At 42.7% G+C, this 502,626-nt stretch overlaps 1 protein-coding gene across 2 annotated transcripts; it reads right to left on the bottom strand.

Annotated features, from left to right (window-relative positions):
- Window positions 1-62,057: 62,057 nt before the first annotated feature.
- MOCOS (molybdenum cofactor sulfurase) lies at window positions 62,058-462,764 on the bottom strand. 2 transcript variants are annotated; one of them, XM_056520778.1, is made up of 15 exons: window positions 462,404-462,764; window positions 405,484-405,573; window positions 398,259-398,325; window positions 319,847-320,482; window positions 297,149-297,225; window positions 226,063-226,262; window positions 164,261-164,377; window positions 163,397-163,807; window positions 103,645-103,807; window positions 97,233-97,311; window positions 94,036-94,157; window positions 93,102-93,207; window positions 92,734-92,872; window positions 81,792-81,896; window positions 62,058-62,971 (listed from the first exon to the last, which is right to left on the bottom strand). In XM_056520778.1, exons 1-15 carry the CDS (start codon window positions 462,543-462,545, stop codon window positions 62,852-62,854), a joined length of 2,574 nt encoding a protein of 857 aa, XP_056376753.1. In that variant the 5' UTR covers window positions 462,546-462,764; the 3' UTR covers window positions 62,058-62,851. The 2 variants fall into 2 exon arrangements, with proteins under 2 accessions (XP_056376753.1, XP_056376754.1); XM_056520779.1 differs by lacking the exon at window positions 462,404-462,764 and adding an exon at window positions 453,960-454,208.
- Window positions 462,765-502,626: the final 39,862 nt, after the last annotated feature.

Raw genomic sequence — 502,626 nt, 5'->3', positions numbered from 1 at the left:
TACCAGGTTATACCTGACTAGATACCAGGTTATACCTGACTAGAAATCCTGTCACACACCGGTCACCGCCCAAACATAGCCAGGCGAGAAAAGCTGGAGAGAAATAGTTGTGTCCAAAACAGAACTTGTTATTTACACAGAATAATACTTAGAATTTATCAAATCCAAATTTGAGATTTTTTTTTTTCAGGTAAAGAAAAAAACATAAAAACCAAGTGGAAAGTTAGGCTAAGGCTAGGTTCGGACTACGGAATTTCCGCCTGCAATTCCGCTTTGAAATGTATAGTATAGTATAGTGAATGGGTTTCCGTTCACAAATTCACACTTCGGAATTTGTGAATGGAAAATCCGCTTGGAAATTTCCGCCTGAAGAAAGGCGTTGCTCATTCTTCAGGCAGAAATACTCGCGGAACACATTGCAGTCTATTGGAGACTGCAGTGTCCACGCGGTCCTAGCGCTGACTGGTTCAGTCAGCGCTGGCCGCACTCGGAATCTGCGGGCGGAAATTTTCTGCCTGGAGATTCCATAGTCTGAACCTAGCCTTAAGGGTCCCTAGCCTAACTTGGTGTTTATCAGGAATTTTTTTTAACCTGGAAAAAAAAAACTCCTAAAAAAAAAGTGCCCTGTCATTCATTTTGCACTCCAAGGGGGACATTTATCAATGTTGGTGTGAGGTAATAAAAATGTTACCGCTGTTTGCTTGGTGTATTGGTTGCACAGTTGTTCAAAATTTACCAAAAAGGTGCACAGGACTTGATAGATTATGAGCAATTATGGAAACCAGGGGGCTGCAGAGAATGGTTTAAGCTTTGTGCTCTGGCATCTGACACTTTGGTATATGTCCTATTAGGTGGTGTTGATATGTGCAAAAAAAGTAGGCTTTGCGCCCAAAGAAAAAAACACTTCAAAATTTAATTTGCGAAAATAATAAATACAGCTCCCACTGCAAAAAGTGGGGTACGGTGCACCAAACAGTAGACAACTTTGAAAGATGTTCTACTGAAAATTGCTAAAAAAAATATTGCACAAAAAAATGCAATTGCGCAAAATTTGCAGGGACATTTAGAACATTGAAGTGGTATAAAGCCAATGATAAATGTCCCCCCCAAATTTGTAGTTTGTGTGGCATTTGTTCCAAAATAGATGGATTTAAGTCTTTACGTTATTTTCTTTGGTTTTTTTTGCTTGTGTTTTTATCATGACATGTCATGTGATTCTTTCATGTGACTCAAGGATTTCTATTCAAGAAATGGGGAAGGGGTGGAGGCAGAAAAAGTGCCAATGGTAAACCAATATGGGTTTTTTTTTATGGCTTTTTTTTTATTTTTTTATTTTTTTACTTCAATGGACTGGAGTTTCATAAATCCCTACTGTAAAGAAAACACTATGATGTACACCCAAATGAAAGAAATATATATATTACATTTTTATTAGACAACTGACAGACCTGAATGTGGAGTTTGTTTGCACTACGCACTGTATATAACATTATTTTTGTATGTTATCTGTGTTTTTGCACTTTGCTTTGTATTCATTATATTTTATATCTGGATTATTGCATATTTGCTTTATATTTCCTGTATAGATTTGCTTTTTGTACTACTCATGGTGGCGTGGTATTGGGAGTAGCCTAATTAATATATATATATATATATATATATATATATATATATATATATATATATATATATATAATATTACCTTTCTTTTGCACATGTGGTACACAGGGATACCAGTTTTTTGTTTCCTTTGTTGTGGCTTATGTATAACCCTTTTAAGTGTTTTTAGAGTTCATGCCTGTCAGTTGCCTAATAAAATTGTGATATATATTTCTTTTATTTGGGTGTTTTTTTTTTTTTTTACTAAAGAACATTGTGCAGCATTTATGGCGGATTTTGGGGGCCCAAAAAAAGTGGAAACCTAGCCTTGGGCTATAAACAGACACCACTTTTGTCTTGCCTAAAAAATATTTAAAAAACAAAAAATGCCACAAAAGGCTGCCCCTAATTTTTCTCCACCATGAGGCTGGATTTTCCTTTAGTCAAATGTCCGAAAAAAAAGGCCCAACTCGCCACATGACTTTTTAGAAGCAAAAACTTAGCGTCCAGATGTTAGGTGAAAAACAATAGTGGCGTTTTCTATAACATTTTGTTTCCCATTATTTAAAAAACCATAACCCTTTCAATTTTGCACCGAAAATCCATATGATGGCTTTTTTATTTATTTTTTTTGTGCCACCACTTCTACTTTGTAATGACATCAGTCATTTTACCAATAAATCTACGGCGAAACGGAAAAAAAAATCATTGTGAGACAAAATTGAAGAAAAAACGGCATTTTGTAACTTTTGGAGGCTTCCGTTTCAACGTAGTAAATTTTTCGATAAAAATGACACCTGATATTTATTCTGTATGTCCATATGTTCAAAATGATACCCTACTTATATAGGTTTGATTTTGTCATACTTCTGGAAAAAATCATAACTACATGCATGAAAATTAAAATGTTTAAAATTGTCCTTTTCTGACCCTATAACTTTTTTATTTTTCTGCGTATGGGGCAGTATGAGGGCTCATATTTTGCGCAAAAAGATTTTTGCTGTACCATTTTTGCATTGATTGGATTTTTTGATCATTTTTTCATGATGTAAAAAGTGACCAAAAATACACTATTTTGGACTTTGGATTTTTTTTGCGCGTACACCATTGACCCTGCGGTTTCATTAACAATATATTTTTATAATTTGGACATTCCTGCACGGGACGATACCACATATGTTTATTTTTATTTACACAGGTTTTTTTTTTAATGGGAAACGGGAGGCGATTCAAACTTTTATTAGGGAAGGGGTTAAATGATCTTTATTCACTTTTTTTCCACACTTTTTTTTGCAGTGTTATAGCTCCCATAGGGGGCCATAACACGGCACACACTGATCTTTCACACATCACTGCAAAGCCATAGCTTTGCATTGATCAGTGTTATCGGCGCTTGACTGCTCCTGCCTCGATCTCAGGCACAGAGCAGTCATTCAGCGATCGGACGTGTAGGAGGCAGGTAAGGCATCCTCCTGCTGCGTCCTAGCTGATCGGGACTTCGCGATTTCATCGCGATGGTCCCGATCAGCCCAACTGAGCTGCCGGGAGCATTTTAGTTTCGCTTTAGCCACGGCGATCAGCTTTGAACGCCACGGCTATAGGGTTAATAGCGCGCGGCACCGCGATGAGTGCCGTGTGCTATTAACCACGGGTCCATTAGGCCGAGCCCGACCCGCTATGACGCGGGGCCACACTAAGGGAGGGGGCTACCTGTATGCCCTTGATCCCCATGAGGTTAACCCCTTAACGACAATGGACATAAATGTACGTCATGGTAATGTGGTACCATGACGTACATTTACGCGCCGCCATGATTGCAAGCACCGGAGCGGTGCTCGCATCATGCGCGGCAGGTTCCAGCTGCTATCAGCAGCCAGGGACCCGCCAGTAATGGCGGACATCTGCGATCGCGCGGATGTCCAGCATTAACCCCTCAGATGCCGTGATCAATACAGATCACGGCATCTGCGGCAGTGCGATACTTTAAATGGATGATCGGATGGCCCGCAACGGGGATCCAATCATCCACCTTGCTCCGGCTGTCTCCCGGGGTCTTCTGCTCTGGTCTGAGATCGAGCAGACCAGAGCAGAAGATCACCGATAATACTGATCAGTGCTGTGTCCTATACATAGCACTGAACAGTATTAGCAATCAAATGATTGCTATAGATAGTTCCCTATGGGGACATAAAAAGTGTAAAAAAAAATTAAATAAATGTAAAATGAAAAAGTAAAAAAATTTGAAAAATCCCCTCCCCCAATAAAAAGTAAAACGTCAGTTTTTCCCATTTTACCCCCCAAAAAGCGTAAAAAAATTATTAATACACATATTTGGTATCGCCACATGCGTAAAAGTCTGAACTATTAAAATATATTGTTAATTATCCCATACTGTGAATGGCGTAAACTTAAAAAAAAAATTCAAAAGTACAAAATTGTTGCTTTTTTGGCACATTTTATTCCAAAAAAATTTATAAAAAAATTTATAAAAAGTAAAACCTAAGCAAAAACTACAGATCAAAAAATGAGCCCTCATACCGCCCTATATACAGAAAAATGAGAAAGTTATAGGTGGTCAAAATAGGGCAATTTCAAACATACTAATTTTGTTAAAATGGTTTGAGATTTTTTTTAAGTGGTACAATTATAGAAAAGCATATAACATGGGTATCATTTTAATCATATTGACCCACAGAATAAAGAAAACATGTCATTGTTACCAGAAAGTGTACAGTGTGAAAACAAAACCTTCCAAAATTTGCTAAATTGCAGTTTTCTTTTCAATTTTCCCACATAAATAGTATTTGTTTGGTTGCGCCGTACATTTTATGGTAAAATAAGTGATGTAATTACAAAGTACAATTGGTGATGCAAAAAACAAGCCCTCATATGGGTCTGTGGATGGAAATATAAGAGAGTTATGATTTTTAGAAGGCGAGGAGGAAAAAACAAAAATGCAAAAATAAAATTGGTCTGGTCCTTAAGGCCAAAATGGGCCTGGTCCTTAACCCCTTAATGACCACGGACGTAAATGTACGTCCTGGTTTGGCGGGACTTCCGCACCAGGACGTACATTTACGTCCTGTGTATGACCGCGAGCATCGGAAGGGTGCTCGCGTCATACACGGCAGGTTCCGGCTGCTAGCAGCAGCCGGGGACCTGCCCGTAATGGCCGACATCCGCGATCGCGCGGATGTCCGCCATTAACCCCTCCAATGCCGTGACCAATACAGATCACAGCATCTGCGGCATTGCGGCACTTTGATTGAATGATCAGTCATCCACCGATCATCCAGCATGGCGGCCGGAGGTCCCCTCACCTGGCTCCGGCCGTCTCCCAGGGTCTTCTGCTCTGGTCTGCGATCGAGCAGACCAGTGCAGAAGATCACCGATAATACTGAGCAGTGCTGTGTCCTATGCATAGCACTGCACAGTATTAGCAATCAAAGGATTGCTATAGATAGTCCCCTATGGGGACATAAAAAGTGTAAAAAAAAAAAAAAAAAAAAAAAAAAAAAAAGTTGAAAAATGTAAAATAAAAAAGTTAAAAAAAAGTGAAAAATCCCCTCCCCCAATAAAAATGAAAATTGTCTGTTTTTCCCACTTCACCCCAAAAAAGCGTAATTTAAAAAAAAATAAACATATTTGGTATCGCTGCATGCGTAAATGTCCGAACTATCAAAATATAATGTTAATGATCCCGTACGGTGAATGGTGTAAACATAAAAAAATGTAAAAAAAAGTCCAAAAATGCTGCTTTTTTGTTACATTTTATTAAAAAAAATTTATAAAAAAGATCTAAAAGTTTTATATATGCAAATGTGGTATCAATAAAAAGTACAGATGACGGCACAAAAAATTAGCCCTCATACTGCCCTATATATGGAAAAATGAAAAAGTTATAGGTGGTCAAAATAGGGCAATTTTAGAATACTGATTTTGTACAAAAAGTTTTAGATTTTTTTTAAGCGGTACAAAAATATAAAAGTATCTAGCCATGGGTATCATTTTAATCGTATTGACCCACAGAATAAAGAAAACATGTAATTTTTACCGTAAAGTGTACAGTGTGAAAACAAAACCCTCCAAAATGTGCAAAATTTTGGTTTTCATTTAAATTTCCTCCCTAAAATTTTTTTGGGGGTTCGCCGTACATTTTATGGTAAAATGAGAGGTTCCATTACAAAGTACAATTGGTCATGCAAAAAACAAGCCCTTATATGGGTCTGTAGATGGAAATATAAAGGAGTTATGGATTTTAGAAGGCGAGGAGGAAAAAACTAAAACGCAAAAATAAAATTGGCCTGGTCCTTAAGGTGAAAATGGGCTTGGTCATTAAGGGGTTAAAATAAGTTGTGTTTTTTTTTTTTTTCTTTTTTCAGAAATAGTGTGTAGGCTAGGTTTCCACTCAGGTTTTTTTCTGGCATTTTTTTTTAAAAACCGCCACTGCAGTTTTTGAGCCAAAGTCAGAAGTTGGTCCAGTAGGAAGAAAGGGGGAAATGTATCAAAAACTGTGGTATCAAAAACTGAGGAGTGGTACAGTTGCCCATGGCAACCATTCAGATTCCTTGATTCATTTTTAACCCCTTAAGGACCGAGCTCATTTTGACCCTAAGGACCAGAGCATTTTTTGCAATTCTGACCACTGTCACTTTAAGCATTAAAGGGGTATTCCAGGGAAAAACTTTTTTTTATATATCAACTGGCTCCAGAAAGTTAAACAGATTTGTAGATTACTTCTATTAAAAAAATCTTAATCCTTTCAGTACTTATGAGCTTCTGAAGTTAAATGGGCACTGTCACCAACTTTATTTTTTGATATGTTGTAGTACTTATGTACTACAACATATCAGTAATATATTTTCATTATTTATTTTTTCATTTTGAGGGTGAATTTTACGTTTGAAAACCGTCCATTTGGGGTCACCCTCCTAGTGGCCGGCTGCAGCCTGACGTGACGTCACGCCTGAAAAAGGACTGATTTTGGCCTGGCAATCAGTCCTTTTTCATTTATGCTGCTCTCGCTCCCTGCCTGTCAATCAGACAGCAGTGGCGGATCCAGGGGGGGGCAACGGGGCAATTGCCCCCCCCCCCCCCCCCCCCCGAGATTTCTGCCTCCCTCCCTCACTCCCGATTTTTAGCATGGTGGAGCGGGAGATGACAGCTCCCACTCCACCATTCACTCATTTGTTTACCTTTCTCGCGCGTCGCCGCTAGGACGTGATCGCCGATCAACGGCAGGCCGGCGCGATAACGTCATATTATCGCGCCGGCGCCTGAAGTTCCTGTAACCGCGGCTCACTGCTGACCTGTCGGCACACTGCACAGTGCACGCCAGAAGAAGAGAGCTGCTCAGCGGGGGAACATAACATAAGTAAGTTTGTTTTAACGTTATGGCATTGGGTTCAGGGAGCAATGTAAAAACGTAGGGGGCACAAAAAAGGAAACATTTAAACTGAGGAGCCCATGACAGGGGGGCATTATAGTGAAGAGCACATGACAGGGTGTCCCCTGTCATGTACCACTCACATATAATGCCCCCTGTGCTGTGCCCCTTACATATAATGCCCCCATCATCATCATGTGCCCTTCAGATATAATGCTCCTGTCACGTGCCCCTCACATATGATGCCCCCTGTGGGGCAGGACAGGGGGCATTATATGTGAGGGGCATGTCACAGGGGGCATTATATGTTAAGGACAGAGGACAGTATATGTGATTAGCACATGATGGGAGCATTATATGAGGGACACAGCACAGGGGGCATTAAATGTTAGGGGAGCATGATGGGGGCATTATATGTAAGGGACATAGCACAGGGGGCATTATATGTGAGGGACACATGATGAGAGCATTTTTTGAGGGACACAGCACAGGGGGCATTAAATGTTAGGGGAGCATGATTGGGGCATTATATGTAAGGGGCACAGCACAGGGGGCATTATATGTGAATGGCACAGCATAGGGGCCATTATATGTTAGGGGCACAGGACAGAGGGCATTTTTATTATGTGGGGGAACAACAGGACAGACATTATTATTATGTGGAGGGTGCAGGAAGGGTCATAATTATATGTGGGGGCACAGGATGGGACATTTTTACTATATGTGAAGGCACAGAGTGTTTTGCATTTTAGAGGTATGGTGTATATTATAAAGAAATTTCAGGGGGGTTACGATTTTTGTACAGTGTGTGGTAGTATTATATTCAGAGAGCGCAGTGTGTGGTAGTATATTCAGAGGGTGCAGTGTGTGATAGTATTATATTCAGAGAGCGCAGTGTGTGGTAGTATTATATTCAGAGGGTACAGTGTGTGATAGTATTATATTCAGAGGGTACATTGTGTGATAGTATTATATTCAGAGAGTGCAGTGTATGATAGTATTATATTCAGAGGGTGCAGTGTGTGATAGTATTATATTCAGAGGGTGCAGTGTGTGATAGTATTATATTCAGAGAGCGCAGTGTGTGATAGTATTATATTCAGAGGGTGCAGTGTGTGATAGTATTATATTCAGAGGGTGCAGTGTGTGATAGTATTATATTCAGAGAGCGCAGTGTATGATAGTATTATATTCAGAGGGTGCAGTGTGTGGTAGTATTATATTCAGAGAGCGCAGTGTGTGGTAGTATTATATTCAGAGAGCGCAGTGTGTGGTAGTATTATATTCAGAGGATACAGTGTGTGGTAGTATATTCAGAGGGCGCAGTTTGTGGTAGTATTATATTCAGAGGGTGCAGTGTGTGGTAGTATTATATTCAGAGAGCGCAGTGTGTGGTAGTATTATATTCAGAGGGTGCAGTGTGTGGTAGTATTATATTCAGAGAGTGCGGTGTGGGATATTCAGAGGATACAGTGTTTAGCAGTATTATAATAATTATTGTTTTCATATAGAGGATCAGAATCCGCTGACAAATTAAGGAGCCATCTGGGTGTCATTTCCTGCAGAGAAAAGATTTCGCTGACAAAGTCACAGTGGTATGTACCATCGAAGCTGTCACCTGTAGTCACTGATATCATTGTGTATTCGCCTCACTATGTCCCATCAGAACTGGAGTCACTTGTAAGTTTTGCAGTAATGATGGGTGAAACAACAACTCCCAGCATACCCTCACCACTGCTTAGGTCATACTGGGAGCTGTAGTTTTAAATGGTAAAAACTTCTTTAGCACTTTCCCATTCTGTGACAATTGGCATATTTGATTATTATACTGGAAATTATTTTCTGCAGCGTGCTACACTGCAGGCATCACAACTATACTGCCAACCTAATGTGGAGGAACTACAACCTAATGTGGGGGAACTATACTGCCAACTAAATGTGGGGGAACAACAACCTAATGTGGGGGAACTATACTGCCAACCTAATGGGGGGGGGGACTACAACCTTATGTGGGGGAACTATACTGCCAACCTAATGTGGGGAAACTACAACCTAATGTGGGGAACTATACTGCCAACCTAATGGGGGGGGGACTACTACCTAATGTGGGGGAATTACAACCTAATGTGGGGGAACTATGCTGCCTTCCTATTGTGGGGAACTGGGAACTATGCGGCCCACCTAGTGTGGGGGCACTATGCTGCATACTTAAAGGGGTGCTCCACTGCCCCAGCGTTCTGAACATTTTGTTCCAAACCCTGGGTGCAGGCTGCGGGGGTTGTGATCTCATAGCCACGCCCCTTGTGATGTCACACGACACCTCCTCGATGCAAGTCTATGGGAGGGGGCGTGTCGACCAGCGCATGATACTCTAATAGTGCCCCTCCCGAGACTAGACTCTGGATCCGCCCCTGTCAGACAGGCGAGAGCGAGCGCATTGGCTCCCCGGCCACTGGCTGGGAGGTCACTCCTCCCGCACGTGTCGTCGCCACCGCTGACCCTGCACGCCCGCTGCCGGACTCTGCAGTATCAGTAAGCATCAGAAGGAGGGGGACAGGGGGAACTGGGTATGTGTTTGTGACAGGGGGAACTGGGTATGTGTTTGTGACAGGGGGAACTGGGTATGTGTTTGTGATAGGGGAACTGGGTATGCGGGGTGGGGCTGTGTGTGACAGAGGGAACGGGGTATGTGGGGGGCGGGGTGTTTGTGACGGAGGGAACGGGGTATGCGGCGGCGGGCGTAGCGCCGCATGGCACTAAGTTATAGTTCATCTACACAGGGTGCCTCCAGCTGTCTCACTACTACAACTCCCAGCATGCCCTGACAGCCAATAGATGTCAGGGCAAGCTGGAAGTTGTAGTGGTGAAACAGCTGGAGGTACCCTGTGTAGATGAACTAAGGGCGGAAGTCCCCCCAGCAGGCATCAGTGACATGGTGCCTGCTGGTGAAGTCTGCCTGGTAGTGAGCACACTACCAGGCAGACAAAAAGTTATTTTTAATATAGTAAAAAAAAAAAATTAAAAGCAGGGAGGGGGTTAGGGATAGATGGGCAATAGGCAGGGACAGAAAAAATATATAGGATGGTGGGAGCTACCCTTTAAGGTTGTTCTTTTCTGTCTAAATCCTCTCTGATGACACCTGTCTCGGGAAACGCCCAGTTTAGAACCAAATCCCCATAGCAAACCTCTTCTAAACTGGGCATTTCCCGAGACAGGTGTCATCAGAGAGGATTTAGACAGAAAAGAACAACCTTAACTTCAGAATCTCATAAGTACTGAAAGGTTAAGATTTTTTAATAGAAGTAATTTACAAATCTGTTTAACTTTCTAGAGCCAGTTGATTTGTTACATATATATGTATGTAACAAAGTTTTTTCCTGGAATACCCCTTTAATAACTCTGGGATGTTGTACTTATGAATTTGATTCAGAGATAGTTTTTTCGTGACATATTCTACTTTATGTTAGTGGTAAATTTGTGTTTGTGGTACCCCTCTCACACCCCAGCACCTATGATAAACCCTGTATATGTGATTGGAGAAAGAGCTCCACACCAAACAATGTAATGGGGCCCCACTCCAGCGCGATCACTTTCTGTAACTTTCAGGACAAATGCTTGTGTTTATTTTGCTCTTTGAGCCCTTGTAGACAGACTGACATCTGACAGGATACGAGTGCTGATCTCATTGATCGGCACTCCTATAAAGAGCCTTATCATGGCAGGATTACCTTGAAGGAAAGGCCATACAAACAATCGCTGAATCATTCGTGCAGCCCTTTTCTTCCATCATGAACTGGCAACACATCCCCTATTACACAGGCTGTGTTGTTACACAGTTAATATTCTCATTATTGTAGATGGAATTTACATAGTTTATTATTTGATCCATTTCCTATGGATTTTTCTATGGTTAGTTATTTGCTGCCACCTTGTGGCCTTTTTTGGTAATGCACATGTTTCTCTCTCCTAAAAGCTATGACTCATTTCCTTTGTATGTAACCACACCCCTGCTTAGTGCATCACTTCCTGTGTCATGTCTGCCTGCATCTGCCACACGTAACAGGGACTCATGTATTCTGCATGCTAAGCTAAGGAAAGCATCATCTTTTGACAGCATAATACTGATATCCATTCATTCTGCTGTATTCCTGTTGTTTGATGTACAGAATAAACCATATTGTGGATAAAACAGTATTGGTGAGTTCAGCTATCTGATAAGGATTGTCCACAGTGGTTATATCTGCTTATTCAGGCCAGGCATAGAGGTCTTACAAGGGATAGATCGCTATCACAACAATCTGAGTCAGAATACAGGACAATGAAGAAGGATTTTTTAAGTGGACATATCAACCTATCACCACATGTAATATGATCCTTAATTATGAACTGGGGTAATGCTCAGAGTGATGTTACAGTAGTGGGATAATGCACACATTAAATGATGTAACATTATTGGGATAAAGGTCACAGATGTACAGGGATAATGCACACAGTGATATTACAGTACAGGCCTAATCTGCTGGCTGACTAACATTACAGCCCTGGAGTTATGTCAACAGTGACGTCACAGTATAGTACAGTATATACTGGTGTTACATGTAGTACAGGTAAAATGCAATGATGCTATAGCACAGGAATAATGCAAAAAGTATTTCACCACATAAAACTTTCCAAATCCCCTTCCATCATCCGTAGAGAGGACTTTATATCTATATTTATGCTATGCCAGCCTTCATGGTAGTTATATGCTTAATGTCAGCTCCGGCACTGGGAGAAAATACTTGACAGGCTGCTGGGACAGTTGTATTCTATTTGTTCACTTTGTTGTTGTTTTATTTATTTATTTTTTAATTCATACTCTACTTTTGACTACTAAATTAATGCTGACCTTACCCCAAATCCCAGGCAAGACCCCAAATTTAGACCTCAAATCAGACTTTTAAAGCCACACCCCCAAATAAAGCCATATCACATAGCGCATCTTGCTCCCATATTGGGTTCTAATCCGCTCCAGACACTGCCATGCTGGGTACTGACACTAAAGTCATACTTGAGTCATCTTAAGAAAACTACATTGGTCCAAACTACCACAGTATCTTCACTGACAGACCTGATGCAGGGGACCACAAGCACCCCTGGATAGCTATGCCACTCTATTAGACATTTGAAGGGCTAATCTGACAAATTATACTTGTCCTCTATCCACAGGATAGGAGGTCGTCACTTCTGAGACTTGGATATCCTGGAAGGGTGGGGGGCTGGAGTGTTCAGAGGTAAGAGACAGGTCCCATTCTGGAGATCGCAGGGGATCAGACTGCTGGGATGCAATTAAATCAGACACTTAGCCCCTATGCTGTGGCTAGGGAATTTGTGTTAATAGCTGGATAACCCAACAAGGACCTTCTCTTCTTTTGTGGGTTTTTTCTGTATGAGAGATATGATGGTGGCTAGGCTAAATCTGGAGCTGAGTTTCTGGACATTCATATTAGAAATGGAGCCAGCATAGTGGGAAAACTACTGAAAATTTCAAATCATTTCATGGTCAGAAGAACTGTTATTCCTCGCGTACACATTCAACGGCTTATTCGGAAAATACACCTAATAGCACAGTTACACTTTGAAGACTTGTCCCACCTTAAACACCATATTCATAAAAACAATAATAGTGCGATTTGCATACTCCCTCTGCCTTATTAGCAGACAGCTGGTGGACACACATACTCAGATACTCTCCCTACACCCAGTTCTCTGCAAACAGATCGGCTGGGTTCACACGGCAGAATGTCCGTGCATAATTCCGCTTGGATCTTCTGTATGGACTTTCTGGTTTCAATGGGATTTTGCTGCCCTGTTAACACGACAGAATGTCCGCGGCAGCAACATTCTGATGCCGACGTCCGCAAAAACATTGAGCATGTTCAATGTTTTTGCAGATTCTTCAAGGAAATTCATTGCCGTCTATGAGGCAGTGCAATTCCGAGCAGTCCACCACTGTCTGTGAAATGTCTGCGTGGAAATTTTCTGTGCCGACATTCCACTATGTGAACATAGCCATCCTTTCTTTACTGCAGAGCAGCCAACAGAAATAGTTTGTGCTCTGCTTTTTAAAGAAAAGCCCAGGGTCTCTGCATGGTAGTATAGACAGGTGAAGTAAAGAGAGACTATATTGTCAGCTGCCAAAAGTGGAGGGAGATGGATTCAGGCCAGAGCTCAGATTAGTGGCAGCACCATGGGGGGCACATAGAAGCAGCTCCATCTGCTCCCCCAGTCTTCTGTCTTTCTGCTGATTCCGAGACGAGCTGTGGGTACAGAACCTACTGGCACGGCCAATCACTGGCCACAGCAGTGTCCTATCTCAGCCAGTGATTGGATGAGCCAGCAGGTCCTGCACCCAGCACTCGTCTCAGAAGAAGGAAGAAGACATAAGACCAGATGAGTGGCGAACGGAAACTGTGATGATTAGATGATCAGGGTCTGGTGTTAGGTAAGGATTCCTTTTTATTATTTTCCCCCCTGCCCCAGAAGCACATTTAATAAAAAAAACTAAAAACTAAAATATCCCTTTTAAAATAGCTATTAAAGGGGTACTCCGCCCCTAGATATCTTATCCCCTATCCAATGGATAGGGGATAAGATGTCTGATCGCGGGGGTCCCGCCACTGCCCGCAATCTCGGCTGCGGAACCCTTGTACATCAGCAGTACAGAGCTATGTTTGCTTGTGGCTGATGATGGGGAACAAGGTATTGTGACACTGCCCCACCCCCTCGCAACATCATGGTCCCGCCCCCTCAATGTAAGCCTATGGGAGGGGGCGTGATGGCAATCACGCCCCCTCCCATAGATTTGCATTGAGGGGGTGGGGCCATGACGTCACGATATCCCGTCTCCTGTATCGCCTGTCATCAGCCACGGAGCAAACATAGCTCTGTGCTGCTGATGTACAGGGGTGCCGCAGGCGAGATTGCGGGCAGTGGCGGGACCCCCGCGATCAGACATCTTATCCTGTATCCTTTGGATAGGGGATAAGTTTTCTAGTGTGGAGTACCCCTTTCACAGACTTTCATTGCGTGTGATATGAAAATGTTTAATGAAATATGCCTTTGAGGATTGTAGCTTACTCTTTTTCTCTTCCACTTTTTTTTTAGAAGGTGCAAAAAGTGTTTGATTTGCATAATAAATCTAATTCACTGAACATGATTTTCATAATTCCAACAGATTTTCTATAATTCCAACAGATTTTCCTCCTACAGTGTCTTATTCTTATCTTTAAGTGATGTGACTATCTCTATCAATAGTAAATTCTTCTGGTAATTATGATATAACAGTGCCAGTCATCAAATGCACACATGTAATAAGGGATAACACATAAGGACAATAGACAGCGGAGGATTACATTATAGTCTGTTACTTTCCATTAAGACTTGTAGAGATTTAATATAAAGATTTCAAACAGACTCATCACTGTACAAATATGACAATCTACACCTTTATTTTAACAATCCATGGAAACATCACTTACATGAATGCTCCTTCATATTTAATGCATAGTTTTTGCAGCAATTTTATTGCCATTTTAATCATGTTTTTAACATAAAAGGTGTAGCGGCCAGATGTTATTTAAAAATCTATAGCAAATTACTAGCGCATGAAAGGAAGACTTTATAGGATTTTTGGAGGGATGTGGTTAATGTATTCTGTGTCTCAGGTGATCTGTCTTTCAGCCTGTAGACAGTGATGGGATATCAAACAAGAATAGAAGAAGAATCCTAAATGTCAGCAGATATATAGGGGGAGATTTATCAAAACATGTCCAGAGGAAAAGTTGCCCATAGCAACCAATCAGCTTGCTTCTTTCATTTTTAACAAGGCCTCTACAAAATGAAAGAAGCAATCGGATTGGTTGCTATGGGCAACTGGGCAACTTTACCTTTGCACAGGTTTTGATAAATCTCCCCCATAGACTTATACAACTTATATAAGTTCTGGCCATTCAGTGTGATTTTACTATAGAGGTCGGGAACTGTTTGGATGCATTTTAATACATGAGTGCTTAAAAGTGTTACTGTCATAGGAAACAACTTTTTTTAATTTAATATTTCCTTAAAAATTTAGTATGCATTTTCCTAATATATTTCTAGGATACTTCTGGTTTTCTAGGCTATTTGGCCCTAGCAACTAGAAATGTGGACCTGTTTGCTGAGGGGGGTTATTTCCCTGTTCTGTTTACTCCCGTGCCGCAGTACAGTGTATAAACCAGCTTTCACCACTGTGATCTGAGCCTTTGTGAGACCCAAATAGCTTGCAACCTTTTTAAGAAGAGGAGCATTTCCATGCACAATGACAATCAATACAAGGTGCTAAATTATTATTTATGTGCAAAATGGTTTCTCTTTGGTCATTTAATTAACGTTTTTTTCTTGTGTATTTGCATTATTTAGGTTCCAACGTGGCTGCTTTAGGGTTACATTAAGCATTCACTTTGAGCACAAAGCTTTGCAAATGTAAAAATGCTTAATTCTTTGCAGAAAATACAGTTTTTTTTGTGTACTTGTAATACATTAGGTTCCACATGGCTGCTTTTGGGTTATATAAAGCATGCACTTTAGGCACAAAGCTATGCAAATGTAAAAATGATTGTGCAGACCTCATGATGAGGGAGTGGGAGGGGGGAAGGATAGGAACAAGTTCATCATGCTCCTGAGGAACTCCCCCCCCCTCCCCCCAGTCTCCAGAAGAGGTGCAAGAAGAGTGAGCACAGTAAAGCATAGATGAAAAACTTCATGATTAGTAAAGCCAACGTATTACAGACCCAAAGTCCTTAGTCATGGCTTTAATGTGATTAACCTGTTGGGGACGAAGGGCGTATGCATACGCACTTGCGTCCTGGTACTTAAGGACGAAGGGCGTATCCATACGCCCGTGGGAATTTCGGTCCCTGCCGCGCGCCGGGCGGGGACCGGGCCGGGGTGACTGCTGATATCTATCAGCAGGCAACCCGTGCAAATGCCCAGTGGGGTCATTAGACCCCCCCATGTCAGCGATCGGCGCAAATCGCAAGTGAATTCACAATTGCGATTTGCGCCCATTCCGGGTCATTACGGGTCTATGGTGACCCGGTGACCCGGAATAGAAGGGGGATCGCGGGTGTCTAAGACACCCACGATCCCCCTAAAGCGATAGGAGTGAGGTGGCACGGGTGCCACCCCTCCTATCCCTGCTATTGGTGGTCTAGATGCGACCCCCAATAGCAGATCTGGGGCGGAGGGGTTTACTTTCGTTTTCCCCGTCCTGCCCACCCACAATAGGCGGGGCAGAACGGGGAAAACGAAGAGGAGCGGTGCCGGAGTCCACTTACCCCTCCGGAGGCAGCGGAGCGACAGGGATCAGCGTGCGGCGACGGAGATCTGCGGCGGCGTGCGGCAGAAGAGGACGGCTCCCGGATGTGACGGAAGTCGGTGAATAGTTGCCTAGCAACATCTAGAGGGCTACAGTCTGAGACCACTATAGTGGTCTCTAGACTGTAGCCCTCCAGATTTTGCAAAACTACAACTCCCAGCATGCCCAGACAGCTGTTTGCTGTGTGGGCATGCTGGAATTTGTAGTTTTGCAACAGCTGGAGGTCTGCAGTTTAGAGACCATTGCACAGTGATCTCTATACTGCCCTCTAGATCTTGCAAAACTACAACTCCTAGCATGCCCACACAGCTGTTTGCTGTCTGGGCATGCTGGGAGTTGTAGTTTTGCAACATCTGGAGGTCCACAGTTTGGAGATCACTGTTCAGTGGTCTCTAAATTGTAGCACTCCAGATGTTGCAAAACTACAAATTCCAGCATGTCCACACAGAAAACAGCTGTCTTGGCATGCTGGGAGTTGTAGTTGCGTACCTCCAGCTGTTGCATAACTACATCTCCCAGCATGCCCTTCTGTGATCAGTCATGCTGGGAATTGTAGTTTTGCAACAGCTGGAGGCACACTGGTTGGAAAATACTGAGTTAGGTAACACAACCTAACTCAGTATTTTCAAACCAGTGTGCCTCCAGCTGTTTCAAAACTACAACTCCCAGCATGTACTGTCAGACCTTTGCATGCTGGGAGTTGTAGTTTTGCAACAGCTGGAGGCACACTGGTTGGAAAATACTGAGTTAGATAACAGAACCTAACTAAGTATTTTCCAACCAGTGTGCCTCCAGCTGTTTCAAAACTACAACTCCCAGCGTGTACTGACAGACCGTGCATGCTGGGAGTTGTAGTTTTGCAACAGCTGGAGGCTCACTGGTTGGAAAATACTGAGTTAGGTAACAGAACCTAACTGAAGGTTTTCCAACCAGTGTGCCTCCAGCTGTTGCAAAACTACAACTCCCAGCATGTACTGACAGACCGTGCATGCTGGGAGTTGTAGTTTTGCAACAGCTGGAGGCTCACTGGTTGGAAAATACTGAGTTAGGTAACAGAACCTAACTGAAGGTTTTCCAACCAGTGTGCCTCCAGCTGTTGCAAAACTACAACTCCCAGCATGTACTGACAGACTGCGCATGCTGGGAGTTGTAGTTTTGAAACAGCTGGAGGTCCCCCCCCCCCCCCCCATGAGAACGTACAGCAAGTTTCCTGCTTCAAGTATGAGCTGCAGCAAATTTTTAGCCGCAGCGCAAATTCCTAGCGGGAAACTCACCGTAACCCGCCAGTGTGAATGTACCCTAAAAACACTACACTACACTAACACCTAATAAAGAGTAAAACACTACATAAACACCCCCTTACACTGCCCCCCCCCAATAAAAATGAAAAACGTATTGTACGGCAGTGTTTCCAAAACGGAGCCTCCAGCTGTTGCAAAACAACAACTCCCAGCATTTCCGGACAGCCACTGACTGTCCGGGCATGCTGGGAGTTTAGCAACAGCTGGAGGCACCCTGTTTGGGAATCACTGCCATAGAATACCCCTATGTCCACCCCTATGCAATCCCTAATTTAGTCCTCAAATGCGCATGGTGCTCTCTCACTTTGGAGCCCTGTCGTATTTCAAGGAAACAGTTTAGGGCCACATATGGGGTATCGCCGTACTCGGGAGAAATTGCACTACAAATTTTGGGGGGCTTTTTCTTCTTTTACCCCTTATGAAAAGGAAAAGTTGGGGTCTACACCAGCCTGTTAGTGTAAAAAAAAAAAAAATGTTTACACTAACATGCTGGTGTTGCCCTTTACTTTTTATTTTCACAAGAGGTAAAAGGGAAAAAAAGACCCCCAAAATTTGTAACGCAATTTTCTCCTGAGTACAGAAATACCCCATATGTGGGCGTAAAATACTCTGCGGGCGCACAACAAGGCTCAGGAGTGAGAGCGCACCATGTACATTTGAGGCCTAAATTGGTGATTTGCACAGGGGTGGCTGATTTTACAGCGGTTCTGACATAAACCCAAAAAAATAAATACCCACATGTGATCCCATTTTGGAAACTACACCCCTCACGGAATGTAATAAGGGGTACAGTGAGCATTTACGCCCCACAAGTGTCTGACAGATTTTTGGAACAGTGGTACGTGAAAATGAAAAATGTAATTTTTTTGTTTGCACAGCCCACTGTTCCAAAGATCTGTCAAACGCCAGTAGGGTGTAAATGCTCACTGTACCCCTTATTACATTCCGTGAGGGGTGTAGTTTCCAAAATGGGGTCACATGTGGGGGGGTCCACTGTTCTGGCACCACGGGGGGCTTTGTAAATGCACATGGCCCCCGACTTCCATTCCAAACAAATTATCTCTCTAAAAGCTCAATGGCGCTCCTTCTCATCTGAGCGTTGTAGTTCACTCGCAGTGCACTTGACGTCCAAACATGGGGTATTTCCATACTCAGAAGAAATGGGGTTACTAATTTTGGGGGGCATTTTCTCCTATTACCCTTTGTAAAAAAGTAAAATTTGGGGAAAAACCAGCATTTTAGTGGAAAAATATTTTTTTTCATTTACACATCCGACTTTAACAAAAAGTTGTCAAACACCTGTGGGGTGTTAAGGCTCACCGTACCCCTTGTTACGTTCCTTGAGGGGTGTCGTTTCCATAATAGTGTGCGATGTGGTTTTTTTTGCTGTCCTGGCACCATAGGGGCTTCCTAAATGGGACATGCCCCCCAAAAACCATTTCAGAAAAACTCACTCTCCTAAATCCCATTGTTGCTCCTTCGCTTCTGAGCCCTCTAGTGCACCCGCCGAACACTTGACATACACATATGAGGTATTTCCTTACTCGAGAGAAATTGGGTTACAAATTTTGAGAGGATTTTTTTTCCTTTTACCCCTTGCAAAAATTCTAAAACTGGGTCTACAAGAACATGCGAGTGTAAAAAAATGAAGATTTTGAAATTTCTCCTTCACTTTGCTGCTATTCCTGTGAAACACCTAAAGGGTTAACACACTTACTGAATGTCATTTTGAATACTTTGAGGGGTGCAGTTTTTATAATGGGGTCATTTATGGGGTATTTCTAACCAGAAGACCCTTCAAATCCACTTCAAACCTGAATTGGTCCCTGAAAAATTCCGATTTTGAAAATGTTGCGAAAAATTGGAAAATTGTTGCTGAACTTTGAAGCCCTGTGATGTTTTCCAAAAGTAAAAACTCATCAATTTTATGATGCAAACATGAAGTAGACATATTGTATATGTGAATCAATATATAATTTATTTGGAATATCTATATTCCTTATAAGCAGAGAGCTTGAAAGTTAGAAAAATGCAAAATTTTCAAATTTTTCATGAAATTTTTGAATTTTTCACCAAGAAAGGATGCAAGTATCGCCGAAAATTTACCACTAACATAAAGTAGAATATGTCACGAAAAAACAATCTCGGAATCAAATTTATAAGTAAAAGCATACCAGAGTTATTAATGCCAGTGGTCAGATTTGCAAAAAATGCTCCCGTCCTTAGGGTCATAATGGGCTCTGTCCCCAAGGGGTTAAAGTGTTACTGTCATTAGTAACAAAATTTAAAAATTTTTTAATTCAGTGCTGTAATGTGGCCTAAGACCTGTATGCATAATAATATGCATGTTTTTACAAATAAAAACATGCATATTATTATGCATACAGGTCTTAGGCCACATTACATCACTGAATTAAACTTTTTTTTAAAATTTTGTTAGTAATGACAAAATAAAGATTACATTTTTTTTATTTTTTTTTTATTGGAGCTGGGTGTCACTTCTTTTATTCTTGGTTTGTGATTGTCTTTGGGTCCAGTGGACCCTTCCTGTGCTTCACATATACAGAGAAAAAGCTGGATGGCAGAAGTGCTGTATTTCTCTTCTGTCAACAAGTGATGAGGTTTGGATGCATAACACCACAATTACTCATTTATGAACATTGTCCTAATAGTGGTTTGGACACAGCAATTTAGATAGTAACATGAACACACCTTAGTAGTTCATGACCCAGATGATGGTATAGAACAGAAAAAAGACAGATTAAGCTAGAGAGTGAAGCATGATGCCGCACACTTCCTGATTAACTACCAGTACTAGTGATTGCAGTGGATCTTAGGAGTGAGACCCCATGCGATCAAAAACTTTTGACATGTTTGAGCAACATGTCAAAAGTTTTTTTAAATATAGTAACGCTTTAAATTTATAAGTATATTTCTGGGATTTTATGGTATTATTTGTAAATTTAAAGATATATAAATAAAAAATCTACCATCTTTGCATGTGTCTTGTATTTGCATTTTAACTTGTAAATCAGAAAGTGACCCTGGCACGGCATAATGCTCCCTAATAAATGCAGCAAGGCTGTTGCTATTTTTGTGTAAATGCTTTAACAGAAAAACTGTAAGATTCCCATTAAAACTTTACTTGGTTATAAGTCTAATGCCCGCAATGCTGTGTGGTGTTTTCATAATTAATGCTACCCACAATTCACATTAGCACACATGAAAGGCTGGATTTTACCACAGTGAATCAATTGTAGACCACACAATTCATTTTAATCACCACCACATCTATGTTTGTGCCAGATTATACAATTTACCTCACATAATATACAGTCATGAGAAAAATAAAATAAACTCTTTGAATTCAATGGCTTCATGTATCAAGATATAATTTAGCAAAATTGATCCTTAGATGGTCTTAAAATGAGGTAAATACAACCTCAAGGGAACATTATCACACAACAGATTCTACCGGGTCATTCATATAACAAAAAAAAAAAGCCGAAATCGAAAAGCAGTGTGTGAAAAACTAAGTACACCCCATGAGTCAATAGCTTGTAGAATCCCCTTTAGCGGGAATAAATTGAAAAAGTAATGTTCTGTATGGCTATTGTTACGCCGAACGCTCACAGCGTTCTCCTGTTTGCAGCGCCCCGGTCAGACCCGCTGCGATAATGTCCCTAGCCGGGATGCAATTCGCCATGCGGGACGTGCCCGCTCGCGGTGTGCATCCCGACCCGCTTACCAGACTCGCTCCCCATCTGTGCTCTCCTGGCGCGCGCGGCCCCGCTCCCTAGGGCGCGCGCTGGTTCTTTGTAATTTATAGGGCCGATGCGCCACTGATTGGCGCATGGTTTTTAATTAGTGTGTTCACCTGTGCACTTCCCTATATTACCTCACTTCCCCTGCACTTCCTTGCCGGATTTTGTTGGCATTGTGCCAGTGAAAGCGTTCCTTGTGTATCCCTAGCCAGTGTTCCAGACCTCTTCCCGTTGCCCCTGACTACGATCCTTGCTGCCTGCCCTGACCTTCTGCTACGTCCAACCTTGCTCTTGTCTAATCCCTTGTACCGCGCCTATCTCAGCAGTCAGAGAGGTTGAGCCGTTGCCGGTGGATCCGACCTGGTTGCTACCGCCGCTGCAAGACCATCCCGCTTTGCGGCGGGCTCTGGTGAAAACCAGTAGCAACTTAGAACCGGTCCACCGACACAGTCCACGCCAATCCCTCTCTGACACAGAGGATCCACCTCCAGCCTGCCGAATCCTGACAGTAGATGCTGCCATGGATCCCGCTGAGGTCCCGCTGCCAGTTGTCGCTGACCTTACCACGGTGGTTGCCCAGCAGTCGCAACAGATAGCGCAACAAGGCCACCAGCTGTCTCAACTGACTGTGATGCTACAACAGCTTCTACCACAGCTTCAGCAACCATCTCCTCCGCCAGCTCCTGCACCTCCTCCGCAGCGAGTGGCCGCATCCAGCCTCCGTTTATCATTGCCGGACAAGTTTGATGGGGACTCTAAACTTTGCCGTGGTTTTCTCTCGCAATGTTCCCTGCATTTGGAGATGATGTCGGACCAATTTCCAACTGAAAGGTCAAAGGTGGCTTTCGTGGTCAGTCTTCTGTCTGGGAAAGCCCTGTCATGGGCCACACCGCTCTGGGACCGCAATGATCCTGTCACTGCCTCCGTACACTCTTTCTTCGCGGAGATTCGAAGTGTCTTCGAGGAACCAGCCCGAGCCTATTCTGCCGAGACTGCCCTGCTGAACCTGGTCCAGGGTAATTCTTCAGTAGGCGAGTACGCCATCCAATTCCGTACTCTCGCCTCCGAATTGTCCTGGAATAACGAGGCCCTCTGCGCGACCTTCAAAAAAGGCCTATCCAGTAACATCAAAGATGTGCTGGCCGCACGAGAAATCCCTGCTAACCTGCATGAACTTATTCATTTGGTCACCCGCATTGACATGCGTTTTTCCGAGAGACGTCAGGAGCTCCACCAGGATATGGACTTTGTTCGCACGAGGCGGTTTCTCTCCCTGGCTCCTCTCTTCTCTGGTCCGCCATGGAGGCTATGCAAGTAGACCGGTCTCGCCTGACACCTCAATCGAGGACACGCCACCGCAATGAGAACCTATGCCTGTACTGTGCCAGTACCGAACACTTCTTGAAGGATTGTCCTATCCGACCTCCATGTCAGGAAAGACGCACTCCAATTCTGCACAAAGGTGAGACAGCTCTAGGTGTGAACTCTGCTTCTCCACGTCTTACTGTGCCTGTGCGGATTTCTTCTTCTAACTTCTCCTTCTCAGCTGTGGCCTTCTTAGATTCCGGATCTGCAGGAAAATTTATTTTGGCCTCTTTCGTTAACAGGTTCAACATCCCAGTGACCAGTCTCGCCAGACCCCTCTACATCGCCTCAGTTAATGGTGAAAGATTGGACTGTACTGTGCGTTACCGCACAGAACCCCTCTTAATGTGCATTGGACCCCATAACGAAAAGATTGAATTTCTGGTACTTTCTAACTGCACCTCTGAAATTCTTCTTGGATTACCTTGGCTTCAACGCCATTCTCCTACCCTTGACTGGACCACCGGGGAAATCAAGAACTGGGGTACTTCTTGCCACAAAAAAATGCCTTATGTCTGCTCCCAGTCCTGCCAGTCAAAACCCTATGGCTCCTTCGATACCAGGTCTCCCCAAGGCCTATCTGGACTATGCTGATGTTTTTTGCAAAAAACAAGCAGAGACTTTGCCTCCTCACAGGCCTTATTGTTACGCCGAGCGCTCCGGGTCCCCGCTCCTCCCCGGAGCGCTCGCTACACTCCTCTCACTGCAGCGCTCCGGTCGGTTCCACGGACCCGGGGCGCTGCGATACCGCCTCTGGCCGGGATGCGATTCGCGATGCGGGTAGCGCCCGCTCGCGATGCGCACCCCGGCTCCCGTACCTGACTCGCTCTCCGTCAGTTCTGTCCCGGCGCGCGCGGCCCCGCTCCCTAGGGCGCGCGCGCGCCGGGTCTTTGCGATTTAAAGGGCCACTGCGCCGCTGATTGGCGCAGTGGTTCCAATTAGTGTTTACACCTGTGCACTTCCCTATATCACCTCACTTCCCCTTCACTCCCTCGCCGGATCTTGTTGCCTTAGTGCCAGTGAAAGCGTTTCCTTGTGTGTTCCTAGCCTGTGTTCCAGACCTCCTGCCGTTGCCCCTGACTACGATCCTTGCTGCCTGCCCCGACCTTCTGCTACGTCCGACCTTGCTTCTGTCTACTCCCTTGTACCGCGCCTATCTTCAGCAGCCAGAGAGGTTGAGCCGTTGCTAGGGGATACGACCTGGTCACTACCGCCGCAGCAAGACCATCCCGCTTTGCGGCGGGCTCTGGTGAAAACCAGTAGTGACTTAGAACCGATCCTCTAGCACGGTCCACGCCAATCCCTCTCTGGCACAGAGGATCCACCACCTGCCAGCCGGCATCGTGACAGTAGATCCGGCCATGGATCCCGCTGAAGTTCCTCTGCCAGTTGTCGCTGACCTCACCACGGTGGTCGCCCAGCAGTCACAACAGATTGCGCAACAAGGCCAACAGCTGTCTCAACTGACTGTTATGCTACAACAGTTACTACCACAGCTCCAGCAACCATCTCCTCCGCCAGCTCCTGTACCTCCTCCGCAGCGAGTGGCCGCTTCTGGACTACGACTATCCTTGCCGGATAAATTTGATGGGGACTCTAAGCTTTGCCGTGGCTTCCTTTCCCAATGTTCATTACACTTGGAGATGATGTCGGACCAGTTCCCCACTGAAAGGTCTAAGGTGGCTTTCGTAGTCAGCCTGCTGTCTGGAAAAGCCCTGGCTTGGGCCACACCGCTCTGGGACCGCAATGACCCCGTCACTGCCTCTGTACACTCCTTCTTCTCGGAGATTCGAAGTGTCTTTGAGGAACCTGCCCGAGCCTCTTCTGCTGAGACTGCCCTGTTGAACCTGGTCCAGGGTAATTCTTCCGTTGGCGAGTATGCCGTACAATTCCGTACTCTTGCTTCTGAGTTATCCTGGAACAATGAGGCCCTCTGCGCGACCTTTAAAAAAGGCCTATCCAGCAACATTAAAGATGTTCTGGCCGCACGAGAAATGCCTGCTAATCTTCATGAACTTATTCACCTAGCCACTCGCATTGACATGCGTTTTTCCGAAAGGCGTCAGGAGCTCCGCCAAGATATGGACTCTGTTCGCACGAGGCGTTTCTTCTCCTCGGCTCCTCTCTCCTCTGGTTCCCTGCAATCTGTTCCTGTGCCTCCCGCCGTGGAGGCTATGCAGGTCGACCGGTCTCGCCTGACATCTCAAGAGAGGACACGACGCCGCATGGAGAACCTCTGCCTGTACTGTGCTAGTACCGAACACTTCCTGAGGGATTGTCCTATCCGCCCTCCCCGCCTGGAAAGACGTACCCTGACTCCGCACAAAGGTGAGACAATCCTTGATGTCCACTCTGCTTCTCCACGTCTTACTGTGCCTGTGCGGATGTCTGCCTCTGCCTTCTCCTTCTCTTCTGTGGCCTTCTTGGACTCTGGATCTGCAGGAAATTTTATTTTGGCCTCTCTCGTCAACAGGTTCAACATCCCAGTGACCAGTCTCACCAGACCCCTTTACATCAATTGTATAAACAATGAAAGATTGGACTGTTCCATACGTTTCCGCACGGAGCCCCTTCTAATGAGCATCGGATCTCATCACGAGAGGATTGAACTTTTGGTCCTCCCCAATTGCACCTCGGAAATTCTCCTTGGACTTCCCTGGCTTCAACTTCATTCCCCAACCCTGGATTGGTCCACTGGGGAGATCAAGAGTTGGGGGCCCTCTTGTTCCAAGGACTGTCTAAAACCGGTTCCCAGTAACCCTTGCCGTAACTCTGTGCTTCCTCCAGTAACCGGTCTCCCTAAGGCCTATATGGACTTCGCGGATGTTTTCTGCAAAAAACAAGCGGAGACTCTACCTCCTCACAGGCCTTATGATTGTCCTATCGACCTCCTCCCGGGCACTACTCCACCCCGGGGCAGAATTTATCCTCTCTCTGCCCCAGAGACTCTTGCCATGTCTGAATACGTCCAGGAGAATCTAAAAAAGGGCTTTATCCGTAAATCCTCCTCTCCTGCCGGAGCCGGATTTTTCTTTGTGTCCAAAAAAGATGGCTCTCTACGTCCTTGCATTGACTACCGCGGACTTAATAAAATCACGGTTAAGAACCGCTACCCCTTACCCCTCATCTCTGAACTCTTTGATCGCCTCCAAGGTGCCCACATCTTTACTAAATTGGACTTAAGAGGCGCCTATAACCTCATCCGCATCAGAGAGGGGGATGAGTGGAAAACAGCATTTAACACCAGAGATGGACACTTTGAGTATCTGGTCATGCCCTTTGGCCTGTGCAACGCCCCTGCTGTCTTCCAGGACTTTGTTAATGAAATTTTTCGTGATCTGTTATACTCCTGTGTTGTTGTATATCTTGATGATATCCTAATTTTTTCGGCCAATCTAGAAGAACACCGCCAGCATGTCCGTATGGTTCTTCAGAGACTTCGTGACAATCAACTCTATGCTAAAATTGAGAAATGTCTGTTTGAATGCCAATCTCTTCCTTTTCTAGGATACTTGGTCTCTGGCCAGGGACTACAAATGGATCCAGATAAACTCTCTGCCGTCTTAGATTGGCCACGCCCCTCCGGACTCCGTGCCATCCAACGTTTTTTGGGGTTCGCCAATTATTACAGGCAATTTATTCCACATTTTTCTACCATTGTGGCTCCTATTGTGGCTTTAACCAAAAAAAATGCCGATCCCAAGTCTTGGCCTCCTCAAGCGGAAGACGCCTTTAAACGACTCAAGTCTGCCTTCTCTTCGGCTCCCGTGCTCTCCAGACCTGACCCATCTAAACCCTTCCTATTGGAGGTTGATGCCTCCTCAGTGGGAGCTGGAGCTGTCCTTCTACAAAAAAACTCTTCCGGGCATGCTGTTACTTGTGGGTTTTTTTCTAGGACCTTCTCTCCGGCGGAGAGGAACTACTCCATCGGGGATCGAGAGCTTCTAGCCATTAAATTAGCACTTGAGGAATGGAGGCATCTGCTGGAGGGATCAAGATTTCCAGTTATTATTTACACCGATCACAAGAACCTCTCATACCTCGAGTCTGCCCAACGGCTGAATCCTCGTCAGGCCAGGTGGTCTCTGTTCTTTGCCCGATTTAATTTTGAAATTCACTTTCGGCCTGCTGATAAGAACATTAGGGCCGATGCTCTCTCTCGTTCCTCAGATGCTTCTGAAATTGAACTCTCTCCTCAACACATCATTCCTCCTGACTGCCTGATTTCCACTTCTCCAGCCTCCATCAGGCAAGCTCCTCCAGGAAGGACCTTTGTTTCTCCACGCCAACGCCTCGGAATCCTCAAATGGGGTCACTCCTCCCATCTCGCAGGTCATGCGGGCATCAAGAAATCTGTGCAACTCATCTCTCGCTTCTATTGGTGGCCGACTCTAGAGACTGATGTGGTGGACTTTGTGCGAGCCTGCACTATCTGTGCCCGGGATAAGACTCCTCGCCAGAAGCCCGCTGGTTTTCTTCTTCCTCTGCCTGTTCCCGAACAACCTTGGTCTCTGATTGGTATGGATTTTATTACTGACTTACCCCCATCCCATGGCAACACTGTTATTTGGGTGGTCGTTGATCGATTCTCCAAAATGGCACATTTCATCCCTCTTCCTGGTCTTCCTTCAGCGCCTCAGTTGGCTAAACAATTTTTTGTACACATTTTTCGTCTTCACGGGTTGCCTACGCAGATCGTCTCGGATAGAGGCGTCCAATTTGTGTCTAAATTCTGGAGGGCTCTCTGTAAACAACTCAAGATTAAATTAAATTTTTCTTCTGCATACCATCCTCAATCCAATGGACAAGTAGAAAGAATTAACCAGATCTTGGGTGACTATTTACGACATTTTGTTTCCTCCCGCCAGGATGACTGGGCAGATCTTCTACCTTGGGCCGAATTCTCGTATAATTTCAGAATCTCTGAATCTTCCTCCAAATCCCCGTTTTTCGTGGTGTACGGCCGTCACCCTCTTCCCCCCCTCCCTACCCCCTTGCCCTCTGGTCTGCCCGCTGTGGATGAAATTTCTCGTGATCTTTCCATCATATGGAGAGAGACCCAAAATTCTCTCTTACAGGCTTCTTCACGCATGAAGAGATTCGCGGATAAGAAAAGAAGAGCTCCTCCCATTTTTTCCCCTGGAGACAAGGTATGGCTCTCCGCCAAATATGTCCGCTTCCGTGTCCCTAGCTATAAGTTGGGACCACGCTATCTTGGTCCTTTCAAGATTTTGCGCCAGATTAATCCTGTCTCTTACAAACTTCTTCTTCCTCCTTCTCTTCGTATTCCTAATGCCTTTCATGTTTCTCTTCTTAAACCACTTATCATTAACCGTTTCTCTCCCAAATCTGTTCCCCCCACTCCTGTCTCCGGCTCCTCGGACATCTTCTCCGTCAAAGAAATTTTAGCATCTAAAAAGGTCAGAGGGAAAACCTTCTTTTTAGTGGATTGGGAGGGTTGTGGTCCAGAAGAGAGGTCCTGGGAACCTGAGGACAATATCCTGGACAAAAGTCTGGTCCTCAGGTTCTCAGGCTCCAAGAAGAGGGGGAGACCCAAGGGGGGGGGTACTGTTACGCCGAGCGCTCCGGGTCCCCGCTCCTCCCCGGAGCGCTCGCTACACTCCTCTCACTGCAGCGCTCCGGTCGGTTCCACGGACCCGGGGCGCTGCGATACCGCCTCTGGCCGGGATGCGATTCGCGATGCGGGTAGCGCCCGCTCGCGATGCGCACCCCGGCTCCCGTACCTGACTCGCTCTCCGTCAGTTCTGTCCCGGCGCGCGCGGCCCCGCTCCCTAGGGCGCGCGCGCGCCGGGTCTTTGCGATTTAAAGGGCCACTGCGCCGCTGATTGGCGCAGTGGTTCCAATTAGTGTTTACACCTGTGCACTTCCCTATATCACCTCACTTCCCCTTCACTCCCTCGCCGGATCTTGTTGCCTTAGTGCCAGTGAAAGCGTTTCCTTGTGTGTTCCTAGCCTGTGTTCCAGACCTCCTGCCGTTGCCCCTGACTACGATCCTTGCTGCCTGCCCCGACCTTCTGCTACGTCCGACCTTGCTTCTGTCTACTCCCTTGTACCGCGCCTATCTTCAGCAGCCAGAGAGGTTGAGCCGTTGCTAGGGGATACGACCTGGTCACTACCGCCGCAGCAAGACCATCCCGCTTTGCGGCGGGCTCTGGTGAAAACCAGTAGTGACTTAGAACCGATCCTCTAGCACGGTCCACGCCAATCCCTCTCTGGCACAGAGGATCCACCACCTGCCAGCCGGCATCGTGACACTTATGACTGCCCTATTGATCTCCTCCCTGGTACTACTCCACCCCGGGGCATAATCTATCCTCTGTCTGCTCCGGAAACACAAGCCATGACGGAGTACATCCAAGAAAATTTAAAAAGGGGATTTATCCGCAAGTCTTCCTCCCCTGCCGGAGCAGGGTTCTTCTTTGTTTCCAAAAAAGACGGTTCCTTACGTCCATGCATTGATTACCGCGGTCTTAATAAAATCACTATAAAAAATCGCTATCCCCTGCCTCTTATCTCGGAACTCTTTGACCGCCTACGTGGCACCAACATCTTTACCAAATTGGATTTAAGAGGTGCATATAATCTCATCCACATCAGGGAAGGGGACGAGTGGAAGACCGCGTTTAACACCAGAGATGGACACTTTGAATATCTGGTTATGCCCTTTGGGCTTTGCAACGCCCCTGCCGTCTTCCAGGACTTTGTAAATGAAATTTTTCGGGATTTATTATATACCTGTGTTGTGGTCTACCTGGACGATATTTTTATTCTAACCTAGAAGAACACCGCCGTCATGTCCGCATGGTTCTTCAGAGACTCCGGGACAATCAGTTATATGCCAAGATGGAGAATTGTCTCTTTGAATGCCAATCTCTTCCCTTCCTAGGATATTTAGTCTCTGGCCAGGGACTCCAAATGGACCCGGACAAACTATCAGCCGTGTTGGATTGGCCACGCCCCTCCGGACTCCGAGCTATCCAACGTTTCTTGGGGTTTGCCAATTACTACAGACAATTTATTCCACATTTTTCCACCATTGTGGCTCCAATTGTGGCCCTAACCAAGAAAAACGCCAACCCTAAGTCCTGGCCTCCTCAAGCGGAAGAGGCGTTCAACCGTCTCAAAACTGCCTTTTCTTCTGCTCCCGTACTCTCCAGACCCGTTCCATCTAAACCCTTCTCACTGGAGGTAGACGCCTCCTCTGTGGGAGCTGGAGCTGTACTCCTACAGAAAAACTCTTCCGGACATGGTGTTACTTGTGGTTTTCTTTTCTAGGACCTTCTCTCCGGCGGAGAAAAATTACTCCATTGGTGATCGAGAACTACTGGCCATAAAACTGGCCCTCGAGGAATGGAGGCACCTGCTGGAGGGGTCCAAATACCCAGTTATTATATACACTGATCACAAGAATCTCTCTTATCTTCAGTCTGCCCAACGGCTGAACCCTCACCAGGCTAGGTGGTCGTTGTTCTTTGCCCGTTTTAACTTTGAGATTCATTTTCGCCCCGCTGACAAGAACATTAGGGCTGACGCCCTCTCTCGTTCCTCGGATGCCTCTGAAATGGAAACCTCTCTGCAACACATTATTCCTCCTGACTGTCTGATCTCTGCTTCCCCAGCTTCCATCAGACAAACTCCTCCTGGAAAGACCTTCGTCCCTCCACGCCAGTGCCTCAGGATTCTCAGGTGGGGACACTCCTCACACCTCGCCGGCCATGCTGGCGTCAAAAAATCCATCCAGCTCATCTCTCGTTTTTATTGGTGGCCTACCCTGGAAGCAGATGTTGCTGATTTTGTTCGGGCTTGTACAGTCTGTGCCCGGGACAAGACTCCTCGCCAGAAGCCTGCCGGTCTCCTTCATCCTCTGCCTGTTCCTGAGCTACCATGGTCTCAGATTGCTATGGACTTTATTACAGACTTGCCTTTATCCCATGGCAACACAGTTATTTGGGTGGTCATTGATCGTTTCTCCAAGATGGCACATTTTATTCCTCTTCCAGGTCTTCCTTCTGCGCCACAGTTGTCGAAACAATTTTTTGTGCACATTTTTCGCCTTCACGGGCTTCCTACGCATATCGTCTCGGATAGAGGCGTTCAATTTGTGTCGAAATTCTGGAGGGCCCTCTGTAATCAGCTTAAAATCAAATTAAACTTCTCGTCTTCCTATCATCCCCAATCCAATGGGCAAGTGGAGAGAGTTAATCAGGTTCTTGGTGACTATTTGCGACATTTTGTTTCCTCCCGCCAGGATAATTGGGCCGATCTCCTACCATGGGCCGAATTTTCGTACAATTTCAAAGTCTCTGAGTCCTCCGCTAAATCCCCATTCTTTGTGGTGTACGGCCGTCACCCTCTCCCCCCCCCCCCCTCCCCACTCCCACGCCTTCTGGTTTGCTCGCTGTTGATGAGGTGACTCGGGACTTCTCCTCCATCTGGAAAGAGACTCAAAAATCTCTCATACAGGCCTCATCCCGGATGAAGAAACATGCCGACAAAAAAAGAAGAACTCCTCCTGTCTTTTCTCCTGGAGACAAAGTGTGGCTCTCCGCCAAGTATATCCGCTTCTGTGTCCCCAGTTATAAACTGGGACCATGTTATCTTGGACCTTTTAAAATCAAATGCCAAATCAACCCTGTCTCCTACAAACTCCTTCTTCCTCCTTCTCTCCGTATTCCCAATGCTTTTCATGTCACTCTCCTTAAACCACTTATCCTTAACCGCTTCTCTCCTAAGGTTGTTGCTCCTACTCCTGTCTCCGGGTCCTCAGACATCTTCTCGGTTAAAGAAATTCTTGCATCCAAGACGGTCAGAGGTAAAAAAAAATTTCTTGTAGATTGTTAGAATTGCGGTCCGGAGGAGAGGTCATGGGAACCCGAGGATAACATCCTTGACAAGGACTTTATCTACAAATTTTCAGGTTCTAAAAAGAGGGGGAGACCCAAGGGGGGGGGTACTGTTACGCCGAGCGCTCCGGGTCCCCGCTCCTCCCCGGAGCGCTCACAGCGTTCTGTTCGCAGCGCCCCGGTCAGACCCGCTGACCGGGTGCGCTGCGATAATGTCCCTAGCCGGGATGCGATTCGCCATGCGGGACGCGCCCGCTCGTGGTGCGCATCCTGACCCGCTTACCAGACTCGCTCCCCGTCTGTGCTCTCCCGGCGCGCGCGGCCCCGCTCCCTAGGGCGCGCGCGCCAGTTCTTTGCGATTTATAGGGCTGGTGTGCCACTGATTGGCGCATGGTTTTTAATTAGTGTGTTAACCTGTGCACTTCCCTGTATTACCTCACTTCCCCTGCACTTCCTTGCCGGATCTTGTTGCCATTGTGCCAGTGAAAGCGTTCCTTGTGTATCCCTAGCCAGTGTTCCAGACCTCTTGCCGTTGCCCCTGACTACGATCCTTGCTGCCTGCCCTGACCTTCTGCTACGTCCTACCTTGCTCTTGTCTAATCCCTTGTACCGCGCCTATCTCAGCAGTCAGAGAGGTTGAGCCATTGCCGGTGGATATGACCTGGTTGCTACCACCGCTGCAAGCCCATTCCGCTTTGCAGCGGGCTCTGGTGAAAACCTGTAGCAACTTAGAACCGGTCCACCGACACGGTCCACGCCAATCCCTCTCTGACACAGAGGATCCACCTCCAGCCTGCCGAATCCTGACAGCTATATCAGTCTCTTTTATATGATTCTGGAGGAATATTGGCTTAATCTTCTTTAATACAATACAGGAATATGGATGCACTACTGTGGTAGATGTATACAATGACATTGGCTATCCCTCAACACTGATGTTAAAATTGAGACATTTGTCAGTATATCCTTGTATAAAGGACATACCAGAGCCCACACACCAATGCCAAGGTTTCGCAAATGGCGCAGGACCTAACGCTAAACCTACCTGTGCGTGATAAGCAAAACAGGGGCCAGTGGGCAATTACGGCAGCATTCAGTCAACTCAATCTTTTTTACAATGTTGGTTCAGTACATTGAGGTTTGTCAGCATGCATACATGCACAGCACTTTTAAGATCGTAATGCAGTATTTCAATTGGGTTGAGGTCTGCACTTTGACTGGGCCATTGCAATACCGTGATCCTTTTCTTTTTCAACCATTCTGCCCTTGATTTGTAGGTGTGCTTGGGGTCATTGCCCTGTTGCATGACCCAGTTTTGGCCAAGCTTTAGCTCTTGGATAGAGGACTTTATATTTGACTTGAGAATACTCTACTATATAGAGGAGTTCATGGTTGACGCATTATTACGAGGTGTTTGTGCTGCTATGCTGTTTGGTTTACGCCAAACATGTCCCTGTGCATTATTGCAAGCATATCCACTTTGATCTTTTTTTTCCAAAATACATTTGGGCAAATTTGTCAAAACCTGTCCAGAGGAAACGTTGCCCATAGCAACCAATCAGATCGCTTCTTTTACTTTTCAGAGGCCTTTGCTATGGGCAACTTAGCAAATTTTCCTCTGGACAGGTTTTCATAAATCTCCTCCTATGTTCTTGTGGTTTGTTCAGATGCAACTTTGAAAACTGAGGCTGGGTTCACACATCGTAAAAATTACATAAAAAATATGAAAGTATCATAGGTGTATATGTGCTTCATGAAAGTCAATGAAAAAGTGGCCATCAGTGCACACACTCTTTAAAAAACAGTCTGTAACTCCAAATACCCCAACTTTTCTAACCAGTGTGTGCAACGATTTGTGCTTTTCTATAGACTTTCATGCAGTATTTTTAAAGTAATTTTACAGTGTCTGTTAACCCATCATTTCCAACCACATTTTTTCCCATCTTCCCAACTAATTTCAGATTGTGTCTCCTTGTTTGGAGTCGCTCTGCGGTCAGACATGCTGGCCACGGACGTACTTTTCCTCCGCTGCCCGGTGCAGTCTGTACTGCGATTCGCATCCCGCGATGCGATCGCACTCAGCCCTCTGCTCCTTACTTCCCCTGTCGTTCCTGTGTCTTGTCTGTGCTTCCTGCTCACTGGCGCATGCGTCTCCGCCTCCTAATGCACGCGCGCACTGGCTCTGTGAAATTTATAGGGCCAGTACATAATTAATTGGTTCTTGCTGCCCCATGACCATATAAGTATAGGCACTTCCTTCTGACCCTTGCTGGATATTTGTGCTGTTGTGGCTTGGAGAAAGCGTTACCAGAATTGTGTCTAGTCTTACCGTGTATCAGTTCCGCCTGCTTCGTTCCCTGACCACGCATCGTTGCCACCTGCCCTCTGACCTCCTTGCTATATATAGCCTGCCCTAACCTTCTGTCTGTCCCTGACTACGAGTTTGTCTCATCCTTCTGTGCCACGCATCACCTCGGCTGCCTTAGTGGACGAGTTGTATCAGGGGTAGCAAGCTGGAAACCGCCTGCCGAAGCAAGTCCATCCCGCTTTGCGGCGGGCTCTGGTGAAAACCAGTGGCTCCTTGGACTCCGCTCCCTGGTACGGCTCAAGTCATCATCCACACAAGGTAAAGCAGATTAACATCTCCGGTCGTAACACTCCTTCTTCTTGTGTTTATATCTTCTTATAAAAAATCTGATAGCTGGTTCACCCACACTAAACCCAACACACATGGTTATAGTGTGGGTGAACCTGAATAAAAAGAGGTGTTACTTAATAAGATTCATGGTCGGGTTCCAGAATTAGGGCCCTGGTTGCTAATATGTAAATTTCCCCATGTGCCCATTTAAGGCGGTATCTGACTTTTTATGCTATTGTCTTCATTCCTTCTGTTGCCGAATTCTCTCCCACCTCATGAATATGCATATCATCTTCACTCTGATGTCCTCAAGATGTAGGAGTCTATTCTTACATGAGTGTCACACTCGGCTAGCAGATTCACTTTAAAAACATTTCCCTCTTAAAATCTTTTAGGCAGAGACTCTATTGCCCCACCCCCAACACCAGCACTGACAGTGGCATAGGTTTGGGGTTTATGTCAGGAATACTGTAAATACTTGTAAATACTTCAGATAGGGCCTGATAAAATGAAAACTACAGCAGTCAAAAGAGTGTTAGATGTTGCAGAGCTAAGAGTTTTGTGATTTTGAGATTCTTTTCCTTTTTCTGCAGAAATTGTAAACGATGTGAACAATATTTGCAAGTTTTTATTATATCTGCAAACGTCTACTTCTTAGTCCTGTCACCATTAGCAGTCTGACATTTATCTGTTGCACAGTCAATTAACCCTTGCATTGCTTCACATCCTATGCATTCTTTTTAACAGATTTACATTTTTCTCCTAAGGAAGAATTGGGTATTAAAAATGAGACATACAAATTCCTACTTATACCAATTGAATATAAAGGACTTCATTATGGTAGCAGTGGTGTGTCACATTAGAATTTCAGTTCTGCTTCATATGACCACATGTGGGGGTGGTAGCAAAATAAGAAGCAGCTTTAGAAGTCATATGTGCTGCTTCATGCTGAACACACTTCCATTGTCCAATCCTGGTAATTGTGGAGGGAGTGCAATGTATATTCTTAATATTAATATGCCAAGCTGATTTAACTGCCTAAGGCCCTTCAAGTTTAATTTAGACAACCTATAGGTATGGGAAGAGGATCAATTCCTTTTTTTTAAAGCTTAATTTGGCTAAAAACCTCCCCATTTACCAGTATAATAGAACCCCCAGACCTGTGTACATTACAACCATTTTACTTATCTACAACCTTCCAACTTATCTGAAGACTTTGGGGTGTCCTAAATAATCGCTACTGGCATCATGGGGAGGCCTTGGTGCCCTTTTCTGTTCCATACCCATATTTCCATTATTGTCAGTAGTTACCCAGTTTGGTCTGTAAGCAGGGCTAAGACAATGTATTTTGATTCCTTAGGCAGACAACGCAAATGGTGCCGTTTCTCCCTTTCCCCAAACCCACACATTTTCTATATGTGCTCTTACGGTAAAGAACACAAGCCCCATCTCAAACAAAAACACACAACAATTTTCTATGTGTGACGACTGTATACCACTAAATGGTCATGCAGCTACTAAATAATCGCAGTATACAAGGAGTAAATATATCACCATAACCTTATCATTACACTGTTACTGACATAATCCAGTTTACCAAGTCCAATATTACCAATAATACAGGTAAAAAAAAAAGGACACGTCCTTTTCCACATAGTCAGTGAATAATACTACTATATTGTTACTTAAAGGGGTATTCCAGGCCAAAACTTTTTTTTTATATATCAACTGGCCCCGGAAAGTTGAACAGATTTGTATATTACTTCTATTAAAAAATGTTAATCCTTCCAATAGTTATTAGCTTCTGGAGTTGAGTTGTTGTTTTCTGTCTAACTGCTCTCTGATGACTCACGTCCCGGGAGCTGTGCAGTTCCTATGGGGATATTCTCCCATCATGCACAGCTCCCGGGACGTGACATCATCATTGAGCAGTTAGACAGAAAACTTCAGAAGTTAATAACTATTGGAAGGATTAAGATTTTTTAATAGAAGTAATTTACAAATCTGTTTAACTTTCCGGAGCCAGTTGATATATATAAAAAAAAGGTTTTGCCTGGAATACCCCTTTAACAAAAACGAGTAAGACCAACATTACCAATAATACGAGTATGCAAAGAGTGAATATTATCACTATACAGTTTACAATAACACTGTTAATGAACAAAAACCAGTATATCCAGATCAACATTACCAATAATGCCATTATAAAAGTGTCATGTCTGGTAGGGAGCAGTGCGGACCTAAACTCGCCCCAACCATCTGCTTGGACATTCCGGTACCAAATCAGCAAGCAAACAGTTGAAAAAGGCAGAAAGTCAAAACCAAAAGGGCAGAACATTACAGAAAACAGAACCAGAACAAGCAAGGGTCAAACCGGAAGGATGGTAAAGTTCATAATCAGTAGGCAAAGGCAAGGTCAGATTACAGAAATCAGCACAGGGGATAGAAGAATGCTGGTAGTAGTAACCACAATCATGGGCATCTCAGTGCAGCAGCTGCCTGGTTTGAATATCTTACCTCATAAGGTGAAGCCAATTGGCTCGGCACCACCACCTCTTGATTGGTCAACCAGGCTAACAGGAGTATGAAGCAGTAGAGGTTCTCTGTTCTATTGGATTTTACATGCAAGCAAGTCCTAAGGTGGCATTTGCAGTTAAAAGCTGTGCTCGGTAGCCTCTGGATTCAGGGCAATTGCCTAGGATTCTTAGTGCTAGTAATTGACAGCAATTGTGTTTCCACTCCCACAGTCTTGGTAGATGCTGGTGTCCTAGGGAGAGAACAGTTCTTCATGTCTTTTAAAATGCCCAATCCCTTTGTCTTTGGAGACAAGCTGCCGTCCAAAGATGCCACAACTTTCTCTCTTATAGTCATAACATAGGCAATGGATAGGGTACAGCTGAATAAATGTTTAGCTGATAGCTATCAAAAATTTCATACAATGTATATGACATTTAAGACTGTAGAGGGCACAGCAAAAACAGTGGATCACAGTGATGAAGAAAAAGTCAAGGTTTACTCACCTACATTTTGACTCGCCTGAATATTTCCAACAAAATTGCAGATTGATATATTAAACTTTTTAATGAAGTCTGTTGATTTTCTATTTCATGAAATAAGTATTCAATATAAACAGATCCCTGAATTTAATGGATTAGAATAAGAATAAACTTGCATTCCTGCCCTCTAGTGGTATTGAAAAATAAACTAAATAGTAGTCTAAATTAACTTCTTCCTCTAGTCTACATTTTTTAGTTCCACAAGTATTATGTTTGCTTCTATTTTAGAAAATCTTTGCTCTTAATGTAACCCCCTTACTTTCACTGCTAAACTTCTCTGCCTGTAAAAGGCCAAACACACACACCAACATTCCAATTCAGTTTAGGTGGAGTAGAGTGAAGAAAGGAGGTAAAAAAGATACTTGAGGTGGTGCTGCCAGTTTTAGGTGGACTAACAAACCAGACCAGAGATGTAGGTTACACAAAATGGAAAGGTTTATTAGGAAAATAACAAACAGGGATGCCACATAAGACAAGTTATCCTGCAACTTTTCTAACATTACTTTTAGAGATGAGCGAACTTACAGTAAATTAGATTCGTCACGAACTTCTCGGCTCGGCAGTTGATGACTTATCCTGCATAAATTAGTTCAGCTTTCAGGTGCTCCCGTGGGCTGGAAAAGGTGGATACAGTCCTAGGAGACTCTTTCCTAGGACTGCATCCACCTTTTCCAGCCCACCGGAGCACCGGAAAGCTGAACTAATTTATGCAGGAAAAGTCATCAACTGCCGAGCCGAGAAGTTTGTGACGAATTTAATTTACTGTAAGTTCGCTCATCTCTAATTACTTTATATAAATCTGTTCAGCTCCTCCTGCTCTATAACATTCTGCCCTCAAACTAGACTGCATTCTCAGTGTGACAGGTTTGTGAGATATCAAAACTATTATAAGACATGACATACCACATACATTATGGGAGGTTTAATAAAATGTAATACATGGCTATTAATGTGTGAAATACCCAAGTATTTTCTTAATTGAGCCATGTTTCTGTCTGGTAAATGTCTTGCATGTACTTTCAGGTAGTTGGTGAGAAAAAAACTATTATGGAGATGGCAGTACCATCTGTCTCCGTTGGTATACACAGGAGTCATTTTCTGTACTGTTTTTTTTATTTTTACCAAGTCTTCAATCAAGGAGCTACATTGAAACCTACCTTTACTACCTGCTTCTTGATCCTATTTGGTGGAAGTGCCGCGGCAGTACTTTTCTTCCTACTACATTACTATTGCATGTACTTTAACCCTTGAAGGATGCAGCAAATTTAACCCTTGAAGGATGCAGCAAATGTTGTGCAACGCCTTATGCATTTTAGAGACTTTTTATACTTTATTAGAACATTGTCTAATACGTCTATCACTTTGACAATGTTTTGCCAAATAAGGGTGAGGGTTCTTTTAGGGTATGTTCACATGCCGAAATTTCCAAGGGGAACCTGCCAAAAAATTTCACTCGGAAATTCCATTGCAGCAGAACCCCATTGTTTTTAATGGGATTCAGGTGCACTGTGCACACAGCAGAATTTCCATGGCAGATGTTTCTCATGTTAATTCTTTTGGCAGAATCTGCTCAGAAGTGCATTGCTGTCTATGGAGAAGGGGCATTTCCGAGCCGTTCTAGCGCCGGTGGAACATGCTATTTGCTGAATGTGTCATATCAAAACTATTATAAGACATGACATACCACATACATTATGGGAGGTTTAATAAAATGTAATACATGGCTATTAATGTGTGAAATACCCAAGTATTTTCTTAATTGAGCCATGTTTCTGTCTGGTAAATGTCTTGCATGTACTTTCAGGTAGTTGGTGAGAAAAAAACTATTTTGGAGATGGCAGTACCATCTGTCTCCGTTGGTATACACAGGAGTCATTTTCTGTACTGTTTTTTTTATTTTTACCAAGTCTTCAATCAAGGAGCTACATTGAAACCTACCTTTACTACCTGCTTCTTGATCCTATTTGGTGGAAGTGCCGCTGCAGTACTTTTCTTCCTACTACATTACTATTGCATGTACTTTAACCCTTGAAGGACGCAAATAATTTTTTTGGTGGGGGTTTTGCTTTTCCATTCCTGCCTTTAAGAGGCATAGGGGGAATTTTATCATTGGCCCTGCTTTTCTTTGTGTTTTTTTGTTTTTTTAATGTGTTGAATTTCGTAGAGTTAAGGGACATTTATTAAAAGTATCCATGATGTGTGATAAATTTCATGCAAGAACACTAAAGAAGGCTGTGAAATTAAAAACGGCTGAACCAAAAAAAATATTATTTGTGGGGAACCATTTAAAAGAAAAAGGCAATATTGCCTTTGGTGGGGGTTATGCACTGCACTTAATGTTTTTTTCTAAGGAAGATAAGGGGATGTTGGTGCACTCACTGGTCCTATGGAAACTATTAATAATATTACGGGAAAATGTATTTAGCATTCTAACATTGTCAGAATTATTTAATACTAGCTGAATACCCGGCGTTGCCCGGTTTTTCCTTCCTAATCCTTGTTGGGGAGGAAAAGAAACAAAGGAGGAAGCTTTTGACTTCATATACTGTCCTCATATATTGTTGTCATATCCCAACCCCATCCCCCGACCTCCTATCCCGACCTCCTATCCTGTCCTCCTATCCTGTCCTCCTATCCCGACCTCCTATCCCGACCTCCTATCTCTACCTACTATCCCGACCTCCTATCCCGACCTCCTATCCCGTCCTCCTATCCCATCCTCCTATCCCGTCCTCCTATCCCGTCCTCCTATATCGACCTCCTATCTCGACCTCCTAACCCGACTTCCTATCCCGACCTCCTATCCCGTCCTCCTATCCCGTCCTCCTATCCCAACCCTCCTATCCCGACCTCCTATCCCGACCTCCTATCCCGACCCTCCTATCCCGTCTTCCTATCCCGTCCTCCTATACACGACCTCCTATCCCGACCCTCCTATCCCGACCCTCCTATCCCGTCCTCCTATCCCGACCTCCTATCCTGACCCATAATATGTGTACCAGGTATTGAAATATCTCCAGCTGTACGGAAGTTATGTGGGAACATACATTTCCCATTGATTTGCATGGGACTTTCAACAAAAACCCTGACCCTCACAAATGGGGGTAGTTAAGGGTTAAATTAACCATCCTATATTTTAAGTGGACATATAAGTAACATGTGACCAAGTATTATGGAAATATCTCCAGCCGTTTGGAAGTTATGCAGTAACATATATTTCCCATTGACTTGTATGGGACTTTAAACATAAACCCCACCCCTGGCAAATGGGAGTGAGTAAGGGTTAAATTATCTATCCTATGTTTGTTGCTGACATATAAGTAACATGTGTGCCAAGTTTCATGTTAATATCTTTAGCCGTTTGGACGTGATGCTGGAACATACACACACACACACACACATTGGGGGATATTTATCAAAGTTGTCTATGTCCCGCATCAATATAGAACAAACTACAGAGGGTTAGGCTGGTCTATTGTGTGCCTAATTTATCAAAAGGCGCACGGCTCTTGATAAATTCTGTTCACAGGCTTCAGGATCTATGCTTTAGACTGTATTTACACCTGCTCCAACAAGGTCTGACATTTCGGCGTACTTTCAGCCGATGCGACTTGTCGCTGAAAAGTCGTTTTTTTATAAATTCAGCACCAATGCATTTTCCAATGCATTTCCGTCTAAAATAGACTTGCATGCATCATGTTCTAAAAATCCTCTAGAACAAAAGTCGCAGAAAAGTCGCACATATTTAGACTGCGACTTTCTGCGCGACAAATTTAGACATGAAAAACCAGTCTAAATCCTTTGATAAATATTCCCCATTGAGTTTTATATATATAGATTTTTCTCACAAATTTATTGTTTCTGAATCATCAAATCTCCTAAATGACTCATCAGTTTATTAAATTACAAGGCTGTCAAAATGACAAAAGAGGATGCAGAAATTAATGAAGGCACGCTACTTCCTTCTTGTGCATAAAGATTATTTTTACAGGCAACATTTAATATTCGTGTGGGGGCGAGAGTACAGTTGGAGCCAAGAAGATGAATACAAGCACTTTTTTTTGCGTTAGAAGAAAAGATCATCATCAGCTGCTAATTCTCTGAGACACATGGTACCATTCATTAACCCCTTAACGACCATGGGTGTAAATGTACGTCCTGGTTTGGCAGGACTTCCCGCACCAGGACGTACATTTGCGTCCTGTGTATGTCCGCGAGCATCGGAAGGGTGCTCGCGTCATACACGGCAGGTTCCGGCTGCTAGCAGCTGCCGGGGACCCGCCTGTAATGGCCGACATCTGCAATCGCGCGGATGTCCACCATTAACCCCTCAGATGCCGTGATCAATATAGATCACGGCATCTGCGGCATTGCTGTACTTTGATTGGATGATCGGATCGCCCGCAGCGCTGCCGCGGGGATCCGATCATCCAGCATGGCGGCCGGAGGTCCCCTCACCTGGCTCCGGCCGTCTCCCAGGATCTTCTGCTCTGGTCTGCGATCGAGCAGACCAGAGCAGAAGATCACCGATAATACTGAGCAGTGCTGTGTCCTATGCATAGCACTGCACAGTATTAGCAATCAAAGGATTGCTATAGATAGTCCCCTATAGGGACATAAAAAGTGTAAAAAAAAAAAAAAGTTTTAAAATGTAAAAATGCAAAGTAAAAAAAGTGAAAAATCCCCTCCCCCAATAAAAATGAAAATTGCCTGTTTTTCCCATTTTACCCCCAGAAAGCATAATTTTTTTTTTAAATAAACATATTTGGTATCGCTGCGTGCGTAAATGTCCGTACTATCAAAATATAATGTTAATGATCCCGTACAATGAATGGCGTAAACGTAAAAAAAAAAAAAGTCCAAAAATGCTGCTTTTTTGTCACATTTTATAAAAAAATTTTTTATAAAAAATGATCTAAAAGGTTTATATATGCAAATGTGGTATCTAAAAAAAAGTACAGATGACTGCGCAAAAAATGAGCCCTCATGCCGCCCTATATACGGAAAAATTAAAAAGTTATAGGTGGTCAAAATAGGGCGATTTTAGATTACTGATTTTGTACAAAAAGTTTTAGATTTTTTTTAAGCGGTGCAAAAATATAATAGTATTGTTAGGATTCGGCAGGCTGGATGTGGATCCTCTGTGACAGCGAGGGATTGGCGTGGACCGTACCTGTGGACCGGTTCTAGGTTGCTACTGGTATTCACCAGAGCCCTCCGCAAAGCGGGATGGTCTTGCTGCGGCAGTAGCAACCAGGTCGTATCTACCGGCAACGGCTCAACCTCGCTGACTGCTGAGAAGGCGTGGGACAGAAGGACTAGACAGAGGCGAGGTCAGACGTAGCAGAAGGTCAGGGCAGACGGCAAGATTCGTAGTCAATGGTGATAGCAGAAGGTCTGGAAACACTGGTATGGCAAACACAGGAAACGCTTTCTCTAGGCACAAGGGCAACAAGATCCAGCCATACAGGGAAGGGAAAGTGAGGTAATAAGGACGTGGAGCAGGTGGGAGCTAATTACAGTGATTGGGCCAGGCACCAATCAGTGGTGCACTGGCCCTTTAAATCTTAGAGAGCTGGCGCGCGCACGGCTCCGCTCTCTAGGGAGGTGACAGCCGGGGATCGGGACAGGTGAGTAGCTTGGGATGCGATTCGCGAGCGGGCGCGTCCCGCTATGCGAATCGCATCCCCGCCGGCAGTGTCAGTGCAGCGCTCCCGGTCAGCGGTTCTGACCGGGGCGCTGCAGAGAGGAACACGCCGCGAGCACTCCGGGGAGGAGCAGGGACCCGGAGCGCTCGGCGTAACAAGTATCTAGCCATGGGTATCATTTTAATCGTATTGACCCACAGAATAAAGAAAACATGTCATTTTTACCGTAAAGTGTACAGTGTGAAAACAAAACCCTCCAAAATGTGCAAAAGTTGGGTTTTCATTTAAATTTCCTCCCTAAAAATTTTTTTTTGGGTTCGCCTTGCATTTTATGGTAAAATGAGGTTTCATTTCAAAGTACAATTGGTCACGCAAAAAACAAGCTCTTATATGGGTCTTTAGATGGAATTATAAAAGTTATGGATTTTAGAAGGCGAGGAGGAAAATGCAAAAATAAAATTGGCCTGGTCCTTAAGGGGAAAATGGGCTTGGTCATTAAGGGGTTAAGGGATTTATTCACTTTTTTCCCCGTTGTATTCTGCATATTTGCTATAGTTTAATATAGTTTAGTATAGTTCATTTTGCCAAGCTAAAAGGCCTGATCTAGAGCTCTAAAAAAATACTTTTTGTTTTAATTTTTGACTGAAATTCCATACTTCTAAATAAATGCATTGTACAAAAACAAAAAAGGAGCTCTCTTCCAGGGGCGTATCTAGAGCATTTGGCACCCGGGGCGGACCCTTTGTTTGCCCCCCCCCCCACACACACACACACACGCACCCCCCTTAATTACACCCCCTCTCTCCCCTCCCCCCAGGAGCGGACTGACAACACTCGGGGCCCCCGGACCAAAAAAAAGGCTAGGGCCCCTGCTAGGCTCTGCAGCTTGTCAATCTTCTGCCACGCTCCTATTCCACCCAAACCCCACACACAATAAACTAAAATTTATATATGTAAGAAACAATAATACTGGTATACAAGGAGTAAATATATACCACCACACAATAACTGGATAATACTGCCATACTGTATAAAACCACTATGAACAGACCAGTATACTATTAAGAATCTGTATACAATATAAGTGATTATATACAGGACCATATGGCGGTAGATATCAGCTGCACACAGGATGTGTATACCATATAAGTGATTACAGTTACATTTTGGGACTCACAATTACATCTTTTCTGATCAGCGGCGTCCTCTTTCCTTTTCTTCTCCATCCGGATAAGACCGCCATGTGGATCTCTTAACATCTGCAGGAAAAACATGTCAGACTCTGCATATATTCAGTGCCCTCCCCTCCTCTACACAATCTGCCCATCTATAGGCCCACAAACTGTAATAATGCCCTCCTTGGTGTCCTGCACAGTAAAAGGGCAGGTAGGTAGGTAGCCAGGTAACCCCCTCTTTCCCATAGGTATATGCAGAGTTACACCCCCCCTCTTTCCCATAGGTATATGCAGAGTTACACCCCCCTCTCTTTCCCATAGGTATATGCAGAGCTACGCTACCCCCCCTCTTTCCTATAGGTATATGGAGAGTTACACCCCCCTCTTTCCCATAGGTATATTCATAGCAAAAAACCTCACCCCCTCTTCCCTATAGGTATATGCAGAGCTACACCCCCCCTCTTTCCCATAAGTATATGCAGAGCTAAACCCCCACCCCCTCTTCCCTATAGGTATATGCAGAGCTACACCCCCCCTCTTTCCCATAGGTATATGTAGAGTTACACCCCCTCCCCTCTTTCCCACGCCCTCTTCCCTCTAGGTATATGCAGAGCTACACCCCCCCTCTTTCCCATAGGTACATTCAGAGCTAAACCCCCCACCCCCTCTTCCCTATAGGTATATGCAGAGCTACACCCCCCCCTCTTTCCCATAGGTATATGCAGAGCTACACCCCGCCTCTTTCCCATAGGTATATCTAGGGCTGGGCGGTATACCGGTTCATACCGAATACCACATTTTTTGGGCTGCACGATATGAATTTTCCCCCATACCGCAATACTGGTTGGGACCCTCAGGAATGTATTATCAGCCTAGCACAGCGCCGTCCCCACATCGGGGAACTAATCCTATGTTACCCGCCAGCACTATTCTGCTCCCCCCAATTAATGATCAGCCCAGCTGCGTACTACTCACATATGTCAAGCACTGCCCTCCAGTGCCAAGCCAGTGGTCTCCAACCTGCAGACCTCCAGATGTTGCAAAACAACAACTCCCAGCATGCCCAGACAGCCGGCGATGGAACTCTCTGTAGGCCAGTGGTCTCCAACCTGCGGACCTCCAATTATTGCAAAACTACAACTCCCAGCATACCCGGAGAGCCAACGGCTGTCCGGGCATGCTGGGAGTTGTAGTTTTGCAACAGCTGGAGGTCCGCAGGTTTGAGACCACTGCTGTATGCTGTATACCTATGCCCGGGCTGCAAAAGATACAGAAAAAAAACTTAACTCACGTCGGCCGCACGCTGGGGACCGGAACGCCGGAGAGCCATCAGCCTATCACAGGCCAGAGCGATGCCCCTCCCTGGCCAGTGATAGGCTGAGCCCACTGTCATGTATGAAGCCGGCTTCTTACATGACAGTGGGCTCAGCCTATCACTGGCAGGGGCATCGCTCTAGCCGGTGATAGGCTGGCGGCTGTCCGGCGTTCCCGTCCCCAGCGTGCGGCCAACTTGGGTGAGTTAAAAGTTTATTTTCTGTATCTTTTGCAGCCCGGGCATAGCTATACAGCATACAGCTGTGGTCTCAAACCTGCGGACCTCCAGCTGATGCAAAACTACAACTCCCAGCATGCCCGGACAGCCATTGGCTGTCAGGGCATGCTGGGAGTTGTAGTTTTGCAACAACTGGAGGTCCGCAGGTTGGAGACCACTGGCGTACAGTGAGTTCCATCGCCGGCGGCCCCCAACAAAGAAGAGGAGGGCAGTGCTTGACATATGTGAGTAGTACCCCGCTGGGCTGATCATTAATTGGGGGGAGCAGAACAGTGCTGGCGGGTCACATGATTTTGGGGGGGGAAGCCGAACACCGCGCGCGGGTCACATGATAGGTAAATGCAGAGAACCCCCCCTCTCCCCCCTTCCCTATAGGTAAATGCAGAGCACCCCCCCTCTCCCCCCCTTCCCTATAGGTAAATGCAGAGCACCCCCCCCTCTCCCCCCTTCCCTATCGGTAAATGCAGAGCACCCCCCCTCCCTCTCCCACCCCTTCCCTGTAGGCATATGCAGGACAAAAAAAAAAAACGCAGCGAGGGGAACCCTTCTCCTGAATGTGCGTGTATCGCGCATACAGGAGAATGTAGCGCTGTCTGCTGGGGATCTGGGACGAGTGTCCCGAACCTCAGCAGCGGCGGGTCAGTCCACCCCGGGCACCCCCCCACCCCCTCCTTGGTACGCCACTGTTCTCTCCTAATGTGGAGTATAGATAGGAACCTGGCTATGTTGTGCAGGGAGTCCCACACCCAAGAGTACCTGAAGTATAAATATAGAAGGGTTAGCTGCCTCGTGATGCACCCCCACTCACTGCAGAATCAGGCTGGTAGCAAATTAGAACTTAAAAAGTACCTTGTTCCTTATGTAATTATCAGACACTTTGCCATTTTCTTGCTGTGAAAATTCTCAACCTTTATATGTATTTAATGTGATTGAAAAAACGTCCACTAGGTGGCTCTATTCTGTTCCATACCGCAAGTCAAAGTTAGTTTGGTCCCCTCCCAGCCTTGCAGGAGACCAAACTCAGGAAGTGCGTGCGGGGTATGGCGAGGCACAACTCCCGCAGGCTTCAGTAATGTCACGCCTGCTGGGGGACGCTTACTATCTCCTGCCGGGAGCACACAATGTGAGCTAGGGGAAAGGTATGATACACAGCTTTTTAAAGCTCAGAAATTTTTTTTTATGGCAGAAAGGGTGTTAGGAGTAGTTAGGGAATATAATCTGAGTTTATAAAATAGGATTTAATGACAGGTACTCTTTAATACTCACCATGCATGCAAACAAACACAGCTCAACTGAATGGTGCTTCTCCCAAGCCCACTCCACAAACAATAAACAATACAATTCACATTACAAAATCCGTGCCATAATTAAAATAATATGTGGTTTGGGAGTAGAATTAACATGGATTTTGGTACAGGATATGTGCAGATTCCATTGTAAAATCTGTTTGAAAATTGTGAATTAGTGCTTTCAAAATGTTTACAAATATTTTCATTTTTTAAATCATTATAAATAATTGTATTTATAACATATTTCAACACAAAAAGTGTCAGATCAGAACAGTTTTTATGAATCAATTAGTGTCATGTTTTTTAAATGTGTCACAAATCTTTTATGATTTGGTATCTAAGAGCATAGTTATAGTTAAAAGGGATTTACTGCCATCTACTGGAGTCTAAGGAAAATAACAGATACATTGTTTTTAAATATTTGAAATAAATCTAATATGTTGGGAAAGAGAAAAATCATATTTGAAAGTGTCCAGAGTGGACTGAAGGCAAAAGGTAAATTATATTCCAGCCAGAAAAACTTGTCATCGTAACAGAAAGGTAAGTAAAATGGTAAATAGGCATAGGTAATATTGTCCTACAGAAATGGCTTTTTATTTGCCCTAGAGTTCAATAGGAAAGGATGCAGGTAACTATGTTTTAGACGGGGACTCCATCTGCCAGCTGCCATCAGTATGTATTATTATACATCATTTGTAATTCAAAATAAACAGCATCATGTACTGTGTTCCATGGAAATGTTTTATGCATGTAAAAGAGTTTGAACAAGTGCCGCACAGTGATGCTGTGGCTCTGAGATGACTAGATCACTATAGTGTATAGTGTATATAGTATAGTTTCATGTTCTTGTAAACTAAGTATATAAAACAGTCAGTAATGCCAACAGATGTGTTGCATGTTGAATTTATGACAGAGTTACCGGAGATAAATTTTTATCAGTAAAAGACACTCAAAAGCCCACCTGGAGTTTGGAACTCAATACAATGCCTACAGTAAAGCAAGGTGGTGGGAGCATCATGCAGTGGGGATGTAGTTAACCCCTTCATGACCCAGCCCATTTTCACCTTCATGACCTGGGCATTTTTTGAAAATCTGACCACTGTCACTTTAAACATTAATAACTTTGGAATGCTTTTACTTATCATTCTGATTCCGAGATTGTTTTTTCGTGACATATTCTACTTTATTTTATCGGTAAAATTTCACTGATATTTGTATCCTTTCTTGGTAAAAAATGTAAAAATTTCATGAAAATTTTGAAAATTTAGCATTTTTCTAACTTTGAAAGTCTCTGCTTGAAAGGAAAATGGATATTCCAAATAAATTACATATTGATTCACATATACAATATGTCTACTTTGTGTTTGCATTAAAAAATTGACAAGTTTTTTACTTTTGGAAGACATCAGAGGGCTTCAAAGTTCCGCAGCAATTTTCAAATTTTTCTCAAGATTTTCAAAATCGTAATTTTTCAGGGCCCAGTTCAGGTTGGAAGTGGATTTTAAGGATCTTCATATTAGAAATACCCCATAAATGACCCCATTATAAAAACTGCACCCCCCAAAGTATTCAAAATGACATTCAGTAAGTGTTTTAACCCTTTAGGTGTTTCACAGGAATAGCAGCAAAGTGAAGGAGAAAATTCTAAATCTTCATTTTTTACACTCGCATTTTCTTGTAGACCCAATTTTTTAATTTTTACAAGGGGTAAAAGGAGAGAAATCACCCTAAAATTTGTAACCCAATTTCTCTCGAGTAAGGAAATACCTCATATGCGTATGTAAAATGTTCGGTGGGCGCAGTAGAGGGCTCAGAAGGGAAGGAGCGACAATGGGATTTTGGAGAGTGAGTTTTTCTGAAAGGGTTTTTGGGGGGCATGTCTCATTTAGGAAGCCCCTATGGTGCCAGAACAGTGGACCCCCCCACATGTGACCCCATTTTGGAAACTATACCCCTCATGGAATGTAATAAGGGGTGCAGTGAGTATTTACACCCCACTGGCGTTTGACAGATATTTGAAACGGTGGACTGTGCAAATCAAAAATTTTATTTTTCATTTTCACAGACCACTGTTCCAAAAATCTGTCATACACCAGTGGGGTGTAAATGCTCACTGCACCCCTTATTACATTCCGTGAGGGGTGTAGTTTCCAAAATGGGGTCACATATGGATATTTATTGTTTTGCGTTTGTCAGAACTGCTGTAACAATCAGCCACCCCTGTGCAAATCGCCTCAAATGTACATGGGGCACTCTCCCTTCTGGGCCTTGTTGTGCGCCCTCAGAGCACTTTGCACCCACATATGGGGTATCTCCGTACTCAGGAGAAATTGCGTTACAAATTTAGAGGGTCTTTTTTCCCTTTTACCTCTTGTGAAAATGAAAAGTATAGGGCAACACCAGCATGTCAGTGTAAAAAATTTATTTTTTTACACTAACATGCTGGTGTAGACCCCAACTTCACCTTTTCATAAGGGGTTAAAGAAGAAAAAGCCCCCCAAAATTTGTAAGGCAATTTCTCCCGAGTACGGCGATACCCCATATGTGTCCCAAAACTGTTGCCTTGAAATACGACAGGGCTCCAAAGTGAGAGAGCGCCATGCGCATTTGAGGCCTGAATTAGGGATTTGCATAGGGGTGGACATAGGGGTATTCTACGCCAGTGATTCCCAAACAGGGTGCCTCCAGCTGTTGCAAAACTCCCAGCATGCCTGGACAGTCAATGGCTGTCCGGCAATACTGGGAGTTATTATTTTGCAACAGCTGGAGGCTCCGTTTTGGAAACAGTAGCGTACCAGACGTTTTTCATTTTTTGGGGGGAGGGGGGCTGTGTAGGGGTATGTGTATATGTAGTGTTTTTTACTTTTTATTTTAGGTTAGTGTCAGTGTAGTGTAGTGTTTTTAGGGTACAGTCACATGGGCAGAGGTTCACAGCAAGTTTGCCGCTGGGAGTTTGAGCTGCAGCGCAAAATTTGCGCCATCTCAAACTTCCAGCACTCACTGTAAACCTCCGCCCATGTGAGTGTACCCTGTACATTCACATTGGGGGGAGGGGGCAAACATCCAGCTGTTGCAAACTCCGAGCATGCCCTTTGGCTGTCCGTGCATGCTGGGAGTTGTAGTTTTGCAACAGCTGGAGGAACACTGGTTTGGAAACACTAAGTTAAGTAATAAACTTTCAAGCGTTTTGCAACCAAACTTAGTGTTTCCAAACCAGTGTGCCTCCAGCTGTTGCAAAACTACAACTCCCAGCATGCATGGTCTGTCAGTGCATGCTGGGAGTTATAGTTTTGCAACAATTGCAACAGCTGGAGGCACTGAGGTAGGAAACGGACAATGTTTCCCAACTAGTGTGCCTCCAGATGTTGCAAAACTACAACTCCCAGCATGCCCAGACTGCCAAGGCATGCTGGAAGTTGTAGTTCGGCAATATCTGAAGGATCAGATGTTGCCGAACTACAACTTCCAGCATGCTTGGGCAGTCTGGGCATGCTGGGAGTTGTAGTTTTACAACATCTGGAGGTCCACAGTTTGGAGACCACTGTATAATGGTCTCCAATCTGTGCTCTTCCAGATGTTAGAGAACTACAACTCCCAGCATGCCTGGACAGACTGAGCATGCTGAGATTTGTAGTTTTGCAACATCTGGAAGAGCACAGATTGGAGACCATTATACAGTGGTCTCCAAACTGTGGACCTCCAGATGTTGCAAAACTACAACTCCCAGCATGCCCAGAAAGCCAAAGGCTGTCTGGGCATGCTGGGAGTTGCAGTTTTGAAACTCTCAGAGGCAGCAGTGAGATCGCTTTACGGCGATCTCACTGCTGCCAATGAAGATGCCGCACTGCTGCCAGAAACTCACCTCCGGGACGCAGCGCAGCCGGGACCGCCTGGAGGACGTCGGGACCGCACGGAGGACGCCGGGACCGCTCGGGACACCGCTCCGACGGGTAAGTGACGCCGGGGGACGGGTCAGGGACACTTAGCAGAGTGGTGTGTGTCCCGATCCCCGTGATCGGGACTCACACACCGCGCTGCTAAGTATTCTGATAGCGAAACGCTGCTATCAGCTAGTCAGATTTGACCAGCTGATAGCAGCGATCGCTGGGGGGGGTGGGGGACGAAACCCCCCGTGGTCGCATGGTAAGATGGCTGGCTATCAGTGATAGCCACCATCTTTCCGGGCGCTGCGGGATGCCGCGAGTAGCGGCAGTAATGTCCATGACGTACCTGTATGTCATGGGTCGGGAACACCTTGCCACCCATGACGTACAGGTATGTCATAGGTCGGGAAGGGGTTAAAGGAAAATAGTCACCCATTCACCCACACTAAACCCAATACATTGGGTTATAGTGCGGGTAACAGGAGACCGATGCGGGGGTCCCTGACTCATATACCTACCTGCAGTCCGGCGCCCAGTCCCTCATAAGATCCTCCTATTTCTTCGGTGAATTGTGCACTGGATTGGGCCTGCTGGCTGGATCTGAATATTCACAGGAGCTGGTCATGTGAGCGCATAGTAGGCACAGGCGCTCACGTGACCAGCGCCCATGAATATTCAAATCCAGCCAGGGGGCCTGCCTCCAGCACATAATTCACTGAAGACAGAAAAGGATCTTCAAAGGAACCAAGCAGCTGGGGCAGGGAGAATGGTCGGGGTTAAGGAAAAGCTAAATAGAGCAAAATACAGAGATATTCTTAATGAAAAGCTGATCCAGAGTGGACATCACACTGAGCTTTCCAACAGGACAATGACCCTAAACACACAACCAATACAACATACCGTGTTTCTGCGAAAATAAGCCCAGGTCTTATATTAATTTTAGTCCCAAAAAACACACTAGGGCTTATTTTCAGGGTAGGGCTTATTTATTTATGGGGGGGGGGCAGGAGTGTGGAGGATGGGGGCTGTGGGCGGATGGGGGGCTGTAGCAGTGTGGAGGATGGGGGGCTGTAGCAGTGTGGAAGATGCTGCACCCCCCCCCCATCTTCCACACTGCTACAGCCCCCATCCTCCCCCCTGCTACAGCCCCCCATCCTCCCCCCTGCTACAGACCCCCATCCTCCACACTGCTACAGCCCCCCCATCCTCCACAATACTACATCCCCCCCATCCTACTCACTGCTACAGCCCCCCCATCCTACACACTGCTACAGTCGGGTCTGTGGGCATTACTGGCGGCCACGGTTCGGATCTGGTCCGCGGTCCGCCAGTTGATTACCCCTGGCCTAGGTCTTATTTTCGGGGTAGGGCTTAAATTGCAGCCCACCCTGAAAATACTGCTAGGGCTTACTTTCGGTAGGGTAAGGTTTATTTTCGGGGAAACACGGTAGAAGTGGCTTAAATGACCTTAATAGTACCATTGTAGGGGTACATGTACCTGTAACTGTAAGTTAGCTGTTATTTATTTACTTTAACGATGTAGTGCAATTACACACAGCATCTCAAATAGTTTCTGTCAGTTTAGGCTGCTATGAGGTCATAACTAAAGCACCACCTACATATAGGGCTCCAGCTACGATCTCAGCTGTTGCTGAAGGAGACTAGCTGTCAAATATAGCTGTCCTCCTGCGGGTGATAATGACGGTGATGTTATTTCACTGTATATTTATACAAATGACAAAAAAAGCAGAGCACTTCAGAGAGTAATATAGTTACAACAATGCATAAAGAGACTATCAGAGTTCTGGTTGTTGTGGAAAGCCACAACAACTAAAGAGTGTAGTTTGTTGCAGTGGCGTCAGGCTCAAGACATACATAAAAATATATGTATACCAAAGATAAAGAATAAATGTTAATTTTTTTCCCCTTCAGATTATCCTCTTGGAGTGCAATCTCTGGTGTAGTGGAAGTTAGAGGACACAGTTATGGGACAGAGTTTTCTAGTAGTTGTATTCCCACTCTTACTAGAGTTGGGGAAGTCATGATTAAAGGGGTACTCCACTTGAAAACATTTTTTTTTTTTATCAACTGGTGCCAGAAAGTTAAATATATTTGTAAATTACTTCTATTAAAAAAATCTTAATTCTTCCAGTATTTATTAGCTTCACAGGAAGTTCTTTTATTTTTGAATTCCCTTTCTGTCTGACCACAGTGCTCTCTGCTGACATCTCTGTCCATTTTAGGATCGCAATCCGGCACTGCAAGAAAGCTGATCGTCACAAATTCATGGAGGGCAGCGGAGGTAAAACAAAACAGGTTTATTGATTAAAAAGTGATCAGAGACAACGCGTTTCGCAAGGAACCCCTTGCTTCTTCAGGTCAGCGAGACCTGACGAAGCAAGGGGTTCCTTGCAAAACGCTTTGTCTCTGTACACTTTTTAATCAATAAAGCCGTTTGGTTTTACCTCTGCTGCCCTCCGTGAATTTGTAACGGTCAGCTTCTCTGCAGCGCCGAATTGCGATCCTCACCAGCGAGGGGTGCTTACATCTCCACACCTTTGATCTGCCAGACCGCCATCCTTAATGACCAGGACCAGGGTACACACTCATACATGCGCTTCACAGTGTTGTGCCTGCAGCGCAACACTGAAAGGTGAGTGTAAAATCTCACCATATGCCTGATAGCACGAACCACTCTATGTACATTATCTGACTACAATCTGGAAAACATCTGCACTTAGAAAGCACTTTTTTTCTGTTCCTTTCTATACATGTATTCCTATCTTATATGAAGGATAGCCTTATGCCTATCCCATGCATGCTTAAACTCCTTCACTGTATTTGCAGCTACCACTTCTGCAGGAAGGCTATTCCATGCATCCACTACTCTCTCAGTAAAGTAATATTTTCTGATATTACTGCATAAACTTTGCCCCTCTAATTTAAAACTTTATCAGCGGCATGAAAACTTCCCTCTTTCTGTTGCTAATACCTCTCCCTATACACCCAAGCATTTTACTGGCATTCCTCTAGTTTACCTAAAGCCTATGGGATTAAGATAAATAGTAGTTATACACCTCTCCTGAGGCTGTGTTCATACATCAGATTTTTGCTGCTTTTTTCTGGTTTTGCTGTGATTTTTCCAAAATAATGTCACAAATTGAGATATTGTACTTCAATTGTAAAACATATTTGAAAGATGCAGTATACATGTGTGAACAAGGTCTAAAAATGTCAAATCTTCATAGAGCACCTCGATTGTGATTATCTAAGGAAAAAAAAAATTGCCAGAATGCTTCTTTAATTTTTGTAGAGTGTAGGTGTTGACTTAAACAGTTGCTAAGATGTTACTATACACCAATCTAGACTTTAGAAAACTCTAGAGGTTGGCTCCCAACAGGAAAAGGTAATCAGGTCTGACCGAAGGTTCACAAAGGCACACATTTGTTAAGGGGCCCTTGCTCAGCTGATTATTTCCTCAGACAAACAAGAAAAGAAGAAGTAAGAAATAAGTTTTTCAGGTCAGGGTAAAGACAACACAGGGTGTTGTAGTCCTTTGCATAGTGGGCTGTAGGGGTACGTGCAAGTCAGGTAAGCTGTAACATCTTTTCTGTAACTCCAATTTGTAAAATAAATGGCAAGACTGGAAAAAAAAAAATTCAAGGAGAGAACACACCTTTTTCACCAGAAATGAAAGAGGATCTCTAGAGTAGAAATAGGAGGATGGATTTTCCATTTGGCATACCCTGAGGAAGGAGGCAACTCCGCAATGCATCAGATGTATAGTTTATTGTTTTATATTAATAGATGTCAATATTTTATATATACCAAGTCCCTGCTGATATGTGCTTTTAAAGAAAGAACTCCCCAGGAGGAATATCTATTGCAAAATATCTATTGAAGGAAACAACCGGAGGAATGAAAAGCGGGACAGACAAGCTTACCGGCACAAGGGGAGCATGACTGACTTCGGCTCCCCTCAGTAAAGTAAGTCTATTGACGGAGTCATTCATTATGTCAATTCAGCTGCTGTGGGAATAGGTGTGTCCGCTCCTCGATTTTTTCTTTTTTCCAGTCTTGCTTCAATTCGGGTGGAAAATGTTCCACCAGAGGAGAGTGTAGTGGCAACTGTGAAGATCCCTGTTATATTAAGGCGTCCGTTACAGTTGTGAGTGGTCGGTCTATGGCCACTCACAGAGTGTAAGTCTGGAAGTTTGTGTGTTTTTCTTTTGAGGAATTGTGTTTTATTGAAGGAGAACTGTAGCCGCTCCCAAGTGTTTTCCGTATTTATTTTAAAATAAACGGCAGCAACTCTTGCAGACTCTGAGACCATGAGGTCTGGGAAAGCTGGACTCATATAAGGAGCTAAAGTAAAATAACCCCACCTTTTTACTGGAAAGTTCTGACAAATTCTTGAGAATACTAATGAAGGCAGCAGAGAGCAGAAAGTGAATGTGAATGTAAATCAATGGAATTGTATGTAAGTAAATGAATTTAAGTCATTGTTTACCATCTGCCATTGCCTGGTAAAAAAAAAAGTACAATTAAACAATTTCACAGTGCATATTACATACAGTACAACATGGTTTAGTGATACTTCATCATACCACATTACATCTATTGTTTAACAAGGAAAGCTCACCAGAGAAATCTCTTCGGCTCATGTGATGCCATGTAGAGTGCTCTCCATGGTCCTTTGTTTATTGTGCTACAGCAACAATGTGTCTTTATAGTTATGTGACCACTGCAGCCAATGACTGATCATGGCAGTCTCATGCCATACACTGAGGGCATCTGTGGATGTCCAAACTTGCCAAAACCTGTGTGCAAGGTTTCTGATAACTTTATAACATTTATATAAGTATGTATGCATTTGCAGAGATAGAATGTTATCATTTTGGCTGTGTGGCTCAATTCTCCCCTCTGAGCCCTTAAACTAAGCAGATTGAGCTACAAAACTGCCATCACCTTGTTGTTTTTCGTGCCCCTGCTGTTACCTTTATTTATGCTTACATAATAGATTCAAACATTCTGAGAATACCTTTGTAATGACCTGTCCGTGTCTGATCAGAAGGGTTAAACTTTCTTGAGCTTTGGTTTGAATTGGTTGCTGGCTACACCCTAGCTACCTGGGCTGGTCAGCTGACCATGCTGTGTAGCTGACTATTTAAACCTGTGATGTGCTTCTAGTCCTCGCCAGTGAAATACTCTGTTAAGTAACCTGCAATCTTATAGTGTTATATTATACAAGAGGTAGATGGATAACCTACTCACCGCTGGCTCTGTAGAAAACTTCAGTCTTTATTCAGCATAAAAAAATCCAACAATACAGGTACACAGCTGGTGGTGGAACAGGAGAGGATGGGGGCATTCACAGGGGCAGCAACATGTTTCACGCACAATGAAACTTCGTCTTGCCCATACTGACGCAATAGCGTCTGGATGGAGTTCTTATGGGATAGTTAGATGGGCGTTACCATAACAAAAGTAAGGGTAACGTAACATGCATTTTAAATATCCATAAAAACAATACCATCTTGAAAACATACAGGAGGCTCAGTGGAGAAAGACACCCATCTCATGCTTCTGATTTAACCCCAACGGACCCAGCGCATTCAGCAGGATTATTCATCCTGATGCTATTGTGTCAGTAAAGGCCAGCAATCTTAGTAACTAGCAATCTAGTGTTTCTGACTTCAGGTTTTTGATCTTTAGCTTGGCTTTTTGACTACTCTTCTGCTTAGTGTTCTGGTACTCTGCTTACTCCTGTTATTGACCCTGGCTAGTCTGACCTCACTTTAATTTGTGTTTGTCTTAGTGTATCTCTGTTAGTTTGTGTGCCTCAAGCTTTTCCCTGACTCTGACTGTTTTGTAGTTTATTATTTTAACAACGCTGCCCTAGAAATTAGCAAGGAGGGTTTGTCCCAGGGAGGTTTTTTCATAGGCAATAGGTAGGGACAGTGGCTGTGGGTGAGTTAGGGCTTCACTGTTCCCTGTCCATACCTGACAGACTTATGCGTTTTTTTCCGTGCTCATATTAAACAGTCGATGCCTGGCATAGACGAGGACCTGCTCCTCACCAAGCAGTGAGCCATGCCTCACCAGTGAGGAGCACATCACACTTTGAGAAGTGCTGCTATACACACAGATAAAGCTCTGTATGCATCTCCTGACAACTGTAGGCAAGTATTTCATCTGCTGCAAAGCACCTGCATCCTGTCTGTACAGTACAATGAAGGAAGAAAATATGTGACACTCTGGCTGCCCCTGAGGAAGCTTTTAAAATAAGCTTCACAACACTTATAACACAAAAAAAAACCACAAAACACACTTTTACAGACATAATAGAATTAATGAAACCAAAATGAAGTCTGTAAGACATTCCCTTTAAAATATGCTGAATAGTTTATAAGACTTTAGTAACAACCCTAATAGGAATAGACATTGGAAAAATTTTACCGCAAATAACAAAAATTCTTAATATTTGGATTTTTTATTTAAATTATTTTCATTGTGCTTATACAGACTTGCCAGACATTATATGCTCACATTTACCCATAAATGGTAATTTAATGGATTTGACATTTTGCATTTCCCCTATTTCTAGGATTATTTTCATCAAACGACACAAGTTTGAATATCTTTATAGTAATATGCTATTTTCTAAAATACCAATGTATTCCCTTCCATTATAAATGAATCATGAGTACACAATGTTTGCAAAATCCAGGACTCTTTACAACATTCTAAATTCAGGATGAATAAATAATCTTAGGTAGATACTGCCAGAGGCTGAGGGGAAAAATGATAGGCAATATTAAATGCTTTCACATTTTCCTTAGCAATAGGAATAAAACTATGTAAAAGAAAACAAAATGGCATAAAATCTGCATGAATAAGATTCTTAAATACATTTAGAGCTTTTAGGAAATGTTCATCAGACATAAATGTATTATTACCCTACAAAACAAACGTGACTATAAAAACTAGGATTATTTGTAGGACTTCAAAAGGAATATAATAAAACATCCCATGCATATAATATAAAAAGCTGTATATCAATTTGCAGCTAATCTCTATTTCAGGTATATGTGCTTAATTTATATTTCTAAACTATATATTCATTCCATATTGAATTTACCTGGGGGAAAGGCAACTTTACCCCTTACAGCAACTAGATGTACTGTACAATAACACCTTAACTGAAGTGGTGTTGTAACCCCTGTGCCTACATTAGTGCATGCTGGTTGTTATATGTCTTCATAAAAGAAAAAGAATAAAAAATTGTACACCAAAATATGCAAGAAACAGTTGATACAATAAATGATCTTCTAGCTTTCTTTTGCTGTAAAATGTATATCATTTTCAGCTTTTTAACTGTGCATAATGTATCATATTGTTGTGTGATGTTTTGATGAATATATACATGTATTAATGCACATTTTGTCTTGTGGGTTTTTAAGCCACCCATTGAGAATGGTGTTGTGCAAAAACGTTGCTACTTATTAAAGAGTTGTATATAACAAACATGACTAAAAATTTACTATGCTTAAACTAGACCACTTTTATATGCACTCTTTTGTTGGAGGGGGTTTAAAAGTGACTAAAACACAGAAAAGTCACAAAGTTAGTTTTGAGCAAAATGAGGCTGGTACAAAGGTTTATGACTTTTTAGTGCCATCCAAGTGTTCATCACTTTGGTTAATATTTAAATATAGTTAATGAAAATATTCCACCAAATGGCCCTGCACTATTTTACTGGAAGTCTTGTGATGGAATATATTTATTAAAAAATATTAGCAGAGTATTCAACGTTGCCGGGTCTTTCTATCAAGATATGAGGTTGGGATAGAAGGTCAGGATATGAATACAAGAGCTTCATTGTTGCATTTGTTCTCATTGTTGCATTTGTTCTTATTTTCCGACCTCATATCTTGTCTCCCGTATTAACTATTCTCTGCACCTGCCTGCAGGACAGTTAAACAATACTTTACCATTATGTTGGTCCATTAGCAGGATGTTTAAAAGTCTTGGGTAATCTCTACAGCCTGAGAGTAATGAAATCATATACCAAAAGTCCCGTAGATGTGCATTTCAGAGAAAAACCTCAACCCTCTTATTAAGAGGGTGGGTTAGGGTTGATTTAACTGTACCATATTGTTGGTGGACATTTACGTAACATGTGTGCAAAGTTATGCTGGAACAGTGAACTATAATTATGTTTGTACTGCTAATGGTGCAAGTCTTACAGCAAACATGATTTTTATAAATAATCTGTATGAATATATTTACTTCATAAAAGTTTCATGAGGAGCCATAATTCTCAGTAGTTACTAGTTTGACAAGGGCAGGTGGAATGGAGAGAGCGTATAAATTCAGCATCCTGTGTAAATAACAATAAATGGCTACTTCAGTAAATAGTAGAAAAAAATTCCGGGTGATCGGCGCAATCCGATCACCCGGAATTTTTTTCTACTATTTATTGAATTTACCTATAGAGTGTGAAGAGGATCCACTCGAAATACCCGGATGGCTGCACCGCTACTTTGGTAATTCCTAATATATCAAAAGGCTCTTAAGGTTGCTGTGTGCCAAACACAACCTTGCAAGGTGAGTGGTCAACTCACACGACCCACTTGTAGTACCAACAGTACCAAACATACTGCCCAATGAGAAGCTCTGTCTTGTGTTTTTTCCTACTGTAGTATTATAAGAAATGGCTACTGTCAGAATCAAAAACTTTTTAGATGTTGTACATCTTGGGAAAAAAAATTTACCTTTCTAATAAAATTCGTGTACATTTTGTATTTCCTTTTTATAGAAATGATGGCTTAAAAAAAGACTCCTAGGTGTCCCCATACCATACAGAACATCCCTGTCTGGCTGCAGCATCATATTTGTCCCAGCTGAAGCACAGGCATTGACAAAGTTCAGTGAGGGAGGGAGGGACCAACACTGCTCTGTGCTCACTCACATCCTGTTTATCAGACTCCAGTCTGAAAACAGAGAAGAGGGGGTTACAGAGCAGCCTGCAGTGATTTAATGAAGAGACCCTGCACAGCACAGCAGACTCAGTGCTCATGATGATAGAGGGCAGGCTCAGTGCTTTCCTCCAAAATGCTCCTTCCTGAGCAGTCGATGTCATAACGGGTGAGCAGCAGAACTGAAGGATTTGTGAGCTAAATATAGAAGCAAGACACAAAAAAATACATCTAAAGCATTTGCATGATCTAGTGAGTAACATATATAAGCATTTTTTTTTCTGTGATATAACAGGTTAGTTTCAAATGGGTTTTACAATGAAGATAAATAGATCTAAATTGATTTATGATGTGACATTACACATATTTTCAAATATCAGTAATTATCAGAAATAAATAGTTTTTTTGAAAGGCGGTGCTACCAATATAGTCTGGATGCTCTCTTGGTTTTGCTTGTTGCCATGGGTTATGTCCTGTAGACATTTTCTCTCCTGGTCAGGCATGCTCAGTTACTCAGTTCTCCTCACAAACAGTGAATATACAGCCAAATTGATCACATCATTAGTGTTGAGCGGCATAGGCCATATTCGAATTCGCGAATATTCGCGAATATATGGACGAATATTCGTCATATATTCGCAAATATTCGCATATTCGTTATATTCTCGTTTTATTTCCGCATATGCGAAAATACGCGCATGCGAAAATTAACATATGCGAAAATTCGCATATACGAAAATTAGCATATGCTAATTTTCGCATATGCGAATTTTCGCACGCCAGTCTCACACAGTAGTATTACAGCCTTCTTTACACCACACAAGCTGGAAGCAGAGAGGGATGATCACTGTGATGTGTACTGTGAAGAAAAAAAAAACAAAAAAAAAAAACGAATATTCGTAATTACCAATATATAGCGCTATATTCGCGAAATTCGCGAATTCGCGAATTTGCGATATTCACGAATAATATTCGCATTGCGAATATTCGCGAGCAACACTACACATCATACAGCTGCTAAACTGCATAAATCTCTCCTACATACTTATGTATGAGGGAGTCTGGCTGAATAGTCACTGGCCAGGAAGAGATAAATACTGTATACCTCATATATTATGTACTGTATAGCTGTCTATATTACAGTCTTTAGGGGAGATTTATTAAAACCTGTGCAGAGGAAATGTTGACCAGTTTCCCATGACAACTGATTAGATTGCTTCTTTTATTTTTCAGAGGCCTGTTAACCCCTTAAGGACGCAGGGTTTTTCCGTTTTTGCATTTTCATTTTTTCCTCATCACCTTCTAAAAATCATAATGCTTTCAATTTTGCACATAAAATTCCATATGATGGCTTATTTTTTGCACCACCAATTCTACTTTGCAGTGACATTAGTCATTTTGCCAAAAAATCCACGGCAAAATTGAAGAAAAAATGCCATTTTGTAACTTTTGGGGGCTTCCGTGTCTACGCAGTACATTTTTTGGTAAAAACACCTTATCTGTATTCTGTAGGTCCATACGGTTAAAATGATATCCTACTTATATAGGTTTGATTTTGTCGTTCTTCTGAAAAAAATCAAAACTACATGCAGGAAAATTTATACGATTAAAATTCTCATATTCTGACCCCTATAACTTTTTTTTTTCCACGTACGGGCCGATATGAGGGCTAATTTTTTGCTCCGTAATCTGAAGTTTTTATCGGTACCATTTTTGTATTGATCTGATTTTTTGATCGCTTTTTATTCATTTTTTCATGTGACCAAAAATACGCTATTTTGGACTTTGGAATTTTTTTGCGCGTACGCCATCGACCATGCGGTTTAATTAACAATATATTTTTATAATTTGGACATTTCCGCACACGGCGATACCATATATGTTTATTTTAATTTACACAGGTTTTTTTTTTTTTTTATGGGAAAAGGGGGGTGATTCAAACTTTTATTAGGAAAGGGGTTAAATGACTTTTATTAATTTTTTTTCCACTTTTTTTTTTGCTGTGTTATAGCTCCCATAGGGGGCTATAACACTGCACACACTGATCTTTTACAGTGTTCACTGAAAAGCTATAGCTTTGCATTGATCATAGGCGGTCGAATGCTCGGTTGAATGCTCAAAACTGCATCTCAGGCTTGGAGCAATCAATCGCCGATCTGACGCGATGGAGCAAGGTAAGGGGACCTCCGCTCGCATGCTAGCTGATCGGGACATTGCATTTTTATCGTGATGGTCCCGATCAGCCCGACTGAGCTGCCGGGAAGCTTACACTTTCATTTCAGACACGGCGAGCAACTTTGATTGCCGCGTCTAAAGGGCAGCGATCGGTGCTGCACACTATTAGCCCAGGGTCCCAGCTATCATTAGCCGCCGGGACCGTCCCGGTATGATGCGGGGTCACAGTGTGACCCTGTTTTATTTACCGGGACTGGGTGTAGGGCATCCAGGTACACCCTATGTCCTTAAGAGGTTAAAAAGGTTCAAAATGCAATCTGATTGGTTGCTATGGGCAACTAGTAAACTTTTCTTCTGTGCAGGTTTTGATAAATCTCTCCCATGACTTAATTTACCAAACCATGTGACAGTCAAAAGCTCTGGCCACCATGAAGATTTTTAAATGAAAAGGAGAGAGCACAAAAAGAAAGTAAAAGGGAATAAGGTCATGTCTGCATTATTTTCCAGAGGCAGACTTAGAAATGTATTCAGCCTAACAAAATATTAAGTTTGTGGATCATGGTAACACCTCTTTAAAGTTGACCTGTTTGAAGCAACAAGATATTCGGTGTGTGACTAATTTCTTCAGAATTTCTTTACATTGATTTTCCTAATGAAAGTACATGCATATAAAACAAACAGAGCCAAAAGCAAAATGTCCATTTCTCATTAGAAGGCATCTGTGTCCTCTTGGAGAATTTGGTTTGACCTACAGGTTATTCACACTCCAATATTTCCTCATTGTTTAGAAGAATCTTCTGCTGGATCTGTAAGTGTGAAATATACCTCTGAGCCGACTGTGAGCAAAGATAGGTAGATAGAACATGGTGAATTCAGAAGGTACATTCCAAAAGTAGTCTGAAAAATAATAGTGAAATAAAATATGAGAACATCCATTTGGATTGCACACAGAATGATCAGGGGGGGATCATGTCCCACAGTGGGGGACATTTATGGAGACTTGTGCACCACTAAGCTAATGTAGCATGGGTATCTCTTAAATGTGACCAGTTTGTATCTTTACATTAAAAAAAATAATTTTTTAAAACATATTTTTTATTGGAATTGTCTGCAGGATGGTTGGAATGATGAGTATAGGCATTCCATGTCATTCATTCCTCCTATTGTATGACTGCAGTGAGGAGTTTAAACAGAGCAGTGTTCTAGTACCGTGTTTCTCCGAAAATAAGACCGGGTCTTATATTAATTTTAGTCACAAAAAACACACTAGGGCTTATTTTCAGGGTAGGGCTTATTTATTTACGGTATGGGGGGCTGCAGGAGTGTGGAGGATGGGGGGCTGCAGGAGTGTGGAGGATGGGGGGCTGCAGGAGTGTGGAGGATGGGGGGGCTGCAGGAGTGTGAAGGATGGGGGGGCTGCAGGAGTGTGAAGGATGGGGGGCTGCAGGAGTGTGAAGGATGGGGGGCTGCAGGAGTGTGGATGATGGGGGGCTGCAGGAGTGTGGATGATGGGGGGCTGCAGGAGTGTGGAGGATGGGGGGCTGCAGGAGTGTGGAGGATGGGGGGCTGCAGGAGTGTGGATGATGGGGGGCTGCAGGAGTGTGGGGGATAAGGGGGCTGCAGGAGTGTGGAGGATGGGGGGCTGCAGGAGTGTGGAGGATGGGGGGCTGCAGGAGTGTGGGGGATAAGGGGGCTGCAGGAGTGTGGAGGATGGGGGGCTGCAGGAGTGTGGAGGATGGGGGGGCTGCAGGAGTGTGGAGGATAGGGGGGCTGCAGGAGTGTGGAGGATGGGGGGGCTGCAGGAGTGTGGAGGATGGGGGGCTGCAGGAGTGTGAAGGATGGGGGGCTGCAGGAGTGTGGAGGATAGGGGGCATCCTCCACACTCCTGCAGCCCCCATACTCCTTCAGCCCCCCATCCTCCCCTTCCCCTGTCGTCCTCCTCACTCCTACCGTACCCTACAGCAGTGTTTCCCAACCAGCCTTTGGCTGTCCGGGCATGCTGGGAGTTGTAGTTTTGCAACAGCTGGAGGCACACTGGTTGAGAAACACTGCCCTACAGTGCCCCCCACCCCTCTGCCATAATAAACTTGACTGGGACTCATTTCACTTTCTTACCGTACGGTACCCTCCTGCGAGATCTTCTCCTGTTGCTTAGCAGCCGGGGGCAGGGACACGTCCGTGACGTCGGCCGTGCATATGTGCCGACGTTTTAGAACGTCAGCGTCCCTGCCCCGGCTGAATTACGGTAAGCTAACTTGCTGCGGGTGCCGCGGGACCAGCCAAAGGAGGCAGGGGGCTGGCCGAGGGGGGCTGTGGGGTTGGCGGGCATTACTGGGGTGGCCGGGGGGATGTGGAATCTGCGGGCATTACCGCACTGTGGTGGCCGGGCGCGGTGTCGGATCTGCGGGCATTACTGTGGTGGCCGGGGGGGGAGGTGTGTGGGGTCTGCGGGCATTACTGGCGGCCGCGGTCCAGATCCGGACCGCAGTCCGCGAGCAGATTACCCCTGAACTAGGTCTTATTTTCGGGGTAGGGCTTATATTGCAGCCCTACCCCATAATCCTGCTAGGGCTTACTTTCAGGGTAGGGTTTATTTTCGGGGAAACACCGCGATGCCATTGAATGACTATTTGGCTCACAGATACAGGTGAGCACTGTACTCAGCTATCTCCTTTAGCCCGATCGACTCACAGAGCCAGAGCAAACACTTGACCACTCTATTCAAGTGTCTTTTCACTGTGATCATGTGGTGAAGAGAAATTTTGTAAGGCTAAACTGCAAAAGAGAATTAATTCTAGTAAGACCAATAGTATCTAATTCCATTGACACTCATTATTTATAAACTCTTGTAATGACCGTTTTGTCCCAGTAATGTCACTCTATCTAGCAGAAAACCCAGTTCTTCTTTTTCTAATCTAGTGTAAATGGTCTCTCTCAGTCATTTGTTCTGTCAAATAAATGACAATATAAACTCTGGTTAGTAGGCGAAAGCAAATTGTTATGTTTCTTAAGTGATAAAGTTTTTTTTTTTTTTTTTTTGGGACAAACATCATTTTGAACACTGTAATATGACCTTAACAAGAAGTAGGGGTTTTAGCATATATAGAGAAATCTCTCTAAACTGTATTTATTCAAAAGTCTGCAACAGTAATACCAAAATAGGATGTCACCTGACCACACATAAGGTAAAGAAGCTTAAAGGGATACTCCCGAGGAAAACTTTTTTTTTTAATCAACTGGTGCAAGAAAGTTAAACAGATTTGTAAATCACTTCTATTAAAAAAAACTTAATCCTTTCAGTAATTTTTAGGGGCTGTATACTAAAGAGTAATCAAAAAAAGAAATGCATTTCCTCTGATGTCATGACCACAGTGCTCTCTGCTGACCTCTGCTGTCCATTTTAGGAACTGTCCAGAGAAGGAGAAAATCCCCATAGCAAACATATGCTGCTCTGGACAGTTCCTAAAATGGTCATCAGAGGTCAGCAGAGAGCACTGTGGTCATAACATCAGAGGAAATGCATTTCTTTTTGGGATTTCTCTTTAGTATACAGCCCTTAAAAAGTACTGGAAGGATTAAGATTTTTTTATAGAAGTGATTTACAAATCTGTTTAACTTTCTGGCACCAGTTGATTTAAAAAAAAAAAAAGTTTTCCACCGGAGTACCCCTTTAATGTTTAGCTTTCACTCAGCAGAAAGTCAGGTTTAGTTATTTCAATATAATTGGGGGAAATGTTCTATAGATTGAGTCTTTTTTTTGTTGTAGAAGAATTGCAAAATGTGACTGCTGCGCAAAAAATATTGTGACAGCAACTCTAAATCTAAAGGGATTTTTGAAAAAGTGGATCGCTTGAACACTGCAAACATCCACCATCCACCTGGCTTACAAAACTGTCTGCGAACAGTAACTTTTTAAAAAGTTGCCGATTTATGCACGCTGGGTTAAAAAGTCACCGATCTTTGCTCAGCTGGTTAAAAAGTCACAGATTTTTGCACCGAGGAAGAAAGTGGCATGCTGAAGTTTTATTTTTCCACCACACCCAATTGACATATGTCATGTTTAGAAAATAAAAAAATGTGTAGTGTGAAAAGGGCCAGCAAGGAGCTTTTTTTGGAAGAATGGTCAAAACCTCATTGTCAATAGTCTGTGCTATTTTATTGTTGATAATGCATTACATAATATTTTTATCTATTTTAAAAAAGCTGTTTCAGCTAGTCATGGTGCTGACCTTGACAGCAACAACTAAGATATTTGAAAAACATTATGGACAAAACTGATCCACTGTATTATTCTAGTACAGAGTCTGAGAGATTAATGCCTTATACAGAAATTCAAAGAGCATCAAAGATAAAGTCCCATGCACAGACCCTCTGGCCCTGCACGAGGCATCACATGGTGCCTTAGTATAGCATTTGCCTTGAGGTTTATAGAAATAAAAATGGCAATCTGTTTGGAGACACAACAGTACATTTTGTGCATGTTATCAAAGCTCTTTTGGTTAAAAGGGTTATCCAGGGATAGAAACACAGAGGGGAAATTATCAAATCTGGTGTCAGTTTTGGCCGTTATTAGTCAGCAAATGTCGCAGAGAAAGTGCCAGACATGTGCCAAATGTATGAAATGGCGCACAGACTTTGATGAATCACCACAGAACTGTTCCACTTTAGTCTGGTTAAATGTCGCAGAGAAATGAGGGCGTGCAACAATTGTATCAAATAGAGCCATTTTGGTAGTACTATAGGGCAGAGTTGACCTGCCCTATGATGACATCTAAATCAGGACCATGAGACATCTTCTTTGGCATTTCTGCATTATTTCTCAAAAAGTCGCACATGGTAACTCAGTGACCACTGCACAAAGTGCTCTAAATAACAACACTCCATAGTAATGAAATTTAAACGTTCTAAATTAAATGTCACAGAAAATGTTGCATGGGGCCAGCCCGAGACATTTCATGTGACAAATTTAGACGAAAAAAAGCAGAGCAATTGCTTTTTCAAAAAAAGAAAAAGAAACACCTCTGCCCTCAGGTTTTGTGTGGTATTGCAACTCAGTTCCATTGATGCACATGGAGCCTGTCACGATTCGGCTGGCAGGAGGTGGATCCTCTGTGCCAGAGAGGGATTGGCGTGGACCGTGCTGGTGGACCGGTTCTAAGTTGCTACTGGTATTCACAAGAGCCCGCCGCAAAGCGGGATGGTCTTGCAGCGGCGGTAGCAACCAGGTCGTATCCACCAGCAACGGCTCAACCTCTCTGACTGCTGAAGATAGGCGCGGTACAAGGGAGTAGACAAGAGCAAGGTCGGACGTAGCAGAAGGTCAGGGCAGGCAGCAAGGATCGTAGTCAGGGGCAACGGCAGGAGGTCTGGAACACAGGCTAGGAACACACAAGGGAACGCTTTCACTGGCACAATGGCAACAAGATCCGGCGAGGGAGTGCAGGGGAAGTGAGTAATAAGTAGGGAGTGCACAGGTGAGAATACTGATTAGGCCTGCTGCGCCAATCAGTGGCGCAGCGGCCCTTTAAATGGCAGAGACCCGGCACGCGCGCGCCCTAAGGAGCGGGGCCGTGCGCGCCGGGACAACACAGACGGGGAACGGGTCAGGTACGGGAGCCGAGATGCGCATCGCGAGCGGGCGCGTCCCGCATCGCGAATCGCATCCCGGCTGGGAGTAATATCGCAGCGCACCCGGTCAGCAGGTCTGACCGGGGCGCTGCGAATGAGAGAACGCTGCGAGCGCTCCGGGGAGAAGCGGGGACCCGGAGCGCTCGGCGTAACAGTACCCCCCCCTTGGGTCTCCCCCTCTTTTTGGAGCCTGAGAACCTGAGGATAAGACTTTTGTCCAGGATGTTGTCCTCAGGTTCCCAGGATCTCTCCTCAGGGCCGCAATTCTCCCAGTCGACCAAGAAGAATCTTTTACCTCTGACCGTCTTGGATGCTAGAATCTCCTTCACAGAAAAGACGTCAGAAGATCCGGAAACTGGAGTGGGAGAAACAACTTTGGGAGAGAAGCGGTTAATGATGAGTGGTTTAAGGAGAGAGACATGGAAGGCATTGGGAATACGGAGAGAAGGAGGAAGAAGGAGTTTGTAAGAGACAGGGTTGATCTGGCACTTGATTTTGAAAGGACCAAGATAGCGTGGTCCCAGTTTATAACTGGGGACACGAAAGCGGACATATTTAGCGGAGAGCCATACCTTGTCTCCGGGAGCAAAAATGGGGGGAGTTCTTCTTTTTTTATCAGCAAATCTTTTCATCCGGGATGAAGCCTGTAAAAGAGAATTTTGGGTCTCTTTCCATATGGTGGAAAGATCACGAGTCACTTCATCCACAGCGGGCAAACCAGAGGGCAAGGGAGTAGGGAGGGGAGGAAGAGGGTGACGGCCGTACACCACGAAAAATGGGGATTTAGCAGAAGATTCGGAGACTCTGAAGTTGTATGAGAATTCGGCCCATGGTAGAAGATCTGCCCAGTCATCCTGGCGGGAGGAAACAAAATGCCGTAAATAGTCACCCAGGACCTGATTAACTCTTTCTACTTGCCCATTGGATTGGGGATGATAAGAAGAAGAGAAGTTTAATTTGATCTTGAGCTGTTTACAGAGGGCCCTCCAGAATTTAGACACGAATTGGACGCCTCTATCTGAGACGATATGCGTGGGCAAACCGTGAAGGCGAAAAATGTGTACAAAAAATTGCTTTGCCAACTGAGGCGCTGAAGGAAGATCAGGAAGAGGTGCCATCTTGGAAAATCGATCAACGACCACCCAAACAACTGTGTTGCCACGGGATGAGGGCAAGTCCGTAATAAAGTCCATACCAATCTGTGACCAAGGCTGTTCAGGAACAGGCAGAGGATGAAGGAGACCAGCAGGCTTCTGGCGAGGAGTCTTATCCCGGGCACAGACCGTACAGGCCCGCACGAAATCAATAACATCAGTCTCCAGAGTCGGCCACCAATAAAATCGAGAGATGAGTTGCAAGGATTTTTTGATGCCCACATGGCCTGCGAGGTGGGAGGAGTGTCCCCATTTGAGAATCCCGAGACGCTGGCGTGGAGAAACGAAGGTCTTCCCTGGAGGAGTTTGCCTGATGGAAGCTGGAGAAGTGGAGATCAGACAGTCCGGAGGAATGATGTGTTGCGGAGAGACCTCTACTTCAGAGGCATCAGAAGAACGAGAGAGGGCATCGGCCCTAATGTTCTTGTCAGCAGGGCGAAAATGGATTTCAAAGTTAAAACGGGCAAAGAACAACGACCACCTAGCCTGGCGAGGGATCAGTCGTTGGGCAGACTGGAGATAGGAGAGATTCTTGTGATCAGTGTATATGATAACTGGAAATTTTGATCCCTCCAGCAGGTGCCTCCATTCCTCAAGCACCAATTTAATGGCCAGTAGTTCTCGATCCCCGATGGAATAGTTTCTCTCCGCCGGGGAGAAGGTCCTAGAAAAAAACCCACAAGTAACAGCATGCCCGGAAGAATTTTTTTGTAGAAGGACAGCTCCAGCTCCCACTGAGGAGGCATCTACTTCCAATAGGAAGGGTTTAGATGGGTCAGGTCTGGAGAGCACGGGAGCAGAAGAAAAGGCAGACTTGAGATGTTTAAATGCGTCTTCCGCTTGGGGGGACCAGGACTTGGGATTGGCATTTTTCTTGGTTAAAGCCACGATAGGAGCCACAATAGTGGAAAAGTGTGGAATAAACTGTCTGTAATAATTGGCGAACCCCAAAAAACGTTGGATAGCACGGAGTCCGGAGGGGCGTGGTCAATCTAAGACGGCAGAGAGTTTATCTGGGTCCATTTGTAGTCCCTGGCCAGAGACCAAGTATCCTAGGAAAGGAAGAGATTGACATTCAAAGAGACATTTCTCCATTTTGGCATAAAGTTGATTGTCACGAAGTCTCTGAAGAACCATGCGGACATGCTGGCGGTGTTCTTCTAAGTTGGCAGAAAAAATCAGAATATCGTCCAGATAAACCACAACACAGGAATATAGGAGATCACGAAAAATTTCATTAACAAAGTCTTGGAAAACGGCAGGGGCGTTGCATAGGCCAAAGGGCATGACCAGATACTCAAAGTGTCCATCTCTGGTGTTAAATGCGGTCTTCCATTCGTCCCCCTCCCTGATGCGGATGAGATTATAAGCACCTCTTAAGTCCAGTTTGGTAAAGATGTGGGCACCTTGTAAGCGATCAAAGAGTTCCGAGATAAGAGGTAAGGGGTAGCGTTTTTTTACCGTGATTTTATTAAGTCCGCGGTAATCAATACAAGGACGTAGGGAGCCATCTTTTTTGGACACAAAAAAAAATCCAGCTCCGGCAGGAGAGGAGGACTTGAGATTAAACCCCTTTTTTAAATTCTCCTGGATGTACTCCGACATGGCAAGAGTCTCAGGAGCAGACAGAGGATAGATTCTGCCCCGGGGTGGGGTAGTACCCGGGAGGAGGTCAATAGGACAGTCATAAGGCCTGTGAGGAGGCAAAGTCTCAGCTTGCTTTTTGCAAAAAACGTCAGAATAGTCCATATAAGCCTTAGGAAGACCGGATACAGGGGGAACCACAGGGTCACGGCAAGAAGTACTGGGAACCGATTTAAGACAGTCCTTGTGACAAGAAGTACCCCAGTTCTTGATTTCTCCTGTGGACCAATCAAGGGTTGGGGAACGGCGTTGAAGCCATGGTAATCCAAGAAGAATTTCAGAAGTGCAGTTGGAGAGGACCAAAAATTAAATTTTTTCGTGATGAGGTCCGATGCACATTAGGAGAGGTTCCGTGCGGTAACGCACGGTACAGTCCAATCTTTCATTGTTAACAGAATTGATGTAGAGGGGTCTGGCGAGACTGGTCACCGGGATGTTGAACCCGTTGATGAGAGAGGCCAAAATAAAATTTCCTGCAGATCCGGAATCCAAGAAGGCCGTAGCAGAGAAGGAGAAGGTAGAGGAAGATATCCGCACAGGCACAGTAAGGCGTGGAGAAGCAGAGTAGACATCAAGAACTGTCTCATCTTTGTGCGGAGTCAGCATACGTCTTTCCAGGCGGGGAGGACGGATAGGACAATCTTTCAAGAAGTGTTCGGTACCGGCACAGTACAGGCAGATGTTCTCCATGCGGCGTCGTGTCCTCTCTTGAGGTGTCAAGCGAGACCGGTCAACTTGCATAGCCTCCACGGCGGGAGGCACAGGAACGGATTGCAGAGGACCAGAGGAGAGAGGAGCCGGGGAGAGAAACCGCCTCGTGCGAACAAAGTCCATATCCTGGCGGAGCTCCTGACGCCTTTCGGAAAAACGCATGTCAATGCAGGTGGCAAGATGAATAAGTTCATGCAGGTTAGCAGGAATTTCTCGTGCGGCCAGCACATCTTTAATGTTGCTGGATAGGCCTTTTTTAAAGGTCGCGCAGAGGGCCTCATTATTCCAGGATAATTCGGAGGCAAGAGTACGGAATTGGATGGCGTACTCGCCAACAGAAGAATTACCCTGGACCAGGTTCAGCAGGGCAGTCTCAGCAGAAGAGGCTCGGGCAGGTTCCTCAAAGACACTTCGGATCTCCGTGAAGAAGGAGTGTACAGAGGCAGTGACAGGGTCATTGCGGTCCCAGAGCGGTGTGGCCCATGACAGAGCTTTCCCAGACAGAAGGCTGACTACGAAAGCCACCTTAGACCTTTCGGTTGGAAACTGGTCCGACATCATCTCCAAGTGCAGGGAACATTGCGAAAGAAAGCCACGGCAAAACTTAGAGTCCCCATCAAATTTATCCGGCAAGGATAATCGTAAGCCGGAAGCGGCCACTCGCTGCGGAGGAGGTGCAGGAGCTGGCGGAGGAGATTGTTGCTGGAGCTGTGGTAATAGCTGCTGTAGCATCACGGTCAGTTGAGACAGCTGGTGACCTTGTTGCGCTATCTGTTGCGACTGCTGGGCGACCACCGTGGGGAGGTCGGCGACAACTGGCAGTGGGACTTCAGCGGGATCCATGGCCGGATCTACTGTCACGATTCGACTGGCAGGAGGTGGATCCTCTGTGCCAGAGAGGGATTGGCGTGGACCGTGCTGGTGGACCGGTTCTAAGTTGCTACTGGTATTCACCAGAGCCCGCCGCAAAGCGGGATGGTCTTGCAGCGGCGGTAGCAACCAGGTCGTATCCACCAGCAACGGCTCAACCTCTCTGACTGCTGAAGATAGGCGCGGTACAAGGGAGTAGACAAGAGCAAGGTCGGACGTAGCAGAAGGTCAGGGCAGGCAGCAAGGATCGTAGTCAGGGGCAACGGCAGGAGGTCTGGAACACAGGCTAGGAACACACAAGGGAACGCTTTCACTGGCACAATGGCAACAAGATCCGGCGAGGGAGTGCAGGGGAAGTGAGGTATAAGTAGGGAGTGCACAGGTGAGAATACTGATTAGGCCTGCTGCGCCAATCAGTGGCGCAGTGGCCCTTTAAATGGCAGAGACCCGGCGCGCGCGCGCCCTAAGGAGCGGGGCCGTGCGCGCCGGGACAACACAGACGGGGAACGGGTCAGGTACGGGGCGCTGCGAATGAGAGAACGCTGCGAGCGCTCCGGGGAGGAGCGGGGACCCGGAGCGCTCGGCGTAACAGAGCCAAGTTGTGATACCACACACAACCTGAGGACAGGGGTGGTCCTGTTCTTGGAAGAAATGAGTGTGTGTTACTTTTCCTGGATAACCCCTTTTATAACAGTTTTCAGGGCGTTATTCATTTTAAATGTTTACCATACTGTATTGGTTGCTGTTTTATCATGATTTCTCTCATTTACTCCAATATATAAAACTGCATTGGTAAAGCAACATCTAAAACTGGTATTGCAGTATTTATGTGGAATTTATCTTGTTTGTTTTGGGGTGTGTCAATGGTGCAGATTTCTGCTTGACCATTACCACAGTGTCTAAGTAACAATATGTAGTGTCTAAGTAACAATACGAGCATTTGTGTCTACTACAATGATCTCATGAAAACAGAGCCTCTTCTTAGTTTAGACATCCACTTTTCCTGTAACCTATTAAGATTAGGAAGTGTGCGGATGTACTAGAAGACTAAAGGCCCTATGTACAGTGTGGCTGTCCCTGTGGATGAACCAGACTGTTTGTGCACTACATGGATAGCAAATTAATTTTAACAGGTGCTGCTATGGAGAAATGGGGACCAGCCAGATGCTTCCCAAGTGGCATTGTCAAAGGACCTTTCATGTGAGAAACATTTCCTCCACAGGATGCTATCAGGAGAAAAAGTATTGTTTAAAATTAGATAATACCACAAGAGCTTCTGAAACGGTAGTGGACCAGTGAATGCGCTGAACCCGTGTGGATGATAGCGTGGGCCGTACCAGGGCGTGGAGTCTAAGGTGCCGCTGGTTTTCACCAGAGCTCGCTTCAAAGAGAGATGGACTTGCTGCGGCAGGGGGCACCCAGGTCGCTACCCCTGATACGACTCGTCCACACAGGCTGCACAGGAGCGTGGTCAGGAACACTGTTAGACAACACACAACTGGAACACTTTCTCTAGGGCTAGTGAGCACAAAGATCCGGCAAGGACAGGAAGAAAGTGTGGGGTTAAATAGATACAGGACCAGACAAGCACCAATCAATCGTGCACTGGCCCTTTAAATCTAAGGCAGCAGGGAACAGTGGAGCGGACAGATATGCGGAGAGTAGAGTGAGAGCCTGGTGTTTGCATGCTGGCTGCAGCGCTACTTGTGACAATACCTCCCCCCTTAGGTCTCCGACTCTTTTTGGGCCTTAAGAAGTTTTGGACCAGGTCATGGTCCAAAATATTCTCCTCCGGCTCCCAGGACCTTTCCTCCAGACCAAACCCCTTCCAGTCCACTAGAAAATAACATCTCCCTCTTATGGTCTTCATTGCAAGAATCTCCTTAACTTCAAAGACATCAGAAGAACCAGACACGGGAGTGGAAACAATATATTTTTTCAAAAAACCATTGGTAACAACTGGCTTAAGAAGAGAGATGTGAAAATAATTTTCAATATGTAGGGAGGAAGGCAGATGGAGCTTGTATGAAACCGTATACATTTTTTGCTAAATTTCAAATGGTCCCAGGAATCGAGGGCCCAATTTGTAGCTGGGAACCCTGAAATGGATGTATTTGGACGAGAACCAGACCTTGTCGCCAGGAGAGAAAGTCGGAGGAGGCTTTCTATTCTTATCCGCCTGAGATTTCATACTGGAGGAGGCGTGCAGCAAAGAACGCCATGTCTCCTGCCAGATGGACATGAAATCTCGAACTTGTTAATCAACAGCTGGCACACCAGAAGAGGTTGGAAAAGATAGAGGAGGACTAGGAAGATGACCGTAGACTACAAAGAATGGAGACGTCTTTGTGGACTCAGAGTCTTTGTGGTTGTAGGAGAACTCTGCCCAGGGTAAGAGATCAACCCAATTATCCTGTAGGGACGAGACAAAATGACAAATAGAATCTCCCAGGATTTGATTAACTCTTTCTACCTGGCAGTTGGTCTGAGGATAATTAACTGAAGAAAAGTCCAGCTTGATTTTTAGACGTGAACAGAGGGCCCGCCAGAACTTTGAAACAAATTGCCCACTGCAATCCGAAACAATGTGAGTGGGAAGCCCATGTAGGTAAAAGATATGTAGGCGAAAGTGTTTCACCAGCTGAGGAGCAGATTGAAGACCAGGTAAAGGAATGAAATGAGCCATCTTAGAGAACTAATCAACAACCACCCAGATGACCTTATTGTTACAGGAAGGTGGCAGATCAGTGATAAAGTCCATAGCAATGTGAGACCAGGGAGTTTCCAGAATAGGCATAGGCTGTAAGAGTCCAGCAGGTTCTCTGCTGTGGAGTCTTGTCACAAGCACAGATAACACAGGAATGGACAAAATCTGTGACATTGCGTTCTAGGTGTGGCCACCAATAATTCCAAGAGACTAACTGGAAGGACTTCCGTACTCCTGAATGTCCAGCCAGTAAAGAAGAATGTCCTCAGTTCAAAACTCTATGTCTCAATTGAGGTGGCACGAAGGATCTCCCAGGTGGAACATGCTGGAAGTCAACAGGAGCAGCAGAAATCAAATGCTCAGGTCGTACAATATGCCGTGGAGTGGAATCCAGCCCAAACACATCAGAGGACATAGAGAGGGCATTGACTCTGACATTCTTATTCGCAGGACGTAAATGAATAAAGAAGTTGAACCTGGAATAGAAAAGTGACCATCTAGCCTGCTGAGGGTTCAGGCACTGAGCAGACTGAAGGTATAAGAGGTTCTTATGATCCGTATAGATGCTGACTGGATGAGAAGAACCCTCCAATGGCAAGCTTAATAGCGAGGCGTTCCCGATAGAGTAGTTCCTTTCTGCAGGCGAAAAAGTCTTGGAGAAAAAAACACAGGTTACAGTTTTGCCCTTTGAGGGTTTTTTCAGTCAAGACGGCACCATCTCCTACGGAAGAAGCATCTACCTCCAAAAAGAAGGGTTTCTCAGTATCAGGTCTTGAGAGGACTGGAGCTGAGGCAAATGCAGATGTTAGCCGCTTCAGCTTCAGGAGACCAAGACTTGGGATTACAGTTTTTTTCGTGAGAGCCTCAATTGGGGCGACCAAGGAAGAAAAATGTGGAATAAACTGACGATAATAATTGGCAAAGCCCAAAAAGCGTTGTATAGCTCGAAGGCCAGTAGGTCGAGGCAGACAACTTATCAGGGTCCATCTGTAAACCTTGGTTGGAGACAATGTAACCAAAAAATGGGAGACTTGATCTCTTGAATAGGCATTTCTCTAGCTTGGCATAGAGATGATTATCCCTGAGGCACTGAAGATCCTGTCGGACATGAGAGCGGTGCCTCTTCAAATTGAGAATATCACCAAGATACACCACTACACATGTATAAAGTAAATCGTGGAAGATGTCATTAACGAATTCCTGGAAGACAGCAGAAGCATTACAAAGGACAAAAGGCATCACGAGATACTCAAAGTGTCCATCACAGGTATTAAAGTCCATCTTCCATTTGTCTCCTTTACGTATTTGAATGAGATTGTCTCCTCCCCGCAAGTCCAATTTGGAAAAAAAATAGGCACGCCGAAGATGATCAAAGAGGTCAGAGATCAAAGGTAGAGGATAGCGATTCTTGATCATGATTTTGTGTAATCCCCGGTAATCTATACAAGAATGGAGCAATCCATCCTTCTTTCCGACAAAGAAGAATCCAGCAGCGGTAGGGGAGGAGGATTTTCAGATTAAACCCTTTTGGAGGTTCTCCTGGATATATTTAGCGATAGCTTGAGTCTCTGAGACTGACAAAGGATACATTCTTCCCCGGGGAGGCGTAGTCCCAGGCTGTAGATCAATAAGACAGTCATAGGAACGATGTGGTGGAAGAGACTGGGCCTGCTTTTCGCAGAACACATCTGAATAATCCTGATAAGGAAGAGGCAGGCTCGGCATAGAAGGAGGCAAAGAGACAGTCTTAGGCTGGGTAGACTCAAGACAGTGGTTTTGGCAAAAATGTCCCCAACAAGTGACCTCTCCAGATTTCCAGTCGTGACGCGGAGTGTAACATTGAAGCCAAGGAAGACCAAGAAGAAGCTCCAAAGTACAATGAGGAAGCACGTAGAACTCAATCTTCTCCATATGTAAGACTTTTATTTGCATGATGAGAGGTTCAGTGCAGAAAAGCACCGTACAATTAAGGTTTTCTCCATTGACAGAAGAGATATACAAAGGCTTAGCAAGCCGAATCACTTGGAGACGATGCTTTATGGACCAAGGAAGCAGCAATAAAATCTCCTGCGGAACCTGAGTCCAAAAAGGCTGAGGCAAAGAAAGATGTCTTATAAGAGGTGGACCAGCATGGTCAAATGAGGAGAGGTAGTATTCACACCCAGAGACGCTTCTTCCACGCGCCCTAGGTGCAAGCGTTTCCCGAACACGTTGGACGTAAAGAACAGTCTTTGAGAAAGAGCTCCAGACTGGCACAATAGAGGCATAAATTCTCGCTGCGTCAACGGATTCTTTCCTGCTGTGTTAGCTGAGTTCGATCCACCAGCATAGCCTCTTCGGCAGAAGGCAATGGAGACGGTAAAGGAGGACGTTAGAACACGGGTGCCAGACGGGGGAAATTGACGTGTTCGGAAAGGTTCCCTCTCAAAACGAAGTTGTCCCTGCCTCTCGGCAAAACGCACATCAATCCGAGTGGCCAAAAGGATTAGTTCACTTAGGGTAGACGGAGGATCTTGTGCAGCGAGAGAGTCCTTGATTCTACTAGAAAGTCCTTTTTTGAATGTAGCACACAAGGTCTCATCATTCCAGGCCAATTTGGAAGTTAAGGTACGGAATTGAACCACGTAAATGCCAACTGAAGAGTCCCCTTTGCGGAGGTTCAGTAAAGCAGTCTCGGCAGAGGAAACCAATGTAGGTTCTTCAAAGACATTGCGGAATTCAGAGAGAAAGGCCTTCAGGGTAGAAGACACCGGATGCCAAAGAGGAGTAGCCCAGTACAGGGCTTTTCCAGACAGCAGACTGACCACAAACGCCACTTTAGCTCGCTCCATCGGGAACTGATCCGCCATGAGTTCCAAATGCATAGAGCACTGGGTCACAAAACCTCTACACAACTTGGGATCTCCTTCATACTTCATAGGCAAGAATAAAAGAAGCTTAGAGCTGGAAGAAACTGCAGGGAGTGAAGGAGCCTCTGGAACAGGTTGCGGCTGCTGCTGTTGTTGCTGATGAATGGAAAGAAGTTGTTGCATCATAGCAGACAACTGGTTCAGCTGTTGAGCCTGATGAGCTAACTGTTACTGTTGAGCCACGATGGTGGCCGTAACATCAGGCAGAGGCACCCCAACAGGATCCATGGCCGGATCTTACTGTAAAGGCAGTGGATCAGTAAATCCACTGAACCCGTGTGGATGATGGAGTGGACCGTACCAGGGAGCAGAGTATAAGGTGCCGCTGGTTTTCACCAGAGCCCGCTGCAAAGCAGGATGGACTTGCTGCGGCAGGCAGCACCCAGGTCGCTAACCCTGATACGACTCGTCCACACAGGCTGCTGAGGTGTTACGTGGCACAGGTAATGAGGCAAACTCATGGTCAGGAACAAAGCAAGAGGTTGAGAACACTGTTAGACAACACTCCACTGGAACGCTTTTTCTAGGACTAGTGAGCACAAAGATCCGGCAAGGACAGGAAGGAAGTGTGGGGTTAAATAGTCACTGGACCAGACAAGCACCAATCAATGGTGCTCTGGACCTTTAGCCGGTGTGCGTGCGCCCTAGGAGGCGGGAGGCACATGCGCTGGCAGCAGGGAACAGTGGAGGGGACAGAGATGCGGAGAGGAGAGTGAGAGCTCGGCATTTGCATGCGGGCGCGTCCCTCGATGCGAAGGGCGGCAGAAGCAGCACAGGAGGACGGGGCTGGAGGACAGTTGCAGCCAGCACGTCTGGCTGCAGCGCTACTTGTGACAGCTTCTAACATATGAGCCCCCAGAACCGCTAAATACCTGAGGGCTTAAAACAAAATCTAAAATATTTTCATGCTTATTTACATGCTTTGTTCTTGTTACGCCGAGCGCTCCGGGTCCCTGCTCCTCCCCGGAGCGCTCGCGGCGTTCTCCTCTATGCAGCGCCCCGGTCGGACCCGCTGACCGGGAGCGCTGCTCTGACATTCACGATGGGAATGCGATTCGCATGGTGGGACGCGCCCGCTCGCAAATCGCATCCCAAGCCACTTACCTGTCCCGGTCTCCGGCTGTCATGTTCTGGCGCATGCGGCTCTGCTCTCTAGGGCGCGCGCGCGCCAGCTCTCTAAGATTTAAAGGGCCAGTGCACCAGTGATTGGTGCCATGCCCAATCAGTCTGATTAGCTTCCACCTGCTCCCTGTCCATATAACCTCACTTCCCCTGCACTTCCTGGCCGGATCTTGTTGCCTTGTGCCTAGAGAAAGCTACTACTGTGTTTACCATTACTGTGTTCCTGACCTCCTGCTATTACTATTGACTACGAACCTTGCCGCCTGCCCCGTCCTTCTGCTACGTCTGACCTTGCTTCTGCCTAGTCCTTCTGTCCGACGCCTTCTCAGCAGTTAGCGAGGTTGAGCCGTTGCCGGTGGATACGACCTGGTTGCTACCGCCGCAGCAAGACTATCCCGCTTTGCGGCGGGCTCTGGTGAAAACCAGTAACAACCCTAGAACCGGTCCACCGACACGGTCCACGCCAATCCCTCGCTGACACAGAGGATCCACATCCAGCTAGCATAGCTAGCATAACAGTTCTATAAAAAAAATTATTCTGCAACAGAAAAAAAACTAAAACTAGAACAGGGGCAGCAACCTGTCAATGTCGATCATGTTGATTGTCGATGGCTGCCAAGTAGATAGTGGGAACAATTTCATTCACTACTACAGAATATACAGTCATGGCCGTAAATGTTGGCACCCCTGACATTTTTCAAGCAAATGAAGTATTTCTCACAGAAAAGGATTGCAGTAACACATGTTTTACTACACACACTTTTATTCCCTTTGTGTGTACTGGAACTAAACTCTAAAAATGGGCTGGACAAAATTATTGTCACCCTTTCAAAATTGTGGAAAAATAAGATTGTTTCAAGCATGTGATGCTTCTTTAAACAGGTAACAAGTAACAGGTTTGGACAATATAAAAATCACACTGGAAAGCAGATAAAAAGGAGAGAAGTTCACTTAGTCTTTGCATTATGTGTCTGTGTGTGCCACACTAAGCATGGACAACAGAAAGAGGAGAAGAGAACTGTCTGAGGACTTGAGAACCAAAATTGTGGAAACTTATCAACATTCTCAAGGTTACAAGTCCATCTCCTGAGATCTAGATTTGTCTTTGTCCACAGTATGCAACATTATCAAGAAGTTTGCAACCCATGGCACTGTAGCTTATGTCCCTGGGTGTGGACAGTGTAGAAAAATGTATGAAAGGTCTCAACGCAGGATAGTCCGGGTGGTGGATAAACCGCCCCAAACAAGTTCCAAAAATATTCAAGCTGTCCTGCAGGCTCAAAGAGCATCAGTGTCAGTGCAAACTATCCATCGACATTTAAATAATATGAAACGCTATGGCAGGGGACCAAGGAGGACCGCACTGCTGACACAGAGACATTTAAAAGCAAGACTAAATTTTGCCAAAATGAACTTGAGTAAGCAAAATTCCTTCTGGGAAAACGTCTTGTAGACAGATGAGACCAAAATAGAGCTTTTTGGTAAAGCACATCATTCTAAGGAATGAGGCCTACATAGAAAAGAACTCAGTACCTACAGTGAAATATGTTGGAGGTTCAATGATGTTTTGGGGTTGTTTTGCTGCCTCTGGCACTGGGTGCCTTGAATGTGTGCAAGGCATCATGAAATCTGAGGATTTCCAACAGATTTTGGGTCGCATTGTACAGCCCAGTGTCAGAAAGCTGGGTTTGCGTCCCAAATCTTGGTTCCCCCAGCAGGACAATGACCACAAACATACATCAAAAAGCATCCAGAAATGGATGGCAACAAAGTTCTGTTGGATGGAAAGTTCTGAAGTGGCCTGCAATGCAGATCTAAATCCCATTGAACACCTGTGAAGAGATCATAAAATTGCTGTTGGGAAAAGGCGCCTTCCAATAAAAGAGACTTGGAGCAGGAAGAGTGGCCCAACATTCCGGCTGAGAGGTGTAAGAAGCTTATTGAGGGTTATAGGAAGCGACTGATTTCAGTTATTTTTTTCCAAAGGGTGTGCAACCAAATATTAAGTTATGGGTGCCAATAATTTTGTCCAGCCCATTTTTGGAGTTTGGTGTTACATTATGTCCAATTTGCTTTTCTTCCTCTCTATTTTGCTTTAGTTCCAATGCACATAAAGGGAATAAACATGTGTATAGCAAAACATGTGTTACTGCAATCCTTTTCTGTGAGAAATACTTCATTTTCTTGAAACATTTCAGGGGTGCCAACATTTACGGCCATGACTGTATTTGCTAAGCAGTACTAACTAAACAGATGGCAGGCTCCCCCACTCTAACATCAGCCTGTCACAGTCCCTCCTGAATCTTGGTCTATGCCTTCTTGGTGAACAGTGGCAACAGGAAAGGGAAAAATGATGGCTGGAGACAAACTAAAGAATGGTCAGACGTTACCCCTGTTTTGGAGGGCATATATAAGGCTGTTCTTAAAGTTGAAGAGGTTAAGGCAGAGGAAGGAAATACTGTTAAACAGTGGGCAGGGTTATATATGTGGCTTAACAAAAACTCTTAAAAAATGGGAGTAATGGTGTCAGTGTGTCATGACTTCCCCTGGCTCCATAGAATTGAATGTACTTTTCAATAAATGCGTTTTTTTGTCTAAAATAGCAGTCTTTTAAATCGTGAAAAGCTTTTAGGCTATATTAAAAATGATGTCACAGTATGTAAGCACAGATTTATCAATATGTCTGAGACAAAAACTGTCTGGTATTGATCAGCTTTTATTTAACCAAAGCAGAAGAAAAAGCTGAACTGTCATTGGTTGCTTTGGACAAAACCATTTTTTGTCTCAGAAAGATTAATAAATCTGCCCTAGAAACTTTTACAACATTTCCCCCATCCCATGGCCCTGTAACAATCCGGTAACAAGTAGATCTCAAGATCCTCTGCAGTTACAGCAGTAGATTTCCACATCAGTAAGGCTACTTATTCATGACAAAGTCTATTTAGTTAACATTGCTGCAGGGTTATACTAACCTTCCCTTCTCTGGTGGACGATAGGGTCTGAAATATCTCTCTCTTCTTTTCACCTGTTGTTTGATTAATACAGATTATTTGGCATCGAGTACACTTTCCTGAAACCTAAAATAGAGAAAAAAAAAGTACTTAATTTTGAGGCTACATTCATACCACATTTTGTCATTATGTATATTTTTGTGTGTATATATATATATATATATATATATATATATATATATATATATATATATATATATACACACAGGTTTATACACAGGATTTAACCATGATATTTTATTGTATGGATGCAAAAGAAAAAAAAGGTTGTCCTTTTGGCATAGATTCAGTGAATCGGCTATTATTCTTTTCAGAACCACAAAAGGAATTTCATGGAAAGGTTAATATTCATGGTTATGGCAGTTGAATATGTTTACATCCCTTTACCCAGTATATCCACATGCATATTATTACTAAATAGAATGGTCAATGGATATTGTCATTAATGTGCTTGATTTATCAACATTGCCCTAGTTGCTCTTAGAAATCAATCAGAATGTGATCTGAAACATGTCTATCAACTGTTTTTGGTTTTGTGATGACTCCTCACCAGCTATTGGAGCTTTTTTTTTGCAGTGGCTTTTAAAGCATAACTATTTCAATTTTTTTTCTCGTTTTATCAGTTTTATTAGATTTTTTTTTTCTGACAGGTATGCTTTAAGGACATGTGGTTGATATTATTAAGTAAATATTTGCACATATAGGGGGAGATTTATCAAAACCCGTGCAGAGGAAGAGTTGCCCATAGCAACCAATCAGATCACTTCTTTCATTTTTAACAAGGCCTCTGCAAAATGAAATAAGAAATCTGATTGGTTGCTATGGGCAACTGGGCAACTTTTCCTTTGCACAGGTTTTGACAAATCTCCCCCATAGAGCACTTTCTTAACCATATACACCTTCTAAATGCAGTCTACTCCACTTCACCATTATAGTGAACCAACTAGGCCACATTAGAGGCCTATAGGCTGCCAATCTGCTACACACTGCTCAGCATTCCCACACAGACTGTTATTCCATAAAAATATAACTGAATGGGTTGTGGAGCTCACAACAAGGCTAGGTTCACACTGCGGATTCTCAGGGCAGAAAATTTCCACCCGGAGATTCCGAGTACGGCCAGCGCAGACTGAATCAGTCGACGCTAGGTCCTCACGGACACTGCAGTCTCCAATAGACTGCAATGTGTTCCACAAGTATTTCCGCCTAAAGAATGAGCAACGCCATTCTTCAGGCGGAAATTTTTAAGTGGATTTTCCATTCACAAATTCCGCTTCACAAATTTCAAAGTGTGAATTTGTGAACAGAAACCCATTCAGCCTACTATACATTTTAGTAAGCAGAATTTCTGCCTGCAATTTCAAATTGCAGGCGGAAATTCCGTAATGTGGCCTAGCCTAAAAGACACAAGGTTAAAGGGGTACTCCGGTGAAAACCTTTTTTCTTTTAAATCAACTGGTGGCAGAAAGTTAAACATATTTGTAAATTACTTCTATAAAAAAATCTTAATCCTTCCAGTACTTATTAGCTGCTGAATGCTACAGAGGAAATTCCTTTCTTTTTGGAACACTGATGACATCACGAACACAGTGCTCTCTGCTGACATCTCTGTCCATTTTAGCAACCATGCATAGCAGATGCATAGCAGATGCATAGCAGATGTATGCTAAGGGCAGCATGGTGGCTCAGTGTTTAGCACTGCTGCCTTGCAGTGCTGGAGACTTGGGTTCAAATACCACTAAGGACAACAATAAATAAAGCGTTATTATTATTATAATAACGTCAGCAGAGAGAACTGGGGTCGTGATGTCATCAGAGAGCATTTCAAAAAGAAAAGAATTTCCACTGTAGTATTCAGCAGCTAATAAGTACAGGAAGGATTAAGATTTTTTAATAGAAGTAATTTACAAATATGGAAGGAATATGTGCAGCTCACAATTATATCACCAACCGAGGACAAATGGGTAATGCACCTATACCTATGGTGCCAATAATAAATATTAGAAAAAGAGACAAAAATACCCAGACCTCAAGGAAGGTAAACTATATGAATCAATTGAAGGAAACAAGGATCGTGCTTCAATTATAATAGGATATACAGATTTTATTAAAAATTGATATAAAATATAAAATATTCCACCTCACAAGGGGCCCCTTGTGAGAGGAGTATACAATGACCTAAAATAGACTATCACTGGTAACTAATTAATATCACAGAATGCACTATTAAACTGGAACAGTTATAGACAAATTGCACTGAAATAGTGAAGGCAAAATATACTGATATGGACTGAAAGAGTTAAAGACCCTTGAATTGGATGGCAATGAAACAATGATTGGTGTGTTAAACTGAGGAAGTATTAAAGTTCACAGTTGCTAGTTTCACTGTATCACTGTGTTAGGACATATAACAGGCAGCTTGGTGGTACATTACCGGTCCTGAGAGCGGAAGACTCCCGTGAGGCTGGAGGGATCTAGCACTTGGATGGTCACTGCAGGTGGGCTACCTCCGAGTCCCGGCACTGGCAGGCGTCGGGGATGGACACTTTCAGAGGTGGCACTCGCTGGTGGAAAAGTCCTGCCGTGGAGACCAGGTCTGCAACAGGTCTACTACCGGTCTGTTGCAGACCTGGTCTCCACGGCAGGACTTTTCCACCAGCGAGTGCCACCTCTGAAAGTGTCCATCCCCGACGCCTGCCAGCGCCGGGACTCGGAGGTAGCCCACCTGCAGTGACCATCCAAGTGCTAGATCCATCCAGCCTTACGGGAGTCTTCCGCTCTCAGGACCGGTAATGTACCACCAAGCTGCCTGTTATCTGTCCTAACACAGTGATACAGTGAAACTAGCAACTGTGAACTTTAATACTTCCTCAGTTTAACACACCATTGTTTCATTGCCATCCATTAAGAGGAACTTGTTACAATATTACATTATCATCCATCTCTCCAGTGAAAAGGACTGTTTTCCAAGAGACTTTCCGGCAATTCAAGGGTCTTTAACTCTTTCAGTCCATATCAGTATATTTTGCCTTCACTATTTCAGTGCAATTTGTCTATAACTGTTCCAGTTTAATAGTGCATTCTGTGATATTAATTAGTTACCAGTGATAGTCTATTTTAGGTCATTGTATACTCCTCTCACAAGGGGCCCCTTGTGAGGTGGAATATTTTATATTTCATAAATTTTTCATAAAATCTGTATATCCTATTATAATTGAAGCACTATCCTTGTTTCCTTCAATTGATTCATATAGTTTACCTTCCTTGAGGTCTGGGTATTTTTGTCTCTTTTTCTATAATTTACAAATATGTTTAACTTTCTGCCACCAGTTGATTTAAAAGAAAAAAGGTTTTCACCGGAGTACCCCTTTAACTGCAAATCTCTCGCTCAAAGAGAAAACAAGTGTAAATAGCAAGAAAACCAACAAAGCAGTCCTCAATGTCTTACTCAGTCAAAAGGCTGAGTGTGTGGCGGGTATTTGTTTGAACAATTGGATGGAGCCAGCTAAACCATGAAATATTTAATAACAGTAATAAACCACAAAATGATATATAAAGCAGGATATCTATTCCTATTAAAATTCCTCTGTAGGGCCCGCCACACACTCAGCCTTTTGAATGAGTAAGATATTCTGGACTGTTTTGTTGGTTTTCTTGTTATTCCATAAAACCTATACTTGTAGAAAATGCCAAAGTTTAGTCCATAGGGTTTTAACATAATAGATTTGACACAAATTTTTAGCACTAAAATTGATAGTGACTCAAAAGTAGTTCATGTAAAGAGGTAAAAATTCTTCCATTTAGCGCAACATATTTTGGATCAAGTTAAAACTTCCATTAGTAAATATTAAAATGTATACATCTCTGAATCCATTTAATGACTTTTTTGAAGCTCTCCATGACCATGTTGAACATATGCTTGTCTTGAGAGCAAGTACGGAAATGCCCCAGTTAGAAAACTATAATAATGCAGTCAGATCTCCCAGAAAAGCATAGCATGAGGTATCCTGACAAAATATTCCCTTACAGGTTTTAAACCGTTACCAATAAGCTGAGCAGAGAATAGCGCACACTGCACATTTTACGAACTGTGATATCCTATTCAGTCAGCAGTGTTCTGTATTCTAGGGGTGAAGTATCAGCAAAATACAGAACAAATAAAGCTGCTTAAAAGATCTGTGTAACTGTGCTAATCTGAGACGATAGGATGTCTGCAAAACAAGCGCTGAATTCTCAAGCATCATTTTTTTTCAATTTCCTCTTCTATAATTTATTCTTTATGCTTATAGCATGCAAGTAAATAAGTTTCTGTCAAGGAGTTTTGGAATTCAAAGTTTCTGTTCCCTCTTGACACATCAAATAACTATTTTTCCTGTCTCTTCTGCATTTCTTAGCCTGTTATCTGTACTTGATTTTTTTTTTGAAGAGCAAGAAGTATGTTCTGTACAACTTTGTCAGATAAAGGAGGAAGGGATGAAATAGCGGTTTCATTTATATTCTTTTACATTCATATCTTGTTACTATTCTTGCACCATAATACAATACACAATTTCTCAAAGGAAGTCTGTACACTTCTCATATGGGGCGTACTGTCAGTATAAAGTAACTGACAATATTAATGATTTCGTTTAAGATTCTAGTAAAATGTAAGTAATAGGTAGTAAGGCCTTTCCTAGTCGAGTCTCACATTCACCTTAATTCATGGAAGGAAACTGTTCACAGCCCATACACATCAACTGTAAATCAGATAAACCTGCTGAAATTGAAGGGGCACACCAACTATCTAATGTCTATGGTGTAGATGTCAGGGTGAAAGGAGAATTTATTTTGTTGGATCTCAACATGCTGACCATTCTTTTACATGGGAGATGGGCTGCCGTCAGTGGAGTCTGGTGGTAGCTTATTCCACTTTTTCCCATTGAAAAGACATGCATGCTTGACTGAACTGTACTTGGTATACCACGATGGGTGGGTTTTAGCCAAGGGCGGGAGTCTGATGCACTGCATATAGGGCAGAGGGTAGAGGCTCCTTGTTGCAGCTCAGCATAAATTTTTTAAACTTCTCAGGGAAAAAATACCTTTGATTGATTTCAACAGGCAACAAGGCCAGTTTGTGTCTAAATGTAGTGTTATTTGGTGCCTGATACAGGTGCTGATCAGGTAGATCGGTGCTCATTTAATCAGCTTATTACACAGCTCGGTTATCGTGCGGACAGGGCTGTAAGAGCAATTGATGGATTTCTTGTGCAGCCTTTAACTTCTATCATTTATTGCCCGCATATCCCTTATTACACAGGGCAATGTGCCACCAATGAACAAGAGTGATGAGCTTATTTATTAGCTTATTGCTGGACCTATTACACTGGATGATTATCTGCCTGTGTAATATGTGTGATAATCGCCCCGTGTAATAGGACCCCTAAACACACATTTTATCTCTGAATAACGAATTAATGCATAAATATCTGATGTATTGTTGCACAGGATGTGTAGATTTAGAGAGGTGTACACTTGATTGAATATCGCTATATAGTAAATGGGAATAATGGACACTTTTTACTATTCTGGCTATGAAATAGCATATGAAGTTTGAAACTGATACAAAGTTCGGTGTATTTGGACCTTTACCACATAATGTTTGTATATTACATATTACATAGTGCATGTTGTATACCTGGTTCACTATTAGGTGATTAACTAAAGTGGCTTATATCCTGATATGAATACATAATCTGGAGAAAAATGCTTCTTAAAGGGTACCTATCATCAAAAAAAGTTTGATATATTATAGATTAATGTATGCAGAATAACTTTACAATTGCATGTTATAAAAAAATATGCTTCTTTCTATTTAATTTTCCACTTTGAAGAAATGGCCACTAGGGGTCTCCCTACCAGTCCTTGCAGCAAGCATTTCAGACTCATGCTGGAGTCCTAAACACTACGAGCTGCCAGTCTGCTTTGTTCACAAAGGAGAACACTCAGAGCTGCCAGCCTGCTTTGTTCACAGCCTGTTTGGCTGTGAACAAAGCAGGCTGGCAGCTCTGAGTGTTTAGGACTCCAGCATGAGTCAGAAATGCTTGCTGACAGGACTGATCAGGAAAAATACAATAGAAAGAAGCATATTTTTCATTAACATGCTATTGGAAAGTTATTCAACATTCATTAATCTAAAATATATCAAAAGTTTATTTGATGAGAGGTACCCTTTAAATAACCTATACCAAAACCGCATCAGAACCGTATCTCCTAATAGTGTGCACAGTACTAAAAGTAGTGCATAGTAATAAAAAAAGGAACACATAAGAAGTGCAATTGAACATTATTTGAATAGACCGCCTAGTGTCTTTGACTTTTGCATATTTAATTTTTCATATTGCATTAGATGTGAATATACAATTTGGAGAAGTATGCTACTCCATAATATACCAGAATCGCATCTTCTAAATAGTGTGTACAGCAACCAAAAGGAGCGCACCAGAAGGTGGATGCAATTGAGTATCTGGACTTCTGTATTTTTGTATTTTTATACTGCGTTAGAAAACAACAGCAGGTATGGACCAATGTGCAACATATTGATGCCACAAATATTGTGCAATGAAAAACTATTTTTTGTGCTGCTATAGATAAGTGCAATAATTGTTTGAAATACAGTTTGTTAATCTATAGTGCAACATAAAGGTGACTTGCAGAGCAGAAGAGAGCTGGTGGCGGTCGAAATTTATATACAAGAGAATTATTACCGTATTTATCGGGGTATACCACGCACCGGCCTATAACACGCACCCTCATTTTACCAAGGATATTTGGGTAAAAAAAGTTTTTTACCCAAATATCCATGGTAAAATGAGGGTGCGTGTGTGCGCGTGTATACCCCGATATACCCCCAGGAAAGGCAGGGGGAGAGAGGCCGTCGCTGCCCGCTTCTCTCCCCCTGCCTTTCCTGGGGTCTAGAGCGCTGCTGTCGGCCCTTCTCACCCCCTGGTTATCGGCGCCGCTGCCCAATCTGTCCCCCTGAGTCGGGTCCGCGCTGCTGCAGGCCTCCGTCGTGCGTCCCCAGCATCGTTGCTATGCACGGCGCGGCGCACTGACGTCATGCGCCGTGCCGTTCAGCGCATAGCAACGACGCCGGGGACGCACGACGGAGGCCTGCAGCAGCGCGGACCTGACTCAGGTAATTATGCCACCGGGGATGGGGGGAGGCAACGGGGCAGCGGCGCCGGCAATGGGTGCCGCTGCCCCTTCTCTCCCCCTGGCTGTCGGCGCCGCTTCTCTCCCCCTGGCTATCGGCGCCGGCACCGATAGTCAGGGGGACAGAACGGGCAGCGGCGCCGATAACCAGGGGGTGAGAAGGGCCGACAGCAGCGCTCTAGACCCCAGGAAAGGCAGGGGGAGAGAAGCGGGCAGCGACGGCCTCTCTCCCCCTGCCTTTCCTGGGGGTGTATCGGCGTATAACACGCACACAGACTTTAGGCTAAAAATTTTTGCCTAAAAGGTGCGTGTTATACGCCGATAAATATGGTAAATATTTTTTCCACAATATTTTAACAGGACTAATTAAAGTGAAGTTTCACTGTAATGTTCCCAGTATAATATATTTTTGTTATTAATGCTTTTGGGAGACCTAACCGTTTGTGTGCGGTGTTTACCACTTTCAAGTTAGATGTACATTTAGTAATTTATTTATGCCAGTTTTTGGTATAAATGAAAAAGTTACAAATGACAGCACATGGCATTTTTGTGCAGAAGCTCACAACTTTTCTTGGCACTCACCTGTTTTGAAATGTGCTATGATTTACTGGGAGTGGGCATAATCTATTTGTAATGTCCCAGTACAGGTAAATGGTCCTATACTACCTGTAGGCCCTGTCAGGTTGAGTCCCTCAGTGACCTTGGGGCTCCCCTGCAGGGTCTCCCTGTTGGTTTAATAAATGTGTGTATGTTGCTTTAAAAGTATAGACAGGATTCTTATGTCTAGATAGTATACAGGATCTGTGGAGGTCTCAAGGACCTGTGAGTAAGCCTGTCACATGTTATGTTATGCAGTTATATGATTGGTTGTAACATGTACTCCCAGAGAGCACCAGCTTAACCTATGACCCACAGCTTGACCAATTGGCTTTAGTCCAGCCCCCCCCCCCCCCACTATATAAAGGGTTGGCCATCTTTAATTAGCTCTCTTTTCTTAAACTCTTCTGAGATTAACATCAAAGTCTTTGCTGAGGCAGCAAGCACCAGAGGCCTTAGAGTCAAGTGTTCAGCATCTGGAGGCCACAAAGTCTCTCCAGTAAGTCTACAAGTCTATGTCTGCTGTCACTGAAGTTAGTCAAGTCCTGCACATAGTCAAGTCAAGTGTAATTACAAGTCAGAGTAAAGTGTATTACAAGTATTGGTCCAGCAAGCTGCAAGGTCCTCTGGGTACTGGCCACCTCTCTGGGAATTCTGGCCTTAGCTGTAAAGATAATTACATCTGTCTTCTACTCAGTAAAGCCTTCATTTACCCATAACTGGTTGTGGACTTTATTCACTACTAGCCCATGGGATAGTGAAGAATCTGGGCGTGTGGTGTTCCAGAACCCTGAAAACCACACTGGCGTCACAAACACATAGGGGTTAATACCATCCGACCCCCGGGGTTAATAACATCTGATCCCACCCCTCTCACCCCAACACCCGTGGTCCCGCCATATACACCGGTGGTTACCACATCTCACTTATAGACAGATTTAGGCCTGGACTACTCTTTCACTTTATGTAGTGCTAGTGATTGATTTTTAACCCCTAGTGATTGATTTTGCCTTAAGGAACCAGCCAATTTTCATTTTGTGCACTTTTTTATTTTCCTCCTCCCCTTCTAAAAATCATAACAATTTTATACCTACAGACCCACATAAGGGCTTGTTTTTTGCGTCACCAATTGTGCTTTGTAATGACATCACTTATTTTATAACATAATCTGCAGTGAAACAAAAAAAACTTATTTGTGGGGTGAAATAAAAAAAAAAAAACACAATTTGGTAAAAATGACACATTATGTTTATTCTGTAGGTCCATATGGTTACAAGAATACCCAATTTATGTAGGCTTTATTTTATTTTACTACTAAAAAATATAACTACTACATGCACCAAAATTAGTATGTTTAAAATTTTCTTTTTCTAACCCCCTATAACTTTTTTTCCCCCACATATGGGGCTATATGAGGGCTCACTTTTTGCACAGTGGTCTTTAGCTTTTATCAGTTCTATTTTTGTTTTGATGGGACTTTTTGATCGCTTTTTATTAATGTTTTTATGGTAAATGAAGTGACCGAAAATGCACAATTTTTTTTACGTGTACGCCATCAAGTGTGCAGTTTAATTAACCTTATAGTACGCACGTGGAGATACCACATATGTTTATGTTTATTTTTTATTACTTTATTTTAGTAAAAGGGGAGGTGCTTATTCATATTTCTTAACTTTTTTTTTTGTCCTCATAGGGGACTATAACATGCAATCTTTACATTGCATACACTGATCAATGTTGCTCCATAGAACAGCACTGATTAGTGTTATCGGTGCTCTGCTGCTCCAGCCTGCAGAGCCTGGCTGGGGACATCAGAGCACCGATCGGAAGGCAAGGAGGCAGGTAAGGGCTCTTCCGCCATCCTCTCAGCTGATTGGGACATTGCGATTTTACAGCAATTGTCCCGAATAGCTCTGCTGAGCTCCTGAGATAATTTTTTTAAGTATTTCAGACACCACGTTCAACTTTGATCGCAACGTCCAAAGAGTTAATGCCAGGCATTGGCCCAATCGGCGATCTCTGGCATTAACCCTGGGTCCTGGCTGCTGATAGCAACCAGGACCCACCGCGTATGAAGCACCCTCAGCTCATGAGCGTGCTTCAAACAGCATTAATGGGACCAGGGCGTACAGGTACGCCCTGCGTCCTCAACTACCAGGACACACGGGCATACCCATATGCCCAGAGTCCTTAACAGGTTAAAGGTTTATGCAGGGTTAGTAAATAAAGCCATTTTCTTCCAGAAACAGTGCCACACCTGTGTGTGGTATTGCAGCTTGGTTCTATTAAAGAAAATTGAGGTGAGTAATAATAGTACACACAACCCGAGGACAGGTGTGTCACTGTTTTTAAAAGAAAACAGCTATGTATTCCTAATTCTGGATAACCCCTTTAACTATGGAGTGACAGCTGCAGACCACAAGATTACATGCAACTGAATGTATTATCTTAGACTTCAGCTAAAGGGGTATTACAGCCAGGATTTTTTTAACTCAAGCATGGGTAAGTAAAAAAAAAAAATCATAATTACTTAGCCTAATCTCCCGCAGCTGCTGTTCCAAGCTCCCAATACTCGCTACTCACTGCTGCTCCTTGCTATTTCTCATGTGTTGACCCTGCAGGAAATGCTCACTCAGTCAGTCACTGGCCATGGTGATGACCTTCTTTGTGAAGTAATTGGCTGATAGGGCATTTCCTACAGGGTTAAATGTCAATGAAAGGGGGCAGCAGTGGGGACCAGGAGCTGTCTGAATGGCCATTCTAATCAGATTGTAAGCTCTTCTGTGCTTCCCTTTTTGTCTCATTGTTTATTTATTTAGATTTATTTTGCATATTTACACCTAGGACTTGTCTGGATGCGATTTTCACTCAGATATGAAAAAATGACTAGCGGCTAAAAGTCAATCATTGCTAACTTATCAAGTACTAAAAAGTTATACGTTGGTATTAATGCATTATTGTAATTGCTATTATAAAAAAAATTAAATCTCTGAATGATTAATGTATGATAATCATGTTAAATAAATAATAATAATAATGATTTACAATAATAATAAATAATAACAACAATAATAATAATAACAATAATAGCAGGAATTCAATTATACAAATGTACCTTGAAGTGCAAGCAGCCAATGAAAAGCTCATTCCACTTCTCCTCTTGAAAAGCTATATTGCTGTCAATGACTAAGTTGGCTCGGAAGCGCTGAGTCATTTGATCAGCTTGAGATCCATCAGCATGGCCTATATCCTCTCTGCATTAAAAGCAATTTGTATCCATAGTTAAAGGCCATGTGCATATTGTAGAGTTAATGCATAGTAGAGATAAAATGAATATAGCTAATAAATGTTTATTTCACTTTTAAATGTAATGTTAAACAAAAGAACTGTTGCATTAGGTCATCTCAAATGTCATATATAATACTGTAGTAGATACTTGTCAGATATCTCTGAACATACAACTATATAAAAATGCAATATTACCTGAGTGGTATTTGTTGACTTAGGTAAAAAACACTTGCTGTGTTTACCAGAAGGTACTGGGCTTCATTCACTAAAGAAAGTGAAGGTGAACTTGCATTCTCAGGTCCTGAGAAAAACAAATAGAAAAGTTCAAGGTTAAAGGGGTTATCTACCATAAGGTGATTTTAGTACGTACCTGGCAGACAGTAATGTACATGCTTAGGAAGGATCTGCGCTTGTCTTGGGGCTAAATGGCTATGTTGTGAGATTACCAGAACACTGTGGCTAGTTGTTTGTGAACTAGTATTTCCTGTTTGACTTTTCTTTTGTTGACTACAGATCCCACAATTTCATCTTCCTCCCTCCCTCCCACACATCAGCCACCCCACCCATTGAAACATAATTGAGCTGCATCCATTCAAATCAGTGTGGTTTTCAATCAGGGTGCCTACAGCTGTTGCAGATTGATCTTTCTCCCACCAAGCGATCCCTCCACCCATTGAAGCAGACAGGCTCCCAGTCATCAGCTGACTAGTCAGTCAGGTCTCGGCCACATTGCAAGCTGGGAAAAATCTGAGACAACAGTCATTTTGTATGCTGATAAAAATAAATATTGGAGTGAAAATCACAGAAGAATTGTGTGAAAACCATCACACACAGGTACAGACACTATATTATGAACAACACTAACATTACAGCCCCTGTAGCATAGTCAAAGAAAAAAAATTCCTGGAATACCCATTTAAGGCCACATGTGGCAAACTTTTGCTGCTGCAAATCTTATCACATGTGGATGGCAATTTTGAAACCACATTCACATGTAATGGTATGTAACTTTCTGGTGGTTTGCAGTAATTCCCACAGCAAACTCATGTGTGGATTAAAAACTACCTATAATTGTAATGAAATTAAATTATTTTTCTAACTTTTATTATATTATGATAACATACTGTACCTCTTTTCTTTGCACCTGCATACCGATGAAAACTTGATGATTGTCTTATTAATCGACATTTGCGGGCAAGGAAAGAGGACAACCATTGCGCAGCTTCCTCCCCACAATCATATGTATGAACCCTGTTGACAATAGCAACACATTGAATAATGGTAGTAATGTGTTTTTCACACATTATGCATGAAATCTCTTTGATTGAAATGGCACAGGCAAGGAGGCAGCTATTTGCTGCTCCTGTCTGCCAGGCCTCTCCCTACACATACATAGACAGACAGACAGACAGGTTAGGGCAACAGTGAAAATCTATCCTCCTTGACTATATATCCAGCTCCCAGCTCATCTTTAACCCCTTAAGGACACATGATGTACTGGAACGTCATGTGTCCGCTCCCGATCTATAATGCGGGGCCACGGCGTGGCCCCGCGTCATAGCGGGTCGGGCCCGGCCTCTAACAACGGCCGGGACCCGTGGCTAATAGCGCGCGGCATTGATCGTGTAGCCGAGTGCTATTAACCCTTTAGACGCGGCGTTCAACTTTAAAGTGAAAGTGAAAGTGAAACCATGCCGGTTACCTCAGTGGGCTGTTCGGGATAACCGCGGAGAAATCGCGGCATCCCGAACAGCTTACAGGACAGCAGGAGGGTCCCTACCTGCCTCATCGCTGTCCGATCGCCGAATGACTGCTCAGTGCCTGAGATCCAGGCATGAGCAGTCAAGCGGCAGAATCATCGATCACTGGTTTCCTATGAGAAACCAGTGATCAATGTAAAAGATCAATGTGTGAGGTGTTATTGGTCCCTATGGGAGCTATAACACTTAAAAAAAAAGTGAATGAAGATCATTTAACCCCTCCCCTATTAAAAGTTTGAATCACCCCCCTTTTCCCATAAAAAAACCACAGTGTAAATAAAAATAAACATATATGGTATCGCCGCATGTGGAAATGTCCGAATTATAAAAATATATCGTTAATTAAACCTCACGGTCAATGGCGTACGCGCAAAAAAATTCTAAAGTCCAAAATAGTGTATTTTTGGTCACTTTTTATATCATGAAAAAATGAATAAAAAGCAATCAATAAGTCCTATCCATGCAAAAATGGTACCGCTAAAAACTTCAGATGATTTTTTTCCAGAAGTGCGACAAAATCAAACCTATATACCGTATTTATCGGCGTATAACACGCTCTTTTTAGCCTAAAGTCTATGTGCGTGTAATACGCCGATACACCCCCAGGAAAGGCAGGGGGAGAGAGGCCGTCGCTACCCGCTTCTCTCCCCTGCCTTTCCTGGGGTCTAGAGCCCTGCTGCCGGCCCTTCTCTCCCGCTGGCTATCGGCGCCGCTGCCCTTTCTGTCCCCCTGACTATTGGTGCCGGCGCCCCATTGCCGGCGCCGATAGCCAGGGGGAGAGAAGCGGCGCCGACAGCCAGGGGGAGGGAAGGGGCAGCGGCACCCATTGCCGACGCCGCTTCCCTGTTGCCTCCCCCCATCCCCGGTGGCATAATTACCTGTTGCCGGGGTCGGGTCCGCGCTGCTGCAGGCCTCCGGCGTGCGTCCCCTGCATCGTTGCTATGCGCTGCACGGCGCGGCGCATGACGTCAGAGCGCTGCGCCGTGCATAGCAACAACGCAGGGGACGCACGCCGGAGGCCTGCAGCAGCGCGGACCCGACCCCGGCAACAAGTAATTATGCCACCGGGGATGGGGGGAGGCAACGGGGCAGCGGCGCTGGCAATGGGTGCCGCTGCCTCTTCTCTCCCCCTGGCTGTCGGCGCTGCTTCTCTCCCCTGGCTATCGGCGCCGGCAATGGGGCGCCGGCACCGATAGTCAGGGGGACAGAACGGGCAGCGGCGCCGATAGCCAGGGGGAGAGAAGGGCCGGCAGCAGGGCTCTAGACCCCAGGAAAGGCAGGGGGAGAGAAGCGGGCAGTGACGGCCTCTCTCCCGCTGCCTTTCCTGGGGGTGTATCGGGGTATACACGCGCACACACGCACCCTCATTTTACCATGGATATTTGGGTAAAAAACTTTTTTTACCCAAATATCCTTGGTAAAATGAGGGTGCGTGTTATAGGCCGGTGCGTGGTATACCCCGATAAATACGGTAAGTAGGGTATCATTTTAATCATATGAACCTACAGAATAAAGATAAGGTGTAATTTTTCCGAAAAATGTACTAAATAGAAACGGAAGCCCCCAAAACTTACAAAACTGCGTTTTTTTTTTCCATTTTGTCTCACAATGATTTTTTTTTCCGTTTCACCGTAGATTTTTGGGCAAAATGACTGACGTCATTACAAAGTAGAATTGGTGGCGCAAAAAAAAAAGCAATCATATGGATTTTTAGGTGCAAAATTGAAAGAGTTATGTTTTTTTAAAGGCAAGGAGTAAAAAACTAAAATGCAAAAACAGAAAGAAACCCGGTCCTTAAGGGGTTAAAACTATGATTTCCCTGAAATGCTTCAGGTTTTTAGAGTAAATCACAGTACATTGTAGTGAAAGAGCCCATGTCATGATTCGGGCAGCATGAAACACCTGATATGTTCACTTTCAGTACAAGTGTTTTAAAGGGGTACTCCAGTGGAAAACAATTTATTTCAAATCAACTGCTGCTAGAATGTTAATCAGATTTGTAAATTACTTCTATTAAAAAATCTTAATCCTTCCAGTATTTATCAGCTGCTGTATACTACAGAGGAACTTGTGAAGTTCTTTTCCGTCTGACCACAGTGCTCTCTGCTGACACTTCTGTCCATGTCAGGAACTGTCCACAGCAGGATAGGTTTGGACAGAGATGTCAGCAGAGAGCACCGTGGCCAGACTGAAAAGTACTTCACAAGTTCATCTGGAGCATACAGCAGTTTATAAGTACTGGAAGGATTAAGATTTTTTTTATAGAAGTAATTTACAAATCTGTTTAACTTTCTAGCACCAGTTGATTTGAAAATGTTTTTTTTGTCCACCGAAGTACCCCTTTAAAGTTTGTGGCTTCCCTGGATGTTGCAATTTCTATATAAAATATTTTATTGTCAGAAATTGATTCATACAGAATAACTCTTTTTAGTGATTAACTCATAAAATAAAGCTATTATTTTGAAAATATGTGCCAGAAGAAAATCTAAAAATAAAGCATTCCTTTCTTAAATATCCGAAAAGATACACTGCTAGGAAAATGACCAGGATCTCACAGTTCTCTTACCGATCTCCACAAACTTTATTCTGAGATATTTGGGCTGTCATGTTCTCATCATGCAGAGGTACTTCAATGGAGGACATACCTTAAACAAAAGGACAAACAAAAAGTATTCAGTTACCAATGTGTAATGCAGACAAAAGAAAGTGAGCTTTAAAGTTTTGTACAACTGTGCAAGAATACTGATAAATGTAGAATTTATTGGTATGTAAATAATTCATTACAAACTGAATATCATTATTTCTGTTTATTACATTTATGAAAATTAAAAAATAGCTTAAAAGGTGTCCTATTTTTAGAAAAAAATATATATAACCAGTAGGTGGCACCAAATGTCAATAGGATGAGTATAAACAGACGGCATAAAGCTTGCTTTTGCTGAACAAAGCTCTTGGATTCATCATAGGACTCCCATGCTGATTTTCCCAACGGGGGATCTCCAGTGAATATGTTTTCACTTATTAGGTATAGTTTTCCTTTAAAACATACCAAAACAGGCTAAGACAGATTCTATTTATACAGTTTTAAAGAAAGCATAGAATGGCTTCCAGATCTTTTCTCCTGGGTCTTCCAGAATGTAGAAATATGCTTTGTGCCATTAATTAGCACCTAAATGCACACAAAATACTAACAAAGAAAAGTGTTTAGCAGCCACATCTTTCTAATTTACGCTCTTATCAAAGCCATCTATTAAATGAAGGGGATCTGCCTTGCTTCTGATCAGGCGGCATCTGTTCAATATAGATCCAGTGAACTATAAAAATAATAATGAAGGGTGCAATTCCCCGCTTCTATTACCTCAGTGATGAAATCATTATCTTACAGAAAGAAATATTCTCATTTGAAGAGCTATTGATCTATCTATCTAGCTGTAAATTCATAAATAGGTTGTTATGAGCTAGGTGTGCAAACATGTTTGCATGCTTTTTTTTAAATAGACTACGGTATTAGGCTGAGTTTGCACGTAGAATTTTGTTCAGTATTTCTACCCAAAACCAGAAGTGGGTCCACAAATCTTTCCATTACAGTTTTCATGTGTCGGTTCTACATCAGTATTGCTTCAATATTGTATCTGTATTTCTGTACAGTAAACACTGATGGGTTGACTTCTAGACAGGACATTGAATTACAGTTTGAAAAACAGATGCAAAATCTAATAATATAATACTAATGAAATATGGATGCTATATGGACCAAAACATCCATATTTGAATTTCTCCCCATAGACTTCAATGGACATATCCCATCTCCAAAACGGATGAAAGTAGCACATGATGTGTTTTTAAAATGCAAATATATTTTATAAGATCATGTGAATAGTAACATACATTTTTGTTTTTATAGTCTGCAAAAACAGTTGTTACACCGGAAATACATTACACAAAAATGCACACAATTAAGTAATTAAAGGAGTTACATTAAACAAGTGTCATATATATTATCATATAGTGATGGTGGTATGTAAGACATAGTTTGACAATCTCACATACCAAGACCATACCAACACTTTTATCCATGTAAACCTTGCTGGTATTTTTGGATTGAAAAGATGGCAACTTTAAAATGTACCTGTCATTTCAAGTGACTTTGCAGGATAAGCTGCTTTGTGTGTATAGTTATGTCAATCTCAGATAGAAATACTGTATTAGATTAAAATAAATGTTCAATTCAACCTAGAAAATACATGTAACTTGGCTTAAAATGCATATTCCATGTTCACAATGCTTTTTGGATATTTATGTTAAAATAAAGCTCAGCACTCTGCTGTGCTTAGCTTGCTATGTATTGCAATGTGATAGCTTTTATGGGTTTGTTTACTGATGGCTGGCATTTGTAGTGCTCATTTAAGATAATACAATAGTGTTGAATACAGTCTTAAAGAAGCATGACAGTAAATTATTATAATTGTTGTGCTTATTAGAATAATAAGACTTTTTTTTTTTTTTAAAGAATAATAAGACTCTTCTGTATGCCTATTTTAGTTGATGTGCCATTTATGGGCTGTCTGTCATCCTGTTCCCTCTTCCCCTGGCTCTTCTAGTATCTCTGGCTTTTCAGAGATAGAAGGGCGAGTCTCATAACTGCAGTGGCAAGAGCTAGGCAAGTAATCATTAACATCTTCACCCCTAACCCATGCTATGGAGACTGTGTATTCTTATGAAGTTGGCTTCAGCATGTCTCTTTGTGAAAGACTTCCTCCTATCATCTTTAACAATCAGGGGGGAAAGGGGGAGCAGTGCCAAACTGCCCGTCATAGAACAAACTAGAGAATATCCACACAGAAGATAGCAGAGATAGGCAGTGTGAGTCCTGCTTCTATATAGTAAATATACAAGAAGAAAAAGGGAGAGAAGGATAGAGATGGCGCTTTATAGTGCCGATTATCATAGGTGAGGTTAGTTTTCACAAAGTACAGTGATGGAACTATTCACCTTAGTGTGTTGTGCTTGCAGGCACAACACTGATCAGCGCATTTTATATGTAAATGGGCCGGTTCTCAGGAGCAGCAGGCTGTCGGTACCGTCACGGAACAGTGCTGAATGCAGGAGAATAGGTGCGGAGCTGTAGGTATCACAGCAGGGGTCCCCTTTCTTCAAAAAGTCTGACTTTTGGTTGAGGTGCTTCACCAATAAGATTAAGCGGCAGTCAGATGTAATCTGATTATGTTTTTAAATTAATATTAACATATACATTTACAGAGATGCTGCTTAGAACAACACGTTTCTGAGGACTCCTACTCCTTCATCAGGTCCAGGTTACATGTCACTGGGTATTACAACATATATACACTGTAGAAATTCAAATTGTGGCAGAACTAGGGGTCAACGGGGGTCGACTGTGACGTAAGTCCCCGTGGCCTCCTGTATTGGGTCCTGTTGCTCAGTATCTGTAAAGGCTCTGCATCTATAACACTGTGAAATTTGGCCCATTCAAATCAATAGGCTAATTGTGGTCTATGGAGATATTGGTGTGAACAATGTGGATGCTATACAGCTAGGTCTTGGTTCGGCATGGTTTCAAATGCATGCTTTTGCCTAAAGATTAAAATTATTTTCTTCAATAAAGAATACATCTAATATTGTTTGATTTGGCTCTCTTTTATTTATTTTTTAAGCATTTATTTATAACTTTTATGCTTTTTGTTTTCAAACACAATACAAAAGTAAAAATACAATAAAATAACATACAGCCGAAGATAGGCCCCCTCCCACCGCCCCCCAAAACCAGATGGAAATGTAAGGGAACACGGCACCATTGCAGTAGGTAGTCAAAGAGGTTCACCCCCAGCCGACACCAAGACACCAAACAAAGACATAGACAGCACACTCACTCTCACACATTCCCGGAGTACCCCCTGGCTTCCTAGACCAGAATAAAGATAATCCGCCTACCCAAGAGAACTAACTTGTTCCGGGGGGACAACCGACTCTCCTATGATCAACCAGGGCTTCCAGACCTTGTCAAATTTCTTGGGGCATTTGCACCTAGTGTACAACGACCTGTACAACGTACATATTTGTTAACTAAATTTCCGAGCACAGAACAATAGGAACCTTATAAGTAAATGCCTATGGAAGCCCCATTCTAAATCATTAATAACACCCAACAGACAAACAGGGAAAAACACATAGGGGAATTCCAAGTGGTCTGTCAAGAACTGCAGCACCTCCCTCTAGAAGGGTTCTACACAAGGGCAACTCCACATAGCATGTAAAAGAGTGCCCACATCTGCATGACAACAAAACAGACATCTGAAGAAGAGACACCCATGCGGAACAACCTACACAAAGGGTAATATAAATGAAAGATGAGCCGAACCTGAATAAGCAAATCCAGAGTACTAATCACCATGGGGTAGTAGGTCTTTACAACTTCCCTCCACTGATCAACCATCAAAGCAGGAAGATCCTCTGCCCACTTAATAAAAGCCAACTCAAAGGAATTTGGACCCGCCGATTGAAGTAATGCATAATCCTGAGTGAAAGGTTTAGTGAGGTCAGCGGTACCCAGAAGCAACTCCACCTCAGAAAAGGCCGGGGTCACGCCAAGAGAGCCAAACTGCTCCACTACTGCGTGTCTCAGCTGGAATTACCGAAATTGGGCACTCCGAGAGAGAGAAGTGGTCACACATTTCTTGAAATGAAGGAAAGCAGGAAATTCCCCAAACAAGTGCATGGCGAATTTGACACCATGAGTGCTCCAGAACCCGGCAGCCTCCAACTCCTGCAGGTGCTCAAAGTGAGGATTCCCCCACATAGGTGCCCTGGGAGACATTACTGGTAGTGGAAAGCATCTAGAAAACACCGACCACACCTCAGCCACAGTTCTAATAGGGGTCAACAACCTAGAAGTAGGAGTATACCTGTACAAACTCATACAAACCCATGAGAGCTCCAGCTAGAGCAGTAGAAGCGTTCGCCAGATCCAGGTCGATCCACCAGGCAGCATACACCAGTTGAGAAACTAAAAAATAATTGTGCATTATTAGGAGCACCTAAGCCGCCCCTCAGTTTGGACGCCTGGAGCAGCGCCCGACCAAGTCGCGAAGGTTTGTCCTACCAATAGAAGGACCTCAAAGCGCCACTCAGCCTTGTAAAAAAATCTCTTAGGGGGTTGCACAGGAGAAAAATGGAAAATATATAAAAACTTAGGAAGGTAAATCTTTTAAAATATATTAATCCTGTCAGCCAGGGACAGGGGTAAAGGAGACCAGGCCTGCAGTTTAGCCATCACAGACAATAACACTGTATCCAAATTCAACTTAACATAGTCCTTCACACAAGCAAAAACCTCCACTCCCAAATATTTAAAGTGAGTGACCACCTGCAACCCATTAGGATTGATTTGGTTCTCATAAAGCATATAACTAATGAAGACAGAAGTGTATCAAGCAGTTATTGGAGTTTATATTATGTAAAATACAGGTGTGATATACTGTAATAGTTACTTGGGTACAATAAGACACCAAGATGCGAGTGACACTGGTCACAGTTTTCCTTTAAGGAAACAGCACAATTTGGCCTTGAGGACACAGTCAATTTTCATTTAAGCATTTTCCTTTTTGCTCTTCACTCACCTCTTTTATTTTTCCATCCACTGAGCCATGCGAGGACTTGTTTTTTTTTTGCTGGACAAATTGTACTTTGCAATGAAAGGTACAATTAGGAAAGTGAAAATGAAAAAACTTAACACAAAATATTGCTACTTTTGAGGGGTTTGTTTTTACATTTTGCACTGTACAGTAAAACTGACATGTTATTTCTTTTCTATGGGTTAATATGATTAATATATTTTAATAGTTCGGACATTTTGGCATGTGGTGATATTAAATATTTAGTTTTTTATTCATGTTATGTTTTTATAGGAAAAGAGGGGGATTTTTATTTTTATAAGGAAGGGGGGGATTTTTTAAAGCATTTCATGAATATTTAAACTTTTTAAGTCCCCATATGAAACTATTAATAGCAATCATTAAACTGCAATGTACTGTTTGGCACTGTGTAATAGCATAGTACTGATCAGTATTATTGGCACTCTTTTTGTACAGCCTGACTATGCAGCCTGCACAAGAAGATCATCCATCCTGCATGCTAGAAGAGAGACCTTCAGCGGCCATTTGCACTCATGCAGTGGTCCAATGAGCCCATTCAAACAGTTATCTGCATTAATCACGGTGTCTATAGGGTAAATAGCAAACATCAGCATTAGCAATGATGTCCGCCATTGGCGGTGAGTCCCTAGGTTCTGATAGCTGCGTTCCCTTCATAGCCATGCAGTAAGTGTTCAGCAATGTGCGCTGAACAATTTTATCACTGCAGCATCGTTCATTTAGAGCACGTCCTTAAGGGGTTAAAGAAGGAACAAATAAAAGTGTGTTTTGGTTTTATACTGCAGCTATTGAATACAAAGCTAGGTAATGGAAGGCACTTACAGTATAAAGGAAATAATGAGCCTCCTCTTTCTTTCAAACCGATTCCAGGCTTTCTTTTCAATAATTAAAAATAAATTCCTTAATTAAAAAACTGAACTTGTGAACACACCCTAACCGCTTACAAGGCTTTTGGCAATTGCACGTGTCTGATCACCCACACCTTCCAAACAGCTATAGCGCATCATGAGAAATATAGAAGCTGGTTTATTCAAACAAGGTGAGGAGAGGTGGAACTATAGGGGGTGCAAAGGTAACAGTAACAACGGGGTCCTGGTGCCTGAGTGGGCCCCAAGGTACCTCTGACCAGTAACATGACACAAGTATTATAAATAGAAAATTGTAGACATAGGGCCTTGTTACAGATTTTTCATTGGGGCCCAGAAGCTACAAGTTACGCATGTGGTCGTGAGTGACATACTATACAGTCTAGATTGTGATGTAGAAAGAATAATTAACAAACACTGGTAAATGTAATAATTTAGTTACCTTTTGCTTGAATAATCATAGTATCTTTCATTATATCAATTGATGGACAGATAAGACATAATCTTGGTTCTTGCTTCTGACTTAAGCAGACTCCATTTTCATTAACAATCATCCAGTTCCGGTCAAAAAGGAGACCCTGCTCTGCCACTGGCCACTGGGAGACCTGACAAAAGGGAAAGAAAGTTTCCAAAAAAATTAAATAACATTGTGAAATAAAGTCTTTACTTGACTAATAAAGGAATGCTTGAAATGCCTGATGGCGTCTGATAAAAAGCTTCTTTTAATTCATCATTTTAAAATACTACAGCATAGGCAAACAACAATAGGCCTGGCCATTTTCAGAGTGCTCCCCTTAATCATAGACAAGGTCTATGCTGGTAAGAGCTGCATAAAACATTGGGTAACATTATGTGGCTGCCAAAATTTTTTTAAATTTCTTATCCAAATTTCAAAGTGGGGGGGGGGGGGGGGGGGGGGGGGGCGGTGCAGCTGCTCAATTGCCACAGCCTGGAATACCTCTTTGCCCATTCTCATCTTCTATCCCCACCTAAACTGATGTATAAAACTCTCTATACCAGTCAAAAACAGATTTGGTGGTAAGGGGGAGTGAGGAGGCATGCCAGGCTGTGGCACTTGAGCAACCACCTCCTGGACACTCCTTAGCTAAGAAATAAAAATAAAAAGGAAAGAAGTCTTGCAGTCACCATCAGGTCCATACCTTTCATACCCTAACAGCTATCCAAACGTGTCTGTAGCCCTTAACAGAAAATAGAGCTGACAGATTATAATTTGCTTTATAGATTCAGAAGCTGTGCACCGCAAACACTGTATGCTGTATCATTTATTAAGCCAGGAGGAAGGAGTTCCCTTATATAGATCACAAAATGAATAAATATGGAGTAGGACCTATTTGAAGTTTTCTATGGGGCTATCTACTTTCTGCGAATACTCATGATGGAAGATAACTAAAAAACAATTTCATCAGTACATAGTGGAATACACCTGCAATCTGAGATTTTTTTTTAACCTTTTTTGATAAAGACATACATAATTCATAATGCATACAAAAACAGTCTCACCACTAATAAAAAATAAACTGAAAAAAAACCACATTGCATTGTCACGATGCCGGCTGGCAGGTAGTGGATCCTCTGTGCCAGAGAGGGATTGGCGTGGACCGTGCTAGTGGACCGGTTCTAAGCCACTACTGGTTTTCACCAGAGGCCCGCCGCAAAGCGGGATGGTCTTGCTGCGGCGGTAGTGACCAGGGTCGTATCCACTAGCAACGGCTCACCTCTCTGGCTGCTGAAGATAGGCGCGGTACAAGGGAGTAGGCAAAAGCAAGGTCGGACGTAGCAGAAGGTCGGGGCAGGCAGCAAGGATCGTAGTCAGGGGCAACGGCAGAAGGTCTGGAATCACAGGCAAGGAACACACAAGGAACGCTTTCACTGGCACTAAGGCAACAAGATCCGGCAAGGGAGTGAAGGGGAAGTGAGGTGATATAGGGAAGTGCACAGGTGTAAACACTAATTGGAACCACTGCGCCAATCAGCGGCGCAGTGGCCCTTTAAATCGCAGAGACCCGGCGCGCGCCGCGCCCTAGGGAGCGGGGCCGCGCGCGCCGGGACAGAACAGACGGAGAGCGAGTCAGGTAGGGGAGCCGGGGTGCGCATCGCGAGCGGGGCGCTACCCGCATCGCGAATCGCATCCCGGCTGGCAGCGGAATCGCAGCGCCCCGGGTCAGAGGACGTGACCGGAGCGCTGCCGCGGGGAGAGTGAAGCGAGCGCTCCGGGGAGGAGCGGGGACCCGGAGCGCTCGGCGTAACAGTACCCCCCCCCCTTGGGTCTCCCCCTCTTCTTAGAGCCTGAGAACCTGAGGAGCAGACTTTTGTCTAGGATGTTGTCCTCAGGTTCCCAGGATCTCTCTTCAGGACCACAACCCTCCCAGTCCACTAAAAAAAAATTTTTCCCTCTGACCTTTTTGGCAGCTAAAATTTCTTTGACCGAGAAGATGTCCGAGGAGCCGGAAACAGGAGTGGGAGGAACAGACTTGGGAGAAAAACGGTTGAGGATGAGTGGTTTGAGAAGAGAGACGTGAAAGGCATTAGGGATACGAAGAGAGGGAGGAAGAAGAAGTTTATAAGAGACAGGATTAATTTGACACAAAATTTTGAAAGGACCAAGATAGCGTGGTCCCAACTTGTAGCTAGGGACACGGAAGCGGACATATTTAGCGGAGAGCCATACCTTGTCTCCAGGGGAAAAAACGGGGGGAGCTCTTCTTTTCTTATCCGCGAACTTCTTCATGCGTGATGAAGCCTGTAAGAGAGAATTTTGGGTCTCTCTCCATATGATGGAAAGGTCACGAGAAATTTCATCCACAGCGGGCAGACCAGAGGGCAAGGGAGTAGGGAGGGGGGGAAGAGGGTGACGGCCGTACACCACGAAAAATGGGGATTTGGAGGAAGACTCAGAGACCCTGAAGTTATACGAGAATTCGGCCCATGGGAGGAGATCTGCCCAGTCATCCTGGCGGGAGGAAACAAAATGTCGCAAATAATCACCCAAGATCTGGTTAATCCTTTCTACTTGTCCATTGGACTGGGGATGATATGCAGAAGAAAAATTTAATTTAATCTTGAGTTGTTTACAGAGAGCCCTCCAGAATTTAGACACGAATTGGACGCCTCTATCCGAGACAATCTGCGTAGGCAATCCGTGAAGACGAAAAATGTGTACAAAAAATTGTTTAGCCAACTGAGGCGCAGAAGGAAGACCAGGAAGAGGGATGAAATGTGCCATTTTGGAGAATCGATCAACGACCACCCAAATAACAGTGTTGCCACGGGAAGGGGGTAAATCCATAATAAAATCCATACCAATCAGAGACCAAGGCTGTTCGGGGACAGGCAGAGGATGAAGAAAACCAGCGGGCTTCTGGCGAGGAGTCTTATCCCGGGCACAGATAGTGCAGGCACGCACAAAGTCCACAACATCCGTCTCCAGAGTCGGCCACCAATAGAAGCGGGAGATGAGTTGCACAGATTTCTTGATACCCGCATGACCTGCGAGATGGGAGGAGTGACCCCATTTGAGGATTCCGAGGCGTTGGCGAGGAGAAACAAAGGTCTTTCCTGGAGGAGTCTGCCTGATGGAGGCAGGAGAAGTGGAGATCAGGCAGTCAGGTGGAATGATGTGTTGCGGAGAGAGTTCAACCTCTGAGGCATCCGAGGAACGAGAGAGAGCATCGGCCCTAATGTTCTTATCGGCAGGACGAAAGTGAATCTCAAAATTAAATCGGGCAAAGAACAGAGACCACCGGGCCTGGCGAGGATTCAGCCGTTGGGCAGACTGGAGGTAGGAGAGGTTCTTGTGGTCGGTGTAGATAATAACAGGAGAACTTGATCCCTCCAGCAGATGTCTCCATTCCTCAAGTGCTAATTTAATGGCTAGAAGCTCTCGATCCCCGATGGAGTAGTTCCTCTCCGCTGGAGAGAAGGTCCTAGAGAAAAAACCACAAGTGACAGCATGCCCGGAAGAATTTTTTTGTAGAAGAACAGCTCCAGCTCCCACTGAGGAGGCATCAACCTCCAATAGGAAGGGTTTGGAAGGGTCAGGTCTGGAGAGGACGGGAGCCGAAGAAAAGGCAGACTTGAGTCGTTTAAAGGCGTCTTCTGCTTGAGGAGGCCAGGACTTGGGATCAGTATTTTTTTTGGTTAAAGCCACGATAGGAGCCACAATGGTAGAAAAATGTGGAATAAATTGCCTGTAATAATTGGCGAACCCCAAAAAGCGTTGGATAGCACGGAGTCCGGAGGGGCGTGGCCAATCTAAGATGGCAGAGAGTTTGTCTGGATCCATCTGTAGTCCCTGGCCAGAGACCAAATATCCTAGAAAAGGAAGAGATTGGCATTCAAACAGACATTTCTCAATTTTGGCATAGAGTTGGTTGTCACGAAGTCTCTGAAGAACCATACGGACATGCTGGCGGTGTTCTTCTAGATTGGCAGAAAAAATTAGGATATCGTCCAGATATACAACAACACAGGAGTATAACAGATCACGAAAAATTTCATTGACAAAGTCTTGGAAGACGGCAGGGGCGTTGCACAGTCCAAAGGGCATGACCAGATACTCAAAGTGTCCATCTCTGGTGTTAAATGCCGTTTTCCACTCGTCCCCCTCTCTGATGCGGATGAGGTTATAGGCGCCTCTTAAGTCCAATTTAGTGAAGATGTGGGCACCTTGGAGGCGATCAAAGAGTTCAGAGATGAGGGGTAAGGGGTAGCGGTTCTTAACCGTGATTTTATTAAGACCGCGGTAGTCAATGCAAGGACGTAGGGAGCCATCCTTTTTGGACACAAAGAAAAATCCGGCTCCGGCAGGAGAGGAGGATTTACGGATAAAGCCCTTTTTTAGATTCTCCTGGACGTATTCGGACATGGCAAGAGTCTCTGGGGCAGAGAGAGGATAAATTCTGCCCCGGGGTGGAGTAGTACCCGGGAGGAGGTCGATAGGGCAATCATAAGGCCTGTGAGGAGGTAGAGTCTCAGCTTGTTTTTTGCAGAAAACATCCGCGAAGTCCATATAGGCCTTAGGGAGACCGGTTACTGGAGGAACCACAGAGTTACGGCAAGGGTTACTGGGAACCGGTTTTAGACAGTTCTTGGAACAAGAGGACCCCCAACTCTTGATCTCCCCAGTGGACCAATCCAGGGTAGGGGAATGAAGTTGAAGCCAGGGAAGTCCAAGGAGAATTTCCGAGGTGCAATTGGGGAGGACCAAAAGTTCAATCCTCTCATGATGAGATCCGATGCTCATAAGAAGGGGCTCCGTGCGGAAACGTATGGTACAGTCCAATCTTTCATTATTTACACAATTGATGTAGAGGGGTCTGGCGAGACTGGTCACCGGGATGTTGAACCTGTTGACGAGAGAGGCCAAAATAAAATTTCCTGCAGATCCAGAGTCCAAGAAGGCCACTGTAGAGAAGGAGAAGGCAGAGGCAGACATCCGCACAGGCACAGTAAGACGTGGAGAAGCTGAGTAGACATCAAGGACTGTCTCACCTTTGTGCGGAGTCAGCGTACGTCTTTCCAGGCGGGGAGGACGGATAGGACAATCTCTCAGGAAGTGTTCGGTACTAGCACAGTACAGGCAGAGGTTCTCCATACGGCGTCGTGTCCTCTCTTGAGGTGTCAGGCGAGACCGGTCGACCTGCATAGCCTCCACGGCGGGAGGCACAGGAACAGATTGCAGGGGACCAGAGGAGAGAGGAGCCGAGGAGAAGAAACGCCTCGTGCGAACAGAGTCAATATCTTGGCGGAGTTCCTGACGCCTTTCGGAAAAACGCATGTCAATGCGAGTGGCTAGGTGAATAAGTTCATGTAGATTAGCAGGAATTTCTCGTGCGGCCAGAACATCTTTAATGTTGCTGGATAGGCCTTTTTTGAAGGTCGCGCAGAGGGCCTCATTATTCCAGGACAATTCTGAAGCAAGAGTACGGAATTGTACGGCATACTCGCCAACGGAAGAATTACCCTGGACCAGGTTCAACAGGGCAGTCTCAGCAGAAGAGGCTCGGGCAGGTTCCTCAAAGACACTTCGGATTTCCGAGAAGAAGGAGTGTACAGAGGCAGTGACGGGGTCATTGCGGTCCCAGAGCGGTGTGGCCCATGACAGGGCTTTTCCGGACAGAAGGCTGACTACGAAAGCCACCTTAGACCTTTCAGTGGGAAACAGGTCCGACATCATCTCCAGATGCAGGGAACATTGGGAAAGAAAGCCACGGCAAAACTTAGAGTCCCCATCAAATTTATCCGGCAAGGATAAGCGTATCCCAGGAGCGGCCACTCGCTGCGGAGGAGGTGCAGGAGCTGGCGGAGGAGATGACTGCTGAAGCTGTGGTAGTAACTGTTGTAGCATAACGGTCAGTTGAGACAGCTGTTGGCCTTGTTGCGCTATCTGTTGTGACTGCTGGGCGACCACCGTGGTGAGGTCAGCGACAACTGGCAGAGGAACTTCAGCGGGATCCATGGCCGGATCTACTGTCACGATGCCGGCTGGCAGGTAGTGGATCCTCTGTGCCAGAGAGGGATTGGCGTGGACCGTGCTAGTGGACCGGTTCTAAGCCACTACTGGTTTTCACCAGAGCCCGCCGCAAAGCGGGATGGTCTTGCTGCGGCGGTAGTGACCAGGTCGTATCCACTAGCAACGGCTCACCTCTCTGGCTGCTGAAGATAGGCGCGGTACAAGGGAGTAGGCAAAAGCAAGGTCGGACGTAGCAGAAGGTCGGGGCAGGCAGCAAGGATCGTAGTCAGGGGCAACGGCAGAAGGTCTGGAATCACAGGCAAGGAACACACAAGGAACGCTTTCACTGGCACTAAGGCAACAAGATCCGGCGAGGGAGTGAAGGGGAAGTGAGGTGATATAGGGAAGTGCACAGGTGTAAACACTAATTGGAACCACTGCGCCAATCAGCGGCGCAGTGGCCCTTTAAATCGCAGAGACCCGGCGCGCGCGCGCCCTAGGGAGCGGGGCCGCGCGCGCCGGGACAGAACAGACGGAGAGCGAGTCAGGTAGGGGAGCCGGGGTGCGCATCGCGAGCGGGCGCTACCCGCATCGCGAATCGCATCCCGGCTGGCAGCGGAATCGCAGCGCCCCGGGTCAGAGGACGTGACTGGAGCGCTGCCGCGGGGAGAGTGAAGCGAGCGCTCCGGGGAGGAGCGGGGACCCGGAGCGCTCGGCGTAACATGCATTTTCTAATAGAAAGACGTACCTCATTCCAACCCTCCACCCAAATTGTCCTATCCCAATCATCCTTTCCAAAACCCATCTCCACCCCCAACTAACAGCAAAGTCGACATGGCCCCTAATCAGGCTTAACCCCTGATTTGTCAATTACGGCACAACTGCTTTGCTCCCCGCCACAGTGGGTTAGCGCATACTGGAGCACGGACGCAGTAGCCATGACAGGTCAACAGACGGGACCTAAGGCTATTTCTACTCACTATATTTATGTTGATGTGCTGTGACATGTCTGAAATGCGTCGGGCAGAATTAGAGACTTGTTCACTGGGATAGTGACTATATTTATATTTAACAGTTTGTCTTTCTAATATGCATCAATTTGGATGGTAATGCATTACCGATAGAACACTCACTATCAATTTTGTGTGTTTTATGTGTAATATTAGTAAAAGTTAAGTTTTAATATCACTCCCCCATACTATTCAATTACCAATTCCAGACAATTTTTTTTTTAGATATTCTAACCACTTATTCCAAATAGACTGATATTTTCTTTAAATATTTTGTTTCTGATATACATTGCTTTCCATTACAACATTACCACTCATTTTTTGGATAAACATAGCCATTATAGGGACACCTATGTCTTCAGTGTGCGGCGATCACTCTACAAGCCATATTTAGCATTCTTAGGATAGCCAATGCTGTCTCTTCAGGAGCCTCAAGTAGTGATGTTCACCCCAATATACATATCAATAGGATTTTGTCAATACATACATCATATACTCTATCAGTTCCACCACCCCATTCCAATATCTCCTTAGTTTGGGACAGATCCAGACCATATGTATCAGGCCAGCTCCAGCTGCTTGACATCTACAACACTTGTAAACCTCTGTTTTACCCATCCACCATATCATTTTTTTTTGTGTACGATAAACTCTATGTCCGACATTTATCATTGTCATTAGACTGTTTTTTGTGTCTACAAAAGGCACAAAAAAGGGCAAACAGGGTTAGTTTGCGCCTTTTTTGCGCCTTTTTGTTTACACAGTTCTGCTGATTTTGAGTGGCAATCCACTGATTTTGAGTTGCAATCCACAGATTTTGGCAATACACATGATAAAGAAGGGATTTCTGAACTGCACCTTTTTGTAAAAAGGCGCAAAAAAGGCGCAAAGCCACTGAAAGGTCTATAAAACTATACCCTCCCAGACCTAGTGTAGCTTTTTAGTGTATGTGAAGAGAGAAATTTCAGAAAATGTTTACCTGCACAAAATCTATCAAATGCTCTGTGAACATTGAATAAATTTGGTGCTTCTACACATTGCAGCACACAAAAAAAAGGTGTAAAAAAAAATGCTTCACTTACACTACAATGATAAATGTGGGCCTATGTACCAGATATAAGTTTGACAATCAACGCATCTTGATAACCAAAGTTCTAGGGATATTATATCTTCTATAATATTTTTCCTTAACACCATAACGTCTTAGAGATAATTCCCTGTGTAGGCCCCATTTGAGACGTCATATCCATTATCGTGGAATTTTTTGCTAGCAATATTGGTTTATTTACCATTTGCGAATTAATAGCACTTCTAACCTGCAAGTAATTGAAGAAACTAGTTTGAGGAAAGTCATATTCTTTATGTTGTTGAGTAAAAGATTTAAGAATATTATTATGGAACAGGGATGCTTTTCTTTTTAACCCCTCCTTTTCCCATATTTGTAATTTTGGAATTTTTTCTATTTTGGTAAATAGAATATCTGTCCATATATACGTGTATATTTAGTGTATACTGTATCTAGTGTATGCCTCAATCTGTAGCATCCATCATATTTTCCCCCATACTTTACGGCCCCTAATGTGGGCAGTTTTATAGAATTTTTTTTTTAAACATTCCAGCCTTTATAAGTTTTAGACTCATTCTCTTCACTTACCCACCCTCTCAGACATCGTAATTCAGCTGCTATACAGTATAATAAAGCCATGTATTTTGCATAGTTAGTCCTCCATTTGTTGCCTTCCGAAGCATTTCAGGTTTAATTCTAGGTGTTCCAAATTTCCATATAAAATCCCTGAACATTCTGTTCACCTTACAGAAAAATTTCCCTTGTATTAATATTGGGACATTATGTAACTGATATAGCATCTGGGGCATTAATATCATTTTACACAAATTTACTATCCCAATAAGAGATAACAAAAGCTTACACCAATCCCTAACTTTTATTTTAAATCTTTTATAACTCTTGTTACTCGATATTTAAATGAGTCAACAATTTGTAATGAGAAATTTTGTCACCAGCCTTCCTCTGGGAGATTTGTCAGAAGTAAGGCTATGTTCACACAATGGAATTTCCATACGGAATTGTGCATGGAGATTCCGCAGCAGTCCTATTGATATCACTTGGATTCTGATTTCTACGTCATATGCCTCAGACATGTCTATTCTTTCTGTGGAGTTTGCACGAAAATGCATTGCTGTCTCTGAGACATCACAATTCCGAACCGTCCTAGCGCCAGCATGTTCTGTTCTGCCGAACCTCCGTTGTCTGGGCATGTCAGCACAGAAATTTTCTGCCCATGTCACTGATTTATGCCAATTATTTTTTTCGCATAGACATGTCCATTCATCACAGTCGAAAGCTTTGGCCACATCCAATGATGCCATTGCCGAAGGCCACTGCTTGTTTTGGGCCATTTGCATTTTCACTAATAATCTTCGTATGTTAACCCCTTAAGGACCAAGCCCATTTTAACCTTAAGGACCAGGCCAATTTAGTTTTTTTCGTTTTTTCGTTTTTTCCTCCTCGGATAGGGGATAAGATGTCTAAGCACCGGAGTACCCCTTTAACCTTTACCTAGACGTGCTTCTGCCTGAACCCTAGGTGTAAGGGGGTTCTACCTTTTGGGCCAGCCCCCACCTACATTGGGAACTTTCTCAGAAGAATCTATGTGGTAATCCCTAGCATACAAGACTAGGTCTTCACAGGAGTAACTGAGACAACATGCTTGAGTATGGCCCAAAGACAAATTGGTTTGGTGGCAAAGTGGGTCCAAACCCATTAATTGTTACATGAACGCTAATAGATTAGAAGTTTAAAATAAAAATTGAAAATTGTAATTCTATAGTAAGATTTTAAAAAAAATGTAATGAATGAAAAAAATCTGCATGTTTTGTGTATGAGTACATTGCATAATAACAAAAACCCAGAATAGCCCAGAGAATTTGTCTAACAGGTTATTAAGAGTGAGATTTGCACAGTTAAAAAAAATATATGGTCACGTCAATTAAAAAATAAAAGTTATTCCTGCCAAAACACAGAGACACAAACAATTTAGCTTGTTGTTAACCCCTTCCCAACGTATGACATACATATCATCTTAATCGGGTAGGGAAGAATGCAGGGGCTAATAACATAGATATGTGCATTGTATAATTTGGAGCAGATGAGTTGCCAATTTTTTGGGAATATTCTGCAGTGGATATATTACTGTCTAGGTATTCTTTTTCTCCATTTAACAGAACTACCAAAATGTGTAGATTATTGCTAAAACATACTAATTCTGTAATGCTTCAATGATATCTTCTTTTAGGTTTATTACATAATTTAGGAATAAAAGTCTATTAAGCAATAATGAATATACTCATATGAATCTCTCCAAATCTTTCAGTTTATATTGTATTATGATAGGGCCTAACTTTATGTAGTCCTGTTTTCATCCACTACTGAAGTAAGAGACATCAGTGCAGGAAGCTTAACGTCATAAAAACATACATTTTGCTATTTTTTTTTTACTTATATCTTTAATGCCTTTAAACATCTTATCTTGTAGATCTTTGTCTACAGGAAAGACACCAACAGCGAATTTCTAACCTAGTAATTCCCAACTGGATTAAATGGCCCTCTAGGGAGTCATAAGAAACAATCAGGGGTGTTGCAACACTCTGGTAGGAAAATGATGTCTGAAAAAAATGTAATCTCTTGCGCAAAGTGAAAGCGTCAAAATGCTGATGCTCCACGCCTGATTCCCTATGTATGCTGGTTCTAGTGGAAAGCATCAGCATTTTAAAGCTAACTCTCTCTACCAGATATTCTGGGAAGGAGATTGAAATATCACCCATGAAGCCGGCTATCACGCACAAAAAACACAACAGAAACGCCAACATGTTTTGAATCGTACAGTTCTTAGTCATTGCGTGATATATAACTGAATGACTAATTGGCTATATCCTTATATACCTTATAACATGGATGCCAAGCAGATATAGATATTCCTCCTCTCTGACAGAATTTCCTGGGACAGACTAACATCTTAGAAAAACACATGAAAAAACTGGACTGGACTACCTACCACCATAGCAAACTTCTTACCTACCAAACTTCCTAACAACCGACCAAACTTATCAAAGTTACTACCTACCAACTAAATTTCCAATAAGAGGGTACTACCTAACTGGGATAAAATTCCAACAAGGGGGTCCTACCTGGTATTATCTTCCTAGGGGGTGCTGCCTACTTACCTGGGACAATATTCCAACAAGGGGGCCCTACCTATATTCCTGGGGCATCTTCCTACAAAGGGGTCCTACCTACTTACTTGGGACAAATTTCCTACAAGAGAGTCCTACCTACAAGAGGCAGTCTACAACAGGACATTTCTAATTTCTATCTACAAGGGAGGGGGGCAAGCAAGCTACCTACAGGAGGTCCTAAGTACAGGAGGCAAGCTAGCTACACGGGGTTCTACTTAAAAGGGACAAACCACCTACTGCAGAAAGCTACATGCTGGAGAACCTACCTACAGGGGGACACAAGCATGCTGGGGGAACCTGCCCACTGTGGGTGCCAGTTTACTAAGGAAAACTACATTCTGGGCATATCAACATTAAGAGGGGCAACAACTAAATGGGAAAAACAAACCTCTCCACCAACCCATTAACCCAACCACTTTACTGTGCATGGCACCGAATGAGGGAATTATTACTGGTTGGGACCCTATAGATGAAGAAGAGGAAAGGAGGATGCTGGAAAAGTAGAGAGCCTTATGTTTGTTTGGCAGGTTTTGCAGTAATGAATTTTGGCTGAAAGAAATCTTAATTTCAGTCTGGGCCGGATGGACATGCAAAAGGGTAATAGGGTATTTGAACAACTTCAATTAGAAATGGTGTCCTGACCTGTGAGTAACTGCATATAGCAGCACTGTAAGCTAAATAGCTAATAGATATATAGGTATTGTGCAATGTTTATTTTTGGTAATTTTTTGTCTCTGGTCTTAAATGTTTTTGGTAGTGGTGTACCACGCGGAAAAAGGTTGGTAAAAACTGTTCTAACCTATGCATTGAATGAAGTTCAAGATTCTATTTGCAAAGATTTTTCCTGTTTTCAAATTTTTTTTCCAAAGGGGACATTATGTAATAGCAAATGATTTTGCATAGATGATGATGACAATAATTATAATAAAATTGTACATGGTCTCAGTTTAGTAATAATATATAGTTGCATGCTGTGCTATGTCAGGATGTGATGGTTCTTCTGTATTTAAAGGTGTATGAAAGAAAAATCAATTTTGAAAAAAGTTTAGTGAAGCTTCATAGATTAATGGCAACTTTAAAGCTATAACCATTTAACTTTATTGCTAATACTTTGCTGCTAAATCCAATCATTTCTGTGAATAAATTGAATTGGCAGAGGCTCATGTCACCTACTTCCCATGTCAAATAACCTAGAAATACAGAATGGGACCATATTGAGAGAAACTCTTTCAAAACATAGTGACAGTTTTAGGCTATGTTCACATAAGTGTTGTGAATTCATATTTTTTGTTCTGCCATAGAAGCAGAAACATTTAATTCAATCTGTAACACATCCTTCTCAAAACAGACAACAGTGGTGCCTGACAGACCCCAGTGATTCAAAAATAAAGTCCCTTGGGTTGCTTTTGGGATAAATTACTCTGCATGTTATATCATGATTCCAATCAAATAAAGTCACAACCGTTTCTCAGTTTCTGACCATGGGCCATTCTAAAAAGACTAGAGGATATTACATAAGGTAATATATATGTGCTGTAAATTCTATTCTTGAGAAGGGGGGGGGGGGGTCTAATACTCCTGAAACATGCTGGGTGCTTTCATTTGTGCCAAAGATGTACTTTTATATATATATATATATATATATATATATATATATATATATATATATATATATATATTTATTTATTTTAAAAAAAAATACGTTTATGTACCTTCACTGGGGATTTTAGAGTTCTGATCGGACAGAGGAACAGTGTATCTTGTAGATCTGCTGAGAAGATCTTGAGGCAATACTAGATTTGGGGTAGGAGTCATTATTAAAGGGGTCATTCAGGGACAACTGTTTTACTAAACACATGCTAGGCTGCCTGGCATAATACCTCCAGCGCTCCTCCGACACCTGCAGTATTGCTGCTTCCGATACCTACTGCAGTCTTTCTTGTCTAAGGGTCCAGGGCATCACATTGCCGCCCAGCTAATCTCTGGATGCAGTTTGCCTATTGGGCTCCAGGACCAGGAAAAAGAACCTTGCAAAGACTGAGTCTGTGATACATCCATCACATTGTAGCTCAGCCAATCACTGGCTGAGGTGGGACACTGCAATGGCCAGTGATTGGCAGAGCGACAATGTGAGGTTCCTGGCCCCAGGACCAAGAAGGGGATTGCAGCAATATCAGAGGCACAGGGGGAGCATGGAAGGGAAGTATATATATATATATATTTTTATTTTATTTTACAGGAAGCCTGGGCATGTTTTAAGTAAACCAATATTTGCTGGAAAAAAACCTTTAACTCCCCGAAGTTGTTAAAATTGGTTACTTCAACCAAGTCTCCTTACATGATCATTGTTTTTTATACCTCTTGAATGTTATCGTTTGTTTTTTATTCATTTGTGAATCCAATTTAATATAATCTGTAATGGAGGCTTTTAACATCTTAAATGTTTTTCATTCTACCTGTTTGCTACCATAAAGTTATTTTGGTTAACACAAATTAGAAATTCTATTAGCGAAAGACCACCCAAGGTGAACTTCAGATTAGCACCAGGGAGCACATTACTCTAGATCCCAGCAATATCCTACAATTTATATTCATGGGAAAACCCCTTTAATTTACTCAATTAGAGGTAAGAGCTCCATTTGTTTCCTACACTGCCAATACCTTTTGTTCTCCAATATGCTGAAAGCAGTCACCCCTGGTGAAATGGGAGATGTACACTAACTCTCAGACACATAAATCTATACAAAACAAATGAATAATAAATGAAACTGATAATATCAAATTAAGTCATTTAATCGCAATGTTTTATCCATATGATCCTTAAAATGCTGCACATCCCAGCTCAAAGTCACCTTGTGGCAGATGTATACTGACAAGAATACAATTTTTTACTTAGTAAGGGTTGGTCTACAAATCTACAGCTTTTCATTTTTCTTTTTAAATTTAATTTCAGTAATAAAAGTTGTCTCTTATGTCCTCAAAGCTCTATCACCGGACAGGTCAAATACTACATATATTTAAAAAGTGTGCACTCATGATTGCGGTCATTCATCATTTGTTCTTGCTATTCACTTTCACAGTGTTCAATTTAGAATATGATCTGTTATTTGGAAAAACTATCTTTTATATGTAGGCGATTTGTCACTGCCCTGGTATTGCCCTCAATTTCCAATTTACTGGAAGAGGATGACCTGAGCAAGAAGGTTTCATGGAAAATGTTCCACTTTTATTGACATTCATTTATTCAATCCACACAGCTGTGCAGGGTACTATTTGATGCCAGGTCAGTGAGCAGGCCATACACCAATTTCTTCGTGCATTATTTAGCAAAGTCACTGCTAAGGTATGCATATCATTAACTTGCCCAAAAAAAAAGTAATTAAAATCTTCAAAGAAAGGCATTTCAAACAGTTCAACAGTATTTAAATGTCATTTTTCTGCTGCAAATCTATTTTTAATGATAACATTTCTTTGTAATGTAAATCATACTCTTCTTAATTATCACGTTAATCAATTCATTGCTCACTTACACAGTGCTATATATCACTGGACTATACTATATATTATTATATGGGCGGAAAGGAGGACATGAATATTTAAATCACTGGTTTCTAGAAACACATGCCAGTATTAAGTTTCAAGTACAAAGCTTTTTAAAAAGATGTGCAAATATAATTTACAAAGTCACATGAGACTTAGTGAGCCCAGGGGCAGACGTTCTTTGCAGAGATTTTTTTTTTTGTTTAATTTCTTTGTAAAAGGCTTTAAATTTAAATTGTTAAAACATTCGACCCATGGGCCTATAGTAACTCCGAAATATTCCAATGATTCATCTTTGCCTATAACTCTAACCTAATTGACAATTGGTACCACCTTCTCAACTACTGGAAGTAAGTACAACTTTTCCCATTTTATTTTTAATCCGGATAAACTACCGTAAGCCTCCACAACTGCATTGTTTTTGGAACCATAACCTCAAGATCTTGTAAAAATATTAAAAAGATCCTCTGCATCCAGTAACATTTTATCTTTTTACCCACCCATGCCAAAGCCTTTGATTTAGGCTACCTTGCAGATGGCCATAACAATGGGCTCAATTTACAATGCAATACAATATAATTCTTTTTTGTGCTCTTCATTTAACCCCTTAAGGGCGCAGCCCATTTTCACCTTTAGGGCGAAGCCCTTTTTTGCAAATCTGACCACTGTCACTTTAAACATTAATAACTCTGGAATGCTTTTACTTATTCTGATTCCGAGATTGTTTTTCCATGACATATTCTACTTTAACATAGTGGTAAATTTTTGTGGTAACTTGCATCCTTTCTTGGTGAAAAATCCCCAAATTTGCTGAAAAAAATAGAAAATGTTGGCATTTTTCTAACTTTGAAGCTATCTGCTTGTAAGGAACATGGATATTCAAAATAAATTTTTTTCTGGTTCACATATGCATTATGTCTACTTTATGTTTGCATTGTAAAATTGGCATGTTTTTACTTTTGGAAGACACCAGAGGGCTTCAAAGTTCAGCAGCAATTTTCATATTTTTCACAAAATTTTAAAAACTCGCTATTTTTCAGGGACCAGTTCAGGTTTGAAGTGGATTTGAAGGGTCTTCATATTAGAAATACCCCATAAATGACCCCATTATAAAAACTGCACCCTGCAAAGTATTCAAAATGACATCCAGTAAGTGTTTTAACCCTTTAGGTGTTTCACAGGAATAGCAGCAAAGTGAAGGAGAAAATTCAAAATCTTAATTTTTTTTACAATCGCATGTTCTTGTAGATGCAATTTTTGAGTTTTGCAAGGGGTAAAAGGAGAACATTTTTACTTGTATTTGTAAACCAATTTCTCTTGAGTAAGCACATACCTCATATGTCTATTTAAATTGTTCGGCGGGCGCAGTAGAGGGCTCAGAAGCGAAGGAGCGACAAGGAGGTTTTGGAGAAAAAAAAATTCTGAAATGGTTTTTGGGGGGCATGTCACCTTTAGGAAGCCCCTATGGTGCCAGAACAGCAAAAAACAAAACAAAACACATGGCATACCATTTTGGAAACTAGACCCCTCAGTGAATGTAACAAGGAATAAAACGAGCCTTAATACCCCACAGGTGTTTCACGACTTTTGCATATGTAAAACATTTTTTTTTTACCTAAAATGCTTGTTTTCCCAAAAATTTTACATTTTTAAAAAGGGTAATAGAAGAAAATACCCCCCAAAATTTGAAGCCAATTTCTTCCGATTCAGAAAACACCCCATATGGGGGTGAAAAGTGCACTACAGGTCTCAGAAGAGAAGGAGTCACATTTGGCTTTTTGGAAGCAAATTTTGCTCTAGGGGCATGCCGCATATAGGAAGCCCCTATGGTGCCAGGACAGCAAAAAAAAAACCACATGGCATACCATTTTGGAAACTAGACCCCTTGGGGAATGTAACAAGGGTAAAGTGAACCTTAATACCCCACAGGGGTTTCACGACTTTTGCATATGTAAACATTTTTTTATTTTTTTCACAAAAATGTGGGTTTCCCCCCAAATTTCACATTTTTGCAAGGGTAAATAGCAGAAAAGACCCCACAAAATTTGTAACCCCATCTCTTCTGAGTATGGAAGTACCCCATAAGTGGAGCTGAAGTGTACTGCGGGCGAACTACAATGCTCAGAAGAGAAGGAGTAGCATTTGGCTTTTTGAGAGAAAATTTTGCTCGGGGGGCATGTCGCATTTAGGAAGCCCCTATGGTGCCAGGACAGCAAAAAAAAAAAAAAAAAAAAAAACATGGCATTACATTTTGGAAACTAGACCCTTTGGGGAACGTAACAAGGGGTAGAGTGAACCGTAATACCCCACAGGTGTTTCACGACTTTTGCATATGTAAAAAAAAATTTTTTTTGCCTAAAATGCTTGGTTTCCCAAAAATTTTACATTTTTAAAAAGGGTAATAGCAGAAAATACCCCCTAAATTTTGAAGCCCAATTTCTCCCGATTTAGAAAACACCCCATATGGGGATGAAAAGTGCTCTGCTGGCACACTACAGGTCTCAGAAGAGAAGGAGTAAAATTTCAGCAAAACTCTTGCTCCTTCCCTTCTGAGACCTGTAGTGCACCAGCAGAGCACTTATCATCCCTATATGGGGTGTTTTCTGAATTGGGAGAAATTGGGCTTCAAATTTTATGGTCCATTTCCTCCAATTACCCCTTGTGAAAAAGAAAAATTTGGGGTAGCAGCACCATTTTAGTGTTAAAAATCCAATTTTCCTTTTTCACATCCCCCTTCAACGGAAAGTCGTCAAACACCTGTGAGGAGTTCGGGTTCACTATTCCCCTTGTTATGTTCCTTGAGGGGTTTAGTTTACAAAATGGGGTCACATGTGGGTGGTTTTTGTTTTAGGTTTATGTCTGAAATGCTGCAACTATTGGCCACCCATGTGCAAATCACCAATTTAGGCCTCAGGTGCTCTCTAACTCCTGAGCGATGTTGTGCACCCGCAGAACACTTTACGGTAACACATGGGGTATTTCTGTATTCAAGAGAAAATGCTTTACAAATTTTGGGGGTCTTTTTCTCCTTTTATCTCTTGTGAAACTTCAAAGTATGGGGCTACACCAACATGTTAGTGCAGAAAATGTATTTTTTTTTTACACTAACCTGCATATGTAGCCCACATTTTTTTTATAAGAGGTAAAGGGAGAAAAAGCCCCCCAAAATTGTGAAACAATTTCTCCCGAGTATATAAATACCCCTTATGTGTCCCTAAACTGTTGCTAGGCAAATGCAACAGGGCTCAGGAGTTAGAGAGCGCTATGCACATTTGAGGCCTAAATTTGTGATTTGCATAGGGGTGGCTGATAGTTGCAGAGTTTTACTTACATGCGGTGTACCAAAACACCACAGTTAGTAAACCTTCCCCTATTGAAGTGTTTCCCAACCTGGGTGCCTCCAGCTGTTGCAAAACTGTGACTGCCAGCATGTTGGTAGTTGTAGTTTTGCAACAGCTGGAGGCAGCCTGGTTGGGAAACACTGCCCTACTGTGTTGATCCAGAGGGAGGCAAAAAAAAAACCTTGAGGCGGATGCCAATTTGCCCCCAGGGGGAAAAATTCCTTCCCGACTCCAAATATGGCAATCAGAATTAATCCCTGGATCAACGTTCTTGAGACTTTTTGGGGATTATTACAACCAGGGACTGAAAAGTCCCTGTGTTGCCAATGCATCAGAAAAGCGATGTAAATAGCCGTGGTGCCAAGCTCCTGTACAATGTCACCAATGCATTGGAAAAGAACAAAAGCGCTGTACAACGCCGCATGGCTCATGTACAAAGCGCAGATAATTTTGGGAAAGAAAAAAATTAATACAATTTTAAATTTAGTACTTCATAGACGTGTGATACGCCTTGAAGCATTCCTTGATGCAGAGGCTTGGTTTTTCAGGACAGCTGTCACACTGGAAAGTGGAGTCTTTTCTTCTCCCTTTTTGAGAACAGACTCGGCATCTTTTCTGGGACCGTGACGATTTTCCAGTTTGTGGGACCTGTCCTGGAAAATGTTGAAAAAAATGGGAAAAAATTGGGGGGAAACGCTAAAGGAAAAAAAAATTGGGAAAAGGGGAAGGGGAAAAAATTGAAAAAAAAAACCTACACCTCCAAAAAACAGGGGTGAGGCAGCAGCAGCACCCTGAAATACTGTCTGGGTCGGGCAGATGACCCAGACAGTACAGGGGGTGAAGCTGTTCTCCCTCCCTAAGCTCTCCCTGCCTCCTGCTGCAACCTGTCCCTCACCACTCACCAACGATCGCGGCGCACTGCAGGTCTCAGCAAGCCCGCAGCAGGTCGGGGTCCCGTCGCTCCGCTCTGCTCACTGACCCGAACTGAAGTGAATGGGCAGAGCGGAGGGACAGAAATTCATTGTTACGCCGAGCGATCCGGGTCCCTGCTCCTCCCCGGAGCGCTCGCGGCGTTCCTCTCTCTGCAGTGCCCCGGTCAGACCCGCTGACCGGGAGCGCTGCACTGACTCTGCCGGCGGGGATGCGATTCGCATAGCGGGACGCGCCCGCTCGCGAATCGCATCCCAAGTCACTCACCTATCCCGGCCCCCAGCTGTCACGTCCTGGCGCGTGCGGCTCCGCTCCTTAGGGCGAGCGCGCGCCAGCTCTCTAGATTTAATGGGCCAGTGCACCAGTGATTGGTGCCTGGCCCAATTAGTCTGATTAGCTTCCACCTGCCTCCTGTCCATATACCTCACTTCCCCTGCACTTCCTGGCCGGATCTTGTTGCCATTGTGCCAGTGAAAGCGTTTCCTTGTGTGTTCCTAGCCTGTGTTCCAGACCTCCTGCCGTTGCCCCTGACTACGATCCTTGCTGCCTGCCCTGACCTTCTGCTACGTCCGACCTTGCTTTTGTCTACTACCTTGTACCGCTCTTATCTCAGCAGTCAGAGAGGTTAAGCCGTTGCCGGTAGATACGACCTGGTTGCTACCGCTGCTGCAAGACCATCCCGCTTTGCGGCGGGCTCTGGTGAAAACCAGTAGCAACTTTGAACCGGTCCACCGACACGGTCCACTCCAATCCCTCTCTGGCACAGAGGATCCACCTCCAGCCAGCCGAATCGTGACATTCATATTCCCCGCCGCTGCAGTGATTGGATGGCAGATCGCGCCGCCCAATCACATCGATCGGGAGGTGGCCTCCATGCCACCTCCCTCCTGGACCGCAAGGATGATTGGCGCGGTGTCATACAGCGTCATTCACCCTTATCTTCCGGACAGAGACTTGAATGGCCGGAAGATCGGTGATTCGCAGGTAAGAATTTTACTGGCCAATCACGGCGATCGCCGATATGGGGGGTCTTAGGACCCCCCTGGGCGATATGTCGGGATGGCTGCTGTTAGATAACAGCAGCCATCCTGGCCCGATCACCGCTACCGGTGACGCGGCGCTCCCGGAACCCCGCGACGTACATGTACGTCGCTGCGCGCCAAGTGACACTTTGCGGCGCCGTACATGTACGTTGCTCGTCACGAAGGGGTTAACTTAGGTTTTTTAAGAAAATAATTGATTTCAACATTTTCCCCCTCAGGAACTTCCCAGTAGTCTCCCAGACCGACCAGGCTTTACAAAATTTTTGCCCCTGAAAGAAGGCCTTCTGATGGGCCTTCTCCACCAGCTTAATCACTTACTGGTTTTGAAATGTATTTGTTGCATCAAAACTGTCATAGGAAGTATTTAAAAAAAAAACAAATCAAATCCTCTGCCTAAGCTATTAAACCCCATCATCACCAATTTTTGTTTTTGCACTTTCATTTTTACCTCCTTATCCTTTAATAGCCATAACACTTTTCTATTTTTTCATCCACACACCCATATGAAGGCTTGTTTTTTTTTTTTAGGACCAATTGTACTGTGTAATGACTTCCTTTCTTTTTTCCATAACCAAATGCTCTGAAACAAAATAAATAAATAAATAAATTCATCTGTGAGGTGAAATTGAATAAATAAAAATGCAATTTCCCAAATGGGGGTGAGTGAAAGGTGTTTGTCTCTTTTTTACGACGTTGATTATATGGTCAAACTAACATGTTAGGTCTATACTAAATTTGTCAAGTTTTTATGTTTTACTAACTTTAAGACCAAAAGCTCTCCATAATCAATTTTTAGCAGCACCCTCTCGTACAGTCTCCATTCTTATTGCTCTTTGTGAGTTAATGAACCCCAGTTCTTTTTAATTCTCCTTTCCAATTCTGTCAGATACCCCAGAACTGCAACGAAGCAAATATCAAGAGCAATTTTTCCTGGTGAGGGAAGATTTAACCCTTGAGTCTTAACTCCAGGTCTTAACTTGCAACTCTTTTAATTTTAGAAGTATCTCCTCCTTTAAAGGAGTTGTCTGGTGAGAAATAACTTATCCCCTATCCAAAGGATAGGGGATAAGTTATAGATTGCAGGGGGTCCAAACACTGGGACCCCCACAATCTCCTGCATAAGGTCCCGGCAGTCAACTGGAAGGGGGCGTGTTGACCCCCGCATGGAGCACCGGCCGATACGCCCCTCCATGTACCCCACAGTCGGACGTCAGCTTCCGGCAAACTGCCGGGGCCCCCTGCAGCTGATAGGGGATAAGTTATTTTTCACTAGACTACTCTTTAACCCCTTAAGGACACATGACGTACTGGAACGTCATGTGTCCACTCCCGATCTATAACGCGGGGCCACGGCGTGGCCCCGCGTCATAGCGGGTCGGGCCCGGCCTCTAACAACGGCCGGGACCCGTGGCTAATAGCGCGCGGCATTGATCGCTGTGCCGCGCGCTATTAACCCTTTAGACGCGGCGTTCAAAGTTGAACGCCGCGTCTAAAGTGAAACCGAAAGCATGCCGGCTAGCTCAGTGGGCTGTTCGGGATAGCCGCGGTGAAATCGCGGCATCCCGAACAGCTGACAGGACAGCGGGAGGGCCCCTACCTGCCTCCTCGCTGTCCGATCGCCGAATGACTGCTCAGTGCCTGAGATCCAGGCATGAGCAGTCATGCGGCAGAATCGTTGATCACTGGTTTCTTATGAGAAACCAGTGATCAACATAGAAGATCAGTGTGTGCAGTGTTATAGGTCCCTATGGGACCTATAACACTGCAAAAAAAAAGTGAAAAAAAAAAGTGAATAAACATCATTTAACCCCTTCCCTATTAAAAGTTTGAATCACCCCCCTTTTCCCATAAAAGAAAAAACACAGTGTAAATAAAAATAAAAATAAACATAAATGGTATCGCCGCGTGCGGAAATGTCCGAATTATAAAAATATATCGTTAATTAAACCGCACGGTCAATGGCGTGCGCGCAAAAAAATTCCAAAGTCCAAAATAGTGCATTTTTGGTCACTTTTTATATCATGAAAAAATGAATAAAAAGCGATCAATAAGTCCTATCAATGCAAAAATGGTACCGTTAAAAACCTCAGATCACGGCGCAAAAAATGAGCCCTCATACCGCCCCATACACGGAAAAATAAAAAAGTTATAGGGGTCAGAAGATGACAATTTTAAACGTATTAATTTTCCTGCATGTAGTTATGATTTTTTCCAGAATTCCGACAAAATCAAACCTATATAAGTAGGGTATCATTTTAATCGTATGGACCTACAGAATACATATCAGGTGTCATTTTTACCGAAAAATGTACTACGTAGAAACGGAAGCCCCCAAAAGTTACAAAACAGCGTTTTTTTTTTAAATTTTGTCGCACAATGATTTTTTTTCCCGCTTCACCATAGATTTTTGGGCAAAATGACTGACGTCATTACAAAGTAGAATTGGTGGCGCAAAAAATAAGCCATCATATGGATTTTTAGGTGTAAATTTGAAAGAGTTATGATTTTTTAAAGGCAAGGAGCAAAAAACGAAAATGCAAAAACGGAAAAACCTCCGGTCCTTAAGGGGTTAAAGTGAGCCAGGCCCACTACACCTCCTTAGGCTAACCTTTGGGGCCATGCTCCTATAGCGTTGATGCTGGTGCAAGGAAAACCAACTTCCTTGTCCTAACTTCTTTCCACTATTGTGCCAGATGCACACCAGCTGGTGGTATATTCCTCTAGGCAGACTTTCCCAGCTGGTTTGCAGGGGGCTAAGCTTTTGCAGAGGGTTGAATGTCAGTAACATGAACAAATTTTACTCATTAAAAATGTGGTGCAGCTCCCCTGGTAAAATTTGCTATATTTGGTTAAAAAACAGGGTGGTGCCAGAAGAGCTTAAGCCCTAGTTCTACAAGTTGTCATACCAGGTCTAGCAAGGAAGTTCTGAGTATACATTTCAGGTCACTCTAAGATTGCTTTATGTTCTACAGCTAGTCAAGTAACTGCAATAAAACATGACTGCCACGTTTTTTGTTTTTTTTTAAGTTGTCCAGCAACAGGAATAGATTATAGGACACCAGGTTTTTATAACCCTGTATACCAGGCAGTGTTATGCTGTTTAGTATGCAGGAGTTTATACCCAGCAACAGGCAGTATAAGCAGATATTTAGTGACCACCAATGCTTCTCCCACAGAAAGTGTATGGTTCCTTAGGCACTACTGTTGCTGCAGAGAGCAAACATACAGTTCTTTAGTCGCTACTATTCCTGCCCAAGGCTCCCCTTCCACCCCTTACGCCAATACATAAACATTCCCAAAACAGAACAAAAAGAACAGATATGGATCCAGAGTTGCTTGGCATTTGCAATTAAATCCCCAAAGTCATCATAGCATCAAACTCCATGGATATAGTAGTTTTAATGTCTCAACGGTGGCAGTGTGGGGAGTCCGAGCGCGTCACAACAGTTTTTAAGAGATGTCAGCCAGCCAAACCTTACCCACCACACTGATCAATGGCCCTTTGCTGATAACGACCTCCCATCTTGTCAATTGCCTCTGATGGCTAGGCCATTTAATTAGGCAGGCAAGGCCATACCTCACCCAGGTAGCCATCTGCCAGATTTCTAAATCACCAGCGTCTGGGATCTCGGTCCTCTATTGTGGCACCTGATGCTTCCAACAGGATAAATGTGGCTTTCCACAGTGAATCACCACTGGTGAGGGGAGAAGGTAGGGAGGAGTACAGAGGCAGCTTGCTTCCTATGTCATGGTGCTCCCCACTCTCTTGGTGGGTAAACGCATCTAGTTAATATACTCTGCTACATCAGTACCTATACAAGTGTATAAAAATACAGATGCAAAAGTGTTAACCATCAGAGTTGTGCTAACACATCTAGTTAAAGGGATACTCCACTGGAAAACATTTTTTTTTAAATCAACTGGTGCCAGAAAGTTAAAAAGATTACTTCTATTTAAAAATCTTAATCCTTCCAGTAATTTTCAGCTCCTCTTTGCTTCACAGGAAGTTCTTTTCTTTTTTAATATCCTTTCTGTCTGACCACAGTGCTCTCTGCTGACACCTCTGTCCATTTTTGGAACTGTCCAGAGTACAAGCAAATCCCCATAGCAAACCTATCCTGCTCTGGACAGTTCCTAAAATGGACAGAGGTGTCCGCAGAGAGCACTGTGGTCAGACAGAAAGGAAATACAAAAAGAAAAGAACTTCATGTGGAGCAAACAGCAGCTGATAAATACTGGAAGGATTAAGATTTATAAATAGAAGTAATCTACAAATCTGTTTAACTTTCTGGCACCAGTTGATTTAAAAAACATTTTTTTCCAGTTGAGTACCCCTCTAACATGCTCATCTAGTTAATAAGATAATTAACCTTTTCCCAAAAGTAAACTAAAAGAGCCATGGTATTGTTAGTCTTCTCAAGTTAGACTTTATAGATTAGTCTATTGTTAGCCATGAACAATCATGGTTACTGGGATTTAGTTATGGGAATCCTATGAGAACATCGATATATAATTAAAACTGCTTAGCATCTCAATTAGATCTTGCTCAACAAATCATTGGGAATGTAGGATTTAAATTGTATATGTTGAATATTCTTAAACTGCATTTAGGAATTTGATTTATTTTATATCAATTAAAGGAATGCATTTACAGAGATAGAAAAAAAATGTGGTACTCTTCTGTTAAAGACAGTAAAAACAACTCAAGACCCATGACTTATCAAAAATCTCCTGTTTTGTCCAAAGAAGCCAAAGCCAAAAGGCTTCTGTGAGGAATGTCATTTGGATAGATGAGACAAAACTTTTTTGAAGCTTTTTGGAAAGTTCACAGACATAAAAATAAAGCATACAAACAAAAGAACATTGTACCTACTGTAAAGCATGGAATAGGCTTGGTTAAGTTTTAAGGCTGCTCTACTGTACATGGTGACTTAAATCTGTACAAGGTACAATAAAATATCAAGCATATTAAGGCATTTCGGAGGGAAATTTGCTGCCCAGTGTCAGGAAGCTTGGTTTCAGTCACAAGGCAAGGGTCCTCTAGCTGGATAATGACCCATAACACACAGCTAAAAAAAACAAGAATGGCTAAGAGCAAAACATTGGGCTATTAAGTGGCTCTTAAATGGCTTCCACAAGTCCTGATCTGAATCCTATTGAGCATTTGCAGAAAAAGCTGAAGCAAGCAGTGTGGGGAAGGCACCCTTCACACCTGACACAAAGCAGTTTGCTTTTTAAGTTCAGGGGACCATCATTTCTGTTCAAGTCATTTACATTATTTTGTTTTTCAAAATGATTCTGTTATCCTCTGGAGGACAAAGGGCATACCTGGAGGCCCTTGTCCCGCTCCCTTCTATGATGAGCGCTCAAACCTATATAAGTTGAGTATCATTTTAATTGTCTGGACTTACAGAATAAATATAAGGTGTCATTTTACCAAAAAGTTATTAATGGTGTTTTTTTTTTTTTATTTGTCCCACACATAATTTTTTTTTTGTTTCGCTGTAGATTTTGTGGTAAAATCATGTCATTACAAAGTAAAATTGGTGGTGCAAAAAACAAGCCCTCATATAAGTCTGTTGGTAGAAATTTGAAAGCTTTTTTTTAGAAGGGGGAGGAAAAAACGAAAGTGCAGAAATGAAAAATGGCCCAATCCTCATGGGGTTAAACCAAGTTTCAAGTTATTTCAGGTAGCACTGTGGCTTTTCTATCTTTAATGGAAGAGTACCAAGAGTGCTTTTTTCAAATTGAAAGAAGCAATCTGGTTGTTATGGGCAACCGCACCAATCTTTCTGTACACAGGTTTTGTTAAATCTCCCCATCTATATTTTAGATGGCCCGACAGCTGCAAAAAATGACCCCGAATCTTGCTGTTCGGCACGTGTTTCATTAGTTTTTTCATGGCTCCGTCCTCCTGATGAAGGAGGACATGTAAGTGTAAAATTTTCTACAACCTGAGGACATGTGCCACTTGCCATAAACTACAGGAGTGGTGTCACACAGTGTTGGGTAATGGAATCTGTGCAGCGAGGACGTATAACCGGTCGTGGTGCACCTCACATTATAACTAAAGTGAAAACTTAGAAGTAATTTTCTGCTGACGCAAAGGAAAGATGAAGAGCTGGACTAAACTTAACTTTCACAATATCAGCTGGAGAAAACACCCCATAACATTAGATTGCATTTGCAGGTCAGTACTGCAGTTTTGATAATGACATACACAGGTAATGTTGCAACCATAGGCTACATATATACTGCAATAGGCTACATATATACTGCAATGATAACTGCACATAGTGATACATTAAAGGCCGTAGATGAAATTGGATGTTACATACTGTTCCAAGCCTAGGGTGTCGAACAGTGTCTATACAAACCATCAGAAGGCACCTGCATGACATTGGGCTACAAGCCAGATGTCCAGCTTTAGTTGTTCTATTGACTTCACACCACAGTTCTCCAAGGCTATCATTATGCAATGAAAAAAGGGCAATGGAGGATGGAATAAAGGTCTATCCTCTTCAGCTATGAGTCCTGCTTTTGTTTGGAGTGCAATGATAGCTGGAGATTGGTGTAAAGACCACGTGGGAAATGCCATGAAGAGGCCTTTAGGAGCAAACATTACCACTGATCCTACTCTGAGGATTATGGTGTGGGGTGGCAAAGAGCACAGTAGCTAGACCACTCTAGTCTTCATCCAAAGGACATTTCTCCAAAGTGTTCCAAGAGCCATTTTTAAACACAACAATGCCAGGCTATATGTTGCTGCCTGTGTGACTTAAATAAGCTACAACGGTTGTCAGTGTCTATGGACAAAGAACATATCTGAGACATCAATGGTTTACAATTGCATAGGGAGCTGCCAGTTGCCATAGGGAGCTGCCATTGATGATTTGCTTATCCAAGTGCATTCAGAGTAGCAGGACATTCCTCAGACAACCATAATTAATCTAATTGATAGCATGCCAAGGTGTATTTCTGCATGTGGCATAGTAAATAAATCAGGATGTTTTGGATATTTTGTCTTCTTATTTACATACAATTAACTTGTCTACTGATCCTGTGATTTTCATAATTCCATTACTTTTCTTTCTTGGCATTGCAATATAAATCCCTGAACCATGACACACCTCCTATGTTGGCTGGAGTGGGTTGCGGGTGTCCGTGGCAGGTGATGGACCCAAAATCCGACTGGTTGCACAGCGCTTCACTGGGATGAAAAAGGCAATTTTTGCCAGAATACTGTGTTAACGTTTTATTTACAGTGTACCAGTAGTATACACGGGCAATATTTGTTACACAGATTCGGGATGTGCAGGACAACGCGTTTCTGTTCGTCAGGTCAGTTTATTTATTGTGAAGTGTAAGTATTTATACATTGTGGGGACTTCAAAATGTTAAAATTTTGGCGAGTAGTTGAGGTCACCGGGGGCTGGTGGGTGACCTGTAGGTCGCAAATAAACGGACCTGAAGAAGAGAGCAATCCTCTCTAGAAACGCATTGTCCTGCACATCCCAAATCTGTATAATGAATATTGCCTGTGTATACTACTGGTACATTGGAAATAAAATATTAACACAGTATTCCTGCAAAAATTGCCTTTTTCATCCCAGTGAAGTGCTGTACAACCAGTCGTATTTTGGGTCCGTCCCCTGCCACGGACGCTCGCAACCCACTCCAGCCTTCCTCCTGACCACCTGCCAGCGGTGCAGACAATCAGCAGCTTCCGGAACCTCGCCGCATCTGCCTGCATCCCGACCACAGCAAGCAGCCCGGAACTTTGCCGCATATCCATCATCCCAATCGCCTGCCATCGATGCCAACAGCAAACGGCACCTGAAACCTTGCCGCACACCAGTTTTGTGCGCATCCCAGAGTTGTGCCTGTACTTTAGCACAACTCAAAAAGGTGAGCAGCATTTTTTTTATTCATTTAGCAATCACCCTTGTTGTACAAAGGTACCAGCACTATCAAGGTGCCACCTCTGCATTTTCTTTTTTACGTACCCCTCTCACACCTCTTATGTTGTCACAGTAGATTACCCATGAGTTCACACAACAGAGAGTCCATGTACAAGGCTTATATAAGGACTTTTTCCTTTACAACTGCTAACTTGAGGTAACAGTGAAGTCCTTGTCTGCAGGTTCCCTGTCCAGTTGTAGGGATTAAAAAAATATATATATATATATATAAAATATATATAATATGTCTGCCCTTGTAATGATGAGTCGTAACCAAATTATTTGTACAGTAGGAATAAAATTAAAACCAACTCCTGACATGTCAAAGAAAAGATGTCTATTCTTTGAGAACACTATGACCTAGAACATTAAAATATGTTAACGTCAGTGGGAGTCTTAGCAAGTTGACCACTTACAACACATTTTTAGCTGAGAAGTATAGAAGTAATATAGCAATAGCTATAATTTAAGTTTCTTGGAACTTGCTTAAAGCAGACCTGTCAAAAAGATACCAAAATAATAGGGAAGTGCTCTAAAACATAGCTTTCAATAATTCATACTAAAATACAACAAAATCTAGTGAACCCATTAAGAACATACGTCCAATTATCGGAAAAAATATACTGAAGGCTAATATACCACAACACACATCTGATTATAGTTCCAACGCATTTATGCTACATGTAGCAACTTCCTCAGGGTGATAAACCAGTGGTACAGAAGATATACCTGTAGTCTATTTGTTTAGACGGTCGTCAGTGTATCATAAAGTAGAATAAACAACAACTGAATATGGATTCACAACTCCTGATAAAGATAACCCTCTTGTATGGAATGGTTCTAGATGCAAGTAATATTCAACAAATTATGCATGGTCTAATGTTAGTTATGAAATCACGGTAGTATCATACAATAGCCCAATAATGACATAACAAAGAGGGATACAAAGATTCCAGACCAACTTCAACACCTAAGGGAGAACTGTCGCCTCTCAAGTGCCAGCAGCCATTAGTGATGGCTCTCTGCCACTGCAGGTAGCGCTCCGCTTCGCTCCTTCACCTCATCTCCGGACTGGAACTGTTTTTCCGGAAGGGCGACAGTTCTCCCTCAGTTGTTAAAGGTTGTCCGGTATCTTTGTATCCCTCTTGGTCATGGCATGCTGTCATCATTGGGGTATTGCATGATACTATTGTGATTTCATAACTAACATTAGACCAGGCATAATTTGTTGTATATGACCCTTACCTGCATCTAGAACCATTTCATACAAGAGGGTTACCTTTATTAGGCGGTGCTAATCCATATTCAGTTGTTGTTTTTTGGACTGACGACACTGACGACCGCCTAACAAATGAGCTCCCATGTATCTCTTCTGTACCACAGTTTTTTCCCCTAAGGAAGCTGCTACACACAGTAGAAATGTGATGAGACTATAGTCAGATGTGTGTTGTGGTTCATTAGCCTTCAGTATATTTGTTCTGATACTTGGATGTATGTTCTTAATGGGTTCACTTAATGGGTTATTTTCTGAATGCTGTGTTTTGGTGGCCATGGTTGCGACATTACACCACCCCACTCCATTCATGTCTATGGGAGGGCTCATGATGATTGCCATGCCCCCTCCCATAGACGTGAATGGAGGGGGCGTGGTGTGACGTCACGAAGGGTGTGGTGTGATGTTGCGACCACGGCCGCCCAAACCCAGTGTTCTGAAAATAACTTTCAGACTGCCGGGTGCTGCACAGAGATCGCACGGGTAACCAAGGGGGAACCCCAAGGTCCGACATCTTATCCTCTATCCTTTGGATAGGGGATAAGATGTCTAGGGGCGTAGTACCCCGTTAAAAATGGGAATTATACCACAGAGGATAAAACAGTAGCTCTTTTTGTATGGTTAGGCAGAGCACTTATTAAACAGAAACTTAGTACCTTCTTATTCTATAGAATACATGATCTTAACCATCAGACACCTAAAGGCTGCCAGTATGTCATTACTTTACTAGATATTTTATTACACCCATATACAGATAATCATTATTAAGGGTCACTTAGCGAACATATTGTTCTATAAATAAATGGTTGTAAATAAGCAGAACAATTGAACATAAAGAATAAATAAAACGTATTAAGACTTTATAATAACTGCCAAGCAAAGCAACAGATCAAAAGAAGTTATATAAAGTTATAAAGTGCTTGAGATCTTTATGTTACTTAAGAAGAAACTTCAGGGAAATTGGTAGCCACAAAAGAACAAAGTCAGCCTGACAACTTGAAAGCAAGTGTAACTCTATGTTCTTCAATGGCTGGTTTCATTTGATTCAGTTCCTTAAATGGGTAATTTAACAGATTGTCCAGTGCTGCAATTACTTTATTTCAACGTTGATTTCTTTGTTTATTTTTCTTCAGATAACATTTTTATGTTCAGTCACTATTTGTATTTAGCAATTTTGGATTAGATCTTTGACATTGTTTTAAGAGGGTACTCCGGTGGTGCCAGAAAGTTAAACAGATTTGTAAATTGCTTCTATTTAAAAATCTTAATCCTTCCAGTACTTATCAGCTGTGATTTTTTTTTCTGTCTGACCACAGTGCTCTCTGCTAACACCACTGTCCGTACAATATCAGGAACTGTCCAGAGCAGTAGAGGTTTGCTATGGGGATTTGCTCCTGCTCTGGACAGTTCCTAACATGGACAGAGGTGTCAGCAGAGAGCACTGTGGTCAGACAGAAAAAAAAGAAGTTCCTGTGGAGCATACAGCAGCTGATAAGTACTGGAAGGATTAAGATTTTTAAATAGAAGTCATTTACAAATCTGTTTAACTTTCTGGCACCAATGGATTTAAAAAAATAGTTTTCCACCGGAGTACCCCTTCAAGTGTTATGACCTATTTGTAGATTTAGTAACATCAAAATGATATAATTAACTAAGCAACTGTCATGTCCGGGGTAGGGAGTATTGCAGCCCTGTTGCTAGCCCAATCCACTATTCCTAACTATTAGAACGATCCACCCTAAGCGGCAGCCCCCAACTGGGTGACGGTCCCTATACTGAACAAAGGTGCAGGGGCATTAAGAGTAGTCAGTCCTAGTCAGAAACAGTTGGGCAAAAAGGTATAAAATTAGCAATCAGGGTTAATCAGGGACAGGGCAAGAGTCAGAAACCAAGAGGACAGCTAAAGTACAGAACACAAGGCATGGGGTAGTTGGGTCACAGGAAAAAGGTCAGATACACAGATAGTCAACAGTAAATACAACAAAAACACAAGTGCAGGAAAGAATCACATAGCATGGGCAAGGACTGAAGAGAATAGTTAGGTCTTTATATTCAATGTTGTGGAGGATGAGGCCAGATGATATTGGCTAGTAGTCCAAGCCCTCTGATTGGCCTGGTATCACCACAGCAAGGCAGATGCATCAGCCAAACTACCTTCTACTGCCTTCTAACAGCCATAGCTTTTTTTTCCACATTCACATTGACAGAGCCTATTTTTTTTTGGGGGGGGGGAGGGGCATATAGTAATTTTTAAAAAGCACCCTTCATTTTAATGTACTGAAAAAAAAATTGTGGGGTAAAATAGAACACATTACCATTTTACAAGGGCTTAGTTTTAAAGTGTCCTTGTCATCTTCAAAAACCTCTTATATAATGTAGATAATACCATTTTATGTATATTTATTTTATGTAATAAACATTAGTAAAAATGTGTTTATTTATTAGTTTAAAAAGTTGTCTTGTCCCTGCAGCTATTGCCTTAGCAGAGACAAAATACATGTAGTGTTAGTGGAACAAGCAAGGCTCTGTGACACATCCCTGACTCACACAGCGGGAGGATTGACAAGTAAAAAGCCCTACTTGTCCCACCCACACTTGTGGGTGGGACAAGTCCCTGGAGCGATTGCCACAGAGAAACACCCAAAAATACGCACATTTTGTAACCAATGTATATTACAAATATATACAAATAATGTTTTAATCTACATTAGAAAAAATGTTTTCGCACATGACAGGCACACTTTAAGGCATAATAATTTTATTTAGGTTATTTACTATGATTACTGTAATAAAAAAGTTTTTATTATGTTTGACTACTGACTTTTCTTTCCATGGAGCTGGAAGAGGACTTGTTTAATGCAGGATGAGTTGTAAGTTTTATTAATAAAATTTTGGGGTATTCATAAAATTTTGTGGACGAGGTTACCGGAAAAACAGCAATTCTGACATTATTTTTTAAACTTTTTGTTTACAGTGTTTACCATGCAGGTTAAATAACATTGTATTTTAACCTCTTCAGGACATAGGGCGTATGGATACGCCTTGCATTCCGAGTCCTTAAGGACCGAGGGCGTATCCATACGCCCGTAGGAATTCCGTTCCCCACCGCTAGCCGGTTGGGGACCGGAGCCGGATGCCTGCTGAAATCGTTCAGCAGGCATCCCGGCATATCGCCCAGGGGGGTCATTATGCCCCCCCATGTCGGCGATCGCCGCAGATCGCTGGACAATTCAGTCCAGCGATCTGCGGCGATTCCGGGTCAATTGGGTCTCCAGTGACCCGGTGACCCGGAATTACTGGCTGTTCGGGGCCGTCTCTGACGGCCCTGAACAGCCAGAGCCTGCAGGGGTGAGGTGGCACTGGTGCCACCTCACGATCGCCCTGATTTGTTGGCCGGATTACCGGCCGACCAATCAGGGTGCCTGCTGCGGGTGTCACTCCCGCACCCGCTCCGCCCCTCTTCCGGAGGACGTGAGCGGGTGCGGGACGTGCACCCAGGGAGCTGGGGACCCCGATCCCCGGCGTGAATGTTGGGGGCCCCAGGAACAGCAGCGGCGGCGACGACGAGGGACTGACTTTCCGGCGTGGATCGTTGGAGGTGAGTGACAGCCTCCTGCTGTTGCTTAGCAACAGCTCCCAGCATGCAAAAAGGGCATGCTGGGAGCTGTAGTTATGCAACAGCAGGAGGCAGACCACCACAACTCCCAGCATTCCCTTATGGGCATGCTGGGACTTATGGTTTTGCAACAGCTGGAGGCACATTTTTTCTATGGAAAAGTGTACCTTCAGCTGTTGTATAACTACAACTCCCAGCTTGAACAAACAGCTAAAGTGCATGCTGGGAGTTGTAGTGGTGCATCTGCTGGTTGCATAACTACAACTCCCAGCATGCCGTTGGCTGTTGGTGACTGCTGAGAGTTGTAGTTTTGCAACAGCTAAAACTCTCAGCATGTACAGTCTGTCAGCGCATGCTGGGAGTTGTAGTTTTGCAACAGCTGGATGTCCCCCCCCCCCCCCCCCAATGTGAATGTACAGGGTACACTCACATGGGCGGAGGTTTACAGCAAGTATCTGGCTGCAAGTTTGAGCTGCGGCAAATTTTCTGCCGCAGCTCAAACTGCCAGCGAGAAACTACTGTGAACCCCCGCCCAGGCGACTGTACCCTAAAAACACTACACTACACTAACAAAAAATAAAATAAAAAGTAAAAAACACTACATATACACATACCCCTACACAGCCCCCCTCCCCTCCCCAATAAAAATGAAAAACGTCTGGTACTCCACTGTTTCCAAAACGGAGCCTTCAGATGTTGCAAAACAAGAACTCCCAGTATTGTCGGACAGCCGTTGACTGTCCAGGCATGCTGGGAGTTTTGCAACAGCTGGAGGCACCCTGTTTGGGAATCACTGGCGTAGAATTCCCCTATGTCCACCCCTATGCAAGTCCTTAATTTAGGCCTCAAATGGGTATGGCGCTCTCACTTTGGAGTACTGTCGTATTTCAAGGCAATAGTTTAGGGTCACATATGGGGTATCGCCGTACTCGGGAGAAATTGTGTTACAAATTTTGGGGGGTATTTTCTGCTTTTACCCTTTTTAAAAATGTTACATTTTTGGGAAAACAAGCATTTTAGGTAAAAAATATATATTTTGTTTTTACATATGCAAAAGTCGTGAAACACCTGTGGGGTATAAAGGTTCACTTAACCCCTTGTTACGTTCCCCGAGGGGGTCTAATTTCCAAAATGGTATGCCATGTGTGTTTTTTTTTTTGCTGTCCTGGCACCATAGGGGCTTACTAAATGCGGCATGCCCCCAGAGCAAAATTTGCTTTCAAAAAGCCAAATGTGACTCCTTCTCTTCCGAGAACCTGTAGTGCGCCAGCAGAGCACTTTTCACCCCCATATGGGGTGTTTTCTGAATCGGGAGAAATTGGGCTTCAAATTTTTAGTTTTTTTTTCTGCTATTACCCTTTTTAAAAATGTAAAATTTTTGGGAAAACAAGCATTTTAGGTAAATTATTATTATTTTTTTTACATTTGCAAAAGCTGTGAAACACCTGTGGGGTATAAAGGCTCACTTTACCCCTTGTTACGTTCACCGAGGGGTCTAGTTTCCAAAATGGTATGCCATGTGTTTTTTTTTTGCTGTTCTGGCACCATAAGGGCTTCCTAAATGCAACATGCCCCCCAAAAACCGTTTCAGAAAAACGTACTCTCCAAAATCCCCTTGTCGCTCCTTCCATTCTGAGCCCTCTACTGCGCCCGCCGAACACTTTACATATACATATGAGGTATGTGCTTACTCGAGAGAAATTGGGCTACAAAAACAAGTAAAAATTTTCTCCTTTTACCCCTTGTAAAAATTAAAAAATTTGGTCTACAAGAACATGTGAGTGTAAAAAATGAAGATTGTGAATTTTCTCCTTCACTTTGCTGCTATTGTGTGAAACACCTAAAGGGTTAAAACGCTGACTGAATGTCATTTTGAATACTTTGGGGGGTGTAGTTTTTATAATGGGGTCATTTATGGGGTATTTCTAATATGAAGACCCTTCAAATCCACTTCAAACCTGAACTGGTCCCTGAAAAATACAGAGTTTGAAAATTTTGTGAAAAATCGGAAAATTGCTGCTGAACTTTGAAGCCCTCTGGTGTCTTCCAAAAGTAAAAACACGTCAATTTTATGATGCAAACATAAAGTAGACATATTGTATATGTGAACCAAAAAAAAATGTATTCGTAATATCCATTTTCCTTACAAGCAGAAAGCTTCAAAGTTAGAAAAATGCTAAATTTTCTAATTTTTCATCAAATTTATGGATTTTTCACCAAGAAAGGATGCAAGTATCGACAAAAATTTACCACTATGTTAAAGTAGAATAAGTCACGAAAAAACTATCTCGGAATCAGAATGATAACTTAAAGCATTCCAGAGTTATTAATGTTTAAAGTGACAGTGGTCAGATGTGCAAAAAACGCTCCGGTCCTTAAGGCCAAAATGGGCTTGGTCCTGAAGGGGTTAATAGTTTCTGCTATACTTGGCAATACAACTTTTCCTTTTTTTGTAGTTTATAAATATACATGCACAATTATGCACTTTACAAAAGTTGTGAACAGTTTTGAGTTTACTTATTGTTTTGCACCGAGTTTATTTCATGTATGGTAGGCGCCTGATGCATGTAAGGTGTTTAATTTTGCCCTACTATCTATGATCGTAATAACCACTGTACTGCTGCACTTTGTTTTGTAAACAATTATGACACTAATTGATTGTCACCTGTTGACTATATAAACCCCACACTATGTACCAGTCACTGCTTGACAAAGGCTGTGTGAGACAGCTGAAACGTCGCCTCCTGTATGTTTGGTTGAATAAAGCCACACATTTTTCCACGGAATTGAGTGCTGCTGCTTTCTACGTTATATATATATATATATATATATATATATATATATATATATATATTTTTTTTTTTTTTTAAATAGACAAAATAGTATTCTTTTAATTGATACTATTAGACATAATGTATACAAAATAAATAAATATATAAATGTAAGTATATATATATTTATATATATATATATATATATATATATATATATATATATATGTTTATATACATGTTTACTGTACTTTTAACCTACCCCCCCACCCAAAGGGAACTTGAATATGTGGTAACTTGATTGCTTTTATAGCATACCGCAATGCTTACTTATTGCAGTGTACTGTTATCTTAACAATCTTCTATTATACCCTTCCTCTGGCCTTTGGCAGTATGTAAGAAGAGTACATTTATGGCAGAACTGAAAGCCTTCACTAGGCCCTTGGCTGCCATGATAATGCAACATCATGATCCAGTTATAACTTTTTTATAGTTTTCCATTGTGGTAGACATATGTGGTCTTTCTTTTTGGGATCTTAAATATTTGTATTTACATTCTATAAAGTTTTAGAGGAGGACAGAAAAAAAGCAACAAATTGCTGTTTTCTGCATTTTTCTGTTGTGTTTACTGTTTGGTCTAAAAATCGTGTTATTTTATCATCATGAAGATCAATTTTTTTTTTTTACATTTTCTTTAATACAATTTCATGTTATGTAATTTTTTTTTTTACCCTAGAAGGGGACTTCACAATGTGATCTGCTGACCTCATTTACAATGGTTTGGTATATGAATAGGCATTCAGCAATGGCCTGGAGAAATGTTGTTTCCGGGCTAGTCCTCTTGTGACACACATTATGGGATTTATTTAGGCCCAAATAAAGTTAAGGAAGGACATATCTATATGTCCATTCTGCAAACTTGGATGTACAGTTACATCCATCACGTAAAGTGGTTACAGAAGCAAGACAAAGAAGTGAAAATTAAACCACATTTGCAAAGATGTGAACAAAAACGGTACAATGGTGCTTTATGCATTAATGTCTCAGCTTATCAGGTATATTGATTTTTACTGAAAACTATTGTAGATTCTGTTGCTTTGTTTTATCATAAGAGAAGAAAAACAAAAGCGATGAAGTGTTGGATCCGCAGCTTTGACAGATAGCATAAGCACTTTACAAACTTACCGACTTATAATACGGTGTGTCTGATTCATAATTTGGAGAGGAAGAATGGTGCTGTATGCTGCACTATTCTTGCCATCAAATATGAAGGAATATGCAAGGCTTGATTGCATATGTGGATATGTCCTAAAGAACTGATATAAATTACTACTTCTATCACTGATAATTCCAATTGTCCAAAGTCTTTGTTGTTTAAAGAGAACAAAGATACTCCTATATAAAACATTTAAGAAAGAGGATTAAATAATAAGGCAAATTACATTTCTTCTCTAAGTTCCAGTACTTATCAGCTGCTGTATGCTCCACAGGAAATTCTTTTCTTTTTGAATTTCTTTCCAGTCTGACCACAGTGCTATCTGCTAACACCTCCGTTTGTTTCAGAGGTAGAGAAATTCAAAAATAAAAGAGCTTCTTGTATAGCATACAGCAGCTGATAAGTACCGGAAGGGTTAAGATTTTTAAACAGAAGTAATTTACAAATCTGTTTAACTTAAAAAACTTGATTTAAAAAAAAATGTATTCCTTTGGAGTACCCCTTTAAAGAACAGTTTTATTTTTTCCATTACTTTTTGCTGCTATAGCAGGATGAGGGCTTGTATTTTAACAGGATAAGTTATCGTTTTCAATGCCACCCCTGACATGTATCTTATTGATGAACTTTTCTTAACTCTTTCTACAAGATTGTATTTTTCAGTTTTAAAAATTGAAGTAATATGTTATACTAAATGTAATACACAGTTATATAGTTTTATTTTTTTTACTACTTGTTAAAGGGGTACTCCGGTGCTGTCACGCCCCCTCCCATAGGCTTGCATTGAGGGGGGCGGAGCGGGACATTACATGGGGTGAGCCTTGGCATCACAACGCTCCAGCCCCGTGATCGACAGTAATCAGACCCGGAGCGAACACGCCCCGGGGATTGATTTGAAACGGGGTGCGGTGTGCAAGATCATGGGGGTCCCCAGTGGCAGGACCCCCGCGATCAGGCATCTTATCCCCTATCCTTTGGATAGGGGTTAGGATGTCTAAGCGCCGGAGTACCCCTTTAACCCCTTAAGGACTCAGTTTTTTTTTTAAGTGTTTGCACTTTCGTTGTTTCCTCCTTACTTTTTAAAAATCATAACCCTTTCAATTTTCCACCTAAAAATCCATATTATGGCTTATATTTTGTGTCAACAATTCTACTTTGCAGTGACATTAGTCATTTTACCCAAAAATTCACGTAGAAACGGAATAAAAAATCATTGTGCGACAAAATCGAAGAAAAAACGCAATTTTGTAAATTTTGAAAGCTTCCGTTTCTATGCAGTGCATATTTCAGTAAAAATGACACCTTACCATTATTCTGTAGGTCCATACGGTTAAAATGATACCCTACTTATATAGGTTTGATTTTGTCGTACTTCTGGAAAAAATCATAACTACATGCATGAAAATTTATACGTTTAAAAATGTCATCTTCTGACCCCTATAACTTTTTTATTATTCCATGTACAGGGTGGTATGAGGACTCATTTTTTGTGTCGTGATCTGAAGTTTTTATCGGTATGATTTTTGTTTTGATCGGACTTTTTGATCACTTTTTATTCATTTTTAATGGTATAAAAAGTGACCAAAAATACGCTTTTTTGGACTTCGGAATTTTTTTGCGCGTACGCCATTGACCGTGCGGTTTAATTAATGATATATTTTTATAGTTCGGACATTTACACATGCGGCGATACCACATATGTTTTTTTTTTTTTTTTACACTGTTTTATTTTTTTATGGGGAAAGGGGGGTGATTCAAACTTTTATTAGGGAAGGGGTTAAATGACCTATAACACTGCACAGACTGATCTCTCATGCTGATCACTCCTGTGCTATTAACACGCCTGTGATCAGTGTTATCGGCGCTTGACTGCTCCTGCCTGGATCTCAGGCACGGAGCAGTCATTCGTCGATAGGACACCGAGGAGGTAGGTAAGGGCCCTCCCGGTGTCCTGTAAGCTGTTCGGGACGCCGCAATTTCACCGCGGCGGTCCCGAACAGCCCGACTGACTAGCCGGGATAGTTTCACTTTCACTTTAGAAGCGGCGGTCAGCTTTGACTGCCGCTTCTAAAGGGTTAATACCACACATTGCCGTGATCGGCGATGTGTGGTATTAGCCGCGGGTCCCGGCCGTTGATGAGCGCCGGGACCGACGTGATGTGATGCGGCCCTGTGGTGCGACCCTGCTTCATATCGCGGGAGCCGGCGCAGGACGTAAATATACGTCCTGCGCCGTTAAGGGGTTAAAGAGGTACTCCGTCTCTAGACATGCCGCTATCCAAAGGTTAGGGGATAACATCTCCGATCGCAGGGGTGCAGCCACTCGGACCCCCTGTGATTTCTGGGCCGAAGGTGAGGCTTTATGGTCACGGAAGTCTGGGGCTTCCCCCTGTTACCAGAATAACTCAGCAGCAATCCATTATGGTTGGAGCCCCCTCCCTCTGTTAGACTCCCTAAGTGGTACAGTCACTATTAACCATGGCATCTAAGGGGTAAAAATTACTAGGATTTTTAGTCATGTCCAATCTTAGCTGTTGTAGCAGGACTCTGGCTGTCAGTCATAGCCTGGCTCCCATGGAAATTGCATGGACACAACTCCTGTGTCTGCATGTTCACCATGACATATAATTATAAAATTGCATATTAACTGGCTCTCTGACAAAGCATAATAGTATGTAATAGGGTGGCAAATTGTTAAAGTGTACTTGTGGTCAGAGCTCACCGAAACCGTGAATGTACTTAGGTACCTAGATAACAACACCTACCTAACTGAAACTAAGCAGTCTGAAATGTGCCCATACTGCAGCGTATAGAGTAGGCCTGAATAAGAGGGCATACCCTGTAGTAAATGTGCGTAATTAAGGGAGGGTGGGTGGGAGCGAAGAATCCACGGCGTGCAGGGGAGGTGAGCCGCGGGTCCTTATGTACCTCCCGCTCCTCCCACAAATACGGCTAATAAATTAGCCTAACACTTGTGGTCAGAGCTCACCGAAACCGTGAACGTACTTAGGTACCTAGATAACAACCCCTACGTAACTGGAACCAAGCAGTCTGAAGTGTGCCCATACTGCAGCGTATAGAGTAGGCCTGAATAAGAGGGCAAAACTCAGAAAATGCAATCACAAAACTTTATTTACATAACAGTACACATGACAAGAGACTGAAAAGCGGACGCCATCTCCTTGCGAGGATTCGGTATGTATCTCATGTAGCTAGCGGATTTCCAGCGACCAAGTTGTTTAATGACATGTGCCGGAACTTCGTTACGAGACGCAGCGGTAGCTGCTCCTATACGAAATGAATGGCCCGATAGAGAGGAAGGATCACCTCCCATAGACTTGATCAAAACACGTAAATATTTAATAAAAATAGAAGTGGTTAAGGAATCATTATTAAACAACAACAAAGGAGTGTCGGGCCTTCTAAAAAGACATAGACTCAACAGCGTGTCAAGAACTTTCACCGGGCACCATTTATGAGTGGTGGGGAAATACCGGACCTCTATCACTTGGCCTGGAAGAGACGTCTTAGTCATCGTCAAAGACAATACATAATGCTCCCCGTCTCGTACTAGCTGACTAAACTTAAGATAAGCACTAACTGAATTGCGGCTAGTAAATTCCCCGGGTCTAAGAAATCCATAATACCCCAGATACATGGCTGCTTTCAAAGATAGACTATTAACTAAACCAAACGGGGCATTATCTAACATGTCCCAAAGTTTCCTAAAAACATCACCAGAAATGGGCTGCCTAACTGGTGCCCTAGGAGCCTCCCTTTTAGCAACGCCCTTCAACGCTGCCTTAACTAAACGGGAGGAAAACAATGACGCCCTGTCTGGGTCAGTCAAGGACAGATGGTGTTGAATACCTGACAGATACAGCTTAATAGTATTATGGGTTAAGTGTAGGTCAGTGTGGCAAAACCCAATGAAAGCTAAAATAAAAGACACTGATCTAACGTCCCCTTCTGGAAAATCAACATGAAATTTGGTGAATGCTCTCCAGGCAATGTCATAAACCCTACAAGTATTGGCAGACAGCGAATTAATGATAAGTTGTTTGGCTACTTGCCAGTGTCCCTCTAATCGAGCATCAGTGTATGTAGCGGTGGGATCTGAGCCCCCGTTATCTCTGCCTCTGTCATTACCTGAAAGAAAAGTGAGAAATTTCTTCTAGAGAGAGCATCGGCAGCCACATTCTGAATACCACTTATGTGAGCGCAAGTATAATTGAATCCATGCTGTAACGATAACCACATTAACCTTCTATCAAAAGACATAATTAAAGAACATTTTGACCTGCCTTTCAGAAGCACTTCTACTATTGCTGAATTATCAGATACGAACAACACCGTGGTCTTCCTCCAATACTGACCCCAAGCTTGCGCTGCTGCCACTATAGGATATAACTCAAAGAGTGCGGAGTTGCGCTGAAACCCCGGCAACATGCTGATTTCAGGAGGCCAAGAGCTCGCTAACCATTTTTTACCGCAGATAGCAGCAAAACCTGAGATGGCAGCAGCATCGGAAAAAATTATGGGTGACTGATCGCTGACTTTTGGAATGAAAAAAGACACACCATTCCAGTCACGTAAAAATAATTCCCACATGCATAAATCAGATATCGCTTGCTGGTCTATCTGGATAATGCTGTGTTGTTCTGGGACTGAAGGCAACAGTTCTAAGAGACGGGAAATGAAAGTGCGACCTTGCGGAATAATCCGCATAGCAAAATTTAACATACCTAAAACTGACTGTAACTCTACCTTTGATATGTGGGGACTTTCTTTGAATCTAGAAATAACTGCTTTGACTCTCTGCAACTTCTCCTGAGGTAACCTGGCTTCCATATTTTGAGAATCGAGTACAATCCCCAAAAAGGTGATAACTTTCAACGGGCCCTCTACTTTCTTAGGGGAAACTGGGACTGCTAACTGTTCAAAAACCGCTAACAATATGTCTAAATCGTGGGGTTCTATGCGGAGGCTCAACAAGCAAAAAGTCATCTAAATAATGTATGACATGACCACACGAAAATCTATTCTCTAGAATCCAATGAAGCGCATCCGCAAACCTGTTAAATAACCATGGGCTACTCCTCGCACCAAAAGTCAGCTTGACTGCAAAATAATAATTGCTCATCCATTTGATACCATGCCATTTCCACAACTGAGGCTGGATGGGCAGGAGCTTGAATGCATCGAATATGTCCGCTTTAGCAAGCCAAGCCCCCCGACCGATGTTGAGGATGATGGCAATAGCACTATCAACGGAGGCATATTTCAACGAAAATTCCTCTGCCGGTATGAGGGAGTTAAGACTAGGAGTAGACTTAGAATATGGCGCGGACAAATCATAAATCAACCTTTTTTATTGGAAAATTTACCCGTAACCAAACCAATGGGACTCACTCTCCACATGTCAAAAGGAGGTTGGGAAAAGGGGCCTATGATAAATCCTTTGTCCAATTCTGCCTGTATGAGAAGCGAAACAGTGTCTGGATCCGCTAAAGTTGATAACAGATTATCACACTCATAAGTAGCCTGAGGAAGCGTCACGAACCCTACATGGAATCCAGCACGGAACCCATTGAGCAGGAATTGGACAAAGCGCTGGTCGGGGTGATCTGCCAAGAACAAACCAAGAAACTCAGTGTTCACCACGCCTAGTCAGGACTTCTCCGATTTTTGGGAGCAAGATGTCTTAGGATGAGCACGAAAACAGATTGTACAAATATGTAATAACCTGAACTGACCGAAGTTACATGATGTGTAATTAAAGTTATTACATATTTGTGACTTACCCAAAAAACAGATAGGCCTTCCCAGTTTATCAGTCAAACCAGACACTCTATTACCCTTAGAGTAGGAACCTGAAGTACCAGGCTTATATTCTGTAGCATCGGAATTCGCCAGATGACACCATTCGGAGGAATGGGTGGTAGATTGGCATCTGGTGCATGCCGGGGCTTTAAGACCCGCAAAATGGTTGCAATAGATCTCAGTATCTACCACCGCCCAATTGACTTCATAATTAAACTCATTCAAGGCAGCTGCTGCTTTGGCAGAAAAAGACTTATGATAATCATAAAACGTGTGACCCCCGTACTTATGATAGAATTCTGTAATCTTGTACAGATACTGGTCTAGCTCCTCCCTCCTACCTGGTTTAACAGTGCAGATAATGTCTCTATAAATACTGAAAGACATTATAAACTCAGACAACGTTAGCTTCCTGTTGAGCCTCACATCCTTGGATTTTAGAATCACTGAGACCTCGCCACAGGCTATAGTTTTGTTCTCGGACAAATCATGTGTGGCTATCAACAGGGAAGCTAGGTTTACATCTTTACCCTCAATAATGTCTTTCTTGATATGTGCCGGTATAAAATGGGCTGGAGCTATATAGGAATGACAGCCACTGTACCTGGACAGTTAACTTGCTGCGTTGACACCTGAGAAGTGGGAGGAACTATAAGATTCGAAACATTCCTGCTTTCTAACGCCTCAACTCTAGTTTGCATATCAGACATGTTGTTGGACATATTGTTAATAAGCACATGAAGTTGCGTTAATGACGTATGAAGCGTGTTCATGGAGACCTCTTCATTAGAGGGGCCGGCAGTGTCAGCCATCATCAGTCTGTAAAGTTCTGCCTTTTTGGCAGTCGCTGGGAAGGGGATCCCCCTCTTGACAAGTTCGGCCGTGATCTTTGGAATAGTCCAATTACGCAGAGATGACACACTAGCATGCCCAGAAGATCTAGCCACATTCTCCATGATCGACGCTGATTCCTCTATGTCAGAAGCATGCGACAAACTGTAAAATAACCCCCGAAACTGTAAGAAAACTATTCCTAGACAAATTTACGCAGATTAGTGACCATCATCATAAAAACGCTACCCTTACCTGAAATACTCACCTGCCGACCCACCTAAGACAAGGCGGCTACCAAACAAATACTATAACACAACCTGTGAAGTAACTGAGTGCTGCTGATAACCACGCATGCTCGTGAACACCCCTAGGCCATACCTTATAACCAGTGGTGACTGTAACCGTGGGAGAAATACACCGAAGTAACCGCAACCCAAAGGCGTGTTGGGTTCATGAGGCGATTACCAAGACAAACAAGAATCTTACCCGAAATAGATGGAGTAGAGCTTCCTGAGGACAAGACAACAACAGACTTGATATTAGAAATACCACCCGAACCACCAATTACATAAAGGTGAACAGAAAGAAAACATGACCGATGACACATACCAATTAAAGACGAGTCGACTGTAGAAATATGATGACCCCACCAGCTCCAGACATTACTGACCCCTAACTGATTTAACTGAACAACCTGAAAGACAAGAAACCCCAAATCTATGACTGCAAAAATCTAGAACCGAAATCCCTGAGGTAACCGCAACCTGAAGGCGTGTCAGGTTCATGAGGCGATTACAAGGGCCGACCTCCCCACGTACCAGCAACAGGAGCCAACGATAAGAAGCGGAAAAATAGATCCTCGTGCAGATAACCAACTGTAATCCTGAGGATAAGAAAGCAAACAAAATATATATGTATATAGATATAAACTTCATATCTATATATGTGAATTTTTTTTTTTCAGAGGACCACCAACATAATACACCCTCACTTACCTATCTAAGGCAAAATAACACTAGTACCGATAGCAGAACTGAAACCGCCAAGTGCCGAAACCTTAGATCTCTGAAAAACAAACCAGGTATTCATTCCATATACCAAACCAACCATTTTTACTACCTACAGTGCACCCACCAGTGACCAACCAATAGCTCAACACTTGTAAGGATAAGAGTACCTACACAACAAGGACAGACACGATGAAAACTTTTGCGCTGACTTACACAGTACAGTATACTATCGAGCTGCACATACCGACTTAAATGGTGAGCGTGTGCTAAACAAGGAACAACAACTGATCGCTGATCGATTAACCCCGACGGGCTATACCTATTAAAACATATATTAACAACACATGCCAGACGACCTAATCAACTATGCAAATTATAAAACGTACCGAATGTTATCTAAGGATGACCCCAGACGTAGATAGTGAAAAATGAGCTTGAACCTGTAAAACATGACTAAATTAAATCTCTTTTACTATCCCTCCTTCCCCACTAAACTCATGTATAGATATGCACATATATATATATATATATATATATATATATATATATATATATATACACACGTGCATACACATATGCTAAATAGGAAGCACAATACATATCCATACACATAAGTGAACCCTTAAAATTGACATATCTATCTCAAAGATGTAAGTGTGAGGGGGGGGGGGGCACGACCAGCTGAAGTCAAGATGGACTCACTGAGAACCACCTGCCTCTGGCAACCCCCCTACCCCCTCTCCCCACCCCCCGGCATTAAATAAGACGTGTAAGCTACTAGGTGAAAGGCTGAATTAAAACATTGACAAACGTATAAACCCTGGCGTGGGCCGAGCTGACCTGCAGCATAGCTCTGGACTGTGTACGGAATGCGCCACAACTTTCCTAATAAGCAACGAACGAGCCGTGCTGCTAAGGCGCAGGCACCACATGATGCGTGACTGAACCGGCTAACTGCTCCACAGACCTGTCTGTTGCGTGACCGAGCTGACCTGCAATAAACTCCCCCTCCCCCCTTGTAGCGTGAACCGAGCCGGCCAGCATGTCACAACTTGATAAGAGCCATGGCTGGGCTGGACGGGGGATCCCTCACGCCTCTGGCTTACCTCCAGAGCAAGGGAAAGTATCCCGCCCGGCCAGCCACTAACCTGCACGTACTCCGTGTGCGCCCGAAGCCCGCGAAGACAGTCAGCTGACACGCCTGGTCAGCTGATCGGAAGCGAAGAATCCACGGCGTGCAGGGGAGGTGAGCCGCGTGTCCTTATGTACCCCCCCGCTCCTCCCACAAATACGGCTAATAAATTAGCCTAACACTTGTCATGAGAAAAATGTTTTCACATGTAACAGAGACATGTCAAAAGTTTTGATTGGTCAGGGTCTGTGTGTTCAAACTACCACGGATCAGTGGAACAAGCAGGGACTCTCCCCGCACTCTGTCTTTCAGACCCAGATGGTCCCATAGTCTTGCATTATGTGATAATCTCAGTTGCATGGTTTACAGCAAGGAGAATATGTGCTGAACGCGCAGATCTCTTTGCTTTATTTAGCGATCAGTCAAAACTTTTGGAGGTTTAGTGGTTTGGATGCTGTCAGATATGTAGACAGTTCTCCTTACTGCATCAGGAAATTGCATTTTTGAAATCTGAGATGTTTAAATTATCTGTTAAACTCAGACCAGAACTGCTGCAATGCCACTGCCACAGAGGACCCCTAGAAATGGCAGGTGGGTTACTGTAGGTTCTTGAAGACTTAGAGTTGAGGATAGAAGACATGTACCACAGTCTGTGGTTCTTCATAATTCATTCTCAGAATGTAAGGGCAACATGGATATTGGCTCAAGCACAGTGGGTGAGGAACCATCGACTTCTACGTCTAATGTATGCAAGACTGCAGCCAAGGACAAAAAAGATAAAGTAAAGTCTGAAAGGAAGAAGCTGTTGCTGGGTGATTTGATCATAAGAAGTGTGGAGTTAAGGAAAATAGTTTTGTGAGAGGTCTCCTGGGTGCTACTGCTAGAAGAGATAGAAGACATATTCTTAATATTGTTAAGCAAGCAAAGCAGGAAGGGGACATGGATTTTCTTGTCCATCTAGGGACAAATGACGTGGCTTGCAATGAAGTTTCAGTGGTGAAGGAATCTTTTATCACACTTGGTAATGATGTACAGGATTTTGCATCCACTGTTTCATTTTCTGAAGTTTTGCCTGAGCCTAACGTTCAGAATGATAGAGAGAGTCGCATTAAGGAGTTCAACTTATGGCTTAGTAAATGGTGTCAAGAGCAAGGGTTTGGCTTTGTGTCTCATGATAGCTCTACTTGGAATAGAAAGGAACTGTACAAAAAAGATGGTTTGCATCTTTCTCACAAAGGAACAAATGTACTCAGTGAGCAATTCCAAGAATTGGCTAAGGAGTATTTAAACTAGGAAGGGGGGGGGGGGGGGGGGGGGGCAAAAGAGTGAACATATATGAGTCCAATTGCCCCCCCCCCCCCCCCCCCGAAACAATGCGGGAACATGTCAGTAGCACAGAGGTTAAGAAATGACAAGCTCAGAGTCCTGTCTAGTCCTGTCGAGAACTGCCCACAGTTTAGGTAATAAAATCAATGAACTTAGGTCAATAATGGCATCTGAGAATGTAGATTTAGTGGCTGTTACTGAGACATGGTTTAATGAAAGTAATGACTGGGACATATCCATACCAGGGTATTCTTTATACAGAAAAGACAGAGAAAGCAAGAAAGGAGGAGGAGTGGCCCTATATGTGAAAGAGCATAAAATCTAAGCTAATAAAAGTTAGTGAGACCAACATAGAGTCAGTTTGGGTTACGTTGCAGTTTGGTAATCATGCAGTAACTCGTGTAGGTGTGATATATGTTACGCCGAGCGCTCCGGGTTCCCGCTCCTCCCCGGAGCGCTCGCTTCACCTCCTCCGCTGCAGCGCTCCGGTCACGTCCTCTGACCCGGGGCGCTGCGATCCTGCTGCTAGCCGGGATGCGATTCGCGATGCGGGTAGCGCCCGCTCGCGATGCGCACCCCGGCTCTCCTACCTGACTCGCTCCCCGTCTGTTCTGTCCCGGCGCGCGCGGCCCCGCTCCCTAGGGCGCGCGCGCGCCGGGTCTCTGCGATTTAAAGGGCCACTGCGCCGCTGATTGGCGCAGTGGTTCCAATTAGAGTTATCACCTGTGCACTCCCTATATTACCTCACTTCCCTTGCACTCCCTTGCCGGATCTTGTTGCCTTAGTGCCAGTGAAAGCGTTCCTTGTGTGTCCCTTGCCAGTGTTTCCAGACCTTCTGCCGTTGCCCCTGACTACGATCCTTGCTGCCTGCCCCGACCTTCTGCTACGTCCGACCTTGCTTCTGCCTACTCCCTTGTACCGCGCCTATCTTCAGCAGCCAGAGAGGTGAGCCGTTGCTAGTGGATACGACCTGGTCACTACCGCCGCAGCAAGACCATCCCGCTTTGCGGCGGGCTCTGGTGAAAACCAGTAGTGGCTTAGAACCGGTCCACTAGCACGGTCCACGCCAATCCCTCTCTGGCACAGAGGGTCCACTACCTGCCAGCCGGCATCGTGACAGTAGATCCGGCCATGGATCCCGCTGAAGTTCCTCTGCCAGTTGTCGCTGACCTCACCACGGTGGTCGCCCAGCAGTCACAACAGATTGCGCAACAAGGCCAACAGCTGTCTCAACTGACCGTTATGCTACAACAGTTGCTACCACAGCTTCAGCAGTCATCTCCTCCGCCAGCTCCTGCACCTCCTCCGCAGCGAGTGGCCGCTCCTGGGATACGCTTATCCTTGCCGGATAAGTTTGATGGGGACTCTAAGCTCTGCCGTGGCTTCCTTTCCCAATGTTCCCTGCATCTGGAGATGATGTCGGACCTGTTTCCCACTGAAAGGTCTAAGGTGGCTTTCGTAGTCAGTCTTCTGTCCGGAAAAGCCCTGTCATGGGCCACACCGCTTTGGGACCGCAATGACCCCGTCACTGCCTCTGTACACTCCTTCTTCTCGGAAATCCGAAGTGTCTTTGAGGAACCTGCCCGAGCCTCTTCTGCTGAGACTGCCCTGTTGAACCTGGTCCAGGGTAATTCTTCCGTTGGCGAGTATGCCGTACAATTCCGTACACTTGCTTCAGAATTGTCCTGGAATAATGAGGCCCTCTGCGCGACCTTCAAAAAAGGCCTATCCAGCAACATTAAAGATGTTCTGGCCGCACGAGAAATTCCTGCTAATCTACATGAACTTATTCACCTAGCCACTCGCATTGACATGCGTTTTTCTGAAAGGCGTCAGGAACTCCGCCAAGATATGGACTCTGTTCGCACGAGGCGTTTCGTCTCCTCGGCTCCTCTCTCCTCTGGTCCCCTGCAATCTGTTCCTGTGCCTCCCGCCGTGGAGGCTATGCAGGTCGACCGGTCTCGCCTGACACCTCAAGAGAGGACACGACGCCGTATGGAGAACCTCTGCCTGTACTGTGCTAGTACCGAACACTTCCTGAGGGATTGTCCTATCCGTCCTCCCCGCCTGGAAAGACGTACGCTGACTCCGCACAAAGGTGAGACAGTCCTTGATGTCTACTCTGCTTCTCCACGTCTTACTGTGCCTGTGCGGATGTCTGCTTCTGCCTTCTCCTTCTCTACAGTGGCCTTCTTGGACTCTGGTTCTGCAGGAAATTTTATTTTGGCCTCTCTCGTCAACAGGTTCAACATCCCAGTGACCAGTCTCGCCAGACCCCTCTACATCAATTGTGTAAATAATGAAAGATTGGACTGTACCATACGTTTCCGCACGGAGCCCCTTCTTATGAGTATCGGATCTCATCATGAGAGGATTGAACTTTTGGTCCTCCCCAATTGCACCTCGGAGATTCTCCTTGGACTTCCCTGGCTTCAACTTCATTCCCCAACCCTGGATTGGTCCACTGGGGAGATCAAGAGTTGGGGGTCCTCTTGTTCCAAGAACTGTCTAAAACCGGTTCCCAGTAACCCTTCCCGTAACTCTGTGGTTCCTCCAGTAACCGGTCTCCCTAAGACCTATATGGACTTCGCGGATGTTTTCTGCAAAAAACAAGCTGAGACTCTACCTCCTCACAGGCCTTATGATTGCCCTATCGACCTCCTCCCGGGTACTACTCCACCCCGGGGCAGAATTTATCCTCTCTCTGCCCCAGAGACTCTTGCCATGTCCGAATACGTCCAGGAGAATCTAAAAAGGGGCTTTATCCGTAAATCCTCCTCTCCTGCCGGAGCCGGATTTTTCTTTGTCTCCAAAAAAGATGGCTCCCTACGTCCTTGCATTGACTACCGCGGTCTTAATAAAATCACGGTTAAGAACCGCTACCCCTTACCCCTCATCTCTGAACTCTTTGATCGCCTCCAAGGTGCCCACATCTACACTAAATTGGACTTAAGAGGCGCCTATAACCTCATCCGCATCAGAGAGGGGGACGAGTGGAAAACGGCATTTAACACCAGAGATGGACACTTTGAGTATCTGGTCATGCCCTTTGGACTGTGCAATGCCCCTGCCGTCTTCCAAGACTTTGTCAATGAAATTTTTCGTGATCTATTATACTCCTGTGTTGTGGTATATCTGGACGATATCCTAATTTTTTCTGCCAATCTAGAGGAACACCGCCGGCATGTCCGTATGGTTCTTCAGAGACTTCGTGACAACCAACTCTATGCCAAAATTGAGAAATGTCTGTTTGAATGCCAATCTCTTCCTTTTCTAGGATATTTGGTCTCTGGCCAGGGACTACAGATGGATCCAGACAAACTCTCTGCCGTCTTAAATTGGCCACGCCCCTCCGGACTCCGTGCTATCCAACGCTTTTTGGGGTTCGCCAATTATTACAGGCAATTTATTCCACATTTTTCTACCATTGTGGCTCCTATCGTGGCTTTAACCAAGAAAAATGCTGATCCCAAGTCCTGGCCTCCTCAAGCAGAAGACTCCTTTAAACAACTCAAGTCTGCCTTTTCTTCGGCTCCCGTGCTCTCCAGACCTGACCCTTCCAAACCCTTCCTATTGGAGGTTGATGCCTCCTCAGTAGGAGCTGGAGCTGTTCTTCTACAAAAAAACCCTTCCGGGCATGCTGTCACTTGTGGTTTTTTCTCTAGGACCTTCTCTCCAGCGGAGAGGAACTACTCCATCGGGGATCGAGAGCTTCTAGCCATTAAATTAGCACTTGAGGAATGGAGGCATCTGCTGGAGGGATCAAGATTTCCTGTTATTATCTACACCGACCACAAGAACCTCTCCTACCTCCAGTCGGCCCAACGGCTGAATCCTCGCCAGGCCCGGTGGTCTCTGTTCTTTGCCCGATTTAATTTTGAGATTCACTTTCGTCCTGCCGATAAGAACATTAGAGCCGATGCTCTCTCTCGTTCCTCGGATGCCTCAGAAGTTGATCTCCCTCCGCAACACATCATTCCACCTGACTGCCTGATCTCCACTTCTCCTGCCTCCATCAGACAGACTCCTCCAGGAAAGACCTTTGTTTCTCCACGCCAACGCCTCGGAATCCTCAAATGGGGTCACTCCTCCCATCTCGCAGGTCATGCGGGCATCAAGAAATCTGTGCAACTCATCTCCCGCTTCTATTGGTGGCCGACTCTGGAGACGGATGTTGGGGACTTTGTGCGAGCCTGCACTATCTGTGCCCGGGATAAGACTCCTCGCCAGAAGCCCGCTGGTTTTCTTCATCCTCTACCTGTCCCCGAACAGCCTTGGTCTCTGATTGGTATGGATTTTATTACTGATTTACCCCCTTCCCGTGGCAACACCGTTATTTGGGTGGTCGTTGATCGATTCTCCAAAATGGCACATTTCATTTCTCTTCCTGGTCTTCCTTCTGCGCCTCAGTTGGCTAAACAATTTTTTGTACACATTTTTCGTCTTCACGGGTTGCCTACGCAGATTGTCTCGGATAGAGGGGTCCAATTCGTGTCTAAATTCTGGAGAGCTCTCTGTAAACAACTCAAGATTAAATTAAATTTTTCCTCTGCATATCATCCCCAGTCCAATGGACAAGTAGAAAGAATTAACCAGATCCTGGGTGATTATTTGCGACATTTTGTTTCCTCCCGCCAGGATGACTGGGCAGATCTCCTTCCATGGGCCGAATTCTCCTATAACTTCAGGGTCTCTGAATCTTCCTCCAAATCCCCATTTTTCGTGGTGTACGGTCGTCACCCTCTTCCCCCCCTCCCTACCCCCTTGCCCTCTGGTCTGCCCGCTGTGGATGAAATTTCTCGTGACCTTTCCATTATATGGAGAGAGACCCAAAATTCTCTCTTACAGGCTTCTTCACGCATGAAGAGGTTCGCGGATAAGAAAAGAAGAGCTCCCCCCGTTTTTTCCCCTGGAGACAAGGTATGGCTCTCCGCTAAATATGTCCGCTTCCGTGTCCCTAGCTACAAGTTGGGACCACGCTATCTTGGTCCTTTCAAAATTCTGTCTCAAATTAATCCTGTCTCTTATAAACTTCTTCTTCCTCCTTCTCTTCGTATCCCTAATGCCTTTCACGTCTCTCTTCTCAAACCACTCATCCTCAACCGTTTTTCTCCCAAATCTGTTCCTCCCACTCCTGTTTCCGGCTCCTCGGACGTCTTCTCGGTCAAGGAGATTTTGGCTGCCAAAAAGGTCAGAGGAAAAAATTTTTTTTTAGTAGACTGGGAGGGTTGTGGTCCTGAAGAGAGATCCTGGGAACCTGAGGACAACATCCTTGACAAAAGTCTGCTCCTCAGGTTCTCAGGCTCCAAGAAGAGGGGGAGACCCAAGGGGGGGGGTACTGTTACGCCGAGCGCTCCGGGTTCCCGCTCCTCCCCGGAGCGCTCGCTTCACCTCCTCCGCTGCAGCGCTCCGGTCACGTCCTCTGACCCGGGGCGCTGCGATCCTGCTGCTAGCCGGGATGCGATTCGCGATGCGGGTAGCGCCCGCTCGCGATGCGCACCCCGGCTCTCCTACCTGACTCGCTCCCCGTCTGTTCTGTCCCGGCGCGCGCGGCCCCGCTCCCTAGGGCGCGCGCGCGCCGGGTCTCTGCGATTTAAAGGGCCACTGCGCCGCTGATTGGCGCAGTGGTTCCAATTAGAGTTATCACCTGTGCACTCCCTATATTACCTCACTTCCCTTGCACTCCCTTGCCGGATCTTGTTGCCTTAGTGCCAGTGAAAGCGTTCCTTGTGTGTCCCTTGCCAGTGTTTCCAGACCTTCTGCCGTTGCCCCTGACTACGATCCTTGCTGCCTGCCCCGACCTTCTGCTACGTCCGACCTTGCTTCTGCCTACTCCCTTGTACCGCGCCTATCTTCAGCAGCCAGAGAGGTGAGCCGTTGCTAGTGGATACGACCTGGTCACTACCGCCGCAGCAAGACCATCCCGCTTTGCGGCGGGCTCTGGTGAAAACCAGTAGTGGCTTAGAACCGGTCCACTAGCACGGTCCACGCCAATCCCTCTCTGGCACAGAGGGTCCACTACCTGCCAGCCGGCATCGTGACAATATATAGACCACCAGGCCAAGTTAAAGAATTAGATGATCTACTAGTTGAAGAAATAGCTAAAATGAAAGGAGAAGTTATCATTTTGGGAGACTTCAATCTTCCGGATATAAACCGGAAAACCAAAATAGCTCGTTTTGCCAGGAGTACAGATATTCAAAATTCCCTACTGGGATTATCTCTACAACAAATGGTTGAGGAGCCAACCCAGAGGGAGGCCATTTTGGATTTGGTATTCACAAATGGGGATTTGGTATATGATGTTATTTTAGGCAAAAGCTTGGGATCTAGTGATCACCAGTCAGTGTTTTTTTAATATAGGAACTGTGAAGGAGTCACACCACACAAAAAAAAAGTTTTAGATTTTAGAAAAACAGACTTTTCAAAAATGAGATTAGTCATAAATGAGTCCCTATCAGACTGGAACGGATTACATGGAGTCCAGGAGAAATGGGACTACTTAAAAGACGCATTTCAGCAAAATGTACTCTCCAAAATCCTATTGTTCCTCCTTCCCTTCTGAGGCCTCTACTGCACCTGCCGAACACTTCACATTCACATATGAGGTATTTTGTGGGCTTTTTCTTCTATTACACCTTGTAAAAGTAAAAAAACTGGGTCTACAAGAACATGCGAGTGTAAAAAATGAAGATTTTGAATTTTCTCCTTCACTTTGCTGTTATTCCTGTGACAAAACTAAAGGGTTAACAAACTTTCTGAATATCATTTTGAATACTTTGAGGCGTGCAGTTTCTATAATGGGGTCATTTATGGGATATTTCTAATATGAAAGCCCTTCAAATCTACTTCAAAACTTAATTGGTCCCTGAAAAATTCCGATTTTGAAAATTTCATGAAAAATTTGAAAATTGCTGCTGATCTTTGAAGCCCTCTGATGTCTTACAAAAGTAAGTATTGGAAGTAAGTAAGTAAGTATTGACAAAAATATACCACTAATATAAAGTGGAATATGTCATGAAAAAACATTCTCGGAATCAGAATGAAAAGTAAAAGCATCCCAGAGTTATTGAAGTGACAGTGGTCAGATGTGCAAAAAATGCTCTGGTCCTTAAGGTGAAAATGGGCTTGGTCCTTAATGAGTTAAAGTAGTAGCATAGCTATATGCACTAGTTATATGCTGATTTAAAGGGTACCTTTCATCAAAAAAACTTTTGATATATTATAGATTAATGTATGCAGAATAACTTTCCAATAGCATGTTATTAAAAAATATGCTTCTTTCTATTTAATTTTCCACTTTGAAAAAAATGACCACTAGGGGTCTCCCTACCAGTCCTTTTTTTTTTTTTTTTTATAGATTTCAGACTCATGCTGGAGTCCTAATATCTCAGACTGCAGCAGGGACACAGACTTGCTCCCTGCCAGGGAGCAGTGCTGAGTTTGTTTGTGTCCCGGCTGCAGTCTGAGATTTAGGACTCCAGCATGAGTCTGACATCTATAAAAAAAGGACTGGTAGGGAGACCCCTAGTGGTCATTTTATCAAAGTGGAAAATTAAATAGAAAAAAGCATATTTTTTTAATAACATGCTTATTGGAAAGTTATTCTGCATACATTAATCTATAACATATCAAAAGTTTTTTTGATGAAAGGTACCCTTTAATATGTCTGTACATTTTTGAGGTGTTATACCAGGGCTTAGTGTGCCACCTTGTGGTCTTTTCTTTCCCCCATTTTGGTGGAATATCTCCATGTATTTTATTAAATGTAAACAATAAAATCATTTTGTACTTTCATGAAATGACTATATTTGTCTTTTCATAGTATTCTATTCCTTGAGGGGTGTAGTTTCCAACATATGGGTGGGTTTTTATTTGCATTTATGTCAGAAACGCTGCAACTATCAGCCACCCCTGTGCAAATCACCAAATTAGGCCTCAAATGTACATGGTGCACTCTCACACTTGAGCCATGTTGTGTGCCCACAGAGCACGTCACACCCACATATGGGGTATTTGCGTAAAAATTGTTTTTTTCCCTTTTAGCTCCTTTTACTTTTTTACACAAACATGCTGGTGTAGCCCCAACTTTTCTTTTTCATAAGGGGTAAAAGGAGCAAAAGCCCCCCCCCCCCAAATTTGTGACACAATTTCTCCCGAGTACGCATATACTTCATGTGTGGATGCAAAGCGATCTGCTGGGGCATAACAGGGCTTAGGAGTGAGAGCGCACCATGTACATTTGAGGCCTAAATTGGTAATTTGCACAAGGCTGGCTGATAGTCGCAGTGTTTCTGACAAACGCAAAAAAACAAAAACAAAAAAAAAACACTCACATGTGACCCCTTTTTGGAAACTACACCCCTCAAGGAATGTAATAAGGTGTGCAGTGAGCATATACACCCCACAGGTGTCTAAAAGATTTTTGAAACATTGGTCCATGAAAATGAAAAAATGTACATTTTATTTGCATAGCCCACTGTTCCAAAAATCTGTCAAGTGCCAATGTTGTTTAAATGCTTACTCCACCCCTAATTACATCCCATGAGGGGTGTAGTTCCCAAAATGGGGTCACATGTGGGAGGGTCCACTCTTCTGGCACCATGGGGGCTTTGTAAACATAAATGGTCCCCGACTTCAATTCCAGCCAAATTCTCTCTCCAAAAGCCAAATTTTGCTCCTTCTCTTCTGAGCATTGTAGTGGGCCCGCCGAACACTTTATGTCCACATATGGGGTATTTCCAATGGGATTAGAAATTTGGTGGGGAATTTCTCCTTTTACCCCTTGTGAAAGTGAAAAATTTGGGAGACAAATTGCATTTTAGTGCGCTGACTGCACCCCTTATTATGTTCCTTGAGGGGTGTAGTTTCCAAAATAGTGTGTCTTCCTAAAGGGCTTCCTAAATGCAACATGCCCCCCCCCCCCCCAAAAAAAAAAAAAAACATTTTAGCAAAATTTGCTCTCCAAAACCAAATTTTGCTCTTTATCTTTTGAGCATTATAGTGCGCCCGCAGAGCACTTTACATCCACATATGGGGTATTGCCATACTCAAGAGGAATTGCGCTACAAATTTTAGGGGGCATTTTCTCCTTTTACCCTTTGCGAAAATAAAATGTTTGTAGAAAAACCAGCATTTTAGTGAAAAAAAATATATTTTTATGTCCCACTTTACCAAAAGTTCGTAAATTACCTGTGGGATGTTAATGCTCATTTTACCCCTTGTTATGTTTTGTAAGGGGTGTAGTTTCCAAAATAGTGGGTGTTTTTTTTTCTGTTCTGACACCATGGGGGCTTCATAAATGTGACATGCCCTTTAAAAACCATTTCAGCAAAATCCGCTCGCCAAAAGCCCATTGTCACTCCTTCCCTTCTAAGTGTTAGGAATCATGGCAGGTGGACAGCAGGTGGTGTATCCTCTGGGCCTGTGTGGAAGGAGATGAGCGGTGCCAGGGAGCAGGGTCTAAGGTGCCACTGGTTTTCACCAGAGCACGCCGCAAAGCAGGATGGTCTTGCTGCGGCAGGTAGCACCCAGGTCGCTACGCCTGGCATGACTCGTTCACACAGGTAGCTGGGGGGTGACGTGGCACAGGGGCAGAGACTGTCAGGACATGGCTTGCAGGACGTGGCAGACAGGACATGGCTGGCAGGACGTGGCTGACAGGACGTGGCAGGCAGGTCATGGCGGGATGACAACAGGGCAGGAACACGGGTACCGGATAGGATGGAACTAGAAACAGATACACAGACTCTGGGAACAAGACTTCACTAAAGCAAGACAACCAAAGAATACCAAAGATCCTCCCCGGGAACAGGGAGGGGCAGATACTTATAGCCCAGGAAACAGGTGCAGGTGCTAGAACTAATTGGGTACTGGCCCTTTAAGAATGTGAGCACTGGCACTCGCACGCCCTATAAGGCAGAGGCACGCGCGGGAGGAGCTGTGGGGACACATGGTATAGAGACACAGGACCGTAAGTGACAACAGGCTGAGATTCGCATGCGGGCGTTTCCCGCAATGCAAATCTTAGCCTCGCTGGCAGCAGGGACAGAAAGCGCTCACGGCCGGCGAGTCCAGCCGGAGCACAACTGTAACAGTACCCCCCCCCCCTTTGGTCTCTTCTTTGGAACTCAAAGAGTTCCCCACTACATGAGACCAGGGGGGTACTGGACTGGGCAAAGGCTGAAAGGAACTAGCAGACTTCTGGCAAGGAGTCTTCCGTCTTCTAAGATGAGCACCTGGAGAGGAAAAATTGACAGAAGACAACACAAGAAAAACAAGACAATGAACTTGGCAAAATACAAGACGATCCACATCCATAGCCTCTTCGACAAGAGGCAAAGTTGGTAGCAAGGAAGGATGTTGAGACACCAGACGAGGCAGACTTAGCGGGGAACCAGAAGACACCGCAGGAACTGGAAGGTGCAGGCGGACCACATCCATAGCCTCTTCGGCAAGAGGCAAAGTTGGTAGCAAGGAAGGATGTTCAGAAGACACTGAAGGAACTAGATGGGGCAAATGGTCCACATCCAAGACCTATTCGGCAAGAGGCAAAGTTGGTAGCAAGGAAGGATGTTGGGACTCCAGACGAGGAACAGATAGGCAGGGCTGGGAACCAGGAGACACTGCAAGAACTGGTAGTGGGCCAGATTGTGGTACTTGCTGCTGTTGCAAGGCCAAAAGCTGTTGCTTCATAGCTAAAAGTAACTTCCTTACTCAAGATAAATTGGGTTACAAATTTTGGGGGTATTTTTCTCCTTTTAACCTTTGTAAAAATAAAAATAAATGGGGCTACAATAACATGTTAGTGTAAAAAATTATAATTGAGTTTTATCTTCCACTTTGCTCCTATTCCTGTGAAATACCTAAAGGGTTAACAAACTTTATGAATGTCATTTTAAGTACTTTGAGGGTGCAGTTTCTAAAATTGGGTCATTTGTGGGGATTTCTTGCAGAATGGCCCCTCTAATCCTCTTCAAACTGAACTGGTCCCTGAAAAATTCGGACTTTGAATTTTTCATGAAAATTTAGAAAATTGTTGCTTTACTCTGAAGCTCTCTAATGTCTTCAAAAAGTAAAACCATGTCAACTATATGCCAACATAAAGTAGACAGATTGTATATGTGAATCAATATATCATTTATTTGGTACAACTATTTTCCTTACAAGCAGAGAGTTTTAAAGTTAGAAGAATGCAACATAGTAAAATTTTTCAAGAATTTTTTTAATTTTTCACCAAGAAATGATGCAAGTATTGACGAAAATTTACCACTAACATAAAGTACAATATGTAATGAAAAAAAAAATCTCAGAGTCAGTATGATAAGTAAAGGCATGCGAGAGTTATTAAAGGGGTTATTCACGATAAGGTGATTTTAGTACATACCTGGCAGACAGTAATGGACATTCTTAGGAAGGATCTGCGCTTGTCTTGGGGCTAAATGGCTAAGTTGTGAGATTACCAAAACACTGTGGGTTGCTTTTTGTGAACTGACATTTCCTGTTTGAGTTTTCCCATTTTTTACTACAAATCCCCAAATTCCATTTTGCTCACTCCCACACATCAGCTACCCCACCCATTGAAACATAAATGAGCTGCATCCATTCAAAAGACCTGTGGTTTTCAATCAGGGTGCCTACAGCTGATGCATTAGTTGCAATTTGATCTCTCTCCCAGCAAGCGATCCCTCCACCCATTGAAGCATACAGGCTCCCTGTCATCAGCTGACTAGTGAGTCAGGTGTCGGCCGCATTGCAAACTGGGAAAATCTGAGACAACAGTCATTTTGTATGCAGTTAAAAATAAATATTGGGGTGAAAATCACAGAAGAATTGTGAGAAAACCGTCACACCCAGGTACATGCACTATATTATGAACTACACTTACTTTACAGTCCCTGTAGCATAGTCAAATAAAAAAAAAATCCTGGAATACCACTTTAATACATAAAGTGACAGAGGTCAGATTTGCAAAAAATGCTCTCGCCCTTAGGGTCGAAATGGGCTCGGTTCCCAAGGGGTTAATAAATCTCCCCCTATATCTGCATATGCTAATGCCCACACCTGTGATATGTCACATGGCTTTCTGTTTGTAGTAGTGGTGCTGGGTTATTGCAGAGCAGCTTTACTTCAATGGGAGCTGCGCTGCAGTAGCCCAGCACCACCACTACAAACAATGCATGGAGCCAAGGCTTCCTGCTTTAGTACATTGGCTCAGATTTATCAATTTGTCTGTGATTGGTTCTTATCAGAGACAAAAATCAGACACATTTTTATCTCAGACAGATTGATAAATTTTGGCCACAGTTTATTTCTGGTGCCGTGGCAGTATTGATCAGCAGATTGGCAGGGATGTCAAGTGTCAACACCCAGCCGATCATCTATTGATGGCTTATCCTGTCAATGGTCCCATCAATAGTTTTTGGCTGTAAAATCCCCTTTAAATTAAATTATCTGCATTAGATTAAATTTGGTTGATGGGTCTCAGCTCTCATATACTAGCATGACCCAGAAATTGAAGTCAGGGAAAGGTATCAAAGTCAAGCATTTACATATTTGGCTGGAGGTACACTTTAAGAGCTTTAACTATGCATTTGGTAATTCAAACATATTTTCATATTTAAAAGTCTTGATGCAATATCTTACCTGAAATGCTGCACATGATTTGATGGGATAAAGATAGATATGACTTAGCGTGATTGCCTTGTCATTTGTTGTCATGGTTTCTCTTCCTTTGCATATACAAGTACGTTCTACTGTCGACAGATTGGAAAATATGTGACTCTGGGTGATCATTGTGTTGCCTGTAATTTTTCCATTCACATTAATATTTTTCTCTTCATTAGTTTCTGACTGTGACAAACAGATTTTAGAAAATTTTTCATAGTCCAGTATACGTGGAGTACTTTGTGCTGACCTTTTTATGAAAGTGTCTACCATAAAGTTTAAAAATACTTTGACATCATCAAAAGTGGACATGAATCCAAAGGATATCCTCACAGAACCCGTAGGTCGTCCATCAATTAGATCCATGTTATCTCCACATATATGGCCAGCCTGTGTAAAGATGATGGAAATACATTTAAGTTTTTACAATTTAGTTCCAAATTATAAACTAATATTCCTCTAATAACATAACAGTGATTATAATGATAACTATGTACCCCTGATCTGGTGGCAGGCTTGGTGCATGACAGGAGCGCACTGACGTCACTGCTGCTGCTTCTCCGCCAGGTCCCAGAATGAGTAGCCCTAGGGAAGTAGCAGTGGTGACGTCAACGTGCTCCTGAAGCTCCGCCCATGCTCCAAACCTGCTGCCGAAATAAGAAGCATAACAGACGAACAGGACCATGGATCGAGGGTACATAAGTATCGTTATCATCAGTGTCACCTGTCTGTACCAACAGAGGGCAGGTGACACTGATGACAGTTTCTCATTAAGAGTACATCATATTTGATAAGAAAGGTAATATAAAAAAAGTTATTGCATATCCATACAGGTCTCCTAACCTGTAAATAGCTTTTTACTTCAGCATTGCTAATTCCCAAATGCTTCTGGCAGGCCCCAGAATTGCAGAAACAGCCAGTACGGAAGTGGATATTATACAAACTAGCCAGCTTGTCAACCTGAAAATGCAAAAAAAAAAAAGTAAATGCAAGTGAAAAATAAAACAAATACTTTGCACACTAATGAACAAGGCTCAGGTCTACTGTAGATCTAATCACTGACTGTTGCCATTCACAGCATACCATGATTTATTGCTGGGGGAAGGATAGTTTGACAGAAAAGACATGTACAGTGTGTGCTGCTCACTGTGTTTACAACAACACAGCATGCACACAGATAGTAAAGGCAATTGGCTGGCAGCCATTACACAGAGCTGCACTGACTGCTGGAAATTGTAGTCTGGGTTGCAAGCAAGGAAAAAGGATATTCAGGAGACAAAATCACAGGGGGGGGGCACAGAACAGGTATTGTGGTGGCTTGGTGGGGCATTTTCTATTTTTCTTAACTTCCCTGAAGCACCCCTTTAAATGGTTAGTACAGAGGGAAGAAGCCCCTCCCATTATTGCCAGATGCCAATGGGTTGCGCTTAATATAGGCCCCCGGGTCTTTCATTTTAGTACTCCCATAAGGCCTGAAGGCAGGGCTTAATGAGATAATACAGAGAAACAAAATGCATTGCAATTAAAAGGATTACTGTGTAATTGGTATACAGGGATGTTTGAGGGCTCTTTTTTTACGCTGTTATCTGTAGTTTTTATCAGGACCATTTTTGTTTTGATGGGACTTTTTAATCGCTTTTTATACATTTTTTTAGGGTATACAACGTGACCAAAAATATGCAATTTTTGACTTATTTTTTTAACGTACTAGCTGAGTACCCGCCGTTGCCTGGTTTTTCCTTCCTCATCCTTGTTGGGGAGGAAAATCAACAAAGGAGGAAGCTTTTGACTTCAAATCCCATCCCATATATTGTTTTCATATCCTGTCCTCATATTCTGTCCTCATACCCCGACCTCCTATCCAGTCCTCCTATCCCGTCCTCCTATCCTGTCCACCTATCCCGACCTCCTATCCCGTCCTCCCATCCCGACCTCCTATCCCGACCTCCTATCCCAGCCTCCTAGCTCAACCTCCTATCCTGTCCTCCTATTCTGTCCTCCTATCCCATCCTCCTATCTCGACCTCCTATCCCGACCTCCTATCCCGTCCTCCTATCTCAACCTCCTATCCCGTCCTCCTATTCCATCCTCCTATCTTGACCTCCTATCCCGACCTACTATCTCGACCTCCTATCCCTTCCTCATATCCCGTTCTCCTATGTCGACCTCCTATCCCGTCCTTCTATCCCGACCTCCTATCCCATCCTCCTATCTTGATCCCCTATCCCATCCTCATATCTCAACCTCCTATCCTTAACTCCTATCCCGACCCCTATCTCAATCTCCTATCCAGTCCTCCTATCCCGTCCTCCTATCTCGACCTCCTATCTTGACCTGCTATCCCGACCTCCTATCCCAACCTCCTATCTCGACCTCCTATCCCGTCCTCCTATTCCATCCTCCTATCTCAACCTGCTATCCCGTCCTCCTATCCTGTCATCCTATATCGACATCCTATGCCGTCCTCCTATCCCGTCCTCCTATCCCGACCTCCTATCCCGCCCTCCTATCCCGTCCTCCTATCTCCACCTCCTATCCCGTCCTCATATCCCGACCTCCTAACTCAACCTCCTATCTCAACCTCCTATCCCGACCATCCCGTCCTCCTATCTTGACCTCCTATCTCCACCTCCTATCTCCACCTCCCATCCCATCCTCATATCCCGACCTGTAATATGTGTACCAGGTATTGAAATATCTCCAGCCGTACAGAAGTTATGTGAGAACACACATTTCCCATTGATTTGCATGGGACTTTAAACTAAAACCCCGACCCTCACAATTGGGGGTAGTTAAGGGTTAAATTAACTATCCTATATTTTAAGTGGACATATAAGTAACATGTGACCAAGTATTATCGAAATATCTCCAGCCATTTGGAAGTTATGCAGCAACATATATTTCCCATAGACTTGTATAAGACTTTAAACCCTTAAGGACCGGGGTTTTTTCCCTTTTTGCATTTTCGTTTTTTGCTCCTTGCCTTTAAAAAATCATAACTCTTTCAATTTTGCACCTAAAAATCCATATGATTGCTTATTTTTTGCACCACCAATTCTACTTTGTAATGACGTTAGTCATTTTGGCCAAAAATCTATGGTGAAACGGAAAAAAAAATCATTGTGCGACAAAATTGAAAAAAAAAACTTGCTGTTTTGTAACTTTTGGGGGCTTCCGTTTCTACGTAGTACATTTTTCGGTAAAAATTACACCTTATCTTTATTCTGTAGGTCCATACGATTAAAATTATACCCTACTTATATAGGTTTGATTTTGTCGTACTTCTGGAAAAAATCATAACTACATACAGGAAAATTTATACGTTTAAAATTGTCATCTTCTGACCCCTATAACTTTTTATTTTTCCATGTATGGGGCGATATGAGGGCTCATTTTTTGCGCCATGATCTAAAGTTTTTAACGGTACCATTTTTGCATTGATAGGACTTATTGATCGCTTTTTATTCATTTTTAAATGATATAAAAAGTGACCAAAAATGCACTATTTTGGACTTTGGAATTTTTTTGCGCGCACGCCATTGACCGAGCGGTTTAATTAATGATATATTTTTATAATTCGGACATTTCCGCACGCGGTGATACCATATATGTTTATTTTTATTTTTATTTACACTGTGTTTTTTTTTTATGGGAAAAGGGGGGTGATTCAAACTTTTAATAGGGGAGGGGTTAAATGATATTCATTCACTTTTTTTTTCACTTTTTTTTTGCAGTGTTATAGCTCCCATAGGGACCTATAACACTGCACACACTGATCTTTATCATTGATCACTGGTTTCTCATAGGAAACCAGTGATCGATGATTCTGCAGCATGACTCAGGCACTGAGCAGTCATTCGGCGATCGGACAGCGAGGAGGCAGGTAGGGGCCCTCCCGCTGTCCTGTAAGCTGTTCAGGATGCCGCGATTTCGCCGCGGCTATCCTGAACAGCCCACTGAGGTAACCGGCATGGTTTCACTTTCGCTTTTAGCCGCACGGCTCAGCTCTGAGCGCACGGCTAAACGGTTAATAGCATGTGGTGCCGCGATCGGCACTGCGCGCTATTAGCTCCGGGTCCCGGCTTCACTATGACGCTGGGCCCGCTGTGATATGATGCGGGGTTACCGTGTAACCCCGCGTTATATCACGGGAGCAGGACCAAGGACGTACCGGTACGTCCTTGGTCCTTAAGGGGTTAAACATAAACCCTGCCCCTGTCAAATGGGGGTGAGTAAGGGTTAAATCACCTATCCTATGTTTGTTGTTGATATATAAGTAACATGTGTGCCAAGTTTCATGTTAATATCTTTAGCTGTTTGGACGTTTTGGTGGAACATACATACATACATACACACACACACACACACACATTGAGTTTTATATATATATATATATATATATATATATATATAGACTAGCTGAGTACCCGGCGTTGCCCGGTTTTTCCTTCCTAATCCTTGTTGGGGAGGAAAATAAACAAAGGAGGAAGCTTTTGACTTCATATCCCATCCTCATATATTGTTGTTATATCCCGACCTCCTATGCCGTCATCATATCCCGACCTACTATCCTGTCCTCCTATCCCGTCCTCCTATCCCGACCTCCTATCCCGACCTCCTATCCCGACCTCCTATCCCGACCTCCTATCCCGACCTCCTATCCCGACCTCCTATCCCGACCCGTAATATATGTACCAGTTATTGAAATATCTGCAGCCGTACGGAAGTTATGTAGGAACATACATTTCCCATTGATTTGCATGGGACTTTAAACAAAAACCCTGACCCTCACAAATGGGGGTAGTTAAGGGTTAAATTAACTATTCTGAGTGTAAGTCTGTAAGCTTTGAGTGTTTGAATTTAGTCTAAAACAAGTTTGGGTTGGTGCAGATACTGTAGATCATTGTTTTCCAACCAGGGTGTCTCCAGCAGTTGCATAACCCTTGCATTTTTTTTCCTCTGGTCTGTAGCACACCTGGGGGAGGGGTTAATTAATTAACTGCTCTCAGGTGTATAAAACTAACTGGGATACTCTGTTGAGCCTTGCTCTGGCTGAGTCTCTCTGAAGCTTTGGTTTGTATGCTTAAGTGTGAACATCTGAGAAGTTTTATACGCAGAAGTTTAAAAAGCAGGAGTTGTAAGCAGGACCCACTGTAACTGTAAGTATTACACTCCCTTGATAAAAGTAGTTTTTCTTAATAGTTAATAACAGCTGTTTGTCACCAAGGATATGGACAACAGGATTGGAGGTTTTCTTCAGTGCACATTGTGCCACATGTATACATCTCTGGAGCAGAAGCTTCAGGGTGAATACAGCTGTGACATGTTGCCCACCTGGAAGCTTGTATTAGAGATCTAGAGGAGCAAAATGCAACATTGAGGGCGATTTACAATCTTGAAAGGAGCATACTGCTTACAGATCAAGCAGTTAGTGGGGTAGATATGGAGGTTGGAGAAACTAGCCAGGAGGACCAAGTAGGGAGCTGGGTTAATGTAGTTAGAGGGACTGGAAAGGGGGCAAGGAAAAGGAAGGTCACTTCTGCTTCTGATCTCCCAAGTAAAATTGCCAAGTTGACGATGATGCAAGGGCCTCAGTATCAGAGATGGCAACCCTAGTGGATACTGGTCTCCCTAACAGCCGGGGGAACAGCTCAACTAGAAGTGTGGGGGATGGTAACGCAGGTAGGCCAAGACAGTTAGTTGTGGTAGGGGATTCTATAATCAGGAAGACGGATAGAATAATTTGTCGCCAAGACCACCTCAACCGAATGGTTTGCTGTCTCCCAGGGTTCGGCATGTGGTGGAAAGGGTGGACAAATTACTAGGGGGTGCTGGGGATGACCCAGCTGTCGTGGTCCATGTGGGAACCAACGACAGAATACATGGTAGGTGGAGGTCCTTGAAGAATAATTACAAGGAACTAGGTGCCAAGCTGAAGGGAAGGACCTCTAAGGTTGTGTTCTCTGGAATACTTCCTGTGCCATGCGCATCGCAGGAAAGACAGCGGGAGCTTAGGGAGTTAAATGCATGGCTTAAGTCGTGGTGTGAGGGGGAAGGGTTTGGGTTTTTAGAGCACTGGGCTGACTTTTCATTGGGGTACAAACTCTATTCTACAGATAATTTGCACCTGAATGGAAGGGGGTCCGCTGTGCTGGGGGAGAGAATCCTGGAAGGGGTGGCAGAGTATTTAAACTAGGTGAGTGGGGGGAGGATAATAAAGCAAATAAAGCAGACAGTGGGATGGATAGGTTAGAGAGGGGTCAGGACATAATGGTGGGTGGAGAGGAGTCCTGTGGGGGAGGTTATGAGCAGTGGATAAGGAGATCCATGGGTTACAAACCTGCCTTAAAAATAAATGTAGCCCGAAAAATTGTAACCCCAATAATTCAAAAAATTCCATTAGCCCCAATAACTCAATAACTACAATATGCCCCATTAACTCAAAAAATACCATTAGCCCCAATAACTTAAATAATAACGTTAGACCCAATAACTCAAAAACTCCCATTAGCCCCAATAACTTAAATAGTACAATTAGCCCTTATAACTCAAATAATAACATTAACCCCAATAACTCAGAAAATCCCATTAGTGAGGCTATATGTGTAAAACTTAATGGAAATGTAAAGTGTATGTTCACAAATGCCAGAAGCCTAGCACATAAAATGGGGGAGCTTGAGGCCTTGATACTGGAGGAACATATTGATATAGTTGGGGTCACTGAGACATGGTTGGACTCCTCGCATGACTGGGCTGTCAATCTGCAGGGGTTTACACTGTTTCGCAAGGATAGAATGAACAGAAAAGGTGGTGGAGTCTGTCTGTATGTTAGAAGTGGTATGAAAGTTAGTGTGAACGATCCCATAGTGTGTGATGATTTTGAGGATGTGGAATCATTGTGGTAGAATTACAAAAGGAGGGAAATACTGAAAAAATTGTATTTGGTGTAATCTACAGACCCCCTAATATCACTGAAGAGATAGAAGGTCAGCTGTATAAACAAATAGAGAGGGCCGCCCGGGCAGGTACAGTGGTAATAATGGGAGATTTTAACTATCCAGATATAGATTGGGGTCGGGGCTGGTTAAAACTACAAAGGGAAGAAAATTCCTAAATTTATTGCAGGATAATTTTATGGGCAAGTTTGTGGAGGACCCAACAAGAAGTGATGCCATGTTGGATCTGATCATTTCCAACAACGCAGAGCTGGTAGGTAATGTAACTGTGCGGGAAAACCTTGGTAATAGCGACCACAATATAGTTACTTTTGATTTAAAATGTAGAAAACAAAGACAGATGGGGAAGGCAAAAACATATAACTTTAAAAAGGCAAATTTCCCTGGGCTGAGATCTGCACTACAGGACATAGCCTGGGGGGAGGTGTTCTCAAATACTGATACAGAAGGTAAATGGGAAATTTTTTAATCAACTCTAAGTAACTATACAGCTAAATATATACCAAAGGGGAACAAATATAAACGATTAAAACTAAATCCTACATGGCTGACAAATGATGTTAAAAGAGCAATAAACAACAACAAAAAAATAGCCTTAAAAAAATACAAATCTGATGGGTCAGCTATAATATTTAAACAGTACAAGGTGCTTAATAAAATCTGTAAAAATGTAATAAAAACAGCAAAAATTCAAAATGAGAGACATGTGGCCAAAGAAAGCAAAACAAATCCTAAATATTTGTTAAGATATATAAATACAAAAAAAACAAGGACAGAGCATGTAGGACCCCTTAATAATGATAATGGGGAGGTTGTCACGGGCGATCAAGAGAAGGCAGAGCTACGGAATGGGTTCTTTAGTTCTGTATATACTATGGAAGAAGGAGCTGACATTGGACAGGTCAGTGCTGGTAACACATCCTGTAATGTACTGAACTGGCTTAATGTAGAGATGGTACAAGGTAAGTTAAGTAAAGTAAATGTAAGCAAATCTCCAGGACCGGATGGACTACACCTAAGAGTTCTTAGAGAGGTAAGTTCAGTAATATCTGTACCCTTGTTCATGATATTTAGAGATTCTCTGGTGTCTGGTATTGTGCCAAGGGACTGGCACAAGGCGAATGTGGTACCAATCTTCAAAAAGGGCTCTAGGTCTTCGCCAGGCAATTATAGACCGGTGAGTCTAACGTGCATTGTGGGTAAATTGTTTGAAGGACTTATAAGGGATTACATACAGGAATACATAGGGGGTAATAGTATTATAAGTGATAACCAGCATGGGTTTACTAAGGATAGAAGTTGTCAAACCAATCTAATTGGCTTTTATGAAGATGTGAGTAGAAGCCTTGACAGAGGAATGGCTGTGGATATAGTGTTTCTGGATTTTGCTAAAGCATTTGATACTGTCCCTCATAGTCGTCTGACAGGTAAGTTAAGGTCTTTGGGCTTGGAAACTTTAGTTTGTAACTGGATTGAACACTGACTCATGGATCGTACCCAGAGAGCGGTGGTCAATAATTCGTACGCTGATTGGTCCACGGTTATTAGTGGTGTACCCCAAGGTTCTGTACTGGGCCCGCTGTTATTTAATTTATTTATCAATGATATAGAGGATGGTATTAACAGCTCTGTTTCTATCTTTGCAGATGACACCAAGCTATGTAGCACAGTACAGTCTATAGAGGATGTGCATAAGTTACAAGATGACTTGGATAGACTAAGTGTCTGGGCATCCACTTGGCAAATGAGGTTCAATGTGGATAAATGTAAAGTTATGCATCTGGGTACAAATAACATGCATGTGCCGTATGTCTTAGGGGGGATTAAACTGGCAGAGTCACTGGTAGAGAAGGATCTGGGTGTACTTGTAGATCACAGACTTCAGAACAACATGCAATGTCAGGCTGCTGCTTCCAAAGCCAGCAGGATATTGTCATGTATCAAAAGAGGTATGGACTCAAGCGACAGGGACATAATACTCCCCCTTTATAAAGCATTGGTACGGCCTCATCTGGAATATGCTGTTCAGTTTTGGTCGCCTGTCCATAAAAGGGACACTGTGGAGCTGGAAAGGGTGCAGAGACGCGCGACTAAACTAATATGGGGCATGAAACATTTTATCTACGAGGAACGATTAAAGGAGTTACAATTGTTTAGTCTTGGGAAGAGATGTTTAAGGGGGGGATATGATAAACGTATATAAGTATATAAATGGCCCATACAAAAAATATGGAGAAAAACTGTTCCAGGTTAAACCCCCCCCCCCCCCAAAGGACGTGGGGGTACTCCCTCCGTCTGGAGAAAAAAAGGTTTAGTCTAAAGGGGCGACATGCCTTCTTCACCATAAGAACTGTGAATTTATGGAACAGTCTCCCTCAGGAATTGGTCACAGAAGGAACAATTAATAGCTTTAAAACAGGGTTAGATACATTCCTGGAACAAAATAACATAAATGCTTATGCAGAATTATAAAACAACATCCCTTCCCCTTATACCCTTACACCCTTCCCTTCAATTCCCTGGTTGAACTTGATGGACGTATGTCTTTTTTCAACCATACTAACTATGTAACTATGTAACTATCCTATATTTTAAGTGGACATATAAGTAACATGTGACCAAGTATTATCGAAATATCTCAAGCTGTTTGGAAGTTATGCAGTAACATATATTTCCCATTGACTTGTAAACCCCGCCCCTGGCAAATGGGGGTGAGTAAGGGTTAAATCACCTATCCTATGTTTGTTGTTGACATATAAGTAACATGTATACCAAGTTTCATGTTAATATCTTTAGCCGTTTGGACGTGATGCTGGAACATACACACATACATACACACACACACACACGTTGAGTTTTATATATATATATATATATAGATACGCCATTGACCGTGCGTGCAGTTTAATTAACATTATATTTTTATACTTTGGACATTTACACATGCGGCGATACCACATATGTTTATGTTTATTTTTGTTAACCTTTTTTTTTATGGGAATCTTTTATTAGGGAAGGGGTTAATTCACCTTTATTAACTTTTTTATTTAATTTTTTACACATTTACACAATTGTTTAGCCTCCATAGGGCACTATTACATGTAATCCTGTGATTGCATACACTGTTAAATGCTATGCCATAGCATAGCATTGATCAGTGTTATTGCTGCTCCATTGCTCCAGTCTGCCATGGCTGGCTGGAGCATCAGATCACCGATCCAATGGCAAAGAGGCAGATAAGGGCCCTCTAGCCGTCCTTTCAGCTGATCAGGACACCACAGTTTTACCACGGTGGTCCTGATAAGTTCCGGTGAGCTCCCGGGACTGTTTTACCTTCATTTTAACTGCAACAATAAACTTTGATCGTGGCATCTAAGGGATTGATACCGGGCATCACCGTGATCGGCTGGTAGTTGCCGGGACCACCCAGCTATGATCGCGGATCAGCTCCTGACCCTGCGTCATAGAAGGCCCTGCATCCTTAAGGAGTTAAGTGATAAGCCCATTTGGCTGTGTTTGTGAGAGGGGCATGGAATACTCTACGCACGCCCCCGTCACACAGGTGTGTGCATATTTATGGGAGGGGCCTTACATATTTAAACACACACCCCCTGTCTCACAGGTACGTGCGTTATGTTTGGTGAAAGTCACTTCTAGGTGTGTGTGCAGTCAGTGGCAGTGGTTTTCCGAAGATAATCCGATCTACAGTCGGTAGGAGCCAGTATCCGGCGATACGGTCTGGGTTTTCTTATGTTCACATGAATACTTGTTATGTCACGGTGGGCCTGGGAACAGGGGTCTGGTGCAGCGCGGGTTTCGGGGTGTCTCCTACAGCGCTGCTTGTATCCGGCAATACGATCGTTTCATAATGTGTATGTATGTTGCACATGGTACGGTGGGCCAGGGGGACTACAGCACTGCCGAGATGTGCTGCGGGGTTCCCTGGGTGCCGCGGAGGTTCGAGGGTGCTAGTTGACTTCCGCACGTGCATGTGTATTGGTTTCCCTGCTGATTACTTACTGATCGCAGCGTTTGTACAGTCTCTGGCTGGAAGCAGCAGGTCCCGGCGAAGGGTCATTGTGGCTGGCTGACTGCAGTACACGGACACCGACACCAGGTGGTGCTGCGGGTGCACGTGTGCTGTCAGTCAGTTGGGTTCGCATAAAGTTTAATAAAAAAAAAAGTAAAATATATATAAATAAATAAATTAAGTAAATAATCATAGATATAACTAAGCAATAGATGTTCTGGCATTGCATGGTTTGTGGGTAGGGAAAGTTTTAGCACAATACAGCATCATATTCAATAATAATAAAAAAAAATATATATATATATATATATATATATATATAAAAATATAAATAATTTTAACTAAAAAAAAAAAATTTTGATTTCATAGTTATGTGGGGAAAAAAAAAAGTTGATTGCCGAAACTTTCCGGGGACAGTAGCTTCTGTGGGGTCCGGAGGTCGAGAGGTTTGTCCCTTGCTGCTACGAGGCCGACTACAGGGCATTTGCCATTGCTAGGTGGCGTTGCAGGCGCACGTGTACGGCTGCTCACTTGGTGGTTAGTGGAAAGTAAAAAAAAAAAAAAAAAAAAGATAAATACATGGGTTTCTTTTTCGGTTCATACACAGGTGTGTATAGTCATGGTAGTCATGGTGGTGTTACAGTATTTTCATCTCCTTGTTATGTTCAGTAGGTACAGTCATGGCTTATGTACGACTACATACACTCATAATGTATTGTGCAGCAGGTACAGTTGTAGCAGGGTATACAGTTTCATACTATCACGGTATTTGCTGGTATAGCGTTGTATACAGCATAGGCACAGTATTTTTTGCAGAGGGCACGGGTATAGGTATGTTGCAGTACGTAAGTTTTCAAGCAATACATAAGGTCATGGTATGGCAGGTGGCTAGGCGGTGTTGTAGTTCACATTTGCAGTGTTTCTTGGTTATTTATAGGTTTTATCTTTATAGGGCATAACAGTCATAGCAGTCATAAGGTGTGTGTTTTCACAGTGTGTTAATTTCATTCATGTGATTGCACACGTTATACTGTTGTCAGGGCATTACTTTGGTAGTTATTATAGTGTGGCAGGGCTGACATGTTTTTAGCATTGGGGGCACACACAGTTCTTTACATTAGTATCACGTCTTTACCCTTTATGTGTATGCATTTGTGTAGTTAGTTAGCATATAATCTTACCAGCATTTTTCCATGGGTATAATTTTGCAGTCTCTTTAGAGTTTTCAGCAGTATAGCAGACTACGTGTTGTTAGTAGAGTTACGGTACTATGATATAGCTTTATATCATGCCTTCTTTGTATTCTCTATTCAGCATACGAGTTTATGCCGGCTATGCTTCTCGATACGCCCATGGCATTCATGGCATGTATTCGCCTATGGCATACTGGTTATGGACACCTGTGGTGTTAGTCGATTTCTTTCCCTCATGGTACCTTCACTTGATACACTAAGGGTTTCATGGCACATACACTCAGGACATTCATATCATTCCCACACTCATAGAGTCATACCGTCTCATATGAACTGGGTATTTGTACTGTCCACATGTCTGTTCACAATGTTCACACACTCAGGGTAGGTGCACGGTCGTACTCTCATCGGGCATACTGTCCGTACGCGCCAATATTTATACTGTCCATTATGCTTGTGGCATGTATTCTTTCTTATTCTCATGACATTGATGTTATTCATCTACTCTGGGCCGCTTACTGGTTATGTTGTGGTGGTTATACCGTTCTAGGTTCATTGCTTATACTTTCTTACACTTATGGTGTTCACGCGTTTAGGACACGTATACTGGTTATCAGTCCCGCAGTATGCACATCGTTCACCGGATAATGGTAATTGTTATTAGTGTTGAGCGGCATAGGCCATATTCGAATTCGCGAATATTCGCGAATATATGGACGAATATTCGTCATATATTCGCATATTCGTTATATTCTCGTTCTATTTTCGCATATGCGAAAATACGCGTATGCGAAAATTAGCATATGTGAAAATTCGCATATACGAAAATTAACATATGCTGATTTTCGCATATGCGAATTTTCGCACGCCAGTCTCATACAGTGGTATTACAGCCTTCTTTACACCACACAAGCTGGAAGCAGAGAGGGATGATCACTGTGATGTGTACTGTGAAGAAAAAAAAAAAAAACGAATATTCGTAATTACGAATATATAGCGCTATATTCGTGAAATTCGCGAATTCGCGAATATGCGATATTCGCGAATAATATTCGCATTGCGAATATTCGCGAGCAACACTAATTGTTATTACATGCTCGTGGCATTGATACTGTTCTTACGCTCATGGCAGTCATATCGTTTAATGCACTTTTAGTTTTACACAATTCATGTCCTCAACATAGATGTTTTCTTGTATTAAAGGTACCTGTGGATAGTGCGGGTGACGCTGAACATTTTGAGTCCTACCTTGCCGTTCGCCCGTTATAGCTGGTTTTCGGTATATTCAAATTAGCTGCTAACTGGCACGGGCGGGGTTACTGCCTTCAACTGGCACTGTGACGTAACCGCCGCCCGGCCCGCAGCACCGCTGGCTAATGAATATTCATACATTGTCTTACACTCTCTGTCTCATCTCAGCTGAGTCCTGGACGATACTGCGCATGCACCCTTACTCCAGCACTGCTCCGAACAAAGGAAGCCAGTCTGAAGACCGCTTCCGGGTATAGTAGGAAATCCCGCGCATGCGTAGTATCGTCCAGGACTCGGCCGAGATGAGACAGAGAGTGTAAGACAACGTATGAATATTCATTAGCCAGCGGTGCTGCGGGCCGGGCGGCGGTTACGTCACAGTGCCAGTTGAAGGCAGTAACCCCGCCCGTACCAGTTAGCAGCTAATTTGAATATACCAAAACCAGCTATAACGGGAGAACGGTGCAGCGGATCCGGGCAAGGTAGGACTCAAAATGTTCAGCGTCTCCCCCCGCACTATCCACAGGTACCAGTCGATAGTGCGGGACAAAACACATGACAGTTTTCCTTTAACATTTCAAACTTTTATGACCTTTCACCGTACACACGCTTGTGGCTTTTAGAATGTCCTCGTACTCTTGGCCATGATACAGATTACACGCTCACGGCACTCTTTCTGTCATGCTATTTTGGGTTCTCGCTTGTAGCATTTATACTGCCTATACAGTCTCAGCAGTTACTGGTTAGATACGCGGGGCATTTGTGCCATCCACATTCATGGCGGTCATATGGTTGTGCGATCCGGGTGTTCATACTGTTCTTCACAGACTCATAACTTTTATGCGGTACGTGTACTAGTGGTGTTTTAGGCTGCACACGTGCCTGCTTCAGGTACTCAGGGTATTTTTACTATGCTTGGTGTCATGCATGTTATACGCCTATGGTATCCCTGTTTGTTTTCCTATCATACCTTCCACTTCCGCAGGGGATCGTACAACGTGGTTGTTGTTCCCTGGCTCACACAGACCAACAGCATCACGACACATATGTTGTGTATATCCCTCATGCCTGCCATGACTACAGAGAGATGCATTGCATAGTTGTTGTTACTGACACTTTTTTAAGAGTGACAACATCACGACACATAGGCAGTGTTATACCCTTTGTACCTGCCACGTCTGCAGGGGGATGCACTGCGCAGTTGTTGTTACTGACACATTTTTCAGAGCAACAACATCTCGTCACATAGGCGGTTGTATACCCTTCGTACCTGCCACGTCTGCAGGGGGATGCACTGCGCAGTTGTTGTTTCTGAGATGTTTTTCAGAGTAACAACTTCTCGTCACATAGGCGGTTGTATACCCTTTGTACCTGCCACGTCTGCAGGGGATGCACTGTGCAGCTGTTGTTACTGACATGTTTTTCAGAGCAACAACATCTCGTAACATAGGCTGTTGTATACCCTTCGTACCTGCCAAGTCTGGAGGGGGATGCATTGCGCAGTTGTTGTAACTGACACGTTTTTCAGAGCAACAACATCTCGTTACATAGGCAGTTGTATACCCTTCGTACCTGCCACGTCTGCAGGGGGATTCACTGCGCAGTTGTTGTTACTGACACATTTTCAGAGCAACAACATCTCGTCACATAGGCAGTTATATACCCTTCGTTCCTGCCACGTCTGCAGGGGGATGCTTTACGCAGTTGTTGTTACTGACACATCTTTAGAACAACAACATCTCATCACACAGGGGGGGGGGGTATTTTTTAGACCTGTCACATCTGCAGAGAGATACATTGCACAGTGCATGGTATAGGGCACATTGTCAGGGCAATCAGTTGCATGACACATAGGTGGTATCTTTCATTCCGGCTACCTCTGCAGGGGGATTTGCGGTGTAATTATTGTTACTGATACAGCACGACACATAGGTGGTGATATATCCGTTGTTCCTGCCATGTCTGCAAGGGGATACACTGCATAGTTGTTGTTACTGACACATTCTGCAGAGCAACAACAGCATGTCACATAGGCGGTTGTATACCCATGGTACCTGCTATGTCTGCAGGGGGATGCACTGCGCAGTGGTTGGTACTACACGTCCTCAGAACAACATCATCTCGATACTCACGTGCTGGTCTATACTTTGTAATATACCTGTTACATCTGCAGGGTGATAAATTGCAGAGTGGTGGATACTGGCAAAGCATAGGGGTGGCTTATCCTTCGTAGCTGTCATTTCTGCAGGGGGACGCATTGCGCAGTTGTTGTTACTGACACGTCTTCAGAGCAAAGATATCACGACACATACGCAGGGGTATACTCATCATACCTGCCACATCTGCAGGAGGATCCATTGCATAGAGGTTGTTACGGACACGTTCCAGAGTGTAAACATCACCGCACATATGCGATTACAATCGTTCACAAACATCTCGGCTACAGGAGGATTCCCTGAGTATTGTTTTGGTTACATGGCAGAACAATGTCATCAAGACATGTAGGCGGTGGTCTTTCCATTATACCTGCCATGTCTGCAGGGCATACACTTCATAGTCATTGTTACGGACACGTTGCAGAGTGACAATATCACAACACATAGACGGTACACTTAGATGGTTTACACATCATACCTGCCATGTGGACAGAGGAATTCACTGACCAGTTGTGGTCACTGACACGCCTTCAGGGCAACAACAACATGACGTACAGGTGGCTGTACACTCGTTATACCTAACATGGTTGAAGGAGTATGCACTACAGATTTGTTGTTAAGGACACGCTTTCATAGCGACATCAGCATGGCACATAAGGGTTGTAGTCCCTTCATACCTGCCAAACCTGAAGTGATACACTGCGTAGTTTTTGTCACTAATATGCTTTCTGAGTATAATTTCATAACACACACAAAAAAAAACGTGGTCAGGTTAGACCTGTTACATGTACAGGCACGAGGCTTACGCAAAGAACTGTCACACCACAGGTACTATAATTTTGCAAGGACCTGTCACATCTACAAGCATGACCGTTACGAGAACACCTTGTATGGGTTCAGGTATGGTGGTTCACACATACAAATACAGGTTCGAGGGTCAAGCAGGCTACGTCACGGTTACAGGACGATGGGTAAAGCTTTCTGTCAATCACAGCAGTATGTCACCTCAGAGTTTCAGTTTGAGGCAGATGTTCAGCGGTCTAAGGTTGGGTCAGTGTTCAGGATGGGCTATGTGAAGGTAGTTGATGGCATGTATGACCTCCCAGGTGAATAGGCACATTGTCTATGTATAGTCTGGTCTGCACGATAGCGGTGCAAGGTGCAATTACCCGTAGCAGGTCAATACGTTGCAGTACAGTGTGTGGCTAGTTCATGGTAGGACGGTACAGTTCAGGCAGTCTTCAGGTAAGTTTATACAGTAGGAAGTTTAGCTTTTCTACTACTTAAGCTACTGGGTCAGGGGTTTTGCCCTCTTAAGGCCTGCTCTCGGTCGCTGTACGGGCACAGCTTCAGCTGCTGTTGTTAAGGTTAACCTGCCAGGTAGGTACGTAGAACATTTGTGATGTCATCACAAGTGAAGTTGCTCTGACCTTGTCACAATTTTCGTTCCTCACAATAGGTCATCGACCACCAATCTGGGAGGTAATCATCATGAAGTCTTAGGTCGTTTTTCGCAGTGGTGCAGCATAGGCAGCATCACGACACCGGTTTCCTCCGCACGTTATTCAGAAGTTAGGCAGATGGAAGTCAGGCTGCTATTATAATTATATCCCAAGTCCCCACAACGTGAGGGTGGATGTCTTCAGATACTGGGTTTTATAAATTCAATAATCATTTTACTCCTGCATGGTTTTGTGCTTTTGCCCTCTAAAGGCTAACCCTCGGTCGCGGTTTTTGGACACACTTCAACCGTTTTACTATACAGTGTGATGCACATGTGTTATTAGTGTCTTTACAGGAACCACTGAAGAAGTATTATCTACTGGGGTAGGTAAGTCTTGCCGGTCACGTGTGGAGCCCCAAACACATGTGATAAGCCTATTTGACTGTGTTTGTGAGAGGGGCGTGGAATACTCTACGCACGTCCCCCGTCACACAGGTGTGCATATTTATGGGAGGGGCCTTACATATTTAAACGCATGCCCCCTGTCTCACAGGTACGTGTGTTATGTTTGGCAAAACCCACCCTCCCTCCCTTCTTTACTTTATCATTTAATAGGGTATGCCCTCCAAAGGCTAACCCTCGGTCGCGGTTTTTGGGCACACTTCAACCGCTTTACTATACAGTGTGATGCATATGTGTTATTAGTGTCTTTACAGGAAAAAATGAAGAAGTATTGTCTACTGGGGTAGGTAAGTCTTGCCAGTCACGTGTGGAGCCCCGAACACAAATGTACTGTAATTTATATTAACTTTATATGTTATATTTTAGAGACACTCTGACCCAGTTGTGTAGCCATCACAATTTGGCACTAACTAAAATCATCAAATCCTTATACTTGCCTGTTTCTTCATGTTTCCTTCACATCAAGAACTCAAGAACTGACTGTACGCTTGCTGCCATATATGCTCCACCCCTTGACAAGCCTTCCCAGATAATAGTCCCCAAACAATCAATGTTATTCACTTAATCTGTCCCCCATTTCACCCTTATAAGGATTCTGCACCTCGCTACAGTACATACAGAGTCATATAAAAGTTGCAGAATCCAAACCGTTGAATTTTTTCAAGAAAAACCTATTATAATTTTTTTTATCACAAAATGAAAGCATGAAATCCCCCAGAGGTGTTCCTATCATAGCCTTTAAGAAAATTACTTTGCGCCCAAAATTAGACCGATGATTGGTAAGACTTTTTTTTAATCATATAGAATGAGCTGAACTTGAATCTATCTCTCGTAGAAAAGAAAAATTAAATTAGAGCGAAATATGCTTGAACAAGTATTTCCTAATTTAGATCATTTCCTTAATTTTCACGTTTCAAATCTGTGATGTTGACTGTGCAGAGCATTACAAAGCTGGGACTCATTGATGATTTCAAGGCAAAGGACTCTGTAAATTATTATGTACCCAAGATATTAATAATTATTTAATCTTCTTTAATTATGCAATCTAGAGAAAATACAATTTTCAGTCTTTCATGGCTAGATATTTCATTTTTTCATTTGATATCTGTTATGTTATTTTTATTTCAGTCATATTAATGTGGAATAATTTAATCTTATAATTATGTTGAGTAGAAGTTTAAAGAGCAATGCCTTGGATTTTCTTTGTGTAGTTGGCAGAATTTCTAGAAGTCAACTCTATCTGTCAGACCTATCTAATGTATTTGCGCTCCTGTGGAAATCAGCACTGTAAAAGAAATATCGGCTGTCATATCTGGCTAAATTTCTTCTCTACTTCAGAGATCAGAAAAGGCTCTGATCTATGCCATTTAACCCACCACAGCTTTAAACTACAGATCAAAGTGAGGACCCCAAGGCTGTCCATTGACAGTGCATATTGTTAAAATGGTCTTTCACTTAGATCACACTGCCCTAATCTAAACTTAGTGTCAGGTAAGATGACCGAACATTAAACGTAAGCTCTATCTAAAACACAGTGTCACTTTACAATTAAACATAGCTGATAGTGACATGCCACTAAGTAATGTTGCCTACATTTGGGGCTGTAATATTCTAGTGACAGTTTTTCTTAAAGACAAGGGTTACTTTTATAAGTAGAATGATTGTACAAGGCTGTGATTTCAAAGTAAATTCTAATAAGTGCATGCTAAGTGACCATATCTAAATAAGACCTGTACACAGAATATCCAATGATGTCATCTCTGAACTTTTTCCAGATAAATACCATGTGTCCAATATGTGTTCTACAGAAATAATGGTATTCTGCATTAAGTAAAGAGAGATGGTCTCTGACTAAACAATCAGCTTTAAGCGCAATTGTCATCATATTTTGACCACTATAATGGTGTTCCAGATGATTATAAGGTAACTACAGCCATACCTTTATTGCTGTTTGTTCTTCTTTTCTTACTAATAAAAACCTTTTATCAAAAAGTCAGGCACAGTTAGATCGGGTGGCTTGGGGTTTGCCAAGCCCCGCTGCCACCACGCCTATCCTGCCTTCCAGCACTGGGATTGCTGTGTCTTACTACACAGTGCATCCACAGCACATGCGCCCATCCCGTTGGCTCTAACGTGCCTGCGCCGCCATGTCCTTACGCTCGTCCGCTCACTGCCTCTAGTACAGCACATGTGCACTAAGCGCATAGACGTCGGGTGCGAGCGCTCACTCTGTCCATTCAGGACGCGGCGGCGCGCACACGTTAGAGCCAACGGGACATGCGCATGTGCTGTGAATGCACAGTGTAGTAAGACACAACAGTCCCAGCACTGGAAGGCAGGATAGTAGTGCTGTTGCGCACATAAAATTTTTGGTTCGGCAAACGCGAACTTCCACAAATGTTCACGAACCGGCGAACCGCCATTGACTTCAATGGACAGGCGAATTTTAAAACCCACAGGGACTCTTTCTGGCCACAATAGTGATTTAAAAGTTGTTTCAAGGGGACTAATACCTGGACTGTGGCGTGCTGGAGGGGTATCCATGGCAAAACTCCCATGGAAAATTACATAGTTGATGCAGAGTCTGGTTTTAATGCATAAAGGGCATAAATCACCTATTATTCCTAAATTCTTTGGAATAACATGCTTTAGCCCCCTTTAGGCAGCACATAGAGCCCCCCTTTAGGCATCACATAGTTAGATCCCCCCTTTAGGCAGCACATAGATTCCCCCATATTAGGCAGCACATAGTTAGAGCCCCCCCTTTAGGCAGCACATAGTTAGATCCCCCATTTAGGCTGCACATAGATTCCCCCACATTAAGCAGCACATAGTTAGAGCCCCCCTTTAGGCAGCACATAGAGCCCCCCTTTTGGCAGCACATAGATTCCCCCATATTAGGCAGCACATAGTTAGAGCCTCCCTTTAGGCAGCACATAGATTCCCCCATATTAGGCAGCACATAGTTAGAGCCCCCCTTTAGGCAGCACTGGTTTTATTTCACAGCCAAAAAAGGTTTTATTTTTTATTTTTATTTGAACAACTGTCACACCAAATGTGATTTGCACTAGTGATACAATGAGCAAAAAAGGCAGCCAGCGGAGTTCCCCTTTTAAGCAGAAGTCCCCAACCAGAGTGCCTCCAGCAGTTGCAAGACACACGGACTGAATTGATAGCCATTTTAATACTGTAGTTAGTTGCTTGAAGGAACTTAAGTTTTACACTGGAGTACCCCTTTTAACCAGCGGTTCCCTCCCAACCAGGGTGCCTCCAGCTGTTGCAAGACACACGGACTGATATTTGAGCCCTAAAAAGGGCTTTTGTGGGTGCTGTCCTTAAAGCAGATGTTAGACTAGTGCTTTAGGAGTAAAGTGGACCCTGAATACACCACCTAGCAGCAACCTAGCTATCGCTTTCCCTATTACAGCAGGAGCAGCTTCTCTGTCCCTCCACTTTCTAAGCCTGCAGCATGCCGAATTAAGGTAAAATGGCGTCCGTACAGGAGGTAGGAGGGTCTATAAGGGAGGGACTGCTGCTGATTGGCTGTAATGTGTCTGCTGACTCTGACTCACAGGGTCAAAGTTTACCGCAATGTTAAAGTATAGGGGGCGAATTGAACTTCACATATGTTCACCCGGCAATGCGAACGCGAACATGCTAAGTTCGCCGGGAACTGTTTACCGGTGAACAATTCACGACATCTCTACAGGATAGGTGTGGCAGTGGCTGGGCTTTGCGAACCCCAAGCCACGCCTATCCGACTGTGCCTGACATTTGGATAAAATAATTTTATTAGTAAGAAAAGGAGAACAAACAGCAATAAAAGTATGGCTGCAGTCACCTTATAATCATCTGGAACACCATTATAGTGGTTTGGGGGGGGGGTCAAAATATGATGACAGCTGCGCTTTAATGCATCTTTTGTGGATTCCTGAAAAAAAGATCCTTCCAGTTGGTTGAGTTGTCAAAGTCTTTTGGTTCAGATTTGGAGAATTACCAAAAGTAATGTACACTACCTAATACCTAATCACAATTTTTTTGTTAGTTCCCATCAAGGATAATTACAAATCTTTCAATTAATGCCATTACATAGCATTATTGATTGATGTTCTTGGTGCTATGCTTACACAGCCTGCTGAGGAAGCATGTTTAGTCAGAGCACTAACCTGACGCCAGAGAGGAGGGAGTGACCTTGATCAGTCTTGTTAACTGCTTGGGAGCCTGCAAAGGCACTATTGAGGTTGAGGAAAGCCACACTATCTGACTGGAAACATTACTTTAACAGTTTTAGATATCACAATTGACTTTGATTGTGGCATCTAAAGAGTTATGATGTCCAGCATTAGCAGTGAGTCCTGGCTGCTGATAGCAGCTAAAAGATAGCAGGTATGAAGCACGCTCAGCTGGTGAACACACTTCATATTCCAGGAACACAAGCAAGACATGTATGTCTTTTTTTTTAGGTTAAAGGGTTACTCCGCCCCTAGACATCTTATCTCCTATCCCTCATGATGTCACAGCCCACCCCTCAATACAAGTCTATGGGAGGGGGAGTGGCAGCTGTCATGCCCCCTCCCATAGACTTGCATTAAGGGACAGGCTGAGGGGTCAGAGCCGTGACGTCAAGATGCTCTGGCCCCTGTATTACCCGTCATTACGCAAGCAGAAGCAAGCAGAAGAAAAACTAGCTCAGTCTGTGAAAAAAGACATTCTTCAGATATATAAATGAAAAAAGGAAATTAAAACAAGGAATAACTAAATTAAAAACAAAGGAAGGAAGGTATGTAGAAGAGAATAAGGGGCTAACCGACTGCCTTAATGAATACTTCTGTTCAGTTTTTACAGAAGAAAAAGAAGGAAAAGGACCTCCATTAGAGAGGAAAACTAAGGAATCGTTTGATGCATGTGTCTTTACAGAGGAAGAGGTTCTACGTTTGCTGTCTAAAGTGAAGACAAATAAGTAAAAGGGGGCTGATGGGATACACCCAAGATTATCAAAAGAGCTTAGTCGTGAGCTAGCAAAACCGTTAACAGATTTATTTAACCAATCAATGGTGACAGGAGTTGTCCCGGAAGATTGGAAATTAGCAAATGTTGTGTCCATTCACAAGAAAGGTAGTAGGGAGGAATCAAGCAACCATAGGCCAGTAAGTCTGACATCAATAGTGGGGAAATTAATGGAAACCCTACTAAAGGATAGGATTGTGGAACATCTAAAATCCAATGGATTACAAGATGAAAAACAACATGGGCTTTACTTCAGGGAGATCATGTCAAACAAATCTTTGATTTGATTGATTTTTGCATAGATATCCTCTTTCCTGAAATCTCCTATATAAATGGAACTCACTCTTAGAAAGTCCTCTTTATGCAAGAAATTATTTTGATCTCGCAGATATTGACCAAGGGGAATACCTTGCTTTAACAGAAAGGGGTGATGGCTCTCCCACCACTGTAAGACTTTTTATTTTTATTTTTTTAACAATAATAATAATAATAAAATAATTATAACCTAAATGTCGCAAAACCAGCAGTAACCGGCAGATATTATTTATTGTCTTGACTTCCAGACAACAGATTCTATCTTCTTACTTAGTATTCAGAAAAGGTCTGAGTGTGACAAAAGCATCATGAACACCATACCCGGTCACGCATAATTCAGTTGTTTGAGGGACACACACATATTGAAGTTTCAAACCTATTTTCTAAGACTTGTCAAGCTGAAGATGTATTTAACAAGCCTGTCATGAAAGTAAAACAAATGGGAAGTGACAAAGCAAAGAATTGCCAATGCCTCGCCTTGTCAAGCATAAGAACTGCCAAAATTTACCATCACATTCTGCACAGTATTATCACAGAGTGAGTCTTCTCTGGTTATGAAATCTGGAGTGTGATTTTAATTGAAAGGATTGGCAGATAGAATGACTATTAACGGATAGTAGTGTACATTTTGGGTTCACCAATCATAGTATTTTTTATAATGAACGTAATAAATCTGTTACTATATCTCTGTTCTAAGCTGACTTATCTTTATGGATCATTCTTTCTGGAACAGAAGAACCTTTTCTATATATTCAATGAATCTTTACATTACGATGTTGTGCATGGATATAATTATGTTACTATACAAACCTTTCTTGGCACTTAATCAATCTTTGCTGCAATCAAAGACTTGGACAAAAAATGTTACATGATAAAAGACATTTATCATAAATCTGTAAAGTGATTTCATAATGAGATACTCTGATAAATTGCCTCCATTATCATTATATTGTTAATACCTTTTCCTGTCAAAACAAAGCATCTGATGAAGAGGCTGCTATATGTGATGTGTTCATAAGTGCATAAATGTCTAATTAAAACAAAATAATCACAAAATTAATCTCCCTATGAAGTATTAGATGTAATTATGGAGTATCATACTAATTTTTCAGAGCAAAATGAACATTACATTAGACAACACCAGAATGGAGGCTCTTCCTTGTCCTTATGTAAGATTTATGTACTTGTCAGCAAATGTTCAGGTTGTCTAATTTTTATTGTAGCATTTGTGTGAAGATGTCGTTCTTAATTAATTGATCATACTTCATAATAAAAACAGTTTAACAAAGTTCTTAAATAGTAGCTAGTGATACATTTATTAAAGGGAAACAGACAGTGGGTTCACCCGCACTAAACCATTACGTTGAAGTTAAAGTGTGGGTGAACTGGATAACAATGGTATCACTTACCCAGATCTGTGGTTTGGTTCTGGAGATGCTCATTGTATTAGCCTCCATTGCTAATCTGGAAATGGCAGGCTTTGTGCAATGGAGGCAGGACCCGGCATACTCTGCATGCTGGGTCCCACTTCCATTGTGCAAAGCCAGCTATTTCCATATAAGAACCTACATAAATAAGACCACCCAATATATATATGACAATACTGGAAAAAATTTGCATCAAAGAAAAAACCAAGAGTCCAATACCCAATATACATAACCTATAAAACTGACCCCATATATTAACACTATCAAATAAAGAATGAACACATGTGTGCCACAATCAATAAGTTTTTATTAGTCGCAGTGTTCCCCCACCTCTCACTCCAACGCCTTTTGCCACGCTTCGTCCGGGAGTGATGATCATCACTCCCGGATGAAGCGGGGCGAAACATGTTGGAGTGAGAGGTGGGGGAACACTGCGACGAGCGCTTAATTTCGACCTGGTTATCATATGTGTTATCACAAGGCAGCAGCACTTTAGTTACAATGCTACTGCATTTGTAGGGCAAGATGCAATCTATGTGACATTATCACTGTGTCTTTTTTTATAGCACCTTCAGATAACTATAATACCGTATTTATCGGGGTATACCACGCACCGGCCTATAACACGCACCCTCATTTTACCACGGATATTTGGGTAAAAAAAGTTTTTTACCCAAATATCCATGAAAAAATGAGGGTGCGTGTGTGCGCGTGTATACCCCGATATACCCCCAGGAAAGGCAGGGGGAGAGAGGCCGTCGCTGCCCGCTTCTCTCCCCCTGCTTTTCCTGGGGTCTAGAGCGCTGCTGTCAGCCCTTTTCACCCCCTGGTTATCGGCGCCGCTGCCCGTTCTGTCCCCCTGACTATCGGTGCCGGCGCCGATAGCCAGGGAGAGAGAAGCGGCGCCGACAGCCAGGGGGAGAGAAGGGGCAGCGGCACCCATTGCCGGCGCCGCTGCCCCGTTGCCTCCCCCCATCCCCGGTGGCATAATTACCTGAGTCCGGTCCGCGCTGCTCCAGGCCTCCGTCGTGCGTCCCCAGCGTCGTTGCTATGCACGGCGCGGCACTCTGACGTCATGCGCCGCGCCGTTCAGCGCATAGCAATGACGCCGGGGACGCACGACGGAGGCCTGGAGCAGCGCGGACCGGACTCAGGTAATTATGCCACCGGGGATGGGGGGAGGCAACGGGGGAGCGGCGCCGGCAATGGGTGCCGCTGCCCCTTCTCTCCCCCTGGCTGTCAGCGCCGCTTCTCTCTCCCTGGCTATCGGCGCCGGTACCGATAGTCAGGGGGACAGAACGGGCAGCGGCGCCGATAACCAGGGGGTGAAAAGGGCCGACAGCAGCGCTCTAGACCCCAGGAAAGGCAGGGGGAGAGAAGTGGGCAGCGATGGCCTCTCTCCCCCTGCCTTTCCTGGGGGTGTATCGGCGTATAACACGCACACAGACTTTAGGCTAAAAATTTTAGCCTAAAAAGTGCGTGTTATACGCCGATAAATACGGTATATAGTTTGGTGCATGCTTTAAATTGTATACCCACAGTTATTAACCACCTTTGGCTGCTATATATGCTTATTGCCTGTACTTTGACATCATCCTTGTGATTCTTCTGCACTTTATGCAGATATACTGCCGTGTGTGTTATATGTTGTATTTAGGCACACTTAACATTTATTCTGCTCATGTCAGTGTTCCCCCACTGCTGTGTTTTTAATCATGTCCTAGTGTCATATGTTTTTATGGGGGGTTTACGGTAGTTGTTTAATTTTCTGTACTAATAAAAACGTATTGATTGTGGCACACATGTGCACATTCTTTATTTGATAGTGTTAATATATGGGGTAAATTTTGTAGGTTATATATTTACATATAAGCAATAGAAGCTAGTACCACTGGTATATCCAGATGGAGTATATCCAGATGAACTGGAGCGCGGATCTGGGTAAGTAATACCTCATTGCAATCTGGGTCAACCCCATCTATTGGGTTTAGTGCGGGTGAACCCGCTTTCAGTTTTACTTTATTGTAAGTTATAAATACAAAACCAGTGCTATGTCCAGAAGGATAGTAAGCCATCTGTAGACAGCTGTCCTGGGATCATCCTCATACGTACAGAGCAGCGTGCTGGCTGGCTAAGGTAGAGCCCTTTAGAAGTCTCTTTAAGTGCTGGACAATAATTTAAAGGGAGTCTACCTCCAACAGGTGTTAGTGAGGAGCAAGTGGTTTTCCTTCTGGAGGAGAGCTACTTTGCATAAGTTTTTTTCCTTGAAGCATTGCATGGCTTATTAGGCTCTATACACCAATTCGGTGGTTTCCTTCTGAATTGCCCCTAAGTCCCACAGAATAAGGGAAAAGTGTATGAACTTGAGGGTCTGCTAGGACCCCATTTAATTTTGAGAATGAGATCTCAAGTCATCTGGTTAAAAGAAGTGCATTTGCGCATGCACACTGCTACTTTATTCCTTGTCCATTCTGCCAGAAGACACAGGACCAGAACGCAGCAGTTGGACCTCTCACTACCACAATCATACATCTATCCCTTATCCTAGGATAGGGGAAAAGTATTATTGACTTAAATAATACTTTAAACATATAAAAAAACTTTTAGTAGTTGGCACTACGTGCTATGATGTTCTCCCAAACTCACGCTAAAGAGTATGCTTGCTATATGCAATAGGAAAAGTCCCGGGGCAAGCACTATGTCACACATATCAAGGCACCTGATGAAGGCCAAAACAGCATCTTATTTTTTTTTTTATGTCATACAGAGGCATAAAAAAAAAAAAAAAAAGATACCATGTGGTATTGATACAAGATGCATTCATTTATGAGAATAAGATGGAGGCACACATTACAAGCATACTTCACTTTCTCTCAGTATTTTGAGACCATTATTTCTTACAGTCTCAGATTCAAAGCACATTATTCATAGCCAAACACAGTGCCATGTTAAAAGGGACACTCTTTCTAAAGTGAATAAAGACTAAGAAAAATGTGGTCTAACGAAGCACCGTTACAGGTGGGAAACGGCTGAAACTTCACCTTTGTGTTGGTAAATGCCTTCCAGTTATCCCTGAGCAGCCGCTGCACAAGGATGGTAATCAGGACACCGTAACTCATTTAATGTGGACCTGAGGAAGGCACTAGTTTGCCCTGAAACGAGTTGTCCTTTTACAAATCAACCAGAATGAAAAGTCCTGTGTATATGCTGGCATATTGAAGATTTTACTGCGTACAGTAGCGATCGAGCAAAAAAAAAAAAACACCTTATTTTTCACCCATTTATTTTCATCAGTCTTCCTTATTCCGTACCCTTCCGAATACAGATAGGGGGTGTTGAGCTGCACTCTGTTCCAAACCCCACATAACCCCAAAACGCACGGTAGAGTTGTGCCCACCTATTTGCACAATTGCAAAAGGTCAGTATGTCCCTACAGGTGTGGTGGTGGGTTATTTTCTACTTTTACTCCTTAAATACCGCACGAGGTGGTGCCCCGTATTTTTTCTTTCCTTTTCTTCCTCCTGGATGGATCTTTGTTATAATACTGCTGTTCATGGAATTGAGCACTACGAGGACTTGATTGCATACCTTACCTGTGTCCATGCCGTCCTGCTGCCCTACGTGGATTCTGTAAGCATGGCTGACTGACAAAGACTGTGTCGACTGCTGTACCTATATTCTTATCTTTTAAGCATGTAGTGTATCTAGTGCAGGGTTCATTCCACTGGTATCACCTTTCACTTGTAATGTCCGCTTATTTGTTTTTGTTTTTTTCTGTTTAGGTGGGTATTCACACACTATTTTGTTCTGAGCAGTTTGCTATTTCTCCCTTGATTGGGAATGGTTAACCAATGAGATCTTGGGTGCGTCTATTTTAACCAGAGTTCTTCTGCATTCTCTGCTGTTTTTTGTGCAATAATGCTACTATGATGTCTGTTTGTGCAATACTCTGACTATGTCTGCTTGAGCATTTACCTTGTATTTATCTTGTGATTTTATCTGAGTTTTAGCCATGGTTAAATCTTGTTTATTGTAGATTTTAGTCTGTTACATTTGTCGGTTTTAGGATTAGTATGTCTGTTCTGCTTAGTCTGTGTTCACACTGTGTTAGTCTTGCTTGTTACCTGTGCTCTGTATGTAATAATACCTGTTTGGTATCCTGGAGTCTATTTAGACTCATCTGGTTCTGGTCTAGAGTTTCTTGTATTATATTTCTGTTCAGCATTCTGATCACAAGGTGGAGTGTGCCCCGCTGGCCAGTAGTCTATTTGGCTTTATTATAATGGCTTGTGGAGTGGGGCGTACAGTTTGTTAGTTCTGTGTCCCAGTGTGAACAGTGTCCTATGTTACCTGATCAGTTTAGTGTTCTAGCTTTCAGTTCTTCTGCTCATCCCCTGCAATTCCTGGTTTCTGCTGTATACTCGTACCATGCCTATTCTTGTTCATTTTATTATGTCTGCAGTTTATCTGATATGTGGTTTATTAAATGTTTGTTAATACACTATACTGTCCTTTTAGTATTTGTATACTCTCTGGTATATCTGGTTGTCTGGTAGTTTTCCGTTTCTGGCCTGTGACCAACTATGTATATTATTAGTTTTTACGCTTTTTTACGGGCTCCAAGTTGTCAATTCACTATTCACTACTTAGGGTGCATGGGCAAGTAGGCAGGGAGAGTGTCACTAGGGACAGCTTAGGGCTCACTCTCCCTTTCCACCTTGTCGATCATGACATATATATAACATGAACAGAAAGTGTCATCTTAGTTTTAGGCTTAGTGATCAGAGCAAAAATTCTTCAACAATATAATTAACATGTGTTACGCCGAGCGCTCCGGGTCCCCGCTCCTCCCCGGAGCGCTCACAGCGTTCTCCTGTTCGCAGCGCCCCGGTCAGACCCGCTGACCGGGTGCGCTGCGATAATGTCCCTAGCTGGGATGCGATTCGCGATGCGGGACGCGCCCGCTCGCGGTGCGCATCCCAACCCGCTTACCAGACTCGCTCCCCTTCTGTGCTGTTCTTTGCGATTTAAAGGGCCGGTGCGCCACTGATTGGCGCATGGTTTTTAATTAGTGTGTTCACCTGTGCACTTCCCTATATTACCTCACTTCCCCTGCACTTCCTTGCCGGATCTTGTTGCCATTGTGCCAGTGAAAGCGTTCCTTGTGTATCCCTAGCCAGTGTTCCAGACCTCTTGCCGTTGCCCCTGACTACGATCCTTGCTGCCTGCCCTGACCTTCTGCTACGTCCGACCTTGCTCTTGTCTAATCCCTTGTACCGCGCCTATCTCAGCAGTCAGAGAGGTTGAGCCGTTGCTGGTGGATACGACCTGGTTGCTACCGCCGCTGCAAGACCATCCCGCTTTGCGGCGGGCTCTGGTGAAAACCAGTAGCAACTTAGAACCGGTCCACCGACGCGGTCCACGCCAAACCCTCTCTGACACAGAGGATCCACCTCCAGCCTGCCGAATCCTGACAACATGACAACTAGATTTAAAATGTTGGTTATTTTCTGATAAGGAAATTTCCTTTAACATGGCAAGACAACTTGATGTAGAAGTTAGCCATTAATGTCTCTTCATTCTGGTGAAGCTAAGATGCCATTATTCAAAATTGTATGACATTTTCAATCCGCAAGCTTCCCTGCCTGAGACATAAGAGAGATTCAGCATTAGAATTGGTATGACCTATTTCTGCGAAAGCTAAAAAGAAGATGGTGTAGCCTTGTCAGGGCAAAACTGTTGTATCAAGGTGTACCATTCCCCAATTAATTCATGGCAAACTTTTATGTTCTCATGAAAGTGAATTGGAGTAGGAAGGTGAGATGGATGATTTGTTGAATATTCAGGAAAAAGACAGGAGGCAGTAAGCATCCATGTGTATGAGACCCCATATTGACTGTATTGCCAGCAGCTCTTGGTAGCCCTGGAAGACTGAATCAAGAAATACAGACCCACATAACTCTGCACCACATTAGCTGATAAGATAACTAAAACTGGCTGGTGTCTGTAATTTTTGTGTAAGAAAGATCCTCTGTTAGAGGCCTGTTTCTGAAGTTCATGGTAGGTAAAAAGACACAATGTGAGAGGGATCACCTCCCTGGAGATGTCAGTGTATATCGGCTGCTGGACACATGTGCCAATTACTGGTAGGATCCACAACTTGCCATTATATATGAGAAGACTGTGTAATGTATTCTATTTGGTGGTTTCTGATCATAGAAGTCACAGTCACAGGAGTCACAGATTGAGAACTGTGATCTGTAAGAATTTGAGCTTAGTTAAAGGTATATACCCATGTACCCATAACCACAGGACATGCTGTAAATGTCTCCAAGATGCGGGTCCTCTTCTGAGGCCTGTACCTATCTTCAGGTCGAGGGTTCTGCGGCCCCCTCTGGTCTGTTTGCGGTTGCTGGAGGTGGTTGGAGAGTTGAAAACACAGTTTGCTTAACTCGAATCAAAACCTGGATTATGTAACTCCCCCATCTTGAATAGTCAACTGGCTTCATTCCAACATCTGCATGTCAAGAGAGTCATTGCCCACTGCTCTGCTGCCACTGACTGCTCTGCTCTGCATGCAGACATGAGAGTCAAGCTAGATAAATTCTCAAGATTGGGGAATGGAACTCACGGAGTGGAGAAAAGATTGACAGCAAAGCAGCAGAATTACTACGGAACAGCTGGACCGATTTTAATAAGGTAAACAATGTTTTATTTAGAAAGAAGAGAATGTCCAGCGTCAGACTTGCGCAAGGAACTTCTTTATTAGGTTTCCATGGGAAATAAAGAAGTTCCTTGTACGAGTCTGGTGCTGGACATTCTCTTCTTTCTATGTGCTAAGTGGACTAGTCCTGGTCCAGTCCGAGCGCAATCCCAAGGGTGAGCTGGATATAACTTTTTTAATGTTTTATTTAGGATCACCCACACTTTTAGCTGTGTGCTAAAGGGGTATTCCAGCAATTTTTTTTTATTTGACTGTGCTACAGGGGCTGTAAAGTTAGTGTACTTCATAATATAGTGTCTGTACCTGTGTTTGATGGCTGGTCTATCAATTCTTGCGTGATCTTTGCCTCAATATTTTTTTTAACAACATACAAAATCGTCTCAGGTTTTCCAAGGTTGCAGTGTGGCACCAGAGATTACATCGCTAGACAGGTGTTCAAAGGGAGCCTGTCTGCTTCAATGGGTGGATCGAACACTGGTTGGGAAGGAGATTCTCTACAGGGCTGCAGGAAATTGTCCCAGGTGTGCTTCAATGGGTGGTGTGGCTGATGTGTGTGAGAGAGAAAAGTGACCTCACATTTACAAAAAAGGAATCCTGGGACTTGTAGTTGGAGGGTGGGAACTCCAATAGGAAATTTTCAGAAAAATAAATCAGCAGCATTATGGTGGACTCACAAAACAGCAATTTAGCACCAAAACAAGTACTCATCCTTCCTAAGCATGTACATTACTGTCTGGCAGGTAAGTGCTAAAATTACCTTATGGTGGATAACCCCTTTAAGGTAAGTGCAGGTGATCCTACTGTCAGATTCCCTATAATGGCATTAAAGGGGTTTCGAAGTCAGAAATTAATTCAGGATAGGTCATAGAAATCAGATCAGTTGGGTCAGTTCTCCGTGTAGTAGCCATGCTGGGTTACTGCTGCTCAGATTGCTGCTTTTCTGATCTTCCTCTTGCATCTGATTGTCAGCCTCTGTGCTGTAGGTGATAGATATGCTGAGCATGTGAGGCAGTCAACATTACCATGTGAGTACCTGCCACTCATCGGCATATATTAACAATCGTTTGCAAATGGAAATTCTGTCAAGGGGCTTTTAACCCTTACTTTGTACTGTGATTGCCATCTGACAGATACCCTTTAAATTATATATAGCTTCCCCGTGTGCTATATCAGTGTTACCAGGGGTGGTGTCCTGTTTGGGGTAAGATGTCTGCACGTCTCACTTTATGAATGTTGCTGCTTTGAATTGTCTGAGGCCGTCTTGGATAGGATAGGTAGGCTGTTTGTTGCACGCTTTTCAGCCACATATCCCTATTTTTGCCTCCTTCCATTCACTTAAAGAGGCACCGTCATTGTTAAAAACATTTCATATATTGCAGGACTCATTATAATATGACATTTCTCAATATACACCTGTTCAAATTTTTTTTCATTTTCACCTGAAATTCAAGCTCAAAATAGCCACCACTAGGGGTCACCTGTCTTTTAGCCAGACAGACTAGTCTAGATTTTACAGCATACCGGTATCCAGTATAGGAGATTTCTATTGTGTATGCAAAACTACAGATACAGGATGTGTGGGAGCTGTAGTTTTACAACAGCTGGAGGCAACACTGCTCTAACACAGTTATTTACAAACATTGCAGCTTCAGTTGTTACTAAACTACAACTCCCAGCATGCTGAAATAGTCAAAGCTTTCTCAGACACCTGAATGACAAAGAAGTTGATCAGACATTCAGGAGTCTGTGAAAGATGAATGACATACATAGTTACAGCTATGCTTATTAGCATCCAGCTTTACTAGGAGAAGATAAAACAGATAGAACATGTATTCATAAAAATGCTGTACTTTTATCTAAAAAATCCTTGCACTAATTTTATAAAGATCTATTCTTCTATTTTTAAATTTTATCCTGTTATGAATTCACCATAATGTCTTCTGATTACTGCAGGCAAGCTCCAAGTATCTTCCTCTGACACATGACACAGCATAAAACCAGAGAGGAAAGTGTTACAGAGTAGAGAGTACTGATTGGCTGACTGCACAGGCTTGCTCCTGTGAGGGAGACAGACTGACACGCCCCCTCCAGCCTGCACAATGAAAAAGTAACTCACCAGCAGATAAATGCTTATATCTCTGGATATATAGATCCGAGACACATAAAAATTATATGCACATGATCAGGATTGGGTCCTGAGTAACATATCACTTTTTTCTTTTTTTTTGCACTATGACAGGTACGCTTTAAGCACTTTCTGAATTGAGTCCTTTTTTCCTCTTGCGGACCTCTTTCTTATACTTGGGGCTAGTGTGCAATTTCTCCTGCAATTGTGTGATTATTTTACATTTATTATTGTATTTGAGCTAGTATCTAGTGTTTACAGCCATTACTATTGAATGTATGCATATATACACTTGATTGCTATTGATCTTGGATTTAGATCTATTAGATCTAACCATGTGATATGTGCACTTTACTAGCCTATTGTATTTATGCCATCGGACACTTTAGTAGTCTGTCTGTTCCTGCTTCTTTTAATTGTTTTTAATATCCACTTTACTAATAAAGTTTATTCACTGCTTTATAAATACTGTTCTCAGTTTGCCCCTTATTTTTGGTTAATTCTTAGATTTATTCTATACCTGAGAGACTTTCTATACTGACTTATATTAGTTTGGCCCTCTACTTTCGGTTTACTATCAGTGTTACCAGGTTGAAGGGCTTCCAAAAGATTTAAAAAAAAACTGCTGCATTTGAGACTTTTTACACATTTTTTCCTAGTTTAATTTTTTTGTCCAATTTTGAAAATGGTTCAATGTAAATGTTCAATACCAAAACAAGCATTGTACATGAGGAAAAGCTCTATTGGAGAGGCGGGGAAGCATGATCACTGCATCTCCACCTCTCCCATAGAGATATATGAAGGAGGCATGTTGGCGGCGGAGTCATGCTGCGGCCGACTTCCTCCTCCACAGGGGAGTCGCAGCAGAGCCAGGGCCCCGTACAGGAGATCGCAATGGGTCCCAGCGTTCGGACCCCTGCGATCAGACACATGCCCTATCCGGCGCATAGGGGATAAGTGTCTAGGGCTTCAGATCTCATTTAACGTACCAGTTTGTACAATTATGTCCTCAGCAGCCTGCCGCGTATGGAGCAAGGGCAGGAGCTTAACTGGCTTAAAAGATTGTAAGTGACGGCTACTATCAGCAGCAGTGCACTTACAGTCAATGATGAAGAACGGTGATCCCAATGTTCATCATTAACACCTTAAATGCTGTGATCATTAGCGATCACAGCACTCAAGTGCCGCAATCGATGTCCCCCTAACTGATCAATACCACCACAACATGTATACGGGGGTCCGATCAGTTTGTTTGCCTTCGAGAGGTTTTCTCACATGCTCCGCAAGGGTCCCAGCTTGGATCTGCTGCTAGGGCCTGCTGAGTCAGGCTCTAACAACAGATCACTGATAACACTGCATAATGCTATGCAACAGCATAGTATTACTCAGTGTAAGCAATCTGAAGATTTCAAGTAAAAATCTCCTATGGGGAAAAGTTAGTAAAATAAAAGTTTTTTAAATCACACGTAAGCCTCTCCTTTAACTCCTTAATGACGAAGGACGTATATTTACGTCCTCCGCCGGCTCCCGCGATATGCCGTGGGGTCACGCGGTGACTCCGTTTCATATGGGGATGGTCCTGGCGGCCATCAATCGCGGTGATGCCCTGTATTAACCCTGTTAACTAAGAGAAAGTGAAAGTATCCCGGCTGCTCAGTTGGGCTGTTCGGGACTGCCGCGGTGAAATTGCGGCGTCCCGAACAGCTTACAGGACACTGGGAGGGACCTTACCTGCCTCCTCGGTGTCTGATCGGCGAATGACTGCTCCGTGCCTGAGATTTTTTTCGTGTACAGGGTGGTATGAGGGCTCACTTTTTTGTGCCATGATCTGAAGTTTTTAGCGGTACCATTTTTGTATTGATTGGACTTTTTGATAGCTTTTTATAAATTTTTTCATGATATAAAAAAGGGACCAAAAATACGCTATTTTGGACTTTGGAATTGTTTCGCGTTTACGCCATTTATTGTGCGGTTTAATTAACTATATATTTTTTATAATTCGGACATTTCCACACTCGGCGATACCACATATGTTTATTTTTATTTACACAGTTTTTTTTTTTTTTTTTATGGGAAAAGGGGGGTGATTCAAACTTTTATTAGGGAAGGGGGTTAAATGAGCTTTATTAACTTTCTTTTTCACTTTTTTTTTTTGCAATGTTATAGCTCCCATAGAGGACTATAACACTGCACACACTGATCTTTTACATTGATCTTTGTCATCCCATTGGATAACATTGATCTATGATTCTGCCACTTGACTGCTCATGCCTGGATCTCAGGCACTGAGCAGTCATTCGGCAATCGGACTCCAGGAGGAAGGTAGGGACCCTCCTTGTGTCCCAGATTTGTTCGGGATGCCGCGATTTCAGTGCAGCGGTCCCGAAGCAGCCTACAGAGCTAGCTGGGAGTAGTTTAATTTCACTTTAGGCTCGGCAATCAACTTTGAACGCCACGTCTAAAGTGTTAATAGCGCACGGCACCACGATCAGTGCCATGCGCTATTAGCCATGGGTCCCAGCCATTGCTAGGTGCAGGGCCCGACACGCTGTGGCCCTGCGTTATAGAAAGGGAGCGGACTCAGGGCGTACAGGTACGCGGAGAAAAGAAGATAAATGACAAACTACAAATCCTACTCTTAGAAAAGTAAAGAAAACGTAGAAGCTATAATGTACAAGAAATGCAGAATTTTTCTGAATATTATACCCTGTTCTTGTGAATTAGTGAATTGAGTCTAAGCATCTGATATATAACTAGGAATTGTGCCATATACTGAACATTTTCATGTTCTAAAGATTATTATGCATATTTCATAGATTCATCAGACTACGAAACATATTCGTGGCCTGTTTTCAATTATCTCCAAGCAAAACAGAAGAACATCCAGCTAAGCGGCTGAACCTAAGGAGTGAGCGGATTCTGTTCCTTACAAATAAGATAATGGAGGAGAAGACACATTCTGCTCATGAAGTTGTTCTTGATATCATGTTTGCATTCAATGCTGCATGTTCACCAGCTGACCCAGGTTTCCTGAATCCTAACTACTAAATCAATATATTAAATCAATAGCAAGCAATCGCCTCTGTAATTTTAGGTAACAGTTGGGAATCTGGCCAGAGCTTCCATTAACTATGCTGTTATTAATTTTCCTCCTCTGAGTCATCACATTTAATGCAATAAATGGATATTTTCCTCAGAACATTAGTGAAATGCATTCTTGTCCCTATAGTTGGTTTAATACTAGACAGGTCGATTTCCAGAATATATATTTTTCTCGAGCTATTCTTCAGTAAAAGCTCCACTGAATCAAATGTTTAATCCTGGGAGCTAAAGGTTATTATTTATTTGAGAGCTAGTATTTTTTGATACATCACATACATCGCAAACCTAGTTAGGAATTGAAGACTCATAGTATAACATAGTATAAAAGGGGAGGTTGTAGAAGTTACTGAGACACATAATAACATAACGTGGAAAGAAATAGTGTTGAGCGGCATAGGCCATATTCGAATTCGCGAATATATGGACGAATATTCGTCATATATTCGCGAATATTCGCATATTCGTTATATTCTCGTTTTATTTTCGCGTATGCGAAAATACGCGCATGCGAAAATTAACATATGTGGAAATTCGCATATGCGAAAAGTAGCATATGCTAATTTTCGCATATGCGAATTTTTGCACGCCAGTCTCACACAGTAGTATTACAGCCTTCTTTACACCACACAAGCTGGAGGCAGAGAGGGATGATCACTGTGATGTGTACTGTGAAGAAAAAAAAACAAAAAAAAACAAAAACGAATATTCGTAATTACGAATATATAGCGCTATATTCGCGAAATTCGCGAATTCGCGAATATACGATATTCGCGAATAATATTCGAATTGCGAATATTCGCGAGCAACACCAGAGAAAAGCCTTATGTTAGAGGTCTCCATGTACTAAGGGCTATTTACATTTTGGCCCACATATCTTTACTCCTATATGCATCAATACCTTAATACAGTGACCCCTTGACCTACGATGGCCCCGACATACGATAATTTCAAAATGCGATGGCCTCTCAGAGGCCATCGCATGTTGAAGGCATCATCAACATACGATGCTTTTGTATGTCGGGGCCATCGCATAAACGGCTATCCGACAGCGCAGACTGCTTCAGCTGCCACCGGATAGCCGTTTACGGTGCCCCGTGTGGTCCGCTGATGATCACTTACCTGTCCTCGGGGCTCCGGAGCTCCTCTTCAGGATCCCCTGCATCGTCGGCGCTCTCCATTGTCGTCATCACGTCACTGCACACGCCGTCCCGTCATCCAATAGGAGCAGCGTGCGTAGCGACATGATGGCGGCAACGGAGAGTGAGGATGCTGGGGAAGAAGAGGACTTACCGGAGTGTCGGGGACACCTCGGGGACGCAGCGACAGCGATTGACAGTGACATTCTGGGCAGCGATGACAAGCGGTGGCGGGTCCGGAGCGGCGGGGACAGGTGAGTACAACTTCCTCTACCAGTGGTCTTCAACCTGCGTACCTCCAGATGTTGCAAAACTACAACACCCAGCATGCCCAGGCAGCCGTTGGCTGTCCGGGCATGCTGGGTGTTGTAGTTTTGCAACATCTGGAGGTCCTCAGGTTGTAGACCATACGTTAATATAACCAAAGGCTGCTTGCCTACTATACCTTATTATCTAACATAAAATGCGTGAATATATCTAAATAGTTAAACATATATAATTATTTGTGTAAACCACAAATATATAAACAATTTAGGCAGAATTTAACAAAATAAGGCTAGGTTCACATTATGGAATTTCTCAGCGGAGTTCAATTTTAAATTGTCAATGGGATTTCGCTGCACAGTCCACACTACAGAATTTTAGTGGCGGATATTGCTGTTTAAATTCTACTGCCAAAAAAATCATCTCTAGGTGGAGTCCACACGGAAGACATTGCAGTCTATGGGTACGGTCCTAGTGCCAACTAATTCAGTCAAGGCTAGGCACATTTGGAGTACCCAGTTAGAATTTTTTCAGAGTGAATCTAAAAAATCTCACAGACCAATCTATACAACCTCCTTGTTGAGTTTATAGAACCGTTAGGATTGATAGTTACTGTGCTAATTTACATTATCACTAGTTGTTGATGTGAGCAAGTTTTGGTTAATATGTCAGCAATTGTTACTTCTTTTTATACTATTTTTTTACATAAGGTTTGATCACTGTCAGACCCAATTCCTCTGGTATCTGTTAATAGTTGTAAATGTTTCAAGAGAGGAACAGGTGGAGTTTTGGAAACCGCCGGGCCTTCGAGACAGGGACGTGACGTCATGCCATGCCCCCTCCATTCATGTCTATGGGAGGGGGCGTTGCTGCCGTTACGCCTCTCCCATAGAAATGAATGGAGGGGGCGTGGCGTGACGTCACATCCCCGTCTTGGAAGCCCGGCGGTTTCTGAAACTGCAGATGCAGCTATGCATAGAATGCGGGCTGCTGCAGGGAGATAGCGGGGTTCCCAGCGGCAGGCCCCCAGCGATCAGACATCTTATCCCCTATCCTTTCGATAGGGGATAAGATGTTTTTGCCCGGAATACCCCTTTAATGATTTAGTGAGTGAGGCAACGTTTTAGACCACTGATCAGGAGTTTTATGTAATAGAGCCTGAAATGGGGCCTTTTTTAACAGCTTGGTATTGGTTTCATGTTTTTTGTTTTAGGTGGGTTTTAGGAGATCACAATAAATATTAAGTCCTAATGGCACTAACTTTTTGTGATTCTACAAAGATTTTTGCTTGTCTGGTGGTATTCAGGTTTCTGTGTTTTTTTTTTTTTTTTTTTTATTGGTCTAGTGGCCTACTTAAAAGTGACTCCAGCCTTACCTCCTCACCTGATGATAAAGTTAGATCTTTTGCCTGACTTTACTCTTGTTGCTATTTTCACTCTGTTCCTGACCCAAGGCTTCTGTAGTTCCACTCCATGTATTGGCTATTGGCCATTTTTTGACTATTATTCTATTTCATCTTTCTGCATCCCTATTACTATTCTGCTGACAACCCCTGGGTAAGTTTATGACTTTGCTACAAGTTCTTTGTTACAGTGCAACTGCCACCAATCATTGGCTATTCTGGAGATTGTGACTTAGGAATCAGACCAGGAATGTATTCTTCTCTATGCAATTGTTAGTGGAGAAGAACAGGAAGATTCCTAAGACTCTGGGGGAAATTTTTTAAAACATGTGTAGAGGAAGAATGGTGCAGTTGCACATAGCAACCAATCAGATGACTTATTTTATTAAAAAAAAAAAAAAATTAAAAGAGGAAATCGGATTGGTTGCTATGGGCAACTGCCCAATTCTTCCTCTACATAGGTTTTCATAAAATCTCCCCTTCTGTGCCCCAGTCTAGTCAGCATGAAACCAGTTGATGTGTGTTGGGTAGCTAACTTCCATTTCCTTTGCATATATACATTTTATTCTTTGTCTTTTTTGTTTTTGGTATAAAGGGTAGGCTGACAAAATAAATATCAATATACTTTAAATGGATTTCCATTTTTAGTGTACAGAATGGTAATTCCTAGAAAAGCCATGATGGATGAGTAGAACAGAAAACCAAACAGCTGACCATACAATTAAAGATTTTCTGCCTAGTAATTACCAGACAACAATGACTCTCTAAAGAAATGTTCTAATGATACTGAACATAGTCATAATGAAGGGTCCTTTGACGCATATATTCTTTAAAAGTCTATACAGAAACCATACATAACCATCTCCAATATTCCTGATGACAGCCATTATGTTCATTCTTGTCATGACTTTAACCCCCAGAGGACATGTACAAATCTATGAAGCAAGCAAGGAGCTGCGCTCATTTCATAGACCGTGGGTCCTTGCTGCAATCATCAGCCAGGGATCCACCGCTAATGGCAGACATCAGCGACCATGCTGATGCCTACCATTAACTCTTCAGATACAGTGATCAATACTGATCAAGGCATCTAAAGTATCTACAGGTTTTTGTAAGTCTAATAGGATCACCTACAGCACAATTGCAGGTGTTTTGATGAGTCAAATTGGCAGTCTCCTTGCCTCCTTCATGCCGATCAAAGTGGATCACAGATATCAATGATCAGTGCTATGTCAATGCATAGCCCTGAACAGTAATAGCAATCAATAGATTTCTATAAATAAAGCACTGGATAAAAGCAAAACACCCCAAAAAAATCTATAAATTGCATTTTTCTTCTTAATTTTGGTAAAATGAAAGGTGTCCTTATAAATAACATTTGGTTATGCAAATAACAAGCCCTTATATGGGTCTGTAGATGGGAAAAAAAAAGAGGTATGGCTCTTAAAAGGCGAGGAAAAGAAAGCAAAAAAGGAAAATTGACTGTATCCTTAAGGCCAAAATGGACTGTGTCCTTAGGAGTTAATATTGAACCCCAACTGGACATCTCTATTATATATAAACATATGGCTTGTTTTTATAGTCAGTGCTTGTTTATTATCAGATACATGTTATTTACATTTTTCAGTATAATTATATTAGGCTTTGTTTGATTTTGGTTTCAGATTTTTTTTGTGCGAAAAGATTTTTATTAGAAAACTCAATCAGATAAGAGACTTCAAACAAAAACAAAACAAGAACCATTCACAGGGGGATATAAACATAGTTGAGATAAAATCATAAAGACAAAGATGTCATTTGTAGAAAGTGTCACAAGAACACATCAAGAACAAGAAAAACAAGATATAAGATAAATAACTAAGTGTCATTTTGCAGCTCTGACAATAAATACAAATAAATCAGGTATATAGAATGAGGTCAAAATTACTGGTTTGTTGGACACATATAAGGGTCAAGATGCGCACAATTACCATCAAAATTATGAGGTGAATAGAGTAACTGAAATAAAGAGGGTTTCGCAAAAAAAAAAAAGAAATAATAATAATAAATAAAATCCAGGGTTGCCAGATGCTAGGGTATTCATCAAGGGAACCAGTTATTGTGGCTTTAGTTTTTTTCATAGATCATGATAAGATTAATAGTGTTGCTCGCGAATATTCGCAATTCGAATATTATTCGCGAATATCGCATATTCGCGAATTCGCGAATTTCGCGAATATAGCGCTATATATTCGTAATTACGAATATTCGTTTTTTTTTTTTTTTTTTTTTTTTTTTTTTTTTCTTCACAGTACACATCACAGTGATCACCCCTCTCTGCTTCCAGCTTGTGTGGTGTAAAGAAGGCTGTAATACTACTGTGTGAGACTGGCGTGCGAAAATTCGAATATGCGAAAATTAACATATGCTAATTTTCGCATACGCGAATTTTAGTGCGCGCTAATTTTGTATATGCGAATTTTCACATATGGTAATTTTCGCATACGCGCATCTTCGCGTATGCGAAAATAAAACGAGAATATAACGAATATGCGAATATTCGCGAATATATGACGAATATTCGTCCATATATTCGCGAATATTCGCGAATTCGAATATGGCCTATGCCGCTCAACACTAAAGATTAACCCCTTGCCGCAAAACACTGTTTATAAATGGCGCAGCTGCACGGCAGGGGTATGAAGCGAGCTCAAAAGCTAAGCTCACATCATACCCGCTTGGTCTCGGCTGCTTTTGGCAGCCAGAAACCGTGGCTAATGCCGGACATTGCAGATCAGGCCGATGTCTGCCATTAACCCTTTAGACGCTACAATCAAAGTTGATCACAGCATCTAAAAAAGCCAAAAGCTACTGCCGGTAACTCAGGGTAGCTGATTGGGACTGTTGCAGCAAAACTGTGATGTCCCGATCAGCTGTATGGACTCATACCTCCTTCCCTACTGTCAGATCTGTGTTCCAATGCTGCAGCCAGCCATTACAAGCTGTAGCAATTGAGCACAGATATCACTGATCAATTCTCTGAAGATTGCAGGTAATAGTCTCCCATGGGGACGAAAAATAGTAAATAAAGTATTAAAAAAGTTGATAAATATCAATTAACCCCTTCCCTAATAAAAATTTGAATCAACCCCTTTTCCCATTTGTAAAATAAAATTATGTAAACATAAATAAATAAAAACATATGTGGTATCACCACGTGCATAAATGTCCAAACAATTCGAATATATTTTGTTAATTTAACCGCAAGTTCAATGGCCTAAACGTAAAAAAATACCAAAGTCAAGAATTGTGTATTTTTGGTCGCTTCTTATACCAGAAAATAAAATGAATAACAAGCAATCAAAAAGTCATAACAAAACAACAGTGGTCCCTCATATGTCCCCGCCTATGCAAAAATTAAAAGTTATAGGGGTCAGAAATTGACAATTTTAAATATACAAACTTTCATACAAAAATGTTTAATTTTTTAAAAGTAGTAAAATAAAACAAAAACAGTCAGGTCAATAATGGATTTGAAATGAAACGAACAAGATGTGCTTTAACTGCAGATTGTCAACTTTAATTTGAGGGTATTTACATCCAAATCAGGTGAACAGTGTAGGAATTACAACAGTTTGCATATGTGCCTCCCACTTGTTAAAGGACAACTGCAGCGGTATGACACTTATCCCCTATCCACAGGATAGGGGATAAGTGTTTGATTGCGGAGGTCCGACCGCTCCCCCCTCCATCTCCCTAACGGGGCACCGCATTAGCGCTCATGGTGAGCGCTAAGGCACGTAGCGTCGACCTAGAGGTCGACGGTGATGCCCCGTCTCCACTCTGTCCCCATATAGTTCTATGGGGGAGACGGGGAGGCACGAACGCTGCCTCCCTTCCTCTCTCATAGAGATGTATGGAGGAGGCGTGCCGGCTGCAGCGTCATGCTGCGGCCGGAACGCCCCCTGCACGGGATAGCCGCGGCCATGTACAGGGGGTCCCAGCGGTTGGACCCCCTGCGATCAAACACTTAACCCCTATCCTGTGGATAGGGGATAAGTGTTAATCACGCTGCAGATGTCCTTTAAGGGACCAAAAGTAGTGGGAAAGAATAATAATCATAAATCAAACTTTCACTTTTTAATACTTGGTTGCATATCCTTTGCAGACTGCTGCCTTCCACGGGTCTTCTGCTCTGGTCTTTGATCAAGCAGACCAGGGCAGAAGGTGACCGATAATACTAATCAGTGCTATTCCCTATGCATAGCACTGAACAGTATTAGCAATTGAATGATTGCTATAAATAGTCCCCTATGGGGACTATTAAAGTGTAAAAATAAAAATTAAAAAAAGTAAAAAAATTTGAAAAAACCCTCCCCCAATAAAAACGTAAATTGGCCCATTTTCCCTATTTCACCCCCAAAAGTGTGAAAAAATATATTTTATATACATATTTGGTATCGCCGCATGCGTAAATATCCAAACTATTAAAATAAAATATTAATGATACCGTACGGTGAACGGCGTGAACGGCGAATCCAAAAAACTGCTTTTTTTATAACATTTCATTCCCCCAAAAAATGTATTAAAAGTTTTACATAAACAAATATGGTATCAATAAAAAGTACAGATCATGGCACAAAAAATGAGCCCTCATACCGCCGCTTATACGGAAAAATGAAAAAGTTATAGGTCTTCAAAATAGAAGTTCAACAGTAATAGAAAAGTATGTTACCATGGGTATCATTTTAATTGTAATGACCCAAAGAATAAAGAACACATGTCATTTTTACCGTAAATTGTACGGCGTGAAAATGAAACCTTTCAAAATTTGCTAAATTGCGGTTTTCTTTTTAATTTTATCATCTGTCCATAGGATGTTGTTCCAGAACTGTGAAGGCTTTTTTAGATGTCATTTGGAAAACTCTAATCTGGCCTTCCTGTTTTTGAGGCTCACCAATGGTTTTCATCTTGTGGTGATCCCTCTGTATTCACTCTGATGAAGTCTCTTGATTGTTGACTTTGACACACATACATCTACCTCGTGAAGAGTGTTTTTGATCTGGCCAACTGTTGTGAAGGGGGTTTCTTCACCAGGGAAATAATTCCTTGCTTATCCACCACAGTTGACTTCCTTGGTCTTCGGGGTCTTTTGGTGTTGCTGAGCTCACCGCTGCACTCCTTTTTAAGAATGTTCCAAACAGTTGTTTTGGCCAGACCTAATGTTTTGGCTCTCTCTCTGATGGGTACACTGATAGTGACAGCTCTTTGGATCTCATCTTGAGAGTTGACAGACACAGATTCTAAATGCAAAGAGCACACTTGAAATTAACTCTGGACCTTTTATCTGCTCATTGCAATTGCGATAATGAGGGAATAGCACACATCTGGCCATGGAAAAGCTGAGAAGCCAATTGTCCCATTACTTTTGGTCCCTTAACAAGTGGGAGGCACATATGCAAACTGTTGTAATTTCTACATTGTTCACCTGATTTGCATTTAAAGCACACCTTGTTTGTTTCATTTCAAATCCATTGTGGTGGTGTATAGAGCCAAAAATGTTAGAATGTTGATGTCCCAATATTTATGGACCTGACTTGTATATAAGTTGAACATCGTTCTAATCATATGGACCTATGGAATAGATACATGTCATTAACATGTCATTTGCCCTGAAAAGTGCACTGCGTAGAAACAGAAGCCCCAAAAAGTTGCTAAATTGCATGAATATGCAGATAATGGGTGGGCAAATAGGACAAAGGCAAGTTAACTAACTTCACAAGCCAGCTTCCACCTTCATTGCACTCAAGAAGTAATTTGCATACTAGCAAAAGGGGTAATATTTAGAAAACTGCAGGACCAATTTTAGTAAGTTCACCCACACTTTAACCCAATGAATTTTACATCTTGAATAGATAAGATGGCAGACCTCTGTCTAATGGCCCATTGACTTCTGGCTGCCATGAGCATATGTTGAATGAGATCATGTTGCTTGTTATCAGATGATGGAAACAAGGAGGAGAACTACAAGTCTTTTTAAAGGGGTCATCCAGGAAAAAAAACTTTGAGAAAAGGGGTTATCTAGAAAAAATTATCAACTGGCTCCAGAAAGTTAAACAGATTTTTAATTTACTTCTATAAAAAAAATCGTAATCTTTTCAGTACTTATGAGCTGCTGAAGTTGAGTTGTACTTTTCTGTCTAAGTGCTCTCTGATGACACCTGTCTCAGGAACTGTCCAGAGTAGAAGATTTTTTAATAGAAGTAATTTAAAAATCTGTTTAATTTTCTGGAGCCAGTAGATATGAAAATGAGAGGGCTACAATATACACCACATAATCCCAGATGGTAGAGACAATCAGGCAGGTCTAACATATATGCAATGTGTTACCTACAAATGGACATCCTTTGTTGCAGCACTTTAGATTAAAAAAAAGTTGAAGCTCTTAGGCTTTTTGTGCTGGCTATCTCTGCTTTTGTTACATAATTAACTCTATGTCACATAGTAAACTCTATATAACCTTGGCAACAAAAATAAGCATATCCCTAAGTGCAAATGTCCAAATTGGGCCCCAAATGTGTGGCCTCCATTATTTTCCAGTACTGCCTTAAAGGGGTACTCTGCCCCTAAACATCTTATCCCCTATCCACCCCGTGATCTCCATGCAGCACCCGGCGTTTGCCCGCACCAAGCTTTCTGAGCATAATGTTCAGAACTCCGGGTGCTGCATGGAGATCGCAGGATGTCCCAGAGGCCAGACCTCCACGAACAGACATCTTATCCCCTATCCAATGGATAGGGGATAAGATGTCCAGGGGCAGAGTTCCTCTTTAGGCATTTTGGGAATGAAAATTCACCAGAGCTTCAAAGGTTGCCAATGGATTCCTCTATCACTTCTCCTTGATGACATCACAGAGCTATGGATGTTAGAGACTTTGTGCTCTTCCTCATTCTGTTTAAGGGTGCCCCACAGATGCTCATTAGGGTTAAGGTCTGGAGACATGCTTGGCCACTCCATCACCTTTACCCTCAGCTTCTTAGCAGTGGTGCTCTTGGAGGTGTGTTTGGGGTCATTATCATGTTGGAATACAGCCCTGCGGTCCAGTCTTCAAAAGAAGGGGATCATGCTCTACATGTTGGCCTTCAATTTTTCCTCATGAACTTCCCAGTACCAGCAACTCTAGACTATGACACTCCCACCACCATACTTGTCATGTAGGCAAGACACGTTTGTCTTTTTACTCCTCTGTTGGTTGCCGCGACACAAGCTTGAAACCAAATCTGAACCAAATCAGATGCTGTGATCAATTCCAGATCACGGCATCTGCGGCAGTGCGGCACTTATAATGGTTGATCTGATCGCCCGGGGCACTGGCACGGGGATCATATCAGCCAAGATGGCTGACAGAGGTCCCCTTACCTGCCTCCGTCCATCTCCCAGAATCTTCTGCACTGATCTGCCTTTCAGTTGACCAGAGCAGAAGATCGCCGATAATAATGATCAGTGCTATGCCCTATGCAGAGCAGTGAACAGTATTAGCAATCTAATGACTGCTATAAATAGTTCCATATGGGGACTAAAAAAAGGTGCAAAATATATTTAAAAAAAGTTTTTAAAAAAGTGAAATTTTTTTTTAAAAAGCCCCTCCCCAATAAAGTTTTAAATCACCCCTTTTCCCCATATTAATACAAAAAAGTGTTAAAAAACAAGAAATAATAAACATATTTGGTATTGTTGCGTATGTAAATGTCCGAACTATAAATATATAATGTTAATGATCCCATACGGCGAACGGCGTAAACGTAAAAAAATAAATAAAGTAAAAAATTCAGCTTTTTTGCCACATCAAACTGCAATTTTTAAAAAATAAAAAGCCATCAAAAAGGGCATATGTGTGTCCATCTCTCCTTTCAAACTTTGCCTTACTGTAGTGACTAAGAATAGGGGACTCGGGAGAAGTGATCAGTAGGGTCCTAATTGTGGGGTTCCCAGCGATCAGACTTAGTACCTATCCCAGTGTTTTTCAACCTTTTTCGGCTCAGGGAACCCCTCAGAAAAAATAAATTTCCGCGGGGTACCACCGAATTTAACCCCTTAAGAACTCAGGCTTTTTCCGTTTTTGCACTTTCGTTTTTTCCTCCTTACCTTTTAAAAATCATAACCCTTTCAATTTTCCACCTAAAATCCATATTATGGCTTATTTTTTGTGTCGCCAATTCTACTTTGCAGTGACATTAGTCATTTTACCCAAAAATGCACGGCGTAACGGAAAAAAAAATCATTGTGCGACAAAATCAAAGAAAAAACGCCATTTTGTAACTTTTGGGGGCTTCCGTTTCTACGCAGTGCATATTTCGGTAAAAATTATGCCTTTTCATTATTCTGTAGGTCCATACGGTTAAAATGATACCCTACATATATAGGTTTGATTTTGTCGCACTTCTGGAAAAAATCACAACTACATGCAGGAAAATGTATACGTTTAAAAATGTAATCTTCTGACCCCTATAACTTTTTTATTTTTCCACGTACAGGGCGGTATGAGGACTCATTTTTTGCGCCGTGATCTGAAGTTTTTATCGGTATGATTTTTATTCATTTTTTAATGGTATAAAAAGTGACCAAAATACGCTTTTTTGGACTTTGGAATTTTTTGCGCCTACGCCATTGACCGTGCGGTTTAATTAATGATATATTTTTATAGTTTGGACATTTACGCACGTGGCGATACCACATATGTTTATTTATTTATTTTTTTACATTGTTTAATTTTTTTTATGGGAAAAGGGGGTTGATTCAAACTTTTATTAGGGAAGGGGTTAAATGACCTCTAGGTCCCATAGGGACCTATAACACTGCACACACTGATCTTTTACACAGATCACAGGCGTGTATTAACACGCCTGTGATCAGTGTTATCGGCGCTTGACTGCTCCTGCCTGGATCTCAGCCACGGAGCAGTCATTCGCCGATCGGACACCGAGGAGGCAGGTAAGGGCCCTCCCGGTGTCCGGTCAGCTGTTCGGGACACCGCGATTTCACCATGGCGGTCCCGAACAGCCCGACTGAGCAGCCGGGTCACTTTCACTTTTGCTTTAGAAGCGGCGGTCAGCTTTGATGAGCGCCGCGACCGACGCGATATGATGCGGGACGGCGCGATCCCGCTTCATATTGCGGGAGCTGGTGCAGGGCGTAAATATACGTCCTGCGTCGTTAAGGGGTTAAGGATGCAGGGTTTTTCAGTTTTTGCACTTTCGTTTTTTCCTCCTTACCTTTTAAAAATCATAACCCTTTAAATTTCCCACCTAAAAATCCATATTATGGCTTATTTCTTGCATCACCAATTCTACTTTGCAGGGACATTAGTCATTTTAATCAAAAATTCACGGCGAAACGGAAAACAAATCATTGTGGGACAAAATCAAAGAAAAAAGCCATTTTGTAACTTTTGGGGGCATCCGTTTCTATGTAGTATATATTTCGGTAAAAATGACACCTTATCATTATTCTGTAGGTCCATACGGTTAAAATGATACCCTACTTATATAGGTTTGATTTTGTCGTACTTCTGGAAAAAATCATAACTACATGCAGGAAAATTTATACGTTTAAAAATGTCCTCTGACCCCTATAACTTTTTTATTTTTACACATCCGGCGCAGTATGAGGGCTAATTTTTTGCGCCGTGATCTGAAGTTTTTAAAGGTACCATTCTTGTTTTGATCGGACTTTTTGATCACTTTTTATTCATTTTTTAATGGTATAAAAAGTGACCAAAATACGCTTTTTTTGAACTTTGGAATTATTTTTTACGTGTACGCCATTGACCGTGCGGTTTAATTAACGATATATTTTTATATTTCAGACATTTACGCACGCGGCGATACCCCATATGTTTATTTTTATTTACACTGTTTAATTTTTTTGATGGTAAAAAGGGGGGTGATTCAAACTTTTATTAGGGAAGGGGTTAAATTACCTTTATTAACACTTTTTTTTTAAAACTTTTTATTTGCATTGTTATAGGCCCCATAGGGACTATAACACTGCACACACTGATCTTTTATACAGATCACTGGCGTGTATTAACACGCCTGTGATCAGTGTTATCGGCGCTTGACTGCTCCTGTCTGGATCTCCGGCATGGAACAGTCATTCGTCGATCGGACACGAGGAGGTAGATAAGGGCCCTCCTGGTGTCCTGTAAGCTTTTCAGGATGCCACGATTTCACCGCGGCGGTCCCGAACAGCCCGACTGAGCAGCCGGGTCACTTTCACTTTCACTTCAGATGCGGTGGTCAGCTTTGATCGCCGCGTCTGAAGGGTTAATACAGGGCATCCCCGTGATCGGTGATGTCCTGTATTAGCCGCGGGTCCCGGCCGTTGATAGCCGCCGGGACCGACCCGATATGCCGCGGGGACATCGCGGTAGCCGGCAGAGGACGTAAATATACGTCCTTCGTCGTTAAGGGGTTAATGAGCAAAAAAAAAAAAAACTGCCGCAATGCACAACATCAATTTATCTGTTGGCTATGTAGATTACAGTGCTACTTTATACAGCAACTCACAAGTGAATTCTTCACCGATATACCTGCAAAACAAACCTATTAGGCTCCGGACTTTTCCTGCATCATCCTCCAGATTCCCCTTTTACAACTGAAGAGGAATACAGGGGCGTATGGGTAACCAAAGATATGTGACCAAAGTTGCTTTTCAACTCGAAAAGTAAATTGCGTTTGGTGCCAAACACTTTAGTATACCTCCTATCAAATAAATGCACCAGACGTGAAAATATAAATAAAATAACAAGCTTTATTAAACATATATAATAATTAAATAAAAAACATAAATAATGAGAATCAGCAATAGCCAGAAAAATGTGCTATGATCTAATGAAGACTATTCTCTTAAAGGTTTGCCGTTACCAGTTAAACACATACTGCAGAACAGCACTGCGACATTGAGCACACATAGAAAAGGCAAACAAAAAATAATGATAATAAGAGAAGAGAGACAACGTATATAGGTGATTTATTGGTGCACTGTGGGAGCCTGAGAAACCTAGAGACAAAAGTGTGTTGGTATGAGACCTGAAAAAATTAACAAGTACATCCACAGCAACATCACTGCACTAGAGAAATACACCAGCCCACGGAAGGGAAGAGAGGATAAACACGCTGCCACAGTGCATCCGGAGTCACCACGTTATACTCACATAAGAGATCACACACAACCCCTACGCCGTTTCGCTACCCGCTTCGTCAGGGAGTGACGAAGCGGGTAGCGAAACGGCGTAGGGGTTGTGTGTGATCTCTTATACGTTGTCTCTCTTCTCTTATTATCATTATTTTTTGTTTGCCTTTTCTATGTGTGCTCAATGTCGCAGTGCTGTTCTGCAGTATGTGTTTAACTGGTAACGGCAAACCTTTAAGAGAATAGTCTTCATTAGTAGTGTTGAGCGGCATAGGCCATATTCGAATTCGCGAATATTCGCGAATATATGGACGAATATTCGTCATATATTCGCGAATATTCGCATATTCGTAATATTCTCGTTTTATTTTCGCATATGTGAAAATTCGCGAATGCAAAAATTAACACATGCGAAAATTAGCATGCACAAAATTAGCATAAGGGAAAAATCGCATATGAAAAATTAGCAAATTTTCGCATATGCGAAAATTCGCACACCAGTCTCACACAGTAATATTAGAGACTGGAAGCTGGAAGCAGAGAGGGATGATCACTGTGATGTGTACTGTGAAAAAAACAAAAAAAACAAAAAAACGAATATTCGTAATTACAAATATATTGTGTTATATTCGCGAATATTCGCGAATTCGCGAATATGCGATATTCGCGAATAAAATTCGCATTGTGAATATTCGTGAGCAACACTATTCATTAGATCATAGCACATTTTTCTGGCTATTGCTGATTCTCATTATTTATGTTTTTTATTTAATTATTATATATGTTTAATAAAGCTTGTTATTTTATTTATATTTTCACGTCTGGTGCATTTATTTGATAGGAGGTATACAGGGGCGTATGGGTGTAAAGGGTCAACAGAGGGATGTAGAAGAGTGTACATGGGTGACAGGGGGGCGTAGGGTGTGACAGATGGGTGTACATGGGTAAAAGGGGTGTTAGGGGTGTAGAGGAGTGTACATGAGTGACAGAGGGGTGTACATGGGAAAAACGGGTGTTAGGAGTGTAGAGGAGTGTACATGAGTGACAGAGGGGTGATGAGGGGTGTACATGGGTGATAGATGGTTGAAGAGTGTACATGGGTGACAGGGGGGCATAGGGGGTGACAAAGGGGTGTACATGGGTGTAGAAGAGTGTACATAGGTGACAGGGGGTGACAGAGGGGTGTACATGGGTAACAGGGGTGTAGGGGGTGTAGAGGAGTGTACATGGGTGACAGAGGGGTGTACATGGGTCATAGATGGGTGTAGAAGAGTGTACATGGGTGACAGCGGGGCATAGGGGGTGAAAGAGGGGTGGACAGGAATGACAAGGTGGTAACAGGGGGGTGGACAGGGGTGACAAAGGGATAGAGGGGTGAATAGTGGGGGATGGACATTGGTGATGGGGGGTAGACTGGGGGTGGTCAGAGGGGTGGTAAACTGGGGCCGGGAGGATGGATTATCCTGGGGCGGGGAAGATGGTCCTGGGGCCGGGAAGATGGTCCAGCTCACCATCTCCCCTGCATTGCGCACGTACACGCAATGCACACGTAGGCTTCCCTTCCCCCCCTGCACCACCGTGATTCACAAGCGTGCAGGCCGGGGTGGGAGATTTAAATAAAAAGGGAACCCTGGTTGGGAATCACTGCCCTATCCTGTAGATTGGTGATAAATGTCCTATGTAGTACATACCTAGAACCCAAATCTGCCTGCCAGAGTTATGTTGTGCTAAAATGTGTTGAATGATGTAATTTCATGTAGATGTAAATATCAATAGAATTAATATCTGGGACAGTAAGTAAAGATAAACATGACCTATTTTTGTAATGATTGAAGATTATGCAGAAGCACCAGACAACTGCACACAGCTAAATGTGTGGGAATGGAAGAGCTGAATAATCAGGAGCTTACATTTATAGTCTCAGTGCCATGTAAATTATGCAAATTCTTGAGACTAACTGTTGGCTTTTTATATCTTATTAATCCTAATGCCTTATGACAGTTACACTGTTAATGTGCTATTTTACTTTCATTTCCATTAAATTTATATCAGGTTTTTTTTTCATTATCTGTCTAATGTACTTAAAATACAGACACTTGAATTCAATAGGTCAATGAATTCTGGTAACTCAAGGAAACTTCTGAAACTTTTAGCACATTTGGCACACAGTATCAATTTAAATATTAATGTGAATTATAGCCCCATATTGAGGTTTTCAAGTAACGCCGCTGGAGAGTATATCCTATCTGTTTGTGCTATTAAACACTCCTCTTCCACTTGGGATAAGCTGTATAGTCAATAGATAATGAAATAATTGAAAGTATAAATTAACCCAGAAAAAGGATCACCTCACATTTTTATGGCCACAGGCATAGGTAAGCTACAATATGGAAGTATTGAGCCCTTGATGGGTACAACAGAGGCATCTCTGATAGAATTGTTACCATAAATTGATATAGTGTCAGCATATTTTCAATGTTCTAGAAACAATCTATTTGTTTACATCAATTCCTGTCTAATTTCCTTTACACAGGCTCGTTAAATAACTAAACTATTGCTGTAGGTAAGGAGGAAAACACATTCAAAACATAATAATCTCCATCCAGATGATGCTATGATTGAATTTGAAGCCACAATTCCTATGTTCTAGAAAACAGTTCAAACTACTCATTACAATGTTTTTGCAAACAGAAAAAAACTGTATAAGTCTAAACATTCAGCAAATGATGAAGACTAGAATGTAACACAACACCTTGTTCCCTGTCTTATGCAGTGAATTAGGTTTAACCCCTTAAGGACACCGCCTATTTTTACCATAATGACCAAGCCCAATTATTCAAAACTGGCATGTGTCTCTTTAAGTGGTAATAACTTTGACGTGCTTTTACTACGCAACGTGACTCAGATAGTTTTTTAGTGACATATTGTACTTTATATTTGTTGATTCATGCAGCATTTTTCATGAGAAAATTTTTGGGAAAATTTCTGTAGTTTAAAAAAAAAATGTATTCACTGTGTAGGATAAATACCATTATCGTTTTATTGTACAAGTCATTACGGACGTGGCAATACCTATTATGTATAGGTTTGGACTTTTTTTTGGGTGATAATATAAAGTTTTATTGGGAAAGGGGCACTTCTTTTTTTTACTTTTCACTTTCTATAGGTTATACAATGCTGAGGTACATTTGTACTGCAGCACAGTATAACTGTCAGTACTACATTGGCATGCAGCCTGTGCGATCCAGCTTATAGCTGGACCTCATGGGCTGCCGTACTAGGCAGACAGGAGGCCATCTGCTGACCTCCTGCTGCCATGGCAACCAACGGTAGCCCCCTCACCCTGTCAACCCCATAGAATCTGTGATCAGGAATGATCAAGGAATATATAGGGTTAATGCTGCCGAGACCAGCGCGATCCCAGTCTCGGCAGCTGTGGCGGAACCCGAGCTGTGATTGACAGCCGGGTCACGCCAGTGATCTCCAGCGGTGTGTTGTGCTGAGCAGAATATCACCAGGATGTATGCATTCATCCAGTTGCGTGAACTAGCTAACAACTCGGACATATTCATATGTTCTAGGGAGGGAAGGTGTTAAGGTTAGTATCTACAGTTTAGTCCAGGATCTGAATATTTCAGTCTGGAATAAATTGTTGATTCAGCTTTAATTAAAGGGGTCAACTAAGCTAATTGCTTCAGAAAAACAGCACCCCACCTGCCCTCAGGTTGTGTGTGTTAATACAATTTGGTTCTGTTCACTTCAATTGAACTGAGCTGCAATACCACAGACAAACTGAGGACAGGTGTGGTGCTGCTGTTATATTTTGCTTTTTTAAGAAGAAATCAGCTCTGTTTTTCTTATCCTGAATAACCCCTTTAACCCCTTAACCCCTTAAGGACGCAGCCCTTTTTCACCTTAAGGACTGAGTCCTTTTTCGCAATTCTGACCACCGTCACTTTACGAATTAATAACGTGAAAACGCTTTTACCGAATATTCCGATTCTGAGATTGTTATTTGTTGACATATTCTACTTTATTTTGGTGGTAAATTTTCGGCGTTACTTGCATCCTTTTTTGGTGAAAAATCCCAAAATTTCATGAAAAGTTTGAAAATTTTGCATTTTTCTAACTTTGAAGCTCTATACTTGTAAGGAAAATGGATATTCACAATAAATTTAATTTTTCTTCACAAATACAATATGTCCACTTGATGTTGGCATCAAAAAATGGACATATTTTTGCTTTTTGAAAAAATTAGAGGGCTTCAAAGTAGAGCAGCAATTTTCAAAAATTTCATGAAAATTGCTAAATCTGAAGGGACAGATGTTACAGAACTACAACTCCCAGCATGCCTAGGCAGTCGAGGCATGCTGAGAGTTGTAGTTTGGCAACATCTGGAGGGCTACCGTTTGGGCACCACTGTAACAGTGGTCTCCAAACTGTGACCCTCCAGATGTTGCAAAACTACAATTACCAGCATGTCCAGACAGCGTTGAGTTGCATGTCCAGACAGAGTTGCAGTTTGGCCTTCCTAGTGGTTGCCACAGTAAAGATCGTTTTACTTTCACTTTCAATTCCCCCCCCACCGTCGACTCCCTACCTGATCCAGCAGGCTCCAGCGAAGATCCCGTGTCCCCAGGCATCTTCTCCTGCAGGTACGGCCTCCATCTTCTTCCCAGATCCCCTCGACATCCAGGGGCGGGCAGAATGGGGGGTTGCCATGGCAACCCCCTGTCCTGCGCTGCCATTGGTCAGAACTCCGTTCTGACTAATGGCAGGGGATAGGAGGAGATCGCAGCTCTGCGACCTCACTCCTATCCCTTAGGCTGATTGGGGCTGTTGCTGACAACTCCGATCAGCCTTATTTTCCGGGTGATCGGGTCACCAGAGACCCGATCAACCCGGAATTGGAGAAAATCGCATGTCTGAATTGACATGCGATTTTCCCCGATTGCCGACATGGGGGGCGATGTATCGGGGTGCCTGCTGAATGATTTCAGCAGGCATCCGGCTCCGGTCCCCAACTGGCTAGCGGTGGGGACCGTATTTCCCACGGGCATATGGATACGCCCTGTGTCCTTAAGGACTCGGAATGCAGGGCGTATCCATACGCCCTGTGTCCTAAAGAGGTTAAAGACACAGCCCATTTTCACCTTAAGGACCCGGACACGTCTGACCACTGTCACTTTAAGAATTAATAACTCTGGGATGCTTTTACTATTCATTTTGATTCTGAGAATATTTTTTCCTGACATATTCTACTTTAGGTTAGTGGTAAAATGTTGTCGATACTTACATAATTTCTTGGTGAAAAATTCCAAAATGTTATAAAAAAATTTTAAATGTAGCTTTTTTTTTTTTACTTTGAAGCTCTTATAAGGAAAATGGATATTCCAAATAAATTATATATTGATTCACATATACAATATGTCTACTTTATGTTTGCATCATAAAGTTGACATGTTTTTACTTCTGGAAGACATCAAAGGGCTTCAAAGTACAGCATCAATTTTCAAATTTTCCACAAAATGTTCAAAATCGAATCTTTTTCAGGGACCAGTTCAGTTTTGGAGAGGATTTGAAGGGCCTTCTTATTAGTAATACCCCATAAATGACCCCATTATAAAAACTGCACCCCTTAAAGTATTCAAAATGACATTCAAAAAGTTTGTTAACCCTTTAGGTGTTTCACAGGAATAGCAGCAAATTGAAGGAGAAAATTCAAAATCTTCATTTTTTACACTGGCATGTTCTTGTAGACCCAGTTGTTTAATTTTTACAAGGGGTAAAAGGAGAGAAATCTTGGTATAATGTGTAACCCAATTTCTCTTGAAATACCTCATATGTGTATGTCAAGTGCTCTGTGGGTGCACTAGAGGGCTCAGAAGGGAAGGAGCGACAGTTTGGAGGACAGGTCACATTTAAGAAGCCCCTATGGTGTCAGAACAGCATGGCATACTATTTTGGAAACTACACCCCTCAAGGAAAGTAACAAGGGGTACAGTGAGCCTTTACACCCCACAGTTTGACTTTTCGTTAAAGTTGGATGTGTAAATTATTTTTTTTTTCTCACTAAAATGCTTGTTTCCCCCCAAATTTTACATTTTTACAAGTTGTAATAGGAGAAAATGCCCCTCAAAATTTGTAACCCCATCTCTTCTGAGTATGGAAATATCCCATGTGTGGACATCAAGTGTTCTGTTGGTGTACTACAATGCTCAGAAGAGAGTGAGTCACATTTGGCTTTTGGAAAGCAAATTTTGCTGAAATGGTTTTTGGGGGGCATGTTGCATTTAGGAAGCCCCTATGGTGCCAGAACAGCAAAAAAAAAAAAAAAACACATTGGATGCTATTTTGAAAACGACACCCCTCAAGGAAGGTAACAAGGGGTACAGTGAACCTTAACACCCCAAAGGTGTTTGACAAATTTTCGCTAAAGTTGGCCGTGAAAATGAAAAATTAGATTTTTTTCACTAAAATGCTGGTGTTACCCCAAATTTTTCATTTTCACAAGGGGTAATAGAAGAAAAGCCTCCCAAAATGTGTAACCCCATTTCTTCTGAGTATAGAAATACCCCATATGTGGATGTAAAGTCCTCTGCGGGCGAACCACAATGCTCAGAGGAGAAGGAGCACCATTGAACTTTTGGAGAGAGAATTTGATTGGAACAGAAGTCGGGGGCCATGTGCATTTACAAAGCCCCCCGTGGCACTATGGGGGCTTTGTAAACGCACATGTCCTTCAATTTGCCATACAAGACTTTTTTTTAATTTTTTTATTGGGGTTGGGGTGGGGGGGAACTGTGTAGAGGTATATGTAGTGTTTTACTTTTTATTTTGTGTAGTGTAGTGTTTTTAGGGTACATTCACAAGGTTGAGTTTACAGTGAGTTTGTCGCTGGCAGTTTGAGCTGCGGCTGAAAATTTGCCGCATCTCAAACTTTCAGCAGAAATCTCGCTGTAAACCCGCCTGTATGAATGTACCCTGTACATTAACATGGGGGGGGGGCAAACCTCCAGCTGTTGCAAAACTACAACTTCCAGCATGCACTTACAGACCATACATGCTGGGAGTTGTAGTTATGCAACAGCTGGAGGCACATTGGTTGTGCAACACTGTTGTTACTAAACTAAGTGTTTTGAAACCAGTGTCCCTCCAGAGGCACACTGCTACAACTCTCATGCCCTTTAGTAGTCTGTGCATGCTGGGAGTTGTAGTTATGCAACAGTGCTGGAGGCACACTCTTTCATTAAAAAAAATGTGCCTCCAGCTGTTGCATAACTACAACCCCCAGAATGCACAGACTACCAAAGGGCATGCTGGTAGTTGTAGTTGGAACTCCAGCTGTTGCAAAACTACAACTCCCAGCATACCCATTGGCTGTGCATGCTGAGAGTTGTTGCTAAGCAACAACAGGAGGTGAACAGGCCTCACCTCCTGCTGTATCCTGCCGCCTGCACACCGCTGCTGCTGCCGCTACTGCCACCGCCGCTCCAGAGGGGACCCCCGCGAGACCAAGGAAAGGTATGAGACCCCCGCCGGCCCCGATCTCCAACCCGATCGCCGCCCAGCAGGACAGTGATTGATCGGTTGTTCTGTCCGATCAATCACCTGATCGTGAGGTGCCACCCCTGCTGGGTAAGGGTCAATGGGGCTGTCTCACCAGAGACCCGACTGACCCGGAATCACCACAAATCGCCGGTCTGAATTGAATAGCAATTAGCGACGATCGCCTAAATGGGGGGGGGGGGGGGGGGGTCTCAGGACTCCCCAGGGCATTTACACGGGATGCCTGCTGAATGATTTCAGCAGGCATGCCGCCCAGCGGGGACCAAAATTCCCATGGGTGTACAGGTACGCCCTTGGTCCTTAACTACCAGGAAGCCAGGGCATACCCATATGCCCTGGGACCTTAAGGGGTTAAACAGAATGATGTAGCTAAGGATTTATTCCAATTTATTCGTTTTTTTTTTTTAGCAGATGACACATATCATACTATTTAAAGTGAGTGTCCAGTTACATGTGTTATATATGCAGACACATACAATGCATTCAGAAAGTCTTTTATTTTATTTTTTATTTTTTTTACATTTCAAAAAAAAAAAAAAAAAAAAAAAAGAGCATCAAGCTTTCTCCCAAACATCGGCACTCAATACCCATAATGAGAATGTGAAAAATGTATTTTAGAATTTATTGCAAATTTTTTAAGAGGAAAAACTAAAATTTAGCATGAACATAAGTATTCAGGCTGGCACATCAATGCGAGCTGTGGCAAGAAGGTTTGCTGTGTCGGTCAGCGTAGCGTCCAGAGAATGGAGGTGCTACCAGGAGACAGGCCAGTACATCAGGACAAGTGGAGGAGGGCAACAACTCAGCAGCAGGACCGCTACCTCCACCTTTGTGCAAGGAGGAGCAGGAAGAGCACTGCCAGAGCCCTGCAAAATGACCTCCAGCAGGCCACAAATGTGCATGTGTCCACTCAAATGGTAGGAAATAGACTCCATGAGGGCCCGGCATCCACAGGTGCGGGTTGTGCTTACAGCCCAACACGGTGCAGGATGTTTTGCATTTGCCAGAGAACACCAAGATTGGCATATTCGCCACTGGCGCCCTGTACTCTTCTCAGATGAAAGCAGGTTCATTCTGAGCACATGTGACAGACGTGACAGAGACTGGAGATGCTGCAGAGAACATTCTGCTGCCTGCAACATCCTCCAGCATGACCCGTTTGGCGGTGGGTCAGTAAGGGTGTGGGGTGGCATTTCTTTGGGGGGCCGCACAGCCCTCCATGTGCTTGCCAGAGATAGCCTGACTGCCATTAGGTACCGAGATGAGATCCTCAGACCCATTGTGAGACCATATGCTGGTGCTGTTGGCCCTGGTTCCTCCTAATGCAAGACAATGCTAGACCTCATGTGTCTGGAGTGTGTCAGCAGTTCCTGCAAGAGGAAGTGTATGGAGGCAGACTTCAGACAGAGGTGCCGGCTTTCAATGGCGCAGGTCACAGAGGTGGCATGGATAGGTAAAAACAAGGGTTGTTTATTCTCCCAGCATGCAACGCATTTCACTGCTACAGCAGCTTCATCAGGCATGCCTGATGAAGCTGCTGTAGCAGTGAAACGCGTTGCATGCTGGGAGAATAAACTACCCTTGCTTTTACCGATCCATGCTTCCTCTGTGACCTGCGACATTGAAAGCCGGCACCTCTGTCTGAAGTCTGCCTCCATACACCTCCTGCTCAGCCGGCTGGCTGCGGACACTACATGCGCTCACCATTGTTGTGTATGTGGGTACACAACACTTCCAGGTGAGCCTCCTCTTTCAGCGCACAATTTGCCTGACAAGTTACTCTTTTATTACACCATGAAGCGCTTTGTTTTTTGTTGTTTTTACCTGCAAGAGGAAGGCATTGATGCTATGGGCTCGGCCACCCTTTCCTCAGACCTGAATCCGATTAAGCATATCTGGGACATCATGTCTCGCTCCATCTACCAACGCCATGTTGCACCACAGACTGTCCAGGAGTTGGCGGATGCTTTAGTCCAGGTCCTGTAGGACATCCCTCAGAAGACCATCCGCCACCTCATCAGGAGCATGCCCAGGCATTGCAGGGAAGACATACGGGCACGTGGAGGACACACACACTACTAAGCCTCATTTTGACTTGTTTTAAGGACATTACATCAAAGTTGGATCAGCCAGTGGTGTGGTTTTCCACTTTGATTTTGAGTGTGACTCCATATCCAGACCTCCATGGGCTGATAAATTTGATTTCCATTGATACATTTTGTGTGATTTTGTTGTCAGCACATTCAACTATATAAAGATTAAAGTATTTCATACAATTAGTTCATTCATTCAGATATAGGATGTGTTACAGTGGGGATCAAAAGTTTGGGCATCCCAGGGAAAAAATGTGTATTAATGTGCATAAAGAAGCCAAGGAAAGATGGAAAAATCTCCAAAAGGCATAAGATTAGACATTTTTATAATATGTCAACAAAAGTTAGATTTTATTTCCATCATTTACACTTTCAAAATAACAGAAAACAAAAAAAAATGGCATCTGCAAAAGTTTGGGCACCCTGCAGAATTTATAGCATGCACTGCCCCCTTTGCAAAGCTGAGACCTGCCAGTGTCATGGATTGTTCTCAATCATCACCTGGGAAGGCCAGGTGATGTCAATCTCAAAGGTTTTAAATGCCAAGACTCATCTGACCTTGCCCCAACAATCAGCACCATGGGTTTTTCTAAGCAGTTGTCTAGAAATCTGAAACTGAAAATAGTTGTCGCTCACAAAGCTGGAGAAGGCTATAAGAAGATAACAAAATGTTTTGAGATGTCAATATCCTCTGTTCGGAATGTAATTAGGAAATGGCAGTCATAAGGAACAGTGGAAGTTAAAGCAAGATCTGGAAGACCAAGAAAAATATCAGACAGAACAGCTCGCAGGATTGTGAGAAAAACAATTCAAAGCCCAAATTTGACTGCACAATCCCTCCAGAAAGATCTAGCAGACACTGGAGTTATGGTACACTATTCCACTATAAAAAGATACTTGTACAAATATAGTCTTCATGGAGTCATCAGAAGAAAACCTCTTCTACGTCCTCACTCCTCACCACAAAAATCAGCGTTTGAACTTTGCAAATGAACATATAGACAAGCCTGATGCATTTTGGAAACAAGTTCTGTGGACCGATGAGGTTAAAATTGAATTTTTTGTCCGGAATGAGCAAAGGTACGTTTGGAAAAGAAGGGGAACAGAATTTAATGAAAAGAACCTCTGTCCAATTGTTAAGCATGGGGGTGGATCAATCATGCTTTGGGGTTCTATTGCAGCCAGTGGCACAGGGAATATCTCACGAGTAGAAGGAAAAATTGATTCAATAACATTTCTGCAAATTTTGGATGCTAACTTGATGCCATCCGTGAAAAAGCTGAAGTTAAAGAGAGGATGGCTTCTACAAATGGATAATGATCCTAAACACACCTCGAAATCCACGGGGGATTACATCAAGAGGTGTAAACTGAAGGTTTTGCCATGACCTTCACAATCTCCTGACCTCAACATTATTGAAAATCTATGGATAGACATTAAAAGAGCAGTGCGTGACAGACAGACCAGAAATCTCAAAGAACTGGAAGACTTCTATAAGGAAGAATGGACAAAGATACCTCAAACAAGAATTGAAAGACTCTTGACTGGCTACAAAAAGCATTTACAAGCTGTGATACTTGCCAAAGGGGGCAGTACAAGATCTTAACTCTGCAGGGTGCCCAAACTTTTGCAGACGCCATTTTTTTGTTTTCTGTTAGTTTGAAAGTGTAAATGATGGAAATAAAATCTAACTTTTGTTGACATATTATAAGAATGTCTAATCTGTAATTTGATGCCTTTTGGAGATTTTTTCCATCTTTCCTTGGCTTCTTTATGCACATTAATACAAATGTTTACCTGGGGTGCCCGAACTTTTGATCCCTTAGTGTTCCCTTTATTTTTTTGAGCAGTGTATAACGTTAATGATATCTTACCGAGAACGGCGTATATATATAATTTTTTTTCTTTTAAAGTCCAAAATTGCTGCTTTTTTCCATCAATAAAAAGTGATTTAAATGTTTCATATAAGCAAATAAGGTATCGTACAGTTCACGGTGCAAAAAGTTAGCCCTCATACAGCTGCGTATACGGAAAAGTGAAAAAGCTATAGGTGGTCAAAATAGGGCGATTTTATACATACTAATTTTGTACAAAAAGTTTGATAAGCAGTACAATAATAGAAAAGTATGTAAAGATGGGTAAAACTTTAATTGTATTGACCCACAGAATAAAGAAAACATGTCATTTTTACCGTAAATTGTACAGTGTGAAAACGAAACCCTCCAGAATTAGCAAAATTGTGGTTTTCATTTAAATTCCCTCACCAAAAAATTAATTTTGGGGGTTAACCATACATTTTATGGTAAAATGAGAGGTGTCATCATTACAAAGTAATATGGGTCTGTGGAGGGAAATATAAAAGAGTTATGGATCCAAGGTCAAAATGGGCTTGGTCCTTAAGGGGTTAAAATTGCAACCAAATGTAAATGTTTCTTTCATATATAATGTTATCATATTTTAATTGGTGACATCAGGTCCCATATTACAGAGCCATGTGTATGGTCCCCAGTAGCGGCCCAGAAGACTTTGTTTTATGTAATCTGCTCCTGTAAGTTTTATACAATTTTGAAGAGGAAGCTCTAGTCTGTGGGGAATAGCCATTCATATCTGAAGTATTGACATTTATTAAGATAATAGGACCTGTCAGAATATTTTACTCAAAAAGAACAAGAACAAAGTGTCATTTCTAAATAAATTTCTAAGTAAATAAAGCCATGGTGAAATAAATAAAGGCAATGAACATGAATAATGTATTGCAATTAATAACAGAGAAATTACTTCACAGATGGATGAAGTGAACCTTGACAAATGTGTACCTGAGAGTAGCCGATTACGCCTCCAGTTTCATCCAGCACATTAAAATTAATGATGGGACCCTGTACATCGAAAGTCCTGACCTCTGTGTCAGTGTAGATTTGTACTACGGGTTGTCCATTAGCGTAATGCAGAGCAGAAAGCACAAAGTAGGTGTAACTGGCCAGTGCATGGGTATGATTCCTAATATTCTCCATTCCACCTGCAAAGCAAAATATCAGTTATCATTTTCTGAACACCACTTTTCTAAACATTCTTCACATACAGTCATTTCAGCTTATCAACTATAAATTTACAAAAATGGTACCTCACAATAAGGAACACCACAAATGAAAAAACCTGCTGAAGAAAAACATTACTAAAGAAAACCAAATATGCCAGTTATCTAAAATATTCTTATGGTTCACTTTCACACGGCAGTATTTGTGTATTTTATATCTGTATTTGTAAGCCAAAGCTAGGATCAATTCTAGAACATTCAAATAGTAGAAGAAAAAAAGAACTTTCCACAGCACTGGTCCTCTGGTATTAACTGGAGCTAAAGCATCTAGTATTGTTCTTAAAGGTGAATTTATTTGGCACAAACAAAGCGTTTAGTTTTTGTAATTGACTTTTCGTCAGGCTAGTGCATATCTCTGAATAACTTTGGTATGCATTAGCCTGATGAAGAGTCCGTTATGGACTGGAAACAGGAGAACAAAGCCTCCACCAGATGAACAATTCTGTAATTTTTTTGTTGTTATTTACACTATTCACCATGTGATATCATTTGTGTGATATTTTAATAGTTCGGACATTTTCCAATGCTGCAATACATAATATGTTTGCTTCTTTTGTTAAGTCCCCCTAACATTACAGTTCAATGAAATGCTATAAAAATGCATATATTTTTTGCTGATCTGGACGAACAGCCTACCTAGGCAGACTATAGAAGCAGATCATAGATGGCAGCCATGGAGGCCTAGTACAGGCCTTGGAATGTCATAGCAATGGATTTGCTCACCGCAGTCCCATGGCACTACTGTTTAAATGCTGCTGTCAGAGTTGACATCACCATTTCCATAAAGTTTTAATCGCCAGGGGTCTGAGTGTTCAGACCTCCACCGATTAGGAGAACTAGCCAGGAGAAATTTAACTCGGCGTGTTTTCTTCTGGCTCTGCATCACATGATTGAGACATACTTGCAATGGAAATCCATGGAATGAGCAGCAGCACAGATTTCTCCTGGCTCATTTTCCTGATTTGTGGAAGTCTGAACATTCAGACCCCTGCCGAGTAAAACTTTTGACGTGTCGCTAAAACAAGTGAAAAGTTTTTTTTTTAAGTGATGGGTACACTTTTATAACTGGTAATAGCTCTGTGCCAGCTATTAGTGGCGTCTGTCAGCTTCTGAATGCAGCCGGCAGCCTTAGGTACAGAGTGGATCCAGGTACATAGTCCACTCCATACATCCTTAAAGGGGTTATCCACCATAAGGTGATTTTAGTACATATCCGACAGGCAGTAAAGGACATGCTTAGGAAGGATCTGCGCTTGTCTTGTGGCTGAATGGCTATGATGTGAGATTACCATAACACTGTGGCTAGCTCTTTGTGAACTTGTATTTTCTCTTTGACTTTTCTTTTTTAACTACAAATGCCACAATTCCCTTTTCCTCCCTCACACATATCAGCCACCCCACCCATTGAAACAAAAGACCTGTGGTTTTCAATCAGGGTGCCTAGTTGCAGTTGATCTCTCTCCCAGCAAGCGATCCCTCCACCCATTGAAGCAGACAGGCTCCTGTCATCAGCTGACCAGTGAGTCAGGTCTCGGCCGCATTGTAAGCTGGGAAAAATCTGAGACAACAGTCATTTTGTATGCTGTTAAAAATAAATATTGGAGTGAAAATCAGAGAATAATTGTGAGAAAACTGTCACACACAGGTACAGACACTATATTATTAACTACACTACCTTTACAGCCCCTGTAGCATAGTCAAATAAAAAAAAATCCTGGAATACCCCTTTAACGATGCAGGACGTATATTTACGTCCTGCGCCGGCTCCCGCGATATGAAGCGGGATCGCGCCGCGATCCTGCATCATATCGGGTCGGTCCCGGCGCTCATCAACGGCCGGGACCCGCGGCTAATACCACACATCGCTGATCGCGGCGATGTGCGGTATTAACCCTTTAGAAGCGGCGGTCAAAGCTGACCGCCGCTTCTAAAGCGAAAGTAAAAGTGACCCGGCTGCTCAGTCGGGCTGTTCGGGACCGCCGCGGTGAAATCGGGATCACCGCGGCGTCCCAAACAGCTGATCGGACACCGGGAGGGCCCTTACCTGCCTCCTCGGTGTCCCATCGGCGAATGACTGCTCCGTGCCTGAGATCCAGGCAGGAGCAGTCAAGCGCCGATAACACTGATCACAGGCGTGTTAATACAAGCCTGTGATCTGTGTAAAAGATCAGTGTGTGCAGTGTTATAGGTACCTATGGGACCTATAACACTGCAAAAAAAATGTAAAAAAAAAGTGGTAATAAAGGTCATTTAACCCCTTCCCTAATAAAAGTTTGAATCACCCCCCTTTTCCCATAAAAAAATAAAACAGTGTAAAAAAAAAAAAAAATAAACATATGTGGTATCGCCGCGTGTGTAAATGTCCGAACTATAAAAAATATATCATTAATTAAACCGCACGGTCAATGGCGTACGCGCAAAAAAATTCCAAATTCCAAAAAAGCGTATTTTGGTCACTTTTTATACCATTAAAAAATGAATAAAAAGTGATCAAAAAATCCGATCAAAACAAAAATCATACTGATAAAAACTTCAGCTCATGGCGCAAAGAATGAGTCCTCATACCGCCCTGTATGTGGAAAAATAAAAAAGTTATAGGGGTCAGAAGATGACATTTTTAAACGTATAAATTTTCCTGCATGTAGTTATGATTTTTTCCAGAAGTGCGACAAAATCAAACCTATATAAGTAGGGTATAATTTTAACCGTATTGACCTACAGAATACTGATAAGGTGTAATTTTTACCGAAATATGCACTGCGTAGAAACGGAAGCCCCCAAAAGTTACAAAATGGCGTTTTTTCTTCGATTTTGTCGCACAATTATTTTTTTTGCCATTTCCCCGTGCATTTTTGGGTAAAATGACTAATGTCACTGCAAAGTAGAATTGGCGATGCAAAAAATAAGCCATAATATGGATTTTTAGGTGGAAAATTGGAAGGGTTATGATTTTTAAAAGGTAAGGAGGAAAAAACGAAAGTGCAAAAACGGAAAAACCCTGAGTCCTTAAGGGGTTAATGCCACCATGATGTACAGTAAAGGCATGATAGCATAAGTTGTTAAGTTTTAACCTAAAAACATTTATTTGCACATTTTATAATTATACCACTATGTATACTTTAAAAACTTTATTCTAAGAATTTTCCAGTTTTAAAAACCAATACTGCAAATAACTAACACAGATAAAGCATGTACTTGTAAAAAAAAAAAAATAGCACATTACATTCAGCAAACGTAGTGTAATGTCCGTTTATCTGTATTTTGCATTTTTCTGCTTTGGGTCCTGTTCAGACATTGTTTATGTGGGAACAGTTTCTGTCTTTGGGAAGAGTTAATTTTCCAGCCCTTCAGCACTGGGAGACTATATAAGGCATCTTCAGGTGCTGCTCTTGGCAGGTAATAGCACCTGTTACTCTGATAATGTTTGCATTATGTTCACTATGTCTGTCTTAGCACATGTATCCTGAGTTTTAACCATGGTTATCTGTCCTGTTTGATATGTAGATTTTAGCTTGCCTTGTTTTAGTACCTTTGTTGGGTTTTAGTATCTTGTATTGTTCGTTCTGCTTTGTGTTTCCTGAGTCCGTATTCTTACTGTGCATTTTGTCAGTTCTGTTTTGACCCTTGTTTGATCCTGGATCTCCTAGGATAGAATCCTGCTCTGAGTCTTCTGATAATTCGTGAGTTGGCCTTGTGTATGTACCTGTGATTACTTATATTTAGGATTTTTGTTCCCTCCTAGGTTAGTATCCTGTTCAAACTGTAGAATGTGCCTGCTAGCTAGAAGCCCTATTTGGCTTTAGTATTGATGTCCCTCCATGATTGGAGTGGGGTGTCTAGTGTGTCTGACTGACACCCATGCACTTTAGCGCAGTAGAGGGATCGTCCTCGTGGTTGTCGATCCGTTGTTTAGGGAAGATGGGCAATAGAAAAGAACAGCAGTTGTAGGGACAGTTAGGGCTCACTAACTCCCTGCCACCCCCTTTCATGACAGTTAGTGAGCAGTATAGTGTATGGAGCACCATTATATAGAAGTACAATTCATGTAGTAGAGGAAGACAGCACTATGAATAGTACAGAGTTTAGGCAATTTGCCAGTACAATGCCAATAAGTGAATATGCAATAGATCAAATTCAATTTGTACACTGCAATTGTATCCCTCATATACAAATGCATGAGTAGCACAAATGTCTCTTCTATCCTTTTAGTCTGTTACACTGTACTGTATCAGTATAGATGAAATGTGTCAGCCTGGGGTCCTGACTGGTTAAATCATTGAGAATTTTCTACTCATGAGAAAATAATCTTTTGCGAATATAATTTTTATTATCTTATTCACTTGCCTTGTATTGTATTTCGCTTCAGATTTTTCTGTTGGAAATCATACAAAATTGTTAGCGGAAAAAAAACCACCTGGTCTGTCTAGTCTGTCCTTATATTATTTTGTTTTTAATTTTAATCTCATGATAGCTAAACTTTATCTCTGACTGCCTTACATTCACTTACTGTGGAGGTACCAACCACCTCTGCTAGAAGTTTATTCCAAGCATCTACTTCTTACCAAACAAATATATAGCAGTTCCATTCTGTGTGTACTCAGCCTAACTGTGCAACTGGAATAACTATAGGACTTGATATATTTCCTGTAAAATCACTTGTGAGCTGCTGTAGCCTTCAAATTGGTTGTTATCTAGACAGTTCTAGACAGTTATCTGCATTTAACCAGTCTTGTTTTTATGCAGTTCTCAAGTATATCTCAAAGTCACCAGCTCAACAATGTGTATTTGGGGCCTAAGGCTTGATAGAATTGTTAAGAACTTGACAGAATAGGACAACTCAGGCTCCATACTTACAAAGGTTTTTCATTTTATTTGATGGGAAAACTGGCCCTGAACCAGAGCTTCATTGAAAATAAAATAAATCCTGATTTACTTTAAAGTTTGCTTTCTAGCTGAAATATAACCAGGCTTATGAGTTTATGGTGGTGATGCTAGATCACTGATCTCTCAAATGTCTTGTTTGGCTGCAGAATGTGTTCATCATTCTATTTTAGCAATTAAATGAGCAGCATAAATAAATCATGAAAGAACATGTTGCTTCAGTTTGTCACCAATGATCTTCATCTCTTCCTTGCACTGTTTTGACTGCCTTAGGTACAACAAAACCAGAGGCATATCATTTGCTCTGTCACAATAATCCTCATTGAAATGCCACATTGAGCTTCACACAATGTTTTCATTTCTAAAGAACATCATTCTTCTCTTAATTCGTTTTGATTTGTTAACTTTTATATACAGAATATCCGTGACACTCTTGGTTATTGTTATTTGAAGGTTTGAGAGCAGATGCAGCTGAGCACAAATTACCATTTCAAAGTCATTTTTCAAAAGGAAAGAAAAAAGGTTTGTGAATCTGTACCTATTCACTGTTCAAAAATATTAATTTTTATTTAATCACTTGAAGATTAACAAAATGAATTTCTGTGGATTTTTTTTTTTAAATTTCACTTTTTTTAAAACTTTTTTTTACATTGATTTTGCACTTTTTTTTAGTCCTCATACTGTTCAGTGCTATGCACAGGCTCTGATCAGTATTATCGGCGATCTTCTGCTCTGGTCTGCTGGGAGGCAGATCAGAGCAGAAGACCCCAGGAGATGGACAGAGGCAGGTGAGAGGACTTCTGTCCACCATCTTGGCTGATCTGATCCCTGCGGTAGTGTCATGGGCAATCCGATCAGCCAATTTAAGTGCCGCACTGCCGCAGATGCCGTGATCTGTGTTGATCACGGCATCTGAGGGATTAATCGCGGACATCAGCGCATCTGCGAATGTCCGCCATTACCGGCGGGTCCACCGTTACTGACAGAACCATGCATTTACGCCGCATGTCCTCAAGGGGTAATTAAAAAGCATCATCAGTAAATATTGGCACCTAAAAGGGCATTCCAGCTTTATTGAAACTCATCAAAAATTCACAGCATAGGTGATAAATGTTAGATCAGAGAAGGTCCATCAGGATTCTCCACGATTGCTAGATTACCGGTGGGGAAAGACTGAAATCCCTAGTTCCAGCAATCTGCTTGAGTCCCATTAGTCTTCTTCTGTTAAATTGTGAAAAATTCTTAGCAACATTTTTTCCCATCCACAGTCATGTGAGGGCTTGTTTTTTTCCTGACCAATTGGATTTTGTAATGACATATTTAATGTTACCATAAAATGTGTGGCAAAATGACAAAAATATATAATTATTGGGGGAAATTCGGGAAAAAATTGCACTTTTTTTGTAAGTGTGTGTGTGGGGGGAGGGGGGGGGAGAACACGTTTATGCAGTGCACTTATAGTAAAACTGACATGTTTATTCTGTGTATCAATACGATGACAAAGATACTTTCACAAAGTAAAAGGTTACAAAGTAAAGTCTTCTTAGATTTAATTTTATAATTAACTTTTTATCTTTATTTTTCCTGGGATGTGATAGAAAATCAAAAATTTTGGGATTTTGGTATTGTTTTACATTTACACTCTTCACTATACAGGATCATCAATGTTATATTTTAATAGTTTGCACTCAGTGATACCAAATATGCTTGTTTATTAAAAAATTTTATTTGAAAAATGGGAAAAGGGGATGATTAGAATTTTTATTAAAATGTGTAATTTTTTTAAACTTTTGTAAAAATTATTTTATTAACATTAATTAATTAATCAATTATGGGGAATATTGCAATAAACCATTAGATTGCTGATATTGAAAAATGATATGCATTTGCCTGAGGCAGACTTTATTAGAAGATTGCACCAAAGACAGAATGGAGGTATTCTGTGGCATAGAAACCAACTGGACCCTCCCCCCCCCCCCCCCTCCCCCACACACACACATATTTCCTTTTGTCTGCCTGTGACTGTGAGTGCAAGGCTACTAATAGCTGATAGCCGCAGCAATGTCTTGCCTTAGTCACTGATACAATGACCGGCTGTGTGATGTCACTCCACTAAACCCAGAAGCACCAGACACCAATGACTAAGTTCTGTGATTCCGATGGAGTGAAGAAGATAAGCGAAGGTTGTTATTTTTTTTACTGTCCTCCTCCCTGAGCAGATTTTTACAAACTATTAATTCACCGTACCCGTTAAACTATACATTGGGACAGCAAAGAGCAAAATACCGAGACATGTGGTTTGGAATTCAATACTTTGATATAAATCTTGGAGAAATATTTAAAAAGGAGCTAGATTTTATATACATCAAGTATTTCAATCTCTATTTTCATTTAATCGGATTGGAAAGAAATTTTAATTTTAATATTTACTATGCCTTTTAATTGATACCTTATGATTATGAAATTATGATTTCAATTTTTTTTTTAAATATTAATGGAAATAAAAAAAAAGGTAAAGAGTATGCTCATTGTACAATAAAAAAAAACTTTTTAGGCTTTCTACATCTTTAATGGTTACTGAACAAAAATATGAAGATTCTTTTTTGCTCCTTTGCTCCTACTATGGACAGTTCCTGACACAGACAGAGGTGGCAGCAGAGAGCACTGTAGTCAGACTGAAAACAACAACTTCCTCTAAGGTATACAGCAGCTGATTAAGTACTGAAAGGATTAAGATTTTTTTTAATAGAAGTCATTTACAAATCTGTTTGGAGCCAGTAGAAAGGGGTACTCCAGTGGAATTTTTTTTTTAAATTAACTGGTACCAGAAAGTTAACCCCTTAATGACAATGTACGTAAATGTACATCCTGGTGCAGAGGTACTTTGCACACCAAGAAGTACTTTTACGTCCTTTACATGACCGCGAGCTTCGGAGAGGTGCTCGCGTCATACACTGCAGGTCCTGGCTGTTATCAGCAGCAGGGGACCCGCCGGTAATGGCGAATATCAGCAATCGGGCTGATGTCCGCCATTAACCCCTCAGAGGCCGTGATCAATACAGATCATGGCATCTGCTGCAATGCGCATGTTTAAATAAATGATCTGATCGCCTGCGACGATGCCGCGGGGATCAGATCATCTAAGATGGCAGCCGGAGGTCCCCTCACCTGCCTCTGGCTGTCTCTTGGGGTCTTCTGCCCTGGTCTGAGATCAAGCAGTCCAGAGCAGAAGATCGACGATAATATTGATCAATGCTATGCCCTATGCATAGCACTGAACAGTATTAGCAATCAAATGATTGTTATAAATAGTTCCCTATGGGGACATAAAGGGGGAGATTTATCAAAAGCAGAGCAAAGGAAAAGTTGTCCAGTTGCCCATAGCAACCAATCAGATTGCTTCTTTCATTTTGCAGAGGCCTTGATAAAAATGAAAGAAGCGATCTGATTGGTTGCTATGGGCAACTGGGCAACTTTTCCTCTGGGTAGGTTTTGATAAATCTCCCCCAAAGAGTGTAAAAAAAAAGGTTAAAAAAAAGGTAAAAATAGAAAGATAAAAAAAAGTGAAAAATCCCCTCCTCCAATAAAAATGGAAACTATCCCTTTTTCCCATTTTGTAAAAAAAATAAAATAAATACACATATTTGGTATTGCCGCATGTGTAAATGTCCGAACTATCAAAATATAATGTTATTGATCCCGTACGGTGAACGGCGTTAAGGTAAAAAATAAGAAAAAGTCTAAAATTGCGTCTTTTTTGAAACATTGTATTCCAAATTTTTTTTTATAAAAAGTGATTTAAAAGTTTCATATACGCAAATGTGGTATCGATAAAAAGTACAGATCATGGTGAAAAAATTAGCCCTCATACTGCCACATATACAAAAAAAGGAAAAAACGAAAACTCTAAAATAAAATTGCCCTGGTCCTTAAGGTCAAAATGGACTTGGTCCTGAAGGGGTTAAACAGATTCGGAAATTATTTCTATTAAAAAATCTTAATCCTTCCAGTTCTTATCAGCTGCAGTATAATACAGAGGAAGTTCTTTGCTTTTAAATTTTTATTTCTGTCTGTCCACGGTGCTCTCTGCTGATACCTCAGTTCATGTCAGGAACTGTCCAGAGCAGGAGAGGTCTGCTATGGGAAATAATTCTTGCTCTGGTCAGTTCCTGACATGGACAGAGGTCTCAGCAGAGAGCACCGTGGACAGACAAAAAAGAAATTCAATTCTACAGCTGTTGCAAAATGATCTCTCTCCCACCAAATGGTCACTCCATCCATTGACGCAGGACAGACTCGCTTTGCACAACTGACTAATGAGGTCATGTCTTGAAGCACTGCAACCTGGGAAAACCCAAGAAATAGTAATTTTGTATGCTGTTAAAAATAAATATTTGTGCGGCATTCACAGACCACGGTCACACACAGGTACATACACTATATTATGAACTACACTAACTTTACAGCTCCTGTAGTACAGTCAAATAAAAATAAATTCCTGGAATACCCCTTTAACACAAAGTCACATAATACCCAGCAGCAGAGTGACGCGTTACCATTGACACTAAAGTACAACACCTGTGGCTCATATAATCTGTCAAACCCCCATATAGTTTTCACATCAACAACAGTACACACACAGATTCAGATACTATTAGAATTACAATTGAAAGCAAAATAATTATCCTTAAAATGTATTATCATGAAAATGATATAGCAAAAATAGATCTGTTCTGCCAATCACAGAGTTCTCATCATGCTTACAATGAAAAAAGCGTATCTTTATGTATCACCACAGCAACAGATTGTTCAACAATACAAATGTCATCTTATTACTTAAGAACATAGGATCATAACTACACTAACTCATATATACAACAATGAGTTGCTACAGGGTAACCCCACATGATAACTATTGTTTAAGTTACAGTGGGGGAAAAGGTATTTAGCCAGCCACCAATTGTGCAACTTCTCCCACTTAAAAAAAGATGAGAGAGGCCTGTAATTTTCATCATAGGTATACCTCAACTATGAGAGACATCATAAAATCACATTGTCTGATTTTTCAAGAATTTATTATTTGCAAATGATGGTGGGAAATAAATATTTGGTCAATAACAACAGTTCATCTCGATACTTTGTTATATACCCAAGCTGCTTGCCTATTGCAGATTCAGTTTTGCCAGCCTGGTGCAGGTCTACAATTTTGTTTCTGGTGTCCTTCGACAGCTCTTTGGTCTTGGCCATAGTGGAGTTTGTAGTGTGACTGTTTGAGGTTGTGGACAGGTGTCTTTTATATTGATAACAAGTTCAAACAGGTGCCATTAATACAGGTAATGAGTGGAGGACAGAGGAGACTCTTAAAGAAGCTACAGGTCTGTGAGAGCCAGAAATCTTGCTTGTTTGTAGGTGACCAAATACTTATTTTACAGAGGAATTTACCAATTAATTTATTAGAAATCCTACAATGTGATTTCCTGTATTCTTTCCCCCTATTATGTCTCTCATAGTTGAGGTATACCTATGATGAAAATTACAGGCCTCATCTTTTTAAGTGGGAGAACTTGCGCAATTGGTGGCTGACTAAATTCTCCCCCCCCCCCCCACTGTAACTATGTGGTTATATATACATATCAAATGGGTTAACCACTGGTGCAATTCATAAACGTTAGTGCCCAGGAGTCCGAACAGAAAGAACCCACACGACTACGAAATGTATGTGTTGTGCCTCTATCTGTCTATATGTGACTGTTTAGTTGTTTTTTTTATGTGTCTAAATGTGTGCATGTTTATAAACCTAGATAATGAACCTGGATGCCTGGTATAAACTTAAAAATGGATATCAAACACTTTTATTGACTTTTCAATTTAATCAGTTCTTCATGATTATTTTGTGTGCATTATAATTAATAAGAAGGAGATTTATCAAGCTCTGTAGTAGATTTTTGTTTGCGCAAAAAAGTCACGTGTACTTGCGCACTTCTATACATGCTGCGACTCTTAGATATTTGCTTATTCCAAAGCACATTTCTGAAATCTTTTTTTTTACTTGGCTTACAGAAAGTGCATAAGTCTGCAGAAAAGGACATTAACACCCACTTTAAAAAAAGAAAGATCCATAGTAATATAGCTTCATGCACATTTTGGGATGTGTAACGTACTGAGCAATTTTTATTTTTTGTGGCTTCACTGACATAATCTTTGGCCTCAGCGCAGCGACGCAAGACTCCGCCCACCAACTTTACAACCAGATATGGCCTAAGTAAGGGTACTGCCCAGTGCAACCAAATATGGCCTAAGCGGGGGTATTACCGAACACGGGACGAACAGCGTAATAAATATGGGGCATATTTTTCCACTGACTTTGTAACATTTCCAACCACAAAAAAAGTACTCAAAGTACTCACTTTTGGTCTAGGTGAATACTTTAGGGGGTGTAATTTCCAAAATGGGGTCACTTGTGGGGTTTCTGTATGGTTCTGGCAGCTAAAACCCTTTGCAGGCATAAAGTGCGACCTATAATCCATTCAGCCTAAAATGATGCCCTTAAAGCCAAATGGCGCTCCTCTCCTTCTGGGTCCTACCACGCGGCCAAGGAACCTAATATGGCCTAACCGGGGATATTTCCAAACACAGGCCGAGCAGCTTAATAAAATTTAGGGTGCATTTCTTTCAATATCAGAAGCTATGTACAAAAAAATATATCCCACAGATGATGCATTTGTGAAAAAAAGCAAATTTCTAATTTTTAATGCTGACTTTGTAATAATTCCTGCCAAAAAACGATGGTGCTAAAATACTCACTGTACCCCCTAGCGAATACCTTGAGGGGTCTAGTTTTTAAAATAGGGTCATTTAGGGGGGGGGGTTCCTATGTTCTACAACCTTCAAATTTCTGCAAACCTTGCATAGCACATAAAAAATATGTACTTTTCAATTTTTCAAAATTTCAAGTTAAATTGTTAGGCTTCTAATTCATTTAAAATGTTAATTAAAAACAAAGGCTTTCAAAATAAAGTAGACATCTGAAAGTATATGTTTCATAAACTATTTGGTCAGAAAGTATAAATATATGCAACCTATTAGTGTTAAAATAGCAAAAAATCTTTATTGTTTAACCCCTTAAGGACCAGGCCATTTTACATCTTAAGGACCAGAGCGTTTTTTTGCAAATCTGACCACTGTCACTTTAAACATTAATAACTCTGGAATGCTTTTAGTTATCATTCTGTTTCCGAGACAGTTTTTTCGTGACATATTCTACTTTAACTTAGTGGTAAAATTTGATGGTAACTTGCATCCTTTCTTGGTGAAAAATCCCCAAATTTGATGAAAAAAATGAAAATTTAGCATTTTTCTAACTTTGAAGCTCTCTGCTTGTAAGGAAAATGGATATTCAAAATAATTTTTTTTTTGGGTTCACATATACAATATGTCTACTTTATGTTTGCATCATAAAAATTATGAGTTTTTACTTTTGGAAGACACCAGAGGGCTTCAAAGTTCAGCAGCAATTTTGAAATTTTTCAGGGACCAGTTCAGTTTTGAAGTGGATTTGAAGGGTCTTCATATTAGAAATACCCCATAAATGACCCCATTATAAAAACTGCATCCCCCAAAGTATTCAAAATGACATTCAGTAAGTGTATTAACCCTTTAGGTGTTTCACAGGAATAGCAGCAAAGTGAAGGAGAAAATTCACAATCTTCATTTTTTACAGTCGCATGTTCTTGTAGACCCAATTTTTGAATTTTTGCAAGGGGTAAAAAGGAGAAAATGTTTACTTGTATTTGAAACCCAATTTCTCTCGAGTAAGCACATACATCATATGTCTATGTTAATTGTTCGGCGGGCGCAGTAGAGGGCTCAGAAGGGAAGGAGCGACAAATGGTTTTTGGGGGGCATGTCACCTTTAGGAAGCCCCTATGGTGCCAGGACAGCAAAAAAAAAAACACATGGCATACCATTTTGGAAACTAGACCCCTCGGGGAATGTAACAAGGGGTAAAGTGAACCTTAATACCCCACAGGTGATTCACGACTTTTGCATATGTAAAAAAAATAAAAATATGTTTTACCTAAAATGCTTGGTTTTCCAAAAATGTTACATTTTTAAAAAGGATAATAGCAGAAAATACCCCCCAAAATTTGAAGCCCAATTTCTCCCGATTCAGAAAACACCCCATATGGGGGTGAAAAGTGCTCTGCTGGCGCACTACAGGTCTCAGAAGAGAAGGAGTCACATTTGGCTTTTTTGAAGGAAATTTTGCTCTGGGGGCATGCCGCATTTAGGAAGCCCCTATGGTGCCAGAACAGCAAAAAAAAAAAACACATGGCATACCATCTTGGAAACTAGACCCCTCGGGGAATGTAACAAAGGGTAAAGTGAACCTTAATACCCCACAGGTGTTTCATGACTTTTGTATATGTAAAAAAAATATTTTTTTTTTACCTAAAATGCTTGTTTTCCCAAAAATTTTTACATTTTTTAAAAGGGTAATAGCAAAAAATACCCCCCATAATTTGTAACACAATTTCTCCCGAGTACGGCGATACCCCATATGTGACCCTTAACTGTTGCCTTGAAATACGACAGGGCTCCAAAGTGAGAGCGCCATGTGCATTTGAGGCCTAAATTAGGAACTTGCATAGGGGTGGACATAGGGGTATTCTACGCCAGTGATTCCCAAACAGGGTGCCTCCAGCTGTTGTAAAACTCCCAGCATGCCTAGACAGTCAGTGGCTATCTGGCAATACTGGGAGTAGTTGTTTTGCAACTGCTGGAGGCTCCGTTTTGGAAACAGTGGCGTACCAGACGTTTTTCATTTTTATTGGGGAGGGGGGCTGTGTAGGGGTATGTGTATATGTAGTGTTTTTTACTTTTTATTTTATTTTTTGTTAGTGTAGTGTAGTGTTTTTAGGGTACAGTCACACGGGCGGGGGTTCACAGTAGTTTCTCGCTGGCAGCTTGAGCTGCGGCAGAAAATTTGCCGCAGTTCAAACTTGCAGCCGGATACTTACTGTAAACCGCCGCCCATGTGAGTGTACCCTGTACGTTCACATTGGGGGGGGGGGGGACATCCAGCTGTTGCCAAACTACAACTCCCAGCATGTACGGTCTATCAGTGCATGCTGGGAGTTGTAGTTTTGCAACCGCTGGAGGCTCCATTTTGGAAACAGTGGCGTTCCAGACGTTTTTCATTTTTATTGGGGAGGGGGGCTGTGTAGGTGTATGTTACATAGTTACATAGTTACATAGTTAGTACGGTCGAAAAAAGACATGTCTATCAAGTTCAACCAGGGAATTAAGGGGTAGGGGTGTGGCGCGATATTGGGGAAGGGATGGGATTTTATATTTCTTCATAAGCATTAATGTTATTTTGTTCCATGAATGTATCTAATCCTGTTTTAAAGCTGTTAATTGTTCCTGCTGTGACCAGTTCCTGAGGTAGACCGTTCCATAAATTCACAGTCCTCACGGTAAAGAAGGCGTGTCGCCCTTTTAGACTAAACCTTTTCTTCTCCAGACGGAGGGAGTGCCCCCTCGTCCTTTGGGGGAGTTTAACCGGGAACAGTTTTTCTCCATATTTTTTGTATGGGCCATTAATATACTTATATACGTTTATCATATCCCCCCTTAAACGTCTCTTCTCAAGACTAAACAATTGTAACTCCTTTAATCGCTCCTCATAGCTAAGATGTTCCATGCCCCATATTAGTTTATGTGCATATGTAGTGTTTTTTACTTTTTATTTTATTGTGTGTTAGTGTAGTGTTTTTAGGGTACAGTCGCACGGGCAGGGGTTCACAGTAGTTTCTCGCTGGCAGTTTGAGTTGCGGCAGAAAATTTGCCGCAGCTCAAACTTGCAACCGGATACTTACTGTAATCCTCCGCCCATGTGAGTGTACCCTGTACATTCACATTGGGGGGGGGGGGGGGACATCCAGCTGTTGCAAAACTACAACTCCCAGCATGTACGGTCTATCAGTGCATGCTGGAAGTTGTAGTTTTGCAACAGCTGGAGGCACACTGGTTGTGAAACACCGAGTTTGGTAACAAACTCAGTGTTTTGCAACCAGTGTGCCTTCAGCTGTTGCAAAAGCTACAGCCCCCAGCATGTACGGACAGCGGAAGGGCATGCTGGGTCTTGTAGGTATGCAACAGCCAGAGGCATACTACTTTGGCTGGGGATGCTGGAGATTGTAGTTATGCAACAGCTGGAGACACACTGGTTTGCTACTTAACTCAGTGTGCCTTCAGCTGTTGCAAAACTACAACTCTCAGCAGTCACCGACAGCCAACGGGCATGCTGGGAGTTGTAGTTATGCAACCACCAGATGCACCACAACAACTCCCAGCATGCACTTTAGCTGATTGTGCAAGCTGGAAGTTGTAGTTATACAATAGCTGAAGGTACACTTTTCCATAGAAAAATGTGCCTCCAGCTGTTGCAAAACTACAAGTCCCAGCATGCCCATAAGGGAATGCTGGGAGTTGTAGTGGTCTTCCTCCTGCTGTTGCATAACTACAGCTCCCAGCATGCCCTTTTTGCATGCTGGGAGCTGTTGCTAAGCAACAGCAGGAGGCTGTCACTCACCTCCTGCTGCTGCTCCACGCCGCCGCCCCGCAGGTCAGTCCCTCGCCACCGCCGTCACTCCTGGGGCCCCGTTCCCAACAGGGACGCCGGGGATCGGGGTCCCCAGCACCCGGGGTCTTCTTCCCGCACCCGCTCACGTCCTCCGGAAGAGGGGCGGAGCGGGTTGCGGGAGTGACACCCGCAGCAGGCGCCCTGATTGGTCGGCCGGGAAACCGGCCGACGAATCAGGGCGATCGGGAGGTGGCACCAGTGCCACCTCACCCCTGCTTGCAATGGCTGTTCGGGGCCGTCTCTGACGGCCCCGATCAGCCAGTAATACCGGGTCACCGGGTCACTGGAGACCCGATTGACCCGGAATCCGCCGCAGATCGCTGGACTGAATTGTCCAGCGATCTGCGGCAATCGCCAACATGGGGGGGCATAATGACCCCCCTAGGCGATATGCCAGGATGCCTGCTGAACGATTTCAGCAGGCATCCGGCACCGGCTCCACTCCAGCTAGCGGCTGGGGCCAGAAATGCGCAGGGCGTATCCATACGCCCTGTGTCCTTAAGGACTTGGAAACGGGGGCGTATGGATACGCCCTGTGTCCTTAAGGGGTTAAAAAGATGTCATGATTTTTTGCATTGTAAAAAGAAAACTACAAATTATATTGGCTTACTTTTACTATGTACATGAAGGACAACTTGTAAGTTGTGACCAAAAAAACAATGTCATAATTATCCTGATTGGCAAAAGGTTATTAGAGTTATTTTCTAATAAAGTCAGACATCCCCGATTTGAAAAAACAGGCCTGGTCTTTCAGGAGCATACAGGTTTACTTAAGGGGTTAAACATGTCAGTGTAGCGTTTTTTGTGTTCTTGTTTTTAACAATGATATCAAAATAAAAGTGAGATTTTTATAGTGAAGTGCCCCATAAATGCTGGACCATTCTATGCTCCCCTCGGAGTTTATTGGATATCTCTGAAGAGAAATCAAATCATTTCAAGGTCCTGTTCAATTTTTGTTCATCAGATATCTCTTCCTTATAAAAGGTTATTAAAATCATGGAAGAAAGGTTTTCTTGATTAAAGTTAGCCAGACCACTGACCTGAAAATAGTTTTGGAAAGAAGTATAATGGTTGTCTGATAATAAGCATATACCTATTTTCTAGTCTTCAAATGGAGCTGCATGTTCCTAAATTAACCCCTTAAAAACATAATTTATATGTTCTGTAAAGTTAAGATGGTATGAAAAGGGGTTCAGAGCCCTTTGCTTTAATCTTACATAGCTCTGTAGATTAAAGGGGTCAAAATATGAGTTTTAAGGTAGTAACTCATAACAAAAACTACATAAATTCAATATTGCTGGAATCATACTGACCTAAGGAATGAAGAGAACATGTTTTGAATTTTTTTACATTTTTATCCCAGAAATAGGTTTTGCACATGTTATAATGAATCTAACTAAATACCCGATGTTGTCCAGTCCTACTACCTAAACCTTTTGGGAGAGGAAAGGAACCTTTTCGCTTTGATTGTACTTGACCTATAGCTTTGTGTTATGTTGGAGACATTTTTATATCTTAGTAATCAATCAATAATGAACTAATTGATAATTAAATGCCATTTCAGGAAATACAGCGACGAGTCACTACTGCTACTTCTCTTTATGTGTTCAAAATGGCTACTTCATCAGACACATAATCAAATGGGGCAACTGGGGAATGACTGTGAGCCATGCACTGTTTACTGTCTGCCACTCAGCTTTCCCAGTCTTCTGAAGAGAATCTCTGTCTGATAAAACAGCAATATTAGAACTCTTCAGAAGATGGGAAAACTGAGTGGCAAGCATACTGCATGGCTGCCCTGTCCCCTCTCCCTGTCCTCGCTCTAACTATTCTCTGCACTTGCCTACCATCATACTTTTTGCCTACAAAGCATACTTTTTCATGACAATGGTATGGTGGCAGGATGTTTAAACCCATGGGCAATCTCCAATGCCCAAGAGTAATGCAATGAGGAAATGTACCAATAGGCTTGCATGTGACTTTTGGTCTCCTGAATGCCTTACCTTTGAACTGTGGAGATTATTGGTATTGAGACATCTCTAAACGCACTGTGGCAGTATGGCTGCTGGAGGGGCAAAGATATGGCTTTTCTCCTGTTAAAGGTTGGATCTTAAGCCCAAATATAGGAGCTGGATGTTGAAGTTTGGAAGAGCAGCTTCCACTCCAGCTACATTCTGTTCCTGCTAGGAGTTGGTTACGCTTATCAGAAGCCACCTGAGATATCTGTGAAAAGTAGGCTTGGTCTCTCAGGAAAGGGCTCCCAGTGTGAGACACAGGCTAGGCCAGGCCTATGGGAGGTACAGGCAGGAGGTCCCCCAAGTTTGGTGAGACATGCCAGGAAACTGGTGTTATGGAGCAGTAGGCTCCAAATTAATAGTTAGTGATATTGTCCTGTATTAGTTAGTGCTCAGCCAAGTTATTTTTTTTTCTAAAGTGCACAGTGTTGCCAATGTTTGCCTTTGAGTTTTATATATACAGATGAGGGACACCATAGCAAAGTATAATTGGTCATCAAAAAACCTCAGCTCATACGGCCTTATGGATTCAAAAATAAAAGAATTATGGCAAAAGGAGGAGGAAAAAATGAAAATGTGTCAAAGATTTAGGTCTCTTCCCTTATTAATCTTACCCTAAAGTCTTCTGGAATGTTAAAGGGTGAAGTTTAGCGATAAGGCGGGGCTTACCCTTGCTCGTTTTCCAATGCAGAGAGGACAATGAGAAAATGTGTCTTTAAAACTGGAAATATACGCTCTGCTTTGAAAAGCCAATAGGGAATTCACAAAGGACTTTAATTTTATTACTATGATTTTTATTTATTATTATTTAATGTTTGTTTTGCAGAGGTTTTAGTGTTTATTTTTTAAAGGTGTTATCCAGGAAAAAACTTTATATATATATATATATAATATATATATATATATATATATATATATATATATATATATATATATATATATATATATCTCAACTGGCTCCAGAAAGTTAAACAGATTTGTAAATTACTTGTAAAAAATCCTAATCTTTTCAGCATTTATGAGCTGCTGAAGTTGAGTTGTTCTTTTCTGACTAAGTGCTCTCTGATGACACCTGTCTCGGGAACTGTCCAGAGTAGAAGTAAATCCCCATAACAAACCTATTCTACTCTGTGCAGTTCCAGAGACAAGCAGAGATGTCAGCAGAGAGCACTGTTGCCAGACAAAAAAGAACAACTCAAATTCAGCAGCTGATAATCATTGGAAGGATTAAGATTTTTTAATAGAAATAATTTACAAATCTGTTTAACTTTCTGGAGCCAGTTGATCTATCTATATATATCTATATCTATATCTATATATATCTATATCTATATCTATATCTATATCTATATATATATATATATAAAGTTTTTACTGGAATACCCCTTTAACTCAATATAGCTCATTGCAGCCTTTTAAAACACATTCCATGAAATAATATGCATATTAGTTCTACTTCTACAGTTCTGTGGTCTCTGCTACTTCAGATTTTGAAGCAACTGTTTACTTGTCAACTTTAACTATCTGGATGACAGCTTAGCAAAAACAATATTCAATAATGCATGGATATACTGTTACACACATTACAATATTTTCTGTCAAATAAAACCCATTTGGATGGCTCTAGGTTTACTACATTTTTTAAACATGTATCAAAACGAAAAGAACTCTCAAAAAAGCATATAAATAAACTGGCGCATCAGACAATACAATAATACAGTCATATACAGTGAATCAGCCAAAGGGTATCTAATAGATACCCTGTAAAGTAGTAAACAACAATAAAATACAACATCCCATGTTTGTAGATTTTATTTTCAGACATTCTTTTTTAAACTGTATGCAAAGTGGATACCGTTTTTCATAGATCAGTCAAAAAAGGTATCAGCTGTTTTATTCAATGTAGAGGTGAAGATTTTTTTTGTCTCTTTGTTCATGAGAATAAACATATATACAATGACAAAACATATACTGTACCCTTATTTGTTGATGTGCCTACCTTTTTTTTGCATATAATTGTGCTAAAAATCTAAGTAAGGATAACTTTTTTAGTACAGATTCCATGATTTTTAGTGCAGTACAAAAAAAGATATTCCCTATAGAAGTCTACTATACTGTACAGTATTTTCCATAGACCTTAAAAACATACAAAAAGTATGCACTGAATAAAACTGCTAAGGTTTTTATGTTAAAATGTATTTATTGAAGGCTTCTGTTTGTTTTGTTGCCTGCTAAAATATATGCAGACTTTCTCAAATGACAATTTTACTTGTCAAGCATTGTTTGCCTGGCTGGGCAAGTCATGCAATCTGCTTTGTAAATCTTGAATGATGTTTCTAACAGGATGAAAGCATGCAACGCCACACAATGTACTTTTCAGCTAAAATTGCTAAAGCAAATTCATTATTTCTCTTCAAAATTAGTCTGTTTAAACAGGTCAGCAAACAGTCCGCTAATCTGCCACTACTGCGGACACATTCAAATAAATAGCAGGGTAACCCTAAGGCCGCGTGCACATGGCGGAAATTCCGCATATCTACATCTCCATCCGCATTGGTTCGGTGCAGAATTCTGCAATTTATAAACACACGCGGAATCGGTGTGGAATTTGTGCATGATTCCGCATCTCTGTAAAAAGATAGAATTTATTTAATTGAACAGTGACAGTTTGTGAGGATTCCGCGAAACATGCAAGCATTCAGCATGCATTCCGTGCCTATTCCGCACAAATTCGGCAGAAAGTCAGCCCCATTGACTTCAATGGGATTTCGCAGCCGAAGTCCAGAAAAATACGAGGCCAGACTTACATTTTTCTTGACTGCGGAAAATAGAATATCAGCAGTGGAATTCCACATGTGGAAATTCTGTTGTGTGAATGACATTGTGGAATACCATCAAAGTTAATGGGTAATAAATTTAGGCAGAATTACGCACAAAAAATTCATGCTGAATTCCATGCTGAATTTCTGCCGTGTGAACGCGGCCTAAGGGTGTATTCACATGTAAAATAGCCTACAGAGGATTCGTAGCTGCAGATTTGAAGCTGTGTTCAGTCACTTAGTTTACATTGAAATCTGCATTGTAAACTCTGCAGCTTCATATATTGCACATCAAATATGCGCAGGATACTGTATGTGTGAATGGATCAGAAGACACCAGCATATTCCTATGAACTAGTGAGAAAAAAAAATTAACATCACTCACTTTACAGTTTGTATTATTATTTTAAATGAACAAATATGAAGCTCTGAATCCTTTGGAAAAGAAATCAGACATCATCAGAAATATTTTGCAACTGTCAAGGCTGAGATTGTGCCAGTCTTGCCAGTTTTATCCCCATGACATGGCCAAAGAAGCAGGAAGCCAGATGATAGTCTCCTGTCTGCTAAGTATAGGCTGGATCTCACAGCTGAACTGCCAGTGAGTAACTAACAGTTACAGTGGGGCAAAAAAGTATTTAGTCAGCCACCAATTGTGCACGTTCTCCCACTTAAAAAGATGAGAGAGGCCTGTAATTTTCATCATAGGTATACCTCAACTATGAGAGACATAAAAACATTGTCTGATTTTTAAAGAATTTATTTTCAAATTATGGTGGAAAATAAGTATTTGGTTACCTTCAAAAAGACCACAGACCTCACAGACCTGTAAATTCTTCTGTAAGAGTCTCCTCTGTCCTCCACTCGTTACCTGTATTAATGGCACCTGTTTGAACTTGTCATCAGTATAAAAGACACCTGTCCACAACCTCAAACAGTCACACTCCAAACTCCACTATAGCCAAGACCAAAGAGCTGTCGAAGGACACCAGAAACAAAATTGTAGACCTGCACCCGGCTGGGAAGACTGAATCTACAATAAACAAGAAGCTTGGTGTGAAGAAATCAATTGTTGGAGCAATTATTAGAAAATGGAAGACATACAAGACTACTTATAATCTCCTGCGATCTGGGGCTCCTTGCAAGATCTCACCCCGTGGTGTCAAAATGATCACAAGAACAATGAGCAAAAATCCCAGAACCACACAGGGGGACCTAGTGATTGACTTGCAGAGAGCTGGGACCAAAGTAACAAAGGCTACCATCAGTAACACACTATGCCACCAGGGACTCAAATTGTGCAGTGCCAGACATGTCCCCCTGTTTAAGCCAGTACATGTCTGGGCCTGTCTGAAGTTTGCTAGAGAGCATTTGGATGATCCAGAAGAGTATTGGGAGAATGTCATATAGTCAGATGAAACCAAAGTAGAACTTTTTGGTAAAAACTCACTCGTCGGGTTTGGAGGAGAAAGAATGCTGAGTTGCATGCAAAGAAAACCATACCTACCGTGAAGCATCGAAGTGAAAACATCATGCTTTGGGCTGTTTTTCCACTCAGGGACCAGGACGAATGATACATGTAAAGAAAAGAATGAATGGGGCCATGTATTGTGAGATTTTAAGTGAAAACCTCCTTCCATCAGCAAGGGCATTGAAGATAAAACATGGCTGGGTCTTTCAGCATGACAATGATCCCAAACACATCACCCGGGCAACAAAAGGAGTGGCTTCGTAAAAAGCATTTTAAGATTCTGGAGTAGCCTAGCCAGTCTCCAGATTTCAACCCCATAGAAAACGTTTGGAGGGAGCTGAAACAGCCCCAAAACATCACTGCCCTAGAGGAGATCTGCATAGAGGAATGGGCCAAAATACCAGAAACAGTGTCTGAAAACTTTGTGAAGACTTATAGAAAATGTTTGACCTCATTGTCAGCAAAGGGTATATAACAAAGTATTGAGATGAACTTCTAGTATTGACCAAATACTTACTTTCCATCAAAATTTGCAAATAAATTCTTTAAAAATCAGACAATGTGATTTTATGGATTTTTTTTTTCTCATTTGGTCTTTCATAGTTGAGCTATACCTATGATGAAAATGGCAGGCCTCACATCTTTTTAAGTGTGAGAACTTGCACAATTGGTGACTGACTAAATATTTTTTTTCCCCACTGTATACTATGCTACAGTACAAATATAAAAAAATGAATTGTGAAAAAAAAATGCATTTCCCAATAAAGCCTGCATTATCACAAAATACCCTTTAAAAAATAGGTATCACCACATTCGTAACAACTTTTACTATAAATGATCATGTTATTTAAACAGCTCTGCGAATTCAGTTATTTAAAAAAAAAAAAAAAAAAACATGCTCATTTTGGGCCAAAAAGTTGAAAATAAATAAATAAATCAAAAGGTAGCACATATCACATACATATTAGCAATAAAAAGTACAGCTCGTCCTTCAAAAAATAAGTTATGGCTGTTGGAACATAGCAACAAAAAAAAATTAGAAAATAAAGCATTTTGCTATGAAAAGGAAAAAGAGCATAAAAAGCGATATAAATTATTGCTATAATCATATCGACCCACAGGATTAAGAATATGTTACTGTGAATGCCATACAAATTTTTCTTAATTGCTTCCTAAGTTATTAACATTTAAAGAGTTACACGTCAGATTTTAAAAAGCCAAAGGTAGTTAAAAGAAAAAGATCCCGGATTTTAAGGCGCAAGTGCCATTCAGTAATGAAAAATGGTGCTTAACCTCTTAAGGATGCCCAGTCCCGCCCGGTCCCGGTCACATCGTGACCCCGCATCATACCGGGTCAGTCCTGGCTGCTAATGATAGCCGGGACCCTGGGCTAATAGCGCGTGGCACAGATCGTTGATTGCCGCATCTAAAACAATAGTAAAAGCTTCCCGGCAGCTGAGTTGGGCTGATCGGGACTATTGCGATAAAATCGCGATGTCCTGATCAGCTAGGACGCGAGCGGAGGTCCCCTTACCTTGCTCCGTTGTGTCCGATCAGCGTTTGATTGCTCCAAGCCTGAGCTACAGGCTTGAGCAATCAACCCCCTATAACGCTGATCCATGCAAAGCTATGGCTTTGCAGGGATCAGTATAAGAGATCAGTGTGTGTAGTGCTATAGGTCCCTATGGGAGCTATAACACTGCAAAAAAAAAGTGAAAAAAGTGAAAAGTTAATAAAGGTCATTTAAACCCTTCTCTAATAAAGTTTGAATCACCCCTGTTTTCCCATTAAAAAAAACCGTGTAAACAAAAATAAAAATAAACATATGTGGTATTGCCACGTGTGGAAATGTCCAAACTATAAAAATATATTACTAATTAAACCACACTGTCAATGGCGTACGCGCAAAAAAATTCCAAAGTCCAAAATAGCGTATTTTTTGTCACTTTTCTTATCATGAAAAAATTTGTAAAAAGCAATTAAAAAGTCCGATCAATACAAAAATGGTTCAGATAAATACTTCAGAACACGGCGCAAAAAATAAGCCCTCATACCAGCCTGTACGCGGAAATATTTAAAAGTTATAGGGGTCAGAATATGAGAATTTTTAACGTATAAATTATCCTGCATGTAGTTATGATTTTTTTCAGAAGTATGACAAAATCAAACCAATATAAGTAGGGTATCATTTTAACTGTATGGACTTACAGAATAAAGATAAGGTATTATTTTTACCGAAAAATGCACTGCGTAGAAACAAAAGCCCCCAAAATTTACAAAATTTAATTTTTTCTTCAATTTTGTCGCACAAAGAATTTTTTTTTCCACTTCACCGTGAATTTTTTGGTAAAATGACTAATGTCCCTGCAAAGTAGAATTGGTGGCGCAAAAAATAAGACATCATATGGAATTTTATGTGCAAAATTGAAAGCGTTATTCTTTTTAGAAGTCCTTAAGGGGTTAATTCATTTTATTAACTATTTTTTTCTTTACATTTCACTTATTTTTTAGTCTCCATAGGGGGCTATGACATGCAATCGTGTGATTGAATACAATGTTCAGTGCTGAGCTTTGTCTCAGCATTGATCACTGTTGTTTGTACTCTGCTTTTCTAGCCATCCATGACTGTCAGGGGACATCAGAGCATCGATCAGATGGGAGGAGGCCGGTAAGGGCCCTCCCGCTGTCCACTCAGCTAATTGGGACCTGCGACTGTCCTGATCAGCTCCACAGAGCCACCGGCCCCTATAGATCCCGCATTGTGGCATCTAAAGGGTTAATGCAGGGCATCAACCCAATCGGCATTAACCATGGGTCCTGGCTGCTGATGAAGCGTGCTCAGCTCATAAGCATGCTTCAAAATGTGGTACTGGGACCAGGGCGAACAGGTATGGCCTTGGTCCTTAACAGGTTAAAGAAGTTATCCAGCTAATTTTTTTGGTTTGCTTGTATTTTTTTTTTATTCTGCCTGAGCTGTCACAATAAAAATAGTAAATTTTAACATAGAAAACACATAGAAAAGAAATGTATTGGAATGTATTACATATTTGAGCAATCACATGGTAAATGTGCCTAGTTGGACAAAGAAAAGTTCGTTTAAAGGGATTTTTCCATTTCCAAAAAGACCTGACTGCTGGGATCCCCATGAATCTTGAAAAAGGAGGAATCTTCCTCGCCACAGTTCACCGTGCATGTATCCAATCATTGTCCATGAATGCTCAATGCTCAACTACAATAAATGAATGCAGTGCTACCCTCTAATAAAAAAAATATATATAAAAAATGAAAAGCAAAAATTCCCCCCCCCCCCCCCCGGAAAAAAAAAAACACTAAAAGAACACATATCTGATACTGCCGTGTTGAAATAGATCCTGAGGAAAAAGTAATAACAAATGCTATAGCTGAACAACTGTGAATGATGTCTATGCACCAGGTATGCCCCCTTTACACCCAACAATCTGCCAGAGCTTATCTAGCTGCAATATTACTTTCCATACTAAAAATACACAACGCGTTGTCATGTGGTTGGTGTGGTTTATGTGGCTGCACAATTTTCCAGGTAGAAAGGTGATGCTAGACCTAAATAATGATATGCCAATCACATTTTTCTCTCATAATAAAATATCAGTTATTATATAGAAACAGAAAAGGCCACAGAATGCCTTACATTGTGGTTCCCTCTGTGCTTTGATTTTATATTTTTGGTTTACTATGTCGATGATGTCTAAATAATACACATAATCTACTATAGATGAATACTGAATTTTTCACATAATAGTAGAAAATATACAGTAAGTATTATCTAGGCTCAATTAGGATCTGGCTGATTTACATTCCAATTTAAATTCACAAAGGTGAACTGGGCATCTTTTATTAATTTTCATTTACATTTCATTCCAAATAGCCTTTTGCACAAAATCACTGTCCACTGGCTTTGCATATGAGTTCTAAAACAAGTGCCTATTTCCAGCTAAAATATGCAAAAGCTTTTACAGTACTATCCATCATAATCAGCATATGAAAGACACCAAATCCTTTTTGCCATACTAATATATTCAGAATTAATAGATTCTTCCTTGGCTTCAGATTTTTGTGTTTTTATTTGTTGTAAATTTCTCAAAACCAACGTCCCTGGCTGCAGCGAGAGATTGCATAGAGTCAAAAATAGTTTTCATAGTATTAACTACACTTAAATGTTGGACCAAAAATATTTCTTTTTTATAGTGCATCAGCTGGATAGAGCTGGATGGATGTTTCTTTGCTAGACAGCAGCTCTAAAAGCAAAGATGGTAAAGGAAGGCAATGTTATAAGCACATAGCTTGGGATATAGGATGACTCCCTAAAGTTTGTATCATCTGAAACTTATTGTGGAGCCAGCCTTGGAACAATTGTAACAAAAAGCCACTAAATGACAAGATGCATTGTGTGGATATGTCAATTTTCAAGATCCAAATGTTACCTTAACCCCTTAAGGACTCAGCCCATTTTGGCCTTAAGGACTCAGACAATTTAATTTTTACGTTTTCATTTTTTCCTCCTCGCCTTCTAAAAATCATAACTCTTTTATATTTTCATCCACAGACTAGTATGAGGGCTTGTTTTTTGCGCGACCAGTTGTCCTTTGTAATGACATCACTCATTATATCATAAAATGTATGGCGCAACCAAAAAACACTATTTTTGTGGGGAAATTAAAACGAAAAACGCAATTTTGCTAATTTTGGAAGGTTTTGTTTTCATGCCGTACAATTTCTGGTAAAAATGACATGTGTTCTTTATTCTGAGGGTCAATACGATTAAAATGATACCCATTATTATATACTTTTATATTATTGTTGCGCTTAAAAAAAATCACAAACTTTTTAACCAAATTAGTACGTTTATAATCCCTTTATTTTGATGACCTCTAACTTTTTTATTTTTCCGTATAAGCGGCGGCATGGGGGCTCATTTTTTGCGCCATGATCTGTACTTTTTTTTGATACCACATTTGCATATAAAAAACTTTTAATACATTTTTTATAATTTTTTTTTAATAAAATGTATTAAAAAAGTAGGAATTTTGGACTTTTTAAATTTTTTTTCGTTCACGCCGTTCACCGTACGGGATCATTAACATTTTATTTTAATAGTTCGGACATTTACGCACACGGCGATACCAAATATGTCTATAAAAAATGTTTTTTACGCTTTTTGGGGGTAAAATAGGAAAAAACGGACGTTTTACTTTTTTATTGGGGGAGGGGATTTTTCACTTTTTTTTTACTTTTACATTTTTTTACATTTTTTTTTACACTTGAATAGTCCCCATAGGGGACTATTCATAGCAATACCATGATTGCTAATACTGATCTGTTCTATGTATAGGACATAGAACAGATCAGTATTATCGGTCATCTCCTGCTCTGGTCTGCTCGATCACAGACCAGAGCAGGAGACGCCGGGAGCCGCACGGAGGAAGGAGAGGGGACCTCCGTGCGGCGTTATGAATGATCGGATCCCCGCAGCAGCGCTGCGGGCGATCCGATCGTTCATTTTAATCGCGAACTGCCGCAGATGCCGGGATCTGTATTGATCCCGGCACCTGAGGGGTTAATGGCGGACGCCCGCGAGATCGCGGGCGTCGGCCATTGCCGGCGGGTCCCTGGCTGCAATCAGCAGCCGGGATCAGCCGCGCATGACACGGGCATCGCTCCGATGCCCGCGGTTATGCTTAGGAAGTAAATGTACGTCCTGGTGCGTTAAGTACCACCTCACCAGGACGTACATTTACGTCCTGCGTCCTTAAGGGGTTAAAGGGGTACTCCGGAGCTCCAACATTCTGAACATTTTGTTCAGAATGATCAGAGCCGGAAGCCGTGATTGTGATGTCACGGACACGCCCCTTGTGACCTCATACCATGCCCGGAGCAACAAGCCCCTTCCTATAGACATGAATGGAGGAGGTGTGGCTTGGCGTCACGAGGGGCGTGACCGTGACATCACGATCACCGCCTCTGGCTCCGGGCGTTCTGAAGAAAATGTTCAGAATGCTGGCGAACCCCTTTAGGCTTTGTTCACATCATGTAATGCATGTCAGGAGAAGCTCTGATGAAAGGCTGAGATTTATCTCACTGTATACAGTAGATACTATATACATCACTGATCGGGTTAGTCTCATTTTTTTTCTGTACAGCTTTTTATGCGCAAAAAGGTTTCTTCCCACACTCCAAAAACATACTATACTGAGGGTAGTGTGTGTGTCGGAGATAGAAACATTAGAAAATATGAATATCTTATTTCTGTAGAAGAAACATCAATAGATAAGGCCTAAAACTATGTAGCTTGCTTTTATCTCTTGTTGTTTCTTCCCCCAAATGGTATGTATTGCCATATTTGTATACTTGCAAAGACCAGGTCCTATAAAGTTTTTTTTTTTTTTTTTTTATTCACTTTTTAACCCCATCCCAAACCCATGGTGTACATTTATCACTGCTATTTGCAGCTGACACCCACCAGAGATCATTTCGATGATGGTCATTTAACTGTTACTTTCCATGGTCTAGGCTTAGATTGTGGCATCTAAACAGTATTTAGATGCATTAGTTCAGTGGCATGATTGGTGTAAGCTCATTGGTGTCCCGGCCGCAGGCGCTCGTCTGCTGTATCTGCGGTCCGGTGTCCTGGCCACAGACGCTTCCCTGCTGTGATGTGCCTTCCTGTGGTCCAGTGTCCTGGCCACAGGCGCTCTCATTTGCCTTCCTCCAGTGTTGCGGTCTGCATTCCAGATCGCGGGCACCCCTGTGTCTCCTACCCCTACTCACCTCTCCACGCTCCGATGCTCTCTGGTTGCCTGTGCAACCCCCTAGTGCACGAGCGCCGGCTCTCTAAGATTTAAAGGGCCAGCGCGCCAGTAATTGTTAATTGCCAGGCACTAACCCTATAAAGGGGACTGACTTCGCCTTGACTCCTGCCGGATCTTTGTGTCTCCCAGAGCCTTAGAGAAAGCGTTTTCCTGTGTGTTCTGACTTCCGTGCACTGTACCTTCTTGCTAAGTTCCTAACCTTGCTTCTGTGCCACCAGCCTCTGACCACCTTGCTTCGTCCACAACCACTCTCCTGTGCCGCCTGCCCTGACTTTTTGCCTGTCCCGACTACAAGCTTGCCTGTTCCTTTCTGTGCCACGCTATACCTTGGCAGCCTGTGTGTAAGAGTCGTATCAGGGGTAGCGACCTGGGTGCCGCCTACCGCAGCAAGGCCGTCTTGCTTTGCGGCAGGCTCTGGTGAAAACCAGCGGCACCTTAGACTCCGCTCCCTGGTACAGCCTATGGCTTCATCCACACAGGTCCAGCGGATGCACTTCTCCATCACTAGCCGTTACAATTGGCATTTTCACAATGTAAAAAAAGTTCTGTAGGTGAAAAACAAAAAAAGTTATAAAATGGCACAGATTTTACCACCTATATTTTATAATACTGCTTAAAGGGGTACTCCAGTGGAAAACATTTTTTTTTTTATCAACTGGTGCCAGAAAGTTAAACATATTTGTAAATTACTTTTATTAAAAAATCTTAATCCTTCCAGTACTTATTAGCTGCTGAATACTACAGAGGAAATTATTTTCTTTTTGGAACACAGTGCTCTCTGCTGACATGACCACAGTGCTCTCTGCTGACATCTCTGTCCATTTTAGGAACTATCCAGAGCAGCATATGGTTTCTATGGGATTATCTCCTACTCTGGACAGTTCTTAAAATGGACAGAGGTGTCAGCAGAGAGCTCTGTGTTCCAAAAAGAAAACAATTTCCTCTGTAGTAATCAGCAGCTAATAAGTACTGGAAGGATTAAGATTTTTTTTAATAAAAGTAATTTACAAATATGTTTAACTTTCTGGCACCAGTTGATAAAAAAAAAAAAAGTTTCCACCAGTGTACCCCTTTAGACCTTGCAGTTTCCATTCTGGCCACTAGATCTTAAACTAAGTTAAGACTTCCTGTTTTGTACAACTCATATCCCAGTAATGCCTTTAATCTAAGCACAGACAGTAGTACAGTAAAAGATGACACCAGTAAACAAAAAACACTGAATCCACCACCATTCACAGCAGAGATCAATATCCCCTCCCTGTAGAATGACCACTAAAAGGTTACAGAGAATGCCCAGAAATATCTCCTATTTATCTAAATGTACAGTCATGTCTATTGTTGTCTAATGGACCTGTAAAGTATATCACTGAATGCTGTTAAAGGGGTATTCCAGGCCAAAACTTTTTTTTATATATCAACTGGCTCCGGAAAGTTAAACAGATTTGTAAATTACTTCTATTAAAAAATCTTAATCCTTCCAATAGTTATTAGCTTCTGAAGTTGAGTTGTTGTTTTCTGTCTAACTGCTCTCTGATGACTCACATCCCGGGAGCTGTGCAGTTCCTATGGGGATATTCTCCCATCATGCACAGCTCCCGGGACGTGACATCATCATTGAGCAGTTAGACCGAAAACTTCAGAAGCTAATAGCTATGGGAAGGATTAAGATTTTTTTTGAAGTAATTTACAAATCTGTTTAACTTTCTGGAGCCAGTTGATAGATATATAAAAAGGTTTTGGAATACCCCTTTAAAACATCTCAGGCCAGATGGCATCCCTCATAATATTGCACAACAAATTTAATAAAAGGAATATTTAAGTAAAACATCCTACTAACCTATAGAATAAATGTAGAATGTCAGTTTTATCACATTGTGAATTTTAAGAAAATAAATTACCACAACATTTTTTCTTCAAATTTTCCCTATACTGTAAAAAGTTTTTTGACTGGCTCCATAAAACATTGTATGGTAAAATAAAGGTTTCCAATAAAACAACTTGCCTCCAAAAAATATACCTTAGTATGTCAGTGGAAATATAAAAATGTCAGGGTGTTAGAAGGTGAGGGCTCAGGAGGAAGAAAACATAAATCAAAAAATAAAAATAGTGGAGCGCCTCACTCCTCACTCCCAGTCAGACTTCATTTACATTTCTGTGTGCAAACTGTTCCCTGCATTAGACAAGCATGGCTGATAATGAGGAGAATGTGACCATCGTGACTGTAAGTGGTTACATCTCAAGCTTTGTGACTGGATGCATCTAATTTGCATAAGACATGAGCACCAAAATTATTTTCATGCAGATAGTTACATTGTCCAACATTTATGAAGAAAGACACTAAGGTAATAAAATATAACCTTTATTGGTATGTATTAAATCATATTTCTTCCTTCCTTTCTTCCTATTCCATTACTAAAATCCACACAGGCCCATTCATACTAGATGCTCACCTATACGGCCAACATTTATGAAGACAAGCTCAGAACGCAATTCAACTGACGTATAATGGGGCACTTTGTGGGGCAATAGGCAGGTGACAGGTTCCCTTTAGGTGTCTAATGAAAACTGTTATATCAATAGCTTCAGTGTATAATGAAGATAACCCTCTTATAAATATATTTAACCAAGGAGTTTGAAAGAACACTTTAATAAAGATTTCACAAACCACTGGGCATTCCAGCCTCATTGAATTTAGTTTGCACAATATAAGTTTGTGTTTTACAGAACGAATAATTAATTTTCAACTTTGTCATTATTACTTTCATCATTCTACTTTAGTATTCCCAGAGTAGTGGCACGATACATCAAGGGGATGAACAGCTTGCATGTTGAGAAAACATCTTGCCATCATAAAGAGACACTTCTGGATTTTATTCAAACACATCTTTTTTTAACGTACTTCATTCTGTTTAAACATCTTTTAATGCTATGTCTGCATCACATTTCAGCAACAGGAATTAATTGCTATAGAAATGATAAGGGTCTGCTGAGCTTAAATAATAAATAATAACATTATAGACCCTGGAGGTGAAGAAAAGCAGGCTATATAGCAGATAGCACTCACCTACTAATAATATTGTAAGGAACGCTGTGATCAAAACATGGCATGTGCTTTAAAGGGGTACTCCGGTGGAAAACTTTTTTTTTAAATCAACTAGTGCCAGAAAGTTAAACAGATTTGTACATGACTTCTATTAAAAAATCTTTACCCTTCCAGTACTTTTTAGCAGCTGTATGCTACGAGGGAAATTCTTTTCTTTTTGAATTTCTTTTTTGTCTTGTCCACAGTGCTCTCTGCTGACACCTGATGCCCGTATCAAGAACTGTCCAGAGCAGGAGAAAATCCGCATTGCAAAGCTATGCTGCTCTGGACGGTTCCTGACACGGACAGAGGTGTCAGGAGAGAGCAGTGTGGACAAAAAGAAATTAAAAAAGAAAATAATTTCCTCTGTAGCGTACAGCCGCTAAAAAGAACTGGAAGGGTAAAGATTTTTTAATAGAAGTTATTTACAAATCTGTTCAACTTTCTGGCACCAGTTGATGGACCCACTTCATGATTGATAGGTCTACAGGTCTAAAGCTGCTGCTTGTGTGCTCCTGTGGAGAGAAGAGAAGGGGGGAGGGGCAGAAGAACATTGCTGCTGTGATTGAGCAGGAGACAGAAGACTGAATGGATCCAGTAAGGAAATAGTAAGGAACCAGTCTTTCTTGACAATTAAAATTTTCAATTTTTTGTTTGTTTCCCCTCACCTTTTTGGATGCATTACTCTCTTAATTTTTTATCTACAGAGCCATATGAGGGCTGTTTTTTGCTAGACCAATTGTACTTAAAGGGGTACTCCAGCGCTAAGACATCTTATCCCCTATCCATAGGCTTACATTGACGTCACACAGGGGCAGAGCCGTGACCTCACTATGCTCTGTCCCTGTGATCGCTAGTAATCAGACCCGGAGCGAGCACGCTCCGGGGGCTGATTCTAACGTGGTGCGGTGTGGATGATCACGGGGGATCGCCAGCGGTGGGACCCCCGCGATCAGGCATCTTATCCCCTATCCTTTGGATAGGGGATAAGATGTCTTAGCGCCGGAGTACCCCTTCAATTACACATTTCACTTTAGCATAAAATGTAAGTTTAGAGTTTAAAAATGTGAAAATTCTCCCTTTAGATTAGCTTTAACAGCATATTGAAGAACCTGTACACAGTAAAAAAAAACTAAAAAAAAACGGCCTTTTTTAACCATTGAAATTTTAAATGATAATACAAAATTTCTAGGAGTTGCAACAAGATAATTAAGAACATGTGCACAGTAAAGAAATTGCTTTTGTAAATGTTGAAAATGTATTAAAAAAAATAATAAAACATTCTCCTTTTAGGAGTTAAAGCAGGATTTTGAAGAATAAATCAAGAACCTGTACACAGTAGAAATAGCTTTTTTATTTATTTATTTATTTTTAAATATAGTAAATGTATCTTTTTTTTTTTTTAGGATCATGGCAGATTGTCTGTGTAGGCCTGGCTGTTGGTGGCAGTACATCCCTTTGAGAACAATTCTTGTCAGGTAGGAATATTGGATTTAAAAGCTTTGTCTTTATCATTTACTCCAACAAGAAACTCTGCTACAGTTTTTTGTAGGGGTAGCGTAGGCAGAGGAAGTGGAGCATGGACATCTTTGCAGGTGCTTGTTGTTGGAAAGCTGTGGCAAGAAGGCTGCATAGCATGTCCCCTTTAAAAATCCAATTCAGCCTCCTTCTCAATAGGTGAAAATAAATTCCCCATTCTGGCTTCATGCTAAGGGTCTTAGAGTGTATCCAGTACTCATCATTTTCCCCCATGCTCACAATATGCCTGTCAGTATCAACAAGCATTGGTGGACTTTGTAGTGGTAGCTGTAGCCAGCAGACAGCAGGCAGTGGTGAACTAGTGTTAGCTGTAGCCAGTAGACAGCAGACATTAGTGGACTAGTGATACTTGTAGCCAGGCCTTGTGATGCCACTCCATGTACTTAGAGACATAAAGATATAGCAGTAATTCCTAAATTCGGACCTTGGCTATGCCTTACTTTCTTTTTTCAGATAAGGCACTCATTTGCTGCATCTGGTAAGATAGAAAATAATTTCCACATAGCAGGATACTGTATTGAGATAAGTAAACCACCTGACTGTACCCATCCTATGGAAGGCTTTTTTTCTCAAACCTACAGATGCAGCAGCTTCGCCGTCACCTGCTCCAACAATCAGGCCTGCTGACATCTTCGTCATTTATCATCCCCACCTCTCATCTCTGTATGAATTTCTGCTATCTGATCATGGGCTACTAGCTCCCCCTCAGAATATCCAACAGGTTGCCACCACCTCTACTGCCAAAAATCCCACTAGTGCTATGCCTTAGCAACACACTTAATTAGAGATGAGCAAGCCGAACTTGGAGAACCTGGATTCGACCCGAACATTTGGATTTTTCAGGCTCGACGAACACTCAAGCTTTTACCAATTCGGCTTACGCAAGCCGGTAAATAGCGCGAAAAACCAGAAAGCATGTTTTTTTGACAGGCAGAACAAGCAGGGAGGGCAGGTGGCAGTGAGATGACATAGGGAAAGCAGCAGATCACATGACAACCCAGGTCTATCATGTGATTTGCTGCTTACTGTGTCAATCAAGAACAAAGGCCAATAGGAACAGCCAGGGACACAAATAAAAAGGCACTGACATCACCCACAGTGTTCAGAGCACTCAGGGACTTCTGCAGGGAGGAGACAGAGTGAGGGAGAGAGCCAGACATAGGGACAGTTAGTGGTTAGAAAGATACAGATTAGAAAGAGGGAGAGAAAGAAAGATAGATACAGATTAGAAAGAGAGACCTTGTGTGTGTGTGAACAGGAGACAATCCCCATACAAGAAAGCTATAGGGGCTCCTATATAGCAGATAAGGGGACATGCTTCTCATGACTCGGAAGGACTCATCTTTTGCTACTACAAATCCAAAGCTTTTTTCAAGGCTCATACCTGCAAATACCTGAATTGAATAATGCTTTAATTCAGCAAACTCCCTGCGAGGGCTGCTGGCCAAATATAAATTTGTTGCGTTTGCTTTTACAACCACCCCGGCTGGCCAAATTCAAATTTGTTGCATACACAACCCATGCATGTCAGCATTACCAGTCCAGGAACCATATAATTAAATTTTTATTTTAATTTCAAAATTAAATTCCTTTTGGAGCAGATGCTGACAGCGATGATGGAAGAAGACTTCACATATTGATGGCAGCAGTATGGATGTTCTCCTTGAGGAGTAGTTGGATGAGGAGGTAGTGGCACCTGAGGAGGAGGAGGAGGATTTGGAGATGGACTCTATTGAAGAGAGAGGGGACGAGGACCTAACTCAAGACGACACTGACGAGGATGAGGAGGAGCATGATTAACCCTGGCAGTATGGGGCAGAGGTGGAACAAGCTAGGCCCTCAGAGAAGCTGGCAAGGATAGCTAGATGTATGCTTTCCTGCTTGTTGTGGGCTTGAAGGGAAAAGAAGAGTACTAGATAGCCACACTCTTAGACCCTTGGAATAAACCCAAAATGGGATTATTTTTTTTCACCTTCTGAGAAGGAGGATACATTGGATTTGTATAAGGAGAAGCTACGCAACCAGCTTGCCACAGCTTTCCAGCAATAAACACCTGCTGACCTGGGGTCCAATCTCCGCTCTCCACAGAGTCAACACTCCACTACCTCAGCCAGCATCACCCCAGCAAGAGGCAGGAACATCAGCAGCAGCAGTGGCGACATATTGACATTTGAGCACATGATGACTAAGTTTCTGCATCCTGTATGCTCCCCTGACATCAGGATTTTGCACCTATAGACCCATATAAGGGCTTGTTTTTTGCATCACCAATTGTACTTTGTAATAACATTAATCATTTAATCACAAAATCTACAGCAAAAAAAAAACAAACAATATATATATTTGTGAAATAAAAAATAAAAAAACATGCCATTTTGTAAATTTTAGGGGCTTCCGTTTCTACAAAGTGCAATTTTCGGTAACAATGACGCCTGATATTTATTCTGTAGGGCCATACGGTTACAAGGATATCCAATTTATGTATTTTTTTTTTTACTATTTAAAAAAAAAATCCTAACTACATGCACCAAACTTAACATGTTTAAAATTGTCATCTTCTGACTATAACTTATTTATTTTTCCACATACAGGGCTATATGTGCCGTGGCCTTTAGTTTTTATCTATACTGTTTTTTTTTTTGATGGGACATTTTCATCGCTTTTTATTAGTTTTTATTGTATATGAAGTGAACAAAAATGCACAATTTTGGAGTTTGGTATTTTTTTACGTGTACGCCATCAACCATGCAGTTTAGCTAACCTTATATTTTAATAGTTTGGACATTTACACATGCGGCGGTACCACATATGATTAGTTTTTATTATTTTATTTTAAAATATGGGAAAAGGGGGGTGATTTAAACTTTTAATAGGGAAGGGGTTAATTCACTTTTATTAACTTTTTTTTTTTTTTAGTCCCCATAGGGGGCTATAACGTGCAATCTTCTGATTGCATATACTGATCAATGCTATGCCGTATCATTGCATTGATCAGTGTTCTCAGCGCTCTGCTTCTCTAGCCTGCATAGCAGGCTAGAAGCAGCAGACTACAGAGCGGACGGTGCGGAGGCAGGTGAGGACCTTCCCGTCTTTCACTCAGCCGATCAGTACCCGCGATGTTGCCATGGATGTCCCCATCAGCTCTACTGAGCTACTGGCACCATTAACCCCGCATTTTAGAAGCTGTGGTCCCCTTTTGTCATGACGTCTACAGGGTTAATGCCGGGCATTGGCCCGATCGGCGGTGCCTGGTATTAGCCATGGGTCCTGGCCGCCCGTAGCAACCGGGACCCACCAGGTTTAACCCGTTCTCCACTCGCGAGAATGGTTTAAACCCCTTTAACGGGACCAGGGCATACAGGTACTCCCTTGGTCCTTAACGCCTTAAGGACTTAGGGCGTACCTGTACGCCCTGAGTCTGCTCCCGTTCTATAACGCGGGGCAACAGCGTCATAGCGTGTCGGGCCCGGTCGTTGTTAACAATGGCCGGGACCCATGGCTAATAGCGCGCGGCACTGATCGCGGTGCCACACGCTATTAACCCCTTAGACGCGGCAATCAAAGTTGATCGCCACTTCTAAAGTGAAACTAAAACATTGCCAGTTAGCTCATGGGGCTGTTCAGGATCACCACAGCAAAATCGCGGCATCCCGAATAGCTGTAGGACAGCAGGAGGGTCCCCTACCTTCCTCCTCGCTGTCCGATCACCGAATGAGTGCTCAGTGCCTGAGATCCAGGCATGAGCAGTCAAGATGCAGAATCATTGATCAATAGTTTCCTATGAGAAACCATTGATCAATGTAAAAGATCAGTGTGTGCAGTGTTAGAGCCCCCTATGGGAGCTATAACACTGCAAAAAAAAGTGAAAAAAAGTGAATAAAGATCATTTAACCCCTTCCCTAGTAAAAGTTTGAATCACCTGCCTTTCCCCATTAAAAAAATAAATAAAAACTGTATAAATAAAAATAAACATATGTGGTATCGCCGCATGCGGAAATGTCCGAATAAAAAAAAAAATACCGTATTTATCGGGGTATACCACGCACCGGCCTATAACACGCACCCTCATTTTACCAAGGATATTTGGGTAAAAAAAGTTTTTTACCCAAATATCCATGATAAAATGAGGGTGCGTGTGTGCGCGTGTATACCCCGATATACCCCCAGGAAAGGCAGGGGGAGAGAGGCCGTCGCTGCCCGCTTCTCTCCCCCTGCCTTTCCTGGGGTCTAGAGCGCTGCTGTTGGCCCTTTTCACCCCCTGGTTATCGGCGCCGCTGCCCGTTCTGTCCCCCTGACTATCGGTGCCGGCGCCGATAGCCAGGGGGAGAGAAGCGGCGCCGACAGCCAGGGGGAGAGAAGGGGCAGCGGCACCGAGAGAAGCGCCGCTGCCCCGTTGCCTCCCCCCATCCCCGGTGGCATAATTACCTGAGTCGGGTCCGCGCTGCTCCAGGCCTGAGTCGGGTCCGCGCTGCTCGGGTCCGCGCTGCTCCGCTGCTCCAGGCCTCCGTCGTTGATATGCGCTGAACGGCGCGGCGCATGACGTCAGAGCGCCGCGCCGTGCATAGCAACGACGCTGGGGACCAGCGTCGTTGCTATGCACGACGCACAATGTCGCACAATGATCTTTTTTTCCGTTTTGCTGTAGATTTTTTTGGTAAAATGACTGATGTCATTACAAAGTAGAATTGGTTGTGCAAAAAATAAGGATATTTTATGGATATGGATTTTTAAAGCGGTTATCCAGGAAAAAACTTTTTTTTAGATATCAACTGGCTCCAGAAAGTTAAACAGATTTATAAATTACTTCTATTAAAAAATCTTAATCCTTCCAGTAGTTATGAGCTTCTGAAGTTAAGGTTGTTCTTTTCTGTCTGAGAGTTCTCTGATGACACGTGTCTCGGGAAATGCCCAGTTTAGAAGCAAATTCCCATAGCAAACCTCTTCTAAACTGGGCATTTCCCGAGACATGTGTTATTAGGGAAGGGGTTAAATCCCATTAACTTTTTTTTTAAAACTATTTTTAGACCATTTTTTATGGTGTTACATATTTACAATTTTCTGATTGCATATACTGTTCAATTGTCTGCTGCTTCAGCCTAGATCTCAGGCATGGAGTAGCAGAGCGCCGATCGGTTCGAGATGGAGGCAGGTAGGAACCCTCCCCTGTCCTTTCAGCTGTTCAGGACTCCACGGCGGTCCCGAACAGCTTGACAGAGCTGCTGGGAACAGTTTACTTTTGTTTTAGACACGCAATCAACTTTGATCGCCGTGTCTAAGGGGTTATACTGGGCATCTATGCGATCGGTGATGTCCGGCCTTAGACATGGGTCCTGGTGGCTGATAGCCGCCAGGACCATCCGACTATGATGTGGGGTCAGCCCATGACCCAGGGCATTAATGTATGTCCTGAGTCCTCTCCTTTTCTTATAACATGGGGCCACGGCACCGCATCATAGCTGGGACCCGTGGCTAATAGCGCGTGGCACTGATCGCGTGCCGCGCGCTATTAACCCTTTAGACACAGCGTTCAAAGTTAATTGCCACGTCAAAAGTGAAAGTAAACTAATGCCGGTTAGCTCAGGGGGCTGTTCGGGATCGCTGCGGTGAAATCGCGGCATCCCGAACAGCTGTAGGACATGAGGAGGGTCCCCTTACCTGCCTCCTGGTGTACGATCGCCAGTCAAGCGCCAGTCAAGCGGAAGAATCATCGATCAATGGTTTCCTATGAGAAACCATTGATCAATGTAAAAGATCAGTGTGTGCAGTGTTACAGCCCCCTATGTGGGGCTATAAAATTGCAAAAAAAAAAAAAAGTGAAAAAAAGGTTAATAAAGACCTTCCCTAATAAAAGTTTGAATCACCCCCCTTTTCCCATAAAAAAAAAATCCAGTGTAAATAAAAATAAACATATGTGGTATCGTCGCGGGCAAAGAAATTCCAAAGTCCAAAACAAGATCAATAAGTCCGATTAATACAAAAATGGTACCGTTAAAAACTTCAGATCATGGCGCAAAAAAATAGTCCTGATACCACCCCATACGCTGAAAAATAAAAAAGTTATAGGGATCAGAAGATTACAATTTTAAACGTTTACATTTTTCTGGATGTAGTTATTATTTTTTGCAGAAGTACAACAAAATCAAACCTATATAGGTAGGGTATCATTTTAATCGTATGGACCTACAGAATGAAGATAAGGTGTCATTTTTACCGAAAAATTTATTGTGTAGAAACGGAAGCCCCCAAAAGTTACAAAAGGTTGACTGATTTCATTACAAAGTAGAATTGGTGGCGCAAAAATAAGCCATAATAATAATAAGATTTTTTTTAAAGGTAAGGAGGAAAAAACGAAAGTGCAAAAAACGGAAAAACCCCGGGCCCTTAAGGGGTTAAAGGGAACTCCACTCCCCCGCATTCGGAACATTTTGTTTCGAATGCTGGTGTGGGCTTCGGGGGTCGCCATGCCCATTCGTGAGGTCCCGCTCCGCCCCTCATGACATCACGCCCTGCCCTCTTACAGTAGTTGAGGTGACAGGAGGTCACGGTCTGAGGTCAGCCCACTGAACAATGCTTTGCTTTGCACCCAATGTGATAGCTTTTATGGTCTCATTCACTTCTGGCTAGGACTTGTAGTGCACCAACTATGCATAGCACTACAGGTGACCAGAGATCACTGTCTGAGGTCAGCCCACTGATTAATGCTTTCCTCAGCTTGCTTTTAATTCTATAGGATTTGTAAAGGCTTTCTGGATCAGTAGTTCTTGCTCTTTTTCTCAGCTTTCTCTCTCAAAAATGGCAGCTGCAATGCAGTCCTTGGATAGGGGATAAGATGTCTGATCATGGCGTCCCGCCGCTGGGGACCCCCGCAATCTCTCCTGCAGCCCCCTAGTCATTTGCAGCCTGGGCGCCGAAGCTTGCTCCGTGCCTGATGACTCATGATACAGGTGCCGGAGGTTCGTGACTTCATGGCTCCACCCCCTCGTGACCGCACACCCCGCCCCCTTAATGTAAGTCTATGGGAGGGGTGTGACAGCAGCCATGCCCCTCTTATAGACTTGCATTGAGGGGACTGGGCCACGAAACCCTGGCCCTTGTATCACCCGTCATCAGCCATGGAGCGATCTTCGCTCCATGCAGCTCATGAACAGGGGTGCTGCAGGAGAGATCACGGGGGTCCCCAGCGGTGGGACCCCGGCAATCAGACATCGTATCCCCTATCCTTGGATAGGGGATAACATGTCTAGGGGCAGAGTACCCCTTTAAGGACACAGCCCATTTTGGCCTTAAGGACAAAGCCAGTTTAATTTTTGTGTTTTCCTTTTTTCCTCATTGCCTTTTAAAATCCATAACATTACATTTTTCCATCCACAGACCCATATTAGGGCTTGCTTTTTGCGTGACCAATTGTACTCTGTAAGGAAACCTTTTATTTTACCATAATATATACGGCACAACCAAACAAATATTATTGTGGGTGGAAATTGAAAAGTAAACCCCAACTTTGCAACTTCTGGAGGGTTTTGTTTTTTTACGCTGTGCACTTTATGGTAAAAATAACATGTTCTATTTCTTCTATTGGCCAATAAGTTTAAAATTATACTCAGGTTTACATGCTTTAATATTATTGTACTCTAAAACAAATATCACACTTTTTAAACAAAATTACTAGGTTTTAAAATCACCCTATTCTGACCCTTCTAACTCTTATTTTTCTGTATATGGGGCTGTATGAGGGTTCATTTTGTCCTCTTCTGTAGCTTTTATTGGTACCACTTTTGCGTCTGTGACTTTTTGATCACTTTTTAATTAAATTTTTTTGGATGTGATGTGGCCAAAAAGAAGCAATTTCTGCCTTTTTTTTACATTGACGTTGTTCCCCGTATGGGATCATTAACATTATATTTTGATAGTTCGGACCTTTATGAACACGCAGAAACCAAGTTTATTTATTAATTATATTTTCTTACTTTTTTTTCGTAAAATGGGGAAAAGAGGCGTTTAACATTTTTATTGGGGGAACTCTTTATGTTCCCATAGGGGACTATTTATAGCAATCTTTACATTGCTAATACGGTTCAGTGCTATGCATAGGCTTAGTATTGATTAGTATTAGTGGTGGTCTACTTCTCTGGTCTGCTGGAAGGCAGACCAAAGGAAAAGACCCTGTGATGAGGCCAGAGAAGGTGAAGAGATCTCCCTCTGCCATCTTGGCTCCTTCTGGCCGTGCAGCAGGCAATCCGATTGGCCATTAGAAGCGCTGCACTGCCAAAGATGCTGTGATCTGTGGGGGTTATTGGTGGACATCAGCACGATCGTTGATGTCCGCCATTACCAGCAGGTCCTTGGCAGCTGATAGCAGCCGGGACCTGACACACATGAAGTGAGCACTGCTCTAGTGCTCACATCACGTACATGACGTAAATGTAAGTCCTGGTGTGCTAAGTCCCAGCACGTCAGGACGTATATTTACATCCATTGTCATTAACGGGGTTAAACCCACCCCTGTAGTGTGTTCTATTGGCCTGGGAACTGTATGACATATGAATGTAAGCAGTGATTGGATAACCTGGCATCATGTGATCTCGCTGATAGCTGCAAGGTATGCATGGCTACCCTGATGTCTCAGTGTTATCAGTACTTTAGTCCTTTAATTTAGGTGCCAAAATGGTACATGTTTCTCATCCCCTTGTCTATTCTTACCACAACTGCAAGGTTCACAGGTTGGCGTTCGCCAAACCGGTTTAGCCGGACTTGGTTCGTTCATCTTTAATTAGGATATGTGTACAGTATGGAAATTTGGCAAGGAGTTTCTTAGCTGAGTGTCAACAGTGGATCCTTGATCTTTTTTGCATGGAGCAGAAATGATCTAAAAATGACCAGCAGCAGACAAACATTCTTCCACTGACAGACAGGTCTTGTCTGGAGGATTCTGCCTGAAGATTGAACTTTAGAAATGGGAGCAGAGCAGCATTGAACTCAATGGGAGACTGCTGCAAGCAGAATCCTCATGGAATTTTCATGTGTAAAGAGTCCTTCATTCACTGTGCTTTCTGCTCAACCAAGCCACCCCCCCTTTTTAGCCACTCAGTTGAAGTTTTCAACAGCAATTCTAATGAATGGAGAGAATATGCAGTTCCTCCTCTCTTAACAAAACTAAGGAAACTTAATGGGGTACTTCAGTGGAAAACATTTTTATTTAAATCAGCTGGTTCCAGAAAGTTAAACAGATGTGTAAATTATTTCTATTTATAAATCTTAACCCTTGCAGTACTTACCAGCTGCCTTATGCCACAGAGGAAGTTGAGTTGTTCTATTCAGTCTGACCACAGTGCTCTCTGCTGACACTCTTTTTATTATAAATATATAAAACTTAACAAAACCGAAAAACAGGCTTAACTAGCAATAACAAAGCACAACACAACAAAACCTGCCTAACCGGCCAGCCCAGCTTAGCTAATCTAACAAAACACATAACATTATACCTACATATAAATTACCTACATATAAATTATGAAAAATACTATCACACACACACACACATACCCACGCATTCTTTACATAAACATAAAAATAGCTTTACTTAGCTTTAAACTAAACAACCAAACTTGGTAAAAACTCAACTGCACATTACATTCACAACTAACATCCACCCTTTTTTTTTTTTTTTTATATTTTTTTTTTTTTTTATAATTTTTTTTTTTTTTTTTTACTTTTTTATTTTATTCATACACACATATATATATATATATATATATATATATATATATATACATACACATATCTACATATATATATATACATACATACACACTTTTTTTTTTTTTATAATTTTTTTTATTTTTTTTTACTTTTTTATTTTATTCATACACATATATATATATATATATATATATATATATATATATATATATATATATATATATATATACATACACACATCTACACATACATATACATACATATACTTTTTTTTTTATCTACACTACCATAATATAACCAATATTTAAAGTAATATAAAAATGCTAACTAAATCTGATCCGACTGCCTATCCCCATCCCCTCATAAAATAAAATAATCAATCCATACTATATAATAATATATACAATACAAATATAAAAATACAAATACATAACCTAAATGCAAATATATACATAAACCATATACACCAAAAACCAAACTATACATCTACAAAACACATGACATCCTACACTAGTCTAACCCATCACCCACACAACCACCCACCTTGACATGGGTCAGAGTCCATAGTCCATGGATATCCAGTCCAGTCCATAACTGACCCATGCAAGCCCCTCCAAACATCCACCAACCCACCAATTCCCCCACCCAACCTAATCTATACCCAAACCAACTATACAAATACAACTTCAAAACACAACATAACATCATATACAAATACAAAACAATACAACCCACCTTAGGCCCAAGTTCGGTCGCCTGTAAGCCCTTTAGGCAATACATATTCTGAAAACAAAACAAAAAGACTAGGGTGTACATGCATAGCCCACCACCAGGAAGAAGGATGGCAATCCTGATATTACTTTTTTAAACTCTCTCCACTAACGTTTCCCTTCGACTCACCCTACCGTTATCCCTTCAACAAACTGACCCTGCACTCACCCTCTCTCTGTCCCTATATTGCTATCCCTAACCAGAAACAGGGGTACTCTACCCAAGAGGTCTAGTACCTAGGGCACATCAAATGAAAAACCTCTCCACAGGAGAGAAGCCCTACTGTTACCAAGACTGCCATACTCCAAAGACCTGATCTTCCCGAGGTCACCGGTGATGTTCCTACAGACCTCCACCTCGGAGAGGACTTTCCGCTGTGTAGATACTAGACACCGTGCATTCCACGTGTAGTACCTAACCACTAAACTGACTACAAATAAAGTGCCCCGGTCTCGGCCACCCAGGTTCCTGAATGCCCCATAAGCCCACTCCGGATAGGTAAGGCCAGCAAGGTGACTCCAGCCAATGGAAGCGCCCACCCGGTTGTAGACCCCTACATTAAAAGGACAATGAAGCAGGAAATGGTCCATGCTTTCCAGCGTGTCCCCGCACTCTTCTCGGGGACATCCCCGGTCATCAGAGCTCCTACACTTCAAATTGTCCTTTACATATAGCTTCCCCTGAAAGCAGCGCCAGGCCAAGTCCCAAAACTTCTGGGGGATCCTTTTCATGTTTAAAAGGTACAACCCCACCCTCAGATCCCGACCTGGGCAGTCCCTGAGCGCCAGAGGCTTCTGGAAGTGGGTCAACAGAACCCGTTTGTCAAGGAACTGCCTTGACTGGGTCCTGATCTCCCACACTCCCAGACCCCACCGACGTATCGCCTTCAGAGTCGGGGTAGCATAAGCCGGAAGATATCCGTGTGGCGTACGGAGGTCCTTCACTCGCCCTCCTCTCTCCCATTCCTGGAAGAAAGGCCGAAACCATTCCCTGCAGGAGAGTACCCACGGAGGAGCCCTCTCTGACCAGAGGTTTGAGATGTTAGCTTTCAAGAAGGTGTTTGTTAAGAACACCACAGGGTTTACCATAGATAAACCCCCTAGTCTCCTCGTGCGGTACGTAACCTCCCTCTTGACTAGGTTCATCCTGTTTCCCCATAACAGTTGGAAAAACAGGCTGTAGATCCTAGTGTAGTAAGCCTCTGGCAAGATACATACGCTGCCCAGATAGATAAACAAGGGGAGCAGGTACGATTTGATCAGGTGTACCCTTTCCCTGAGGGTCATAGACCAACCCTTCCACTGGTCCACCTTCTGAGTGGCATCCTGGAGCTTACCATCCCAGTTTTTGGTGGAATAATCATCCTGACCGAATGTGATGCCCAAAACTTTTGCTGACTCTTGGGGCCCTGGAAGGGTGTCCGGGAGATCAAACGTGGGATCTCCCCCTCCCAGCCAGAGACTCTCACACTTATCCCGGTTGATCTTAGACCCGGATGCCTCCGAGTAGCAGTCCACTTCTGACATCACCACATCGACCTCCTCTCTCAAGGACACGAAAATGGTGACATCATCAGCGTACGCCACCACTCTCTGGGCGACATCCAGCTCCGCCAGACTCATCCCGACTCCCGCCAACGGCCCACAATCTACCCTCCTGACGAAGGGATCGATTGCGAACACGTATAAAAGCGGGCTCAAAGGACAACCCTGACGGACTCCGGACCCCACCTCAAAAGAGCGGCCAGACCACCCGTTCACTAGCGGGAAACTCTCTGCCCCTGCATACAAGATCTTAAGCCAATTAACAAAAGTACTCGGTAAGCCATATCTCAGGAGGACAGACCAGAGGTACTCATGGTTCACCCGATCAAATGCTTTGGCCTGATCCAAGGACAGCAAGTACCCCTTCCAGAGACCCGCACTACTCCGCTCCACTGCCTCCCTGACACTAAGGACCGCACTTAAGGTGCTTCGGCCTGGAACAGAGCAGTGCTGGGCCCCCGAAAGGAGCCGGGGTGCAAACTTCACCAGCCGATTAAACAGTATCTTGGCCAGAAGTTTCCTGTCCGTATTGAGAAGAGCTATGGGCCTCCAATTCTCAATACGGCTGGGATCTTTACCCTTTGACAGGAGAATCAGGGCTGACCTCCTCATTGACTTCGGCAGAGTGCCCGAGGAGAGACACTCATTGAATACCTCAGTCAAGAGGGGAGCTAAAGACTCCTTAAAGGTCCTGTACCACTCGGATGTTAAGCCATCCGGACCTGGCGACTTCTTAGGGGCGAGCCCCTCGATCGCCAGTCTCACTTCCTCTTCCCTGATTTCTACTGCCAAAACATCAAGAGAAGGGTCTACCCCTGGCTCAGGAATGGTTTCAGCCAGGAAAACCGACATCTTGTCTCGATCCAGATCCTTCCTCCCCAAGAGGTGCGAGTAGAAGGATCTGACAACCTCCAAGATCCCTGATCTGGACCGATTCAGAGATCCTGTACTATCAATCAGTCCTGAAATGACTTTACTACTCACTGACATCTTACAGTTTCTGTAAGGGTCGGGCGAGCGGTACTTCCCGAAATCCCTCTCAAAAACCAAAGATGCGTGCCTATCGTACTGACACCTCATCAGCAAGGATTTCACTCTGGAGATATCCTCTCGGCTACCTCCAGTCGAGACAAGGAGCTCGAGTTTCCTCCTCAGACCCTGATACAGGCGATACCTGTTCAGGGACCTGAGGCTCGAGAGCTGGCGGAAGAACCCCGCAACCCGCTTCTTGAATATCTCCCACCACTCCAGCTTATTACTACAGAGGCCCAGTAAAGGTACCTGACTCTGAAGAAAATCCTCAAAGGACTGTCTCACCTCTGCTTCCTCCAGGAGGGACGAATTCAGCTTCCAATAACCTTTACCCATCCGGGGGGTCTCTGAAACATTCAGGGAAAACAAAATCATACAGTGATCGGAGAACTCCACCTCAACCACGGACACTGCGGAAGAGACGGCTTCCTCCTTTAAATAAAACCTATCTATCCTAGACCTGCGACTACCTTGATGATAGGTGAAACCCGCGTGGCCCGAGGGGCTCCGGATGTGGGCGTCCTCTAGGCGAGCTTCTCTAGCTATGCTAATCAGTGCCACACTATCGCAAGTCAGCGGACCATTGGAGCCTCTCCTATCTTGGGACCTCGTGACATTATTGAAGTCCCCTCCAAAGATCACTTGCCGACTCGTAAAAAGAAAGGGCTTAATCCTCATAAAGAGATCTTTGCGGCCCCACTTGGTTTGTGGGGCGTAGATGTTAATGAGCCGGAGCTCTTGTCCCTTCATGAGGACATCTAAGATCAGGCACCTCCCCATTTCTAACTCAATAACCCGTCTGCATTCAACTGGAGCGGTAAAAAGGACCGCCACCCCACTATACGGCTCAGCCGCAAGAGACCAGTGGGAGGGACCGCGCCTCCACTCTCTTCTGGCTTTTACCAGAGAGGCTAGATCTGACAACCTGGTCTCTTGTAAAAAGAAAATGTCGGCTTCAACACGGCCGAGAAAATCAAAGGCTGCGAATCTAGCCGTATCCGACTTAATGCTGGCGCAGTTAATAGATGCCAGCGTCAGTGGGGTGAGTGCCGCCATCCTGGGTGATTGAGTTAGATGGCCTCACCCCTTATACCTTCTTCCTCTCCTTCCCTCTATCCCCATCTGAATCAGAGGAAGACCCTTTACCCCTTTTTAGGCTCAGAGACATATCCATCCCAGGATCTTTACCTCTGGCATCTGGTGTTACCTCCACCCCTGAGGAAACTGTCCCAGAGGAAGGAGGCTCGGCACCTCCTGGAGGCCGCACTGCTTCCTGAACCTCAAGAGGAGGAGGGAAGGTAGTATCCCCGAGGGCCTCATACCGATTTGAATGGACGATCAGAGGGTCGGAGACTGAATTGTTCCTTCTATGGTCTGAGGCTACAACTGAAGAGGAGGATGGCGCCACCTTACTCTTACCCTTTTTCCTCCTCTTCTTTTTCTGGCCACCATTTACTGTCTGCCCCTCCTCCTCCTCCTCATCCACAGTTTCGGATTCAGAGGTATGACTGGAGGAAGGAGCATCTTGACCTTCTTCCCTACGCAGTCTCCCCATCTCCTCGTCCAGTTTGGCCTCACCCAAAGCCTCAGAGTTATTCTGACCTCCTTCTGAGCCAGTGTCTGGAGTGGGACCCCGAGCTACCCCTGGCACCTGGGCATTCTCAAGGGCCCTCTCCAACCTGCGCTTCTCCTCTCGCCTCCGCATAGAGGGGGTCTTATGTTTTTCCTTCACTGGCTTTGGTGCCCCCTCTCCTCCACTGGTCCCTTCCCCCGCCGGGGCAACCGTTAGGCTTTCCCCAGCCGGGGCGGTCACAGCATTAGAGAACGAGCGCGGACACCGGCTGAACGGGTGACCTAAGTCACCACACAAGTTACACCGAATCTGTCCACAGGTGGCCGCCAGGTGACCCACCCCACAGCAGAGGGCGCATATCTGCTGAGTGCAGTTGGCACTAAAGTGGTTTGGGTCACCACACCTGTGGCACAGCTTCGGCTGCCCCTGGTAGAAGATCTGAATCCTGTCGCGTCCCAGGAAGGCGGCCGAAGGGATGTGGGTGACCGTGTTCCCTGAACGCCTGAGACGGACGGAAAACGTCCAGGCCCCTGACCATATATTGTGCTCATCAAAGTTCTTCCGGGGGATGTCCGTCACCTCCCCGTACCTGCCCAACCAGGTCATAATGTCATAACAAGAAAGTGACTCGTTACGTGTCAAAACGGTCACTTTCTTTACCATACTCTGGCGAGATACCGCTTTTACAGCGAAATCTCGCCATCCGGGCTCGTTTTTCATCAGCTCATAATTAGACCAAAAGAGATCTAGTCCCTCCGGCCTAACAAAGCTGACGTCAAACTCGGAGGAGCCGAAGGGGTGAATCAGGGCAAAGATGTCCCTAGCCCTGAAACCCATCTGGAAAAGAAGCTCCACCACCTTGCCCCTTTGGGGACACGCATCTTCGCCTTTCCAGACCAGACGGGCCACATTCCTGCGACCTATCTCCTGCCCGGGTGTCTGGAGGGACCATACGGTCTCCCCATTCCTCTCTCGGAACGCTCCCAGACCATGTCTCTCCACCCAAAAAGACAGGTCCATCTCCTTTCCCTCTACCTGGAGCGTCCTTTCTCCTCTCTTCAGTGCCTCCAGGAGGCGCCGTTGCAACTGACCGTCACCAGATGCAGGAGGTAAAGATCCCACTGAACCCCCAGCCGCCACACTCGCATAACTCCTGGCGACCGGGGGGGCAGCCGGACCAGACACCGTCCCTATGTCCCTGCCTAGGCCACCTGTACTGCCACAAAAGCCACTACCACTCCTCCCATCTGCACCACTACCACTCCTCTCATTCACACCACTACCACTCCTTCCATTCACTCCACTACCACTCCTCCCATTCACTCCACTACCACTCCACCCATTCACACCACTACCACTCCTCCCATCTGCACCACTACCACTCCTCCCATCTGCACCACTACCGCTCCTCCCATCTGCACCACTACCGCTCCTCCCATCTGCACCACTACCACTCCTCCCATCTGCACCACTACCACTCCTCCCATCTGCACCACTACCACTCCTCCCATCTGCACCACTACCACTCCTCCCATCTGCACCACTACCACTCTTCCCATCTACACCACTACCACTCCCACATACACCCCTCTCATCCACAGCACTACCACTCTCATCATTCACACTCTTTGTATTTACATTGCTTTCATTTACAGTATATATGGGATCAGCAGCTGCTTCACCCACTACCTCTGGGCTGGCCTGGATGTGTTTTAGCTTGGGCTTCTTGCTCCTTCTTAGGTCACCGGCGGCTGCCGACACTGACTCCTCCTCTATACGAGACGCCACCGTAGACGTCAAATCCCGAGGCTGCCCCTCCGGGCGCACCTCCACCCCTCCTTCTGCCACTGATGTGCAGGGACTCCCCTCCCTATCAGGGGAGATCCCTGCAGCATCCGCGCTACACACTGCGCCCGACCGCACAGGCTCAGCAGTAGGTCCCGGTGCCTGGACACTCCCCCCCCTCTCAGGGGAGTGCCCTGCAGAGCTGGTGACATTGCCCACAATACTCGGGGAACCGCTCCCCTTGCACACTGCCGCATAACTACTGCCCACCATTAGCCCGTCCTGCTCTTCCCTACCAGCAGGACGCATGACTGTAGCACCCGCGGCCATGTTGGATGCAGCACTGTACCCCCCGTGCTGGTCCCGTTCCACAGCAGAAGCGGGATCTGGCAGGGTGGGGGGCCCAGCAGCCTGAACCAACTTTTCAGGTAGCCCAGACTGCTGGATAGGAGAGAAAACAAACTTCACTTGCTTCCCAGCCTTTTTCTTCTTCTTTTTCTTCCTTTTATTCTCCTCAGGGCCCAGGTCCTGGCCAAAACTGAAATTTTCCAGACGGGTGGGTGACTCCTGCATCACTATGGCCCGCAGGAGCCCCCCACCGACCGGGCTGCTGTCACCGCCATCACTGCTGTCACTTTCCTCTGAGGTGGTTGGTAAGGCGACTTGGGCAGGGTTAATATATTCTGCACTTGGGGTGACAGAGGTCTTAGGGGTACACGGGGTACCACACACATCCCCCTCACTCTCATCACCCTCACTGCCGCCATTTCCCTCACCACCTTCCTCCATCTTCTCCTCTGTATCAAACAGGCATTCTTCCTCCCCCTGACTATCCTCTTCCTCCTTCACAGGGGTCTTCATGATTTTATAGCGGTCGTTATTTTTTAACTTTTCCTTAAATATACCCGCTCCCTCTACGATCTGCATTCGGGCTCTCACCACCTCCTGCTCCTCTGCCTTCAGTTCACACACCCTGGCAGCAAACTTAGCCCTCATGGCCTTGGCAGAATTATCTGTCTGGTAGCGAGCAAACTTCAGATCTTCCCTTAACACCTTCAGCTTCTTTCCCAGCTGCTCATATTCCACCAGCTTTGCCTGCATGCGGGATCCAAAGGTGGCAAGCGACTCCCTGGGTCCCTTCACCCCCCATTGCTGGGGTTCCATAACAACAGTCCCTGAAGACATAACTGTAATTTTCTTACCGGACGCCTTGCGGTTTCCAGCGACGGACGGGGGAGTGGGCTCCACATTACTGCGGAGCCTGCTGGATCTTCTCACCCCGTCCTGAGAATCGGCCGTAGCTCTCTCACTCCCACCCCCCTCCGGCCTAGTTCGAGGGGTGGAAGTCTGGGGCTCCATAGCAGGAGGTTCTCCCAAGGAGGCTGCCACCCTCCTGGGAAAAAGGCTGTAGGAAAATCTGCTTCAATCCCCTCTCTCTGGAAAGCCCTGGAAATCAGACACACCCAACAGCTGCTGTGTTCCACAGGAAGTGCTCTCTGCTGACACCTCTGTCTATGTCAGGAACTGTCCAGAGCAGAAGCAAATCACCATAGCAAACCTCTCCTGCCCCTGATAATTCCTGACATGGACAGAGGTGTCAGCAGAGAGCACTGTGGTCAGACTGAAAAGAACTATACAACTTCCTGTGCAGTATTCAGCAGCTGATAAGTACTGGAAGGATTAAGATTTTTTTAATAGAAGTATTTTACATGTCTGTTTAACTTTCTGACACCAGTTTATTTGAAATGAATTGTTTTCCACCAAAGTACCCCTTTAAGTGACTACCACAGTGACACCTGAACTCTGACATGCGAGAATACTTTAGGGAGATCACTTCATGAGTGTGTTTATTTGTCTGTTTGGCTAAGCCAAATATTTACCCATTGTCATGGTTTTCTACATCCTGATTGGACTTTATGTGATATTTTGGAGTGTCTTATTTTGGAGTACTCTGACTAAACTTTGACATGACAACATAAGAAGGTCAACCTGCAAAGACCCACAATATGACAGTTAGATGCAATTAGGGAGACTTATCAACCCTTGTAGAGAGGAATAGTGGAAGAGTTGCCCATAGCAACCAGATTCCAGTTTTAGAAAATTGAAAGCTTATATGTGATTGGTTATGGGCAGCTGCTCCACTGTACTGCCGATATGTTAGGAAGTATATTAAATACGCATTCAAAGCTGCCTATTGGGTCACGTTTTTGTCTGGTATTAAGAGAGTAAAACAATAATAAAATATTTTGAAACGGAACAGAAAAAATTGATGGGAAAGAGAAAAATTGGTCAAAAAAGGTTATCTGTATATTATTATTATTATTAATAATAATAATAATATTTGGTCTTTGATCCTTCACATTATCTAATCTCAAAATAACAAATAGAATTCATAGACAAATTTAGTTGGAAACTCATTGTACAACAATAATAGCTACATATATGAATAATGGCCTTAAATACAACCACATTAAACACTAATGTAATCTGTTATAATCACACGTATAAGACTGTTGTTGTTGTCAAATTAAATAATTACTTTTTAAATTAATATGTAGCCATTAGACTTTTCTAGACTCGCAATGTTTAACAATGTGCTGCTATTCCCCAGTGAAAATAACATTCTAGTTAATGTTGACAGATAGTCACCAAAAGACAAATACAATAAAATGAGTTAGTAGAGACATGACAGATGTTGCAGTAATACAAGAACAAGACAGTTCACATTCTTTTCTCATATTGCTACAAATACATGTTATAAGATGGTCATTATATGTATCCTGACAGAAGACTGTAAGGTACTGTAGCCACAATAGGGAAATATCTTCACTAGGGAATGATAATATAAGGCATACAAAGCCTTTTCCAGGCATTCGAAGAAGAAATTGTTCTGATAATTTGTTTCAAGTCACTGGAGCACTTTATCAAAGTGCAAACAGATGGTGCAGTAAGGAACAAAATAAGTACACACATTTTTCTGTAGCTATACTCCAGGTAAATATTAAAAGTCAAGAGAGATATGTGAAAAAAACACTACAGTAACAATTCAGCTCAAGTGCAATTTTATTAAGTCTGTTTTCATCAAATATTAAGTCACAGGATTATGTCACAAAGGATTGGCGTGGACCGTGCTGGTGGACCGGTTCTAAGAGGCTACTGGTATTCACCAGAGCCCGCCACAAAGCGGGATGGTCTTGCTGCAGCAGTAGCAACCAGGTCGTATCCACTAGCAACGGCTCAACCTCGCTGACTGCTGAGAAGGCGTGGGACAGAAGGACTAGGCAGAGGCAAGGTCAGACGTAGCAGAAGGTCGGGGCAGGCGGCAAGGTTCGTAGTCAAGATGGATAGCAGGAGTTCAGGTAACACAGGCTTTGGACAACACTAAACGCTTTCACTGGCACAAGGCAACAAGATCCGGCAAGGGAGTGCAGGGGAAGTGATGTGATATAGCCAGGGAGCAGGTGGAAGCCAATTAAGCTAATTGGGCCAGGCACCAATCATTGGTGCACTGGCCCTTTAAGTCTCAGAGAGCTGGCGCGCGCGCGCCCTAGAGAGCGGAGGGCGCGCGCCAGCACATGACAGCAGGGGACCGGGACGGGTAAGTGACTTGGGATGCGATTCGCGAGCGGGCGCGTCCCGCTGTGCGAATCGCAACCCCGACGGCCATGTCAGTGCAGTGCTCCCGGTCAGCGGGACTGACCGGGGCGCTGCAGGGAGAGAGACGCCGTGAGCGCTCCGGGGAGGAGCAGGGACCCGGAGCGCTCGGCGTAGCAGTGTCATTTTTACCGAAAAATGTACTGCGTAGAAACGGAAGCCCTCAAAAATTACGAAATGGTGCTTTTCTTCAATTTTGTCACACAATGATTTTTTTTCTCCATTTAGTCATAGATTTTTGGGTAGAATTACTGATGTCATTACAAAGCAAAATTGGTGGTGCAAAAAATAAGCCATTATATGGATTTTTAGGTGCAAAATTGAAAGAGTTATGATTTTTTAGAGGTAAGGAGGAAAAAATGAAAGATCCAAAACGGAAAAACCCCTGGTCCTTAAGGGGTTAAAAATCTTAATCCTTCCAGTACTTATCAGCTGCTGTATGTTTCACAGTAAGTTATTTCTTTTTGAATATCCTTTCTGCCTGACCACAGTGCTCTCTCCTGACACTTCTGTCCATTTTAGGAACTGTACGGAGCAGGAGAGGTTTGCTATCTGGATTTGCTCCTACTCTGGACCGAGGTGTCAGCAGAGAGCACTGTGGTCAGACAGAAATGAAATTCAAAAAGAAAAGAACTTCCTCTGAAACATACAGCAGCTGATAAGTACTAGAAGTATTAAGACTTTTAAATGGAAGCAATTAACTAATCTATTTAACTTTCTGGCACCAGCTGATGTAAAAATATATGTTTTCCAGTGGAATACCCCTTTAAGGTTTATAGTTACCATAATTATCCAACCTTATAAATCGCAAGGTAGTGTTGTAATTACTCACTATTATTTACACATAGATCTGGTATTGACATTTTGCTCTGTTTCTTCTTACACTATTTGCTGCTCAGTTTGTGAAACATACAGTACCCTACCTCCCTGTAATTTAGTCAGGGGTGTCTTTGGATTTTCTTGCCCCAGTCAGGGGCTTAATAAAATACCCCAGGTCTTCCAAGTAAGTACTTGGTACCAATAAAAACAAAATTGTACTCAGCAAATTTTTTTTGCTAAAAATGACCTCTCATGTAGCTGTAAAAATAAATTGGTTTTAGTTTAAAAAGCAGAAATCTAAAAAAAAAGAATTAGGCTAAAACTGTCTGCAACACCAAAGAATTAAAGGAATTGTTTCACCCAATGTAATATATGTAATTATATAGTGCTTGCTGAGAGAACAGTATTAATTTAAAAAAATTCTGTTGCCTTGTTCTAAAGTTATTCCCCTACCTGAAGCCCATGGGCCTGTGTTGTTATGAATGTTGTTGTTCGTGGTTATGTCCCACAGCGCTCCTGAAATGTCTGGGTCATGCACATTCAATTGGTTTTCCTGTTCTCCATCCCTGGGCTGATCCGCTCTTCTGCTCTGTCAGTTTGCCTGACAAAAGCACTGAACACTAAAGAGAAACATTCCTCCCTGCTCTCCCATGCTGTCACTTCACTCCTCTACTGTCAGGCTCCCTCTCCCACCAATCTGTCAGACACGATAGTGTGCTACACAGATAAGTCTCGACAATCAATGAGGGACACAGGAGGATAGGGTGATGACATTCTGCTTTGTACCCCCTCTCTTTCCCCTCCACTCTTAACTGCCAGGACTTGCCTGTGTAACACACAATCAATATCAGGCTTCTGGATTGTCAGATGGAGGAAGAGGGAGACTGACAGAGCAGGAAAGTGAAGTCACAGCATTTAAGAGCAGGAAGAAAGATTTATCTTCTGTGTCAGGCAAATTGACAGCACAGGAGAAAAAACTGCAGCATGCATGACCCCAGTTTATTAGGACCACTGTGGGACTTAACCAAGGACAACAACATTCATAACAATGCAGGACCATGGTCTACACTGTTGTCAATGTAAACTATCTGCACTATATTCCCTTCACCTGACCCATGAGGTACTGGTACGTCATGGCTCTGGAAGGGGTTAAAATCAATATTGGGCACCCATTGTGACCATACAGTATTGTATATTGCTATGCCAAGTCCACCAGTAAACGAACAACTGTTAGCATGTCAACCTATTTATCAATGAAGCAGTTAAAGATTAGGACGATCTTACAAATGTTCAATGTTAGGATTCTGTAGAAGATAACAAGCTCTTCTGAACACCTTACTGCTTTTGAAAAAATCAAGTTTACATCACATGATACAATTTTAACAAATACTATTTTAATTCATTTAAAGGGGTACTTCACTGCCCCAGTGTTGGATGTGGGCTGTGGGGGTTGTGATGCCCTTTCCCATAGACTTGCATTGAGGGGGTGTGGCTTGACATCACAAGGGGCGTGTGACCTCATGACCACTGCAGCCCACACCCAGCCTTGGGAATAAAATGTTCCCAACGCTGGGGCAGTGGAGTACCCCTTTAAGACTCCCTCTGCAATGTTCACCTGGCTCTCACTTGGCTGTTTAGAAATTTTTATGTAAGGCAGATACAGGAGGCACTTACCACCGGATTACGTGATGCATAAAATTCTTCTTTATTTTAGGAAATGCAGCAGCAGACAGGACATGTGTTGACGCTGCATCCACACATGTCCTGTCTGCTGCTGCATTTCCTAAAATAAAGAAGAATTTTATGCATCACGTAATCCAGTGGTGAGTGCCTCTTGTATATGCCTTACATATTTCCACTTGAACTTTGCCTTAAGGATTGAGCACCCAAAAACTGGGACATGTACGAGGTCCAAGTTTACTATACCAGCTGATATCTGCCTATAAACTGTGTGTGCAGGCTGTGTCTTTGCTGGAGCTGTGCCGGCCCTTCTTGCTTCTTCATTTGTGCCTGTTAGAAATTTTTATGTAATGCAGTTCTTTAGTATTTGAGCTAAAATGCCTAAGAAGGTGAAGATATTGTCTACAAACAAACTTTTTAAAAGCAACCTTTAAACAATTTAACATTTAAAACCATGTATCAATATATTGTAAATGTTTGTAATAATGTTAAACTGACAATTCCCATAATAATTTGTAACAGAAAACATTTGGAAAGTTTCATAAGAATATTTCATAAGAATTAAATGATTTATTTTTTATCTTTAACAAAACTGTAGCGACAAAAAAAAATGGGGAAAACTAATGTATCTTGCGTCCCTATAACACATTAAATAAATGATCATAATGATCATTCTTCCCAGTACAAAAAATGGGTGCTTTACTTGTTTTTGAAAAAAAGTATTTAAATTTATGCAAAACCAGAGTAGTTGAGCTCAACTTTTTCCTACTTTTTATTATTCCTTTCAAGTTGATGAGTCTGTGACTTCATATCCCCATGAATGGATGAGAATTTTCATAATTTGTTCCCTTTTCATTCTGTCAATCATTTTAATCTTGTGGCTTCAAAGGGAAAATGTTGATTACATCTTATTAAGCATATGACCGTTCTAGTAAGAATACTTAACTAAAAGTAGATTGCCAAGAACATAATTTTACCCTGGTAATATACCTTAAGCAACTGATAATATGGAGAATGAAACTGTTCTATAAATATGATATAGTTATATGAAACATATACATATACTTTGTCTAAAAAACATGAAAAAGTATTTTACTTCAACATGTGCTGTTGCTCACTACTGATTAAAGTGGATGTTCACTTGTAAAAGATTAGTTGTAGAAAAATCTGGAACATTCATCTGAATGTGGTATTTTCTGCAGCAGGACTTTTACCAGGGCAATGACAACAGATAGGATAAGCTAGTCTTCAACCTAGCACCACTCTGACCAGGAAGGATGAGGAGTTTCAACTACTTGTGGCTGTTTTCATTGGGGGATCCAGGGCACACACCCACTTTTCTGGGCAAACAGTACTTTCAACTGTATATGTATCCTATGGATGCTCATGCAGTTGTAAATGGTGGTGTAGAACAGTGCCACTGGCGCTCTGCCACATCACTTACTGTTGGCTATGACAATTTTTAGGCTTGTCCAAGAGCAGCTTAGGGTGTCTGTGTCCTGTTGTAGTAGATTTGATGATTTCACTGTATTGTGCTGCCTACACCAAAGGTAGAGCACCCAGCAGCTTGGTATTAGAACATAAGAAAGATGAGTAACAAGTTGCAGATTTTTTATAGCGTAAAAGTACCACTGTTAAAGGGGAAATATGGAAATCTATTGTAGGGAGTTTACCTACTTACCTATCAAATGGAAGGGAAACATTGGTAAGAATGGGCTACTTTTAATGGGGGGGGGGGTCCTATCTACTTTATGTGGGGGGCCTACATACATAAAAACCTAAGGGGCTATTGGCAACGAGGGCACAATTAAGGGTTAGAGAGACCCATCAATTAATGGGGGTAATATTGGTGCAAGGGGTCACTGTTATGGGGAAAGAGGGACCTAAATATTGTGGGGATTACTGACACAAAGCAAGCAATATTAGGGGATTTGTTTAACTGTCTGCCTGCCTAGTGTTCACTCGCTTACTATATAACTACTATAAGAGATAAGTCTACCTACGCACTATTTGGGGGCACAAAAAAAGACTACAGCTGTATGGAGTCACGAGCAGTTGCTAGGCAACAGTCTTTTAGTCTGATGCTAGTGTTGAGGATCTGGTATCTTGTTTGATTATCTTGTTTTTGGGTGGAGTTCCCAGAACTCAGTGTGGACGTGCTTGTGAATGCATATATTGACCCAGACAAGGAGGTGACAGGATGAGGACTCTTATGACACGTGAGGCGTATTGGATACACACTCTCCAAACTCTCGAACCGAGAGGACTGAACAGTGAATATGACATCATGCAACTGTGAGAATTATGCTGTACCTGAAACTAATTTGATATTCTTTTTTTGGGCAACTGACCACTGGATTCGCGGTGGAGGTCTTATTTTCAACACGTATCTTTTTTCGCATTTAACTATTCCCCCATTTCTGCTCACTCCTCTCCTTTCACTGTTTTATTTCATCACTTATTCCTTCATCTTAGCCTCCCTCTTCTTCTTGTCTCGACTTTCCCCTCTTTTCTTCAGTCTTACTTTGACACATACAATCATGGCCGTAAATGTTGGCACCCCTGAAATTTTTCTGGAAAATGTTGTATTTCTGACAGAAAAGGATTGTAGTAACACATGTTTTGCTATACACATGTTTATTCCCTTTGTGTATATTGGAACTAAACCAAAAAAGGGAGGAAAAAAAGCAAATTGGACATAATGTCACACCAAATTTCAAAAATGGGCTGGACAAAATTATTGGCAACCTTAACTTAAAATGAAGACTACTACAGAAAACTCAACTACAATCCATACCCCCAAACTACAAGAAATAATAAAAAACCTACTGGACCATGCATCTACAGAAAACATAATTAACAGCTCTCAAATCTCTCACTATCTGGACCTCAGTCTGCAAAACTATGTCCAAGCCTTTCCCAGCTATCTCAACAGCACAAACGACTTAATCAAATTACTCCGTCCCATACAATGGCAAGAAAACCTCACATTCATCACCATGGACGTCACAGCTTTATACTATGAATTGCATGAAACTCACCTTGGAAGAAGATCCCACCATCCCACCAAAACAAAGACTATTTCTACTGGACTGCCTAAAAATAATACTCAATCACAACCAGAAGCAAACAATAGTAGACACAGCTCTCCCTCTCGCCCACTCCACGACACGAGACTAGGACTGGACCCTCGATCCAGAGTAACAGCAAAGACAAAAGGCAATGGCAATCACAACCACTTCACATGCGACGGTGCCATCTATCATCAGACACGGGGAACCGCTATGGGCACTCGGGGTGCACCATCGTACGCTAATCTGGTAATTGCCACATTCGAAAAAAACATCCATGCCCTCACAACGGCTGTTTCAACAACATGTTTCACTTTATCGCCATTATATAGATTATCTGTTTTTACTTTGGAATGGACCACCACACCTTATCAACAAATTCATCACAACCATCAATAATAACAACTGGGGTATGACACTCACCTCCAACACATCCAAAATAAAATAGATTTTCTGGATCTCGAATAGTGTTGCTCGCGAGTATTCGCAATGTGAATTTTATTCGCGAATATCGCATATTCGTGAATATTCGCGAATATAGCACTATATATTCGCAATTACGAATATTCGGTTTTTTTTTCACAGTACACATCACAGTGATCATCCCTCTCTGCTTCCAGCTTGTGTGGTGAATAGAAGACTAATACTACTGTGTGAGACTGGTGTACGAATTTTCGTATATGTGAAAATTAGCATATGCTAATTTTTGCATATGCAAATTTCCATTTACGCAAATTTTCGCATATGCGAATTTTCGTTTATGCTGCTTTTTGCATACGGAAATTTTCACATATGCGAAAATATAACTCGAATATTACGAATATGCAAATTTAGCGAACATATGACGAATATTCGTCCATATATTCGCGAAATATTGCGAATTAGAATATTGCCTATGCCGCTCAACACTAATCTCGAAATCTATCTCGAAAACAACAACATTGTTACTGCCACTCATTTCAAAAAAGTCGATTCTAATAGCCACCTGTCATTTAACAGTGGACATTATAAAAAATTCTAAACAAACATACCCTTCAGTCAGTACAAACGCATCTGTAAAAATTGCACATCCGACAACACCTTCTGCACCCAAGCAAAAACCCTCCAAAACTGATTCTTAGCCAAAGACTATCCTAAAAGCATTTTTAATGAAGCCTAAAACAAAACAAAATCACTGACACAAGATGACTGTTTAAATCCCTCAAACAAAAAGGAAAAATCTGAAAACTCTGACAAAAAAAACAAGAAGACTCAATGTCATCACTACCTACAATTCCTCTCACAACTGAATCCATTCTGTCCTTCAAAAACACTGACACATACTCCAAAGTGATCCAATCCTAAAACAAGTTGTAACGCCGAGCGCTCCGGGTCCCGCTCCTCCCCCGGAGCGCTCGCGGCGTTCATCTTCTGTTAGCAGTGCCCCGGTCAGACTCGCTGACCGGGAGCGCTGCTCTGAGTCCACCCGGCGGGGATGCGATCCGTGCGGCGGGACGTGCCTGCCCGCGGGTCGCATCCCGTTCTGCTTACCTGCCCCATCCTCCTTCTGTTCCGTCCCGACATGCACGGCCCCGTTCTCTAGGGCGTGTGCGCACCGGCCCTTTGAAATTTAAAGGGCCAGTGCACCATTAATTGGTGCCTGGCCCAATCAAGTGCAATCACCTTCATTGCTATAAAAACCCACTTCCCCTTCCTGTCCTCACCGGATCTTGTTGCCTTGTGCCCTGAGAAAGCGTTTAGTGTGTTCCCTTGCCTGTGTACCCAGATCTTCTGCCGTTGCCCCCGACTACGAACCTTGCCGCCTGCCCTGACCTTCTGCTACGTCTGACCTTGCCTCTGTCTAGTCCTTGTGTACCGTGCCAGTCTCAGCTGCCAGAGAGGTCGAGTTGCTACTGAGGGACATGACCTGTAACTACTTAGAACCGATCCCCCAGTACGACCCGCACCATCGCCTCTCTGGTCCAGAGGGTCCACCTCCAGTGTCCTCACCAGCCGCCAGGCCAGTCCGGATCCTGACACAAGTCCTCCCAAAAAAAACACGCATCACTTTCAGGCGAGCACTTACATTTAAAAACATACTAGCTCCCACCAGGCGAAGACACCATACAAATGGTCAAAACACAACCACAAACAAAAAACAAAATGAGCATCTAGATGTGGAACAAAACGATGCCTAAGCTATACTACCATAAACCACAACCAAAAAAACTTCTCCAACAAAACAATCAAAGAAACTTTCAATATAAAACCTCCCCTACATTGCAAATCCAGCTTTGTCATTTACCTAGTCACCTGCATCTGCAACCAACAATACGTTGGAAGAATCACCCAAGAACTGCACCTCCAACTCAACCAGCAGAGAAACAACATCAAAATTCCTCCTTCTTAGTCTATCAAGACACTGCTTTGAAAAACATCCTGACATAACCAATCCTATCACCATATGCCCCATAGACCATATCCCAGCACACAGGTTTACAGCTCTGGAAAAACGTGAGATGTACTGGATTTAACGCCTTGGGATGCTCCAACCCCAAGGTCTAAATGATGCCACTGAACTCATAATGTAACCTCCCCAACAGGGGTAAATCCCTCCTAGCTCTGTATCCGCCTAATTTTCATCATAGGTATACCTCAACTATAAGAGACATAATGAGAAAAAATCACATTGACTTATTTTTTAAGAATTTATTTGCAAATTATGATGGAAAATAAGTATTTGTTCAATAATAAAAGTTCCTCTCAATACTTTGTTATATACCCTTTGTTGGCAATGACAGAGGTCAAACGTTTTCTGTAAGTGTTCACAAGGTTTTCACACACTGTTGCTGGGATTTGGCCCATTCCTCCATGCAGATCTCCTCTAGAGCAGCGATGTTTTGGGGCTGTCGCTGGGCAACATGGACTTTAAACTCCCTCCAAAGGTTTTCTATGGGGTTGAGATCTGGAGACTTGCTAGGCCACTCCAGGGCCTTGTAATGCTTCTTAAGAAGCCACTCCTTCATTGCCTGGGCGGTGTGTTTGAGATCATTGTCATGCTGAAAGACGCAGCAATGTTTTATCTACAATGCCTTTGCTGATGGAAGGAGGATTTCACTCAAAATCTCACGATACATGGCCCCATTCATTATTTCCTTTACACAGGTAAGTAGTCCTTTGCTGAAAAACAGCCCCAAAACATGATGTTTCTATCCCCATGCTTCACAGTAGGTATGGTGCCCTTTTGATGCAACCCAGCATTCTTTCTCCTCCAAACACGACAAGTTGAGATTTTACCAAAAAGTTCTACTTTGGTTTCATCTAACCATATGATATTCTCCCAATCCTCTTCTGGATCATCCAAATGCTCTCTAGCAAACTTCAGACAGGTCCGGACATGTACTGGCTTAAGCAGGGGGACATGTCTGGCACTGCATGATTTGAGTCCCTGGCGACGTAGTGTGTTACTGATGGTAGCCTTTGTTACTGATGGTAGCCTTTGTTACTTTGATCCCAGCTCTCTGGGATTTTTGCTCACCGTTCTAGTTATCATTTTGACTCCACGGGGTGAGATCTTGCATGGAGCCCCAGATCGAGGGAGATTATCAGTGGTCTTGTATGTCTTCCATTTTCTAATAATTGGTCCCACAGTTGATTTCTTCACACCAAGCTGCATACCTATTGCAGATTCAGTCTTCCCAGCCTGGTGCAGGTCTACAATTTTGTTTCTGGTGTCCTTCGACAGCTCTTTGGTTTTGGCCATAGTGGAGTTTGGAGTGTGACTGTTTGAGGTTGTGGAAAGGTGTCTTTTATACTGATAACAATTTCAAACAGGTGTCATTAATACAGGTAAGGAGTGGAGGATAGAGGAGACTCTTGAAGAAGTTACAGGTCTGTGAGAGCCAGAAATCTTGCTTGCTTGTAGGTTACCAAATACTTATTTCCACCATAATTTGCAAATAAATTCATAAAAAATCAGACAATGGGATTTTATGGATTTTTTTTCTCTCATTGTGTCTCCCATAGTTGAGGTATACCAATGATGTAAATTACAGGCCTCTCTCCTCTTTTTAACCCCTTAAGGACTCAGGGTTTTTCCGTTTTTGCACTTTCGTTTTTTCCTCCTTACCTTTTAAAAATCATAACCCTTTCAATTTTCCACCTAAAAATCCATATTATGGCTTATTTTTTGCGTCGCCAATTCTACTTTGCAGTGACATTAGTCATTTTACCCAAAAATGCACGGCGAAACGGAAAAAAAAATAATTGTGCGACAAAATCGAAAAAAAATGCCATTTTGTAACTTTTGGGGGCTTTCGTTTCTACGCAGTGCATATTTCGGTAAAAATTACACCTTATCATTATTCTGTAGGTCCATACGGTTAAAATGATACCCTACTTATATAGGTTTGATTTTGTCGCACTTCTGGAAAAAATCATAACTACATGCAGGAAAATTTATACGTTTAAAAATGTCATCTTCTGACCCCTATAACTTTTTTATTTTTCCATGTATGGGGTGGTATGAGGACTCATTTTTTGCGCCGTGATCTGAAGTTTTTATCGGTATGATTTTTGTTTTGATCGGACTTTTTGATCACTTTTTATTCATTTTTTAATGATATAAAAAGTGACCAAAATACGCTTTTTTGGACTTTGGAATTTTTTTGCGCGTACGCCATTGACCGTATGGCTTAATTAATGATATATTTTTATAGTTCGGACATTTACGCACGCGGCGATACCACATATGTTTATTTTTTATTTTTTTTACACTGTTTTATTTTTTTTTATGGGAAAAGGGGGGTGATTCAAACTTTTATTAGGGAAGGGGTTAAATGACCTTTATTAACACTTTTTTTTTACATTTTTTTTGCAGTGTTATAGGTCCCATAGGGACCTATAACACTGCACACACTGATCTCTAATGCTGATCACTGGCGTGCATTAACACGCCTGTGATCAGCATTATCGGCGCTTGACTGCTCCTGCCTGGATCTCAGGCACGGAGCAGTCATTCGTCGATCGGACACCGGGGAGGCAGGTAAGAGCCCTCCCGGTGTCCGATCAGCTGTTCGGGACGCCGCGATTTCACCGCGGCGGTCCCGAACAGCCCGACTGAGCAGCCGGGTCACTTTCACTTTCACTTTAGAAGCGGCGGTCAGCTTTGACCGCCGCTTCTAAAGGGTTAATACCGCACATCGCCGCGATCGGCGATGTGTGGTATTAGCCGCGGGTCCCGGCCGTTGATTAGCGCCGGGACCCACGCGATATGATGCGGGATCGCGGCGCGATCCCGCTTCATATCGCGGGAGCCGGCGCAGGACGTAAATATACGTCCTGCGTCGTTAAGGGGTTAAGTGGGAGAACTTATACAATTGGTGGCTGACTTAATACTTTTTTTGCCCCACTGTATATCTGGTGGCTTATCCCTCCAGTTTTATAGAAAAGCATAAAGGGAAACTGATTGTAAAACTGATCCTATTATTTGCACCTCAATTTGGACTTCAGATGGTCGGACATGCCACGTGTCACATTGTCATCAGTCATGGCATCAGCATTTGCCAGTTTTAGGCTGGGATCACTGCGCTGGACCGCTGGATATATGTGAACCCAGCCCTAGATATACTACAGAACATGCAATCAACTTTGATGGATCATATAAACCATTGCTATAACAACCTGCCAGAACAATGAGTTGGGTATTTTATACAAGACTTACACATCTTTAAACTGGCTGATAACAAGATCATAAAATCTCTGTTGCATTTATAATGGTAGCAAGCTCTTATAGTTAAGTATATTATTATTTAAATGTGTTCTGCTGGTTTTATTGCATTTAAGTGCTGTTTGTCTGTAATTTACAATGTATGTACCAGTATTGCGTCTAAGAATGTAAAACAAAATAATTCTAATTGACAAAATAGATAGGCCAAGTAAATGGATACAAAAGAGAGTTGACATATCAGTCTTTACTTTATATTTTCTTTCTTTTTTGATTCACTACTACATTTGGCTCACACTGCATAAAAAACTGTGTTTCTTAAGTCCAGAGTACTATCATTCCACAATCAAAGTTATAACCACACCACAAAATCTCACAGGCTGTGAAAACTAAGGCCTATTTTGTTTGATAAACAATAACATAATATAATATTTATATAATAATATCAGTTAAACTCAACTCCTTTTTATCTATTTATAGCCATTCCGATCAGGTGGGCTTGATACCAGGTAGACAAGCGTTGGACCACACGCAGGTTGACCGTATCTCTTTTTTTTTTTTTGCAATCTAGATGGAATACCCAAGGTGTAGAAGAGAAAGTATGTTACTTTGCTTGGATTTGAATTCACTTAGCTGGAATTTTCTCTTCTATGTATTGCAAAAGTAGGGATTCAAATCTAGCTTTTTGACTATAATGAAGACTCTATGGCCAAGATTTATTAGAGCAAATTTACCAGAATCGTGGTGTAGTTTTAGCAAAACTCGAACCAAAAACTATCTTAAAAGACTTCTGTCACATTAAAGGGGTAGTCCAGTGGTGAAAAACGTATCCCCTATCCTAAGGATAGGGGATAAGTTTGAGATCGCGGGGGGTCCGACCGCTGGGGCCCCCTGCGATCTCTCTGTACGGGGCCCCGGCTCTCGGCCCAGATAGCGGGTGTCGACCCCCGCACGAAGCGGCGGCCGACACCCCCCCTCAATACATCTCAATAGCAGAGCCGGAGATTGCCGAAGGCAGCGCTTCGGCTCTGCCATAGAGTTGTATTGAGGGGGCGTGTCGGCCGCCGCCTCGTGCGGAGGTCGACACGCCCCCTTCCCGCGGGCTGTCGGGGCTCTGTACAGGAGATCGCGAGGGGCCCCAGCGGTCGGACCCCCCGCAATCTGCAACTTATCCCCTATCCTTAGGATAGGGGATAAGTTGCTCACCACTGAGTCACCACTGGACTACTCCTTTAACGCCTTAGGGCGCAAGGATTTTTCATTTTTGCTAATTTTTTCCTCCCTTTCTAATAATCATATCGCTTTCAAGTTTTCCCCTACAGACCCATATAAGGGCTTGTTTTTTGTGCCACCTAATGTACTTTGTAATAACATGACTCACTTTAACACCAAATATATGGTAAAACAAAAAAATTGTGGAGCAAAATTTAAGAAAAAAACTGTAATTTTGCAACTTTTGTGGGCTTCTCTTTACAGAGTACATATTTCAATAAAAATGACACATTATTTCTATTTGCTAGGTCCATACATTTAAAATGACACCCAACTTATATAGGTTTAGTTTTACTTTACTACTCAAAAAAAAAATCACTGAATATAATAAAGCAAGTTAGAGTCTCCTTTGTTGAACATAAATGTACCTTTTTTAATGCAAATTTTTGGTTAATGTTACTTCTACTCTGGTCTCATTGCCTATCTTATACTACCTATTGCATAAACTGATGACCATTTCTGGATTGGAGTGTAATGTTAAAAGAACTGAAACTTGATTTCCCTCTACATGGTTAAATCACAGAAACTGGATGTCGACTCACGCTTATCGCCACTATAGCATCTCTCTACTAGGCTAATTTTTAAGTCTCTCAGTGAAGATTAGCAGCAATTGTCTTGCTGGGAAGCATATCTTCTCCTAAAATGATAGTTTTGCCAGAGATACTTAACCCCTTAACGACCATGGACGTATATTCACGTCCGTGGCTGGCTCCCGCGATATAACGCACGGTCACGCGGTGACCGCGTGTCACATTGGGTCAGTCCTGGCCTGTAACTGAAGCAGGGACCCAGGGCTAATAGCGCGCGGCAACGATCGCGGTGCCGCGCGCTATTAACCCTTTAGACGCGGCGTTCAAAGTTGAACGCCGCATCTAAAACAAAAGTAAAGGCTTCCCGGCTGCTCAGTGGGGCTGATCGGGACCACCGCAGTGAAAATGTGGGGTCCCGATCAGCTAGGACGCGAGCGGAGGGTCACTCACCTTTCTCCGATGCCTCCAATCGGCGATTGATTGCTCCAAGCCGGAGATGCAGGCTTGAGCAATCGACCGCCGATAACACTGATCAATGAAAAGCTATGGCTTTGCAGAGAACAGTGCTGGCTATAACATTGCAAAAAAAGTGTAAAAAAAAAGTTAATAAATGTGATTTAACCCTTTCCCTAATAAAAGTTGAAATCACCCCCCTTTTCCCATTAAAAAAAAATGTAAGTAAAAATAAATATAAACATATGTGGTATTGCCGAGTGCGTAAATGTCCCAACTATAAAAAAAAATTATTAAACCAAAGGGTCAATGGCGTATGCGCAAAAAAATTCCAAAATAGCATATTTTTGGTCACTTTTTATATCATAAAAAAATGAATAAAAAGGGATCAAAAAGTCATACAAAAATGGTACTTATGAAAATTTCAGATCACGACACCAAAAATGTGCCCCATACGCAGAAAAATAATAAAGTTATAGGGGTCAGAAGATGACAATTTTAAACATATACATTTTCCTGCATGTAGTTCTGATTTTTTCAGAAGTACAACAAAATCAAACCTATATAAGTAGGGTATCATTTTAATCATACAGAATAAAGATAAGGTGTCATTTTTACCGAAAAATGTACTGCGTAGAAACGGAAGCCCCCAAAAGTTACAAATTTTTTTTTTCTTCAATTTCGTTGCACAATTATTATTTTTTCCATTTCACTGTGGATTTTTGGGTAAAATGACTGATGTCACTGCAAAGTAGAATTGGTGGCGCAAAAAAATAAGCCATCATATGGATTTTTTACGTGCAAAATTTAAAGGGTTATAATTTATAAAAGGTGAGGAGGAAAAAACAAAAGTGCAAAAACTGAAAAACCTGTGGTCCTTAAGGGGTTAATGTGGTTTCAGTGCCACCTTTGTTTGGGGCTTTGAGGGTTCCCCGAATGGCTTCCGCCATGTTGTACACTCTAAGACGGCTGGGGAGCCTAGGGAAGTGGAATTTTAGGAAATATTATCAAGCTGTCCATTAGGATCAATTTGCTTAAGTTCTTATGTCCAGCAGTGGGTTTTTATTACAAGAACAGCTTTCCCAAAAATTTCTATCAATTTCTTACTATGCTCAGTCAACATGTTTAGGCCAGAGATCCTGTGTCCACCCTCTTCCACTTTTTCCTCCTTAAGTGATGTCTTATGGAGCAGTTTTCCCTCATTTCCTATCTTAAGCCTCGTAACCCCAATTTTGTACCTGTTCTTGCTCAGTCATCTTTCTCTTGGTAAATGAATAAAGGGTTTCTTATAATTGAGGATTTTATGGATAATCCATTCTTTTTCATACTTCCAAACCATGCACACACTTCCCGACTTTGAGTTCTTTCAGTATAATCAGATTGTTCATTACATAACGACCTGTTCAGTGTTCAAATTTTTATCTATGGGCTCTTAAGGGCCCAAAAACTTAATTTCTTGGATTTACAGAGAGCTGATGCCTAATCCCGGTAAACTGGCTTAGATGTCTAAATGGGAGAAGGACCTGCGATGGACCTTGCAGCTGTTTGATTGGTTTAGGATGGCAGAGACCACCACCAAGATTACTATTAATAAGGCGCTGGTAGAAGCCAGATGGGAAGTGCTGCTTCGTTGGTAGTTACTTCTGGACAGGTTGAAAAAAATGTTTTCTTCAGATTCTGATTTTGTAGGTGTAGTAGCAGGGGTATGATATTTTACATTTGGTGGGAATGCCACCAATCTTATTTACTTAGTAATGGGTGTCAATTTAAAGAAGTGTCCTGAGCACGCCTTATTAAATTGCCCTGAAAATTGCAAATAGGAAATCGCAATCTATCCTCATCTATTAAGTTATCTATTATGCATTTTTTTCCAATTGCACCCCACAAATAGTTTTTTTTAAGCTTCGCCACATATATTGTGTTAAAATGAATGATGTCATTATAAGGGCAAGGATGAAAAAAGAAATGGAAAAACTGCTGCATCCTCAAAGGGTTAAGGGATAGTCCTAGTCTCTGCTAATGCTTTGTAGGTTATTTGTTAAAAGCAAGCTAAAATAAAGTAGAATAAAAAAAAATTTGGGCAATTTTTGCCTTCATCTCCTCCGCTCCTTTGGTGCTTCATAGTCTCATGTTGTAAATAAATTGTCAAAAATATTTGAATAATCATTCTATATTTGCCATCCCATCTAATAGGGCCCTATAATGTCTTGAAGATTAATTCCAAACTCTATCGAGGAAAAATAAGTGATTTAGCATAAGAATTTAAGGGATTACATAGGATTTAAAAAACAAAAACCATGGCTCGTCTCTTTCAAAAGCTGCGGTGGTGTTTTTGAAATAAATGAGCAATGTTTTTCCCCATCTGTACAACCCCTTTTTTAAACATTTCCTTCTTCCTTACAAAAAACATTGCGGGAGATTCATCAAAATTTGTGTGGAGGAAGAGTGGTACAGTTGCACATAGCAACCAATTGCTTCTTTCATTTTTCACAGGTCTCTTTAAAAATTAAAGAAGTGATCTGATTGGTTGCTATGGGTTCCTCCACACAAGTTTTGATAAATCTCTCCCATTGTACAAAAATATACATCCAATGCATTTACATAGTATCATCCATTTTTATAGGAGCATAGAGTATAATTCACAAATGTATAGAGTCATATGTCTGTACAAAAAAGGCAAACATACAACTATGGTATTTCCAATATATCATTCATCTTCAGCAAGAAAAAAAAAGGACAGAAAAAAAAGAAAGAAGAAAGAAAGAGATTTAAAGTAAATAAATAATACTCCAATTTGTTAATTCTCCCCAGCCTTCCCAAAGCTTAACTCTTTTTGTAATCAATTCTTTCCCTTTATCCTTCAAAAGAATGATCTCATATTTTTTAATGCTTTCTACTAATAATTCCCATTCCTTAATAGAAGGAATGTTTTTGGCTAACCAGTTCCTAACTATTAAGAGTACTCTTATAAATACAAGTTTAGATACCAGCTTACATTTTGAGGCTTCGATTCCCTGGGTATTGCCCAAGATGACAATAACTTAATTATTTTCTAAATCCACATTCAAATGGTCTATAATTGTTTTTACAATTGCATCCCAAAGACCCTTTGCCGACTGGTATTTCCATAGAGGATGTTCTAATCCCGCATCCCCCATTCCACATCTAGGACATTCCGATGAGACTCCTACCTCAAACCTAAAAAGACTCTCAGGTGAATAATACAATCTGTAAATAATTTATAATTTAATTATTTTGTGATTTTCATTAAATGACACCCTTTTTGGAATTTTAATTATATATTACTCCATTCAACCTCAGAGATTTCACCCACCGCCCTATCCAATTTCTTCTTACACAAAAATTCAATTCCCTGGGCAACAGTTTTTTTTTATTATTTTAATTTTAATCCTTCCAGTACTTATCAGCTGCTGTATTCTCCAGAGGAAGTTCTTTTCTTTTAAAATGTATTTTCTGTCTGACCACAATGCTCTCTGCTGACACCTCTGTCCATGTCAGGAACTGTCCAGAGCAGGAACAAATCCCCATAGCAAACCTCTCCTGCTCTGGACAGTTCCTGACATGGACAGAGGTGTCACCATAGAGCACTGTGGTCAGACTGGAAAGAACTCCAGAAAGACAACCTCCTGTGGAGCATACAGAAACTGATATGTACTGGAAGGATTAAGATTTCTAAATACAAGTAATTTAAAAATTTGTTTAACTTTCTGGCACCAGTTGATTTAAAAAAAATGTTTTCCACCGGAGTACCCCTTTAATCTTATTCCATAACTTATTCATACTAATTATAGTTGGATACCTAAACACTCCCTTGTGTGCAACTAAATTCAAACCCTTTTTAATTGTATATGTTATGCTTTTAAATGCTTTTATGCTAAACCAGTAAATGTTTCTACTTACCAGTAAGCTTCTGCAATGTATCAAATCCATGCTTTAGAGCAATTATGTCCAAGAATGAAATAGTTCCATCTTCAAATCTAAAAGAAAATATAATACAGGTAAACCCAATGCTGTTTTTAACCCTAAACACTTGAACATGTATACAATTCAAAGTAAATTCTAAAAAGTAATTTTCTATATAAGTAATTATCCAGGAATAAAAAACAGACCTATTTTCTTTCAAAGACCGCTCCCTATCTGTCTCTACTTTGGGTGTGGTATTACAACTTGGCTCCATTCACTTCAATGGACATGAGCTACATAATCACACCCAACACAGAGAAAGACAGGGAGCAGTCTTTGAAAGAAATGATCTCTGTTTTTTGATTCCTGGATAACCCCTTTAATTCTCAGTCTGATCCAGATTAACAAAAACTGTGATGGTAGACTGCATTTTGACATCATATGAAAGAAAATCCTACCTGGAACAATTCTCACTATTATTTTCAAGGATGCCTTGCAGCGAGGCCTTAAACTGTGAGTGACTACCACTGTGCTATTTTGTTGAGTGTCAACATAAGCAAATTAACACCAGACAATGTTGGTATAAATCCCTTTCTTAGCACTGACTCTTAAGGAGCTCTGCCGTTTATTAGAAAATCACATACATTTTTTTCAATTGACAAAAAGGGGAGGGTAAAGCTATCTCATCAAATAATCGTTTTATATGCTGATTGGTCATTTGAGTATGGTGTAGCATAGATCACTTATGTTGCATCTTCTCTATCATGAGATTTTTCCATCCTTCCACAAAAGCCCAATGTTTAGACTTCAACTGCTAACTTCTTGTATCTTGGCTCCATACAAGGTTCTCATCCTAATTACAGGCAAAGAGCAAGCTGAAATGTTTTGAATTTAGGAAAACAAACTTCTTCTGCGATATTTTAGCAAGAGTATATAGCATTTAGCAAAGGCATATGAGCATAGCTATAGCGATCAATATATCAGAATATTATAGACCCAACATTATTACTATAGAAAAAGAAACATCCTTATGTAAATAGGTGTTGACTTATTCAATATTAACATTCTTGTCTTTAGAGCCCAGGAGTAAATGTCAGAAGTTATTAACAATAACATACAAGGCTGTCCTCCTATAAATCTCTTACTTAATCTCCAAGTCCATTTAATCACGTAATCTCCAATCCTCACAAAGCCATCATCTGTGTGCTCCTCTAGTTTACTCCTTCAACCACTGTCATAAAGACTTCTCTCATACATCCCGGTATCCTGGAAATTATTACCCACATTAAAAATCTCTCTCTTAAGGAAAGTCTACATCTTTCATTAAATGGGTACTACCATCTTATGATGTTATAACAAGTTGATGCGCGTGGGTCGGACTCATGGGACCCCCATTAACACCAAGAACAGAAAAAAAATGAATGGTATACACCGCACCTGTGCGGCCAACACTGCACTGTTGATTCCCCATGGGGCATCTGAACTTGCCAATGTTTGGCAGACCCCTATGGATAGGGCATAACATCATGAAATGGGAGTATCCATTTAATTCTGATGTCACTAAAAAGTGCAATCTGTGAATCAAGGTTTTACTAGATCTTTTCAGCAACATCTCTGTGCCTCTCTCCCTCTTTGTCTTATAATTAGATAAACCATATAATCCTATTTTAAGGGAGATTTAAAAAAAGGAGAAATGAATAACTTTTGGCAAGCTTTCAGAGTAACAGGAAGGAATTGGGAGCTATAAGGAGCTAAGGATAAATATTTCTCCATTTCTCTTTGTTCTGATTGCAAATAGAAAAGGGTGAAGGCGCTTTCATGTGCAGGATTCCAAGTAATCCCACAGAGAGGAGGGAGGGAGAGAAGAATATCCTCTTACCACAGTTGGTTGTGTAACATACACAACAATGGGAAGCACATGTGTGATAAATTCCAATTGCAGCCTTCCCGTCCAAAGACGGCAACAATACAGCAAAGGACTTCAGAGTAAGACAGGATAACCCGGCGCTGTCCCGAACAAAGCCAAGGGATCCACGGATACTTCAAGAGAAGAGCTTTATTGTAACCATCATGCAACGCATTTTGCTACGCATGCGCAGCTTCATCAGGCATCTGATGCCTGATAAAGCTGTGCATGCGCAGCAAAATGCATTCCATGTTGGTCACAATAAAGCTCTTCTCTTGAAGTATCCATGGATCCATTTGCTTTGTTCCAGACAGCGCTGGGTTATTCTGTCTTATTCTGAAGTCTTTTGCTGTATTGTTGCTATCTTTGGACGGGGATGTGTTTTTCCAAATCATGTCCATTCAACTGAAGTTACCACAGATGTCCTCCTGTCAAGGTATAAAAACATCTCAACGATGATCAATAGACATGGGAGGCTATGAGAGTCAAATTTAAAGTTTCGTAGCAAAGGGTTTGAATACTTATGCCTATGCAAACTTTTAGTTTTTCATTTACAAGTTTTTACATTTTTACCACAAGGCAGCCCGTAACATAATAAAATATGACAAAAGCGAAAGGGTCTGAAAATTTTCCAGATACACTGTATATCTATTTAGATGAAGATATAAAGAGTAGCTATGGGAGGACCTATTGGTTTTTAGAAAATGCAGTAAGTGACAGCAAATGAATTCTCACATACATTTTTATTAGAAAATCCAATGATTTCTCTCCGTATTACATTATTAGAACCAGAATGTCTTATAGATTTGTCAAGATAGTGATCGTTCACTGATGCGATTCCAGCCTGACTCGAGGATCCCTTACTATATTAAAGGAAAAAAGGCATACTCTTACTACTCCTACAGACGTGTGGAGACTTAACCCGTTCCCGCATAATCACGTACATGTACATGGTGATTAGGGCTGACATGCCGCATCACCATGTACATGTACCTGATGGATTTAAACTGTCACAGCACTGCTGGGCCCTGTGACAGTTTAGTAAGCTCGGCTGTGCTGCACAGCCGAGCATCCCCGAAGCCGGCCAGGGACGAATTGCAGCGGTCCCCAGACGGCGATCGGAGTGATATTTGTGGGGTCTCCTCTTTCCCCCTCTCCTCCGCTGCTTCACAAAGTGAGAAGGAGGCCGATCCTGAGTTAACCCTATAGACACTGCGGTCACTCTCTCTGTTCCGGTTCAGCGCTCTGCAAAGTAAAAACAGAGCACTGATTATTGCCATGGAAACCGGTGGCCTGACAATGGCCTCAGTTGTCATGGCAACAGAAGCTGATCAGCCTCTACCTAAGGTAGAGTCCGATCTGCCATACTATGCCTGTCCGTGTTGAACTGACAGTCATAGGCATAATTCAGTTAAGTACAGATGTGTACTCCACTGAATTATGTATATGATAATAAAAGAAAAAGTAAAAAAAAATGTGACAAAGAATGATGTGAAAAAAATTATATGTGTATATATATATATATATATATATATATATATATATATATATACACATAAAAAGAAAGAAAAAAAAAATATATAGTACAGACCAAAAGTTTGGACACACCTTCTCATTCAAAGTTTTCTTTATTTTCATGACTATGAAAATTGTAGATTCACACTGAAGGCATCAAAACTATGAATTAACACATGTGGAATGATTTACATAACAAAAAAGTTTGAAACAACTGAAAATATGTCATATTCTAGGTTCTTCAAAGTAGCCACCTTTTGCTTTGATTACTGCTTTGCTCACTCTTGGCATTCTCTTGATGAGCTTCAAGAGGTAGTCACCTGAAATGGTTTTCACTTCAAAGGTGTGCTGGTGTGGAGGAGGAGGTGTGATGGTGTGAGAGTGCTTTGCTGGTGAAACTGTTGGGGATTTATTCAACATTTAAGGCATATTGAACCAGCATGGGTACCACAGCATCTTTTAGCGGCATGCTATTCCATCCGGTTTGCGTTTAGTTGGACCATCATTTATTTTTCAACAGGACAATGAACCCAGGCTGTGTAAGGGCTATTTGACCAAGAAGGAGAGTGATGGGGTGCTGCGCCAGATGACCTGGCCTCCACAGTCACCGGACCTGAACCCAATCGAGATGGTTTGGGGTTAGCTGAACCGCAGAGTGAAGGCAAAAGGGCCAACAAGTGCTAAGCATCTCTGGGAACTCCTTCAAGACTGTTGGAAGACCATTTCAAGTGACTTCCTCTTGAAGTTCATCAAGAGAATGAGTGTGCAAAGCAGTAATCAAACAAAAGGTGGCTACTTTGAAGAACCTAGAAAATGACATATTTTCAGTTGCTTCACACTTTTTTGTTATGTCTACAATTCCACATGTGTTAATTCATAGTTTTAATGCCTTTAGTGGGAATCTACAATTTTCATAGTCATGAAAATAAAGAAAACTTTGAACGCGAAGGTGTGTCCAAACTTTTGGTCTGCACTGTGTATATATATATATATATATATATATATATATATATATATATATATATATATAAAACAATGGCGCAGCACTCCAAAATTGCAAAAAAAGTGTAAACATTTATTCCTTCATGTCAAAATTTAAAGCGAAGTTTCAGCTCCCCAAAGGAGCTTTTATCAAGCATGGTGATACAATGAACTATGGGGTTTCTCATATATAGTTCATTGTATCACCATGCTTGAAAAAAGCTCCATTGGGGAGCTGAAACGTTGCTTTAAATTTTGACATGAAGGAATACATTTTTTACACTTTTTTTGCAATTGTGGAGTGCTGCGCATTGTTTTCTATTACATGGACTTTGATCGAGTCGGGGCGCTGGCACCGGGCATCTAATGGTGAAGTGGTGCTGTATTTTTTTTGAATATATATACATATATATATATAAATATATGGAGAAATTGAAGCAGCACAACCCAAAAAAAAAAAGAAATGATGGGTGCCAGCAGCTTGTTGTTCCAGGTTATGGGTCACGTGTGGATAACCAAACAGAAAAATCTGCAGTGCTCCAAAATAAGGTGCAAACATTGTGGATTTATTAGCCTGAAGACATAGCGATGTTTCAGCTGCCCACTTGCAGCCTTTCTCAAGCTTGAGAAAGGCTGAAAGTGGGAAGCCAAAATGTCGCTATGCAGTCAGGCTAATAAATCCACCATTAAGTACGACATCTAATATGCACAGCATTTATAACATACCCTCTAAGTATTGATTCCTTCATATGGTATTGACTTCTAGCACAATTGTAATTCTTCATGACAGTAGCCATTAGGTTATTCTATAAAATTATATTATTTTATGTGGCAGTTTGCATTGTATTTCAAGAGACAGAATAAATAACTCATTAAGTAAGTTTTCCATTTTAAATACCCTTCACTTTTAAGGCATTATCTCTAGACATGGGTCAATTATCTGTATAAGCCTTTCATTTCAGAAAAATTCTAAATTTCTACAGCATGTTCATCTCTAAGTTCTTTGAAAAAAAAGATTGACTTTATGTCAAGCAGAATTTATCCAGAGCTGGATATATTTCATCATGAATTAAAACCTCTACTATAGTAGCTTGATTTCTTACTGGGTTACCTTAATCTTCAATCCAAATAAGTGTATAATGTGTGCCAAGCTGTTCATAGATTAGATTTTCAATTTGAAAACTCTTCAAATATACTCATCTACTTTCAAGTCAATAAACCCTTTTCAAATATATTTCCTCCATTTAATTTTATATGGAAAAAGTAATTTAATTTAATGCTGTGTGAATGCATAAACTATATTGTATATCACTTGTGGTCACTTATAATAACTTTTGATCGGTTCTTCCCAAAATTTTGGAAATTGATATAAAACAATTACAGTTAATACAATGCCACTTTTATTTTTGACAAACATTGGCCAACAAAATAATTGACAACCAAACAAACAACAGTGGTTTTGAGTAGGCTTTTTCTACCATCAAAATTAAAGGTGACGCACACTGATAAGCCTTAAAATTAAAACCATTGACAGGTAAAGTGAATAACATTTATTTTCCTTTGACTATGACACCTTTTAACAGGAACCTGTCATCAGTTGTATGCTGTCCAATCTGCAATCTGTCTAAACTGGTGCAGGCATTGCTATCCCAGGATAATCTGAATTACTCTAAAGCACTCAAATGTTACCCTAAAATGCATGAATAGTTAGAAATCCTGGCAGGACCTGGGTAACTAGTTCTTGGGGCGGGTTCTAGCAGCTGCTCCCTGCCCTTCTGGCTTACGTGATGCATCAATCCCTAGCCGTGTGTTGCGCCGAGCGCTCCGGGTCCCCGCTCCTCCCCGGAGCGCTCGCTGCGCTCTCCTCGCTGCGGCGCTCCGGTCGGTTCCGCTGACCCGGGGCGCTGCGATACCGCCTCCAGCCGGGATGCGATTCGCGATGCGGGTAGCGCCCGCTCGCGATGCGCGCCCCGGCTCCCGTACCTGACTCGCTCTCCGTCGGTCCTGTCCCGGCGCGCGCGGCCCCGCTCCCTGGGGCGCGCGCGCGCCGGGTCTTTGCGATTTGAAGGGCCACTGCGCCGCTGATTGGCGCAGTGGTTCCAATTAGTGTTATCACCTGTGCACTTCCCTATGTCACCTCACTTCCCCTTCACTCCCTCGCCGGATCTTGTTGCCATCGTGCCAGTGAAAGCGTTTCCTTGTGTGTTCCTAGCCTGTGTTCCAGACCTCCTGCCGTTGCCCCTGACTACGATCCTTGCTGCCTGCCCCGACCTTCTGCTACGTCCGACCTTGCTTCTGTCTACTCCCTTGTACCGCGCCTATCTTCAGCAGCCAGAGAGGTTGAGCCGTTGCTAGTGGATACGACCTGGTCACTACCGCCGCAGCAAGACCATCCCGCTTTGCGGCGGGCTCTGGTGAAAACCAGTAGTGACTTAGAACCGATCCACTAGCACGGTCCACGCCAATCCCTCTCTGGCACAGAGGATCCACTACCTGCCATCCGGCATCGTGACACCGTGTATAGGCAGAGATGCATTACTTAAGATGGCTGAGTAGGACACAGCCATCAGGATTTACGATGAGGCGGCAGCGTTTTTAAACTATGCAATGCCTGCACCAGTTTTATGCTGCCCACTTTTTTTTTTGCAGAAAATGGACGTCAGGTTACCGTTAAGAAGTGTTTTATATTAGAAAGCACATGACAAGTTCTTAAAGGTGGTGGATGGAAGCAAGAAAAATGGGCAAGCATAAGGATCGGAGTAACTATGACAAGAACTTAATTGTGATGGTAATTGATTGAGGTATAACCACAAAAATGGACAACTGGTGAACCAATGACAAGGTCATAAGGAATCAAAGCTCATTAAAGGGGTAATCCAAGTTTTTTTTCTCTGGCTGTGTTTAGTGTAGTTCACAATATAGTGTCTGTACATGTGTTGGATGGCTGGTCTCACAATTCTTATGTGAACTGTGCTCCGGATGTAAATTTTTAGCAGTATACAAAATGAGTGTTGTCTCAGCTTTTCCCAGGTTGCAGTGTGGCCTGAGAAATTACTTCACTTGTCTGGTGTTAAAATGGAGCCTGTCTGAATTTCAATTGGTGGAGTGACCGCTGGGTGGGAGGGAAATCATTTTCCACAGGGCTGCAGGGAATTGTAGTTTCAAACAAAGTATAGCACGCAAGGCAGCTCAGCTGTGCTGCAATGGATGGGGTGGTTAATGTGTGGGAGGAAGAAAAGTGACCTCACACTTACAAACAAGGAATCCTGAGACTTGAGGGAGGGAACTAAAACTTTCTCTTAAGCATGTCTATTACTTTCTGGCAGGTATGTACTAAAGTTACTGTATTTTGGATAACCCCTTTAACCCCTTAATGACCAAGCCCATTTTCACCTCAAGGACTAGGCCAATTTTATTTTTGCGCTTTCGTTTTTTCCTCCTCGTCTTCTAAAATCCATAACTCCTTTATATTTCCATGTACAGACCCATTTAATGGCTTGTTTTTTGTGTGACCAATTGTACTTTGTAATGAAACCTCTCATTTTACCCTAAAATGTACGGCGAACCAAAAAAAAATATTTTTTAGGGAGGAAATTTAAATGAAAACCAAAATTTTGCACATTTTGGAGGGTTTTGTTTTCCCACTGTACAATTTACGGTAAAATTGACATTTGTTCTTTATTCTGTGGGTCAATATGATTAAAATGATACCCATGGCTAGATACTTTTATATTTTTGTACCGCTTAAAAAAAATCTAAAACTTTTTGTACAAAATCAGTAATCCAAAATCGCCCTATTTTGAGCACCTATAACTATTTAATTTTTCCGTATATACAGCGGTATGAGGGCTCATTTTTTGCACCGTCATCTTTACTTTTTTTAGATAACACATTTGCATATATAAAACTTTTAGATAAAAGTAAAAATGTGACAAAAAAGCTGCATTTTTGGACTTAAATTTTTTAATTTTACGCCATTCACCTTACGGGATCATTAACATTATGTTTTGATAGTTTGGACATTTACACATGCGGCGATACCAAATATGTTTATTAAAAAAAATGTTTACGCTTTTTGGGGGTAAAATGGGAAAAACTGACAATTTTCATTTTTATTGGTGGAGGGGATTTTTTATTTTTTTTTTTACTTTTTATTTTTACATTTTTCAACTTTTTTTTTTACACTTTTTATGTCCCCATAGGGGACTATCTATAGCAATCGTTTGATTGCTAATACTGTGCAGTGCTATGTATAGGACATTGGACTGATCAGTATTATCGGTGATCTTCTGCTCTGGTCTGCTCGATCGCAGGTAGGTAAGGGGACCTCCGGCTGTCATGCTGGATGATCGGATGCCCGCGGCAGCGCTGCGGGCAATCAGATCATCCAATCAAAGTGCCGCAATGCCGCAGATGCCATGATCTGTATTGATCACGGCATCAGAGGGGTTAATGCGGACATCCGCGCGATCGCGGATGTCGGCCATTACGGGCGGGTCCCCGGCTGCTGCTAGCAGCCGGAACCTGCCGTGTATGACACGAGCACCCTTCCGATGCTTGCAGTCATACACAGGACGTAAATGTACGTCCTGGTGCGGGAAGTCCCGCCAAACCAGGACGTACATTTATGTCCGTGGTCGTTAAGGGGTTAATGTGGTGGCAAAGGCAAGCCAAAAAGATCAATGTTTAAGGGAGCTGAGGGGCATGGAACATTAAGAAGGGTTTCCATCAAAATGTCTTGCACAACAGGAAACTGAGCAGTATTGATTTAAGACTAAAGGTATGAAAATGTTGAAAAGTATCTGGACCTAAGGCAGAGGAGAGGGGAGGAGGTAGGGGGGAAAGGTTCAGAATTTGAAAAGAGATTGTATATATGGGAAAAAAAGTTATTTTTTTTATCTCTCTTTGTATGTGAAAAAATAAATTGTGCTATTATTCAAAACATATCTCAACAGTAACATTACAGCTACACATTAGTTTTTTTTTTGCAAACTTAAAATGTATATATAGTCTCAGATTGCATCTAATATTAACTGCTAGCAGGCAATATCTTACACTGTTACACTTCCAATTTGACTTTTTATTTCATGATTACAATATCACTTTGATCTAACCAACATTTAATGTAGTAACTGAACACATGTTTTTGGAGGAGAAATATAAATTGAACCACAAACTATTTGAAGCTTTAATCTGTTAGATATATTTAGCAACCTCCTAATGTGCCTTAAGCAAAGAGACTACAGATGGAAAGTTACTGCAGAATTGTGAACCTAAAGCTATAATTATTGCCTTCCCTAAAGCATAATATGAAAAAAAAAATTTAATTCATATTAATCTTGGACATTTTTTTGCAGCAATCTGTAAATCGAAAATACTTCCTGAAGCTAATAAGGATATAAAGCTGGGTATGGTTTTAATTTTACATGCAGTTTTCCAGCATTACACATGCATAAAATTACTAGAATCTGTCAAATCCTAAAGCATGTTCCTAACATTACATTTCTCTAAACATCATTAATTTTTTGCTCTTTATTGACTAATTTAATTAAAAATAAAACTAATATTGGAATACAATCTTCAAGTTAAGTAGTGTGACTCTTCAAAGAATGGGAAAGAATTAGCCTTGAAATAGTTACAAATGTTGTCTTACTTTAGTGAGCTGAGAGCAAAGCAGCCATAGGCCATTTTTAAAGTTCACAGGTGTGGAAATTATTAACAATTAATATGAACATGTCTTTTACTGCACTTTGTAATGAATACCATAATGACAATGCACATTTGTTTACATGTACTATGTGATATATGCGATTTTTGCACATTTTTAGATGTTGCACTTTGTTTTATTAACCCCTTAAGGACACAGCCCATTTTCACCTCTAGGACGCAGCCCTTTTTTGCACATCTGACCACTGTCACTTTAAACATTAATAACTCTGGAATGCTTTTACTTATCAATCTGATTCTGAGATAGTTTTTTCGTGACATATTCTACTTTAACATAGTGGTAAATTTTTGTGGTAACTTGCATCCTTTCTTGGTGAAAAATCCCCAAATTTGATGAAAAAATTGAAAATTTTGCATTTTTCGAACTTTGAAGCTCTCTGCTTGTAAGGAAAATGGATATTCCAAATATTTTTTTTTGGGATTCACATATACAATATGTCTACTTTATGTTTGCATCATAAAATTTACGTGTTTTTACTTTTGGAAGACACCAGAGGGCTTCAAAGTTCAGCAGCAATTTTACAATTTTTCACAAAATTTCAAACTCGCTATTTTTCATGGACCAGTTCAGGTTTGAAGTGGATTTGAAGGGTCTTCATATTAGAAATACCCCATAAATGACTCCATTACAAAAACTGCACCCTCCAAAGTATTCAAAATGACATTCAGTAAGTGTTTTAACCCTTTAGGTGTTTCACAGGAAAAGCAGCAAAGTGAAGGAGAAAATTCAAAATCTTCATTTTTACACTTGCATGTTCTTGTAGACCCAATTTTTGAATTTTTACAAGGGGTAAAAGGATAAAATTTATACTTGAATTTGTAGCCCAATTTCTCTCGAGTAAGCACATACCTCATATGTCTATGTAAATTGTTCGGCGGCCGCAGTAGAGGGCTCAGAAGCGAAGGAGCGACAAGGGGATTTTGGAGAGTACGTTTTTCTGAAATGGTTTTTGGGGGGCATGTTGCATTTAGGAAGCCCCTATGGTGCCAAAACAGCAAAAAAATACACATGGCATACCATTTTGGAAACTAGACCCCTTGGGGAACGTAACAAGGAATTAAGTGAGCCTTAATACCCCACAGGTGTTTCATGACTTTTGCATATGTAAAAAAAATAATAATAATTTTTCACTAAAATGTGTGTTTCCCCCCAAATTTCACATTTTTGCAAGGGTTAATAGCAGAAAATACCCCCCAAAATTTGTAACCCCATCTCTTCTGAGTATGGAGGTACCCCATAAGTTGACCTTTAGTGCACTACGAGCGAACTACAATGCTCAGAAGAGAAGGAGTCATATTTGGCTTTTTGAGAGCAAATTTTGCTTGGGGGGCATGTCGCATTTAGGAAGCCCCTATGGTGCCAGGACAGCAAAAAAAAAACACATGGCATACCATTTTGGAAACTAGACCCCTTGAGGAACGTAACAAGGTATAAAGTGAACCTTAATACCCCACAGGGTTTTCACGACTTTTGCATATGTAAAAAAAAAATGTTTTTTTTTACCAAAAATGCTTGGTTTAGCAAAAATTTTACATTTTTAAAAAAGATAATAGCAAAAAATACCCCCCCAAAATTTGAAGCCCAATTTCTCCCGATTCAGAAAACACCCAATATGGGGATGAAAAGTGCTCTGCTGGCGCACTACAGGTCTCAGAAGAGAAGGAGTCACATTTGGCTTTTTGGAAGCAAATTTTGCTCTGGGGGCATGCCGCATTTAGGAAGCCCCTATGGTGCCAGGACAGAAAAAAAAAACACATAGCATACCATTTTGGAAACTAGACCCCTTGGGGACCGTAACAAGGGGTAAAGTGAACCTTAATACCCCACAGGTGTTTTACGACTTTTGCATATGTAAAAAAAAAAATATTTTTTTTACACTAAAATGCTTGTTTTCCCCCAAATTTTACATTTTTACAAGGGATACTAGCAGAAAATACCCCCCAAAATTTGTAACCCCATCTCTTCTGAGTATGGAAATACCCCATAAGTGGACGTGAAGTGCACTGGGGACGAACTACAATGCTCAGAAGAGAAGGAGCATCATTGAGCTTTTGGAGAGAGAATTTGGCCATGTGCATTTCCAAAGCCCCCCCGTTGTGCCAGAACAGTGGACCCCCCCACATGTGACCCCATTTTTAAAAATACACCCCTCACGGAAGGTAATAATGGGTGCAGGGAGAATTTACACCCCACTGGCATTTGACGGATCTTTGGAACAGTGGGCTGTGCAAATTAAAAAATTTATTTTTCATTTTCACAGACCCCTGTTTCAAAGATCTGTCAGACACCTGTGGGGTGTAAATGCTCACTGTACACCTTATTACATTCCGTGAGGGGTGTAGTTTCCAAAATGGGGTCACATGTGGGTATTTATTGTTTTGCACTTATGTCAGAACCGCTGTAAAATCAGCCACCCCTGTGCAAATCACCAATTTAGACCTCAAATTTACATGGTGCACTCTCCCTTCTGAGCCTTGTTATGCGTCCCCAGAACACTTTGCGCCCACATATGGGGTATCTCCGTACTCAGGAGAAATTGCATTACAAATTTTGGAGGCTTTTTTTCTTTTACCGCTTGTGAAATTTTAAAGTATGGGGCAACACCAGTATGTTAGTGTACAAAAATGTTTTTTTTTACACTAACATGCTGGTGTAGACCCCAACTTTACCTTTTCATAAGGAGTAAAAGGAGAAAAAGCCCCCCAAAATTTGTTAGGCAATTTCTCCCGAGTACGGCGATACCCCATATGTGACCCTATTCTGTTGCCTTGAAGTACGACAGGGCTCCAAAGTGAGAGCGCCATGCGCATTTGAGGCCTAAATTAGGGATTTGCATAGGGGTGGACATAGGGGTATTCTACACCAGTGATTCCCAAACAGGGTGCCTCCAGCTGTTGCTAAACTCCCAGCATGCTTGGACAGTCAATGGCTGTCCGGAAATGCTGGGAGTTTTTGTTTTGAAACAGCTGGAGGCTCCGTTTTGGAAACACTGCTGTAGGATACGTTTTTCATTTTTATTGGGGGGGGGGAAGGGGGGTGGTGGTGGGGGGGGGGCAGTGTACGTGTGTATATGTAGTGTTTTACTCTTTATTTTATGTTAGTGTAGTGTTTTTAGGTTACATTCACACTGACGGCGGATTACACTGAGTCTCCCGCTAGGAGTTTGAGCTGCGGCTGCAGCTCAAACTTGAAGCGGGGAACTCACTGTAATCCGCCGCCAGTGTGAATGTAACCTGTACATTCACATGGGGGGGGGGGGGGCAAAACTACAACTCCCAGCTTGCACTGACAGTAGGTGCATGCTGGGAGTTGTAGTTTTGCAACAGCTGGAGGCACACTGGTTGGAAAATACTGAGTTAGGTAATAGAACCTATTACCTATCTCGGTATTTCCCAACCAGTGTGCCTCCAGCTGTTGCAGAACTACAACTCTCAGCATGTACTGATTGCCAAAGGGAATGCTGGGAGATGTAGTTATGCAACAGCTGGAGGCACGCAAGTACAACTCCCAGCATGCCGAGACAGCCATTTGCTGTTCCTGAATGCTGGGAGTTGTAGTTTTGCAAGATTTAGAGGGGTTCAGGCTAGAGATCACTGACAGTGGTCCCTAAACTGTGGCCCTCCAGATGTTGCAAAACTACAAATCTCAGCATGCTAAGACAGCAAACTGCTGTCTGGGCATGCTGGGAGTTGTAGTTTTGTAACATCTGGAGGGCTACCGTTTAGAGACCACTGTCAGTGATCTCTAGCCTGAACCCCTCTAAATCTTGCAAAACTACAACTCCCAGCATGCCAAACACCGCAAACAGCTGTCAAGGAATGCTGGGAGTTGTAGTTTTGCAACATCTGGAGGGCCACAGTTTAGAAACCACTCTCTAAACTGTCGCCCTGCAGATGTTGCTAGGCAACAGACTCCCGGACACGCGGCGCCATACTCACCTCCACCGCCGCCATGATCACAGCCGCCGCCGGGTAAGTGACCGCCGCTGCCGCCGCCGCTATTACACGGTTCCCCCCCGCTGTGCCCGGACACCGATGGGTGGGCATAGCGGGGGGGGGGACCGAACTTTAACCCCCCCCGCCCCCAGTCTGCTATTGGTCGGCCGCTCGGCCGATCAATGGCAGGGATAGGAGGGCTGGCAACCCTGCCACCTCACTCCTATCTCTTCAAGGGGGATCGAGGGTGTCTTGGACACCCCCGATCCCCCTCATTTTATTGCGGCGCCGCCGTTGATGGGCAGGGGGAGAGCGCTCCCCCTGCAAACACCGTAGATGCCGTGATCAGAACTGATCACGGCATCTATGGGGTTAATGCTGCCGGGACCGGCGCGATCGCGGCCCCGGCAGCTGCGGTGGGACTCCGGCTGTGATTGACAGCTGAGTCCCACCCACGATCTCCTGCGCTGCCCGCGGCAGAGCAGGAGATCGCTTGGACGTATGCATTTGCGCGAACGTGTAGCTCGCCTGGACGTATGCATACGTCCAATAGCGGGAAGGGGTTAATTAATTTATTCAGGGACTTTATTGGTACCCTTATATAACTGTATGCTAGTCACTGCTTTGTACACTGCTTGACAAATACTGGGTAAGTTGGTAGAAACGTAGCTTGCTGTGAGACACTTATTTTTTTACCATGAAATAAACACCACTTGTGTGCTGTGGGAAGATTCCTTTAGCTGTCTGAAGTGGAGGGTCCCATTCCAGGCTCCAGAACCTGCATGCACCAGCTACAACTATTCAAAGGAAAAGGAATGTGCTGTTTTTCTACACTATCTAGATAGATTGATAGAGGTCATCCAACTTTCTCTGACTCCTTAATAACAAAAGTTGGATGACACACATGGTTTACATATTTAGCTATGTAAAGTACAAGTAAATGCACTATAAAAATAAAAATGCAATTTCAGCTAATTTAGGAAGTTCTATTTCTTATTAGACATTTTATGTTTTTATACACTCACCATAGTGTATTAATTATACTGCAGGCGTGCTCCTCTCTGTAACATGTGCAGCATGAAAACAGAGAAAAGGGGGTTACAAAGCAACCTGCAGTGATTAGAGAAAGAGCAAAGCACACCCAGTGATGCAGAGTGTCACGCCCCATGGGTGTGGACCCACTGTGCCACAAGTGGCTGCTGGCCAAACTTGCAGAGTAGGCAGATGCAATAGAAGACGTCAGATGCAACAGAGCTGAATAAGGGGACTTTAGCAGGCAGGTGCTGTAGCAACAGCAGAGCAGGAAAGCTCAGGTGCAGCAAACTGGAACACAACAGACAGGGACCTTTGCTGTAGTAAACTACAATGTTGCTCAGGCACCCCAGGAAGGGAGGAGTGCTCTTTTATAAGTATTGCCTGGCAGGAATTGGTTGCAAATCCAGTAGCGAATGGACACTGCCCCTATAAGTCTCAGCCAGTGCTCGTGCGCAGCTCCTAGGGGACAGAGGAGAAACCGCAGCCATGGCTGAAGCAGGACATGGTACAGAGCAGGCCACTTGATGTAAGTAAGAAATAGGAAGTACAGTACACCGGTGGTCTTCAACCAGCGGTGTTACAGTACTCCCCTCCTCACGCCCCCTCTTCTCGCACCCCCTCTTCTTGGAGACAGCAGGAGAGAAGAATTTCTTTCTGCAGGGAAGGAGCATGGGTACTGTGCTCCAGGTTCCATAGTTTCTCTTCAGGCAGTAACGCCACAGGGGTCGGGACAGGTGTCTGGACAGCTGGTGCCAGTTTAGGATTCCGCTTCGCTTGAGTGGCCTCAGAATCAGGCTTAGCCCCAACAGGAACAGATTTTTCAGAGGATGCTGGACGATCCTCAGACTGGCATGAGATATGGCACTGAGGTCCCCAGTGGAGAATATTCCCTGTACGCCAATCTAGGACTGGAGAGTGATGTTGCAGCCAGGGCAGTCCCAGAAGTACAGGATCAGAAGAGTCTGGTAAGACATAGAAGCATAACTCCTCAGAATGTTGAGTGCCCACTTGTAGCCTCAGAGGGGTGGCAATGTAACAGATTGGCACAGGAAGAAGATGACTAACAACAAATGTCACTACAAATGGTTTCTTCAGATGCGTAGTAGGTAGCTGGTACAGATTCACCAGAGCTTGGCTTACAAAGTTTCCAGCAGGGCCGTAATCCAGGAATGCAGATTCAGGTATGTAGGTTTTTACTTTAAACAGGGTCACAGGAATACAGAGCTTGAGAGGGTCAAGTTTATTGCCAAGAGTCACTCTTCCAATAGACCCCAGGGACTGTGGTTTTTCACCTTTGGAGGGACAATTGCGCACAATGTGACCTTTTCTGCCACAGTAGAGACACATGTTCTCAGTCAGATGACACTGACTCTCCAGATTAGTGAGCTTCAGGCATTCAATCTGCATGGGTTCTTCAAAAGGAAAAAGTAGCATGAGTCTGAACAGGGCTCTGGAGGACAGGAGTGAGTTCAGAAGTCCACTTAGCTTGAGTGATCTGGGATAAAAGTTCCTGGAAACGCACATAAATGTATGTTGCCAAAGTGACTAGCGCGTCCAAGGAGACAGGGAGCCCAGCCAGCTCATTTTTAAATGGTCACAAAGGCCTTTCCAGAAGACAGCTTGCTGGGCTTCATCATTCCAGGACAGTTCTGCAGCCAGGGTACGGAACTGGATAGCCTATTGTCTCACAGACATGTTACCTTATTGCAGGCGGAGGAGAGCGGAAGCTTCTGATGATGAGCAATTTTTGTAAATTAACAGTCTCTGAACTGCATCGCTCCAATAGAGGGTTGGCCCAGGCAATGGCTTCTTCGTATAGCAGGGAGATGATGAAGGCAACTTTCAATGTTCAGATGGAAATTTGTTACCATGTAGCTCAAAATGGATCAGGCACTGGTTCAATAATCCTCTGCAGGACTTTGGATCCCCATCATAGCATGCAGGCAAAGGCAGCTGGATGCTGGAAACAGGAAGGTGTGAACATTGTGCATCAGGAACTGCAGGAGTTGCTGGGACCTGTGGTGCGGCTGGATTGGGTGCAGACAAAGCATCCAGGCGAGCAGAATTAGAGTTCATAAACTGCAACAGTTGCTCTAGGTGATCACTTTGAAGTTGCAGCTGCTGATACAGTCCTTGCAGCGCAGACTGGGGCTTGCCAGCGGGATCCATGGCCTGAGCAAACTTTCACATCCCACGGGTGTGGACCCACTGTGCCACAAGAGGCTGCTGGCTAACTTGCAGAATGGGGCAAACAGATGCAATAGAAGGCATGAGATGCAGCAGAGCTGAATTAGGTGACTTTAGCAGGCAGGTGCTGTTACAACAGCAGAGCAAGAAAGATCAGTTGCAGCATATACTGGAACACAACAGACAGCAGACATCGACCTTCGCTGTAGTATACTACAATGTTGCTCAGGCACCATAGGAAGGGAGGAGTGCTCTTTTATAAGTGGTGCCTCGCAAGAATTGGCTGGGAATCCAGTAGGGAGTGCACACTACCCCTATAAGTCTCAGCCAGTGCTCGCGCACAGCCTCTAGAGGACAGAGGAGAAACCACAGCCATGGCAGAAGCAGGACATAGTACAGGGCAGACCGTCTGATGTAAGTAAGAAATAGTACACACAGTATGCTGGTGGTTTTCAACCAACGGTGTTACACAGAGCAGATCAGGCAGGAGAAAGTTGAGTCATGCATAGTGAGGGCAAGGGTACAGGCCCCCTCCAGAGCAGGAAGCAGGTATTTTTGAGAGAAATATAGATGATAGACACAAAGTTTATATGTACATAATGAGGATTAGGTACTAAAATGTAATCCTTTTTTGTGAGAAATGAAAGTGTTTGTTAATAAAGGGTTACAAAAATGAAATAAAAAGTTATCAAAAGTCAAATGTATCATGGTACTAATAAAAACTTAAGCTTGTCCCACTAAAAATAAGCCCAATACATAGCTCCAAATATGAAACAAATAACAATGTTGGGTTGGGTACTTATTGGGTTTTGAGCAAAAGTAGTAAAACTTAAAAGAAAATTCTCTAAATTTGGTGTTGTCATCACTGTACTGATCCCCATAACAGAGTTATCATATTTCTATACCAGTTCTGCATCTGCACTTATGCTGATTACTTAGTATGCTATGCCCTGATATATAAATGTCAGTGCACCAGAGGCTTGTTTCCATAGAGAATTAATAATAAAAATATTTAGTGTATAACAAAGGGTAGCTCAGTAAGACACAAAGGGCATTTTATACATTTTATAAAGCTGTTTTTATTGAGTGGTTACAGAAAACACAGTAAGAAAGTGATAAGTTATAAGATTATACTCTACAGAGACTTGAGTGTTTTTTTTTAAGTATTGAAACGGATCAACAGCTTAGCTTCTCTTTGAAGTACTAGAGCTGTCTATTACACACTGAAGCAGATAAAGCGGATTCTTCTTTTTAAACAAAGTAGACAAGGAAAAAATAGAACACACCACTCTGTGCTTATTTTGTTTTCATATTGCTGTGTATGCCACACACTTCTATGACATGGCATAGACTTTCAGTGCACAGAAATTTTTTTTGCCTAAAAGCGGTGGGTTATCAAGGATTAGAAAAAAATAGAGGTTATGGGTGTTATTGCACTTTCGTTGGTTCAAGTCAGCACGTTTCTCCAATAATCTCCAAGACAGACAGTTTTATCTCTCTTAATAATAATAATAATATTATTATTATTTTGTATTAAATATAAACTTTTGGAGGAATTTCTGGAATACCAGCATTTCGCATGCCAGTCTTTGGTGAATATAAAATAAGCAAGATGCTCCAAATTTATTAAGAGATACAGGCCTCCTAATAATCTACTGTACACCAATCCATTCCCTGCATTAGGTCAAATTATGTCTCTTAGAAGGTGAGGAGGTAAAAACAAAAATGGAAAAGTGAAACTGGCTAAAATGGTCTGTGTCCTTAAGAGGTTAAACAGTTGATATGAGTATTTTATGGGGTCAAAGAGTATTTTGAACACTGAACATGAAGAGTGTTTTGAAACATACATTTTAGTATTGTCTAAATCACCACTACAGCCTCCTATCTACATAACACCTACATTATAACTTGCTTTAGCTTTCAGATAATTGTTGAGAAACAATCTTTAACTTTTGACGTGCAAGAAGTCTGTTTGACCCAATTATTTCAAACAAACTTAGTCAAGAACCCTCGTAGTCATTGCTCCAGTACCATACGGTCCATTGAGACAGACAATGCAGCTGCTATGGAGGCCATAGGGCAGGGTTGCCTGGACTAGGCTAATGGTGACACCCCCTGTCCCACTAGAAGTTACTATTGGACCTGCACTTCCCCCTTGACTTATGCTGATGCATGAGGTGTTCGGTGCTAATGCAGCTTATTGGCCAGCGAAGTCCACTTTGCAAGGCCAATGATGGAGGGGGGGGGGGGGGAGGCCTTGGCTGTTGCCTGGGGTTCCCATCCCTATTGTGGTCCCCAGCAGTTGCCATGATGATTGTGGGTTGGGGGCAGGAGTGTAGTGTAAGCAGCCTGCAGCATCTGAGTAAACCTCTCTACATGTAACTGCTGGTTGAGGTTCACTTCATATGGCAGTTGCAGTGTTAGCTGCTAGTGTTCTATACATTTTTTATGTTGTAATTATAATTATAATTAATAACATTATTTTTCTCTATTTATTATCATTATTTGTTTTACTTTCATTCTCATTTAGTTTTATTTAAATTATTTTCACCAACATATTTCAACATTCCATTGTTACGCCGAGCGCTCCGGGTCCCCGCTCCTCCCCGGAGCGCTCACAGCGTTCTCCTATTCGCAGCACCCCGGTCAGACCTGCCGACCGGGTGCGCTGCGATAATGTTCCCAGCCGGGGTGCGGTTCGCGATGCGGGACGCGCCCGCTCGCGATGCGCATCCCGACTCGCTTACCAGACCCGTTCCCCGTCTGTGCTGTCCCGGCGTGCGTGGCCCCGCTTCTTAGGGCGCGCGCGCGCCGGGTCTTTGCGATTTAAAGGGCCGGTGCGCCACTAATTGGCACATGTGGTTTTAATCAGTACCTTCACCTGTGCACTTCCCTACTTATACCTCACTTCCCCTGCACTCCCTTGCCGGATCTTGTTGCCATTGTGCCAGTGAAAGCGTTTCCTTGTTTGTTCCTAGCCTGTGTTCCAGACCTCCTGCCGTTGCCCCTGACTACGATCCTTGCTGCCTGCCCTGACCTTCTGCTACGTCCGACCTTGCTCTTGTCTACTCCCTTGTACCGCGCTTATCTCAGCAGTCAGAGAGGTTGAGCCGTTGCCGGTGGATACGACCTGGTTGTTACCGCCGCTGCAAGACCATCCCGCTTTGCGGCGGGCTCTGGTGAATACCAGTAGCAACTTAGAACCTGTCCACTGACACGGTCCACGCCAATCCCTCTCTGGCATAGAGGATCCCCCTCCAGCCAGCCGAATCGTGACATCCATGCTTATTTATATGTATGTTATTTTTCATATTTTATTAGCTTTTTTTTAATTTATATATATATATATATATATATATATATATATATGTCAGCCTTAGTCTCTCTTAAGTCTAGGATGTTACTATATAAATAAAAATTATTAATTAACTTTTTTAGGCACTTTAAATAATCCAGTCTAGTTTTTTGTTCTATATTCTTTTCAATCACAATCCAGTCTCAACTGTGCCTGGTTTTAGCAAAAAAAAAAAATCTCATTCAAACACACTGTAAACACAGACAGCAACTGATAAAGAGGCCAAGATAGCCTTAAAATGCGCTTAGCAAGATATCTTACATGGAGTCACAAACAAACTAACAATAATACCCCTGAGATTCCCCAGCACAGGATTCATAAGTACTCATGTACTGGAGTTCCCCTTTAAGGGAAAACAAATGTTCCACCCCTGTATTCATTCATTCATTCTAAACATAGTTTCCCAGTAAGGTTGGAAAATCTCTTCCTCAAATATACATGTATGTATATGTATGTATTCAGTGGCACAAACTCAACACAAAATATTGCGCACTGAATTTGCATATCTGTGGAAAAATTGCTATCTTTTGCACATTAAGTTCTGAAAGATAACATGTGGAGTAAAAAATACTCACAAAATGTGTAATTTACTTAGCTTGCCACATCCAGCAGTGGGCATCATCTCCGTCATGCTGGTTAGCCTTTCAGGCAGCACCAATGCCAGACAAATCAGGCTTGGCACTGATGCTCCCCTCTGTCTGAGGCTGCTAGATTTTAAAATGTAGCAGCGGCTCACAGTGGTCTGTGACTGGTCTTTTAAGCCTCACACACATTGTTTGAGGTATTGGTTGGCTATGCTTCCGATAGCTTGCTGGTTTCTTTCAATTTGGAACTACACGTACTCTCCTCAACCCTTTGATCTACTTCTGACCATCCCTCTGCATGCGACTTTGGATCTTGATATAATATCCTAGTACTGACCCTATTTTGCTTACCTTGAGCCTTCTGTTGTTTCAATTCCTTATCCTTGCACATAGATAGAAGGAGGCTGCTATCTAGGGCAGATTGTCTATGTAGGCAGGGACAGTTTATTAGGGATGCATGTCTTTAGATTATCCTGACAAAACCCTTCTACATATGCCTTGAGGGTATAGTTTATAAAATACAGTCACTTCTAGGGGAAGGGTTTCTATCACCTGGTACCTCAAAGGCACTGCACATGTAAGATGACCCCAAACAGCCATTCCAGCTAAATCTAAGCTCCAAAAGCCAAATGATGCTACTCTCCTTCGTAGCCCTGCCAAACAACATTTTACATCCAAAGGTACTGCTGAACGTAGAAGAAAATGTGTAATATAATGTGGAGCATGTTTATAACTTGTGAAAATGAACAATTTTGAGCTTAAACTATGTACTATTGAAAAAAGGGTTTATTTTTCATTTTTACTGCCCAACAATAAATACATTTGATGAAGCACTTGTAGGGTCAAAATACTCACTACAACTCTAGATGAATTACTTGATGTCACCAAAGATATATATAACCCTACATATATAGTAGGTAAGGGTATGTATTTGCACTTATAACACCAAAAAGAGAACCATACACAAATTAAACAGAAAAGTAATAGAATGTACAAAATAAACTTTATTAATCCAATTTAGTAATAAAAAATAGATATTAGAATTAAAACAAAAATGGATAGGCACTAGTGGACATACAAAGATATAGGACAATGGAAGGACCCAAATACATCAAAATATACAAGTATAAGGAGTAAATGCCACAGTAACTGGCCAAAAGTATACAATAAAGGGTGCCAAACCATACCTACACCTGAACCCCAACGATCGTTTCGCTATTATGCCGCTTCTTCAGGGGTTGACGTCCTACCATTGTCCTATATCTTTGTATGTCCACTAGTGCCTATCCATTTTTGTTTTAATTCTAATATCTATTTTTTATTACTAAATTGTATTAATGAATTACTTGATGTCTCAACTGAGCTGACTGAACGATAGAATGTTTAATACTTTTTTTACTCTTTAGTCATATGCTTTAGACCCAGATCCAACCATTTAGTAAATAACTCTACAGTAAACTAAGACTTACCTGTCACTTATTGAATCTTTAGGCACATAGAAATCTTCCTTTGAAAGATAGGCTGCTGCAGTTCCACCACCAAAGTAATTTTTCCTTAGAAGTCTAGCTATGCGATTAGAAACAATCAAAGCCCCCAAGCCAGTTGGGAATCCAAAAATTTTGTAAAATGAAATGGTTACTAAGTCCGGCTGGTATGCTGCCAAGTCTAATGGAGATGTACTGACAAAAGATGCTGCATCCAACAGAATGCTCCAATTGCCTGGGGCCCTAATGGGCAACATTTTTCCAGTCTTGATCTTTTTTATCCATGAGAGAGGATACTTGGTGCCTGAATGATTACTTAGCGCTGGATAGCAGAAAAGATGGTAGGTGCTGTCATTCTGTGGTTCAAATGTCTGTTTTTCTGACTTTAAAAGGTCATCGGGTACAACTGGAACAGATGAGACATTTAGCATTTTCATCAGCCCTCTAATTCCAACCACAGAGGTGTGATTATCAGTCAGATAACAGAAGTAGCTGCCTTCATTGCTCGAACTTCTGGGAGTCCATGGAAAATTTTCTGCCACTAGTTTAAGAGCTGCCGTAGATCCTGATGTAAAGATAACGGTGTAGTCTTCTGAAGATGTATTGAAGTGTTGCAATATTCTAAAGAAAAAGAACAGAAAGTTTAAAATATATATATTTTGACTTTTATATGTTTAGCATTTATAATATTGGGTGTAAATATTAATTTTAAATATATCTATTTAATGAGTATAATGTATTATTGATCTTAAGTATAATGATCTAAAGGGGTACTCTGGCCCTAAGACATCTTATCCCCTATCCAAAGGATAGGGAATAAGATGTCTGATCGTGGGGGTCCCCAGCGGGGGACCCCATGATCTCTCATGCAGCACCCACCTGTGTGAGCTGCACGCACTGCTGGAGTCTCCAAGTTTGAAGCCTCACGACCACAGGGTCGGAGTATCGTGATGTCACGACTCCGCCCCCGTGTGGCAACACGCTCTGCCCCCTCAATGCAAGTCTATGGGAGGGGGCGTGGCAGTTGTAAAAATGGAAAATGTAGGGAAAATCACAAATCACAAACTTAGTAAAGTAAATTGCATGGAAAAATGCCTATTGAGAAAAAAAAAAACACAAAGAAAATTACAGTCCGATCTTAGCAAATTAAGCCAATTGTGTACTAAGTTTATGTTTAGTTTGGTCCAAAACATCCTATTTGGTAACACCTGTAAAATAAATTTACATTTTTTATAATGGGCCCCATCAAAGTTAATTGTATATTGAATGGAAAAGGTAATTTTTCTGCCCACAGTACCCCATTTATCATGAACCAAAACTTAACTGGCAATATAAGAATAACATGAATTTTGGTGCTTTTTTTTGGTCTGTTTAGTTTATACAGTTTAAGTCGCAAGGGCTAGGGCTAGGGAATTTGCAGCAAGCATGAAAGGTACATTCACAAAAAAAGTAAATTACACAAAAAGGTTAATGTGACAAATTATGTATAATGTACGGCTTAATGTACTAGTCAAAACACATTCAAATCCATCTTAAAATCCAAGGAAATCAGTAGAAAAATATTTATTTTGTTAGTAGTCTGAAAGGTAAGAATAATTATATACTTTCTTTCCCTACTTTTCACATACATAATAATAGGTACTATACGTTCACAAACACTGTAACAAGTTGTAGAAGCAAGCTTAATATGCAAGAGTATATTTAGCAGAGACAGATACATTTTGTGTAAAATATCTGTGCAAATGTTTATACTTCAGTACACTTTTCTCTACACTGATTCTTATAGATTGTTTTCTATACAAAAATAAGCTCTAATGAAATAAACACAATGGCCCTCATTTACTATTGCAAACCCGACATGTTTTGTCAGATTGTGCGCCAGATTCTGTCGCATTGCGCCAGAAATTCTGTCTGCACCAGATTTTGGGCCAGAATTAAAAAAAAACCCTACTAACTCTCCATTTTTCTATGAAAACCCAAAAAGGGGCGTGGTCGCATGGGCAAGGGGCGTGGTCTCTGAAAGGGGGCGTGTTCCCGACATTTTCACAAAAAAACAACATATTTACTAAGGTTTCCATAGAAAATGTGGTGGATTTGAGGAAAACCAGACACATCAGAGCAGGTGTAATAAAAGCAAAGTGGAAAATGTAGGGAAACCTTAGTAAATATCATGGAAAATAAATTGTAGGGAATTAAAACCCACAAAGAAAACTACACAACACTCTTAGTAAATGAGGGCCAATGCATTTAATCCCTTGCGGATGGAGGGTTTTCCAGTTTTTGCACTTTCGTTTTTTCCTCCTTACCTTTTAAAATTCATAACCCTTTAAATTTTAAAAAAATATGATGACTTATTTTTTGCTCCACCAATTCTACTTTGTAAATACATCAGTTTATTTATCCAAAAATCTACAGAGAAACAGAAAAAAAATCATTGTGCGACAAAACTGAAGAAAAATTTTGGGGGCTTCTGTTTCTACGCAGTAATTTTTTTTGGTAAAAATGACACATTATCTTTATTCTGTAGGTCCATACGGTTAAAATGATACCCTACTTATATAGGTTTGATCTTGTCATACTTCTGGAAAAAATCATAACTTCAAAAATGTATACGTTTAAAATTGTCATCTTCTGACCCCTATACATTTTTTTATTTTTCTGCGTATGGGGCGGTATGAGTGCTAATTTTTGGTGCCGTGTTTTGAAGTTTTTAGTGGTACTATTTATGTATTGATCGGACTTTTTGATCACTTTTTATTCATTTTTTCATGATATAAAAAGGGATCAAAAATACACTATTTTGGAATTTGGAATTTTTTTGTGCATATGCCATTGACCGTGCAGCTTAATTAACAATATATTTTTATAATTCGGACATGTCCGCATGCGGCGATACCACATATGTTTATTTTTATTTACACAGTTTTTTTTTTTTTTTTTTATTGGGAAAAGGGGGGCAATTCAAACTTTTATTGGGAAGGGGTTAAATGATCTTTATTAACTTTTTTCCACTTTTTTTTGCAATGTTATAGCTCCCATAGGGAGCTATAACACTGCACACACTGATCTTTTACATTGATCAATGGTTTCTCATAGGAAACCATTGATCAATGATTCTGCCGCTTAATTGCTCATGCCTGGATCTTACACACTGAGCAGTCATTCAGCGATCGGACAGCGTGGAGGAAGGTAGGGACCCTCCTGCTGTCTTTACAGCTGTTAGGGATGCCACGATTCCGAACAGCTCCCTGAGCTAACCGGCAGTGCTTTACTTTGAATGCCGCGTCAAAAGGGTTAATAGCGTGTGGCACTGCGATCAGTGGCATGCGCTATTAGCCACGGGTCCTGGCCTCGCGTGGCCCCGCGTTATAGAAAGTGAGTGGGCTGAGGGCATATAGGTACGCCCTCCATCCCCAAGGAGTTAAAAGGGTACTCTGGTAAAAAAAAATATATATTTTTTTTAATCAACTGGTGCCAGAAAGTTAAACAGATTTGTAAATGACTTCTATTTGAAAAGTACTTAGCTGCTGTATACTACAAAGGGAGTTATTTTCTTTTTAAATTTATTTTCTGTCTGACCACAGTGCTCTCTACTTACACCTCTGTCTGTCTCAAGAAAAATAAGTGTCAGGAGAGAGCACTGTGGTCAGACAGAAAAAAAAATCAAAAAGAAAAGAACCTGTGGAGCATAAAGCAGCTGATATTTACTGGAAGGGTAAATATTTTTTAATTTAAGTAATTTACAAATCTGTTTAACTTTCTAGCACCAGTTGATTTAAAAACATTTATTGTTTTTCTCCAAAGTACTCCTTTAACCCCTTCCAGCAAATGGACATTTATGAATGTCCATTTTTCCTGTCACTCAAGGTAAATGGACATTCATAAACGTTGAATACATTTTCTATCACCATGTCCGTTGGCATGGTGATAGAAACGTCATTGCAGCTGTTCCAAACAGCTGACCGATGATACTATGCAGCTGGGGGCCAATCAGAATGGTCCCCTGCTGCTGATCCTTGTCATTAGTCAGTCAGTTAGTGACAGTTAGTTACTGACCAATGACAAGGACTTGGGGGTTCCCGGCTGATCGGGTCTCTGGTGACCAGATAGCCCGAAAAATAGGCATGATCGGAGCTGTCAGAGACAGCTCCGATCATCCTGAGGGATAGGAGCGAGGTGGCAGCTGCCACCTCGATCCTATGCCCTGCCATTGGTCCTTAGGAAAAACTGACCAATGGCAGGAGGGGTGCGGGAGGTTAAAGTTGAAATCCCCGATCTGCCCACCGCTGGATGTTGGGGCAGAGCGGGGGAAGATGGTGGCAGGTGCCGGGACCAGCTATCATGGCGGGATCGGCGGAGGCAGCGGCGAACGCAGCAGTAAAAATCAGCGGTAAGTGATCTTCACTGCTGTGCTCAGGAGTTGCCAAACTACAACTCCCAGCAAGCCCAGACAGCCAAAAGCTGTCTAGGCATGCTGGGAGTTGTAGTTTCGCAACATCTGGAGGGCCACAGTTTGGAGACCACTGTGCAGTGGTGTCCAAACTGTATCCCTTCCAGATGTTGCAAAACTGCAACTCCCAACATGTCCTTCGGCTGTCTGGGCATGCTGGGAGTTGTAGTTTTGCAACAGCTGGAGGCACACTGGTTGGGAAACAGTGAGTTAAGTAACAAACTCTGTGTTTTGCAACCAGCGTGCCTACAGCTGTTGCATAATTACAAGTCCCAGAATGCCCTTCAGTTGTCACTGCATGCTGAGAGTTGTAGTTTTTGCAACGGCTGAAGGCACACTGGTTGTGAAGTTTGTTACCTAACTCAGTGTTTCACAACCAGTGTGCCTCCAGCTGTGGCAAACTACAACTCCCAGACTTACTTACACACACAAACTACAACTCCCAGCATGCACTGATAGACCATACATTCTGGGAGTTGTAGTTTTGCAACAGCTGTAGGCACCCTGGTTGCAAAACACTGAGTTAAGTAACAAACTCTGTGTTTTGCAGCCAGTGTGCCTCCAGCTGTTGCATAACTACAACCCCCAGCATGCACAGACAGCCAAGGGGCATACTGGTAGTGGTGGTAGTTTTGCAACAGCTGGAGGTTTGCCCCCCCCCCCATGTGAATGTGCAGGGTACATTTACACGGGTGGGTTTACAGCGAGTTTCTTGCTACAAGTTTGAGATGCAGCAAATTTTCCGTTGCAGCTCAAACTCGCTGTAAACCCGCCCGTGTGATTGTACCCTGAAAACACTACACTAATATTTTTTTACACTAACATGCTGGTGTTGCCCCATCCTTTTCATTTTCACAAGAGGTAAAAGGAAAAAAAGACCCCCAAAATTTGTAACGCAATTTCTCCTGAGTACGGAAATACCCCATATGTGGACATAAAATGCTCTGCGGGTGCTCAACAAGGCTCAGGAGTGAGAGCGCACCATGTACATTTGAGGTGATTTGCACAGTGGTGGCTGATCGTTACAGCGGTTCTGACATAAACACACACAAAAAACACCCACATGTGACCCCATTTTGGAAACTACACCCCTCACGGAATGTAACAAGGGGTATAGTGAGCCTTAACACCCCACAGGTGTTTGACGAATTTTAGTTAAATTTGGACTTGAAAATGAAAATTTTGTATTTTTCACTAAATGCTGGTATTATCCCAAATATTTCATTTTCACAGGGGGTAATAGGGAAAAAGCCCCACAAAATTTATAACCCAATTTCTTCTGAGTAAGGAAATACCTCATATGTGGATGTAAAGTGCTCTGCAGGTGCACTAAAATGCTCAGAAGAGAAGGAGCGCCATTGGTCTTTTGGAGAGAGAATGTGTCTGGAATTGAAGGCCATGTGTGTTTACAAAGCCCCCATGGTGCCAGAACAATGCCCCCCCCCACATGTGACCCCATTTTGGAAGCTACACCCATCAAGGAATGTAATAAGGGGTGCATGGAGCATTTACACCCCATAGGTGTCTGACAAATTTTTTGACCAGTCGTCTGTAAAAGTGAAAAATTAAATTTTTCATTTCCACAGCCCACTGTTCCAAAGATCTGTCAAAGGCCAGTGGGGTATAAATGCTCACTGCACCCCTTATTACATTCCGTGAGGGGTGTAGTTTCCGAAATAGGGTCACATGTGGGGGGGTCCATTGTTCTGGTAGCATCGGGGGGCTTTGTAAATGCACATGACCCCCGACCTCCATTCCAAACAAATTCTCTCTCCAAAAGCCCAATGGTGCTCCTTCTCTTCTGAGCATTGTAGTTCACCCACAGAGCACTTTACATCCACATATGGGGTATTTGCATGAAATTTAGCGATTTTTCACCAAGAAAAAATGCAAGTAATGACGAAAATTTTCCACTATGATAAAGTAGAATATGTCACAAAAAATGTTTTAATATATATTTAAAAGAAGAAAAACTACCACAAGAGGACATAGTTTTAAATTAGAGGGGCAAAGGTTTAAAAGTAACATCAGGAAGTATTACTTTACTGAGAGAGTAGTGGATGCATGGAACAGCCTTTCTTCAGAAGTGGTCGCTGCAAATACAGTGAAGGAGTTTAAACATGCATGGGATAAGCATAAGGCTATCCTTCATATAAGATAGGGCCAGGGACTATTGATAGGATTCAGATTATTGGGCAGACTAGATGGGCCAAATGGTTCTTATCTGCCGACACATTCTATGTTTCTATGTATCATGTCTGGTATTCAATATGACACTTGTGTTTGGTACACTGTACACAATTCTAACTGGTTACCCTCATTGGGGGTTAAAACCAGTAGATGAGGGTCTCTGTTCAGATGGTATTGAATATAGGGACTATCTAGTGGTTACTGTGCATCTCCAAAACTTATATGTATTGCACTGTTCCTGCTGTGCACCGCAGGACTGGTGCTAGTTGCTGGTGCTGGTATTGATCAAGGCATCTGAGGGTATAATGGCGGACATAAGCGTGATCGCGGACGTCGGCCATTACCTGCGGGTCCCTGGCTGCTATCAGCAGCCGAGACCTGCCGCACATGACCCGAGCATCACTCCAGTGCTCGCGGTCATGCACAGGACCTAAATGTACATCCTGGTGCGTTAAGAACCACCGCACCAGGACATACATTTACGTCCGGCATCGTTAAGGGGTTAAACTTTTGTGCCAGATGTCACTGACTAGATAGTATTACCACCACCCCTGCTGTCCACTGTCTACAACTACCAGCAGACCTCCACCACCATCTGCTGCCCACTGGCTACAGCTACTACTAGTCCACCAGTGCCTATTGTCCACTGGCTACAGCAACCAATAGTCCACCGCCCTTACTGCTGTTACTTCCATCCAGGCCTACACATATTAAACCTATAATTTTCAAAAAGGGATAATTTTTTCTACTTTTTAACCCCTTAAAGGGGTATTCCAGGCAAAAACTTTTTTTATATACATCAACTGGCTCCGGAAAGTTTAACAGATTTGTAAATTACTTCTATTAAAAAATCTTAATCCTTCCAATAGTTATTAGCTTCTGAAGTTGAGTTGCTGTTTTCTGTCTAACTGCTTTCTGATGACTCACATCCCGGGAGCTGTCCAGCTCCTATGGGGATATTTTCCCATCATGCAAGGGATATTCTCCCATCATGCACAGCTCCCGGGACGTGACATCATCATTGAGCAGTTAGACAGAAAACTTCAGAAGCTAATAACTATTGGAAGGATTAAGATTTTTTAATAGAAGTAATTTACAAGTCTATTTAACTTTCCGGAGTCAGTTGATATATATATTAAAAAAAAAAAAAAAGTTTTTGCCTGGAATACCCCTTTAACCCCTTAAGGACCCAGCCATTTTACACCTCAGGACCCGGCCATTTTTTGCAATTCTGACCACTGTCACTTTAAACATTAATAACTCTGGAATGCTTTTAGTTATCATTCTGATTCCGAGATTGTTTTTTCGTGACATATTCTACTTTAACATAGTGGTAAAATTTTGTGGTAACTTGCATCCTTTCTTGGTGAAAAATCCCAACATTTTATGAAAAATTTGAAAATTTTGCATTTTTTTAACTTTGAAGCTCTCTGCTTGTAAGGAAAATGGATATTCCAAATAATTTTTTTTTTATTCACATATACAATATGTCTACTTTATGTTTGCATCATAAAATTGACGTGTTTTTACTTTTGGAAGTCACCAGAGGGCTTCAAAGTTCAGCAGCAATTTTCCAATTTTTCATAAAATTTCCAAACTCACAATTTTTCATGGACCAGTTCAGGTTTGAAATGGATTTGAAGGGTCTTCATATTAGAAATACCCCAAAAATTACCCCATTATAAAAACTGCATCCCCCAGAGTATTCAAAATGACATTCAGTCCGCGTTTTAACCCTTTAGGTGTTTCACAGGAATAACAGCAAAGTGAAGGAGAAAATTCACAATCTCCATTTTTTACACTCGCATGTTCTTGTAGACCCAATTTTTGAATTTTTACAAGGGGAAAAAGGAGAAAATGTATACTTATATTTGTAGCCCAATTTCTCTCGAGTAAGCACATACCTCATATGTCTATGTAAAGTGTTCGGCGGGCGCAGTAGAGGGCTCAGAAGCGAAGGAGCGACAAGGGGATTTTGGAGAGTACGTTTTTTTGAAATGGTTTTTGGGAGGCATGTTGCATTTAGGAAGCCCCTATGGTGCCAGAACAGCAAAAATCCCCCACATGGCATACCATTTTGGAAACTAGACCCCTTGAGGTACGTAACAAGGAATAAAGTGAGCCTTAATACCCCACAGGGGTTTCACAACTTTTGCATATGTAAAAAAATAAAAATAAAATTTCACTAAAATGTGTGTTTCCCCCCAAATTTCACATTTTTGCAAGGGTTAATAGCAGAAAATACCCCCCAAACATTGTAACCCCATCTCTTCTGAGTATGGAGGTATCCCATAAGTTGACCTGAGGTGTACTATGGGTGAACTACAATGCTCAGAAGAGAAGGAGTCATATTTGGCTTTTTGAGAGCAAATTTTGCTCGGGGGCATGTCGCATTTAGGAAGCCCCTATGGTGCCAGGACAGCAAAAAAAAAAAACACATGGCATACCATTTTGGAAACTAGACCCCTTGTGGAACGTAACAAGAAATAAAGTGAGCCTTAATACCCCACAGGGGTTTCACGACTTTTGCATACGTAAAAAAAAAATTAAAAAAATCACTAAAATGTGTGTTTCCCCCCAAATTTCACATTTTTACAAGGGTTAATAGCAGAAAATACCCCCCAAAATTTGTAACCACATCTCTTCTGAGTATGGAGGTACCCCATAAGTTGACCTGAAGTGCACTACGGGCGAACTACAATGCTCAGAAGAGAAGGAGTCATATTTGGCTTTTTGAGAGCAAATTTTGCTCGGGGGGCATGTCGCATTTAGGAAGCCCATATGGTGCCAGGACAGCAAAATAACCCCCACATGGCATACCATTTTGGAAACTAGACCCCTTGAGGAACATAACAAGGCATAAAATGAGCATTTACCCCCCACTGGTGTCTGTCAAATCTTTGGAACAGTGGGCTGTACAACATTTTTAATTTGCACAGCCCACTGTTCCAAAGATCTGTCAGACACCAGTGGGGTGTAAATTCTTACTGCACCCCTCATTACATTCCGTGAGGGGTCTAGTTTCCGAAATGGGGTCACATGTGGGGTTTTGTTTTTTTTGCGTTTGTCAAAACCGCTGTAACAATCAGCCACCCCTGTGCAAATCACCTCAAATGTACATGGTGCACTCTCCCTTCTGGGCCTTGTTGTGCGCCCCCAGAGCACTTTGTGCCCACATATGGGGTATCTCCGTAGTCGGGAGAAATTGCGTTACAAATTTTGGGGGGCTTTTTTCCCCTTTACCTCTTGTCAAAATGAAAAGTATAGGGCAACACCAGCATGTTAGTGTAAAAAGTTTATTTTTTTTACACTAACATGCTGGTGTAGACCCCAACTTCACCTTTTCATAAGGGGTGAAAGGAGAAAAAGACCCCCAAGATTTGTAACACAATTTCTCCCGAGTACGGCGATACCCCATATGTGGCCCTAAACTGTTGCCTTGAAATACGACAGGGCTCCAAAGTGAGAGAGCGCCATGCGCATTTGAGGCCTGAATTAGGGATTTGCATAGGGGTGGACATAGGGGTATTCTACGCCAGTGATTCCCAAACAGGGTGCCTCCAGCTGTTGCAAAACTCCCAGCATGCCTGGACAGTCAACGGCTGTCTGGCAATACTGGGAGTTGTTGTTTGGCAACAGCCGGAGGCTCCATTTTGGAAAGAGTGGCGTACCAGACGTTTTTCATTTTTATTGGGGAGGGGAGGGGGCTGTGTAGGGGTATGTGTATATGTAGTGTTTTTTACTTTTTATTTTCTTTTGTGTTAGTGTAGTGTAGTGTTTTTAGGGTACAGTCACATGGGCGGGGGGTTACAGCGAGTTTGAGCTGCCGCGCAAAATTTGCTGCATCGCAAACTTGCAGCCCGATACTCACTGTAAGCCCCCTGCCCATGTGAATGTACCCTGTACATTCACAGGGGGGGGACCTCCAGCTGTTGCAAAACTACAACTCCCAGCATGCCTGAGAATGTTTGGGAGTTGTGGTTTTGCAACAGCTGGAGGCACACGGGTTGGGAAACACTGAGTTAGGAAACAATGTTTCCCAACCAGTGTGCCTCCAGCTGTTGCAAAACCACAACTCCCAAACATTCTCAGGCATGCTGGGAGTAGTACTTCGGCAACATCTTTAGAGCCAGATGTTGCCGAACTACAACTCCCAGCATGCTTGGAGTTGTAGTTTTGCAACATCTGGAGGACTACAGTTTGCAGACCACTAATACAGTGGTTCCCAATCTGTGCCCTTCCAGATGTTGCAAAACTACAACTCCCAGTATGCCAAAACTGTCCAGGCATGCTGGGAGTTGTAGTTCTGCAACATCTGAAGGGCCAGATGTTACAGAACTACAACTCCCAGCATGCCTGGACAGTAAGGGCATGCTGAGGATGTGTAGTTTTGCAACATCTGGAAGGGCACAGTGGTCTCCAAACTGTGGACCTCCAGATGTTGCAAAACTGCAACTCCCAGCATGCCCAGACGCCAAGGGCTGTCTGGGCATGCTGGGAGTTGTAGTTTACAGGGTCCTATTACAGCAATGCATGTCGCTTTACGGCGACGTGCATTGCTGTAAAGGGCCCGACCGCGGCTGAAGATCTACTCACCTGTCGCCGCCGCCGCCGTCTTCATCGTCTGGATCCGGGTCTTCAGGGACGAGGTAAGTACCGGGGCCGGGCCCCAGCACTCCCCCGTCCCCCGCCGCGTCCTCCAGTCTTCCTCCCGTCCTCTCTGGACTTTCAGGGGCCGGGCAGGACGGGAGGAAGTAACCGCCCCCCCTCCTGCGATTGGTCGGTTAACTAACCGACAGATCGCAGGGGATCGGAGGAGGTGGCCGGCTTTCCACCTCGCTCCGATATTTCAGCATGGTCCTGGCTGTCTGCGACAGCCGGGATCATGCGAAATTACCGGGCGGTCGGGTCCCAGAGACCCGATCAGCCCGGTATCGCTGCAGATCGCAAGGGCGATTTTCCTTGCGATTTGCGGCGATCGCCGACATGGGGGGCCTACATGGCCCCCCTCGGCGTTTGCCCTGGATGCCTGCTGAAGGATTTCAGCAGGCATCCAGTTCCGATCTCTGCCCGGCGAGCGGCAGAGACCGGAAAACGCCAGGGCGTATGCATACGTCATGGGTCCTTAAGACCCAGGGTGTGAAGACGTATGCATACGTCATGGGTCCTGAAGAGGTTAAGGACCGAGGGTTTTTCCGTTTTTGCATTTTCGTTTTTTCCTCCTTGCCTTTAAAAAATCATAACTCTTTCAATTTTGCACCTAAAAATCCATATGATGGCTTATTTTTTGCACCACCAATTGTACTTTGTAATGACATCAGTCATTTTGCCCAAAAATCTACGGCGAAATGGAATAAATAATCTTTGTGAGACAAAATTGAAAAAAACAAAACGCTGTTATGTAACTTTTGGGGGCTTCCATTTCTACGTAGTAAATTTTTCGGTAAAAATGACACCTTATCTTTATTCTGTAGGGCCATACGGTTAAAATGATATCCTACTGATATAGGTTTGATTTTGTCGTACTTCTGGAAAAAATCATAACTACATGCAGGAAAATTAATATGTTTAAAATTGTCATCTTCTGACCTCTATAGCTTTTTAATTTTCCGTGTACGGGGCGGTATGAGGGCTAATTTTTTGCGCCGTGATCTGAAGTTTTTAGCGGTAGCATTTTTGCAGTGATAGGACTTATTGATCGCTTTTTATTCATTTTTTCATGATACAAAAGGTGACCAAAAATGCACTATTTTGGACTTTCGAATTTTTTTGCGCGTACGCTATTGACCATGCGGTTTAATTAACGATATATTTTTATAATTCGGACATTTCCTCACGCGGCGATACCATATATGTTTATTTTTATATACACTGTGGTTTTTTTTTTTAATGGGAAAAGGGGGGTGATTCAAACTTTTAATAGGGAAGGGGCTAAATGATCTTTATTCACTTTTTTTTGCAGTGTTATAGGTCCCATAGGGAGCTATAACACTGCACACACTGATCTATTACATTGATCACTGGTTTCTCACAGGAAACCAGTGATCGATGATTCTGCCACTTGACTGCTCATGCCTGGATCTCAGGTACTGAGCAGTCATTTGGCGATCGGACAGCGAGGAGGCAGGTAGGGATCCTCCAGCTGTCCTGTAAGCTGTTCAGGATGCTGCGATTTCGCCGCGGCTATCCCGAACAGCTCCCTGAGCTAACTGACATGGTTTCACTTTAGACGCGGTGTTCAACTTTGAACGCCGCGTCTAAAGGGTTAATAGCGCGCGGCACCGCGATCAATGCCGCACGCTATTAGCCACGGGTCCCAGCCGTGGCCCCGCTTTATAGATCGGGAGCAGACACATGACGTACCGGTACGTCATGTGTCCTTAAGGAGTTAATGTTTACAAAAGCTATTTCTTCTTGACTATTTTGAGACACCAATCCTGTTGCAACTCTCAAAAAGGGAGAATTTTTGAAACACTTAGAAAAAGTCATTATGTCTTCCGTTACCTCCAAGTGCATTTTAACACCGGCAGGCATCTAGCAACAACCAGGGATACTTTATTTCGCTTTATTTTAATGGTAAAAAGCATACAAAATCCGCTACTGCAGTGCTTTTCAACAGGTTGTTAATAACAATGCGTTATCGCATGCCACCTTAACCTTCACATCAACCTAGCCTGAAGCAATTTTAAAACTACTTAAAGGGGTACTCCGGTGGAAAAAAAAATTTCAAATAAACTGGTGCCAAAAAATTAAACAGATTTGTAAATTAATTCTATTAAAAAATCTTAACCCCTCTGGTACTTATCACCTGCTGTATACTACAGATATAGTTCAGAGAAATTTGTCAAGTTCTTTCCAGTCTGACAACCGTGCTCTCTGCTGACACCCCTGTCTTTGTCAGGAACTGTCCAGAGCAGGACAGGTTTTCTATGGGTATATGCTTCTAATCTGGACAGTTCCTGACAAGGACAGAGGTGTCAGCAGAGAGCACTGTTGTCAGACAGGAAAGTATTTCACAAATTTCTCTGTAGTATACAGCATATAAGTATTGAAAGTACTGAATAGTACTGAAAGGCTTCAGATTTTAAAATAGAAGTTATTTAAAAATCTGTTTAACTTTCTGGCACAAGCTGATTTGTTTCCACAGGAGTTCCCCTTTAATATATTCCTATCTCACCTGGCAGTATTATACAGGATTTAAGAGCTCTTAGAAAAAGTGTTATGCAGCTGTTTTGAGAGGCATTGCATTGCAACATGAACCATTCTTTTTTTAAAGGTTTTGCAAGCCCAACCTATCAAACCTTTGAAAAGTTCACTCAACTGTACACCTAGATGCTTCTACTTCAAATATTATTATTTCCTGTTTAATGGAATCTAGAAAATTTCCTGTTTAATGGATCTAGAAGATCAGAAATATCAGATGCAATTTAAGAGTTTGTTTTTCTTTGCCTTATTATGAAAGAGCTGTTGTTGCTCCTAGACATTTTTTCTTTAGTGGGCAAAAGCATGGCAGGGCAACTTTTTCCCCCCACTGATACTAAGGCTGTATCATGCAGTATCAGCAGAAAAACTGATTAAAATACAGTATGCCATGACTAGATGAGGTTAGTTATAAGGTTTTCAGACATGCATTTTTTTTTATGGCCCAGCAACCCGATTCTTTTTTGGCTAGGCCCCATAGATGGGTCAATGCAGCCGAGATAAGGACATTTTGGGGCCTCATGCTGCATATGGGCTTAGTCAAAAAGCTGACCATTTGGCAATACACAGGTGGGGATTTTCTGTATAACACCCCAATCTACAGTATGACCATCCCAAAATGATCCCGCATATGACCGCCTATTCAAAATCAGGCCGGTCATAAATCATTTCAGTAATAAATTTGCAGAGGCCTAGATCCCCCCAAAAGGAGGTTGCCATTGATGAGTCCCTTATTAGTTTCAAAGGGAGACTACATTTCCGCCAGTACATTCCCAGTAAAAGGGCAAGGTATGGCGTGAAAGCATACAAACTCTGTGAGAGTACCTCAGAGTACACTTACAGGTTTAGGTTGTACGAAGGGAAGGATTCCCGCATTGAACCCCCAGAATGCCCCCCCCCCATCCTGGGAGTTAGTGGGCAAATTGTGTGGGAACTGATGTACCCACTGCTGGAAAAAGGTTGCCACTTGTACGTGGATAACTTTTATACCAGCATCCCTCTTTTCAAGACCATTTCCACCAGAGCCACTGCAGCTTGTGGCCTGGTACGGAAAAATCAAAGAGGCCTCCCAATAAATCTCCCACCGATCCCTAGGGGTGAGAGCAGGGCCCTTACTTGGGAAAATCTGCTGTTGGTCACATATAAGGACAAGAGGGATGTCCTTATACTGACCACCATTCACGGTAACGGCAGCACCCCTGTTACTGTGCGAGGTACTGCTACAACGGTCCTCAAGGCTGATTGTATCCTGGATTACAATCAGTATATGGGAGGAGTTGATATCTGTGATCAAGTCCTCAGACCATATATCACCATGCACAAAACCAGAACATGATACAAAAAAGTAGCATTGTACATGGTCCAGACGGCATTGTACAACGCTTTTGTACTATTTCTGTTCTGGCACCATTCTCTCTCCAAAAGCGCAATTGCGCTCCTTCAGTTTATCAAGCACCTGTGGGGTTTAAAGGCTCACTGTACCCCTTGTTACATTCCTTGAGGTCTAGTTTCCAAAATAGTATGCCAAGTGGTTTTCTTTTGCTGTTCTGGCACCAGAGGTGATTCCTAAATGCGACATGCCCTCCAAAAACCATTTCAGCAAAATTTGCTTTCCAAAAGCCAAATGTGGCTCCTCCTCTTCGGAGCACTGTAGTGAGCCAGCAGAGCACTTTATTCCCTCACATGGGGTATTTCCATATCCAGAAGAAAATGGGATTACACATTTTGGGGGGCATTTTCTGCTATTACCCTTTGTAAAAATGAAAAATTTGAGGGAAAAATATGCATTTCAGTTAAAATTTATTTACACATCCCACTTTAACGAAAAGTCATCAAACACTAGACTTGTGCACTAGAAAAATTTTCGTTTAATTTCGTTTCGTTTTTTCGTTTTGGAAAAAAATTTCGGTTCGGCAATATTTTCGGTTTAGATTTTTCGGATACATTCGGTATTCGGGTATTCGTGTTGTTTTTTTCGGATACATTCGGTATTCGGGTACATTCGGTAAATCTTTAGTCTTTTTTTGGACTTTAGCGATCCTAATAAATAATTGAGATACCTTTTTTATTAAAATTTCGCAGGGTATCATAAAAAAATCATAATAAAAAAGATACAGTGGTGATGAAAAGAATTGTATCTAACGAAATGTATCTTTTTTATTATGAAATGTTTATTCATTTTTAAACAGGGATCAATTTATGTGAGCGGGTAAAGCACTAAAAATGTAGCCGACAATAATGAAAATGTAGTGTGTGCGTGTTTTTCACTTTTTTTTAAAACATTTTTTAGGTAGTACTACTACTCCCAGCATGGAACACACTCTTCCATGATGGGAGTAGTAGTTACCTGTACTAATTGACAGATTGCAGGGGTCCCTTGCGATCCTCTTGTATAATGTATAGATGCGCCGGCTGCTCTTCTATGGTCCCCTGCACTCACGTATATATACACATATTCATATTTCCCGCAGAGCTGTGATTGGCCAGATGGTTCCAGCCAATCACAGCTCTCTGTGAGAAATAGGAATATATGTATATATACGGCCGTGCAGGGGACCATAGGAGAGCGGCCGCCGCATTCATACATTATACTGGAGGATCACAGCGGGTGTCAGGAGTGATACCTGTAGTGATCTTCGCTTTACTACAAGTACTACCACTCCCAACATGGAGTACACTCTGCTCCATGCTGGGAACTGTAGTACCTGTATTAATAGACAGATCGCAGCGGGTGTCAGAAGTTACACTCGCTGCCATATGTCTATTAATGCAGGTACTACAGCTCCCAGCATGGAGCAGAGTGTGCTCCATGTTGGGAGTATTAGTACCTGCAGTAAGAGACAGATCCCAGGGATGCCACTCCTCCTGACACCCGCTGCGATCCTCCTGATGTCAATGTCGGGATCAGCTGTTCTCAGGGCTACAGAGCCGGGAGAACAGCTGACGCTGAGCCTTAGGTATACATCGTATATCTACTGCCCAGCAAGAACTTACAGTGAGCTTGCAATGTGTATACAGTATACACATTGCTGGCTCACTTAACCCCTTGCTGAGCTGTGCGCTATGCGCAAGCCCAGCAAGGGAAGAGTTAACTTACACTGCTGGACAGTGTAGGTTAACCCTTTGGGCGGTATACACTATATACAGCTATCTATAGATAGCTGTATACAGTGTATACAGAAGATGAAGTCCAGCTTACTTCCCTCGAGTCCCGGGCCGGGTTCGTGTAGCTCCGCCCCCTAGTGATGACGTCATTAGGGGGCGGAGCTACAGAAGGGAACAAGGCTAGTTTATCTGAAGCTCTGTTCACATTGTACGTTTTGTATAATGTGAACAGACCCTTCTGGCAGTGTCTACCCAGACAGGGAGACTCCAGCTGTTGCTAAACTACAACTCCCAGCATGCCCAGACAGCCAAAGGCTGTCTGGGCATGCTGGGAGTTGTAGTTTTGCACCAATTGGTGGCTCCCTGTTTGGGTAGACATTGCATCATGGGTGCTCTCCCCAGCGGACAGCGCCAAAAATGTCATAACCAATTTTTTGTGTTTTTTTTTCTTCTCGTTTCAGATCCGTGTATGCAGAGGATTACTGCGGATTCGATGGATTACGGCGGATTCTTTTTTTTCCCTTTAATAAAATGGTTAACGAGGGCTGTGGGGGAGTGTTTTTTTAAATAAAATAATTTTTCCAATGTGTTGTGTTTTTTTTTTATTTTTATTGAATTTTCAGGGTTAGTAGCGGAAGCTGTCTTATTGACGGATTCCATTACTAGGCCAGGGCTTAGTGCTAGCCCCAAAAACAGCTAGCGCTAACCCCCAATTATTACCCCGGTACCCACCGCCACAGGGGTGCCGGGAAGAGCCGGTACCAACAGGCCCGGAGCGTCAAAAATGGCGCTCCTGGACCTAGGCGGTAACAGGCTGGCGTTATTTAGGCTGGGGAGGGCCAGTAACAATGGTCCTCGCCCACCCTGGTAACGTCAGGCTGTTGCTGTTTGGTTGGTATTGTGCTGAGAATGAAAATACGGGGAACCCTAAGCGTTTTTTTTTTAAATTTAAATAAAAAGATAAAAAAAAAAACGCATAGGGTTCCCCGTATTTTCATTCTCAGCCAGATACCAACCAAACAGCAACAGCCTGACGATACCAGGGTGGGCGAGGACCATTGTTACTGGCCCTCCCCAGCCTAAATAACGCCAGCCTGTTACCGCCTAGGCCCAGGAGCGCCATTTTGACGCTCCGGGCCTGTTGGTACCGGCTCTTCCCGGCACCCCTGTGGCGGTGGGTACCGGGGTAATAATTGGGGGTTAGCGCTAGCTGTTTTTGGGGCTAGCACTAAGCCCTGGCCTAGTAATGGATTCCGTCAATAAGACAGCGTCCACTACTAACCTTGAAAATTCAATTAAAAAAAAAAACACAACACATTGGAAAAATTATTTTATTTAAAAAAACACTCCCCCACAGCCCTCGTTAACCATTTTATTAAAGGGAAAAAAAAATAATCCGCCGTAATCCATCGAATCCGCAGTAATCCTCTGCATACACGGATCTGAAACGAGAAGAAAAAAACACAAAAAATTGGTTATGACATTTTTGGCGCTGTCCGCTGGGGAGAGCACCCATGATGCAATGTCTACCCAAACAGGGAGCCACCAATTGGTGCAAAACTATAACTCCCAGCATGCCCAGACAGCCTTTGGCTGTCTGGGCATGCTGGGAGTTGTAGTTTAGCAACAGCTGGAGTCTCCCTGTCTGGGTGGACACTGCCAGAAGGGTCTGTTCACATTATACAAAACGTACAATGTGAACAGAGCTTCAGATAAACTAGCCTTGTTCCCTTCTGTAGCTCCGCCCCCTAATGACGTCATCACTAGGGGGCGGAGCTACACGAACCCCGCCCGGGACTCGAGGGAAGTAAGCTGGACTTCGTCTTCTGTATACACTGTATACAGCTATCTATAGATAGCTGTATATAGTGTATACCGCCCAAAGGGTTAACTTACACTGTCCAGCAGTGTAAGTTAACTCTTCCCTTGCTGGGCTTGCGCATAGCGCACAGCTCAGCAAGGGGTTAAGTGAGCCAGCAATGTGTATACTGTATACACATTGCAGGCTCACTGTAAGTTCTTGCTGGGCAGTAGATATACGATGTATACCTACGGCTCAGCGTCAGCTGTTCTCCTGGCTCTGTAGCCCTGAGAACAGCTGATCCCGACATTGACATCAGGAGGATCGCAGGGGGTGTCAGGAGGAGTGACATCCCTGGGATCTGTCTCTTACTGCAGGTACTAATACTCCCAACATGGAGCACACTCTGCTCCATGCTGGGAGCTGTAGTACCTGCATTAATAGACATATGGCAGCGAGTGTAACTTCTGACACCCGCTGCGATCTGTCTATTAATACAGGTACTACAGTTCCCAGCATGGAGCAGAGTGTACTCCATGTTGGGAGTGGTAGTACTTGTAGTAAAGGAAAGATCACTGCGGGTATCACTCCTGACACCCGCTGTGATGCTCCTGTATAATGTATGGATGCAGCGACCGCTCTTCTATGGTCCCCTGCACGGCTGTATATATACACATATTCCTATTTCTCAAAGAGAGCTGTGATTGGCTGGAACCATCTGGCCAATCACAGCTCTGCGGGAAATATGAATATGTGTATATATACGTGAGTGCAGGGGACCATAGAAGAGCAGCCGGCGCATCTATACATTATACAAGAGGATCGCAAGGGACCCCTGCAATCTGTCAATTAGTACAGGTAACTACTACTCCCATCATGGAAGAGTGTGTTCCATGCTGGGAGTAGTAGTACTACCTAAAAAATGTTTTTAAAAAAAAGTGAAAAACAAGCACACACTACATTTTCATTATTGTCGGCTACATTTTTAGTGCTTTACCCGCTCACATAAATTGATCCCTGTTTAAAAATGAATAAACATTTCATAATAAAAAAGATACATTTCATTAGATACAATTTTTTCCATCACCACTGTATCTTTTTTATTATGATTTTTTTATGATACCCTACGAAATTTTTATAAAAAAGGTATGGCCATAATTTTTTAGGATCGCTAAAGTCCAAAAAAAGAATAAAAAGATTTACCGAATGTACCCGAATACCGAATGTATCCGAAAAATCAAACTATCTATATCCTTTTTATTATATTTGTTATCAGAATGAATTCTTCACGTTCGTTTACAGATAACGAATGCATTCGTTATTTACAGCATTATGGTTGGGAAATAACGAATGTATTCGTTACTTTGCTATTCGTATTATCGTGGCTATTCGGGAATGTTCAAAATATGTTTTCGTGCATTCGGTTTGGTCCGAATGCACGAAAACGGTAAAATTCGTTAATTTAGACATTCGTGTCGAACCGAATTGCACATGTCTATCAAACACCTGTGGGGTGCTAAGGCTCACTGTCACCCTTGTTAAGTTCCTTGACGGGTGGAGTTTCCAAAATAGTATGCCATGTGGTTTTCTTTTGCTGTTCTGGCACCAGAGGGGCTTCCTAAATGTGACATGCCCCCCAAAAACCATTTCAGCAAAACTCACCCTCCAAAATCCCATTGTCACTCCTTCCCTTCTGAGCCCTCTTCTGCGCCCACCGAACACTTTACATCCACATATGAGGTATTTCCTTACTTGAGAGAAATTGGGTTACAAATCTGAGGGGGATTTCTCTCCTTTTATCGCTTGTAAAATTAAAAAAAATGGCTCTACTAAAACATGCGAGTGTAAAAAAATTAAGATTTAAAATTTCTCCTATTCCTGTGAAACACCTAAAGGGTTAACAAACTTTCTGAATGTTATTTTGAATACTTTGAGGGGGCAGTTTTTATAATGGGGTAATTTATGGGGTATTTCCAACATGAAATCCCCTCAAATCCACTTCAAACTAAACTGGTCCCTAAAAAATTCTGATTTTGAAATATTTGTGAAAAATTTGAAAATTGCTGCAATACTTTGAAGCCCTTTGATGTCTTCCAAAAGTAAAAACATGTCAACTTTATGATGCAAACATAAAGTAGACATATTGTATATGTGAATCAATATATAATTTCTTTGGGATGTCCATTTTCCTTATAAGCAGAGAGTTTCAAAGTTAAAGGGGTTATCCAGGAAAAAAAGAATTTTATATATCAACTGGCTCCAGAAAATTAAACAGATTTGTAAATTACTTCTATTAAAAAATCTTCATCCTTTCAGTACTTACGAGCTTCTGAAGTTGAGTGGTTCTTTTCTGTCTAAGTGCTCTCTGATGACACGTGTCTCGGGAACCGCCCAGTTTAGATGCAAATCCCCAAAGTTCCCGAGACAAGCAGAGATGTCAGCAGAGAGCACTGTTGCCAGACAGAAAACAACAACTCAACTTCAGCAGCTGATAATTATTGAAAGGATTAAGATTTTTTACTAGAAGTAATTTAGAAATCTGTTTAACTTTCTGGAGCCAGTTGATATATATATAAAAAAAGTTTTTTCCTGCAATGCAAAGTTTTCAGATTTTTCATTACATTTTGGAATTTTTCACGTACAAATGATGCAAGTATCGCCAAAAATTTACCACTAACATAAAGTAGAATGTGTCACAAAAAACAATCTCTGAATCAGAAGAAAAAATAAAAGCATCCCAGAGTTATTAATGCTTAAAGTGACAGTGGTCAGATTTGCAAAAAATGCTCTGGTCCTTAAGGGGTTAAACCCTTTAAGGACCAAGCCCATTTTGGCCTAAAGGACCAGGCCAATTTTATTTTTGAATTTTTTTTCTCCTTACCTTCTAAAATCAATAACTCTTTTTCTATCCATCCACCGACCCATATAAGGGCTTGTCTTATGTGCGACCAATTGTACTTTGTGATGACATGACTAATTTTACCATAAAATGTATGGCAAACCCCAAAAAATATTATTTGTGTGAGGAAATGTTATTGAAAATCGCAATTTTGCTAATTTTAGAGGTTTCCTTTTCATGCTGTACACTTTACAGTACAAATGACATGTTTTCTTTATCCTGTGTGTCTATTCGAAAATGATTAAATGATGATAAAATGATTCCCATGTTTATGTTGTTTACCATTTGGGATCCTTAACATTATACTTTGATAGATCAGAATTTATGCATGCAGTGATACCAAATATTTTTAATAATTTTTTTTTACGCTTTTTTTTTATTTATTTTTTTAGTAAAATGGGGGAACAGGGTGATTTAAATTATTATGGGAGGGGCTTTTCATTTTTTTTTTTATGTCCCCATAGGGGACTATCTATAACAATCATTAGATTGCTAATACTGTTCATTGCTATGCACAGGCAAAGCACGAAACAGTTTTATCAGTGATTTTCTGCTCTGGTCTGCTCAAAGGCAGATCAGAGCAGAAGATCCCGGGAGAGCAGCAGAGGCAGCACCTCTGTACGCCATCTTGGCTGATTTGATTCCCGCGACCAGATCAGCCATTACATTCGCTGCACTGCTTCAGATGCAGTGATCTGTATTGATCATGGCATCTCAGGGGTTAATGGCGGACATCAGTGCGATTGCTGATGCTTGTCATTACTGGCGGGTCCCCGGCTGCTAATAGTATGTAGAAGGTGATCCACATACCGTATTTTTCGCTGTATAAGACGCACTTTTTCTTCCCCAAAACTGGGGGGAAAAAGTCGGTGCGTCTTATACGGCGAATACACCCCTATCGCGGCGGTCCCTGCGGCCATCAACGGCCGGGACCCGCGGCTAATACAGGACATTACCGATCGCGGTGATGCCCTGTATTAACCCTTCAGACGCGGCGATCAAAGCTGACCACCGCGTCTGAAGGGAAAGTGACACGAACCCGGCTGTTCAGTCGGGCTGTTCGGGACCGCCGCGGCGGTCCCGAACAGCCCGACTAAATAGCCGGGTTAGTGCTTACAGGACACCGGGAGGGACCTTACCTGCCTCCTCGGTGTCTTCTCCGTTCAGGGATCCCATGTATGGCCGGCGCTCTCCTTCCTCGTCATCACGTCGTCGCGTACGTGCGTCAGCGTGCGTAACGACGTGATGACGGCGACAGAGAGCGAGGATACCCGGCCGGCGCGACGGGGACACGGCGACAGCGATGGAGCGACATCCAGGGCAGCAGTGACTGGTCCGGAGCGGCGGGAACACGTGAGTATTACCTCCTATGCAGTGGTCTTCAATCTGCGCACCTCCAGATGTTGCAAAACTACAACTCCCAGCATGCCCGGACAGCCAACGGCTGTCCGGGCATGCTGAGAATTGTAGTTTTGCAACATCTGGAGGTCCGCAGGTTGAAGACCGCTATTGGGTTCAAAATCTTTATTTTTTTTAGATTTTGCACCTATAAATTGGGTGCGTCTTATTCGACGGTGCGTCCTATAGGGCGAAAAATACGGTACTTTTGGCCAAGTGTACCTAAATATTTTATGAATGGAAACATTTAAATTAGTCTTTCTAGGAGACACATTAATAATTAATATTACTTTTAAATATGTTGCGTTTATAAGTTACCTGCTGATTTTAAATGTTAGAGACAATCTATTCTGGTCTTTAAGGTTATGCATTATTGATGTTACTGATACTTTCTAATGACAGTGTTATCTAAAAATGAATTGCAATGTAAGTGAAAAACTTAGGAATGTACTAACTGATGAAAAGATACAGAGATACATACTGTAGATAGATCAAGCATGGCCTACAGGCAGGACAGGTAAATGCAGGAGCAGAGCTACAACTATAGTGGGGCAAAAAAGTATTTAGTCAGCCACCAATTGTGCAAGTTCTCCCACTTAAAAAGATGAGAGAGGCCTGTAATTTTCATCATGTATACCTCGACTATGAGAGACCTAATGAGAAAAAAATCCATAAAATCACATTGTCTGATTTTTAAATAACTTATTTGCAAATTATGGTGGAAAATAAGTATTTGGTCATCTACAAACAAGCAAGATTTCTGGCTCTCACAGACCTTTAACAACTTCTTTAAGAGTCTCCTCTGTCCTCCACTCGTTACCTGTATTAATGGCACCTGTTTGAACTTGTTATCAGTATAAAAGACACCTGTCCACAACCACATACAGTCACACTCCGAACTCCACTATGGCCAAGACCAGAAACAATATTGGAGACCTGCACCAGGCTGATCACAAGAATGGTGAGCAAAAATCCCAGCACCACATGGGGGAACCTAGTGAATGACCTGCAGAGAGATGGGACCAAAGTAACAAAGGCTACCATCAGTAACATACTACGTCGCCAGGGACTCAAATGATGCAATGCCAGACTTGTCCCCCTGCTTAAGCCAGTACATGTCTGGGCCTGTCTGAAGTTTGCTAGATAGCATTTGGATGATTCAGAAGAGGATTGGGAGAATATCATATGGTCAGAAGAAACAGAAGTAGAACTCAACTCGCCGTGTTTGAAGGAGAAAGAATGTTGAGTTGCAAAGAGCACCATACCTACTGTGAAGCATGAGGGTGGAAACATCATGCTTTGGGTCTGTTTTTCAGCAAAGGGACCAGGACAACTTATCTGTGTAAAGGACAGAATGAACGGGGCCATGCATCATGAGATTTTGAGTGAAAACCTCCTTCCATCAGCAAGTGCATTGAAGATGAAACGTGGCTGGGTCTTTCTGCATGACAATGATCCCAAACACACTGCCTGGGCAAGGAAGGAGTTACTTCATAAGAAGCATTTCAAGGTCCTGGCGTGTCCTAGCCAGTCTCCAGATCTCAACCCCACAGAAAACCTTTGGAGGGAGTTGAAAGTCTATGTTGCCCAGCGACAGCCCCAAAATATCACTGCTCTAGAGGAGATCTGCATGGAGGAATGGGCCTAAATATAAGCAACAGTGTGTGAAAACCTTATGAAGACTTACAGAAAATGTTTGACCTCTGTCATTGCCAACAAAGGGTATATAACAAAGTACTGAGAGGAACTTTTGTTATTGACCAAATACTTATTTCCCACCATAATTTGCAAATAAATTCTTTAAAAATCAGACAATGTGATTTTACGGATATTTTTTTCTCATTATGTCTCTCATAGTTGAGGTATACCTATGATGAAAATTACAGGCCTCTCTTATCTTTTTTAGTGGGAGAACATGCACTATTGTTGGCTGACTAAATACTTTTTTGCCCCACTGTAAGATGAGAACTCAAAACACTCAGTATGGGTTAGCTGGAATAGCGTGACACAAATTAATACATAGATGACACCAGAAATGATTACAAATACTAGGGTAAAATAAAGTAATGCATATATACTTTAACCCCTTAATGACGCAGGACGTTCTCAAACGGCCCCTTTTCCGAGTCCTTAAGGACTCAGGATGTTCGAGTACGTCCTGTAAAATCCCTTCCCCCAGCCGCTAGCTGGGGGGGAGCCGGTGCCTGACGTCTGCTGAAATCGTTCAGCAGGCATTGCGGCATATCGCCCAGGGGGGTCATGATGACCCCCCCATGTCGGCGATGGCCGCAGATCGCTGGACAATTCAGCCCAGCGATCTGCGGCAGATTCCGTGTCAATCGGGTCTCCAGTGACCCGGTGACCCGGAATTACAGGCTGTTCGGGGCCGTCTCTGACGGCCCCGAACAGCCATAGCCAGAAGGGTGAGGTGGCACTGGTGCCACCTTACGAACGCTCTGATTCGTCGGCCGGTTTTCCGGCCGACTAATCAGGGCACCTGCTGCGGGTGTCACTCCCACAACCCGCTCAGCCCCTCTTCCGGAGCACGTGAGCGGGTGCGGGAAGAAGACCCCGGGATCGGGGCCCCAGGAGCAGCGGCGGCGAGGGACTGACCTGTGTCCCGGAGCAGCAGTAGGAGGTGAGTGACAGCCTCCTGCTGTTGCTTAGCAACAACTCCCAGCATGCAAAAAGGGCATGCTGGGAGCTGTAGTTATGCAACAGCAGGAGGCAGACCACCACAACTCCCAGCATTCCCTTATGGGCATGCTGGGACTTATAGTTTTGCAACAGCTGGAGGCACATTTTTTCGATGGAAAAGTGTACCTTCAGCTGTTTTATAACTACAACTCCCAGCTTGCACAATCAGCTAAAGTGCATGCTGGAAGTTGTAGTGGTTAATCTGCTGGTTGCATAACTACAACTCCCAGCATGCCCGTTGGCTGTCGGTGACTGTTGAGAGTTGTAGTTTTGCAACAGCTGAAGGCACACTGGTTGTGAAACACTGAGTTAAGTAGCAAACCAGTGTGTCTCCAGCTGTTGCATAACTACAATCCCCAGCATCCCCAGCCAAAGTAGTATGCCTCCAGCTGTTGCATAACTACAAGACCCAACATGCCCTTCCGCTTTCCGTACATGCTGGGAGTTGTAGCTTTTGCAACAGCTGAAGGCACACTGGTTGCAAAACACTGAGTTTGTTACCAAACTCGGTGTTTCACAACCAGTGTGCCTCCAGCTGTTGCAAAACTACAACTCCCAGCATGCACTGATAGACCGTACATGCTGGGAGTTGTAGTTTTGCAGCTGGATGTTTCTCCCCCCCCCAATGTGAATGTACAGGGTACACTCACATGGGCGGAGGTTTACAGTTAGTATCCGGCTGCAAGTTTGAGCTGCGGAAAATTTTCTGCCGCAGTTCAAACTGCCAGCGAGAAACTACTGTGAACCCCTGTCCGTGTGACTGTACCCTAAAAACACTACACTACACTAACACACAATAAAATAAAAAGTAAAAAACACTACATATACACATACCCATACACAGCCCCCCTCCCCTCCCCAATAAAAAGGAAAAACGTCTGGTACGCCACTGTTTCCAAAACGGAGCCTCCAGCTGTTGCAAAACAACTACTCCCAGTATTACCAGACAGCCACTGACTGTCCAGGCATGCTGGGAGTTATACAACAGCTGGAGGCACCCTGTTTGGGAATCACTGGCGTAGAATACTCCTATGTCCACCCCTATGCAATCCCTAATTTAGGCCTCAAATGCGCATGGCGCTCTCACTTTGGAGCCCTGTCGTATTTCAAGGCAACAGTTTAGGGTCACATATGGGGTATCGCCGTACTCGGGAGAAATTGTGTTACAAATTTTGGGGGGTATTTTCTGCTTTTACCCTTTTTAAAAATGTAAAATTTTTGGGAAAAGAAGCATTTTAGGTAAAAAAATTATTTTTTTTTTTACATATGCAAAAGTCGTGAAACGCCTGTGGGGTATTAAGGTTTACTTACCCCTTGTTACGTTCCCCGAGGGGTCTAGTTTCCAAAATAGTATGCCATGTGTTTTTTTTTTTTGCTGTGCAGGCACCATAGGGACTTCCTAAATGCGGCATGCCCCCAGAGCAAAATTTGCTTTCAAAAAGCCAAATGTGACTACTCCTCTTCTGAGACCTGTAGTGCGCCAGCAGAGCACTTTTCACCCCCATATGGGGTGTTTTCTTAATGGGGAGAAATTGGGCTTCAAATTTTGTGTGGTATTTTCTGCTATTACCCTTTTAAAAAGTGTAAATTTTTGGGGGAAACAAGCATTTTAGGAAAAAAAACATTTTTTTTTACATATGCAAAAGTCGTGAAACTCCTGTGGGGTATTAAGGTTCACTTTACCCCTTGTTACGTTCCCCGAGGGGTCTAGTTTCCAAAATGGTATGCCATGTGTTTTTTGCTGTTCTGGCACCAAAGGGGCTTCCTAAAGGTGACATGCCCCCCCAAAAACCATTTGTCGCTCCTTCCCTTCTGAGCCCTCTACGGCGCCCGACGAACAATTAACATAGAAATATGACATATGTGCTTACTCGAGAAAAATTGGGTTTCAAATACAAGTAAAAAATTCTCCTTTTTACCCCTTGCAAAAATTCCAAAATTGGGTCTACAAGAACATGCGAGTGTAAAAAATTAAGATTGTGAATTTTCTCCTTCACTTTGCTACTATTCCTGTGAAACACCTAAAGGGTAAAAACGCTGACTGAATGTCATTTTGAATACTTTGGGGGATGCAGTTTTTATAATGGGGTAATTTGTGGGGTATTTCTAATATGAAGACCCTTCAAATCCACTTCAAACCTGAACTGGTCCCTGAAAAAAAGCAAGTTTAAAAATTTTGTGAAAAATTGGAAAATTGCTGCTGAACTTTGAAGCCCTCTGGTGTCTTCCAAAAGTAAAAACGCGTCAATTTTATGATGCAAACATAGAGTAGACATATTGGAAATGTGAATAAAAAAAAAATTATTTGGAATATCCATTTTCCTTACAAGCAGAGAGCTTCAAAGTTAGAAAAATGCAAAATTTTCAAATTTTTCATCAACTTGGTTTAAGAAGTAAAGCAAAGCTCTGTTCAATTATGTTTTTACACTTTGTAAATTGCCTCAGCAGCCAAAAGGTTACCCTTTAGTGAATACAATTGTTCACACATTGCCCCAAGTTTACTAAGACTATAATTCTTAGTCTAAGAATGCACCAGATTTATCACAAGACTATTTGATACATTTGCCCTATGTCTAGTCTAGTTTAGGCCAACTATTAGTTGGCTTTAATTGCATCATAAAGGGAAAGTCACAAGATGGACTTTCTGTGTGGAATTCTGCATTAGAATTCCGCATTGGAGATTCAGCAGCAGCAGAGTCCCATTGATATCAATGGGATTCTGCTGTGCTGTGCACAAAGTGGAATTTCCGCAGCAGATGTTTCTGCTGTGGAAATCCTAATTCCAGAGTCCATAGAAAGAATAGATATGTCTATGCATTGCAATCTATGAGACGGCACACTTCCATGCGGTCCTAGTGCCAGCATGTTCTGCCGGTGCTCCACTTTCAGGTGAATGTCTACATAGAGATTTTCCGTGCGGACATTTCTCCCATGAGAACATAGCCTAAATGTTCTACCAAAAACAAAGCTCTATTTTTACTAAGGCCACACCTTTTTTTGTAAATTCAATGGAAAAGGGACTAAAAAGTATCTAAAACTCATAATTACAAAGACAAGTTATGCGAGACAGGTTTTTGGTGCAAATTATATCAGAAATCTTGAGCAGTAGCTATGGTAAACCTGTCCAGATATGCTTTAAAACCATGTAGCTTTTTATTTTAATGAAAGCAATTGGTTGTGATTCTTATAGTGCATTTCTGCAAGAGATTCATTATTAACTTGAAGAGATAAAATTATAGCATTGAAAACTACAAAATGCAAAAATCTTGACGCTAGTTAATCATGATACAGTTTTTTTTTTTTTTTTTTTTTTTTTTAGCTTACTACAGTTTTCAATCCCAACAGGAAATGATTGATGAATTTACAGGGTGATTCAAAAAGAAAGATGCAAAAGTATAGCATAGGTATTCATAAATTAGAGAACATAAACACAAATATATTAACATGAAAAGACAGACTATCGATCCAAGTTTTAGCTATACACTACAAATGTTGAAAGTGTTTTCCAACATTTGTTAAAGGGGTACTACCGTGCTGATAACTTATCCCATATCTAAAGGATAGGGGATAAGTTGCCTGATCGCGCCGGGTCCCGCCGCTGGGGACCGCCGCGATCTCGCACGCAGCACCCTGCTCTCATCAGGCCCCGGAGCAAACATCCGCTGATGACGGGGCCGGTGATCGTGACGTCACAGCTCCGGCCCCGTGATCGGCAGTCATCAGGCCTGATGAGAGCGGGGTGCTGCATGCGACATCACGGGGGTCCCCAGCGGCGGGACCCGGCGCGATCAGGCAACTTATCCCCTATCCTTTAGATAGGGGATAAGTTGTCAGCACAGTAGTACCCCTTTAAGGTTGGGATTTGCAACCCCAATTGAAAGATGGCACTTTGCACACACTTTTCTCTCACTCTGTTTGGGCACTTACCCTTTAATTCCTGGCCTTCCAGGTTGGATCAGTAAATTTTTATAGATCTGGTTGGATGTCCAGCTGTATTTAACAGCGCATATCCACTTATTTGTAAACAAATTTGTGTCATTGTGTCCGCTTTTTGTATTAGTTTTATCACTAGGATTTGGTCAGGGTGCGGTAGCCTTTCTGGGTGTCCCTCCTGCTGGTCCAGGGGAGGTGTGTGTGGCCATCACGTTCCTCACCTCCCTGCCTATCCCCAGGAATCCTTGCTTTGGCAGGGATGCAAACTGGTTTTAACGGTTCCTTGGGGGACATCTGGGTTAACAACTAGTTGAACGACTCGGTCTTGGAATTTTGCAGGTGCCTTTTGGCCCAGAGATGAAGGGTTTTGGTTTTGCTGGGGGCTTGCGATGGACCACATTCTCGTGCACATTTTTTTGTGTGAATACTTGCACTTTTTACTTGCACTTGGATGATATGAGCACAGTCCTTGACTCTTTAATGGGTACTCCCCCCCCTAAACATCTTATCCCCTATCCAAAGGAGAAGTGATAAGATGTCTGATCACAGGGGGGGGGGAGGGATGGTGGACGGCCCTCCCATATACATGAATGGAGGAACATGGCAGTACGCCCGCAGTGGCGGCCTGGAGATCGCAGGGGGTCCTATCGACTGGACCCCAGCGATCAAGCATCTTATCCCCTATCACTTTGTTGGTTTGTCGTTTGGTTTCAGCTCCTAAACAAGATATCTGTATGGCTTACAACACAGGTGTTTTTGTAAGCTACACTCTGTGATTTGTGGCGCCTCCAGTTCCATTCTTGTCAGCCTAGGCAGCATTCTAGGACTATGGTTTTTGGGCAGCTCAGACTTTTCCCATTACAAAAACACCCAGTTGTTTTTTAATTGCTTTACCCAATGTAGCATTCAGTTTCTATTCAATGCACACTTACCAAATTTATTCTGAAATTTTTGCTGTATTTTCACAACAGAAGCTGCTGTTCTTCGCAAATTCCAACACACAAAAAGCTTTGCTGTAACCATTATATGTCAGACTATTTAAGCACAACCTTCACTCTTTAAAATAAAAGCTGTGCTTTGATAGGTTGTTATGGGCAAATTTTTGTTTTGGTTTGGCTATTTACCACTGATGTTACTTTAACTACAAGACCTTACTTTTGCACCATCCTTTTTGAATCCCCCTTTATCTATGCCAGGTTTTTCATTTATTTTTCCTTTTGTGGATATTTGTACAGTTTTTTTTTAGTTTGTTTCAAAAGTCCTCATGCAGTAATAGTTAAAAAGTATCTGTCACCAAAATAAACTTTTCTAAACTAACTCAGGCTAAGTTCCCTAACTACTCCTAAAATCCCTCTCACCCTTAAAAAAAAATGTAGAGCTTTAAAGAGCCTTGTATCTTACCGTTCTTCTTGCTTACCCCCAGCAGGAGAATGTGGGCATTTCCCAGCAGGCATGAGATAACTGAAGTCTGCTGGTTGACCACTTCTGCCCTCATATCTTTGGGTGCTATAATGAATATAAGACCTCACGATCTATGCAAGTTTTAGTGAGGCTCCTTGCAGCTGTCAATCAAGCTCAGTGCAGAGAAACACTGTCACGTATGGGCAGGGAAGGGGTGCACACTATTCTTGCCCACTTCTCTATCCCTGCCCTAGGCAACGGGTCCGTAACCACAGTGGCAGTCCTTCCCTAGACAAGTGAGGGATGTAATTGTCAAAATAATAAAATACATTAATACAGATTCAAGTCAAGGAACAGTAGGAAACAGACAGACTAACAGAGCAAAACTAACAAACTCACACAAAGTCAATGTCCACTATCCATGTCCAAAGCCAGGAGTTGTCAGACTACAAAATCGCTAATACCAGAGAGAAGTCAAGAAGACAAGCCAAAAGTCAAAGATGCCAGGTAAACAAAAATAAACAGGGATAATTCGCTACCTACTGGAGTTGGACCCTATCACAGGCAGCATGTGAGAGCAGACTGCCAGCTAATATAGGGAGTACACAGGTGAAAGCTAACAAGGTCAGCTGACCATCCCAGAGGCTAGGCGTAACTAGAGTAACCAGAACAAACAAAAGACTCAATGTAGATTAACCCTGTGGGTTCTGACAAACACTTCCTGAGTTTGGTATCCTGCCAGGCTGGGAGGACAAACTCACTGTAATAATTGTGGCAGTGAACAAAAACAGAGCCACCTAGTGGTTGTTTTTTCTCTTACATTTTAAACATATTTATGTTGATAATTTTAAAAGCAAGTGATTGGGAAAGTGTCTTCTAATTAAACAAGGAACACTATATTAAAAGTTTTATTTGGTGACAGGTATTCTTTAAGGTTCTATTTTCACTAGTTACTTTTCTTAAGGGTTTCTTTATTTTTATGAAACTGAGGTCAACTGGTTTGAATAAAACAATAAAAAATGTACTTCTATAAAGGAAGAATACCCACTTTGGATATTTTTAGGTTTAATTAAATATCTTCAGTTGTCATGATATTATCTTTGGATCATTATTGATGTTCTATAAACTAAAAATTTTATGTAGCTCAACCTTGTCATTGTTGTTGTTTTTGTTCAACCTTACTCTCTGAATACAAACACACTGCTTACTAAAAAACTACCATTTTGATCAGTATTCACAATTCAGGACATGGGACCCAACAGGTAAATATTTGACATGTGTCTTTGATCTTACAGTTAAACTTTAACATACAATACCAGACTATGAGACTAAATGTTGATATAGAGACATTTTGATCTAAAAGCATCTTAAATGATTGAAACATGAAGTATTATAGTTGATTCATATATATGAATGAACAATATGTTTTGTATGAATAATTGTAAACTTATTTAAATTGTACCAAACAAATTTTGAATTTCAGGGACACTCAGGCTGGATCCGCGTGTTACGGCTTCAAGTTACGGGAAACAGCTATGTTTTTATAATGATTTAGGAAAATCACTGCAAAACTGTGACGATACTGCAATGGAACAAGAAACTACATTGTATAAACATTTGTGCTTACATGCTAAATTGGGTCTAATATACATGGGGACATTTACCATCTGCAGGATTTTGGCAATCTGCATGTTATTAAAACTCCGCTCACCTCTTAGTAAATCCAGAAGCTCTGTGGCTGCCTTTATGCCCTGCATACAAATAAACACCAGTCCTAAAGTCATATGTGAGAAGAGTGCATCCCTGGAACACCCCCTTCATGTGAGGTTGAAGCCTCTTTAAGCCTCCGTCCCATCCCCTTGGTGCAAGTGAGGTAAATCCAAAGCACCATTTGTGTGCAAAAATGTTACTGCTGGTAAATCACAATAGCTTGATAAATGCCCACAATTGTGTACCTTTGTTGTCAAGTGCACACACAGTTTTGGGAGATTTTTTGGGACGATATTGTGGGTCTAAAAATGCCACAGAAAATGGCTGTTCAATCCAATGTAATAGAAAAAAGCTCTCTGTTGGAGAATCAAAGTGCCTTATAAATATAAATTATTTTGTGCAAAAAAGGGCTTTTGTATGATAAAGAAAAACATGTGTAAGGGGGTTAATCGTGACACGGTTAGGGATTTTTTTTTCATAGAATTAAAAACAGTAGCAAAGCTACTATGGCATTCCATAGTGATTATGGTATGCAGCACATGTTCACATTCATATTGCTATTATACACATGAGGTAGCATACAATATAGATCTAACTGTCATCTATGTTTTATTTTACTCAACTACTTCTAAATATACACTTAACTAAAATTCTGAGATTCTCATACAACCTCTGCCTAACCAATTAAGAAAATGTTCAATGTTTTATCCACACAGAACTCTTTCAAACAAGATAAATTTGACCTCCTGACATAGAGGTTATAATACCGGCTTTGAGAATTTTCATATTCTCCTACATTTGCAAATAATATATGCAAAGTATGATTTATACTTGAAGTTTTCACAGAGAGTAACATTAATTCATTAATCTTACAGGTGAACTAGATAATATTGCTATTGAAATTAAACTGCAGACAGGTTTCAAGAAGGTCACACATATTATGCTGGGAAAGGTATGTCGTAAAATTGGAAGCTTAGATTTTTATCTCAATTGAGTGAAAATTGTGTAGGGATTCCATAAATCCTTAAAACAGATACCACATTACGTACTGTAAATAGGTTTACATTATATATTTTATAGGTAAATGTTTACCGCTACACAGTGGCCAATAACTACAAAATGCTATTTGTATCACATAAAGGATTGTTTACATGGCCACGTTCTGCCATTTTTGTCAAAGTATTCTTGCAAAAAAATCATCTTATCCCCTATCCTTGAGTTTTTAGGGGCTATTAACCCTTTAACGACCACGGACGTAAATAAACGTCCTGGTTTGGCGGGACTTCCCGCACCAGGATGTATATTTATGTCCTGTGTATGACCATGAGCATTGGAAGGGTGCTCGAGTCATACACGGCAGGTTCCGGCTGCTAGCAGGCTGATAGCCGTGCGGATGTCCGCCACTAACCCCTCAGATGCCGTGATCGGTACAGATCACGGCATCTGCGGCATTGCGGTACTTTGATTAGATGATCGGATCGCCCGCAGCGCTGCCGCGGCGATCCGATCGTCCTACATGGCGGCCGGAGGTCCCCTCACCTGGCTCCGGTCGTCTCCTGGGGCCTTCTGCTCTGGTCTGAGATTGAGCAGACCAGAGCAGAAGATCACCGATAATACTGAGCAGTGCTGTGTCCTATGCATAGCACTGCACAGTATTAGCAATCAAAGGATTGCTATAGATAATCCCTTATGGGGACATAAAAAGTGTAAAAAAAAGTTGAAAAATTTAAAAATAAAAAGTTAAAAAAGTGAAAAATCCCCTCCCCCAATAAAAATGAAAATTGTCCGTTTTTCCCATTTTACCCCCAAAAAGCGTAAACATTTTTTTTAATAAACATATTTGGTATCACCGTGTGCATAAATGTCCGAACTATCAAAATATAATGTTAATGATCCCGTACGGTGAATGGCGTAAACGTAAAAAATAAAAAAAGTCCAAAAATGCTGCTTTTTTTGTACCATTTTATAAAAAAAAATACATTAATAAAAAATGATCTAAAAGTTTTATATTTGCAAATGTGGTATCTAAAAAAAGTACAGATGACGGCGCAAAAAGTGAGCCTTCATACCGCCCTATATAAGGAAAAATGAAAAAGTTATAGGTAGTCAAAATAGGGCGCTTTTAGATTACTGATTTTGTACAGAAAATTAAAGATTTTTTTTTAAGCGGTACAAAAATATAAAACTATCTAGCCATGGGTATCATTTTAATCGTATTGACCCACAGAATAAAGAACACATGTCATTTTTACCGTAAATTGTACAGTGTGAAAACGAACCCCTCCAAAATGTGCAAAATTTTGGTTTTCATTTAAATCTCCTCCCCAAAAAAATGTTTTGGGTGGTTTGCCATACATTTTATGGTAAAATGAGAGGTTTAATTGCAAAGTACAATTGGTCATACAAAAAAAAAGCCCTTATATGGGTCTGTAGATGGAAAAATAAAGGAGTTATGGAGTTTAGAAGGCAAGGAGGAAAAAACCAAAACGCAAAAATAAAATTGACCTGGTATTAAGGTGAAAATGGGCTTGGTCATTAAGTGGTTAATGTATATTTCTGTGTTTCATTTAATTAACATGCAAAAACTATTTAGCACATACAGTATCTGCATACTTTTGTGTATGAATACCGTACATCTGATTTTGGATTGTAGTTGCAAATCTTCATGTTTTGTCAGTTGCATAAAATGTGTTTGTAAGGATACAATGCATGGAATGTATTCAGACCCTTTCAATTTTTAACATGTTACGTTGTAGCCTTATGCTTAAAGGGGTACTCCGCCCTAGGCATCTTATCCCCTATCCAAAGGATAGGGGATAAAATGTCAGATCGTGGGAGTCCCGCCGCTGGGGACCCCAGGATCTCGGCTGCAGCACCCACCTGTTGCGACTTCCGGAAACGCTGGAGGCTTCGGCTCCCGACAATGGTGACGTGAGATTGTGACATCACGACTCCGCCCCGTCTGACATCATGCCCCGCCCCTCAATGCAAGTCTATGGGAGGTGGCGTGCATTGAGGGGCGGGGCGTGATGTCACGGGGCAGAGTCGTGACATCATGATCTCTTGTCACCGCATTAGGATGAGAGCCTCCAGCGCTGCCGTAAGCTGCAACAGGTGGGTTCTGCAGCCGAGATCCCGGGGGTCCCCAGTGGCGGGACCCCCGCGATCTGACATCTTATCCCCTATCCTTTCGATAAGATGTCTAGGGGCGGAGTACCCCCTTTAAATAAAAAAAAATCTATTTCCCCCATAATTCTGCACTCTGTCCCATAATGAGAATGTGAAAGTAAAGTTTTGCATTGAGATAGATATTCAGACCGTTTGAGATGGTCCTACAACTTGATTGGAGTCACCTGTCTATATAAGGTCTCACCATTGACAATTGAAGCCATGAGAAGAAAGAACTGCCTGTAGAGCTCAGAGGCAGGATTGTGTGGAGGCACAGATCTGGAGAAGGGTATAAAACCATTTCTGCTGCACTGAAAGTTACCCCCATATCGGACTGATGACATACTTATACATCTTGGGGCATTAAGGGTTAAATAGAATGTGTCTCTTAGGACAATATCCAGCAATTACAAAATCAGCTCCACCAGCTCCTTATCAAAATTTCTTGTGATTAAAAAATGCCTGCCTGAAGCCCATCCTCATGTCTGATGAAAGATAAGAAACGACATGTCTGTAAAATGAGAAATATTTCCAATGTATACCATAACTGGAAGGTTAAAACACAGTGCCCCAAACCTTAGTTTGTTTATTAACCTTAGTTTATATTTGCATATTCTACTACTAAAATGAATTCACATACACTCTTATCCATTTGAATTAATTTTTTCTTAATTTCTTACTACATAATTCTCCTGACCACTTTAAAAAGGATATTCACAAGTAGAGTTGGTAAATAGCTGTTTACTAGTCCAGATTGTGATGATGATGATGTAAATTCTAAAGAACAATTTTAGCAAATACACAGCTCAAAAAAATTAAGGGTACTTAAAAAACGCAATGTAACTCAAAGTTTTTTTTTTTTTTTTCAAATTACAAAATTACAATAATGCATTTCAAAATACGCTTTTCACAATATAAATAATCCCACCCACACCCCTATCCCCCCACCCACTACCAGCTAGGATGCCTCATCCCATTTCTTCCACTCATTTTCAACTTTTTGACCTATCTTTTTTCCCTGATAATAAATAGCTTCAAATCTTCTCATTTGTTGAACTTCACTCTGCCACTCAACCCAACATGGGCCCTGGGGAGCAAACCATCTCCTAAGAGTAATTATTCTAGCTAATCCGAAAGCCTTTATCAGAACACTGTTCTTACACTGCACCCTAAGTCCTATCCCTAGAATGGCAGTTTTAATATCAAAGCTTATCTTAGTACCCAATTTCGTTTCTACCATATTGTATACCCCTGTCCTAAAGGAAAGCAGTTTTGGGCAGCTCCACACCATATGTGACAAATCCGCACCTTCCATATTACATTTCGGGCATTTAGAGTCAAGTCTTTTTCCTATCTTATACAAGAACCCCGGCGTCTATGGGATCCTATGTATCAGCTTTATCATAGAGGTTTTATGGTTCATGTTGAGAGATGATTGGGAAATATTTATAAACACTTCCCTCCATTCTTCCCCATCGATCTGACCTACTACTTGCTTCCATTTATCCCTACTCTTTGGAGGAAATTTTTCAACGGAAAATCTAACTAGGCCCTTATATAAGTTCCCTAATACCTTTGTCGAGGAGGACCGAAGCCCAAACATATAGTCAATTAACTCATGTCTATTTATTGCCCATCTAGGGTTGTTCTTCTCCTTCTCAAAAGCGCTTTTGATTTGTAAGTATGAAAAGTATTCGCTCTGACTAATACTAAATTCCCTATTGAATGTTTTACACTCTTTTAGCGTGCTTTCTATCACAAAATCTTTAACTCTAATAACCCCATTTCTTTCCCAGTTAACATATTCCTTTAGTTTCAACATTTCTGGAAAATTTCCATTACCCCACATTAGTGTGTAGTGCATACTACCCTTAATCCCTAATAAACGTCTCGTGAATCTCCATACTTTATTAAACATATTACAAGTGGGGATTTTTCCCCTGTGCATACATCTTCCCCCTTCAATTAATTCCAAAGTGCTATCCCCCCTAATACCTAATTTAGAAAAAAAAACTTTTAAAACATCATCTTCCTTTATCATGTATTCAATTTGTGCCGCTATATAATACAGTTGCATATTTGGTATACCCAAACCACCACTACTCAAAGGAGGACTCAAAAATGTGTGTTTCATCCGTGTTTGTTTCCCATCCCATAAAAAATCATTAATCTCACTCTGTATTTTATTAAAATGGTGTTCCCCTAACCAAACTGGTGCTGCTCTAATCACATGCAAAACCATAGGGAAAATAATTGTCTTTATCAGAGTAATTCTTTCAGCCATATTCATACGCAACTTTTTCCATATTTGAATTTTGTTTCTTACTTTCTGTCTCAATGGGGTAATATTCAACTGGGCAAACTCTTCTATATTTCTCGAAATCTTAATTCCTAGGTATTCCAGGGCCTCGTTTTCCTGCAAAACATGTATCACTCTCTGGCAGCCCTGGTTATCACCTGACAACATTAATAATCCTGATTTATTCCAGTTTATCTGAAAGCCAGAATATTTACCAAAATCCTTTATCAAATCAATAATGCTAACAAGCTTTCTTCCTGGATCTGTGACAAACAATACAACATCGTACTTAAAAAACGCAATGTAACTCAAAGTTAATCACACTTCTGTGAAATCACACTGTCCACTCAGGAAGCAACACTGATTGACAATCAATTTACATGCTTTTGTGCAAATGGAACAGACAGCAGGTGAAAATTAGCAAGACACCCCCAATAAAGGAATGGTTCTGTAGGTGGTGACCACAGACCACTTCTCAGTTCCTATGCTTCCTGGCTGATGTTATGGTCATTTTTGAATGCTGGCCGTGCTTTAACTCTAGTGGTAGTATGGGACGGAGTCTACAACCCACACAAGTGGCTCAGGTAGTGCAGCTCATCCAAGATGGCACATCAATGTGAGCTGTGGCAAGAAGGTTTGCTGTGTCTGTCAGCATAGTGTCCAGAGCATGGAGGCGCTAACAGGAGACAGACCAGTACATCAGGGGAGATAGAGGAGGCCGTAGGAGGGCAACAACCCAGCAGCAGGACCGCTACCTCCGCATTTGTGCATGGAGGGGTACTGCCAGAGCCCTGCAAAATGACCTCCAGCAGGCCACAAATGTGCATGTGTCAACATCAGAAACAGACTCCACAGGTGGAGGTTGTGCTTACAGCTCAACACTGTAAAATTCGCCACTGTCGCCCTGTGCTCTTCACAGATGAAAGCAGGTTCACACTGAGCACATGTGACAGACGTGACAGAGTCTGGAGACGCCATTGAGTACATTCTGCTGCCTTCAACATCCTCCAGCATGACCAGTTTGGCAGTGGGTCAGTAATGGTGTGGGGTGGCATTTCTTTGGGTGGCCGCACAACCCTCCATGTGCTTGCCGGAGGTAGCCTGACTGCCATTAGGTACTGAGATGAGATCCTCAGACCATTTTGAGACCATATGCTGCAATAGGAAGGCATTGATGCTATGGACTGGCCTGCCCGTTCCCCAGACCTGAATACAATTGAGCACATCTGGGACATCATGTTTCACTCCATCCACCAATGCCATGTTGCACCACAGACTGTCCAGGAGTTAGCGGATGCTTAAGTCCAGGTCTGGGAGGACATCGCTCAGGAAATCATCCACCACCTCATCAGGAACATGCCCAGGCATTGTAGGGAGGTCATACGGGCACGTGGAGCCACACACTACTGAGCCTCATTTTAACTTGTTTTAAGGACATTACATCAAAGTTGGATCAGCTGGTAGTGGGGTTTTCCACTTTGATTTTGAGTGTGACTCCATATCCACACCTCCATGGGTTGATACATTTTATTTCCATTGATAATTTTTGGGTAATTTTGTTGTCAGCACATTCAACTATGTAAAGATGAAAGTATTTCATACGATTAGTTCATTCATTCAGATCTAGGATGTGTTATCTTAGTGTTCCATTTTTTTTGGAGCAGTATATATGGCTTGAGCCATTGGCTTAATTTGAAATAATATATCTCTGTAATAATGAGATGACTAAAGACCCTACCCCCTGTTGTGTCTATACCAAAGGGAAGGGTGAAACATTCTGACAATAGATTTGATATTGTTTATGTAATGTTGGTAAATACTGTTTAAAGTTAATGTATACTAAAATAAAAGTATTAGACATAAAAGTATTAGACATAAACTACATAAGATAATAATAAAGTTATCTACATTTAGTGCTATTAAAGGGGTACTCCGGTGCTCCATTTTGTTCAGAACGATCTAAGCCGAAGGACGTGATCGTGATCTCATGACCACACCCCTCCATGATGTCACACCACGCCCCTTCCATTCATGTCTATTGGAGGGACAGTGTCGGCCAACACGCCCCCCCCCCATAGACATGAATGGAAGGGGTGTGGTGTGACATCATGATGGGGTGTGGTCATGACATCGCAACCACTGCCGCAGTTCTAAACAACAGCGGGTGCTGCGGACTATCGCGGGGGCCATAGCATTGGGACCCTCGTGTCATTTGGATATGGGATAAGATGTCTAGCAGCGGAGTACACCATTAAAGACGCACTGACCTTTGGTTGAACAAATCATTGCAATATATAAATAGATTTTTATAGCATCCTCCATCTTGTGCAGTTAAAAGGTCAAACATTTTGTACTAAGACCATATATATGAAGTCTTATTTTGTTTTTATATACAAACATGCTTTTAATGACTTTGTAGGTTATAGAATGAGTCATATTAGAACAAACCTTAAAGGGGTACTCCCCTGGAAATATTTTTTTTTTAAATCAACTGGTGCCAGAAAATAAAATAGATTTGTAAATTACTTCTATTTAAAAATCTTAACCCTTCCAGTACTTATCAGCCACTGTATGTTCCACATGTATATCTTTTCTTTTTAATTTCCTTTCTGTCTGACCACAGTGCTCTCTGCTGACACCAATGTCCATGTCAGGAACTGTCTGGAGCAGGATAGGTTTGCTATGGGGATTTGCTCCTACTCTGGACAGATCCTAAAATGGACGGAGGTGGCAGCAGAGAGCACTGTGGTCAGACAGAAAGGAAATTCAAAAAAGAAAATAACTTCCTGTGGAACATACAGCAGCTGATAAGAACTGGAAGGGTTAAGATTTTTAAATAGAAGTAAATTACAAATCTGTCACACCCCTCCCATAGGCATGCATTGAGGGGGTGGACCATGATGTCACACGGGGCGGAGCCATGACATCACAATACTCCGGCCCCGTGATCGGCAGTCATCAGACCCGGAGCGAACATGCTCCGGGGGCAGGATGGTAATGGGGTGCTGCGTGAAAGATCACAGGGGTTCCCAGCGACAGGACCCCAGCGATTAGGCATCTTATGCCCTATCCTTTGGATAGGGGATAAGATGTCTTAGCGCCGGAGTACCCCTTTAACCCCTTAAGGATGCAGGACGTAAATGTACGTCCTGGTGCGGTGGTACTTAACGCACCAGGACGTACATTTACGTCCTGTGCATAACCGCGGGCATCGGAGCGATGCCCGTGTCATGCGCGGCTGATCCCGGCTGCTGATCGCAGCCAGGGACCCACCGACAATGGCCGACGCCCGCGATCTCCCGGGCGTCCGCCATTAACCCCTCAGGTGTCGGGATCAATACAGATCCCGGCATCTGCAGCAGTATGCGATTTCAATAAATGATCGGATCGCCCGCAGCGCTTCTGCGGGGATCCGATCATTCAGAACGCCTCATGGAGGTCCCCTCACCTGCCTCAGTCCGGCTCACGGCGTCTCCTGCTCTGGTCTGAGATCGAGCAGACCAGAGCAGAAGATGACCGATAACACTGATCTGTTCTATGTCCTATACATGGAACAGATCAGTATTAGCAATCATGGTATTGCTATGAATAGTCCCCTATGGGGACTATTCAAGTGTAAAAAAAAATGTAAAAGTAAAAGTAAAAAAAAAGTGAAAAATCCCCTCCCCCAATAAAAAAGTAAAACATCCGTTTTTTCCTATTTTACCCCCAAAAAGCGTAAAAAATAAATTTAATAGACATATTTTGTATTGCCGCATGCGTAAATGTCCGAACTATTAAAATAAAATGTTAATGATCCCGTACGGTGAACGGCGTGAACATAAAAAAAAAAAAAGTCCAAAATTGCTACTTTTTTAATACATTTTATTAAAAAAAATTATTACAAATTTATGAAAAGTTTTTTATATGCAAATGTGGTATCAAAAAAATTACAGGTCATGGTGCAAAAAATTAGCCCTCATACCGCCGCTTATATGGAAAAATAAAAAAGTTAGAGGTCATCAAAATAAAGGGATTATAAACGTACTAATTTGGTTAAAAAGTTTGTGATTTTTTTATAGCACAACAATAATATAAACGTACACAATAATGGGTATCATTTTAATCGTACTGACCCTCAGAATAAAGAACACATGTCATTTTTACCGTAAATTGCATGGCGTGAAAACGAAACCTTCCAAAATTAGCAAAATTGCGTTTTTCTTTTTAATTTCCCCACAAAAATAGTGTTTTTTGGTTGCGCCATACAGTTTATGGTAAAATGAGTGATGTCATTACAAAGGACAACTGGTCGCGCAAAAAACAAGCCCTCATACTAGTCTGGCGATGAAAATATAAAAGAGTTATGATTTTTAGAAGGCGAGGAGGAAAAAGCGGAAACTTAAAAATTAAATTGTCTGAGTCCTTAAGGCCAAAATGGGCTGAGTCCTTAAGGGGTTAAACACTCAGGGTTTTTCCATTTTTGCACTTTTGCTTTTTCCTCCTTACCTAAAAAAAATCGTAATTCCTTACATTTTGCACCTAAAAATCCACATGATGGCTTATTTTTTGCAACACCAATTCTACTTTGTAATGACATCAGTCATTTTACCCAAAAATCTACGGCAAAATGGAAAAAAAATCATTGTGCGACAAAATAGTAATTTTTGGGGGCTTCCGTTTCTAGACAGTACATTTTACGGTAAAAATTACACCTTCTCTTTATTCTGTAGGTCTATACGATTAAAATGATGCCCTACTTATGTAGGTTTGATTTTGTCGTACTTCTGAAAAAAATCATAACTACATGCAGGAAAATTGATACGATTAAAATTGTCATCTTCTGACCCCTATAACTTTTTTATTTGTGCACATATGGGGTGGTATGAGAGCTAATTTTTTTGCGCCGTGATCTGACGTTTTTAGCGGTACCATTTTTGTATTGATCGGACTCATTGATCGCTATTTATTCATTTTTCATGATATAAAAGTGACCAAAAATACGCTATTTTGGACTTTGGAATTTTTTGACGTATACGCCATTGACCATGTGGTTTAATTAATGATATATGTTTATAATTTAGACATTTCTGGACAAGGCGATACCACATATGTTTATTTTTATTTACACAGTTTTTTTTTTTATGGGAAAAGGTGAGTGATTCAAACTTTTATTAGCGAAGGGGTTAAATGATCTTTATTAACTTTTATTTTCACTTATTTTTTTGCAATGTTATAGCTCCCATAGGGGACTATAACACTGCACACACTGATCTTTTACATTGATCAATGATTTCTCATAGGAAACCCTTAATCAATGATTCTGCCGCTTGACTGCTTATGCCTGGATCTCAGGCACTGAGCAGTCATTTGGCGATTGGACACCAGGAGGCAAGGTAAGGGACCCTCCTTCTGTCCTACAGCTTCTTGGGATGCCACAATTTTGAGTTAACCGGCAATGTTTTACTTTCACTTTAGACAAGCAGTTGAACTTGTAACGCTGCGTCTAAAGGGTTAATAGCGTGCGGCACCGCGATCAGTGCCGCGTGCTATTAGCCATGCGTCCTGGCCCCGAGTTATAGAACGGGAGCGGACTCAGGACGTACAGGTACGCCCTGAGTCCTTAAGGGGCTAAGAGGTTAAAAGGGAGGACCAGCATTATATATGTTATCTGGGAACATTTGTGGCAGGGAAGTTCCTACAAAGTAAGATGAAATTCTCAAAGCGTTTGTTACTTATTCTGCTGCAGGCAATCTAGCCAACAAGTGAGTAACCCCTCAGTAAAGATAAAGAGAAATATTTAGGCTAGAAACACACCTCAAAAGGTTAGAGTAGAAAACATGGGTACCCTCATTCTTCAGTTTAGCATTAACTCAAAGGTGCTCCTTTACATCAGTTATGTACAGCTTGCTATGTACTACCAAGACTTTACTTAAAAAGAATGATCCTTAAGTAAAGAAACTGATTTATTTCACCGTTATCCATCGGCACCTAACCACCAGGGCACCGCAATTAACAATACTCCCGACACCACATGAGGTTGTACTCCAGGTGATATTGCCATATGTACCAATGACTGTGCTGCTCCCCATGAGCTAAACCAGTCCACTGGAGCGGGGGTAAGTAACATTTTAATCAGTGTCACCTGCACTACAAGCCCGTACCAACAGGTTGTGCGGGTAAACACTGATGACAGTTTTTCTTTAAATTAAATAGATTATGAATAGTAACACACATTTATCACAAAAAAAAGGTTTTTTTATATAGTTTTTGACTCTTAAAGATGTTATAAATTAAAATGTAGCAGTCTGCCTGATTTTATAAAGACTATATTTCCTATTGTTTTTTGGCAAGATGCTGTGCAAACATTTCCCAGATGTAGCCATGTGAACATATCAATAACTTTGCATTATTTAGTAGATAATGACATTTAGCTAAGGAGGCCACTTGCTTCTTGAAATTTTCAAGGATGATTAATTTTTCAAAAGGGATTATGTGCTCAGTAAAAGAAAATAAGAATTATTACAAAGTGTTTTTGAGCGTTTTGTTACTAGTTTTAACACAATATATCTTTTATAAATAATAAAAATATATACATGTTGGAATTAAACATTTTGTTTATGAAACATCTATGGCACAGAAACATAGACGCAAAGCCAACATTTGTATTTTGATCTACTTGCTTCTCAGCATAATTTAAAAAACGAACAGGATCTTAGTATACATTTTGATCAAAAAGTAGAAGCCCACTCGTCACGTCAAGGCCACCTAGTCAGAGTGGGTACCTAACCTAACACTGGCGTAGAGCCTGGTGGTGACCACTGCCTCCGAGACACCATGCCCACAGGGGGGAATGACCCAGTGGCCGGGCTGGCCCACTGCTGCCCGACCAAGCCCGTGGCTTTGGGCCGCACCACCCAACAGACAAAGCATCACAGAAACAAAGGCTGCCACAGAAACCACACCAGTGTGAACACTTACCATGTGCTCCCTACCAGAGGGCTGGGAGAATGTAAGGAGGAAACCCTTATGCAGTCTCCTGCTAATTAAAAATGCCTGGGCCGAATGGGTGGAGTGGAGTGCTGGCCATGGAAGAAGGGAGAGACTGCAAATGTTTAACACAAAGAGAAACATAGCCACACATTCACCATTTGTATTTTGATCTACTTGCTTCTCAGCATAATTTAAAAAACTAACATGTTGTTAGTATACATTACAGTCTCTGCAGTTTTTTCTCCATTATTCCATTTCCACTTGATTTTAGAGAATTTAGTACACAAAACCCCTCATTATTATAATTGGTGGGAAACCCAGCAGATGGAACGCCTTGATCAAACACGTATCACATATCATATGAATATGTGGTATTGCTTTTCATGGAAAACCCATTGCTTGCTTGCTTATGGAATTGTTTGCAAACAAACTAAAATAAAACAAAAAACAGATCCAACTTCCAAAATGAGATGCTACAGTCATGTAACTGTAGCTTTGAGTTGCATGCAAATTTAAGAGTAAACCTATCAAGGGGTAAAAGGAATGTATGTTAACCCCTTATGGATTCAGGGCATACCTGTGCATCCTGAGTCTGCTCCCATTCTATAACGCGGGGCCACAGCCTCTAACAACGGCCAGGATCCGTGGCTAATAGCATGCGGCACCGATCATGGTGCCGCGCTATTAACCCTTTAGATGCGATGTTCATAGTTGAACGCAGCATCTAAAGTGAAAGTAAAACATTGCCGGTTAGCTCAGGGGGCTGTTCGGGATCACTGCGGCAAAATCGCGGCATCCCGAACAGCTGTAGGATAGCAGGAGGGTCCCTTACCTTGCCTCCTGGTGTCCGATTGCCGAATGACTGCTCAGTGCCTGAGATCCAGGCATGAGCAGTCAAGCGGCAGAATCATTGATCAATGTAAAAGATCAGTGTGTGCAGTATTATAGCCTTTATGGGAGCTATAACATTGCAAAAAAAAGTGAAAAAAAAGTGAATAAAGATCATTCAACCCCTTCCCTAATAAAAGTTTTAATCACCCCTCTTTTCCCATAAAAAAAAACGTGTAGATAAAAAAATCAATGTATGTGGTATTGCCGCATGCAGAAATGTCTGAATTATAAAAATATATAATTAATTAAACCGCACTGTCAATGGTGTACAAACAAAAAAATTCCAAAGTTCAAAATAGCGTATTTTTGATCACTTTTTACATCATGAAAAAATGAATAAAAGGTGATCAATAAGTCCGATCAATACAATGGTACCGCTAAAAACGTCAGATCATGATGCAAAAAATGAGCCCTCATACCGCCCCATACGCGGAAAAATTTAAAAGTTATAGGGGTCAGAAAATGACAATTTTGATCTTATAAATTTTCCTGCATGTAGTTATGATTTTTTTCAGAAGTACGACAAAATCAAACCTACATAGGTAGGGTATCATTTTAATCGTATGGACCTACAGAAAAAAGAGAAGGTGTCATTTTTAACGAAAAATGTACTGTGTAGAAACAGAAGCACCCAAAATTTACAAAATAGCGTTTTTTTTCTTCAATTTTGTCGCACAATGATTTCTTTTTCCATTTCTCTGTAGATTTGGGGGTAAAATGACTGATGTCATTACAAAGTAGAATTGGTGGTGCAAAAAATAAGCCATCATATGGATTTTTAGGTGCAAAATTTAAAGAAATATGATTTTCTTAAAGGTAAGGAGGAAAAAAACCAAAAAAGTTGAAAAACCCTGAGTCCTTAAGGGGTTAATAAAAAAATTTAAAAAAAACACTACAAAAAAAAAAAAAAAGCTAAATTGCCTGGTCTGATTCTGTGTTTGTCATGAATGGGGAGGGAAGACATATGCCATAACTTTCCCTAAATCTGCTGTCCCTTTCTATTGGATATCTGCCCTATGTGATGGATCTACAACCACGAAGACGGTCCATTCACTGAGCTAATGTGCTGGGGCATCCAAGTCAAAATAATGAACGGAACTGTACAAAGTCAAGAACACGAGGGGTTAACAACAAACAGAAATATCAAGGCAAGGTGCAGCATACCGACAGGTATGATGATATGAACAAGAATGATAATAGAATAAATATAAACAGCTAAACAGAACAAGGATATGCAAGTGATGAACTGGATAACTGATGGTCAGACACAATACACATCAGGATTACTAGAACACAATTCACACTAGACAGATACAATAAAAAAAACGACAAAAGCCAAACTCCATAACATGGAGGAATATGGGTTAAGATTCTATACAGAAATACTAAATACCGAACACTGGACTGAGAATTGGATAAGTGTGAGCAGACTACAAGAAAAACTTCAATAGCCAAACTCCATAACAGAGAGGAATATAGGTCAAGAATATATGTTAAGATTCTAAACAGGAATACTAAATACTGAACACTGGACTGAGAACAAGAACTATACAGTACTGATACAAGAATAAAATCTAATCACTATTCTAGCCAAGGTACACTAAATATATACAAAGCATAACACTAAAACCCAAGCAAAGTACAAACACAACAAGGCTAAAATCTAGATACACGGATACAGGAAAATAAGCCATGGCTGAATTCAGGATACATGTGTACAGACTAAGGTGCTATCTCAAACATAGTGCAATTAGCAGCAAACAATACCAGCAAAGTTGGGTTCTAAATTACCCCACCGGAAGCCTTCTGGCTCTAAACATTAACACTATCCTGACCAAAGCATACAACATGCAAAAACTGGACAGGCACAAAAAGCAGCTGTGAATATACACCAATACAGAAAAACACAGAATACAGACATTACAGTATCTCTCTCTTGTTGACAACTGGTTGCCTAGGATCCAGTCCACCAGCCCTGCTTTTAAAGCAGTGGTAAGGTCACTCCCAGTATAGTGGCCAGAGTTTCTGCGCACACATCAGGCTCCCTTCTCAGGCTTATCTCAGTCCATTCATCATGTCTGACAGTTGCAGGAACAGTACTTTAGCCTGTGAGCTGTCAAAAATAGTAGCCCGTCTACCAGCAATCCCAGAAGTGTGAGCAGACAGTAGCAGAAGAGAGAGGTAAACAACCAAATGTGAAAACCCCTTTAAAAATTTTTCCTTTCATTTAAAAAGAAGTTTGAAATGTCATACAGACATGTCAAAAGTTTTTATCGGTCAGTGAAGTATAAGTGGGGATAGGTGTGCTGTAGCACAGTTTACTCCCCAGCATTCAGCGATCTTTGTATCACTCCTCTATTATAAACGTATGGGGCAGTGAGACAAAGATCACTGAGAGCAGGGGAGTAAAGCATGCTAACATACACTTATCTCTGCTCGTTCTCTGCCTGATAAAAACTTTTGCCATGTTTCTGTGACAGTGCCCATTTAAAGCGCTTTCCCACTGTAGGCAATGTTTTTTAATTAGAATGGTCCTGGATTATAAGCAGATCACACGATATACAGCTGCTGGCCAATAATCAGCTATTAACCCCTTAAAGAGTAGCTCCCACCATCTGTATTTTTTTCTGTCCCTACCTATTGCTAAACTATCCTTAACCCCCTCCCTGCCTTTTAAAAATGTTTTGCTACCTTATAAAGAGCTGATCTTCTGCTTGTCTCCCTAGCTCTGTCAGAAGCAGACTTCCCCAGCAGGCATGACATCACTGACGCCTGCTGGGCGCCGACTTCCGCCCTCCCCTCATCTATGCTGCACTCCTGTCGGGAGCGCACATAGATGAACGGCCAATAGCATGGCAGGCTGCTCCGGGGTCTCTTCCTCCCTGTTTAGAAGTGTTGTGTTATCCAGGGAGGTGGAGTATAGGAGCATCGCCCACCTGTAGTGCTAACCGCCGAGACCCGGAAATAAGACCTCACTTACCCGTACAGGACATGTACAGTCCTGGCGATTCAGTGCCACGCTGCCTCCAGACTGTACATGCCGGGGGCAGGAAGCTAATGAGGCAGCTGCGAGGCCAGGCAGCCAATGAGTGCAGCCCCGACATTCACAGCCCTCACTCCCACCTGTCTGATTGACAGGAAGGGAGCGAGCACAGGCCGACTGAATTAGGACCGATTGCCCAGCCGGCATCAGTCCTAATTAAGTCATGACGTTGCGGCAGGCTGCAGCCAGCCACTAGGAGGGAGACCCCTAGTGGCTGGTTTTCAAATATAAAATACACAATTTTAGTGAAAAAAAAAATAGAATGAATCTATATTAGAGATATGTTGTAGTACATAAGTACTACAACATAAAAAAAAAAGGTTGGTGACACTGCCCATTTAAGGTAACAGGGTTTTTTCATTTTTGCACTTTCATTTTTTCCACCTCACCTTCTACAAATCATAACACATTCAATTTACCGCCTACAGACCTATATGAGGGCTTGTTTTTTGCGCCATCAATTTTACTTTGTTAGGAATTCAAACATTTCATGACAAAATCTATGGCAAAACCAAAAAAAATATTTGTGGGTCAAAATGGAAAAAAAAAGCAGACATTTTGTAAATTTTGGGGGCTTCCGTTTCTATGCAGTGCCCTTTTCGGTAAAAATGACACATTATCTATATTCTGGAGGTCCATATGGTTACTACAATACCCATATTTTATAGGTTTTATTTTGTTGAACTTCTTTAAAAAAATTTGCATGTTTAAAAAATGTCCTCTTCTGACCCCTACAACTTTCATTTTTCCCATATACAGGGATGTGTAAGGTAAGAGGGCTCATTTTTTGCGCCATGATCTTTAGATTTTATCGGTACAATTTTTGTTTTCATGAAACTTTTTGATCGCATTTTATACATTGTTTCTGGGTCTACAAAATGACCAAAAATATGCAATTCTGGACTTTGGTATTTTTTTACGTAAGCGCCATTGAACGTGTGGTTTAATTAACATTATATTTTGATAGATCAGGCATTTACACACATGTTGATACCACATATGTTTATTTTTGTTTACATATTTTTTTTATGGGAATCCCACATTCAAACTTTTATTAGGGAAGGGTTTTTTACACTATATTTAAAGGAAAACTGTCAGCTTGCTCCCCCCGCACTAACCAGCTGTACTGGCTGCTAGTGCGGGGGACGCTGATCAGTTTTATGCTTACCATGTCCGGATCCGCTGCTCCGTTCGGCCGTAATCTTCGTTATATATGCTAATGAGGTGCTAACTGGCACTGGCTGAGCTATCTGGCACTTTGACGTCAGCGCCACTGGCCGCAGCGCCGCCCAGCTCATCAATATTCCTCTCCTCCCTCCGCCTCTCCCTCTTCTCCTTGCTCTGTAATGAAGAGAGAGGGAAGGAATATTGATGAGCTGGGCAGCGCTGTGGCTGCTGGCGGTGATGTCAGAGTGCCAGTTAGCCTGGCCGGTGCCAGTTAGCACCTCATTAGCATATACCGAAAATTAAAGATTACGGCCGGCGGATCCAGGCATGGTAAGAATCAAACTGATCAGCGTCCCCTGCACTATCAGCCAGTACTGATGGTTAGTGCAGGGGGAGCAAGCTAACAGTTTACCTTTAAGTCTCTATAGGGGACTATTACATGCAATGCTTAGATTGCATACACTGTTCAATGCCATGCCATAGCATAGCATTGATCATTGTTATTGGCTTTGCTCCAGCCTTCCATGGCTGACTGAGGCCTTTGAGAACTGATTGTACGGCGAGGAGGAAGGTAAGGGCCCTACCGCAGTCCTCTCAGCTGATCAACTCCACTGAGCTACTGGCAGTGTATTTTCGGCATTTTAGATGCTGTGATCAACTTTGACGTGTTTAATATCCCTGCAGTGCTACTACAGGGTACATGAAGCACTATACATTTCTTTTAAGATCAATGGAGTGATCTGGCGAGATTATAATTTCCACTCTTCAAAAATTAATATAAGGACTGCAAACTATTAATGGGTCATTTAATGAAAATGAGCCCTGTCCATATGCCAAGTAAGGTCATATCAGCAAAGAGAGTCTCCATGGGATTTCCCTTTTATAGGTGCCATAGCTAGCCCTAACATAATCAGCTATTAGCTGGGGTTGTTGGGAGCAGGAGCAGGGCTAGAAGTATCTATGGGTATAAATGTATATCACACAAAAGGCAGGGAACAATCTTTTGACCTTCTATTCCTCAAAATTTGCTTAATTTGACTTGTTTTATTCGTTTTTAATCTTCAGATATACCTTCAGTCAAAATAATCCTAGAAATTTCAGTTTGAAAACTTTAGCTAATACTTGTAGTTTTCCATGCAAGGACCATTTTTATTACCCACCCTCAAATAACTATCTTCCGCCTAATATTAGTCATACAATTGTATGGGATTTGTGAATTTGTAGGAGAAGCATGTTTTCTTAATACTGTGGTGTCCCAGTACAGAGCATGGTTCTGTACAGTCCTAAAGTCCCCTCAGGTAGCGTCCCTCAGGTCCACAGGGCTCTCCTGCAGGGTCCTCCTAAGTCATTATATGGTATTGTATTGTATGTTAAGTGTGTACATCCATTGTATGTATTGTACAGTGAATGTAAGTAATATATGAAGGTTGTTAGGATATTTACCCTTTATAGGACCTTCCTAAGGTCATGTGATATGTCATGTGCTATGATACACCCAGAGTTCCAGAGGAACAGGTAACCACAGACAACCAGCTACCAATGGTCTTTAGTCCAGCCCCCTGATATATAAAGGGCTGTAGTCTCCACATTCTCTCTCTTGGTTCCTGCTCTTTAGACCTGGACAAGAAAGCAAGCACAAGTCCTGTACAAGTCAAGTCCAGCATATCTAGGCCAAAGCCTATAAATCTGTAGCCACATCAAATCTGTGAGTACAAGCTAAGTCTCTACTGTCCCTACCAAAGTCATCACAGTAGTACAGTGGCCGGCATCAAGTACAAGCAAGCTTGAGAGGTTCCCTGTGTCCTGGTCACCTCTGTGGAAGTTGGCTATTTGTAAAGACTATTATACTGCCTTCTTCAGTAAAGTTCCAGTTGTATCAAAACCCTGCTTTGGACTCTCATTTACTATATGCCGTCTTGGGCTGGTTATCGGCGGTGCCCTACACCAAACAACCGCATCGTGGTGTCACGAACACTAGGGGTTAACAACATCTTGCCCCAGGGGTTAATACCATCTGTCCCCACTACCTACACTGCTACACCCCGTGGTCCCCGCCCCATAACACCGATAGCTCACCACAATACTTTTTCTGAAAGTGGTTGTACCGGGAGCAGAAATAGGAGGGTGCCAAGTCATAATCATTGACCCAGATTTATCAAACTGTGTAAGAGAAAAAGTGGAGTGATTTTCCCACAGCAACCAATCACAGCTCAGCTAACAAGCTCTGGTACAAACTGCTAGGGTCCCCCCGCGATCTCCAGGCCGGCAGCAGTGGTGTCCAGAACACGGAAGCCTGCAGCTTCCGCGTTCATGAAGTCACACCACGCCCCCTCCATTCATGCCTATGGAAGGGGGTGTGATGGCTAGTACATAGCCATCATGCCTCCTCCCATAGATGTGATTGGAGGGGGCATGGCAGCTGACATCTCCAGTCATCGGGCACAGAGCGGAGTTTGCTCCATGCATTGAATGACAGGGGTGCCACAGCAGGGAATGCGGGGATCCACAGCGGCGGGACCCTCGTGATCTAACATCTTATCCCCTATACTTTGGATAGGGGATAAGATGTTTTCAGTGGAGTACCCCTTTAAGTCACAGTTGATAAAGAAAAAAAAAGACAACCAAAATCATGGTAATGCCACTAAAATGATTCTTCTTATGTATAAACATTGTAAAAAATTTACAAAAAAAAAAAAAAAGTCTCTGTTGACCTTGTGTAAGTCTGTACTTGGTGTCTGATAACTAAGAAGTGGAAAGTGTTCTTAAAGGGGTTTTCCAGTGCTTAGACATCTTATCCCCTATCCAAAGGTTAGAGGATAAGATGCCTGATCGAGGGTGTCCCGCCACTCAATGCAAGCCTATGGGAGGGGGCGTGACAGCTATCACGCCCCCTCCCATAGGCTTGCATTAAGGGGCGGAGCGTTAAGTCACACGGAGCGGGGGCGTGACGTCACATGCCGTCAGCCCTGTGGTCGCCGGTAATCAGACCCTGATATGCCAAGTTACTACAGCAATCTGAGAAAGGCTATACAGTGGTCACCCTTCAAGCATATACCCAAACACAACAGACCAAAGCATATAAGTAACAAACGTTTGAATCTTTATTAATGCAAAAACATATATAAAAATATCATAAAATACATAAATGGGGAGGTATGTCGGATACACAAACAAGAGAAGGCGAGTGAATCCTAATCACATAGCGTTAGTACAACTAAACACATGGTGGCAAGGTGCTCAATATAATATATATATATCTATGTAGTAGTATAACAGTAATAGAAAGTCTCTAAAATCGAGTACAAAAATACAGCAATAATTAGCAAGTATATCTGCCAAAAGACATAAAATGCACCCTGCCTGGACACCTCACCTTAGCTCCAAACGCGTTTTCACACTTGCTTCCCCCGAGGAATTGCTAATTATTGCTGTATTTTTGTACTCGATTTTAGAGACTTTCTATTACTGTTATACTACTACATAGATATATATATATTATATTGAGCACCTTGCCACCATGTGTTTAGTTGTACTAACGCTATGTGATTAGGACACACTCGCCTTCTCTTGTTTGTGTATCCAATATACCTCCCCATTTATGTCTTTTATGATATTTTTATATATGTTTTTGTATTAATAAATATTCAAACGTTTGTTACTTATATACTTCGGTTGTGTTTGGGTATAATCAGACCCTGAGCAAACACGCTCCTGGGACTGATTATAAACAGGGTGCAAGATCATGGGGGTCCCCAGCGGCGGGACTCCCGTGATCAGGCATCTTATCCCCTATCCTTTGGATAGGGGATAAGATGTCTACGCACCGGAGAACCCCTTTAATCCTTGGTGACCTGGTTTTTATTTTATTGAAATACATGCTGATAAATATATAACAAAGTAGTGGCATCACACAATTCATGCATATTGCCTATTCAGCCAGTGGTAAATAAAATACTGTGGTCAGTTATAGTAACAAGTCTTCCTGTTCATAAAACCATATTTAAAGGGGTATTTCACACATTTTTTTAAATTTGACTACACTACAGGGGCTGTAAAGTCAGTGTAGTTCATATTATAGTGTCTATACCTGTGTGTGATGGTTTTCTTACAATTCTTCTTTGATTTTCACCCCAATATTTATTTTTAATAGCATACAAAATGACCATTGTCTCCGATTTTTCCCAGGTTGCAATGCGGCCAAGACCTGACTCATTAGTCAGCTGATGGCTGGGAGCCTGTCTGCTTTAATGGGTGGAGCGATCACTTGGTGGGAGAGAGATCAATCTGCAACTAATGCAACAGCTCTAGGCACCCTGATTGAAAATCACAGGTCTTTTGAGTGGATGCAGCTCATTTATGTTTCAATGGGTGGGGTGGCTGATGTGTGGGAGGGAGGAAAATGGAATTATGGAATTTGTAGTAAAAAAAAGAAAACAAACAGGAAATACCAGTTCACCAAAAGCTAGCCACCGTATTAAGGTAATCTCACAACATAAGCATTTAGCCCCAAGACAAGTGCAGATCCTTCCTAAGCATGTCCATTACTGCCTGCCAGGTATGTACTAAAATCACCTTATGGTGGATAACCTCTTTGAGGCGGAAAATTAAAGCCAAGATTAAATTACATCTATAGTATTAGTATTTTAAGTGGTAAAAAGTAATAGATGGCACATACATTTGTGACTATTTTAGGCATTTATGTCACACTGCAGCTGTGCAATTTAAGTCAGTTTATACTTTAATTCTACAAAAGAAAAACAAACATTACTAACATAACAGGAAACCTCAAACAAATCTCAAATATTAGCACAGTGTACAATGTCAAAAGGACAAAAATAGGGAGAAAAGTCATGAATATCTTTGTGCAGAAGGGATGCGGGCTTCATTTCAAAGCTACAACAAATTTAACACAGCCAGGAAAAGGGCATTAAGGTGAGCTAAAACAGAAAATGAAAAACCTGCTGCAAACAGAAGCAAAGAAAGACAAATCTAAAAGACACAGAGGAATATAAATTGCTATAATACAAAAAGAAGGATTGCCATAATAAGAAAAGCACAAAAAAGGCCTATAAATATACGGCTAAAGGAGTTGGCTATTAAAGTAGGAAACAAAAAAGAACAGTGTGCAATAAAAGAATTACCTTACCACCTACATCTTTATGAACCATTATAGAATGCCATGAAAAAAAAATTACCTAGATGTTTATCCATATAAATGTTTTCTAAATAAAACTGGATACATGGATTAAATATTTTGTTTTTCTCATGGATGGCATTATGTTTCAGGACTCTTTTGATCACTGAAAACAATCTCGGACGCCTGTGATAATTAGATTGCCAGGTGAGCCCAATTTAAGGAAAAACTACTAAAGGTCGGTGTTCCAGATTATTAAGCAGAGCACCATTTTCAAGCAATATGGGGAAGAAAAAGGATCTCTCTGCTGCCAAAAAGAGTGAAATAGTTCAATGCCTTTTCGCAAAAACTTAAGTGTCATCATCGCACTATTAAGAGATTTGTGGCTGATTCAGAACACAGATGGGTTTGTGCAGATAAAGGCAAATTGAGTAAGATTTCTCCAGATCCATGCATCGGATCAAGAGAGAAGCTGCTAAAATACCATTACATAGCAGCAAACAGATATTTGAAGCTGCTGGTGCCTCTGGAGTCCCATGGACATCAAGGTGTAGAGTCCTCCAGAGTCTTGCGACTGTGCAAAAACCTTCTATTCGGCCACCACTAACCGATTCTCCCAAACAGAAACGGCTGCATTGGGCAGTGGGCAGAAAAATACATGAAGACTAATTCTCAAACAGTTCTATTCACTGATGAGTGCCGCACAACCCTGGATGGTCCAGATGGATGGAGTAATGGATGTTTGGTGGAGGGCCACCAGTTCCAACAAGGCTGCGACATAAGCAAGGTGGTGGTGGAGTCAGGTTTTGGGCCGGTATCATGGGAAGATAGCTGGTTGGCCCCTTTAGGGTCCCCAAAGGTATAAAGATGACCTCTGCAAAGTATGTGGAGTTTCTGACTGACCACTTTCTTCCCTGGTACAGAAGGAAGAACTATGCTTTCTGTAATAAAATCATCTTCATGCATGACATTGCACCATCTCATGCTGCAGAGAATACCTCTACATCAATGCCTGCTATGGGGATAAATGAAGAGAAAGTCATGGTGTGGCCTCCATCCTCCCCTGACCTCAATCCTATTGAGAACCTTTGGCGTATCCTCAAGCAAAAGATCTGGGAGGCAGTTTACATTCAAACAGCAGCTCTGGGAAGCTATTTTAACACCTTGCAAACAAATTCAAGCAGAAACTGTCCAAAAACTCACATGTTTAATAGAAAATGCAAAACTTGTGAAGCTGCTATCAAATAAGGGATCCTATGTTAACCCCTTAAGGACCGAGGTCATTTTGGCCTTAAAGGGGTACTCCGCCCCTAGACATCTTATCCCCTATCCAAAGGATTAGATCGCCGCCGTCCCGCTGCTGGAGACCCCGGGGATCGCCACTGCGGCACCCCGCTAGCATTACTGCGCAGAGCGAGTTTGCTCTGTGCGTAATGACGGGCGATACAGGGGCCAGAGCAGCGTGACGTCATAGCTCCGCCCCTCATGACATCATGGCCCGTCCCCTTAATGCAAGTCTATGGCAGGGGGCGTGATGACCGTCACGCCCCCTCCCATAGACTTGTATTGACGGGGGCGGGCCATGACATCACGATGGGCGGAGCCGTGACGTAATGATGCTCCGGCCCCTGTATTGCCCGTCATTACGTGCAGAGCGAACTCGCTCTGTGCTTTAATGATACCGGGGCACTGCAGCAGCGATCCCCGGGGGTCCCCAGCAGCGGGACCCCGGCGATCTGACATCTTATCCCCTATCCTTTGGATAGGGGATAAGATGTCTAGAGGCGGAGTACCCCTTTAAGGACCAGAGCATTTTTTGCACATCTGACCACTGTCACTTTATGCTTTAACCCTTTAAGGACCCATGACGTACCGTTACGTCATGAGTCCTCTCCCGTTCTATAACAATGGCCAGGACCCGTGGCTAATAGTGCGGCACTGATCGCGGTGCTGCGTGCTATTAACCCTTTAGACGTGGCGTTCAAAGTCTAAAGTGAAAGTAAATCATTGCCGGTTAGCTCAGGGGGCTGTTCGTGATGTCCGTGGCGAAATCGCGGCATCCCGAACAGCTGTGACACAGCAGGAGGGTCCCTTACCTTGCCTCCTGGTGTCCGTCCGCCGAATGACTGCTCAGTGCCCGAGATCCAGGAGTGAGCAGTCAAGCAGCAGAATCATTGATCAATGGTTTCCTATGAGAAACCATTGATCAATGTAAAATATCAGTGTGTGCAGTGTTAAAACCCCCTATGGGAGCTGTAACATTGCAAAAAAAAATGTGAAAACAAAAGTGAATAAAGATCATTTAACCCCTTCCCTAATAAAAGTTTGAATCACCCCCCTTTTCCCATTTAAAAAAAAACTGTGTAAATAATAATAAACATATGCCGTATGTCCGAATTATAAAAAAATATTGTTAATTAAACCGCACGGTCAATGGTGTACATGCAAAAAAATTCCAAAGTCCAAAATAGTGTATTTTTGGTCACTTTTTATATCATGAAAAAAATTAATAAAAAGCGATCAATAAGTCCTATCAATGCAAAAATAGTACCGACAAAAGCTTCAGATCATTGTGCAAAAAAATGAGCACTCATACTGCCCCATACGGGGAAAAAAAAGGTTATAGGGGTCAGAAAAATGACAATTTTAAACGTATACATTTTCATGCATTTTCCTTTTAATTTCCTGTTATGATTTTTTCAAGAAGTACGACAAAATCAAACCTACATAAGTAGGGTATCATTTTAATTGTATGGACCTACAGAATAAAGAGACGGTGTTATTTTTATTTTTTTTAACCAAAAAATGTACTTTGTAGAAAGGCAAAACCCCAAAAGTTACAAAATGATGTTTTTTTTTTCAATTTTGTCCCACAATGATTTTCTTTCCATTTTGCTGTAGATTTTTGGGTAAAATGTACAAAGTAGAATTGGTGGCACAAAAAATAAGCCATCATATGGATTTTTAGGTGCAAAACAGAAAGAGTTATGATTGTTTAAAGGTAAGGAGGAAAAAGCGAAAATGCAAAAACGGAATAACTCTGGGTCCTTAAGGGGTTAATAACTCTGGGATGCTTTTTCTTATGAATTTGATTCCGAGACATATTCTACTTAATCATAGTGGTAAATTTTCATCGATACTTGCATCATTTCTTGGTGCAAAATTTCGGAAACTTCATGAAAAATTTGAAAATTAAGCATTTTTCTGAGTTTGAAGCTCACTGCTTGTGAGGAATATAGACATACCAAACAAATGATATATTGATTCACATATACAATATGTCTACTTTATTTTTGCATCATAAAATTGACATGTTTTTATTTTTGGAAGACATCAGAGGGCTTCAAATTACAGCAGCAATTTTCCAATTTGTCTAAAAAGTTTCAAAATCGGAATTATAAAAACTGCACCCATCAAAGTATACAAAATGATATTCAGAATATTTGTTAACCCTTTAGGTGTTTCACAGGAATAGCAGCAAATTGAAGGAGAAAATTCTAAATTTCATTTTTTTTTTGCAATCTCGTGTTCTTGTACACCCATTTTTGCCCCCCTGAAATGGTTTTAGGGGGCATGTCGCATTTTGGAAGTCCCTGTGGTTCCATAACAGCAAAAAACAAAACAAAAAAACACATGACTATTTTGGAATCTACACCCCTCAAGGCACGCAAGAATAGGTACACCCCCAGGTGTTTGACAACTTTTCGTTAAATTTGGATGAGTAAATGAAAAATTTACCATTTTTACATGAGGTAATAGGAGAAAATCCCCCCCAAAATTTGTAACCCCATTTCTTCTGAGTATGGAAATACCCCATATGTAGATGTCAAGTGCTCTGCTGGCGCACTTCAATGCTCAGAAGAGGAGACACATTTGGCTTTTTGAAAGCAAATTTTGCTGAAATGGTTTTTGGGGGGCATGTCGCATTTAGGAAGCCCCTGTGGTGCAAAAAAACAGCAAAAAAAAACACATGGCATACTCTTTTTGGAAACTACACCCCTCAAGGCACGTAACAAGTCATACAGTGAGCCTTAACACCCCATAGGTGTTTGACGACTTTTCGTTAAAGTCGGATATGTAAATAAATAAAAAATTCACTAAAATGATGTTTTTTCCCCCAAAATTTACTATTTTTACAAGAGGTCATAGGAGAAAATGCCCCCCAAAATTTGTAACCCAATTTTTTCTGAGTATGGAAATACCCCATGTGTGGACATCAAGTGCTATGCGGGCGAACTGCAATGCTCAGAAGAAAAGTAGTTTTTGGAGAGAGAATTTGTTTGGAATGGAAGTCGGAGGCCATGTGCATTTATAAAGCCCCCATGGTGTCAGAACAATGTGACCCTATTTTGGAAATGACACCCCTCACAGAATTTAATAAGGGGTGCAGTGAGCATTTATACCCCACTGGTGATCTGTAGTGCTCTGAACTTTTAGATCGCGGGGGGTCCAAGCATTGGGGCCCCCCGTGATCTCCTTTACGGGGCCCCGGCAATGTACAGGAAAGGGGACGTTCTGTCCCCACATGACGCGGCAGCAGGAACACCCCTCCATGTATCTCTAGGGGAGTCATGGAGGGGCGTGCCGCTGCTACGTCATGCGGGGACAGAATGCCCCCTTTCCTGTACATTGCCACGGCCCCATACAGGAGATTGCGGGGGGCCCCAGCGCTCAGATCCCCCGCAATCTAAAACTTATCCCCTATCCTTCAGATAGGGATAAAGTTCAGAGCACTACAGATCTCCTTTAACAGACTTTTGGAACAGTGGGCTGTGCAAATGAAAAATTAGGGCTCCGAAGTGAGAGAGCGCCAATGCATATTTGAGGCCTAAATTAGAGATTTGCATAGGGGTGGACATAGGGGTATTCACAGGGTGCCTCCAGCTGTTGCAAAACTCCGAGCATGCCTGGACAGTCAATGGCTGTCCGGCAATACTGGGAGTTGTAGTTGCAACAGCTGGAGGCTCCGTTCTGGAAACAGTGCCGTACCCAATGTTTTTCATTTTTATTGGGGGGGGGGGGGGACTGTGTAGGGGTATACGTATATGTAGTGTTTTACTTTTTATTAGTGTAGTGTAGTGTTTTTAGGGTACATTCAAACGAGCGGGGGTTCACAGTGAGTTTTCCGCTGGGAGTTTGAGCTGCAGCGGAAAATTTGCTGCATCTCAAATTTGTAGCAAAAAACTCGCTGTAAACCACCGCCCGTGTGAATGAACCATGTACATTCACATGGGGGGAGGGGCAAACCTCGAGCTGTTGAAAAACTACAACTCCCAGCATGCCCTTTGGCTGTCCGTGCATGCTGGGAGTTGTAGTTTTGCAACATCTGGAGGGCCACAGTTTGAAGACCACTAAGCGGTCTCCAAACTGTGCTTTTCCAGATGTTGCAAAACATGCCCAGCATGCCCAGACAGTCCAGGCATGCTGGGATTTGTAGTTCTGTAACATCTGGCCCTTCAGATGTTGCCGAACTACAACTCCCAGCATGTCTGGGCAGTCTGGGCATGCTTGGAGTTGAAGTTTTGCAACATCTGGAGTGCTACAGTTTGGACACCACTACTTAACGGTATCAAAACTGTTCTCCTCCAGTTGTTGCAAAACTAAAACTCCCAGCATGCCCAGACAGCTGAAGGACATGCTGGGAGTTGTAGTTTTGAAACAACTGGAGGAGAACAGTTTGGAGATCGCTAAGTAGTGGTGTCCAAACTGTAGCCCTCCAGGTGTTGCAAAACTTCAACTCCAAGCATGCCCAGACTACCCAGATATGCTGAAAGTTGTAGTTCATCAACATCTGAAGGGCCAGATGTTACAGAACTACAACTCCCAGCATGCCTGAACTGTCTGGGCATGCTGAGAGTTGTAGTTTTGCAACATCTGGAAGAGCTCAAATTGGAGACCACTGCACAGTGGTCTCCAAACTGTGGCCCTCCAGATGTTGAAAAAACTACAACTCCCAGTATGCCTGGACAGCCAAAGGCTGTCTGGGCATGCTGGGAGTTGTAGTTTTGAAACTCTTAGAAACAACAGTGAAGTTTACGTTAAAGCGACCTTCACTGCGGCCTCCACTTGCCTTCTGCCGCCTCCACGTGTGCCTGCCGCCGCCTCCACGTGTGCCTGCCGCCGCTGCCGTAGGTCCCCACTGTGGCGCCGGTCCCCCTGCAGCTCTCGGGATCCTCTTCCCCCGCTCTGCCCGACTTATAGGGGCGGGCAGAGCGGGGGATCTGAACTTTAACCCCCCAGTCAGAGATCACTGTGATTGGTCCACAGGGACCAATCACAGTGATCGCTGACCAGGATCATCCACAGATGGTCCTGGGGGCACTTGCATAAGCTGTCCCCCGCTGGTAACAGCGGGACTTCTGACAGTTAACCCGTGTGATGCCGCGCAACGCCGGGTTAAATGAATGACTTATATAAACATCATGATGCGCAAACTACCTGCACATCATGACGTTTATATAAGTAATTTTGCGGGCAGGGGTTAAAATGTAATGTGACCTGTTAAAATGTTTAAAAAGTTAAAATGTTGTTAAAAGATGTATTTGTCCGGAATACCCCTTTAAATGGTTCCACATAAAAATACCTATAGCAATACTGTTGTACAGTGCTCATAGTAATAGTGTCACACAGAGACTACTAATAGGAATAATTCCATGCAGTGTCCCCTGTAAAAATGCTTTATAACACCTACAGTATTGACAGATATCCTAATTTAGCTCTGCAAGTTGCTCATCCAATGGCCCAACATGTGTTTCAAGCAAGTCCACGTACCAGACACACAGAAGCTAATTTTTTTTAAATAAAATTAATACATTTTAGATTATGCTTATATTCAGAGCAAGGTCTTGTTACCAGTGGGTACCTCAGGGATCTGTACTGGGACTCATTTTGTTTAATATCTTTATCAATGATATCGCAGAAGATCTCGATGGTAAGGTATGTCTTTTTGGTGATGACACAAAGATTAGTTAACAGGGTTGATGTTACTGGAGGGATCCGCCAAATGGAAAAGGATTTAGGTAAACTAGAGGATTGGTCAGAACTTTGGAAACTAAAATTTAATGTGGATAAGTGCAAGATAATGCACCTGGGGCGTAAAAACCATCGGGCAGAGTATAGAGTATGTGATACAGTCCTAACCTCAGTATCTGAGGAAAGGGATTTAGGAGTAATTATTTCAGAAGACGTAAAGGTAGGAAGACAATATAATAGAGCTGTAGGAAATGCTAGCAGAATGCTTGGATGTATAGGGAGAGGTATAAGCAGTAGAAAGAGGGAAAAGATCATGCCGCTGTACAGAACACTAGAGAGACCTCACTTGGAGTATTGTGCGCAGTACTGGAGACCGTATCTTCAGAAGGATATAAAGTGTTGTGGTCTTTATTCACGTAAAGTGCACAGGCAAAGTTTTGGCTGGCTCGGGATAATGGCTGGGTGAGCCAGCCGAAAAGTCACCTGTGCACATTGTTGTGTCCCAGTACCAGAGTTCGATCTGTCAGGTAAACATTGCTTCAGGTGAGTGCGCTAGGCCCTGCTGCTCAGATGATGCCTTAATATTTGTTATGGTCTTTGCCTGTTAATTTATATTGTTTTGCACTGTACCTTTAAGAAATGTAAAGGATATTTGTTAGGAGGCATGATGCAGAGTACAAATGTGTTCCTGATTCCCCAATGGGAAGCCCCCTAGCTTGGCCATATATAGTGTAGGGAGAGAGGAGTTATTCAGTTGAGTTCTGAGTTAGTTCAGAGTTCAGTGTTAGGCTGGGTCCACACTACGTTTTGTCCCATACGGGAGCGCATACGGCAGGGGGGAGCTAAAAGCTCGCGCTCCCGTATGTGACCGTATGCGCTCCCGTATGTCATTCATTTCAATGAGCCGACCGGAGTGAAACGTTTGGTCCGGTCGGCTCATTTTTGCGCCGTATGCGCTTTTACAAACGGACCTAAAACCCCCCTGCCGTATGCGCCGTATGCGCTTTTACAACCGGACCTAAAACCCCCCTGCCGTATGCGCTCCCGTATGGGACAAAACGTAGTGTGAACCCAGCCTTAGAGCTGTGTGCAGAGCTCAGTGTGAGCTGCAATGTGGAAAAGAGAGGTGATTTAAGGAAAGCCTAAAGTAAATTACAAGCAAGCAACCACGCCATTCTGCAAGTGTTCACCGCCCAGGAGGAGTCAGAAATTCCTAATTGTGAGCATAATACCAGATGAATCGATGGGCCACACAGTGCTAGTTCATACCCTGGCGATGTAGCGTTAATTGGACACTATCAGAACCCTAGTCAGCATGGGAGACTTGAGCATTAAGTCTAAAGTCCCAAACTTGCAACAAGTAAAGTCAAGTGAGTGTAAGATACTACATGTCTCAGCAAGTCACAAGTCTACAGGGCTCCCAAGAGTTACTCTGCATCTCCTCTACTCTAATCTGCGCTGTGAAGATTGTAACATCTACTCCTGCCTCAGAAAAGACAGTTATCCATAACCTGGCATCAGTGTATGTATTATCTTGCGCCTGGCCCAGGAGAAGCTGTCCTATCCTTGGACTGTGTAGGTTAATGGTGCCCTGGCGTCACAAAGTGTTACATCTAACCACCCCAAGTCACGTACTATACCACAGCCTGTCTAACTCTATGTGGCTGCCACAATATTATGTGAATAAAGACCACAACACTTTTTTTCACTGCAATTAGAAGTGCCGGTGTTCTTTGGTTTGCTGCATGTCTTATGGATCCGTAAACTGGATTTGATTACAGCCTGCACCCTTACACATATGCTTTATGGATGTTCTGCTCTCCTTGGGACATGTCCAGAAGGATATTGATACTATGGAGAGAGTTCAAAGAAGAGCTACAAAACTAGTACATGGATTGCAGGATAGAAAACTAACCAGGAAAGGTTAATATGACCTTAACATGTATAGCTCGGAAGAAAGACGAGACAGAGGGAATATGATAGAAACGTTTATATACATAAAAGGAATTAACACGGTAAAGGAGGAGAGTATATTTAAAAGAAAAAAAAAACTACCAAAGAGGAAATAGTTTTAAATTAAAGGGGCAAAGGTTTATGCAGTAATGTCAGGAAGTATTATTTTACTGAGAGAGTAGTGGATGCAAGTTATTGCCTTCCTCCAGAAATGGTAGCTGCAAATACAGTGAAGGAGTTTAAAGGAGTATTGCAGGATTTTTTATTTATTTGACTTTGCTACATGGGCTGTTAAGTCAGTGTAATTCATAATATAGAGTCTGTATCTATGTTTTTTGGTTTGTTCCCCAAGGTTTATTTTTAACAGCATACAAAATTATGTCTCTTTCCCAGGTTTTCCCAGGTTGCAGTGCAGCTTGCATAATAACATCACTAGTCAGGTGATCAGAGTGAGCATGTCTTTGCTTTAATGGGTGGAGCGACAGCTGGGTGGGAGGAAGATCATCCTGTTTTTGCAACAGCTGGAGGCACCCTGGCCAGAAAAAATTAGTCTATTACAAAGAAATCACAGGTGTGAAATGATGGGATTTGTAGTTTAAGGGAACAAACTCCAACAAGAAATAGCCAGTAAACATAAAGATTGCCTCAGCTTTATGGTAATCTGACAACATAGCCATTTAGCCCCAAGACAATCGCGGATCCTTTTTAAGCATGTCCATTACTGTCTGCCAGGTACGTACTAAAATCACCAAATGGTGGATAACCCCTTTAAGCATGCATGGGATATGTATAAGACTATCCTTCATATAAGAAAGGGCGGGGGACTATTAATAGCATTCAGAATATTGAGCAGACTAGATGGGCTGAATAAACCTTATCTGCCGACACATTTTATATTTCTATTTTTCGAATAGAATGCAATTGATTGCTATAGGCAACACAGGCACTTGCTTTCACAAATTAAAGCTATGCATGTGAGTCTACCAGCTTCAAAAGTCACTACAAACTGCTGAGAGTGTTAGATAGATTGTAGGGCCACAAAAAAAACACATTTATCCACCAAAGGAGTTTCAGATAGCACAGGCTCCCAGTCAACACTGCTCCCCACTTCCTATGTCATGACTGCAGGAAATGCCCAGTCCGCCAGTCACAAGCTGTAGTGGGCCACTTTTTCTAGGGATTAAACCAGGTTTTGAGTTTTCACTGATCGAGGTTGTTATAGCGGGAGCCAGAGTGCAAATGAATGCCAGACTCTCGTGCACGTGCAAATCTCCCCTGTTTGTAAAGTCATCATGAAGGAACTCTCACATAGTTAGTGCATGACACTGTTATTGCAAGCCAATTCATTGAGTACATTTACCTCATGGAGGCTTAATGGGTTAAAATATACTCAGAAGGATGCTATACGATTCTCTTGTCATTACGATTACATTATATTTTACAGTTATTTTGTCAATAAAACATATTGCAGGAAGTCAGTATTTGTTACTAATACAGATTTTTGAATCACTTCCTGTGTATTCCATTAAATATGAGTCTCATCACTATTTTTCATTAGCACCTCACACAGTGTGGAGTGTTTGTTTTCGGCAAGATTTGTGATTAATTCCCACATTATACTTTCTTACCTACTGTACATGGTTTAAATTAGAGAAAGGTGTGAGCAGTCATATTTATTTAAAGCACTTAATAATGATAATAATTGGATGACTGGTCTAAATTATATAAAACGACAAAATAATGAATAATGAAGGTTTTCATAGTTTCTGCTTTAGTCAAGCTGTGTGGCTGTCCAATTAGGTTATTAGTACATAAGCATACATCCACGTACAGTGGTCCCTCAACTTACAATGGCCTCATCAACATTCAATGGTCTTTACTGGACCATTGTACCCTGAAACCATACTTATCATCCTATGCTGCAGACCTGCAAATTGTGTCAATGGTCATTATAGGGATATGATCGTGTACCTTATTGGTTAATATCTTTTATCCTATGCACATAGTTGATTTTTATATTTTACATATATTAGATTTTATATATTTGATATATATTATATTTTTCATGTCACTCACTCGTATTGTATGATTTTGCATACACCTTAGGCTCTTTTCACACTAGTGATTTTTCCGTTATTGAAGTTCCGTTGCATGTTCCGTCACGATTTTCGGCAAAAACCTGCCGTTACAAAACCCCTGACGGCCGAGACTAAATCGCATTGCAGCCTATGGGATTTTGTAACTGCCCGTTTTCACCTGTATATGCCCGTAATTCATTACGGACTTTATACAGTGACGGGACATCGTGGCGGAAAAATTACTGCATGCTTACTAGGAGCATTGCTAGGACGCCTGGAAAATATATTGGCTATTTATGTTGTGTGGCTCCGGTCATGTGCTCTCACCTTATTTGCACTAGTAGTGGTCTACACTTTGGCGGGGCCTTCGCATGACCTCAGTCACGTGATGATCTGCTCTGGTCATGTGCGCTATGACTTGATTGACGTTCCACCGGCTGCAGCCATGAACTGCAGTCACATTTCCTCCACTTCCGGTAATGGGACCTCTACTTCCGGTTTTGCAAGCGCAGCCTCCCAGCTGCGTCTCGCATATTACTATTGTGCCTTATACATGCAGTGGTCACACTGCCTAATCGTCATCACAGGAGTTGGCTTGCATAATATATCCTGTGAGTGCCACATATGTTATTAATTAGTTTGGACACATGCTGACTGTGATTGGTTACCATTCCCCATATATACCGACATTACCATCTGGTTGACACACCCCCTGACAAAGCTGTATAGCAAAAACGCGTTTGGGTTGGAGGTGAGAGGTATTTTCCAATAGGGTGCATTGGTCATGTTTTTATAAGTATTTTGTTGCATTATCTGTGTTTATCCTGTTTCTCTGTATCTTCAGAGTCACGGTCAGTGTTGCAGTCACAGGTCCTTCTGTGACTTGCAGTGTGGGATTTCTGTGTCTTAGTATATCCTATTCGTAGATGTATTGCTATTTGTATGTGTCATTTTTTACCTCCCTATTTCCAAGCATATGCTATAAGCCCAATACGCCTTGGTGCATGTCCTCATATACACCTGTACTATTGTGTAATCATTTTATCATTGCTATCACCCCCTACTCTTCTGTCTGAGTATTCTGTTGTACCTTTACTGTATGTTGTTTTTGTGTATTTATGGTTCTTTGTATTTTAATCAAATTAATTTTTATTTGAATTAATATCATTTCATTATGGTCTACAATGTTGGTGTTGCTAGAAAAAACTGTAAAAGCCCTGTATTACTAAAGTACATGCACTGATGGGCTGTCTGGTAGCACCTCTTTACGGTACAGGGAGGTACTGCATATTCTGTACTACTCTTTACCTGTACCAGGATTAGTTACTCCTTTGGACACCAGGTGAAGGTGGCTCCAGTTTACTTTACTGGGACACTGTGGGGGAGATTCTCAAAGAATTTTGTGCCCCAAAAAATCTTTTTTGCGTCAAAAAAAATTTGCAAAAAGTATCGACCACAGTTTACACTGTTCACGTCAGTTTTGTAAAAGTGGGCGTGTCCACATATATTGTCTGCTTTACATGAGATTTTTAAAGGGGTGAGAGTCCATTTTACATCAAAAATTTCACACCAACTTTATGATAGTGTAGAAATCACAGAAATGGTTGTAGTTTTATTGTTTTTGCTTTGTTTTCCTAAGGTTTTTTTTAGGAAAAGGTGTTATTTCAGTAATTATTAAAAAAAGAAATAATTATTCTTATGGTTAAGAATATTAACTGCTCTCTGATGACACCTGTCTCGGGAAACGCCCAGTTTAGAAGAGGTTTGCTATGGGAATTTGGTTCTAAACTGGGGGTTTCCCGAGACAGGTGTCATCAGAGAGGACTTAGACAGAAAAGAACAACCTTAACTTCAGAAGCTCATAAGTACTGAAAGGATTAAGATTTTTTAATAGAAGTAATTTACAAGTCTGTTTAACTTTCTGGAGCCAGTTGATATATATAAAACATTTTTTGCCTGGAATACCCCTTTAAGATGTTCTTTTTATCCTTTGGGTCAATATGATTACAACAATACCCATGTTCATATATTTTTTAAAAATTATTTTACTATTTTTAAAAACTGTTTACTTATGCTTAAAATCACACTATTCTAATCCCTATCATTTTTTTCTTTTTCTGTCTAGGGGGCTGTTTTTTTGGTCATGATCTGTAGTTTTTATTTAGAAGGAACTTTTTCTTATCTTTATGTTATTATTTTTTCATACAGCATGTGACTTAAGCTAAGCAATTTACTTTTTTTTTCCTTTACAGCATATGCCTTTCTCTGTATGGGATCAATAATGTTATACTTTAATAGGTCAATCAATGCCTCTAGAAGGCCATTGGCTGCAATGGAAACTAACTGGCATTCCACAGGCACATTGCAGGGGTGTCGATCAGTGAGCTGACAGATGCCAGTCCTATTACGGAACTACTTACATATTGTGATTGCAGCATTTAAGGGGCTAATGGCTGACATAAGCATAATTGCTTATGCGCTCACTTCATAGACTTACTGCATAATGCACTGTACATGCTTCCTAGGCAGCGGTACCATACACATACGGCACATGTTGTTAAAACATGTGCCGTTAAAAAATAAATGACCCTATACTTTTAATTCTAATTTTAAAGGAGATACAGTTATGGCCGTAAATTTTGGCACCCCTGAAATTTTTCAAGAAAATGAAAGGGATATTCCAGGCATTTTTTTTTATTTGACTATGCTACAGGGGCTGTAAAGTTAGTGTAGTTCATAATATAGTGTCTGTACCTGTGTGTGATGGTTTTCTCACAATTCTTCTGTGATTTTCACCCCAATATTTATTTTTAACAGCATACAAAATTACTGTTGTCTCAGATTTTTCCCAGGTTGCCGAGATCTGACTCACTAGTCAGCTGATGACAGGGAGCCTGTCTGCTTCAATGGGTGGAGCGATCGCTTGGTGACAGAAAGATCAATCTGCAACTAATGCAACAGCTGTAGGCGCCCTGATTGAAAACCACATGTCTTTTGAATGATTGCAGCTCATTTATGTTTCAATGGGTGGGGTGACTGATGCGTGGGAGGGAGGAAAATGGAATTATGGGATTTGTAGGCAAAAAGAAAAACTCAAACAGGAAATACCAGTTCACAAAGAGCTAGCCACAGTGTTATGGTAATCTCACAACATAGCCATTTAGCCCCAAGACAAGCGCAGATCCTTCCTAAGCATGTCCATTACTGTCTGGCAGGTCACCTTATGGTGGATAACCCCTTTAAGTATTTCTCACAGAAAAGGATTGCAGGAACACATGTTTTGCTATACACATGTTTATTCCCTTTGTGTGTATTGGAACTAAACCAAAAAAGGAAGGAAAAAAAGCAAATAGGACATAATGTCACACCAAACTCCAATAATGGGCTGGACAAAATGTCATTACGTGCAGAGCGAACTCGCTCTGTGCTGTAATGATAGCGGGGTGCCGCAGCGGAGATCCCAGGGCTCCCCAGCAGCAGGACCGCGGCGATCTGACATCTTATCCCCTATCCTTTCGATAGGGGATAAGATGTCTGGGGGCGGAGTACCCCTTTAACTTAATGTTTGATTGCACACAAAAAATAACCAAAATCAGTCGCTTCCTATAACCATCAATAAGCTTCTTACACTTCTCAGCATCTTCTCGGAACTTCTCGGAATGTTGGACCACTCGTCCTTTACAACCTGCTCCAGGTCTCTCTTATTGGAAGGGCGCCTTTTCCCAACAGCAATTTTAAGATCTCTCCACAGGTGTTCAATGGGAATTAGATCTGGACTCATTGCTGGCCACTTCAGAACTCTCCAGCGCTTTGTTGCCATCCATTTCTGGGTGCTTTTTGATGTATGTTTGGGGTCATTGTCCTGCTGGAAGATCCATGATCTTGGATACAAACCCAGCTTTCTGACACTGGGCTGTACAGTGCGACCCAAAATCCATTGGTAATCCTCAGGTTTCATGATGCCTTGCACACATTCAAGGCACCCAGTGCCAGAGGCAGCAAAACAACCCCAAAACATAATTGAACCTCCACCATATTTCACTGTAGGTACTGTGTTATTTTATGTCTCATTCCGTTTTCGATAAACAGTAGAATGATGTGGTTTACTAATAACCTCTATCTTGGTGTCATCTGTCCATAAGATTTTTTCCCAGAAGGATTTTGGCTTACTGAAGTTCATTTTGGCAAAATGTAGTCTTGCTATTTATGTCTGTGTCAGCTGTGGGGTCCTCCTGGGTCTCCTGCCATAGCGTTTCATTTAATTTAAATGTTGACGAGTAGTGCGCGCTGACACTGATGCTCCCTGAGCCTGCAGGACAGCTCTGAATATCTTTGGAACTTGTTTGGGGCTGCTTATCCACCATCCAGACTATCCTGCATTGACACCTTTCATCAATTTTTCTCTTCCGTCCACGACCAGGGAGATTAGTTACAGTGCCATGGGTTGCAAACTTCTTGATAATGTTTTGCACTGTGGACAAAGGCAAATCTAGATCTCTGGAGATGGACTTGTAACCTTGAGATTGTTGATATTTTCCCACAATTTTTGTTTTCAAGTCTTCATACAGTTCTCTTCTCCTATTTCTGTTGTCCATGCTTAGTGTGGCACACACAGACACACAATGCAAAGACTAAGTGAATTTGAAACAATCTTATTTCTCTACAATTTTGAAAGGGTGCCAATAATTTTGACCAGCCCATTTTTGGAGTTTGATGTGACATTATGTCCAATTTTCTTTTTTCCCTCCCTTTTTTAGTTTAGTTCCAATACAAACAAAGGGAATAAACATGTGTAAAGCAATTTTTCTGTGAGAAACACTTAATTTTCTAGAAAAATTTCAGGGGTGGCAACATTTACAGCCATGACTGTATCTCACCTAGAAAATGTTTCCAAAATGCTCAGGCTGCAAGAAAATAAAGCAATAAACAGGACTCTGCCTGATGCCGCTTTGCGGGTTTCCTAGTATCTTGCTCCACTTCTCCACCGACATCTCCTTCCTGGTCCGGACATGATCAGCGCATTACGCTGTCAGTCAGAAAATTGTCGGCTGCAGTGATGTCCTGCCTTGGCCGGTGATAGGCTGAGCGGCAGTGTGATGCATTGAGCCTAGTGGACCAATGCTGTGGCTCATTACGTCACACTGCCGTATCACAGGCCGAGGCGGGAAATCGCTGTGGCCGGCAATTTTACTGACCAGCAGAGTGACGCACTGACCACGGCCAGACCTGGAAGAAGACAGCGGCAGAAAAGCAGAGTGAGATACCGGGACACTGGGGGACCGGTGGCAGGTGAGTCCTCTTTATTGTTTTATTTTCTTGCAGTCCGGTTATTTTGGAAAAACAAATATTCTAGGTGAGACTTCTTTTTTAATATCTTTGCTCTACAGTGATTTCTGGAGACAGTTTTTTTTTTTTAGTTTTTATTACTCCTTACCTTCTAAGAGCCATAAAGTTTTTTTTCTTTAATTTGACAGAGCAGGGTGAGGGCTATTAATTTCATGTACAAGTGGAAATTTTTTACAGGACAAGTTGTGCACTCCATTTCATCATATAATTCATTGAGAAACAAAATATATATTATTTGTGAGATATTGGCCCTCATTTACTATTGCAAACCCGACATGTTTTGTCGGGTTGTGCGCCAGATTCTGTCGCATTGCGCCAGAAATTCTGTCTGTGCCAGAATGTGCGCTACAAATTTTGTCTGCGAATGTGCGCCAGAATTGAAAAAACCCAGACTTACTCTCCATTTTGCTAAGAAAACCTGAAAAAGGGGCGTTGCCACTGTGAAAAGGGGGCATGGTCTCCGAACAGGGGTGTGTTCCCAACATTTTTACAAAAACCCAACATATTTACTAAGGTTTCCACATAAAATGTGGTGGATTTGAGCTGAGGAAAACCAGACAGATCAGAGCATGTGTAAAAAAAAAAAAAAAAGCGAATTGTAGGGAAAGTGGAAAATGTAGGGAAACCTTAGTAAATACCGTGGAAAATAAATTGTAGGGAATTAAAACCCACAAAGAAACCTACACAACACTCCTAGTAAATGAGGGCCAATATGTTTTAATACTGTTAACAGGGTTGTGCAGTGAAAGACAACTCATCCACTATGCACAGGATAGGGAATACAGTAAGTGTCTGATTGTTTAGTGGGGGGTGGGGTGGGGGGGGGAGTGGCCGTTGGGATCTCAAGAATTAGGCCCCAGCTCTTAAAAAGAGTGCGAGATACAGACAGCATGCACTCCATTAAGTTTTTTATGGGAATACCAAAGATGCCCGAGCACAACTCTGGAGGTCACAGGGGTCCCTGCGGTCAGTGTTTGTGTAAATGGCCTTAGAATGTCTTGGGAGAAGCTTGTTAAAAAAAAAGTGTCTCTTTAAAATACATGCCAAAGTCTTTATAATATACTTCGGATATTCATATATGCATGGTTATACAGTGTGGGCCATTTCTATGGATACACCTTAATAAAATGGGAATGGTTGGTGATATTAACTTCCTGTTTGTGGCACATTAGTATATGTGAGGGGGGGAAACTTTTCAAGATGGATGGTGACCATCGTGGCCATTTTGAAGTTGGCCACTTTGAATCAAACTTTTGCTTTTTCAATAGGAAGAGGGTCATGTGACAAATCAAACTTATTGGGAATTTCACAAGAAAAACAATGATGTGCTTGGTTTTAACCCCTTAATGACGCAGGGCGTATATTTACGTCCTGCGCCGGCTCCCGCGATATGAAGCGGGATCGCGCCGCGATCCCGCATCATATCGCATCGGTCCCGGCGCTCATCAACGGCCGGGACCCGCGGCTAATACCACACATCGCCGATCGCAGCGATGTGTGGTATAAACCCTTCTAAAGTGAAAGTGAAAGTGACCCGGCTGCTCAGTCGGGCTGTTCGGGACCGCCGCGGCGAAATCGCGGCGTCCCGAACAGCTGGCAGGACACCGGGAGGGCCCTAACCTGCCTCCCTGGTGTCCGATCGGTGAATGACTGCTCCGTGCCTGAGATCCAGGCAGGAGCAGTCAAGCGCCGATAACACTGATCACAGGCGTGTTAATACACGCCTGTGATCTGTGTAAAAGATCAGTGTGTGCAGTGTTATAGGTCCCTATGGGACCTATAACACTGCAAAAAAAAATAAAAAAAAAAGTGTTAATAAAGTTCATTTAACCCCTTCCCTAATAAAAGTTTGAATCACCCCCCTTTTCCCATAAAAAAAATAAAACAGTGTAAAAAAATTAAATGAATAAACATATGTGGTATCGCCGCGTGCGTAAATGTCCGAACTATAAAAATATATCATTAATTAAACCGTATGGTCAATGGCATACGCGCAAAAAAAAGCGCATTTTTGGTCACTTTTTATGCCATTAAAAAATGAATAAAAAGTGATCAAAAAGTCCGATCAAAACAAAAATCATACTGATAAAAACTTCAGATCACGGTGCAAAACATGAGTCCTCATACCGCCCTGTACGTGGAAAAATAAAAAAGTTATAGGGGTCAGAAGATGACATTTTTAAACGTATAAATTTTCCTGCATGTAGTTATGATTTTTTCCAGAAGTGCGACAAAATCAAACCTATATAAGTAGGATATCATTTTAACCGTATGGACCTAGAGAATAATGATAAGGTGTCATTTTTACCGAAATATGCACTGCGTAGAAACGGAAGCCCCCAAAAGTTACAAAATGGCATTTTTTCTTCGATTTTGTCGCACAATTATTTTTTTTTCCGTTTCGCCGTGCATTTTTGGGTAAAGTGACTAATGTCACTGCAAAGTAGAATTGGCTACGCAAAAAATAAGCCATAATATGGATTTTTAGGTGGAAAATTGAAAGGGTTATGATTTTTAAAAGGTAAGGAGGAAAAAACGAAAGTGCAAAAACGGAAAAACCCTAAGTCCTTAAGGGGTTAATGTAACTTTATTCTTTCATGAGTTATTTACAAGTTTCTAACCACTTATAAAATGTGATCAATGTGCTGATCATTGTGTTGGATTGTCAATGCAACCCTCTTCTCCCACTCTTCACTCACTGATAGCAACACCGCAGGAGAAATGCTAGCACAGGCTTCCAGTATCCGTAGTTTCAGGTGCTGCAGAATGGGCAAAACAAAAATTGGAACAGGACCCTCAGTTTACGCAGAAGATTTTGTTCAATGATGAGGCAAACTTTTATGTGAATGGTGAAATTAACAAACAAAACCACCGCTATTGGTCTGACACTAACCCACATTGGATAGATCCCTCCAAGACTGTTGGAATACAAAAATTGATGGTATGGTGTGGTATATGGGGTACAAAGATAGTGGGGCCATTCTTCATCAATCGAAACCTCAATGCCACTGGATATGTGAAATTGCTACATGATGATGTGTTTCCCTCTTTATGCACTGAAGCTGGCACGTTCCCTGGGTTTTTCCAGCAATATGGTGCACCACCACATTATGGGTGTCAGTTCCGAGCATTCCTAGATGAACAGTTTCCTGGAAAGTGGATTGGTCATCGTGGGCCAGTTAAATGGCCCCCAAGGTCTCCCGATCTGACCCCCTTACACTTTTATCTTTGGGGTCATCTGAAGGCAATTGTCTATGCTGTGAAGATACGAGATGTGTAGCAGCTGAAACTACGGATACTGGAAGCCTGTGCCAGCATTTCTCCTGCGGTGTTGCTGTCAATGTGTGAAGAGTGGGAGAAGAGGATTGCATTGACAATCCAACACAATGGGCAGCACATTGAACACATTTTATAAGTGGTCAGAAACTTGTAAATAACTCATGAAAGAATAAAGTTACGTTAAAACCAAGCATCTTTGTTTTTCTTGTGAAATTCCCAATAAGTTTGATGTGTCACATGACCCTCTTCCTATTGAAAAAACAAAAGTTGGATTCAAAATTGCCGCCATGGTCACCACCCATCTTGAAAAGTTTCCCCCCTTACAAATACTATTGTGTCACAAACAGGAAGTTAATATCACCAACCATTGTCATTTTATTAAGGTGTATCCATATAAATGGTCCACCCTGTACATTGTTAGGTGTGGGTCCAGTCAGCAGCAGTCGGATACGTGTGGCTGGGGTTCGCAATGCCCCACTGCCACCAAGCCTAGATCCTCAACGCATGTGCCCCTTAAGTCCAGAAGTTGCGCGCAGCCCAGCATGACTTTACAGAGCGAGTGCTCACTCCCACTGCGAGCACTCGCTTCTGCCATCTGACACCTCAGTGTCAATATATATCACTGCCACTATGATGTGTCACATGACCCTCTTCCTATTGAAAAAACTAAAGTTGGATTCAAAATGGCCGACTTCAAAATGGCCACCATGGTCACCACCCATCTTGAAAAGTTCCCCCCTTACATATACTAATGTGCCACAAACAGGAAGTTAATATCACCAACCATTCCCATTTTATTAAGGTCTATCCATATAAATGGTCCACCCTGTACATTGTTAGGTGTGGGTCCTTCTTCAATCGCATGCTGTTTTGAGATTCTCGCTAGGGTAAGCTTTTCCTTTGAACCCGACTGTCATGATATTACTTTGTAGATTGTAATAATTTTGCATAATTCTTTCTCAAGTCATAAAATTGTCCAAAGAGGACATTTCTATGCCAGAAGCTGTTACCGTCAACATTTAAAAGGGAAACTGTCATCAGTATCACCCGCACTAACTCTTTTAGTAGACTTGTAGTACTGGTGACACTGATGAAAAGGTTACTTACCTTTCCCTGATCTGTGGCTCCATTCTGGCAATAATCTTATTTTTCTTGATGCGCTAATGAAGAGATTGGTGCATAGGTGCATTCCCAAGCCAAGCCCCCTTATGCATGGTGGCGTCTGTCTTTGATGTTCACCTGTGCTGTAGAATGGAGCTCCATTCTACAGCATATTGCCTTTCCACTGTGAAATATCTCTCAAGAGCAGAGAGATTTCACTTCATGCCAGATGTGCATTCGGAGGAGAGGCCTTATAATGCAAAGTGGAGCTATAATAGGTAACAATGCTAACCATCAAGCCACCGTGCTGTCCCTGCATACTAAAAATTTGTTTTCAATATATGTACTACGGGAAGTAAATCACTCAGAGAAGGATATAGGTGTATTTGTAGACTATACACATGTATTGTCAATCAGCAACTTCTAGTCAGCAGAATATTGTCATGTACTGTAACAAAAGAGGCATTGACTCAGGGGACAGGGACAAAATATTACTATTTTAAAAAGCATTGGTGTGGCCGTATCTGGAATATGTTGTCCAACTCTTGGCACCAGTTTCTGGAATGGTTTCCCTGGAGTTAGAAAAAAAAGAGCAGCAGAACTAATAAGGGGCATGGAGAATCGCACTAATGTGAAAGATTAAAGAATTACATTTATTTAGTTGATGAAGTCTGATCACCACTTTTCACCCCTTAAGGGCATATTGGTTATTTCCTTATAGTCCCTTTATTGCGCCCACTATGTCCTTTAGTCCACTATGGTGTGGTTTCTATGTGCTGGTGTATCTGTGATTGTAGGTGTGAATAACTTTACCCAAATGCAAACTCCAAAAAAAAAATAACAACTTTACTTAAATCTTTATGCACATCAATAATAAATGTCTCCTCAAAACACAAGGTAATGAGATTGTACACAGTCTTTGGGCTTTAGTGTATGAGTTTTGGACATAATCCCCTTTAGTAGCTTTTTGTAACAGCAGTAAGCGCTTCTAGTGTTGCAATGGATTACAAAGTCCAGTTAGCATTAGTGATGACCGGCAGGGGCTATTTTGTTGTCCATGGAAAATTTACATAAAAATTTGCATGTGAAATAAAAAAAAATGAATATTCGTCTTAATGAAATCGTGAAGTGCCGATATTCGCGATAAAAATTTGCATTACAAATATTCGTGCTGAACACTAGTTAGCATTAATAAGATTAGCTTTACTGAGAAGGGTCTTCACAGATCCACTTGTGTAATATTTAGTAGACTTTTACTTACGATGAGCTGCGTTAGGATTCCCTATTGCAGGATGTAAGTGAAAAGGTCATGGCTTGGAAGGGAAGTGGAACTGACTCCTGCTGGAAGCCCACAAATATTCCATTGAAGGTAGAAGAGCACTAGTACAGCTTCTATTACCTCTGGCTTAAGCTTTTTTTCCCGCTAAGAGTAGGTACACATCAATGTAAAAGCAATTGTATACATTAGAGAAGTTTAAAGAGCACAACTGTCAGCAATTTATTACCCCCCGCCCTCCCCAGACTACTACCATGATATTACTGTTGAAAACAAATGCAATGCAGTCATACCTTTAGCTGTGCTTTTCCATACTTTATCAGCCCGAAAATCCTATTTTTATGCCAGTCAGCAGCAGTCGGATAGGTGTGGCTGGGGTTCGCAATGCCCCGCTGCCACCATGCCTAGATCCTCAGTGCATGTGCCCCTTAAGACCCGAAGTTGCGCGCAGCCCAGCATGACTTTACAGAACGAGTGCTCACTCCCTCTGAGAGCACTCGCTCCCACCGTCTGACACCTCAGTGTCAATATATATCACTGGCACTATAGGATAGGCGTGGCAGCAGTGGGGCATTGCGAACCCCAGCTTCGCCTATCCGACTGTTGCTGACCGGCATAAAAATAGGACAGTAATATCATGATAGTAGTCTGGGGGTGGGGGGGGGGGATAAATTGGTAAAAGTTGCACTTTAACTCATGATACCCAAGCAGAACTTAATGATGCAGGATCAAGATAATTTTAAATTTTAACTTTTATACCACAGCGGCTTGTACATACAGAACACTACATAATTGTGAAAAAGTAAAGGAAACCAACTGGTTAAGAAAGGGTTATGGCAGATTTCTAGGAGTACATTTCTAAACCTTAAACTGCTAACAAAATGTATAACAACTTCTATAAAAAGTAGTAACAATGTAGTAACCATTATCTTACCTGTATCGGACATGTTCAATTGTGTCATGAGTCAGCCTGCTGCTCAAATTGTTGCTATGAGGATTACCTGAAAATATAAATGTGTATGCAATATTAGCATTTCTAGGACATTCCAATAATAAATAACACAGACTAAACATACCACTTTATATCAATTCAAGATATTATTGCCAGTCTCTTAATGAAGGTTTAGTAGAATTTTATTTGGTTTAAAGCATTCACAAAAACACAGACAAAACAGGCAATAGGTTAAAGAAGTATTCTGGAAATATTTTTTTTTATTTATAAATAATTCTGCTCAAGGCTTAAGTAGAATAAAAAACTTATACTCACCTTTTCTGCTCCTCTGCCACAGAAGATCTGATGGAACCCATTTCCACTCTGCAGCACTTCCCAGTGTTGGGTATTGGCTAGGAATTGTTCACCTAGCTAAGCACTGGATGCAACAGTGTTCCACCTCTGTTAAAACTGCAGCAGTGGGGAGCAAGGAAGGTAAATATATTTATATTTTCAATTTTTTCAGCTTGAGCAGAATTATAAAGAATAAAAATACTCATGAGACTACCCTTTAACCACTTAAGGACCCATGACATACCGGTACGTCATGAGTCCGCTCCCGTTCTATAATGCAAGGCCACAGCGTGGCCCTGCATTATAGCAGGTCGGGCCCAGCTTCTAACAATGGCCGGGACCCGTGGCTAATAGCGCGCAGCACTGATCGCAGTGTCACTTGCAATTAACCCTTTATACGCGGCATTCAAAGTTGATCGCAGCATCTAAAGTGAAACTAAACTAATGCCAGTTAGCTCAGAGGGCTGTTCGGGATCGCTGCGGTGAAATCGCGACATTCCAAACAGCTGTTGGACACGAGGAGGGTCCCCTTACCTGCCTCCTGGTGTCCAATTGCCGAATGACTGCTCAGTGCCTGAAATCCAGGCATGAGCAGTCAAGCGGCAGAATCATCGATAAATGGTTTCCTATGAGAAACCATTGTTCAATGTAAAAGATCAGTGTGTGCAGCGTTATAGGTCCCTATGAGAGCTATAACACTGCAAAAAAAAAAGTGAAAAAAAAGTTAATAAAGATCATTAGTCCCTAATAAAAGTTTGAATCACCCCCATTTTCCCATAAAAAAAAACAGTGTAAATAAAAATAAAATGAAACATACCGTATTTATCGGGGTATACCACGCACCGGCCTATAACACTCACCCTCATTTTACCAAGGATATTTGGGTAAAAAAAGTTTTTTACCCAAATATCCATGATAAAATGAGGGTGCGTGTGTGCACGTGTATACCCCGATATACCCCCAGGAAAGGCAGGGGGAGAGAGGCCGTCGCTGCCCGCTTCCCTCCCCCTGCCTTTCCTGGGGTCTAGAGCGCTGCTGTCGGCCCTTTTCACCCCCTGGTTATCGGCGCCGCTGCCCGTTCTGTCCCCCTGACTATCGGTGCCGGCGCCGATAGCCAGGGGGAGAGAAGCGGCGCCGACAGCCAGGGGGAGAGAAGGGGCAGCGGCACCCATTACCGGCGCTGCTGCCCCGTTGCCTCCCCCCCATCCCCGGTGGCATAATTACCTGAGTCGGGTCCGCGCTGCTCCAGGCCTCCGTCGTGCGTCCCCAGCGTCGTTGCTATGCACGGCGCGGCGCTCTGACGTCATGCGCCGCGCCGTTCAGCGCATAGCAATGACGCCGGGGACGTACGACGGAGGCCTGGAGCAGCGCGGACCCGACTCAGGTAATTATGCCACCGGGGGTGAAAAGGGCCGACAGCAGCGCTCTAGACCCCAGGAAAGGCAGGGGGAGAGAAGCGGGCAGCGACGGCCTCTCTCCCCCTGCCTTTCCTGGGGGTGTATCGGCGTATAACACGCACACAGACTTTAGGCAAAAAATTTTAGCCTAAAAAGTGCGTGTTATACGCCGATAAATACGGTATGTTGTATCGCCGCGTGTGGAAATGGCATAAGCGCAATAAAATTCAAAAGTACAAAATAGCGTATATTTGGTCACTTTTTATATGATGAAAAAATGAATAAAAATCGATCAATAAGTCCTATCAATACAAAAATGGTACCGCTAAAAACTTCAGATCACGGCGCAAAAAATGAACCCTCATACCACCCCATACACTGAAACAGAAAAAAGTTATAGGGGTCAGAAAATGACAATTTTAAACTCATACATTTTCCTGCATGTAGTTATGATTTTTTGCAGAAGTACGACAAAATGAAACCTACATAAATAGGGTATCATTTTAATCGTATGGATGTACAGAATAGAGAAGGTTTCATTTTTACCGAAAAATGTATTGTGTAGAAACGGAAGCCCCCAAAAGTTAAAAAATTGTGTTTTTTCTTACATTTTTTTGCACAATGATTTTCTTTTTCCATTTCACCGTGGATTTTTGGGTAAAATGACTGATGTCATTACAAAGTAGAATTGGTGGTGCAAAAAATAAGCCATTATCAGGATTTTTAGGTGCAAAATTTAAAGAGTTATGATTTTTTAAAGGTAAGGAGGAAAAAACGAAAGTGCAAAAACAGAAAAACTGGGGTTAACTAGTTTCTAAATCAAGCTCAAAGTCATCCAAAGAAACTAAAAATAACAAAAAAAGGGATTACTCTAACTGGTAATAACCTATTCCTCAATCCCACAGCAGACATTTTTCATATAAACAGGTAAGGGGAGGGTAAAGCTATGGGTTGCAGATGTGGGATCAAGAAAAAGGATCACTGGTAAGAGCAAAATTCCTCTTTTACCCTCTTATTTATGACAACAGCCCTAGAGAGTTAAAGGGGTTGTTTAGGATTAGCAAACTAGAGCTGTTTTCTTCAAACAACAGCATCACATCTATCCTCAGGTTGTTAATGGTATTGCAGCTCAGTTCAATTGTCCAATTGTTGTTTTTGGAAGAAATTAGCTCTGCTTTACTATTCCTGGATAACCCCTTTAAACTAGAACTACATTTTTGGGGGCTATTGCTGCTTGCAGGACTTTGAATATAAAGGTTAAGTTCGATACAGAATTGAGTTGAATGTTGTAGTGTTCACTCCATACCATCTGCTGTTCATTTATGGCAGACGATAGAGGGAGTGCATGGAGCAGATACAGGTGCTGAACTCCCTCTTTACGCAATACATTGAAAGGTATACGCAATTCTTCCTGACTTACTAACCCAAGACTCACATGCTTAGAAAATCTCCCTTTTGTACTGTATGTACAACCGTTAGGTAAGAGAAATATGGTTCTATCTTGATTACATAGTTTCATATTTCATAAGGTTTAACCTATATCCCTATTGTGTCCCTACTGTGTTGATCCACAGGAAGGCAAAAAACCCTCATGAGGCTGATGCCAATTGCACCATGCTAAGGGGGAAAATTACTTCCTGACTCCAAATATGGCAATAAGTATAAATCCCTGGATCATTGTTCTGTCCTTATAAATCTAGCATCTGTAACCTACCGTATTTTTCGCCCTATAGGACGCACCGGCGTATAAGACGCACCCAATTTATAGGTACAAGATCTAAAAAAATAAAGATTTTGAACCCAATATTGGTCTTCAACCTGCGGACCTCCAGATGTTGCAAAACTACAACTCCCAGCATGCCCGGACAGCTATTGGCTGTCCGGGCATGCTGGGAGTTGTAGTTTTGCAACATCTGGAGGTCCGCAGATTGAAGACCACTGCATAGGAGGTAATACTCACGTGTCCCCGCCCCTCTGGACCCGTCACCGTTGCCCTGGCTGTTGCTCCATCGCTGTCGCCGTGTCCCGGTCGCTCCGGAACGTCTCTGCTGCCGACCGGGTATCCTCGCTCTCCGTCGCCGCCATCACGTCGTTACGTTCCGTTACGTACGCGACGACGTGATGACGAGGAAGGAGAGCGCCGGCCATACATAGGATCCCTGAATGGAGAAGACACCGAGGAGGCAGGTAAGGTCCCTCCCGATGTCCTGTAGGCACTAACCCGGCTATTCAGTCGGGCTGTTCGGGACCGCAGCTGTGAAAACAGGGCGGTCCCGAACAGCCCGACTGAACAGCCGGGTTATTGTCTCTCTCCCTTCAGACACGGCGGTCAGCTTTGATCGCCAAGTCCGAAGGGTTAATACAGGGCATCACCGCGATCAGTGATGTCCTGTATTAGCCGCGGGTCCCGGTCGTTGATGGCCGCAGGGACCGCCGCGATAGGGGTGTATTCGCCGTATAAGACGCACCGACTTTTTTCCCCCAGTTTTGGGGAAGAAAAAGTGCGTCTTATATGGCGAAAAATACGGTATACGGTTATTACTCTTGAGAAATGCATCTAGACCCCTTTTGAACTTTTGCATTGTGTTCACCGTGAACACATCTTCTGACAGAGAGTGCCATAATTTCCAAGCTGTTTAAGTAACGGACCTCCATCTGTGCTGGTGTAGGAACCTTCTTTCCTCTAGATGTAGAGGATGCCCCCTTGTTATAGATACAGTCCTGGGTATAAATAGGTCATGGGAGAGATCTCTGAACTGCACCCTCATGTACTTATACATAGTTGTGCCACTTGTCTTGAACCAAATCAAACATCTCTGGAGAGACCTAAAAAAAGGCTTTCACAGACATTCCCCATCCAACCTGACAGAGCTGGAGAGGATCCGCAGAGAAGAATGGCAGAAAATGCCCAAATCCAGATGTGCAAACCTTGTGGCATCATACCTGAGAAGGCTGGAGGCTGCAATCCCTGCCAATGGTGCTTCAATTTAGTACTGGTTAAAGGGTCTGAATACTTATACCAATGGAATATTTTCTTTTTTTTTTTTTCTTTTTAATAAACTATTATAAACGAACTAACACCTTATATGCTTATAGTTTTATTTACACAAAATACAGAAACAAAAGATTAACCATGATTATTAAGAGTGAAAAATAATATACAGTGATAAATAACTGGAATTACACATTTTGGTTCAGAAGTGCAAAATTTAGGACAGCTTGCCCATACTCCTTAATTGAAGCATCTTATGCATATACCATCTCATGTGATTATTATTAGTGTTGAGCAGCATAGGCCATATTCGAATTCGCGATATTTAGCGAATATATGGACGAATATTCGTCATATATTCGCTTAATTCGCATATTCGTAATATTTGCATGTGCGAAAATTTGCATATGCGAAAATTAGCATATGCTAAAATTTACATAAACAAAAATTCGCATGTGCGAAAATTTGCATATGTGAAAATTCGTACGCAGTCTCACACAGTAGTATTAGAGCCTTCTTTAGACCACACAAGCTGGAAGCAGAGAGGGGTGATCACTGTGATGTGTACTGTGAAAAAAAAACTATATTCGTAATTACGAATATATAGTGCTATATTCGCGATTATTCGCGAATTCGCGAATATGTGATATCTGTGAATAAAATTCACATTGCGAATATTCGCGAGCAACACTAATTATTATTAGCATACAATCAAATGCCAGACAATAATAGAGGTCACATTCATACTGTATATTAAATCTCACAAAGACTAACAGAAGTAGTCCAGTATATAAATCATAATCGCATCTGACTCGTTTCGCCAGGCTATGTGTGGAGAAACAGCCCAGCTCATCAGAGATGACTGAAACGCAACCACAGGGTTATAAAGAAACCGGTGTGTATAGACCTCTAGTGTTATTGCATCCTTAAGCAAAGACAGCTTAATTCACTGGTTAGATGACCTTTTTGTTGTGAGAGATTTATGCAGATGGATTGTCACATAATGTACAGCTCACATGTTAAAAAAATATATTCTTGGTACTGAAGTTAAGCTCTGGGGTCTCCAGAGAGCACTAATTAATTTGCTCTAGATCAGAGTTTCCCAACCAGGGTGCCTCCAGGTGTTGCAAAACTACAACTCCCAGCATGCCTGGACAGCCTTTGGCTGTCCAGGCATGCTGGTAGTTGTAGTTTTGCAACATCTGGAGGCACCCTGGTTGGGAAACACTGCTCTAGATAATGGAGAACTTGAGGTTTATGTATCATGTCCAAAACTGCTACAAAACTAAAAATCAGTTTAATGGTAATTTGTTACAATATTTTCAACATATAATGGTCTTTTCAGGACCATTGTGACATGATCAATGTCAATGGATGGAATAACTGATCAATGAGAATGAGCATTATACTGGTAAAAGTGCATACACTGAAGTGCATGCACTGATATGCTGGCTTGTAACTTCTCTCTACAGTACAAGGAGGTACTACATGTTGGACACCAGGTGTAGGACACTGTATTGTACAGGGCACTGATGAAGATCCTGTTCTCTACATAGACAGTGATTAAAGGGGTATTCTGCCTTTATACATCTTATCCCCTATCCAAAGGATAGGGAATAAGATGTATGATCGCAGGGATCTTGCTGCTGGGGACCCCCACGATCTGGGTGCAGCCCCCGGCATTCTGCCTCCGAGACGGGGAAGTGACATCACGGCCAAGCCCCCTAGTGATGTCACGCCACACCCCTCCATTCATGTGTATGGGAGGGGGAGTGGTGGCGATTATACATCTTATGGATAGGGGATAAGATGTATAAAGCCGGAATACCCCTTTAACAGCTTCAAGCAACTCGTTCTTACCTTTATATGTAAGGACTTGCTTTATTTATATCGGTTATCTATTTCTTCCTATTTTTGGATGACATTTTGGGGGCTTCAGAAAAATGACCAGGTTTCCATAGAGATTTGGTCTCAACATATAATGGTCTCAACATACAATGGTTGTCCTGGAGCCAATTAATATTATAACTTAAGAGAACATTGTTTAATGATGAAACCAAAAGAAGGTCTTTTATCTTCTTTCTGGAGTGTGCATCTTAAAAATCCTTACCGAAATTAAATGTGTTGTGCAGACATATAATGACATTCCATACTTCATTCAGAAAATGATCATGTTTCAAAGGATACCTGAGAGATATCTGTTATGTAGAAGTTGCAAAATAGCAAAGCTTGGTATTCACGCTGTAGAGTTCTTTCAATTAAAAAGCAGATGTTGTGAATTGCATCCATATAAATCCACAGACTTATGTCAGGAAAGCCATTCTCGATCGGCTGTGAGTTACATTTACATTAATCAGTCCTCATTAAAGAAAATGTTTCATAAAATCCTCCGTAATGGTAACATTCCTTCCCATTACCGGGAACTGATCTAACAAATGACTGCAGTGCTCTATAATATTGGAAGAAAGGAAACACTTATCCTCACCATAAACATTTTCGGACAAATCAGCCATGAACGCTTGAAGTAGACTTTCAGGAAATAAGGTTGCACCAACGTGATCAAGGTAAGTCATATCTGAAAAAGAAGATAAAAAAGTGTTTCAACCAGCTGTGACTTGAATATCATGTGCAATAGCAATGACCAATACTTATAATTCTGCATGGGGCAAAAAGGTGTCTACTTTGCCCATAGCAACAGCTCAACTTTTATTTTATTTTTCCAGAGCAATTTGAAAAATAAAAGCTAATTGGTTGCTATGGGCAAGCAGACATTTACGTCCCATAAACATTGATATGTCTGGGACGAGATAAAAATAATATATACTGCTCAAAAAAATAAAGGGAACACTAACATAGCAAATCCTAGATCTGAATGGATGAACTAATCGTTTGAAATACTTTGGTCTTTACATAGTTGAATGTGCTGACAACAAAATCACACAAAAATTATCAATGGAAATCAAATTTATCAACCAATGGAGGTCTGGATATGAGTCACACTCAAAATCAAAGTGGAAAACCACACTACAGTCTGATCCAACTTTGATGTTATCTCCTTAAAACAAGTAAAAATGAGGCTCAGTAGTGTGTGTTGCCTCCCCGTGCCCATATGACCTCCCTACAATGCCTGGGCATGCTCCTGATGAGGTGGCGGGTGGTCTCCTGAGGGATGTCCTCCCAGACATGATGTCCCAGATGTGTTCAATCGGATTCAGGTCTGGGGAACGGACGGGCCAGTCCATAGCATCAATGCCTTAGTCTTGCACGAACTGCTGACACACTCCAGCCACATGAGGTCTAGCATTGTCTTGCATTAGGAGGATCCCAGGGCCAACCGCACCAGCATATGGTCTCACAAGGGGTCTGAGAATCTCATCTCGGTACCTAATGGCAGTCAGGCTACCTCTGGCAAGCACATGGAGGGCTGTGCGCCCCCCCCAAAGAAATGCCACCCTACACCATTACTGACCCACCACCAAACCGGTCATGCTGAAGGATGTTGCAGTCAGCAGAACATTCTCAATGGAGTCTCCAGACTCTGTCACATGTACTCAGTGTGAACCTGATTTCATCTGTGAAGATGGAGGTCTGCAAATTTGCCAATCATGGTGTTCTCTGGCAAATGCCAAATGTCCTGCATGGTGTTGGGCTGTAAGCACAACCCCCACCTGTGTATGTCGGGCCCTCATACCACCCTCATGGTGTCTGTTTCTGACCCTTTGAGTGGACACATGCAAATTTGTGGCCTGCTGGAGGTCCTTTTGCAGGGCTCTGGCAGTGCTCCTCCTGCTCCTCCTTGCACAAAGGCAGAGGTAGTGGTCCTGCTGCTGGGTTGTGGCCCTCCTACGGCCTCCTCCACATCTCCTGATGTACTGGCCTGTCTCCTGGTAGTGCTTCCATGCTCTGGATACTACACTGACAGACACAGCAAACCTTCTTGCCACAGCTTGCATTGATGTTCCATCCTGGATGAGCTGCACTACCTGAGCTACTTGTGTGGGTTGTAGACTCCGTCTCATGCAACCACTAGAGTGAAAGCACCGCCAGCATTCAAAAGTGACCACAAGATAAGCCAGGAAGCATAGAAACTGAGAAGTGGTCTGTGGTCACCACCTGCAGAACCACTCCTTTATTGGGTGTGTCTTGCTAATTGCCTATAATTTCCACCTGTTGCCTGTTCCATTTGCAGAACAGCATGTGAAATTGATTGTCAATCCTGAGGGGCCAGGGGACAATTCTTCCTGAGTGGACAGTGTGATTTCACAGAAGTGTGATTGACTTGGAATTACATTGTGTTATTTAAGTGTTCCCTTTATTTTTTTGAGCAATGTATATATATTTTTTTGTATTACTTCTAGTACTTTTTTAACTTTTTATTAGAAGGTGGCTTTAATTAACAACCCCTGCACTTATCATATCTGTGTTCTACACAAAAAAAATACACCTCACTTTCTCCATAGCCACTACCCCCTCTGCCTCAATAAGAATTAATAATATGCAGTAAAAGGGGTTGTACTTTTCAAAAAAGACCAAACAAAATTTAAATGTGGAAGATGTTTTAATATGCACAGGAGAGAATTTGCACATAAGCAAAAAAAACAGTGTCAATTTCCCCATGAAAATCCAATTTGTTGCACCTAAATAAACCCCTTCTCCCATGGATTTCAATGGAAGACATGATAACAGGCAAAAAAATTAAGTTTCATATCACTTTTTCTATGGGAGTCGTATTCTGATGCTCCCATTGAACTCAGTTGGAGTTTTATGACACAACCTGCTCTGCTGACTGCAATTCTTAGAGACTTAGGCTAAGTTTCCACTTGGTTTTTTTTCTGGCAGTTTTTGGAAAACTGCCACAGCAGTTTTTGAGCCAAAGTCAGAAGTGGATCCATAAGGGAGGAGAAGTGTAAGTCCTTCCTTTATATTTCCCATTCCTGTTGAATACATTTCTGACTTTGGCTCAAAAACTGCATTGGCAGATATCCAAAAACTGCCAGAAAAAAAACCAAGTAGAAACTTAGCCTTATGGCAAAGAAGATCAGCCAGCCATGGGTTAAAGACTGCTCTTAACACATGTGGCTCATAATTTGTCCAGCTGAGAATGCTTCTGCTAACAGGTAACATTATTGTAAGCCAGGTTGCAGCCACCAACAGTAAGTGATATCAAAGCAGAAAGGTATAAGGGTGTTCTTTTACACACCGTTACAGACCATGGCTAGTGCTTCCGAGCCTGAATAGTAGGCAGGGCCTGGACCAGTGGCAAGTCCAGCTAAAGACAATAGTTTTCATTGAAACACAAGTCCACAAGCCATGGCCACTAACACTTGAGATTCACCAAAAATAGCAGGCTGCACTCTGAACAATATATTGTACACATACCATAGTTCCAGATGAGGGTGGGTTTACACCACGGTTTGTCCCCATGGTTCCTGTGTATGGTTTCATACTTGTAACTGTATGCAACCGTATCGGAAACTGTATCCACAGACAATGCATTGGAAACCGTATGCAACCTGATGCATCCGGTTGCGTGCAGTTTGTTTGTAATACGTTTTATTTTTTTTTTTTTTCCCCCATACTCTGAGGGTGCGTTCACACGGGGGTATTTGTCAGCGGATCCGCAGCTGCGGATCCGCTGACAAAGGCCCCTAAAGTGCTGCCCTCTTTGTGCCTGCTAATAGCGGCAATCCGCCGCTACCAGCAGACACACTGTGATGTGCGAGTCGCAGTGTATCCGCACATCGTGGCCGCTCCCCCGGCTCCCTGAGCTACACAGAGAGCGGCCGCGATGTGTGTGAATACACTGCAGGGTAACTCGCACATCGCAGTGTGTCTGCTGGTAGCGGCGGATTGCCGCTATTAGCAGGCACAAAGAGGATAGCACTTTAGGGGCCTTTGTCAGCGGATCCGCAGCTGCGGATCCGCTGACAAATACGCCCGTGTGAACGCACCCTAAACCATGTTCTACCACAGTTTTTGGTCCGGGGAAAAAACGTATTGTAACCGCAAACGGTTTTTGTAACATGGAAGTCAGTGAGAACTGTAGTGAACCGCATGTGTCAATCAGGTTTTCCCTACACAGCTCTTAACTTTGCACATGCGCAATTCTATTTTCTAAAGTATTCTAAATAGAACAATTGAAACTTTGTTTAATAAAAGAACAAAAATCTTAAAACCAAATTTGATGTAATTGTTAAAAACCGTATGAAACTGCATTTAACCGGACACTTTCAAACAGTATACCATTATATATATATATATATATATATATATATATATATATATATATATATAAATGCAAATTATAAAAGTTGGACTTGATAAAGGGAGGAATCCCGAAAGCTTGTCTATGCAAAATGCTGTTAGTCCAATAAAAAAGGTATTACAAGATACTGCAACATTTTATGATTTGCATCTGCATCACTGGACTAATACGGCTACTCAAATTTACTAATATATATATATATATATATATATATATATATATATATATATATATATATAATATATATATATATATATATATATATATATATATATATATATATATATATATATAGATTAGTTAGGAGTAGCCGTATTAGTCCATTGATGCAAAAAGCAAAATCATCGGTAGCTGCAGTATCTTGTAATACCTTTTTTATTGGACTAACAAGATTTTGTAGAGACAAGCTTTCGGGATTCCTCCCTTTATCAAGTCATAAGTATTTCTGAGCTCACAAGGAGAAAACAAACGTTCTATCTCACAAAATATGCAGAGGTTAAAACAACATATGTGGTGAATGGACATTAAGTTGGGCCATAAATTGTATGGCTATAGGAAGATAGACTACAGATAAGGATGAGGGGGGGGGGGGGGCTGGAGAGCAGAGGTGAGAACGGTGAATACGCTGGACAGAGGAGAAAGGACAATTTTAATAAATGCGGAACTGTTGTTTTCTCCATAAAGCTAAAAGCGGAGAAAATCTTGCTAAGCACACGCTGCCTCTGAGGCTTTCCTGTATAAGAATGTAACTGCCTGAGGCACTATACTAAGCAAAACTCCTCTCTTAATTGGAGATCCCTAGTGTTAATTCAATAGACATCCTGTGGTCACCACATATAGATTAATGGCATGCTATTCAATCCGCTCTAACTGTTCCACATTGAGGAAGTCGGCATATATTTATTACTAAACGTACTACGCTCATGTTGCCTGTCCTGCAGCTAGGAACAAAGACCATATATAATTATTCTATCATCTAATGAGTGTTTTACATTCAAACTTTAATCTTACTAAAAAAAAAAAATCATAGAAAAGTGGATGAAAGTAAATTTGCATTAATTAATGTGTTATTTACACACACTTTTAGCTGAATGCAAATAAGTATCACTTCACACGGCATGTTGTGCTTCACTTAATGAGCAATAAAGAACATTACTGGAAAATCAAAACCAATTCCTAAAAAATATTAAGAAGGAAAAGCACACTTCTCCAGGATTACTGCATGCACCTGCTTTGCTGCCCTTAGAATTGCCATAAAAAAAACAACGTGCACCATGGCAAACATGCACATTATTGTGTAATTTGTGACTCTTGCCAACATAACATTAAAATGTGCCACCAAAAAGAATTTATGATTTTTTTTTGTACCATTTTAATTAGGAACTTTTCAGACTATTGTAGGAGCTGTAGATGAACAAATCAGTGCAAATTATGTGTTGTTCACACTCTCCGGTGCTTAGAATTTTCATTAATATACATGAACTGGAATATTTATACTTAACTGTATAAAATATGCCCACAATTCATCATTCTGCTCACATTAACATTTTAACTCACCTGCTTCTCTAGCAGATTGGGAAAATAGAAAGGATCAGCATCGGTCAAATCTGACTGATGATTATAGGCAATAACCTCAGATCTCATGCTATCCTGGATACACCGTATGACTTTGTTTTATGTCTTATGTTATACTTCGTAATGATCTAAAGTATGGCTAACTTCACATACCCAGCCCGATAGCGTAATCGATGACCCGGACTGACACACATCTACTACAGGACTTGCTGCCGAAATAAGGATGTGTATACATCAGTGTGAAACCAGCCCAAAAAGTTATAGTTTTGCAAAACTACATGGTTTTAAAAATACATTTTTAAACAGTTTTTTTTAGACTTTTAGGTAGCAAAAAACAAGAAGAACAACAACCCCAATGTGCTTGTATGGTGGCGTTTCTTGAGTGGTTTCACCTTCAAAAGTAGAGAGTTGCAAACCAAATTAAAGGGGTATAGCGGAAAAGAAAATAGTTTTCAAATGAACTGATGGCAAAGTTAGAAAGATTTTCAAATTACTTTTATTTAAAAATCTCAAGCCTTCTTGTACTTGAGATTTCATATGCCTTTTAGGAATGCATGTAGTCTTTCAAGTCAGACATGGTACTGCCTGGTGACACCTGTGCATGTCAGGAACTGTATTTAGCAGGAGAGGTTTGCTATGGGGGTTTTGCCCATGCTCTGAACAGTTCCTGACATGGACAGAAGTGTCAGCAGACTTGACAGAATACATGCATTCATCCAGGCCATACAGAAATTGGTAAGCACATGAAGGCCTGGAATTTTTATATAGAAGAACTGTCACCAGTTGATTTGAGAGCCCTTTAAGATCAGACAAATGAACAGCAATGTTTTCTATTTTAGGGGCGGGACCAGAGTTAAGCTGTTTTTCCAGTAATACACATATGGACTTCCCTTTCCCTTACATCTCTGCAAAACAAGATAGAACTACTTCTCTCGTCTATGTCATGAAAGTACTCTTTTTTTTATTAAAATTTTTAAACAATGCTTACAAGAAAATTACATCAAAAAGGAGACACAAGCCCTTAAAAACTTTATACCCACAAAAAAATAGCAGAAATAGCAGGAATAAACATTCCTTTTCACCTTAGTATGCCTCCCCCCACTAACCCCCCCCCCCAAAAAAAAAAAAGGGAACCTCCCCTCCCCCTCTCTCTACCTACGGCTACCAAAATCATCGGAATTGTCAGCATCCCACATTTCCCATTTTTTCTGCCATATAGCTTATGCTTTTACTGACTTTTTACTTTTAACCTTCTCAAAGCCTTTCACCCTTTGCAACTCCAAATGCCATTCTGAGCAACTCGGGTTTTTACTGGATATCCTTTTCCTCATTATTATTAGCCTCCCTATAATTAATGCATTTAGAATAAGCTTCTTTTTTGCCATAGATAGGTTAGGAATTAGACCAAACAAAAACACCCCGGTTTAAACTCTAAACTAATACCTGTTCTTTCCTTTATCTGTTTTTTTATTTCGTTCCAGAAAAGATTTATATACGGGCATTCCCACAACATATGTAGCAAGTTCGCTACCTCCTTGCTACATTTTGGGCATTCCGCCTGGGCTCGGATTTTCCATTCATATAGATCTTTGAGGGTATAATATAATCTATGCAGTAACATAAATTGAGAGGTTCTAAGTTTTTCGTTTTCAGACATCTGCACCACACTCGCTGTCATTCCTTTCCATCTGGTCTCATCCATCATCTTTTACCCATTCTCCTTTACTTTTCCCTTTTGTCCCTTCAGTTTTCCCTTGTAAAAGAATTTTATATACTACAGACAGCCCCAGTTTTTTCACCCTGTTCACCAGTTCGATCAGCAAATGGTTCTGGATCCTAAACAGCCTAGTATCCTCAGTATGTTTTACTGCATGTTCTAGTTGGAGGAACTAAATTTATATTTCTTATCCAATTCATACTCCCCCTGTAATTCCTCAAATTTTTTTTAACTTCCCTTCTTTATATATTTGTTCTACATATACTATCCCCTTTCTTAACCATAAACCATAGTGCTCAATTTTACCTAGCTCCTTCAAATTATAATTTTTCCACAAAGGAGTGAATTTCACACTTCCTGAAATATCTAACACTTTTTACTTTCCTCCACACCTAATTTGCCTGTGCCCCAATTGTATTCTTATTAAATTTTAAGTTTTTTTTCCAATACTTCAAACACGTGCTTCCTATTCCTCTTATGTTAAAATTTTAGAAGGTCATGTATAAACTGACCTTGTTCACCTGTGAGCTTTGATAGTTGGGCTGCCCAGGAATACAGCCTAAAATTTGGAACCCCAATGAAAGTACTCTGAAAATCACTGAACAGGCATGCAGTGTGCTTGAGGATCATTTAAACAGTACTGTACTATACATGGGATGTGGAGGTAGAAAGGGTTATTGATGCACTGGCTTTGCAAGCTGCTATGTGGCAAGAAGTGAAAAAAGCTGCTGCGAAGATAAAGGGGGCAGATTACACTGCAGAACCGAGTATATACAGCAGTAGTGCACTGGATTGTACACAAGGTACATGTGCCCTGAACTTTTGCTTTTTGGTTGGTCAGTGATGAGAAGGAAGCCTTTATTTAGCTTTTAAATACATTGTACAGGCAAACTGGTTAAGCATGCAGGCACTCAGCCAAGGCTTTCACAGTATCTCTTTCCCCTATACATAGTGGATCTTAAGTTCTACCCCATTTCCTGAGACTGCTAGTGTCCAAAACGTTGGCGCTGTTTTCCTGTGGCCAGGAGTCATTTTTGATAAATTACATTATTTAAAAATGTTAGAATCACCCAAGCTATTGAATGGAAGGGAGTTGTACAACAGTAACCCTTGTTAAAGTTTTGTTAAAGGATAACTGTGGTGAAATATTTTTCATCACTCCTGTGCCTGGGCTGCAAAAACAAAACAAAAAAAAACTTTAACTCACTTTCCTTTGTTCCCCCATCATGCCGATATCGGTGTCCCGTCCTCTGGTGCTGGTCTTCTTCCAGAAAGCTCCCGGAGTGGACAGCATAGGAGGGGGCACATGACAGGGGTTGTAGGAAGTGGAGATAAAAGTATGTAGGAGAAGAAATTGGAGACAAGGGGTTAAAGATGGGAGGAGTGGGGAGGTTGGCAAGGGGCCAGGAAGAAGAGGAACTGGAAGCGGAGGAGCCATTCAGCAAGAAGACAGCGTGTGGTGTGCAGCAGGTACTTGTGATGGCGGACCTCAATGAACTGATGCAGAGGGTGCGTGCCATGACTTTGCTACGGGGCCCAGGCTGGCTGGAAGAGAAGTTGCTGGGGGTTGCCTCGGGCTCCTGCTCGGGGTCTACCTACAGCGCTGCTCCGGGGTCCAGCACGTGCCACTCTTGTGCGCCATCCCGCCTGAGCCCTAAAGTGGTTCCCTGTGCGGCACCACTGGGACTTGCCAGCTGAGGACCCTCCAGCTTCTCCTGCCCGCTCTGCTACGGTGGCGGGTGGTGGGGGTGCCGGGTGGACGTCCTGGCGGACTCCACGTGCGTCTGCTACAGTAGGGACACAGGAGTCCTCCTCCTCTAGCCGGCGGGTGGTGGAGTCTGGGAGCGGATTACGTGACGTGTGTCCTCTGGTGTGGCCGGGCAGTCGAGCCCGGGCCTCTTCTTCTGCCGTGGCTGCTGTGTATGGAAGGGAGCGGGCAGCTGCTGCAGCCCGACAATTATGGAGGGGACGTGCTATTGGCCCTGCCCCTTGGCTAAGGTGATGGGCAAGGATCTGCAAGGCATTGGGGCACGCAAGGGTGCTGGATGCAGTGCTGCTGCTGGCCGGACTGGCTCCACTATACTGACAGACAGGAGTGCTTCTGTAGAGCGGAGGAGTTGTCATAGGGGGGGATGAGCCTAAGTCCTGCCCCTAGCAAGTCTGGAGGATGGTGAGCTGCTGGAAGACGGGGGGGGTGTCCCCTTCCCCTGAGGCTGCTGCCCGGTTGGAGTCCATGGGCTTATGCCAGGGGTCAACAGGAAGATCTGTTGCTGAGTCGACCAGCGGTGCCAGTGAAGCGGGATATATGCTTTGTTGCGTGGGTTGATGGGTTGCTGTTAGGCTGGGGGGGGCGGTGTTGTCTCTGGCGGCCGTGTGGAGGGTGCAGGTGCAGGCGGTTGCTGTGGGGGGGGAGGAGCGGGGTTAGTGGGGTGACGGCGCCCATGGGGGGGGCAGGGAGTGTGGCCCCGGGGCAAGTGTCGGTGGCCCCGGCTGGGGCGGCGGCTGACAAGCTAATTGACGGGGTGCGCCTGGCGGATGCGGCCAAAGAGGAGGTATATATTTGCTTTGAAGGGCCTTTGGGGGCGCATCTGAAGGCTGAAGTGAGGGAGCAGATCTGGAAGGGGGGAGTACATGGAGATATTTTCCCTACTCCCCCTTGAGAAGTTTAATTTGGATAGGGTGAAGCCTGATGAATCGAAAAAGGAGAAGGAACGCCGCCGGTATTGGTTGATACCGAGGACTTTATCGAACTGGCTTCAGGCATTTGCCATTTTGGTGAGCGTTATTGTTGAGAAGGAGCCGGCGAATTGCTCGGCCCTGTTTTGTTACCTGGATTCTATTGAGGAGGTGTATCGCGGGTATGGGGGTACTGCTTGCTTGGGGTATGACGAGCATTTCCAGCAGTGGAAGGCCGTCTACCCGGCGTTGCTCTGGGACCACATTAGTCTCTGGATGAGGCTCATGTCTGGGCCTCGGGGGTGGGGGGGGGAGGGTTCAGCAGTCCTTTCAGGACAGAGCCGGCGGCTCTAGTGGGGGGCGCACAGCCTGTCCCGCTGCTTCAAGCAGGGAAAAGGAAAGGGGGCTGGGGAGACTGAGCAGAAGAGGGGCAATGCTGGTGAGGCTGGCAGAGATGCTGCCGTTCCTCATGCAGCACCCAGATAGGGAGGCGGCTGCGTAATTGTTGGACGGGTTTGCTAGTGGTTTTAGGATTCCTTGTGTTGAAAGGGGGTCGGGGGGGGGGCGCAACTTGGCTTTGGCCTTGGCCTGAGGTGGTGTGGGACTAGAAGCTTATGGAGGTGGACTTGGACAGGATGGCTGGCCCTTTCCAGGTCCAGCCATTGCCTGATTTGCGCTAATTGGGCTTGGTGCCGAAGAAAGAACCTAATAAATTTAGGCTCATTCACCACCTCTCTCCCCCTATGGGTGCGTTGGTGAACAATGGGATTGATCCAACTTAATGCATGGTATCCTATACCTCTTTTGATGCTGCATTGTCGTGGGTGCGCCGATTGGGGCACCGTACGCTGATGGCAAAGACCGACATCAAGTCGGCTTATCGCCTGTTGCCAGTGCATCCGGACAGTTTTCACTTGTTGGGTTGTGTTTGGGAAGGCGGTTTCTTTGTAGATTTGTGTTTGCCAATGGGATGCTCTATTTCATGTTTCATTTTGAGACCTTTAGCACCTTCTAAGAATGGGTAGTGAGCAGTGAGGCTCAGGTGTCGTCGGTTCTGCATTACCTGGACGATTCTTCGTTCTTGGGCCCGGCTGGGTCAGCTTTGTGTGGGGTGTTGTTACAGACGATGGAGACGATGGCCCTGGAAAAAACGGAGGGGCCGACGACAGTGATTAAGTTCTTGGGGATTGTAGTGGACACTGCTAGGATGGAGTGTAGGTTGCCAGAGGATAAGTTGGTGGAATTGCAGGCGGCACTGCTGGCACGTAAGTTGCAGCACCGGGATGTTCAGTCTTTGCTGGGCCGCCTGAATTTTGCATGCCGCATTATGCCGATGGGGCAGGTGTTTAGCCAGCGGTTGGCAGGGGCCACTGCAGGTGTGCAGAGGCCTCATCATTTTGTGCGCCTCTTGGCGGAAGTGCGGGCGGACTTGGAGGTGTGACGGGATTTATTGTCACAGTACAACGGGAGGTTGATGTAATGGAGGCTATGGTGTCTAATTGGGACCTGGAACTTGTCAGGATCCGGGCTGGTATGCAGGAAGGGCACTGGAGTGGATCCTCTGTGTCAGTGAGGCGATGGCGTGGGCCGTACCAGGGGAACAGAGTCTAAGAGGTTACTGGTTTTCACCAGAGCCCGCCGCAAAGTGGGATGGACTTGCTGTGGCAGGTAACCCCCAGGTCGTTCCACCCGATAGCGACTCAACCTCACTGACAGCTGAGACAGGCGCGGTACTCAAGGACAAGGCAAGGCGAGGTCAGACGTAGCAGAAGGTCAAGGCAGGCGGCAAGATTCGTAGTCAGGGGCAACGGCGAGGGGTCTGGATACACAGGCTAGGGAACACACAGAAACGCTTTCTCAGGGCACAAGGCAAAAAGATCCGGCAAAGACAGGAAGGGGAAGTGGGATTATATAGTGTGGGGAGTGATTGGAACTGATTGGGCCAGGCACCAATTAATGGTGCACTGGCCCTTTAAATCTGAGAGACCCGGCGCGCGCGCCCTAGAGAGTGGGGCCGCTCGCGCCGGGACTGAGCAGGAGGACGGGGCAGATGAGTGTAACGGGATGCAACCCGCGGGCAAGTACGTCCCGCCGCGCGGATCGCATCCCTGCCGGGGGACACAGAGCAGCGCTCCCAGTCAGCGAGTCTGACCAGGGCGCTGCAAGCAAGATCAGAACACCACGAGAGCTCCCGGGGAGGAGCGGGACCCGGAGCGCTCGGCGTTACAGAACTGTTCACTGACACAGCGGGGGCTTTGGTTTTCGCGCCTACTTGCAGGGCCAATGGTGTTCGGGAAGGGGGCCGGAGTCTTGGCGGTAAGGGGTTGGTGTGGAATGTGGCTCTTCTGGAGCTGTTTCCGATTTTAGTGGTGGTAGTAATTTGGGGGGAGCAGTTCCGAAATCTCAGAGTTTGCTTCCGCTGCTACAACCTCGGGGTCATGCAGGCGGTGAACTCACAGACAGCAGGGTCTCCGCCGGTGGTTAGTTTGCTGCGTAGGTTGGCCTTGTGGGGGCTTGAGCTCAATGCGCATTTTGCGGCTAAGCATGTTCCTGGGGTGCAGAATGAGATTGCTGACTCTCTTTCTCAGTTTCAGTGGGACCATTTTTGGGAGTTGGTGCCAGCGTTGGAGGGGTTTTCCTGCCCGGAGTGGCTATGGAACATGGTCTGACTGTGGCATTTGCTCTTCTTCGCCGGTCAGTGAGAGCGGCCATGTGGGCTGGATATAGCTGATGCTGGAGTGAGTGGGAATCCTTGGTGGCTGATGTGGGCGTTACATGTGTAAGTTGTTTTGTGACATGGTATCGGCTTTGGGTTTGGGTCGACGCCTTTTGGCATTGGCTTTTTGGTTTAAGTTGCGGGAGGTGCAGGATTGGACTTAGCCATTCCTGATGCACCAGGCGGCACTGGGTTTCCGCAGGGGGGCTGTGACGCGGGATTCTCGAAGACCTGTGTCGCTCTTGTTGTTGGTCCGTTTAGGGGAGGTATGGGTGGGGTTTGTTTTTCTAATTATGAAGTGTTTTTGTTTCGGTTGGCGTTTGCTCTGGCGTTTTTTGGGGCATTTCGGAGCTGGTCGTCCCCAGTAAGCACAGCGTAGGGGGCTGTTGACAGTTGATGTGGTGTTGGAAGGCAGGGTTTTGGAGAGTGTGCTTCGACGGTCGAAAGCAGATCAATTGGGGAAGGGTTTTAAGGTGCATTTGGCGGAGTTGCCAGGGTCAAGGGTGTGCCTGGTGTCTTGTTTCAGGGACTTTGTGGCTATGCGGCCAATGGGGGGGGGGGGGGCGGGTCCTTTGCTGGTGCACGAGGATGGTTCCTTTTTGTCTAGGTTTCAGTTTGTGCAGGTTTTTCGCAGTTGCCTGGGAATGCTGGGATGTGTCCGGGAGTATAGTTCACACTCCTTTCAGATCGGAGTGGCCAGGGAGGCATTGAGGTGGGGGTTGGGACAGGATGTCATTAGGAGGATAGGGAGGTGGGAGTGGCAGCGCTTCCAGTTGTAGGTTCGTCCTCATTTGTTGTAAGTGGTTATTGTTCCTGAGTTGCTTGGCGGGGATTTCTATGTGGGGGAGTGTTGTTGCTGATTTTCTGTTATTGTGTCTTACAATTCCCGTGCCCTGCTTGGTTTGGGTAGCAGGGCATTCCTATGTGTGCAGGGGTGGAGAGAGGGCCGCGGTGCGGCCAAATGGGTGGCAGCTGGGTTTTCCCAGGGCTGTGGCTCAGGTTCATTGGCTGGGTCGTGGGGGGCTGATGTGGTCAGAGCTGCTCCTGTTCATGCAGTCCTTTGTGGTGGTGGATAGGGCTCCTGATGTGTTGGTCATCCATGCAGGAGGCAATGATTTGGCGGTGAGCACCTCAAGATCATAGCTACGGGACATCAAGCTTGATCTGCTGCGGCTTTGGTCTTCCTTTCCAGGCATCCTGATCGTGGTTGGATATGGTGGCTCGTGTGAAGTGGCGGCAGGTAAGGCCGGTACGCAAAATGAATCGAGCAAGGGCACGGGACAACTAGGCGGTGGGAAAATTTGTAGCAAGGAATGTGGGGGTTCATGGTCCGCCATATGGAGTAGGAAGGGCCGGGAGATGGTGTAGCGAGCAGTGGCTTTGTGGAGGGACAGCCGGGTGTAAGGGGACAGCCGGGTGTAAGGGTCCAGCTCCTGCCATGGCGGGAGCTGGAGGGGGATTTGGAGGCATGCTGGAAGGATGGTAGAGGCCCGGTCATAATGGCTGGGGGGAGCTGGGTTGGTAGCCAGCTACTTATGGGGGTCCCTAGTGGAAGGGACAGAGTGGTCTCTGAAGGTGGGGCCCTTGGGTCAGGTGATGGTTGACCAAGGGCACAGTAGGAGAGAGTGCCTGGAAGAGAAGGTGCCTTCAGGTCCCCCTCCAGCCTGTTTCTAGCTCAGAGAGTAGGGTCAGTTTTGGGTTGCACAATGTGATGGTTATTTAAATTTGTATGGGAGGCTATGTTACCATGAATAGTTTGTTATATTGTTGTTATATATTTTGTCATATTATTTATAAAGAGAAATTTAAAATATGTTTTACATTTTGTTATTTGGTTTGATAATAAAAATGTTGGTCCACTGTGGCCTTTGCACCATATCAAGGAGTTTGTGTTTATTGGGAAGGTAATAAAGGGGGAGGGGTGCAAGGTTAAGCGTATCTCTACTCTCACCTAGTCATGGTTCCTGGGCTCGGTGACTCATACTGCGCTCAGCGTATTGCTGGCCATAGCGATGTCCCGCCTCGGCCAGTGATAGGCTGAGTGCAATGTCATGTAAGGAGCTCAGTTCCCACCTTCTCCCTGCTGCTCGGGCTCCTAAATGACAGTGTGCTCAGCCTATCACATTGCTGCAGCCGGCAATACACTGAGCGCAGTATGAGTCACCGAGCCCAGGAACCAGGAAGAAGACCATCTTCGGAGGACCAGGATGCTGATATTGGTGCAACGGGGGAACAGTTCTGCTTTACGCAGAAAGGACCATCACTTCAGTAAGCAACACCTTGCTATCTGTGTGGGTGTTTAGTACTTAAAGGGGTACTCCGCTGAAAAACTTTTTTTTTTTTTTTTTTAAATCAACTGGTGCCAGAAAGTTAAACAGATTTGTAAATTACTTCTATTAAAAAATCTTAATCCTTCCTTTACTTATTAGCTGCTGAACACTGCAGTGGAAATTCTTTTCTTTTTGAAACACAGAGCTGTCTGCTGACATCACGAGCACAGTGCTCTCTGCTGACATCTCTGTCCATTTTATGAACGGTCCAGAACAACATATGTTTGCTATGGGGATTTCCTTTTTGGCTGGCAGTTCCTAAAATGGACAGAGATGTTAGCAGAGAGCACTGTGCTCGTGATGTCAGCAGACAGCTCTGTGTTTCAAACGTAAAAGAATTTCCACTGTAGTATTCAGCAGCTAATAAGCACAGGAAGGATTAAGATTTTTTAATAGAAGTAATTTACAAATCTGTTTAACTTTCTGGCACCAGTTGATTAAAAAAAAAAAAAAAAGTTTTTCACCGGAGTACCCCTTTAATGATAAGGAATTATTTTTTGTTTGGAAGAAAATAAAACTCTTGTCTCTCGATATTAGGGATAAACCAGATACTGTAAGTAACACCCATATTGCAAAGAAAGTTTTGTTTGGATGAGCATGCCAGAAAGTAAGGTTACACTCTGATGTGGCAATGCTTATTGTATGTAAAAAAATACCCAACAGGTGTAAAAAATTATTAAGAGAGAAAGCCTTAACTGCAGAAATTGTATTGCAAATGTATCTATTGTATGAAGAGTTATCTGAAAATACCTATTTATTGAATACTGCTTTAGCAATGCATTTTTATTTTCATTTTTTGGGAAACTATCATACAGGAAAAACCCGCAACAGACAAACTTGCACATTGCATACCCTGTCATACTAGTCCTTATAGAGAATACCAATACCTACATTATAGCAGAGAAATCAAGCAGAAAACACATAAAAAGCTCAATGGGCATGTTAGGCAATATTGTAAAAATAATGCAAAATACATGCCAAGCATTACTTTAAGCGTTACCATAGGTCATGACCTAACTCAGCCCTCCCCATCAAGTTTAAGAAGGCCAGAACACACCAAACAGGCTTTTAGGATAGGGGATAAGATGCCTGATCGCGGCGGTCCCGCAGCTGGTTAAAATCAGCTGGTCCCACACCCCAGTTAAAATCAGTCCCCAGAGCATGTTCGCTCCGGGTCTGATTACCGGCAGCCACGGGGCCTCCACCCTCGTGTGACATCACGCTCCGCCACTCAATGCAAGCCTATGGGAGGGGGCGTGATAGCTGTAATCAGACCTGGAGCGAACATGCTCCGGGGACTGATTTTAACTGGGGTGCTGCGTGCAAGATCACGGAGGTCCCCAGCGGCAGGACCCCCGCGATCAGGCATCTTATCCCCTATCCTTTGGATAGGGGATAAGATGTCTAAGCGCTGGAGTACCCCTTTAAGGACCTAGCCCATTTTCACCTCAAGGACCGGAGCATATTTTGCACATCTGACCACTGTCACTTTAAGCATTAATAACTCTGGGATGCTTTTACTTTTCATTCTCATTCCAAGACAGTTTTTTCGTGACATATTCTACTTTATGTTAGTGGTACATTTTCGTCGATACTTGCATCATTTCTTGGTGAAAAATTCCCACATTTCATGAAAAATTTGAACATTTTGAATTTTTTTTAACTTTGAAAAGCTCTGCTTATAAGGAAAATGAACATCCCAAATAAATTATATATTGATTCACATATACAATATGTCTACTTTATGTTTGCATCATAAAGTTGACATGTTTTTACTTTTGGGAGACTTCAGAGGGCTTCAAATTTCAGTACCAATTTTCCAATTTTTCACAACATTTTCAAAATCAGAATTTTTCAGGGACCAGTTCAGTTTTGAAGTGGATTTGAAGCCTTCATATTAGAAATACCCCATAAATGACCCCATTATAAAAACTGCGCCCCTTGAAGTATTCAAGATGACATTCAGTAAGTGTGCTAACTCTTTAGGTATTTCACAGCAATAGCAGCAAAATGAAGGATAAAATTCAAAATCTTCCTTTTTTACACTAAAATGTTCTTGTAGACCCAGTTTTTGAATTTTTACAAGGAGAAGAATCCTCCCCCTCAAAAAAAAAATTGTAACCCAATTTCTTTTGAGTAAGGAAATACCTCATATCTGTACGTAAAGTGTTTGGCGGGCGCAGTAGAGGGCTCAAAAGTGAAGGAGCGACAATGGGATTTTGGAGAGTGAGTTTTTCTGAAATGGTTTATGGGGGGCATGTCACATTTAGGAAGCCCCTATGGTGCCAGAACAGCAAAAAAATAAAATAAATAAAAACACATGGCATACTATTTTGGAAAGAACATCCCTCAAGGAACGTAACAAGGGGTCCAGTGAACTGTAACACCCCACAGGTGTTTGACAACTTTTCGTTAAAGTTGGATATGTAAATGAATTTTCTTTTCCACTAAAATGATGTTTTTTTCCCAAAATTTTACATTTTTACAAGGGGTAACAGGAGAAAATGCCCCCCAAAATTTGTATCCCAATCTCTTCTGAGTATGGAAATACCCCATGTGTGGACGTCAAGTGCACTGCTGGTGCACTACATTGCTCAGAAAAGAAGGAGTCACATTTAGCTTTTGGAAAGCAAATTTGGCTGAAATGGTTTTTGGGGGGCATGTCACATTTTGGAAGCTCCTATGGTGCCAGAACAGAAAAAAAAAACACATGGCATACTATTTTGGATACTACACCCCTCAAGGAATGTAACAAGCAGTGCAGTGAGCCTTAACATCCCACAGGTGTTTGATAAATATTTATTAAACTGGGGTGTGAAAAGGAAAAATTATATTTTTTACACTAAAATGCTGGGATTACCCCAAATTTTTCATTATCACAAGTGGTAATAAGAGAAAATGTTACCGTAAATTTGTAAATACATTTCTTTGGAGTAAGGACATTCCTCATATTAGGATGTAAACTGCTCTGCGGGTGCACACCAGGTCTCGGAAGAGCAGGAGCGCCTCAAGGCCCCTGACTCGGAAGAGTCAGGGGCCTTGAGCATTTACTGAGCTACTGTTAAGCCATAACAGCGGGACCCCCCTCAAGGAACGTTACATGGGGTACACTAAGTTAGTAAAGTGGGGTACAGTGGGCCGTAAAATGACAAAATAGGTTATGTTCCCAGAATGATGAAAACTAAATATATATGCCCACCCCAAACCCTAAGCATTGAATCATCATTCTGGGAATGTTATGTGTGGCCGTCCCTAACCTATTGCCTCAAATGTGCATCCCGCTCTGGTGGAGAGAGAGTGCTGTGCATTTGAGGCAACATAAAAAAGTCCCCGATGCCAGTGACTCAGTGACCCATGACCCATTTTTGGAAAAAATACCACCAGAGGTCTTATCAGTTTTTTGTTTTTTTTTATGAAACAGTATTTGGGGCAATTTATTTGTTTTATGGGGTTCAAATTTGGAATGTACTCTGGACTTGGTACATTGGGGTCAAATTATGGGAAATTAAAATAAAGAGGGAAAATGCAGTACTGCATGGAAGTGTGATACTCCCTGAAGCAGTTTTTAATGCAGAGGCCCGGATGATCGGACAAGTGTCACATTGAGTGGTGGTGTCCTTCCGATTCCTGCTCTGCATTTTTTCAGGGGTTTTACCAGTCCCATTCCCATTTGGGTCTCAAATGGGAATGGGCCCCATTTACCAGGGGCCCATTCTGATTGGTCAGTTCTTCCAGCCTTTGACACATTTCACAGATCTGGACTGTCTGTAGTATTGTATGTTGAGTCTGGTTTCAAGTTACAATGGTCCAAAAAAGACCATTGTATGTTGAAACTATTGTATGTTGAGGCCATTGTAAGTTGAGGGATCACTGTATTATGCCACTTTTACAGAGACTGGGTGAAGGAAAGTAGCATGCATCTTTTTAAATGTTAGCATATTTTTGCTGGCACTGTTTATAAGGCATGCTAAAACTGATTAAAATCCAGTTTCTAGACAGTTAAATCATTTAATAAAAAATATGAAAAGAGAATAAATGTTCAACAATACAAAACTAACAGCAGTAGGCTAAGGGCTACTGGGGGTACTTCACAAGTCAGAGACACACTCTTTTAGTTATACTTCTGTTCTGATTGATTTTAAAGGGATTGGAGCTCTTTTTAATGTCTGTGAATCACACTTTAATTCTGGCTGCCAGCAGCCACCTCCAGGGGGAACTTTGGGCCTTACTGAAGATGGACTTCAAAAAGGAGCTGTAGAAATTAATTTGTAATTAGTTCCTCTAGTATTTGCTACAGGCTGCCAGAATTGTAATGTAAAGGAGATGTACACATTCTGAAAAAAACATATAAGGAAACAAACATTCATTTGTTCTTCTATTTTCTGCATAAACATTGAACAGTCTCTTTTCTTTACATACAATCCCATTTTGAGTGGGTTTTCTTTTTACAGTCACCTCAAAAGACAACAACCTCTGTGGTAAATGGAAAAAAAATTGCTAAAAGAGAACAAGAGTTGGTTTTAGTAAAAACCTGCAAAAAAAAAAGTCCCCCAAAATTTGTAATCTCATTTCTTCTGAGTAAGAACATACCCCAAATGTGGACGTAAAGTGCTCTGCAGGTGAACTACAAGGCTCAGAAGAGAAGAAGTGCCATTGGGCTTTTGAAGAGAAAATGTGTCTGGAATTGAAGGTAACGTGTGTTTACAAAGCCCCCATAGTGCCAGAACAATGGACCCCCCCCCATATGTGACCCCATTTTGTAAACTACCCCCCCTCACATAATGTAATAAGGGGTGCTGTGAGTATTTATGCCCCACAGGTGTCTGACAGATTTTTGGAATAGTGGTCCGTGAAAATGAAAAATTTAATTTTTCATTTGCTCAGCTCACTGTTCCAAAGATCTGTCAAACGCCAGTGGGGTGTAAATACTCACTGCACCCCTTATTAAATTCTGTGAGGGGTGTAGTTTCCAAAATGGGGTCACATGTGGGGGGGGGTCCACTGTTCTGACACCACGAGGGGCTTTGTAAACGCATATGGCCCTGACTTCCATTCCAAACAAAATCACTCTCCAAAAGCTCAATGGCGCTCCTCCTCTTCTGAGCATTGTAGTTCGCCAGCAGAGCACTTGACATCCACACATACAAATTTTGGGGGGCATTTTCTCCTATTACCCCTTGTAAAAATGTAAAATTTGGGGAAAAACCAGCAGTTTAGTGAAAAATTATTTTTTTTCATTTACACATCCAACTTTAACAAAGAGTCGTCAAACACCTGGGAGGTGTTAAGGCTCACTGTACCCTTTGTTACGTTCCTTGAAGGGTGTCGTTTCCAAAATAGTATGCCATGTGGGGTGTTTTTTGCTGTTCTGGCAGCATAAGGGCTTCCTAAATGCGACATGCCCCCCCAAAAAAACATTTCAGCAAAATTCCCTTTCCAAAAGCCAAATGTGACTCCTTCTCTTCTGACCATTGTAGTTCGCCTGTAGTGCACTTGACGTGCATCTTGATCCTTCCAGTACTTATCAGTTGCTGTATGCCCCAGGGGAATTTGTGTATTTCTTTCCAGTCTGACCACAGTGCTCTCTGCTGACACCTCTGTCTGTGTCAGGAACTGTCCACAGCAGGGGAGGTTTGCTATGGGGATTTGCTTCTGCTCTGGACAGTTCCTGGAACAGACAGAGTTGTCAGAGAGCACTGTGGTCAGACTGAAAAGAACTACACAAATAGTGCAATAATCCAAAGAAAATGAAGCTACTCACAAAATATAAAATACTAAATACATGTACATTTACAAGCGATATAGAATAAAAACATTGTTAGAAAGGAGGAAATCAGCAAAAAAGGCGGCAGACCTGGGACATGATAATAGTAGATAGCATGAATATCCACTTAAGGGCCAAGGCATACCTGTATTCCCGGGGAAATTCTGGTCCCCTGCCGACCCATCACCCGAGCTGCTGGCCTGCATCAGCGGGTGATCGGCGGTGGAGGGAGGGGATGATCGGCGGTGGGGGTGTATGGGGAGGTTCACCCGGGGTCCGGTGTAGTGGCGGTCCCAGGCGGCGGTGGTCCCGAGTGGCAGCGGTGGTCTCCTGAGGAGGCGGTCCCGGCAGTCTGTGGCAGAGGGATCCAATAGCAGGAGATAAGAGCTGTTTGCCTCCTGCTGTTGCTTAGTAACAACTCCCAGCATGCACAGCCAAAGGGCATTCTGGGAGTTGTAGTTTTCCAACAGCTGGAGGCACAACTGCAACTCCCAGCATGCCCTTTGGCTGTCTGGGAATGCTGGGAGTTGTAGTAATGTAGTTATGAAAAAGTGTGCCTCCAGGTGTTGCATAACTACAACTCCCACCATGCACGGACAGCCAAAGGGCATGCTGGAAGTTGTAGTAGTATGCCTCCAGCTGTTGCATAACATCCCAGCATGCCCTTCGGGTGTTACTGCATGCTGAGAGTTGTAGTTTTTACAACAGCTGAAGGCACACTGGTTGCGAAACACAGAGTTTGTTACCTAACTCAGTGTTTCGCAACCAGTGTGCCTCCAACTACAAATCCCAGCATGCACTGATAGACCGTACATGCTGGGAGTTGTAGCTTTGCAACAGCTGGAGGCACACTGGTTGCGAAACACTGAGTTAACTAACAAACTCTCAGTGTTTTGCAACCAGTGTGCCTCCAGGTGTTGAATAACTGCAATCCCCAGCATGAACGGACAGCCAAAGGGCATGCTGGGAGTTGTAGTTTTGCAACAGCTGGAGGTTTGCATTGTACAGGGTACATTCACACGGGCAGGGTTTACAGCGGGTTTCTCGCTGCTAGTTTGAGATGCAGCAAATTTTCCGCTGCAGCTCAAACTCCCAGTAGAAAACTCGCTGTGAACTCCCGCCTATGTGAATGTACCCTAAAAACACTACACTATACTACACCTACACAAAATAGAAAGTAAAACACTAAATATACCCCCACACAGTTACCTCCCCCCCTAATAAAAATGAGAAACGTCTGGTATGTCACTGTTTCCAAAACGGAGCCTCCAGCTGTTGCAAAATAACAACTCAAAGTATTGCCAGATAGCCATTGACTGTCCAAGCATGCTGGGAGTTTTGCAACAGTTGGAGGCATCCTGTTTGGGAAACACTGCCGTGGGGTAATTTTGGTATCGGAGGCAAGTTTAATTCTTGCATCCGGGTCCGTCCCTATGCAAATCCCTAATTTAGGCCTCAAATGCACAAGGTACCCTCTCACTTCGGAGCTCTGTCCTATTTCAAGGCAACAGTTTTTCACAAGACGTAAAAGGAAAAAAAGACTACCAAAATTTGTAACGCAATTTCTCCTGAGTACAGAAATACCCCATATGTGGACGTAAAATGCTCTACGGGTGCACAACAAGGCTCAGGAGTGAGAGCACCATGTACATTTGAGGTGACTTGCACAGGGGTGGCTGATCATTACAGGGTTTCTGACATAAATGCAAAAAAAAAAAAAAAAACACATGTGACCCCATTTTGGAAACTACCATCTTCATGGAACGGTACAAGGGGTATAGTGAGTCTTAACACCCCACAGGTGTTTGAAAATTTTTTGTTAAATTTGGACGAGGTGAAAATGAATTTTTTTTTTCACTAAAATGCTGGTGTTATCCCAAATTTTCCATTTTCACAAGGGGTAATAGGAAAAAAAAGCCCCCCATAATTTGTAATATCATGTCTTCTGAGTATACATTGGTCCCTCAACATACAATGGTAATTTGTTCCAAACGACCCATCGTTTGTCGAATCCATCGTATGTTGAGGGATCCGTGCAATGTAAAGTATAGGAAGTTATACTCACCAGTCCCTGCCGCTCCGGACCGCATCCTCACAGCTCCCAATGCTGTCCCAGGGGCTCCCGATGCTGTCTCACTGCTCCAGCGTCTTCTTCGGGATCCTCCGGATTCTTCCGCATCTTCTGCAGGGTCCGGGCCTCGCTTTCTGTTGACGTTATTATGCCGCTGCGGCGGCACGGCGTGCGTAGTGACGTAATAACGACGCCGGAAAGTGAGGCCCGGACCCTGGAGAAGACGCGGAAGACACCGGAGGATCCCGAAGTGGACCTGGCGCAGCGGGGATAGGTGAGCGAACCTGCCCGGGATGCTTAAACTGCTATCCGACAGCAGCTTAAGCATTTGGCGCTGTCGGATAGCAGTTAATGCGATGGCCCTGACATATAAAAGCATCGTATGTCGATGCTGACATCGACATGCGATGGCCTCTAAGAGGCCATCGTATGTCGATTTTATCATATGTCGGGGCCATTGTAGGTCGGGGGTTACTGTATAAATATACCCCATGTATGTTCCCTACTCTCCAGAGGTTTGGAATCACAGGCAATTTCCTCACGGCGCTGCGGGGCCTCTACTCCTCCCCTACTGCTTCTCTTAAACTTCCGTCTGACTCCTCTCCGTCCTTCACTCTCTATAATGGTACTAGACAGGGATGTCCGTTGCCGCCCATGATTTTTGCCCTTTGCATAGAGCCCCTTGCGGCCCTGATTCGGGGGCACCCGGATATCTCTGGAATAACTTTGAATGGGATGGCCTTTAAGGTCTGGCTTTTTGCAGATGATGTTCTGCTTACTCTCACTAACCCCCTCTTGTCTTTACCCTCTCTTTATAAACTTTTGCATGACTATGGCTGGGTCTCGGGTTATAAGATTAACTTTTTCAAGTCAGAAGCTATGCCTGTTAATCTCCCACCTACCTTGGTGTCTCTGTTACGCTCTAACTATTCTTTTCGTTGGTCCCCTTCTGCTATTAAGTACTTAGGAGTCTCGCTCTCCCCTAGTTATTCTTCCCTGTACTCTGTGAACTTTCCTCCTCTATTTCAAGAGCTGTGTTCCTTATTAGACAAGTGGAAGTCGCAATACATCTCCTTCTTTGGGCGTATTGCCGCCATTAAGATGACCATTCTTCCCAAACTGCTTTACTTTTTTGAAACGCTGCCTGTGCGGGTTCCCTTGGCCACACTGCGATCGTTTCAGTCAGCTATATTCCGGTTTATCTGGGATGCTAGGAGACACAGACTCCCTATGTCCGTTATGATGGCGAGCCGATCTTTTGGGGGCTTGGGGGTGCCCGATATGACAAAGTATTATTGGGCAGCGTTATCTTGCAGCGTGGTCCGACCATTTGGCCTATAGCAAATGGATGGAAATCGAGAAACTATGGCTGGCTCCTATTCACCCTAACTCCTTTTTGTGGTCCTTTCCGCTCTCCTCCCCCACACCCCCACTTTTGAGCCCTATGTCCTTCTCTAAATACACTTGGGCATACTGCTCTAGACGGTTCCAGCTCCTCTCCCCGTTCTCCCCAATGCAGTCTTTCCTATATCGCCCTGATTTCCCTCCTGGTAGCACCTCCCCTATGGTCCGGGAATGGGGGTCGCGGGGGCTGTTTTGCTGGGCTGATGTGGCGAGCACTCTGACTCGTGCTTTCTTGCCTTTTTATGATCTGAAGTCTCGATGGGATCTCCCTGCCTCTGGACTGACCCACTATATGCAACTTCGGCATTTCCTGTCCTCACAGTGGGGCTCGCTGACTGTGTCGCTCCCCACGAGCTTTGATAGGTTATGCAGGAGTGGGCCGCAGACGAAGGGGTTACTATCGAGTATCTACTTCCTTTTAATTTCCCCCTCGGGTGATACCCCCCTCCCATCGCTATATGCAGCGTTGGGATGAGGCTCTTAACACTACCCTCATGATCACTCAATGCCGGGTGATCTGGGATAGGGCCTCTCAGATCATCCCATTTTGGCTAATGGTTCAACGATTGCTTCGGGAGGTGTTGGGGGTTGGGGTGCCCTTAGACCCCTTGGTCTATCTGTTACAGTTGTCTACCAGGTCTCTGACAAAATGACCGTTTAAAATATTTTTACACATTGTCCTGGCAGCTAAGACTCTTATAGCGAAATATTGGAAACAGTCTTCTCCTCTGGCTGAGGGTGAGTTGGTGGCCAGGGTCCGTGAAATTAGATACCTAGTTTCTTACAGCCTCTCCGAATAACACCATTCCTCAGTTTCTATCTGTGTGGGACCCATGGGATAGATACACTGATAGACAGCCCCCGTAAGTGTTCTAGGCTTCGGACCTTCTTTCCCTTTCTTCTACTCTTTCTTTTCTGTTCCTCCTAGACCTGTTGTGTTGGTGTCTCCCTTCCTCGATGTTACTTGTTATTGTCCCGATCTTCCTCTCTCTCCTGTTACGCCTTTTGGTTACGATTTTTATGTCTGTTGGCACTTCCCCTTCATTGTGCTGATGTTTCACTGAAGACTTAATTTTGATTGTTGACTTTGTATTTCTTGATTATGGGATATGTTTCCCCCACTATTATGTGCATGTTTGTTTTTCTCTTTGTTAAAAACCAATAAAGACTACAGTTTAAAAAAAAAAAAAAAAAAAAAAAAAATATATATATATATATATATATATATATATATATATATATATACCCCATGTGTGGATGTAAAGTTCTCTGCTGGCACACTACAGGGCTCAGAAGAGAAGGCCATGTGCATTTACAAAGCCCCTATGGTGCCAGAACGGTGGACCCCCCCCCCCCACATGTGACCCCATTTTGGAAACTACACCCCTCATGGGATGTAATAAGGGGATTGTCACGTACCGGCAGGACTGGTAGTGGATCCTCTGAACCAGAGAGGCGATGATGTGGGTTGTACCAGAGGACCGGTTCTAAGTGGTTACTGGTTTTCACCAGAGCACGCCGCAAGGCGGGATGGACTTGCTGCGGCGGTAACCACCAGGTCATATCCTCCAGTAGCAACTCGACCTCACTGGTGGCTGATATGGCGTGGTACACAGGGAGCAGGCAAGAGCGTCGTCGGACGTAGCAGAGGTCAGGGCAGGCAGCAAGGGTTCACAGGCGAGTATACGGTAGCAATGGATACGGCAACTGGCAAGGCAATAATCACTGTAGGGAACGCTTTCTCAGAGGCACAAGGCACAAAGATCTGGCAAGGGCAGGAAGGGGCAGGTGCCTCTTATTGGGAAATCACAATGGGAGGTGTGGAACCAGCGCACCAATTACCAGTGCACTGGCCCTTTAAATTTACTGAAGCCAGCGCGCCCGGGAGCAAGGAGCGCCGCGCGGGGAGCAGGTGAGATGAACGGGGACGCGGCGCGTGAGCGGGGACTAGCCGCCACGGTAGCCGCGTCCCTGACACAGTGAGATCCGCGCTCCCGGTCAGTGTGTTTGACCGAGTGACGCCGGAACCCCAGCACGGAGGACACAGGCAGCTGTGACAGGGTGCAGTGAGCATTTACACCCCACTGGTGTCTGACAGATTTTTTGAACATTTGCTAAGCCCACTGTTCCAAAAGTCTGTCAAACGCTCACTGAACCCCTTATTACATTTCATGAAGGGTGTAGTTCCGAAATAGGGTCACATGACGGGGGTCCACTGTTCTGGCACCTTGGGGGTTTTGTAAATACACATGGCTCCTTACTTCCATTCCAAACAAATTATCTCACTAGAATGGCGCTCTGTCTCTTATGCGCATTGTAGTTCGCCCGCAGAGCCCTTCACATCCACGCATGGGATATTTCCATACTCAGAAGAAATGGGGTTACATATTTTCTCCTATAACCTCTTGCAAAAATTGTAAGTTTAGGGAAAAAATAATTCATTTACACATCCGACTTTAAATGGCCACTATCATTAAAACTAAGTTTTGCTATTGCACTCTTTATTGTAAGTAAAAAATATTTCTAATATACTTTGTTTTAAAAAAAAAAGAAATTTTCTATGTTTTATTTGTGCTTAAATAAGCAAAAGAGCACATTCTCCCCTATCTCATACACAGACTTTGGACCAAAGCCCAAACACAGGAAGTGCAGTCTGGAGTGCTGAGGGGGGGGGGGGGTGTCCAGCCTCATCCAATCATAGCTCATCTCACACTTAACTGCCATATGCTATTGGTTGGACACACACCCCTCAGCACTCCAGGAAGCGCTTCCTGTGTTTGGGGCGAACATGCTCTGGGGGCTGATGGTAACGGGCTGCTGTACAAAAGATCATAGGGGTCCCCAGCAGCAGGACCCCCGCGATCAGGCATCTTATTCCCTATCCCTTGGCGCTGGAGTACCCCTTTAAGGTCATAATGGGCTTGGTCCTTAACCCCTTAAGGACCGGGGGGTTTTCCGTTTTTGCATTTTCGTTTTTTGCTCCTTGCCTTTAAAAAATCATAACTCTTTCAATTTTGCACCTAAAAATCCATATGATTGCTTATTTTTTGCACCACTAATTCTACTTTGTAATGACGTCAGTCATTTTGCCCAAAAATCTACAGTGAAACGGAAAAAAAAATCATTGTGCGACAAAATTGAAAAAAAAACGCAGTTTTGTAACTTTTGGGGGCTTCCGTTTCTACGTAGTACGTTTTTCGGTAAAAATGACACCTTATCTTTATTCTGTAGGTCCATACAATTAAAATGATACCCTACTTATATAGGTTTGATTTTGTCGTACTTCTGGAAAAAAATCATAACTACATGCAGGAAAATTAATACGTTTAAAATTGTCATTTTCTGACCCCTATAACTTTTTTATTTTTCCGTGTTTGGAGCGGTATGAGGGCTCATTTTTTGCGACGTGATCTGAAGTTTTTAACGGTATCATTTTTGCATTGATAGGACTTATTTATCGCTTTTTATTCATTTTTAAATGATATAAAAAGTGACCAAAAATGCACTATTTTGGACTTTGGAATTTTTTTGCGCGCACGCCATTTACCGAGCGGTTTAATTAACGATATATTTTTATAAGTCGGACATTTCCGCACGCGGTGATACCATATATATTTATTTTTATTTTTATTTACACTGTTTTTTTTTTATGGGAAAAGGAGGGTGATTCAAACTTTTAATAGGGGAGGGGTTAAATGATATTCATTCACTTTTTTTTTTCACTTTTTTTTTTGCAGTGTTATAGCTCCCATAGGGACCTATAACACTGCACACACTGATCTTTATCATTGATCACTGGTTTCTCATAGGAAACCAGTGATCAATGATTCTGCCGCTTGACTACTCATGCCTGGATCTCAGGACAGCGAGGAGGCAGGTAGGGGCCCTCCCGCTGTCCTGTAAGCTGTTCGGGATGCCGCGATTTCGCTGCGGCTATCCCGAACAGCTCCCTGAGTTAACCGGCAGCTTTTACTTTTGCTTGTAGCTGCGCGGCTCAGCTCTGAGCGCCGGCTAAAGGGTTAATTGCACGCGGCGCCGCGATCGGCGCTGCGCGCTATTAGCGGCGGGTCCCGGCTTCACTATGACGCCGGGCCCGCCGTGATATGATGCGGGGTTACCGTGTAATCCCGCGTTATATCACAGGAGGAGGACCAAGGACGTACCGGTACATCCTTGGTCCTTAAGGGGTTAAGGGGATATATTAAAGGGGTATTCCAGGATTTTTTTTTATTTGACTATGCTACAAAGGCTGTAAAGTTAGAGTAGTTCATAATATAGTGTCTGTACCTGTGTGTGACGGTTTTCTCACAATTTTTATGTGATTTTCTCCCCAATTTCATTGACAGGCTCACCTGATGACAGGGAGCCTGTCTTCTTTAATGGGTGGAGAGATCGATTGGTGGGAGAGAGATCAATCTGCAACTAATGCAACAGCTGTAGGCACCCTGATTGAAAACCACAGGTCTTTTGAATGGATGCAGCTCATTTATGTTTCAATAGGTGGGGTGGCTGATGTGTGAGAGGGAGGAAAATAGAATTATGGGATTTGCAGGTAAAGAAGAAAACTCAAAAAGGAAATACCAAGTTCACAAAAAGCTAGCCACAGTATTATGGTAAAGACAAGCACAGATCCTTCCTAAGCATGTCCATTACTGTCTGACAGGTACTAAAATCACCTTATGGTGGATAACCCCTTTAAATTAAAAAGCAGAGTGGAGAAGAATGACAATTATAGATTCTAGTTAAAATATATATATATATATATATATATATATATATATATATATATATATATATGTTTACATAAAGTGCTGAATGCTTAGGAGAAACCTCTCTTTATATTATAATAGGTATTGGTTGCTAGGGGATCACAAAGAAGCTAACTGGAAAAGTGTGTAGTGCATTGTGTGAAAATAGTGCAAAATCACAAGTGTGAAATCCAAAAGGGCACATTTTCAGCATTTATATTTTTTTTCTTTACAACAAACATAGGGGACATTTATCAAGGGATTTAGAGCTCTTTTTTTTTTTGCTTACAAAAGTCACACAAAAAGTCAAATTAGCACCCAAGCAAATTTTGTACGACTTTTGGCTGTAAGCAAAAAGCTACAAAAGAGCTTACAAAAGTAGATTTTATTTTTCACTTTGCAATGGTCAGGGATTTATCAAGTGCTAAAGTCACACAAAAAGTAGCAAGCCCTCCAAAACAGCATAAATGTAAACCAGTCCGGAGCTGGCTTACAAAACGGCTTTGGGGAGCAGATTTTTATATTTCCCGCTGGCAGCCGTGGTCAGGGCTCCAGCGGGAAATATGATATAACAACTGTACAAAGGACCCCGGGCTGGCCTCACTCTGCAGTCGCCGGGCTCCCTCTGATCCTAACATACCTTAACCTAATGACGGGGCAGGGGACACTGCTTTACATCCCCCCCTTGTCTCCCACCCGCCCACGAGGCGCATCTCCCATCTGTCTGCTACCTTCTGCACGATTACAACTCCCAGCATGTACCTGTTGCAAGATTACAACTCCCAGGGCATGCTGGGAGTTGTAGTCTTGTAATAGATAGCAGGTGGTAGATGTGCGGCGTTGGCAAGTGAGAGAATCAGATGGAGACCGGCAGCTGCAGATTGATGCCCGCCCGGGCTCCTTTTAACATACCTCGGTGCCACAGAGTTTCTACATCCCCTACTGTAATTTCATATTTCCCGCTTGGTCCCGTGATTGGCTGGGACCGAACAGCCAATCACAGGACTTGGCGGGAAATTTGATCTTACAGTAGGGACTAAAAACTCAGCTGCTCTGTTATATGTTAAAAGGAGCCCAGGCTGGCATCAGTGCAGCCGCCCGGGACTCCATCATATATTATCCCTGTAGCGCCGTGGTAAGGAGCCCGGGCTGGCATAACTCTACAGCCACCCGGGACTCCCACAGCCGGGCGAGGAGATGTGTAGGAGCTGTCCCTGCCATCCCTCAGCACTGCAATACATGCTGAGAGATGGCAGGGACGGCTCCTGCACATCTCTTAGCCTGGCTGCGGAAGCCCTGGGCGGCTGCAGTGTTATGTCAGCCCGGGCTCCTTACCACTGTGCCGCAGACTTTACTGTAGTTTCAAATTTCTCCACACACACACACACATTATATATATATATATATATATATATATATATATATAGCACATTTTTTTCAAGCTGCAAATTGGTGTTCTGAAGTCATTTATTGGTTTTTGCCAAATTTATCAACCCCCTGTGATAGTATAATAAATGTGTCCCACATAAGCAAAACCCAAAGCAAGAAAAAAATGCCAACAGAACTCGCTTACCAAAACAACGAGGATAAATGTACCCGATAGTCTACACTCAAATCAGCAAAATCAGCATGGTCTGCCATAATCACTTATCTGCAGTTTCAACTACTACAAGTCTCAACAAGGCAACACGCTCCCCATGTTATACTTTGCACATCATTCTGAACTAAAATATGTACTGTCACAGATTTTCAAATTTTTGCATCAGTAAAGATAGTTATCACCGTACTTAGCCCAGGGGAAGTTATCTCATTCTTGGACCATGGAGGTTAACGATGCCCTGGCATCACGAAAATGTTCATTTCCCTTTCCTTCCACCCATGATCTACTGTGAAATGCTGCAGTATTAAGAAAAAATCATGGAAGGTATTTTTCAAACCTTGTGCAAAGGAACAATGGATCAGTTGCCCATAGCAACCAATTAGATTACAGATTTTATTTGTCAGAGGTTTTTCAGAAATAAAAGAAGCATCATTGTTGCTATGTGAAAAAGCTTTATTGCTCTTTTTCACAAGGTTTGAGAAAACTTTCCCCATATCATTAAAGATGAGCTACAAATAAAACAGTAAGTCAAGGGCCAGCTCTCTGCCTGCTTTTTCCTGTCCCACTGGGCTTGACTAACAAGTCGTTTGACTATACACAAATTGAGTGGCCTGTCCATCAAACCCAGTGGGCTGGGAAGAAAGGAGGACATCCCCAACCCACATCACAGTCTTTGGTGTTGGGACACCACAAATTTCTACCATCTTGCCTGAGTTTAACATCGAGTTGATGCTTTCTCATGGAGATTTTGTTTACTCTTATACATTGTACTTCTAAGTTCTTGCTAACAAGTGTAAAACACCCTGAACTAATGGGCCCCCAACCACGCCCTGCCATCTCAATATAGAACCAAGATGAGAAGACCATATGACATGGATGTGTATTATCTCTGGATTGGCTAAAATGGACAATTTAGACTATAAAGGACAGTGCTGTTATCCAATGGTGTATGCAACTTCATTGAAATCTTGCTTGAATAATTAATAATAATCTCTTTAATTTGGTCCAGCTGTTTCACATTGACTTTCTACACTATGGTTTAGGCACCATGAAACGACTGACAGTGACACAACCTTTGTTCCTTGAACCTTTGAGTTCACCCTTATGTCAATAGAGGTCATGACAATAATTTTTTATCTACTTCAAGGTCAACTAGGATTAACGTTTCATTTCTCTCGACATTTTATAAATAAAGTTCAGTAAATAGCCATTATTTGGGTCCTGTACCTATTCACTTTTAATACTGACAAGTTGGTAGCCTCATTTAAGTCATCAAAAAGAAGAATTAATGGAAAATAAATATGAAAAATATACAGGAAGGTGATTCCTTAGATCTTCTTAGAACTGCTTGTTTACAAAATGTTTCATTAGGAACATCAAACCGTGTATTTATAACCATAATGTGAATAAGATTAGAAACACAACTGATATGCTCTTTGCTGGCGATAGATTAAAGAGGTAATTTTACTAATGCAAACATGAATACACAGCCTGATAGAAGATCTGTTTAGGTTTAGCTCAAAATTACAGAAGTAACTTAAAATTAATTTCACCCTCTGCATGCTGACAAATAGTACAGGATCATGGGAAAATATTCCCTCATATGCACATCAGATTTTACTATTTAAAGGGAAACTGTCCTCCGTGTCACCCGCACTAATTTGTTAGTACAGGCTGGTAGTGAGGATGACACTGATTATATCAATACTTACCTACCCCCGATACGCATTCCCGTTTGTCTGTTTTTTTCTCTATTTCGGTGGCAGGCTTGGTTCATGGTAAGAGCACGCTGATGTCACCAGTGCTGCTTGTCTGCTAGGCTCCGCTGCGAGCAAGGTTGGGGAAGAAACAGCGGTTACATCAGCGTGCTCCTGTCCTGCACCAAGCATGCAGATGGATTAAAGAAGATAACAGGGACTTCTGGTGCGGGCATTTGAGGAGCAAGGAGACAGAGCTCCCACATGGCTGGACCCTATACTTGTACCGGCCTCAGAGTGGACAACCTACCCTGCAGACCGTCTGGGTTGATCCTGGCACTCAGAGGGGACCCGAGCTCAGGCACAGTTGGTCCCCTCAGGCTCCCGCCAGCCGCCATCTTCTCCTGCAGCTGACAGGCAGGAGCGCTCCGCAAGCACAGCGCTCCTGTGTATCGACCTGCCAGCAATGCTTCGGTAGGTGAGTGGAGGATCTTTCCCCTCCTTCAGCAACTTGGCTTACAGAAGGGGACATTTTATAGCGACCCCACGCTATAAGAGGCCACCGCCATCTTTACTGGTCCGACCATGCTACATACAGTAGGGGCGTATACCACCTCGCCACCACTGCTGTCTGGCTGTCCAGCATTAGGGGCCCTGGCAAACCAGCAGGCTGCCTGGATATTAATCCCTACACAGCTCCTTTGCTGGCTGTATCCTCTACCTGCCTTTGGAGGCACCCTATACCTTTATGGACCATTTCCTTACTAAAGGGACCCCATGCCAGGGCACTTCAGGGGCCACATTTCTACATTGCATCTGCTCAGGAGCTGATACCTTTGACTCAGGACCCACCAGCAGCCATGAAAGTTGGGGGGAGCCAGTTATTATTCTTCCCTGATGATGCTCTGAAACCGATCACCCTAGCCCAGGCGGTGGCTGCAAAAGTCTCCTTGACTACCCCAATGGACCTCCAGTCATTTGCAGCAGCTTTGCTCAAGTTGTTAATGCCTACTATCCAGCAGATGCTTGAGAACACGATGCGCTCCACGCTGACTCTTTTACAGAATGACCTGATCATACAGTCTGGGAGCCTGGGAGAGGCGGAACAGAGAATCATTGCACTAGAGGATGAAAACAGTGGCCTTGCTACCCACCTGTGACAAACCGAAAACAGATCTATGCTAGGTCAGTGAAAAACTTCAGGACTTGGAAAACCACTCCCGTCACCACAACTTGCGCCTGGGGGGGTTAGAGTATCTCTCCCTCCATCAGATCTTCAAGCTTTTTGTGAAAGTGACTTGCCCAAAGCCCCGTACCTTCCGCATAAGTGTCGAGTTGAACGGGCTAACCGCTTGGGCCAGATGGCTTCTGAGCACTCACAATCAGGGCAGACGCATGCCCGAGACAAGTTATCTTGAAGTTACTTGATTCTAATGACAAGGTGGAGATCCTGAAGGCCTTTAGCAGAACTCACCGCTGACCTTTCGCAATAGGAAGCTACTGATTTTTGAGGACTTTTCAACAGAAGTAGCTAAGCGCAGATGGGCTTACAGTAAGGTCTGTACGGAATCGTATAAGGCCAAACGACGCTTCCAACTACAATACCCAGCAACTCTAAAGGTTTTCTGTCTGGATGAGACTTTTACTTCTTATCAGAACCCAGCAGCAGTGGAGGCTGCTCTTCCGGATCTACTGGCGGACTCAGCTTGTCCTTCTCGATCCCCTCCACATCACTCTCTATCTCAGAGGGGGCGGAATTACACCACTTCCAGACCTCTCACGCGTAGGGATGATCGTATGAGCTTGCCGGGTGAGGCTAGGAAGAGCAGGAAATCGGTGGGGAGATGCAGCAGGAGTCGTAGCAGCAGATCCTCCTCCCTGGACTGAGTATTGAGTATTGCTACTTTCTTGTGTTTCCCTATTTCATTGTGGGGGCCTAGATTGTTTTTCCGCTACATGATTTGTTTGTTGTAGTTTAATTTGAGCTAAGGGAAGCATGGTTGCCGTATTATTTGATAACAGGGCTCCTGGGGCAGACACAGCTCCCATCTGATTATGACTTGCCCCGGCCTAGTCTTGATGTCCAGGGGGGTGCAGTGGTGGGGCCCGTGTCTCCGCACAACTCTGAAGAAAGAGAAGTACTTTATTCCAAGCTGCTTGCTGCATTGTTCTGGGCTCATCTGTTTTGTTCCGTCTTTTGTTTTTCTCTTTTTTGTCTTGTTTGTGACCTCCCATTCTCACATGACCATGACTCTGAGGGACGTTTATTCTATCTTCAATTGGAACATTGTGGGCAGACATATGAATTTTATATGTTTATGCATCAAATGGCGATAATTATTCTTTTTTCACTTTCTTAGCAGACACTGTAGCACGAGTGGCAGTGCCGCCACTCCTGGGAGGGGACCTGAACTCGGTGGTGAACCCAATTGTGGACCAGAAGAGCTCCTCTACACCGTCTGTGGTCATCCACCAAAGTGCTCCCCCCTTTTCTATCTCAGACAGGTTTGCAGGATGCTTGGCATCATCTTCACACCGATGGCCGCGAGTACACACATTTTTCACACTCACATAGTTCATGGTCCCCTTTTGACTATTTCTTGGTCAATTCCTTTTTGTGTACTTGTTTGAGTGCGGTGGAAGTCCAGGACATTGCCATTTCAGATCATTCCCCAGTTATCTTGGAGCTCTTGCCATCGTGCCCCAGAGGATCTGACTACCTTTGGATATCTCCGTCCTACTTGACTAAGGACGAGGCATTTTTGGACCTTCTACGGTGGTTGTTGGTTGGAGTTTGAGACTGACAATGCAGCACATGTAGATGACCCCCGCTTTACTGGGAAACAGCGAAAGCAGTGCTTAGGGGTATAGAAGTTTCCTTAAATGAAAAACACAGGAGGGGCATGCTGCGGCTAGTGCAGCTCTCTCTGAGGCCAATTCCCGCTTCGTTGACTCCCCAACAGACCCACAAACTTAAATGGCAGGAAGCAAGGGTATCCTATGAGCTTTGGCTGGATAGAAGAGAACGCAAATATAGATATCACTTTGAAGAAGATTTGTTTAAACATGGCAATAAGGCTGGCCATCTTTTGGCCAGACTGGCTAAAGGAGCTATGCGCTGTATTAGCATTGCCGGACTCCCAGGGGAGAGTCCGAAATGGTCCTTGCTCGGTCAATGCTGTGTTGGGCTCCTACTATACTGAGCTGTAGTCCATGTCCTCCACTCCCTCAGTGGCAAGGGCTAAGTTCCTGGAATGCCTTTCCCTCCCGAGGAGCAGGGCCAGGAGCTGAACGCAGAAGTGACGGAGGAGGAGTTTAGGGTAGCGATTAAATCCCTTGCAAATGACAAAGCGTCGGGGCCAGTTATCCGAATTAGTTTTATAAACCCATGGTTGATCGGGTTGCTTCCACCTTAACCACTTACTTTAATAATATCCTCCAGAAGGGTTAACTGTCCACCTCGGCTAAATTGACATACATTAATGTCATCCCCAAACCAGGTAAGGACCCTTTAGATCCTGGCTACTACAGACCCATTTCGCTGATCAACCAGGATGTGAAATTGTTATCGAAAATTGGCCAAACTAGCAGACAGATTGGCCCTGTTTTTGCCCAGTCTCATAGGGGATCATCAGGTGGGCTTTATCAAAATGTGCTCAGCAGACATGAACATCTGTAAAGTTCTGGTGGCCATGGATAGTGTGTGGCGCCAGGTGCTGAACAAGTTCGGGGTCACGGATCGCTTTAGTTCCTTCATATCGGGTCTCTATGATGGTCTCACAGCCAGAGTCTACACCCTGGGTATCCTTTGCCTTCCCCTCACTTTGTTGTAGTTGTTATTTGACCTGGCAATTGAAACGTTGGCGCGCTCCTTGCTCACCTTTAATTTGTATAAGGGTATTATGGTGGGTTCACAGGAATTTAAATTGTCCATGTTTGCTGATGACGTCCTTCTCTATGTTAGTGACCTATGACGTCCTTCTCTATGAAGTGATGTCTGTAAAATTCTCAAGTTTTTCTCCTCGGTGGGGGAATTCATGGGAAATAGGATTAATGCATCGAAAAGTGTGTTACTGCCCTTGGGCTCAGCCCCACCTAGATGGTTGACTAATGCGGGGGATCTGGGGGTGAGGGAGTCCACCTCTTCCATCACTTATCTGGGCATTAATATTGGTCGTACACCTGACACACTTTACTCACTTAATTATGTACCCCTCAGGCGTATATATTTATGAAATTAAAGAGGTGAGAAAACCAGCTGCTCCCTTTCCTGGGTCGCTGCCATCTCATCAAGATGATTAGTTTCCCTCATCTACCCTTCCCTTCAAACCCTTCCCTTTCTCCTGAAACACGATGATGTCTGTCACCTCAATTCTGCCTTTACGTGCTTCCTGTGGCACGGTAAGCGCCCGCGCATAGCTTTACAGAAACTTCTGTTATGCAGAGGGGGGAGTCAACTTCACGAATATTCGGGGCTACAACCTGGCATGTTGGTTTCGCCATGTGATGGACTGGATTCATGGTTCTACCTATTTCTCTAACCTAAAGGATTGAAAGGGCACTGGCTACACCATGGTCTCTTCTTGCACTGCTGCACTTGTCTTTTGCTAAATTACCGCCAGAGGTGAAGGGCTCGGTTTTGCTTAGGGACACAATCATATCCTGGAAGGAGGTAAGGAAGGTTTTTGGCCTTCCCTTCCTTCTTTCAAAACTTCTTTCTTCGTGATCACCCAGAATTCCATCAGGGCTGTTCCTCCCCGTGACTGCGCCTATGGGAAGCTAGGGGTGTGACCAAAGAGAGGATGCTCATGAATAGAGACACTGGTAGGTGGCTAGCACCAACGATATAATTGACACCTTTGATCTTTCCCAGTCACACCTCATTCACGCTCATGAGGTACATGCTTTTTACTCCTCCAGACTTTGAGACCTCACACACGAAGCTACATCTCATACATTAGATGATATCATAGGCCCGGAACCGAGGGGGGGGGGGGGTTCTATTCCTTTGCTTTACTTGGCCTGCTCATTTCCTCAAACTAGACTCTAAGAATGTCTTTACTTCTTGGGAGCGGTGGACGGGTGACACTGACATACATGCCACTATTTAAGTGGGCTGGGAGGCTGTTTGCAAACACATCATTAACCCCTTAAGGACTCAGCCCATTTTGGCCTTAAGGACTCAGACAATTTAATTTTTACGTTTTCATTTTTTCCTCCTTGCCTTCTAAAAATCATAACTCTTTTATATTTTCATCCACAGACTAGTATGAGGGCTTGTTTTTTGCGCGACCAGTTGTCCTTTGTAATGACATCACTCATTATATCATAAAATGTATGGCGCAACCAAAAAACACTATTTTTGTGGGGAAATTAAAACGAAAAACGCAATTTTTCTAATTTTGGAAGGTTTCGTTTTCACGCCGTACAATTTATGGTAAAAATGACGTGTGTTCTTTATTCTGAGGGTCAATAGGATTAAAATGATACCCATTATTACATACTTTTATATTATTGTTGCGCTTAAAAAAAATCACAAACTTTTTAACCAAATTAGTACGTTTATAATCCCTTTATTTTGATGACCTATAACTTTTTTATTTTTCCGTATAAGCGGCGGTATGGGGGCTAATTTTTTGCGCCATGATCTGTACTTTTTTTTATATCACATTTGCATATAAAAAACTTTTAATACATTTTTTATAATTTTTTTTTAATAAAATGTATTAAAAGAGTAGGAATTTTGGACTTTTTTTTTTTTTCGTTCACGCCGTTAACCGTACGGGATCATTAACATTTTATTTTAATAGTTCGGACATTTACGCACGCAGCGATACCAAATATGTCTTTAAAAAATTTTTTACGCTTTTTGGGGGTAAAATAGGAAAAAACGGACGTTTCACTTTTTTATTGGGGGAGGGGATTTTTCACTTTTTTTTTACTTTTAATTTTTTTTTTTTTTTTTTTTACACTTGAATAGTCCCCATAGGGGACTATTCATAGCAATACCATGATTGCTAATACTGATCTGTTCTATGTATAGGACATAGAACAGATCAGTGTTTTCGGTCATCTTCTGCTCTGGTCTGCTCGATCACAGACCAGAGCAGGAGACGCCGGGAGCCGCACAGAGGAAGGAGAGGGGACCTCCGTGCGGCGTTATGAATGATCGGATCCCCGCAGCAGCGCTGCGGGCTATCCGATCATTCATTCAAATCGCGCACTGCCGCAGATGCCGGGATCTGTATTGATCCCGGCACCTGAGGGGTTAATGGCGGACGCCCGCGAGATCGCGGGCATCGGCCATTGCCGGCGGGTCCCTGGCTGCGATCAGCAGCCGGGATTAGCCGTGCATGACACGGGCATCGCTCCGATGCCCGCGGTTATGCTTAGGACGTAAATGTACGTCCTGGTGCGTTAAGTACCACCGCGCCAGGACGTACATTTACGTCCTTAAGGGGTTAATGAAAGATAGAGGGTGACCTATTTTAAGATGTCTCAAGCTGCATTGTACAGCTTCAACATTCTCCAATCACCTACTTTCCCAGATAGAATTACTAGTTGCCCCAAGTGTAACTCCCCACTAACAAATTTGTATCATGGGATTTGGGGCAGTCCCTTCACGGCTGACTACTGGGGGTTGGTGCAAGACTATGTCTGGAATCATTCGAGGGTGCTTCTTCTATTTACGCCCCAGTTTATTTCATCAAATGTGCCCACCGGAGGGGGAGCTGGGGAGGGAGGAGACTGTTTCCAGTTTTATCCACGTGGTATTTTTAGTGGCACTTAGATGCTTATTGGCTAAATGGTTAGATACACAGACGCCGGATATCACAATGCTGGTATCGCAATTGAAAGTCTTTTTGGGTGTGGACAGGCTTGATGCTGAATGGCATTGCAATTCAGGTACTAAGAGGTTTTTTCAGAAGTGGCATTCTTTTATTGTGACCCACTTTGCCTCTCCGGGTATTGCTGACATTGGCCCTCATTTACTATTCTAAACCCGACCTCTTTTGTCGGGTTTTTTTGTCGCATCTTTGTCTGCGCCATGTCGCAGACATCGTGCGCCAGTCTGCGACACGATGCAACATTTTTTCCAGACGGACCCGATGTGGATTCTCCCAAACCCGAAAAAGGGGCGTAACCCGACATTTCTGAGCTTTCCCACGTATTGATTAAGGTTCCCAACCCGAATTTGTTGAATTGTTGTGGATTTTTTCCCGACAGCTCAGAGGAGTTGGAAACCAAAACCAACAAAACCCACGTGCGACAAACAGGATGCGATATAATAATAAATACCAGGGGAAAAAAGCAGTCGGGTAAGAAAGCAAGATAGACTTACAACCCGATTTTCTTAGTAAATGAGGGCCATTGTTCATCCTTTCAGACACACGATGTGGATAATCATGGAAATGGTGATCCTTAATGGCAGTGGCCTATCTGCGCAGGATAATGTCCATTAACTTCAGCCTATTATCCTACTGCAGTGTTTCCCAACCAGGGTGCCTTCAGCTGTTGCAAAACTACAACTCACAAAATGCCCGCACAGCCTTTGGCTGTCCGAGCATGTTGTGACTTGTAGTTTTGCAACACGGAAGGCACCCTGGTTTGGAAACACTTATGGCAAAAAAAAAAAAAAAAAACATATGAAAGAGAGGTTAAATTGTGTAATACAAGGGGGGGATTCCTTCCTGACTGCAAATATGGCAATAAATCCTTGGATTAAAGGGGTACTCAGGTGGAAACCATTTTTTAAAATGAACTTGTGCCAGAAAGTTAAACAGATTTGTAAATTGCTTTTATAAAAAAAAAATCCTGATCCTTCCAGTACTTATTAGCGGCTGTATACTACAGAGGAAATTCTTTTCTTTTGGAATTCCTGCCACAACCACAGTGCTCTCTGCTGACACCTCTGTCCACTTCAGGAACTGTCCAAAGCAGCATATGTTTGCTATGTCGATTTTCTGCTGACACCTCTGTCCATGTCAGAAACTGACATGGACAGAGGTGTCAGAAGAGAGCACTGTGGTCGTGAGAGAAAAGAAATCCAAAAAGAAAAGAATTTTCTCTGTAGTATACAGCCACTAATAAGTACTGGAAGGATTAAGATTTTTAAATAGAAGTAATATACAAATCTTTTTAACTTTCTGGCATCAGTTGATTTAAAAAAAAAAAGTTTGCCACCGGAGTACCCCTTTAACTTCCCAGTTCGACAACTTCTGGAACCATAGCTTGTGATATATTTTTGAAAAAAAGCATTCAGACCCCACAACATCAAGTTTTGGTGAGTTCCACAGTCTCACTGTTCTTACAGTAAAGGATCCCGGACTGTGATGATGATGATGATGATGGAATCTTCATTCCTCTACACCAGTATTTTCCAAACAGTGTGTCTCCAGCTGTTGTGAAACTACAAGTCCCAACAGCTGGAAACACACTGTTTGAAAAACACTGCTCTTGGTGTAGATAATGCCCCCTTGTCATGGTAACTGACCTAGGTATAAAAAAGGTAAATCAGATCGCCCTAAGGCTACATTCACACTGTAGCTGTCTCCGTCAGTTTGAAGCCCGTTATTTTAGGATTGAGAAAAGTCGGAGAAAAAATAGTGCTTGCACTGTCTTTTTCTCTGGCTTTTTTCTCCGAAAATAACGGCATCTATAGAATACAATAGAGTCCATCAGGGCTCGAGTTTGACTGCCAAATTTGCCGGAGCATACTGGTAGTGTGAAACGGGCCTAAGACGTCTTTTCTCTAGACTAAATAACCCCAAGCTTGATAACCTGTCTTGGTCCCGTAATCCTCCCATACCATCAGTTATCTTTGTCACCCTCTTCTGCACCCTCTCCAGGTTTGAATTGGGATTTCTGCAGCAGAAACATCTGAACAGTGAAGCAGAATCCCATAAAAATAAAGGGGACTCTCCTTCAACAGAAAGTCTGTGTGGAATATTACAGCAGAATTTCACATGGACATTCCACTGCGTGAACATGGCCATTATACAGTATAGTAAAATAAAGGTTGGCAGTAAAAAGTACAACTTGTCCCCCAAAAAATAAGCCTTAACCCCTTAAGGACCGGGGTTTTTTCCGTTTTTGCATTTTCGTTTTTTGCTCCTTGCCTTTAAAAAATCATAACTCTTTCAAATTTACACCTAAAAATCCATATGATGGCTTATTTTTTGCGCCACCAATTCTACTTTGTAATGACATCATTAATTTTGCCCAAAAATCTATGGTGAAGCGGGAAAAAAAATCATTGTGCGACAAAATTGAAAAAAAAAAACGCTGTTTTGTAACTTTTGGGGGCTTCCGTTTCTACGTAGTACATTTTTCGGTAAAAATTACACCTGATATGTATTCTGTAGGTCCATACGATTAAAATGATACCCTACTTATATAGGTTTGATTTTGTCGGACTTCTGGAAAAAATCATAACTACATGCAGGAAAATTAATACGTTTAAAATTGTCATTTCTGACCCCTATAACTTTTTTATTTTTCTGTGTATGGGGCGGTATGAGGGCAAATTTTTTGCGTCGTGATCTGAAGTTTTTAACGGTACCATTTTTGCATTGATAGGACTTATTGATCACTTTTTATTCATTTTTAAATGATATAAAAAGTGACCAAAAATGCACTATTTTGGACTTTGGAATTTTTTTGCGCGCACGCCATTGACTGAGCGGTTTAATTAATGTTATATTTTTATAATTCGGACATTTCCGCACGCGGTGATACCACATATGTTTATTTTTATTTTTATTTACACTGTGTTTTTTTTTTTATTGGAAAAGGGGGGTGATTCAAACTTTTAATAGAGGAGGAGTTAAATGATCTTTATTCACTTTTTTTTTCACTTTTTTTTTGCAGTGTTATAGGTCCCATAGGGACCTATAACACTGTACACACTGATCTTCATCATTGCTCACTGGTTTCTCATAAGAAACCAGTGATCAACGATTCTGCCGCATGACTGCTCATGCCTGGATCTCAGGCACTGAGCAGTCATTCGGCGATCGGACAGCGAGGAGGCAGGAAGGGGCCCTCCCGCTGTCCTGTCAGCTGTTCGGGATGCCGCGATTAGCCGCGGCTATCCCGAACAGCTCGACTGAGCTAGTCGGGAACTTTCACTTTCCCTTTTAGCTCTGAGCGCGCGGCTAAAGTGTTAATAGCGCGCGGCGCCGCGATCGGCGCTGCGCGCTATTAGAGGCGGGTCCCGGCTTCACTATGACGCCGGGCCCGCCGTGATATGACGCGGGGTTACTGTGTAACCCCGCGTTATATCAGAAGAACAGGACCAAGGACGTACCGGTACGTCCTTGGTCCTTAAGGGGTTAAAGCGTACCTATCATATCCCAGAAAAAAAAGTTATGTTGCTCAGTACCTCATCCTGATCATGTTCATATAACTTGTATGTGTCTAGCTTCTGTATTTCTTTTAAAATCAGCTTCCCTTACATCCTAACCAGCATTCTACCCAAGTAATTAAACCTTTAATTAGCTCCCCATATATATACCGGCCACATTGCTTTTTTTCTGTCCTGTGCGGACAGCAGGACGGTGCAGGTTCTGTATTTTTCAAACAGAGACTGCATGGATTATTCCCCCTTTTCTTTTTCTTTTTTTTGTTTTGCAGCCTTGTCTGCTGCCTTATCTGTTAGCCTGGGCAGCATCTCTGAGGTTCACTGTCTGGCTGCCTCCTATGACTAAGGACTTTGGTCCGGGGCTGTGGAATCAGCCAGAGTTTTGATCCCCCCTGCTTGTATGGGCAAAACTGCCCTTACCTTATTCACCAGGCAGCAGTGCTGCCTATGTCGCTCCGGTCCCTCTGCGCTCAGCGGGGCCGCGGACTAGAACTGCAGGGGTGGACTTTCTCTGCTAGTCGGCTCAACAACATCTCAAGCTTGCGGCTAAGTCTATGGGCCTCTCCAGATCCCAAAGATGTCAGTCCAACCAGAAGCGTGGGGGAGGTCATGGCCGTGGGAAGGATTGCCAAGCCGAGCTATGACTCTCCTCTAAGGTCCACTAACGTTTTCCCTCTCCCTTTCCTTCTAAATTGTCAAGTAGAGAAGTCATCTACTGATCCTCCTCCCATAGGAGGTTGTTTAAGTTTATTTCTGTTAACTTGGATGAAAGAAATCCAAGATCCCTGGGTACTAGACGTTATCCAGTCAGGGTACTAGATAGAGTTAGTGTCCCCTCCTCTAAGAAAATTTGTGTTGACAAAAATACTTCCTCAGCCAAAGCAGGCAATTCTAGAGGACTCTGTCCTCCAGTACAAATGAAAGCATGCTTTTGGAGGAAGTCCCCCCCCCCCCCCCCCGATCAAAGGGATTCAGGGGTATATTCCCCAATCTTTTTTGTGCCGAAATCATCGGGCGACTGACGTATGATCATAGATCTTCGCTATCTAAACTGCTTCATAAGAAAAAGGTGGTTCAGGATGGAAACCATTCACTCTGTCATCAGCATTCTGGACCCTCAAGATCTTATGGTCACCATCGACCTGAAGGATGCTTACCTTGATGTCCCTATATTTCCTGCCCATAGGAAATTCTTGAGATTTTCTGTCTCCATAAAAGATATGGTAAGGCATCTCCAGTTTGCCATTCTGCCCTTCGGCATCACTTCCGCTCCCTACACCTTCACGAAGGTGGTGGCTCTGCAAGTCTCCACCCTAAGACTAAGAGGTCTAGAAATCATTCCTTACCTAGACGACTGGCTTCTAAAAGCCGCTACTCTAGATGTGCTACAATTTCATCTTCATCTGGCTCTAAATTTTCTCCTGCGCCTGGGCTGGATTATAAATTGGGAAAAATCCGAAATCATCCCTTCCACCTCCAGGAAGTTTCTGGGCTTTGTTTTCAATTCTTCTCAGATGACTTTGTCCCTTACTACAGAAAGAAGAGAACGGGTCATAAGAGCCGCGAGTTTCTGATGGTCCCTCGCAAGGTATCCATCAGAACTCTGATGAAGATGTTGGGTCACATTTCAGCGTCTGCAGAGGCAGTTCCCTGGGGCCTATGGCATCTCCGACCACTTCAAGATCAGGTCTTGACTGTCTGGAACCGCAACCCCAAGGGGTTGGAAAGAAAGTGCACCCTGTCTCCCGAAGTCCGGACATCCCTCAAATGGTGGAAGGATTTGGCAAATGGGAAGTCCTTGATTCAACCTCGTTGGATCACTTTGACCACGGATGCCTCACTTCAGGGCTGGGGAGCCCATCTGGACGAGAATCCTGTACAGGGTACTTGGACCCCCCAGGAGAGACTACTCTCCTCCAACATGAGAGAACTGAGAGCTGTTCGTTTAGCTCTCCTCCCCTTCGCACCCCTTATTCTAGGGAAAGCGATAAGAGTTCGATCAGACAACACCACTGTGGTGGCTTACATCAACAGACAGGGTGGCACAAAGTCCCAAGAGCTCCTCAAGGAGACCGGACTAATCTTCTCTTGGGCAGAGCTCAATCTAACCCACCTTTCTGCAGTCCACATCAAGGGGGATCTCAACATAGTGGCAGATCGTCTAAGTCGCGGCCTTCCAGTCCAAGGCGAATGGTCCCAGAGCGAAGAGATCTTCAAGAAGATAACTCTAAGGTGGGGTATGCCAGAGATAGATCTCATGGCAACTCGTCTGAACGCCAAGGGGAGCAAGTTTTGCTCTCTCTACAAAGAAGACAATCCAGTGGCGATAGATGGAGGTTCCAGCTGGCCTACATATTCCCTCACTTTCCATGATACCGAAGGTATTGATGAAAGTTAGGCAAGACCAGACCTCAGTGATAGCCATCATACCATTCTGGTTCAAGAGGTCCTGGTTCACCAAGCTGATAAGGATGAGTCAGGGGTATTATTGGAGGCTCCCCCCCCCCCCCCCCCGTGCAGAACCTTTGGTCTCACAACACAGGCAACCAGCATAGATCTGAGGAGACTCAATCTGACAGCCTGGAGATTGACAGGACCCTACTAAATAGTGGGCTTCCTGCGGAGGTCTTGAGAACCATTGCACACTCTAGAGCAGAGTCTACAAACAAGGTTTATTCAAGGATAAAGCGTATTTTCCTTCAACGGTGTACTACAAAAGAGGTAGTAACCTCAGATCCTTTCTACAATACTACGTTTCCTTCAGGATGGCCTTGACAAGGGTCTTAGCCCATCCACTTTAAAGGTTCAAAATTAAGCACTCTTAGGCAGATCCTTGTCACTGGAACCCCTAATCAGAAGATTCCTCAGGGAAGCTGAATGACTTACACCTAGAGTTCTCAGATCTATTCCCAATTGGGATTTGTCTTCTGTTCTTAAGGGGGTCATGCTCTCCCCCTTTTTAACCTCTGAAAGAAGTTGACTTTAGGTATTTATCCCTTAAAGTCACCTTTTTTGTTGGCCATAACCTCAGCCAAGAGGATTGGTGAGCTTCAGGCCCTTTCGGCTTTTGAGCCTTATATACTCTTTCTCCAGGACAGAGTCCTGTTGAGGTATTTACCCACCTTTGTTACTAAGGTCCCGACTTTCTCCAACACTAATCAAGTCATATCCCTTCCAGTTCTGTTTCCTAATCCATCCTCTCCCGAGGAAGTTGCAGATCATACCCTGGACATTTCAAGAATCCTCACAATCTACATCTCAAGAAATGGGAATTCAGAAGATCGGAACACCTTCTTGTTTCTTTTTCAGGGAAGAACAAAGGTCTTAAAGCCTCTAAACCCTCTCTGAGTAGATGGATTAAAGAGGCAAACCGGGAGGCTTTTGTAGCCCAGGAGTTAATCCCTCCTGCCTTTGTCACTGCCCATTCAACCCGAGCAGTGTCTACCTCTTTTGCTGAAAGGAAATCTGTTCCCTTAGAATAAATTTGTGCTGCTGCCTCCTGGGGCACCCATAACCCTTTTGTCAGTCATTACAGGGTTAATGCGAAACATTCGGAAGAGTTGGCCTTTGGGCAATCCATCCTAAGTGCTTCTCTTCCGTAGTCCCTCTCTATTTATGTTGTTACTTGCTAAGTGCCCACTTGTGCTGCTAGGACGTAAGGGAAGCGTTAATTTTTAACGTAAATTTCTTTTCCCTTAGTCTTAGCAGCAGCACATAAATTTCCCGCCCTTAGTTTTATTTGTCTATTTGTTATTAAGCAATGTGGCCTATGGGTGGAGGCCTTATATGGGGAGCTAATTAAAGGTTTAATTACTTGGGCAGAATTAAAAATTCCACCATCCTGCCCGCTTCAGGGGGGCAGAACACCCCACTTGTGCTGCTGTTAGGACTAAGGGAAAACAAATTTATCTTAAAGATCACACAGAATTTTCATCTTCTCTCAGGCAGGGGGCGTGTCCCTCTTTTGCCCTCACTGTACATGACTAAACTTCTTCCCTCACTGTGTGTCACTGAGCTGTCAGCCAATCACTGCTCTCTGCTCTGCTCTGTAACCCTTTCCTCTATGGTTTTTTGCTGCACGTGTTACACAGAGAGGAAGAAGGATTACTGGAGTTTGCCTGCTGTTCTCCTTATATACTATATAGCAGAGCCCTGCGCAGGACTGGTTTTTCAATCTCTCTCCCGATGATTTTTTGTCCAATCCCGTCCGCTAACATAGGAATGTACAGATACTAGGGTGCAATGCTCTGCACATACTCCCCGTGTATAGCAGTGTGTGTAGTACACACACTGCTATACATGGGGGAATGTGCAGAGCATTGCACTCTAGTGTATGTACAGATGTGAATAGCAGTGACTGCAGACTAAGAGGCCCTGGGTCACTGGCCGATGCAATGCTCTGCACATACCCCCACCTGTATAGAAATGTACATCACACACTACTATACACATGGGGCATATGTGCAGGCTGCAAAGCATTGCAATCTAGGGTTTATAGAAGACCTTAGGGTGAAATGCTCTGCAGTCTGCACATACCCCCCATGTGCAGAGCAGTGTGTGTATGTACATTCCTATACAAGTGAGGGTATATGCAGAACATTGCATCCAGTCTGTACTACAAACTAGCATGCAATGCTCTGCACATACCCCCACCTGTATAGGAATGTACATACACAAACACACACGGCCATACACATGGGGGGAGTATGTGCAGACTGCAGAGCATTGCATAGGGTCTTTAGAATATGCTAGGGTGCAATGCTCAGCAGTACACTTACCCCTATGTGAATTGCAGTGAAGGATCCTGCTGGGAGGATCATCGACAGATGCAGTCACTTACATACCCAGCCTGGGCCGCAGCACAGCGCACTATGGGAAAGATTTACCAAAACCTGTCCAGAGGAAAAGATGCTGAGTTGCCCATAGCAACCAATCAGATGGGCATGCCAAAAAATGGCGGTGCGGTGGCAGGGGGAGCAGACAGGACTGGGAGGAGCACAGTGAGTTGGACTTATATTGAGGCTGCCATGGTGGTTCAGGATAGTGTTGAGCGGCATAGGCCATATTCTAATTCGCGAATATTCGCGAATATATGGACGAATATTCGTCATATTCGCGAATATTCGCATATTCGTAATATTCTCGTTTTATTTTCGCATATGCGAATATTCGCATGCGCGAAAATTAACATATGCGAAAATTTACATATACATAAATGTGCATAGACGAAAATTCGCATATGCGCAAATTAGCATATTCAAATCTTCGCATATGCGAAAATTCGCACACCAGTCTCACACAGTAGTATTAGAGCTTTCTTACATCACATAAGCTGGAAGCAGAGAGCGGTGATCACTGTGATGTGTACTGTGAAAAAAAAAAAAAAAAAAAAAAAAAAAAAGAATATTCGTAATTACGAATATATAGCGCTATATTCGCGAATATTCGTGAATTCGCGAATATGCGATATTCGCGAATAAAATTCGAATTGCGAATATTCGCGAGCAACACTAGTTCAGGATTTGCATCTGACCATCCGCTCCCGCCCGCAGCAGCCTTCTGACCAACCGTACATTTTGGGTTGGGTCCTGCGGGATCCCAATACCAATGCAGGCCTCTACTATGTAGAAGCTAAATGACAAGCAATATGGCTGTCAACATATATGTTATCCAGCTTTCCCATGCTTCCTACTGGGATGACACTGTAAAACCTCCTCCTTATGTAATCTCCTTAATACCGGGGTTACACACTGTAACAAACCTCCCCCTCATGTAATCTCCTTTCTACTGGGGTGACACACTGTAACAAACCTCCTCCTCATGTAATCTCCTTACTACTTGGGTCATACACTGTAACAAACCTCCTCCTCATGTAATCCCCTTCCTACTGGGGTGAGGCACTGTAACAAACCTCCTCCTCATGAAATCTTTTTACTACTGAGGTGCACATTGTAACAAACCCCCTCCCCATCTCTTTACTACTTGGCTGGTACACTGTAACAAACCCCCTCCCCATCTCCTTACTACTGGCGTACATGTTGCTGTATGAGGTAGAACATGCTGTCACACATCTGCTCCTTCTTCTGCTCTGTGCTATGGATAGAGCTGGGCACTGAATCATTCCCCTTCTTTTACTAGATGCTGCGGAAAGCTGGGGAGGTGTAAGGGTGTGTGGCCTCCTCTCAGCCAATCACAGCAGCTCACTCACTGCCCGCTCTCCTCTGCTCTCTGTGTGTTCGGAGATCCTCACACAGGGAGCGCACACAGGCTTATATAGCCCCCGCCTTAACTTCCTGTATTCCGACTGAGAGCTGATGTTGCTACAGAGGAAAGACAATAGTAACAGGTGTGGGACATTTTATGAGGACCTCTAGTGGCCACTTTTATAGGAGCAGTTTTCTAATGAAATAGTATTAGAGATATACTTATTTTCTATGGCTCTATTGTTTTTAAAAATATAGTTTTGGTGACAATGGACATTTAACCCCTTAAGGACCCAGCCAATTGTCACTTAAGGACCCAGCCAATTGTCACTTTAAGCATTAATAACTCTGGGATGTTTTTACCTTTGATTCTGATTCCGAGATTGTTTTTTCATGACATATTCTACTTTATATTAGTGGTAAAATCTTATCAATATTTGCATAATTTCTTGGTGAAAAATTCCAAAATTTGATGAAAAACTTAAAAATTTTGTGTTTTTTTTTTACTTTGAAGCTCTCTGTTTTTAAGGAAAATGGATATTCCAAATAAATTATATATTGATTCACTTATACAATATGTCCACTTTATATTTGCATCATAAAGTTGACATGTTTTTACTTTTGGAAGACATCAGAGGGCTTCAAAGTATAGCATCAGAGGGCTTCAAAGTTTAGCAGCAATTTTCCAATTTTTCACAAAATTTTCAAAATCGACATTTTTCAGGGACCAGTTCAGTTTTGAAGTGGATTTTAGGGGCCACCGTATTTGAAATACCCCATATATGACCCCATTATAAAAACTACACCCCTCAAAGTATTCAAAATGACCTTCAAAATATGTGTTAACCCTTTAGGTGTTTCACAGGAATAGCAGTAAATTGGTGGAGAAAATTCAAAATCTTCATTTTTTACACTGGCATGTTCTTGTAGACCCAGCTTTTTTTTTTTTTTTTTACAAGGGGTAATAGTAGAAAAAGCCCCCGAAATTTGTAACCCAATTTCTCTCAAGTAAGGAAATACCTCACATATTTATGTCAACTGTTCGGTGGGCGCAGTAGAGGGCTCAGAAGGGAAGGAGCAACCATGGGATTTTGGTGAGTGAATTTTGCTGAAATGGTGGTGCCATAACAGTGGACCGCCCCACATGTGACCCCATTTTGGAAACTACACCCCTCACAGAATTTAATAAGGAGTGCAGTGAGTATTTGCACCCCACTGGGGTTTGACAGTTCTTTGGAAAAGTGGGCTGTGCAAATGAAAAATTACATTTTTCATTTTCACGGACCACTGTTCCAAAAATCTGCCAGACACCTGTGGAGGATAAATGCTCACTGCACCCCTTATTACATTCTGCGAGGGGTGTAGTTTCCAAAATGGGGTCACATGCGGGGGGGTCCATTGTTTTGGCACTATGGGGGCTTTGTAAACACATGTGGCCTTCAATTCCGGACAAATTTTCTCTTCAAAAGCCCAATGGCACTCCCTCTCTTCTGAGCATTGTAGTGCGCCAGCAGAGCACTTTACATCCACATGTGGGGTATGTTATTACTCAGAAGAAATGGGGCCACAAGTTTTGAGGGGCTTTTTTCCTATGTTCTCTTGTGAAAATGAAAAAAAATTTTTTTCATTTTCCCATCCAACTTTAACAAAAACACCTGTGGGGTGTTAAGGCTCATTATACCCCTTGTTACATTCCGTGAGGGGTGTAGTTTCCAAAATGGGGTCACATGTGGGTATTTATTTTTTTGCATTTGTCAGAACCACTGTAAAATCAGCCACCCCTGTGCAAATCACCAATTTAGGCCTCAAATGTACATAGTGTGCTCTCAATCCTGAGCCTTGTTGTGCGCCCACAGAGCATTTTACGCCCACATATGGGGTAATTCTGTATTCAGGAGAAATTGCATTACAAATTTTGGGGGTCTTTTTTTCCTTTTACCGCTTGTGAAAATAAAAAGTATGGGGCAACACCAGCATGTTGGTGTAAATTTTTTTTATTTTTTTACACTAACAAGCTGGTGTAGACCCCAACTTTTCCTTTTCATAAGGGGTAAAAGGAGAAAAAGCCCCCCAAAATTGGTAGTGCAATTTCTCCCGAGTACGGAAATACCCCACATGTGGTCCTAAACTGTTTCCTTGAAATACGACAGGGCTCTGAAGTGGGAGAGCACCATGCGCATTTGAGGACTAAATTCGGGGTTGCATAGTGGTTGACATAGGGTTATTCTATGCCAGTGATTGCCAAACAGGGTGCCTCCAGCTGTTGCTAAACTCCAGTGGCTGTCCGGTAATGATGGGAGTTGTTGTTTTGCAACAGCTGGAGGCTCCGTTTTGGAAACACTGCCATACAATACGTTTTTCATTTTTATTGTGGGGGGGGGGGGGGGGACAGTGTAAGGGGGTGTATATGTAGTGTTTTACTCTTTATTATGTGTTAGTGTAGTGTAGTGTTCTTAGGGTACATTTGCACTGGCAGGTTACGGTGAGTTTCCCGCCAGCTCAAACTTCAAGAAACTTACTGTAAACCTGCCCGTGTACATTCACATGGGGGGCAAACCTCCAGCTGTTTCAAAACTACAACTCCCAGCATGTACTGACAGACCGTGCATGCTGGGAGTTGTACTTTTGCAACAGCAGGAGGCACACTGGTTCAGTTAGGTTCTGTTACCTAACTCAGTATTTTCCAACCAGTGTGCCTCCAGCTGTTGCAAAACTACAACTCCCAGCATGTACTGATCGATGAAGGGCATGCTGGGAGATGTAGTTATGCAACAGCTGGAGGTACGCAACTACAACTCCCAGCATGCCGAGATAGCTGTTTGGGCATACTGGTATTTGCAGTTTTGCAACATCTGGAGAGCTACAGTTTAGAGACCACTGCACAGTGATCTCCAAACTGTGACCCTCCAGATGTTGCAAAACTACAAATCCCAGCATGCCCAGACAGTTGTCTGTTCATGCTGGGAGTTGTAGTTTTGCAACATCTGGAGGGTCACAGTTTGGAGATCACTGTATAGTGGTCTCAAACTGGAGCCCTCACGCTGTTGCAAAACTACAAATCCCAGCATGCCCAAACAGCTGTCTGGGCATGCTGGGAGTTGTAGTTTTGCAACAGCTGGAGGATCACAGTTTGAAGATCACTGTATACTGGTCTCAAAATGTAGCCCTCCAGATGTTGCTAAGCAACTCACCGGCTTCTGTAGGATACAGGGAGCCAGCCGCATGACATCGCCCCCCGCCGATCTCCACCGTTGAACGTCGCCTCCACCGCCATGGATGGGTAAGTTAACTTCATCCCCAGTCCTCTGTCGTTTCCCCCTTGTGCCCCGCCTATTGTTTGTGGGCAGAACGGGGGAAACCAAAAAGTTTACCCCCCTGCCCCCGATCTGCTATTGGTCGTCGCGTCTATACGACCAATAGCAGGAATAGGAGGGGTGGCACCCCTGCCACCTCACTCCTATGCATTCAGGGGGATCGTAAGTGTCTTAAACAACCCAGATCCCCCTGATTTTCCGGGTAACCATAGACCCGTATGATCCGGAATTGCGCAAATCGCAGGTGGGGTGGTCTGATGACCCCCCTGGGCATTTGCACGGGATACCTTCTGAATGATTTCAGCAGGCATCCCGGTCTGATCCCCGCAAGGCGCATGGTGGGGACCGGAATTCCCCATGAAGTACGTGTACGTTATGGGTCCTTAAGTACCAGGGTGTCATGACGTACACGTACGTCAAGGGACCTTAACGGGTTAATTTAAGTGAAAAAATATATAAACATCAGGGGGGAGATTTATCACATGTCCAGAAGAAAAGTTGCTGAGTGCCCATAGCAACCAATCAGATTGCTTTTTTCATTTTGCAGAGGCCTTGTTAAAAATGAAAGAAGAAATCTGATTGGTTGCCATAGGCTACTGGATAACTTTTCCTATGCACAGGTTTTGATAAATCTCCCCCCAAGTGCCTTGGAGGGCAGGGAGGAAAAAAATATAAGCCAAAAATCTAAATTTGGGAAAATTTTGATCACTTTTATTCATAGCCTGCAACAACTACAGCACACCTAATGCACTGACATTTATCATCATTGTCTTTAGAAAGTGGGTTTAACCCCTTAAGGACCAGTTTTTTTTTTCCATTTTTGCACTTTCATTTTTATCTCCTTACCTTTAAAAAATCATAACTCTTTCAATTTTGCACCTAAAAATCCATATGATGGCTTATGTTTTGCACCACCAATTCTACTTGTAATGACATTAGTCATTTTACCCAAAATTCGACGGCGAAACGGAAAAGAAAATCATTGTGAGACAAAGTTGAAGTAAAAAAACTCAATTTTGTAAATGTGGGGGCTTCTACATTTTTCTGTAAAAATGACACATTCTCTTTATTCTGTAGGTTCATACGATTAAAATGATACCCTACTTATATCGGTTTGATTTTGTCGTACTTCTGGGAAAAAACATAACTACATGCACCAAAATTTATTCGTTTAAAATTTTTCATGATATAAAAAGTGACCAAAAATACGCTATTTTGAACTTTGGAATTTCTTTGCGTGTACGCCATTGGCCGTGCGGTTTAATTAACAATATATTGTTATAGTTCAGACATTTCTGCATGCGGCGATACCACATATGTTAATTTTTATTTACATAGTAACATAAAGACCAGAGTCCATCTAGTTCAACCTATGTCCCTAATGAGTCCCTATTGAGTTGATCCAGAGGAAGGCAAAAAACCCTCATACTAGAGGTAAAAATTCCTTCCCGGATCCAAATATGGCAGTCAGAATAAATCTCTGGACCAACATGCTGTCCCTAAATATCTAGTATACATAACCATCAATGTTATTACTCTCCAAAAATGCATCCAGACCCCTTTTGAACTCTTTTACAGAGTTCCCCATGACCACCTCCTCCGGGAGAGAATTCCACAGTCTCACTGCTCTTACAGTAAAGAACCCCCGTCTGTGCTGGTGTAGAAACCTTCTTTCCTCTAAACGTAGAGGATACCCCCTTGTTATAGATACAGTCCTGGGTATAAATAGGTCATGGGAGAGATCTCTGTACGGTCCCCTGATATATTTATACATAGTTATTAGGTCTCCCCTAAGCCTTCTTTTTTCTAAACTAAATAACCCTAATTCTGATAATCTTTCTGGGTACTGTAGTCCTCGCATTCCCTGTATTACCCTGGTTGCCCATCTTTGAACCCTCCCCAGCTCCACTATATCTTGTACACTGGTGCCCAGTACTGTACACAGTATTCTATGTGTGGTCTGACTAGTGATTTGTACAGAGGTAGAATTATTTCCTTGTCGTGGGCATCTATGCCCCTATTGATGCACCCCATGATTTTATTTGCCTTGGCAGCAGCTGCCCGACACTGGTCACTACAGCTAAGTTTAATATTAACTAAGACCCCTAAGTCCTTTTCCAAGTGTTCTCCCATTTAATACATAATCCCAGCCCGGATTTTTCCTCCCCATGTGCATTACCTTACATTTATCAGTGTTGAACCTCATCTGCCACTTCCCAGCCCAAACTTCCAACCTATCCAGATCCATTTGTAACAGTGCACTGTCCTCTATAGTGTTTACAGCTTTACAGAGTTTAGTATCATCTGCAAAGATTGCTACTTTATTATTTACCCCTCTACAAGGTCATTAATAAATATATTAAATAGAACAGGTCCCAAGACTGACCCCTGTGGTACCCAACTAGTAGCAGTCACCCAATCAGAATAATTACCATTAATACCACCCTCTGTTTCATATCACTGAGCCAGTTAATTACCCACTTACACACATTCTCCCCCAGCCCCATCCTTCTCATTTTATGCACCAATCTATCATGTGGCACCGTATCAAATGCTTTGGAAAATCCAGATATACGACATCCAGCGATTGCCTCTGGTCCAGTCTGGAGCTCACCTCCTCATAAAAGCTGATCAGGTTAGTTTGACACGACCGATCCCTCATAAAGCCGTTCTGATATGGGGTCATACATTTATTTTTTATCAGTATACTCCAAAATAGCATCTCTTAGAAAACCCTAAAACAATTTACATACACTGGAGGTTAAACTAACAGACCCAGGGTCACCTTTTGTCCCCGTTTTAAATATTGACACCACATTTGCCACGGGCCAGTCCTGGGGAACAGTCCCTGTTACTATAGAGTCCCTGAATATAAAAATAGGGGTCTGTCTATTACATTACTTAATTAATTTAGAACTCGGGGGTGAATGCCATCTGGACCTGGTGATTTGTCTATTTTGATTTTTTGCAGGCGGCACTGTACTTCTTCCTTGGTTAGACAGGTGATCTGTACTGGGGAGTTTACCTTTTCTCGCTGTATTTCACCTGGCATTTCATTCTCCTTGGTGAATATAATGGAGAAGAATGTGTTTAGCATATTTGCTTTTTCCTGATGCCCGTCTATAATTTCTTCCTCATCATTTTTTAAAGGGCCTCCACTTTCGTTTTTGACCTTTTTACTATTTATATAGTTAAAGAACATTTTGGGGTTAGTTTTACTCTTTGGCAATGAGTCTTTCTGTCTCTATTTTTGCTGCTTTTATCTGTATTTTACATATTTTAAGTTTTTCTCTATAGATTTTTAATGCTTCTTCGGTGTAATGCTATTTACAATTTTTTTTTCAATGGGTAAAGGGGGGTGATTCAAACTTTTATTAGGGAAGGGGTTTAATGATCTTTGTTAACTTTTGTTTTCCACTTTTTTTTTTTTTTGCAATGTTACAGAGTTTAGTATCCCCCTAGGGGGGCTAGGGCTATAGCCCCCCACACACTGATCTTTTACATTGATCAATGGTTTCTCATAGGATCACATACATCAATGATTCTGCCGCTTGACTGCTCATGCCTGGATCTCAGGTACTGACCAGTCAGTTGGCAGTTGGACACCAGGAGGCAGGTAAGGGGACCCTCATCATGTCCTACAGCTGTTTGGGACACCACGATTTCACTGCGGCATTCCCGAACAGCCCCCTGAGCTAGTCGGGGGTAGTTTAGTTTCACTTTAGACGCGGCTATTAGCCACGGGTCCCGGCTGTTGTTAGAGGCCGGGCCCGACCCGCTATGATGCGGGGCCATGCCGTGGCCCCGCGTTATAGAAAGGCAAAGGACCCAGGACATACGGGTACGCTCTTGGTCCTTAACAGGTTAAAAGTAATTTATTTGTGCTTTGGTTTTGCTTACATGCAACATATTTATCATAATAGCCCATGAGGGTTTAAAAATTTGGCACACGTAAGCAGCAAACAATAAATCACTTCAGAACACCACCTTTTATGATTCCTCCCTCTGCGACTTTCCTGCAACTTTTTACCCCCTTTTGCAAAAAAAAAAAAATGTGCAGCTTTAAAAAAAAAAAAAAATTCCTTTACAGCCAGTTTTGTAAGCCAGGTCTTGGCTGGTGTAGATGACAAATTGGGGGCTTTGTGACAAAAAACAAAATTGCGCACCAAAGTAATTTTAGTCAAAATCGCTTTAGCAAAAAGTCACACACATTTTGCACAGCACAGACATTTCTGGGACTTTTGTACACTAACAAAAGACCCACAAATCTGTTAATAAAAAACCCTGGGGGAGATTCAAAAAATCAATTTTGTGCCAAAATGTTCGCGCGAAAAGTATCGACCACATTTTCAAAGAGCTTTGTGCCGCGGTTTACACTGTTTACGTCAGTTTGATAAAAGTGGCCATGTCCACGTATATTTTCTGCTTTAAATGATATTTTCAAAGGGGTGAGAGTCCAGTTTACATCAAAAATTTCACACCAACTTTTTGATAGTGTAGAAATCACAGAAATGGTTGTAGTTTTATTGTGTTTTTTTTTCTTGTTTTTTTTGGGAAAAGGTGTTATTTAAGTATTTATTTAAAAAAAGAAATAATTATTATTGAAAAACTTTATTAAAAAAAATTTGGGCATGATAAAAAACAAAAGAAGCGCGGAAATGAATTTTAACTATTTTCATATTTTCAAAGCAGCACAAAAGACCTTTGAAAATGTGAGGAGAAAAAAAAAAGGTGTGAATAATATCGCTGGAGCAGAAGTTACAGTAGTTTTTGAGAAACTCTACCCCAATTTCTGGACGGATCAATACTTCTGTGTTACAAAATAATAATGTGTTACAAAATCCAAGCACCTGCATAGTACTTTGTGGTTTGGCCCTGCCACAGTGCACATGAAGGCGCTCTACACAGTGATCAGTGGAGGCAGCTTGTCTCAGTACATCCCTGTAACCAGCACAGATTTACCTGCAATTCTGCTGAACTCTTTCTTCCTCATTTCTAGGACAGTTCCTCCATACCCGTAGTCAGACGAGTTCTTCAAATGCTTCTGAAAATGAGAGAATGACAGCAGGTCCTCCATAGTCATGGCTGTCTGCTCCCTCTCCATGTGAGCAGCCCGGTCTGTCAATGAAAAACTTAGGAGCAAACTTTAGTTAAGTGAATGTGTATGACAGAAACAGGAAGAAGGGAACACTCAAGGGGGAGGGGCAGCAGCTGACAGATCACAACATGACGTGCCTCACAGCGTGCCATACACACTGGTGCACACATCCATGTGTACTGGAGAGAGGTCACATGATTATATGGTGCTCTATGGAATAAAGCATGTGAAATGCCATTTTTATGCACCACATGATGTCCCAGTCCAGTGAGGTTAGCAAGCATATCTTATTAAGTGCACCAAGAAACAACAAAGTGCAAAAAGGGCTTGTAGCCATGAAAACTGGTTCTGTAACTTTATATCTCAGGTAAAATTACAAGTTTAGAATATGCCCATCGTTTCTACGGTTTACATACAGAACAGCACACACTATACACTATATAGTGTTGTATGACACTATATATACCGCCATAGTGATTTATTCAGATTTCCCTTACAAGGCAAGATATATATATATATATATATATATATATATATATATATATATATATATACATACATATATATAGGTTATTGCTCCATGAAGACACAACTGTAAATGGCAGGATTAATGCCGCCTCACTATTTAACTATTACATGGAGAAAATGATTCAGATCTGCTGTCAGGTGAAAGTTCGAGATAAAAGCTAAGGTCTGGTTCACACCTAGTGGCTGCACTGCCATTCAAGAAAGAGGTGCTGTCTGTGGCAAGTAAAACATGCTACTGAAGTGTGTAGGATGTACTTTAGTCTCTAGGAAGGATAGCCTTATGCCCATCCCTATCTTATAGGAAGGATAGCCTTATGCCCAGGGCCATCTTTAAAGTGGGGCAAAAGGGGCAGCTGCCCTGGGCCCTGTCATTCCTGGGGGCCCAAAGCAGCTAGCCGCCACTGATCCTGCAGGAGGTGCGGGAGGTCCGGCTAAGATGCGGGGAGCAATGCGGGCTCCGAGGGGCCCAACTGGAGGAGGCCATGATTGGGGGAGCAGAGTGCCTGCTGAGCTGTGAGCGCCTGCAGCTGGGGGAGGCCTCCCTGTACTGCCTGACCCAGGACACCGAGAAGACCTTCCACAAGGGGCGCCCTACAACTACCTGCAAGTGTCACATTACAGGGTATGAAGGTGCAACCATCTGCAGACCAGGAAGGGGGATCTGGCCAGGGCTGGATTGGTCTACCGGGATATGGAGAAATTCCCAGTAGGCTGGCCGCCCAGTAGGCTGCCTGTGTCCTGTGTTACTGTTATGTGGATGAGTGCTAAGTTAAGGGGGGAGGGTGCTTGATAGTGGAGACCAGTTGTGTGAGGCGGGTGGGGGGCTGGGAGACCAGTTATGTGAGGAAGGTGGACGGCTGGGGGACCTGTTATGTGGGGTGGAGGGCTGGGGATTATGTGGAAACCTGTTATATGTATATGTGTGAGTGGTGGGGGGGGGGTACTGGAGAGGGGAGACCTTTGGTGTGTGCATGTGTGAGAAGGGGGAGATCTGCTGTTGCGACTTTTGTGAAGGAGGGGGGCACTTAGGTTCTCTCTTTTTTTTCATTTAAGTTGTTTATTTATTGGTTTTTAATTAACTTTAGTTTCATATATTTAACTGCTGTTAAGGGAAATCGGTGATCAATTTTATACTGTTGGGGCAGCATAAAACTGGTGCAGGCATCACAGGGACACTATGAGTTACTCTGAGACACTCCAACATTCAGAGTAATCCTAGTTTAAAAACGCTCCCAAGTAACTAGTCTTCAGGGCACGTCCTAGCGGGGCGGGTGTCGGGGAAGTCTACAAGGGGACTTCAATGCGATGTCACAGAGTTTCTAATTAATAGACAATAAATGACCTGACACGGAATAAAGCAGTGTTCGAAATCAGTTCTACTGAGGGGAAGAAAGACCCCTCCTTATATATATGTTACAAGCAGAAAAACAAGTATTGTACCATCCATATGGTACAATACTTAAAGGGGAACTCCGGTGGAAACCAGTGGAAAACAAATGTTTTCAAATCAACTGGTGCCAGAAAGTTAAACAGATTTGTAAATTACTTCTATTAAAAAATCTGAAGCCTTCCAGTACTTATCAGCTGCTGTATAATATGGAGACATTTGTGAAGTTTTTTCCAGCCTGACAACAGTGCTCTCTGCTGGCACCTCTGTTCATGTCATGCACTGTCCAGAATAGAAGCAAGTCCCCATTGAATACCTCTCCATCCCTGGAGTTCCTGACACGGACAGAGGTGTCAGCAGAGAGCACTGTTGTCAGACTGGAAAAAAAATCACAAATTTTTCTATCGTATATCCGTAGTTTAGGCAGCTGATAAGTACTGGAAGGGTTGATATTGTAAATAGAAGTAATTTACAAATCTGTTTAATTTTCTGTAGCCAGTTGATTTGAATTTTTTTTTCCCCCTTTAATTTATTCAAGATGTATTTCCACATGCAAAGAGGCCTTCTTCTGCGAACATCCTGTTGAAAACTATGTTCTCATACTCTGTGGCCCCCTTGAATTCCTTCCAGATAAAATCCTATCTCAGGTTGCTAACAAATGTGATACAGAGTTCAATTATGGCTGGAAATGAACATTATGACATCTTGAACCAACTTTAATCTCTCCCAAATTCCCCCATTAGAAGCTTGGAAAATGGCAGCAGTGTTTATATTGAAGGTACTTCAAAGGCTCTAAACTGCCATCTGCCGGACTTTGGATTACATGCTTTGGTGCTTCACCGGATTCCCACCACTGTTGCATTTTCCTTTAGCTTCTGAAATATAAAGAGACAATTGAAAGCATTATTTGAAATACAGGGGTGGGTGTCATACTTGACGTTTAATCCTACAATAGACCAATATATTAATAAAACAAAGAAGGACAAAAAAACTAAAATAATATAGTCATGGGACCAAACAGGAAATGGCCGATTTTAATATCCGTTGGCGACCAACCACTAAATATGTCGTACCAGTGGTGTGCAATTTCAGCTTTAATAGATTAAGCTAATCCTAGAACCTGAACTTTGTCTATGTGGTGCGCTACGGGGTGGGATGTGAGGTGCAAGGGGGCAGATGTTATGGCCCCAGGGGTAGATGGTATTAACCCCTTCTTGTTGTGATGCCAGGGCGTAGTTTGGCCTTATAACCACCTGAAGGTAGTACCGCTAATCCTAGGCTAGGCAGGCGCATAAGGAGTCCAAGGGCAGGTTAAGGGTAACGGTAGCTTTACTGAGGTAAGACAGATGGTACAGTCTATGCAGTTCAGCCAATATCCCAGAGAGGTGGCCAGTGACACAGGGAGACCTCGCAGGCTTGCTGGGACTTGCAGTGACTTGACAGCCTATAATGCAGGCCACGGTGACTATAGATGACTTGACTTGACTTGAGATGGTGACAGACAATTGAGATAACTTGACTTACTCAGGACCGACTGGTGGCTCTAGTAATTTAGACTTGAGGACTCCAATGGCTAGACACAGGCACTGGAACACTTGACTGCACTATACCTCAGCAGGAACTAAAGAGCATGGAAAAGAGGGAGAGTACAGCCCCTCCCCATATAATAAAGGGGGCTGTGCAAGGAGCCCATAGGTCACTTGGGAGGTCACCAAGTCCCTAGGATTCTCTGGTTAACAATACAATAATGTGGAAAAAAGACTTACAGGTATTTTACACGTATAATACATAACTACACATAACCTGTTGTGGTGTCCCGGTACTGTACTTGTACTTTACCTTGTGTGATAAGTCCCCAAAGTCAGAGTTCCTCCGTACTGATAGGATGCTCTTAATGGGATAACCCCTAGTCGCCTCTTCCTTCCTTAATTTTATGTATATATTTTATATATTGTGAAAGTAGAGGAAGTTTCCGGCTCTATCCCTGGTCTGGATCCCAAGCAAGGAGAGGGTGTGGACCTCACCCAGAACAATGGAAATAAAGAAAGCGAACTCCAGCTCGGCTCAGGTAAGTGCGGCTTTATTCACATCAACGAGGCAACAGGTACAGGGAGGAAGTGACGCGTTTCGGCCAGGTGCTGGCCTTAGTCGTACAATGATTACAGATTCCAAGTACTCTTATATATGGAACCAGGGGCGAGGGGAGGCACCCAGGGCTGATTAACCCGGAGTGGCTCCCGTTCACACCTGGATCCACTAGCACAGAGAACAAAATACACTTATGCACCATTATATCAGTCATATGATGCGATCAGAGTTAAAAAGAAATAAAAACATTTTATATATTGTATAGTGTAAATGCTGCTTCCAGGACCTTAGGTCACATGATTAATAAATATATTGTTCTGCTAAGGTTAAGGACCTTCCAGGTCATGTGCTCATGTCACGTGTTATACCACAATGCTTTGTATTAGGACTGACAGGTCTGGGGGCCAATAAGCTTGAAGCCTTCCCCTTAAGATATAAGGGTGCTGTGTCCACTAAATCGCTCTCTTGGTTTCTGGTTGCAAAGCAAGCAACATCTCTCTGGGATTCCGGACTAGCAGAGAGAGCGAAGCTCCGTGTATACCTTCAAGACTAATCTAGGCCTGAAGCCTGCTAACTTCAGCTGAATGCAAAACCGTGAGTTCAATCTAACTCAATCCTAATCCTACGTGACTGCTGGACCTAAACAATACCTCTAAATCCAGTGGAACAGGGTAAAGCAAATCCTTCAAGCTTATTACCTACAAGGTCCCAACCAAACCTGTGAGGATCGTAAAGTCCAGTCCTCTGTAAAGACTGTTACTACGTTTAACCTGCAAAAAATCTGCAGTAAAGTTATCTTCAGTTTACTAAAATTCCGGTTGTGGACAATCCTTTATTCCTCCCTATCGTTCCTGGGACAGGTGGCGGTAGGATAGATATACAGAGAGGAACCCACACCCTGGCGTCATGACAGTTTAAGGGTTAATGCTACACCCTTTCATCACTGCACAGCTACACCCTACCTACCCTACACCCCCAAGCTACCACATAGCTTTTTGGCGTCTTACGAACAGGAAACGGGTGTGTGCCTACAGCTGTTGCCACTGTTTAAAGTGTGCTCCCCCCATATAAAGAACTGTGTTAATGTACTGTGAAAAGTCTTCTCACGCTGCAAATAGGTTTGCGCACACAAGTGAACAGGACTGTGCTAGTATTACTGTGTGTAAGAAGTGCGCACGAAAAGTAAGGGGGGAGGCAAACATTTATTTGCTGTGAAGATGTGTAAAGTGCGAAGCGAAGCCATGCTACGATCCTCTGGGCCATTCAGTACTGCAGAGGTTAACTGCTTGCCTGAAAAGCGCGTGAAGAAAGCCAGCGCTGCTCCACTACCCGCCCCTGGGCGTGGCTACCAAGTACACGTGTGCAGCCAAAAGGGAACTTGAAGTCACTGCTGTTGTTTGCCGGGGGACCGGAAGTCGTGGCTGCACTGATGACGTCCTTCCAGTCGGCAGCCATTTTGGAGAAGCCCATTATAAAAGGAGCACTGCAGAGCGACCTCTTCAGTCTGCACGAGGAAGAGGAGAGTACAGACATGGTGGAGAGCAGCGTTCCACGTGATGAGAGTCCAAAGATGGCGCCGGAAATTTTGGAGTGATTTGTCTCCTATTTCCCCTAGTAAAAATGCTAAATTTGGGGTAACACTAGCAATTTAGTGTAAAAAAATACAAATTTTTCTTTTAAACCTCAAATTTTAAAGAAATGTTGTGCAACACCTGTGGGGAGTTAAAGCCCACTGTACCCCTTGTTACATTCCTTGAGGGGGTTCCCACTGTTCTGGGACCATGGGGGCTTCCTAAATGCGAAATGCCCCCAAAAACCATTTCAGACAAATTGTGCTCCTTCCCTTCTGAGACCTGCCGTTCGCCAGAAGAGCATTTTACATCCTCTTATGAGGTATTTCCATACTTACAAGAAATGGGATTACACATTTTGTGAGCTTTTCCTTTTGTTACCACTCGTAAAAATGAAAAAAAAAAATAACATGTTAGTGTTAAAATTGGAGATTTTGAGTTTTACCCTCCACTTTACAGCTATTCCTGTGAAACACCTAAAGGGTAAACAAACTTACTGAATGTCCTTTTGAATACTTTGAGGTGTTAAGTTTTCATAATGGGTTAATTTATGGGATGTTTATAACTTAAAGGCCCTCAAATTCACTTCAAAACTAAACTGGTCCCTCAAAATTTCAGATTTTGACATTTTCTTGAAAATCTTGCAGATTGCTGCTAAACTTTGAAACCCTCTAATGTCTTCAAGAAGTAAAAACATGTCAAATTTATGAAAACATAAAGTAGACATATTGTATATGTGAATCAATATATAATTTAGTTGGAATGTCCATTTTTCAAAGTTTCAAAGTTAGAAAAATGCTAAATTTTCGAATTTTTCATGAAATTATGGAATTTTTCGCTAAGAAATGATGCAAGTATTGATGAAAATGTACCACTAAAATAAAGAAGAGTATGTCCCAAAAAAAATCTCATAATCAGCATGATACGTAAAAGCATCCCAGAGTTATTGATGCATAAAGTGACACAGGTCACATTTGCAAAAAATGGCTCGGTCCTTAAGGCCAAAATGACCTCAGTCCTTAACCCCTTAAGGACGCAGGACGTAAATGTACGTCCTGGTGAGGTGGTACTTAACGCACCAGGACGTACATTTACGTCCTAAGCATAACCGCGGGCATCGGAGCGATGCCTGTGTCATGCGCGGCTGATCCCGGCTGCTAATCGCAGCCAGGGACCCGCCGGCAATGGCCGACGCCCGCGATCTCGCGGGCGTCCGCCATTAACCCCTCAGGTGCCGGGATCAATACAGATCCCGGCATCTGCGGGAGTTCGCGATTAAAATGAACGATCGGATCGCCCGCAGCGCTGCTGCGGGGATCCGATCATTCATAACGCCGCACGGAGGTCCCCTCACCTTCCTCCGTGCGGCTCCCGGCGTCTCCTGCTCTGGTCTGTGATCGAGCAGACCAGAGCAGGAGATGACCGATAATACTGATCTGTTCTATGTCCTATACATAGAACAGATCAGTATTAGCAATCATGGTATTGCTATGAATAGTCCCCTATGGGGACTATTCAAGTGTAAAAAAAAATGTAAAAAAATGTAAAAGTAAAAGTAAAAAAAAAGTGAAAAATCCCCTCCCCCAATAAAAAAGTAAAACGTCCGTTTTTTCCTATTTTACCCCCAAAAAGCGTAAAAAACATTTTTTATAGACATATTTGGTATCGCCGCGTGCGTAAATGTCCGAAATATTAAAATAAAATGTTAATGATCCCGTACGGTGAACGGCGTGAACGAAAAAATTTTTTAAAAGTCCAAAATTCCTACTTTTTTAATACATTTTATTAAAAAAAAAATTATAAAAAATGTATTAAAAGTTTTTTATATACAAATGTGGTATAAAAAAAAAGTACAGATCATGGCGCAAAAAATGAGCCCCCATACCGCCACTTATACGGAAAAATAAAAAAGTTATAGGTCATCAAAATAAAGGGATTATAAACGTACTAATTTGGTTAAAAAGTTTGTGATTTTTTTTAAGCGCAACAATAATATAAAAGTATATAATAATGGGTATCATTTTAATCGTATTGACCCTCAGAATAAAGAACACACGTCATTTTTACCAGAAATTGTACGGCGTGAAAACAAAACCTTCCAAAATTAGCAAAATTGCGTTTTTCGTTTTAATTTCCCCACAAAAATAGTGTTTTTTGGTTGCGCCATACATTTTATGATATAATGAGTGATGTCATTACAAAGGACAACTGGTCACGCAAAAAATAAGCCCTCATACTAGTCTGTGGATGAAAATATAAAAGAGTTATGATTTTTAGAAGGCGAGGAGGAAAAAATGAAAACGTAAAAATTAAATTGTCTGAGTCCTTAAGGCCAAAATGGGCTGAGTCCTTAAGGGGTTAAAGGAGAACTCCGGAATATAAAAATTGTCGCCCATATTGCCGGCAGTAAAAATATAGATGTACATACCTTCCTCCGCTCCCCCGGGGCCTCTGGTAACTGGCTCCGCTCTCCGCCGCAATCCACTTCCTGGTTGCGGGGGGTCTGATGAATCATACTGCGCTCAGCCAATCACCAGCCGCAACGAAGTCAGACTCGGCCGGCGATAGGCTGAGCTGCAGTGTGAAAACGCTTCAGGACACAAAATTCTTCACTACATCGGCACCTGCGGCCAGGGCCAAAAACGTCACGCTGCCACTCAGCCTATCGCCGGACGAGTCGGGACATCACTGCAGCCGGTGATTGGCTGAGCGCAGTATGATTCTCCGACCACCGGCAACTAGGAAGAGGATCGCGGTGGAGGCCGGAGACGGTTACCGGAGGCCCCGATGGAGCAGAGGAAGGTATGTACATCTTAATTTTTTTACTGCCGGCACAATGGGGGACAATTATTATGTTCTGGAGTTCTCCTTTAAGGGGTTGAATGCCTCCTCTTACTGGTTCCACAAAGGTGATAGATGCCCGGGTGCCCTCCCAATAATTCAGTCCTGCTTGATGATGCAGGCAACCCAAGTTTGGACCACAGTTCGCCTGTTGTGGACCCCTGCAATAGGGAATGGAAATGTTGTTCACTTGAGGTGCTCTGCCTACCCTGTGACCACTCATTTTTATATGTGAAGACATCACAAATTGCTCAGCTTACAATTAGAAGTTCTCAAATCTAAAGGTATGCCTGTAAGGCTAAAGGTATGCCTGTAAGGGTAAGTCACAGCATATTGAGCCTATGGCATTTTTCCCTGAAATCGTGGCATTTTTCTCCCATAGAAGTCTATGGGAGTAAAAAAACGCCAAGAAAAATAACACGTGGGTTTTAAATTTGGTATTTTTGCAGGCGGTTTTTATTCTTTTTTGAACTTTAGCGATCCAAAAAAGTGATGGAGATACCTTTTTTAATAACATTTTGTAGGGTATCATAAAAAAAATAATAATAAAAAAGATATAGTAGTGATGGAAAATATTGTATTTGACTAAATTGATCTTTTTATAACAACATTTTTAAACAGGGATTAATTTATGTGGGCAGACAGGGCACTACATATGTGGCAGACAATAATAAAAATGTAGTGTGTGTGTTTTTCCCTTTTTTTTTTTTTTTTTACATTGTTTAGATAGTACTACTATTCCCAGCATGGAACACTGTTCCATGATGGGAGTAGTAGTACCTGTAATAATTGACAGATCGCCCCAGGTGTCACTTCTGACTCCCATTGCGATCCTCCTGTATAATGTATAGATGCGGCCGGCTGCTCTTCTATGGTCCCCTGCACTGCTGTATATATATACCTATTCATATTTCCCACAGAGCTGTGATTGGCCAGATGGCTCCAGCCAATCACAACTCTCTGTGGGAAATATGAATAGGTGTATATATACATCAGTGCAGGGGACCATACAAGAGCGTCCGGCGATCCACATCTATACATTATACAGGAGGATTACAGCGGGTGTCAGGAGTGACATCCGCTGTGATCTGTCCTTAATTGCTCGTACTACTGCTCCCAACATGGAACATACTCTGCTCCAAGCTGGGAGCTGTAGTATCTGCATTAATAGACAGATTGCAATAGGTGTCAGAAGTGACACTTACTGCAATCTATTAACCGCTTAATTTTCAGTGTAGGACACGGCCATTTTTTGCACATCTGACCACTGTCACTTTAAACATTAATAACTCTGGGATGCTTTTACCTTTCATTCTGATTCCGAGATTATTTTTCGTGACATATTCTACTTTATGATAGTGGTAAAATTTTGTCGATACTTGCATCATTTCTTGGTGAAAAATTCCAAAATTTGATGAAAAAATTGAAAATTTTGCATTTGTATTTACTTTGACGCTCTCTGCTTATAAGGAAAATGAATATTCCAAATAAATTATATATTGATTCACATATAAAATATGTCTACTTTATATTTGCATCATAAAGTTGACATGTTTTTACTTTTGGAAGACATCAGAGGGTTTCAAAGTATAGCAGCAATTTTCAAATTTTTCACAACATTTTCAAAATCGAAATTTTTCAGGGACCAGTTCTGTTTTGAAGTGGATTTGAAGGGTCTTCATATTAGAAATACCCCATAAATGACCCCATTATAAAAACTGCACCCCTCAAAGTTTGTTAACAGGAATAGCAGCAAAGTGAAGGAGAAAATTCTAAATCTTCATTTTTTACACTGGCATGTTCTTGTAGACCCAGCTTTTTTTTATTTTTGCAAGGGGTAATAGTAGAAAAAGCCCCCCAAATTTGCAACCCAATTTCTCTCGAGTAAGGAAATACCTCACATGTTTATGTCAAGTGTTCGGCGGGCGCAGAAGAGGGCTCAGAAGGGAATGAGCAACAGTGGGATTTTGGAGAGTGAGTTTTTCTGAAATTGTTTTTGGGGGGCATGTCACATTTAGGAAGCCCCTATGGTGCCAGAACAGCAAAAAAAAAAAAACACATGGCATACTATTTTGGAAATTAGACCCATTAAGGCACGTAACAAGGGGTCCAGTGAGTCTTAACACACCACAGGTGTTTCACAACTTTTTGTTAAAGTTGGATGTGTAAATAATTTTTTTTTTCACTAAAATGCTAGTTTTCCCCCAAATGTTAAATTTTTACAAGGGTTAATAGGAAAGAATGCCTCCCAAAATGTGTTACCCTATCTCTTCTGAGTATGGAAATACCTCATATGTGCACGTCAAGTGCTCTGCTGGTGCACTACAATGCTCAGAAGAGAAGGAGTCACATTTGGCTTTTGCAAAGTAAATTTTGCTGCAATGGTTTTTGGGGGGCATGTCCCATTTAGGAAGCCCCTATGGTGCCAGGACAGCAAAAAAAAAAAAAAAAAAAAAACCACATGGCATACTATTTTGGAAACTACACCCTTCAAGGAACGTAACAAGTATGGAAACAAGTATGGAGTATGGAAATACCTCATATGTGCACGTCAAGTGCTCTGTTGGCATACTACAATGCTCAGAACAGAAGGAGTCACATTTGGCTTTTGCAAAGTAAATTTGGCTGAAGTGTTTTTTTGGGGGCATGTCCCATTTAGGAAGTCTCTATGGTGCCAGGACAGCAAAAAAAATCCACATGACATACTATTTTAGAAACTACACCACTCAAGGAACGTAACAAGGGGTTCAGTGAGCCTTAACACCCACCAGGTGTTTGACGACTTTGGATGTGTAAATTATTTTTTATTCTTATTTTCCACTAAAATGCTGGTTTTCCCCCAAATTTTACATTTTTACAAGGGGTAATAAGAGAAAATGACCCTCAAAATTTGTAACCCCATCTCTTCTGAGTATGGAAATACCTCATATGTGCACGGCAAGTGCTCTGTTGGCGTACTACAATGCTCAGAAGATAAGGAGTCACATTTGGCTTTTGCAAAGTAAATTTTGCTGAAATGGATTTTTGGGGGGCATGTCCCATTTATGAAGTCCCTATGGTGCCAGGACAGCAGAAAAAAAACCCACATGGCAAACTATTTTGGAAACTACACCCCTCAAGGAACGTAGCAAGGGGTACAGTGAGCCTTAACACCCCACAGGTGTTTGATGACTTTCCGTTAAAGTTGGATGTGTAAATTATTTTTTTTTCACTAAAATGCTGGTTTTCCCCCAAATTTTTAATTTTTACAAGGGGTAATAGGAGAAAATAACCCCCAAAATTTGTAACCCCATCTCTCCTGAGTATGGAAATACCTCATATGTGCACGTCAAGTGCTCTGTTGGCTTACTACAATGCTCAGAAGAGAATGAGTCACATTTGGCTTTTGCAAAGTAAATTTTGCTGAAATGAATTTTTGGGGGCATGTCCCATTTAGGTAGTCCCTATGGTGCCAGGACAGCAAAAAAAAAAAAAAAAACCCAGGTCATACTATTTTGGAAACTACACCCCTCAAGGAACGTAACAAGGGGTACAGTGAGCCTTAACACCCCCCAGGTGTTTGACGACTTTGGATGTGTAATTTGTTTTTTATTCTTATTTTCCACAAAAATGCTGGTTTTTCCCCAAATTTTACATTTTTTACAAGGGGTAATAAGAGAAATGCCACCCAAAATGTGTAACCCCATCTTTTCTGAGTATGGAAATACCCCATGTGTGGACGTCAAGTGCACTGCGGGTGCTTTACAATGCTCAGAAGAGAAGGATTCACATTTGCAAATTTTGCTGAAAAGGGGATGGGGGGGGGGGGGGGGCATATCGCAGGACAGCCAAAAAAAAAACCCACATGACATACTATTTTAGAAACTACACCCCTCAAGGAATGTAACAAGGGGTACAGTGAGCCTTATCACCCCTCAGGTGTTTGATAAATATTCATGAAGTGGGATGTGAAAATGAAAAATTAGATTTTTTTACAGTAAAATGCTGGGGTTACCCCAAATTTTTCATTTTCACAAGTGTAAAAAAGGAGAAAATGTCATTGTTAATGTGTAAATACATTTCTTTGGAGTGGCGTAAACAGCATGCACACCGGTCTCAGAGGTGCCGGAGATCAGTCAGGGTCCTTGAGCTTTGGCTTTCTCCTATGGAGCCAGAACAGTGGGACCCCCCCTCAAGGGGCATTACATGGGGTAAATAACTGGGGTATACTAAATAACTAAAATGGGGTACAGTGGGACATAAAATTATACATTATGTTCCCAGAATGATGACCCAGAGCATAGCCAAAACTAAAAAATATGCCCACCCCAAACCCTATGCTCTGAATCATCATTCTGGGAATGTGATGTGTGTGGCCATCCCTAACTTGTTGCCCAAAATGCGCACCCCGCTCAGGTGGAGAGAGAGCGCTGCGCATTTGAGGCAACATAAAAAGTCCCCAATGATAGTGACTCAGTGACCCATTTTTTTGTAAAAAAAAATACCCCCAGAGGTCTTATCAGTTTTTTTTTTTTTTTTTTTTTCAGATGAAACATTATTATGGGCAATTTAGTGGTTCATGGGGTTAAAACTTGGAATGCACTCTGGACTTGGTACATTGGGGTCAAATTATGGAAAATTTAAATGAGAAGGGAAAATTTAGTACTCCATGGAAGTGTGATACTCCCTGAAGCAATCCTTAATGCAGAGGCCCGGATGATCGGGGCAAGTGTCACATTGAGTGGTGGTGTCCTTCCGAATCCCCCTCTTGTAACACACTCTGCATCTTTTCTGGGCTCGTCCCTTCGTTCCAGTGTGGGGGACTTCACCTGGAAAGTGTTGGCCTGGGACGACCCTGGCACCTATAACTCCAGTTCCTTGGGAAGTACGGCCTGCTCTTTCCCGGTCGCCAAAGATCAGGACCTTTAGGACTTCTTCTTGGAACTGGAGGAATGTCCCTGTGTTGCCAGCGTGCTGGGACCGTACAAAAGAGTTGTTCATGACAACCTGTACCAAGTAGACCGCAACTTTTTTGTACCATACCCGTATTTTGCGCATGGCCATGTATGGCTTGAGGACTTGATCAGAAAGATCAACTCCCCCCCATATACCGATTGTAGACCAGAATACAATCGGGCTTGAGGACCAGTGTTGTGGTACCTCACACAGGGACAGGTGAGCTGCCGTTGCCATAAATAGTGGTCAGCATTTGTGTCAGGATCCGGACTAATAGCAGGAAGCGGTACAGGTGGTGGATCCTCTATGCCAGAGAGGGATTGGCGTGGACCGTACCGGAGGATCGGTTCTAAGCAGTTACTGGTTTTCACCAGAGCTCACCGCAAAGCGGGATGGACTTGCTGTGGCGGTAACTACCGGGTCGTATCCTCCAATAGCGGCTCTACCTCACTGGCAGCTTAGACAGGCGAAGTTCAGAAGGGGCAGGCAGTGGCGTAGTCAGACGTAGCAAAGGTCAGGGCAGGCAGCACGGGTTCTCAGGCGGTAGTCGTTAGCAACGGTATCGCCAACAGGCAAGGATTTCTCTAGGGCACTGAGGCAACAAAGATCCGGCAAGGGCAGGAAGGGGCAGGACACCTTTATAGGAGGGACAAAGAACGAATTGGGTCAGGCACCAATCAATGGTGCACTGGCCCTTTAAATCTTAAACTGCCGGCGCGCGCGCCCTATAGTGCAGGGACGCGCGCGCCGGGAGTCACGTGAGCGGGAAGCAGAGGAGAGGGCCGGAGCGGGCACGAATAAGTGGCGCTGGGACGCGGGACGCGCGCGGGGACATCCTGCAGCGCGGACCGCGTCCCCGACGGGAGCAGAGACGGAGTGTCCCCGGTCAGAGAGTCCCGCCAGGGCAGACGTTGCGAGTGCTCGGGTCCAGGAACGAGCGCTCAGCATTACAATAAGGACATCATTCTTATTCTTATACTTGACCAACAACAGGTTTTCATGGGCAAGGGCACGGGACTCACCCTTGGGAATAGGTGTCGAGATCAAATTTAGAGGGAAGCCTCTCTGGTTTCTCCGCACGGTTCCACAAGCGGACGTCGATCTGGTGGTAAGGGATGTGAAGAGAGGGATGCTGGTATAAAAGTTGTTCACGTACACATGGTAACCCTAATCCAGCAATGGGTGCACAAGCTCCCAAACGAGTTTCCCGCTAACACCCTGAGTGGGGGAATAATCTGGGGGTTCAATATGGGAATCTCGTCCCTCATACACTCTAAACTTGTAAGTGTACCCGGAGGTACTCTCACAAAGTTTATAGAGCTTCACGCCATATCGCGCCCGCTTCAAGGGAATATACTGGCGGAAGATGAGTCTCCCCTTAAAACTGATAAGAGACTCATCAACCGTGAGCTCCCTAAGCGGTACGTAGGCCTCCAAAAATTTGGCCCCAAAATGAACGATGACTTTGTAAAGCCGGTCATAAGTGGGATCACTTCGGGGTGGACATGCCTCATTATCTGCATAATGAAGGCATTTCCGAATGGCCTTGAACCGCTTCCGTGTCATGGCCATACTGTAAAGCGGGGTCTTGTATAGGATGTCCCCGCTCCAGTAGTGCCTGACACTAGGCTTTTTGTCAAGGCCCATATACAGCAAGAGGCCCCAAAATGTCCTCATCTCTGCTGCATCAATGGCGCGCCACTCATTGGGCCTGGCCAAAAAAGAATCAGGGTGGTGGCCGATGAACTGCCTGGCATACAGATTCATCTGCTCCACCATTAGATTGACTAGGCCGTCACTGAAAAAATAACTGAAATAGTCAATTTCAGTGAACCAGGCCGTGTCAATCCGGATTCCGGAGTCGCCAACAAACTCCGGAACCCGTGGCTGATAACCCTCTGGGGGTCTCCAGACAGGTCCACCGGAAGGGGGCTCCGGTAAACTTGTTTGGGGGGGTCGGACTCCTAGTACCAGTGGCATTGTCGCTTGTACTAGTGCCGCCACTGGGCCAATATCATGGGGGGTGCGTGGCCTCGCCTGGCGGCATCTCCGCTGCCGTACAGGGGACTCATCATCACTGCTAGATGATGAGGAGGACGTTGAAGAACACAGGAATGTTGGATCTTCATCGTCCTCACTGGCAGATTCGGAATCGGAGGCAAGAAAAGCGTATGCCTCTGCTGCCCAAAATGCCTGGCAAGCCATAGCCTTTTTCTACGGTGGCGGGGGGTGGTGGTGGGGTGGCGGTGTCGGGGGGAGGGGGGGGGGGCTAGTTGGGGGGTATGTACTGTGTGTGATTGGTGTAACTATAAACTGTATGGGAGGGGAAAAAGCGCTGCGGCCCAAAAAAAAATGGGGGGCCAAATGCAGCGCCCTGAACCTCTAATAGGGCCCGGGTCACACTGAAAAATTGCGGAGGACCCTTGGGGACCTATTAGGGGGTCGGAGGGGGAATTTTTTTTAACTTTTTTTAACTTTTATTTTACTTTTTTACCTGACCTTTCCCTGGATTGTATTCTTTCCCTGATCTATGGGGGACTTCTTTTCTTCTGTGGGGGCTCCGATCTCAGCAGAGGGGGGGTCCCGGTCTTCCTCCAGCAGCTCTGACCGCTGACTGAACCCAGCCAGCCGCGGTAGCTGCAGGAGGATGCGGTTAACCCCTCCCCTGCCGGCTGCTATTGGCTATCCAGCCAAGTATTCTACACCCCCGATCACCTTGTATCTCCAGGTCAGCGAGTCACCAGTGATCACCGCATCACCGGAATCGCAGTGATTCACTAGTGTGAATTTGCTTGCGGTTTTTAGCGATCGCTGACATGGGGGGGTCTAATGACCCCCCCTGGGCGTTTGCACGGGATGCCTGCTGAATGATTACAGCAGGCATCCCGGTCCGATCCCCGCCCGGTGGGGACCGGAATTGTCCATGACGTACGCGTACGTCATGGGTCCTTAAGTACCAGGATGTCATGACGTACGCGTACGTCAAGGGTCCTTAAGGGGTTAATGCAGGTACTACAGTTCCCAGCATGGAGCAGAGTGTGCTCCATGGTGGGAGCAGTAGTACCTGTAGTTAAGGACAGATCAGAGCGGGTGTCACTCCTGACACCCGCAGCGACCATCCTTCATCCCTGAGATGCCAAGCGGCTTTCTCCTGCACTCGCATCTCTGCTCTGTACACCGGCCGGCCACTCACTCATTCATATTTCCCACTGAGAGCGGGGATTGGCTGCCACCATTTGGCCAATTACCACTCTGGGTGGAAAATATGAATGAGTGATGTGAATTTCTATTTACATCTCTTGCCGGCCTGGATCATAGTGAAAAGATGTGAGCGCTATATAGAGCGTCTCCACATCTCTGCTATATTATGGACGATTGCATCAGATGTCAGAAGTGACACCCGGGGTGATCTGTCTATTAGTACAGGAACTACTACTCCCATCATGTGTGATAGGTGTGAAGTGAGTGATTGGATTCCTGAAATAATTGGTCTACTTGGTGGTTGTGTTGGATTTTTATGATATTTCCGAATACAGTAGAAGATAGGTATACATTTTTCAGTGTTGATAATATATTCATATTCCTGTTTAGTAAGTATGTTTTGTTGAAATGCTCTTTCACATATAGTCTGTAGGTGTTAAAGATATGGTTCTGTAGGATTATGTGATAGAGTTTTGTATGTGTTGGTGTCTGATAGTTGGTTGATGCATTCTGTATTGTACATGTGTGTGTCCATAATTACTATGCCCCCACCATTGTCGGCGAGCCGTATGGGTTTATAGCACCTTTAGGCTAAGTGGAAACTTAGCCTAAAGGTGCTATAAACCCATACCTGGAGTTGTGTTTTGTTACACTATGTTAAACCATCTGACAGATTCCTCTTAATACCCTTTCCGTAACCCCACCCCTTTCTTTCCCCCTGACCATGCTCCCAGCACAAAGTGCATAAAAGACTCTTGCCTCTGCCTCTTTCTAAATGAATTATTTATTCCTCTTTAACTCCTTTATTCTGGGGGCCACATAGCTCTTTCAAAACATTAACCCCTTAAGGACCCAGCCCATTTTCACCTTAAGGACCCGGGCATTTTTTTGACCACTGTCACTTTAAATGGTTTGATATGTTGTAAAGCATGCAAAACCTATAGGTTTTGCATTTGCTTTCATTAGAAAATTTTCAGTATTTCATACTGAAAAAGCCAGTAAAACAACTGCCCCCCTTTGCCTGCTTGGACACATACTAGTCCTGTTGTGTCCATGCGTCATCACCTATGTCATGGACACACTTCCTTGATTGACAGCTGTGAGCGCAGGGCTCATGGCTGGAGGAAAAATCCTCCCACTGTCAGCTTGTGTCAGCTACTGTCAGTGAGGACAAGCTGGGAGTTGTAGTTTTGCTAATGCTAGGGGAGATGTGAGCAGACAGCATACTGGGGGAGGGGGCGGAGACCTGCACCGTGGGGCCACGCCCCCTCCCTTTGAGAGGAATTCAGACTAGTGAGCTTAATTAAAAGTGTAATAAAAAAATGAATAAATGTGCTAGACACATAAAAATTTGATGTACATGTCAGGATTAGGTACTGAGTGATATATATATATATATATATATATATATATATATAAAATCATGGATCTGACTGGTACGCTTTAAGCATTAATAACTTTTACTTTTCATTGTGATTCCGAGATTGGTTTTTCATGACATATCCTACTTTATGTCACTGGTAAATTTTTGTCGATACTTGCATCGTTTCTTGTTGAAAAATTCCCAAATTTGAAACTCTCTGCTTATAAGGAGAATAGACATAACAAATAAATAATATATTGATTCACATAAACAATATGTCTACTTTATATTTTCATCATGAAGTTGACATGTTTTTACAATTGGGAGACATCAGAGGGCTTCAAAGTTCATCAGCAATTTATCAATTTTTCTAAAAAATTTCTAAATCTGAATTTTTCAAGTACCAGTTCAGTTTTGAAATGGATTTGAAGGGCCTTCATATTATAAATACCCGACAAATAACCCCATTATAAAAACTGCACCCCTCAAAGTATTCAAAATGACATTCAGAAAGTGTGTTAACCCTTTAGGTGTTTCGCAGGAATAGCAGCAAAGTGAAGGAGAAAATTCAAAATCTTCAATTTTTACACTCGCATGTTCTTGTAGACCCAGTTTTTGAAATTTTACAAGAGGTAAAAGGAGAAAAAGCCCCCCAAAATCGGTAACCCAATTTCTCTCAAGTAAGGAAATACCTCATATGTGTATGTAAAGTGTTTGGCGGGCGCAGTAGAGGGCTCAGAAAAGAAGGAGCGACAATGGGATTTTGAAGAGTGAGTTTTCCTGAAATAGTTTTTGGAGGGCATGTCACATTTAGGAAGCCCCTATGGTGCCAAAAAAGCAAAAAAAAAAACAACAACAACATGGCATACTATTTTGGAAAATACACCCCCTCAAGGAACATAACAAGGGGTACAGTGAGCCTTAACACCCTACAGATTTCTGCTAAAATTGCACGTGAAAATGAAAAATTTTATTTTTTTCACTAAAATGCTGGTGTTACCCCAAATTTTTACATTTTTACAAGGGGTAATAGGACAAAAAGCCTCCCAAAAATTGTAACCCCATTTCTTCCAAGAATGGAAATACCCTATATGTGGATATAAAGTGCTCTGCGGGCAAACTACATTGCTCAGAATTTGGAGAGAGAATTTGATTGGAATAGAAGTCGGGGGCCATGTGCGTTTACAAAACCCCCCGTGGTGCCAGAACAGTCGACTCCTCCCCACATGTGACCCCATTTTGGAAACTACACCCCTCACAGAATTTAATAAGGGATGCAGTGAGCATTTACAAACCATTGGCGTTTGACAGATCTTTGGAACAGTGGGCTGTGCAAATAAAAAATTACATTTTTCATTTTCACGGACCACTGTTCCAAAAATTTGTCAGACACTTGTGGGGTGTAAATGCTCACTGCACCCCTTATTAAATTCTGTGAGGGGTGTAGTTTGTAAAATGGGGTCACATGTGGGGGGGTCCATTGTTCTGGCACTATGGGGGCTTTGTAAACACACATGACCTTTAATTTCGGACACATTCTCTCTCCAAAAGCACAATGGCGCTCCTTCTCTTCTGAGCATTGTAGTTCGCCCGCAGAGAACTTTACATCCACATATGTGGTGTGTTCTTACTCATAAGAAATGGGGCTACAAATTTGGGGGGCTTTTTTCCTATTCTCCCTTGTGAAAATGAAAAATTTAGGGTAACTTTTTCACATCCAACCTTAACGAAAATTCATTAAACACCTGTGGGGTGATAAGGCTCACTATACCCCTTGTTACATTCTGTGAGGGGTGTAGTTTTTAAAATGGGGTCACATGTGGGTATTTATTGTTTTGCGTTTATGTCAGAACCGCTGTAAAATCAGCCACCCCTGTGCAAATCACCAATTTAGATCTCAAATATACATAGTGCGCTCTCACTTCTGAGCCATGTTGTGCTCCCGCAGATCACTTTACACCCACATATGGGGTAGTTCCATTGCATTACAAATTTTGTGGGTCTTTTTTCCTTTTACTGATTGTGAAAATTAAAAGTATGGGCCAAAACACCAGCATGTTAGTGTAAAAAATTTAATTTTTTTACACCAACATGCTGGTGTGGACCCCAACTTTACCTTTTCATAAGGGATGAAACAAGACTTCAGGGAGAAACCAGGATTTTCGGCGCTGACCAAAGAGAAGGTATCGGAGCCCAGGTAAAAGAAGGAGGTTTATTAGCAACGCGTTTCACCACGCTTGCGCGGCTTCATTAGGCTTAATACACGGCAGTTGTACCAGGGTTATATACCCCCACGGGATTAACCCATGAAGTGCATAATTAAAATATATTCCAAATCATAATAAATAGACAGTATAAAATGTATAAATAACAATGAACATACATATACATTTATAACACTCAGTACTGATCTTAATGAAATATTATATAAATTACAACTATAAAATTAAGGAGACATATATAAAGGTAAAAAATGAAAAACCAAATAACCGCATGGTGTGAATTTGATGGAAGATAAGAACAAGGTTCCCATAGGGCGTATCCAATTTAACCAAATGATTGGTAGAATTGCATGATTCATACCGAGAACATCAAATAAAGGAAGCACATTTTTATAGAAACTTAGCAAAAAATGCACTGTCAGAACAGGTTCCAAAAAATAAGAAGAAGGTATTAAAATAAAAAATAAATAATAAAAAGTATTGATGATAATATGCATAGTCTGAATGAGAAATGATCATCAATACGTTTTATTATTTATTTTTTATTTTAATACCTTCTTCTTATTTTTTGGAACCTGTTCTGACAGTGCGTTTTTTGCTAAGTTTCTATAAAAATGTGCTTTCTTTATTTGATGTTCTCGGTATGAATCATGCAATTCTACCAATCATTTGGTTAAATTGGATACGCCCTATGGGAACTTTGTTCTTATCTTCCATCAAATTCACACCATGCGGTTATTTGGTTTTTCATTTTTTACCTTTATATATGTCTCCTTAATTTTATAGTTGTAATTTATATAATATTTCATTAAGATCAGTGCTGAGTGTTATAAATGTATATGTATGTTCATTGTTATTTATACATTTTATACTGTCTATTTATTATGATTTGGAATATATTTGAATTATGCACTTCATGGGTTAATCCCGTGGGGGTATATAACCCTGGTACAACTGCCGTGTATTAAGCCTGATGAAGCCGCGCAAGCGCGGTGAAACGCGTTGCTAATAAACCTCCTTCTTTTACCTGGGCTCCGATACCTTCTCTTTGGTCAGCGCCGAAAATCCTGGTTTCTCCCTGAAGTCTTGTTTCATTCCACACATCCTCCAGGAAGGCTGCAGACAACAGGATTGTGATCCTTAAAAATCACATGCATTCAGCATAGTTGTGTATGTCCTCACACAACTTAGCAGGGTGAGCACGGATATTGCATTAATTCTCCTCTCTACCTTCGTGCTGGCTTTATTACACAGGGAGCACCTTTCCTTTTTTCTCTTTTCATAAGGGGTAAAAGGAGAAAAAGCCCCTCAAAATTTGTAACACAATTTCTCCCGAGTATGGAAATACCCCATATGTGGCACTAAACTGTTGCCTTTAAATACGACAGGGTTCAAAAGCGAGAGAGCGCCATGCGCATTTGAGGCCTATTTTGGGGACTTGCATCTGCCACCAAAATACCCTATGGCAGTGTTTCCCAAACAGGGTGTCTCCAGCTGTTGCAAAACTTCCCGAATACCTTGACAGTCAGTGGCTGTCAGGCAATACTGGGAGTTGTTGTTTTTCAACAGCTGGAGGCTCCGTTTTGGAAACAGTGCAGTTTTTTTTTTTTTGGTGGTGTTCGTGGGGGGGGGGGACTGTGTAAGGGTATATGTATATGTAGTGTTTTACTTTTTATTTTGTGTAGTGTAGTGTTTTTAGGGTACATTCACACGGGCGGGGTTTACAGTGAGTTTCTCGCAGGGAGTTTGAGCTGCGGTGGAAAATTTGCCGCATCTCAAACTTGCAGCAGAAAACTCGCTGTAATACCCCACCCCTGTGAATGTACCCTGTACATTCAGATGGAGGGGGGGCAAACCTCCAGCTGTTGCAAAACTACAACTGCCAGCATGCACTGATAAACCATACATGCTGGCAGTTGTAGTTATGCAACAGCTGGAGGCATATTGGTTGCGCAACACTGAGAGTTTGTGACTTAACTCAGTGTTTCGCAACCACTATGCCTCCAGCTGTTGCCAAACTAGAACTCCCAGCATGTACAGTCTCTCAGTGCATTCTGGGAGTTGTATTTTAGCTAGAGGCACATTGGTTGCGAAACACTGAGTTAGGACACAAACTCTGTTTCACAACCAATGTGTCTCCAGCTGTTGCAGAACTGCATGCTGAGAGTTGTAGTTTTGCAAAGGCTGGAAGCACACTGCTACAGCTCCCAGCATGCCCTTTGGTAGTCGGTGCATGCAGGCATCCCGGTCCCCCTGGGTACGCCCTGGGTCCTTAAGGTGTTAAAACCATTTATCACTCACTGCAATTGCCATTAACACATGAAAATATTGTCATTAACAAAGGAAAATATTAAAAGGGTACTTTTTTAAATCAACTGGTGCCAGAAAGTTAAACAGATTTGTAAATTACTTCTATTAAAAAACTTTATCCTTCCAGTACTTATTAGCTACTGAATACTGCAGAGGAAATTATTTTCTTTTTGGAACACAGAGCACTCTGCTGACATCACGAGCACAGCGCTCTCTGCTGACATCTCTGTCCATTTTAAGAACTGTCCAGAGTAGGAGAAAATCCCAATAGCAAACATAAGCTGCTCTGGACAGTTCCTAAAATGGACAGAGATGCCAGCAGAGAGCACTGTGCTCGTGATGTCGGAAAATAATTTCCTCTGTAGTATACAGCAGCTGATAAGTACTGGAAGAATCAAGATTATTTAACAGAAGTAATTTATAAATATGTTTAACTTTCTGGCACCAGTTGATTAAAAAAAAAAAGAGTTTTCCACCGGAGTACCCCTTTAACTCCTTGGGGACGGATGGCGTATGCATACGCCCTCGTGTCCCGTCACTTAAGGACGGAGGGCGTATCCATATGCCCTCCGTATTTCCGATCACCGCAGCTCGCCAGGCGGTGATCGGACCGGGATGCCTGCTGAAATCATTCAGCAGGCATCCCGTGACATCACCCAGGGGGGTCATGAGACCACCCCATATCGGCGATCGTTGCAAATCGCTCGTCAATTCAGACGAGCGATTTGCAATGATTTCGATCTCCGCCGCTCGCCGGGCGATGATCGTAACGTGATGCCTGCTGAAATCATTCAGCAGGAATCCCAGCCCATCGCCGAGGGGGTCCAGAGACCCCCCCCCCCATAACTACGATCACCGAAAATCACAGCTACAACCTACCTCAGTGACTTGCGGCGTTCTCCGGCCATTCAGGGTCTGTGACCCGGATGTAAAGGGTCACGTGTGCCGTAGCACACGTGACTTAGCTGGCCTCAATGTAAGCTGTGAGAGGAATCAGTGATGATCCTCCCACAGCCCTTTGATTGGATGGTCGGTACGACCATCCAATCAAATGTATTGGCGAGAGGGGAGCACCCTCCCCTTGCCCTCCAGATGCCCCCAAATCACCTGAAAAGTCCTGCCTAGCCCACCAAAAGCTTGTAGTTGGTGAGCTGAGCAGAGACTGAGGTGAACTACAAAATCCCCCCCCCATACTGTGCCTTTAGAACCCCTCTGTAGCCCCTTGTCCTGTGAGGGAAAGTGGTCTTAGGTAGGGACAGCATCTTATATGTACATAAAAGTTAATTAAAAAAAATATACATTTGTGAAATCCCCCCCCCCTTACTGTGCCCTAGGAGCCCCCCTTTAGGTGCCCAGTAGGCCCCTGTCCCCTTGTCTTGTGGGGGAAAAAAAGTAAAAAACAAATTTTTTTTTGCAGTGTCCTATGTCTGCGGGCATTTTTTTTTTTTTTTTTTTTTTGTATGCCTCAGCCCTTACAGGGGCGCTGCAGCTTACCCCCATATATTTTTTCCGGGGTGTAAGCTTTTTTTTCCCCCTTATTCGCTTTTCCCCTTATTCACTAACTTTGGCCGGACCCTCGTCTCTATAAAGAGCGTCCGGCCACTGTTAGCGAATCGCCCACCCCACTGCTTTTTTTGGGGGTGCAGCATTTTTTGGGGTTAATAAGAGTTTTTTTTTCCTTTTTTTATAGCACCTTTTTGGGGGATTTGCGATCCGTGCCACCAGCAGCAGGTCCGTGCTGTGTGGACGGACCGTATCCCTGTGTGCGCCTGCCCTGACAGTAATATATAACTGATCAGCGGTTTTTTTAGGATTCAGGCAGGTGCTTTTTTATTCCCCCCCCCCCTTTTTGGTGTCTTCTGCGTCCCCTGCTGCCACTGAGCCCTAATCAGTGGGGCACACAACTGATTAGGTATACGCTCTTTGGCGCAGAGTTTTTTGCATTAGAAGCACACACTTTTTTTTTCTTTTCTAGGTTTGGTATAAAGTAGAACCCCCCCCACACATATACACAAAGTAAAACACTCACACACACATATACACTCCCCCCCCCTTCCCATAAGTGTTAGGCGATGGCTCGCAGGGCATTTTCAGTGGAGGAGGCATAAACCTTACTTGCCTCCGACTCTGAAAGCATCAGTAAGGGCAAGGAAGACCCCACTTTACTGGTCTCTTCCTCGCTCTCCTCATCATCTAGTGATGATGAGCCCCAAGGCGGTGGAGACGCCGACGTGCGAGACCACAACCCCCCCATGCAACTGACCCTGTGCCCCATACTAGTACTAGCGATCCTGTCGCCAGTACTAGTATGGCAGCCCACCAAGCAAGTCCACCGGTACCCTCCACCGGTGAACCTGTCTGGACTACCCCAGAGAACTTTGAGCCTGTGATTCCTGGGTTTGTGTGCAACCCAGGAATCCAAATTGACATCGCCAGGTTCACTGAAATAGACTTTTTTAGTCATTATTTCAGTGAAGACTTTGTCAACATGATGGTGACACAGACAAATCTGTACGCCCAACAGTTTGTCGCCGCTCACCCGGGCTCGATTTTGGCCAGGTCCAATGGCTGGTCTCCAGTCGATGCAGCCGAAATGAGGACTTTTTGGGGCCTCGTGCTGCACATGGGCCTAGACAAAAAGCCTAGTGTCAGGCAGTACTGGAGTGGGGACATCCTATACAAGACCCCGCTTTACAGTATGGCCATGGCATGGGAACATTTTGAGGCCATAAGGAAATGTTTGCTTTTCAATGACAATGCAGCATGTCCTCCCCAAGGTGATTGTGCCTATGACCGCCTGTTCAAGATACGGCCGGTCATAGATCACTTAGGGGCCAAGTTTTTGGAGGCCAACGTTCCCCAAAGGGAGGTCTCAATTGATGAGTCTCTTATCGGTTTTCGGGGGAGACTCGGGTTCCGCCAATAGATCTCATCCAAGCGGGCAAGATATGGCGTGAAGCTGTATATACTCTGTGAGAGTACCTCCGGGTACACTTACAAGTTTAGAATATCCGAGATTCCCGTATTGAACCCCCAGAATGGCCCCCCATTCTGGGTGTCAGCGGGAAGATCGTGTGGGACCTTTTGCACCCACTACTACTACTAGGGTTACCACCTTTATGTGGATAACTTTTATACTAGTATCCCTCTGTTCAAATCCCTCACCGCCAGATCTACGTCCGCTTGTGGGACCGTGCGGAAAAATCAGAGAGGCCTCCCGACCTATCCCCTCAAGGCACCAATCCCCAGGGGTGAGTCCCGTGCCTTTTCCCATGAAAACCTGTTGCTGGTCAAGTATAAGGACAAGAGGGATGTCCTTATGCTCATCACAATTCATGGGAACGGAAGCACCCCTGTCCCTATGCGAGGTACCGCGGCACCGGTCCTCAAGCCTGATTGTATTCTGGACTACAATCAGTATATGGGGGGGAGTTGATCTTTCTGATCAAGTCCTCAAGCCATATAATGCCATGCGCAAAACCCGGGCATGGTACAAAAAGGTTGCAATCTACATGGTCCAGGTTGCCATGTACAATGCATTTGTACTATACCGGAGCGCTGGCAACACAGGGAGATTTCTCAAGTTCCAGGAGGTGCTCATAAAGGCCCTGATCTTTTGTGGTCAGGGGGGAGTGGCCCCGAGCACTTCCAGAACTGGAGGTGCCAGGATCGTCCCTGGCCAACACTTTCCAGGTGATGTCCCCCACAATGGAAAGAAGGGGCGATCCCAGAAAAAAATGCAGAGTGTGTCGCAGAAGGGTGATTTGTAAGGACACCACCACTGCGTTTGACACTTGCCCCGATCATCCGGGCCTCGGCATTAAAAACTGCTTCAGGGAGTATCACACTTCCATGGAGCGTTAAATTTTAAAATCATCTTTCCCCATTTTAATTCCCCTTGATTTAACCCCAATGTACCTGTCCAGAGTACATTGTCCTCCAAATTTGAACCCCCCCCCCCAAAAAAGAAAAAAAAAAACAAACCCAATAAAATAATACCCCTGATAAGACCTCTGGTGGTATTGGGTCATGTGTCAGAGTCATTTGAATTGGGGGTTTTCAGGTTGCCTCAAATGCGCAGCGCTCCCTCTACACCTGTGTGGGGTGCGCATTTGGGGAAACAGAATAGGGACAGCCACACACATCACATTCCCAGAATGATGAATCGGAGTATAGGATTTGGGGCGGGCATAATTTTTACTTTTGGCTATACTCTGGGTCATCATTCTGGGTACCCAATTTGCAAATTATTATGAAAATTGCAATTTTCATTTTTCAAAAAACTACCCTTCATCCATTCCTGGAAAATAAATCTAGGAAACGGACATCCATTCAAAATATGGTCACATGTGACTTTTTCTTTTTTTATTCTCCTCTGAATGTATGTAACCATCAGGCTTCAAATGCGCAGTGCTCTCTCCTCCCCTGAGCGGTGTGCGCATTTTCAGGTAACCGTTTAGGGATGGCCACCCAAAAAAAAAATTCCCATAATGATGAAGAAGAGCATAGGGTTTGTGATGGGCACACGTATTACTTTTGCCTATGCTCTGGGTCATCATACCAGCATATCAGTTGTAAAATTGCAATTTTCATTTTTCCAAAAATACATTTCATCCATATCTGGAAAATAAATTTAAGAAGCACCCGACCATTCCAAATGTCCATTTTACCCCTATAAAGATTCCTCAGGGGTTGTACTTTCTGTAATGGTGTCTCATGTGGGTGTTCCTTTCTTTTATTTTCCTCTGAATGTATGTAACCGTCAGCTACTGATATGCCATAGGCCTCAAATGCAAACATTGCTCTATGAGTCTTGAGCATGATATGTGCCCGCACAGCATGTTATGTCCACATATGGTTTTTTTTTTTACTCAGGAGAAATTGGGTTAAACATTTTGGTGGATTTTTCTCTGAATAACCCTTGTAAATTAGCAAAATTTTTGATAACAACAGCATTTTAGTGAAAAATAACACACTTTTCGGATTTACAGCCCACTAATGCAAAAACCTATGAGGTGTAAATACTCACTGTACCCCTTGTTACATTCCTTGAGGGGTGTCATTTGAAAATTCAGGTCACTTGCCAGGTTTTTTTATTTTTATTTTAGGTCAGAACCTCTGCCATTGCAGGGCAAATCCCCACCTTAGGCCTCAAAGGTGCTCGGTGTTCTCTAACTCATTAGCCCAGTTGTGCACCCGCACAGCACGTAACATCTACATATGTGGTATTTCCTTACTCGGGACAAATTGGGCTCCAAACTTTGGGGGGCTTTTTCTCCTATAATCACAGTTAAAAATAAAAAATTGTGTGTAAAAGTTGCAATTCACTGTAAAAAAAAATCAGATTTTTAAGTATTACGGCCCACTGTTCTAAAAGCCTGTGAGTTGTAAATACTCACTGTACCCCTTGTTACGTTCCTTGAGGGGTGTACTTTCCAAAAAGATGGCACAGTATGGGGGGATCCTCTGTTCTGCCACCATGGGGGCTTTGAAAATGCACATGGCCCCCAACTACAATTCCAGTCAAAACAGCGCTCCTTCTCTTCTGAGACCTGCAGTGCGATCGCCGAGCGATTTACGTCAACATATAAGGTATTTACTTATTCATGAGAAATTAGGCTACACCTTGTTAAAATGAAAAATTTGGGGTAACACAAAAATTTTTGTGCTAAAAATCCAATTTTTCCCTTTTACAACCCACTGTTCAATAAACCAGTGAGGTATAAGTTCTTACTGTAGTGCTTATTACGTTCCTTGAGGGGTGTAGTTTCCAAAATGGGTTCACATGTGGGGGGTTTCCGCTGTTTTGGCACCACGGAGGCTTTGTAAATGCACATGGCCCCCAACTTCAATTTCAGCAAAATTCTCTCTCTTACAGCCAAACAGCGCTCCTTCTCTTCTGAGACCTGTAGTGCACTCGTCGAGCAATTTACGTCTACATATAAGGTATTTACTTATTCATGAGAAATTGAGCTACAAATTTTGGGGGGATTTTTGTTCAATTACACCTTGTTAAAATGAAAAATTTGGGGTAACACGAAAATTTTAGTGTTAAAAATCTAATTTTTCACTTTTACAACCCACTGTTCAATAAACCAGTGATGTATAAGTTCTTACTGTAATGCTTATTATGTTCCTTGAGGGGTGTAGTTTCCAAAATGGGGTCACATGTGGGAAGCTTCCGCTGTTTTGGCACCACGGAGGCTTTGTAAATGCATATGGCCCCCAACTTCAATTTCAGCAAAATTCTCTCTCTTACAGCCAAACAGCGCTCCTTCTCTTCTGAGACCTGTTGTGCGCTCGTCGAGCAATTTACATCTACATATAAGGTATTTACTTATTCATGAGAAATTGGGCTACCTATTTTCGGGGGATTTTTGTTCAATTACACCTTGTTAAAATGAAAAATTTGGGGTAACACAAAAATTTTTGTGTTAAAATTCAAATTTTTCACTTTTACAACCCACTGTTCAATAAACCAGTGATGTATAAGTTCTTACTGTAATGCTTATTACGTTCCTTGAGCGGCGTAGTTTCCAAAATGGGGTCACATGTGGGGGGTTTCCACTGTTTTGGCACCACGGAGGCTTTGTAAATGCATATGGCCCCCAACTTCAATTTCAGCAAAATTCTCTCTCTTACAGCCAAACAGCGCTCCTTCTCTTCTGAGACCTGTTGTGCGCTCGTCGAGCAATTTACATCTACATATAAGGTATTTACTTATTCATGAGAAATTGGGCTACAAATTTTGGGGGGATTTTTGTTCAATTACAACTTGTTAAAATGAAAAATTTGGGGTAACACAAAAATTTTAGTGTTAAAAATCAAATTATTCACTTTTACAACCCACTGTTCAATAAACCACTGAGATATAAGTTCTTACTGTAATGTTTATTACATTCCTTGAGGGGTGTAGTTTCCAAAATAGTATATCATGTGGTTGTTTTTTGCTGTTCTGGCACCATGGGGGCTTCCTAAATGCGACATGCCCCCCTAAAACCATTCCAACAAAATTCTCTCTCCAAAATCGCAAAGCTGCTTTTTCCCTTCCGAGCCATGTTGTGCGTCCGCAGAGCACTTAACATCCACATATGAGGTATTGCCATACTCGAGAGAAATTGGGCTACACATTTTAGGAGTCTTTTTTTCCTTTTACCCTTGTAAAAAGTTTTAAAATGGGTCTACAAGAACATGTGAGTGTAAAAAAATTAGATTTAGATTTTTTTCCTCCACTTTGCTGCTATTCCTGTAAAACACCTAAAGGGCTAACAAAGTTTCTGAATGTCATTTTGAATACTTTGAGGGGTGCACTTTCATAATGGGGTCCATAATGGGGGGTTTCTCACAGAAAGGCCCCTCAAATCCACTTCAAACTTAATTGGTCCCTGAACAAATCATATTTTGAATTTCTCATGAAAATTTTGAAAATTGCTTCTAAACTTTGAAGCCCTCTAATGTCTTCAAAAAGTAAAAACATGTCAACTTTATGATGGAAACATAAAGTAGACATATTGTATTTGTGAATCAAGATATAATTTATTTGGAATGTCTATTTTCCTTACATGCAGAGAGTTTCAAAGTTAGAAAAATGCAAAATTTTAAAAATTTTCATGAAATTTTGGAAATTTTCACCAAGAAATGATGCAAGTAACGCTGAAATTTTACCACTAAGATAAAGTAGAATGTGTCACGAAAAAACTGTCTTGGAATCAGAATGAACAGTAAAAGCATCCCAGATTTATTAATGCTTAAAGTGACAGTGGTCAGAATTGCAAAAAATGCTCCCGTCCTTAGGGTTATAATGGGCTCCGTCCCCAAGGAGTTAAAGCCATTACAAAATTTTACCCTCATGATCCTACCACCACCATGTTTCACTAAAGGGATTGCATTGGAAAGGTGATAACAATTAGAATTAAGGCCAAAAAGTTAAATATTGGTTTGATCAAAAAGTATGCAAACAAGAAAAAGAAAACAGTTTGGTATCACCATGTGTAAAATGTCCAAACTATTCAAATATAATATTTATGATCCTGCACAATGAACAACATAAACAAAGAAAAAATAACAAACTCCAGAATTGGTGATTTTTGGTCACTTCATCCATTCAAAGCTATAAAAGCGATAAAAAAAATGTTAAGCATACTCATTTTCTTACAAAAAGTTATATATATTTTTTTTAAGTAGTAAAATAAAACAAAACCTATGTAAATATGGGTATAATTTTAATTGTATTAACCTATAGAATAAAGATCAGTGTCATTTTAACTGTAAAGTGCACTGCGTAGAAACAAGACTCCCTAAGAGTTCCAAACCTAAATGGGCACTGTCAGATTCAAAAACTTTTTATCTGCTGTTCATCTTGGCAAAACATTAACCTTTCTAATATACTTCATAAGAAAATTTTATTTTCCTTTTCCTCATTACAAAGTACTACAGGTCCCACATAAAACAAGCCTTCATAGGGCCTGTAGATAGATAGAAAATTCAAAGAGTTAAAAGACGAGGAGAAAAAAATAAAAATGCTATGTCCTTAAGGGGTTAAGAACTCTGTGTGTAAAATATGTATCCAATGGTCTGAAAAACTGCATCTATACTTGCCTAAGGAGAAAGCAGCATGTGACCAGGAGGTTCTTCAGGAAATGGTTTGCTTTATTAGTGTACTATGATTGAAAAGCAAATCTTTGTTCTTAATTAAATATTCATATAGCAAATACATGTGAATTTTTCTTACATGCAGAGTAAATAAAGGCAGTTTATGATACATAATATGTTTTTACATTTGAACATGATTGTTCCGTTCAAATAGGGCTGGTTCAAAAACATACATGCTTAAAAATGTAATGTAAAAATATAATAAATGTCACGATTCGGCTGGCTGGAGGTGGATCCTCTGTGCCAGAGAGGGATTGGCGTGGACCGTGCTGGTGGACCGGTTCTAAGTTGCTACTGGTATTCACCAGAGCCCGCCGCAAAGCGGGATGGTCTTGCAGCGGCGGTAGCAACCAGGTCGTATCCACCAGCAACGGCTCAACCTCTCTGACTACTGAAGATAGGCGCGGTACAAGGGAGTAGACAAGAGCAAGGTCGGACGTAGCAGAAGGTCAGGACAGGCCAGCAAGGATCGTAGTCAGGGGCAACGGCAGGAGGTCTGGAACACAGGCTAGGAACACACAAGGAAACGCTTTCACTGGCACAATGGCAACAAGATCCGGCGAGGGAGTGCAGGGGAAGTGAGGTATACATAGGGAGTGCACAGGTGAACACACTAATTAAGCCAGCTGCGTCAATCAGTGGCGCAGTGGCCCTTTAAATTGCAGAGACCCGGCGCGCGCGCGCCCTAAGGAGCGGGGCCGCGCGCACCGGGACAAGACCGACGGAGAGCGAGTCAGGTACGAGAGCCGGGATGCGCATCGCGAGCGGGCGCCTCCCGCATCGCGAATCGCATCCCGGCTGAGAGAGGTATTGCAGCGCACCCGGTCAGCAGGTCTGACCGGGGCGCTGCAAATGCGAGGATGTTGCGAGCGCTCCGGGGAGGAGCGGGGACCCGGAGCGCTCGGCGTAACAATAAACACACTTATATGATTATATACACTTACATATTACAGAGTTATTCACTTTTTGATCCTCCAAATCAGTGCTGCCCTACTATTCTGTGTAAGGCACAGCGACAGCATGTGTCAAGAACCATAAAACCAGATGGAGATGATAGTGTAGTACAAATCACACCTTCATTATAATAATAACAAATACAAAAATACAGCCAGGGAAACAAGGAGCTGCTGGTCTGGCAACAAAAACTAATACGGTTAAAAAACTCACACCAGGACAACATATTACTACTTCAGTGACTAATACTAGCATACTGTTATTAAATAAAACTCATTGTACAGAGACCAATATTACCACTATATAAGGGACAAATAATTGCACCATACCATGGCTACACATTAGCCCACATAGTGACTAGATAAATACTACCATAACAATACTGAATAAAAACCTCTGTACAAAGACTAATATCCCCCAATACAGTGACCATTTAGTGGTGACCCCAGCTCTACACAGGCTCCGCAGACTGTATTATAGATTAGAGTGCAGTTACATCTAGTGACTCGAAAGGGGTGTTTTTGTGGAGTTGTTCGTTTCCATTTTCTTCTCTGTCTTGCTCAGACTGCCATAAAGGCTTCTTCTAACTATGACTAGTCATCACAGAATCTGACAGAAAAACAAGTTAGGCTCCGCACATTTTCATTACATTTCCCAACTTTTTCATAGCCTCAGTGTCCCAAATAATGCCTACATTGATGCTCTGCTTAGAATGAAGGAGAAGTGAGTGTGTTGGGAGGAGGGTAGGGGGATTAGATGGTGGTGAATAAATTAATTGCTACAACTAGGTAGATGCCCCTAGTAGGAAGGTAGATAACTCCCCCAAATAGGTAGGTACTCTCCCTCCTCCCATCAGGTGGATGCCCCTAGTAGCTAGGTAGGGAACCCCAATGGTAGATATTAGGTAATCCCATCTGGTGGGTACGTAATGTCCCCTGGTAAATAGTTAGGTAATTTCCCCAGGTAGGTAGATAACGCCTTCTGGTAGATAGTGCACTTCTTACCGAAAGTCGGTTCAGCCTTTCAGGAGATATTCATCTTGTTGCTAATATGGTATTGTCTCCTTATGTGCAATGGAGGCAGCTGCTGCTGGATGTGGTACGCTTTCTCCCACCTGTCCAAATGATAACCTTACCCCCTTCAGCTGATAACGCCATCCGCCTCCATGTTTGTTCTATCCTTTTGTTACCCGCTACAGTAATGCAACTGCAAAATACATGCTCTTTTGCATGGGTCTTTATACAAGTGAAGACATCAGAGGCAATTGTCTCATGTCCTCTTACTATAATCCACCCATATTTGGTAAATAGAATTATATCTTCTAGTGGGCGATGTTTAAGAGTGCTTTGGTTATAAAAAGAGCAAAAATACTAGGCAGTTTAGGTATTTCTACGGTCAATAATTATTAATTAAACAGGTTTTCCCATCTCATAAATCACCACTTATTTTATATATAGTGCAAAAGTAAGCAATTTTACAAACACATTTTAACAAAATTGCCTACTTTTTATGTTATACCTATCCTCTATTGCTGTATCTGTTTACTAACCACCGCACATTGCATATTGAAGTTGAATTACTAGTACTAACTAGTGCACGAAAATAATATTATTCAATTATAAAGACTTTATTATTTTACCATTTGTATGCAGTAGAAAAGATTGCACTATATGTCCACCATTTATTCTTCCAAGAATACTACTTAAGGATCAACTAGTGAAATTGTTCTGCATCAAACCATGTTGTTTACAATAAATGAGGTGCAAATTAAATGAAAATGTGATACTATGAAACTAACCTGAAATATTTTCTCTCCCCTGTGCAAGGCAATAAAACAAATGAGTATAGTAATGGGAAAAATTAAGGGTAAATGGATTACAAATAACATAGGCCAGTAAGCGCCAACAGAATCTCAAAGCAATCTAACTTCGGAGTTTTGAACACTATTCTCCAATGTTCTTTCTGTCATGGCCTGCTCAGTGCACATAAACTACATTATGCAAATGCAATTAATGGATATAGTGAGGTTGCTGCTAAAACTATGTTTTCTTTCTAATCCATTATAATTGTTGGGGAAGTTAAAATGGTACGGCAACCAATTTAAAGTTACATCTTTTATTATGTAATTTGTACAGTGCATTTATTAATTTATTTTATTATACTTGCAATTTAGAAACCATACTGACTTATTACCTGTCTACAGGGTTGGGGATAATCATAAGATTGTTGGTGAACCCACTGCTTGGACTCCCACTTTTCACTAGAATGGGGGTCCTAAGTCCTTCTACTCACATCACAACCAGTCAGAATAAAGTTTGAATGGAATGGTGCTTATGCATGTGTGGTAGCCCAGTACTGGAGTTGCACCCCTGTACCATTGCTGCCCTGCCGCGGCACACATGTTTCGACAGCTGGCAAATCGTCTCCAAAGGATCTCCATCTGGGCTGAAGAGGCCTACCTCAAAGTTCCACTGCCCAAAGACGATGGAGACTGGCCAGCAACCCCGGCGGAGGGTATGCCGGCATCTTCTAGAGGAGTGTCGCCGGTGAGGCTGTCCCCTCATCACCAGACCTGGGGATCCTGGGCAGAGATCCACACGGAGGAGTCGGAAGTGAGTACCCCGCCTGAGGCCACTTTCTTTACCCCTCCTATTCCCAAGCCCAGAGCAAACCCCCCAGGTCCAGAAGCCCACAGCGCACCCCCGGTAACCACCGCTGCCCCGGTGGCTGTTTGGCTAATCCGCTATATGCAAGAGCATCTTCTTTCCCTGCCAGGGAAGCCCCATCTCCCAGTTCCGACGGCCGAGTCTGAGTGGGCTAAGCAAGAAGCCAAGGTAGCCGAAATAGTGGAGGAGATGAGGGGACAAAGAAGGAAGGAGTATGGGCCGAAGCTGCTACCGTATAAAGTGCGATAAGCGCAGTAGCTAGATACCAAAACCCTTGAGGCCCTGTACATCAGGATGCTAGACCACCCCCGAGAGAGATAGAGACACCCCTGGAAAAGCGCAGAGCTAAAGTCGTGAAGTTTGGCAAAGTGCGGGGGTTTGGCACCCTCATAGACTGTCAATATGGTGGAACAATTCTTGTGAATAGACATGCAGTTAAAAGGGACTATCTCCCAACCCAAATGCATTCTCTGGAGAGCGGGGAGATTGTGGAATACACTCCAGTTCAAAGCATGAGAGGAGAGAGGGCGGCAGCTGTGACCCTACACAGATTACCTTTGCATATTTTCACTCGGATGACTGGGATGCAGATCCCTTCGGTTTACTGGCTCCTAAAACCAAAGAGCTTTGTCAAGAAGAAGAGGAAACCTATTAGCCCGAGGCGCCTGTCATGGCACCGAAGTACAAACACAAGTCATCTGCAGATTTGCCCAGGCCTACTCCTGTCACTGAGGAGGTTTGGCCTAACCACCGGGCACCATCTAAAGTGCCTCGGCCTACTCCTGACGCTGAGGAGGGGGTTTGGCCGGCCCAACAGGCACCAACATCTGTTCCCCCAGTGCCGCAAGCTGCTGCTGTGCAAATGGTGGTTACCATCAGTCCCATCATCACTGAGTCTATCCTGTCTAGAGTAAATTGGAACACTGAAGTGATTCCTTTGTCCCAGCCTCGGAAGCAGTCTGATAGGCGAGGCTGGGATAGCAAATTCCTAGTCTGAAGAGCTTATGTGAAGTAACTTTTCTGTCTTCTGTTGAGTCGAGAGACTAACTTTGTTTTGTAGAAGTACCACTGTTTTTCAGGTTATGGAACATTGAAGAAAAGTGCCAAGAACTCCTGTAACCATTTGCATAAGTGTATGTGCCCGGCTTACAGTCGTGATTCTTTACTGAGAACTCTAATGTACCAGAACTGTGGAGCGGTACTCCAAATCTAACTACAGAGTCATCATATAGGGGGAGATTTATCAAAACCTGTGCAGAGAAAAAGTTGTCCAGTTGCCCATAGCAACCAATCAGATTGTTTCTTTAATTTTTCACAGGCCTTCATGAAAATAAAAGAAGCAAGCTGATTGGTTGCTATGGGCAACTGGGCAAGTTTTCCTCTGCACAGGTTTTGATAAATCTCCCCCATAGTGTTTATACCTTTTGCACAAGTGAATAGAACTAAACTTATTGTTGTAAGATTATATTGTTTAAGGCACATTGTAAAGTATTGTAAAGTAAAGTGTATATAACGTGTTTATACAAAAATGTCTGAAGTGTTTAATGTCTTTTCTGCCCATGGCAATTGTATAGGAGGTATCCTGACCCTGTCAGGTGCAGCGTATCCAGTACCTCACTGCCAGGACAGTTACCAGCCAGGTACAGATAATAATAGTGCCTTTGTACAAAAGTTATTTGTCCATAGTATACCTATAATCAGTATAGAATACATAATTCTATTGTCATTTCATGTACAGATTGTCAGTGTTGTACATAGCATTGTGCATATCTAAACTAGTCAAATGTCATGTCTAGTTAGGACTGTAGCTAACAAGTTTATATTTCCAGTCCGCATCAGTCATCAAATGTCATATGTAATGTCTAACTATTTTCCTGTCCATTGTGTACAGGGTGCTCTACTGGCTAGAGAGTTCTCCTGGAATCCTAGGTAAACACGTACAGTAACAGAGCTACTATGAGTATAGGTAATATTGTCATGTTTTGTCAGAAAATGTGTATTTGCTATTTGTATAATGTTCTGGGGAGAAGTAGCTATGGCCGAAGTGCCCCAGCAGCAAAAGGCATTTGGGTTGAGAGCCTCCGGCAGCCCTATCCGAGTTTATCCTTATTTTCCAGCATGCAGTTGCAAGTCCTACACATCTCACAATCTCCTCCTTTGTGCTTCCTTTTATTTGCCATTGCTATATTCTGGCATCAAGAGCATCTTTTGTATCACTTACTACAATTCACCAACACAAGCTACTAAAAGGGGTATTCTAGGAAAAAACTTTATATATATATATATATATATATATATATATATATATCAACTGGCTCCAGAAAGTTAAACAGATTTGTAAATTACTTGTATTAAAAAATCTTATTCCTTCCAATAATAATCAGCTGCTGAAGTTGAGTTGTACTTTTCTGTCTGGCAACAGTGCTCTCTGCTGACATCTCTGCTTGTCTCGGGAACTGCACAGACTAGAAGAGGTTTGCTATGGGGATTTGCTTCTACTCTGGACAGTTCCCTAGACAGGTGTCATCAGAGAGCACTTAGATAGAAAAGAACAAATCAACCTCAGCAGCTCATAAGTACTGAAAGGATTAAGATTTTTTTTATAGAATGGAGCCAGTTGATATATAATAAAACGTTCTTTCCTGGATAACCCCTTTACTTGCTGTTATCCACAATTCTCTGCCTGTTGCAGCCTCTAACTTTGCTGGGTTTGTGCTATGCTGTTGACAAGATATGTAATGCTATATAGTGCGGCATGCATACAATGGCCCTCAGTTACTAAGTACTTTCTGTTAGACTTTTTTTTAGCACACGCTGTTTACGACATGTCTGCACCAGGGCTGCATCATCGTGTGCCAGAATGCAACATATTGTGCTGGAAAAATCCACAAAACCAAACAAAATCAAATAAAGCCTAACAAAAGGGACATGGTAACAAATTTACATAAGAAACCTGCATACTGATAAGGTTTTCGACAAAAAAAAAGAGAATTCTGTGCGAAAAATTTGACTGTGTTACAAGGGCTGTAAAGTTAGTGTATTTCACAATATAGTGTTTGTCCCTATGTCTGATCGCTGGTCTCACAATTCATATGTGATCTTTGCCCCAATGTTTATTTTTAACAGCATACAAAATGAGTTTCGTCTCAGGTTTTCCCAGGAGGATTGCGGCCCGAGACATTACATTACTAGTCAGGTTTTAAAAAGGGAGCCTATCTGCATGGGTGTAGCGACTGCTGGGCGTGGTTTGGTGCGTTGGGCTAGATTTGCTCCCATCCCCAGGTATGTGTGTGTGTGTGTGGAGGGGGTTAGGCGTGTGTGTGTGGAGGGGTTAGGCGGGGAAAAAAGTGAACTCACACTTACAAATAAGGGATTCTGGGAGTTGTAGTTGGAGGGAGGGATCGTCAACGTTATGGTGGATTCACAACATAGCCCTTTAGCTCCAAGACAAGCACGGATTCTTCCTAAGCATGTCCATTACTGTTTCTCAGGTAAGTACTAAAATCCCTTTATGGTGGATAACCCCTTTAATAAATGTTATATTTTAGAATTTTTGGATAATCATTATAGCCAATTATTTACTAAGAAACAAGAAAAGGAAATTAAATGTACTAATCGCAGAATATATTGTCAGGATCATTTTATTTAAAAAAAAAATGTGTGGAACAAACCAGTCTTTTAATGTTTAGCCTTTGCTTATTGATGCCTATATCAGGGATGAAATGATTTATAATATTTCAATAGGTCTCCTTTCACATATCCTATTCTCTTCTATTGTGAATTGTGGTTCAATTACAAGGAGATGGATCATTAGGGTGTAATGAGGCTTTCTGGGAAATTTTTGTCCCCTGAGGCTTTGTTGGGGAAAAAACTAAACTACATGTATTGTTATAAATGGTTTACTCAATAAAACCCTTTGATTATTCAAACACCAGTCATACTGTTCATGTTCTGTAAATGGTATTGTTCACATTAGGACAGTGAAAGAATTACAGATAAGCATAACAATATGTGTTATATACATTACATGCTTTAGGCTCAGATGACATTAAAGGAGTATATATATATGAGGCATATTTCAGTCAATAAGGATACACCTAAATTCTTGTAAGTTTTATTAGAAATTAAGGTTTCTTCACACTCTGCCAGACGCGATCAATACATTGCTGAGCTGGTATATCCATCTTAATAAATGACCCCCATTACCTGTGGAAAAGTCAGAGGCTGACCATTCAGATTTCTATAGCCTAAAGTAATGCTTGATCATTAGATTGTCAATTAACAGTTCTGCATGCAGATTACCTTACAATAATTTCCTATGAAAACATACAAGAATAAATAAAGAAGGTGAGTAATCTTCTTTTTAAAATAACAACAGCTCAGACTCAGCTAAAAGTCCAGAAATCACACATTCAAGGAAAACAGCAGCACTCCAAAGGATACAATGAAAGCAGTGGTTTATTCAACTCCAATCCATACAAAGCATCAAAGATGTAGCAATGTTTCAATCTTTTCCCAGAATCTTTTTTAAGTTTTGAAAATTATTATGTGACAGGACTGAACTGTGACCACACTTTTGACGCTCTTTATTGATTGAAGTTGAACAACCTAATTCTTTTAAAGTGCTGTGGTTTTCCTGGTATAATGCACAGTGGTTCCTCAAATACAATACTAATTGGTTCCAAGATGACCATTGTATGTTGAACCAATTGTATGTTGAGACCATAACTCTATGAAAACCTGGTAATTGGTTCTGAAGCAGCAAAATGTCATCCAAAAATAGGAAAAAATTAGGATTAAAGAGGGGAATTTATCATTATGTGTCTATTGTGTACACATATCTACTCTTTACACTTCTTGTCTATTGTACACTCTTGCTCAGAATTTACTAAGGGCTCGTTCACAGTGCGGAGTCTCCGCTCGCTGAATTCAGCGAGCGGAGATTCCGCCTGGCCGAATGCTTCGGCGCTAGGGCCGCGGGGCACTAAGCCGTCACGATTGACGGCAATGGTCCACTCGCGGATTACGCACAAACAATGAACATGTTCTTTCTTTGCGCGGAACACTTTCAGCGGCGGAAATGTCCGCCGCTGAAATTCCGCAGTGTGAACTGGTCTCGCGGAGACCCGTTCACACTAATGTTAAAGTTCACACCGCGGAATTGCACCCGCGGAATTCCGCCCGGAAATTCCGCGGCAATTCCGTAGTGTGAACATACCCTAAGGCTGTACACTCCTTTGATAAATCTTGTGCAAATATAGAAATGCCCCCCCCCCCGCTCTACTGTACTGTCCTTCTCTACCTCACAGGAAATGGATTTTGTTCTATTGCTGTGAGGCCAGGATTCCATTGAGGTTTTTTGTCCATCA

This window comes from Hyla sarda, chromosome 5 (genome assembly GCF_029499605.1).
Source record: "Hyla sarda isolate aHylSar1 chromosome 5, aHylSar1.hap1, whole genome shotgun sequence".
Classification (NCBI taxonomy): domain Eukaryota; kingdom Metazoa; phylum Chordata; class Amphibia; order Anura; family Hylidae; genus Hyla; species Hyla sarda.
This window is presented reverse-complemented; position numbering and strand designations above follow the sequence as displayed.

Bases quoted from the DNA above. Each gene is read 5' to 3' on its own strand.
- MOCOS (XM_056520778.1), bottom strand. From the start codon at position 462,545: ATGGAGAGGGAGCAGACAGCCATGACTATGGAGGACCTGCTGTCATTC. The intron at 103,808-163,396 runs GTAAGATATTGC...CCCTTTTGTCAG, and splicing joins AATCATGTGCAGCATTTCAG to GTCTCCCAGTGGCCAGTGGC. The intron at 93,208-94,035 runs GTACAGTATGTT...TGTTTTTCTCAG, and splicing joins TGCAGGTGCAAAGAAAAGAG to GACCTGAGAATGCAAGTTCA.